This window comes from Oncorhynchus mykiss, chromosome 9 (assembly GCF_057628025.1).
Source record: "Oncorhynchus mykiss isolate SJ-2025 chromosome 9, ASM5762802v1, whole genome shotgun sequence".
NCBI classification, from domain to species: Eukaryota; Metazoa; Chordata; class Actinopteri; order Salmoniformes; family Salmonidae; genus Oncorhynchus; species Oncorhynchus mykiss.
The window spans coordinates 50,559,354-51,136,069 of record NC_143030.1 but is presented as its reverse complement, the minus strand read 5'-3'; the positions used below and the strand labels follow the sequence as shown (position 1 = coordinate 51,136,069).

At 42.5% G+C, this 576,716-nt stretch overlaps 11 protein-coding genes across 37 annotated transcripts; 7 read left to right on the top strand and 4 right to left on the bottom strand.

Moving 5' to 3' along the window:
- Nucleotides 1-10,887: 10,887 nt before the first annotated feature.
- LOC110532217 (tumor necrosis factor receptor superfamily member 25) lies at nt 10,888-28,672 on the bottom strand. 2 transcript variants are annotated; one of them, XM_021615923.3, is made up of 9 exons: nt 28,504-28,672; nt 21,653-21,746; nt 20,597-20,713; nt 20,091-20,205; nt 18,720-18,850; nt 18,044-18,193; nt 17,728-17,753; nt 17,165-17,273; nt 10,888-14,633 (listed from the first exon to the last, which is right to left on the bottom strand). In XM_021615923.3, the coding sequence occupies exons 2-9, from the start codon at nt 21,696-21,698 to the stop codon at nt 14,269-14,271; spliced, it is 1,059 nt and encodes a 352-aa protein (XP_021471598.1). In that variant the 5' UTR covers nt 21,699-21,746; nt 28,504-28,672; the 3' UTR covers nt 10,888-14,268. The 2 variants fall into 2 exon arrangements, with proteins under 2 accessions (XP_021471598.1, XP_021471597.1); XM_021615922.3 differs by lacking the exon at nt 28,504-28,672 and adding an exon at nt 22,392-22,760.
- On the top strand, nt 27,861-41,489 carry LOC110532215 (zinc finger protein 362-like). 14 transcript variants are annotated; one of them, XM_021615918.3, is made up of 9 exons: nt 27,861-28,229; nt 29,746-29,809; nt 30,045-30,297; nt 30,690-30,836; nt 31,066-31,381; nt 31,678-31,902; nt 32,368-32,446; nt 32,780-32,938; nt 33,276-41,489. In XM_021615918.3, the coding sequence occupies exons 2-9, from the start codon at nt 29,747-29,749 to the stop codon at nt 33,390-33,392; spliced, it is 1,359 nt and encodes a 452-aa protein (XP_021471593.2). In that variant the 5' UTR covers nt 27,861-28,229; nt 29,746; the 3' UTR covers nt 33,393-41,489. The 14 variants fall into 14 exon arrangements, with proteins under 14 accessions (XP_021471593.2, XP_021471596.2, XP_021471595.2 ...); XM_021615921.3 differs by having other exon boundaries at nt 27,870-28,229; nt 30,732-30,836; XM_021615920.3 differs by having other exon boundaries at nt 27,870-28,229; nt 30,732-30,836; nt 31,045-31,381.
- Nucleotides 41,490-41,817: 328 nt separating this feature from the next.
- ccdc30 (coiled-coil domain containing 30) lies at nt 41,818-85,817 on the bottom strand. Of its 7 annotated transcripts, none has more exons than XM_090184440.1 (27): nt 84,896-85,801; nt 83,510-83,692; nt 82,887-83,007; nt 82,491-82,681; nt 82,233-82,322; nt 81,449-81,532; nt 80,828-80,981; nt 74,952-75,023; nt 71,828-71,943; nt 71,518-71,609; nt 70,916-71,108; nt 70,629-70,730; nt 70,122-70,247; nt 68,390-68,527; nt 67,805-67,983; nt 66,237-66,492; nt 65,864-65,986; nt 65,352-65,522; nt 59,744-59,953; nt 58,875-59,032; nt 52,369-52,534; nt 51,785-51,906; nt 49,622-49,763; nt 49,188-49,324; nt 45,643-45,766; nt 45,494-45,561; nt 41,818-44,465 (listed from the first exon to the last, which is right to left on the bottom strand). In XM_090184440.1, exons 1-27 carry the CDS (start codon nt 84,914-84,916, stop codon nt 44,267-44,269), a joined length of 3,738 nt encoding a protein of 1,245 aa, XP_090040566.1. In that variant the 5' UTR covers nt 84,917-85,801; the 3' UTR covers nt 41,818-44,266. The 7 variants fall into 7 exon arrangements, with proteins under 7 accessions (XP_090040566.1, XP_090040567.1, XP_090040570.1 ...); XM_090184441.1 differs by having other exon boundaries at nt 71,831-71,943; XM_090184444.1 differs by lacking the exon at nt 81,449-81,532 and having other exon boundaries at nt 84,896-85,817.
- Nucleotides 85,818-86,005: 188 nt separating this feature from the next.
- emp3b (epithelial membrane protein 3 (MAM blood group) b) lies at nt 86,006-90,616 on the top strand. The gene is made up of 6 exons (XM_021615909.3): nt 86,006-86,125; nt 86,539-86,790; nt 88,019-88,109; nt 88,242-88,344; nt 88,440-88,580; nt 89,922-90,616. Exons 3-6 carry the CDS (start codon nt 88,032-88,034, stop codon nt 90,095-90,097), a joined length of 498 nt encoding a protein of 165 aa, XP_021471584.1. The 5' UTR covers nt 86,006-86,125; nt 86,539-86,790; nt 88,019-88,031; the 3' UTR covers nt 90,098-90,616.
- Nucleotides 90,617-93,040: 2,424 nt separating this feature from the next.
- On the top strand, nt 93,041-106,175 carry zmynd12 (zinc finger, MYND-type containing 12). Of its 3 annotated transcripts, none has more exons than XM_021615908.3 (8): nt 93,041-93,379; nt 96,415-96,556; nt 96,980-97,151; nt 97,803-97,972; nt 101,351-101,473; nt 101,639-101,720; nt 103,396-103,541; nt 105,504-106,175. In XM_021615908.3, exons 1-8 carry the CDS (start codon nt 93,228-93,230, stop codon nt 105,630-105,632), a joined length of 1,116 nt encoding a protein of 371 aa, XP_021471583.3. In that variant the 5' UTR covers nt 93,041-93,227; the 3' UTR covers nt 105,633-106,175. The 3 variants fall into 3 exon arrangements, with proteins under 3 accessions (XP_021471583.3, XP_036844040.2, XP_090040564.1); XM_090184438.1 differs by having other exon boundaries at nt 93,149-93,379; nt 96,415-96,579; XM_036988145.2 differs by lacking the exon at nt 101,351-101,473 and having other exon boundaries at nt 93,131-93,379.
- Nucleotides 106,176-106,479: 304 nt separating this feature from the next.
- On the bottom strand, nt 106,480-134,521 carry LOC110532211 (beta-citrylglutamate synthase B). Its single transcript, XM_021615907.3, has 5 exons — nt 133,484-134,521; nt 124,388-124,618; nt 117,927-118,013; nt 113,534-113,737; nt 106,480-110,676 (listed from the first exon to the last, which is right to left on the bottom strand). Exons 1-5 carry the CDS (start codon nt 133,644-133,646, stop codon nt 110,165-110,167), a joined length of 1,197 nt encoding a protein of 398 aa, XP_021471582.2. The 5' UTR covers nt 133,647-134,521; the 3' UTR covers nt 106,480-110,164.
- A 115,134-nt stretch (nt 134,522-249,655) lies between these two features.
- On the top strand, nt 249,656-481,248 carry kazna (kazrin, periplakin interacting protein a). 4 transcript variants are annotated; one of them, XM_036988140.2, is made up of 16 exons: nt 249,669-250,320; nt 369,608-369,715; nt 440,360-440,551; nt 448,591-448,727; nt 448,949-449,119; nt 450,967-451,050; nt 455,003-455,195; nt 460,541-460,677; nt 461,341-461,464; nt 472,486-472,691; nt 473,036-473,154; nt 473,940-474,171; nt 477,650-477,751; nt 478,559-478,725; nt 479,411-479,591; nt 480,303-481,248. In XM_036988140.2, the coding sequence occupies exons 1-16, from the start codon at nt 250,119-250,121 to the stop codon at nt 480,459-480,461; spliced, it is 2,514 nt and encodes an 837-aa protein (XP_036844035.1). In that variant the 5' UTR covers nt 249,669-250,118; the 3' UTR covers nt 480,462-481,248. The 4 variants fall into 4 exon arrangements, with proteins under 4 accessions (XP_036844036.1, XP_036844035.1, XP_036844038.1 ...); XM_036988141.2 differs by lacking the exon at nt 450,967-451,050 and having other exon boundaries at nt 249,656-250,320; XM_036988143.2 differs by lacking the exons at nt 249,669-250,320; nt 369,608-369,715 and adding an exon at nt 408,483-408,723.
- A 10,419-nt stretch (nt 481,249-491,667) lies between these two features.
- tmem51a (transmembrane protein 51a) lies at nt 491,668-506,061 on the top strand. 2 transcript variants are annotated; one of them, XM_021615902.3, is made up of 4 exons: nt 491,668-491,849; nt 493,346-493,978; nt 498,165-498,617; nt 502,770-506,061. In XM_021615902.3, the coding sequence occupies exons 3-4, from the start codon at nt 498,235-498,237 to the stop codon at nt 503,152-503,154; spliced, it is 768 nt and encodes a 255-aa protein (XP_021471577.1). In that variant the 5' UTR covers nt 491,668-491,849; nt 493,346-493,978; nt 498,165-498,234; the 3' UTR covers nt 503,155-506,061. The 2 variants fall into 2 exon arrangements, with proteins under 2 accessions (XP_021471577.1, XP_021471578.1); XM_021615903.3 differs by lacking the exon at nt 493,346-493,978 and having other exon boundaries at nt 491,735-491,849.
- A 16,457-nt stretch (nt 506,062-522,518) lies between these two features.
- ela2l (elastase 2 like) lies at nt 522,519-526,464 on the bottom strand. The gene is made up of 8 exons (XM_021615900.3): nt 526,000-526,464; nt 525,588-525,676; nt 525,147-525,244; nt 524,566-524,685; nt 523,680-523,816; nt 523,316-523,461; nt 522,930-523,082; nt 522,519-522,608 (listed from the first exon to the last, which is right to left on the bottom strand). Exons 1-8 carry the CDS (start codon nt 526,151-526,153, stop codon nt 522,591-522,593), a joined length of 915 nt encoding a protein of 304 aa, XP_021471575.2. The 5' UTR covers nt 526,154-526,464; the 3' UTR covers nt 522,519-522,590.
- A 6,813-nt stretch (nt 526,465-533,277) lies between these two features.
- On the top strand, nt 533,278-537,418 carry ela2 (elastase 2). The gene is made up of 8 exons (XM_036988139.2): nt 533,278-533,676; nt 534,014-534,102; nt 534,753-534,850; nt 535,030-535,155; nt 535,515-535,651; nt 535,986-536,131; nt 536,838-536,990; nt 537,340-537,418. Exons 1-8 carry the CDS (start codon nt 533,640-533,642, stop codon nt 537,355-537,357), a joined length of 804 nt encoding a protein of 267 aa, XP_036844034.2. The 5' UTR covers nt 533,278-533,639; the 3' UTR covers nt 537,358-537,418.
- A 4,578-nt stretch (nt 537,419-541,996) lies between these two features.
- fhad1 (forkhead associated phosphopeptide binding domain 1) lies at nt 541,997-576,323 on the top strand. The gene is made up of 26 exons (XM_090184437.1): nt 541,997-542,099; nt 542,425-542,631; nt 543,867-544,134; nt 544,337-544,434; nt 546,907-547,134; nt 550,111-550,234; nt 550,322-550,452; nt 550,868-550,939; nt 551,050-551,154; nt 551,506-551,595; nt 551,765-551,851; nt 552,172-552,324; nt 552,613-552,796; nt 553,148-553,222; nt 553,718-553,812; nt 554,076-554,141; nt 554,379-554,649; nt 560,049-560,163; nt 561,508-561,614; nt 562,191-562,350; nt 562,704-562,830; nt 569,097-569,192; nt 569,773-569,999; nt 570,522-570,690; nt 573,667-573,747; nt 574,938-576,323. Exons 1-26 carry the CDS (start codon nt 542,004-542,006, stop codon nt 575,109-575,111), a joined length of 3,606 nt encoding a protein of 1,201 aa, XP_090040563.1. The 5' UTR covers nt 541,997-542,003; the 3' UTR covers nt 575,112-576,323.
- Nucleotides 576,324-576,716: the final 393 nt, after the last annotated feature.

Sequence of the window (576,716 nt, the reverse complement as noted above, 5' to 3'; positions counted from 1 at the left end):
TCGCCATATCTATCTATCCATCACCTGCTATTACAAATAAAAACAGGTCAATTTACAAAACAAAGTCATAACATTTTCGAAAATGATTCACAAATGCCCTGGTTTGTTGGGACGTAAGTTCAAATAAAATACACCCGCTCAGAATAACGCCATCTTACTTAATTAAATAATACTATATTAGGTGAACATTTTTCAAAATCTAACAAAATGTTTGTGTTAGTTACTGATTACTTTATTTTTCATGTAACATCAAAAGGATAAAAAATGTATACAATTGTTACGGTGCGTGAATGAGGACCCAAAAGCGAATTAACTTAAACAGAGCTTCTTTAATTACCAAACATAGGTAGGCTCAGACGGACCGGCAGATTCCGACAGGACAAGACAAGGTTACAGCAAACATGACGACAGTCTGGTTCAGGCATGAAACACAACAAACAAGAATCCGACAAGGACAGGAGCAGAAACAGAGAGAGATATAGGGACCTAATCAGAGGGAAAAAGGGAACAGGTGGGAAAAGGGGTGACGAGGTGGTTAGGAGGAGACAAGGCACAGCTGGGGGAAAGAGGGGGAGAAAAGGTAACCTAACAACGACCAGCAGAGGGAGACAGGGTGAAGGGAAAGGACAGAGACAAGACACAACATGACAGTACATGACAGTACCCCCCCACTCACCGAGCGCCTCCTGGCGCACTCGAGGAGGAAACCTGGCGGCAACGGAGGAAATCCTCGATCAGCGCACGGTCCAGCACGTCCCGAGAGGGAACCCAACTCCTCTCCTCAGGACCGTACCCCTCCCAATCTACGAGGTACTGGTGACCACGGTCCCGAGGACGCATGTCCAAAATTCTACGGACCCTGTAGATGGGTGCGCCCTCGACAAGGATGGGGGGGGGGGGGAAGACGAGCGGGGGCGCGAAGGACGGGCTTGATGCAGGAGACATGGAAGACCGGGTGGACGCGACGAAGGTATCGCGGAAGAAGAAGTCGAATTGCGACAGGATTAATGACCCGAGAAATACGGAACGGACCAATGAACCGCGGGGTCAACTTGCGAGAAGCCGTCTTAAGGGGAAGGTTCTGAGTGGAGAGCCAAACTCTCTGACCGCGACAATATCTAGGACTCTTAGTTCTACGCTTATTAGCAGCCCTCACAGTCTGCGTCCTATAACGGCAAAGTGCAGACCTGACCCTCTTCCAGGTGCGCTCGCAACGTTGGACAAAAGCCTGAGCGGAGGGGACGCTGGACTCGGCGAACTGAGATGAGAACAGCGGAGGCTGGTACCCGAGGCTACTCTGAAAAGGAGATAGCCCGGTCGCAGACGAAGGAAGCGAGTTGTGGGCGTACTCTGCCCAGGGGAGCTGTTCTGACCAAGACGCAGGGTTGCGAAAAGAAAGACTGCGTAAGATGCGACCAATAGTCTGATTGGCCCGTTCTGCTTGACCGTTAGACTGGGGGTGAAAGCCGGAAGAGAGACTGACGGAAGCCCCAATCAAACGGCAAAACTCCCTCCAAAATTGAGACGTGAATTGCGGACCTCTGTCCGAAACGACGTCTGACGGAAGGCCATGAATTCTGAAAACATTCTCGATGATGATTTGTGCCGTCTCTTTAGCAGAAGGAAGCTTAGCAAGGGGAATGAAATGAGCCGCCTTAGAGAACCTATCGACAACCGTAAGAATAACAGTCTTCCCCGCTGACGAAGGCAGTCCGGTGACAAAATCTAAGGCGATGTGAGACCACGGTCGAGAGGGAATGGGAAGCGGCCTGAGACGGCCGGCAGGAGGGGAGTTACCGGACTTAGTCTGCGCGCAGACCGAACAAGCAGCCACGAAACGACGCGTGTCATGCTCCCGGGTGGGCCACCAAAAACGCTGGCGAATGGAAGCAAGCGTACCCCGAACGCCAGGGTGGCCGGCTAACTTGGCAGAGTGAGCCCACTGAAGAACGGCCAGACGAGTAGGAACGGGAACGAAAAGAAGGTTCCTAGGACAAGCGCGCGGCGACGGAGTGTGAGTGAGCGCTTGCTTTACCTGCCTCTCAATTCCCCAGACAGTCAACCCGACAACACGCCCCTCAGGGAGAATCCCCTCGGGGTCAGTGGAGGCTACTGAAGAACTGAAGAGACGAGATAAAGCATCAGGCTTGGTGTTCTTAGAGCCCGGACGATAAGAAATCACGAACTCGAAACGAGCGAAAAACAGCGCCCAACGCGCCTGACGCGCATTAAGTCGTTTGGCAGAACGGATGTACTCAAGGTTCCTATGGTCAGTCCAAACGACAAAAGGAACGGTCGCCCCCTCCAACCACTGTCGCCATTCGCCTAGGGCTAACCGGATGGCGAGCAGTTCGCGGTTTCCCACATCATAGTTACGTTCCGACGGCGACAGGCGATGAGAAAAATACGCGCATGGGTGGACCTTGTCGTCAGAGAGGGAGCGCTGAGAAAGAATGGCTCCCACGCCCACCTCTGACGCGTCAACCTCGACAACGAACTGTCTAGAGACGTCAGGTGTAACAAGGATAGGAGCGGATGTAAAACGATTCTTGAGGAGATCAAAAGCTCCCTGGGCGGAAACTGACCACTTAAAGCACGTCTTGACAGAAGTAAGGGCTGTGAGAGGAGCTGCCACCTGACCGAAATTACGGATGAAACGACGATAGAAGTTCGCGAAGCCGAGAAAGCGCTGCAGCTCGACGCGTGACTTAGGGGCGGGCCAATCAATGACAGCTTGGACCTTAGCGGGATCCATCTTAATGCCTTCAGCGGAAATAACAGAACCGAGAAATGTGACGGAGGAGGCATGAAAAGAGCACTTCTCAGCCTTCACAAAAAGACAATTCTCTAAAAGGCGCTGGAGGACACGTCGAACGTGCTGAACATGAATCTGGAGTGACGGTGAAAAAATCAGGATGTCGTCAAGGTAAACGAAAACAAAGATGTTCAGCATGTCTCTCAGGACATCATTGACTAATGCCTGAAAGACAGCTGGAGCGTTAGCGAGGCCGAAAGGAAGAACCCGGTATTCAAAGTGCCCTAACGGAGTGTTAAACGCCGTCTTCCACTCGTCCCCCTCCCTGATGCGCACGAGATGGTAAGCGTTACGAAGGTCCAACTTAGTGAAAAACCTGGCTCCCTGCAGGATCTCGAAGGCTGAAGACATAAGAGGAAGCGGATAACGATTCTTCACTGTTATGTCATTCAGCCCTCGATAATCTATGCAGGGGCGCAGAGACCCGTCCTTCTTCTTGACAAAAAAAACCCCCGCTCCGGCGGGAGAGGAGGAGGGGACTATGGTACCGGCGTCAAGAGCTACAGACAAATAATCTTCGAGAGCCTTACGTTCGGGAGCCGACAGAGAGTATAGTCTACCCCGGGGGGGGGTGGTTCCCGGAAGGAGATCAATACTACAATCATACGACCGGTGTGGAGGAAGAGAGGTGGCCCTGGACCGACTGAACACCGTGCGCAGATCGTGATATTCCTCCGGCACCCCTGTCAAATCACCAGGCTCCTCCTGTGAAGAAGAGACAGAGGAAACAGGAGGGATAGCAGACATTAAACATTTCACATGACAAGAGACGTTCCAGGAGAGGATAGAATTACTAGACCAATTAATGGAAGGATTATGACAAACTAGCCAGGGATGGCCCAAAACAACAGGTGTAAAAGGTGAACGAAAAATTAAAAAAGAAATGGTTTCACTATGATTACCAGAGACAGTGAGGGTTAAAGGTAGCGTCTCACGCTGAATCCTGGGGAGAGGACTACCATCCAGGGCGAACAAGGCCGTGGGCTCCTTTAACTGTCTGAGAGGAATGTCATGTTCCCGAGCCCAGGTCTCGTCCATAAAACAGCCCTCCGCCCCAGAGTCTATTAAGGCACTGCAGGAAGCTGACGAACCGGTCCAGCGTAGATGGACCGACAAGGTAGTGCAGGATCTTGAAGGAGAGACAGGAGTAGTAGCGCTCACCAGTAGCCCTCCGCTTACTGATGAGCTCTGGCCTTTTACTGGACATGAAGTGACAAAATGACCAGCGGAACCGCAATAGAGACAGAGGCGGTTGGTGATTCTCCGTTCCCTCTCCTTAGTCGAGATGCAGATACCTCCCAGCTGCATGGGCTCAGCACCCGAGCCGGCAGAGGAAGATGGTAGTGATGCGGAGAGGGGGGCAACGGAGAACGCGAGCTCCTTTCCACGAGCTCGGTGACGAAGATCAACCCGTCGCTCAATGCGAATAGCGAGTTCAATCAAGGAATCCACGCTGGAAGGAACCTCCCGGGAGAGAATCTCATCCTTTACCTCTGCGCGGAGACCCTCCAGAAAACGAGCGAGCAAAGCCGGCTCGTTCCAGCCACTGGAGGCAGCAAGAGTGCGAAACTCAATAGAGTAGTCTGTTATGGATCGATTACCTTGACATAGGGAAGACAGGGCCCTGGAAGCCTCCTCCCCAAAAACAGATCGATCAAAAACCCGTATCATCTCCTCCTTAAAGTCCTGATACTGGTTAGTACACTCAGCCCTTGCCTCCCAGATTGCCGTGCCCCACTCACGAGCCCGTCCAATAAGGAGAGATATGACGTAGGCGACACGAGCAGTGCTCCTGGAGAAAGTGTAGGGCTGGAGAGAAAACACAATATCACACTGGGTGAGGAACGAGCGGCATTCAGTGGGCTCCCCAGAGTAACACGGCGGGTTATTGATTCTGGGCTCCGGAGATTCGAAAGCCCTGGAAGTGGCCGGTGGATCGAGGCGGAGATGGTGAACCTGTTCTGTGAGGTTGGAGACTTGGGTGGCCAGGGTCTCAACGGCATGTCGAGCAGCAGACAATTCCTGCTCGTGTCTGCCTAGCATCGCTCCCTGGATCCCGACGGCTGAGTGGCGAGGATCCGAAGTCGCTGGGTCCATTCTTGGTCGGATTCTTCTGTTACGGTGCGTGAATGAGGACCCAAAAGCGAATTAACTTAAACAGAGCTTCTTTAATTACCAAACATAGGTAGGCTCAGACGGACCGGCAGATTCCGACAGGACAAGACAAGGTTACAGCAAACATGACGACAGTCTGGTTCAGGCATGAAACACAACAAACAAGAATCCGACAAGGACAGGAGCAGAAACAGAGAGAGATATAGGGACCTAATCAGAGGGAAAAAGGGAACAGGTGGGAAAAGGGGTGACGAGGTGGTTAGGAGGAGACAAGGCACAGCTGGGGGAAAGAGGGGGAGAAAAGGTAACCTAACAACGACCAGCAGAGGGAGACAGGGTGAAGGGAAAGGACAGAGACAAGACACAACATGACAGTACATGACAACAATTCTGCTATCCGCCCAATCCTTGATTTGATGTTTGATTACTAATCAATACTGTCACGCTGTATAATGATAGGAGACAAGCGCAGGAAAACGTAATAGGGAGTTTTATTTTCTCCATCTGTAAGGGATGCGTAACTGGTGGTAGGGAAGTCAAACGCAGGAGAGCAGGACTTGGTAAATAGCCAGAGCAGTTTAATATATAAAACTACCGGCATACAAAACAACAAACACATGGGTACAAAACCCGTAGCGCACCAGTAACACATAGCACATACAAAATAAACAATTCCCGACAAGGACATGGGGGGAAACAGAGGGAAAATATACAACATGTAATTAGGGAATTGAAACCAGGTGTGTGTGAAAACAAGACATAACAAATGGAACATGAAAAATGGATCGGCGATGGCTAGAAGACCGGTGACGTCAACCGCCGAACACCGCCCGAACAAGGAGAGGAACCGACTTCGGAAGAAGTCGTGACACCATCCAAACGAAAGCGCGAGGTGTAATCTTCTAAGTAACAAGTGCACAATAACATGTAGCATGGAAGCCGATACAACAGCACAGGTGCTCACAAGACCAACAGGTATGGTACCAATAACCAACAAGGACAATGGGGAACAGAGGGCACATATATACATATACTAATCAGGGAGAATGGGAACCAGGTGTGCATAATGAGACAAGACAGTCTGGGGTTGGTGGTAATGAATCCAGTTCAGTGACGCCTAGAAGGCCGGTGATGTAGACCTCCGGAACTGGTGAACGGAATGAGCAGCAGTACCGAGGGATCCGTGACAAATACTGTTATACTGTATCATCTGTTAGAAACAACTACTGTACAAAAGCAAGTCCCTGTGATGAACTTTGCATATTCTATTGACATAAATCAGATTTTGAGGTAAGAAAGTAATTATTTTGACCAAACTTGTTTTTGTGATGGCATCAACTGCTTTGCACCAAACTTATATCAGGTTTATAACCAGTCTGTGTAGAGATATTTTATGCAAGTTAGCGAAGGCTAAAGTTTTAACATTTAGCTCAAATGGAAGCTAGCTAATGGCTGCAAGGGTCAGGGTTAGTTGTAACTTCTTGTGAGAAAATATTACAACTAACCCTGAGTAAAACTTAATGTTTTTGGTGAATGTTTTCTATCACTTTCAGCTTGCCTAGATCAGGGAAAAGACAGATAGTAGTAGAGTACGTCTCTACACTGTGAAAAGAGCGTCAAATGATGTAGCAGAGAAGGGGAAGTCAATCAGATCAGTTGCAAAGTTGTATGGCATACAGTTGAAGTCGGAAGTTTACATACACCTTAGCCAAATACATTTAAACTCAGTTTTTCACAATTCCTGACATTTAATCCTTGTAAAAATTCCCTGTTTTAGGTCAGTTAGGATTACCACTTTATTTTAAGAATGTGAAATGTCAGAATAATTGTGAAGATAATTATGTATTTCAGCAATTGCTTCTTTCATCACATTCCCAGTGGGTCAGAAGTTTACATACACTCAATTAGTCATTGGTAGCATTGCCTTTAAATTGTTTAACTTGGGTCAAACGTTTCAGGAAGCCTTCCACAAGCTTCCCACAATAGGTTGGGTGAATTTTGGCCCATTCCTCCTGACAGAGCTGGTGTAACTGAGTCAGGTTTCTAGGCCTCCTTAATAGCACACGCTTTTTCAGTTCTACCCACACATTTTCTATAGGATTGAGGTCAGGGCTTTGTGATGGCCACTCCAATACCTTGACTTTGTTGAACTTAAGCCATTTTGCCACAACGTTGGAAGTATGCTTGGGTCATTCTCCATTTGGAAGACCCATTTGCTACCAAGCTTTAACTTCCTGACTGATGTCTTGAGATGTTGCTTCAATATATTATATATATATTCTCAGTTCACTGGTCACGATGGCAACACCCACCCGTAGCACGCGCTCCAGCAGGTGTATCTCACTGATCATCCCTAAAGCCAACACCTCATTTGACCGCCTTTCCTTCCAGTTTTCTGCCCCTTGTGACTGGAACGATTGCAAAAATCGCTGAAGTTGGAGACTTTTATCTCCCTCACCAACTTCAAACATCTGCTATCTGAGCAGCTAACTGATCGCTGATCGCTGTACATAGTCCATCAGTAAATAGCCCACCCAATTTACCTACCTCATCCCCATACTGTTTATATTTATTTACATTTCTGCTCTTTTGCACACCAGTATCTCTACCTGCACATGACCATCTGATAATTTATCACTCCAGTGTTAATCTGCAAAATTGTAATTATCCGCCTACCTCCTCATGCCTTTTGCACACAATGTATATAGACTCTTTTTTCTTTCTACTGTGTTATTGACTTGTTTATTGTTTATTCCATGTGTAACTCTGTGTTGTTGTCTGTTCACACTGCTATGCTTCATCTTGGCCAGGTCGCAGTTGTAAATGAGAACTTGTTCTTAACTAGCCTACCTGGTTAAATAAAGGTGAAAAAAAAAATATATATCCACATAATTCTCCTGCCTCATGATGCCATCTATTTTGTGAAGTGCACCAGTCCCTCTTGAAGCAAAGCACCCCCACAACATGTGTTCTTCGGCTTGCAAGTCTCCCCCTTTTTCCTCCAAACATAACGATGGTCATGATGGCCAAACAGTTCTATTTTTGTTTCATCAGACCAGAGGACATTTCTCCAAAAAGTACAATCAATACTTTTGTACCTGTTTCCTCCAGCATCTTCACAAGGTCCATTGCTGTTGTTCTGGGATTGATTTGCACTTTTAGCACCAAAATACGTTCATCTCTAGGAGACAGAACGTGTCTCCTTCCTGAGTGGTATGACGGCTGCGTGGTAACATGGTGTTTATACTTGCTTACTATTGTTTGTACAGATGAACGTGGTACCTTCAGGCGTTTGGAAATTGCTCCCAAGGATGAACCAGACTTGTGGAGGTCTCCAATTTTTTTAACAAGGTTTTGGCTGATTTCTTTTAATTTTCCCATGATGTCAACGAAAGAGTCACTGAGTTTGAAGGTAGGCCTTGAAATACTTCCACGGGTACACCTCCAATTGACTCAAATTATGTCAATTAGCCTATCAGAAGCTTTTAAAGCCATGACATAATTTCTTGAAATTTTCCATGCTGTTTAAAGACACAGTCAACTTAGTGTTTGTAAACTTCTGACCCACTGGAATTGTGATACAGTGAGTTATAAGTGAAATAATCTGTCTGTAAACAATTGTTGGAAAAATTACTTTTGTCATGCACAAAGTAGATGTCCAAACCGACTTGCCAAAACTATACTTTGTCAACAAGACATTTGTGGAGTGGTTGAAAAATGAGTTTTAATGACTTCAACCTAAGTGTGTGTAAACTTTCGACTTTAACTGTATGTCATGGGACACTGCACAGATTCTGCAAAGAGAGAAAAGGCTACTGGAGAAGGGGTCTAGAGAGCTTCCTCATGTAGGCTACCGTGGCTACCGTGGTCTTCATGGATGAGCAGGAGTAGAAGTTGTCAGAGTATCTCTTGAGGGCAGCTGATTTATATTATGGATTGTCTCCCCATGAGGTAAGCACATGATAGGAAGGAGTAAGTCATTGCAGAGTTAGCAGTTCATGTTGGTGGCAATTACAGTCAAGGGAGGAAGTACCTATGTCAATTATTAATGTAAAGTATTAATTGGGGTAAGTATTGAACATATTTTATTATATTGTTACAGGTCCAGGAAATTTGGTTCAGACTGGTTCTCGTCTTACATAAAGTGGCACCCTACTCTGAAGCAACTAGTTGGACACAAGTTTCAACAGAACATGTGGAAGAGTTTTTTAGCAAACTAGGAGAGGTGATAAATAACTACTTATTTGATGGCAATGACATATGGAATGTTGATGAGACAGGAATAACCAAAATGCAAACATCTGATAAAGTGGATGCGAAACGTGATACCAAAGGCCAGGTGTTTAGTTTAGCCTAGTTGTTGTTTGGTTGAGAAAGACCATTTAGCGGAGGGTAAAATAATAAACATTTTATTATTTATATTTATTATTATTTCTGCAAAACAAAATGTTGAACATGGCAATGTTGCACTCATGGTCTCAATGAAGGCATTCAATAATTAGTTGCATGTTACAATTCACCCAAAGCACTGTTACAACTAACTCAGACCATGGAGTAAAATTGTAACACTTCACTCCTTGTATTTAAGGCAACACCATGCATTTGCAGTTTGATTTACATATTTCTTATGGAGTCCCATAAGGTGGTGCACAATTGGCCCAGCTTTGCCCGGGGTAGGCCGTCACTTTAAATAAGAATTTGTTCTTAACTGACTTGTCTGGTTAAATAAATACAACATTTAAAAGGAAATTACAGTTTATTGAACAAAATGAAAGGACGCTTCATGGTCCCCTCCTTCCTCATTGGGGAGCAGGAGATGAGATCTTCCTCTGGTGGTGGTGTTAGAGACGAGTCCCTGTTGGCTACAGCACGACTCAGTTAACCATTGAGATTTGGTTGTTGAGTGTCAGTGGTCATAATGTCTATCTAGGCTACATCTATTCTACATCTATCTGTGTATACGTCCCAAATGACACCCTATTCCATTTGTAGTGCACTACTTCTGACATAGGGCTCTGGTCAAAAGTAGCGCACTAGACAGAGAATAGGGTACAATTTGAGATGCATCCATCTCTCTATTTGGCTCTGTATAAAAATGGTACCTGGACTTCTCAGGGGACTCTTCTGGACCACTTCCCTCAGTCTTCTAAATGTATTCAGACATTTTCAGAATGGAGTAGTCTGATTATAAACAAATGTATCTTAGTTCCACAACTGAAATTAAATATTCATGCATTTTCAGGTTATACAGAAATGCACATATGCCTAGCTAACATTATTGCCTAACTTTTCTTTGACGTCCTTGTGGGTGTTCATCTTCAAAGTGCACTGTTAGCAACACTTGAAGAGGGAGCTGCAAATGCAGGCGAAACTGTAGTTTATAAAAAGCCTTTAAAACTCTTGCGGCAACAGGGGCGGTACGTGTGGCAAGCGAAGCGGCAGAGAAAAATTGCCCACACGTGCCCGTCCCTTCCCGAATCTGCCCACGGCGTTACATAGAAACCAATGGAGGCCCCTGCATTTTCTTTGTTGATTATTGATTCCTTTAGGCTCTGTAACTGACTTGGCCTCACGATGTCTGAGCGGGCGTCCTGGCTGAAGTGACAGACCGACTGACTGCCTCTGTGATGAACCACTTACTTAAGAACTCCTGCTATTCATGTTCATTTGACATTATGTGGACCAGATTACGTCATAAGTGTAAAAAACATGCCTGATGCAATGACGCTTGCATGTTGGCACCAAAGGGGACAAAGATGTTCAATTTCTATCCTTGCTAAGGTTTTCTACCCTTTCTGATTCAAAACAAGAGACAATAGGTCTACAAGTCATGACAGAATGCATGACAGTTCTTCTGTGTGATTCAGTTATTCTTCAGCAGTAGTATATATACATCTTTGCAGTTTGGGCAAATACTCCCATCTTGTGGCTACAATGAAACAGCACTGTATGGTCAGTTACATTTGTAATTCAACTTCAGTTTATTAGTGATGCATACAGCAATTAAGCATATAATTATTTTACCTTGAGTACCATAGTGCTGTACATATATTTAAAGCTAGAATCCTTAGTTGCTACATCCATAATGGACTTATAAATTTATGATATATACCCATTGATTCTTGAACAATGTAACTTATGCCTCATGAGTTTAGTTCAACTGGTGTACCCCATCAGAAACGGAAATATAAACTTGTTTTACTCCCATGTTTGTAAACAATGTAAATGTAAACAAACACTATAGCCTCTAAACATGGTTAAAAGTATAATTCTGATATCATTGATGGTCAGTCCTTGCATCCGTAGCCTAGCGGTTAAGAGCGGGATAGTAACCGGAAGGTCGCTGGTTCAAATCCCTGAGCCGGCAAGGTGTAAAAATCTGCCGTTTTGCCCTTGAGCAAGGCAGGTAACTCCCAAAAACAACTGCTCCCGATGACATTGATTAAGGCAGCCCCCACACCGCACTGAAAATTCATTTGCATTCAGTTGTGCAAAGAACTAGGTATCTTTCCCGATGAATCTGAGAGTGGTTATATTTCTCCAGGCCCATCTCTCAGCTTTTTACCAAAACACTTCGTTATTGTTTCAATTAAGGACTCTAGCTTTAATCAAATGTCTGCTGTAATTGAGAATAATACAAATAAAGTAAAATATCATGCCCTACAGGGTTTGGAATTGTTTAAAAAATATTCACTTTTATTACTCTATGTAGCAATATGCAGTACAAACCTTTCTCTGACAATTAACATACTTATCACCAGAAATGGGTAAACACATTTAAAAAAAATACCAGAACATTACTGATAACATATAAATTCTCAAATCAAATATATATACGGTATATAAACAGAAAAGGGATAGTGTGCTTGTCGGCATGCTGCCTTATGTTAGCGGCGTGTTCTCAGTGTTGTTTTATTAAAACGTTTCACCTGCTCCTGCTTCCGACTCACTGCCGCCAAACTTACCCTAGTAAAACTGACTATCCTACCGATCCTCGACTACCGATCCTCGACTTCGGCGATGTCATCTACAAAATTGCTTCCAACACTCTACTCAGCAAACTGGATGCAGTTTATCACAGTGCCATCTGTTTTGTTACTAAAGCACCTTATACCACTACATATTCGTCGCCAGACCCACTGGCTCCAGGTCATCTACAAGTCCATGCTAGGTAAAGCTCCGCCTTATCTCAGTTCACTGGTCACGATGGCAACACCCACCCGTAACATGCGCTCCAGCAGGTGTATCTCACTGATCATCCCTAAAGTCAACACCTCATTTGGCCGTCTTTCGTTCCAGTTCTCTGCTGCCTGTGACTGGAACGAATTGCAAAAATCGCTGAAGTTGGAGACTTTTATCTCCCTCACCAACTTCAAACATCTGCTATCTGAGCAGCTAACCGATCGCTGCAGCTGTACATAGTCTATCGGTAAATAGCCCACCCATTTTTACCTACCTCATCCCCATACTGTTTTTATTTATTTACTTTTCTGCTCTTTTGCACACCAATATCTCTACCTGTACATGACCCTCTAATCATTTATCACCCCAGTGTTAATCTGCAAAATTGTAATTATTCGCCTACCTCCTCATGCCTTTTGCACACAATGTATATAGACTCTCCTTTTTTTCTACTCTGTTATTGACTTGTTAATTGTTTACTCCATGTGTAACTCTGTGTTGTTGTCTGTTCACACTGCTATGCTTTATCTTGGCCAGGTCGCAGTTGTAAATGAGAACTTGTTCTCAACTAGCCTACCTGGTTAAATAAAGGTGAAATAAAAAATAAAAAAATTACAACGATCCTCCTCTGATACAGTCTTCACCAAGGTTACATAATAGCTGACACATTATCACCCCAAACAATCCCATTTCTATAAGATACTAAATTGTTCCACTGCTTGATTCACAGTTTTTGGGGGGATTGCAATGGTCCTCTTGATTGGTCTTGTGATGCTGCTATGATGTCATTATTTGGGGCGGCAGGTAGCCTAGTGGTAAGACCATTGGATTTATAACCGAAAGGTTATCCCCGAGATCTTAAGATCTAATCCCCGAGCTGACAAGGTACAAATCTGTCGTTCTGGCCCTGAACAAGGCAGTTAACCCACTGTTCCTAGGCCGTCATTGAAAATAAGAAATTGTTCTTAACTGACTTAGGCAAATAAATGTGATGTTTAATTCTATGGCTCTGATCCAATGACTGTATATCCATCGAGATTAGTATTCTAATCACTAATTCTGTGTATAGGTCTGACCTATGTGTACTTAGTATTAATTCAATTTATACCATTGTTGAACACTAATTTCTGATTGGCATTCTAGAGCATGCATTATTTCCCTTTATACAACAGGTAGGTCTAATCCTGAATGCTGATTGGTTAAAAGCGCATTCCATCCGGTGTCTATTCCACAAGTTACCACCGGCTAAATCTATGATGTTAAAATGCCTATTTACTCTGTTCCATCTGACTGCGCAATCTACTGTCTCATCAGCCCAGGCAGGGAAGTTAAACTTAAAAAGCATCTAGACATTATCTCAAATTTCTTTTAGACTAACATTTAGTTTTCAACAGAGGAGATTTGTATAAACCTTACTGTCTGTCTCGCCGACATTTGCAACATTGTGTCAATATCTCCAACTGTCCCATAGTAATGAATGTGTAAGGGTCGGGATTCATTTTGTTCAACCTGAGCAAGTCTGCCACAAGTCCGAGACCACTATGATGACACACCAAATGCATTTGATGGATCCTTTTTGTCTTCTTCCAATGCCTTTTAAGGGGAAAGTAATCCAAATGTAACGGAAAGCAATCAGATAACATTACTGAGTTTGGGTAATCTAAAAGTTACGTTAATTATTACAACTTTGGACAGGTAACTAGTAACTGTAACAGATTACATTTAGAAAGTAACCTGCCAAACCCTGCAGGTAACCAGTCTCTGAAGTGGGACTTGAACAGGAAGACTACAGTCCAGGTGGTGACATCATATTTACAGTTCGGTGGGTGAGGGACGCTTCTAGCACCGTGAATAGAGTAGTGGTAGAACTGCCGACTCCTGATGTCACAGGTCCTTGGTGGTGGGGGTTTGATCTATGTCTAATTCGCTCTCTCCATCAGTCTCTCATTCTCATTCGTGAATTACTGTAAATAAAATGTAAAAAGACTCAAATCTATTTCAAAAGAAGAAGAAAAGAACAGCCTTCATGGTCTTATGATGCTGTCATGATGTCATATTCACATCTGGGTATGATCTTATTCTGTGGTGAAGTCATAAGTGATGTCCCAGCAGCCTCCACAATCCTATGTGGTGGTGCTGGGGTGATGTGACACGGGCTAAGTAAGCCTACAGACTCTGTGGTTCTCTGCAGGGATGTCATTGGTTGGGGCTATCAACTGGAGCGCTTGCAGCTGCTCCAGGCTGTCCTGCAGCTGGTGGGCACAGCTGGCCAGGTCCATGTAGAGCAGAGCAGAGTAGACATCCTCCAGGCCTGCAGCCGGGCCCTGGCTCCACAGCCGCAGCATCTGGTACTGCCGTTCCATGGAGCCTAGGCCCGGCTCCAGATCCACACGCTCCAGATGTCGGTCGGGCACAGAGAGCAGGCGCAGGAACTCCTTCCAGCGCCGCAGAGGCACCTCCTTGATGATGGCGTACAACACCTTGGCGGGCCAGCGCTCCTCCTGGGTCTCCTGTCGAGGGACTGATGAAGAGAGGGGAAAGGTGGGGAAGAAAGAAATTCTTGTAGTGTTCAGGTGAGCAAGGTGGTGTGGTGAATATTCAATCAAAACTGGTATCAGCAGGGTATATGAGGAACAGAGAAAAAGGAGAGGGAGGCAATCCGAAAGGTACTGTTATAGGCGAGAGAGATTCTTGAAAAATACAATTCTACACATTTTTACTAATTAATGAAAATTAAATAACTAAAATATAGTCGTTGTATAAGTATTCACCCCCTTAAATATAGGGTCTTCAAAAACGTTTTATTCAATGTCGTCTAAAATGAGAACGGTAACCCCTATCCATGAATACAGCTGGGGATCTTCCAAAACACAACCCAGCCAAGCCGCACTGCTTCTTGACACAATGCACCAACACCAATGTGTTGGAGAAAACACCGTACACCTGGCGACCGTGTCAGTGTGCACTGCGCCCGGCCCGCCACAGGAGTCGCTATTGCGCGATGGGACAAGAACATCCCTTTCAGCCAAACCCTCCCCTAGCCCGGACGACGCTGGGCCAATTGTGCGCCGCCCCATGGGTCTCCCGGTCGTGGCCGGCTGCGACAGAGCCTGGACCGAACCAGGATCTCTAGTGGCACAGCTAGCACTGCGATGCAGTTCCTTAGACCACTGCACCACTTGGGAGGCCCATACCATACAATCTTTGGTGCGATTTAGTACCATATATGAGCATATCGCCATAAAAGGGCAGGTCATATGTCATACCCACGAGCCCATTTCAAGATGGCTGCGACTCAAGAAGCCAAAACTATACAAATCTTGAACAACGTTGATATGTGTTGAAAGAGAAGACTCACAGACGATAGGGATATGTTATTTGTCAGCCTGTGACCTACTATTGTCGCTTCACAGCCCAGAGAGTCGTTTTCACTAAACATCAAACAACTTACAAGGTAAGAAAAAAACAGTTACTTTGTGAGTGCTTAATCTTGTGTGACCTGTGTTCTGACCATTTCCTTATCTCCCAGGTGTTTTCTTTCTAATGATACCAAGTTCACGCATGTCCTTTTGACATAACTGCTTATTAAAATCAGTTACTTTTGGGTATGTCTATTTAGATGGAAAGCTACATTTTTACCATTACATTTAAGAGGCTTTAGGCAAGCCTAAATGAGTTCAGAGGTAACATTAGCCTTCACAAATCACAATACGTTATATGGACTCCGAGGGAAATAATAGGGGTTGAAATGATTGAATGACTACTCTTTCCTCTGTCCCCTATACATACAACATCTGTAAGGTCCCTCAGTCAAGTATTGCATTTCAAGCACAGATTCAGCTACTATTGAGTAGATCGTGGACAAAAAAAATGACACATCCATTTGAATCCCACTTTGTAACATAATAAAATGTGAAGAAATCCAAGGGAGGTGTACACTTTCTATAGGCACTATAAGTATTAGAGAGTGTGGGCGAGATTCCACCAAAACTGGTATCAGATCATTTTTTGGGATGAGAGAAAACACTGTGAGGATGTGTTTTTAGGAGTGATAAATGTTTGTTTTTTCTAACAACATGACCATATCTCTGTCTTGTCTGTGTAAATTATGAGACCTGGTAAGTGTGATGCTAATAGTTTAAATAACAAAATGCTTGCTAGAAATAAAGGTATTTGCACACTATGCAAAATCCCAGTTCAATTCATTTGTTTTTGTGGAGGAAGCCTCAGTCTGGATGGGAATGACACGCAACCTGAGCTACACAAATGCTCCATAACCTTACAACGACACCACAGGGGAATTCTGATGTTGACAACCGTGAGCAATCTTCACGTAAACTAAACGTGGGCATACTGTTTCATCATAAAGAGACGTAAACATGGGGTTTTGACTGAAATATCAACAAGTAAACCTAACATTTGAGGTTAGAACCGGGTGGAAAGACTGGGGACAAACCCTTACTCTCACAGTGCTAAAACTACGCTCACTAATGTCACGCTTATCAGGTGCATATTTTCAGTGGACTGGATGTTGGAATCAGAGTGTAATTTGTAAGATGGATAAGGCAACACGCGCAAATGTTAAAGGTCAAGCATCTGGCTACTTCTTGGTATCTGATTTGCCATTTTCTCTGAAGCTCAGCTTATTTCTGATTCATATCATCAAAGTTTCCCAGTTTCCACCTACACATGCATGCCACCACCACGTGGCTGACCAGAGATAACTTTTACGCTGACACGCTGAGGTGTTAAAGGAAAGGCGGTTGTTTTGATTCTGAGAAACACAACAAACCACAACAGAGATACTGCCCACACCAGGAACAGGAAAGGTAGTAAGGCTGTACACACTACTCAGAAATGTGCTTGGTGGGATGTCAGTCCTATTTTATCTTAAGAGTACAGGGACTTTTGCTTCAGATTTTTGAAACATTAACGTTATTACAATATGTCATATACATTTATTATAAATCCAAGCTCCTGAACACAACCTTAAGTAGTACTACTGTAGCTTGCTAGAGAAGCTGAAAGCAACAAACTACAATAAAGACTTACTTCTGGGCTCTCTGCCTGGCAACAGGGGTGTGACAAGGGTGCGATACTCCGTCTTGGCAGCACTGTGAGAGAATGTCGTCATGGGAATCCCTTGAGTAATATTCAGTGTCTTGGAAGGGACAGGCAGACAGACAAGTCGTTAGCATCTGTCTGGCTAAGCAGTGCAGAAAAGCTTCCATACGCACATACAGTATATGTATGGTAACATATCAAAATAGATACAGGTCATTTTCTAAACTAGATAAGTCCTTACAGCTTTAAAATCACTGACTTTGTAATTAAAGAGGATAAAGACAAATTATTGGAAGAAAAAAAAGACCTATTGATGTAAACATTGTATCCAGAGTAACTTACAGTAGTGAGTCCATCAATTGTTTCTTACTTTTTTTTCCCGTAATGTAGTGCACGTGCTAATAGTGCGCGTAATGCACGTGCTAGTCAGGATTGGTCTACAGATAAATAAAAATGTATTTTTCTCATGTTCTTTATAGCTTCTCACTTGCTTCCTTTCCCACACTATCACTGATCATGATCCAAATGTAACACAAGAAACTGATACTTACCAGTGATGTTGGGCCATTTGGCTGACCTGTTTGAGTTAAAGACAGACTATCAGCGTTTCCTGCACCAACTGTTGCAGTGAATAACTTGTAAAGTGTATTCACATCAGATCTCTTTAAGATTTAATATGAATAATTATTATTACTGCTAATAACAGTTGACCCATATTTTCATGTAAACCAAGTATTACATTCAACACTTCAAAAATAAAATAACTTTCTATTATATATGAATTGCTCTAAGGGGTTCAATCTCAGTAGGCCATTGATAAGCCAGAGCCCACACTGTCAAATGGGTTACTGGATAGTTTATCATTACCGTTGGCTGATGTGTCCCTTGTAGGCAACTGGAGGTCCTTTTCAGGGGTCGCACAACAGCCATGCACCTTAGTCAGGACAAGGAGACCGGCAAATAACAGAATGGTCACCAGGACAACCACAAAGACATACCCGATGGTCAGAAGGGGATCTGTTGAGGATATGAATAAATATGACCATCAGTGGTGTTTTTCATACCACAAAAGCAACTGAACTATGTGACTACATTTAAGGTTCAGAAGAATGAAGGGGAGAGAGCAACACGATTAAACTAGAGCACCATTTTTTGCATGGAGGAGAAATTTAAGTTACTGTAAAAAAAAAAATGTACATCATAGAATTTGTCAGTATGATGCACTAACGCTGTCGATAGATTCATGCTATCAATTTCAGCGGCAATAGTGCCAGATGATTTGGACAGCAACATGAACATGATGATACTCTTACGGAGGTGCAGGGATAATTCAGATGGAACTGTTAGCAGGCATATAGGTATGCAGGACGGCTTGGAACGCTGCTCGTCCAATCAGCATCCATGATTTCAACAAACCATTTTAGAATTGTTAAAACGTAAGGTTGTCTGACCATTAATGACAGGCGCTGTGACAGGACTAAAAAGGCTTCATGAGGTGACTGAAAGAAGGATCTGTGGAAGCCAAGTTATTGGTGGAACTCACAATGGACTGGACCTGTTTGAGTGATGCTGGGGTTGGATGTCAAGGGTGTCAAGGGTGTCAAGGTTGGGAGTCTCTGAGTCGTAGTAATGGTGCAGAAGGAGCGACATTCTGTATATTTGGAACAGTCTTTACTGAAACATGAAGACAGAAAAACTCAAGGTCACTCACATTAAAACCAGAGGGGATTTCACCTTGACATTCAAAAAATTGTTTTATACGATACCAACAACACTCATGTATACATTTCAAGACTGGACAAGGGAAAGTCAGATGGAGCCCATGTTAGAAAACTTTCAACAAAAGGAAGGTTTAGATACAGATGTTTTTTGTATGTTGTGCTTTTGCATTGTACCCAATCCAGCCTAGAAGTTTAAACTCCCTCAATCTTAGTGTCACAACGATTTTTTACTTAAATCAGGGGGATGAAAATAAATATTGTATCTGTGACAAGTGGGCGTGCCTTTAGAACATGGATTACCAGAAACACAAGAGTACCTCAGAAACATAGAAGGGATGTTCAGGAACTTCAGACCGTATAAATCTGATAAAGCACCACTTTGAGAGGAAGTCCTCAACCCACTAACCTCAATGCATGTCATTACAGGATCTGATTAATCTTTCAGCAGCATCCAACAAATAACTGTGCTCCCTTAGTTGACGTCAACAACAGAGCATGTTCATTCTCTAGTACACTGGATTAAAATCCATGGCTGAGTCATTTCAGGGAAATGAAATCTACATCGACAAAAACTGTGGGTTTTGAGAGGTTATACTGAAGATGTTCTCTATATATTGCACTACTTTTGTAATTTATTTTAAATGTAACCTTTATTTAACTAGTCAAGTCAGTTAAGAACAAATTCTTATTTACAATGACGGCCTACCCCAGCCAAACCCGGACGACGCTGGGCCAATTGTGCGCTGCCCTATGGGACTCCCAATCACGGTCGGATGTGATGCAGCCTGGATTCAAACCAGGTACTGCAGTGACGCCTCTTGCACTGAGATGCAGTGTCTTAGACCACTGTGCCACTCGGGAGCCCTTTCGATCAGGGCCCATATCAAAAGTAGTGCACTATATAGGGACCACGATGCAATTTGGGATGCATGAAGGTCTCAATGTGAAACACTGTGGATGTGTCTGAGGTACTTTGGCAAGAATACAAATTTGATTTAAAAAATGTTCTAGGATGTTCCATGGTCATTGCCTCTGTCAAAATGTGATGGGTTTGTGAGACTAAAGACATGTGTGAGCACTACTCCTTGGCACTACAGAATATTGTATTGTCAGAGCTAAACAGAAAGGGTGGTGCGTATGCTCAGCTTACTAAATGTATAAATATTGTAGAAGCTGGAATCTGGTGGTCGTACATTTGACATTTGAAGCAATTCAACCCATTTCTGGATTTCTTTGGGTAGTAACTCTCCATGCAGCCACATTCAGTGTCATTCTTGGGCTCACAACTCTTCACCACCATTTGAGAGGCTAAGACACAAAGACAAAGCAAAGACACTGTCTCAGTCTCACTCCTATCACATAAACACACACACACACACACACACACACACACACACACACACACACACACACACACACACACACACACACACACACACACACACACACACACACACACACACACACACAGTTGATATAAACAGTTCTAGCAGTGTAAAATATTAAAATTGTTCTCTTTGCACACTGCGTGTGTGGTTCTGCTGACAGAATATGCTCAAGTCACACACCATAAATAAGCACACAGATGTTCTTCACACAAACATGAATACGTCTGAAAAATAACTGCAGCACTCAGTGCATTATTAGACTGCAGTCCATACAGTAGATGGTCACGTAAATAGGAGTGAAGAATGCTTACCTCTGTCATCACATGCTTTACAGCGTTTACAAGCTACATCATAATTTTGTATTGCAGCGAATTCTTTGCCCGCAATACATTTTATGCATTTGGAGGTTCCTTTTTCAATGTGAAAGCCTGAAAGACATGTTGAAATAAAGTGCAATGTATATGTATCTTTCGCCAAGTGATGCACAAACATTGTATTATATGCACTGTAATGTGTCTCAATTTAACTACGGTCTTACGTCAAGATTGTGAACAAAGCTGTGACAATACTGTATACACCAGGGGTACTCAAATACTATTGGAGAAGGTTCGGTCACACAAATGTCCTAGGTGGCAAAAGTCCGGATGGATATTGTAATTTATCAGCGGAGTAACAAACTCCCACCTCACAAACCATGCATCCCCAAATTGTTCAAACTGTTTACACCACTCTTGTTGGCGGAGATACAATTTTGCAGTTTTAAAGCAAATTTCTTGCAATTCTACACATTTTGCCATGGGGTGGAGAGAACATTTTGCCATTTTAAAGCTGGAGTTCTTAATGGTGAAACAGCCATGTCTGTTTGCAATACTACAACACCAAAGAAGTTACTGCAAACAACGAACACCTCGGACATCATTGCACGAGCGATAGAAGAGCACAATATGTACTACTTTTTTTTAATCATGCTGCTCCTCAGCTTCTTCACACTACTGCGGATTCCATCTTTTAAGTTTCCGGCAATTCTACACATTTTGCCATGTCTTGTGTGTGTTCATATGATACAAATAGCTCTGTCAGTAAATGACATAACAAGAGGAAAACTGCCCATGCACTACCAAATTTCAAAATTGCACCTACTACTACAACTCTCAATAGCAGAAAGTTGAAAGCCCGACTTAATTTCAAAAATAAATTAAAAAGTTGGGACCCGCGGTCCGTTTTGACACCATTCTGGGTCCGGATCCGAACAGCTGTCAGCCTATTGAGTGTGGCTGGTATACACTATACTGTAGTGTAGTTCGGGACTAACTAGTTCCACTTCTGTTTAAGCTCAGATTCTAATTGTGTTACTCAGTGATGTTTACCTGCTGGACATTCATTGCAGGTACTTTCCGGTTGTTTCTTTAGCATCTCCTCAGTGCAAATCCGCACAGAGTCAAGACAGGCTAGTGTCAACACCTGGCAGACAAAGGAGAGACAGAGGTTTGTCATTAGTGATATACCATTTGTCCTTGAGGAGTGCATAAACTGCTACAGCTTACAACACCAACATACTGATATACTCTTCCAAAATACATTTATGTGTATTTGGAAATTACCTCACTAATGGCCCACAATTAAAGGGGCATTGTGCAGGATTTTAACCTCATATTCATTATCTAAAGCACAATACCAGTGTCTACATATGAGCAAACGATATGTGATAATTAGGAACACTTAATAAGATTTGGCCAGTCAACACATTTAGAAATATTGCCTTCCACTTCACAACCTTGCTAACACCTATGACAACTATTATCACTCAATATTAAATAGTAAACATTTCAAGCATCGTCGTAAATAACCCTAAACCTAATCCATTGACAGTAACATGAAATAATTGTCTGTCATTATATAAATAAACTGCCATGATATCACTTTACATATCCATTATGATGCAGTTACATAAGCATTATGACAGGCCAATAACAAAACAAAAAAATGTATCCAAATTAATGTAAAGCAGAATGTGAATTTCCAATCAAAGTAGAGGAATTTTAATGAACATACAGAAATTAGAATATACAAAAATTAGATTTAGATAATAATTGTGTAAATACTTACCAACACATAGAACCACATTTTGAAAATACTTTAAAATGATAAAGTGTAGACAGTGGTTTGCTTCTCTCATTTGAAATAAATGGATGTACTCAACTCAATCATAAAACAAAACTTAAGATCAATATTAAAAAGACTATAGCCAAAAAAACATAGCGAGTCAATACAAAATGTTTGCAGCATTCTAGCTAGCCATTTGCCAATTTCCTAGTAGAAATTTGAACAAAAAAGCTAAAATGGCTCTTAATACGCTGTGATGAGTTAGAATTAGGTCAAAGGAAGTCTATAGTGTCAGCTCGTTCAAGACTTCAGAGAACTGATAAGGCAACAGGAAACTCAGTCAGATAAAATACTGGTTTCCATTGCTGGTACAACCATACGTAAGCAAGCAGTTCTATTTAAGTCTGTAAAGCTGCAATTTACTGTACATTGCCTTCAAAAAATATTCACACCCCTTGACTTTTTCCACATGTTGTTGTGTTACAAAGTGGGATTCAAATGGATTTTTTGTCAACAACCTACACAAAATACTTTAATGTCAAAGTGGAAGAAAAATTCAAACATTTGTAAAAATAAATATGACAAATAAAACACTCATGTCTTGATAAGATAAGTATTCAACCCCCTGAGTCAATACATGTAAGAATCACCTTTGGCACCGATTACAGCTGTGAGACTTTCTGGGTAAGTCTCTAAGAGCTTTCCACACCTGGACTGTGCAGCATTTTCCCATTTTTCCTTTCAAAATTCTTCAAGCTCTGTCAAATTGGTTGTTGATCATTGCAAGACAACAATTTTCAGGTCTTGACATAGATTTTTCAAGTAGATTTAATTCAAAACTGTAACTCGGCCACGCAGGAACATTCACGGCCTTCTTGATTATCAATTTTCATGCCGTGAAGGAGGTCTTCGTGGGCAATTCTCAGCCTTGTCTCAGGGTAGTAAGCTGGTGGTTTCAAAGATATCCCTCTAGTGGTGTGGGGCTGTGCTTAGGCAAAGTGGGTGGGGTTATATCCTGCCTGGTTGGCCCTGTCCAGGGGTATCTAACGGGGCCACAGTGTCTCCCGACCCCTCCTGTCTCAGCCTCCAGTATTTATGCTGCAATAGTTTATGTGTCGGGGGGCTAGGGTCAGTCTGTTATATCTGGTATAATTCTTCTGTCTTATCCGGTGTCCTATGTGAATTTAAGTATGCTCCCTCTAATTCTCTCTCTCTCCCTCTCCCTAGGGCCATGCCTCAGGACTACCTGGCCTGATGACTCCTTGCTGTCCCCAGTCTACCTGGTCGTGCTGCTGCTCCAGTTTCAACTGTTCTGCCTGTGGCTATGGAACCCTGACCTGGTCACCGGACGTGCTACCTTGTCCCGGAGCTGCCGTTTTCGACTCTCTCTCTACTGCAACTGCTGTCTCAAACTATGAATGCTCGGCTATGAAAAGCCAACTGACATTTACTCTTGAGGTGCTGACCTGTTGCATCCTCTACAACCACTGATTATTATTATTTGACCCTGCTGGTTATCTATGAACGTTTGAACATCTTGGCCATGTACTGTTATAATCTCCACCCGGCACAGCCAGAAGAGGACTGGCCACCCCTCAGAGCCTGGTTGCTCACTAGGTTCCTTCCTAGGTTTCTGCCTTTCTAGGGGAGTTTTTCCTCGACACCGTGCTTCTACATCTGCATTGCTTGCTGTTTGGAGTTTTAGGCTGGGTTTCTGTATAGCACTTTGTGACATTGGCTAATGTAAAAAGGGCTTTATCAATACATTTGATTGATTGATTGATTTGGCCTCGTGTTTTAGGTTATTGTCCTGCTGAAAGGTGAATTGATCTCCCAGTTTCTGGAGGAAAGCAGACTGAACCAGGTTTTCCACTAGGATTTTGCCTGAGTTTAGCTCCATTCCGTTTATTTTTTTAATCTTGAAAAACTCCCCAGTCCTTAACAATTACAAGCATACCCATAACAGGGCTGGCACGAAAAAGAATCCGTTGATCGGGCCTTTGATTTCCATAGGCGGGCACGTTTTTTCAAAGAACTGCAAAGCTGCTGGGTTTTTCACGCTCAACAGTTTCCCGTGTGTGTCAAGAATGGCCCACCATCCAAAGGACATCCAGCCAACTTGACACAACAGTGGGAAGCATTAGAGTCAACATTAGTCAGAATCCCTGTTGAGCATTTTTGATACCTTGTAGAGTCCATGCCCTGGCGAATTGAGGCTGTTCTGAGGGCAAAATGGGAGAGGGGGGTGTAACTCATTATTAGGAAGGTGTTTTGCATATACAGTTGAAGTTGGAAGTTTACATACACCTTAGCCAAATACATTTAAACTCAGTTTTTCACAATTCCTGACATTTAATCTAAGTAAAAATTCCCTGTTTTAGGTCAGTTAGGATCACCACTTTATTTTAAGAATGTGAAATGTCAGAATAATAGTAGAACGAATGCTTTTTTTCAGCTTTTGTTTCCGTCATCACATTCCTAGTGGGTCGAAGTTTACATACACTCAATTAGTATTCGGTAGCATTGCCTTTAATTGCTTAACTTGGGTTAAACATTTCAGGAAGCCTTCCACAAGCTTCCCACAATAAGTTGGTTGAATTTTGGCCCATTCCTCCTGACAGAGCTGGTGTAACTGAGTCAGGTTTGTAGGTCTCCTTGCTCCCAAACGCTTTTTCAGGTCTGCCCACAAATGTTCTATAGGATTGAGGTCAGGGCTTTGTGATGGCCACTCCAATACCTTGACTTTGTTGTCCTTAAGCCACTTTGCCACAATTTTGGAAATATGCTTGGGGTCATTGTCCATTTGGAAGACCCATTTGCTACCAAGCTTTAACTTCCTGACTGATGTCTTGAGATGTTGCTTCAATATATCCACATCCTTTTACTGCCTCATGATGTCATCTATTTTGTGAAGTGCACCAGTCCCTCCTGCAGGAAAGCACCCCCACAACATGATGCTGCCACCCCTGTGCTTCACGGTTGGGATGGTGTTCTTCGGCTTGCAAGAATCCCCCCTTTTCCTCCAAACATAACGATGGTCATTATGGCCAAACAGTTCTATTTTTATTTCCTCAGACCAGAGGACATTTCTCCAAAAAGTACCATTTTTGTCCCCATGTGCAATTGCAAACCGTAGTCTCACTTTTTTATGGCGGTTTTGGAGCAGTGGCTTCTTCCTTGCTGAGCAGCCATTCAGGTTATGTCGATATAGGACTTGTTTTACTGTGGATATACTTTTGTACCGGTTTCCTCCAGCATCTTCACAAGGTCCTTTGCTGTTGTTCTGGGATTGATTTGCACTTTTCGCACTAAAGTACGTTAATCTCTAGGAGACAGAATGTGTCTCCTTCCTGAGCGCTATGACGGTTGCGTGGTCCCATGGTGTTTATACTTGCATACTATTGTTTGTACAGATGAACGTGGTACCTTCAGGCGTTTGGAAATTGCTCCCAAGGATGAAGCATAGTTGTGGAGGTTTACACTTTTTTTCTGAGGTCTTGGCTGATTTCTTTTGATTTTCCCATGATGTCAAGCAAAGAGGCACTGAGTTTGAAGGTGGGCCTTGAAATACATCCACAGGTACACCTCCAATTGACTCAAATGATGTCAATTAGCCTATCTGAAGCACCTAAAGCCATGACATTAGTCTATGTAAACTTCTGACCCACTGGAATTGTGATACAGGAAATTATAAGTGAAATATTCTGTCTGTAAACAATTGTTGGAAAAATGACTAGTGTCATGCACAAAGTAGATGTCCTAACCGACTTGCCAAAACTATAGTTTGTTAAAACAAGTTTTAATGACTCCAACATAAGTGTATGTAAACTTCCGACATCAACTGTACGTAAAAAAATTCTACGTAGAGTGTCCCGCACATGCGCAAGCCCTCTTTGACCATTAGCTGTCGGGAAGAGAGGTCCAGTAAAAGTCAGATCCGCAGCAGCTCTGTAAATTATAAAGTCAATCTCAATGTGACTTGGATTTAAAAAGAATAGCGCAGAGACTGATGCTAAAAAATATGTTTACACCAATCCAATGCTTTTAAACTTTAGTAGTACAAAAATAATCAAGTTGGCTCCTGAGTGGCGCAGCGGTCTAAGGCACTGCATCATTGCATCTCAGTGCTAGAGGCGTCACTACAGACTCTGGTTTGATTCCAGGCTGTATCACAACCGGCCGTGATTGGGAGTTACATAGGGCGGCGCACAATTGGCCCAGCGTTGTCCGGGTTAGGGTTTGGCCGTCATTGTAAATAAGAATTTGTTCTTAACTGACTTGCCTAGTTAAATAAATAGTTAAAAAATTCCCTGTTAGCTTGTGATAGCTAGCGATACACAAGCTAGGCCTATTTGAAACGTTGCCATCTCCTGGATGCATTTACCTGCCAGATTCAGTAGCTTCAAAACCTCCCAAAAGCTTGAAAACCCAATTCAATTTTTGGTTAAAGTTAAAGATGCCACTAGAGATTCTGGGTTCGAGTCCAGGCTCTGTCGCAGCCAGCCCGCGACCGGTAGACACATGGGTCAGCCCACAATTGGCCCAGCGTCATTTGGGTTAGGGGAGGGTTTGGCCGGCAGGGATGTCCTTGTCCCATCGTGCACTAGTGACTCCTGTGGCGGGCCGGGCGCAGTGCACGCTGACACGGTCACCAGGTGTACGGTGTTTGCTCTGACACATTGGTGCGTTTGGCTTCCGGGTTAAGTGGGCATTGTGTCAAGAACCAGTGTGGCTTGGTTGGGTTGTGTTTCGGGGGACGCGCGGCTCTCGACCTTCGCCTCTCCCGAGTCCGTACAGTTGTAGCAGCAATGAGACAAGACTGTAACTACTAATTGGATACCACTAAATTGGGGAGAAAAAGGGGGTAAAAAAAAGGTAAATATGCATTATGCAGAAATCGATCCACCATTTCCTGGTTGCTCAAATTAAAATAGTGCGCCTAACTTCAGTATATGCAACAAAACAAGCATTATACTATGCCATCACACTTCTGACACCAGTGTAGCGAACAGCAACATTGCGGGTCGCCCAAAAAGTTACATATTGCAGCTTAAAGAAAAAATAAACGTAATACATCATTTTTTTTGTTAGTTTGAGTCAAAGATAATAGTTGCAGATTAGTTTTCGTGTTTCAAACCGGTTTGTTAATTATTTTATTTAAATTGACAAAAAAAAAATTCCTGACAAGTTTTTGTTTCAGTATTCATTTACTATAAAAACCTTGGTTAGGAGACATAGGTTCGAGACCGGCAGGGGCAGTTGCCCTGTTACCGTTTGCTATGCCATCCCATCCCACTTCTGACACCGGTGTAGCAAACAGCAACATTGCGGGTCTCCTTGTGTATTGTGGTGAAATACTTGACTAAATCATTATTGTAGTATCCCAGGAATGCTATATCCACTGCCCTTGGACTGTATGCTCTCTAACATTAATTATTAAACAATTCCATAATAAACAAAAGTCACCTCGCTACCATTACTAGTGGAAAAAAATCAAGTGCCAATGTAACAAGTTTTGGGCGTGTGATAAGATCAAGAAGTCATGTATCGAAAAATGCTCTTTTTGAGTAATGTTTGCCATTGACACCTGATGAACATTAGATCAATGCTTTGTGCGTCGTTTCGCATTATAACCAAGTTAAAATAAAAACCACTGCAGTTGGATTCAAATTAGCCTACTTTTAAAAATGTCCAGCCTTCGGACAGCTTGGCAACAGCAGCTACGTACAGCACCCAGAAGCGAACAAAGCGACCCGGAAGCGCTGAACCAATTGGAGGCAGGCAGAAAGAATACCTATCTTTAATAATAAAGCAAGACAAAATCTGCAATCGGGACATCAGGTCTGTGTGCAATTCATGGAATTTGTTTGTAAATGTGCATTTCTGGAAGTTAATAAACCCCAAATGTATGCATTATGCAGATAATATCATTTTATGCCCCTCGATTCGTTAAAAAGTTGGAATGTAAAAAATACCAAAGTGAACGCATTTTGGAAAAGATTGGCATAACGTCTTTTAGAATATATTTCTGTCAGCGTGCGGTTGTAACATTGTGACCTTTACGCATTGATGATATTTTATAAAAGCATTTCAGCGCAAAGCTCGAGCATCTTACCTATTTGCGTGCTATTTGCAGGGCATGGTCTGTTTAGGAAGTGTCCCGTTTTTTAAGAGGTGGGGAGGCCGGGCTATTCAAACCTGCAATTCGTCGTAAACATTGATTCATGTTTTTGACGTAAACACACATTTGTGTTAAGCGGCCTCCTTTTAGGAGAAAATGAGATGCTCCTAATTTTGGGGTCTGCAGAATATGGCGTCCCGCCTTATAAAAATAAGTCAGGCTGCCATTTTTGTTTCTCTTTTGTCTGAAAATGTTTTAATAAATGTGTCTGAGAATGTTTCTGTGTGGCATCGTATCGGATTGTCGCATCGCCAAATGTGACTGAATTTCAGAGCTGTCGAGGGGCACACGTGCTATCAAAAGTCTAGACTACCAAAGGAAACATGAAATGCTGCCTAAATGAATTATAACTGGAAGGGGACGTAACTAATATTTTACAGGAAATATATTTTGTAAAGAATAAAACGTTGACATTGAGCCTATTCTGATTTCCGTAGACCAACAATGTGTGCTAAACTGTCTAGGCATAAAACCTCTGGCATAAACCTTTGGGAATGGGATAAAGAATATTGAAGGTAGGCCTATCGAAAATGACTGACAGGTGTGATCGTATTCAGTGAAAGTTTGGATGTTTGATTGCATTCTTGTAATGTCTTTTGAGGCCTGTGATTGACTGCAGTTTGAGCTGAACATACTAGGTTTTTATACAATAATTATGAACATTTATTATTGTGACTCTGTGAATTGTGCTATTTGTTCTGTTAATTACCCAAATCCGAATGCGACAAAGTTACTCTATTGTATAATACTTCATTATTGGCATATCATATATTTTTTCTAAGTATTCATGTAATATAGTAGAAAGAATATAATAACTTAAGTTATTAGGTAATAAACTCATGATAACAGCCCTATTCACGCAGTCACAATCTAATTTCATAAACCATATGGTACAAAACTGGTCTCTTTGTCTTGAGAGGTAGAGACCTGAGTCTGCCTCCCATTAAGGCTATTGTACTTTCCCCCCACTCTACTACTTCTGCTCTGTGCAAAGGAAAATAGGAGGGATGCTCAAAAACAAAACAGTCACATGAAACATCAGTACACCTGTCCATTTTATTCTTAGTTTCAATCTAATACATTTAATAACCTCCCAATACATGGGATAATGCTTTGTAGATAATGGTATTTGGAAAATGATAAAATACCGCAATAAAACGTGCGTTTCCATCGCAGGATGGCTGAGCCTCGGTTCAACAACCCCTACTTCTGGCCTCCGCCTCCCTCCATGCCTGGCCAGGTAAGGACATCTTAATTTTTTATGTCCTTCCATCTAGGCTGACATGGTTATGCATACTCAGCTCATTATTTTCTCAGTTAAAAGTATTTAAATCTAGGTAAATGCCCATCAGAAGAGGTTAACAACTAAGGTATTAAACAGAAACAAAAGTATGACTATAATGGGATCATCTTTAGCTTGATGGTTGATACAATGGAGCTGTTTTCTGTTGAACATGACCGGTTAACCCTTTCAGCTGGATAACCTGGTGCTCATCAACAAGATCAAGGAGCAGCTGATGGCTGAGAAGATCCGACCCCTGCACCTGCCACCCAACTCAGCCCCCTCCCAGCAAACCCTGCTGGTGGCTTCCTCCCCCTCGGAGGGGGGGCAGCAGCAGCATGGCATGCCCATGCCCAAGCACCAGCAGGGGCAGCACCACCCTCAGGGCTTGGTCCAGCAGCCCGACATCGCCCTGCACGCCCGCCCAGCCTCCAGCTCTGTGCCAGGTAGGTACTGTAACAGTGTTTGCTGTCTGCTCACCACACTGGCGTGCACACTGGAGACACCACCTGGCTCTGGTCATACTTAAAGACCAATATTCTGTTCAATGGTCTCAATCTCAATAGTCTGAAGTGCCTTCCCCTTCGCATCTCCTCTCCGTCATCTGCATTGATTAGGAAAGCACAGATGAAAGTCATATGGTGGATGCCTACCAGTGTAGTTCTTTCATATCGGTGCAGAGGATTGAAAGTAAGTCAAAAATGTAGCGTAAATGCAGCCATAGATTTAGACATTTTTAATCATCCCCGTTGTATTATGGAGCGTTGTAAGATCTCAGGATGGATGTTGAGTATAAATATGTGCTATTTATAAAGTGATTTTCTCATTTGTCCCTCAGTTAGATCAGTTAACTTTATTACCTTCAATGTCGATGATGCAGACGTGAATATGGATGACAAGTCAGCAGTGAAGGCCAAAGGACTGTGGGATGAGTGGCACATGCGACAGATCGTAGAGCAGCCCTCTAGAGTTAACCATCGGTCAGGTAATAACCACACCACCTTTCTCATTGGAAACATACAATCGTCAATGAAAACATTCAAAAGCTGTGTAGTTCATAAGGGTTAGACAAGAGCCAAATGCATTTCAGTGTGCCTCTTAAGTTCTGACACCTTCCCTAATTAGTTTGTGTCAAAGCTCAGTCTCTCAGCAAGCTAAATCGCTAACCTTTTGCATGGCTTATCATTTGTAAGTCTTCATGTGCCCATACACAGGTCTGGCCCGGCCGGACGGCCACAGCACTTCCGAGGCCCTCACGCCCACCACACCCACCTCCAGCAGCCAGAATCGACTGGGAGGGGCCCCATCGGTCAACATCATCTCCGGGCTGGCCAGTGGGCCTGGCATGGAGCAGATGAAGAGCGGGGGCCTGGCCGGACTCCTCGGCCCTCCACCCAAGACACCCCGCGGGAGGAAGAAGATCAAAGCGGAGAGCGGAGGGCCTCTTCTGGTGGTGCCCTACCCCATCATGGCCTCTGGCGCAGACCAGGGCTGCATCACCTTCCCTGCCAAAGAGGGCAAAACATACAGGTATGGGCAATGTTTGTAAAACGGATTCAATTTAGCTTAGTTTCAAGTGTACATAATAATTCTTATTTCTTCAATAAGCACCCATTTCAGTGGTTGTAGACCTAGAGAAATTTTAGTCACATGCACATATCGGTAACGGTGTTATTGGTAACACAGTGTTATACATAAGACATTCATAACACCCTCAAAGATTGGTCATGGCACCTTTTTGAGTGTTGCAGTATCATTCATAACACAACCTTCATCCATGACATATGATATGACCCAGTCCCATTTGTATGTATCCCTCCACTCAGATGCAAAGTGTGTCCGCTTACCTTCTTGTCCAAGTCGGAGATGCAGATCCACTCCAAGTCCCACACGGAGGCCAAACCCCACAAGTGTCCCCACTGCTCCAAGTCCTTTGCCAACGCGTCCTACCTGGCCCAGCACCTCCGCATTCACCTGGGCATCAAGCCTTACCACTGCTCCTACTGCGAGAACTCCTTCCGTCAGCTCTCGCACCTGCAGCAGCACACCAGGTCATTTGAGTTCACCTTCATGGAATAGGAAGGAATAGGAAAAAAAGTAATCCACCAAAATCCACACCATATTAAAATGTGTTTGTGGCTTCACAATGGCAATGACAACATTAATTAAAAACATATTTTAAACAGGAACACTCCATGTATTGCTGGAATGTACAGTAGCCTTGAACTGCATTGTTGGATAAGGGCTTGTAAGTAAGCATTTCATCGTAAGGTTGTACCTGTTGTATTTGGCACATGTGACAAATAACATTTGATTTGCATCAGTGACCCTGACATTGGGCAGCACTGAGAAATGTATGATTATGTATCCATTGTTTTATAACTCTTTATTATTTTTTTTACACCATATTCTTTTACATTGTCATTATATGTCCTGTCATAATTGCTAAATAAAACATAATATTTCAGTCCATTCTCTCTCCAACATGCATCTATTTTCCTCTGCATGTGTCTTAGAATCCACACTGGTGACAGACCCTATAAATGCGCGGCCCCTGGATGTGAAAAGGCCTTTACCCAGCTCTCTAACCTACAGGTCAGTATTACATCACAGCAGGATTACTTACTTATGTTCTACAGTCCATCTCTCAGTGCTGAATGGCCCCGAGTCTATTGATAATATTAAAGGTGCTACATAGTAAAATTCTAATTGAATGGCATACTGCAGAAGTGAAGGTATAAGATTCCATGAGAGAAAAATATGGTCTACTCAACCATACAATAATTACTTTGCTCTGAATGATAGTTATCCTCTAATGAGTGACTGAGTTGTGCTTATCTCTTCTATTTCTCTCTCGCTCTGCCCACCCCCTCCCCTCCTCTCGCTCTCTCTCTGCCCACCCCTCCCCTTCTCTCTCTCTCTATGTAGTCTCACCAGAGGCAGCACAACAAGGACAAGCCGTACAAATGTCCCAACTGCTACCGTGCCTACTCAGATTCAGCATCGTTACAGATCCACCTGTCTACGCACGCCATCAAAAACGCTAAGGCCTACTGCTGCAGTATGTGTGGCCGGGCATACACCTCAGTGAGTATCCTATCCCTCTGTTCAGTATTAGGCGTTAGTAGTAGTGTAAGCAAATCCAATGCATTGCTATAGTCCTGGTCAGTTATAGTGTCTGTAAACATTTGCAGAAGCCGCACATAAAACCACAACATAACTAAGTATGAATTAAGCTCACCACATGAAGAAAGAAAGAGGGGTCAAAGATTGTGATTTACAGAATCAGTTGCTTACTGACTTTTATAAAAACCTGCAGGCGATTACTGAATGTTGGGACCAGGGTTGCCAACCTATTCCTGTGTTTAGGCATTTGTGTGGGGAAACCAACAGATTTTGAGTTGTCCATTTTGTGTCTTTGCAGGAAACCTACCTTATGAAGCACATGTCCAAACATACAGTGGTTGAGCACCTAGTGAGTCACCAGTCCCCCCAGAGGACAGAGTCCCCCAGTATCCCAATACGCATCTCCCTCATCTGAGCTCTCCACCCACACAGCAGTACTGTATGTTGTTGTATTCATTTTCTATGTTAGGCTGTAGTTTAGGGACCCTGCATATAAGGTCATCGACACAAGGCCTACATACAGTGCCTTTGGAAAGTATTCAGACCTCTTGACTTTTTCCACATTTTGTTACGTTACAGCCTTATTCTAAAATTGATTTTTAATAGAAATCCTCAGCAATCTACACACAATACCGCATAATGACAAATTGAATACAGGTTTTTTGAATTTGTAGCAATTAAATAAAAACAGAAATAGTCTATTTACATAAGTATTCAAACCTTTTACTATTTTTATTTATTTTATTTAACCTTTATTTAACCAGGAAGGGCACATTCAGATTAAAATCTCTTTTTCAAGAGCGCCCTGGCCAAGATAGGCAGCACCAAGTCATTACAAAAAAATTACAGACAGACAACATGAAAAACTACAAGTAATCTAGTAAAAACCATTGAATTCACAAGAGTATTAAACAGCAAATTAAAAACATTGACAGGTCAGGGAATCAGCCTCAAAATCCTTCATCAGTGATTTAAAAACACCATTCGGGACAAGTTCTTCCAGTTTAAAAGTATTTTGTAAGGTGTTCCAAGACGATGGCGCAGAGTACATAAAAGCCCTTTTGCCAAATTCAGTTCGGACATTTGGAACAGTGAGCAGGATAAAGTCCAGCGAACGAAGAGAGTACCCACCACATTTCTGAACAATAAAAATGCACAAATAAAAAGGTAGTAAACCCAAAATGGCTTTGTAAATAAAAGTATACCAGTGACTGAGCCTACGAGTGACTAGAGAAGGCCAGCCAACCCTGGTATACAAAGTGCAGAGGTGCGTAAGGGTTTTGCAGTTTAAAATAAATCTCAAAGTGCCATGGTAAAGAGTGTCAATTGATCTCAAACACTGAGCGGAAGCATTCATATATAAAATATCTGTGATAAAATGCTGGGTTCGTTGTCTGATCAGGCGCAAGACACAGGTTTGAGAAAACACAAAAGTATTTACTCAAAATATTAAAAAACGGAATATCTCCAACAAGGGAACATAAAGTCTAGAGAAAACCCTCCAACACACACGGTAACACAAAACAATCACGGACAAAACAGAAAGGTAGACGAGAGGGTAAATAAGGAACATAATAAGGGAGTAGAAATCAGGTGTGCGTAATCAAGACAAAACAAAAGGAAAAAGGAAACATAAATCGGTGATGACTAGAAAGCCGGTGACGTCGACCGCCGAACGAACAAGGAGAGGAGCCGACCTCAGCCGAAGTCGTGACAATATCCCCATAGTCTAGTAAAGGCATAAATGTAGCTGATACTAGCCTCCTTCTGGCTTCAAAAGAAAAACAGGCCTTATTCCTAAAATAAAATCCCAATTTCAGCTTCAATTTTTTTGTAAGTTGTTGAATATATTACTCAAAGTAATTTATGGTAGAATGTCCAGACGGAAGCCACTCCTCAGTAAAAAGCACACGAAGGCCTGCTAGGAGTTTGCCAAAAGGCACCTAAAGATTCTCAGACCATGAGAAACAATATTCTCTGGTCTGATAAAACCAAGATTGGACTTTTGGCCTGAAAGCCAAGCGTCACATCAGGAGGAAACCTGGCACCATCCCTACGGTGAAGCATGGTGGTGGCAGCATCATGCTATGGGGATGTTTTTCAGCGGCAGGGACTGGGAGATTAGTCAGAATCTAGGCAAAGATGAACAGAGCAAAGTATAGAGAAATCCCGGATGAAAACCTGCACCAGAGCGCTCAGGACCTCAGACTTGGGCGAAGGTTCACCTTCCAACAGGAGAATGACCCTAAGCACACAGCCAAGACAACGCAGGACAAGTCTCAATGTCCTTGAGTGGCCCATCCAAAGCCCGGACATCTCTTGACCTGATAATATCTGTGCAGAAACACTCCCCATCCAACCTGACAGAGCTTGAGAGGATCTGTAAAGAAGAATGGGAGAAACTCCTCAAATACAGGTGTGCCAAGCTTGTAGCGTCATACCCAAGAAGACTTGATGCTGTAATCACTGCCATAGGTGCTTCAACAAAGTACTGAGTAAAGGGTCTGAATACTTATGTAAATGTGACCTTTCTGTTTTTTTGCAAAAATGTCTAAAAACCAGTTTTTGCTTTGTCTTTATGGGGTATTGTGTGTAGATTGGTGAGGGTAAAAAACAATTTAATCAATTTTAGAATAAGGCTGTAACGTAACAAAATGTGGAAAAAGTCAAGGGGTCTGAATACTTTCCGAAAACACTGTATGCATTCACATGACACCTGACATTCATTTCCAAACCCCTTGTTCTATTTTGACACAGATTGGGTCGGTTAAATGAAAACAAACACATTCTTTGCAAAAATGTATGTCAATGGAAACAAATGTCGGATAATGTCTCGCGTCGAATAAAACTGAGCACTTACAAAGGCGTTTTGAAAACAGTGATATATAGTACCAGTCAAAAGTTTAGACACACCTACTCAGCATTTTTTTTCTTTATTTTTACTATTTTCTACATTGTAGAATAAATAGTGAAGACATCAAAACTATGAAATAACACATATGGGAACATGTAGTAATGAAAAATGTTTTAAACAAATCAACATATATTTTAGATTCTTCTAAGTAGCCACCCTTTGCCTTGATGACAGCTTTGAACACTCCTGGCACTCTCTCAACCAGCTTCATGAGGAATGCTTTTCCAACAGTCTTGAAAGAGTTCCCACATATGCTGAGCACTTCTTGGCTGATTTTTCTTCACTTTGCGGTCCAACTCATCCCAAACCATCTCAGTTGGGTTGAAGTCAGGTGATTGTGGAGGCCAGGTTATCTGATGCAGCACTCCATCAATCTCCTTCTTGGTCAAATAGCCCTTACACAGCCTGGAGGTGTGTTTTGGGTAATTGTCCTGTTGAAAAAAATATATAAAAAAAATTAGTCCCAGTAAGCACAAACCAGATGGGATGGCGAATCACTGCAGAATGCTGTGGTAGCCATGCTGGTTAAATGTGCCTTGTATTCTAAATAAATCACAGACTGTGTCACCAGCAAAGCACCATCACACCACCTCCTCCATGCTTCATGGTGGGAACCACACGTGCGGAGATCATCCGTTCACCTACTCTGCGTTTCACAAATATATGGCGGTTGAAACCAAAAATCTCAAATTTGGACTCATCAGACCAAAGGACAGATTTCCACCGGTTTAATGTCCATTGCTCATGTTTCTTGGTCCAAGTAAGTCTCTTCTTATTGATGTCCTTTAGTAGTGGTTTCTTTGCAGCAATTCGACCATGAAGGCCCAATTCATGCAGTCGTCTCTGAACAGTTGATGTTGAGATGTGTCTGTTACTTGAACTCTGTGAAGCATTTATTTGGGCTGCAATCTGAGGTGCTGCTACTCTAATGAACGTATCCTCTGCAGCAGAGGTAACTCTAGGTCTTCCTTTCCTGTGGCGGTCCTCATGATAGCCAGTTTCATCATAGCGCTTGATGGCTTTTGCAACTGCACTTCAATACGAAATGTTACGTATTGACTGACCTTCATGTCTTAAGTAATGTCGTTTCTCTTTGCTTATTTGAGCTGTTTTTGCCATAATATGGACTTGGTCTTTTACCAAATAGGGCTATCTCCTATATACCACCCCTACCATGTCACAACACAAGCTCAGCTCATTCGCATTAAGAACTTAAGAATTCCCCAAATGAACTTTTAACAAGACACCCCTGTTAATTGAAATGCATTCCAGGTTAAGCTGGTTGAGAGAATGCCAAGAGTGTGCAAAGCTGTCATTAAGGCAAAGGGTGGCTACTTTGAAGAATCTCAAATATAAAATACAGTGCCTTGCGAAAGTATTCGGCCCCCTTGAACTTTGCGACCTTTTGCCACATTTCAGGCTTCAAACATAAAGATATAAAAGTGTATTATTTTGTGAAGAATCAACAACAAGTGGGACACAATCATGAAGTGGAACGACATTTATTGGATATTTCAAACTTTTTTAACAAATCAAAAACTGAAAAATTATTCAGCCCCTTTACTTTCAGTGCAGCAAACTCTCTCCAGAAGTTCAGTGAGGATCTCTGAATGATCCAATGTTGACCTAAATGACTAATGATGATAAATACAATCCACCTGTGTGTAATCAAGTCTCCGTATAAATGCACCTGCACTGTGATAGTCTCAGAGGTCCGTTAAAAGCGCAGAGAGCATAATGAAGAACAAGGAACACACCAGGCAGGTCCGAGATACTGTTGTGAAGAAGTTTAAAGCCGGATTTGGATACAAAAAGATTTCCCAAGCTTTAAACATCCAAAGGAGCACTGTTCAAGCGATAATATTGAAATGGAAGGAGTATCAGACCACTGCAAATCTACCAAGACCTGGCCGTCCCTCTAAACTTTCAGCTCATACAAGGAGAAGACTGATCAGAGATGCAGCCAAGAGGCCGATGATCACTCTGGATGAACTGCAGAGATCTACAGCTGAGGTGGGAGACTATGTCCATAGGACAAGAATCAGTCGTATATTGCACAAATCTGGCCTTTATGGAAGAGTGGCAAGAAGAAAGCCATTTCTTAAAGATATCCATAAAAAGTGTTGTTTAAAGTTTGCCACAAGCCACCTGGGAGACACACCAAACATGTGGAAGAAGGTGCTCTGGTCAGATGAAACCAAAATTGAACTCTTTGGCAACAATGCAAGACGTTATGTTTGGCGTAAAAGCAACACAGCTCATCACCTTGAACACACCATCCCCACTGTCAAACATGGTGGTGGCAGCATCATGGTTTGGGCCTGCTTTTCTTCAGCAGGGACAGGGAAGATGGTTAAAATTGATGGGAAGATGGATGGAGCCAAATACAGGACCATTCTGGAAGAAAACCTGATGGAGTCTGCAAAAGACCTGAGACTGGGACGGAGATTTGTCTTCCAACAAGACAATGATCCAAAACATAAAGCAAAATCTACAATGGAATGGTTCAAAAATAAACATATCCAGGTGTTAGAATGGCCAAGTCAAAGACCAGACCTGAATCCAATTGAGAATCTGTGGAAAGAACTGAAAACTGCTGTTCACAAATGCTCTCCATCCAACCTCACTGAGCTCGAGCTGTTTTGCAAGGAGGAATGGGAAAAAAATTCAGTCTCTCGATGTGCAAAACTGATAGAGACATACCCCAAGTGACTTACAGCTGTAATCGCAGCAAAAGGTGGCGCTACAAAGTATTAACTTAAGGGGGCTGAATAATTTTGCACGCCCAATTTTTCAGTTTTTGATTTGTTAAAAATGTTTGAAATATCCAATAAATGTCGTTCCACATCATGATTGTGTCCCACTTGTTGTTGATTCTTCACAAAAAAATACAGTTTTATATCTTTATGTTTGAAGCCTGAAATGTGGCAAAAGGTCGCAAAGTTCAAGGGGGCCGAATACTTTTGCAAGGCACTGTATATTTAGATGTATTTTTTGGTTACATGATTCCATGTGTTCATCGTTTTGATGTCTTCACTAGTATTCTACAATGTAGAAAATAGTAAAAATAAAGAAAAACCCTTGAATGAGTAGTTGTGTCCAAACATTTGACTGGTACTGTATATATTCCATTAAATGGATTTCCAAAATGTGCCAGACAATATTTGCCCTTATACGGAAAATAAATAGATTTGAAAAAATCTGGGTGTGTTCTGGTGACATCCAAAGAGCATCTTAAAGGGTCAATATGCAGTTGCTACATACATTCCTGGACGTATAAAGGTATTCTATGTCCCCATTGATTCTTGAAGAATATAACTTATAAATGCTTCATAAGTTTAGGTCAACTTTCATACCGCATCAGAACCCAAAATATAAGCTTGTTTTACACCAATGTTTGTAAACAAGGTAAATGTAAACAAACACTGTATACCCTTAAAACAATGGTTAAAATTATCCTTTTGATATCATGGGTGGTCAGTCGTTGCATCTATAGCCCGGTCTATGAATTTGAGTGGTTACATTTCTCCAGCCCCATCCCTCAACTTTTTACCGAAACAGTGGCGGCGAAAACATTTTGTTATTGTTTCAACTGCGGATTGTCCCTTTAAAGCACTTTCAGGCTTTGTGGTTTTGACTCCAAATGTTTCCATCTTTTCCAATGGAAATGCAAAAGCATTGCTTGAGGCAGCTAAGAGTATTGACTGTGTCTAATCGAAAGTCTGTTTTTTTTTTTTTGTTATATTTTTGTTCAATGCAAGTATACAGGGTCAAACTATAAAAGTGGCATATAAGCAGAAACCAATTGGAACAATGTGGACCATTCGTTTGTCAGGTTGTTTCTCTCAGAGGAATGATGAAACAAACTAAAGTGCACCAAAATGTAAAAACGGAAGGAATGTTTGTTTTGTCCAGATCATTTCAATCATTGTTTATGGTTAATCGAATCAAGATCATATGGGTTATATGACCAGACACTAATTCAATCAACTGAACTGTTCAAATCAACAGAACATTTCACCGGTTATCCTTGCGGCCAGGTAGCACAGATGGTAGCTTTGCACCTATGTGAGCCAAGTCAAGATTCATTAGGAAAGCAAGCTAACATTAGCTAGTGTGCCAGCTTTACGGTATTGCTTGGCACGGCCCTCAATAGGCATACGCAGAGCTATCGCGATGAGTATTACAACTGTCATTTACAGTCATGCCAGCTTTTGTCAAGTAACTTCCAATGGTTCTCCTAATACAAGCACCTGTTAGCTAGGGTGCTAATAACAGAGAGTAATGCTTTTGTCACTATAGTTCTATAATAAGTCACAACAGCTGATGATGGCTCTCATGATTGTGACCGAGTCAGGCAGGCCTTGACAAGGGGGCATCAAGTTAAGTGTTGCCACGTTGGTAACGTTGTTAGGTCTATGTTACTTGAGTAGAACATTTCTACTCCAAATATAGAGAAATATATAGCGAGCATACATTTATTGGAGGTTAAGTATTTTGGTATTTATGTTGACTTCTAGTTTGTTATACTCTCACTTGTGTCACATTAGACTTCAAAATCTTATCAAGTCAACTTAAAGCTATTGCCCATCAATAGAAAGTCAGTCAATAAAACAGTTTAAACATGACAATAGTATTTGAAAGTGGACCAAAAAGTGAAGCAATATTAACCCCTAAGCCCACTACATTCAGGATAGATTAATCTTTTTCAACAGGTTTACATTTAATTACTGTAAAGTATAGTCAGTATGAATTTGTTCAAAGGTGCATACCATATATAACTTCATATGAACTGGCAGTGTTACTGCAAGTGTTTCTTTCATCATGGTATACACAGTATTGTTTGTTGTATTTTTACTGTAATTTTACCATCTGGTTGCTCAGGATGGTACTAGTAGCTTGTATTCTTCCAAGTTGCTTAAGAAAAGGTGCTAAGGCTAGATGTTTATTTGAGATGGAGCTGAGAATATTGTGAAATACATTTATAGTATGTAAAAAAATAAATACAAAAAAAAAACTATAATTCAAGCCACTGGCCTGGAAACAAACATTTATGCCAACAGACCCTGCCTCTTCAATTTTAGTCTCTTCTGAGAAAAATTATAGGGAAATGTACATGTTGCTGTATTGTAATGATCCTCATTCTTGTACCATTTTCATAAACTGTTGTTTTGGGTTAGAGTTTTGTACAGGTATGTTTATGTATGAACTTATTGTAATGATTTTAGTCTATCCGAATATTGATAATTTGTTATTAATATTAATGTTTTCAGTTTACGTATAAGCCTTAACTATTTTATCATTGAACAACCATTTTATTTCCATATTCTGTATTGTGTTCTTCAGTATTCAGTCTAGTAAACATTTTGATTTTTTCCGCATGGAATATCCAAACTGTAATCTGTATATTAATGAACTGTTAACCCATATTCTCTATGAAAAGATATGTGTAGATTTATTACACCTCTTTCTTTGTGATTTCATATAAAGTTTAGACAACTTAATATGCACACAAGACTGAGAAGTAAAACTAATATCAATGTTTTAAAAAAACTTTATCTTTACCTTGTTTAATAAACAGACAGTTAAACAAAAAAATTGTACTGCATAACTTTGATGAATAATTTAAAACTAAACAGTTTGCAGCCACACAGCATGTAAAACATGGGTTGAATATTGTATTCACCATTCAATATCGCAACATTTATCATCAACAACATGACTGTTTGACCTTCTGTTCCAAGATATGACCTGGAGTTTATTCATTAGGAACCAGACAGAAGCAAACAGTCAAAACGGGGAGGGACTAACCTGAACTTGTCCAATAAGAAACTCACATTTTCAGTTGCCCAAATTTTTTGCTTCTGTTTGGCACTAATGAATACACCCCAGGTGCGCTTAAACTAAACAAAGGAATCAAATACACATGGGAAGATTGAATGACCTTTATTTATGAAAATACATGATTATCTTTATAAAAAAAATCACATTTACATTAGTACCTAAAAGTTAATGTTAATTACTCTAATGAATATGACTGTTAATAGCAAGCATTATTTGTACATTGATATTCCCTCTCAGTTTAGCAGCAGGACAGAGCATTACACTTTATCATTACAGGCACCTTGAAGACAAAATGGAGGATTACAAAGCATATCATACCATATTATTTAATGTACATTCCTTGCTGAATCAATCTCTAAAGGCTACAGTGAATGATTGTAAGTTGTCAGTGGCTAAATAAAAAGGTTAAAATTCCATGTTTATAAAACATTGCTAAATTAAATAATCGCTTTGTGGTTAAAACATCTAAGAGTCATACTACACAAACTTACAAATCTACAGTGAAAAAGAAATGCATTACTGTAACAGATGATCAAATGATGTGTATACTGTGAATATGGTATTTTCCAAGACTACCAAGCAGGCCCTAACCTCGACAAGATATTAATGTCACTCCCACAAAAGTTACATAAAAAATAAGCAGCTTTTTTTTCTTTTTAATGATAAAGTAGCTAAAAACCCTGACCTCTAAATGGGCATGCAAGTGGATCCCATTCAAAGCAAAAAAAACTATTGTAAAACTTGCTATCTTTCTTAAAATGTTTAACCTTTATTTAACTAGGCAAGTCAGTTAAGGACAAATTCTTATTTTACAATGATGGCCTAATCAGGACGACGCTGGGCCAATTGAGCGCCGTCTTATGGGACTCCCGATCACGGCCGGTTGTGATACAGCCCGGGATCGAACCAGGGTCTGTAGTGACGCCTCTAGCACTGAGATGCCGCGCCACTCGGGAGAATCTCTTACATAAGAGACAACAAAACTGTATTGTTCGCCATATTAAAACGCATTTTAGTTAAGAACATAATGAACAGAGGTATAGTATAGTCTACACCAGAGAACAGGTTTGTAGTGGTTTGAGTGATAATATTAGGATTGCTAATAATGGCTATTTGAAAGCCAACAATCTGCTTCTTAGCATTAGGCTACACACACATACTGTATCTGCCTCATTACAACACATCCAGTTGTATGTAACATTCTCGCCCTCGTAACACCATTGGTCCACTCGATAGAAAACACGTTCGTAAACTTAACAGATACGCCTTGAACCACGTTAAGACTTAATCTCAGAAAACATCCTAAAACATATTACAATCCCAAAAGGCATGTGTTTTTCATAGAAAATAAAATGCCAACAATGGATTTAAGTTCAATCCTACAGCTACCGTTTCACTGCCACATTCCTCAGAATGTAAACCAACTCGAGCATGTTCTAAAAAAAAAGTGATCATTTCAAACGGCTCTTTCACACCACTGTCATGTAATTGTTACTATGGTACATTGATGTCAGACACGTGCAGTAAGGTCCAAAAGTATTTGGACAGTGACAAATGTTTTGTTGTTTTGCCTCTGTACTCCAGCACTTTGGATTTTAAGGGTATTTTCATCCATATTGGATGAAACGTTTAGAAATGACAGCACTTTTTGTACATAGTCCCATGATTCTAGGGAACCAAAAGTTTTAGAGAAAATGTACTTATGGTATTTATGCCTTTTGGACCTCACTGTATTAGTGTAGAAATTGTGATGCTAGTATCTAGATCAATTTTTAAAAAGTTACCAGTCTTTTCCTTGAATACAAAGACACATATTTGATTCAATGTAAATGTAGTCATACCACCTCCAGACCTTCATAAGGCTCCATGTTCAGTTTGGCCTTATTTTCTGAATATAAAGACCATCGTAGCATTTGGAGGATTTAAAATTAAGTGCATCCACATTTAGTGCATCCAAAAAAGACCATATCTTAGTTCACTAGTTACTTCCACTTCCAATCGAATAGTTGCACTTAAGCTCAAATCACACAAGTCACTGTTCAAAATACTATTTTCAATGTTTGCCATTGACACACTCCCACAGACTTAACCAGCCAAACCCCCAAAAGCTCACTTTTCAAACATCCCACTGTGAACACAAGGGAGATAAGGCAGCAGCTGCAAGCCAAATGAGGGAGTCAGTGGTATAATTCCACAATTCAAACTGTGTTCCACAGGCAAAGCAGAAAAGACCATGAATTGTCGTTATAGTGGAGGCATCGCATTAACAATTCTCACAACTGTCTATTTTGTACACAATGAAATAATTGTCTTGTAAAATCAACACTCAGGTCAACACCTCAAAGGTAAGTAACAGTAGCCTCAGCTTCCAGGCTTCCTTAGAGACTTGGAAGAATGGTAACGCAAAGACTAGAGTAACAGTGACAGACTCTCCTGTGGTCAATGGAGCAGTCATTTTGTATACCAGGGTCCTCACCACCCTTTAACCCCTTCCTCATACCTAGTCACCACCAACCCTAATCACTTTCTGGTCACTGGTCACTCTCCTCTGGGTCTTTGGTGTCTGGGGGAGCTACAGGGGAGGTGAGGTTCAGGTAGCCCAGTTCAAAGGACTGCAACTGGGAATGGGGCGTGGAGGACGACGTCTGGATGCCCTCCACGCGCTCGCCCACCTTCACCCGGCAGATGGCATTGAGGATGCCCAGAGGGTCACATGCACCTGATGTCAGACTGCAGACAGACAGACAGGTGGTTACTGTAAGAACAATGGATGAATGGTGCCAGAAGTTATGAATGACCTTGCTACAAGTGCAGTTAAAATGTTGTTCAAGCCCAGAGCAGTCACAATGTTGAAGAGCAGCTTCAAATAAGAACATACAAGCAAGTCATGTAGTATGCCCTGAGTATATTTATGACCAAAAATATAAAAAACATGGGCCCAACACTTTACACAAGTGTTGGTCCCATGTTTCATGAGCTGAAATAAAAGATCCCAGAAATGTTCCATATGCACAAAAAGCTTATTTCTCTCAAATGTTGTGCGCACATTTGTTTATATCCCTGTTAGTGAGCATTTCTCCTTTGCCAAGATAATCCATCCACCAGACAGGGGTGGCAAATCAAGAAGCAGATTAAAAAGCATGATATTTACACAGGTGCACCTTGTGCTGGGGACAATATTAGGCCACAAAAATGTGCAGTTTTGTCACACAACACAATGCTACAGATGTCTCAAGTTGAGAGAGCGTGCAATTGGCATGTTGACTGCAGGAATGACCACCACAGCTTTTGCCAGATAATTGAATGTTTATTTCTCTACCATCGTTTTAGAGAATTTGGTAGTACGTCCAACCGGCCTCACAACCGCAGACAATGTGCATGGCGTCGTGTGGGGGTGAGTGGTTTCCTGATGTCAACATTGTGAACAGAGTGCTCCATGGTGGAGGTGGGGTTATGGTATGGGCAGGCATAAGCTACGGACAACGAGCACAATTGCATTTTATCGATGGCAATTTTAATGCACAAAAATAACGTGACAAGATACTGTGAGGACCATTTTTTTAAGGTGACCCGCAGATGCATATCTTTATTCCCAGTCATGTGAAATCCATATATTAGGGTCTAATGAATTCATTTCAATTGGCTGACTTCCTCATATGAACTAACTCCGTAAAATGAATGAAATTGTTGCATGTTGCACTTATATTTTTTAACTATAACTATATGCAATATATTGTATGCATCTATGCAATTTGTACCTTAATGTTGACTTATGAAGGATGCTGTCGTTCGCAAGACTTTCAGAAGGAAACATTTTCTTGATATCCTGGGGGGGGGGCAGATGAAAAATTAGTTAGGAAAACATGATGCTCTTTTGTGCCAATGTCAGGGACCATGGGATTGGTACCTCTAGGTTGCAGAGCGATTGTGATTGAACGTTCCTCAGAGCCCGCTCTAGCGTTCCGACTTGATTGGCCAACTTTAAAGTTCTTTCCTGAAGTTGTCTGTTCTCCACCTCCAGAAAGTTGACCCTGAAAGAGAAATTTGGTAAAAGACCAAGTCCATAGCACGGCAAGAACAGCTCAAATAAGCAAAGAGAAATGACAGTCTATCATTCCTTTAAGACATGAAAGTCAGTCAATGCGGAAAATTTCAAGAACTCTGAAAGTTTCTTGAAGTGCAGTCGCAAAAATCATCAAGTGCTATGATGAAACTGGCTCTCATGAGGACCGCCACAGGAAAGGAAGACCCTGAGTTACCTCTGCTGCAGAGGATGAGTTCATTAGAGTTACCAGCCTCAGAAATTGCAGCCCAAATAAATGCTTCAGAGTTCAAGTAACAGATACATCAACATCAACTGTTCAGAGGAGACTGTGTGAAATCAGGCCTTCATGTTTGAATTGCTGCAAAGAAACCACTACTAAAGAACACCAATAAGAAGAGACTATCTTGGGCCAAGAAACACGAGCAATTCACATTTGACCAGTGGAAATCTGTCTTTTGGCCTGATCTCCAAATTTGAGATTTTTGGTTCCAACTGCCGTATCTTTGTGAGATGCAGAGTAGATGAACGGATGATCTCTGCATGTGTAGTTCCCAACGTGAAGCAAGGAAGAGGAGGTGTGATGGTGCTTTGCTGGTGACACATTGATTTATTTAGAATTCAAGGCACACTTAACCAGCATGTCTACCACAGCATTCTGCAGCGATATGCCTTTTTCAACAGGACAATGACCAAAAACACTACTCCAGTCTATGTAAGGGCTATTTGACCAAGAAGGAGAGTGATGGAGTGCTGCATCAGATGACCTGGATTCCACAATCACCTGACCTCAACACAATTGAGATAAGTTGGACAGCAGAGTGAAGGAAAAGCATCCAACAAGTGCTCAGCATATGTGGGAACTCCTTCAAGACTGTTGCAAAAGCATTCCTGGTAAAGCTGGTTGAGAGAATGCCAAGAGTGTGCAACGCTGTCATCAAGGTAGAGGGTGGCTTCTTTGAAGAATCTCAAATATAAAATACATTTTTTATTTGTTTAACTCTTTTTTTGGCTACTACATGATTCCCTGTGTTATTTCATAGTTTGTCTTCACTATTATTCTACAATGTAGAAAATAGTAAAAAGGAAAGAAAAACCCTTAAATGAGTAGGTGTGTCCAAACTTTTGTCTGGCACTGTACCTTAAGGGACAGTTCGGCAAAATTACATACTGTAAAACCTGTATTAATAGCCCAGGAGTTTATTTGCTTAAATCACTGAACACAACTGCCGTTTATTAGAGATAGGCTTCTATTTGAGCCAGTCTTCCATTTCCTTAATGCACACAGCTTTTGCTCATTTGCATAGTTATTTGTTTAATTCCAGCATTCACGTCCAGCATTTCAATACATTTCTTAATTTCCTGCACTAATGTGTTATCATTTACACACTGTAACCACGTTTCCATCCAGAGTTTATGCGAGTCATACTATATTTAAAAACAATCACAAAAGTTGCAGTACAATTTTTTAAATGCTGACAGAACTTGTTTGTTCAACATCTTCATGTCTGTAAAATGAAGTGTGAAAAATGGTGGTGGAAAATATTGAAATAATAATCATATAGAAGTAAGCTTTGAGGCACGCGATGATATGGTGTGTGGTTCTCCCATTACAACTCAGGGAAAACATGCAGTTTATTAGGCTACAGAAGAAATAAGTCATGATGAATTTCACAGGGTGGTGAAAGTGAATGGTGGGTCTTGATGCTCCTTTCCAATAAATATCTAGGGTCTTGTTTTACTGACATGTTCGATGCTTGACTGCCATTTGACCCCCAAAAAATGCTGACCACAACACTTGCGTTGCAAAATAAATGTAGTCATACATGTTATTCAATCATTGCACCCACGTGCGTCAACAAGCGTTGGAGTAGCCAGGCGCTAAAATAGAACTTGGTTCTATTTGTGACGCTTGATGCGCAGCAAGTACCGCCGCTCCCATCTCCTCATTGGTTTTTAGGAGCATATACCCACGTGGATGTTTGAAAGATGAACTGAGGTCCACCTTCCAGTCCAGTTGGTAGTGGTAATGCACCTTAAAAGTTGGTTGCCAACCGTCATATAAAGTCCACAGAAGAAGAAGCCTGAAAGAGGATAGATTTCTAGAAACAAACTTTTACCCTTTTATCTGTGGATTATTTGTTGGAGTAGAGGACCTTGTGCATTTCAGGTAAAATAACAACCCAATGTTTATATCCCAGGACAAATTTGCTAGCAACAGCAAGCTAGCTAGCTAAGATGCCATAAATGTTTAATGCTTTTTGACCTGTCCCCAAATTAATATAGATGGTTCAGAGTTCGTTTTGATATTTCAACCTGCGTGTCCTGATCGCGTCTGCTGTGGGTGGACAAAATCAACATACGCGCGATGGCGGCGCACGAGCGGTCTGGCCAGCATGTTAGGCTATCCATAATAATCTCATCATGTAGACTAGACTACCTGCACAGCGTACCCACACTGTATCTGCGAGCTGTTGGATATAGCACACGTACCAAGACCATAGTAGGCACACTTGCTATTTAACGCAACAGTTGTGACAAAAGCTGTTGAAAATGCGATAAAAAGACATTGAACTTTAGATTTTATTTGGTACATGAAAACATAAGCGAAAAAATACATTTTGTCTGCACTACATCATCACGCAGTGATTATTTATCCACAACCAGTCCGTTTGGTGGAAACACCACTGGTGGAAAAATGCAAATATTTTCTTTATGCATAAAAAAAATATTCACATAAATCTGTCACCAATTTAATGGAAACCTAGTTAATGTCATTTTTCTTTTGTCTTAGTATACCGCCATAAAAATAATAATAATATATTACTTTTCCTTGACAGAATAATTTGACTGCAGTTGTACTTCCACCACTAGAGGGCGATCTGCCAATTACTGACTGTTTTCTTCTAGCCAGTTAGCTTGCAGTTCTCAGCTGTTGGCAGCCAATGGCTAGTTGTTTCTTACTGGCGATAAAAATGGATGATTGACATTCTTTTGAGTCAATACTGAATTATTTAATGGACAAATCAAACCTCAAACAATTCATTAAGATCCTGTGTTTATTTGAAACAGAAATTTATTTGCTGAAATGCCCGGCTTTTCGCGTTTAATTGAAGTTTTACGGTATTTAGATATGTGTTTCCTTACCTTGAAAGCAGTCTATGGAGAAGCAGTGACTGAAATTCACACGTTGGTTTTGTGGAACTTTCCCTAATTTCGCTGAACTATACCCAGGTGACTATGTTACAGCCGGAGTTGCGTGTGGTGAACACATTCACATCAACACTTGACCAAAAGACACACTCCTTAATTTGGCAGCCCCACCTTGCTTTAACTACTTATTACAAAAATAAGGAATGGGGCTGGAGAAATGTAACCACACGCAAATTCATAGATAGAGTACTCAGTACCTGTGCTGAACATTGGAGGCCTTTCTCAGGCCGTTGCTCCCCATCTCCTCTGCCTCGCTCATCCTCCTCAGAAGTTCTCTCTTCTCTACCAGCAATTTTTCATTCTCCTCCATAACTGTCCTGATCCAGTCTTTCTCCTGCATACCATAAGAGAGGAAGAGCGGTAGAGTCCTTCAAGGCTATCATCACTATTATTACTACTACAGCAACTGCTCATGCCACATCTCAATGCCCTCTTAGTCAACAGACACTGTGACACTACAGATGTCACTCTTTTCAAAAAGGGCAGACAAACCCATCAAGGGATGTTGAAAATTAGCATATAGCATCGGATGATTGTTACTTCAATGTGTCAATGTGTTTGTACCTGTCCCTGTTCATGAAATGAACCATGAAACCAATGAAATGACTGACTGATTGACAGACAGACTGACCTTGTGGGAGAGGCTGGAGGCCAGGGCAAGGTCGTTCTCCAGTTTCTGGATGGTGCGGTCTCTCTGGGCCGTGGCCATCAGGAAGATCTGCTTGGCCTTCCTCAGCTTGGTCTTGTGCTGCGACTGTTTCTCATTGTACTTCCTGTAATGTGGAACGGGGAGGTGGGAGAGATGTTGGAGCGTTCATGATGTGTCATTGAGGTGTAGTTTAATATTGGTCTATAGTGTTTATTGTATTCATGGAGGAAGTCATCTTAATGTTTGTGTACAGTAAGTCGCTGGAGAGGTTGGTGGTGTGTGTGAGCAAATGTGCCCTTTTATTTATATATATATATATATAAAGTCTATATATATAGTGCCTTGCGAAAGTATTCGGCCCCCTTGAACTTTGCGACCTTTTGCCACATTTCAGGCTTCAAACATAAAGATATAAAACTGTATTTTTTTGTGAAGAATCAACAACAAGTGGGACACAATCATGAAGTGGAACGACATTTATTGGATATTTCAAACTTTTTTAACAAATCAAAAACTGAAAAATTGGGCGTGCGAAATGATTCAGCCCCTTTACTTTCAGTGCAGCAAACTCTCTCCAGAAGTTCAGTGAGGATCTCTGAATGATCCAATGTTGACCTAAATGACTAATGATGATAAATACAATCCACCTGTGTGTAATCAAGTCTCCGTATAAATGCACCTGCACTGTGATAGTCTCAGAGGTCCGTTAAAAGCGCAGAGAGCATCATGAAGAACAAGTAACACACCAGGCAGGTCCGAGATACTGTTGTGAAGAAGTTTAAAGCCAGATTTGGATACAAAAAGATTTCCCAAGCTTTAAACATCCCAAGGAGCACTGTGCAAGCGATAATATTGAAATGGAAGGAGTATCAGACCACTGCAAATCTACCAAGACCCGGCCGTCCCTCTAAACTTTCAGCTCATACAAGGAGAAGACTGATCAGAGATGCAGCCAAGAGGCCCATGATCACTCTGGATGAACTGCAGAGATCTACAGCTGAGGTGGGAGACTCTGTCCATAGGACAACAATCAGTCGTATATTGCACAAATCTGGCCTTTATGGAAGAGTGGCAAGAAGAAAGCCATTTCTTAAAGATATCCATAAAAAGTGTCGTTTAAAGTTTGCCACAAGCCACCTGGGAGACACACCAAGCATGTGGAAGAAGGTGCTCTGGTCAGATGAAACCAAAATTGAACTCTTTGGCAACAATGCAAAACGTTATGTTTGGCGTAAAAGCAACACAGCTGAACACACCATCCCCACTGTCAAACATGGTGGTGGCAGCATCATGGTTTGGGCCTGCTTTTCTTCAGCAGGGACAGGGAAGATGGATGGAGCCAAATACAGGACCATTCTGGAAGAAAACCTGATGGAGTCTGCAAAAGACCTGAGACTGGGACGGAGATTTGTCTTCCAACAAGACAATGATCCAAAACATAAAGCAAAATCTACAATGGAATGGTTCAAAAATAAACATATCCAGGTGTTAGAATGGCCAAGTCAAAGTCTAGACCTGAATCCAATCGAGAATCTGTGGAAAGAACTGAAAACTGCTGTTCACAAATGCTCTCCATCCAACCTCATTGAGCTCGAGCTGTTTTGCAAGGAGGAATGGGAAAAAATGTCAGTCTCTCGATGTGCAAAACTGATAGAGACATACCCCAAGCGACTTACAGCTGTAATCGCAGCAAAAGGTGGCGCTACAAAGTATTAACTTAAGGGGGCTGAATAATTTTGCACGCCCAATTTTTCCGTTTTTGATTTGTTAAAACAGTTTGAAATATCCAATAAATGTCGTTCCACTTCATGATTGTGTCCCACTTGTTGTTGATTCTTCACAAAAAATACAGTTTTATATCTTTATGTTTGAAGCCTGAAATGTGGCGAAAGGTCGCAAAGTTCAAGGGGGCCGAATACTTTCGCAAGGCACTGTATATATATATATATATATATATATATATATATATATATATATATATATATTCCCTTTTCACACTATTGTGCACAAACTACCCGAACTGTGCTGACTGATATTTCCTTTCCAGCACAGTTCCAGCAACTGTGGTGGGATATGTAGCCAGGCCAGTTTGGTACAGTACTGTGAAAATCCTTTTATAGGCTACTTGATGAACAGGCTTCTGACCTGATGTAAGTGTCCAGCTGTGTGATGACCTGCTGGAGCTCCTCCTGGAGCCGTTCACTCTCCTGCTGACTGGCCACCAACTCCTCTCCCAGCTGAAGACACGACCTCTGGCTCTCTCTCTGCTGCAGACCAGAGCATGCATACGCAAAACACAACGTTCAATCTGTACTCCTTTTACTAGGGTTGACCCCATGGAGTCGAATTGACGAATATCAAATTATACAAATTACCTGATTTGAATAGTCATGAAATGACGTTTTTAACCTGAAGCTCGGCCTTTAAAAATACATACACTACTCAAAACATTAGCTTAAAAGGTGAATGAGGGCAGAGAAAAGTAACAGAACTACGGGATTGGAAACTCGCTTCAGAGGTAGATCCTGTAGGTATACTATTTGAGATAATTTCAAAAACATTAGCTGGTCACCAGTGAGCTTCCATGTTGCCATGGAACAAATAAAAAAGTCCCAAAAGTGCAAACCCCACGCCCCTGGCATTCTTGACAGACTAAAACAAACGCTCCAAGTTTTTGAAAAAATATCAAATAGTATTTGAACCCACGTATGGGCCCAGTATCTACTGACCTCCTCTCTGGCCTTGCCATGCTCGGCTTCCAGGACAGCTAGGCGTGTCTCCAGCTGCTGTGTGAGGTGTCTGAGCTCTGAGTTGTTGCGTCCCAGTGATACCTCCTTCCCCCTCAGAGAACGCACCTGCTGCTGCAGCTCCTCCTCCCTCTGCTCCAACAGCTTCCTGTTTAAGGGGGCAGTGATGTGGGGACATGAGATACAGCCATAGTGAGATCAGGCACTCGGTGTTAGGTGATGGTCCTTTTAAAAGTGGCATCCTTTTTAATATAAATGTGCACTGTTTTTGCACTGAAATTCTCGCACTGGCTCGATACACACACTACAACACTACCCACACACACTACAACAAACATAGACGCACACTACATACAGTGTCTTGCGAAAGTATTCGGCCCCCTTGAACTTTGCGACCTTTTGCCACATTTCAGGCTTCAAACATAAAGATATAAAACTGTATTTTTTTGTGAAGAATCAACAACAAGTGGGACACAATCATGAAGTGGAACAACATTTATTGGATATTTCAAACTTTAACAAATCAAAAACTGAAAAATTGGGCGTGCAAAATTATTCAGCCCCCTTAAGTTAATACTTTGTAGCGCCACCTTTTGCTGCGATTACAGCTGTAAGTCGCTTGGGGTATGTCTCTATCAGTTTTGCACATCGAGAGACTGAATTTTTTTCCCATTCCTCCTTGCAAAACAGCTCGAGCTCAGTGAGGTTGGATGGAGAGCATTTGTGAACAGCAGTTTTCAGTTCTTTCCACAGATTCTCGATTGGATTCAGGTCTGGACTTTGACTTGGCCATTCTAACACCTGGATATGTTTATTTTTGAACCATTCCATTGTAGATTTTGCTTTATGTTTTGGATCATTGTCTTGTTGGAAGACAAATCTCCGTCCCAGTCTCAGGTCTTTTGCAGACTCCATTCTTCCAGAATGGTCCTGTATTTGGCTCCATCCATCTTCCCATCAATTTTAACCATCTTCCCTGTCCCTGCTGAAGAAAAGCAGGCCAAAACCATGATGCTGCCACCACCATGTTTGACAGTGGGGATGGTATGTTCAGGGTGATGAGCTGTGTTGCTTTTACGCCAAACATAACGTTTTGCATTGTTGCCAAAAAGTTCAATTTTGGTTTCATCTGACCAGAGCACCTTCTTCCACATGTTTGGTGTGTCTCCCAGGTGGCTTGTGGCAAACTTTAAACGACACTTTTTATGGATATTTTTAAGAAATGGCTTTCTTCTTGCCACACTTCCATAAAGGCCAAATTTGTGCTATGGTGCTAGTGATCATGGGCCTCTTGGCTGCATCTCTGATCAGTCTTCTCCTTGTATGAGCTGAAAGTTTAGAGGGACGGCCAGGTCTTGGTAGATTTGCAGTGGTCTGATACTCCTTCCATTTCAATATTATCGCTTGCACAGTGCTCCTTGGGATGTTTAAAGCTTGGGAAATATTTTTGTATCCAAATCCGGCTTTAAACTTCTTCACAACAGTATCTCGGACCTGCCTGGTGCGTTCCTTGTTCTTCATGATGCTCTCTGCGCTTTTAACGGACCTCTGAGACTATCACAGTGCAGGTGCATTTATACGGAGACTTGATTACACACAGGTGGATTGTATTTATCATCATTAGTCATTTAGGTCAACATTGGATCATTCAGAGATCCTCACTGAACTTCTGGAGAGAGTTTGCTGCACTGAAAGTAAAGTGGCTGAATAATTTTGCACGCCCAATTTTTCAGTTTTTGATTTGTTAAACAAGTTTGAAATATCCAATAAATGTCGTTCCACTTCATGATTGTGTCCCACTTGTTGTTGATTCTTCACAAAAAAATACAGTTTTATATCTTTATGTTTGAAGCCTGAAATGTGGCAAAAGGTCGCAAAGTTCAAGGGGGGCGAATACTTTCGCAAGGCACTGTACACTCACACAAACATATTGATGCCACTCACTCACACACTCCTCACATATGCTGCGGCTACTGTTTATCATCTATCCTGATTGCCTAGTCACCATTACCCCTACCTACATGTACATATTACCTCAATTACCTCGTACCCCTGCACATTGAGTCGGTACCAGTACTCCTTGTATATAGCCTTGTTAATGATATTTTATTGTGTTACTATTTCCTTGCTAAACTTTTCTTACTTATAACCATTTCACGGTAAAGTCTACACCTGTTGTATTTGGAGCATGTGACGAATAAAATCTGATTGAGCTACGAGTCTCTTTTTTCAATGTGATCCCTGGAGGCCTTTTCTTCTGTCCTACAGCTCACTCAATGATCTTTAAAGGCTGCGGGGGTAAAAGCAATATAGTAGTGAGTGAGAGAGAGAGAAGATCCAAAGTAGTGTATTTTATAAAGTGCCCTGGTGTGCCTCAGCAGACTATTATTCTCTGACTGTAGAGTACCACCGTATGAGTTATAATTCCCATAAAACATAGCAGTCAGTTTTTCCACCATTCATTTTTTCCATAGAGCATTTTAAAAACACTTAAAATAAGAGCTGCTTCTCATCTAGGCTTACCCTGGCGTGATGTTTTGATAGCTGTGTAAAAGCCAATTTATGCTTGATCGGAAAATGTGGTCTAATGCTCCGTATGGACGGTGGTGACGCAATTGGGAGCCTCCGGAGGCACGCAGGGGCCAAATTGAGCTCCGCACCGACTCTCGAATTTTGTAACAATGCGGAGGGCTCCGTATAGCTCTGCATTGACATAATTGGTTGATGGTAGGGGAGGGCGGGAGGTCCTGTATAAACACAAACTCACTTCCTTGACAACAGCAAGAAGTACAGTATGAATGCCCTGATTTCTGCACGGCCAATGCAGACGGACGATTGACCATGCAGCGCCATGTCTTGTCTTGTTGAGAACAAGTTCTCCTTTACAATTGCGACCTGGCCAAGAAAAAGCAAAGCAGTTCGACACATACAACAACAGTTACACATGGAGTAAAACAAACATACAGTCAATAATACAATAGAAAAATAAGTCTATATACAATGTGAGCAAATGAGGTGAGATAAGGGATTCCAAAAAGTTTTGGGACACTGTAAAGTCCATGGATAAGAAGAGCGCCTCCTCCCCGCTGCCCACAGCACTGAGGCTAGGTAACACGGTCACCACCGATAAATCCATGATAATCGAAAATTTCAATAAGCATTTCTCAACGGCTGGTCATGCCTTCCTCCTGGCTACTCCAACAGCTCCGCCTCCCCCGCAGCTACTCGCCCAAGCCTCCCCAGCTTCTCCTTCACCCACATCCAGACAGCTGATGTTCTGAAAGAGCTGCAAAACCTGGACCCGTACAAATCAGCTGGGCTAGACAATCTGGACCCTCTTTCTAAAACTATCCGCCGCCTATTACCAGCCTGTTCAACCTCTCCTTCGTATCGTCCGAGATCCCTAAAGATTGGAAAGTTGCCGCAGTCATCCCCCTCTTCAAAGGGGGTGACACCCTAGACGCAAACTGTTACAGACCTATATCCATCCTGCCCTGCCTATCTAAAGTCTTCGAAAGCCAAAAATCACTTAAGTTGGAGACTTATTTCCCTCACCAACTTTAAACATCAACTATCTGAGCAGCTAACTGATCGCTGCAGCTGTACATAGTTAATCTGTAAATAGCCCACCCAATCTACCTCATCCCCATACTGTTTTTGTTTTATTTACTTTTCTGCTCTTTTGCACACCAGTATCTCTACTTGCACATCATCATCTGCTCATTTATCACTCCAGTGTTAATCTGCTAAATTGTAATTATTCGCTCCTATGGCCTATTTATTACCTACCTCCTCATGCACACACTGTATATAGACTTTCTTTTTTCTACTGTGTCATTGACTTGTTTATTGTTTATCCATGTGTAACTCTGTTGTTGTCTGTGTCACACTGCTTTGCTTTATCTTGGCCAGGTCGCAGTTGCAAATGAGAACTTGTCCTCAACTAGCCTACCTGGTTAAATAAAAGGTGAAAAAAATAGAGGTAAAGGCAAAAAAAAAAAGGCCAATGTGGCGAAGTAAATACAATATAGCAAGTAAAACACTGGAATGGTAGATTTGCAGTGGAAGAATGTGCAAAGTAGAAATATAAATAATGGGGTGCAAAGGAGCTAAATAAATAAATACAGTAGGGGAAGAGGTAGTTGTTTGGGCTAAATTATAGATGGGCTATGTACAGGTGTAGTGATCTGTGAGCAGCTCTGACAGCTGGTGCTTAAAGCTAGTGAGGGAGATAAATGTTTCCAGTTTAAGAGATTTTTGTAGTTTGTTCCAGTCATTGGCAGCAGAGAACTGGAAGGAGAGGCGGCCAAAGGAGGAATTGGTTTTGGGGGTGACCAGAGAGATATACCTGCCGGAGCTCGAGCAGAGGTAAGGGGGGGCCTTTACCTAGCAGGGTCTTGTAGATGACCTGGAGCCAGTGGGTTTGGCGACGAGTATGAAGCGAGAGCCAGCCAACGAGAGCGTACAGGTCGCAGTGGTGGGTAGTATATGGGGCTTTGGTGACAAAACGTATGGCACTGTGATAGACTGCCTCCAATTTATTGAGTAGGGTATTGGAGGCTATTTTGAAAATGACATCGCCAAAGTCGAGGATCGGTAGGATGGTCAGTTTTACGAGGGTATGTTTGACAGCATGAGTGAAGGATGCTTTGTTGCGAAATAGGAAGCCAATTCTAGATTTCATTTTGGATTGGAGATGTTAGATTTGAGTCTGGAAGGAGAGTTTACAGTCTAACCAGACACCTAGGTATTTGTAGTTGTCCACATATTCAAAGTCAGAACCGTCCAGAGTAGTGATGCTGGATGGGCGGGCAGGTGCAGGCAGCGATCGGTTGAAAAGCATGCATTTTGTTTTACTTGTATTTAAGAGCAGTTGGAGGCCACAGAAGGAGAGTTGTATGGCATTGAAGCTCGTCTGGAGGGTTGTTTACACAGTGTCCAAAGAAGGGCCAGAAGTATACAGAATGGTGTCGTCTGTGTAGAGGTGGATCAGAGACTCACCAGCAGCAAGAGCGACATCATTGATGTATACAGAGAATAGAGTCGGCCCAAGAATTGAACCCTGTGGCACCCCCATAGAGACTGCCAGAGGCCCGGACAACAGGCCTTCCGATTTGACACTGAACTCTATCAGAGAAGTAGTTGGTGAACCAAGCAAGGCAATCATTTGAGAAACCAAGGCTATCGAGTCTGCCGATGAGGATGTAGTGATTGACAGAGTCAAAAGCCTTGGCCACATCAATGAATATGGCTGCACAGTATTGTTTCGTATCGATGGCAGTTAAGATATCGTTTAGGACCTTGAGTGTGGCTGAGGTGCACCCATGACCAGCTCTGAAACCAGATTGCACAGCGGAGAAGGTGCGGTGGGATTCGAAATGGTCAGTAATCTGTTTGTTGACTTGGCTTTCGAAGACCTTAGAAAGGCAGGGTAGGATAGATATGGGTCTGTAGCAGTTTGGGTCTAGTGTGTCCCCCCCTTTGAAGAGGGGGATGACCTCAGCTGCTTTCCAATCTTTGGGGATCTCAGACGACACGAAAGAGAGGCTGAACAGGCTAGTAATAGGGGTTGCAACAATGTCGGCAGATAGTTTTAGAAAGAAAGGGTCCAGATTGTCTAGCCCGGCTGATTTGTAGGGGTCCAGATTTTGCAGCTCTTTCAGAACATCAGTTGACTGGATTTGGTAGAAGGAGAAATGGGGAAGGCTTGGGCGAGTTGCTGTGGGGGGTGCAGTGCTGTTGACCGGGGTAGGGGTAGCCAGGTAGAAAGCATGGCCAGCCGTAGAAAAATGCTTATTGAAATTCTCAATTATAGTGGATTTATCGGTGGTGACATAGTTTCCTATCCTCAGTGCAGTGGGCAGCTAGGAGGAGGTGTACTTATTCTCCATGGACTTTACAGTGTCCCAGAACTTTTTTGAGTTTGTGTTGACACAAATTGACAAAACACCTGTTAGCAAAGGTGTCAGCTAGAGATGACATGCAGGAGCCTGCAGGGATTTGTAGTTTTGCATGATGTCTACTTTGATGCTAATTAGCATTTTCAAATCAGAGTAAATAGAGCCAAATATATTTATAAAAGAGTCACCTTGTCCGAGAGAGATTTACATGTTTATCAAAACGTCACACCAGGGTAAGCCTACACAAACACAGCCCTTATTTTAAGTGTTTCTAAGTGTTTTTAAGTGTTTTTCCCCTATGGGGAAAATGTATGGTGTTTGACAGCTAGGTTTTATGGGTATTATGACACCTCCAATGTGTGGCTCTGCACCAACCCTCACTATCACACACACACTACGAGTTGGAAAAGGAACCAGACTAAATTGAATTGAAATGAGTTAACCACTTGGGGGCAAATCCATTGACATCAATTCATGACTAAGTGAAAATTTGACTTACGTGGAAGTTACCAATCGCCCCTTGACCAGTGCGGGTCAACGGGATATTCAGCTATCCAATGCCTCTGCTTTCTTTATACTAGTAATCACCTCTGGATCTGGTCCTCCAGCTGTCTGGCTCGGAGAGAGGAGAGGGTGTCGGACATGTCCCTACTGTCCCTCTCTAGCCGGCTGGTCTCCCCGGCCCGGGCTTCCTCCAGACGAAGCTGGTGGTGGGCACTCTTCAGCTTCTGCTGCAGCTCCAACACCTACAGAACACAGCCAGGTCACAACAAGGGGTTCACTTACATGAAATAATATACATACTTTTGGGAGGGTCCAAAAAGCTTTATAGTTTAAAAAGTATAAATATTGGGTGAAATACCTGATAACTTACACAATAGAGAAAAGTACCTCTTGAAGGTCCTACTGGCAGCCAGTAAAAAGGCTATCACTAAGAAATGGCTACAAAAAAGACCCTCCCACAGTAACACAATGGATAGACATTGTAAAATAAATACACCACATGGAGCGTATGACCTTTGCTTTAAGAACACAAGAAGAGAGGTTAGGAATACTGGGAAAAATGGGTTTCATACTTGAAAAAGGTCTAATTCAAAGATGTAACTAATATGATGAAGGTATGACGTGCACTGTAACTTCCAGGTCTTTTTTTGTTGTTCTTTTATTTTACTTTATTTGTGTTCCTACAATAAAAACAAAGTATAAAAAAAGAACAAAAAAAAAAAGTCTAAATATTACAAAAAAACGTAATGGCAAACTAAGTTGAGCCAAGCTGCATATTATAAAGTTAGATTGGTGTGTCTAGCTTAAACTGTTGAAGAGCAGGATGTGTTGATGTGTTTGCACTGAAAGGACAAATGTTTCTGTAAAATATGATGAATCAAAAACCCTAAATGGCATGTTCCACTATCGCTAAGCAATCATGATGGCTCAGTATTGAGTGAGAACTGAGGAACCTTCTTGTCTGCGGAGATGACGCGGACTCTCTCTGCTTGAAGCTCCTCCTGCAGGCTTGCGTTGGTGTTGCGGCTCTGCCCGCTGCGGGCCAGCTCCAGTTCCAGCTCTCGGAGCCTGTGCTGCAGCCGCTCCATCTCCGCAGCCTGCCCCGAGCCACTCTTCTCTGCCTGGGAAAGCTTTGCCTGGGCCTGCTTTAGCTCCGCACACACCTGGGAAAAGAAGTCCACATTTCGAAACCCCAAAGCACAAAATGACTGTGTACTAAAACTCCAAATGTAAGTGTGGTGAAGATAATTACCTCTCACACACAATGACAATAAGTGGATGAGCAGATGGATCTGGGCATGGGTGGTGATGTAAATGTTTGTGTGCGTCTGTATGTTGTCGTTTGTATGCGTTTGTTTTGTATTGTTAAAAAATATACATTACTGTTCAAAGGTTTGGGGTCACTTGGAAATGTCCTTGTTTTTTAAAGAAAAGCACCTTTTTTATCCACTAAAATAACATCAATTGATCAGAAATACAGTGTAGACATTGTTAATGTTGTAAATGACTATTGTAGCTGGAAACAGCAGATTTTTATGGAATATCTACATAGGTGTACAGAGGCCCATTATCAGCAACCATCACTCAATGGCACATTGTGTTAGCTAATCCAAGTTAATAATTTTAAAAGGCTAATTGATCATTAGAAAACCCTTTTGCAATTATGTTAGCTGTTTTCATCCAAGATCTCAGCGATCACTCCCTCACTGCCTGCATCCGTAATGTGTCAGCAGTCAAACAAACTCCACTCATCACTGTCAAACGCTCCCTGAAACACTTCAGCGAGCAGGCCTTTCTAATCGACCTGGCCCGGGTATCCTGGAAGGATATTGACCTCATCCCGTCAGTAGAGGATGCCTGGTTATTTAAAAAAAAATGCCTTCCTCACCATCTTAAATAATCATTCAAGAAATTTAGAACCAGGAACAGATATAACCCTTGGTTCTCTCCAGACCTGACTGCCCTTAACCAACACAAAAACATCCTATGGCGTTCTGCATTAGCATCGAACAGCCCCCGTGATATGCAACTTTTCAGGGTAGATAGAAACCAATATACACAGGCAGTTAGAAAAGCCAAGGCTAGATTTAAGCAGAAATTTGCTTCCTGCAACACAAACTCAAAAAAGTTCTGGGACACTGTAAAGTCCATGGAGAATTAGTACACCTCCTCCCAGCTGCCCACTGCACTGAGGATAGGAAACTCTGTCACCACCGATAAATCCACTATAATTGAGAATTTCAATAAGCATTTTTCAACGGCTGGCCATGCTTTCTACCTGGCTACCCCAACCCCGGTCAACAGCACTGCACCCCCCACAGCAACTCGCCCAAGCCTTCCCCATTTCTCCTTCTCCCAAATCCAGTCAGCAGATGTTCTGAAAGAGCTGCAAAATCTGGACCCCTACATATCAGCCGGGCTAGACAATCTGGACCCTTTCTTTCTAAAACTATCTGCCGAAATTGTTGCAACCCCTATTACTAGCCTGTTCAGCCTCGCTTTCGTGTCGTTTGAGATTCTGAAAGATTGGAAAGCTGCCGCGGTCATCCCCCTCTTCAAAGGGGGTGACACTCTAGACCCAAACTGCTACAGACCTATATCTATCCTACCCTGTCTTTCTAAGGTCTTTGAAAGCCAAGTTAACAAACAAAGCCACGTTCAAGGTCCTAAACGACATCATAACCGCCATCGATAAGAGACATTACTGTGCAGCCATATTCATCGACCTGGCCAAGGCTTTCAACTCTGTCAATTACCACATCCTCATTGGCAGACTCGACAGCCTTGGTTTCTCAAATGATTGCCTCGCCTGGTTCAACAACTACTTTTCTGTTAGAGGTCAGTGTCAAATCAGAAGACCTGTTGTCTGGGCCTCTGGCAGTCTCTATGGGGGTGCCACAGGGTTCAATTCTTGGGCCGACTCTCTTCTCTGTATACATCAATGATGTCGCTCTTGCTGCTGGTGAGTCTCTGATCCACCTCTACGCAGACAACACCATTCTTTATACTTCTGGCCCTTCTTTGGACACTGTGTAAACAACCCTCCAGACAAGTTTCAATGCCATATAACTCTCCTTCCGTGGCCTCCAACTGCTCTTAAATACAAGTAAAACTAAATGCATGCTTTTCAACCGATCACTGCCTGCACCTGCCCGCCCGTCCAGCATCACTACTCTGGATGGTTCTGACTTAGAATATGTGGACAACTACAAATACCTAGGTGTCTGGTTAGACTGTAAACTCTCCTTCCAGACTCACATCAAACATCTCCAATCCAAAGTTAGATCTAGAATTGGCTTCCTATTTCGCAACGAAGCATCCTTCACTCATGCTGCCAAACATACCCTCGTAAAACTGACCATCCTACCGATCCTCGACTTGGCGATGTCATTTACAAAATAGCCTCCAATACCCTACTCAATAAATTGGATGCAGTCTATTACAGTGCCATCCGTTTTGTCACCAAAGCCCCATATACGACCCACCACTGCGACCTGTACGCTCTCGTTGGCTGGCCCTGGTTTCATACTCGTCGCCAAACCCACTGGCTCCAGGTCATCTACAAGACCCTGCTAGGTACAGTCCCTCCTTATATCAGCTCACTGGTCACCATAGCAGCACCCACCTGTAGCACGCACTCCAGCAGGCATATCTTGCTGGTCACCCCCAAAACCAACTCCTCCTTTAGCCGCCTCTCCTTCCAGTTCTCAACTGCCAATGACTGGAACAAACTACAAAAATCTCTGAAACTGGAAACACTTATCTCCCTCACTAGCTTTAAGCACCAGCTGTCAGAGCAGCTCACAGATTACTGCACATAACCCATCTATAATTTAGTCCAAACAACTACCTCTTCCCCTACTGTATTTATTTATTTAGCTCCTTTGCACCCCATTATTTCTATTTCTACTTTGCACATTCTTCCACTGCAAATCTACCATTCCAGTGTTTCACTTGCTATATTGTATTTACTTCGCACCATGGCCTTTTTTTGCCTTTACCTCTCTTATCTCACCTCATTTGCTCACATTGTATATAGACTTATTTTTCTATTATTGACTCTGTTTGTTTTACTCCATGTGTAACTCTGTTGTTGAATGTGTCGAACTGCTTTGCTTTACCTTGGCTAGGTCACAATTGTAAATGAGAACTTGTTCTCAACTTGCCTACCTGGTTAAATAAAGGTGAAATAAATAAAAAATCTGGAGCATCAGCATTTTGTGGGTTCGATTACAGGCTCAAAATGTTCAGAAACAAAGACCTTTCTTCTGAAATTCATCAGTCTATTCTTGTTTTGCGAAATGAAGGCTATTCCATGTGAGAAATTACCAAGTCACTGAAGATCTCGTACAACGCTGTGTACTACTGCGTTCACAGAACAGCGCAAACTGTCTCTAACCAGAATAGAAAGAGGAGTGGGAGGCCCCAGTGCATAATTGCGCAAAAGGACAAGTACATTAGAGTGTCTAGTTTGAGAAACAGATGCCTCACAAGTCCTCAACTGGCAGCTTCATTAAATGGTACCTGCAAAACACCAGTCTCAACATCAACAGTGAAGAGGCGACTCCGGGATGCTGGCCTTCTAGGTAGAGTTCCTCTGTCCAGTGTCTGTGTTCTTTTGCTCATCTTAATCTTTTATTTTAATTGGCCAGTCTGAGATATGTCTTTTTCTTTGCAACTCTGCCTAGAAGGCCAGCATCCCGGAGTAACCTCTTCACTGTTGACGTTGAGACTGGTGTTTTGCGGGCACTATTTAATGAAGCTGCCAGTTTGATGTTATTTTAAAAATGGACAACAAAAAAAAGTGTTCTTTCAAAAACAAGGGCATTTCTAAGTGACCCCAAAATTGTGAATGGTAGTGTACAATCGTGGCCAAAACTTTTGAGAATAATACAAATGTTAATTTATTAAACTCTATAACTCTAACTTTATTAAATTCATAAAGTCTGCTGCCTCAATTTGTATGATGGCAATTTGCATATACTCCAGAATGTTATGAAGAGTGATCAGATGAATTGCAATTAATTGCAAAGTCCCTCTTTGCCATGCAAATTAACCAAATCGCCCCCCCAAAATTCCACTGCATTTCAGGCCTGCCACAAAAGGACCAGCTGACATCGTGTCAATGATTATCTCGTTAACACAGTGTGTTGACAAGGACAAGGCTGGAGATCACTCTGTCATGCTGTTCGAGTTCGAATAACAGACTGGAAGCTTCAAAAGGAGGGTGGTGCTTGGAATCATTGTTCTTCCTCTGTCAACCATGGTTACCTGCAAGGAAACACGTGCCGTCATCATTGCTTTGCACAAAAAGGGCTTCACAGGCAAGGATATTGCTGCCAGTAAGATTGCATCTAAATCAACCATTTAGAGAACTTCAAGGAGAGTGGTTAAATTGTTGTGAAGAAGGCTTCAGGGCGCCCAAGAAAGTCCAGCAAGCGCCAGGACCGTCTCCTAAAGTTGATTCAGCTGCGGGATTGGGGCACCACCAGTACAGAGCTTGCTCAGGAATGGCAGCAGGCCAAGACTTTTGGAGGATGGCCTGGTGTCATGTAGGGCAGCAAAGAAGCCACTTCTCTCCAGGAAAAACATCAGGGACAGAGTGATAGTCTGCAAAAGGTACAGGGATTGGACTGCTGAGGACTGGGGTAAAGTAATTTTCTCTGATGAATTCCCTTTCCGATTGTTTGGGTCATCCGGAAAAAAGTTTGTCCAGAGAAAACAAGGTGAGCGCTACCATCAGTACTGTGTCATGCCAACAGTAAAGCATCCTGAGAACATTCATGTGTGGTGTTGCTTCTCAGCCAAGGGAGTGGGCTCACTCACAATTTTGCCTAAGAACACAGCCATGAGTAAAGAATGGTATACAACACATCCTCCGAGAGCAACTTCTCCCAACCATCCAGGAACAGTTTGGTGACGAACAATGCCTTTTCCAGCATGATGAGGCACCTTGCCATAAGGCAAAAGTGATAACTAAGTGGCTTGGGGAACAAAACATCGATATTTTGGGTCCATGGCCAGGAAACTCCCCAGACCTTAATCCCATTGAGAATTTGTGGTCAATCCTCAAGAGGCAGGTGGACTAACAGAAACCCACACATTCTGACAAACTCCAAGCATTGATTATGCAAGAATGGGCTACCATCAGTCAGGATGTGGCCCAGAAGTTAATTGACAGCATGCCAGGGCAGATTGCAGAGGTCTTGAAAAAGAACACTGCAAATATTGACGCTTTGCATCATCTTCATGTAATTGTCAATAAAAGCCTTTGAAACTTATGAAATGCTTGTAATTATACTTCAGTATTCCTGACAAAAATATCTAAAGACACTGAAGCAGCAAACTTTGTGGAAATTAATGTGTCATTCTCAAAACAATGTTTGAAAAGGATAACAAGATAATGTCTAGGCTCGATGGTGGTACGATTTAAGGGGCGAATCCTAACTTCCACTTAAGCATTTAAGTCTCAGTCCCATTGACATCAATGCATGACTAAGTGAAACTGTCAGTGAAAGTTAGAATTGGCCGTCAGTGAACATGTGGTAGTGTTAAGTGTACCTTGATCTTCTCCTGGTCCAGGAGGGCGTTGTGTCTCTTGAGGTCCAGGTTCTTCTCTCTCTCATAGCGTAGCTCCCTCTCAGCCGAGGTGAACAGACTCTGGGCTCTCTGGAGGTCCTGCTTCAGCTGCTTGCTCTCCTCAGCTTTCTGCCCCAGCACGGAGTCCTGGGACTGGGGAGGCATTGGGGAAGAGGGATGGTGGGGGAACAGATAAGCCACTGAATTGGAAGGGCTGGTTCACCTCAAAAAGGAGAATATCAGCCAATATTTAAAAAAAATGCTGCGTGAAACACTTTTTCCCTGGCTTTATATTTGTGTTTATATTAGGGACTAGACATTTTGTTTCTTAGACTTTAGTGCATCAGGTGTGACAGTAATTTGATTGAGTAATTTTGGCTTATCGTCCCGGGATAACGTTGAGTAATATTGGCTTATCGTTGTTCAGTGCCTTATGCGTGACAGTATTGATTGAGTTACACTGACAGGCCGTTGAGGGGACATTGGGTACTGACCTTAGTGCGGGCCTGGGCCTCGTTGATCTGGGCCTGCAGGGCCAGCTGGTGCTGATTGGCCAGCTGCCGCTCCTCCTCCAGGGTGGCGTGCAGACGACTCAGCTCACACTTCAGAGACGCCAGCTAGGAGAGGAGTGCAGAGCACACACGCACGCACACACACAGAACACACAGAAAGACAGAGACAGACACAAAATCTTTGTTATGGAAGATACATCAATTATCAGTGATTTTTTTATGTATGTGGCGACACAATTCGATATTCATACATCCTTTGGCTTGTCATAAATCAGACAAGATGTTTTTCTATTTAAGACCCTATGAAAGTAACTATGTTCACCTTATGTTTCTATGTGAATGCTTATCCATGTACCTGGTTGAGGCATTCGTCTTTGGTCCTCTCTGTTAGAAGGAAGCTGTAGTCTGATTCTGGGGTATCCTGTCTGGGCCTGGTGGGTCCTGCGGTCTCCTGTCGGGTCTGGGTGGAGAGTTGGAGTTGTTCCCTGAGCCGGAGTAGCTCGATGCCCAGTCTCTCCTTCTCCCCTTCAGCGGTCAGCTTCTCCCGGACCCGCTCACTCAGCTGGGCCTGGAGGTCTGCGGCCCGCCTTCTCTCCTGCACCATCTCATCCCTGAAATTTGGCATGGACAGGCGGACGTGGGAACTGTTACCGTGGCATCATTGAGTGTGACCTGACTAAGACGCATGACTGTATGGCAACCTAACAGTACACAACCGCAAGGCCATACGGGGGAGTGTGAGGACGACAGATTGGAGGGAACGGTACAAGGAATCATAGGGATAGAGCTGCACTCTGTAGAGGACAATTACACCAACCGGTGCCGCAACAAGGCTCACTGTATAATCACGTGTACCACATAACAAAAGAAAATCACATTTCAAACCTCCAGTCACAAAATGACTATGTAAAGAAAAGGTCAGTCTAAAGTGGTGCTCACCAACCTTTGAGTCAAGATCACTTTCAGTCAAAAAGCAAGCCGAGATCTACCGCTTTTTTAAAACGTGAAAAATGTAAGCCTGTGCAACATTAATAAAACCAGTTCTGTAGGAATAAACTTTGGGCATTAGGTCTAATACATGATCACAGAATATTGGCTGCGTGTCTGGCCTGCTAATATTGTTCTTCTCAGGCCATGTTAGATCTCAAAACGTGAGCTTTGACAACAAAACAGATCAGTTGTATATCTTGTGCACAGCGGAGCATAAATGGAAATAATTGTATTTTTTTTATTGACCAGAGGGATACCGTCCTCCTACTGATGGTGAAACTCGAGTTGCACCGCATTATTTCTGCCGCATGCACAACCGAACGTTGTTTCTATGACCAGAGAAACTCAAATATTCCCTGCTATTAAAATAGACATAACGAGCTGCTAACAATAAAGAAACGCAGGCCTATCGATACACTTGGCTGCTAATTCAGTGCAGCGCGCGAGTCGGGAGAAGCGCGTTTTATGTTTAATAGAAACATTGTTGACAGTGCTGAATAAAAACTTCAACATTAACTCACTCATAAAAACAGCAGCTCTTTGCTGTATTCTTTGACAGCTGCTCTCTGGTAGGCTGGTATCAAACTTTGCTGTGGGGTCGCGGAAGCTGTACTAGTAGGCACGTTGATTTGAGCTATGCGATTGGCCAGGTCAGTAGGCGCACTTGATTAGGCGGAGTTTGCACCTTCAGACAAATGAAATGGTTCAAAATGGGAACACTTTGCCTAACCGGCGCGCCGGGCTTCTGAATCAAGTGCACTTCTGCCAAAAGCGCAAAGTCAAAATAAAAAATATATAAAGGAACGCAATCGTTGGCTTTTCTACAGAAATGTTTGGTGATTAACAAAGAATGCCTAGAAGATCTACCGGTTGGTGACCACTGGTCTAGATAATGACCACACACATAATCTAATCTATTGTCTAGATAATGACCGCAGTGTGCAATGCTCTTCCTCCAAGCAGGAGAGCACCGAAGTGAGTCGCTCCACTTTCGCTCCCAGCTCCTCCACCTGCGTCCTGCTCTCCCTCAGGTCCTCCTGGGTCCGGCTGCTCTCTGTCTGGTGCTCCCGGTCACTCTGGAGTCTGCTCTGAGCTCGCTCCAACTGAGCCACCTGCCGTGAGGACAAAGTGAATGAAAAACACTTTCACTAGACATGTTGTCTATTCAGATCAATAGAAAATTATTTGTTTGGCAGCTTCACTCCTACGCCACAATAGTCTCTTGATCAGTGCAGTCGAATACAATGAAGGATAGATTTGAAATTCATCACAAACCGAACACTATTGCCCAAGTCGCACTATAGGGCCGCCTCAAACCATACTTTGCTGGCCCAAACTGTACTTTTATCTTGGCCTTTTCAGCACGGTTTCAGCATTTAACCAGGTCAGCCCAGTATATCTCAGCTTGGCCCTATAGTGTGAATCAGAGTTTGTGTTTTTGATGAACGTATAACAAAGGTGTACAGATTGTATTCAGTGATGAACGATGGCAGGGGCAATTTGGTGAATTCAACTCACTTTCTCTTCCAAGATTCCCTTTTCCCCTTTAACTTGCGTTAGGCTCTTGATGAGCGTTTTCCCTTGTTGACATTCAGTTTGCAGGCCCTGTATCTCCAATCGCAACTTCCTCAGCTCCCTCCCATCTCTCTGCAGTGTCTTGAGGTGACAGACAATCAGACAATGACAGTATTATCAATAAACAACTGTTGTTGCTAAAGCTATACTACTACAGATAAAACTACAGCTATGAAAGCAAAGGAAAAATATCTTGCTGTTGTGTATTTCCAAATGATTGAGATAGCATGTGGAAAGGTTACAACAGCCTTTAGGTTAAAACCATGCGAGATGTATTCAGGGGACAAAGTAGGCCCCTGATAGATAGCTATCCCAATGGAGAAGGCTGACCAATTCAACCATTGGAGGTAACCAATTATGTGTATAAACCCTGGATGACTGACAGGGAGTGCTGTATTGAACCCACCGCACAGCCATCTTGATTCTCCTCCATTGTAAAAAAGATTTTGGAAGCGATAGAAATGCATTTATGTCTACATACATTTTTGCCAAGTATATTTTACTACAGACACTTTAAAGCATACTTAAATTATATTGTGTGAACTAAACATTAAAAAGAAAATATCTAAACCTTTTCCTTAAAGTATATATTTTTTGGAGTACTAACGTTACTGTCCCCACTACAACAACAAAAATACATGTCATTTTGCCCTTGAAACATTGAATTGAAATACTGTAGAATTCCATTCATTCCTATGGACGATTGCTCCTACTGGGGAGTGCCATAATGGCCGACCAGTGGCTTCAAAGCCTCTCAATGAGCAATGCAGCAGCAATTCTGTCATCCAGGGTTTATATATAGTATGGTCAAATTTCTGCAAAGAAACCACTACTAAAGAACACCAACAAGAAGAGACTTGCTTGGGCCAAGAAACACGAGCAATCGACATGAGACTGGTGGAAATCTGTCCTTCGGTCTGAAGAGTTCAACTTTGAGATTTTTGGTTCCAACCACCGTGTCTTTGTGAAATGCAGAGTAGGTGAAAGGATGATCTCCGCATGTGTGGTTCCAACGTGAAGCATGGAGGAGGAGGTGTGATGGTGTGGGGGTGCTTTGCTGGTGACACTGTTGGTGAATTATTTAGAATTCAAGGCACACTTAACCAGCATGGCTACCACAGCATTCTTCAGCAATACGCTATCCCATCTGGTTTGCACTTAGTGGGACTATCATTTGTTTTTCAACAGGACAATTACCCAAAACACACCTCCAGGCTGTGTAAGGTCTATTTGACCAAGAAGGAGAGTGATGGAGTGCTGCATCAGATGACCTGGCCTCCACAATCAGCCGACCTCAACCCAATTAAGGGATAAGTTGGACCACAGAGTAAAAGCAGCCAACAAGTGCTCAGCATATGTGTGAACTCCTTCAACACTGTTGAAGTTGGATGAGAGAATGCCAAGCGTGTGCAAAGCTGTCACGGTGGCAACTTTGAAGAATCTTAAATATATATATATTTTTTTATTTGTATAATACTTTTTGTTACTTCATGATTCCATATGTGTTATTTCATAGCTTTGATGTCTTCACTATTATTCTACAGTGTAGAAAATAGCAAAAAATAAATAAAGAAAAACCCTTGAATGAGTAGGTGTGTCCAAACTTTTGACGGGTACTGGACATCATTGGACTTCACAAAACCCATTATTCTACCTAGCATGCATTGCAGCGTACCTCTTTGTTATTTTTAAGTGCAGCCTGGGCAGAGCCGAGGTCTACCTCCAGCTGTCTCCTCCAATCCTTCTCTTCGGTCAGACGAGCCTCCAACAGGGCCACCCTCTCCTGGCTGCTGTCCCTTAACTAGATAGGGGAGGCAGAAAAACATATTACAGTTGGTAAAAGTCCTTATTCACTGATGAAAGTTCAGTTATTTTTGATAGTCCTTCCTGTTTTGTGGTTAGGGGCAACTTGTCACTCAAGCACAGCTCCTATTCTCAAAGTTCACAAACCGTTATGATGTACAATAGGTCACTGGCAATCAAATTGCTATAGGCGATTGCCAGTCTGGGTGTCTCTGGGTGCCTGGGAAGAACTTCTTTGGCCTGCTACATTGGTTTTAAATTAGTACCATTCATGGGTGCCTGACACTTTTGAGAAAGTAGTTGGATAAGACAAAACAATGGCACAGGCAAGTTAGTTTAGAGTGGAAATTTACAAGCTAACAGCACAACGTTTTCCTACCTGATGTAGGTACGTCTCGGTCTCTCTGCTGACGACACCTCCATCCTTCAGTACCTGGTCCTGAGCACATATCTTCTTCAGCTCTGCCTCTAGGGTTTTAATCTGTGAGTGGACGTTTAAAAAGGAACACTTTATCATTTATAACCTCATATTCATTATCTCCAGCACCATAACAGTGTCTAAATCTGTGAAGAGATTTTTGTCTATGTTTTGTTGGCAAAAAGTTCTGAGAATTTCTCTCTTGATTATGTCATTTCTATCCCTGCTCGTTCAGCCCCCTCTCCCACCTTGCGGTGCAGTCCCTCGAGTTCACCCTCGTGGCGCTGACACTCTTCCTTGCTGGCGTTCTGGGCCTCTCCCAGTAGCGCCTCCAGCTCTTCGTTCCTCTCCACCAGCTCCTCCTGCTCCCGCTGCTGCCTCTGCATGCGCCGCTGCAGCTCCCGCAGCTGGCAACCCACGTCCTCCACAGCCTCGCGACACCTGCAGGACAGGGTGAGAGAGTCAGGGAGATCGTGTGAGAAAAGTGTGTACGAGAGAGGGAGGGAGAGAAAGAAAGAGAGCGTGAGATATGCAAGGAGGTTAAGGGGAGGGAGAGAGAAAGACGGCACGAGGGAGTCAGATAAATGTGTGAGAGGGAGAGAGAGTGTCAGAAAGAGAGAACAAGAAAGATGTCAGATCATTGATGAACGGCAACTGCTGACGTAAAAGGGCTTCATTAAATACATTTGATTGAACAGCGTGAATGCTACTTCTTATGACTGACATGTGGACATGACTGACATGAGGCGACTCCTGGTCAGCACAACCAGAGAAAGACCTCTGAACAGAATGATTCTACAGATGCAGGATTAACCTAATTATTGCAATGGGGCTGAGGGTGCATCCATACCTTTTATGAATCTGCTCCTGCTCCTCAGGTTTCGATGTGGTCAACAACATCATAGGCAGATCTTTAGGGTGCTCACTGCTATTGCTCTCCCCCTGACAAATACAATCATTGTTGTACACACATCATTCCTTCTGTACAAGAAACACAGCCTCACAAGGCACATAAAAGTACTAACCACATCCCATAGTGATGGGAGTTTGTCAGTCTGTGACATTACCGTTCGAGCTTACAAAGAATCAGCTAGGTAATATGTGGTAACCCATTTTTTTAGGGCCCAAAAAGTAGGCTTATATGTTTAGTCAATGCGCACCACCTGTAAGAGGGTTTTCTTCTCAGAGTCCAGGGAGCGCACTCGCTCTCTCAGAACCCGGATTTCCCCATCCAGTCTTTCATTGTGCTCCTTCGCCCTCTGCAGCTCCAGCGTATCTAAGGAAAACAAAACAAGCATTGTGTAGAGGGGCTTCACATGGACCTCCACAAATAAAGTGCTTCTTAATAAGTGCTATTACAGAGCATTGGGAAAGTTCAGACCCCTTCACTTTTTACTCATTTTGATACGTTCCAGCCTTCAACTACACACATTACCCCAAACTGACAAAGCAAAAACAGGTTTTTAGAAATTTTAGCAAATGTATAATGTATAATGTTGACATAAGTATTCAGACCCTTTACTCAGTACTTTGTTGAAGCACCAGTCTTCTTCGCCCCAGTCGGAGGTCCTGAGCGCTCTGGCACAGGTTTTCATCAAGGATCTCTCTGTACTTTGCTCCGTTCGTCTTTCCCTCGATCCTGCCTAGTCTCCCAGTCCCTGTCGCTGAAAAACATCCCCACAGCATGATGCTGCCACCACCGTGCTTCACCATGGGGATTGTGCCAGGTTTCCTCCAGACATGACGCTTGGCATTCAGGCCAAACAGTTCAATCTTGTTTCACATGGTCTGTGGAGTGCCTTTTGGCAACTCCAAGCGGGCTGTCATGTGCCTTTTACTGAGGAATAGTTTCCTTCTGGCCACTCTACCACAAAGGCCTGATTGGTGGAGTGATACAGAGATGGTTGTCCTTCTGGAAGATTCTCCCATCTCCACAGAGGAACTCTGGAGCTCTGTTAGAGTGCCCATCTGGTTCTTTGTCACCTCCCTTACCAAGGCCCTTCTCCCTCGATTGTTCAGTTTGGCTCTGTGAAGAGTCTTTGGTTCCAAACTTTTTCCATTTAAGAATGATGGAGGCCACTGTGTTTATGGGGACCTTTAATGATGAGGAAATTCTTTGGTACCCTTGTGCCTCGACACAATTTTGTCTCAGAGCTCTACGGACAATTCCTTTGACCTCATTGCTTAGTTTTTGCTCCGACATGTCAACTGTGGGACCTTATATAGACAGGTGTGTGCCATTCCAAATCATGTCCAATCAATTGAATTTACCACAGGTGGACTCCAATCAAGTTATAGAAACATCTCAAAGATGATCAATGGAAACAGGATGAAACCTGAACTCAATTTCGAGTCTCATAGCAAAGGGTCTGAATACTTATATAAATAAGGTATCCGGATTTTATTTTTAATACATTTTGAAAAATTAAAAAAAAACCTGTTTTCGCTTTGTCATTCCACGCTAAAAATAAGCCACACAGCTGATCTCAATTGCAACCTTTACTGGCCACTGATTTACTGCTCCCTAAATCTGTTGGTGTTAACTTGTAGTGCTGATTACTGGCAAAGTCTGAAGACATTTTCACACTGATGGCTATTATCGTCAGTATAAATTAAATCTGCATTTTGAGCAGACCAAGGGTATATGTAACCATTTGACAATCATTCCAAACAACTGAAATAAATGTATTTCCTCGTTTACCACAGCAAATCTACTGTGGCAATTTAAAGTACACATTTTATGAATGGAAAATTTATGTTGGTGTAGCCTACTCTAATACATTTTTGCTTCCATTTATGTAATCCGTGAATTCTATTAAATACCATTTAAAAAATGGTTTGGTCATTCCTTATCAAGATCGGGGGGGGGGGATATCCCTGCACTGTCCATATTTGAAATATGTCAATAAATCAAGCCAATTGTGATTTGTATACAGTCTATCAGCTTTACAGTTTCCAATCGTTATGTCATTGAGGGCTGGATGACATTTTCAGCGGTCTAGTATCAACATGAGAATTTTACCACACAGGTGCATGTAATCTCCCGTTAGTATTGTTTTGAGAAAACCAGCGCTAATACAGTGTTTTGCGCAAAGTTCAGCTTCTTCGTTGCAATCGACCCAAGATGTCTAGGTTCAGAGGTCAAAGGACAAGATTCTTTGGTCTGATGAAACCAAGATTGATCTCCTTGGCCTGAATGCCAAGCGGGGGGTGCTGGCCTTCTAGGCAGAGTTCCTCTGTCCAGTGTCTGTGTTCTTTTGCCCATCTTAAACTTTTCTTTTTATTGGCCAGTCTGAGATATGGCTTTTTCTTTGCAACTCTGCCTAGGAGGCCAGCATGCCGGAGTCGCTTCTTCACTGTTGACCTTGAGACTGGTGTTTGCGGATACTATTTAACAAAGCTGCCAGTTGAGGACTTGTGAGGCGTCTGTTTCTTAAACTAGACACTCTAATGTACTTGTCCTCTTGCCAAGTTGTGCACCGGGGCATCCTATTCTATTCTGGTTAGAGTCAGTTTGCGCTGTTCTGTGAAGGCAGTAGTACACAGCGTTGTACGAGATCTTCAGTTTCTTGGTAATTTCTCACATGGAGTAGCCTTCATTTCTCAAAACAAAAATAGACTGACGAGTTTCAGAAGAAAGGTCTTTGTTTCTGGCCATTTTGAGCCTGTAATCAAACCCACAAATGCTGACGCTCCAGATAATCAACTAGTCTAATGAAGGCAAGTTGTGTTGCTTCTTTAAATCAGGACAAGTTTTCAGCTGTGCTAACAGAATTGCAAAAGGGTTTTCTAATGATCAAAAGACCTTTTAAAATGATAAACTTGGATTAGCTAACAACGTGCCATTGGAACACAGGAGTGATGGTTGCTGATAATGGGCCTCTGTACACCTATGTAGCTATTTCATTAAAAGTCAGCTGTTTCCAGCTACAATAGTCATATTCAACATTAACAATGTATACACTGTATTTCTTATCAATTTGTTGTTATTTTAAAATGGACCAAAAATATGCTTTCTTTCAAAAACAAGGACATTTCTAAGTGACGCCAAATCTTTGAACGGTAGTGTGTGTATATATTATATACACACACAGAACCCCTAGACATAGCAAGAGTTTTCTGTAGACTGGCTAGTTTGTTTCCTAACAGTAGTTTAAGTTAGCCTATCTTACACACTTTGTGTGCATAAGTCACCAACTGGCTCCAGTCAATAACGGAGCTTATTGAGACTCAGCGTTAATATGGATTGTGAAAAAAAAGGTCAAGGCAACACAAGTATCTCACCACATTGCTTCAGCTTGTCCACCTCCTTCCTCAGGCTCTCCACCTCTTGACCAGTTTGCTCAAGCTCAGGTCCTACATTTTTTTTACAAATGACAAATTGTGACACTTCTATTAGGCCAGCATTTCTCTCACTAATGTCACACTGATTAAATTGTTTAAAAATATTGTTTTAAATTCCCAACATTTCTCATGTTATGATGTAAAGGGATGAACTTCCCTCCCCGAACATTAGCAATCCTTTCATGATGATGCAACACTGCGGCATATTCTCCTTTCCCGTTGTGTGAAAATCATAATAAATAAATGTGTTATTATAATATTGTAGGAGTATTTAAAAGTAAGTGTTAAACATGTATTATAAACTGGGTGGTTCGAGCACTGAATTCTGATTGGCTGACAGCCATGGTATATCAGACCGTATACCATAGGTATGACAAAAAGTTTATTTTTACTGCACTAATTAAGTTGGTAACCAGTTTATAATAGCAATAAGGCATCTCGGGGGGGTTGTAGTATATGGCAAATAGACCACAGCTAAGGGCTGTGTCCAGGCACTCCTCGTTACCTTGTGTAAGAACAGCCCTTAGCCGTGGTATATTGGCCATACATCACACCCCCCGGCCTTTCTGCTTAATTATACAGTTTGCTACCTAAATTCCTAGTCTTTCTTATAGCCCTTCTTGATATATACAGTGGGGTCTAGAATGATATTGATAAAGATGAGCAAAAGGCATGTATAAAATACAAAAAGCAACAATTTCAAAGATTTGACTGAGTTACAGTTCATATAAAAAGGAAATCAGTCAACTTAAATAAATTCATTAGACCCTAATCTATGGATTTCACATTACTGGGAATACAGATATGCATCGGTTGGTCACAGATACCTTGAAAAAAGGTAGGTGCGTGGATCAGAAAACCAGTCAGTATCTGGCGTGACCACCACTTGCCTGATGCAGCGCGACATCTCCTTAGCATAGGCTGTTGATTGTGGCAATTGGAATGTTGTCCCACTCCTCTTCAATGGCTGTGGGAAGTTGCTGGATATTGTGGGGAACTGAAACACGCTGTCGTACACATCGATTCAAAGCATCCCAAACCTGCTCAATGGGTGACATGTCCATGGAAGAACTGGGGAATTTTCAAGAATTGTGTGCAGATCCTTGCGACATGGGGCTGTGCATTATCATGGTGAAACACGAGGTAATGGCAGCAGATGATATGGCACAACAATGGGCCTCAGGATCTTGTCACGATATCTCTGTGCATCGATTAAATTAAATTGTGTTCGTTGTCCGTAGCTTATGCCTGCCCATACCATAACCCCACCGCCACCATGGGACACCCTGTTCACAACGTTGACTTCAGCAAACCACTCACCCACACAAAGCCATACACGCCGTCTGCCACCTGCCCGGTACAGTTGAAACCGGGGATTCATCCGTGAAGAGCACATTTCTCCAGCGTGCCAGAGGCCATCGAAGGTGACCATTTGCCCACTGAAATCGGTTACAACGCCGAACTGCAGTCAGATCCCAGTGAGGACGACGAGCATGCAGATGAGCTTCCCTGAGACGGTTTCTGACAGTTGCACAAACCCAGTATCATCAGCTACCGGGTGGCTGGTCTCAGATGATCCCGCAGGTGAAGAAGCCGGACGTGAAGGTCCTGGGCTGGAGTAGTTACACATGGTCTGCAGTTGTGAGGCCAGTTGTACATACTGCCAAATTCACTAACAATGATGTTGGAGGTATGATAGACAAATTAACATTCAATTCTCTGGCAACAGCTCTGTGAACATTCCTGCAGTCAGCATGCCAATTGCACGGTACCCTCAAAACTTGAGCCATCTGTGGCATTGTGTTGTGTGACAAAACCGTAGATTGTAGATTGGCCTGTTACTGTCCCCAGCACAAGGTGCACCTGTGTAATGATCATGATGTTTAATCAGCTTCTTAATATGCCACACCTGTCAGGTGGATGGATTATCTTGGCAAAGGAGATATGCTCACAAAAAGGGGGGTAAACTAATTTGTGCACAAAATGAGAAAAAAAAGCCTTCAGTGCATATGGAACATTTCTGTGATCTTTAATTTCAGCTCATGAAACATGGGACCAACACTTTTTACATGTTGCGTTTATATTTTTGTTCAGTATACATACAAATACTGAGATATATTGTATGCTCCAGAAAATCTAAAAACTATTATTTTATACGAACACAATTGCTCAGAGAAAGCGATCTTAAGTCATTTTTTGTATACATTTTTTTATTAAGATGGGTAAAAATGATTGTATCCCCTGTTTTCAATACTCCAGCACCATCTCCTTTGCGAGGATAACGACACAGAGACTTTTTCTAAAAAATGTTTTAGGAGATTGAAGAATATGTTGCGAGTGAACTTAGACCATTCCTCCGTAAAGAATCTTTCCAGATCCTTGATATCCTTCGTCTACCCTTATGGACTTCCCTCTTCAATTCAAACCACAGGTTTTCAATGGGGTTCAAGTCTCGAGTCTGAGATGGCCATTTCAAAATGTTGATTTTGTGGTCAATTAAGTTATTGTTATTGTCTTGCTGGAAGATCCACTTGCAGCCAAGTTTCAGCCTCCTGACAGAGGCAGCCACGTTTGGTTAAAATGTTAAAGGGGAACTTTACCAGGACAAGTGCCCCAGGAACAGTGGAAGCAAAATAGCCCCATAACATCTGACTGTAAATAAACCCTAGATTACTCATTTGTCCGCCATATTGGTGGTACTCCTCAGAAGGAGCAGTCCTCCATAGCAATGAATGGATTCTACAGTATTTCAATTAAATATTTTAAGGACAAAATGTTATGTACTTAAGAGATTGAATGGGATCTTAAGCACTTACAAATTCATAACATATTGTACGAATTGTAAATAAGGTATCTGTTTTTTTATTGTTTTTTTGTGTGTAGATTAATGAGGAACACATTTAATTTAATCAATTTTAGAATAAGGCTGTATCTTAACAAAATGTTGAAAAAGTCAAGGGGTCTGAATACTTTCCAAACGAACTGTTCATGTAGCTTCCAAACACTTTTTTTTTTACAATGGTGGAGTACAAAATTGGCTGCGCAGTGGCTTAAAAACATCGCCCCGTCAGTCATCTAGGGTATAGATACAGTACCAGTCAAATGTTCGGACACACCTACTCGTTTAAGAGTTTTTCTTTATTTTTAATATTTTCTACATTGTAGAATAATAGTGAAGAAATCAAAACTATGAAATAACACACATGGAATCATGTAGTAAACAAAACAGTGTTACACAAATCAACATATATTTTATATATTTGAGATTCTTCAAAGTAGCCACCCTTTGCCTTGATGACAGCTTTGCACACTCTTGGTATTCTCAACCAGCTTCACCTGGAATGCTTTTCAAACAGTCTTGAAGAAGTACTTGTTGGCTGCTTTTCCTTTACTCTGCGGTCCAACTCATGCCAAACCATCTCAATTGGGTTGAAATCGAGTGATTGCGGAGGCCAGGTCATCTGATGCAGCACTCCATCACTCTCCTTCTTGGTCAAATAGCCCTTACTCAGCCTGGAGGTGTGTTGGGTCATTGTCCTGTTGAAAAACAAATGATAGTCCCACGAAGTGCAAACCAGATGGGATAGCGTATTGCTGAAGAATGCTGTGGTAGCCATGCTGGTTAAGTGTGCCTTGAATTCTAAATAAATCACCAACAGTGTCACCAGCAAAGCACCCCCACACCATCACACCTCCTCCTTCATGCTTCACGTTGGAACCACACATGCGGAGATCATCCATTCTCACAACGACACGGCAGTTGGAACCAAAAATCTCAAATTTGGACTCATCAGACCAAAAGACAGATTTCCACGGGTCTAATTTCCAATGCTCGTGTTTCTTGGCCCAAGCAAGTCTCTTCTTCTTATTGGTGTACTTTAGTAGTGGTTTCTTTGCAGGAAAAGGCCTGATTCACGCAGTCTCCTCTGAACAGTTGGTGTTGAGATGTGTCTGTTACTTGAACTCTGTGAAGCATTTATTTGGGCTGCAATCTGAGGTGCAGTTAACTCTAATGAACTCATCCTCTGCTGCAGAGGTAACTCTGTGTCTTCCTTTCCTGTGGCGGTCCTCATGAGAGCCAGTTTCATCACAGCGCTTGGATGGTTTTTGTGACTTGAATCTCAAATATAAAATATATTTTGATTTATTGAACACTTGTTTTGGTTACTACATGATTCCATATGTGTTATTTCATAGTTTTGAGGTCTTCAATATTATTCTACAATGATTAGGTGTGTCCAAACTTGGCTGGTACTGTACATCATTGACTCCAACACACGCAGGTCTTTTATAATGGCCAGGCATCACCTTCCATTTGAGTAAATAAACACCAGGTGAGCTGTGTCTTATATCCCTTAGACGTGTACATTTTGATAAAACCGTCAATTTATCAGTTGGATGATCACATACATCTACACAAACTAAACATGTTAACAATATTTGTTTTCTCTGAAAATCCCCAGATTAGGAGGCGGGATCATGTCAGCCAAGTATTGTCCAATGAGGTTGCAGAGTGGAACTGCTGGCTGAACTTAGACAAAATCTCTGTAATATCACTTTAATTTAACCTCTCGAGATGAGAAAACATGTTTGTTATGAAGTTGAAGACGTGCTCTTTAAACAATGTTAAAATTAGGTGAAATAATTTTTCTGACAAAAATACACTACCCAAAAGGCACTATTTGTAGAATGGTATTATAAAGAATTACAAGTAATTACAAGTAGGCTATACATGCACACATTTAGCACTGCATCAAGTGTAAGCCTGCCTGTTAAAATCAATATGTGTGCATTTTATAGGCCTCGCCTCCTTTCCGGAATTTCCTGCTGCATTCTCCTGTTTATACTCAGTCATTTGCTGGCTTACCCATCTGTCCACTACAGGGGTTCTGCCTTTTTCAGGTACCACAAATGTGCAGCCAGGGTGGCAACTCAACCACTTTCTCCTACTCTGTACTCTTGCTGCCACCACCACTCACGCCAAACAACTTACACCATCCAACCTTCCAACAATCATCTGATGACAAGAAGCCAAACTTCTGATTTGGGATGTATTGATGTGTTTGACTAATGGTATCTCTTTCAGTTATTGTTGGGCCGTAACACAGATTGATAAGACCAAATGCTAATTTTATTTGTGTGACTGCAGGATTACACCCTGAACTGCCCAGCAAATAGTGTACTAAGAAAGTGTGTCAGGGAATATCAATTAAATTCTCATTTATATTAGTCCTCAGAATTGAGAAGATGTTCATGTTATTGCTTGGTACTACAGGTATCTGCCAAAATTATGGAAACACTTGAGTAAGTGAAGAACACAAAATATATTGAAAGCAGCTGTGGTTCCTGAGTTAATTAAGCAATTAACATCCCATCATGCTTAGGATCATGTATAAAAATGCTGGGCAGGCCATTATTTTGTCTACCATGGCTAGGCCCCCATAGGATGAAAATGCCCCCCTCTCCACAGGACACGAGTGGTCACTGAATGGTTTGATGCCATGGCCATCTCAGTCACCAGATCTCAACCCAATTGAACACTTATGGGAGATTCTGCAGCGGCACCTGAGACAGCATTTTCTACCACCAACAACAAAACACCAAATGATGGAATTTCTCATGGAAGAATGGTGTCACATCCTTCCAACAGAGTTCCAGACACTTGTAGAATCTATGCCAAGGTGCATTGAAGCTGTTCTGGCTCGTGGTGGCCCAACGCCCTATTAAGACACCTTATGTTGGTGTTTTATTTTATATGGGCAGTTACATGTACAATATAATGAGAAAGATAATATTGTATAATTGTTTTCTCATACCACACATGGCTTGGGTCTTCTTGGCAGACTCCAGCTTGTCTGTCAGTCTGCGGATGTCCTCGTGGGCCATGGAGAGCCGTCGAGATGCCTCCTCCAGATCCCTCTCTAGCCGCTGGCGCTCGGAGCGCTCCTGGGATACGTCCTCATTGTGGACCTGAGACAGAGGGAGAGCAAAGACTACGGAGTCAAGGTATCACGTCTGTGTTAGAGCTTTAAACAAATGCATGTGGTAAAAATGATGGATAAAATGTTTAGATATTTGCATCTGAAAGAGTACATAAATGTACTGAAGCTGAAACCCAAATAAAAACCACATATTGACACTTGGTTTCTCTTGGTAATAATTACATTTACAGGGCTTCATATAAAGTGCACAATTTACACCAGACCCATAACTCTCCATGCCCATGCCATTCAAAATGTCTTAAAAGGAAAAGGATTTAAACAGATAGTGAGGCTCCGGGGTTAGCAATGTGAGCAGTTTCGTGGACGCCTTGCCAGTGCGGCTCTGAAATAGGACTTGAAAGGCAAGAACCACAGAAAAGTTGTCCCATGCAGTCTTGCCTCAAGTTATTACAGCATCATGGTTAGTTGGATGTGGCAGATAAGATGGGGACCTACAGGTGCACCATTGTGTGTGCTCTGTGAGGACTTGCGTAGGCCAAACAGCTTCTTCCAAGGCCTCTGAACTGGAGACTGCTGCTCCTTGGGAAGAAAGACCACGGGGCAGAAGGATTGACAAGAGACCCTATGAGGGTATCCCCACTGTCCAGGATTAATGCCAGCTGCGTCAAAGCGTTATCAACTTAAACGCTAAATCAGCATTTCTCAAACTCGGTCCTCAGGACCCCAAGTGGGATTTTTGCCCTAACACTACATGGCTGATTCAAATGACCAAAGATTGATGATTAGTTGATTATTTGAATTGGCTGTGTGGTGTTAGGGCAAAAACCAAAACGTGTACCCCTTGGGGTCCAGAGGACAGAGTTTGGGAAACTTTTTTTTTGGTATTAAATATCAATCTGCAGTTTCAACAATAAAGAAAGTGACACCCAGAAATGTAACCATTTAAACTGACCATCCATGATATCAAAATGATGGTTTTAACCATGTTTTTAGGCTATACAGTGTTTGCATATAATCAAATTGTTTACAAACTAAGGAGTTTGATGGGGTACGACAATTGAACTAAACTCATGAGGCATTTAGAACTTTTATCATTCAATAATCAATGGGTATATATAATGAATTTAAGTCCAAAAATTGATGTAGCAATTGCAGATTGGTCCTTCAAAGTCAGACTTCACCTCCTTATCTCTATTCTTTGACAACCTGAGAGAGATGCTGACTAGTCTATAGCAAGAGGAGGTTTTCCACCCAGATATCTACAGTTATCCCTCTTTACCTGGCTCATGCTTTCTTTGGTACGCTGCATGGTCTCCCTCTGCTGTCTTAACTCTTCCTCCAGAGTGTGGCGAATATGATCCAGCTCGTCCTGTGAAACACAGCAACCCCACACCCCAGGACAGTCACATACATGTAAACCTCCACTCCGTGACTTGGAAATATACTTTATTGACTGTATTCAAAAACAGCTTTCCTTATATCCTTCATTGTGTAACACAACGAGGTAGAAAATAACCAATAAAACATAGTCCGTTACCTGCAGGTGGACCTCCCTGAGGTTGCCTGTGAGGTTCTGCGTGTCCAGCCTCCTCTCTGCAGCCTCCAGTCTCTCCAACAGCGTGGCCCTCTCCACCAGCAGGTAGGCCACCTGCTCACTGGTGCTACTGAGGCCAATTTCACCCAAGTCCTCCTGGGCCAGCATCTCCACCACCTCCTTCCTCTGGGAATCTGTCAGACGGTGGAAAGGTGAGCAATTGGGTCAATGCAGTATCTTGCCCAATCCCAAACGGATATTAATCCCAACCGCCCAGGTATTTGTGGAGATAGAAATAAACAAGATTCTGTGTCTACACTGTTGTTCAGCCAGTTTTGTGTGCTAAGTGACAACAGTGAGTGCCAGTGAAGACATCTTCCATTGGTCTTGCCTAAATACCTTGCTGGAGCCTAATCTGCTGGAGGTCTGCATGGAGCTGCTCGTTGTCCTGCTCATACTCGGCTGTCAGAGACTCACGCTCCTCCAGCAGGCCACGGATGTGCTCCACATAGTTCTCCACCTGAGACAGACCGATAGCCATCCATGAATGACATTGGACCATGGATGAGGCTACCCCCCATTAGGGATGGTATTGAGAACCGGACCAGTACTTTCCTAGTACAAGTATTAAACTGGACAGAGCTGACTGAATCCAATTGGAACTTTTTGTGCCTGTTTTCAGTTCTAAACACTGTTACCATGAGTTAAATGAAAAATAAATGTAGAATGCAATATGTGGACTGAATACAGTAGGTCAAGACTATTCACCAGAGGTTCACCACAAATGTTATATGAATGCCTCATTAACCATTCTTTAGAACTAGGCATCAGATAACAGATCCTAGCATACCATCTGTGGTGACTGGTGTGTTATTATGTGCATTACATCTTAGGCAACTGTTCCAGAAGCAATTGTGTAATTTACTTCAAAACGGTTAGCGGGATAACTGTGGTGGGAATTGCTGATCCCAAGTCAGTTCATAGTAATTAGAGTGTGGTGTCTGCTGAGCTCCGTGCCTCACCTCTTTCATCTCGGTGGCCTGCTGTGTGCGCAGTGTGTGTAGCTCCTGGGTAGCTGTGCGCAGGTCTCCCTCACAATGCAGGAGCTGACGCCACAGGTGCCGCTGACACTCCTCCGCACTTGCCGAGGGAGCCAGGCCGCCCTCCTGCAGACGCAGTGCAATCTGATCCAGCTCCGACGGGACCTGAGCGCCACAACAAAACACAAACAAAATGATACATCATGGTTATTTCCTTTTTATAGGTGATGCCATGTCATACAATTTGGAGTGATTGAATGATTTAATGGCAAAGCAGTCATTTAACTGTAATGTGATCTCCTTTGTGACACATGGGAAGACACGCAAAGAGACCCCTGCCAATGCTAAACACTGCCTAATATAGAATTCTATACTGTAATTTGCAAGCCCCATAACCTGAGATGGCTCATCATTCAACGATGAGACTACAAGGCTAAGACATTGTTCAACATGCTAGTAGGCAGAATTGCTCAACAAACTTCCACAGAGCATCAGGTCTCATCCACCCCCACCTGTTGTTGTGATCTAACAGAAAATATTACTGCCAAGTCAAAATTGTTCTGTTAGGTTTGTTGTGAGTTCACAATGACTAAATTGCAATGGAACTGAACTGTCAATTGAACTGTCAGTTGTACTCATACTTTGCTATCACATAGGGCCCTATCTCTAGAGTACCCAAGAGGGCATACAGCCAGCCCTAGGGTTGAGGTATGGACCTCAGCTGGACAATGTGAACTACAATCCCGACACTCTGTTTTAACATTTAGAAACGCTAATAAAACTTGTTTGCGTTTCGGTTTTGGAAACCTTTGGAACTTAACTTTCATATCACAGAAATTATTTTACAAAAACATACTGTTAGTTTTTTTTATTATAAAATCCCACAGAGGTGTTTTGCATTGCACATTTACCTAAACTAAAAGAACACTTCTTGAGTTAATGGCAACTCGGGAGGGAACAACAACAAAAACGTTGGCTCGTGTAGCTGTTTTACACAAAAAACCTTAGTGGAAATCTGTAAAAACAGCTAAGAGTGAGTATATTTTGTATTTATAAAGTTATTTTTGGATGATAATTAAGTTGTGTTCAATCAAGGTTTGCAAAAGTATATCGCAATGAAGGATTCATGTTTCTAGATAGAGCATTTCACACTTGAATCCCCTCAGCTAATCAAAAGGAATGTGGAATTGGAGTCATGATAAGGGCAAATAGGGCCCTGGGCTAGACTAAGAACTAGCTACTGAAGTTTAGCAACTAAAACATTTGCATTGCATGACATGCAGTTTTAAAATTAACATCTTATCAGGCTGGCTGACTTCATACATATGCCTATCTCGTTTAAATAAGCAAATTCAGGGTTGAGTTTACCTCATCATGATCCATGTCCATACACTAGCTAGATCCAAGGGAGTTGCATCTGCAAGTGATGAACTGTTTCCTTCAGTAAAAAGTTACCAAGTAGCGGGCTACATGGTATACTGTTGAACAGATTGTGGTTTGAAAGGCATGACAAGGATGGTTGCAAGCCAGTGAAATCCATAGACAGCTGTTTAGAACTTCCATCCCAAGTCAATCACCTGAAAAAAGATGACAGGGCAACTATAAACAGAGCAAGGAATGAACGAGTACAGCTAAGCAAGGCTTAGTCGAGACGATTATAGTTAGCTAGCTAACGTTAGCTAGCTAACGTTGGGGAGCTGTTATGATGGTCCAGCAGCAGCTACTACGTTAGTTTCTCTCGAGAAACCCAAGGTGGCATTCTACTGCCGTTATCCCTAGACTCGAGTTAACTAGCTAGCATCTATGAATAGTCTAACGTTACTGACGTTAGCTACTACAGAGAACGAAACTCTGAAGCGTGCACTAATATCTGTCTGACTGATAACATTTCAGGGTGCAATGTCTCACAACAAGTAGGCAGACAACCTTAGTTAACTATCTAGCTATAAAATAGAGGCAGTGCAACGTTAGCCAGCTGGAGTTTAATGAAATTCCTAATCCTGCCCAAAATGTCTGACAACGCCTGAGAGGAAAGACTTGCTAACGTTAGCAATCACAGAGAGTTAGCGCTTGCTAACGTCAGGAAAACGAATGATCGCTGACTGCATGCATGCCAAAAAAAGTTATTAATTAATAGTTGTAGACACAACTGAGCGACTTCAAATCTTGGACGCTTGGCTCGATCAAACGTATTGCACCGCCACGTCCAGCACCAGGCAATACATACCTACCTACCTACCTACCTACCTACCTACCTACCTACCTACCTAGCTAGCTAGCGCCGAAGCTCAGGTGCAGCAGACACTCACTGGTGTATCCAGTAGTCAGCAGGGATGGACAAGTTTGGTCGCTTCTACAAGCACCTAGGCAACGGAATATACCATTCCGGTGATACGGGGGATACATGGGAAAATCTATCTATTGTATGATGGGGAGAAATATGTGGCTTTTATAATTTTATACAAAACAGGAAATGGTAACAATAAAACTATGTACAAAAAAACAACGTTCTATGCATTTAGTGGCTCTGTATCTGTATAAAGCTGAAAACACCAACACGTGGAATAGCAGGGCCAGAATGCACCCACATTTATTTCGGTCAGTACAGTAAATTCCTTTGAAAATGAATGCCTTATAACTGTATTTAGCCTTCTGTATGTCATTTAATTGAATTGCTTTGTGGCGTGATTTGCATTTCTATTTCATTGTTGCCAGTCAACTTTGTAACTCACCACACGCCCATGCAAATTAACATAATGGTTTGTGTACTGTACAGCCGCATTTAGGCCTAGCACACTCCCACTCTAAAATGCATTTTTTACATTTTATTTTTTCTTATATATCTTTCTTTGGGAGTTGAAGATGTGGTGATCATAAGTAGTGCACTATGATCATATAGACAGACACCAGATGTGGTTTTAACTCAAAGTGAAAGGTTTACAGTAGACAACTTTTCATGTGGTTTGCTGTTCTACCGCTCAAGGGTGGGTCTGGTTTGAGTATTTTTTTAGATGGTGATTTTGGACTGAAGGGAGTCAGCAGAGCAAAGGGAGCTCTGTTCAACTAAAAGGAAATGGGCGTTTAGGGTTTCTTTAAAAAAAACTCTTCAGCATTCCTCCTCCTTTCCTCCTCATGGAAACTTTGGAAATGGAGTGATTGAAAAAAATAAAGGGGGAGTGGCAAGAGAGGAAAGGAGAGGACCACCAGAGGGGAAACTTTTACAGAGAGGCTGATTCAGAGGAGCGTGAAATACACAAACTAAGGTGCGTAGAGATTCTTCAATGATAATTCTGAATTTCTGGAGTACATTCACCAGAGAGGTTTGTTATATAAATGTTTTATAGGCCTACTTGTCAGATTCCGATTCAAGAATAACACTTAAATCACCAGACTGAAGTAATCAGAGCATAACGCATGGAATTGAGAAAGCTTGTGACTTTAACCATTTTCTATTAATGTTTGGAATTCCATGCTAATTCTCATTCAACTCAACCATTACGTCACATCTTAGACCTTCATTCAGTTGTCAGATGGAATTTGTTTCATTTAATAGTATAATTTGACAATCACGATATACCCACCCCAAATTGGGCCCCTCCTAAAGATTGAGATCTATACAGACGTGTTCATCCTTCTACCCTTTTTGCTGGGCTAATTCATCATGTCCCCTGTGGTAAAATTATATTTTTATGTTTATGACTAGCATACTACTACAGAACTACTATGTTATGACTATGTTCAATGTTTGTAGTGTTGTTGTAATAATATGAGTATGATTAACCTGGATTTGCTCGTTACAAGTTTAAATGTTATAAAGCTAATGTTAAAACCATTTGTTAGCCCAGTTGAAAACGGTTTTGTCCTCCAAATTATGAAGCACTTATTCCCCTTTTCCATCATAGCAGAAGTTTGAGGTTACTTCAGTAAACAACTTGTCACAATTTGTATTTCAACCAGCCCCGCCCTCTCATTTAAGTACATGTTTATTACAGTGACACAGACCAGTCAAAGAGCAGTTTTAGAAATAGTTAAATAGCTCTCTGTTTTGTGGCCTTATGTAAGAGAGTGTCCTGTATTTTCACAGCTCAGACTTTCTATTTGCGTTTGGGGTGACATTTATTCGAGCTCAGAAGCACACAGTGGTGGAAAAAGTACAAAATTGTTGAGTTGAGTAAAAGCAAAGATACCTTAATAGAAAATGACTCAAGTAAAAGTCATGTGAACCTGATGAAAGACATACATTTGCAAATATTACTTTATATTTAAAAAATGTTTTTAAAGCTTTTTAATTTAACCTTCATTTAACTAGTCAAGTCAGTTAAGAACATATTCTAGACCACATGTTTCTTTTTGCCATAATGAAAATATTGTTTTGGCTGCCCTCAAACCAATAAAAACACCAACCAAGCCAAAACTGAAACAATAAATGTTGCCTATTACGTGTAAACCATCTGTGATTTCAGCCACATTTCAATCTCCATTTTCTGACAGGGACCCTGCTCAGATGGCGTACTTGCTGATGTTTGTGACCCTGCTGCATCTAATCACCTTGGCCATGCTCTTCATTGCCACCATGGAGAAGGTGGGAGCTCTACTTCACCAATATATATTTTCATTATTGTTAGTTAAGATGTAAATGTGTGATAAAAGTAGTTCAGCCTTTCTTAAACAATACAACACATTTACTTACTTACTGCCTCTCTTTCCCTCTTAGTCCTGGTGGGTATGGGATGGGATGGAGAACTCAGATCTCTGGTATAACTGTAGATTTGACAATGACACTGGAACCTGGTTGTGTGCCTCCTCCAAGGAGACTGGTAAGCATATTTTTTACCCCATGAAATCATTGACATCTTCCCTTCCCTGACAGTTTGAGGTGCATATTGATACATCGTTCCTTGTTCTTCCTCAGAGTGGCTCCAATCAGTCCAGGTGTTGATGGTGCTGTCTGTGGTCTTCTCTTCGGTTTCCTTTCTGGTTTTCCTTGGGCAGCTCTTCACAATGTCCAAAGGGGGGCTATTCTACTTCACCGGGTTATGTCAAGTCTTTGCAGGTAATGAAGTGAAAGAATGAACCATCTCTATCTGCCACTAGGACTGTTGTAGTTGATTTGAAAAAGGTAATGTGGTCAGAAAAAGCGCATGGTCCTAACCACCAGTGCTAGATAATGTTTACAAACATTCACACGTGCTGTGAAAGACCAACGAGCTCCCCTTATGGTGAAATACTGCAGTCTCCTTCAAATCCTTTCAGCCTACCTCTGAAAGTTTTTTCAGTGCTGTGTTACGGTTGTTTTAATATAGCAATTCGATGAAAGTCTAGTATAGGTTTATTTCAACACTAGTGTAGAGTGTCAGTTGTTACAGCCCAAGTCAACCGCTTTGCAATAACCAGAAGACGAACCATTAGCTTGTTCATGAGTACATGCCACGTTAGACCTACGACAACATCAATAACAAATGCCTCTTCAGCAAAGCCCTCTTCAGTATGGAATCAATAAAATCATAGGGGTGCTTAACTTCCCCCTTAATTCCTTAATTTCATTCTTACTTTCCTTTATTTTAGACTTTTCTTGACACTATAAAATAAACAGTGAGCCTAAATTGTGCATGGCGTTTCGTTGCCATGCTTGCTGACATCCAGTATATAATTTTAGTGTTGCGATTTAGTGACTTTTTCATCCAAATTATCGTTTTCAGCTGGAAGCAAACTCGTACTGATGATTTATGCAAACTTGGAATAGACGCATGGCCGCGGGAATATGTTTTGGGCTGGGGGTGCTGTAATGTATGTACTTATTTATCAGGGGGTTCTGCATCACCCTCAGCACCCCTACTTCCTGTGGCTATGAATAGGCAAATGTCTTTATGCTGGTTCAGTCACCGATTGACAGCTCATCAGAACATTCCATACTCAGGCTCTGTATACCTGATGGGAGGCACCAATTCAGCACTCTGATTGGTGTGGGCACATACTCACACCTGATGCTCCTTTTCGTTGATTATGGGGAGGTAATGCACACAGAATAATTAACTCCAAAACAGGCAGGGACAACAACATAACACAGTATACAGTAGAGTTATCTTGATGTGACTCATTTAAGAGGGTTACAGGAAAGAATAGAATATATGCTTTATTGTCTAGTGTTCAACGGAAATGTTTAATTTTGCTGTCACAGTACACCCAGTGCTTGACTTGGGCAGGATCTCACTGGAGCTGAGTACTGGCACCTCAACTTTTCTAGTGCTTGAGAATATTAGCTACAAACTGTTGTGGAGCTCCTGCACCTAAATATAAACAGTAACTCCACCCAAAATGAGTAGCGGCACCTATTTCAGTCCAAAGTAAGCAGTGAGTACACCCCTAATTTAGCTCTGGCTTTTGATTCTCTTAGGTCTCACTGCATTTGCGGCTGCTCTCATCTACACGTTGCACAACCAAGAGATCCTCCAGGACTCACGAAAGCTGACCGAGGGACATTTTGGCTACTGTTTTATACTGGCCTGGGTGTGTGTGCCGCTGCTACTCATCAGTGGAGTCATGTACATCCACCTACGTAAGAAAGAGTGACCATGGAAGAGAGGTGAATACTGAGCACAAACAGAAAAGCATAGTTGTTGACATTGAGCTATAATAATATCAGAGGTGATGGAGCTCAATCACATGAGTACAGATCTGGCTCTGTTACTTTGTTGGCATTTAGAAGCAGCTATTTCTGGTCAATCCAAATATTGATTGGATCTTGGATAAAAGCGAATCTGGTGAAGCTTTTAAATATAGCATGTTTAGTAGCCTATAGAGCATCGGTATACAGTGCTACAGGCAATTATATATATTTTTCCTATTTCCAAAATATCTGTGTCTGAAAAAGTCTGAAAGCTCCAAGTCAGTATTTATTGTAAATCTGGGTGACTTAGGAAGCCAATGATGACAACTGCCAAATAAGTGTTGCTGATATATTGCAGAATCAAGCTTGTTTTGATTTGAAATGTATGTATATGAATAGGGAAATATATTTTTGTACTTGCAATATGTAGTCCTATCAGCTAGAGCTGCTCTAACTTTCCTAAATAAAACACATAGAATATGCGTTGAAGTTGTTTCTTATTATATTCTCTTTAATTTATTTGATTGAAATGCTCTTATTTTCAGTTTGCAGGACAAAACACGCCACATACATCTTTTATATTCAATTCAGTAACAGTTACCAGTAGTGATCATATCCTGTTGTTCTTTTCCCCCTGAAATGATCTATCTACACATGAAGATAGCAGCAAGGTCACTATAGGTAAAGTTGTTTTCCTGGGCCTAGAATAACAGATAACACTACACAATTCAACTCAATGGACTAATGTCAGGAAAGGATCAAAGACAGAGTTAAATCATTAGTGTGCATGCAAGTCCACTCTAGATACTTGACATTCAATGTGCCAAAGGGGCATAAGGGATGCAGATTGGATATATAGTTACAATAAAGACTTGATTTGATGTGGTGCCAGACATAGCATACATAAAAGCTAAAGAGGGTGTGTCGGATTTCAAAATGCTTTGGGATAAACGTGAGAATCCTTGGCCGAAGGAGGCTATCGAGGAGAGGGGAAAACTCCTCCGTTTGCTTATTAACGAATTGACACTCCTATTATGGAGGAGAGGAGGACGGAGGAGTCGAGGAGAGGACAGACTTTTTTCCAATAGAGAATCTCTCGGAGAGAGAAAGGAAAAGAGGGGAAAGGGACAGGAGGGAGAAAAGAGAGAGTGCTAATATACACACAGACTGTTCTCTCCGCTACTACAAGGCAAGTGGTACCGATGCACCAAGTCTGGAACCAACAGGACCCTGAACAGCTTCTACCCCACAGCATAAGAATGCTAAATAGTTAACCAAATAGCTACCCGGACTTTCTACATTGACCCGTTTTGCACTAACTTTTCTTCTCTATTTTCTTTCTCTCTGCATTGTTGGGAAGGGCCCGTAAGTAAGCATTTCACTGTTAGTCCACATCTGTTGTTTACGAAGCATGTGACAAATAACATTTCATTTAATTGAATTGAATATGTAATTGGTCCACAGAGTAGATCTTCAATAATGACTCAAATTTCAAACAAAACACTATTGTATTTCTATCACTTGTTTGAACATTTTCTATTGACAACATCTTTGTCTACTGACACCCCTTCAAAGGTCTAAATACAGCTATATACTGATCTTTCAACGCAAGCAATCTGTCATACTTTGAACTGTTCAATGTACAAGCACTAAAACAATACATGGAAAACACTGGTTTCATAGTCTTTGGAACTTGTCTTGGAGTCATTGAAATCTAGGGGTAGACACAACAGCAACAATAACAGCAACAACGACAACAACAACATGTGTCTTTGTTGCTAGGCTATGGCAGCCACCAGCAGTCCACCAGTGTGCTCCATCTGCCTGAAGATGTTCTCAGACCCAGTCACCACCACATGTGGACACAGCCTCCACTTGGCTTGTATCGGTAGATACTGGGGAAGTAGTGACCAGTACCGGTGTCCACTCTGTAATAAGAGATTCTAGAAAAGACATGAGGTTGAGGTTGTTGAGAAATCTAAAGCTAGACATACTGCCCAATGTGAAGTGTTAACCTCGGCCCCAGCCACAGCTAGACATGGAGAAGAAGAGCCTGGCAGTGTTTTCACTGAATGGAATCTCATCACCCTGGTAACCCGTAACCACATATTCACTTGGAGCCTGACAAACCACTGGGGGAGTGGGGAGAAAAGTTGGTATGCACTGTGTGTGGATGATGGAACCATGCATTAGTAAGGAACAAACCAATGAGACATCTCTTTGTAAATGTATTTTTGTTTCAGTTAAGAAAGGGCAGTCAGAAATGCATCAGATGATCCAGGAGATAATGGAGAAGGTTAAAGAGGTCAAATGCTCAGTGGAGCTCAGCAAGATGAGTCAAAATGGTCAAAACCCACAATGACTGCTATGTGTGACTTAGTTGACATGGCACCTACTACCACACTCTGTTCAAAGGCACTTAAATATTTTGTCTTGTCCATTCACCCTCTGAATGGCACACATACACAATCCATGTCTCAATTGTCTCAAGGTTTAAAAATCCTTCATTAACCCGTCTCCTCCCCTTCATCTAAACTGATTGAAGTGGATTTAACAAGTGACATCAATAAGGGATTATAGCATTCACCTGGATTCACCTGGTCAGTCTATGTCATGGAAAGAGCAGGTGTCCTTAATGTTTTGTACACTCAGTGTACAAAAAAGTTCCAGTATAAGAATTAAATACAAATGTTCAGTTTTGTCATAATCATCAGTGTCTTAAATGATACAAAATAAAACCTTATAATCCAAGTATTTTCACGTTCTGAGTGTAAACTTTATTCCACTATCACAAAAATACTTTTGGACAGCTGAAGCAAGCACATTTTTTTTTTTCAGGAAAATGTGTCATAAAATGTATTATTTATCTCTCTGATCAAAAGTTAAATATGTTCATACAGAACAAACGTTTAAATACGCGGATCTGTTTGTATTTGTTGGATGCCTGTGTTTCTGTGCTATTCTCTTTTTTTAAACAAGTAATACCATCAAAGGTCGTCTCCATAGCAACCTGAAGCGTTCAGGAAACAAATTGTAAAACATGTTCTTCTCACCGAACAATAGCAGACAGGGTAAACTTTTATTTCGTTTATCATGAGCTCAACAACGAGGAGTAAATCTCATGTTTCGGTACTGACGTCAGCGATAAATCCACTTGCAAACCCAAGAGGAGCGAAAAAGCTTTGTGAGCTTTGTCAAAACCTTGCGTACCTGCAATGCACCAAATGTCGAGTAACTTTCTACTGGTAAGTTTATGAAGTAACGTTAGTAGTCGACATAGCTAGCTAGCAAAGATAGTACTTAAATGACCATAAATAATTATTGCCATTGTTTAAATATGGCTCCACTTTTTTTGTTGTGTAACTAGTGGACTCCAGTAGTTAGCTACACAACAAGAACAACAACTTGCTAGTAAGTTGCAGTAGTTAAAAGCTTCTGACTTGTAAGTTTTATGAAAAATACATCTGACCAGTTTCAATACTAGGTGGCAGTGTTTAGCTAGCTACAAAAGTATTACTAGATTGTCAGAGAACACTAAAAGCAGACTTGTGTTTGTCTCAGACAAAATGTGGTACTGGAAACAGTTGGAAAGCAAGTTATCTCTTCTGAAGCATATTTTTAAGAGAATAATATCAAGTGAATTATGCCTAAGCCCTATCACGTGGTCTCTGAAAGAGTGCACCCTTATGTAATAGCAAGTCCTACTGAATTTCTAGTTTTATATGCTACATTTAAAAGCACAATCCTTAATTCGTTCTTCATCCAAACAGTAGCCTCCCCACTTGGTTCACACCCCTTGACTTTTTCCCCAAGAAATTGTGTTACAGCCTGAATTTAAAATTAATTAAATTGAGATTTTTTGGGGGGGTCACGTTGTTACACACAATATCCCATAATGTCAAAGTGGTATTATGTCTTCAGTTTTTATTATTATTATTTTTTGTTTTACAAATTAATACAAAATGAAAAGCTGAAATGTCTTGAGGATGAAACCCCTTTGTTATGGCAGGAGTAAAAATGTGCTTAACAAGTCACGTAATAAGTTGCATGGATTCACTCTGTGCAAAAATAGTGTTTAACATAATTTTTGAATGACCTCTAACTCATCTCTGTACCCCACACATACTGTAAGGTCCCTCAGTCGAGCAGTGAATTACAAAGACAGGGAGGTTTTCCAATGCCTCCCAAAGAAGGGCACCTATTGGTAGATAGGTTAAAAAAATAAAATAAAAAAAAACAGACATTGAATATCTCTTTGAGCATGGTGAAGTTATTAATTAGTCTTTGGAAGGTGTATCAATACACCCAGTCATTACAAAGATACAGGCGTTCTTCCTAACTCAGTTGGCAGAGAGGTAGGAAACTGCTCAGGGATTTCACCGTGAGACCAATGGTGAATTTAAAATAGTTACAGAGTTTGTCTGTGATAGGAGAAAACTGAGGATGGATCAACAACCGTGTAGTTACTCCACAACACTAACCTGATTGACAGAGGGAAAATAAGGAAGCTTGTACACAATACAAATATTCCAAAACATGTATCCTGTTTGCAATAAGGCACTAAAGTAAAACTTTAAAAAATGTGGCAAAGAAATTAAGCTTGTCTTGAATACAAAGCTCTATGTTTGGGACAGGTGTGACCTTGGTGTCCTGACTCTCTGTGGTCACTAATGACCCCATGGCATTTATTGTAAGAGTAGTGGTGTTAACCCCAGTGTCTTGGCTAAATTCCCAATCTTGTACTCATACTATCATGGCCACCTAATCATCCCCAGGCTCCAATTGGCTCATTCCTCTCCCCTGTAACTATTCCCCAGGTCGTTGCTGTAAATTAGAATTTGTTCTAAGCAACTTACCTGGTAAAATAAGGGTTAAAAAAATCTAATTAAATCCCCAGTGACCGGGTTAGGTTTTGACTTAAATCTACTTCACAATCTGTGGCAAGACTTGAAAATGGTTATGTAGAAATGATCAAGTATCAATTTGACTGTACAATCCAGGTGTGCAAAGCTCTTAAAAACATACCCAGAAAGACAGCTGTAATTGCTGCCAAATGTTATTCTAACATGTATTGACTCAGGGGTGTGAATACTTATATAAATGCGATATTTAATTTTTAATACATTTCTAAAAACATGTTTTCTCTTTGTCATTATGGGGTATTGTGTGTGCGTGAGACTATTATTTTGTATACATTTTTTTATTCAGGCTGTAACACAACAAAATGTGCAATAAGTCAAGGGGTATGAATACTTTCTGAAAGCACTGTACATAATATGGCCTAGTGCTTGGTGACAGCCTTCCACTAGGCCTAAGCTTTAAGGGATGAGACACTAAATCCATTCCCTCTGAGGGAGCTTAAAAGTGTGTTATATCCCTGGCTCTATTCCCCCTGCTGCATCTCTTCTTTTAAAAATGCATTTCTCTCATCCTGCAAGTATTCTCCAAAACAAGATAAAAACTAGCCTACTTCTGGGGCCAGCTGTCTGCCTACGTCCCAATTTAATACACGTCTCCATGCCAAGGGTCTGCATAAACACTGCCATGCTGCGGAGCAACAGCTACAATCCCAACTAGCCAAACACACCATACATTATGGTCTACAGACTCAGAGTTAGGGACCTTCGATGAATGAGAAAGTACAGGTCTGTGTCCTTAGGATCCCCTTGACTCTTGTGTGAGTGCATAGTAAGTGCATGCACATTTCAGCCCTTGTGAGCCAGCCCATATGCTGTGTTATTGCCATGACGTGACTGAAACACCAGACCAGTAAAAACACATTGGAATGTTCAAGCACCGCAGAAAGAAAACATGAGGAAACTCAGACAGTTCCACGGCATTGGGAAAATAGCAAGATGCATGAAATTATAAACCTGTTATTTAATGGCATACAATTTAGGATACCTTTAGGGGAATTGAAAGATGTTGCACATGGATTCAAATCCTATCTTAGGCCTATGCCTTCTTATTAAACTGTTAGAGAAGGCAATGTGACTTATGCAGGCAGACTGATGTCTCATCTCGTCTAGTGTCGCTTAAAATGTTTCTGTAGACAGATCTACGCATGACATGCCAATGCATACAGGTACAGGTATAATGTCTTCAAAACAAAGTTCCGGAAAACAAGAAATGCCATTTGGTGAAAGTAAGTACTGTGAGAAACCACATTGCTCACATCCAGTCCTGTGTGATTCGCACAGCAGGGTCAGCTAGGACAAAGGGAAGGGAGCCCATTTTGGAGATTGGAATGCAGCCCATGTCTCTTTTTTCTTTTTTTCAGTGACACGGAACACCAGCAGGCTGACTGGGTAGGAATCCATGAGAAGATCTGCCAGCTGCTCATCCCCATCCGCACCGCAATGCCCTTCCACAGCCTGCAGGCGGACAGAGACCACCACCGCACCCAGATACTGCACAGACAAGTGAGGATCAGACACTCACCAAGGTCTCATTCATTAGGGCACACCAAAGTGAAACGTTTTTGTTTTGTTTTTAAGGGAAACAAAAACCATCGATTCTTATGGACAAGTCCAGTTAGGGAGGCTCTTTCAGTCCTTTTCTACTGTTTGTTGTCTAATGAATATGAACCTGAATAGAGATAGCTGAACCCCAAATCGATGTTTTGTCAGACATTTGCATAGCTAAAGAGTAATTTGAGGACAAGAGGATTTCATGCCATCTGTTAATTAAGAGCCTATACAACATTTTAGAAATCTGTAGCCCTCAATCGCAAATTACGTCTGTAGAAATGTCCGATAACTTTGATTTTGTGCGGAAACAACCTACGGAAAAGCATGCCCTACACTGTAACTGTCGTGTCTTTGCCTGGTGTAACCCCTGTTTAGGAGGAGCTGATTGAGATCTCCAGGGCTGTGGCTCAGAAGAAGCTGTTCGAGGGGAAGTATCAGGAGTCACTGCCTGCCGCCCAGCTCTCCCTGCGCTGTGCTATGGATGTCTACGGCCCCAGTGCTGTCCAGCTGGTCCCTGCATACCTCCTGCTGGCGGAGGCAAACGTGGGTGAGTCACAAGATGGAGGAAACTCCCCATGAGCTGGCAGTTTTACCAAAGAACCACAGGAAGGCAGAGACCAAATCGATTCAAATGCAGCTATGCGATACTATTGTATTTACAATATTCATGCAAGGGTAGTAGTGGATACATTAGATTTTAGAGAGAGTCTTCAGTCCATTTTCAGCATTGTGTTGAACTCAAATCATTGCTGATCTGTGTCGAACTCTTTGTGGGAACATTCCATTCCTTGCGGGCCGAATCTTACTTGGGAACCGTGCTATTTCATTTCGCTGCACTCGCAATAACACCCGCAATAATATCTGCTAAACACGCGTATGTGACAATAGAATTTGATTTGATTTTGATTTGAATTCCCTCTCAAATCTCCCATTTCCGCTAAAGTCAGAGATACGTACATGGATCTAAAGCTAGTGTTCAGCGTTCACAGTCAATAGTCCTGCCCTGTAGATTCATGATTTAGATGTTGAGACCCTTACCTCTGATCTGTAGGCCCATAGTTCTGTGCTGTTTAAGTTTAGTTTTGACCTGGATGTGACCCTTGACCCTGCTACTCTGACCTGTAGAGTGACCAATGCCACTGAACTGTAGACTGTTGTTGTGTTGCGAATGACCCATTCCTCTGCTCCCCTCCCCCAGGTCTGGGCAGTCTGTCCCAGGCAGAGGGGTACCTGTCTCAGGCCGAGTGGACGGTGATGAAGACGCCCGAGTGTAGCCAGACCGTCCGCCACCAGCTGCACCGCAACCTGGGTCGCCTCTACACCGCCACGGAAAACCTGGAGGGAGCGCTATTGCACTTTGCCAACGACGTGAGTGTCAAAGCTTATCAGTGGTCAAATCTACCAGTGCTTCAAAACCACAGATTTACTATGGCAGTCAAACTATAGGGGGGCATTTCAATTGTGTAAAGTGGCTTCCTCTCTTTGTTTCTTTGGTGAAAAGATGGGATTTTGTGGGTCTACTTCATATTTACTAATTTCAGGGTTAGAGAGTAACAGATTACATGTAACATATTACAAAAAAAACGAACTGAAATCCGTTACATTACCAGCAAAAATATTGTAATCAGATTATAGATACTTTTTAAAAACCAGATGATTACTTGACACCTTTCTGTTTTATCAATGACACTCAAATCAGCATTGAAAAAAGGCACAAGTTTAAGTTTGTTCCACCTGAGTGAACAAACTTAAACCACAGGTCAGAGACCACTATGATGACACACCAAGTGTGTTTGATGGATTGCGGGAAAAGAGAAGGAATAGACATTTATAGACTACAGTCCAAGTATGACTTCCAATGGTGCAACTGCTGTCTGCATCCAAATATTATTCAGTTTTAAATAAACGTTTGGAGGTAAGGACAACAGCAGTGGTGTAGCCTACGGGCGATACTGATATCAGTTATTATTGATATCTACATCGCGCATTGATGTGAATCACACTGCTGGCAGAACTTAGCGATTTCCGCTAGATGGGCCAGCGGCAAAGCCAAAATTGGCTATGTAAAAATGTATGAAAACCAACATTTGCTTTTTAGTCTTAATTTAAGGTTAGGTTAGGCATTAGGGTTAGCAGTGTGGTTAAGGTTAGGAGTAAGGTTAGGGTTCAGTTTAAAATCAGATTTTCTGACTTTGTGGCTGTGCCAGCTAGTAACCACTGTGCAGAGCTCCCTCCAGAACAAGGTTAATGTCGAAAAACAGAACCTGCACTTTTAAAGATCCAATGCAACTGTTTTTATCTCAATATCAACTACTTCCTGGGTAACAATTAAGTACCTTACTGTAATTGTTATCAGTTAAAATTGTTTAAAAAATATATATATATTTTGCTAGGACGGTCTGGGAGTGGCCTGAGTGGAGACGGGAAAACTGAAAGCTAGCCGTTATTGGCAGTCTTTATTATTGGTCTATTAACTAATTTAGCGCCTGGGGATGTCACCAGTAGCCCTTTTACAGTGCCTTGCGAAAGTATTCGGCCCCCTTGAACTTTGCGACCTTTTGCCACATTTCAGGCTTCAAACATAAAGATATAAAACTGTATTTTTTTGTGAAGAATCAACAGCAAGTGGGACACAATCATGAAGTGGAACGACATTTATTGGATATTTCAAACTTTTTTAACAAATCAAAAACTGAAAAATTGGGCGTGCAAAATTATTCAGCCCCTTTACTTTCAGTGCAGCAAACTCTCTCCAGAAGTTCAGTGAGGATCTCTGAATGATCCAATGTTGACCTAAATGACTAATGATGATAAATACAATCCATCTGTGTGTAATCAAGTCTCCGTATAAATGCACCTGCACTGTGATATTCTCAGAGGTCCGTTAAAAGCGCAGAGAGCATCATGAAGAACAAGGAACACACCAGGCAGGTCCGAGATACTGTTGTGAAGAAGTTTAAAGCCGGATTTGGATACAAAAATATTTCCCAAGCTTTAAACATCCCAAGGAGCACTGTGCAAGCGATAATATTGAAATGGAAGGAGTATCAGACCACTGCAAATCTACCAAGACCTGGCCGTCCCTCTAAACTTTCAGCTCATACAAGGAGAAGACTGATCAGAGATGCAGCCAAGAGGCCCATGATCACTCTGGATGAACTGCAGAGATCTACAGCTGAGGTGGGAGACTCTGTCCATAGGACAACAATCAGTCGTATATTGCACAAATCTGGCCTTTATGGAAGAGTGGCAAGAAGAAAGCCATTTCTTAAAGATATCCATAAAAAGTGTAGTTTAAAGTTTGCCACAAGCCACCTGGGAGACACACCAAACATGTGGAAGAAGGTGCTCTGGTCAGATGAAACCAAAATTGAACTTTTTGGCAACAATGCAAAACGTTATGTTTGGCGTAAAAGCAACACAGCTGAACACACCATCCCCACTGTCAAACATGGTGGTGGCAGCATCATGGTTTGGGCCTGCTTTTCTTCAGCAGGGACAGGGAAGATGGTTAAAATTGATGGGAAGATGGATGGAGCCAAATACAGGACCATTCTGGAAGAAAACCTGATGGAGTCTGCAAAAGACCTGAGACTGGGACGGAGATTTGTCTTCCAACAAGACAATGATCCAAAACATAAATCAAAATCTACAATGGAATGGTTCAAAAATAAACATATCCAGGTGTTAGAATGGCCAAGTCAAAGTCCAGACCTGAATCCAATCGAGAATCTGTGGAAAGAACTGAAAACTGCTGTTCACAAATGCTCTCCATCCAACCTCACTGAGCTCGAGCTGTTTTGCAAGGAGGAATGGGGAAAAAATTCAGTCTCTCGATGTGCAAAACTGATAGAGACATACCCCAAGCGACTTACAGCTGTAATCGCAGCAAAAGGTGGCGCTACAAAGTATTAACTTAAGGGGGCTGAATCATTTTGCACGCCCAATTTTTCAGTTTTTGATTTGTTAAAAAAGTTTGAAATATCCAATAAATGTCGTTCCACTTCATGATTGTGTCCCACTTGTTGTTGATTCTTCACAAAAAAATACAGTTTTATATCTTTATGTTTGAAGCCTGAAATGTGGCAAAAGGTCACAAAGTTCAAGGGGGCCGAATACTTTCGCAAGGCACTGTAAATAGCTTTTACAACAAAAGGGCATTATCATAATTTTCACAATTTCACAGTATTATTTCAAACTCATAGTGTGGAAGTATATATAAAACACAGCAATATCTCGTTTTTGACTGCACTGGACCTTTAAGAGGAAAGTAATCTAAATGTAACTGAAAGTAAACAGATTGAATTACTGAGTTTGTGTAATCCACAAATTATGTTACAGATTACAATTTTGGACAGGAAACTAGTAACTGTAATGGATTACATTTAGAAAGTAACATACCCAACCCTAAAAATCTGAAAACACAATGATCGCAGGGCAGATTATAAGGAGTTTTACAGTATTGTTTTAAACCAATCAGGGCCTGTATTCACAAAGCGTCTCAGAGTAGAAGTGCTGGCTAACCTGATCCTAGATCAGCACTCCTACTCTGAGACGCTTGATACATATGCTCTTTTGCATGTCCAAAATATTTGCTCCGTGTTCACTGAAGGTTGCTATCCCCATGCCAAACATAAGTACCAGTGGAGAATCTCAGGAATTATGAATGCACTTTGACTACCTATTTGAATAGAGGTATAATATACTGCAATATTCCAGATCTGAACCTGTTTCTTTGGTTTTCAGGTGTACTATGCCAGTGAGGAGTATGGCTTGGATAACATTGTCACTTGTGGTGGCTACTTTCTGATGGCCAATGTCTTTATCAAGCAAGAAAAGATGGATATTGCCAGTTCCTTATACACTGAGGTAAAATTTAAATACGTGCCTGACAGTAAAACTGAAGATAAAATACTGTGTTATCATGATTATATTACTGGTCTAGTAGCATTAAAACAGCAAATGCGTCCATGAAAACATAGTGTTTTGGTGTGTTAGTTTGCCTGACTACTTTTTTTGTGTCTGACTTTACAGGTAGCAAGTACATGGCACTCTCACCTCACCAAACTTTTGGAGACGCATACTCCAGGATCCATGACGCTGGAGCACTCTTTTGGTGGGTACAGCTTCATATCAAATAGATACCGAGGACTGCTGAGAAATATGTATACATTCTTTGGTGGTGCGTATATGTGTAGTGCATCTACAACAGGTTTATGTATTGACAAATCATTCAAACCAAGACTAAATTAAAATGGAAACTTGATCAGATAATGGCTCCCGAGTGGCGCAGCGGTGTAAAGCACTGCATCTCAGTGCTAGAGGTGTCACTACAGGCCCTGGTTCGATTCCAGGCTGTATCACAACCGGCCGTGATTGAGAGTCCCATAGGGCGGCGCACAATTGGCCCAGCGTCGTCCGGTTTAGGGTTTGGCTGGGGTAGGCCGTCATTGTAAATAAGCATTTGTTCTTAACTGACTTGCCTAGTTAAATCAAGATAAATAAAAAATAAATGAAGATTATAACGCTGTTGAATTAGCCTCAGCTCCTTTAGTCAAAGTCCATACCCAGAACCATTGTGAACAGATTGATGGTAGATGATAATAAATTGTTGACACACAGAGATAAATTAAATTGGTCTATTTAATTCTGTGGGCTCACTAACAGCCACATGCTGCACCCAATCACACACTTAATAAACAACACCACTGCCAGCTCTAAGTGGCTTGATGACATCAGTATGCATCATCATCTCCACCAGCCCAACAGCATTTGGCTTCATTCGTTGATCACTGAAAATAAGGTCAGTGGTGCTAAATTTAGCATCTTACCCTGACGTGCTATCCTAGTGCTAAACCCCAGCTTTAAATCGACAGTGCTGGGGGCTGACTAAGACCATTCATGACACATCTCTGGCTGTTGCAGCATCCGACACCGCCTCTCTGCTGCTGCCCTGCCCTAGTCACGATGCTAAGCTTGTTAGCGGCAATGCAATTCCCCAGGATTTTCAGGCGAGCCACCACTGCAGAGCATGAGCTTGCTGTTAGCTCAAACCAGTCAGTTTCTGCTGGGATGTGTCTTCATCTCCTCTAATATGTGCATTCTGGCACAGGATGGCTATAATGCGCGCCCCAGGTTGGGTGCTACTGTTGGCTACATCTACTCATTGGTGGTAGATGAAGTAGGTTGACCCTGTCACGGCCACCCCTAACACATAAACAATGTAAAGCGCTTTGTGACCTGGTGACAAACGTTATATAAAACCAATCCATGAACATAAATGTGTGTGTGTGTGTGTGTGTTTGGGTGATTTCTAATGATCCCCATGCACATAAAGCCCCTGCCTAATGGGACAACCACATAGCAGGCTTAACTTGCCCAGCCATAAATTGTCCATCTTTCACTTAAACAATGGGAATGAACCAGGAAGATCCGTTTTAGGCTATGCCTACTGGAATTCCTAGCAGTTTGGTTATTGTCAGTGAAATATAAAGTCCCCCCCACCACCCAAATCTTCCATTTACATACATGATTTGTGTGAGAGTCTATTGGAAATGAATTAGATTCTTCTATAGTCTGGCTAGGCATGACAGATAATGAAAAAGCAGGAAACCTATATTTCAGTTAGTATTCAGTGGTCACAGTCAATAATTCTGCCCTGAAGACTCATGAAGTTGAGACCCTTACCTCTGATCTGTAGGCCCATAGTTCTGTGCGGTTTAGGTTTAGTTTTGACCTGGAAGTGAATTCATTAGCATAAATGTGTGTGTTTTATATTGATCTCCATGCAGATGAAGCTCAGCAGGCGGAAGCGGACCAGATGCTAAGGGCCATGCTGAAGGTTCAGGAGAGTAGCCCCAAGCAGGCTACGGCCCAGAACACCCTAGTGGCCCACTCTCTGGCCATGCTGTGGTTCCTGGGAGGATCCCCAGACAAGGTGAGGTGTTATGATGACCAGTGATCTGGTGGTTACTGGTGACACCCTGACACATTTTCCTCCACCATGTGCTTCCCATGGAGCGCTGTCTAGAGACAGGATTAGTTTCTAATTGGTAAAGCTTTAAAGATTATCACTCTGGGGGGATTTAGTGGGACTCGATGCGACTGGCTTGATACTCTAACTGCCCTCCCCGGGCTTCTGGCCAGGCAACTTCTCTCTGATCTCGCAAGTATGCTAGTGCTTAGTGGGGGATTTTGGGAGTGTTATCCAAGGATGTAGCTAGTATGCATATCTATGAGAAAGGAGAAAGGTCATGCAAATGGAGAGAAGGATTTGCCAGAAATGTAATAGTTGACATTGTGAAGGTCACTCAATCCCACTGACCAACGAATTACCCAAGGAGGGAGTCTCTGAGTTTAATGCATCAGAAAGGGAGTCAGGGGGGATAAGGTATTTATAATTATGGCAGCGTTTCCCAAACTTGGTTCTGGGGACCCCAAGGAGTGCACGTTTTGGTTGATTATTTGAATCTGCTGAGTAGTCCCAGCTGATTCAAATGATCAAAGCTTGGTGATTAGTTTATTATTTGAATCAGCTGAGTAGTGCCAGCTGATTTAAAATGATCAAAGCTTGATGATTAGTTTATTATTTGAATCTGCTGAGTAGTCCCAGCTGATTCAAATTATCAAAGCTTGATGATTAGTTTATTATTTGAATCAGCTGAGTAGTGCCAGCTGATTCAAATGATCAAAGCTTGATGATGAGTTGATTATTTGAATCTGCTGAGTAATGCTAGGGCAAAAACCTAAACGTGCACCACTTGGGGTCCTGAAGAATGAGTTGGGAAAAACACTGAGTTATGGTCTTTAGTTCAATAGGACACCATGTCTTGGCGAGAGTAAATAACACACAAACCCCGAACGTCTCCCACGTCTGCTTCGATCTCTCCAGTCCCTCCCTCGCTGATGTTGCAGGGATCAGGAGCAGCAGCTCTCGTCACATGACAACAAAGATAGTAAGAGGAGTTGGCTAAAGGACATGCAGTAGAGATCTGGAGCAGGCTATGATTGATCGACCTTCAATGGGGGTTGAATGAAGCTCCGCTTGGCTAGCCATTACAGTGCATGTTAATGACAGTTGCTTGTCACCTATACCTCATCTGCACGGATCTGAAAAGGAAAGTGGGAGAAGCCGAAGAGAGGAGACTTGGTTTTAAATGCTCTGTTCTTTCAGATCAGTATGGTTGAAGGAGAAATATGAGGACAGGAAGCCACCATTAGAGAGGACTGAAATTCACCTATAGTCTGACAAGGCATGACAGATAATGAAAAAAGCAGGAAAACCAAGGACACATTTTTCATTCAATACCATATTTCAGTAGTGGTGTATAAACATATCTATTTTCCCCATTGTCCGTAATAACGGGAAAAAGTTAGATTCCCTTTACAGTTGGATGCTTCCAGAATTAGACATGTGTGTAAACTGGATGCATTGGTATGGATGAAGATACTGAATAAGCCTTTTACTGTGGCAGGTTTTATTGAATCTATCCAAAATACTGACTGCACATAATTTCCATTGCTACATTTGTCAATAAACAAAACATTTTTAGATATTGCCTGAATCATTTCAGTTCAATACCTTTCATCGTGGTGCATTAACATCAGAAGATTTGTATTTATTTTGTCTGGTTTGTAAAACGTCCTAGGCAGTGTCTTGGTAGTTCCAAATACTTCATTCCTTCATAGCCGCTGATAGATCAAAGGACTGGATATGTTTTCAACTGTCCTTTCAGATCAGTGAGCATGGTGCTAAGGAAGCTTTTATAGACTGTTGGGGCAAAGCCCAGTTTTACAGTGATACATATTACATACATAAATTAATATACTGTGTATATACACACAACAGGCAGTGTGTGCAATGGCTTTACTGTTTGTGTGTGTGTGTGTGTGTTGTCAGGCACTGGAGTTTGGCAGGAAGGCCCTGCAGTTCAGCCAGCTGGTCCCAGACCATAGCCTAACAGAGCCCATCCAGGGCCTGCTGCAGCTGGTAGCAGAGAGAGGCCCACACCTTACCATCGCAAGCTGACTGCCCGCCTGCCTGACCGCCGGTCTTCTTGACTGCCTGTCCATCCACCAGCCTGCTACCTCCTCAGCACAACACAAAAGAAGCACGCTCTATACATGAAAAAATGGGCCATAGTAGAATCATTACAGAATAAAATATGTTGTGACTTTCCGTGGTGACTTCTGATAGGATGTGACTGAACAGTAAGGATGTGTCATACCGGTGTGTGTGTTTTTGAGTTGAGAATAGAAAAGACCCATGATGCAGACATGTTGGGAGAGGTACATTTCAGATGTGATGTTCAGGCTCATATATGTCCACACTTGAGACATCTTCTATTCCCATTTGTGGGTATTAAGTATGCAATTACACTTGCCATGTAGTTTCTAAATAAATATCAGGTAACTTGCGGTCTGTCAAAATTAGCGTCACCCCGTTTTCATTAATAAGATAATGCTGGCATCTCATTGTACGTGAGTGAAACTTTATTTGAATAGTGACAGAACACGTCTGTTTTGAATAATGACTCATTTTATTTGAATAAAAAAAAGAGGTGTGTCTTTACATAATTTTTGCATGAGTAAATATATCAGCTAGAACCAAATTTAGGATCCATTTTTGCCATGCTGTCAAAATGGTTCACATAATAATGATAAGAGTAATGATTGACCCTATTTCTTCACACAAAATTCTTGCATGATTCGAGCCTGCAGATGCATGGCATTAGCGGTCCAAAACGTCATCATTTATATACGTTTTTAGTATTTCATCATACACAGATGGTTTGAAGGAGACATTTCTTGTGTTATGGAGTATATTGAATTTGTATTTGAACCCACAAAGTTTAATCAAATCATGAAAAAAAAAATGGGCGTAGCAGTTTATTGATCAACTAAATATATCAATCAATATTGTAAACCTTAGAGCAAATTCAGGTTATTTTCTGAAAACAATGGATGGATGAAAGCACCCTAAGGAACTCTTTCAAGTCCTACATATGTACAGGTCATTTCTGACATGTCTTTATTATTATTTATATCAAAACACAAAGAATAAATGTTAAAATCATTTCACTACTAGTATTATTAGTATTGAAATTTTACAACAATGCTTGTTTTTGGCATTCAGATTCATTTCCTATGTGTTGAGAGGCAGAGAAACTCAGAGACACATTGGATTCCTCAATTCCCTTTCAAATATATGAGCCAAATATACATTAGCAGCAATTCAGAAATAAATAGTAACTTTTAAGTTGTGTTGTGTACACAATCACCAATGAGGATAGTCACAAACCCTTCACACAGCAGAGGTCAGTACAGAACAGGCTGGAGTGTTACATCATCAAACCAGCACCAATTTGATAGCTTTAGCCATGTCATAAATAGAACAGCCAGTGTAACCTGTTCTCGTCAATTGGTTCCTTGTCTCCTTCCTATGGTGGGCACTGATCGGAAAAGACCGGATAGATGAAATCAATGACTAGTTGGGGTGCTGCCAGGCCAGTTTGAACCGTGATTTCCTATCAGTGTCCACAAAGGAATTGGGATGATAAGGCATTTTAAGTGTTTTTGGACACATACTGAACCATACTGAGTAAATTAACCTAGATACGCTGTCGGTTATATGAATGTAGTGAGCAGGGATATTATTCCAACAATGCATAAGTTGGAGAAAACGGTCGTCCTTTAATTCTTTCCTATGGCTAGTCTTAAGGTCTAGAGGATGTGTTCGCTTTACATTAATCTAAAAAAGAATGAATGTGGAATGACACAGGCTTCATATAAAACACAATAAACAGAACCTTTAAAAAAAAAGGGACAACAACAATTGTAGACCAGTCACCCAAAAGCTGTGGAAGGAAGCAGGGTGACTTAGACTTATTGATGAACAGACCCCGTGGCCCTATGTCAAGTACAGGGGAATCACAGAGGGATATTTCATAATGCTGGACAAATCACAGTACTGTAAATGGTGTTAAATCCCAGGGGAGCCGCTCAGATACTTTACAGCTTTTTCCCAAAAAGTCACAAATTCTTTGCTGCGTTCACATTTGGCACGCTTGTGATTACTGCCTCAGACCCCTGTTAGATTCCAGACCGTTAGTAAATCGCCCCCAAAAAAATCAAGCTTCACAGCGGCCTCACTTTATTTGAGACAAGATTAGTGCACACAAACCACTTTTTTCCTTAAAAAATACCATAGATTAGCGGAAAAAACACTGAACATCATAAAACAAGCAAGGGGAAAAAAAGTGCACGTTAACCTTCATGGTACACCACATTTTTTAATAGTTTAACATTTATTTTTTTGTTTGTCATCAATACACATTTTAGGCAGATCTGTAGCTAGGATGGATATGTCACATGCCTTAGGAGTGGGGATGAGATCAAGGCTGCTTCCCTGAGTTATGTTTGAGAATCAACTGTTTGACATAGAAGCCTTCTACATATGGGTTATGGACCTCAACAATAATGGCTAGTCACTAAGTGGCACAAAGTAGGGTGGCTTGTGCTTTGGATGATTGCTGCGAATGCTTTTTGGTTGATGGCGGATGCCCCAGAGTTGATACGTAGTGGATAGGTATTTTTTTAAGGCTGAGTGGTAGAAGATTTACCGCAATTAACCAACAGCTCAAGAGAGAAGCTCTAGGCCACAGGTATCCCTGGAGAAGTGTTCCTTTTGAGGAATGAAACGGTAACATTCTATCAAACACACTGTAAAAAAAGATAGTATTGTTTTGCATTTTATTTGTACAACAAGTTTATGAAGTTTAGCTCACTTGAGAAGAATAAACAGTAATTTGTCATCGGCCAAAACATTAGGCTGATTAACCGCATTTAGCCAAATCCACAGAAATGTTAGCACGCATGTTCTTTGTTAAAACTTTATTTTTGACATTGCATGTTCCGTACAAACCAATCTGTTGTACACAATAGCTTACCAAAATGTTTAAGTTTAGAAAGTTTACAGTTATTTCAGCCCCTAGGATTTTCATTTCAGCCCGATACTAGTAAGCATAAACGCTTCTAAAATTATTATTTACAAACAATTTACTTGACTATATTTACATCCTATGGATGGATCAAAGCTTGCAAAGTCAAGGCTCACTTGAAACCACAAGGATGCTGGCAGATATGTATGACTCAAAGTAGTTTATTCTATGGCAGTGAGAAGTTCTGTTTTGAGGTATATTATTCTTGTAGGTGTAGTGACAGCTTCCGCACTGTAACTCACTGTTCCTAGACGGATCCAACTTTCTTCCCGAGAACTATAAAATGAAGAAAAATAAACCGTGTCTTCGTTTGACTATTGTTCCTGTAAAAAGCTTATTTTTTAATTTATTTTTTAAAGCGAATAAAAACAAGCCCCTAAAAACATGACATTGAAAACAGAGTGACTGCAGGCTCGATTTTGGGTCAATTGTGCTTGACCTATGTTTATGTGTTTCTAGATGCATTCTCTTAACAGGAAATAGTGTAGTGTTGTTACTCTACAAGGTGCCCCTAAGCAATGTCCCTATGTCAGTTTTGTTATTCTAATGAGCTTTAAGATGTTCTGATATCTTCAATTAAGAGTTAGGGGAAGGGAAGTCAGACCATAGATCCAGTGTTTAGGAGCTCCTCGTCAGCGTTAGGGGGGGGGGGGGGGGGGTGAAATTCCATTTTGATTCCAGACAATTCATGAATTGAATGCAAATGAAATGTGATGTCGATTTGTATTTTATGATTTTCAATCATCCCATTTCCAGAATTAACTGAGGTAGAAGATGGAATTGGCCCCAATCTGCACTTAATAGTCCCCGTGACAGTGTAACCTGTCTGTCCTCTGCTACATGGAGCTGGTGGGCAGTCTATCTAGTCCTCTGTGTGTACCCCTCTCCCGGTCATGGAGAAAATCCCATGCAAAACAATTCATTTCACCAACAGTAAATCAAGCCTGGCTACGTCCTCAGTGGTTGATCTACAACGACGACCACGCATCAATCTCATTCTCCAACATACAGTTTTGTAGTGTGTGCTCGCTCAATAAGATGGACAGATTTCCGTTGACTATGTGCTGGTGTATGTAACGCTCTTTAGGGTTCTCCCAAAAAAAAACACTCTTGCTCAACTCACCCTCACAAAGCAATTGAAAACAAAAAGATTCCGTAATTCAGCTAACCTTCTGGATCCCACTTCTGCCACCAACTGCAGTTGTAAACTAACTGGGTTGTTTGCAGTGGGGGAGAAGAGGAGAAGAGTCAGGGGAGCAGCCTTAGATCTCTATGTGTTTATGGGGGGAGTTAGTATGAGAAGGCGCGTGCGTCTACATCTGTTCGTCATGTCAGTTTATGTGGTCATAGCATTTTTCATTACATTTTTGTTTGTTCAGCTCATGCTTTTGCATGTAACATCCTGCCTGTGTAACGTGTATTGGAGTTTGTTTTTGTGCTCTGCAACAGGAATGTCCACCGCCAAATGTTCAGGTGTGTGTTTGTAAGTGTGTGTGTCTGTGTGTGTGTGTGTGTCTTTGAGTGTGTGTGAGTGTGCGTGCGTGCCTTGGCTGTGTCCAGCTCACTCAGTCAATAATTTGATCTCGTTGGCAAGGAGGGTGTTGAAGTTGTAGGCCGGGTCGGGGAGGTTGGGTAGCACCGGGCTGGGGCCAGCTTGACGGCTTGGGGGCTGAGGGGTGGTATCGGCCAGCTCGGGGTCGCTCTCGCTAGAAGTAGAGCCCACGCTCATGTTGCACACGGCCTCGGGCAGCACGCTGCTGACTGCCGGGCACACCTCGGGCTCGCTGCTCGTCTCGCTGGCGCTGGACACCACCGAGAGCAGCGACATCTTGCGCGTGAGGCGGCTGGGCAGCAGCGAGAGGGCATGGTCGGCCACGATGCCCGCCACGTCCATGCCACACGCCTGGTCGAAGGCGATGAAGCCCACGTTGGCGTTGGCCTCGCACACCACGAACGAGCCGTCGTTGAGCTGCAGCAGGTCGATGCCGCACACGTCCATGCCCAGGATGTTGGACACCTGCACCGCCAGCTGCTTGCCCTGCTCGCTCAGCGGGCACATCATCCCCACGCCGCCTGCGGGAAAGAAGGGGACAACGGAAAGATAGGGACGTCAGTCACCACACTCACACACACACACACTCGCCAGTCATCACTATCTGTGGACTGTAGATTGTTCACTGTGTGCCATACATGGACATTATTCACATTCTCTGAGGCCTCTATAGCGAGGAATCATAGAAGGACAGAGAAAACAGTGACCAACTCTCAGGACCACTATTTCTTGATGTCTTGTGGAATTATTAGTATTTCTTTTGGCGAAATAGATAGAAATAGGATGGACAAACACATACATCATATACCATATGACCCAGCCAGAGCAACTGAGAATCTATGCTTGCATAAGACAAAACCAAATCTTGTTATAACATCATGTGACACTTGTCATATAACTGTGGAACAATTGATGACCGATGACCCCAAAATGTCACAAGACATGAGTGTGTCGGCTAGTCTAAAACTGCAGATGTTATGACAAGCATAATCATGTCTGTCATCAACCACAAAGTCACGTTCAAGAGAACTAACTACATTGCCCTTCTGTGGTCAAATTCAAGTGCACTGCTCCTCTTACTGTTCCCTATGATATGGTGTGGTTTCCTAACATAGACAAACTATGACTCTGCAAAAATCCATTGGAATCCTCTTGTGAACCACAAAATAAACAAAACTAATGGAAATACAACGTTCAGGGTAAAAAAAAAGAGTTTCTTAGCCAACTAAAGAAATTCTCATTAATTGAAAATAACATAACAAAGCAACATTTGTTTTATGGAACTCCATTAATCGCGGTTATTCAGAGGTAAATTTCTGTGAGAAAGTTTCTAATTTTCTTCTGGGGGGAATGCCGTTAACTGTGATTACCTTTGTGCAAAGGAAGGAAGCGAAATCTCCTCCCTCGCAAACGGAATCTCTTGGCCAAACCCCTCCCGTCGCCCGTGTTTTGTAGACATGCATTCTTACAATACAGACCATTTTGACTTTGTGCCTGTGGAATCTAGCGGAAACCGTTTATCAAACACACATAGGCTTAAAAATCTCTGCACCAGTTTAACTTCATTGGGATAGGGGGCAGCATTTTCTCTTTTGGATGAAAAGCGTGCCCAGAGTAAACGGCCTCCTACTCAGTCCCAGATGCTAATATATGCATATTATATGCGTAGTATTGGATAGAAAACACTCTGAAGTTTCTAAAACTGTTTGAATGATGTCTGTGAGTATAACAGAACTCATATGGCAGGCAAAAACCCGAGAAAAATCAAAACAGGAAGTGGGAAATCTGAGGTTTGTAGTTTTTCAACTCAGCCCCTATTGAAGATACAGTGGGATATGAGTTATTTTGCACTTCCTAAGGTTTCCACTAGATGTCAACCGTCTTTAGACCGTTGTTTGATGCTTCTACTATGAAGGGGGGCTGAATGAGAGGGGAATGAGTCAGAGGTCTGCCAGCAGCCACGAGCTCAGTCACGCGCATTCACATGAGAGGTAGCTCCCGGTCCATTGCTATTCTACAGACAATGGAATTCTCCAGTTGGAACATTATTGAACATTTATGATAAAAACATCCTAAAGATTGATTGTATACATTGTTTGATATGTTTCTACGACGAGTAATATAACTTTGGGGAATTTTCGTCCGACCTTTCCGCTGGAAGTTGCACGCGCGTTTTGATTTGTTTACCAAACGCCCTAACAAAAGGAGGTATATGGACATAAAAGATGAACTTTATCGAACAAATCAAACATTTATTGTGGAACTGGGAGTCCTGGGTGTGCATTCTGATGAAGATCATCAAAGGTAAGTGAATATTTATAATGCTATTTCTGACTAATGTTGACTGTGCAACATGGCAAATATTTATTTTAGCTGGTTTGGGCTCTGAGCTCCGTACTCAAGATTATTGCATGGTATGCTTTTTCCGTAAAGTTTTCTTGAAATCTGACACAGCGGTTGCATTAGGAGAAGTGTATCTATAATTCCATGCATAACACTTGTATTTTCATCAACATTTATAATGAGTATTTCTGTAAATCACTGCATGTTTTGGAACTACTGAACATAACACGCCAATGTAAAATTTGATTTTGGGATATAAATATGCACTTTATCAAACAAAACATACATGTGTTGTGTAACATGAAGTCCTATGAGTGTTTTCTGATGAAGATCATCAAAGGTTAGTGATTCATTTTATCTCTATTTGTGCTTTTTGTGACTCCTCTCTTTGGCTGGAAAAATGGCTGGGTTTTTCTGTGACTTGGTGGTGACCTAACATAATCGTTTGTGGAGCTTTCGCTGTAAAGCATTTTTGAAATCAGACACTGTGGCTGGATTAACAAGAATGTTATCTTTAAAATGGTGCCTAATACTTGTATGTTTGAGAAATTAGATTTATGAGATTTCTGTTGATTTGTATTTGGCGCCCTGCAATTTCATTGGCTGTTGGCGAGGGGTCCCGCCAGCGGAATGAGATGTGGAACCCCGTTCCCAGACAGGTTAAGCACCGTCTTCACCCTATCCTGATTCATCCAAATAATCAACACTCCTGCTCGTAATCACATAATTCTACGTGAGCCTTGACAGATTATTGCCGTTTTATCTGTCCACGAGAATCTGTCCACGAGAGATTAGAACTCCATAAAAAAAAACAGATTTGACTCTGACCTTGGTTTTCTCTAGCAATAACCAGTCTATAGACACTGTGGTGACAGCATCACATAAACAGCATCACATAAACCTAATTTATATTGTCTGTAAAACCCTGATGAAGGCTACATGCTGAAACATGTTGGTTGTAAACAAGAAGCATAAAAAACAAACTTCCATTGTCCAAGAATAATAACCTTCTCTCCTCTGGCCAGCATCACTCACCCAGGGAGCAGTTGCTCTGCATGCGTCCGTCGGTGGAGCAGCGCAGCATGGAGCCAATGACACGGCCGCCCACCAGCACCACCCGGACGTCGCGACCGTGCGACTCTTTCACGTACTCCTGGAAGAGGTAGGGAGCGTCGTGGCGAATCAGGTGGCTCAGGTCAGCCAGGTGGTGCTTGTCCCTGGCCAGGAACACTGCCTTTCCTGTGAGAGAGGGGTGGGGTGTGGGGGGGTTGTTGAGGAGTGTAGGGTAGGGAGAAATGTAGAACTTCTCATTACATCTCAAGAATCTCAAAGATGCTTTAAAAGACAATGATTGAGTTAAACAGAAAGTGAGCAAGGGTTTTCAGTCACAAAAGTCATCATCCATTTATCTGACCATTGCCCTCCTGACCATGTAATACTCTGCAAACAGTGCCTTCAGAAAGTACTCACACCCCTTGACCTTTTCCACATTCTGTTGTGTTACAAAGTGGGATTAAAATGGATTTAAGTCTCTTTTTTTTGTGTCAACGATCTACACAAAATACTCCGTAAAAGAAAAATGTTACCTTTATTTAACTAGGCAAGTCAGTTAAGAACAAATTCTTATTTACAATGACGGGATACCCCGGCCAAACCCTAACCCAGACGATCCTGGGCCAATTGTGCGCCGCCCAATGGGACTCCCAATCACGGCTGGTTATGATACAGCCTGGAATCAAACCAGGGTCTGTAGTGACACCTCTAACACTGAGATGCAGTGCCTTAGACCGCTGCGCCACTCGGGAGCCCTAAATAAAACACTAATATATGTTGATTAGATAAATATTGAAACCCTGAGTCAATACATGTTAGAATCAACTTGGGCAGCGATTACAGTTGTGAGTCTTTCGGGATTGTCCCCTGGATTGCACAACATTTGCCCATTATTCTTTAAAGAATTCTTCAAGCTGTCAAATTGGCTCTTGATCATTGCTAGACAGACATTTTCAGGTCTTGCCATAGATTTTCAAGCAGATTTAAGTCAAAACTGTAATTCGGCAACTCAGGAATATTCACTGTACTCTTAGTAACAACTCCAGCGTAAATTTGGTCTTGTGTTTTAGGTCATTGTCCTGCTGAAAGATGAATTCATTTCCAGTCTGTGTATATATCTGGTGGCGGTCTGTGTATATTTGTAAACAGCTGGTGCACAAAATGTCATATTTTACATTAACTCTGTACCCCTGTATATAGCCTCACTGTTACTTTACAGCTGCTCTTTAATTATTTGCTATTTTTATTTCTTATCTATTCTTTACCTAACATTTATTAATCATAAAACTGCATTGTTGGTTAAGGCCTTTTAAGTAAGCATTTCACTGTAAGGTCTACACCTATTCGTCGCATGTGACAAATACAATTTGATATCCCAGTGTCTGGTAGAAAGCAGACTGAACCAGGTTTTAGCTCCCCAGTCCTTAAGAATTACAAGCATACCCATAACATGATGCAACCACCACTATGCTTGAAAATATGGAGAGTGGTACTCAACAATGTGCTGTTATCGATTCGCTCCAAACATAACACTTCGTATTCAGGACATAATGTTAATTGCTTTGCCACATGTTTTGCTATATTACTTTAGTGCATTGTTATACAGGCTTCCTTCTTTTCACTCTGTCAATTAGGGTAGTATTGTTGAGGAACTACAATGTTGTTGATCCATCCTCAGTTCTCTCCAATCCCAGCCATTAAATGATGTGACTGTTTTAAAGCCACCATTGGCCTCATGGTGAAACCCCCGAACGGTTTCCTTACTCTCCGGGTACTGAGTTAGGAAGGATGTCTTTCTTTGTAGTGACTCTGTGTATTGATACACCATTCAAAGTGTAATTAATAACTTCACCATGCTCAAAGGATATTGAATGTCGGCATAATTGTTTTAAGCAGACATCTACCAATAGGTTCCCTTCTTTGAGAGGCATTGGAAAACATCCCTGGTCTTTGTGATTGAATCGGTGTTTGAAATTCACTGCTCGACTAAGGGACCTTACAGATAATTGTATGTGTGGGGTACAGAGATGAGGTAGTCATTAAAAAATTATGTTAAAGACTATTAAACAACGCATTTTCCCCCTCAGGTGACTGAAAAGATTTTGCATGGGTCCCCAGATCCTCAAAAGGTTCTACAGCTGCACCATCGAGAGCATCCAAACAGGTTGCATCACCGCCTGGTATGACAACTGCTCGGCATCTGACCGTAAGGCGCTACAGAGGGTAGTGCATATGGCCCAGTACATCACTGGGGCCAAGCTTCCTGCCACCCAGGACCTATATACTAGGTGGTGTCAGAGGAAGGCCCAAAACATTGTCAAAGACTCCAGTCACCCAAGTCATAGACTGTTCTCTCTTCTCCTGCACGGCAAGCGGTACCGGAGCGCCAAGTCTAGGACCAAAGGCTCCTTAACAGCTTCTACCCCCTCTATAAGACTGCTAAACAATTAATCAAATGGCCACCCAAACTATTTACATTGTTTTTACACGGCTGCTATTCGCTGTTTATTATCTACATGTAAGCATAGTCACTTTTTACAGATTACCTCGACTAACCTGTACCACCGCACATTGACTCGGTACCGGTACCCCCTGTATATAGCCTCGTTATTGTTATGTAATTTTCTTGTGTTACTTGTAGATTTTATATTTTTAAATGTTTACGTTTATTTAGTCAATCTTTTCTTAACTCTAATTCTTGAACTGCGTTGTTGATTAAGGGCTTGTAAGGGAAAGGGGGATACCTAGTCAGTTGTTCATATTTATTATGTGACTTATTATATGACTTGCACATGCACATTTTTACTCCTGAACTTAATTAGGCGTGCCATAACAAAGGGGCTGAATAGTTATTGACTCGAGACATTTCAGATTTTCATTTTTAATTAATTTGTAAAAATGTAGTGAAAACATAATTCCACTTTGACATTGTGAGGAATTGTGTGTAGGCCAATGACACAAAAGCTCAAATTAATCAAATAAAAAATTCAGGCTGTCACACAACAAAATGTGGAAAAAGTCAAGGGGTGTGAATACTTTCTGAAGACACTGTGCGTACTTTCAGTATTTTTCTGAAGCTGACAGTGATATTGTGAACGCTGACACCTCTCACATGAAAGGCCATGTAACAATTTAAATGTAGTCATCTTTCAAGACACTCGGGACACTGACTGAGAAGCCATGGTGGGGAGAGAGCAGAATGCCTCTCGCACTAGCTAGCAAAAATGCCAGGGCCCATTTTAATTAGTGCAGACTCTGTCCTCGTGCTCAGTGGCATGTCCTCTAACCCCAACACAGGTCAGCGTTGACTGAGGGACCAGGGAGGGAGACCCGTGAGAGGAGCATGCGAGTGTGGTGGGGTGTGTGTAGAGATATTTGAATAGGTTGCGTTGCTTACACCACACAGACAGGACAAAATGGTAGCCATGACACCTCATAGCTGAGATCAAACAACAGGACAAGGCCCCATGGAACAGGAGCAAAACAGCTGTCCAATGAGATAGAGGGGGGTGGCACACTCACTAAAACCCAGTGTCAACCAGCCAACCAGACTACACATTCAACACAGAGGACCACTTAGCTTTACATGTGAGAAAAGAAGGAATGGCTCTTCCCATTGGTATTGCTATTGGCTAGGTATTTGGATCTTAAGTCCTGTTAAATGCTCAAGAAATGGCTCATTGGCTGATCTCCACCAATGGTCCTTTTCCTTAACAATGCCTTATCTTGATAGTCTATGCCCTGTCGCTACCCAAAGTCTATTATCCATACAGACAATGGACGACCAACTAGGAGACCAACTAAAGTGTCAATGACTATGAATAGATAGGTTGATGGGCCGGTAGGCCTCTGTGGAATAGCCCGTGGTCAATCTCTTCCCAAAATGGCAGGGTTCTAAAAAAGGTCTCTGGCAATCCATAAAATAAATAAAGTAATAAAATATAAAAAGAAAGGGACCGTGATTATTAATATGGGTTTAAATAAGCTGTCAAAGATTCATACTTGGTGCTTTCCTCAAACAATTAGCACTCATTTGTCAAATTATATTAGATGGACCAAGGTGCCATTGGCCACAATGCATATTTGACCTTGATTTAACTATGCAAGTCGGTTAAGAACACATTCTTATTTACAATGACGGCCTATCCCGGCCAAACCTAGTCAAATTGTGCGCCGCCCTATGGGACTCCCAATCACAGCTAGATGTGTTAGCCTGGATTTGAACCAGGTAATATAGCGACACCTCTTACACTGAGATGCAGTGCCTTAAATGGTGGAAGAGGAGTAGAGAGAGACGGGTTTGCATAAACCCAGAAGCCTGGGCTGTAAAGAGACAGCAATGAGAGAGGGGAGGGATGGTTGCAGTCAGACTGACCTCTGTGGCCACGAGTGTTCTTCACCACCACGGGGTAGCCCAGCGGTTCCGCCTCGTCGATCATCTTGCGGAAGTTCTCGTGTCCTCCTACGAAACACACAAGACCGACACACATACACGTTACAATTTGTCCAATGATCAAACCCCCTCTATTAACCCTCTGTGTACCTCAGTCATTTGACCGTGCGGAATGGGGTTTGTTGCTATAGGATCCATGTTGTGACTTGTGAAGCAAGAAGTAGAGTAGTTTAGTCTTTATTATCCCAGGGTGGCAATTGATTTTGCAGCATGTAGTAAAAACACATTGAACACATGACAATAATATACACCAAAACAATCAATAGAGCAATATGCACAATTAACAGTATTTCAGACGTATTCGTTTTAAACTTGGGGAGCCTGTATCTGCCCTCTGAGGGAAGAAAGATAAATTAATCAAACAAGGGATGCTGGGAGCCCTTCAGAATGGATTGCGCCTTACGGATGACTCGTGGCTAATAAGAAATGATTGCCATTGGATGAGGATTGCTGTGGGTATGTCATTCTGTATTTATACTTGGCTGTTTTATCGTCTCTGACTTTTCATGTGACTATATCTGATAATACTTCTAATACAATTGACCATTAAGAACACTATTGACATTTAAACGTCATTTGGAGAGAGAGAGCTCTGCTTCAGTTTGCTCTGTCTGGGACTGAACTGTTTGGAATATTGAGCACTGAAATTTGAGCGAGAAGGAAACACAGGATCATTTAGATTTTTTCTGTGCTCTCGGTCTCTGGTCTGGCGTTTTAACAGAGAACCAGATGTGAGCTGCCCTGCACATGCCTTTTTCAAAAAGCACACGTCCACACTGCTGTGAGAATGAGAGAGAGAGACAGAAAAAGAGAGAGAGACACAGAGACAGCAGCACATTCAATTTAAAGCTCAGTTCGACCATGTTACTGGCTGCTGTGGCAGGGTTAGAGCCAGAGGAGGGGAGGGGCAGGAGGGAGGGATCTTTTATTTTCAAAGTCATGAGGGTGGAGGGGCACATTACATAAGCACTCCAGCTTCCCTGCACCGCCTGGTCTGCCTGGCCTCGTTTTTCTGAATGCTATTCGGGAAAGATTATCCCTGCTGCCCTTGCCAAAACACACGGCATTCGATTTTTGCAGTGGCAAAAAATAAATAATCTAAATACACAGTCGCTGTCAGATTTGATCTGGTCTTAAAACAAAACAAAAACACAGCGAGTGTGTGGTTTTGGCTTAGGACGTACAGGCCCTGTTGCCTGCCTGTGTTCTTACACATCCTGCTTTGTCCAACGTAAAGAAGAAAGAAATTCCATGGAAAATGTGACAAATTCCCCAAAATGACACAGATTATTTGTGTCTGAGAAAGGGATGATGATAGAGGAGGGGATTGGATGTGAGATACTCTTTCTGTTTTGAATCTTAAGATTATACTATCGGGTGACTTTTTATGTTAATCCTGGTTGTAGAACCATTTGTCATGACTATGTCTAGACTATGTCTATACTCAGACCAACTCAAGCGCATTTAAAAGCATGCTTGGCGAATCATTCCCTGTGAGGCAGGTAGCCTAGTGGTTAGAGCGTTGGGCCGGTAACCAAAAGGTTGCTGGATCGAATCCCTGAGCTGACAAGGTAAAAATATGTCCTTCTACCCCTGAACAAGGCAGTTAACCCAGTGTTCCCCGGTAGGTCGTCATTGTAAATAAGAAATTGTTTTTAACTGACATGCCTAGTAAAATAAATAACAAATATTTAAGATGGCATATCTCTGATACAAGGATGCACCCAATTCATTATCATTGCCCTCACTTCAAGAACAAAGAGAGCAGCTGTGCTTTGATTTAGTAGTCTTCCGCTTTATGTACAATCTGCGGTAGTGTAAGGACTTTTATTTCGTGATAATGTTGTAGATTTTAAGCAGTATATCCTTAGTTATTAGTCCAATATATATCCATATAAGATCTCAAGTAGTGTGTGTGTGTGTGAGTGTGTGTGTGTGTGTGTGTGTGTGTGTGTGTGTGTGTGTGTGTGTGTGTGTGTGTGTGTGTGTGTGTTTTAACCCTTCACTTGTGGTCAGATGTCTGTGCTATAAAGGGCCACTCCGCTGAGGAATTCATCTGGAAGAGCTCTGCCTATTCTGGGCAGTAAGGTTGCTGAGCAGGACACATTCTCCTGGAGGGGATAAGTTGAGTTGTTGACCAGTTTGAACCATTTATTTTTAAGTACCATGTCAGTCAGCTCTCTGTTAACCTCATGTTAATGCCATATTTGAAGTATGAGTAGTTCTGTACCGACCAATAAGAAGTGCATCATGTGACAGTATATAAGCCATGTAAAGAAAAACTCAAGCTTCCATGGTATTGGTTGAAGCGCAACCCTTCCATCGCGATGAATTAAAGGATTTAACCTGGACAAACTGTCCGAGATTCCTTGAGTCGACTCCTTACAAGCTGTCTTAAGTGTGAGTTTGGAACCACCAAGACTCTTCCTAGAGCTGGCCGCCTGGCCAAACTGAGCAATCGGGGGGGAAGGGCCTTGGTCAGGGAGGTGACCAAGAACCTGATGGTCACTCTGACAGAGCTCCAGAGTTCTACTGTGGAGATGGGAAAACCTTCCAGAAGGACAACCATCTCTGTAGCACTCCACCAATCAGGCATGTATAGTAGAGTGGCCAAACGGGAGCCACTCCTCAGATAAAGGTACAACAGCTGTTTGGAGTTTCCCAAAAGGCACCTAAAGGACTCTACAGACCATAAGCAACAACATTCTCTGGTCTGATGAAACCAAGACTGAACTCTTTGGCCTGAATGCCAAGTGTACCTTCTGGAGGAAACCAGGCACCATCCCTACGGTGCAGCATGGTGGTGGCAGCATCATGCTGTGGGGATGATTTTTAGCAGCAGGGACTAGGAGACTAGTCAGGATCGAGGGATGAAAGATGAATGGAGCAAAGTACAGAGAGATCCTTGATGAAAACCTGCTCCAGAGCACTCAGAACCTCAGACTGGGGTGAAGGTGCATCTTCCAACAGGACAACAACCCTAAGCACACAGCCAAGACAACGCAGGAGTGGCTTCGAGACAAGTCTCAATGTCCTTGAGTGGCCCAGCCAAAGCCCGGACCTGAACCCGATTGAACATCTCTGGATAGACCTGAAAACAGCTGTGCAGCGACACTCCCCATATAACCTGACAGAGCTTGAGTGGATCTGCAGAGAAGAATGGGAGAAACTCCCCAAATACAGGTGTACCAATCTTGTAGTGCCATACCCAAGAAGAGTCGAGGCTATAATCGCTGCCAAAAGGTGCTTCAATAAAGTACTGAGTAAAGGGTCAGAAAACTTATGTAAATGTGACATTTCAGTAAAATAAATTATACATTTCCAAACATTAAGAAAAACTGTTTTTGCTTTGTCATTATGGGGTGTTGTGTGTACAGTCGTGGCCAAAAGTTTTAAGAATGACACAAATATTAATTTCAGAGTCTTTAGATATTTTTGTGAGATGTTATGGAATACTGAAGTATAATTACAAGCATTTAACAAGTGTCAAATAATTGTATTGACAATTACATGAAGTTGATGCAAAGATTCAATATTTGCAGTGTCGACCCTTCTTTTTCAAGACCTCTGCAATCCACCCTGGCATGCTGTCAATTAACTTCTGGGCCACATCCTAACTGATGGCAGCCCATTCTTGCATAATCAATGATTGGAGTTTGTCAGAATTTGTTTTTTTTTGTTTGTCCACCCGCCTCTTGAGGATTGACCACAAGTTCTCAATGGGATAAAGGTCTGGGGAGTTTCCTGGCCATGGACCCAAAATATCAATGTTTTGTTCCCCAAGCCACATAGTTATCACCTTTGCCTTATGGCAAGGTGCTCCATCATGCTGGAAAAGGCATTGTTCGTCACCAAACTGTTCCTGGAAGGTTGGGAGAAGTTGCTCTCGGAGGATGTGTTGGTACCATTCTTTATTCATGGCTGTGTTCTTAGGCAAAATTGTGAGTGAGCCCACTCCCTTGGCTGAGAAGCAACCCCACACATGAATGTTCTCAGGATGCTTTACTGTTGGCATGACACAGTACTGATGGTAGCGCTCACCTTGTCTTCTCCGGACAAGGTTTTTTCCGGATGCCCCAAACAATCGGAAAGGGGATTCAGAGAAAATTACTTTACCCCAGTCTTCAGCAGTCCAATCCCTGTACCTTTTGCAGAATATCAGTCTGTCCCCGATGTTTTTCCTGGAAATGGTTTCTTTGCTGCTCTTCTTGACACCAGGCCATCCTCCAAAAGTCTTTGCCTCACTGTACGTGCAGATGCACTCACACCTGCCTGCTGCCATTCCTGAGCAAGCTTTGTAATGGTGGTGCCTGCGTTCCACCGGTCATCTGAAGTCATTCTAATTCTCCGGTTGGAACGTTATTCAAGATATATGTAAACAACATTCTAAAGATTGATTCAGTACATCGTTTGACATGTTTCTACTGACTGTTACGGAACTTTTGGACATTTCGTCATGTTATAGTGGACGCGCTTTGTAACTTTGGAATTGTTTACCAAACGCGCTAACCAAAGTAGTGAATTGGACATAAATAACGGACATTTTCGAACAAATCAAGCATTTATTGTGGACCTGGGATTCCTAGGACTGCATTCTGATGAAGTTCATCAAAAGGTAAGGAAACATTTATCTTGTATTTTCTGGTTTCTGTTGACTCCAACATGGCGGCTAATTTGGCTACTGTTCTGAGCTCCGTCTCAGAGTATTGCATGGGTTGCTTTTTCCGTAAACATTTTTGGAAATCTGACACAGCGGTTGCATTAAGGAGAGGTATATCTATAATTCCATGTGTATAATTTGTAATATCATCTACATTTATGATGAGTATTTCTGTTGAAACGATGTGGCGATGCAAAATCACTTGATGTTTTTGGAACTAGTGAATCTAATACACAAATGTAAACTCACATTTTATTTAATAAAAATATGAACTTTATCAAACAAAACATGCATGTATTGTGTAACATGAAGTCCTATGAGTGTCATCTGATGAAGATAATTCAAGGTTAGTGATTAATTTTATCTCTATTTCTGCTTTTTGTGAATGCTGTATTTCGCTGGAAAATGGCGGTGCTTATTGTGGTTTGGTGGAGACTTAACATAATCGTTTGTAGTGCTTTTGCTGAAAAGCATATTCGAAATCAAACACTTTGGTGGGATTAACAACATGATGTCAGATGGTCATTTTGTGGCAGGGCTGAAATGCAGTGGAAATGTTTTTTGGGGGATTCAGTTCATTTGCATGGCAAAGAGGGACTTAGCAATTAATTGCAATTTATCTGATCACTCTTCATAACATTCTGGAGTATGTGCAAATTGCCATCATACAAACTGAGGCAGCAGACTTAGTGAAAATTAATATTTGTGTCATTCTCAAAACTTTTGGCCACGACTGTAGATTTTTGAGGGGGAAAAACGATTTAATCCATTGTAGAATAAGACTGTAACCTAACAAAATATGGAAAAAGTAAAGGGGTCTGAATACTTTCCGAATGCACTGTATCTGGTGAGTATGCAGTCCATGGAAAAAGTGGGACATTTTCAGCTTCCAGGAATTATGTACAGATCCTTGCGACATGGGGCAGTGCATTATCATGCTGAAACAAGAGGTGATGGAGGTGGAGGAACGGTACGACAATGGGCCTCTGGATCTCATCACGGTATCTGTGTGCATTCAAATTGCCATTGAGTTCGTTGTGCGTAGCTTATGCCTGCCCATACCATAACACCACCGCCACCATGGGGCACTCTGTTCACAATGTTGACATCAGCAAACCACTCGCCCACACGACACCATACACTTAGTCTGCGGTCTGAGGCCGGTTAAATGTACAGCCAAATTCGCCAAAACGATGTTCAAGACGGCTTATGGTAGAGAAATTAACATTCAATTATCTGGCAACAGCTCTGATGGACATTCCTGCAGCCAGCATGCGAATTGCACACTCCCTCAAAACTTGAGACATCTCTGGCATTGTGTTGTGTGACAAAACTGTACATTTTAGAGTGACCTTTTTTTGTCCAGCGCACATGGTGCGCCTGTGTAACGATCATGCTGTTTAATCAGCTTATTGATATGCCACACCTGTCAGGTGGATGGATTATCTTGGCAAAGGAGAAACATTTTTGAGAAATAAGCTTTTTGTGCTTATGGAACATTTCTGGGATCTCCAATTTCAGCTCTTGAAACATGTGACCAACACTTTACATGTTGCGTTTATATATTTTTGTTCAGTGTAGTTATCCACTTTCAGTTACAGAAATACATTTCAGAAAATCATTATAATCAAGGATGTCATCTACACAACATGAAAAGTCAAGAGATTATGGGTTTTCTAAGCTCAGGAATCAGAAACAATATGGACCAAGCTTTGGAGCTCACCGTAAGAGAAGGTGTCTGGGAGGGGGACCCCGTGGCCGGCCAGCTCCTGGAAGGTCCAGAACTTGTTGACGCAGTTGAGGATAGCCTGGGGCCGGTTGACCAGCCTGCAGCCCATCTTCTCCAGGTGGCGCAGAACCGTGATGTCGCTGTCCGACTGCACCCAGGGGGTGGGCACCCGCACCACCGCCACCTGAGGGTAGGACGTCACCACCTCCTGCTCCACCCGCAGACCTGGGGATGAAAGGAGGGGAGGAGAGAGAAAAGAGAGGCCTCTATCTTAAAATATTCCCAATGTCACGTCACATAGCTTCATATAGACAGCTTTGGCAATTATTGATTGATCACATAGACAGGTTTCGCAATCTTCTACCGATATGGAAATGCAGGCTACACTTTCACTCAAGAACGCCAACATGACATTTTTTCTGAGCAACTCAGGTAGCGACAGTGGCTTGGCTTTGTCTGTCTCACACAACAGAAGCCCAGACAACCTAGGAGTAGCTAGTGCCCATTTGGAACATTCAGGCCACGCCCATACATCTGTTCCCACTGCACCAAAAACGTAGGGCCTAGTCTAGCTGCGATCGGATACTACTGTGTTTGTACGCAGCTCGTCATTATGGAGCTGCTCTGGATGTGCGAGTTCTGAGCTGGCTGTGAGTAGCAGAGGCATGGGTCCAGGTAGGGTACTGTAACCTAGTGGTGTAAGTGCTTCATTTGGACTGGGTCCTGCCTGCCTGCATCGCTCACTCACATCACACCCTGCCCACATCCTCATGCTCCCCCGTGGCACTGCCAACTTCTCTGGCCTCAGGACCAAGATTCGTCGCCCCTGGAGGAGCACCGATCCCCAGCAGTGTACTTAATACAGCTTACAGTTCATTGCATGCTCCCAATATAAGAAGGTATCAGCACAAATAGGGGAGATTTAACCTAAATACACATAAGTGATTTCGACGATCATGCACACAAGATGTAACACCAGCACCTATTCTCTGAATGATCTTGCACCACATGTTTGAGAAGGTATACAAGAGATAGCTATGTATAGCCCATCTAAAGATTGTGTACAAACATATGTGTATTTATATTGACATAGTTTGCGTGTTTGAACGTTTTGTTGTGCATGAGGTTACTCACTGTGCGATTTGAACTGGCAACTAACAGTCCATTTTGGCCTACTACCAGCCATTTTAATTCGGGAAGAAAGAACAATAAGGAGAGGCAGATGGGGTGATGATGGTACGAGAGGTGGAGCGGGGGAAGGAGGGAGGGAGGAGAGAGGCTTGTCACTGACGCAGCACTCTTCAATCCACCGTGACCTGCTTTTCAGCCATCTTAAGATCTCCACTCACCAAAGCGACAGCGTCAACGCTGGATCGACAGAGGTCGCAGTGACTGAGGCACACAAACAAAGGATAGGTGACGGGTTTATCAATTACTGGCTCCTGATGCTAAAAGGAGCTCACAGAAAAAGGGAAGGACATAGGTCATTTTTGGTTCAAACGATGGCCAGAGAAATTAAAAATGGAAAAGGCTGGAGATGTATGCATAAAGAACTGCAGGGGCGGTGGGGAAAAAGTGTGTGGCGGGGGTGACTCTGAGAAGTGGAAAGCGTTTGTTTAGGAATAGCAGTCTGTCAGCCCTCCCCTCACTCTCAGTATTCAAATTGGGGGATGATTCATACACACCCTTTTCTCCCAAATCACACTTTTGATTGTGCAGTCGTTGAGCGAGCCATGCTACAATTAAGTATTAGAGGACACACTGGCCAAGACAATGTCCATATCACTTGTCTCGGTTTCCAAGGGAACTACACAGAGCACATTGAAAACCTCAATGAATCCGTTCATTCATTTGGGGCGAGTGGGTACACCTATAGTACCATGTGAACATTCAGAAAACGTTCATATAACCTTCCTCTTGTCAGAACAACAAATCTTATAAGGAAATCAGTCAATGTAAATGGATTTCTCTAAAACGATGTTGGAGGCAGTTTATGGTAGAGAAATTAACATTAAATTCTCAGGCAACAGCTCTGGTGGACATTCCTGCAGTCAGCATGCCAATTGGATGCTCCCTCAAAACTTGAGACATCTGTGGCATTGTGTTGTGTGACAAAACTGCACATTTTAGTGGCCTTTTATTGTGCCCAGCACAAGGTTCACCAGCTTCTTGATATGCCACACCCGTCAGGTGGATGGATAATCTTGGCAAAGGAGAAATGCTCACCAAAAGGGAGGTAAACAAATGTGTGCACAAAATTTTAGAGAAATAAGCTTTTTGTGCATATGGAAAATGTCTGATATTTTACTTCAGCTCAAGAAACATGGGACCAACACTTTACATGTTGTGTTTATAATTTTGTTCGGTATACATATATATCTCCCCTGCTGTTCCGGAGGACTGAGTGATCTCGCACTCTCTGAAGACGACGTTAGTAGGCCTAAGTCTTTTAAACGGGTTAACACACGCTTGGCCCCCGGCCTTACGGTGTTCTAGGGCGCGTCATCACGAAATGTGCAGACCAGCTGGCAGGCGTATTCACAGGCATTTTCAACCGCTCCTTGTCCATTCTGTAATCCCCACATGTTTCAACCGGACTACCACCGATCCGGTACTCAATAACGGAGGAAAACTGCCACAATGACTACCGCCCCCCTGTAGCGCTCACATCTTTAATGATGAAGTGCTTTTGAAAGGCTGGTCACAGCACACATAAACTCCATCATCCAAGACACCTTGGACCCACTCCAATTTGAAAATTAGTTGTTGTGAGACTGCTTTCTATGGCGGCTCTTTTTCCAATGGTCAACTTAATACACAGATCGGTCTTGGGTACAATATACAACCTACTATCTACTGTACTACCAGGGTGACCCCTCTTACAGGTATGCTTTCACTTTTAAAAATTAGAAGTGTGTGGGCACGGGACGAATACTGTAAATAAAATATTTGAAGAAGAAAAAAATACATACAGTACCAGTCAAAAGTTTGGACACACCTACTTATCTTAAGGTTTTTCTTTATTTTGACAAATGTTCTACATTGTAGACTAATAGTGAAGACACCAAACTATAAAATAACACATATAGAATCATGTAGTGACCAACAAAGTGTTAAACAAATCAAAATATATACACACAAGTAGCCACCCTTTGCCTTGATGACAGTTTTGCACAAGTAACAGGTGTAATGTCTTAAACAGTTAATTTATTGAATTTCTTTCCATCTTAATGCGTTTGAGCCAATCAGTTGTGTTGTGACAAGGTAGGGGTGGTATACAGAAGACAGCCCTATTTGGTAAAATACCAAGTCCATATTAGGGCAAGAACAGCTCAAATAAACAAAGAGAAACAGACAGTCCATCATTACTTTAAAACACGAAGGTCAAAATTTAAAGAACTTTGAAAGTTTCTTCAAGCGCATCCGCTAAAACCATCAAGTGCTGTGATGAAACTAGCTCTCATGGGGACCGACCCAGGAATGGAAGAGCCAGAGTTACCTCTGCTGCAGAGTTACCTCTGCTTACTCTACTTCATTGGAGTAAGTTCACGCCAGCACAGGACGTACTGCCAAATTCTCTAAAACAACGTTGGAGGTGGCTTTTGGTAGAGAAATAAACATTGATCTGGAAACAGCTCTGGTGGACATTCCTGCAGTCAGCACGCCAAATTGTCAACCTCTCCCTGTCTAAGTGTAACACCAACAGGTTTCAAGCAGACCACCATAGTCCCTGTGCCCAAGAACACTAAGGTAACCTGCCTAAATGACTACTGACCCGTAGCACTCTTGGTAGAGAGTAGCCATGAAGTGCTTTGAAAGGCTGGTCATGGCTCACATCAACACCATTATCTCAGAAACCCTAGACCCACTCCAATTTGCATACCGCCCCAACAGATCCAAAAATGATGCAATCTCTATTGCCTGGACAAAAGGAACACCTATGTGAGAATGCTATTCATTGACTACAGCTCAGCATTCAACACCATAGTACTCTCAAAGCTCATCACTAAGCTAAGGACCCTGGGACTAAACACCTCCCTCTGCAACTGGATCCTGGACTTCCTGACGGGCCGCCCCCAGGTGCTAAAGGTAGGTAACAACACATCCGCCACGCTGATCCTCAACACGGGGGCCCCTCAGGTGTGCGTGCTCAGTCCCCTCCTGTACTCCTTATTCACTCATGACTGCTCGGCCAGGCATGACTCCAATGCCATCATTAAGTTTGACGATGACACAACTGTTGTAGGCCTGATCACTGACAAGACAGCCTATAGGGAGGAGGTCAGAGACCTGGCCGTGTGGTGCCAGGACAACGACCTCTCCCTCAACGAGATCAAGACAAAGGAGATGATTATGGACTACAGGAAAAGTAGTCCATAGTAGTAGTAAAAGTAGTCCCCCCCAGGAGACTGAAAAGATTTGGCATGGGTCCTCAAACCCCCCCCTCCTTTACACTGCTGCTACTCTCTGTTATTATCTCCGTTATAGTCACTTTAATTATTCATATTACCTCAACCTTCTCAACTAACCGGTGCCCCCACACATTGACTCTGTACCTGTACCCCCTGTATATAGCCTAGCTATTGTTATTTTACTGCTGCTCTTTAATTATTTGTTACTTTTATTTCTTATCATAACATGTTTTATTATTTAAAAAAATAAAACTGCATTGTTGGTTAGGGCTTGTAAGTAAGCGTTTCACTGTAAAGTCTACACCTGTTGTATTCGGCGCATGTGACAAATACAATTTGATTTTGATTTGAAATGCACACTCCCTCAAAAGTTGATACATCTGTGGCGAGGTGCACCTGTGTAATGATCATGTTGTTTAATCAGCTTCTTGATATGCCACACCTGTCAGGTGGATGGATTACTCTGGCAAAGGAGAAATGCTCACTAACAGGGATGTAAACAAATTTGTGAAGAACATTTGAGAGAAATAACCTTTCTGTGTATTCAACATTTCGGGGATATTTTATTTGAGCTCATGAAACATGGGTCCAACACTTTACATGTTGCCTTTAGTATATACTATTGGCACACTCCACTTACCAAGACCATTGCCAAGTAAAGCAAGCTGTCACCTGTTTTAATAGTAAGCCTTGTGGTGGTACCACCCAGCAGATCTGGAACAGGCTATGACAATCATACCGAACCGCTCCCTTCAGATGACAGACTAGAGGAACTTTCTCAATGTGCCTCTACATCACTTTTTAAAATGTAGAGTCAAACCGCTAGGGGCAAAACGAGCTAGATTTACAACTTAAAGCCCAAAATATATCACTTCTGCAACTAACTGTCAAAATGAAAACCAGAATTGACGCGATTCACTATAACTAAGACGAAAACATCTTTACTGTATATCCCTAAAAAAAAATCCATGATAGTTACTCTTTAATAAGGGCCACAGGCCCAGTGGAAGCTAAATAGCTCCATAACATCAATGATGCACCACAATATTTTACCGTAGGTATGAGGTACTTTTCTGCATATGCTTCAAACCCACCACTGGTGTGCATGGCCAAAGTTCTCTATTTTCATGTCATCTGACCATAGCTCCGCCCGGAGGCATTGGCACTTGGACCGGAACCGGTGCTATAGTCAACATCGTTGATGTTATGGCCTAGTTTGCTTCCACTGGTCCTGGGGCCCTTGTTAAGGTCAGTGGCATCTAAGCCAGGACATTTAGCCAAAAAAACGGTAGCCTCTGCCAGGAGTCTGCCACTTGGCCGCAAGTGTATCTTCCAGCAAGACAATAACCCTAATCACTAATCAAAATCAACAATGAAATGGTTAATTGACCACAAAATCAACATTTTGCTATGGCCTTTTCAGTCTCAAGACATGAACCCCATTGAAAACCTATGAAGAATTGAAGAGGGCAGGTGAAGGATATCAAGGATCTGGAAGGATTCTGTATGGAGGAATGGTCTAAGATCCCTACCAATGTGTTCTCCAATATCATAAAATATTTTTGAAAAAGGCTCAGTGTCATTATGAAAACATGGGGTAATTTTGCCCCCCCCCCCATCTTTGAGATTTTTTTGTATTACTTGTCAAACAAAATATCTTTCTCTGACCAATTCTATTAATACAAAATACAATTTCCCCTTCTTTTTTTAACAAACAACATAGCTCAGTATTTATCAAGGATGCCAGTAATTATAGACCCCACTGTATATACCTAACTGAATCACTCCATTATCCCTGCACATTGTAATAATAGTACTGGCTCTGACCTGTATATAACTTACATTCTTGTGTTTATTTTTTACTTATCTTGTATTTATTTTTTCTTAACTATATTATTACTTTTATTCTGCATTGTTGGAAAGAGCTCGCAAGTAAGCATTTCACTGTACTGATTTACACCTGCTGTATCCTGTGCACATGACAATAAAACTTGAAACCGATGGATCAGCATGGTTCGTCAATGGGGAGTCTTTCCTCAGTGTTCCAGTGCTAAGATTATGATTAAGGAAAGATAGGGAACTGTGCTCTTGGTCTATTACTGATGCGTCTCACATCATATTACTGACGGTGGTGGAAAATCACAATGTGTTCAATTGGCCCTGGCTCAAGAGATCCTGTGTCCTGTTGCCTTCAATAATATTATGGACGTGTTATATTTGTTATCTAGCGGTGAAAAGTGTGTGTGTCGCCTCTACGTGGAAGGCCAAAGAATCCGGTGTCGATTCGTAACCTGTGTAACCTCTTGCACAACTCTATATCACTGAATCATGGGATGTGAGATTCCTTTGGCTGATCACTGGGTTTGGCCTCTTACGTGAAGGTCCATCTTTGGTATTCCAGACAAGCTAGTGAGCACATAGCCTGTTCAGAGGACATGGAGGATCCATTAAACACTTTTACGTGGAACAGGCTATGACAATGGACTTTGCTACTAAACTTATTTACACAATACAGGGCGGATACATACTGAACCATTTCAAGCCTGCTGTCATTTCATACTGTTTATTAGATAGCACTGCAGGTATAGGCCTAATGCATTATGATGTGGTTACAATGCATTGTAAGGCCTGTCATGTCATGAGAATGTATGACTGACTCCCTGTGAGAAAAAAGAAGGCAGGCCACACAAAACACAGCTGTGATCCAGTTATGGATTTGGCCAATAGTCCTACCCTCTCTTCCTCATGGGTGTGTCACAGATTATTCAGCATTGAAGACTAGGCTATCTACCAATTAGGCCATTGTTAAAGTGGGTGTCTGACAGGCTTTGACTTTACCACCATTTTGTAAGGCAAGTCATTTCGTAAGCTACGTTTTTTCCCAACTGCTGTAGAGAAACAGATTCAACATGTAGCCTATGTGAAGGATGAAGAGAATGTACACTGGTTTCTAGATCGTACGTGCTCCATCCCACGTGAGGAAGCGGCTTCTGGATTCGGAAGCCGTTCCCAATCTCACTGCCACATGTCAAAGAGACAGCTCCATCCCCACCTCCTGGTCTGAGTCAGCTTGCCCCCTCCCTTCAGTCAATGCCATCATGTAAGATGTGCTATAAGACAGCCTGCCACCTCATTGAGCTAAATGCGCCCCCCCCTTACCCAAGCTCACGTCTGACCACCAAATTCCACACAACAAGGGTCCTCACGTTCTTCAAATCAAGCAACCAAGGATATTAATATGTGATAAACGTATAGTAGCTATTGTTGGACTTGTCCCACCAGCCATCGGTGCTAAAGTCTGTGTTCTGAAGCCTGTATCTGTTGTCCCTGCATGCAAGTGCCTCGTGAGAATTCCAATATCTCCTATGTATTTGCAATTGTTGTACTCGTGTTGACTCAAGTTTAAAAAAATAGAAGACAGCTAAAAGTGAATCAATATAGCTAGCTAGCTAAACCCACTACACACTTCACTTAGCTAATTACAAGTCAAATCAATGAAAATTGCACGACATCTTCTTCTACTGCTTAACGTTATTAGATACTTCTATTGAATTAATGTTAGCTAGCATAGCTGTGCTGGCCCATGAAGAATACCCCATAACCTACTAACGTTAGCTACTAGCTAGCCACTCTCTTTGTATTACGATGCGGGTGTTGCGCAATAACATCTGCTAAATATGTGTATGTGACCAATAAAATGTGACTTGTTCACAAAAGCTATCCAGCATAACGTTAGCTAGGTAGTTTTATACGTTTCCATAATGTAGACAATATTTTCCACCTACGCATATAATAAAGTAGCTATTCGATTTAGCAAATTTGTTGGCTTGGCATCATGGAGTATCTCTGTCTGACTATTCGAGGGTGTCTGGAAACTGGGTTGGTGATATACCTAAGTCAAATTAGTTTTATATTGGATATTCGGTTTTATTCGGTTCACTCGTCCAATAGCTATTGAATCAAGCATGCCATGAATATGAAAAAGGTCATGGGAGGATGGAGAACCATCAAAAACTTTTATTTTGTATAAAACATGGGTAAGGTTTCAGATGTAAATCTTAATTAAGTAGCTCTTAAACCACAATCCACACATTATTAAACATTGCAATCTTTCAATTGCTCTTAAACTAAGTGTACCATCACTATGACAACCACATATTCTGAATCAGGCTATTCCCCAAAAATAAAATGTGTGGATTGTTCTCCATCCTCCCCAGATACAGAATATATAATTTTCAGTCACAGTATGCTTTGTTTAAGAGCTATTGAAGATTTAAATCTGAAACGTACTTTTTATTATTATTCAAAAAATGTCATATTGTTTTCCATCCTTCCCTGGTTCATAATATACAATTCTAATAGTCATTGCATGCTTGGTTCAATAACTATTGACGAAAGAAAACCACAAATCCAATGTAAACTAATTTTTACCTAGGTTTAGGCGGTCACGTCACAGAGTTAGCTAGCTAGCCAGCAGCTCGCGCTAGCAAGTTGTGTGTGTGTTTCGGTGCGGAACAATACCTGCTACTGCTAGGCTCGCTAGTGGCTATATAATACTACAACTGAAATACACCCCACCATAGACAACAAGAATACACGATTAAACCCAAATTCAAAACAGTTGAAAAATGGCATGACTATTATTACGGTGTGCCACTTCAAATCTAGTGATACTTGCCTAATTGTCCCTCACTGATGGTGAGCACGATTTGGTCCATGAGAAGTGAGCGGAATTCAACATCCTCCTCGGCGCATCGCTGTTTCAGAGCCCGAAGGATCTGGACTTGCGGATACTCCTGGTGGATACGCCGGTCGGTCACAAACCAAACCCGAGAACACATATTTGTATCAAACTGTGTCGTGCCGATTGAAAATAGTACAGAATACACACAGCTGTGGCCGAGAGGGTGGCGGGCGGGCGAACGAGAGCGCGGGATCCTAGTCAGAGATTGACGCGAATAATACAAAGATGCTCATACAATAGAGTGCAGCTACACGAACAAGCAATGTGGCTAAAAAAAAATCTAACACCACGATTACAGCTGTTCTTTTAGTGGTCGATTAATTACTCGATTTCCACTTGCTTCCCTTCATTTGCAGGCCGTTATTCCTGGTCCCTTTCGATCCAAGAACCCGTTGAATCACAATGAGCACCACAGTTTCTTCCCTTCTAAAAACAATACTGGTAGCAGTACTAGCTATGGCTCCTTGCACTTGCAGCCCTTAGGGCAAACAAAGCTTGTGCCGTTTTGCTTCGAATCCACCGCTCATGGAACTCAACAGCTACTACCCAGTGAACACGGCAGCCGCTTGGCTGAATAACACAATTGTGGTAGCTCTATGATTATCGAAGAAACCGATGCAGCTCGTATCCCCACGCTTGTCTGGTCTGATTAATTGGTGGAATGGCCCTGTACCGCTATCCACGAGGATCGGTGCTGAAAAGGTGCACGCTTGTTTTCAGTCCTGCGTTGTCCTTCAAGCACGCGCCTCGTTTACAACTAAATTTTCCTCGTTCCCGGACAATATATGGCCAATGATAATCGAGTTTATGCCATAATATCGACCAATCGCAGTTTATAAACCAACGGTCGCTGAAGTACGTGCTTTCGTTTTAGCTCTATGGGCGGAGTTTGCGTATTTTATACAATTCCATTGGTTCTAAAGTGAAATCCGAAGCACCGGACGAGAACGAGTGCAATCGGTTTTATTGTCCAATCAGGATGCTGACGCTGTGGAGGCTCGCAAGGCATGTGAGCCAATGACAATGCGTGAATTAACACAGGGGTGTAGCTAACGTGGGCGCGCTAATGCTGTGATTTAGTGCGTGTCATACAAGCTACAGCACAGAGGGGGGGACTCAGTATCACGAGTTTGCGCATCACCCGAACCGGTTCAGACCGGGTGCTGGGAGGTTTGGTGAATACTAACGCCTCTGTCTCCATGTTGTGATGCTGAAATGTAAGGAATTATAACATAGCTTCAACAATCGGATGGTCAGACTGGTTTTCTTAGCTAGCTGTAGCCTAATCGAAACGTTGATCGACAGCAAATCTCTGCTGGACAGACTAGCATTTGACCAATTATGCGATACTTTAGTTCTGGTCGACAGTTTATAAACAAAAATAGAAAGAAGCCAGATGTCTCACAGGATGTATACATCTGAAGCATCCGTTTAGAGCTTCCACTCACCACCAAATATGGTGATGAAAGGAAGTCCAGTGGCGGGAAACTAATTTTCTCATCGATTAAACATTCGATCTCAATACAATTTTCGGTTCCAAAAACGATATTCTGTTACGAACAGATTGTACTACGTTTTGTAGACTCGACCATTTGCCAAAGTTTCAAGATATTTCGTTGTTCAGAAGGCTCTCAAGGGCGAATCGAGAGAATCGGTTCCCTAACAAAAATATGCAATTACATGCTAAATTACGCCAATGGGATCTCTCTAGCTCGTGCTTAACTCTGTCCACCTCCTTGCTTGTTCTCCCCACTATGCTTGCTTGCCTTCGTTTGCTCTCATTGGAAGCGACCCTGATTAAGTATATTGGGTTAGTTACAGGTAATCTTTGCTGTAACGGTCCGAAGCCTATTTATCCTCGCAAAAGCAATAGTGTATATGATTTCAAGAAACAAGATCTTGCATAGTTTTGCTGGTAGAGAACGTCACAGTCGTTATTTTGTAGGCTTTTTCTAACCATTTCAACGATACTATTTCTTTGTAGGCTATTGTCGACGCTTAAAAAACAAACATATCTAATATTCTCTGTTATGAGCTTTATTTTACAGAGTACGAATGGTCTATCAATCGACTGGTCGTATAGGTTTGTGTGTGACAGGCTGCTGTGCATCACGGATTCAAAACACATGTGATCATCAAGGGCGAAATTATGCCTTGGCAATGAGCTATTTCCGAGAAAGGGAGGGAGTGGAGAGCTATTGCAGGCCGTGTTAAATGAATTTGGATAGGTATTGTTTTTCAGACAATCGCCTTATTCAGACTTTATAAGGACAACACTATTGATTGTTCACAACCAATATGACACCATTAGCACCTCCGACCCCCCATTTTGAAGTACTTTAGGATGTGTCTAAATGTTACTTTTAGGGCATTTCTGGGTGTCTTAAAATGTGAGATTTGTTTCTTGTAGAATTCTGGAAATGGATGATTAAGTTCTAGACTGGACAGGCACACAAGTGGAACAGCAGAATGAATAGGCCAGTGTAAGAACCAAGCCAGGTCAGTTGTACAAAAACCAATCACAAGACAGACAAGTACATCTTTCTCCCTTTCGTTCAATAGCACTACCCTCCTCCAGCTGAATCACATCCATCATGGACAAAATAGCCTGGCCAGCTTTATCCTTCAATGTGAGCACAGCAAGACACTGCTGAATGGAATGATGATATTTCTTACATTCAAGTTCTGCAAAATAGACTTACAACTGTGAATCACTGCGGTGCCCAGATTAGACTTTTGTTGTAAATGTTGTAAGATACACAAGACACCTTTTAAAAGTGTGTGTGCCCTTTGAAGTGAATTTGATTGTAAGACATGAAATTAAAGGTCATACCCCTTTAATTGTGCTTCATAAAGCCATAAAGCTCATGGCTGCAATCAATGTTAGATGTTACTTTATCCCTAGGGGTACCCTAAAGTACTGCAATGGTTTTATCCTAGACTAGTCAATAAACTGTTTTAGTCAACATGTAGTTTATAATAACCGATTAATAGTTTTAACTCAAACATAAGTCATAACAATTGTGGAATGATCATTTTGGTGCATGTCGAATAGTGAGCTAATATGTCAATGTATAATAACAGCAATAAGTGATTACATTACACCAATAACACACCATTTGAACCAATGAGTTAAAGAGGAAGTGTTAAAGATTTATAAACGACATATGAACTAAATCATTTTTGTTTCTTTTGTGAGAAACCCCAATATTTGTTGTTGTTGTAACAATTCAGTTATATAGATTTCTTTTTTTAAATTTGATTTAGATTTGACTGTTTTTCTTTTGTGATTCATAGAAGACAATCATGGGCGGGTTCCATCAGATGTCATATCTTACTATCTTCATTATTTTGGTGAAATGGGTGATGAACTAATAATGACTAAACACGTCTTGGAAAAGTGTCTGTAACAATGTCTTATACAGAAATATGAATTATTAGTTTAGAGCGCCATCTAGTGACATAATACGGTGTGCTGTACAACAAAGGCAGCCTTGTCTGAATGTTATTCTGTACCCACTAGGGTTGGGGTCAATTTCTAACTGTATTTGAATGACTGTAAACCAGGGGCCCTAAATGTGGCTGTTATGAAACATATTTAAAGACGTTGCGGTTTAAATGAAGGAGGGTTAGGCCTTACACCTGTGCCTGGCAACAAAGTCTACTCAAAATTAAACACTTTTGGCTAAAGACAATCTAGAATCATGGAAAGCTCTGCGTTAAGGTATAATATAGATATGCACATGTTTTTTCCCCAGTCCTCTGCCATTTGTATTTGTTCCCTGTTCAAACAATGCCAAGGTGTGTTTCATTCAAGAAATTCAATTGACTTTCAATGATTTTTCCCTCCCTCCCTTTCTTTATGTTTATTATTTTTTAATTTTTTTTATGTGTATGAGGTTGAGATATGACCTGTGGGCTTATGGTGTATGTCAGTAGGTATATACAGAGAATTTAAAATACCATTATACAGATTCCCAGATCCCAGTCTATACAGTGCCTTGCGAAATTATTCAGCCCCCTTGAACTTTGCGACCTTTTGCCACATTTCAGGCTTCAAACATAAAGATATAAAACTGTATTGTTTTGTGAAGAATCAACAACAAGTGGGACACAATCATGAAGTGGATCAACATTTATTGGATATTTCAAACTTTTTTAACAAATCAAAAACTGAAAAATTGGGCGTGCAAAATTATTCAGCTCCCTTAAGTTAATACTTTGTAGCGCCACCTTTTGCTGCGATTACAGCTGTAAGTCGCTTGGGGTATGTCTCTATCAGTTTTGCACATCGAGAGACTGAAATTTTTTCCCATTCCTCCTTGCAAAACAGCTCGAGCTCAGTGAGGTTGGATGGAGAGCATTTGTGAACAGCAGTTTTCAGTTCTTTCCACAGATTCTCGATTGTATTCAGGTCTGGACTTTGACTTGGCCATTCTAACACCTGGATATGTTTCTTTTTGAACCATTCCATTGTAGATTTTGCTTTATGTTTTTGATCATTGTCTTGTTGGAAGACAAATCTCCGTCCCAGTCTCAGGTCTTTTGCAGACTCCATCAGGTTTTCTTCCAGAATGGTCCTGTATTTGGCTCCATCCATCTTCCCATCAATTTTAACCATCTTCCCTGTCCCTGCTGAAGAAAAGCAGGCCCAAACCATGATGCTGCCACCACCATGTTTGACAGTGGGGATGGTGTGTTCAGGGTGATGAGCTGTGTTGCTTTTACGGCAAACATAATGTTTTGCATTGTTGCCAAAAAGTTCAGTTTTGGTTTCATCTGACCAGAGCACCTTCTTCCACATGTTTGGTGTGTCTCCCAGGTGGCTTGTGGCAAACTTTAAAGAACACTTTTTATGGATCTCTTTAAGAAATGGCTTTCTTCTTGCCACTCTTCCATAAAGGCCAGATTTGTGCAATATACGACTGATTGTTGTCCTATGGACAGAGTCTCCCACCTCAGCTGTAGATCTCTGCATTTCATCCAGGGTGATCATGGGCCTCCTGGCTGCATCTCTGATCAATCTTCTCCTTGTATGAGCTTAAAGTTTAGAGGGACGGCCAGGTCTTGGTAGATTTGCAGTGGTCTGATACTCCTTCCATTTCAAAATTATCGCTTGCACAGTGCTCCTTGGGATGTTTAAAGCTTGGGAAATATTTTTGTATCCAAATCCGGCTTTAAACTTCTTCACAACAGTATCTCGGACCTGCCTGGTGTGTTCCTTGTTCTTCATGATGCTCTCTGCGCTTTTAACGGACCTCTGAGACTATCACAGTGCAGGTGCATTTATACGGAGACTTGATTACACACAGGTGGATTGTATTTATCATCATTAGTCATTTAGGTCAACATTGGATCATTCAGAGATCCTCACTGAACTTCTGGAGAGAGTTTGCTGCACTGAAAGTAAAGGGGCTGAATAATTTTGCACGCCCAATTTTTCAGTTTTTGATTTGTTAAAAAAGTTTGAAATATCCAATACATGTCGTTCCACTTCATGATTGTGTCCCACTTGTTGTTGATTCTTCACAAAAAAATACAGTTTTATATCTTTATGTTTGAAGCCTGAAATGTGGCAAAAGGTCGCAAAGTTCAAGGGGGCCGAATACTTTCGCAAGGCACTGTAGCTTTAAAGAGATGATACATTATATATACTTAAAATCATTCTCAGATGAGAACGGAGCAGAAGACACATTTCTATTGTTCGCTGTAACACATGGAAAACAAAGTTGTATTCTATTCTTGGAGACATGCCCTTTATGTCTTAATCAGACAGCAGTACATGTTTTGTGAACTCCAGCCCGAGAGGCTTGTAGGAAGTCAACACAAAAAGTCAGTGACTGTCAGCTGCTACAGAGTCACACAGTGTTCACAGAATGTCAGCAATGCAATATAACTGAATAATCAGTGTGTCCTTGGCCCTTGTACCTCCAGTCTGGCCTCAATCACTATCAACAGAAATGAGAATAATTCACAACATTCAGTAATCAAATCTACACTCTTAGAACAAAAGGTGCTTCAGTTTGTCCCCATAGGGGAACCCTTTTTGATGCTAGGTAGAACCTTTTGCCGAGGATTCTACCTAGACCTAGAACCCTCTATGAAGGTTTCTTCATAGACCCCTCCATGAAAGGTTCTTCCTAGAACCCTCTATCTTCTGAAGGTTTTTTCTAGGACCCGCTATGAAGGGTGTAAAGCCTTATTTGTACATTTCCCAGTGTGCATTTCGAGTGAATTGTAGAGTTACTGTACCACCCATGACTGTGTTTGTTAGTGACAGAGGCTTGGTTGTTGCATTCAGTGGCTTTCAATCCTGTAGCCTTCATAAAGTGAGTACCTAAGTGAATATGTTATCATTAAATTTGAACTCTTTATAACAATACAGGCTAAGTCACACCTGATGTAGCCTGCATATAGAGTGAGGATATCCAACAATTGGAACTTTTAATCACCTGCCACACACATTCAGAATAACTTTCAAGTTAGGGAAGATTGATAAATGAGACTACCTAAACCAGGGATGGGCAACTTTGATGGGGATGGGAGCCACAAAAAAAATCTAACTCATCATGAGGGGTGCAGTGGCTTGCAGGTCTGTGTAGCCACATCCATACCCACACATGCAGTCAACTGATTTGCGCAATCAATCCGTTTGTGCAGTTAAACTACTTAACTCTATTAAGGAAATGCTTTATACCAGTAGCCAAGGCTGAGCCTAGCCTTTTGCAGGCACAAACCTCCGCTTTGGAGGTTTAAACTCAAACATAAGTCATAACAATTGTGGAATGATCATTTTGGTGCATGTCGAATAGTGAGCTAATATGTCAATGTATAATAACAGCAATAAGGGATTACATTGCACCAATACCACACCATTTGAACCAATGAGTTAAAGAGGAAGTGTTAAAGATTTATAAACGACATATGAACTAAATCATTTTTGTTTCTTTTGTGAGAAACCCCAATATTTGTTGTTGTTGTAACAATTCAGTTATATAGATTTCTTTTTTAAAATTTGATTTAGATTTGACTGTTTTTCTTTTGTGATTCATAGAAGACAATCATGGGCGGGTTCCATCAGATGTCATATCTTACTATCTTCATTATTTTGGTGAAATGGGTGATGAACTAATAATGACTAAACACGTCTTGGAAAAGTGTCTGTAACAATGTCTTATACAGAAATATGAATTATTAGTTTAGAGCGCCATCTAGTGACATAATACGGTGTGCTGTACAACAAAGGCAGCCTTGTCTGAATGTTATTCTGTACCCACTAGGGTTGGGGTCAATTTCTAACTGTATTTGAATGACTGTAAACCAGGGGCCCTAAATGTGGCTGTTATGAAACATATTTAAAGACGTTGCGGTTTAAATGAAGGAGGGTTAGGCCTTACACCTGTGCCTGGCAACAAAGTCTACTCAAAATTAAACACTTTTGGCTAAAGACAATCTAGAATCATGGAAAGCTCTGCGTTAAGGTATAATATAGATAAACACATGTTTTTTCCCTAGTCTTCCGCCATTTGTATTTGTTCCCTGTTCAAACAATGCCAAGGTGTGTTTCATTCAAGAAATTCAATTGACTTTCAATTATTTTTCCCTCCCTCCCTTTCTTTATGTTTATTTAATATGCAGTAAACTGATTTGCGCAATCAATCCATTTGTGCAGTTAAACTACTTAACTCTATTAAGGAAATGCTTTATACCAGTAGCCAAGGCTGAGCCTATTCTTTTGCAGGCAAATCATTTTGATGCCCACAGTGGAAAGAAAAATGTACGTTTTAAAGTCAAAGACATGCTCTGGAAATGTGGCAACTACTAATTATTTTTTAAACCTCCGCTTTGGGCTGGATGTGTCAATGTAAAGTTCAAACATGCATAATCTATTAGCTAAATTGCTGTTTCTCCTCAATTAGCCACGAAATCCCTAGATTGAAAGTGACTGTTTTTCTGGAAGATGTGTTGCTCAATTTTCCCAAAATGTTCTACCATCTGGGCCAGCCCCCTAGCAATTCGAGTTCTAGCCAATGAGCTACAGCCCCCCCCCCCCCCCCCCCCATTGGGGTGACAGCTAGCAAGATGCACACACAGCAGAGCGAGAGAGAGCACAATGACGTGGTGCACATATCTGCACATATGTGACATAGTATGCAATGCTCTACATGCCTGGTCGGTATTCGGCCATGATTACTACACGTTTAGACAGCTGGCTAGACTAATTTACCAATAAAAAATTGTTGACATGGCTAATTGGGCTCCCAGGTGGTGCAGCAGTCTAAGGCAGTGCTAGAGGGATCACTACAGTCCCTGGTTTGATTCCAGGCTGTATCACAACCGGCTGTGATTGGCAGTCCCATAGGGCGGCGCACAATTGGCCAAGCATCGTCTGGTTTGGCCGGGGTAGGTTGTCATTGTAAATAAGAATTTGTTCTTAAGTGACTTGCCTAGTTAAATAAACATTAAATAAACAAATAAAAACATTTTTTTTGGGGGGGGGGGTGACTGTCAGTGACTGAAATTACAAAAGAAAACTGCAGATGCACAACCAATTGTACCTTGTGTATTCTACTATTCTAACTCTCAAAAGTAAATTGAGACTCCGACTGAGTTCACAAACCATCCAAACAGGAACAACCATCTCAGTAACGGGTGCAATAAATCCAACTGCTAACAGAATGGATTAGATTATACTTTTTTTTACAATTCATTTGTGTGTAGCATAAGATCAATCAATCAAATTAAAATCTAATTTTATTTATCACATGCTGCGAATACAGCAGGTGACCTTACCGTGAAATGCTTACTTACAATCCCTTAACCAACAATGCAGTTCAAGAAAGAGTTAACAAAAAATGTACTAAATAAACTAAAGTAAAACTAGTAAAATGTAAATAAAAAGTAACACAATAAAAATAACAAGGCTATATACAGGGGGTACCGGTACTGAGTCAATGTGCGGGAGTACAGGTTAGTTGAGTTATTTTGTACATGTAGGTAGGGGTAAAGTGACTATGCATAGATAATAAACAGCGAGTAGCAGCAGTGTAAAAACAAAGGTCCCAGATCAGTTTTTAAGTAGAGTGTAAAATAAACCCAGTGTTGGTGTCCATAATCAGAGTTGAGTGTGACTGTGTAATTTTTCAATCAATCAATCAATCAATATACATTTGAAGTCGGAAGTTTACATACACCTTTGCCAAATAAATTTAAACTCCGTTTTTTACAATTCCTAAAAATTCCCTGTCTTAGGTCAGTTAGGATCACCACTTTATTTTAAGAATGTGAAATGTCAGAATAATAGTAGAGAGAATTATTTATTTCAGCTTTTATTTCTTTCATCACATTCCCAGTGGGTCAGAAGTTTACATACACTCAATTAGTATTTGGTAGCATTGCCTTTAAATTGTTTAACTTAGGTCAAACGTTTTGGGTAGCCTTCCATAAGCTTTCCACAATAAGTTGGGTGAATTTTGGCCCATTCCTCCTGACAGAGCTAGAGTAACTGAGTCAGGTTTGTAGTCCTCCTTGCTCGCACATGCTTTTTAAGTTCTGCCCACAAATTGTCTATAGGATTGAGGTCAGGGCTTTGTGATGGCCACTCCAATACCTTGACTTTGTTGTTTTTAAGCCATTTTGCCACAACTTTGGAAGTATGCTTGGGTCATTGTCCATTTGGAAGACCAATTTGCGACCAAGCTTTAACTTCCTGACTGATGTCTTGAGATGTTGCTTCAATATATCCACATAATTTTCCTTCCTCACGATGCCATCTATTTTGTGAAGTGCACCAGTCCCTCCTGCAGGAAAGCACCCCCACAACATGATGCTGCGAACCCATGCTTCATGGTTCGGATGGTATTTTTCGACTTGCAAGCCTCCCCCTTTTCCTCCAAACAAACCGATGGTCATTATGGCCACACAGTAATATTTTTGTTTCATCAGACCAGAGCACATTTCTCCAAAAAGCATGATCTTTGTCCCCATGTGCATTCGCAAACCGTAGTCTCACTTTTTTTATGGCTGTTTTGGAGCAGTGGCTTCTTCCTTGCTGAGCGGCTTTTCAGTTTATGTCAATATAGAACTAATTTTACTGTGGGTATAGATACTTTTGTACCTGTTTCCTCCAGCATCTTCACAGCATCTGTTGTTCTGGGATTGATTTGCACTTTTCGCACCAATGTACGTTCATCTCTAGGAGACAGAACGCGTCTCCTTCCTGAGCGGTATGACGGCTGCGTGATCCCATGGTGTTTATACTTGTGTACTATTGTTTGTACAGATGAACGTGGTACCTTCAGGCATTTGGAAATTGCTCCCAAGGATAAATCAGGTTTGTGGAGGAATACCGATTTTTTCTTTAGTGTGTGTAAACTTCTGACACACTGGAATTATGATACAGGGAATTATAAGTGAAATTATCTGTCTGTAAACAATTGTTGGAAACATTACTAATGTCATGCACAAAGTAGATGTCCTAACCGAGTTGCCGACACTATAGTTTGTTAACAAGAAATTTGTGGAGTGGTTGAAAAATGAGTTTTAGTGACCTAAGTGCATGTTAACTTCTGACTTCAACTGTACATGCAAAAACACAGATATTGTAACAATCAATTCTAAAAATCAACCTGCCATAGAGCATGGAATATGAAAATGAGGGGCATGATTTTAAGTATTTTATAAAAATGACACAGTCACACTCAGCTCTGAGTATGAACACCAACACTGGGTTTCACAATGCAGTTAGCAATGCTTCCAAAATAACTGGGGGGAAAAAACAAAGGCATCAAGTCAACCCAACCTAGTTAAGTGGAAATAAGAAAATAATCAGCCCTTGTGTACGTTAGCTGTGGACCCCTCTTCCCTGCATAAGCGTTCGTCTTCACCTTCTGGTAGTTCTCAACATTACATTGGGTTGATGAACTAGGCTTCAATCATACACTGAACAAAAATATAAACGTAACATGCAACAATTTCAAAGATTTTACAAAGTTACAGTTCATATAAGGAAACCATTCAATGGAAATTGTTAAGGCTTTCGTTTGTGTAATTTCCGGACCAAGGCGCAGCGTGGTAGGCGTACATCGTTATTTTTATTGATGACACCAAAAGCAAAATAACAACGACAAAAACGAACACGCATAGTTCTGTAAGGCAAAATAAACTATACAGAAAACAAGATCCCACAAACCCAAAAGGAAAATGACAACCTATATATGATCCCCAATCAGAGACAACGATTGGGAACCATACTGATTGGGAACCATACCATACAAAAACACAAAGAAATAGAAAACATAGATTTTCCCACCCGAGTCACACCCTGACCTAACCTAACATAGAGAATAATAAGGATCTCTAAGGTCAGGGCGTGACAGAAATATATTCATTACGGCCTAATCTATGGATTTCACATGACTGGGAATACAGATATGCATCTGTTGGTCACAGATACCGTAAAAAAGGTAAGGGTGTGATCAGAAAACCAGTCAGTATCTGGTGTGACCATCATTTGCCTCTTGCAGCGCAACAAATCTCCTTCGCATAGAGTTGATCAGGATGTTGATTGTGGCCTGTGGAAGGTTGTCCCACTCCTCTTCAATGGCTGTGTGAAGTTGCTGGATATTGGCAGGAACTAGAACACGCTGTCGTACATGTCGATCCAGAGCATCCCAAACTCTGTCCATTCAAATTGCCATCGAGAACATGCAATTGTGTTCGTTGTCTGTAGCTTATTCCTGCCCATACCATAACCCCACCACCACCATGGGGCAACTATGATCACGCAAAACGTTCGTCCACACGACGCCATACACATGGTCTGCACTTGTGAGACCGGTTGGACGTACTGCAAAATTCTCAAAAACAACATTGGAGGTGGCTTATGGTTGAGAAATTAACATTAAATTCTCTGAAAACAGCTCTGGTGGACATTCCTGCAGTCAGCATGCAAATTGCAGCTCCTTACACATTTGAGACATCACTGGCATTGTTTTGTGTGACAAAACTGCAATGTTTCGAGTGGCCTTGTATTGTCCCTTAACACAAGGTGCACGTGTGTAATGATCATGCTGTTTAATCAGTTTCTTCTTATGCCACAACTGTCAGATGGATGGATTATCTTGGCAAAGGAGAAATGCTCAATTACAGAGATGTAAACTAATTTATGCACAGAATTTGAGCTAAATAAGCTTCTTTTTTTTCAGCTCATGAAACATGTTGTGTTGATATTTTTGTTCAGTATACCTGCCACAGTGGCTGGTGGACCAAAACATTTGTTTCAGCCTGTCACGTTCTGACCATAGTTTTGTTATTTTATTTTTTGTTTTAGTATGATCAGGGCGTGAGTTGGGGTGGGCAGTCTATGTTTGTTTTTCTATGTTGGTTTTTGTGTTCGGCCTTGTATGGTTCTCAATCAGAGGCAGGTGTCGTTAGTTGTCTCTGATTGAGAATCATACTTAGGTAGCCTGGGTTTCACTTTTGGTTGGTGGGTGTTTGTTTCCGTGTGAGTGTTTGGGCCACACGGTACGGTTTCGTTTTTCGGGTTGTTCACATTGTTTATTGTTTTGTATTTCAGTGTTCAGTTTGTTTCAATTAAATATCATCATGAGCACTTACCGCGCTTTGGTCCTCCTCTCTATCTCCAGACGACATCCGACATCCGTTACAAAGGCCCTGTCCAATGCAGTAGGTGGTGGTGTCTGCACTTTTTCCAGTTACTTTTCTCAGCCCTATCTTCCCTCAATCTATGTTCCCTCAACCCTATATTCCCTCAATACACGCTGAACCCATTTCAATCTAATTTGGCACAAAGGCTTATTATAAAGCATTATTTCAGCGTCTTCCTAAATATGTTCATTCACTATGGCCTTGACCTTTTGTATATTACAGCAGCCCGAAATGCATTTTCTTTTATAATGATTGGTTAAAATATGTAACATTAGACTATATGGCCTCAGACCCACTGAAATATTGAATCATTATTGAATAGTGAATAACCGGAAACACATTTCTCAGTTGAATTGTTATTTATCTCAGAATTTACAGAAGTGTATGTTCTAATTCAATCTAAGGCAATAACAAACATATTGTTAAATTAATATAGTACAAAATTATTGTTTGTACACCTATTTCTATTGAGAGGTGGCTACCCTGAACCCTGACTCCTAAACTTCATGTTTGAAAATAAAGTAATTCATGATAAAAAAAAAAAGTTTTAGGCCTCCTGGGTGGCGCAGTGGTCTAAGGAGTGCCACCAGAGACTCTGGGTTCGAGCCCAGGCTCTGTCGAAGCAGGCCGCAACCGGGAGGTCCATGGGGCAATGCACAATTAGCCTAGCGTCGTCCGGGTTATGGAGGGTTTGGCCGGTAGGGATATCCTTGTCTCATTGCGCGCTAGCGACTCCTGTGACGGGCCGGGCGCAGTGCGCGCTGACCAGGTCGCTAGGTGCACAGTGTTTCCTCTGACACATTGGTGCGACTGGCTTCCGGGTTGGATGCGCACTGTGTTAAGAAGCAGTGCGGCTTGGTTGGGTTGTGTTTCGGAGGACGCATGGCTCTCGGCCTTCGTCTCTCCCGAGCCCGTACGGGTGTTGTAGCGATGAGACAAGATAGTAACTACTAACAATCGGATACTACAAAATTGGGGAGAACAATGTTTTAACATCTTGCTCATCTTACCAAAACACACACACAGAAGACTGTAGAAGACTGTGCCTTAATATTACTGGCCGCAATTTAAATGGTGAAAAAAAAGTGTGGGGAGGCAAAGACATATAAACTTAATCAATATCTTTGTCAGATAACACTACAAAAATAAGAATTGATGCCATTGCTAGCAATCAAGAAAAAACTCTGACTACTCACAAACTCCCCAGCTTTTGCTCTCCAAATGGATGTTAGCTGTGAGGGCCGAGATGCCCATGTGTTGCACCAATGTGTCAGACTTTTGTTCGCTATACATGTCGGGGGATGCTATTTACAAGGACTTATTGTTCTGTCTCACGATTCCCGAGGATGAAACTGCATATGATTCCTGAACATCCCGTTCAGTGTGCTGCGTGGCTATATTGACGAAAAACATATTCCATGGAATCTAATGGCTGTTACACAGATGGGGCTCCATCTATGGCGGGACGGCGGGCAGGCCTCCTCCCCACTACGTAGTTATGAATATGTCTTCCTCCCTCTGCCACATGGACACATTGTATGATACACGGAGAGCAACTGGTGGCAGAACAGCTGAGCACAGAACTTGGAAATATAGGCCTACTGCAGAAGGCAAACTACCTGTTTGCAAAACTGTGTGCAGATATGGGATCTGAGCATGATCATTTGCTAGAGTGTTTCAAAGATTTTTAGAATTGAGCGAGGAACCGTTGTCATTAGCAACGGATGTAATAAAAAACACTGACTTTGTTGACTTTCTGTGTGATGAAAATAAAATGTCTCCTGCCTATGTAACAGACCTTCAGAAGGTATTCACAACCGTATGCTTATTCATCATTTTGTTGTTTTACAAAATTGTCTTCAAAATCTATGGCAAGACTTAAATGGCTGTCTAGCAATGATCAACAACCAATTTGACAGAGTTTAAAGAATTCAAAAAATTATAACGGGATAATATTGTACAATCCAGATGTGCAAAGCTATTTAAGACTTTGTGCAAAGCCCAGAAAGACTCAGATGTAGTCGCTGCCAAAGGTGATTCTACCATTGTTTGACTCAGGATATAATCAAGATATTATACTGTTTTATTTTCCATACATAATTTAAATGTTTGAATTTTTCTTCCACATTGACATTACAAAATATTTTGAGTAGATCGTTGACATAAAATTACAATTGAATTCATTATATTCACATTTGGTAAACAACAACATTTGGAAAATGTCAAGGTGTATGAATACTTTCTGAAGGCTCTGTAAATATAGGTATTTCTAAAATGTAAATTGTTTTCTCATATATATTTGCGCCAACTACTTGTAGCTAATGTTGAGTGCCTCTAAATGTTGAGAGAGAATGAAAGAGAGATATTGGCTATGTGGATTGAGACAGGAGTAGCCTGTGTATAGGATGCCGGTCAGTATTTCTGCTCAGCTCAGCTCGAGAGACTGTCAGAAGAAGAGATACATAACAGCAGCAGCATAAACATTAGAGCTGATCACACACACTCATATTCTCTCTCCTCATACCTGTTCTCTGAGTTTCTCTCAGCAGAGACCATAGAGAGGAGTGTTTGTCTGCTGACTGCAGCAGGGTTCTCTAGTCTCTCTCTTCATGCCTTCTTAGCTGTGCACTCACTCTGAAGCAGCAGCTCATAGAGGTACAAAACGAGGAAGGAGTACAGGACGGCAGAGATCTCAGACCAGATGAAGAAAAGCGGTACTTCACACAGCAGCAGGTGCACAGCGAAACAGCACTGATTTCAGACCAGTCCGAAGCAGCTGTTTAACCAGACGGGAGCCAGTGTCTCTCAGACCCCAGTGTGAAAGCAGTGAAGGAAAGGAGTTCTGTCGTGACCCACTTTCAACCTGCATCTCAGGCTCACCTACGGCACACCCTCCCTGGGAACAGCGGGAGGACGATCCCCCTGAAGACCTGAGCCATGGAGGACATACTCACCCTCAGCAGCACCACGTTCACCCAGGTGTTTGGTCGCCAGGGGCAACTTATGCAAGCCAGTGAGTATCAAACTCCACATGAAAACATGAAAGTCGTACTCTGATTCTTTATTGCGGTGTGATTTATTTCATTGTTACATTACATCAACGTTTCGGTTGTGATGCCTTCATCAACCCCCCCCCCCCCCCCCCCACACACACACACACACACATTCTCTCAGCTTTACTCAGGTCAGGGTTTTTTTCGCTCACATTTTTTGTCTAGTTTGAAGGTATTAAAAATGACTTATAGAAGTGTTTCTTGATGGGAGTTGATTGGATTATCTGTAATGACAAGCAATGTAGACTATAGTTATTTTTGTATAAATTAGGTTTAATGCATAATTTACTGGTCTGCATAGCATGGAATAGCTGTTGAGAAATCGTTGGCGATGCTAATGAGTCTGAGCTGTTTTTTTTGTTAGGAGTTTTTGTATATTGTTGTTGTGAGTTTATGGCCAGAGGCAACTCTGAAGCTTTATTTAGGGAAGTGGATGCAGATACATATGGGATTTGATGCTGGAATGTGCTGTGGAATTATCTTATCCATTCAAAAACACCTCAGGTCATTTGAAATTACAAAGCAGTATCTATGTTTACACTAAAATATATAAATGTGGCAATTTTCAAAACTGTTATGCTATCATTCACAACAATGTGCTGTAAACCCGGCAAATTGTCTGGGTTTTGTTTCATCATTTTAATGGGTGTCGTTTTTAAGGACACCAAAATGTGACAAGATACCGAAAGTAATCAGACACCGGAACAGTGTTAATTAATTAACCTTAGAGAAAATTAAAAGCCTGAGGCAAAGTTATACAAATTAGTCAGTGAAACAGATTTCAGATTGTGTTCTATACATTGTGCCCCTTTGAATCAGTCTCCATGATTTTTTATTCACATAGAGAAAAACCTGTCCTCTCAAAACGGGATTTTTTTTCCTCAAAATGGATGTCATGTACAATGCCTTCAGAAAGTATTCACACCCCTTTACTTTTCCCACATTTTAGTGTGTTACAGCCTGAATTTAAAATCGATTCAATTGAGATTTTGTGTCACTGGCTTACACACAATACCCCATAATGTCAAAGTGGAATTATGTTTTTAGAAATGTTTCCAAATTAATAAAAAATGAAAAGCTGAAATGTCTTGAGTCAATAAGTATTCTAACCCTTTGTTTTGGCAAGACTAAATAAGTTCAGGAGTAAAAATGTGCTTAACAATTTGCATAATAAGCAGCATGGACTCCTTCCACATTCAATAATAGTGGTTAATATGATTTTTTAATGATTGCCCCATCTCCTTACTCCACACATACAATTATCTGTATGGTCCCTCAATCGAGTAGTGAATTTCAAGCACAGATTCAACCACAAAGACCAGGGAGGTTTTTCATTGCCTCGCAAATAAGATTGGTAAATGTGTAAAAAAAAAGAAAAAAGTGATTAATTAGTCTTTGGATGGTGTATCAATACATCCAGTCATTACAAAGATACAAAGGTCCTTCCTAACTGAGTTGCCAGAGAAGATGGAAACTGCTCAGGGATTCACCATGAGGCCATTAAAGATGTTAAAATATTTACAGAGTTGAATGGGTGTGATATGAGAACTGAGGATGGATCAACATAATTGTATTGTAGTTACTTCACAATACTAACCTAGAAGGAAGCCTGTAGAGTATACAATTATTCAAAAACATGCATTCTGTTTGCAACAAGGCACTTAAGAAATACTGGAAAAATTTTTGTAAAGAAATTAAGTTGTTGTCCTCAATACAAAGAGTTATGTTAGGGGCAAATCCAATACAACACATCACTGAGTACCACTCTTCATATTTTCAAGCATGGTGGTGGCTGCATCAAGTTATGGGTATGCTTGTCATCGGCAAGGACTATAGAGTTTTTTTAGGATTAAAAGAAATGGAGTACAGCGATAAGCACTGGCAAAATCCCAAAGGAAAACCTGGTTCAGTCTGCTTTCCAACAGACACTGGGAGACCAATTCACATTTCAGCAGGACCTAAAACACACAGCCAAATCTATACTGGAGTTGCTTACCAAGACAACATTGAATGTTCCTGTAACGACTTCTGCTGAAGTCGATGCCTCTGCTTGTTCGGGCGGTGCTCGGCGGTCGACGTCACCGGTCTTCTAGCCATCATTGATCCATTTTTCATTTTCCATTGGTTTTGTCTTGTCTTCCTACACACCTGCTTCCAATCCCATTCATTACCTGTTGTGTATTTAACCCTCTGTTTCGGCTCATGTCCTTGTCAGGGATTGTTTGTTGTTCATTTATCGTGTTTGTATTGGTGCGCGACGGGTCCTCGTACCCACTTTGTTTTGATTATTGTCATGGTTTTGGAGCTATGTTTTTAAGTTATTAAACTACTCCATTTAACCAAGTTCGATTCTCCTGCGCCTGACTTCCCTGCCACCTATACATACGTTTATGACAGTTCTTGTGTGGCCTAGTTACAGTTGTGACTTAAATTGGCTTGAAAATCTATGGCAAGACTTGAAAATGGCTGTCTAGCAATGATCAACAATGAACTTGAAGAATTCTTTAAATAATTATGTGCAAACCTTATACAATCCAGGTGTGCAAAGCTCTTAGAGACTTACCCAGAAAGATTCACAGCTGTAATCGTTCCCAAATGTGATTCTAACATGTATTGACTCAGGGGTTTGAATATTTACATGAATGAGATATTTCTGTATTAAAAAATATTTATTTCAATTTTCACCTAAAATGACATACCAAAATCTAACTGCCTGTAGCTCAGGACCTGATGCAAGCATATGCATATTCTTGATACCATTTGAAAGGAAACCCCTTTTGAAGTTTGTGGAAATGTGAACGTAATGTAGAATACAATGGAGAATATATCATGAAGAATATAACACATTAGATCTGATAAAATATCTTTTTTTTTCTTCTTTTTTTCATAATCTTTTTACTGCAAGAGAAATGTCACAATGTAATATTGCAGGTTAGGTGCAATTTAGATTTTGGCCACTTGATGGGAGCAGTGTATGTTCAAAGTTTTAGACTGATCCAATGAACCATTGCATTTATGTTGAATGGGTAAGTCTGTCCACAGAACTTTGTCATACAGTGTCACAAACCCTCTAACCTGCCTGTGACTATGGTGGCATGTGAGTTTTCACAGGTACATTTTTTATTCTGATGTTTTCTTGTCCTCAAGACATCCTCTTTTGTCTTATTTTATTTGTTCTTAGTTATTTGCATATAGTGTCGTCACGCATTGTCTCTAGACCCATATTACCGGCTCAACGTTTTCTTCCTTCTATTGCACATTGGTGCTGCAGCTGGATGCATATCCATTGGCGGGCCACTTGGCAATCAGCTATTAGAGACAACAGTGAGGGCTGTTGCCTTCAAGTAGGCTTTGGTTTTGCTAAGGTTCCAAAGGTTTCATATTCAAATCCAGCAATAAAAACGTATTTTTGTTCTAAGCCTATCCCAAACCTTAACCCTTACCTTAACTACTCAGAGTTAATGCATAACCTTAAGAATAAGAAGTTAAGAAATAATAAGAAACTTAACCTTGAACGATACAGAGAAGTAACCAACCACTTTGAAATTTGATGTTTGGAACAATTTTGAAATTTGACGTTTGAGAAAATGGATGAACGTCTAATTCTGACGTGAAACTGTGAGAGCTTGAGAGTAAAACTACTCTTGGGCCGTTAACACCGTTAATACCTTGTTCAGTGACGTTACCTCATTACTTAGCTAGCTAACAAACATTTGGGGGCAAAGAAAGAACGGAGAAGGGATTGCTTCTTCAGGAGATCAATGATCACAACAATGAATGAATGACAGATTCGCATTTTATCACTCAGAACTTCGCTGACATTCTTAAAGAGACAGTATACCATTTTCTTTTTAACGCTTCTCCATAGGAAACAGTGCTTTTTACATCATGTAGAAACCTAATATTCCACAAATTACTTTTTTATTTCAATGACAGGTGTTTGTATAAAATGTTTAGCTTTTATAATAAACAAATGCATTTACAGTGTTCATTTCCAATGCCTCTCTCCCATCACTCAGTGGGCGTTGCTAACACATGCCAGATCTTACAACGCCTGAATAAGTATTTTACCTATGAGCTAACCACATCATGTTATAACAATCTGGTGCCAGACGACACAGTCAATGACCTATCACCGTACCATTGGTTGATGCATGCAACGTCTGAGCAGGGGAACGCGGCCAGTGTTTGGTGCAGTAAGCCTGACTGTCTGTCTGTGTTAGGCTGCATTTACACAGGCAGCCTAATTCTGATATTTTTTTCCCACTAATTGGTCTTTTAAACAATTACATTAGATCTTTTCACATCAGATCTTTTCGGGAACTGATCTGATTCGTCAAAAGACCAATTAGTGAATAAAAAGATCAGAATTGGGCTGCCTGTGTAAAAGCAGCCAAAGTGAGTGTGACATCATTCTCTACGTAGTTTCCCATTACTGTGATTGAGTGAGTCTCAGTGACTGCGTTTACACAAATGTTGGCAAAAAAGCTGATCTGATTGGTCAGAACACCAATTTGTGGAAAAATATCAGAATTGGGCTGCCTTTGTAAACACAGCATCTCTGCTCTATCCGTGTTCTTTGAAGACTTTGCTACACGTCTGTGTCGGAGCTTAGAGAGAGAGAGAGAGAGAAAGAGAGACTGGGATAAAGGCAAACTCTTTTAATAAGAGATTATTTTTTCTATTTTTAGCATCCCCCTCACATGCGTCGACACAAGTCGCCTGGTGGAATAATCCACAGTAGCGCTGCCTCGTAATGTCTGAACAGTAATTCACGTTTTCATCTTTAGCTATCACCCAACTTCATCAGAAGTTCCTGTGCACCAGGTCTGCTGCTGCTACAGCAGAAAGGAGAAAGTGTATAATGTAGGTGTTACGCACAATGACTTGAACATTAACGCTGAAAGTGACACAGGGAAGATAATATAATCTCTGGCCCCCTTCCGTGCTATAGAAGAGATTCGGAACGTTACAGCTGCCTCACTGCCCTAAACAAGTTCCTGATTTTTTTTGTTGTTGCAAAGACAGGAATGTCTCCTTTTGTGACAATTTTGACTTGCTGCGAGAGCAACCAACACTCTGTACCGGTACCCCCTATAAATAGCCTCGTAATTGTTATTTTACTGCTGCTATTGAATTATTTGTTACTTTTATTTTCTATTTTTTACTTAACACTTTTTTATCTTAAAATGTTCTTAAAGCTTTGTTGGTTAAGGGCTTGTAAGTAAGCATTTCACTGTAAGGTCTAAATCTGTTGTATTCGGTGCATGTGAAAAATAACATTTGATTTGATTTAGATTTGATTTGATTTGTTTCGATTTGATTATCTCCAACATTGCGAACTGTCAACAGAGAGACTGATGGTCTGGGTTTGGTAGCGCTCCAATCCTCCCTGTCATAATAAGCAACAGAGAAATAGAAATGCAGTTAATGTAAGTAACCTCATCTATGTTCCTTTAACTGTTAGCTCCGAGGGTATTGTCAGCAATAATCATGTGCCTGGAGAATTGAATTCCACTGTTTGCACTGAAACTGTCTGTCTAAGAAAGAAGCCTACTGTAGGCAGCCCACTCAGTACCATTGGCTCAAATATAAATGTCACTGACATTTACAAATGTCACTACCTTGCATCAGCCTCGCAGAATAGTATCTAAAACAAACAAGCAACCCAGAAAATAACAATAAATAGCCCATATTAAAATATGTAGCCTGAGAAACAAGGTCCATGACATTGACAACCTACTAACATCAGATGGGCATCTCTGTAACACACTTAGATAATTTATTTGATTATGCACTAGTAGCTATACATGGTTATAGAATATACAGGAAAGATAGAAATGCAAATATATGAGGTGTTGCTATGCATGTCTTATTCCTGTTAGGCTGAGAAAGGATCTCATGTCAAATGGCTACAGGTTCATCTGCCTCACCTAAAGCTTCTTCTCATAGGACATTGATACAGACTACTGTGTGCTAAAAGTCTGTATTTGGACAATGTGTGAAATGCTCGATAATGTATGTGATATCAACAGAGCTATATTTTCTGGGTGACCTAAATATTGACCGGTTGTCATCAAACTATGTACTCAAAAAGAAGCTTCAATCTGTAACCAATGCCTGAAATCTGGTTCAGGTTATCAGTTAATTTATCAGGGTATTAACTAACAGAACAGGAACTAAATCATCCACGTGTATTAAAATGAAATCAAATTTTATTGGTCACATACACATGATTAGCAGATGTTATTGCGAGTGTAGTGAAATGCTTATGCTTCTAGATCCGACAGAGCAGCAGTATCTAACAGGCAATATCTAACAATTCCACAACATAACCTAATATCTAACAAATTCCACAACAAAACCTAATACACACAATCTAGTAAAGGAATGGGATAAGAAAATATAAGTATAAAATATATGGATGAGCAGTGAGAGAGCAGCTAAGATGCAATAGATACTAAATAATAGATATTGAAGGATACAGTATGCAGTATGTACATATGAGATGAGTAACGTGAGATATGGTAACATTATGAAAGTGGTATTATTAAAGTGAGTAGTGTTCCATTTATTAAAGCGGCCAATAATATAAATTCTGTAGGTAGGCAGCCTCCTCTCTGTGCTACTGGTTTGCTGTTTAACAATCTGATGACCTAGAGATAGAAGCTGTTGTTCAATCTCTCTGTCCCAGCTTTGATGCATCTGTACTGACCTCACCTTCTGGATGGAAGCGGGGTGAACAGGTTGTGGCTCGGGTGGTTATTGTCCTTGATGATCTTTTTGCCTTCCTGTTACATCGGGTGTTGTAAGTGTCCTGGAGGGCAGTAGTTTGCCCCTGGTGCTGCGTTGTGCGACCACACCACCCTCTGGAGAGCCCTGCGGTTGTAGGGGCGGTGCAGTTGCCATACCAGGCGGTGATACAGCCCAACAGGAGGCTCTCAATTGTGTACCTGTAAAAGTTAGTGAGGGTTTTCGGTAAAGTAAAGTAAAGAGAATTCAGCCTCCTTCACCACACTATCTGTGTGCGTAGACCATTTCAGTTTGTTGGTGATATGTACACAGAGGAACTTAACTTTCCACCTTCTCCACCGCTGTCCTGTCAATGTTGATAGGGGGGGGTGCTCCCTCTGCTCAAATCAATCAATCAAATTTATTTTATATAGCCCTTCGTACATCAGCTGATATCTCAAAGTGCTGTACAGAAACCCAGCCTAAAACCCCAAACAGCAAGCAATGCAGGTGAAGAAGCACGGTGGCTAGGAAAAACTCCCTAGAAAGGCCAAAACCTAGGAAGAAACCTAGAGAGGAACCAGGCTATGTGGGGTGGCCAGTCCTCTTCTGGCTGTGCCGGGTGGAGATTATAACAAAACATGGTCAAGATGTGTTTCCTGAAGTCCACGATCATCTCTTTTGTTTTGCTGACATTGAGTGAGAGGTTATTTCCCTGACACCACACTCCCAGGGCCCTCAACCCCCTCCCTGTAGGCCCTCTCATTGCTGTTGATAATCAAGCCCAGCACTGTAGTGTCGTCTGCAAACTTGATGATTGAGTTGGAGGGGTGCATGGCCACGCAGTCATGGGTGAACAGGAAGTATAGGAGAGGGCTGAGAACGCACCCTTGTGGGGCCCCAGTGTTGACGATCAGCGGAGTGGAGATGTTGTTTCCTACCTTCACCACCTGGGGGCGGAGCGTCAGGAAGTCCAGGACCCAGTTGTACAGGGCGGGGTCGAAACCCAGGGTCTCAAGCTTAATAATGAGTTTGGAGGGTAGTATGGTGTTGAATGCTGAGCTGTAGTCAATGAACAGCATTCTTACATAGGTATTCCTCTTGTCCAGATGGGATAGGGCAGTGCACAGTGTGATGGTGGCTGCATCATCTGTGAACCTATTGGGAAGGTAAGCAAATTGGAGTGGGTCTAGGGTAACAGGTAGGGTGGAAGTGATATGATCATTCACTAGTCCCTCAAAACACTTCATGATGACAGAAGTGAGTGCAACGGGACAATGGTCAGTTAGTTCAGTTATCTTAGCTTTTTTGGGAACAGGAACAAGGCTTGCCATCTTGAAGCATGTGGGGACAGCAGACTGGGATAGGGATTGATTGAATATGTCTGTAAACACACCAGCCAGCAGGTCTGCGCATGCTCTGAGGACACGGCTAGGGATCCCGTCTGGGCCGGCAGCCTTGCGAGTTAACATGTTTAAATGTTTTACTCACGTCGGCCATGTTGAAGGAGAACCCACAGTCTTTGGTAACGGGCTGTATCGGTGGTACTGTATTGTCCTCAAAGAGCACAAATAAGTTGTTTTAATTTGTCTGGGAGCAAGACGTCGATGTCCGTGACGGGGCTGGTTTTCTTTTTGTAATCCGTGATTGTCTGTAGACCCTGCCACATACGTCTTGTGTTTGTGCCGTTGAATTGCGACTCCATTTTGTCTCTATACTGATGCTTTGCTTGTTTGATTGCCTTACGGAGGGAATAACTATACTGTTTGTATTCGGTCATGTTTCCAGTCGACTTGCCATGATTAAATGCGGTGGTATGTGCTTTCAGTTTTGATCGAATGCTGCCATCAATCCACTGTTTCTGGTTAGGGAAGGTTTTAATAGTCACAGTGGGTACAACATCTCCTATACACTTCCTTATATACAGTGCCTTGCGAAAGTATTCGGCCCCCTTGAACTTTGCGACCTTTTGCCACATTTCAGGCTTCAAACATAAAGATATAAAACTGTATTTTTTTGTGAAGAATCAACAACAAGTGGGACACAATCATGAAGTGGAACGACATTTATTGGATATTTCAAACTTTTTTAACAAATCAAAAACTGAAAAATTGGGCGTGCAAAATTATTCAGCCCCCTTAAGTTAATACTTTGTAGCGCCACCTTTTGCTGCGATTACAGCTGTAAGTCGCTTGGGGTATGTCTCTATCAGTTTTGCACATCGAGAGACTGACATTTTTTTCCCATTCCTCCTTGCAAGACAGCTCAAGCTCAGTGAGGTTGGATGGAGAGCATTTGTGAACAGCAGTTTTCAGTTCTTTCCACAGATTCTCGATTGGATTCAGGTCTGGACTTTGACTTGGCCATTCTAACACCTGGATATGTTTATTTTTGAACCATTCCATTGTAGATTTTGCTTTATGTTTTGGATCATTGTCTTGTTGGAAGACAAATCTCCGTCCCAGTCTCAGGTCTTTTGCAGACTCCATCAGGTTTTCTTCCAGAATGGTCCTGAATTTGGCTCCATCCATCTTCCCATCAATTTTAACCATCTTCCCTGTCCCTGCTGAAGAAAAGCAGGCCCAAACCATGATGCTGCCACCCCCATGTTTGACAGTGGGGATGGTGTGTTCAGCTGTGTTGCTTTTACGCCAAACATAACGTTTTGCATTGTTGCCAAAAAGTTCAATTTTGGTTTCATCTGACCAGAGCACCTTCTTCCACATGTTTGGTGTGTCTCCCAGGTGGCTTGTGGCAAACTTTAAAGAACACTTTTTATGGTTATCTTTAAGAAATGGCTTTCTTCTTGCCACTCTTCCATAAAGGCCAGAGTTGTGCAATATACGACTGATTGTTGTCCTATGGACAGAGTCTCCCACCTCAGCTGTAGATCTCTGCAGTTCATCCAGCGATCATGGGCCTCTTGGCTGCATCTCTGATCAGTCTTCTCCTTGTATGAGCTGAAAGTTTAGAGGGACGGCCAAGTCTTGGTAGATTTGCAGTGGTCTGATACTCCTTCCATTTCAATATTATCGCTTGCACAGTGCTCCTTGGGATGTTTAAAGCTTGGGAAATCTTTTTGTATCCGAATCCGGCTTTAAACTTCTTCACAACAGTATCTCGGACCTGCCTGGTGTGTTCCTTGTTCTTCATGATGCTCTCTGCACTTTTAACGGACCTTTGAGACTATCACAGTGCAGGTGCATTTATACGGAGACTTGATTACACACAGGTGGATTGTATTTATCATCATTAGTCATTTAGGTCAACATTGGATCATTCAGAGATCCTCACTGAACTTCTGGAGAGAGTTTGCTGCACTGAAAGTAAAGGGGCTGAATAATTTTGCACGCCCAATTTTTCAGTTTTTGATTTGTTAAAAAAGTTTGAAATATCCAATAAATGTCGTTCCACTTCATGATTGTGTCCCACTTGTTGTTGATTCTTCACAAAAAAATACAGTTTTATATCTTTATGTTTGAAGCCTGAAATGTGGCAAAAGGTCGCAAAGTTCAAGGGGGCCGAATACTTTCGCAAGGCACTGTACTCGCTCACCGAGGCAGCGTATATGCTGAGGCTTGTTACGCTGAGGCTTATTGTCTGAGGCTACCCGAAACATATCCCAGTGCACGTGATCGTGTCAGCAGGCCCACCTGCTTTTGTGCGGGCTTGTTTTCTGTTCGTCTAGGTTGGTTGCGTGTTGTGTTCCCTGTCTGTTTGTGCTAAGTTTTGGGTTGGCCACTTTTGTCTTCGCCTATTGTTTTTGGCGTTAATTGTGGATACCGCAATGAAGTTCAGTTTCCCCCATTTCCCCTATTTTCCTCTGCTCTCTGCGCTTGACTCTGCACCCACCACTCCTGGCTGTGTGACATAGAAAGGCCAAAACCTAGGAAGAAACCTAGAGAGGAACCAGGCTATGAGGGGTGGCCAGTCCTCTTCTGGCTGTGCTGGATTATAACAGAACATGGCCAAATGTTCATAAATGACCAGCATGGTCAAATAATAATAATCACAGTAGTTGTCGAGGGTACAACAGGTCAGCACCTCAGGAGTAAATCATTGAGAATATCTGTACCGCTCCTGCTGTCTCTAGAGAGTTGAAAACAGCAGGTCTGGGACAGGTGGCACGTCTGGTGAACAGGTCAGGGTTCCATAGCCGCAGGCAGAACAGTTGAAACTGGAGCAGCATAACGGCCAGGTGGACTGGGGACAGCAAGGAGTCATCATGCCAGGTAGTCCTGAGGCATGGTCCTAGGACCCAGGTCCTCCGAGAGAGCGAGAAAGAAAGAGAGAAAGAGAGAATTAAGACCGGATAAGACAGGAGAAATACTCAAGATATAACAGACTGACCCTAGCCCCCGACACAAACTACTGCAGCACAAATACTGGAGGCTGAGACAGGAGGGGTCAGGAGACACTGTGGCCCCATCCAATGAGACCCCCGGACAGGGCCAAAAGATATAACCCCACCCACTTTGCCAAAGCACAGCCCCCACACCACTCATCACCTGTTATTACCTCAGCCTATATTTGGCAGTTCCCCAGCTATGTTCCCCGCTTCTACATTGATTGTTCTTTGTTTATGTTACCTGTTTGCTGACGCTGTTCTTGTCTCGTTCCATGTCCATTATTTATTAAATGTTTTACTCCCCGTACCTGCTTCGCCTCTCCAGTGTCATTCCATGTGACAGATCGAAGCAATCTTGAAGTGTGAAATCAGATTGGTCAGACCATCGTTGGATAGACCTAAGCACAGGTGCTTCCTGTTTTACTTTCTGCCTATAGGAGGGGAGCAACAAGATTAAGTCATGGTCAGATTTGCCAAAGGGAGGGTGGGGGGCCTTGTATGCATCGTGGAAGTTAGAATAGCAGTGGTCGAGTGTGTTACTCGCTCGTGTACTGCAATCCATATGCTGATAGATTTTAGGTAACCTTGTTCTCATATTAGCTTTGTTAAAATCTCCAGCTACAATAAATGCAGCCTCCGGAAATATGATTTCCAGTTTACATATAGTCCAGTGAAGTTCCTTGATGGCCGTCTTGGTATCCGCTTGCGGGGGATATACACGGCCGTGACGATAACCGAGGAGAGTTCCCTTGGGAGATAATATGGTTGGTATTTGATTGTGAGGAATTCTAGGTCAGGTGAACAAAATGACTTGAGTTCTATGTTACAATTATACCATGAGTCGTTAATCATGAAACATACACCCCCTCCCCTTCTTCTTACCAGAGAGATGTTTGTTTCTGTCGGCACGATGCACTGAAAATCCTGTTGGCTGTATGGACTCCGACAGCATGTCCCCAGCTAGCCATGTCTCCGTGAAACAGAGTATGTTACAATCCCGGATATCTCTTTGGAAAGCAACTCTTGGCCTGATTTCGTTGACTTTGTTAACTAGGGATTGGACATTAGCGAGTAATATACTCGGAAGCGGTGGGTGGTGTGCGCGCATATGAAGCCTCACTAAAAGACCCTCCGGCAACTTCTCTGACGGCGTTGTTTTGGGTCGGCCTCTGGAATCAGTTTAAATGCCCTGGGAGGTGCAGACAAAGGATGTGCTTTGGGAAAGTCGTATTCCTGGTCGTAGCACTGGTTGTGCTGGTAAGTTGACGTCTCTCTGATATCCAATAGTTCTTCCCGGCTGTATGTAATAACACTGAAGGTTTTCTGGGCTAACAATGTAAGAAATAATACATTAAAAAAAACTAAATACTGCACAGTTTCCTAAGGACTTGAAGCGAGGCTGAAATCTCTATCGGTGCCATTTTGCAACTAGTATGTTCCTTGATGGCCATCTTTACGAATGTGGCAGAAATCTGCTCTAAAGCAGTTTCCACACCCATTGGATGTATTGATCCTAATATGGTAGCCATATCTAGTTCCAAAGACTGGACCTAAAATTGTGTATTAACTATCATACAAGAGGTTTAACTATGATTCCTATGTCAAAGATGTGAAAAATATTTGGTGGTCTGATGTGTGTAATGAGGAACAACAAAGGCCACACTTGGCACACAGTTCAGACACTCATCAGTACCACACAAGAAATGCAGCCAGAGGTCTTTTCACAGTTTCCAGGTCCAGATCAGAGGCTGAGAAACACACAGTATTAAATAGAGCCATGACTGCATGGAACTCTCTGCCACCCAAGGGTAACTCAAGCTAGCAACAAAACCAGATTCAAAAACCAGATAAAAGAACACATTACGGCACGACGGGGACTGTGAATAGACACTGACATTTGAATGTATTTTGTATTATATTTTGCATTGTATTATGTATTTTATGTATTTTGTTTGTGTTTTTGTTTCTTGTTTGGACCCCCGGAAGAGTAGCCGATGCTTCGGCAGCAGTTACTTGGGAATCCTAATTAAATGCTTATTTTTTTACATTCACAATGTATTGCCAGGTGTTCTCCCTGGTATATCAGATTCATTATGCTATATGGGCTCTCTCTTTCTCTGTTCTTTGTTCTCTTGCGAGTATATTACCTTTTGCTGTGTCCTTATAATTTCAAGTCCCTAGATCATACAATACCTGGCAGGGAAATACGACATCTTTCTCAAGCTATGAAAAAGCTATCAAACTCCTTTTTTTTTTTACAGAAAATGATGACGTCTGTTCGGCCTCCCTCTTTCTCCATCTTTTAGGTAAAATCTAGAGCACAGCTTGATTTTAATCCTCCCACCCACCCATTACACCCATCGCCTGTAAGTCAATATTACATTGAATAATTTCCCCCTGAAAATTATTAACAAAACTACAATTTCACGTCAAGATCAAACCATATTATCAATTTGCAGTGAATCTGCGTTATTATTGTCAGCTTTGAAGGTCTTGTTAAGGTCCAAACTTTAGTTCCATCTACTGATACAAAAGTAAGGTGTAACGGCTTTCTTCTATCTCCTCCTCGGATGAGGAGGTGTAGCAAGGATCGGACCAAAATGCAGCGTGTAGATTGCGATCCATGTTTATTCAACAATGATAAACCATGAACTGTACGAAAACAATAAACGTAATGTGAAAACCGAAACAGCCTAAACTGGTGCAAACTAACACAAGACAGTTACAAGGACACTAAGGACAATCACCCACAAAACACTCAAAGAATATGGCTGCCTAAATATGGTTCCCAATCAGAGACAACGATAAACACCTGCCTCTGATTGAGAACCACTTCAGACAGCCATAGACTTAACTAGAACACCCCACTAAGCTACAATCCCAATACCAACACACCACATACAAAAACCCATGCCACACCCTGGCCTGACCAAATAAATGAAGATAAACACAAAATACTTTGACCAGGGCGTGACATAAGGCTCAATTCCCCTCCCCCTTAGCCCCTCCCCTCCATTTTGTGCAATCCTGTCTGAAGTGTCTGAAGTGGGAGTGATGTCTCGATTCAACTTTAAACTAGGTATAGTGCATTTTCAGCCCTCTAGTTGGACCTCCAAATGAAGCAAATCGAGTTGCAGACTTCCTAGCGAGTTGTAATCAAACTACCCATGAAGCTCTGCGACCCAGGCTGGAAAGTTTCTGCAGGAAAGATGGCTGCCAAAAATAATAGGATGGAACCAAATGTAAGTAATTAGAACTTCCTATCAAATCATGCAAACATTTTACAGTTAAGAGGAATATGTTAGTTAATGTAGAGGAACACGATTATGCATATTCATGCATGGGGGCTTGCAAGCCGAAGAACACAATCCCAACCGTGAAGCACAGGGGTGGCAGCATCATGTGGTGGTGGTGCTTTGCTGCAGGAGGGACTGGTGCATTTCACAAAATAGATGGCATGAGTCAAGAAAATTATGTGGATGTATTGAAGCAACATCTCAAGACATCAGTCAGGAAGTTAAAACTTGGTCGCAAATGGGTCTTCCAAATGGACAATGACCCCTAGCATACTTCCAAAGTTGTGGCAAAATGGCTTAAGGACAACGAAGTCAAGATTTTGGAGTGGTCATCACAAAGCCCTGACCTCAATCTTATAGAACATTTGAGGTCAGAACTGAAAAAGCATGTGCGAGCAAGAAGGCCTACAAACCTGGCTCAGTTACACCAGCTCTGTCAGGAGAAATGGGCCAAAATTCACCCAACTTATTGTGGAAGGCTACCCGAAACGTTTGACCCAAGTTAAACAATTTAAAGGCAATGCTACCAAATACTAATTATGTGTATGTAAACTTCTGACCCACTGGAATGTGATGAAAGAAATAAAAGCTTAAATAAATCATTCTCTCTACTATTATTCTGACATTTCACATTTTTTAAATAAAGTGGTGATCCTAACTGACCTAAGACAGGGAATTTTTTAGTTATTTGGATAAGGTGTATGCAAACTTCCAAAAAAAGACAAGGTTAGCCTATGGATGTGTAGCTACAGTGCATTCAGAAAGTATTCAGACCCCTTCACTTTTTAAAAACATTTTCGAGTCACAGCCTTATTCTAAAATGGATTAAAATATATTTTCCCCTCAGAAATCTACAAACAATAACCCATCATGACAAAGCAAAAACAGGTTTTTAGACATTTTTCCAAATGTATTGAACATTAAAAACATATTTTTTTATTAAGTATTCAGACCCTTTGCTATGAGACTCGAAATTGAGGTCAGGTGCATCCTGTTTCCATTGATACTCCTTGAAATGTTTCTACAACTTGATTGGAGTCCACCTGTGGTAAATTTATTGGACATGATTTGAAAAGGCACACACCTGTCTGTATAAGGTCCCACATTTGACAGTGCATGTTTGAGCAAAAACCAAGTCGTTAAGGTGGAAGGAATTGTCCATAGAGCTCCGAGACAGGATTGTGTTGAGGCACAGATCTGTGGAAGGGTAACAAAACATTTCTGCAGCATTGAAGCTCCCCAAGAACATAGTGGCTTCCATCATTCTTAAATGGAAGAAGTTTGGAACCACCAAGACTCTTCCTAGAGCTGGCCACCCTGTCAAACTGAGCAATCATGGGAGAAGGGTCAGGAAGGTGAACAAGAACCAGATGGTCACTCTGAGAGAGCTCCAGAGTTCCTCTGTGGAGATGGGAGAAATTTCCAGAAGGACAATCATCTCTGCAGCGCTTCACCAATCAGGCCTTTATGGTAGAGTGGCCAGACGGAAGCCACTCCACAGTAAAATACACATGACAGCCTGTTTGGAGTTTGCCAAAAGGCATCTAAAGGACTCTTAGACCATGTGAAACAAGATTCTCTGGTCTGATGAAATCAAGATTGAACTTTGGCCTGAATGGCAAGCTTCACGTCTGGAGGAAACCAGGCACCATCCCTACGGTGAAGCATGGTGGTGGCATCGCAGGAGTGGTTTCGGGACAAGTCTCTGAGTGGCCCAGCCATAAGCCGGACTTAAAACTGATCGAACATCAGAGGAGAGAATAGATGTGCAGCGATGCTCCCCATTCAACCTGACAGAGCTTGAGAGGCTCTACAGGTGTGCCAAGCTTGTAGTGTCATACCCAAGAAGACTCCAGGCTGCCAAATGTGCTTCAACAAAGTACTGAGTAAACGGTCTGAATGTAATATTTCAATTTTTATTTTTACACATTTTTGCTTTGTCATTATGGGGTATTGTGTGTAGATTGATGAGGATTTTTTTTAAATCAATTTTTTAACAAAGCTGTAATGTAACAAAATCACCCCCACACCATACCACCTCCTCCTCCATGCCTTATGGTGGGAAATACACATAGATCATCCATTTACCCATACCGCGTCTCACAAAGATACCAAAAATCTCAAATTTGGACTCCAGACCAAAGGACACATTTGCACCGGTCTAATGCCCATTGCTCGTGTTTCTTGGCCCAAGCAAGTCTCTTCTTCTTATTGGTGTCCTTTAGTAGAGGTTTCTTTGCAGCAATTCAACCATGAAGACCTGATTCACACCGTCTCCTCTGAACAGTTGATGTTGAGATGTCTGTTACTTGAACTCCGTGAAGGGTCTTCCATTCCTGTTGCGGTCCTCATGAGAGCCAGTTTCATCATAACACTTGATGGTTTTTGCAACTGCACTTGAAGAAACTTTCAAAGTTCTTGAAATTTTCCGGATTGTTTGACCTTCAGGTCTTAAAGTAATGATGGACTGTAATTTCTCTTTGCTTATTTGAACTGTTCCCACTGAGGCCAAACTCTAATACAAACACCAATACCAGATGAGCTGATTCCCTCTCTTATCACCCAGACAGAAGGGTCATTGTGAATACAGTTTTCAGTGTTCTCTCTTTCCAAAGGGATTTTCGAGGGATATAGATACAGGTCATCATTAACAATGGAGATAGAACTATAGTAGACAAACATATGCTTATTGTGATCAGCGAGTTGATTGCACAGGTTGAGTGAGGATATCCTTGATCAGACTTTGGATAAGCAAGGAGAGCTGCAGAGTTTCATGCTGTAGAGGTTAATGCTAATAAGAATCAGAATTATAGCCAACTTGATGGATGCATTCTAGAACCCGTCTGTTTTTACCCGCTTTAATTACAAATCAAGCCGCATGAACCTAACTTTTACATTGAGAGCTGCAGCATTTACTTATAAACGTGATCATCATCTTTATGCTGTAGTTCACAATGCTTCATAGGAAACCTTTTTTTTTTTTTTATGAGAAACCGACTTAGTCTTCTGATGGATCTTGTCCTCCTTAATCGCGGTTGTAGCGATTGTCTTCCAGTGTGTGATCTCTCCAGTGAATGACGTTCTTTCTCTTCGCTGGGCTGCTGTTGTTTTTCATGTCTATATTTGGCCCGGGTGTTGGCTGTTTGTTGTCATCTGTGGAGGAAGGTGGAAGAAGCCCTGAGAGCATGTGATTGCAGGGCTCACTCTGTCAGTGTCAATCCCAGGCCTAATCCTCCACTTCCCTGCCTCTAAATCCTCCCCTCAGGCATCCAAACTCTCCCATCTAGACAAATCATCATCACGTATGCTTTTCTCCACGAGGAAGCAGATAGATTATATGCAATAAAATGTAGGCTCTGTTCCCTAACACAGATAGTGGATTAGAATAACCAGTATGGGTAGAGGGACAGCAAATGTCACAGTATGACACAGAGGACAATGAAGTTAGGGGTTTTTGCACAACTGAGGTTAAGTCTGGAAATGCATGGGTAGGAGTGGCAATGACACCATGTATACTATAAAGAATGGATTCTTATCAACTGTCTTGAAATTGTGTCTCAAACATATATGAACAGAATAATATTTTCTCTTCCATGCCGAAACGTGAGGTTATCATCCTAATTGGTCGGCTAGTTGGGTTGCCACAGGGCGTTATCTCTCACGCTGGGAGAGGTGATGGCACTGCTGAGCGCCTGCTTCAGCAAGGGCACACAGATTCAGATGTAGGAGGTGCATGGACTGTGTTTCCCATTCAGAGAGCTGAAAACTGTTTTTTTTTTATGTAGAAAGGACAAAAACAGTATTTTAGCATATCAGATATCTACTGCTGTTATTGACCAGGGGCAATGTTGCAATGGACTCAGGCAAGTCACAATAGCGCTCCATCGGATTTAGTATACACTGTAGCAACATTGGTCTCTCAGGGAGATGGGAAATCATCAGAAGACATGACAGTCTTCTGATGAAATGGTACATTTTATTTCCTCTTAACACCCAACCCTGACAAAGCAGGCTCATTATGCATTCGCCCCTTTAAGCATTCCCTCTTGTTTTTGTTTTGATGGTATGCAGCAGCGTCTGGCGCCTGAGGCTGCATCATTGTGAATGACAGGGAGAGGAAATGGTCCTGTCAAGCGCGATTCATGTCCTCTCCCACTCACCGGGGTGATAATCAGACTTCACAATTCTAGACTGAGAGGCTGGGGGTGCTGAGTTACTGCTGTGTCGGCACACATTATGGATGGCCATGTTTCCGATTCAACCCTGGCCACCAACTAATCTCCTGAATGCCATATTTTCTATTAGGGTTCAGATGTGAAGAGACGGTATGTGGAGTGTGTAACAGACCTGGGTGCAAATATTAGTTTCTTTGTTACTTTAGCTGGCCTTGATTGAACTTGTCTAGTGTAACAAAACCAGTCAAATATTCAGTAAAAATGTATATCACTGTTAGCCCGTTTGCTACAGCAGGAAAATAATCCTGCAGTAACAGGAAATGTGAATTGTTACGTGGATTATAATTAATGTAATTTCTTGTAAGGGTTGATACCTTTTTCGTTAGGGCGAATCTAGTCTGAAGTTTCAGAGTAGAAATGACAAACTTTAAAAGCTTATTAAAAACTCAAGTACACCACAAGTTTGCACTTCTTGCTTTGCAGGAACATTCTCGGGAACAAACGAGTGATCCAATTTAGATCATACATCTGTATTATGTTCTTGGTATTTGGGAATCTTTAGGGCAGTAGGAGATTTACTCTTCAATCAACAGATAAAGTGTAAGTGCATTTTCACACCAAACAGGATGATTTGAGAGATGTTTTACATTTGTCACACTTGAGCCTCTTGTCTCAGAGGTGGTTCTAACATGTTAATAACAATAATAATAATAAAACAACATGGTCATTTACCAGACACTTTTATACAAAGTAATCCAAAGTGAGTATTTAAAATTCATAGTGAAACATTATCTGTGGTGTACATGTACTATATTTTGGATTTGACTAGGCAAGACAGTTAAGAATAAATTCTTATTTACAATGATGGCCTACCCCGGCCAAACCCTAACCTGGACAATGCTGGGCCAATTGTGCACTGCCCTATGGGACTCCCAATCACGGCTGGTTGTGATACAGCCTGGAATTAAACCAGGGTCTGTAGTGAAGCCTCTAGCACTGAGATGCAGTGCCTTAGACCGCTGCGCCACTGTGGCCCATGTGGGAATCAAACCTCACGTTCAACCCCGACTATCCAGCATTCAAAGAATGTGTCAAATGTCCAAGATGGAAAAAGATCTTGCAATCTTATCTGCAGATTGGCAGAGAGATGTGTCTTTAGAATCTTGCCTGTCTGGGCTTTTCTTTGCATTGGCACAGATCAAATCACGCCGGAACCGAAGCACCAGAATACAAAGTAAACAACAGGAAGCGCGGGAATTCACAATTCATCCAGTTACTGTCCTGAGTGTCCTCTATCCTCAACACTGCATTTTTTTTATTGTGGTTTGACTGTGCAGAGCCACATTTTGTTTTCACTTGATGGAAAAACAATCTCGATAACACCTAACTTCAAGACCCATTTTTGAGCTCAGCACACAAACACCATCTTTCCAAAACAGGTCAACAGGTTGCACCTCTTCAAACACCATCTCCATTCCATTATTCTTTAAGAATTGCTGCACAGAGGACATGGACCAAGGTGGCAGTATTTTGCACTGCAGCAGTTCAGAAGGATATGAATGAAGTGCGAAAAGAGAGAATTTACAACTTGTACACTTCAGCAGAAACAGAGAGCTGCTTGACGGGATGCTTTTTCAGGCGAAGAGGTTGTGAGATGGATACGGGAAGCTGTTCAATTTCTCTGCTGCCTTGCTATTCAGAGATGCTGTTCCTCAACCTTACACAAAATGTGTGCACACAAACTGACATCCATGCGCACACCTACTCTCTCTTTCGCTCCCTCTCTCTCCCTCATTCACACACACACACACACACACACACACACACACACACACACACACACACACACACACACACAACCTCTTTCTTGTCCACACACACGCACAGCACACAGACAGTGAGAGGCATGAATCATATGTGAGACCTACCCTTGGGGTTGTCTGAAGTCTACAGAGCAGCAGGAGAGGAGCAGAACTCTCAGCCCTGCGAAGCTCATCAGTAGTGGGGTGTGTGTAAAATCACAGGGGAAGCCAAGCCAGGAAAATAAAGGCATATTACAACCTATATAATTGCATTGTTTGCTCTATAACCTGTTAGTTCATATGCTTGCCACCGTGATATAGAGGCCTAAAGGCCGAGACAATAAGAAGACACAATGGTAGAAAACATTTTGTGTTTCATCACAAAACCGGACAGCAACATCTGTCCAGTGAAGTCCACAAAACATATTGCATGTAACAAACAGTTACATGACCTACAACATAGTCAAGCAAGTTCATGTTTCCAACATTTTCTGACTACTAAACAACTATTGATTTAGAACTACAGAGAGTTAACTCAAGTTGGAAAGAAAACAGGTGTTGCCTTCACTATTCCGGCACCATTTCAACATCATCTAATCACCTTTGCGTAGTCTAATACAGTGACAACTAAAATATACCAAAAACTATTTAGTCCAATCAACGTAAGCTAAGTATGATGTGGCTGTCCATGGTACTGATTTCTCAACCGCACTAATCATCTATGTTACTGCTGTAATTGGAAGACTGGCAAAATGAGAGACATGTAGTGGGGGCTGGGAGTTTGAAAGACTGTCATGTACTCTGCGTGAGATTGTGTTAATGGTTTTGGTGTGCTGTGCTATATGCTTGACAATTTGTGTTGGTGGAAAGTAATGTGCTGTGTGCACAAATGTGTGTTTTCATGGTGTGTGCGTGTGCACACTTGCCTGTATCAGGCCTTGGATCCTATGATGCCGATCATTCCACCTAACTATTTGCTCTTACACTAGTCATCCTTGACTACTGCCCTGGGGACCATACCACCACGGTTGGCATGAACCTTCAAACAACAATCCAACCAATTAACCAACAAATACACCCAACCACAGCATGGTTATTCTCTGATATGCACATGGATTTCTCTAATACAGTTAGTCAAGGTGTTGAAGACTATGATGTGATACAAAATGCTACAGGCAGATAACGATAACACTGGGTGGGAGCCCATTTGGTGTTAACATGCCGGGCAAGTGTCACATTTCCATCTGGAAAGATTCAAACCTCGGCACAAGGTTAGAGATTGTCATGCTCTTCCTTATCAAATTATGCCATGATGCCTACAGTGGTTTCGCCTCATTGATTTGATTGATTTCTTGGCACTTATGATGTAATTCAGATAAATCAGCCTGGTCTCAGACTAGACTTTAACAGAGTAAATGTAAATCTGGGACACTGAAGTTAGTATGATATGGATGGTCATGGTGGATAGGCACATGTATAATGCGAACGTTACACATGTATAACAACTTTAGCATTTTAGCTAATAGGCAACTTTTCAACTACTTACTACTTTTATTCTACTTTGCAACTACTTAGCATGTTAGCTAACCCTTCACATAACCTTAACCTCTTTAGCCAACCCTAACCTTAACCCTTTAACCTAATTCCTAAACTTAACCTTAACAATAACCCCTAACCCCTAGCCTAGCTAACATTAGCCACCTAGCTAGAATTTGTAACATATTATAGGTTTATCAAATTCTTAACATATTGTATGCTTTGCAAATTCGTAACATATAATGCAAATTGTAATTTGTAACATATCTTACGAAATGGCTAATGGGCATTCACAAATGAATACATACCATATGAAATGTAACATACTGTATCATACTATATAGAATGTCTCAGATTAACATACAGAATAATATAAAATGCTCTGAGAACAGGTTGGATAAATGGTTATGTTCTAAACATTAGGCTCCCGAGTGGCGCAGTGGTGTAAGGCACTGCATCTCAGTGCAAGAAGCATCAATCACTACAGTCCCTGGTTCAAATCCAGGCTGTATCACATCTGGCCATGATTGGGAGCCCCATAGGGTGGCGCACAATTGGACCAGCTTCGTTTGGTTGGGGTAGGCCGTCATTGTCAATAAGAATTTGTTCTTAACTGACTTGCCCAGTTAAATAAAACAGGACTCACTCAAGATGGGATGTCAACACAGTCACAACCTTTCTGTATGCCGTCATTTAGTCAGAGATATTCTGTCCTGTACTCCTATCCACAACTTGCAATTACAACACTACAGTAGGCCTTACAATGTGGCTGATATGGTGGCCAAATTATGTTCTTCAACCTTTTTGTCAGAAGAGGGCAGTGTTGTATGGTAAATACATTTCTCACAACATTGGCTGTTGCTACCCTTGGCATTATTTGCATGATAACCTTTATGTATAGCTGATACACTGCATGCTGCATTCTGCAATTGACATCATTGTAGTATTGTTTTACATTATTAAAATAACATTTGAAGAGGAAATATATAGGCCCTTGAAATACAAAATGTTGTGCGTTTGGAGGTCAGCTGCTGGTTGTGCAACGCTTTGTGTGACTGAATAGGCTAATCCTTGAATGGCAATCTTTGCCACACCAAATTGCTAATTAAGTTTGTGGCAGATGCAGAGGTGCCTGTTGTTCCGCTTTTCCCTGTCTGCCAGGTCATGTGTCGTTTTTCCTGGGTTCTCCTGAGGCCTTTCCTCACTGCTTGCTGCCAGCTGAGGCTGTCATCTGCTGTTTGCTCTCAGTTCCCTGGGCTGATGTCGCAAGCCTTCAAGTCCTGTTTGCAGGCATCTTTGAAGCGCAGTACTGGGCGTCCAGTGGGTCTTGTGCCTGTTGCTCACCGTATAAGATGTCTCCGTGTAACACACATGTCCAACACATCTAATGTGCCATTGGCTAATAAGAGTGTACATGCTTGGGATGTTGGCTGTTGAGGACTGTGGTGTTGGGAATGTGTTCTTGTCATCTGATTCCGAGGATGCGTCTGAGGCAGGGAAGATGCAATGTGTTTAATCAATGTTCCTGACTGGTGCATGTTGTTCATGCCTTGCTGCTGTGGATGAATATATATATATAGTATTCAAATGTGAACAGAAGATGAAACTCTGCTCTTTCTTGTTCACTTCTCTCTCTTCTCCATTTCTCTCCATCATATCCACAAGAATAAAAATAATAATCTCCATTTGAACATTGAAGTTCTATTATGTCACCATGTAGAGTAAAATATTTGCCTCAGTAGTGTTACAGCAGGGCTCCAGACTAACATTTTCTCTGGTGGCACAGCATTCTGCAGCGATACGCCATGCCATCTGTTTTGCGCTTAGTGGGACTATCATTTGTTTTTTAACAGGACAATGACCCAACACACCTACAGGCTGTGTAAGGGCTACTATTTGACCAAGAAGGAGAGTGATGGAGTGCTGCATCAGATGACCTGGCCTCCACAATCATCCAACCTCAACCCAATTGAGATGGTTTGGGATGAGTTGGACCGAGTGAAGGAAAAGCAGCCAACAAGTGTTCAGCATATGTGGGAACTCCTTCAAGACTGTTGGAAAAGCATTCCAGGTAAAGCTAGTTGAGAGAATGCCAGGCGTGTTCAAAGTTGTCATCAAGGCAATAGGTGGCTACTTTGAAGAATATAAAATATGTTTTTTATTTGTTTAACACTATTGGTTACTACATGATTCCATATGTGTTATTTTATATTTTTGATGTCTATTATTCTACAATGTAGAAAAACCCTTGAATGAGTAGGTGTGTCCAAACTTTTGACTGGTACTGTATATAAAGTCAATTGGGTTTATTCGTTAATTCAAGTTATTCAAGTACCAGTGGCAGTTTTAGCTTGTTCCCTGCTCATATTTTCATTATATGCCAATTTATTATTGTTATGTCTATTGACAAAGAAAAACTTACACCCTAACACACATGTCAAGTGATACCATGTTTAGTGACCTGTAAAACAGGTTTTTATTAACTCCATTGTGCTAAAAGTAATTGTATTGTAAGGATACTTTGAAGACCAATTTATTGAGGCCAGTACCTGCTAGTGAGATGGGGAAATTGACCTCAGTTATTTGTGACACAATGGGAGTTCCTGATACATACAATTCTGAACGTGAATTATTGACGTGAAGTATTGACAGTTGATATAGTATGGGTTATTATTGTTTTGTGTATTGACAAATAAAAACGTCCATTCTGACCCACAAGTATAATGTGATACCTTGTTAATAATTTGTAATAGATTTTAATGCTCATGGTGTCACACCCTGATCTGTTTCACCTGTCCTTGTGATTGTCTCCACCCACCTCCAGGCGTCACCAATCTTTCCCATTATCCCCTGTGTATTTATACCTGTGTTCTCTGTTTGTCTGTTGCCAGTTTATCTTGTTTGTCAAGTCAACAAGCATTTTTGTATCATCTCCTGCTTTGACCCTTGCCTGTCCTGACCCTGAGCCCGCCCGCCTGACCACTCTGCCACGCCGTCCTGTACCTTTGCCCCGTCTCTGGATTCCCGACCCCTGTCTGACCTGAGCCTGCCTGCCGTCCTGTACCTTTGCCCATGTTGCTGCAATAACATTTTTTAATTCGACACGGTCTGCATCGGGGTCTTACCTTATCCTGATACATGGCTACTATCGACAGTGGAGGTGGGGTTACAAATACACAATAGACCAGACTACATGCAACCAAATAGGCCTACCGCAGGAGGTTCCTGAGGCCATGTATTTCACGCAAGACTATAGAGTTGTTAAAAAGCATGCAATGTTTCTTGCAGCTAGGGACCGAACAGCCAGGAACCAAAAAAAAGAAGAGAAAAAAACACTGAAAACTCAGACACAGCTGTTCTTTCTGTATTCCCATGGACTGGATCTGGTGCCATGCCAAAATACAGAGGCGCTTTTGAGAACTATGAACGTACAGAGGTATGTAGTCTAATTAGCAGTTTGAGTGCATCTTATTGTGTTGTAACCATTGCACCATATCATGTAGACATAGGCTAGGCACTCTACCAGTTAGCATACAGTATGTGTCCTGTCTTTATGACAAGGGGGTTGAGGAGATAGCCAGTAATTGTGTCACCTAACATTGTAAGAAACAGTAATTGTATCATACGCTGCAGAATAGACAGAATAAAAATGAATGGTGGTGTTTGCATTTTAATTACTTAGGATCCTGTCTACTCGCTTCAAAAAAAATTATATCATGGATGGTCAGTCCTTGCATCCATAGGTCTGTCTATGCATTTGAGAGTGGTTACATTTCTCCTGGACAATTCCTCAACTTTTTACCAAAACAGAGGTGTGGTCACAGATGCTATTTTAATGGCAGGGAGAAGGAGCTGGCGCAAAAGATGAAAGACAGGTTGAATAGTTAGTTCTGAAAAGTGGAAACACGAAGAGATGGCAGCAAGAGCAAGCTGGTGTCCAGTACGTGGCTGCAAGAAATCTAGGGGAGAAGGCACAAAATGTCACTGTTTTCCATTGAAAGATACAGACAGATGCAAAAGATGGCTAGTAGCGATAAAAAAAACTGTAAATATGATTTAAACATTCCTAAAGCCAATCTTGCAAATCTATGTTCGTGCAGTAGCCTAAGCACTTCATCGACGATGACTACGAAAGAGATATACAATCGGAAATTATGGTGAAAAAACTCAGACAAAACCGATAGCACTGTTGATAAAATTAGCTAATTTGGCCGTATGCTTTCAATAAAACAAAGAATTTGTCCAAATTTCTCAATCGCTCTTTGACTGTCAATGGAGCAGCACTATCTATTCACAAAGAAAGGTCACAAGTCACGTGACCCATTTTTGCCGCTTTCCAGTTCTAGACTGCACGGAGAGAGAAGAGGAAAAAGCAAATTCCACTTAACTAGTTTCAATGTGTGGAATCACTTGGGATACACCAGTCTCAACGTCAACAGTGAACATGCGACTCCGGGATGCTGGCCTTCTAGGCAGAGTTGCAAAGAAAATGCCATATCTCAGACTGGCCAATAAAAACAAAAGATTAAGATGGGCTAAAGAACACAGACACTGGACAGAGGAACTCAGCCTAGAAGGCCAGCATCTCGGAGTCGCCTCTTCACTGTTAACGTTGAGACTTGTGTTTTGCAGGTACTATTTAATGAAGCTACCAGTTGAGGACTTGTGAGGTGTCTGTTTCTCAAACTAGACACTCTAATGTACTTGTCCTCTTGTTCAGTTGTGCACCGGGGTCTCCCACCCCTCTTTCTATTCTGGTTAGAGCCAGTTTGCACTGTTCTGTGAAGGGAGTAGTACACAGCGTTCTACGAGAACTTCAGTTTCTTGGCAATTTCTCACATGGAATAGCCTTCATTTCTGATAACATGGATAGACTGACGAGTTTCAGAAGAAAGGTCTTTGTTTCTGGCCATTTTGAGCCTGTAATCGAACCCACAATGCTGATGCTCCAGATACTCAACTAATTTAAAGAAGGACAGTTTTATTGCTTCTTTAACCAGAACAACAGTTTTCAGCTGTGCTAACATAATTGCAAAAGCGGTTTCTAATTAGCTAACACAACGTGCCATTGGAACACAGGAGTGATGGTTGCTGATAATGGGCCTTTGTACGCCTATGTAGATATTCCATAAAAAATCTGCCATTTCCAGCTACAATAGTCATTTACAACATCAACAATGTCTAAAACAAGGACATTTCTAAGTGACCCCAAACTTTTGAACGGTAGTGTAGGTTTAATCCTAGAGACATTAAAAGTGGGATATATATGGAGGGTATGGGGCAACATAAGATGAACAACAGAGGTGCTAATGATCTTGGAGATGGGGAAAGGACCGATAAAACTGGGGGAAAGTGTGCAGGACCACCCGGAGGGGCAGATCTCAAGTGGAGAGCCATACCCTCTGCTCGAGACAATACCGGGGAGCCGGGGCCCGGTGGCGGTCCGCTTGTCACCTATACCTGGAGGTAGTCTTGAGAAATGCCATCCAGGTACGGCGACAGCGGCTGACAAACATGTGGGCCAAGGGTATGCCGACCTCTTACTCAGGGAAGAGCGTGGGCGAGAGCCCAGTGGCAGAGCAGAGGAGGGTGTTGCAGGCGTATTCAACCCACATGAATTGCTGGCTCCAGGTGGTGGGGTTGCGGAGACAAGGCAGTGAAGAGTTGTCTCCAGGTCTTGATTGGCTTGCTTCAACTGGCCGTTGGACTGAGGGTGGAACCCCGAGGACAGGCTTGCCATGGACCCAATGAGGGTGCAGAATGCCTTCCAGAACTGGGACGAGAACTGAGGAATGCAATCGGAGACCATGTCCAAAGGAAGTCCATGGATCCGGAAGACGTTCTGCACCATGGGCTGGGCCATCTCCTTGTCTGAGGGTACCTTGGGAAGTGGAATGAAATGGGCGGCTTTGGAAAACCTATTCACCACCGTAAGGATAGTGGTGTTGCCACCTGATGGAGGGAGACCAGTAATGAAGTCCAGGGATATATGGGACCAGGGGCGATGAGGAACAGGGAGTGGTTGAAGGAGGCCAGCCAGAGCTTGCCGGGGAGTGTTATTCTGAGGACACACAGTGCAGGTGACAATGAACACGGAGACGTCAGGGACCCTGGTGGGTCATCAAAAACATTGTTGTACAAAGGCCAGAGTCCGACGGGAGCCAGGATGGCAGGCAAGTCTGGAGGAATGAGCCCATTCCAGGATCGGGGAATGGGCAGAGTCTAGGACAAACAACCGGTTAGCCCCGGGGCTATAGAGGCGTGAGAGCGCATCAGGCTTCACATTCTTGGACCCCGGGCAGTAGGAGATGGTAAAGCTGAATTGAGTGAATAGCAGGGCCTATAGAGCTTGCCTAGAGTTGAGGCACATGGCAGTGCGGGGATATTCCAGGTTCTTGTGATCAGTCCACACTATGAATGGATGTTCCGCCCACTCTAACCAGTGACTCCATTCCTCCAATGCTATCTTCACTGTGAGTAGTTCTCGATTTCCCATGTCATAATTCCTCTGTGGTGTTAAGACGATGGGAAAGGAAAGCGCAGGGATGCAGCTTTTGGTCCTAGGCAAAATGCTGGGACGGGACAGACTACACTCTGATGTTCGAGGCGTCGACTTCCACCACAGACTGATGGGACAGATCCGAATGGATTAAGATGGGAGCCATAGTGAACCGATACTTAAGGTACGAGAATGCCCGGTCAGGCAGCTGGAGACCATGTGAACGGGACCTTGGGAGAGGTGAGTGCTGAAAGGTTGGAAGCCAGGATGCTGTAACCCCGGATGAAACAGAGGTAGAAATTAGCAAACCCCAGGAAGCGTTGCAGCTGTACTCTGGATGTGGGTTGAGGCCAATCCACCACCTCTCTCACCTTGCCAGGATCATCTGCATATTTCCTGCAGCGAGGATGTATCCTAGGAAGGAGATGGTGGAACAATGAAATTTGCATTAATCAACTTTAACAAAAAGCTGGTTCTCCAGGAGACTCATGATAAGACCCAGATGCAGACAGTTCGAATCTCAGATGTTTCTTACAGAACAGGGGGCGGGCAAACAGCAAGTCAAGGGCAGACAGAGATCAGTAATCCAAGGCAGCGTAAATCAGGGACAGAATGGCAGGCAGGCCCAGGGTCAGGGCAGGCAGAATGGTAAAAACTGGGAGGACTCCAAAACAGAAACTGGAAAAGGGTCAAACACGCTGGTAAGACTTGACAAGACAAACTGGCAACAGAACAACAGAAAATGCAGGTATAAGTGCACAGGGGATAATGGGGGGGAAATGGGAGACACCTGTTGGGGGGTGGAAACAAGCACAAGACAAGTGAAACGGACCAGGTTGTGACAGAACTAATATCGTCGGCTGATTTTTTTTTTTTTAGACTAATTCACTACCTGAGTAAGAGGAACCGCAAAACACAGTAGCTAGATTGCTAACTCTAAACATAATAGGCCCAGCCACTTCTGGTGGCCATGTATTAATCTAACAGTATGTACAATGTCCTATAAAGGATTTGCAGGTGTTGCCTAGGCTACTAACCAATGAGGTCTGCACTCGCTATACCGATGAACATTTTGCTCACACTGTATCACAAAGCCAGATCAAATATTTTGGTTGTAAAACAGTTGCTGTAGAGCTCAATATTAAGAAATAACAATTATACCTAAATTAGGCTTAGAATCTCCTCAAAAGTGACAACAGTAGTTGCTTCCAAAGCTGTGTTTTTGTTTTTGTTTTGTTGTTGTTGAAATGTTACAGCCTACAATCAGATTTTTTTTGTTGTTATCCTGGAGTGCAGGGAGAGAGGGAGTGAGTGGCTAGCTCATCACAGTAGCAGGTCCCAGCAAAACAGGCATAGGGGCAGGCCTGATACTTTTATTACAGGAATCATGAGGATAGTGCACATTACTGTTTGACCAAATCATGGCTTTAGTAGCATGAAGAAAATAGGATGTTGGGAGTGAGGCAGCATGTAGAATGTGCAGCTCGCACTGATGCAACTATTTACACATTTTACTCGCACAGCCAAGTCAAAGGGTCTCAAAATGTGAGTAAATGGTCGCAGTCTGGAGCCCTGTTACACCAATGATAGGTGCTTCATGCCATCTGGCTATTAGGCCCATTCTGTAAATACTTCTGTCTGTGCTGTCAGCATGGTATGGTATCACAGAAGTATACTGTACAAAGGAGATGTGCTTCACTAAATCTGGTTAGACACCAATGTTGGTCAGTGCATCCCTCGTTTCCTTCCAAACTCCTGACCTATCTTTTCTCCATTTCCTGAACTGGCTGTCCTCATGGCTTCCTGTCTTGGTAAAATGTGACAGGAAGTCCAGTCAAGTGGTCATTGGCTGAATGCCAAACCAGTCCCTTTCCTTCGTCCCTCAAATTGCGTGTTCATGCGCGCCTCCGCCATATGCACAAGTGCATGTTTCAAAGCTGAGGATATGAAAATGATTGAGGGTGTAGGTGCCAATTAGACCCTCCGACCACCACTTTGGCCCAGCCAGGCTTAGGTTGCAGGCTTCAGAGTGAAGTGGTATCCCAACACAACACTGCAACATATTTGGAATTGGCTCATTTGGTTAAAATAATTATGCAGAGGCGTGCCACGTGCATTTGTTTGTGTCTGATTTTGGGACTCATGTAACAAATGATATCTACCCTATTAAATGTCCAGTTATTATTAAAGGTCACATCTTGTAAAACAACAGTGGGGATTTGTTAATAAAACACATTCAAGTCATGAGTGTGTCCTGAAGTTGATGGGTTTAGTCACTGCTCTGGAAGTTATGCAAGTGTGACAAGGACCTCTGAGTGAGTTGATAAGGACAAAGGGGCTGGTTCACGATTGGGACCAAATCCTTTTCAAGGCCTTGCATCCTCCTATATGGTCTGAGGTTGAAACCAGTTCATGAGTGTGGTAATGGACTGGGATGACACTGGCCTGATACTCAAAATGCAGTCAAATGTGTCAAGTGTAAATTGGTGCTTTATCTATTCTGCAAGTGTCCTCGCCCTTTTCTAAAACTGGATTAAGAGATTTATAAGGCTTGGAGAGTGCAATGGTTTTCCAATCCAAAGATGGATTTTCAAATTCTAGTTAGATAGATGGATACTTTTCAATGGAAATGTATAGTTTTTATCATTTTGGCTGTCATTATGCCGGGAGCAGCACAGTATCAGCCGCTGAGCAGCGGCCATCTACTTCCATCATCATATAAATAAACTGAAATGTAATAATCCTTCAAAAAGCTCAAACATTCATGTCTAACAAAACACCTGTCAAAACACAGACTTAAACAAGCCCTTTGGTAGTGTTTGGACTTCCTGTCCAAATCTTTGAAGCATGATTCCTTTTTTTATTTAAATAGAAAATTAAATATTTGCAATGACAGATGCACTGTCTCTTCAATCTACATGGACCTGGTGACAGTACAGCATCATGAACTAATCAAATACAAACACCTACCCTACACTCTTATTTAGTGCCATTAGAATAGGTGTTAATTATGCAGTTATTTGCTTCACAGAAAATGAGGGCGCTTTCTAAGTGATCAGGTGTTGCCACAGAGATGTTCTAACGGTTTCATGATAGTCTTGAACAACTTCATATTCTGGTCACCTCTACTCCAACAATGCTAATATGGAAGGACTTGGCATGCTAACATGATTTGGTCCTGTCTGCCATTACTATTCTCTGCCTTCTTCATCTCTTCAACATTGGTCCTTCTCTATGTTTTTCTTGGCCGGCCCTGATAATAACACTTCAACAATTACCATTTGGGTCATGCAAAATCAATCATTTGTCTTCATCATTGTTAATTGACTTAATTGTATGAGAAATGAAACAGAAATTATTTAGGCGATCTCGTAACAAAAAACCCTATGATGCATTCCCATTTATTGAAATCAGCCTATTTTTGTAAATCACTGTGGTGTTGAATATCCTGACAGACTGCAGATATTTCATTTGTTTGTGTTTCCTGCTCGTCGACTATACAGACATTCACACCAAATGAGCTCAATTTGCCAGATGTCTGTTGTGCCTAATTTTCATATTGTGGTTAATGGTGCATTCACTGAACCAGATGACAGATTTTCAACGGAATGGCCTGAGGAGAAAGGAACGACTACCAACAGAACAGGGCTGTGGCAGGTAACCTAGTGAGGCAAGCCAGGAACTTGAAGTTCAAATCTAAGGTCAGATGAGCAAATGTGGTGGGGAGTAAGCCGGCCATCGGAGAGTTGCTAGTATCCTAGTTAGAGGCCATATCATACCAGTGTGCCCTTGAGAACGGTACTTAATCAACAAAATGATCAAGGGTTTCTGTCTCTGGGGGTAGGGATGAAAGCAAAAAGATACATGCAAATATTTGTATTTATCATTGACGTTCTACCTTGCTCATATTCCCCAGGAACGGAGATAGGTCAACTATTCGCTATGGCTACTGAACTGAATGGGCTGATGCCATGTCAATTGGCAACCTGTCCCAAAAGCTCGCGAAAAGTAGGCCTTGAATGCATCTCAAGCCTTTAACACCTTTCTTTGTTTTCATCCTCAGGTTTGCTGTTAAAGTCATGACATTTTTCACATGCACAGTTCCGATTCAACCTGAGAAAGTCATTGGTATTCTCAAATGGTGTGTGGAAATGTGGCACTGGTGTTTCTTTGAAGTGTTATCAATGGCAGCTGCTGGTGGAGTTGGAATAGAATCATTATGCTAATTTGGTCCTGTCCCTATCTAGGGGAAATGGAAGAAAGTATTACTGTGGATGGAATAATGATTTTTTTTGCTGTGAGAATAAACACTATTTGTGTAATAATTAAACAATGTATACTGTCGAAAATATGATCATAATAAACAACTGCATACTAAATGTTTAAGCATCCCCCCGTGCAGAAAACTTTTCACCTTGAGGCTCTTTTTACATTGAGACACTTTCCGTATTGAGAGCATCTACTAGCCCTATATACCATCTCTCCCATTAGAGTCCGTGCATATATTTTCTCAGCCATTTTTCATGTGTGTTGCTTCCTATACTCTCAGAAAAAATTTTGCTTTCTAACATTGGAAGCTAAAAGGGTTCTTCGTCTGTCCCAATGGGAGAACCCTTTGAATAATTATTTTTGGTTCTAGGAAGAACCCATTTGGTTCCAGGTAGAACCCTTTAGGGTTCCATTTAGGACCCTTTCCACAGATGGTTCTACGTGGAACCAAAAAGGGTTATATATGGGGAACAAAAAAAGGTTCTCCTATGAGGACAGCCGAAAAACCCTTGATGGAACCCTTTTTTCTAGAGTGTATTTCCCCTGATAATTTTGCTCTGAGCAGAACAGATAAAGGGCTGATGCTGTGCTACTTCCTCCATTTTTTTACTAATTCGTCATCTCTTCTCCATAGGCCCTGTGAGAACAAGCAAGGCAGTGCAAGATTTGCTTACGAGAGAAAAAAATAGAAAAAGGGAAGGAAAAAGTCAAAGAAAAATATTGCATTCCATTAGCTTCTCACTTTAATAATACCTCACAGACCACTGCTGTAACAAGTAATTTACTCTCTTCCTCCATACCTCTCTCTCTCTCTACCTTGCTCTTGTTCACTCTGCTCAGTGGTTTTGCGGCTGTCTCACAGGGTTGTGATGTGCATCCGTTTTGGAATACACATTTAGGCTACCCCATCATCATTCTCCCTGGGAACTATCATTTCAAGCTTGGAGTCCCAATACATTTGACCTACACCAACCATACATTTTCAGGGACTTGCATGAAATGCATCCCCCCCCCCCCCCCCCTCCCTGACCATATAGAAAGTATAAGAGTAGAAAAAGTGGGCAAATTTGGTTCTATCTTTAAGGTCCTGTGCTATTCTCTGGGTTAGCAGGTTCAATGATTGCCCAGTGGAGGGCACTCAAGCAGTGAGGAAAGCTCACTGTACACAACCTGAGTTTGAGCCATTTAGAGCTATAGTGTCTACAACCTCTCATCCTTACCGTTTCAGCAGGAACCGATTTAGATATAGCCTGGTCCCAGATCTAGGCTATTGGTGCTGTCTTGCAAACTTCTATCATCATTGCCATACAAACAACCATAAGTGTTGGCTATACAGCACAAAACAGATCTGGAACCAGGCTAATATAGATCCAGACAGCTACTGTACTACTCACCTTCAAAGACCCCATGGTCATGCCTGTAAAATTCTTTCGCCTTCAGTTGTCTCAGTTGTCTGTCAAGATGATTTCTCCAGCCCCCTCACTTCTTATCGGTGGTGCCTCTGGTGCAGACTTGTCAAATTTCCAGACTGCCTGTTTGCTTGAAAATGTCAGGCGCTGTGAAATAATCCTGATTACGTAACACATTAATCTATGCTCCTGTTATGCGTGGGCTCGATGTGCAAGAGGCTTTCAATTTGCATCCTGAAAAAATGCCCTCTCCGGATTTTCAGCCACACAGTCACCCTGGTTTTCACAGACTTAGCAGTTTATGTTTGTAAAACTGATGGTCACAGAGACATGGTGCATGTGTCTCAAGGAAGTCACATCAGTACTGACTATGTCACATCATCAGGTCACGTCAAGTGATCTCGGTGACAGCCCTATGATCACTGCTCAACTATGAATTATGAGAGTCCATGACTCGTTATTGAAAATAAAGAGCTGGTCCTATTGACATATAGGTAACTGTCAATCTAAAGGAAACACTTGAGTTAAAGAAGGATACTGCGTATATTGAAAGCAGACGCTTCCACACAGGTGCGGTTCCTGACTTGATTAAGCAATTAACATCTCATGATTAGGGCCATGTATAAAAATGCCCAGGTGCCCATTATTTTGGCTACCATGGCTAGAAAAAGAGGTGTCTCAAACTAGCATAGGGCTTTATAGGGTGTGTGCCTGTATGTGTGTGTGTCTCAGTCACCAGATTTCAACCCAATTGAACACTTATGGGAGATTCTGGAGCGGCACCTGAGATAGCATTTTCTACCACCATCAACAAAGCACCAAACAATGGAATTTCTCGTGGAAGAATGGTGTCGCGTCCCTCTATGCCAAGGTGCATTGAAGCTGTTCTGCCGGCTTGTGGAGACACCCTATTAAGACACTTCATGTTGGTGCTCCCTTTATTTTGGCAGTTACCTGTCTGTTGACCTACCCAGCAGAATAAAGTTCCAACAAATAAAAAGATAATGAAAGTTGTGCGTGTCAGCCTGTGTAGCAGCTTAAATGCGAAGGCACAAGAACAAGCAAATAGCTGTTATCAAAGAATTCCACCATGTGGGCGGCCTCCGGAAAAGTTGTGGCGACCTTTCGCAGACTAAGGAAGGATTAATGGTAAATGGAAGTGGGCTGAGGAAGCCCTGTTGTTGAGCGGACACACACACGCTCTCCCCCCCCCCCCCCCCCCCACACACACACACTCTCATAGAAACTACACAAACACTTGGTTACTCAGACTCCAGTCTTTCTGACTGCTGATGTAAAATATTATCCAGAGGAAAGCTAAGGGAGAGTCTGCCAGGGTCCCACAGAGCAAGGGCAGGGAAACAAAAACAGGATGGGTCTCAGACGGACACACAGAACATTCTGGGCCAGAAATGGAGAAGTCGTTGAGAGTGACAATTTGGAAATGGTGTTCTTTCACTGTGTTGTACATTAACAGAGAGTCCACCTCCCTCAACCCTGAACGAGGAAGAACAATATTTGGGCAATCTCTAGGGGTGTAGTTATGTAACTGGGGTTTCATTTACAAACACTTTGAATCATCTGACCATCAGTGTTTTAGATCAGAATTTATGTTACAATAATGTTACTTGTTTTTTTCCGTTGTGCGTACATAATAAATAGCAGGTGCAAAATACTGGCCAGTTTAATCACAGTGAAAAGGATATTTACACAGATCTACAAAAAATATTTACAAAATAGACAGATTCTCAAATACGAAGCCTCAATCAGGTCTACCCTGCCAAACCAATGGACTCTCGGTGCGGCAGGTAGCCAAGTGGTTAGAGCGTTGGACTAGTAACTGAAATGGTTGCAAGATCAAATCCCTGAGCTGACAAGGTAAAAATCTGTCGTTCTGCCCCTGAACAAGGCATTTAACCCATTGTTCCTAGGCCGTCATTGAAAATAAGAATTTGTTCTTAACTGACTTGCCTAGTTAAATAAAGGTCAAACAAAATACATTTGGGGTACAGTCTGGTGACAGTCTCCCCACCGCTCACCTAACTGAGCTCGAACATAACTGAAGCACACCTGAAAAACAGGTACCTTTATATGAATTGCTCCTCCCTATGGAGCACGGATAAGTTTAACCAAAAACTGGAATCAACACAATGACAGGCATTTTCATTATACCCAAAATGTGCATATCCCTTCTAATATACTGTATATTGTGAACATATGATTATGACACATGGTGAATTATCCTCATGTTGGCCGGTGGCTGTGTTTAGTTTCCTTCAATAACTTTGACTTAAGTCAAATCATTTTGGGCTGCAATCAATACATATTATTTTCATAGACAAAATTCCTCTTTGTCTGTCGACTAATATGCACGCAATGCCTCTCTCACGTAGGCTAGACCTACTCTCCAAGAAACAACCCCCTGTTGGATGTTTAGAATAGAATACATTTTTCCTCCAAGTTCCTGAAAAAGCTGGGAGTAAACTTATTACATCATTTGGATGTGTAACATAACAAGCTTTGCTGCTTCATTGCCACTCCACAGACAGAAAACATGATGCTTAGTCATAGCAATAAATGGATTCCCAGCAGCTATGTACTATGTATGCCTACAACATGCTAACAGTTCATCCAGTTTTTGATCAAGTCAGACTGTTTATGACAAGGTTTGTGTGTGTCCTCCTGCAGCGATGCAATCTCTGAACATTCTGAATGACCAGATTGCCCTTTTCATGGTGAACGGGCCCAAGGCGATGGCGGAGGAGGACTGTGCCTTTCTGCCCAGCGAGATGGAGACCCTGAAAACATCCATGGCCCTGATGAGACGACTGATCATGGATTCCCAGGTAAAATAGGAACTCATGTACACACACACACACACACATGTGTTGTTTTTCTATCTTCGTGGGGACCTACAATTGATTTCAATTCAAAATCCTATTTTCCCTAACCCTAAACCTAACTTTTACCTGTAACCCTAACCCAAACCCCTAACCCTACACCTAACTCCTAACCCTAACCCCTAACCCTTACCCTTATCCTAATTCAAAACCTAGGCTCACCTTCAAATATTGGCTGTAGTCCATCAGAAAGTAGGCCTAGGCTACATTATAGCATAGCCTAATGCTAAAATGATATTGCTTATCAAATTAATTGACAAGGACATTTTGAAGGGGGAGAGAGAGACAGCTATTGTATTAGGCTACTAGAAACGTTGGTTATGTAATTATTATCCCAGCATGTGCCTTATTCCAGAGGAAGATTTGCACGGGATTCATTTTCCAAAACTGCCTCCTGTAATTATGTATATATTTTAAAAAATTATTCAATTGAGTCTATGACGGAATGCTGGTGGTTTTATTCCAAGACGTGAAGGTATTTCAACATCATGTCTAGACAATAAAAGACTACAATGATCACTTGTGCTTGGCTGACAAATGTACTGTATAGTGGTCCCAATAGGTCTAATATTTATATTGAGGGAATGATCATAATCATTATTTTAGCGATCCATGTTAGATGTCCTTCCTAATGAAAAGGTCCCCCATCCTGCTGATGTGAGCTGCTGCACACTTGCACTTTATATGGATTTAAGGATGACAAAATTACCTTGCCATTTCCAGAAATGAGCTCAGTGGGGAATGGGGATTCACTGCTTTGCGATCTGATGTGTTGCCTACATCCATGGTTTCATTAAATAGGCCTAGGCACTACACTTTTTAATAGCACATTTAATTAAACTGACGCCTTTGGCGATGTTCAACTTCAATTGATTGGCACAAAACGTTGCTTAAATTCACTGTGGTAGGATAGGCCTAATATATAGGCTAGCACATGAATGGTAGATTAATATCCCAGCCTATGAATTTACTTCAAATTTACACATCTTTGTCTTCGCTGTTCCATTCTTTCGTTAGAATGGAACATCTCCGCTGCATCTCTCTCTTCCATCCTCTCTTCCATCCACAAAGTCGGAAGCAAAAAATCGTCTAGAATGTCATTGTAACCTGTAGCATCAAGATTTCCCGTCACTGAAACTAAGGAGCCTAGCACATGAAAAACATCTGCCAGACCCAGATTTGTCCGTTTGACTGCCAGATGACTGCCACCACTCCAATGAACGCGTTTCCACTGCACCAGAGTCCAATGGAGGTGAGCTTTGCACCACTTCAGACGACGCTTGGCATTGCGTATGGTGATCTTAGGCTTGTGTGCGGCTGCTCGGCCAAGGAAACCCATTTCATGAAGCTCCCGATAAACAGTTATTGTGCTGACGTTGCTTCCAGAGGCAGTTTGGAACTCTGTAGTGAGTGTTGGAACCGAGGACAGGTGCTTTTTACGTGCTACGCATTTCAGCACTCGGCGGTCCCGTTCTGTGAGCTTGTGTGGCCCACCACTTCGCCTCTGAGAAGTTGTTGCTCCTAGATGTTTCCACTTCACAATAACAGCCCTTACAGTTGACCGGGGCAGCTCTATAAGGGTTAGAAATTTGACAAATTGACTTGGTGGAATCCATAACACAAAACCACTGATGTCTCAAGAATTGATGGAGCGTGTAATTGTCATGCCGATTGCAGGAATGTCCACCAGAGCTGTTGCCAGAGAATGAAATGTTAATTTCTCTACCATAAGCCACCACACAAAATTGTTTTAGAGAGTTTGGCAGTACGTCCAACCAGCCTCACAATCGCAGAGTGTATGGTGTTGTGTGGGCGAGTGGCTTTCTGATGTTAACGTTATGAACACAGTGCCCCATGGTGGCGGTGGGGTTATGGTATGGACAGGCATAAGTTACGGATACCGAACATAGTTGCATTTTATCGATGTCAATTTGAATGCACAGAGATACCGTGACGAGATACTGAGGCCCATTGTCGTGCCATTCATTCGCCTCCATCACCCCATGTTTCAAGATGAAAATGCTCGGCCCCATGTCGCAAGGATCTGTACACAATTCCTGAAAGCAAAAAATGTCACAGTTCCTTCCTGGCCTACATATTCACCAGACATGCTTGGTGGTGGTGGTCACATCAGATTCTGACAGTTTTTTCTGATCAATACCCCTACCTTTTTTTTTTAAAGGTGTTTGTGACCAACAGATGCATATCTGTATTCTCAGTCATGTGACAGCCATAGATTAGGGCTTAATGATTTCATTTCAGTAGACTGATTTCCTTATATGATCTGTAACTCAGTGAAATCGTACAAATTGTTGCGTTCATATTTTTGTTCCAACTTGTTCCAAGTACCTTGCTCTTGCTTGCTGGATATAAAATAGGCTACAGCATTCACAATGAACTGGCGGAGAAGTTTGAATGGCGAGAGTTTCTCTGGTGTGATGTTATCACATTGGCTGGTGTTAAAAATGCAATAAATGTGAGTCCTCTGTTCTCCCTGTGCCCAATGTCTATGTTTACAATTAAATGTATTATGTCAGAATGCCCAATGTTATGTTTCTAATCAAATTCATGAATTAAGTTAGAACGTTATCCTATCAGTTTAATTTGCATAAACATTGTGATACGATGAAAGCTGTGAGGGTCATCGAATCAGGATCAAATCCTCTGATCTCCTTGAGCTCATTAATGATAGAATGTTCATAATTATAGATTGCTGAAAGGACAGTCTCTTTGGCAATGATGAGGAGTGGCAAGGAGAGGAAAGGTAGCTAAAGTTTGTGTCCAGTGGGTAGAGACTTTAGGGTTCACCATAGATTCACTAAGATTTAGGAGGAATTCAGACACACTCCTTCTTTGTAAACAAACAACCTGCCTTGTCATCTTTTTGCAGGGTTAGGGTTAGTGACATATGCACCCTCATACTTCAAGAGGGCCTTAACATTTACACGTTTACCAACAAAACCTCTTAACGGAAATCAAAGCAATCACTGTTTTCAATCACGTTTCGTCCTGCACCTGTGCAAATTGTTAAGAGAACATAGATTGCCGTTGCAGAGTGGCCTTAATATGCACTTCAGGGGAATTGTAAATATTGATGGGATGGTAAACTGTACAGGCGCGAGGACAAGGTTACATTTCATCCATCAGTGTGTCGTCAATGTGTATTGGCCGTCATCATAGCTCACAGCTCGCGAGGCTAAGATGGATCTCTCTTGTTATTTACAAGATCATTTGGGGGTTCAAAGGTCATTATAAGACTGGTTGGCTCGAAGCATTAACACATATGCTAATTACTTTCTCTCTCCTCCCTGGTCTTCTCTGACAACGTGAATCATTATTATCAGAGATTGGCTGAGGTGTCATGGCCAAGTGATTTTGCAGGGCATCAATCACTCCAGGGAAGGAAGGGAGAAATATGACTGTGAGAGTATTTGGGGGCCGGCAATAGAAGTTTGTCGATTGCCGGCACGGCGGCTTTGTTAAATTCTAATGAATTTGCCCAAACACATTTACCCCGCCTTAACGGGCGTGTCAGATAAAGACGATGGAGACATGAGAGGAGAGCGCCGTTATCGCCCCTCTCCTGTCCTGCACACACTCTCACTCTCTCTCTCTCTCTCTCTCTCATTCATGCACATCATTTTCTGTGACCTTGAGGACACTGTCATTCAGATGAGAGGAGGATTAGATAAAAGAGGGGTGAGGAAGAGGAGGCGTAGGAGGAGGAGATCTTACTGATGAGTGACTGGTGAGATGAGAAGGAGGAGGAGCAAATTACAGACAGGGGTGAGATGAGGAGATGGAGGAACAGGAGGAGGAGGTTGAGATGAAAAACAGGGGTTAGATGAGCTGAAGTGAAGCGGCGATGTCAGGGGGCTGATGGAGCTAAATGTGCAGTTGAACTCTCACCATTAATGAAACCGTCTCTACCTGCGAGAGTGATTTGACGAAGACTGAGGGATAGGTGGAGTGACTGATATTATCAGCATTTCACCATGCTATATAGGGGTAATGTCGTAGGTAACTACGTGTGTGTACTGTATGTGTGGTTCTGGATAACCCAGTTTAGGTCTGTATACAAGCTGTTTTAGTTGTTGTTTGCCATTGAGAACCTTAGTTGATAGTATGAGCTCCTGCATAGCATAGCATTGCAGCATATAGCAGACCACACTGTGCCATAGTGTACCACACCACACTTGCCCCAGCCCATGATTCTCTTTCCTTCTTCTCCTCACCCCCCTGGGAGTATGAGCATGTCAAGACAAGCCAACCCCAACGGTATGAAAGCATGCTGTTTGCAATAGATCACCAAAACTCTAAGTGAGAGCATCTGCTTTCACCTCTTCCTTGCTCCCCCATCTCTCTCTCTCTTCTTCCGTCTCTTCCTTTCTCTCTCTCTCTCTCTCTTTCTCTCTCTGAGGCTAAAAAGCGCATTTAATGTTCAAAGCCAGGAGAAAATCCACTTACACGCCAGCGGAGACGTGGGGTGACTATTGAGTGGCTGCTGGCTGATGCTGGAAGCTCTTTCTCTCTATCTCTGTCCGTTTCTCTCATCTGTCTCGCACGACTGAGACAGGTGGTCATTTCTCTCCCAGGGACTCCACCCTGGCTCTGGCTTCTTTCATTCCGTGTCAGACATGAGGGCCCTTCACTTCCTCTTTTTTCTCCTTCTTTTCATCCCACCGTCTCCTGGTATTTGGTCATGGCTGAGGTTCAACTGAATCGGTCAGGGATTGCTTTTACAACTAAACTTCTACCGTGATTTTTGTGTGGATACAATTCCATAAATGTTTAAAATTACCTGCCCAGGAGCAGATGGAATTACGCCTTTGGCAAAATACTTACAGAAATGTTACAGAAATGTTGAGTAATGTGCATTATCCCTGTAAAACTAAGTAGTTGCTGTACTGTTGATACTGTAGCTAGAGTAGTGTTTGGTTTCAATACAGTAGATGCCTCGGTATATAGTGGGTATCATCAGTATTCACCCCCCTTGAATTTTTTCACATTTTGTTTCATGACAAAGTGGGATTTCAATGAATTTAATTGTGAATTATTTGTCATTGATCTACACAAAATACTTCATAATTGTCACGCCCTGACCTTAGAGAGCCTGTTTATTTCTCTATTTGGTTAGTTCAGGGTGTGATTTAGGTGGGCATTCTAGTTTTCTATTTCTTTGTTGGCCGGGTATGGTTCCCAATCAGAGGCAGCTGTCTATCGTTGTCTCTGATTGGGAATCATACTTAGGCAGCCTGTGTCCCACCTGAGTTTGTGGAATCTTTTTTTTTTTTTTGCACAGTTACTAGGTAGCCTGCAGAATGTTACATTCATGTATTCGTTTGTTGTTTTGTTGGTGTTCATCTAAAAATAAAGAAATATGTACACTTTCCACACTACGCTTTGGTCTCATTCCGACGACGGACGTTACAATAATGTCAAAGTGAAAAGAAAATTCTACAAATGTTAACATATTAATAAAAATGAAATAGCTGAAATGTACTGTAGTTGTTGCAAAAGTATTGACCAATTTTGGTTAGACAAGCCTACATTAGTTCAGGTGTAAAATGTGGCTTAACAAATCACATAATAATTCACTTGGACTCACTCTGTGTGAAACGAGGGGTGACATGATTTTTGACTACCCCTTCCTCTGTTCCCCATACATACAACATCTGTAAGGTCCCTCAGTCAAGTATTGTATTTCAAGCACAGATTCAACTACAAAGACCGGAGAGCTTTTGAAAGCCTCAAAGAAGTTCAGTGATTGGTAGATGGGTAACAATAGCAAATCAGACATTGATCATCTCTTCAAGCGAGGTCAAGTTAATAATTAATCTGTGGCTGATGTATTAAACCACCCAGACACAACAAAGATACAGTTATCCTTCTGAACTGAGCTGCAGGACGGGAATTACATTTCTCAGGGATGTTACCATGAAGCCATTGGTGATTTTAAAACAGCTACAGAGTCCAATGGCTGTGAAGGGAGAAAACTGAGGATGGATCAACAACATTGTAGTTACTCCAAAAGAATGATCTAAATAATGAACTTTTTGGCCTAAATGCAAAGCCTTATGTTTGGGTAAAATCCAACACAACACATCATTGTTTAACTGCCTCCTTGTTTTCAAGCATGGTGGTGGCTGCATCATGGTATGGGCATTCTTGACATTGGCAAAGACTGGGGAGTTTTTCCGGAAAAAAATAAATAAATGGGATGCAGCTAAGCACAGGCAAAATCCTAGGGGGAAACCTGCTTCAGTCTGCTTTACACCAGACACTGTGAGAGGAATTCACCTTTAAGCAGGACAATAACCTCCAACACAAGGCCAAATCTACACTGGAGTTACTTACCAAGAAGACAATGAATGTTCCTCAGTGGCCAAGTGACAGTTTTGACATAAATCTGCTTGAAAATCTATGGCAAGCCTTGTTGAAAAATGCTGTGTGCCTTAATCACCAAACCATTGACAGAGATTGAAGAATTTTGCAAAGAATAATGGGCAAATATTGCACAATCCAGGTGTTCAAGCGCTTAGATACTTACCCAAGAAGACTCACAGCTGTAATCGCTGCCAAAGGTGTTTCTAACATGTATTGACTCAGGGGTTGAATACTTATCCAATCAAGCCATTTTATTTCTCATTAATAATAACATGTATCGCTTTTTTTCTTCCTCTTCGAAATTACAGATGATTTTGTGTAGATCAATGACAAAATGGTAATGCAACAAAATGTTTTTCAAAAATCCAAGGGGAGTGAATACTTATGATACCCACTGTGGGTATCATTTGCCGGTATCATTAAGTATTATTACCTTCATCTAGATACTGCACGTCCATTCAGCTTATAATAAACAATTTCATTTCACTTTGATACTTCTAATGTATCTTAATTCACTAGTATGTAGTCGTATCATTTGGTTTTGTATACCGTTCTTCTGTTCTTGCTAACATACCTGCACCAACTTGTAATGGCACTAGCATGCAAAAACATCACATCTGTGACTAGAGTCAAGCCTGAGGACTCACACTAAATGATTTGGCTGCTCGGTCGTTCGCTACATACGTAAGTCTGAGACTGCCATCATAGAAACGTTTGTGTTGACGAGGGGCACGAAAGGCATTGTACAAAACAAAGTCATCAGCGATTGGATCGTCTCTAACCAATCAAAGTATCAAAGCCAATGACGAATTTTCAAACCGCCACTTTACCCACGTGTGTTCCGGCTTTTGCCCAGCCCATCAGTCAGACGGCCCTGAATATGTTCGCATTCGGTGAAGGGTCAGGGAGGTGCTCAGATCCAGACTCACTGCGGAGAAGAAACTAACGTCCGTGGGCGTGGCTTAACGTTTGGCCGGAGCAAGAAATCTGGGTAGTCAGGCAAACTAGAGCCTGCTTCCCCCTGAACTGATCCTGTTCTTCCAAAGGTCCATCTGGCGAGCATCCCCCCGTCAAGCTGGAAAGACATGGGATGTTGAGTCTTCGCCACCTCCCCTACGTCCCTTACCCTATTCCTTTTCCATGACTGACTGTGACTGCATTGGCTGAGCTGTCACTCAGCGAGAGGGGGAACGACAGGGGAGGTGGGGAGAGATGGAGAGAGGGAGGGACGGGGAAGGGGGATAGGTGGGAGAGAGGAGAGGGGGAGAGCAGGAGTGAGGGTGACTTTGATACTCACAGCAGAGAGACACTGATGAAGGAGACTGTCCATCGCTCTGACCTCCACTCTGCTTTAATCATCAGAGCAACATTAGACACACCACCACAGAGGACTAGGCACACACACACACACAGAGACTGTCCTTGCGGTTATAGAGTATCCTGAGATATGGCATCACAGTCTTGCTTGGCAATTTATCAATCCCACTGAAATCTCAAATTGCCCGCCTGATGGTCATGGCAGTTTGAAAGTCATGGCAGTTTCTATCAGTGTGAGGCAGCATCCCTCGCTGCAGAGCCCTCCAATGTACTTCACTCTGAGTATCAACTCCTCCCCTCAGGCAGACTCTACATGGCCCCTCCTCCCCTCAGGCAGACACTATAGGGTCCCTCCTCCCCTCAGACAGACGTTGTAGGGTCCCTCCTCCCCTCAGACAGATGCTATAGGGTCCCTCCTCCCCTCAGACAGACCCTGTAGGGTCCCTCCTCCCCTCAGGCAGACACTATAGGGTCCCTCCTCCCCTCAGGCAGACACTATAGGGTCCCTCCTCCCCTCAGACAGATGCTGTAGAGTCCCTCCTCCCCACAGGCAGATGCTATAGGGTCTCTACGTATAAGCTGAACAGGTATAAGCACTCCTTCATTCCCATGTCCATCAAATACCTAAACTGCTGTCAGTAAAGCAGAGCTGTGTTAGTACGCCACTGACAGAATTAGGGAATATGCTAAGTATTATATACAGTGGGGAGAACAAGTATTTGATACACTGCCGATTTTGCAGGTTTTCCTACTTACAAAGCATGTAGAGGTCTGTAATTTTTATCATAGGTACACTTCAACTGTGAGAGACGGAATCTAAAACAAAAATCCAGAAAATCACATTGTATTTTTAAGTAGTTAATTTGCATTTTATTGCATGACATAAGTAATTGATCATCTACCAACCAGTAAGAATTCCGGCTCTCACAGACCTGTTAGTTTTTCTTTAAGAAGCCCTCCTGTTCTCCACTCATTACCTGTATTAACTGCACCTGTTTGAACTCGTTACCTGTATAAAAGACACCTGTCCACACACAATCAAACAGACTCCAACTCTCCACAATGGCCAAGATCAGACAGCTGTGTAAGGACATCAGGGATAAAATTGTAGACCTGCACAAGGCTGGGGTGGGCTACAGGACAATAGGCAAGCAGCTTGGTGAGAAGGCAACAATTGTTGCCGCAATTATTAGAAAATGGAAGAAGTTCAAGATGACGGTCAATCACCCTCGGTCTGGGGCTCCATGCAAGATCTCACCTCGTGGGGCATCAATGATCATGAGGAAGGTGAGGGATCAGCCCAGAACTACACGGCAGGACCTGGTCAATGACCTGAAGAGAGCTGTGACCACAGTCTCAAAGAAAACCATTTGTAACACACTACGCCGTCATGGATTAAAATCCTCAAGCCAGCGCATGTCCAGGCCCGTCTGAAGTTTGCCAATGACCATCTGGATGATCCAGAAGAGGAATGGGAGAAGGTCATGTGGTCTGATGAGACAAAAATAGAGCTTTTTGGTCTAAACTCCACTCGCCGTGTTTGGAGGAAGAAGAAGGATGAGTACAATCCCAAGAACACCATCCCAACCGTGAAGCATGAAGGTGGAAACATCATTCTTTGGGGATGCTTTTCTGCATAGGGGACAGGATGACTGCACCGTATTGAGGGGAGGATGGATGGGGCCATGTGTCGCGAGATCTTGGCCAACAACCTCCTTCCCTCAGTAAGAGCATTGAAGATGGGTCGTGGCTGGGTCTTCCAGCATGACAACGACCCGAAACACACAGCCAGGGCAACTAAGGAGTGGCTCCGTAAGAAGCATCTCAAGGTCCTGGAGTGGCCTAGCCAGTCTCCAGACCTGAACCCAATAGAAAATCTTTGGAGGGAGCTGAAAGTCCGTATTGCCCAGCGACAGCCCCGAAACCTGAAGGATCTGGAGAAGGTCTGTATGGAGGAGTGGGCCAAAATCCCTGCTGCAGTGTGTGCAAACCTGGTCAAGAACTACAGGAAACGTATGATCTCTGTAATTGCAAACAAAGGTTTCTGTACCAAATATTAAGTTCTGCTTTTCTGATGTATCAAATACTTATGTCATGCAAGAAAGTGCAAATGAATTACTTAAAAATCATACAATGTGATTTTCTAGATTTTTGTTTTAGATTCCGTCTCTCACAGGTGAAGTGTACCTATGATAAAAAATGACAGACCTCTACATGCTTTGTAAGTAGGAAAACCTGCAAAATCGGCAGTGTATCAAATACTTGTTCTCCCCACTGTATGTAGCTATAGGGCTGTAGCAGTCATTCAATTTTGTCAGACGGTTATTGTCATGCAAAGACTGCTGGTCTCACGGTAATTGACCGTAAATGAACAGAAACACGTTTTGCATCTCCAGATCTCCATGCATACAAGCCGCTGATGGGACATCTACATTTAAAAAAGTAGATTAAAGAAATGTAAGATATATCATCACAATACATTCTTATTTCTTTTAGGCAGGTCTAAAGAAATGATGATATAAAGAACATATATTTCAGAAGAAGAGAATATGAGTTGGCCTATGTTATCTGGCAATGCTACTTGCCATAGGCTGTTGCCTTCATTTAGAAGACAAGATATTCTCATAAGTCCTGTGCCAATATTTTATATTATATGATTTTGGAGTCAAAAGGATATTTTTTCCATTCCAGATGGAGTGTGCATATGAAGTGGCTATGTTGAGCGTAAAAGTGATCATTTGAAACTGGTCCTGTATGCTAGATTTAGAGTTATTTGGCAACTTTAGTTGTGAATGACACAAACCTCAGAATGTCTTAGAAATCAAAACATATATGGGCTGCATGTTGCGACTACACTCTTAGAAAGAAAAAGGTGCTATCTAGAGCCAAAAAGGGTTCTTCAGCTGTCCCCATAGGAGAACCCTTTGAAGAAACGTGTTAGGCTGTGAGACAACATCCACAACAACCATGTTTTCCACTCAGTTTCAACCTGTTGTTGAACTTATTTCTTCAAATGTATCAATCACAGTGAGGTGAGTTTTAAAAGCACACACTGTTTTGATGATAACTGTTTGCATTGATGTCAGAGTAGTTAGAGGGTAATGTTTTGAGGACTTACTCCTGAAAAATGACCTGCAAATGTCCATCCTGAGTACTCCAATGAATATTTAATCGCAATAGATAGACCAACTCCCCCATATATATTAGGTCGTTTGGAGCCATGCCCAGGGTCACAGAGCCAGCGAGGCCTGTCCAGGTCCCCTGAGGACTGAGGGAGGGCTGGTGTGGTGGCGGGGTGCCCCAGGGTGTCCTTGGATCAATCTGTCTCCCTTTCTCTCTCCTCAGCTGGCCCTCCTGAGGTCTCTTGTCACCCATGCATAATACATCAACCTGGTCCCATCTGCCCCTGCTGCCACCCCTCCCCCTATGGCCTATCAAAGCCCATCTCAAATCTGGCACAGTACTAATAGGGGTTGAATGGGGAAAAATTTGCCAGTTTGGCGCCGAGAAGAGAGTTGTGTTAATTTTTTCAGGGAATTGGATGTTGGCTGGGTCAGGCTCTCTAGACCAAATATTTTGGAATGTTTCCAAAATGTATAAGTTGGTTTACCTTGAGTTATTGGTTTTGGAGTATAGTTTTCTGTTTGAAAACGCTTGCTCCTGTTAGGTGATGGTGAACGTGATTATGCCGGTGTCTGAGGATGTCCTAAAATGTTCACTGTACATGCGTCTCTGTCAGCTGCTGGGCTCATACATAACATGAACAAAAGTATGTGGACACCTGCTCGCCGAACATCTCATTCCAAAATCATGGGCATTAATATGGAATTGGTCCCCCTTTGCTGGTATAACAGCTCTTCTGGGAAGGCTTTCCACTAGATATTGGAACATTTCTGCAGGGACTTCCATTCAGTCACAAGAGCATTAGTGAGTTTGGGCACTGATGTTAGGCGATTAGGCCTGGCTCGCAGTCAGCATTTCAATTTATCCCAAAGGTGTTTGATGGGGTTGAGGTCAGGGCTCTGTGCAGGCCAGTCAAGTTATTCCACACTAATCTCGACAAACTATTTCTGTATGGACCTCGCTTTGTGCACATGGGCATTGTCAAGCTGAAACAAGAAAGGGCCTTCTCCAAACTGTTGCTACAAAGTTGGAAGCACAGAATCGTTTTCAATGTCATTTTATGCTGTAGTGTTACGATTTCCCTTCACTGGAACTAAGGGCCCATGAAAAACAGCCCCAGACCATTATTCCTCCTACAGCAAACCTTACAGTTGGCACTTGCATTCGGAAAGGTAGCGTTCTCCTGGTATCCACCATACACAGATTCGTCTGTCGGACTGCCAGATGGTGAAGCGTGATTCATCAATCCAGAGAACGCGTTTCCACTGCTCCAGAGTCCAATGGCGGCGCGCTTTACACCACTCCAGCCGACGCTTGGCATTGCGCACAGTTATCTTAGGCTGCTCGGCCATGGAAACCCATTTAATTTAGCTCCTGATTAACATTTATTGTGCTGATGTTGCTTTCAGAGGCAGTTTGGAATTCGGTTGTGAGTGTTGCAACTGAGGACAGACAATTTTTTTTTTACACGTTATGCACTTCAGTACTCGGCCCGTTCTTTGAGCTTGTGTGGCCTTTCACTTCCAGCCTGAGCTGTTGTTGCTCCTAGATGTTTCCACTTTACAATAGCAGCACTTACAGTTGACCGGGGCAGCTATAGAAGGGCAGAAATTTGATGCGGACTTGTTGGAAAGGTGGCATCCTACAACGGTGTCACTTTGAAAGTCATTGAGCTCTTCAGTAAGGCCGTTCTTCTGCCAGAGTTTGTCTATTGAGATTGCACGGTTGTGTGCTCGATTTTATACACCTGTCAGCAACAAGTGTGGCCGAAAGAGCCAAATACACTCAGGGGTGAAGGGGTGTCCACATACTTTTGTATGTATTGTGTATGTAATCATCTCATCTCCTTGACTCCTTCAGCACATAAACTTAAACATAAACATAAAATAAACATCCTCTCACTGTCAACTGTGTTAATTTTCAGCAAACTTAACATATGTAAATATTTGTATGAACATAACAAGATTCAACAACTGAGACATAAACTGAACAAGTTCCACAGACATGTGACTAACATAAATGGAATAATGTGTCCCTGAACAAAGGGGGCAGGTCAAAAGTAACAGTCAGTATCTGGTGTGGCCACCAGCTGCATTAAGTAATGCATGGACTGTACCAGATTTGCCAGTTCTTACTGTGAGATGTTACCCCCACTCTTCCACCAAGGCACCTGCAAGTTCCCGGACATTTCTGGGGGGAATGGACCTAGCCCTCACCCTCAGGTCCAACAGGTCCCAGACGTGATCAATGGGATTGAGATCCGGGCTCTTCGCTGGCCATGGCAGAACACTGACATTCCTGTCTTGCAGGATATCACGCACAGAATGAGCAGTGTGGCTGGTGGCATTGTCATGCTGGAGGGTCATGTCAGGACGATCCTGCAGGAAGGGTACCACATGAGGGAGGAGGATGTCTTCCCTGTAACTCACAGCGTTGAGATTGTCTGCAATGACAAGCTGTGTCCGATGATGCTGTGACACACCACCCCAGACCATGACGGACCCTCCACCTCCAAAGCGTTCCCGCTACAGAGTACAGGCCTCGGTGTAACGCTAATTTCCCTCGACAATAAACGCGAATCCGACCATCACCCCTGGTGAGACAAAACTGTGACTCGTCAGTGAAGAGCACTTTTTGCCAGTTCTATCTAGTCCAGCGACAGTGGGTTTGTGCCCATAGGCGACATTGTTGCCGGTGATGTCTGGTGAGGACCTGCCTTACAACAGGCCTACAAGCCCTCAGTCCAGCCTCTCTCAGCCTATTGCGGACAATCTGAGCACTGATGGAGGGATTGTGCGTTCCTGGTGTAACTCTGGCAGTTGTTGTTGCCATCCTGTACCTGTCCCGCAGGTCAGATTTTCGGATGTACCGATCCTGTGCAGGTGTTGTTACACGTGGTCTGCCACTACTGTGAGGACGATCAGCTGTCTGTCCTGTCTCCCTGTAGCGCTGTCTTAGGAATCTCACAGTACGGACATTGCAATTTATTGCCCTGGCCACATCTGCAGTCCTCATGCCTCCTTGCAGCATGCCTAAGGCACGTTCACACAGATGAGCAGGGACCCTGGGCATCTTTCTTTTGGTGTTTTTCAGAGTCAGTAGAAAGGCCTCTTCAGTGTCCTAAGTTTTCATAACTGTGACCTTAATTGCCTACCATCTGTAAAATGTTAGTGTCTTAACAACCGTTCCACAGGTGCATGTTCATTAATCGTTTATGGTTCATTGAACAAGCATGGGAAACAGTGTTTAAACCCTTTACAATTATTTGTATTCACGAATGATCTTTGAAGGACCGAGTCCTGAAAAAGGGCCCTTTCTTTTTTTGCCGAGTTTATGATAGAGAGCTTCTCTCAAAATCTACTTCTGTATATCAAGTGTCTATCTCATTGTAGATTTAGCTCCCAGTAAGCACATCCATGAGTCCCTTAACTTTTAGTACTAAGGTCATACCTTGTCTTTAGTTATTCAGCTGAGAACACTAGTCAATAATAAATTGCCCCCCCAGGAGAGCCTATACATTGAGTGTATAGTATTCCTACTCTTTTTTTGCAGTTTCCATAAATGTTTTCGGTCACACAGAAATTGAATTGTCCCCTGAAATACTGTACATCATATTATTTCTGGGAGCTGTCGGACTTGTCTGTTGGGAAGATTGAAGATGGCGGCGTATCTTGTAAGGAATACATTGAAAAAAATCTTCATTAATTGGATACGGTGGGGCTGGATCCTGCCTGCTGAGAAAAGAGCAGCTTTTGGAAAATCTCAGCTCCCCTGCCACGACCAATTGAGACACAATAATGTTATGGAAATGGTTGTGTTCTGGTGGGAAATTGACTGTTCACATACTGTCATGTTCTATTCCACTTTAGAGACGCACGCAAAATAAAAATATATGGATGGGTATTATATTTCCAGAGTTGCTAGATTGTGAAAAGAATAATAATCTACGTCATTATGTAAGCCTACTGCTAATTTTAGTATAGAGATTTAATTTAAAAAACTAAAGGTCTGATTAAATCCTCATCACATTGTAAATATGTAAAAGGATAAGAGTTTAGCATCCATTTTTGCTTATTTTCATTGGTTTATTGATCTAACTCAAGCCACTACTCTTTTCTAACATTTATAAAATACTATCTTTTCCTATGATCTGCATCACAGATCCAAATGAGTGCATGATCCCCAAACAATCTCCCCATGTTTCCTCTGTTGTCTCTCTGCTGCAGCATTGATTGACCCATTTGTCTTTAGCACACTGATTAATCAACAGGGGGGGATTAGTCCTACTGTAGCCATCTGTTTTATGACATGCATGAATTATGTTTTTCAATGCCTTGAATGGAGCCAATGGAGTAGTTTTTTTGTGTGGTCATAGTCTTGTGCATTATGTGTGGATACATACAGTATGTATCCATAGGAGCAGTGCGGGGGCAATGTGTGTGTGCGTGTGATTGGGCATGTGTGCGTGCCTGCGTCCGTGTGTATGTTTGTGTGCGTGTGTGCAAGTCCATGTGTGTGTGTATAAGAGGCTAATGTGCGGCTCATCAACACCAGTAAAGATCTCTGGCCGCGCTGGATCAATAAGCACTCCCAGCCTGTACAGGGGAAATACAGGGGACCTAGAACAGCCGAACACTCCCCCTATCCAAAGGGCCATCGCCACGAGGAATAACTGACAACTCATCTCCAACTAGCTCTTTGCTAGGAAAACTGAAAATGATTGGGCTATTGATTGGAAAGGGTGCGGGGGCGGGGGGCAGGTAGATGGGGGAGAGGTGTGGGGGAAAGTGATTGTGCAACCCTTGCACATCCACTCCCATTCCCCCACCCCTTTTTGACGCAGGCTGCAGCTGGCTGTGAGATGTGGATCCAGCCAACGTGGCCTCAACACTAGCGTTTAATAGTGTCATCATGGATCCACAGTGGGAGAGCGATAGTGCCTAAGTGACCCTGTGACCACTAGCGCCCACACTGATCCCAGAGAGGCGGTGGCGGAGGAGTAATAACTGAACACCCTCGTCTGATCCCCTTTCTGTTCCCCCAGGGGGCGGCCAAGATAAATGTGTGCCCTTCAAGGTGAAACACTGGACTGAGGTCAATTTCCAGCGATCACAGGAGTAAAGCCATTTAACCAGGGGATTCTAGATCAGTAGGTTTCTCCGACCTGAAAACAGGTCTGGTCCCCTTAGGAGCATTTGGTTTGATTAGGTTTGATATCTGAATCAGTCCTGTTTGATTTGGCTGTGAGTTGTTAGTTAAGCTGTTTTAGATGAAAAGGGATTATAATGAATAAGCTAATTACCAGATTCTGTTCATCCATTGGGGAAATCGGATATATGGTTTGTTAATGACCTTCTATGCAGGCTAAATATCTGTGAAGCCACAAACCCACACAACAACTATGCCAATGAAAAGCCTTTCAGAATGTCCTTGACTGCAGTAAAATGTTTAAGGACTGTACATTGCAGTACAGTATCTGTGATTCACCTGTGCTAGTTGATAAAAAAAGGTATCATGCAGTATTGCACACATACTGTGTACACACACACACACACACACACACACACACACACACACACACACACACACACACACACACACACACACACACACACACACACACACACACACACACACACACAGGGTGAGGGTTGTAAGACCCCTAATGACGATCAGTATGGAACACTCCAGATAGAATAGGCTGACCTTACTGAGGGCATTGGAGATAAGCGTTGCTAGGCAACCATCCTTTGACAGGCCCGTCACACACACCAAAGGTTTGTGTGTGTGATGGAATCAGTGTTTTTCAGTTTACCTGGATTGTGTGGTCTTCCATTGGTTAAATAAGAGGAATTGTGACGCAACGGCTGCATTTACACAGGTAGCCCAATTCTGACCGTTTGCCACTAATTGGTCTTTTGACCAATCAGATCAGATCTTTTGCCAATAATTGGACAAAAGATCAGATTTGGGCTGCCTGTGTAAACGCTGCCTCTTTGAGTGAAATCTTCCCACAGCTCCCAACAAACAGAGTTGTAGACATAGAGTACTGTAAAGCACTTTTCTCAGCAAATACAGTACAATTGCAGTTGATTCTATGCTGTCCTATTAGAGATAAGTTAGTGTCCATTCTGTAGTCGCAACATCCCCTCATCCCTTATGTTGATTTTGTCAAAACACACTTCACTATCTCTATCCTTGGATCTGCCTCAAACAGTAAGAAATAACATTATCTGCAGTTACATTATACATTTGCTCCAAACTACTGTGTGTAGTCAATGGAGGAGGTTCTGAAATGTTTCCTCAACTCTTAAGGTTCCTTGGAGAACTCTTGCCCGATAAACATTTGAGCTAATGTCGCGCTCATGTGCTAGTCGGAACTAGTAAACTGACATTTCAGATTTTCCTACTATCCGAGTTCTGTTTTTACATCCACAGTGATTGATGAATTAATCTTATGCTACTAAAAATATTATTGGAATATTTACATATAATAAAAAAAGCATTTTGAATGCAGGTTGTAATGGTGAGCCTATGGAATACTAAATACTGGGGATATCCAACAAATTCCAAATGTCCACTCTGGCTGGATTCCAATAGGAAATATACATCACTTTGCAAACCAGCATAATGTGAGTTGCAGGCCTGATGTCACCTGTAAACTACGAATTTCAGGCCACTGTACATGTATTGTATTGTCTTCAATCATTGACAGCCACAGGACTGAAAATGAATGCAACAGTCATCTCTCTGTCACTAGTAAACACAGTCATGGGTTGTACTGGTGACTCAAAAATTCACTCGAAAGGCACCCTGGGAAATATGCAAATACTGCTTAAAACCCTACAGCAGGGCTATTCATTTCAGGTCCTGGAGGACCGAATCAGTTCTGGTTTAGGATTTTTGAATAGCTCTTCAAAGAACCATCCCATGTACGTTTCTTTTAGAGACCCTAAAATGGTACCCCCATGACATCGCTCTCAAGAACCCTATTTGGTTCCAATTTGCACCTTTATTTTTAAGAGTGTACCAATCCCAGTTCATAGGCCCTCATGCTAGTTCACCTGTATTCTTGGTCTTGATCACAGTCCAATCAATGCTTGGTCACAGTCCAATCAATGTTTGGGATCAGAGGCAATGCTCTGTTCTCCTGGAGACAGTCACAGCAGCTAAGTGATCTCCTGATGCAGGAAGGGATAGTGTGTGGCAGGGTTGGGATCAATTCCAATTTAATTTGAAATTCCAATTCAGTAAATTAAACTAGGCAAGTCAGTTAAGAACAAATTCTTATTTACAATGACGGCCTAGGAACAATGGGTTAACTGCCTTGTTCAGGGGCAGAACGACAGGTTTTTACCTTGTCAGCTTGGGGATTCAATTTAGTGGTTTAGTGGTTACTGGCCCAACACTCTAACCACTAGGCTACCAGCCGCCCCGCTCTTGAATTCAATCATGAATTGGAAAATGCACATTGAATTCAATTCAAATTTCAACAATCTCTAAATTATGGAATTGGACTTTGTTGACTGTTTGAATTGAATTGCGAGTGTAAATGTACATGTATTTGGAATTTAATTGGAATTCAATATTTCAATATTCAATATTTCTCAATTAATTAAATTAACTAACTTAGTAAAAAGCCTGAAAGCCTGAGGGAATTTAATTCGAATTGGAATTTGGGGAATTTGTTGGGGATAATATTAAATTGGGAATTTCATTCTTGGAATTTACCTAACATTGGAATTGAGAATAATTTAATAATCTCTGAATTGAAAGACCGACCTGGAATTTGTATTGAATTCATTGGAATTTACAGGGAGAGGGAATTGAACCCCAACCCTGGTGTGTAGCCGCTGATGTAGGCATTCACAACATTGCCTGATCACACATCAGTTCGATTAAATGGCTTCATAATCTCACAGGCTTATCTATTGATAAGGTCCAAGGGAAAAACATCAGTCGAAGGGGACGTACACCTTGGGGCGTTGTGTGTGTGTGTGTGGTGTGTGTGTGTGAGTACGTGTGTGTGTGTGTGTGTGTGTTACTATGGAAACAGAGCATCAGAAGACGGTCCAGATAGCACTGTACATATGTACACACAGCATGGTGATAGCCGCAGGACTCCTACTTACTCTACTCTACTCCTACATCATCTACATTTCTGTTTCCTTTCTCTCTCCTCTTGGTTTGGCTTTGATTTCTCCCCATATTACCTGGCTGAGCCAGTTCTCTCTTCAGATCAAAGATTCTGCTCTCAATTTTGGGGCAGGTGTCATAGATGTCTGTGACTCCTACTCAGATGTATGCTTTGCCAGTTTGACGTCAACATTGTTTACTGGAGGTGAATCCTGTGGCCCTAAGCTGTGGCTCTGTGAAGAGAATAAACACACTGGTACACATTTCACCTTTATTTAACCAGGTAAGCTAGTTGAGAACAAGTTCTCATTTGCAACTGCGACCTGGCCAAGATAAAGCATAGCAGTTCGACACATACAACAACACAGAGTTACACATGGAATGAACAAAACATACAGTAGGAAAAAAGAAAACAAAGTCTATATACAGTGAGTGCAACTAAGGTCAAATAAGGGAGTTAAGGCAATAAATAGGCCATGGTGGTGAAGTAATTACAATATGGCAATTAAACACTGGAATGGTAGATGTGCAAAAGATGGATGTGCAAGTAGAGATACTGTGGTGCAAAAGGAGCAAAATAAATAAATACAGTATGGGAATGAGGTAGATAGATGGGCTGTATACAGATGGGCTATAAACAGGTGCAGTGATCTGTGAGCTGCTCTGACAGCTGGTTCTTAAAGCTAGTGAGGGAGATGGGATTCTCCAGCTTCAGTGATTTTTGCAGTTTGTTCCAGTCAGTGGCAGCAGAGAACTAGAAGGAAAGGCGACCAAAGGAGGAATTGGCTTTGGGGGTGGCCAGTGAGATGTAGCACACGCTCCAGCAGGTATCAGTGGGTGCTGCTATGGTGACCAGTGAGCTGAGATAGGGCGGGACTTTACCTAGCAGAGACTTGAAGATAACCTGTAGCTAGTGGGTTTGGCGATGAGTATGAAGCGAGGGCCAGCCAACGAGAGCGTACAGGTCGCAGTGGTGGGTGGTATATGGGGCTTTGGTGACAAAACGGATGGCACTGTGATAGACTACATCCAGTTTGCTGAGTAGAGTGTTGGAGGCTATTTTATAGATGACCTCGCCGAAGTCAAGGATCGGTAGGATGGTCAGTTTTACGAGGGTATGTTTGGCAGCATGAGTGAAGGAAGCTTTGTTGCGAAATAGGAAGCCGATTCTAGATTTAATTTTTGATTGGAGATGCTTAATGTGAGTCTGGAAGGAGAGTTTACAGACTAGCCAGACACCTAGGTTTTGTAGTTATCGGGCAATGATCGGTTGAATACCATGCATTTAGTTTTATTTGCGTTTAAGAGCAGTTGGAGGCCACGGAAGGAGAGTTGTATGGCATTGAAGCTCGTCTGGAGGTTAGTTAACACAGTGTACAAAGAAGGGCCAGAAGTATACAGAATGGTGTCGTCTGCGTAGAGGTGGATTAGAGAATCACCAGCAGCAAGAGCGACATCATTGATGTATACAGAGAAGAGAGTCAGCCCGAGAATTGAACCCTGTGGCACCCACATAGAGACTGCCAGAGGTCCGGACAACAGGCCCTCCGATTTGACACACTGAGCTCTATCAGAGAAGTAGTTGGTGAACCAGGCGAGGCAATCATTTGAGAAACCAAGGCTGTTGAGTCTGCCATTAAGAATTTGGTGATTGACAGAGTCGAAAGCCTTGGCCAGGTCGATGAATACAGCTGCACAGTAATGTCTCTTATCGATGGCGGTTATGATATCGTTAAGGACCTTGAGCGTGGCTGAGGTGCACCCATGACCAGCTCGGGAACCAGATTGCATATCGGAGAAGGTACGATGTGATTCAAAATGGTCAGTAATCTGTTTGTTAACTTGGCTTTCGAAGACCTTAGAGATGCAGGGTAGGATAGATATAGGTCTGTAGCAGTTTTGGTCTAGAGTGTCTCCCCCTTTGAAAAGGGGGATGACCGCGGCAGCTTTCCAATCTTTGGGAATCTCAGACGATACAAAAGAGAGGTTGAACAGGCTAGTAATAGGGGTTGCAACAATTTCGGCAGATAATTTAAGAAAGAGAGGGTCCAGATTTTCTAGCCCGGATGATTTGTAGGGGTCCAGATTTTGCAGCTCTTTCAGAACATCAGCTATCTGGATATGGGTGAAGGAGAAATAGTGGGGGCTTGGGCAGGTTGCTGTGGAGGGTGCCGGGCAGTTGTGGAAAGGGTTCTACATGGAACCCCAAAGCGTTCTACCTGGAACCAAAAAGGGTTCTTCAAAGAGTTCTTCTATGTGAGCAGCCGAAGAACCCTTTTAGGTTCTAGATAGCACGTAATACAGTTGCCAGTTGGAGGCAAGACATTTTTTCACTGTCAAACCAGCAGCATGCCTGTTCCCTGTCTGTAACGGCCCTCGTCGGTGGAATAAGGTGAGGACCAAGGTGCAGTGTGGTAAGTGTTCATGATTTTTAATATAATCAAAACTGAACACTAAACAAAATAACAACTAGGAAGAACGAACAAACGAAACAGTCCTGTCTAGTGATGAACCACAAAACAGAAAATAAACACCCACAAAACACAGGTGTAAAAAGGCTATCTAAGTATGATTCTCAATCAGAGACAACTAACGACACCTCCCTCTGATTGAGAACCATACCAAGCCAAACTCAAAAACCAACATAGAAAAACAAACATAGACTGCCCACCCCAACTCACGCCCTGACCATACTAAAACAAAGACAAAACAAAAGAACTAAGGTCAGAACGTGACACTGTCACTACCTATTTGATATATATTCATTGCTTTTCATAATTTTAGATACATTGGATGACATGTTAATTTGAAAAATGGTTTGTGGAAAATTACGTGTAATTATGTGGATAGGAGTGAGGTATAGCACAGCAAATATACTGTGTGTTCCAATTGTCGCAATTATCTCTTATTCATGCCAAAGTGTGCACTTTCCTTCACTGACTTAAAAGAAAAGGACTGGTATAAAAAAATATATGGTGGAAACTCCCACTAGCCCATGCTTCCACCAATCCAATTATTTTAGATCTTTGGGATGTAGAAAGGACTTCATAAGAAATAAAACATTACTGGGATGGAACCATGGGTCCTGTACGAATACGGAATACCTGCATCCTCCCTTACTTATTTCATTGAGATTATCACAGATCTGTAAGAGATTAGATAATTGAAAACAAGGCTACCAGCCTATTATTTTCACCAATTCAACCCATCTATGATAACTTCATGGAGGTAAGCCTAGGAAGGATGCATTTCTTCAGGGTTCTGCTGTCTCCCTCTCTGCCCCCTCGCTGTGTTCCCTAAGTGTCTGCACTGTGGGCGTCACACCACCACAGGTGGTCAAGACAAGTCCTCTTCCTCCAGGGGAGTGTGTGAACCACCGTGAGTTTTGGCAGTTGCAGATTCTGGCTGGAGGAGGAAAGTTATATGATTTGGAATTTCCATGTTTTGTTATTTCCGCCTTCTGAACTCATCACTTGGTTTTCAGTTTCATTAATGGTGCAGAGGCAAAATGACTTTTCCCACTTATCTGATGTTCTAGAAGAGACTAACCAATTTCAAAAAAATATACAATAGACCCTGTTTAGCCGGCAGCTGCTCATTTCATAGGCAGCTTGCTTCACGGCGGGGGGATAATAATGTAGGGGATTGCTTCAGACTTTCTGTTCATCAAATGTTGATACAATTTTAATTTGACTGTGTTTGTAACTGGGCGATTGAACGAGGTGAGGGCACTTGCTCTCGACACGTGCCATCTCTGTCAACAGAGCAAGATGGTATGGCGGGAAACTGCAAATAACCCGACCCCTCTTATAATCCATTCTTTGACTGGCTGCAGGGCTTCTCTCCTGAATGAGGTTAAAAATAATCAATGGGACCGACGAGAAGTTAACAGTCCTTTAATTACTAAGCCTGGGCATTTTAATGAAAAAATTATAATTAGACCTTGAATTATCTTAAGAATCATTAGCATTTCAGCTGAATGAGAATCGAGGCCACTTCTTGATTTGAAGAGTTGTCAGGGGTTTATCCATCCTCTGCCATTGTGAAGAGGCGAATTGGGTACTGTAAAAGGCCTGAGATAAGAGAATCAACATCTAGTAGTTGTTGGCTTTAGTTGTTAGATTATTATGCATTATATTACTTTTAATTATCCCATGTATAGTGGGTTAAATATTTTCGAGTTTTTTGCATTCTTAACACGGAACAATAAAAGTATAATAATAATGTTCTCTGAGCCACATTTGATGTTCTTAAGCCAGATATTTCCATATTAGTGTTCACTATAAATAAAAATGGTCTATTTGAAGGATCAGTACAGTACATATTCATGGAATGTGTTCCTTTTATTTCCAGGCTTCAAAAGCATTCTCTAAATCCATTCACAACTGCCTTTATTGTGGTATAATCCAACATGGGGAACTGTGTGCTTTCAAACCCCTATGTTAGCACCATTTCTGCACACTCTGAGCATTTTGAGTTGACTAAATCTTGGGGAATATACTCAATTACTTTTTCATTCCTCTCAAAGCCCTGAATGCACACTTGACACACACAAAGTATTTCTACTACAGATGATTGATGAAGTTAATTGAATCTGTGTGGCTCTTTTCCTTGATTCATCGAATCATCAACGAGAAAAGCTACCACTTCACACTGAGGTCCATTCCTCTTAGGGAACCCTCCCCTGTTTTGCTGCCAAATCTGTTGTGTCATAAGCAAGTTTATATCTTTGCACGCACACACACACACACACACACACACTAGGGCACATACACACAAACACACACGTATGGTTGGTTGTAAGACACTTTAATGCTATGGTGTTTTTATGAAGGTTTTATGTCAGGGGGTTACAGCCAGTACAGACAGTTATCACTAGAAATCTGCTAGATCCTAAAGATTGTTCTTGTGTTTCTCAAAATGCATATTACTTTGTTCCGAGCAAATTGGAGGGTCGGAGTATGATTCCAAATCAAATGCGCAACGGAGCACGGAGGACATTTCTTGAATGCGTACTCCGTTTGTACTTATGTTGAAGCGTGCATCGATGCAGGCTTCAACGGAAAGTATGCACAGAAATATGACGCAACCACGTGAAAAACGATGCACAAATTCTTGAAAACAATGGCGGACATTATCTGAGCTGAAGCGAATGTTGCCTATTCACATTTCATATGTTGCCTGACTACAGTATTTTATCTTGATACGTAATAAATATGTGCTGTGTTAATTTGGGCATGTTTACCTACCTACAATACCCACTGTAGTGTGTGTAGATCACAAGCCCATAGTAAGTCAATTGGGCTACCTGGCTAGCTACTATTGTTAGAGAATTGTTAGCTAGCTGGCTACCCATGAAGAATTGACATCACCTTGCATAACATTAGTTTGAAGTCATTTTTGCCTGTTTAACTATCTGGTTAGCTACATTATTACGATTTACATATAGCTATCTGATTGCTATGAAGTAAAACGTTTGCATTGTGTATATCTTGTTTCTTCTCTATTGTTGCCATTGTCTTGGCTGGAAGAAGGTTCAGTGAATGGGGAGATGCAGCGTGAGGTAACACAGTAGAGGGAGTGCTTCTCAAATGTAATGTTTTATGCGTTCTCCACACTCTCGTCCTCACAAGAAAGCACTCAAGAGAACATCCAGAATGCACTCGGAGCATGAGAGTGTGGAGCATGGTAGTATACATATGAGAAACACCTGTTAAATGCTAATACTTGATTTACCTGATTTAAGCACTTCGCTCCTATAAGGATAATATGTCATTGATGATGTGGTCCATCTCACTCGATTTGGGGCAAGTTTTTTCAGGTCGCACCAGGTCATACCAGGTTGACTGGTGAGGCAGACAGCTAATTCTACTGTGTTGCTTAGCCTCAAATGCACAATGACATTCACAGCTACAAGGCTACATAGGCAGTCAAGCCCATTTCTTAATATCAAAATAGATAAGTAAACACCCTCACAAACACCTTATCCTGTCTTTTTTGAACAAGATCTTATACTTGTTCACTTTTAGCTCTTCTTTTCTCTCTCCCTGTTTTTTGTGGGGAGACATTATGCCAATGTCATGCCTAACGTAGAGTGACATTAGACTCATCTTTGATCTCCATCATTGATTACTGATGGTTGGACGAGACGAGGGTTAGATATCCTTCTGGTTAAATATCCAAGTAAATGGGATTAGGGTGCCGGTCGTACGCGAGGCCTACGTAGCCCCCGCTGTGAGAAAATGCACACAGGGGAGGAAGCAGCTGAAACGCTAAAAGATAACATTGCTTTGGCTCCCTTCACAACCCTCATCAACCAAGAGCAGATCAGATTTTATTCCATTCCATACACCCACTAATTCTTTTTGAAATGGCTTATAAATGGCTTATACCTGGGCGGAGGAGCTGATTGACTTAGAGGCGTTCTGTCAAGAGTTCAAATTGATTTCCGAGACCCCGGGTTAAACAATTAGTGCATGGACTATCTTTAGACTTAGGCTGGAAGCATTACACCAGAAAAAGATATTACCGAAATCTAGATCAAGAGATGCTGAGCAAAATGTGTTGGCAAGAATGAGTATTGGCTCGAATAGTTAAATTGGATGAGCAGTGTCATTATGGCATCATTTTGTTGTAACTGGTTCTGCCTTATTCCTCCTTTTTCATCCTCCCTGTTCTTTGAAACATTTGACTCTGTACATGACCATGTTTGGACAGTCATATGTCCATTGAAGGTGTGTCAAAGTTACTTGGAGTTGGTGTCGGAGTCACTTGGAATTGGTGTCAGACACTATACTATACTTGTCACATCCTGACCTCAGTTCCTTTTTTTATGTCTCTGTTTTAGTTTGGTCAGGGCGTGAGTTGGGGTGGGCATTCTATGTTTTGTTCTGTATGTTTATATTTCTATGTGTTGGGCCTGGTATGGTTCCCAATCAGAGGCAGCTGTCAATCGTTGTCTCTGATTGAGAACCATACTTAGGCAGCCTGTTTTCCCACTATGATTTGTGGGTAGTTATTTTCTGTTTAGTGTTTTTGTTTTTGTTGCACCTTTACAGAACTGTTTCATTTTTGTCGTGTTTTCTCCTTTGTTATTTTTGTGTTCGGTTTAATAAATATAACATGAACACTTACCATGCTGCGCATTGGTCCGATCCATCCTATTCCTCATCAGAAGAGAAAGACAATCGTTACAATACTGGTGAATAGTGCCAGAAGTAAAAAACTAAACATCATAGGATTTAGACTCTTAAGACTACAGTGTCCAATTTCTGGCACTAGATTTACTGGTAATTACTGATCATATGTTTACATTATTTAATTTATTCATTTCCCACCATTTTTAAGTCCGAACACAAAAAACTAGACAGTGGTCGGATGCGTCATTACAATCCATTTCGTCAGCTCTTTGCCACGTCAAAGGGGCGGTCCTTAGAAAAGCAGCTCTTTAAGTTGACTCGCTTACAATACAGACATGCCACATACATCACTGGGTTCCTACCGAACGAACAGGCAGTTCTAAATATCTAACTTTCATATCTGTACGATAAAGATTGCAAATTACACACTACCTTAAACCTAAAAGAAGTAAAGAAGTAATTTTGTGTGAAAAGTCCCAACATTTTTTTTTTACATCTGAGACAAAAAAAACGCCCTTTTAAAAAGTGCACATCCCCTTGTCGATAGGGTGGAGATACACTGTTTAAATGACCAAAATGTTGATTAAGACATTCACAAATGTCACAAATTTTGACCATCACTAACATGATATGTTGGGTAAAGTAATAAAGAAGATGACATATTTGGGGTATACCTAAAACGGATTATAAAGTATGAAAATGGTTGTTGATGTCATGATTTCACTAAGATATCATATTTCTATATGTTTTATTACACTTTTATTGTGAACTAGATCATAATGGGTTGAAAAGTTTTTTTTCTCTCAGACATAGGCCATAGCTTTCATAGCTTTCTGGGCCCATAGCAGGTCATATCTTTCTGGGCCATAGCTTTCATAGCTTTCTGGGCCCATAGCAGGTCATATCTTTCTGGGCCATAGCTTTCATAGCTTTCTGGGCCATAGCAGGTCATATCTTTCTGGGCCATAGCTTTCATAGCTTTCTGGGCCATAGCAGGTCATATCTTTCTGGGCCCATAGCCTTCTTGCTAGATTGATGAATACAGCCAAAGCAAAGCTGTCAAGCGCACACTTATTAGGTGTAGCAGACACTTATGAGGGGAAGCCATCAGTCTGATTAGGGCACTCAGGATTTTAGCGTAGCGGCGGCTACAAAGAGGATGGCCTACTCATGTGTATGGTCCTCGATAGCAGTGCCACTACTGTGGAGAAGTGTAATGTTATTGAAGAGGACTGCTTTAAAATCTTGATAGGGTTCAAGTCATTTTGATTTGTTCTGCCATAACTATCTGTTGAATAAAAAGCAATCATATATTTGAGCCTTTTCAGAATGATAAACAAAATTAGGAAGTTCTGACACACTATGAAAGCAAGATCTGAAGTTGCAATATTTCCAGGTGATTGTGTAATAAATGTACACAAATGTTGTCATTTTATATTGCTTGTCCCTTGTGTTGTTGTGCTGTATGTAAGTTGCTAGCCAATGACCCGGGCTTTTTTCTTTGTCACACGTGTATGAATATTCATTATCGTTATCATCATTATCATTGTCATTATCATATACACTTCCGGCACCACCATTTGACATTAAACCAGAGCCATATATAATCTCTATCCATGGCTCTGCGTTATACAGTATAATACATGTACAGCTGTGAATCATGCTTTACTAGGAGGTTTGGTGGAGAGGAGGAATGTGCTAAGGGGTTATTCACCCTCTTTTCCTAGCCGGGTCCAGCTGTGAGCCTTCTCTCTGATGGCAGCTCAGCTTAATGATGGCCATTTCCTTGCCTCCTGTGCATAATTATCCAGCACCATCATGTCCAGACCTAACCCTGCTTCTTGTCCCTGGTTTCTGGAATACCAGCATTATTACCCCAGTCTGTCTTGGTTAACCTCTCACACTCAATTTAAGGAATCTTACTTTACCAACCACTCTCAAAAATGATAAATTATGAAGTTTATGTGTGCCTTTCACCTTTAATTTGAAACACATTAACGTATCCCTATTTCCTTCATAAGTTGCATGAAAGGATACTTTGGGATTTTGGCAGTGAGGCTCTTTGTTTACTTCCCCAGTGTCAGATGAACTCGTTGATACCATTTTTCTGACTTTGTCCATGCTAGCATATACCCATAGATTTTCAGTCATTGCTCTAACACTAGCTAGCAGTGGCTCGCGAAACTACCTCTAACTTCCTTCATACTGGACACAGAGACATACAAATGGTATCCACAAGTTCATCATTCTGGCCTCATTGTCAAAATGTTGAATTATCCCTTCAACAGTAAAAGCCCCCTGCCTGTTTGGTTGCAGTGGCCATTAGGACCGAATCAGAGTGTAGAATGACCATGCCCTCCCCTGAAGTCACCAATGCATTCGCCCACACATCTTTCAAGGCACCGTAGTTGTAATTTGGGATGTTAAAATATTTGGTTACCCTGCTGAAGAACATCAGTTGCTATAATCATTAAACGCATTTAAAGAAAAAGCCCTTTAACTCAAACGCTACCATGCATATCGAAGCCATTTTTGCCCATCAGCATTTTAGTCTTAATGGGTCTTGGCTTTTTCAATAATGGCATAAGCATTATCTTCTCTGACTCAGTAAATTCAGACTGTCCTTACATACATTTTTACAAAATGCAAAATGTGTTCAATCTCTCCGTCATTCTTTTTCACTTTCTCTTCGAGGGTCATCAGAGCTTGTTTTTTTCTGCTGACTCGCTTGGCTGTCTTTCAATTTAGCGTCTTCTGATAACTCAGCCTCCTCCAATAGATAAATATTAAATTATAATAAATTACTCTCACTTTCTCGGCAGGCAATTGTATCCTCTCCCCCAGAGGCATTTAGTGTCAGCTAAACAAGGACTGCCACTATCTGTAATGAGGACTGGAAAAAGCCACCCGCTTCCTGTGAACTCTTTAAATGAATGTCCTTCGCATTATCAATATTAACCAACCAGCTGTCTCTTTAGGATAACTGGCCATTATTCAGATTTGTTCCTCATTCCGCAAGTGGCCTCACAGCTAACGGCACCACATTTTTCCTATCTGCGTTAATCAATATTATCCACCAATAACCTGCAGAATGGAATACGAGCTTGACATTTTTTCAATGCAGAGTGACTCATAAGATGTTTGACTCTGACTTTTTTTTGAAAAGGACAAAAAGTCCTTTTCATGTTTGTTTTTAGCACGGAGACAGATCCAAGGTTCCGGGGAAGGTTGTAATCTCATAAGCCTGTTTCACTTTGAAACGTTATTAGCGTAACATGATTTGGATGGCATAGCTAGTGGGTGGGTTTGATTGCTGTTTTAAGCTCTCCCTGTAACAGTGTGTATTCAGGTAATGGACTCAGGGGTAGGCTAATATCTGTGATAGCTAGCTAGTTTGTTAGCTAGTTAGCTTATATCTAGCTCCACATCGATAGCTCTTGGCTTGGTGTACACAACAGTGGGAGAAAGTCAATTTCTATCAATCTACTTCATTGCCATGTATGGATTTAGTCGTTTTCCCTATAATTTCCCCACATATTCCATCACCATTTTGAAATTAACTGTTGACCATCATATCATAGCGACCTTAGTTTAACACCTACCGACCCAGAGGTTTGGTGTAACAGACAGTTACAGGGACCCAGGTTTGTGTCCTGGTCTGGTTACCCCAATGACTGTATATGAATGGCAAAGCCATCGATCATGTGACACCATTCATTCCTATGTGAAGACTCAATAGCGCATTTGAAGCCAAGGAAATCGGTTAAGATGGCATCTCATGGAGACATAACATGTGCAGTTTGAGCTTCTCCAGGAAGTGACATTGCAGGCTAGCTCAGTGCTGCGCACTCTCATTGAGTATCTCAAGTTGAAGGCCGACCAGGGTACAGCAGGCTGCCATTAGCAACTGAATTATCCTCATACAGTGAGCTCTAAAAGTATTGGGACAGTGCATTTTGTTGTTGTTGATTTGGCTCTGGACTCCAGCACTTTGGATTTGAAATGATACAAAGACTATGATATTACAGTGAGACTGTCAGCTTTAATTTGAGGGTATTTTCATCGGGTGAACCATTTAGAAATTGCAGCATTTTTTTGTACAAAGTCCCTGCATTTTAGGGGACCAAAAGTATTGGGAAAAAGTATTAAAATATTAAAATATTAACTATTAAAATAGTCAAAAGTTTTGTATTTGATCCCATATTCTTAGCACGCAATGATTACATCAAGCTTGCTGTATGCATTTGCTGTTTGTTTTGGTTGTGATAAAGCATTGATTGGCAGCTTACTCAGTGTAATTGTTTAAATAATTTTCCTTTTAAGATCTTGAATATACAGTACATGCAGTGTCAGTATATCATGTCATTCTACATGACATTATCATCCATTGACCAACAACAATGGCATTTCCACAAGTTGCTCAAGCAATAATGTCAGTGCTCTTAACTTGCTCTGTCAAACCTCTGAGCTCATAAAATGTCAGTGACCGCACCGCTGCTCCAGTCTGTGTGGAAACTGCAGGCTTAGATTGGAAGAGGCGGGTTGTTGTGAGGGTGTGTTGATTTTCCCCCAGGGGTCTCTTTATTTGTCCTGCTGCTGAATGTAAGACTGTCTACTTGGTAAGCATGACAGGTTCACACTAAGAACGAGGTTTCCAAAGGACACCGTGTGCGACAATCTATCTAGTCCTCTTGGCACGAGCTGGAAGCAGCCAGCCCTCACCTAGCGAGGACAGACTGATTTAGCCGAGGGCAATGATTCTGTCCTCGACTGTTAAGCTGCAATGTGACTGGTTAGACAACACCAGTTGTTATTGAATAATAGGTTAATTCCTGTAATTCAGGAAACCATGAATATACTGTACATTCAAATTAAGGGTTTGTGAAGAGACCTTAGTTGGTACGTTTTCCATCAAATAAATTAAGATAAATATATGAGCGTGAATATACAACAGTGTCATCAGCAGAAGTTGACGTTTTTTACAACTTTGCCTAAATATATTGTAAATGGTGAACAAAACAGGTTCTAAAATGGAGACTTGTGGAACTTATTTTGTGATGTCCAGGAAACTAGAATTTTGTCTCTCCACATTGATACACTAAGTTCTGTCTGGTAGACAGTTGATAAACCAATCACAGGCTTCCTTTCCAACTATTTATTTTGGTTGGTTAAAATTTAGCATTGATTTTGATGAACGGGATTTCAGAATTTCATAATTGAAGTCTGGAAGACAGGCTTCTGCCAAGTTATAATACGATTGAACAGTTTTAAATGAAATTTCCTCTCTCTGGATGGCATGCTGTGGAGCCGTTTTGCAGAAGGTCAGGCTATCTGGCACACCAACCAACAACTCCCTAATGGAAGAATCAATCTTTCTGTGACAAATATTATTTTATCTCTCACAGTGGCGTTTTATGTGGTTGTTAACTATCCTCATTGCTGTTAGACTGGCGAAGATGAGACATTAGGTGAAAATATAGACTTTTCTAGTCATTTCTCTGTGCATTTTATGGCCCTTTTTTTCCGGATGAATAACTACAAATGGAGAAAATACAAAAAATCCATAAGGCTTACTGCCAGAAGTAGGTTAACTTTATGCCTACTGTAACATGCCTATTTGCCCAACATCAGTGCCCAACCTCACTAATGCTCTTGTGGCTGAATGGAAGCAAGTCCCCACAGCAATGTGACAACATCTAGTGGAAAGTCTTCCCAGAAAAGTGGAGACTGTTATAGCAGCAAAGGGGGACCAACTACATATAATTTCCCATGATTTTGGAATGAGATGATCGACAAGCAGGTGCCCACAGGTTATGTAGTGTATCTCAGTGGTATTTAATGGATATTGATGTTCTCACTTTATCAAGTGCACTACTTAACTAGGTCATTTTACATTAAGTCAATTGTGGGAGCTCTTTAAAAGTATTTTTGTGGTTGTGGAAGAAGTGTTCTGATTTGAGATTTGAAAAACAGAGAATTAGACTAAGATTTCTTACACTATGACGAAATTGTTGGGAAAGTGTGAAATCTAGTTGATGTGGTTACTAAAACAGCTGTAACGTTTGATTGGTAGAAGATAATTATGTTCTGATTACAGATTTGAATAGCAGAGAAGTAGACGATGTCATACGCTCTACATTTTCATCTAAAGTGCTTGGAAAGTGGTTCAAATGTGTTATATGTGACTCATTATCAGTCGCATTAACCCCAACATACATTTTTAGCTCTATACATTTCTGGAAAGAGGAGGCTATAAGCTACAAAACAATGTATAACTTGTTTATCAGCTCTCCAAATTGAGCTTATTAGAGCTAGTTATAACGGAGGTATCCCTGATCAGCTGTTCAGAGAAAATCACCCCCCAAAGTTTGCCAGTTTTCAGCACGGCGCTATTTCCATTCTGCACAGCACAACTTAAGTGCTACTGTAGACTTGTAGTTTGCTTGCTATCAATGTAACAGTTTAACACGATACTGTGCTACCAAGCTGGTTAATATGTCTAAAAACAAGTTTGTGGGTGTCCTAGCAAGCTAAACAGCTAGCTAGATCCCTTTAAGTCGATCACTCGGTATAACATACTATGGTGAGTCAACGACTAATCATATTCACCCAAAGAAAACGCAAATCACGTCCAGTGGGCCAATAGTTGCCGAGCCTGCCCTCGGAAGCCCCACCTTCCTGGCTATAATACCAGGGCTCACATTCATTCCCTCAATTCTTCACTCTTCAGCTCGCCTGAAGGAAAAACATATCATGCAATTTACTAACTTTTCAAGCACATGAAGACTACGAGATTCGGCTCCAACTTAAGTGTCTGTTAATGGGAAGGAGGGAGAGCTCGATTTGTTGTTTTGGAAAGTTTTGAAAGTCTCTGAAAAAGTATTCTATTGAAAAAGTTTGGTTACTAGCTAGCTACCTTTTGAGTTGGATCCCGTGACGCGCTTGGCATCAGTTGCTGGAACCGCTGCTATCTGTCCAGGGATCCTGCCGACCAAGGGTCTAATGAGCTGCTTGGCATAGCAGCTAGCCTAGCTGCCTATCAAGCTAGCTGGGTTTCCTTGAGGTCTTGAACGCAGCCTGCATTCAAGCCGTAAAGGTTAGCCCTTGTTTGCTGGGACCATGGATTGTCCCGGGCTAGCTAGATAAGTTTAAACAGGAGAACGGCAAGACGACAGTAATCTGTAAGTCATTGAGAGAGGACATCAGTTTTGTATGTGAATCCATGATAACAATGATCGCGAAATCTGATTATGTTGAAGGATAATCAAGGCGGAACAACATTGTTGTGGATGTAATTGCAGAATTTCCACATGAGACCTGGATGGAGTCTGAGGACAAAGTGAGGGAAATGATCTCGGAGAAACTGAAGATGGACCACAGGAATATTGAGGTGGAGCCGCACCCACAGGACTGGAAAACCCACCACCGGCCTAGGAAATGCCAACAACGAACAGTGAGACAATGTATTAATGCATAAAAAATAAATAATGGAGGAAAAGCAAGTTTGAATTTTGGAAAGTTGATGGGAGAGAGATGCAAAAAAAAAAATGTAAATCAATAATGACAAACCTCCTGGCATTGACAACTTAGATGGAAAGCTACTGAGGATAGTAGCTAACTCTACAGGCACTCCTATCTGTCATATATTTTATCTGAGCCTAGAGGAAAGTGTTTGTCCTCAGGCCTGGAGGGAAGCCAAAGTCATTCCTCTGTCCAAGAATGGTAAAGGCCTAGTAGGCCTAATGGACACATGCTCAAACTTGCACACTTTTGATAGGCTTCAAGAGGCAATCTGTAGTTTCTACATACATTTTTGGACTTATAAATGACAAACACTGTACCAGTCAAAAGTTTTGACACCTACTCATTCCAGGGTTTTTCTTTATTTGTATTATTTTCTACATTGTTGAATAATAGTGAAGACATCAAAACTATGAAAGAACACATACAGTATGGAATCATCTAGTAAACTTTTTTTTTAAACAAATCAAAATTGATTTTATATTTTATATTCTTCAAAGTAGCCACCCTTTGCTTTGATGACAGCTTTGCACACTCTTGGCATTCTCTCAACCAGCTTCATGAGGTAGTCACCTGGAATGCATTTCAATTAACATGTGTGCCTTGTTAAAAGTTCATTTGTGGAATTTCTTTCATTCTTAATACATTTGAGCCAATCAATTGTGTTGTGACAAGGTTGGGGTGGTATACAGCAGATTTGGTAAAAGACCAAGTCCATTTTATGGCAATAACAGCTCAAATAAACAAAAGAGAAACGACAGTCCATCATTAATTTAAGACATGAAGGTCAGTCAATGCAGAGAATTTCAAGAAGTTTCTTCAAGTGCAGTTGCATAAACCATTAAGCTCTTTAATGAAACTGACTCTCATGAGGACCGCTACAGGAAAGGAAGACCCAGAGTTACCTCTGCTACAGAGGATAAGTTCATTAAAGTTACCAGCCTCAGAAATTGGCAATTAACTGCACCTCAGATTGGATCCCAGATAAATGCTTCACAGAGTTCAAGTAACAGACACATCTGAAAGTCAACTGTTCAGAGAAGACTGCGTAAATCAGGCCTTCATGGTCAAATTGCTGCAAAGAAACCACTACAGAAAGTCACCAAGAAGAAGAAGAGACTTGCTTGGGCCAAGAAAAATTAGCAATGGACATTATACAGGTAGAAATCTGTCCTTCGGTCTGATGAGTCAAAATTTGCGATTTTTGGTTCCAACCGCCGTGTCTTCGTGAGACGCAGAGTAGGTGAATGGATGATCAACGCATGTGTGTTTCCCACTGTGAAGCATAGAGGAGGAGGTGTGATGGTGTGTGGGTGCTTTGCTGATGACACTGTCAGTGATTTATTTAGAATAAATACTTAACCAGCATGGCTACCACAGCATTCTGCAGCGATCCGCCATCCCATCTGGTTTGCACTTAGTGGGTCTATCATTTGTTTTTCAACAGGACAATGACCCAACACCCCTCTAGGCTGTGTAAGGGCTATTTGGCCAAGAAGGAGAGTGATGGAGTGCTGCATCAGATGACCTGGCCTCAACAATCATCCAACCTCAACCCAATTGAAATGGTTTGGGATGAATTGGACCGCAGAGGGAAGGAAAAGCAGCCAACAAGTGCTCAGCATATGTGGGAACTCCTTCAAGACTGTTGGAAAAGCATTCCAGGTGAAGCTGGTTGAGAGAATGCTATGAGTGTGAAAAGCTCTCACCAAGGCAAAGGGTGGCTACTTTGAAGAATCTAAAATCTATTTTTGGTTACTACATGATTCCCTATGTGTTAGTTGTGATGTCTTCACTATTATTCACAATGTAGAACATAATACAAATTAAGAAAAACCCTTGAGTAGGTGTGTCCAAACTTTTGACTGGTACAACAACGTTTTTTCTTTATTTTTACTATTTTCCACATTGTAGAATAATAGTGAAGACAAAACTATGAAATAAGACATATGGAATCATGTAGTAACCAAAACAGTTGCCAAGAAGATCATTAAGGACCTTAGCCACGTGAGCCACAGACATTTCACTTGGCTATACAGACATTGAACCACTGGTCTCTTCCCGTTTCACACTGTGTATTTAGTAGTATTTACTAGTGTTTACAAGGATCCCCAATTAGCTGCTGCCGAGGCTGTAGACTGCATTCTTCTCTACAGATACTCTCAAGCTCTGTCAGGTTGTATGGGGAGAGTCGCAGCACAGCTATTTTCAGGTCTCTCCAGAGATGTTTGATCGCGTTCAAGTCCGGGCTCTGGCTGGTCCCACTCAAGGACATTCAGAGACTTGTCCCAAAGCCACTCCTGTGTTGTCTTGGTGGTGTGCTTAGGGTCGTTGTCCTGTTGGAAGGTCAGTCTGAGGTCCTGAGCACTCTGGAACAGTTTTTCATCAAGGATCTCCATTCATCTTTCCCTCGATCCCGACTAGTCTCCCAGTCCCTGCCGCTGAAAAACATCCGTACAGCATGATGCTGCCACCACCATGCCTCACCTTAGGGATGAGTATTGGCCAGGTGATGAGCGGTGCCTGGTTTCCTCCAGAAGTGCCGCTTGGCATTCAGGCCAAAGAGTTCAATATGGGTTTCATCAGACCAGAGAATCTTGCTTCTCATGGTCTGAGAGTCCTTTAGGTGCCTTTTGGCAAACTCCAAGCGGGCTGTCCCGTGTTCCTCGATGTGCCTTTTACTGAGGAGTGGCTTCCGTTTGGCCACTCTAACATAAAGGCCTGATTGGTGGAGTCTGCAGAGATGGTTGTCCTTCTGGAAGGTTTTCCCATCTCCACAGAGGAACTCTGGAGCTCTGTCAGAGTGATCATCTGGTTCTTGGTCACCTTCCTGACCAAGGCCTTTCTCCCCCGATTGCTCAGTTTGGCCGGGCGGCCAGGTCTACGAAGAGTCTGGGTGGTTCCAAACCTCTTCCATTTAAGAATGATGGAGGACCTTCAAGAATACAGTGTGTTTCGACCCAATCCTGTCTCGAAGCTCTACGTACAGTTCCTTCTATCTCATAGCTTTGTTTTTGCTTTGACATGCATTGTAAATTGTGGGATATTTTATAGACAGGTGTGTGCCTTTTCAAATCATGTTCAATCAATTGAATTTACCACAGGGGGACTCCAATCAAGTTGTAGAAACATCTCAAAGATGATCAATGGAAACAGGATGCACCTGAGCTCAATTCTGAGTCTCATAGCAAAGGGTCTGAATACTTTATTAAACCTGTTTTTACTTTGTCACTATGGGGTATTGTGTGTAGATTGATGAGGAAAAAAATGTATTTAATACATTTTAGAACAAGGCTGTACAAAATGTAGAAAAAGTGAAGGGGTCTGAATACTTTCCGAATCCACTGTATTTCCCTGAAAAGCATTGTAAAATCCTAACACTCTAAGATCAGTTTTTATAACTCATGTTGGCAATTGAACAGGCTTTCAAATGATGTGCACCTGACCCAGATTGTGATTTGTAATGGACCGTTTTTGGATTGTTTAAACAACAACAGTAATTGTGTGATGGTGGGGATGCAGGGTTGTGCTCTAGTTCGTCAATGGCACAGCTACGAGAGCTAAAAAAAAACAAACACCTTATATTAAAAAAATACTTTACCCTCATTTTACCAGGTAAGTTAACTGAGAACACATTTTCATTTACAGCAACGGCCTGGGGAATAGTTACAGGGGAGAGGAGCTGAAGACTCTTCTTTAAATCATAGAAATGAATTGAAATGACTTCGGAACTGTGCACACTTTGGAAAGGTGTCTGTTCATTTGGAGATACCAATTATCCCTCTCACTCAAAGCCTTGTAATTTGTTTTTCTTATCTTGCACCTACCCCACATTTTCCAGGAATATTTGTATTGTGTTACTGAATGTATCCAGATTATTTTCAGATTTTGTTATCAACAAATGTGGCAGAAAGTACAGTGAATGTAAAATGTACATAACATCAATGGTGCAATATTTGGATTCAGTCATGTGTCAGCTGAATTGTTGTGTCCTCACTTTTGGTGTAATAATTTCCCCATAATCTCCAAACGGTTCCCTTTCCATTGTTACCATGGTTATGCATTTTCACATATCTTCTGCAAGAAAACATTTCAATTTATCCTTATCTGTTTAGAACAATTCCCACGGGTATATAGGATTAACCCCTGTGTATGTCTTTCCTTACCATGTGTAAGACTCAATTATTTCTGTTATATGTTTTGGTGCAGATAAAGTATGTGTTTAATTTACTATGCGGATAAGAAAGTGACTGATCACCGAAATGTTCATACAATTTTTGAAAACTACCATCAGTCACTAAAACAGCTAAAACTTGTTCACAGTCTACATGTATTTTTATTCTGATCCTTACAAAATAAAGAACTCAATATGCTCTATGTTGTTCTCGATCTTCTTTAGAAAGTTGTGTAAATGACAGATATTTTGTAAAAAAAAAAAAAACTGACGTTCATATAAGATACACATTTCTCAGGTATTTTTAATGAAACGATTTTGATTGATGCAATGATATTGTATATCATATCATTTCAAAGGGTGTTTCGGCTTTCAAAATGTGCATCATGCTTTCATCAAGGTTTGACACCAGCAAATGAAGCTCATTATTGCACACAGAAGTCACCATCCAGTAAAAAAATAACATTCTGCTCAAGCGGGTAAGGGTTCGAACTGATACGATTGGTATAAGGGGGGTATGCTCTAGAGTAGACAATCCTATCCGCCAATCAAGGCTCTGTATGTAAATTTATTTGTATTTGTATCGGTACACCCAGAAGATCGAACTGAGCATTCCAATAGCAAAAGGAGGCACAAGGGAAAAAAAAATACAAATAAAATAAAAATAAAAAATATATATGGAGTTATTTTCATGAAATAAACACACACAGTGATTTATTAGACATACAGTGACATACATTTTTTTATAATTAATAACACTGCATGGAGGCTTTAAGACTGGTGGGGCATAGCTGACCTCCTAGTGTTTCCACCTCCTATTGTGTAATCTATTAAACCTTCATGTTTCTCAACACACAACACATATTTATTGACTCAAAGACAGACTATCATTATTGACTCTCTCATTACTACATCTCAGTCACCATATTTAATCTTCTCCTCTCCTGGCAACCACGACTCACGTATTACTATTTTACTATCATTAACTGTGAGCAGGATCACAGAAAATACACTATACATAAAAAAAAGCATGTGGACAACCCTTCAAATGAGAGGATTCGGCTCTTTCAGCCACACCCGTTGCTGACGGGTGTATAAAATCGAGCACACCGCCATGCAATCTCCATAGACAAAAATTAGCAGTAGAATGGCCTTACTGAAAAGCTCAATGACTTTCAATGTGGCACCATTACAGGATGCCACCTTTTCAACAGGTCAATTTCTCAAAATTGACCGGGGCAGCTCTAGCCCCGCCACCCCTCCCCCCCCACACACAGACATTGTGCATGTTGGATAACTGTGACAAGCTGTTACTTACCTTTCTCTCCGTGCTGATGCCCATTACATTTTTTCATCCCTCCACTTTTCCCATTACAATCGACTTCGGGGGCGAAGTGTACTCACTGAGTCAGAAAATCACATTTGAATACACAACCAGCAAACTAATTTAGCCCAGTAACTGTAGCCTATGTTGATAACAGCTGCAAGTGTCCTAAACACTGGTGCCTCACTCTGCCTGCATCCTCACATCCATCTCTGCCAGCCTTGTTTTTTTTTAAATAGCTCTTCCACTTTTTTTGTACCACCACTCCATCAATGCAGCCCTTTCTTCACTATCGCTCACCCATCTGAAAGGCCTTGGAAGACAGCACACCTCCCTGACAGCTCCCCCTCAACTAGAGCTGACCTTTTTCTGGGTTAAGCAAAGAGCACATCGTAATGAAATACACTTATTGCTCATAGATAAACAATTGCTTTTTGTATTTAACATGAATCTCGGATCTCAGAAAAGCTAGATAGCTACATTAACAGCCTGTTAAGTACAAGTTGACATTGACTTGTCAAATGTAATGTTTATAATAATTCTCTGAAGAGTTGACTATTTGATTTCCATAAACCGTTTTCGCTAAATCTGTAATACATTTTTAAAAATCCTTTCCATACCTCTTAATTATGCTTTACAATGATACATGACACTTATCCACATGGGGCAAGTGTTGTTTATGGCATGTTACTAAATATTTGGGTATTGTATCCTTATGTTCCACATCCAATTGTTATCAATGATCAGCTTTCACGCTGACTGCATGCACTTTGTGCTAACGTTTTTTTAATTTAATTTTATTTCACCTTTATTTAACCAGGTAGGCTAGTTGAGAACAAGTTCTCATTTACAACTGCGACCTGGCCAAAATAAAGCATAGCAGTGTGAACAGACAACAACACAGAGTTACACATGGAGTAAACAATAAACAAGTCATTAACACAGTAGAAAAAAAGAAAGAGTGTATATACATTGTGTGCAAAAGGCATGAGGAGGTAGGCAAATAATTACAATTTAGCAGATTAACACTGGAGTGATAAATGATCAGATGGTCATGTGCAGGTGTTGGTGTGCAAAAGAGCAGAAAAGTAAATAAATAAAAACAGTATGGGGATGAGGTAGGTAAATTGGGTGGGCTATTTACCGATGGACTATGTACAGCTGCAGCGATCAGTTAGCTGCTCAGATAGCAGATGTTTAAAGTTGGTGAGGGAGATAAAAGTCTCCAACTTCAACGATTTTTGCAATTCGTTCCAGTCACAGGCAGCAGAGAACTGGAAGGAAAGGCGGCCAAATGAGGTGTTGGCTTTAGGGATGATCAGTGAGATACACCTGCTGGAGCGCGTGCTATGGGTGGGTGTTGCCATCGTGACCAGTGAACTGAGATAAGGAGGAGCTTTACCTAGCATGGATTTGTAGATGACCTGGAGCCAGTGGGTCTGGCGCCAAATATGTAGCGAGGGCCAGCCGACTAGAGCATACAGGTCGCAGTGGTGGGTGATATAAGGTGCTTTAGTAACAAAACGGATGGCACTGTGATAAACTGCATCCAGTTTGCTGAGTAGAGTATTGGAAGCTATTTTGCAGATCACATCACCGAAGTCGAGGATCGGTAGGATAGTCAGTTTTACTAGGGTAAGTTTGATGGTGTGAGTGAAGGAGGCTTTGTTGCGAAATAGAAAGCCGACTCTAGATTTGATTTTAGATTGGAGATGTTTGATATGAGTTTACAGTCTAGCCAGACACTTAGGTACTTATAGATTTTCACGTATTCTAGGTCGGAACCATCCAGGGTGGTGATGCTAGTCGGGCGTGTGGGTGCAGGCAGCGAACGGTTGAAAAGCATGCATTTGGTTTTACTAGCGTTTAAGAGCAGTTGGAGGCCACCGAAGGAGTGTTGTATGGCATTGAAGCTCGTTTGGAGGTTAGATAGCACAGTGTCCAAGGAAGGGCCAGAAGTATACAGAATGGTGTTGTCTGCGTAGAGGTGGATCAGGGAATCGCCCGCAGCAAGAGCAACATCATTGATATATACAGAGAAAAGAGTCAGCCCGACAATTGAACCCTGTGGCACCCCCATAGAGACTGCCAGAAGACCGGACAACATGTCCTCCGATTTGACACACTGAACTCAGTCTGCAAAGTAGTTGGTGAACCAGGCAAGGCAGTCATTAGAAAAACCGAGGCTACTGAGTCTGCCGATAAGAATGTGATGATTGACAGAGTCAAAAGCTTTGGCCAGGTCGATGAAGACGGCTGCACAGTACTGTCTTTTATCAATGGCGGTTATGATATCGTTTAGTACCTTGAGCGTGGCTGAGGTGCACCCGTGACCGGCTCGGAAACCAGATTGCACAGCGGAGAAGGTACGGTGGGATGCGAGATGGTCAGTGATCTGTTTGTTGACTTGGCTTTCGTAGACCTTAGATAGGCAGGGCAGAATGGATATAGGTCTGTAACAGTTTGGGTCCAGGGTGTCTCCCCCTTTGAAGAGGGGGATGACCGTGGCAGCTTTCCAATCCTTGGGGATCTCAGACGATACGAAATAGAGGTTGAACAGGCTGGTAATAGGGGTTGCGACAACGGTGGCAGATAGTTTCAGAAATAGAGGGTCCAGATTCTCAAGCCCAGCTGATTTGTATGGGTCCAGGTTTTGCAGCTCTTTCAGAACATCTGCTATCTAGATTTGGGTAAAGGAGAAGCTGGGGAGGCTTGGGCGAGTAGCTGCAGGGGGGGGGGGGGGGGGGGGGGCTGTTGGCCGAGGTTGGAGTAGCCAGGAGAGGAAGGCATGGCCAGCCGTTGAGAAATGCTTGTTGAAGTTTTCGATTATCATGGATTTATCAGTGGTGACCGTGTTACTTAGCCTCAGTGCAGTGGGCAGCTGGGCGGAGGTGCTCTTGTTCTCCATGGACTTTACAGTGTCACAGAACTTTTTGGAGTTAGAGCTACAGGATGCACATTTCTGCTTGAAAAAGCTGGCCTTTGCTTTCCTGACTGACTGAGTGTATTGGTTCCTGACTTCCCTGAACAGTTTCATATCGTGGGGACTATTCGATGCTATTGCAGTCCGCCACAGAATGTTTTTGTGCTGGTCGAGGGCAGTCAGGTCTGGAGTGAACCAAGGGCTATATCTGTTCTTAGTTCTGCATGTTTTGAACAGAGCATGCTTATCTAAGATGGTGAGGAAGTTACTTTTAAAGAATGACCAGGCATCCTCAACTGACGGGATGAGGTAAATATCCTTCCAGGATACCCTGGCCTGGTCGATTAGAAAGGCCTGCTTGCAGAAATGTTTTAGGGAGCGTTTGACAGTGATGAGGGGTGGTCGTTTGACCACGGACCCATAGCGGATACAGGCAATGAGGCAGTGATCGCCGAGATCCTGATTGAAGTCAGCGGAGGTGTATTTGGAGGGCCAGTTGGTCAGGATAATGTCTATGAGGGTGCCCATGTTTACAGATTTAGGGTTGTACCTGGTAGGTTCCTTGATGATTTATGTGAGATTGAGGGCATCTAGCTTAGATTAAGCATATCCCAGTTTAGGTCACCTAACAGAACAAACTCTGAAGCTAGATGGGGGGCGATCAATTCACAAATGGTGTCCAGGGCACAGCTGGGAGCTGAGGGGGGTCGGTAGCAGGCGGCAACAGTGAGAGACTTACTTCTGGAGAGATTATTATTTTAAATTCGAAGTTCGAACTGTTTGGGTATGGACCTGGAAAGTATGATATTACTTTGCAGGCTATCTCTGCAGTAGACTGCAACTCCTCCCCCTTTGGCAATTCTATCTTGACGGAAAATGTTATAGTTGGGTATGGAAATCTCAGAATTTTTGGTGGCCTTCCTAAGCCAGAATTCAGACACGGCATGGACATCAGGGTTGGCAGAGTGTGCTAAAGCAGTGAGTAAAACAAAACTTAGGGAGGAGGCTTCTGATGTTGACATGCATGAAACCAAGGCTTTTTCGATCACAGAAGTCAACAAATAAGGGTGCCTGGGGACATGCAGGGTTTACCTCCACATCACCCGCGGAACAGAGGAGGAGTAGGATGAGGGTGCGGCTAAAGGCTATCAAAACTGGTCGCCTAGAGCGTTGGGGACAAAGAATAAAAGCAGCAGATTTCTGGGTGTGGTAGAATATATTCAGGGCATAATGCGCAGACAGGGGTATGGTGGGGTGCGGGTACAGCGGAGGTAAGCCCAGGCACTGGGTGATGATAAGAGAGGTTGTATCTCTGGACATCCTGGTTGTAATGGGTGAGGTCACCGCATGTGTGGGAGGTGGGACAAAGGAGGTATCAGAGGTATGAAGAGTGGAACTAGGGGCTCTATTGTAAACTAAAACAATGATAACTAACCTGAACAACAGTATACAAGGCATATTGACATTTGAGAGAAACATACAGCGAGGCATAAAGTAATCGCAGGTGTTGATTGGGAGAGCTAGCTAAAACAACAGGTGAGACAACAACAGCTAATCAGCTAACACAACAACAGCAGGTAAAATGGCGATGACTAGGCAGAGAGGGTCGGATTAATTACACACAGAGCCTGAGTTCCCGGCTGGGGCCGACAGATAAAAAAATAAAAATAAACAGAATGGAGTACTGTGATTAATGGACAGTCCAGCAGGCATCAGCTATGTAGCCAAGTGATCATAGTGTCCAGGGGCAGCAGTAGATGGAACAGGGAAGCAGCCACTACGCTAGCATGCGGGCGACACAGCGTTTAAAGTTAGTAGCCCGGGGCTAGTAGGAGCGTCTGCTCCGATGGAGGCCGGTTGAAGTATTTGTCGGTTGAAGTATTTGCCGGTTGAAGTATTTGTCGGCAGGCCAGTCGTGGTGGTGCGGTGGGGCGCCGTGTCGACAGAGAATCCATGCCAGATGGCGAAAGAGGTATTGTAGAATTTAGTTTGCTAGCCGGGAGATGCGCCTGGCTCACGGCTAACTGGTGCCAGCTGCAGTGGCAGTGGCGTTAGCCACTATAGCCAATCGGTAGCAGCGGTGATCCGGTGCCAAGGTCCAGAGTTTACAGCAAGGATCCGGTGGAGTATTGGGCTCTAGCCGTGTATGAGTGGGGTTCGGGTGAACAGCTGAGTAGGCCGGGAGGTGGGCCTCAGGGATAGTTTTGGTACTGGGTGCCACGGTGAGTGCAAGCTGCAAGCTGTGAGCTAGCAGCAAGATAGCTGTGAAGATCAGAAGTAGTGGTCCTTGGATTACGGCAGGAATCCGGCGTTGTTGTAGAGAGACAGTCCGATACTGGTAGACTGGCGAGTATTATCCAGACTAAAAACAGGGCTGGTATCTGTGCAGAAGGTAAAAGCTGCTAGCAATGGCTAACAATGCTGGTTAGCTTCTGGAGGTTCTTGAATGTGTTCTAAAATTTAAAATAATAGCGATTCCGTATCACATTGGGTGAGGCAGGTTACCGGAAGGTATAATCGAATTAAAAATTGAAAAGAGATTGAAAATCAAATTTAAATATATATATACAAAAAATATGAAAAATACAAAAGTACACGTGAGGACGAACAAGACACGTCTTCACTGCTACGCCATCTTGGATATGTGATAGTCGAGGTAATGAAATAAGGCTTAATTTGCAGCCATCTGCATATTTTTGAGACAAAGCAATGGAATACAGTCAAGAGTGATATGATAGCTGATACCCAGTATTTAGGGGGCTTCTTTTCCTCAACTCCTTCCCTATCTCTGGTCATAGGAAGCCAGTTAGGACTATTGGGACTGGGACACCAGTAACGATTGATTATGATTGGACTCTTCTAGCTGTTACAATGCCATTCTCTGACATGCGCTGATGAAGGATATCTGGGCTTGATTTATGAGTTAGCCACAATATAATATACAGTATAGCTTTCCAGTCCTATTGCAAAATCTAATTAGCCTTTTACTACAGTGGGCTAAATCAGGGTCACACAGAGTGTTTCTTGGTAGTCTTAAACAAATCTACTTTGAAACAAAAGTATACGCCCCACACATGGTAATGGGCTTAAAAAAAGAAGACACCTGTACCATGTCAGATACAGAGTTGTAATGTATTAAATGTTGAGTTTGCATCCCAATATCGCACTTTATATACATCACAGAAGACTGAAATATAACAAAACTGTTTGGATTTTCAGCTGCTTTTCTCCACCCATGAGGCCACTAGGTCATTTGACTGCAGGAAAGGATTTTAAGGACCTGGGCTCTTATTTAGAAAGCATCTCATAGTAAGAGTGCTGGTCTAGGATCAGTTTAGCCTTTTAAATCATTATGAATAGAGGGGGGGGGGGGGACCTTATCGTACCCTGAGATGCTTTATGAATACAAGCCCTGGATATTAGAGAAGCAGCCAGCTGCAGATTATACTCGCTGATGCCTCCTGGTCTGTGAAACGCAAAGCGCAAAGCGCATGCGCTTGAGTCTCAAATTGTATTTTTGCACTTCAGTTGGTATGTACATGTGCAACTTGAACTCTTGATGTGTTCCAGGGCGTCAGTGTGCTATGCACATACCAGTCGGTGTAATAACTCTGGTCCAGGGCGTTATGTTAGTGTGGATATTTGGTATTGGTATTTTATTGGTATTTTATAAGGATCCCCATTAGCTGTTGCAAAAGCCGCAGCTACTCTTCCTGGGGTCCACACAAACCATGAAACATGACATAATACAGAACATTAATAGACAAGAACAGCTCAGCTTTTGGAGTGTGGTGTCAAAAAATCTGAGCATCCCTTTATTATGGACAGACCTCTCCCCATCATTACAACCACTGAATCTATATGTTTTAACCACGGCAGTTTACAATCTAAGGTAACAGCAAGTAATTCTCCTCAACTTGTTCAACAGCCACACCATTCATTACCAAATTCAGCTGAGGTCTAGAAAGGGAATGATTTGTACCAAATACAATGCTCTTAGTTTTAGAGATGTTCAGGACCAGTTTATTACTGGCCACCCATTCCAAAACTTTGTTAGTGTTTCAGTGACGCCCTTAGCTGTGGTTGCTGATGCGTATATGGTTGAATCATCAGCATAAACGGACACACATGCTTTGTTTAATGCCAGTGGCAGGTCATTGGTAATAATAGAAACAAGTAAGGCCTAGAGAGCTGCCCTGCAGTACACCACATTTGACATGTTTGACATTAGAGAAACCTCCATAAAAGGAAATCCCTTGAGTTCTATTAGATAGATAGCTCTGAATCCATTGGCAGAAGTTGAAAAGCCAAAACACATACATTTTTTCAACAACAGGTTATAGTCAATAATATCAAATGCTGCACTGAAATCTAACAGTACAGCTCCCATAATCTTCTTATTTTCACTTTCTTTTAAACAATCATTATTAATTTGTGTCAATGCTGTTGAGTGCCCTTCTCTATAAGCATGCCGGAAGTCTGTTTGCTTACAGAGAAATAGCAATGTATTTGGTCACACACAATTTTGTCCAACAGTTTGCTAAGAGCTGGCAGCAAGCTTAAAGGTCTGCTGTTAGAACCATTGAAGGCTGCTTTACCACTCTTGGTTAGCGGAATTACTTTGGCTTCTCTCCAGGCCTGAGGACAAAGACTTTCTTCTAGGCTCAGATGAAAGATATGACAGATATGAGTGGCTATAGAGTCAGCTACCATCCTTAGTAGCTTTCCATCTAAGTTGTCAATGCCAGGAGGTTTGTCATTATTGATTGATAACAATCATTTTCCCACCTCTCCCACATTAACTTTACAAAATTCAAACTTGCAGTGCTTTTCTTTAATCATTCGTTGTTTTATGCATGAATACAATGGCTCAAAGTTCGTTGTTGGCATTTCCTGCCTAAGTTTGCCCACTTTGCCAATTAAGTAATCATTAAAATAATTGGCAACATCAAGTGGTTTTGTGTTGAAAAAGCAATCTGATTCGATGAAAGATGGAGTTGAATTAGTCTTTCTGCCCATAATTTAATTTAATGCACTCCAAAGTTTTTTACCATCATTCTTTACATCATTGATCTTGGCTTCAAAATACAGTTTCTTCTTCTTTTTGTTGAGTTTAGTCACACAATTTCTCAATTTGTAGAAAGACAACCAGTCAGATCTGCTGCCAGACTTATTAGCCACTCCATTTGCCCCATCTCTTTAAACCATAAAGTGTTTCAATTCCTCATCAATCAATGGAGCCAGTTCTAACAGTTCTAAGAGTCCGTTTCTTAACAAGTGCATGTTAATCAATAATTGGAAGAAGCAATTTCATAAATGCATCAAGTGCAGTGTCTGGATACTCCTCTTTAATCACATCCGACCAACAAATATTTTTAACATCATCCACATGAGAGTCACACTAAAATCTTTTGTATGATCTCTAATACACTATTTTAGGCCCAGCTGTTGGTATATAGCCACTACATTGTGATCACTGCATCCAATGGGTACTGACCAGCTTTAGAACAAAGTTCTACAGTATTAGTAAATTATGATTGATACATGTGGATGATCTTGTTCATGTAGTGTTTGAAAAGACCCTGGTAGGTTGATTAATAACCTGAACCAGATTACAGGCACTCGTTAAAGAAGAAGCTTCCTCTTGAGTCGACAGCTTGATGAAAACCAGTCAATATTTAGGTCCCCAAGAAAGTAGACCTGCTGTATCATCAAATGAATTATCTAAGTGAGTCTCAGAAATGGCTAATATATGAATGTTATCTGATGTTAGCAAGTTATTGATTTCATGAACCTTATTTCTAAGGCTACATATATAGCTATCTTATCAGAGATAGACATAATACAGAAAAGAGCAAACAAAGCAAGATTTTTTTTAAATACATAGAGCAGTTCATTAATCAATTGGTGTATGTGCATGCTGCAGGGTTGAAGCTACGCCCCCATAGGCTTGGCTCTCTCATCCCCTCCAGGCTTCTGGGAGGGAGGGTGGACAATGAGCCTGTCGTATCGGATGTCAGCAATGTCCCTACGCACTCAGGCAACTTTCACGGCTGGGATCAGTTCTTTCCTCTTCTGGCTCACAGCTTCAGGATAGTCCTTATTGATGAAGATATACGTTCCTCTCAAGTTCTTGGCTCTTTACAGAACAGCTACCTTGTCCTTGAACCTCAGGAACTTGACCACTATTGGCCTTGGCCTGTCACCTGGACCAGTGATGGGTTTTCCAGTCCAGTGGGTGCGCTTCACCTCAATCTTCCTGTGTTCCATTTTCAATTTCTCAGAGATCATTCCCCTCACTTAGTCCACAGACTCCGTCCAGGTCTCGTGGAGAATCTGCAATTCCGTCCACAACCATATTACCTTGATTGTCCCTGAAGATTTATCCGTCATTGTTGTCATGGATTCACACACAGAACTGATGTCCTCTCTCATTGACTTACAGATTGCTGTCATCTTGCTCTTCTCCTGTTTTAACTCATCGAGCTGACCCTGGGAGAACTGCAAACTGTTCTTCAGGTCCTGGACCTCTCTGGTCAGGTCGTCCATGAGTTTATTAGTTGAATTCACCAGTATTTAGAAAAAACACTTGAAGTTATTTCCTTGTTTGTTGTAACAACTACTTTGTCTCTTTTTGTTAGTTTAAAAGATCCTTCACTTGTGATAGGGACGGTACTCCCGCCGGCTTTGGTCTTTGTCAAGTTAGCTAGCAACGTAGGTTAGTTACTCTCTTACTCCTCGTAGTTCCAGACAGAGATTGAAGATTGAAAACAACAAACAGCAGGTATCTAGACAGCCACAAACCTGAGACAATCTGCAGTCCCAGCCACAATGGCTAACCTCATAGCGGGCTGCGTTCAAGCCCTCAAGTTAACCCTGCTAGCTTGACATGCAGCTAGCTAGCAGCTAGGCTAGCTGCAAGCCCAAATAGCTCCTCAGACCCGTCCTTGGTTGGCAGTATAACTGGACAGAGGCTAGCAGTCCCGGCAACTGATGCCAACTGCATCGCGGGATCCAAACTAAAAAGTTAGCTAGCTACTAAGAACTTTCCGATACACTTTCAAAACAGCAAACAACAAACTTGTTCAAAACAACAAAACCAAGTTCATCCTCGTTCCGCGTTTAACCAACGTTACAATGTTAATAATGTCAAAAATCATTACAACCACTGTTGCTTGTCCTTTAGCTGTCACTAGCTAGTAGCCTAGTGGCAAAATAGCGTCTACCTAGTAGCGCTAACTAGGTAGCGGTTAGCTAGAGGCTAGCTAGTAAGTAGTGTCTATTTATTCTATATGCAATTTCACCAACATTGCTGTTGGTGACGGTAACGCTCCATCCTCTCTGGTACCATTCCACATCCTGTCTCAACTCGTATGACTCACAGAGTCTGTGGAGTGAGAAGGTACTGTATCTGCTGGAGGCAGGCCCTATTGGGATATTACACGTAACTAGTAGCTACTGTATGTCACATGTCATTATCACCTCTACTGTACATCATCATAATAACAGTGGTATGGTGCTTCAACTGAATGTGAAGAAATGTATGATTGTATGATTCAATTGTATGAATTGTATTGATTCTCCAATACAACATGGCAATATAATTTGAAATGCACCACAAACTGTCGAAACCTTGCAAGATCTAATTTAACAGATATAACTCTTGTGACTCTATTGAAAACCTCATTAGTTGCCTGAGCAAATTGGCATGTAATGGTGTATATAGAATATTCTATCCCTATGACACTGTTGGTCTTGTTAGTATTATCGGAAGCATAAAACTTGCCAACCAGGCAGTGTCAGCCCAAGCACAAACTGAGGGCCTTTCAATCGTTACGTGCTACGGCCTCTGAATACAGAGCAGAGAAAACAGCCTCTCGGGCCAGAGAAGACACAAACACACACACACACAAACACACACACACACACACACACACACACACACACACACACACACACACACACACACACAGTGAGGGAAAAAAGTATTTGATCCCCTGCTGATTTTGTACGTTTGCCCACTGACAAAGAAATTATCTGTCTATAATTTTAATGGTAGGTTTATTTGAACAGTGAGAGACAGAATAACAACAAAAGAATCCAGAAAAACACATGTCAAAAATTTTATAAATTGATTTGCATTTTAATGAGGGAAATAAGTATTTGACCCCTCTGCAAAACATGACTTAGTACTTGGTGGCAAAAAGGTCAGACGTTTCTTGTAGTTGGCCACCAGGTTTGCACACATCTCAGGAGGGATCTCGAGGCTGATGTTTGGCAACTCGAACCTTCAGCTCCCTTCACAGATGTTCTATGGGATTAAGGTCTGGAGACTGGCTAGGCCACTCCAGGACCTTAATGTGCCTCTTCTTGAGCCACTCCTTTGTTGCCTTGGCTGTGTGTTTTGGGTCATTGTCATGCTGGAATACCCATACATGACCCATTTTCAATGCCCTGGCTGAGGGAAGGAGGTTCTCACCCAAGATTTGATGGTACATGGCCCCGTCCATCGTCCCTTTGATGTGGTGAAGTTGTCCTGTCCCCTTAGCAGAAAAACATTCCCAAAGCATAATGTTTCCACCTCCATGTTTGACGGTGGGGATGATGTTCTTGGGGTCATAGGCAGCATTTCTCCTCCTCCAAACACGGCGAGTCGATTTGATGCCAAAGAGCTCCATTTTGATCTCGTCTGACCAGAATACTTTAACCCAGTTGTCGTCTGAATCATTCAGATTTTCATGTTTTTTGCATGTATACAGTGCCTTGCGAAAGTATTCGGCCCCCTTGAACTTTGCGACCTTTTGCCAACATTTCAGGCTTCAAACATAAAGATATAAAACTGTATTTTTTTGTGAAGAATCAACAACAAGTGGGACACAATCATGAAGTGGAACGACATTTATTGGATATTTCAAACTTTTTTAACAAATCAAAAACTGAAAAATTGGGCGTGCAAAATTATTCAGCCCCTTTACTTTCAGTGCAGTTTCATACGGAGATTTGATTACACACAGGTGGATTGTATTTATCATCATTAGTCATTTAGGTCAACATTGGATCATTCAGAGATCCTCACTGAACTTCTGGAGAGAGTTTGCTGCACTGAAAGTAAAGGGGCTGAATAATTTTGCACGCCCAATTTTTCAGTTTTTGATTTGTTAAAAAAGTTTGAAATATCCAATAAATGTTGTTCCACTTCATGATTGTGTCCCACTTGTTGTTGATTCTTCACAAAAAAATACAGTTTTATATCTTTATGTTTGAAGCCTGAAATGTGGCAAAAGGTCGCAAAGTTCAAGGGGGCCGAATACTTTCGCAAGGCACTGTATGTGCTTTCTTGAGCAGGGGGACCTTGCGGGCGTTGCAGGATTTCAGTCCTTCATGGCATAGTGTGTTACCAATTGTTTTCTTGGTGACTATGGTCCCAGCTGCCTTGAGATCATTGACAAGATCCTCCCGTGTAGTTTTGGGCTGATTCCTCACCGTTCTCATGATCATTGGAACTCCAAGAGGTGAGATCTTGCATGGAGCCCCAGGCCGAGGGAGATTGACAGTTCTTTTGTGTTTCTTCCATTTGCAAATAATCGCACCAATTTGTCACCTTCTCACCAAGCTGCTTGGTGATGGTCTTGTAGCCCATTCCAGCCTTGTGTAGGTCTGCAATCTTGTCCCTGACATCCTTGGGGAGCTCTTTGGTCTTGGCCATGGTGGAGAGTTTGGAATCTGATTGATTGATTGCTTCTGTGGACAGGTATCTTTTATACAGGTAACAAACTGAGATTAGGAGCACTCCCTTTAAGAGTGTGCTCCTAATCTCAGCTCGTTACTTGTATAAAGACACCTGGGAGCCAGGAATCTTTCTGATTGAGAGGGGGTCAAATACTTATTTCCCTCATTAAAATGCAAATAAATTTCTAACATTTTTGACATGCGTTTTTCTGGATTTTGTTGTTGTTATTCTGTCTCTCACTGTTCAAATAAACCTACCATTAAAATTATAGACGGATCATTTCTTTGTCAGTGGGCAAACGTACAAAATCAGCAGGGGATCAAATACTTTTTTCCCTCACTGTAAATATAACCGGCAACCAGGAAATCCAGTCTGAAGGCGTCATTTGGGTTTAATAGTCTCAGGCAAGGCTACCTCATTAATTGCGTGATTGCCAATAACCACACACACATACATCACACACAAATGTACAGTGCATTCAGAAAGTATTCAGACCCCTTGACTTTTTCCACATTTTGTTACATTACAACCTTAATTCTAAAATGGATTAAGTAACACTCTACACATACAATAACCCATAATGACAAAGTGAAGACTGGTTTTTAGAAATGTTAGCAAATTTATAAAAATGTAAAACTGATATACCGTATTTATATAAGTATTCAAACCCTTTGCTATGAGACTCGAAATCGAGCTCAGGTGCATCCTGTTTCCATTGATCATCCTTGAGATGTTTCTACAACTTGATTGGAATCCTCCTGTAGTAAATTCAATTGATTGGACATGAATTGGAAAGGCACACACCTATCTATTATAAGGTCCCACTGCTGACAGTGCATGCCAGAGCAACAAAAACAAAAAAAGCCATGAGGTCAAAGGAATTGTCCGTAGAGCTCCGAGACAGGATTGTGTCAAGATACAGATCTGGGAAAGGGTACCAAGAATGTCTGAAGCATTGAAAGTCCTCAAGAAGACAGTGGCCTCCAGCATTCTTAAATGGAAGAAGTTTGGAACCACCAAGACTCTTCCTAGAGCTGGCTGTCCGAAGTAGTAGGCTAGTAGGCTTTCAATTATTATTCTTTTTTGTTTTTACCCCCTTTTCTCCCCATTTTCGTGGTATTCAATTGTTAGTAATTACTATCTTGTCTCATCGCTACAACTCCCGTACGGGCTCGGGAGAGACGAAGGTCGAAAGCCTCCGAAACACAACCCAACCAAGCCGCACTGCTTCTTAACACAGCGCGCCTCCAACCCGGAAGCCAGCCACACCAATGTGTCGGAGGAAACACCGTGCACCTGGTGACCTTGGTTAGCGTGCACTGCGCCCGGCCCGCATGCACGATGAGACAAGGATATCCCTACCGGCCAAACCCTCCCTAACCCGGACGACGCTAGGCCAATTGTGCGTCGCCCCGCGAACCTCCCGGTCACGTCAGAGCCAGGGCGCGAACCCAGAGTCTCTGGTGGCACAGCTAGCACTGCGATGCAGTGCCCTAGACCACTGCACCACCCGGGAGGCCCCAGGCTAGTTTCAATTTGACTGATTAGCCACATACCATGGTCTCTCTCTCTTTTTTTTTCTCAGAGGTCATGTACTATAATGTTGCCCCAGTGAGGAGAGCAACCGGTGTTAACAACAAACAAGTCCCACCGAGTGGGTATTGATGTCTCTGCTGTCCTTGCTTGCTCTCAGCCATTGTACCTTGAGCTCTGCAATAAATACAAATACTGGGCCGAACAAATAAGCGTGTGTTGACACACAGACAATCTTCCCATTCTAAGGAATAAGATGTCTCCCTAGCCTAGTGCAACATGGACACCTTACTCCACTTGGATAAACCTTCCCCCCGATCCCTTCCTCAAAGCTCTAATGTCCCCACATGTCAGGTATGTCGTCATTAGTCCCAAACGTTCCCATAAGTCACATTCGCAAGACGGCCAACGGGGAGACATCATCTTTAGTACAGCTGTAATGTCCACCAGCCTGTGTGGTATCATATACACTCTAGGCTGCACTAAGAGGGGTTCCAAAGAAGCATTGATGGGAATTAAGATACAATGATGCTAACTCTGTTGGGTTGACTGGGTAAATAAATTAAATAAATAAATAAATTAAATTAAAACTGTGAGTCTTTCTGGGTAAGTCTCTAAGAGCTTTGCATGCCTGGATTGTACAACATTTGCTTTTAAAAATTATTCAAGCTCTGTGAAGTTGGTTGTTAATCATTGCTATTCAGTCATTTTCAAGTCTTGCCATAGATTTTCGATCCGATTTAAGTCAAAACTGTAACTCTGCCACTCAGGAACATACAATGTCATCTTGGTATGCAACTCCCCTGTATATTTGGCATTGTGTTTTAGGTTATTGTCCTGCTGAAAGGTGAATTTGTCTCCCAGTGTCTGTTGGAAAGCAGACCGAACCAGGGATTCCTCTAGTATTTCTCATGTGCTTAGCGCCATTCCGTTTTATCCCCCAAAAACTCCCTAGTTCTTGTCGATGACAAGCATACCCATAACATGATGCAGCCACCACCATGCTTGAAAATATGAAGAGTGGTACTCAATGATGTGTTGTGTTGGATTTGCCCCAAACATTACGCTTTGTATTTATGACTTCAAGTTCATTTCTTTCATTTCGCCATATTTTTTGCAGTTATACTTTACTTTATTGCAAACAGGATGCATGTTTTGGAATATTTTTTATTCTGTACAGGTTTCCATATTTTCACTCTGTCATTTAGGTTACTATTGTGGAGTAACTACAATGACATTGATCCATCCGCAGTTTTCTCCTATCACAGCCATTAAACTCTGCAATTGATTAAAAGTCACCATTGGCCTCAATGGACTTTGACAATATGGGGTATTGTGTGTAGATGAGTGACACAAAATCTCAATGTAATACATTCAGGATGTAACACAACAAAATGTGGAAAAAGTCAAGAGGTGTGAATACCTTCTGGCACTGTACTATGTACTTTTAATGTAGCCTAATCTCAACTGCAATCAAGGTGATTTGGTTGTGCTATTAGCACAGTGATAACATACTCAAGTGTTGTATAAATACAAAATGTCTCTACGTATTCCCATTTGAACTTTGTTGTGCTTTTAAGTGCAGTGATAACACATTCGTATTTCAACAAACTTCTGGCTGTGTTTTTGAGTGAGTGAATATAGGTTGAAACCTCATTGATTAATGTCTCAACCAAATATTACCCAGATTTCCACATTGAAAATCAGTGGGATCTCACATTTTGCCACACACATTAAGAAAAAGTACGTGATCAAACAAAGCTTCAGATGTCATTGATCAGGTGGTAATTGGAATTTTGATACAAGCATTTGTACTTTTGTATCTGATCAGACTGCTTTGAAATTTTTAGGCAAGCCTCGAAGCATCGGTGCTGTGAGTCCCATCACTACTAACCAGTTTTGGGAAGTTACTCTGAAAATATAGTTTACCATGCTACCAATTACTTCACACTGGAAGAAGAAGCTACACTAAAGCTACGCTTAAGAAAAATATAGTTTACTTAAGTAAAGTTACTTGAAAAAAGCGGTTCACTACATCGAAACTACTTTGTGATAAAGTATCATACCTAAATCTGAAATGTCATAGACTACAAGTTGCAAGACAGAACACTTTGGAGTCAGATGTTAACAGAATGTGTTATTTAGCTTGTTATTCATAATAACTATGTTTCAAGTGAGAATTAGGCAGGTCCTATGCTGAAAAATAAAGGAAATTACTGCCTACTTCACCCATATTTAATTTAATTTTAGCCCAAAAATAGTCGTTTGTAGTTCCAGCTACACCGCTACATGGCAAAAAAATGTAATTAACTACTGAAAACACGACCAAGATTTAAATGTAGTTCAACCACCACCAAACTACTACAATATGTAGTTAAATTACTAATTGAACTACATGTAGTACACTACTCCCCAACACTGCTACTAACAGCCAATTGAAATGACCAAAATTGACTGAAATTAGCTGCATTTAGGCCCCACATTTAACGGTGCAAACCAGTGAATGTGAAAGTTGTTCATTTCAATTGACAGATTTGAGAGAATTAGCCCCTGCTTATTATAACTTTGAAGATTAGATCATTTCTTTTTATCATCTGTTTCATTCTTTATTCCAAAACAATTAACATTTTCCATTTCAATAAGACTTATGAGGGATTTACTAATACTGCCTATTTATCTATGGCCCTCAGTGCTACCTATTTATTTCAACAGTATTGAAACATAATTGCTTACTCACACCAAGTTAAGCTCGTTAGGCTGCATTTTGTAAATTTTTCATATTCGTAAATATAGAGCCATGAACAACTGAGCATGTTGTTGTTGATTTTTCTATATCATTAGTAATTAAATGCAGAATATGTAGATTAAATGCCAGGAAGCAAAACCAGCGGAACGTTAAATAATAATGAAATGAAAATAACACACCATTTTCATGGTAATTCTGTATTTAAGTCAATTTTATTTTATATAATCAACATGGCAGAGGACGAGCATGATGAATACATTCAGTGCATTCGGAAAGCACTCAGACCCCTTGACTTTTTCCACATTTTGTTACGTTACAGCCTTATTCTAAAACCTATTAAATGTTTTTTTTCCCGAATCAAATTACTATGAACCGTAAGCTTGCAAGTTCAAACCCCCGAGCTGTCGTTCTGCCCCTGAACAGGCAGTTAACCCACTGTTCCTAGGCCGTCATTGAAAATAAGAATTTGTTCTTAACTGACTTGCCTAGTTAAATAAAGGTAAAATAAATAAATAAATAAATATTTGATACATTTTTGCAAAAATAAATAAAATAAAAACAGAAATATCACATTTACATAAGTATTCAGACCCTCTGCTCAATACTTTGTTGAAGCACCTTTGGCAGAGATTACAGACTCAAGTCTTCTTGGGTTTGACGCTACAAGCTTGGCACACCAGTATTTGGGGAGTTTCTCCCATTCTTCTCTGCATATCTTCTCAAGCTCTGTCAGGTTAAAATGGGGAGCGTCGCTGCACATCTATTTTCAGACCTCTTTCAGTTCTCTCAGAGATGTTCGATCGGGTTCAAGTCTGGGCCCTGGCTGGGCCACTCAAGGACATTCAGAGACTTGTCCCGAAGCCACTCCTGCATTGTTTTTGCTGTGTGCTAAGGATTGCTGTCCTATTGGAAGGTGAACCTTCGCTCTAGTCTGAGGTCCTGAGCGCTCTGAAGCAGGTTTTCATCAAGGATCTCTCTGTACTTTGCTCCGTTCATCTTTCCCTTAATCCTGACAAGTCTCCCAGTCTCTGCCACTGAAAAACATCCCTACAGCATGATGCTGCCACCACCATGCTTCATCGTGGGGATGGTGCCAGGTTTCCTCCAGATGTGATGCTTGGCATTCAGGCCAAAGAGTTCAATCTTGGTTTCATCAGACCAGAGAATCTTGTTTCTCATGGTCTGAGAGTCCTTTAGGTGCCTTTTGACAAACTCCAAGCGGGCAGTCATGTGTCTTTTACTGAGGAGTGGCTTCCGTCGGTTGTCCTTCTGTGGAGATGGAAGGTTCTCCCATCTCCACAGAGGAACTCTGGAGCTCTGTCAGAGTGACCATCGGGTTCTTGGTCACCTCAGTGACCAAGGCCCTTCTCCCCCGATTGTTCAGTTTGGCCAGACGGCCAGCTCTAGGAAGAGTCTTAGTGGTTCCAAACTTCTTCCATTCAAGAACTATGGAGGCCACTGTGTTTTGGGGGACCTTCAATGCTGCAGGAACCCTTTTGGTACCCTTCCCCAGATCTGTGCCTCGACACAATACTGTCTCGGAGCTCTACGAACAATTCCTTCGACCTCGTGGCTTGGTTTTTGCACTGACATGCAGTGTCAACTGTGGGACCTTATATAGACAGGCGTGTGCCTTTCTAAATCGTGTTCAATCAATTGAATTTACCACAGGTGGACTCCAATCAAGTTGTAGAAACATCTCAAGGATGTTCAATCGAAACAGGATGCGCCTGAGCTCAATTTCGATGTCTCATAGCAAAGGGTCTGAATAAGTGAAAATAACCTGTTTTCACATTGTCATTATGGGGTTTTATGTGTTGATTGATCGGGATTGTTTTTTATATAATCCATTTTAGGATAAGGCTGTAACGTAACAAAATGTGGAAAAAGTCAAGGGGTCTGAATACTTTCTGAATGCACTGTACATTAAAAAAGACGGTAGAAAACCTCTTTCTTGTTCTTAAGGTGTTTCTCCCTCTCTCCTGCTCTCTCTCGCATTCTCTTTTTTTTGTGTGTCGCTATTTTTGCTAAGATAAGATGACAGCAGAGAAGGCAACATCCAGCGACCCCAAAAAATGTAAATAGACTCCTCTGGAGTCCGATGGCAATTGCTCAGCTTTGAATATAGATATATTTCCTGTCACAAGCAATGGCTGTGTGGTATTTTTTTTTCAAAAGCAGTAAGTTGAATTTTCAGATAAGATTAAAGTGCAGGTGATTTTTTTGCAGTTCAGGAAGAGGCTGCATTGCAGAGGTGTTGAACATCCCTGAACTGTACGTGTGAGAAATCAGTGGCCTGTGCATATCTTTACATTCAGGTTCAATTCCCTCCTCAGCCTCGACCTTGACTGTAATGCCCAGACTACCCAGTCTTGAGTAGAAACACAATTTCACCATTACAGCTTGCGGGACGGCTTAGTTTTCTTCCTTCTAAAGGTAGACTCTAAATGAGGGATTGCCGCAGTCCACTCACTGTATGTGCTTGGAAGCATGTCCACTGCGAAACAAGCATTGCCGAGGCTTGTCCTAAAAGTAAACATGGCAAGTATTTGTTTTTTAATCAAAACCACATTTCCACATGTGAATGCCCAACCGCAACTCAGGATAGCTTTGCCACTGTAAGTTGGGCTATCTGATGTTGGACCAGGCTGGACCTTGGCTCTCCATGCTTCATTTTAAACCCCATAACAGTTTTGCAGGACACAGAAACATCTGTACATGTCTTCCATATAATAATAATTAAATGGAGCCAGTGTCTCAGCTATAAGGTTATAGGTGTCCTCTGAACAATGTGCATGTTTGGTGAGTCAGAGCTGTGGTCCACTGCCCACATTGAGCCCCTGTCTGTAAGGCTGACAAGACTAGTAGGGCAGGACAGAGGCAGCCTTCGTTCCAACCTCCACTCCACTGCACTGCACTTATACCTCCTTAGCTCTATTCATGTGCTAATGACAACCCCCGCACGCCGCCCAGTTACTGATCCTATTCAGCCGCTGTGTCCAGCTCTGCTCCAGTGTCCCCAATCAGACCACTTCGGATCCCCCCAGGGGGATGTCTGTTCTGCATTGGGTTCAGGGGTCGAGTGCATTTCCCCACTTTCTACCCCCTCTCTCACGTTGATTACCCAGAAGGGTCCAAGGCTCCATGACACCAACCGGACGTGAGATGAATTTCAGCCTAATTAATGAGGACGGACTCATCTGGGTCGGGTTATTGTTTATAAACCTCTCAGTATATCCCTCTCCCTCCCCCCTCTCTTTCTCTATCAAATGTTTTCTCTCTCTCTCTACTCCCTCTCCCTCCCCTCATTCTTTCTCTCTCAAATGTTCCCTCTCTCCACTCCCTCTCCCTCCCTTCATTCTTTCTCTCTCAAATGTTCCCTCTCTCTACTCTCTCTCCCTCTCCGCTATCTCTTTCTCTCTCAAATGTTCTCTCTCTCTCCCTCTCTAATCTCTCTCCCTCCCCCTTTCTCAAATGTTTTTTCTCTCTCTACTCTCTCTCTCTCCCCCGTCTCTCTTTCTTTCTCGGTCTCTCTCAATAATGAGTAATGTGTCATACGTGGCTGAGGGGGTCATCTATAAATAACACCCGGCGGTATGTTAATTTACAGAGCAAGGAGGGTGTCTGGTGTGTCTTGCTGGACAGATGGATGAGCAGTCTGACTGTGACTGTAACTGTCCGTGTCTGTTGTTGTAGTTTATATGGGGTCGGTCTGTGGGGTGTAATGTTGTCACTCAAGTTTTGTGAATACACACACACATTCTATAATAACATACTGTTACACACATGCCGTGAGGCAGATGTTCACAGGGCATACAGTTGAAGTTGGAAGTTCACATACACCTTAGCCAAATATATTTAAACTCAGTTTTTCACAATTCCTGACATTTAATCCTCGTAAAAAAATCCCTGTTTTAGGTCAGTTAGGATGACCACTTTATTTTAAGAATGTGAAACATCAGAATAAAGGTAGAGATAATTATTTATTTCAGCTTTTATTTATTTAATCACATTCCCAGTGGGTCAGAAGTTTACATACACTCAATTAGTATTTGGTAGCATTGCCTTTAAATTGTTTAACTTGGGTCAAATGTTTCAGGTAGCCTTCCACAAGCTTCCCACAATAAGTCTCTGGCCCATTCCTCCTGACAGAGCTGGTATAACTGAATCAGGTTTGTAGGCCTCCTTGCTTTAACTTCCTGACTGATGTCTTGAGATGTTGCTTCCATATATCCACATAACTTTCCCTCATCATGATGCTATCTATTTTGTGAAGTGCACCAGTCCCTCCTACAGCAAAGCACCCCCACAACATGATGCTGCCACCCCCGTGCTTCACGGTTGGAATGGTGTTCTTCGGCTTGCAAGCCTCCCCCTTTTCCCCCAAACATAACGATGGTCATTATGGCCAAACAGTTCTATTATTGTTTCATCCGACCAGAGATAATTTCTACAAAAAGTACGATCTTTGTCCCTATGTGCAGTTGGAAACAGTTGTCTGGCTTTTTCATGGCAGTTTTGGAGCAGTGGCTTCTTCTTTGCTGAGTGGCCTTTCAGATTATGTCGATTTAGAACTAATTTTACTGTGGATATAGATACTTTTGTACCTGTTTCCTCCAGCATCTTCACAAGGTCCTTTGCTGTTGTTCTGGGATTGATTTGCACTTTTCGCACCAAAGTACGTTCATCTCTAGGAGGCAGAACGCATCTCCTTCCTGAGCAGTATGACGGCTGTGTTGTCCCATGGTGTTTATACTTGCGTGCTATTGTTTGTACAGACGAACGTGGTACCTTCAGGCCTTTTGGAAATTGCTCCCAAGGATGAACCAGACTTGTGGAGGTCTACCATTTTTTTCTGAGGTCTTGGCTGATTTCTTTTGATTTTCCCATGATGTCAAGCAAAGATGCACTGAGTTTGAAGGTAGACCTTGAAATACATCCACAGGTACACCTCCAATTGACTCAAATTATGTAAATTAGCAAATGATGTCAATCAGAAGCTTCTAAAGCCATTACATAATTTTCTGGAATTTTCCAAGCTGTTTAAAAGCACAGTCAACTTAGTGTATGTAAACTTCTGACCCACTGGAATTGTGATACATTGAATTATAAGTGAAATAATCTGTCTGTAAACAATTGTTGGAAAAATGACTAGGGTCTAGGACTAACCCTAACCCTAATGACTTGTCCTAACCGACTTGCCAAAACTATAGTCTGTTAACAAGAAATTTGTGGAGTGGTTGAAAAACGAGGTTTAATGACACCAACCAAAGTGTATGTCAATTTCCGACTTCAACTGTATGATATTGATACCACAGCTGTTGTACGTCTACACATTGGATGAGTTCCACTTATGACACAGGGTCAGAGTTGACATTATGAACCCCAGTAGACAGTAACCAATGGACGTTATTGCGGTGCCACTGTGTTTTATTTGACTACTGTATGAATACTGTAGCTTGTTGTGAGAAATTGGCTACTATGACAGCCCATTCAAGCAATTACTACTTATGTGTGGATTGGAAGCAGATAATTTCTTATTTGTCAAATGCCATATAATTCCCCACTCAACATTCCGGAACATCCAGGGAACCAGATATGATAGCTGGGATGCCTTTATATCCATGACGTGGAGTGGGCAATTGCAAACTTGGGGAAAATGTGACAAATGTTGTGTTGTTGGTAATGAGGTGGCCTGCTGTGGTAACGCTCTGCAGTGGACACACACACACACACACACACACACACACACACACACACACACACACACACACACACACACACACACACACACACAGTGTGTAGTGTGTTCAGGTGGCACTGGTACTACTCAAACAGAGAGGAAATGGAGCGTTGATGAAAAAAGAAGGAAACCATTTAAATTGACCATGACCTTGGATGTGTGTGTGTGTTCAATGTGTTTGTAAGAATGTGTGTTTATGTAAGTGTGTGTGTGTGTGTGTGTGTGTGTGTGTGTGTGTGCGCGTGCGCGTGCGTGTGTGTGTGTGCGTGTGTGTGTGTGTGCGTGTGTGTGTGTGCCTGACATGTTTGTACCGTATAAAGGAAACCACTTTGCCACTGTATGTGCTGGGGATTTTTATTACACAGCCAGTCTGACAGTTTTAACCTGCCAGTCAAGCTTGGTGATTTAACATCTTCCAAAATACAGTGAAAGTAAACATGTAACCATTTTTACATTTTTTTTCCGGTTTGAGTTGATCTCTACTGTTTACTGTCCCTTCACTCTTTTTAATCCTCAATTTCATTTCAAAACCATTGAGAATGAGTTTTCTCAACAACAAGTCTGTTAAAAACTTGAAATTGAACTACTTTATTCCCTCCCCTGCTTGTCTCTCAAAATGCTTTAGATGTATGCGAAACATTAAGCATTTAAAAGCAAATCAATCAAAATATCTTAAGTTACAGTTGTGACTGAAATGGAACGTTTGAAGCTGCAATCTGCAAAACACAACTTCTTTTGACACATTTGCTGCAGATATGTTGATCAAATGTGTGATGCACTGTACTGTATGTACGAACTCTGTTGCATTGGAAGGGAAAAAATGCTGATGTTTGTTCTTTTCAACATGATCAATTACCCTCAGACCTCAGAAGCAGGTGTTTAGTCATTGCAGCTGTTTCCTGTATTTGTAGTATTTTATTCCTCGCTTAAATGAACGGAAGAAATTAGGGGTAGAATGTGGCGAGGCGAAGAGAAGGATATAAGGAAGTGGGGGAAAGCGAGAGAGCAGAGGCTTCTCCAGGAAAACATTCCTATGGATCTTTCTTATAGAAATGTATCGTAACATACAGTACATGTTTCTCTGTCCTTTAGAGATCAATATTTCATGTACATTTTTTTTTTAAAGTTATTATTTATTAGAAAATAATCATGTCAGATTTACACAGTACATTTCTATCGAACACATTCTATATTTTGCCCCAATTAATACGCTTCTAGTCATGCTCACTCAGCCACTAACACATGAGATCCAGAGGACTGTGACACTGACACATTAACACTGCAGGACAAAAGCCAGCTGCAAGCTACACCAGACAAAGCCTCAGCCTGAGTAAGGAGAATTCGTTTGGGAAGTGGTGACTATGCAATGCTCTTTGTTGTCCACCCTATATTTATTTTTCCTTCTTCAAGAAATTATTCTCTCACCAGATTCACTCACAAGGATTTAGGCCGTAGCAGATGTGAATTCTGCTTTTCTATACTGTCAGAGACAACGAGCTAAAACCTCGTAAGGGAAAAGTCCATGCGGCTGACACCAAAAGTCCATGCAGCAGCACTACCCCCCCCCCCCCCCCCCCCCATGGTTTCCCTGGACTTGGTACAGTCCATTTAAAAAGGTACTTGTCATCTCCCAGTGCTCTGTGTCCTTTCAGCAGTCAGCTGCAGGGAGCACATTTCACAGAGGGAGTGCCTGCTCTCTCTCTCTCACAGACACACTCTTTCTCTTCCTCTCTCTGTTCCTCTCTCTCTCTCACACACACACTCTCTATCTCATTCTGTTAAAGAACTCTCTCTCTCTCTCTCTCACACACACACACACACACACACACAGTCACACTCGCACATGCACCACAGAGGATAACAGTTACACAGAACATTTCCCCTTAGCTAATTTGAGGAAAAGGACACACTGCTTCTGAAGGATTTTACTCGCAGTTTTTTCTTAAGAAAATAGTCTAGTAAAGCAGTGCGGAGGAATACAACCGAAAACACGATACAGTTTCATTTTGTTCCTGGACATGGTCAACTTGACAACAGCATGACACCCTCCTGTTTGGATTCCCTCCTCAGGCCAAAATCCTGAAAATGATGGATGACGACAAGCAGCTGGCCCAGAGGATCGAAGGAGCAGTCCAGTCGGCCAGCCAGGAGGTGACCAACCTGCGCTCTGAGCTGACGGCCACCAGCCGCAGGCTGGCCGAGCTGGGGGCCGCAGACCGGGAGCGTGACCCCCCAATAGAGAACCACCAACAACAACACATCCGCCACCACCACCACCACCACCATGGTAACAGAGACGGACCGAGAGAGAGTGTGTGAGAGAAGGAAGAGAATGAGTGTGTGTGTAATTGTCTCATCTGTATGCTGCTTCACGTGTGTGTGTTTGTGTGTGTGTGTGTGCTTATATGGGTGAAAAAGCCTTGACTCGCAGTTTAAGAGAGAGTGTCTGTGCCTTTGAGGATTTATAGTATGTGTGTGTAATGTTGGTGTTTGAGGGGGAGAAGGAAGGAGTGACAGTTGGCTACAAATGGGATGGACCAGAGAGAGGAGTGGGGGTCCTTCCACTGTTTGATGTCCACTCACATCTCCCCCTGTGCTTCAGTAGGTCCCCTCAGTGTTAAATAATTAACCCCTCCATTTGAACCCTGGAGAGCAGGAGTGGTGCACTTTGGAGGGGTAGTGGTGGCACTCTAGCTGGTTCAATACATTCCCCAAGCTTGGCAATGGATCTCTCACTCTGGTGCAAGGGGGGGGGGGGGGTTGTGAGGGTTGCTGAGGGTTATTGTTTCCAAGTACTGTTTGAATGGCTGCCCATGCTGCAGAATGTGTGTGTGTTTGCCCTATCTTGGCTTTGTTTACGGTGTGGCTGTGTTGAGAGCATGTGGGTGCGTTGCTATGTCCCATCCACCCCTCGAACACACACGCTCCTGCTGTTTCCTTGCCTGGAAGCTACAGTAGCAATGAACTCTCCCTGAAGGAATATGTTCCATCATGCTTTTGGCAGTGTTCTGTAGGTCAGACTTTCCACTCGCAGTCACAGCCAGTTCCCAAAATCTTAGTGAACTGAAAGACAAAGTCTGTTACATGGTGAAAAATGTGTCTTCATTGTCCTGCATTAATATTTTGGCTATTCAATGGAACAAGTCTTTATTTTTCATTGCCTGAAGTTTTGATCAAAGTTTACTCACCGTGTGTGGGTGGTGTGTGTGTGTGTGTGTGTGTGTGTGTGTGTGTGTGTGTGTGTGTGTGTGTGTGTGTGTGTGTGTGTGTGTGTGTGTGTCTGTGTCTGTGTCTGTGTGTGTGTGTGTGTGTGTGTGTGTGTGTGTGTGTGTGTGTGTGTGTGTGTGTGTGCGTGTGCGTGTGCGTGTGTGTACACTCTGGCAGTGGCGAGGCACACACCCGTTGACACAGACTCCTCTGCGCCAGCCTGGAATGCTTTGGTCGTGTGTCAGCATTGTTTTGAATGGACTCTGCTGTCACTTTGTTATTCAGTTATTTCTGCCAGCTCGTGTGTGTGTGTGTGTGAGGTGGATCTGTGTGTGTGGGAGGGAGAGGAATACATGCGTGTGTGTGTGTGTGTGTGTGTGTGTGTGTGTGTGTGTGTGAGTGGGAGAAAGGTGCCTCTGAAAGTGACAACAAGCATTCCGCCGGGCGAGTTTAAATGGTGATGTCACCCTCCCTCATAGAGGCCTCACCATAGAAATGGACTCCAATTGACTTGAATGGGAATGTCTCTTCACTGCTCAGCTGAGAGACCACAAGCATGCTCATTTATTAAACAGAAATATGATTACTGGGGATTTTACTCACAATTAAACAATACCTTTCGGAATTCCTGTTAAAATCTTGTATAGCAGTTAAAAACGTCTCCATGTGCGGGACAATTAAATGGTTTTAGTTAATTTGATTGAGTATTACTGTTGAAGGGGGCGATAATATTGTGTACATGGACTGGTGTCTCTGTGTCTTAACTCTTCCCTTGCCCTCTCTTGTTCTCCTCCAATCTTCCTATAATCCTCTCTTCCCAGCCTGAGTTATGAACATTGGTTGGTGAGTTGTGTAAAAAGAACAATGCCAGGGGGTTTAATTCATCACTAGTTATCGCAGTGGGGAAGGAAGTGTGTCGGGGAGACTGTTTGTTCACTGTGACAACCCTGCTAGCCAGCTAGCGCCTGGGGATTCACTACTGCACACTGCCACCTTTGCATGGGTCCTCCAATTCCATACACATACAGTATCATACAAATGTGGATATTCTATGCCGAACAACGGTGAGTGTAGTGATACATATAATGAACCTGGAATCATAAGGACTTAATCAAATCAAATGTATTTATATAGCCCTTCTTACATCAGCTGATATATCAAAGTGCTGTACAGAAACCCAGCCTAAAACCCCAAACAGCAAGCAATGCAGGTGTAGAAGCATGGTTGCTCTGAAAAACTCCCTAGAAAGGCCAAAACCAGGCTATGAGGGGTGACCAGTCCTCTTCTGGCTGTGCCGGGTGGGGATTATTACAGAACATGGCCAAGATGTTCAAATGTTCATAAATGACCAGCATGGTCAAATAATAATAATCACAGTAGTTGTCGAGGGTGCAACAAGTCAGCACCTCAGGAGTAAATGTCAGTTGACTTTTCATAGCCGATCATTGAGAGAATCTCTACCGCTCCTGCTGTCTCTAGAGTGTTGAAAACAGCAGGTCTGGGACAGGTAGCACGTCCGGTGAACAGGTCAGGGTTCCATAGCCGCAGGCAGAACAGTTGAAACTGGAGCAGCAGCACGGCCAGGTGGACCGGGGACAGCAAGGAGTCATCATGCCAGGTAGTCCTGAGGCATGGTCCTAGGGCTCAGGTCCACTGAGAGAGAGAATGAAAGAAAGAGAGAAAGAGAGAATTAGAGAGAGCATACTTAATTTCACACAGGACACCGGATAAGACAGGAGAAATACTCCAGATATAAAAGACTGACCCTAGCCCCCCGACACATAAACTGCTGCAGCATAAATACTGGAGGCTGAGACAGGAGGGGTCAGGAGACATTGTGGCCTCATCCGATGATAGCCCCGGACAGGGCCAAACGGGCAGGATATAACCCCACCCACTTTGCCAGAGCACAGCCCCCACACCACTAGAGGGATAACTTCAACCACCAACTTACCATCCTGAGACAAGGCCGAGTATAGCCCACAAAGTTCTCCGCCACGGCACAACCCAAGGGGGAGCGCCAACCCAACCTAATATGTGTTAAGATCTGTATGTATATATGCACAAACATGTGCACGGACGCAGACACATGCACATGCACGCACACACACACACACACACACACACACACTCACTCACTCACTCACTCACTCACTCACTCACTCACTCACTCACTCACTCACTCACTCACTCACTCACTCACTCACTCACTCACTCACTCACTCACTCACTCACTCACTCACTCACTCACACACCTGGGGGGGGGGGGTTGCCTCCCTCAAGACGTCATTGGACTAATTTGGGTCGGCTGCCTGGCTGCTTAGTAGCTGGAAGAGCATTCACGGGCACCTTGCCCTGGTTCACTATACTCTGCCTCGCCTGCTCTCTGAATAACCTGCTGGAGGTTCTCTGGGGTACAATAAAACAAAAATATATAGAACTCCCGCACACATGATTGTACCTAAACTTCTTGTCAAAGTTTCTTTCAGAAACGTTTCTCAGAACTTCGGTGTATGTCTGCCTTGATTGTAGCTTTTCAAGCGTTTTCAAGCATGGCATTTTTGACTAAACCCCCCCGAATAAATGCGGACTGAATAAATATTCACTCGACCGTATGACACCATCTCAGTGTTGTTCAAGCCTTTGCTCTGATAGGCTGTGACGATGGACTTCCTTGTGATTCATAGCCAGCCTGCTTTGAAAAAATATCTTGCCAACTATTTCTTAATGTGAATCGGAAACTCATTAAATACTTGTACATGTTGCCACGGCAATTAGTCATCTTGAGGAACGGAGTAGAGCATATCTTGAAGATAAATAAAGAAACAGTGCAAAGACATTTTCATCTTCCTAGAAGGTGATCAAAGCAGAATAAGGCGTATTAAATCATTTAGTGTAGAGGAGTGGGTGTCTCTGTAGAGGATCAATGGTAGATGCTAATGCTAATACTATAGAGCTGCTATTCTGCTCACGAAAAGGCTTTCTTTTCATTGTTCATTGGTTATTTAACATGATTCTAATGATAGCTGGCCCCGCTGTGCTTAGTGAAACATGAAGCGTAGGCAGCAACAGGCTATAGGAAATTTAGTGAAAAAAGTTATTGTAATTGCTAACGGTGTTAGCATTAGCTGCTATACTGTAATTAACCTGACAGATACATCAGAGAGAGAAGGGTGATTGGTTGAAAGAGGTTTTAATTGGTTGTTGCTTGACTGACTGTGCAGCGTGTTTGACGTCTTCTTACCTTTCATACTCTAAAGCACACATACGCATGCACACACGCACACATACGCATTTACACACACACGCACACATGTACACACACGCACACACCAATATTGGTGTCCAGTAGCGTTGGCTAGCATGCTGTTTCACTGAGATTGTGTTGCTCTCTGAGTAAGTGTGATTTCTATGCGAGTACAGAGCACCGCTATTCACAGCAGGGCTTCATTCTGTGAAAAGCAACACATCCTGGAGAGAGTCCACAGCATAAACATTGAGGAGAAGAGTGGAGATGTCTATTTTGTTCTTTTGTGCACCTGTGTACACATTTATAAGTAATAGCATCTGCCATCCCTCTATAGGTGTATAATTAAGCAAGACACGAGGGGGTGTGGTATATGGCCAATATACTACGGCTAAGAGCTGTTTATAGGACGATGCAACGTTAGCTGGCCATATACCACAAACCCCAGAGGAGCCTTTATTGCTATTATAAACTGGTTATAATTAAAACAGTAAAAATACATTTACTCATGGTACAGTATACGGTCTGATATACCATGGCTTTCAGCCAATCAGTATTCAGGGCTTGAACTACCCGGTTTATAATAAACTGTATATACTCAATGGAATACATAGTAAGTACATATACGCTGGCGCTCGTTATCTTGAAATATATTTTAACACATTCCAGACAAGGATGCATCCCCATCGAAAAAGTCATTTGAAATGAGGCTTTTAAATCCTGCCTCTTTCAAAACGTCAGATAGTTTTTCTCCACCGCTCTGGAATCCTCTTCAATTGCAAATGCAATTTTTGAAATGTCTTTTGTCACGGCTGTTTTAAATGTCAGCAGTATTTCCTATTGAGGGGACTGTGTTTGCATCAAATGAGTAAGAGACACACATTAACTGGCAACAGTGATGTCTGGAAAGTATTTTTAAAACATTATTACAACCGTAAACTCAGATTCTCTAATGTACTTTAAATGGTGTTTAATGATTTTACTCGTTCAGTACTTAATACAGTTACATAATATGCTACGGTTTTGTAACTGTGAAGTTCAAATCCGTATCCATGTCTTTTACACTGGTAAATTATAGACATGTATTTAAAATCAGGAAACATGTAATTTTTACACATTTTTAGGACCTCATCATTAGTTGACCTTTAATGTTCAACTGGCGCTGTGAAAACAGGTGCTCGTCAGTTCAGCACTGTAGTACGCACAGCATTTTCCAAATAGGTATTGACTGTAGCAGAGAGAATGAGCACGGGATGAACTGGGACCAGGAATCGGCCAATGCATTTCGAACACACTGGCCCATTCCTTCCCTTGAGACCCCAACACTGGCCCGTTCCTTCCGTTTTGAGACCCCAACACTGGCCCGTTCCTTCCCTTGAGAACCCAACACTGGCCCGTTCCTTCCCTTGAGGCCCCAACACTGGCCCATTCCTTCCCTTGAGGCCCCAAGACTGGCCCATTCCTTCCCTTGAGAACCAAACAATGGCCCATTCCTTCCCTTGAGGCCCCAAGACTGGCCCATTCCTTCCCTTGAGACCCCAACACTGGCCCATTCCTTCCCTTGAGGCCCCAACACTGGCCCAGTCCTTCCCTTGAGACCCCAACACTGGCCCATTCCTTCCCTTGAGGCCCCAACACTGGCCCATTCCTTCCCTTGAGGCCCCAACACTGGCCCATTCCTTCCCTTGAGACCTGAACACTGGCCCATTCCTTCCCTTGAGGCCCCAACACTGGCCCATTTCTTCTCTTGAGGCCCCAACACTGGCCCATTTCTTCCCTTGAGACCCCAACACTGGCCCATTCCTTCCCTTGAGGCCCCAACACTGGCCCATTCCTTCCCTTGAGACCCCAACACTGGCCCATTCCTTCCCTTGAGGCCCCAACACTGGCCCATTTCTTCCCTTGAGACCCCAACACTGGCCCAATCCTTCCCTTGAGGCCCCAACACTGGCCCAGTCCTTCCCTTGAGACCCCAACACTGGCCCATTCCTTCCCTAGAGGCCCCAAGACTGGCCCATTCCTTCCCTTGAGGCCCCAACACTGGCCCATTCCATCCCTTGAGACCCCAACACTGGCCCATTCCTTCCCTTGAGACCCCAACACAGGCCCATTCCTTCCCTTGAGGCCCGAACACTGGCCCATTCCTTCCCTTGAGGCCCCAACACTGGCCCGTTCCTTCCCTTGAGCCCCAACACTGGCCCATTCCTTCCCTTGAGGCCCCAACACTGGCCCATTTTTTTTCTAGAGGCCCCAACACTGGCCCATTCCTTCCCTTGAGACCCCAACACAGGCCCATTCCTTCCCTTGAGGCCCCAACACTGGCCCATTCCTTCCCTTGAGGCCCCAACACTGGCCCATTCCTTCCCTTGAGACCTGAACACTGGCCCATTTCTTCCCTTGAGACCCCAACACTGGCCCATTCCTTCCCTTGAGTCTCCAACACTGGCCCATTCCTTCCCTTGAGACCCCAACACTGGCCCATTCCTTCCCTTGAGGCCCCAACACTGGCCCATTTCTTCCCTTCAGACCCCAATACTGGCCCATTTTTTTTCTAGAGGCCCCAACACTGGCCCATTCCTTCCCTTGAGGCCCCAACACTGGCCCAGTCCTTCCCTTGAGAACCCAACAATGGCCCATTCCTTCCCTTGAGGCCCCAACACTGGCCCATTCCTTCCCTTGAGGCCCCAACACTGGCCCATTCCTTCCCTTGAGACCTGAACACTGGCCCATTTCTTCCCTTGAGACCCCAACACTGGCCCATTCCTTCCCTTGAGGCCCCAACACTGGCCCATTCCTTCCCTTGAGACCCCAAAACTGGCCCATTCCTTCCCTTGAGGCCCCAACACTGGCCCATTTCTTCCCTTGAGACCCCAATACTGGCCCATTTTTTTTCTAGAGGCCCCAACACTGGCCCATTCCTTCCCTTGAGACCCCAACACTGGCCCATTCCTTCCCTTGAGGCCACAACACTGGCCCATTCCTTCCCTTGAGACCCCAACACTGGCCAATTCCTTCCCTTGAGGCCAAAACACTGGCCCATTTTTTTCTAGAGGCCCCAACACTGGCCCATTCCTTCCCTTGAGGCCCCAACACTGGCCCATTTCTTCCCTTGAGACCCCAACACATGCCCATTCCTTCCCTTGAGGCCCCAACACTGGCCCAGTCCTTCCCTTGAGACCCCAACACTGGCCCATTCCTTCTCTTGAGGCCCCAAGACTGGCCCATTCCTTCCCTTGAGGCCCCAACACTGGCCCATTCCATCCCTTGAGACCCCAACACTGGCCCATTCCTTCCCTTGAGGCCCCCACACTGGCCCGTTCCTTCCCTTGAGCCCCAACACTGGCCCGTTCCTTCCCTTGAGGCCCCAACACTGGCTCATTTTTTTTCTAGAGGCCCCAACACTGGCCCATTCCTTCCCTTGAGGCCCCAACACTGGCCCATTCCTTTCCTTGAGGCCCCAATACTGGCCCATTTTTTTTTCTAGAGGCCCCAACACTGGCCCATTCCTTCCCTTGAGACCCCAACACTGGCCCATTCCTTCCCTTGAGGCCACAACACTGGCCCATTCCTTCCCTTGAGACCCCAACACTGGCCCATTCCTTCCCTTGAGGCCCCAACACTGGCCCATTTTTTTCTAGAGGCCCCAACACTGGCCCATTCCTTCCCTTGAGACCCCAACACAGGCCCATTCCTTCCCTTGAGGCCCCAACACTGGCCCATACCTTCCCTTGAGGCCCCAAGACTGGCCCATTCCTTCCCTTGAAACCCCATCACTGGCCCATTCCTTCCCTTGAGGCCCCAACACTGGCCCATTCTTTCCCTTGAGGCCCCAAAACTGGCCCATTCCTTCCCTTGAGACCCCAACACTGGCACATTCCTTCCCTTGAGGCCCCAAGACTGGCCCATTCCTTCCCTTGAGGCCCCAACACTGGCCCGTTCCTTCCCTTGAGTCCCCAACACTGGCCCATTCCTTCCCTTGAGGCCCCAACACTGGCCCAGTCCTTCCCTTGAGACCCCAACACTGGCCCATTCCTTCCCTTGAGGCCCCAACACTGGCCCATTCCTTCCCTTGAGGCCCCAACACTGGCCCATTTTTTTAGAGGCCCCAACACTGGCCCATTCCTTCCCTTGAGACCCCAACACTGGCCCATTCCTTCCCTTGAGACCCCAACACTGGCCCATTCCTTCCCTTGAGGCCACAACACTGGCCCATTCCTTCCCTTGAGACCCCAACACAGGCCCATTCCTTCCCTTGAGGCCCCAACACTGGCACATACCTTCCCTTGAGGCCCCAAGACTGGCCCATTCCTTCCCTTGAAACCCCATCACTGGCCCATTCCTTCCCTTGAGGCCCCAACACTGGCCCATTCTTTCCCTTGAGGCCCCAAAACTGGCCCATTCCTTCCCTTGAGACCCCAACACTGGCACATTCCTTCCCTTGAGGCCCCAAGACTGGCCCATTCCTTCCCTTGAGGCCCCAACACTGGCCCGTTCCTTCCCTTGAGTCCCCAACACTGGCCCATTCCTTCCCTTGAGGCCCCAACACTGGCCCAGTCCTTCCCTTGAGACCCCAACACTGGCCCATTCCTTCCCTTGAGGCCCCACGACTGGCCCATTCCTTCCCTTGAGACCCCAACACTGGCCCATTCCTTCCCTTGAAACCCGAACCCTGGCAAATTCCTTCCCTTGAGGCCAAAACACTGGCCCATTCCTTCCCTTGAGACCCCAACACTGGCCCATTCCTTCCCTTGAGGCCCCAACACTGGCCCATTCCTTTCCTTGAGGCCCCAACACTGGCCCATTTTTTTAGAGGCCCCAACACTGGCCCATTCCTTCCCTTGAGACCCCAACACTGGCCCATTCCTTCCCTTGAGACCCCAACACTGGCCCATTCCTTCCCTTGAGGCCCCAACACTGGCCCATTCCTTCCCTTGAGACCCCAACACTGGCCCATTCCTTCCCTTGAGACCCCAACACTGGCCCGTTCCTTCCCTTGAGACCCCAACACTGGCACGTTCCTTCCCTTGAGGCCCCAACACTGGCCCAGTCCTTCACTTGAGACCCCAACACTGGCCCATTCCTTCCCTTGAGGCCCCAAGACTGGCCCATTCCTTCCCTTGAATCCCCAACCCTGGCCCATTCCTTCCCTTGAGATCCCAACACTGGCCCATTCCTTCCCTTGAGGCCCCAACACTGGCCCATTTTTTTTTCTAGAGGCCCCAACACTGGCCCATTCCTTCCCTTGAGACCCCAACACTGGCCCATTCCTTCCCTTGAGACCCCAACACTGGCCCATTCCTTCCCTTGAGGCCCCAACACTGGCCCATTCCTTCCCTTGAGACCCCAACACAGGCCCATTCCTTCCCTTGAGACCCCAACACTGGCCCATTCCTTCCCTTGAGGCCCCAAGACTGGCCCATTCCTTCCCTTGAGGCCCCAACATTGGCCCATTCCTTCCCTTGAGACCCCATCACTGGCCCATTCCTTCCCTTGAGGCCCCAACACTGGCCGATTCCTTCCCTTGAGGCCCCAAGACTGGCCCATTCCTTCCCTTGAGGCCCCAACACTGGCCCATTCCTTCCCTTGAGACCCCAACACTGGCCCATTCCTTCCCTTGAGGCCCCAACACTGGCCCATTCCTTCTCTTGAGGCCCCAACACTGGCCCATTCCTTCCCTTGAGGCCCCAACACTGGCCCATTCCTTCCCTTGAGCCCCAACACTGGCCCATTCCTTCCCTTGAGGCCCCAACACTGGCCCATTTTTTTTCTAGAGGCCCCAACACTGGCCCATTCCTTCCCTTGAGACCCCAACACTGGCCCATTCCTTCCCTTGAGGCCCCAACACTGGCCCATTTCTTTTTCTAGAGGCCCCAACACTGGCCCATTTTTTTTCTAGAGGCCACCATTATTAGCCAAATAATAATACTTTCTTGAAAAAAAAACAATTTAGACCGGCCCACTGGACTAAAATTTGGTCCGCCTATCTGGCGTTTAACTCAACTTCCCTATGGCCTTTGGAACGAGCATGGCTTTATCACAGTCTTATCAGAGTTAGGTGCAGAATGCGACAGAGTTAGGTGCAGAATGTGGGCCCAACACTGGCCCATTCCTTCCCTTGAGACCCCAACACTGGCCCATTCCTTCCCTTGAGACCCCAACACTGGCCCATTCCTTCCCTTGAGGCCCCAACACTGGCCCATTCCTTCCCTTGAGACCCCAACACTGGCCCATTCCTTCCCTTGAGACCCCAACACTGGCCCGTTCCTTCCTTTGAGACCCCAACACTGGCACATTCCTTCCCTTGAGGCCCCAACACTGGCCCAGTCCTTCCCTTGAGACCCCAACACTGGCCCATTCCTTCCCTTGAGGCCCCAAGACTGGCCCATTCCTTCCCTTGAGGTCCCAACCCTGGCCCATTCCTTCCCTTGAGATCCCAACACTGGCCCATTCCTTCCCTTGAGGCCCCAACACTGGCCCATTCCTTCCCTTGAGACCCCAACACTGGCCCATTCCTTCCTTTGAGGCCCCAACACTGGCCCATTCCTTCCCTTGAGGCCCCAACACTGGCCCATTTTTTTTTCTAGAGGCCCCAACACTGGCCCATTCCTTCCCTTGAGACCCCAACACTGGCCCATTCCTTCCCTTGAGACCCCAACACTGGCCCATTCCTTCCCTTGAGGCCCCAACACTGGCCCATTCCTTCCCTTGAGACCCCAACACAGGCCCATTCCTTTCCTTAAGGCCCCAACACTGGCCCATTCCTTCCCTTGAGGCCCCAAGACTGGCCCATTCCTTCCCTTGAGGCCTCAACACTGGCCCATTCCTTCCCTTGAGACCCCATCACTGGCCCATTTCTTCCCTTGAGGCCCCAACACTGGCCCATTCCTTCCCTTGAGGCCCCAAGACTGGCCCATTCCTTCCCTTGAGGCCCCAACACTGGCCCATTCCTTCCCTTGAGGCCCCAACCCTGGCCCATTCCTTCCCTTGAGATCCCAACACTTGCCCATTCCTTCCCTTGAGGCCCCAACACTGGCCCATTCCTTCCCTTGAGACCCCAACACTGGCCCATTCCTTCCCTTGAGCCCCAACACTGGCCCATTCCTTCCCTTGAGGCCCCAACACTGGCCCATTTCTTTTTCTAGAGGCCCCAACACTGGCCCATTTTTTTTTCTAGAGGCCACCATTATTAGCCAAATAATAATACTTTCTTGAAAAAAACCCAAGTTAGACCGGCCCACTGGACTAAAATTTGGCCCGCCTATCTGGCGTTTAACTCAACTTCCCTATGGCCTTTGGAACGAGCATGGCTTTATCACAGTCTTATCAGAGTTAGGTGCAGAATGCGACAGTTGATTCCAGGCACAGGTTTGGCCATGAAGCCCATCTAAACTTTGAGAGTATGATAAAGCACTATATATATTTGATTATGTATTGTTAATAGTCCAGCACTGTCAATATGTAAGAGGATGTTCAATTCCACTACTCTATGGGAGCTTTTGTCTGCTGGCAATCTTTGTGCTTGATTGGCTCCAACGTTTCCGGCGCTGCATGAAAGCAATGATGTAGCTGGCATTTGTATATTTTATTGTACTACCTACTGTATATTGAAGAAGCTCCTTCTGTTCAAAAAGCACAGACTCAAATTAGTTCCGGTATTGATGAAGTTTGGATGTTTTTGGCTAAATAGTTGCTGATGAATTTAATGACTGTGACTTGTGACTTGCACAGGACATTTATATTGTCCTCTTTAGGTTTCAACATTTTATGGTGCGTTTTATAGCCATTTACTTTAAACTGTTATAAACCAGATGGAGGCTCACAAAAAATAGCCCTCAACAGCTCTATTGAAAATGCAAGAACTGTAAATGTCTGATAGCTACTGCGTTATAACTCTCCTGATGTTGACTGAATTATAACTCTCCTGATGTTGACTGCATTATATCTCTCCTGATGCTGACTGCATTATAACTCTCCTGATGCTGACTGAATTATAACTCTCCTGATGTTGACTGCATTATAACTCTCCTGATGCTGACTGCATTATAACTCTCCTGATGCTGACTGCATTATAACTCTCCTGATGTTGACTGCGTTATAACTCTCCTGATGTTGACTGCATTATAACTCTCCTGATGCTGACTGCGTTATAACTCTCCTGATGCTGACTGTGTTATAACTCTGCTGATGCTGACTGAATTATAACTCTCCTGATGCTGACTGCATTATATCTCTCCTGATGTTGACTGCATTATAACTCTCCTGATGTTGACTGAATTATAACTCTCCTGATGCTGACTGAATTATAACTCTCCTGATGCTGACTGCATTATAACTCTCCTGATGCTGACTGAATTATAACTCTCCTGATGTTGACTGAATTATAACTCTCCTGATGTTGACTGCATTATAACTCTCCTGATGCTGACTGCGTTATAACTCTCCTGATGCTGATTGCATTATAACTCTCCTGATACTGACTGAATTATAACTCTCCTGATGCTGACTGCGTTATAACTCTCCTGATGCTGACTGAATTATAACTCTCCTGATGTTGACTGAATTATAACTCTCCTGATGTTGACTGAATTATAACTCTCCTGATGCTGACTGCATTATAACTCTCCTGATGCTGACTGAATTATAACTCTCCTGATGTTGACTGCGTTATAACTCTCCTGATGTTGACTGAATTATAACTCTCCTGATGTTGACTGAATTATAACTCTCCTGATGTTGACTGCGTTATAACTCTCCTGATGCTGACCGCATTAACATACATTACATAATGAACCTAAAGAGGAAATGATTACCTATCGGAAATTGTGTTTCAATGGAACAGTCCAAAATGGTAGGATTAAAAGCATTAGAAAATATATGTTGATTATGTTTTTCTTATTACTTGCATGAGAATCTTCATTTACATTTTAAGGTAAGCTTGTGTATGTGTGTATGTGAAGCATATGCTTGGTTATTGAGTGTGTACATTTCTCTGAGTGACACATCCAGTAATTCTCCGCATCCCCAATCCATGGATTATTGAGTAGGACTGGAGAAAGTGCCCAATCACCAGAAGGCCATGGCACACCTGCAGTGGGTTCATTAGACAACTAATCACAGCGGGGCGATCACACACACACGCATGTGGGCAACACACACATACACACACACACACACACACACACACACACACACACACACACACACACACACACACACATCTGCCCACCCTTCTCTGACATGTGTTGTGGGTTTGTTACAGTGTATTCAGAAACGGTATTTGAGGGGCTTCAGTGAGTAAAGGTCCTCCAGGTCTCAGATGTTTTGAGTTGGTTATATTAACATATTATTTACGTTAATGAGGCCCAGAGGTCTCCAGTGTGTCGATTGGCCCTCTGTCCTTCAGCTGTCGGATGTAACAGCTGATCACTGATGGCTTTCTCCTAGTCCGGGACAGATGGCCTTTGCGCAGTCCGCCTGTGCTTGGTAATCAGTGATGTTGTTGCACATATTCCGCTGCCATTAACTGCAACTGCCTAGCGGGGGGGGGGGGGAGGGGTGCAAATTCCCTCACTAAGTGAAAAGTCCCTTTATTTCCTGGAGAAAGTAGCTTGAAGGAGGATGGCACTGTTAGGCTATGCTATCACTCAACGGACCATGTTTTTCCCAACTGTATCATCGGCTAAACGACTGGCAACAAATCATTAAAACCCTCATTCATTTGATGAAAGGATTAATTCATTGTGAAGAATTGCTCTGATTAAAACAATAAGCTTCTACATTAATTCTTAGATAGCCTCCATTTAAAGATGTTTGCTAATGGCCTAGCCAAAAATCTTCAATTACCCTCCTAGTCTTTACTAACTTCATGATCACCAATCTAAAAGGGCTTGAAACAGCTTTAAGAGACAAGGAAAGGGGACAAGGAAAGAGGACAGGATGTTATTTAGGGCTATATCAGGACAGCACCAATTGAATGCTATTGCTTCTGCACCATAAGACTCTCCTAAAGAAGCCACTCATAGCCAAGAGAATGGGTATTACTGAAATAATGGGCTGAGATGGGAGATATAGAGAAGCATGTGGCAGCCAACCCCCCAGTGTTTTGGGAATGATGTGAGCTGATGGTGTGTGTGTCTGCTGCAGGGCTGGGGATATTGTCACCACAGCAATTATTCAAGATGAGGTGCAGGGAGAAGATCTCCTGTGGCAGCGGGCCGATGATGAAATGGCATTTTCCTCTGTTCCATTCTCATTTCTGGGGCAGTTGCTTAACGGATGTGATTTCTGTCTATGTCCTTCTGCTCACTGAGGTCTCTGGGTGGAACAGGACATTTGCTAGTCTGAGCTGTACAGTCTAGAGGGCATCAGTGTGTGTGTGTGTGTGTGTGTGTGTGTGTGTGTGTGTGTGTGTGTGTGTGTGTGTGTGTGTGTGTTTAGTGAGCAATTTTGATGACTTTAATGTCACTGTATGCATGTATGGGATTTCCTATGGGATTTGTAAAAAATGTATTGTCCTTGCACAATAAGTAAACCTTGTCTGAGCTATAATGGCCCATGGGGCAGGAGCATATCTTCTGTTTCTGTTGCGTGAGGCAGCTTGATGTACACACCCTGGACAGGTCACTAGTCCTGCACTGTCATTGGTTAGAATTACATGAGAAGCAATGCAATGTTGTGCGGTAAGAGTCAGCAGTGCCCCTGCTTTTTTCCACTATAGTCACATTGCAACATTTCCTGGGTAATGTTCATTAGGGGCACACAACAGAAAGTGTTTGCAACAGAAAACTAACATTTGCATATTTTATTAGACAATTACAGGTAGTCTCCAAGTTTTTTAGTTTTTTTATCAGTTTGGTGCCAAATGAACATGAGCTAAGAATGAAGCCAGTGTGTTTTTCCCACATTCGTCCAGTTTATTATGAAGTATACTGGGGTTGTAATTATTCACACCGTTGATAAAGATGATTAATAATGACTATATAAAATAAAATATTGATCTACAGTTGAAGTCGGAGGTTTACATACACTTAGGTTGGAGTCATTAAAACTTGTTTTTCAACCAATCCACAAATTTCTTGTTAACAAACAATAGTTTTGGCAAGTCGGTTAGGACATCTACTTTGTGCATGACACAAGTAATTTTTCCAACAATTGTTTACAGACAGATTATTTCACTTATAATTTACTGTATCACAATTCCAGTGGGTCAGAAGTTCACATACACTAAGTTGACTGTGCCTTTAAACAGCTTGGAAAATTCCAGAAAATTATGTCATGGCTTCTGATAGGCTAATTGACATAATTTGAGTCAATTGGAGGTGTACCTGCGGATGTATTTCAAGGCCTACCTTCAAACTCAGTGCCTCTTTGCTTGACATCATGGGAAAATAAGAGAAATCAGCCAAGGCTTCAGAAAAAAAATTGTTGACCTCCACAAGTCTGGTTCATCCTTGGGAGCAATTTCCAAATGCCTGAAGGTACCACATTCATCTGTACAAACAATAATACGCAAGTATAAACACCAATGAACCATGCAGCAGTCATACCGCTCAGGAAGGAGACACATTCTGAGATGAACATACTTTGGTGCGAAAAATACAAATCAACCTCAGAACAACAGCAAAGTACCTTGTGAAGATGCTGGAGGAAATAGGTACAAAAGTATCTATATCCACAGTAAAAAGAGTCCTATATCGACATAACCTGAAAGACTGCTCAGCAAGGAAGAAGATGTTTGGCCATAATGACCATCGTTGTGTTTGGAGGAAAAGGGGGGGGCTTGCAAGCCGAAGAACACCATCCCAACCATGAAGCACGGGGGTGGCAGCATCATGTTGTGCTGGTGCTTTGCTGCAGGAGGGACTGGTGCACTTCCCAAAATAGATGGCATCATGAGGGAGGAAAACTATGTGGATATATTGAAGCAACATTTCAGACATCAGTCCGGAAGTTAAAGCTTGGTCGCAAACGGGTCTTCCAAATGGACAATGATCCCAAGCATACTTCCAAAGTTGTGGCAAAATGGCTTAAGGACAACAATGTCAAGGTATTGGAGTGGCCATCACAAAGCCCTGACCTCAACCCTTATTCTTAAAATAAAGTGGTGATCCTAACTGACCTAAGACAGGGAATTTTTACTAGGGTTAAATGGCAGGAATTGTGAAAAACTGAGTTTAAATGTATTTGGCTAAGGTGTATGTAAACTTCCGACTTCAACTGTATATTGTATTCTTCAAAAATGTGGTTATATTATTTTATACTAATACAATTGTTCAGAGAAAGAGATTTTGTTTGAGATTTTTGTTTAGTAATATTTCTCTCTCAAAAAGGTAAGGGTCAAAATGATTGACACCCCTGGAGATTCTTATAAATAAAGTACTCATAAAGTTTAGCATTAGCACTTTTATTATATATACAGTGCCTTGCGAAAGTATCACGCAACCAACCTAGACGAACAGAAAACAAGCCCGCACAAAAGCAGGTGGGCCTGCTGACACGATCACGTGCACTGGGATATGTTTCGGGTAGCCTCAGACAATAAGCCTCAGCGTAACAAGCCACAGCATATACGCTGCCTCGGTGAGCGAGTACAGTGCCTTGCGAAAGTATTCGGCCCCCTTGAACTTTGCGACCTTTTGCCACATTTCAGGCTTCAAACATAAAGATATAAAACTGTATTTTTTTGTGAAGAATCAACAACAAGTGGGACACAATCATGAAGTGGAACAACATTTATTGGATATTTCAAACTTTTTTAACAAATCAAAAACTGAAAAATTGGGCGTGCAAAATTATTCAGCCCCCTTAAGTTAATACTTTGTAGCGCCACCTTTTGCTGCGATTACAGCTGTAAGTTGCTTGGGGTATGTCTCTATCAGTTTTGCACATCGAGAGACTGACATTTTTTCCCATTCCTCCTTGCAAAACAGCTCGAGCTCAGTGAGGTTGGATGGAGAGCATTTGTGAACAGCAGTTTTCAGTTCTTTCCACAGATTCTCGATTGGATTCAGGTCTGGACTTTGACTTGGCCATTCTAACACCTGGATATGTTTATTTTTGAACCATTCCATTGTAGATTTTGCTTTATGTTTTGGATCATTGTCTTGTTGGAAGACAAATCTCCGTCCCAGTCTCAGGTCTTTTGCAAACTCCATCAGGTTTTCTTCCAGAATGGTACTGTATTTGGCTCCATCCATCTTCCCATCAATTTTAACCATCTTTCCTGTCCCTGCTGAAGAAAAGCAGGCCCAAACCATGATGCTGCCACCACCATGTTTGACAGTGGGGATGGTGTGTTCAGCTGTGTTGCTTTTACGCCAAACATAACGTTTTGCATTGTTGCCAAAAAGTTCAATTTTGGTTTCATCTGACCAGAGCACCTTCTTCCACATGTTTGGTGTGTCTCCCAGGTGGCTTGTGGCAAACTTTAAACGACACTTTTTATGGATATCTTTAAGAAATGGCTTTCTTCTTGCCACTCTTCCATAAAGGCCAGATTTGTGCAATATACGACTGATTGTTGTCCTATGGACAGAGTCTCCCACCTCAGCTGTAGATCTCTGCAGTTCATCCAGAGTGATCATGGGCCTCTTGGCTGCATCTCTGATCAGTCTTCTCCTTGTATGAGCTGAAAGTTTAGAGGGACGGCCAGGTCTTGGTAGATTTGCAGTGGTCTGATACTCCTTCCATTTCAATATTATTGCGTGCACAGTGCTCCTTGGGATGTTTAAAGCTTGGGAAATATTTTTGTATCCAAATCCGGCTTTAAACTTCTTCACAACCTGCCTGGTGTGTTCCTTGTTCTTCATGATGCTCTCTGCGCTTTTAACGGACCTCTGAGACTATCACAGTGCAGGTGCATTTATACGGAGACTTGATTACACACAGGTGGATTGTATTTATCATCATTAGTCATTTAGGTCAACATTGGATCATTCAGAGATCCTCACTGAACTTCTGGAGAGAGTTTGCTGCACTGAAAGTAAAGGTGCTGAATAATTTTGCACGCCCAATTTTTCAGTTTTTGATCTGTTAAAAAAGTTTGAAATATCCAATAAATGTCATTCCACTTCATGATTGTGTCCCACTTGTTGTTGATTCTTCACAAAAAAATACAGTTTTATATCTTTATGTTTGAAGCCTGAAATGTGGCAAAAGGTCGCAAAGTTCAAGGGGGCCGAATAGTTTCGCAAGGCACTGTAAGACATAAATGTGGCTGTTACTATGATTACGGATAATCATGAGAAAGTTAGAGGGTCAAATATCATCCCCCAAAGACATGCTAACCTCTCACCATTACCAATAACAGGGGAAGTTGGAAGGTCCACAAACATAAGCAGAAATCACACACACACACACACACACACACACGCTAGACATACGTCACCATCGGAACGGTGACGTAAGTGCAACATTCCAGACAAGGCATTAGGCACAGAGAGAGGAGAGGTGGAGATTTGGAGTGAAAAAAAAGTGTGGGAGATGGTTTTATGAACAAGATTCACTGTCATACATATTCAAATTTAAACCGTATCGCTGTATTTTACAAATGTTTGAATTGGCTGGATAGAAAAAGAAAAATATAAAAAATTGTCCAACTGAAACAGTAAGCTGAACTATAACTGGAGAAATTTCATGTGGCGATTGTATGGTCTTGATTGCGGTGCAGTAATTCCATTCGCCTTCCTCGGCCCAAAATACCCCAACCTCTTGGGTTACACATGTACCCCCTGACTAGGATCCTAAATTAAACTCTGTCTAAGGAGCACGGCTCATGAACAAGACAGGGGTCAAGCCAAAAATCCCATTAGGGACCAGTACGTGAAATGAGTGACACCATTGATAAAGATGAGCAATTATGAACGTATAAAATAAATCATTCAAATTCTGAGCTACATTGTATGCTCACATTTTGGGAATTGCATTATTTATACCAATACAATTTCTCAGAGAAAGAGAATTTGTTTAACATGTAATATATTTGATTATTGTCAAAATTATTGACACCCCTAAATATTCTTATAAATAAAATAGTCAAGTATTTGGTAATATTTGGTCCCATATTCCTAGCACACAATGACTACGTCAAGCTTGTGACAAACTTGTTGGATTCTTTTCCAGTTGGTTTTGATTGTGTTTCAGATATATTTTTTGCCCAATAGAAATGAATAGTAAATCATGTATTGTGTTTCTTTGATTGTAAATAAGAATAGAATATATTAATGTGGATGCTACCATGATTACAGATAATCCTGAATGAATCGTGAATAATGGTAAGTGAGAAGGTTACAGAGGGTCCAAGATCATACCACAAAGAAATTCTAAACTCTCACCTTTACCAATAACAAGGGAGGACAGCATGTCTTTCTGTTTTTGTTTGTGGAGCTTCTACATTCTAATTCTGTTCCTCTGTAGATACTGTAGGCTTCAGCAGTGAGATAATGGATGTGCAGACAATAGAAAAGCGAGATTTTGAGGGTGTTTGTCTGATCAGGTAAGAAGACTGTCGGAGTGGTGTTCTGTTATACCAATGTGGATGGGTCTATGTCAGTTACCATCTGCCGCTTGGTCGGACCTGACGCTTTGGTTGTCTTCCAAGACATACACACACATACATAGATATCCTATTGCTCTTTCTGCTGTACCAAATATGCACACTTCCTCCATGTGTTACGTTTAAACCGTCCGCTCCGGCTGTGAATGTGTGTGTGGATCACGGTTGCCTATCCATCAGTGACATGAGCAGGCTGGTGGGCCAGCTGGCGGCGGGTGGCACAGAGATGCAGATTGGGCAGGGCTGGGTGGCAGCAGGGCACTGCAATCAGGTGCCATGGCAGCCCGCTGGCACAGACTGGCCCTGCTCAGAGCCATGTGACAGGGTAAGACGGGTTGGATGGGCACGGGACATCACAAGAGGAGGAGAGGGAGGCCTCAAAGCGGTGGGCATGAGCCCGACCCTCTGAAGCAGGAGACAAATTGGATAACGCCTCCAGCAGCTTGGATGGGCGTGTGGGATGACATATTGTATGAAGAGGATGGGTTGAGAAGAGGGAGGGCGGGAGAGGGAAGAGGGGGTGGCGAGGGGGGACATGGGGGGGAAAGGGCGAGGTTAGAGAGATGATGTGTGTGTGTGTGTGTGTGTGTGTTATCAAAGCTCCGGTGTCACACTGACAGAGACGGGAGTCATACACACACGGATGCAGATACACACATCCAAATATATTACATACAGTACACCCACATGCACACATTGATACACACACAAACATGACTGCTCTCATCTCAGCCAACGTAGAGCTGTGCTACCATCTGTGGGGTGGTATGCCCTGTATTAAGAAGTGTCTATCTCCAACCAGACATGACAGACAGAATCTAGAACACAGGAAATTATGTAAAAACAATCAACAACAAAAGGTCTAGTTCTTCTTTGACAATTTAATGATATACCTCATCCACACTGAACCAAAATATAAACACAACATGCAGTGTTGGTCCCATGTTTCATGAGCTGAAATAAAAGATCCCAGAAATGTTCCAGAAAAAAAAGCTCAAAACTTTTGTGCACAAATTTGTTTACATCTCTGTTAGTGAGCATTTTGTGCTAGGGTGCAGTTTTTTTACACAACGCCACAGATGTCTCAAGTTTTGAGGGAGCCCGCGATACCATAAGAAGAGAATTTGGCAATTCGTCCAACTGGCCTCACAACCGCAGACCACGTGTATGGCGTTGTGTGAGTGAGCAGTTTGCTGATGTAAACGTTGTGAAGAGAGTGCAGCATTGTGGCGGTGGGGTTATGGTATGGGTAGGCATAAGCTACATACAATTAACACTATTGCATTTTATCTGTGGTAATTTGAATGCACAGAGAAACCGTGACGAGATCCTGAGGCCCTATGTCGTGCCATTCATCCACCGCCACCAAGCCATCATTTCAGCATGATAATGCATGGCCCAATGTCGTAAGGATCTGTATACATTTCCTGGAAGCTGAAAATGTCTCAACATGTTTGGGATGCTCTGGATTGACAGCAATATCCAGCAACTTCGCACAGTCATTGAAAAGGAGTGGGACAACATTCAACACGCAACACTCAACAGCCCGATGAACTCTATGCAAAGGAGATGTGTCACGTTGCATTAAGGCAAATGGTGGTCACACCAGATACTGGCTGGTTTTCTGATCCACATCCCTACCTTTTTTAAAGGTATCTGTGACCAACAGATGCATATCTGTGTTCCCAGTCAAGTGAAATCCATAGATTATGGCTTAATGAATTAATTTCAATTGACTGATTGACTTATATGAACTGTAACTTAGTAAAAGCTTAGAAATTGTTGCATGTTGCACTTATATTTTTGTTCAGTATATCTCTCAGGTGAAATATTTTGAATTGCATGTTGTTTAAAAGCTTCAGTGTGGTTTAGAAAGTTGTAAAGAGGACTTGTCTCTGCTTTAAAATGCATGTTAGAGACTGCTGTTAAGAGAGGCTGTACTCAACCCTCATTTTATTCTATGTATCCTAGGAAGTATTTAATTGGAGAATTGCCATTTGGGGCCATTTACCAGATGCTTTTATCCATGCATACATGTATGCACACATTTTTACGTACATGTATAGGTTGCCTTGGGAGTCGAACCCACAGTCCTGATGTTCATTTCTTTTTGAGATCTGGGATAAACTGTTTTACCAATGGTGACAATATCAATTAGTATTAACTTAGTAGCACAAAGTAACAGAGAAACACTTCCCCTCAAAATTAAATCAAACCAAAATAGCTGTGCCGAACATGATGCCGTCAAAGAGCTGAAGTTCAATATTTACAGGAGGTGACTAATCTTTTCATCTCGTCTTTCCACTTTGTTTTCTCTCCGTGAATGTCTTCGCTGGAGATTGGCTGTTGCTCGGACAAAGCTGACGCAAGTCAAAATATGGGAGCACACGTGCCAACCTAAGGTGTCAACTGTCTCGTATAACTAATAGAAGCTTGTTCTTGGCTTCAGAACGTGTCTTCTCATCGTCTTTCATATTATTGATTGGGAGATAAACAACGCTGCACAGACAAGGCCCCATGTAGGAACAAGCCTAGACTTCCACTTCCACAGCCATACCATTCTACTTTAGCCTTTGTATTAGATTCATTCGTAGTATTTTTTGTTAAGACGTATGGTATTTTGATTCTGATATGCAGTATGATCTTTGTGTGTATGCATCTTTAATTGGATTGATTATTTGACAGCATTTAACCATTTAAAGTGTGGTTATACACGTTTTGTCAAGGTTTAGCTGACAGAGAAGTACGTTACTCTGGGGTCGATGCATCTGTGGGGAAACCAACAGACGTCTGTTGAGCCCACTTGACCCCAAGCCACGTGACCTTTCTCCCCTGGGGTCAGTTCCTGGACCTTGCCATGGGAAACTGCTGAATTTGTCACCGCCATGCTTGTTTAAATACCCTTAGACTATGATAGCTTAGAACAAATTACACATCAATATGGAGTCATTAATACAGAGGCTCCCAAAATCTGTTTTCGATGACCCACATTAAGATTTGGGATTCCCTGTGAAGACCATAAACATTGTTGGTTCTTAGAAACAACTCAAACAAACTAAGCAGATTAACTCTCAAATGATCCCTCAACTGAACAGTAAGAGATGCAACCTGTGTTTCCCACTCTATAAGCCAGAATAACGTGATTTGCAAGCCTGATGTGGAGAGAGTAGAGAGTTATCATAGAGAGTTCTAGAAATAACCTTTAGTTTACAAAAGGGATCTTGGTAGAACCTTTGTAGAGGGTTATAGGAAGAACCCTTGATAGAGGGTTCTAACTATAACTATTTACAGGGGGGTTCTATGAAGAACTGCAAAGGGTTCTAACAAGCACCAAAAAGGTTTCCCTATGGGGACAAACCGAAGAACCCTATATGGTTCTACTTAGAACCCAAATGTACTTGTTGTATATCTGCTGCATGAAATACTAGATCAGCTGTCAGTCGGGAGGAGATAACTACAGTTCTTATGAGTGGAAAGGCTCCGACTTCTCCAAAACAAGAAAAGTTCAGTCAGAGTTTAAAGGGAGACGGGCCAGTGTCAGTCACTCTCAATCACTCTGCCTTTTTTCTCCTAGATAAGATAAGAGAGGTTTTGACAGCCTGCTGTTATTAGATATGTCGAGTTATGAATCCAAACAAGACCTGGGTGTGGAAGTTGGAACAAGTGTGCTTTGAAGGCTAGAATATGCACAGCAGTTTGGTACATCACCTAAGTGTTCTGCTGAGGTGAGGAGGGAAATATATAGTAGAACAAGTAGAATATAAGAATAGAAGTGCACATAATGGGGAGACATCAATTCAGCTCTTGCTATGTATAGAACTATACCATAATATTACAAGGTCATAGAGGACCTGGAGGCTTGAGGAGTCAGATGCGCGTGCACACACACGGTTCTTCTATCCATGTGGGAACCTAAAATGTATTTCCATTCAAAATCCTAAGCCTTACCATAACCCTAACCTTAACCCTGGCCCTAACCTTAACCTGTAACCCAAACCCTAAACCTAAAACAAACTCCTAAAATAGCTTTTGTCCCCACGAGGGAGAATTTTCCTTGTTTTACTATCCTTGTAGGGACTTGAGGTCCCCACAAGGGTAGAAGAACCAACCCTCCCCCCCCCCCCCCCCCCCCCCACACACACACACACACACACACACACACACACACGTAATTTACTGGGCTTGGTGGTGCACTGCAACACCCATTAGTAAACAGCTGGGAGAAGGAATCATCCTCCCCTGTTAATTGATGTTGCTGGCTGTGGTTGAAATTGATTCCTGGTGCAACTCCATAAAGGACAAAGCCATGTTTTCCACTTACCAAATCCACAGAGTTATTCTGGGAAGTACTATAGGCTGATTAAATGGATTATTAAACCTTCATGTATGCATGCATGTTTGTATTAGTGTCCACATCAAATCCAATTGTATTGGTCACATACACGTGTTAAGCATGTGTTTGTATTTGTGCGTGCACAAATGCACTTGCTTAGGCTATGTTGATCTCTAAAGCAATAGACTCCTCTTATAACGAGATTCAAATCCTCAAGATCGGCCAACACAATCTCTGGCTTTAGCTTCACGATCCATAATCATCCCTCTCATACAACTCTTACACTGATGCCAGTGCAGCATTCAATGACAGACAGACCCCTCTTCTTTCAACCCCGTATTACTACATAATTCCTCAGCTTGTAATTCAATCAATTTCTCTTTGCAAATGGGGTCTGGATAGACAGCCTCAGTGCTCCTCAGAGAGACAGGCAAGCAAGCTGAAGATGAACAAAGTCTCTCTCTTCACAGACAATCCATCTCTGTCATGAGTAATAGGAAAACCAAAGCAGTGGCTGTCTCCACCATGTTGGTTTATATTTAAGCAACAAGGCCAGAGGCGTGGTAAATTGGCCAATATACCACGCTTAAAGTGGAACTGACAGCATTTGAATTACTTTGCAGTTTATTCTACAAAACCTACTTTATAAAGAGGCTTTTAAAATAGATTATTTTTGACTCAAAATTCCATGGCGTAGAGTAAGGCATTGTTGGTATAATAGATGGATGCATTTCAATGCATGATTAATATAATTTGCCAATACATTTCTTGGTAGTCAAATAAAATAAAATAACATGTATTTATAAATCCCTTTTTACATCAGCAGATGTCACAAAGTGCTACACAGAAACCCAGCCTAAATTCCCAAACAGCAAGCAATGCAGATATATATATAAGCACAGAAGTCCAACAAATATAAGCACAGTAGTCCAACAAATATTGCTACCAGGTTGTAAATCACAGCTGGCCTGGTACATTGTTTTCTTCCTTCAGCCATTCGGGATGTATTGTTTCAGTTTCAATGACTCAATATTTTGGACAAAAACTGACAAATGTAGCCAAGGCTGGGAATGTCAATACAATCAAACTAGCAAGGACAATGATCACAAGTCAGTCATAACGTGGCTAGCTAGCTGCTTGGAAGATGTTGTCATTGGACTAGTGGGTGAGTGGCCGACTTTATCCCCCCAATATCATTTTTCTGTGGCTACAGCTAGAGATGCAGGAAATGTGACTCATTTGGCTAGCTAGCTATGCTGAACTTGAACGACTGTTACAGTTAGCATATCTCTTAGTTGTCAATCAAATGTATTTGACGTCAATCAAATGGGCGGGCAGGCAGGCAAATTCCCATTCAGTTGTCAAAACGTGGGTTGGGACAAGCATGCATTGGCAGGCAAGCTGCAGAAGGGCGAGCAGGCTACTATTCCCCATCGTTTATCAGTGCAATTTTGACGGCCAACTAACTTACAAGCTGAAAAAGTTTGAGAGGGTTTATCTATTGTTCCCTCGTTAGATTTTAGGGTATCTTGCTCTGGCTAACATTAGTTGTTGATCTTGTTGTTGTTGATGTGCATAGGCAACTGAGGGGGAGAGAGCCTACATTTTCATGGTTGTTTGATCAATAGGACTGTAAAGTTACCAAATGTAAGAGGACTCCCGTGGTATTTACATATTTGCAGAAATCCATTCAGGTGTACTTTGTGGCTTTTGGTGAATACTTTTTGGTGATCTAGAGTCACACTGTTGCTACTGCCTGTAAACACACAGTGCAGTACAAAGTGAATGATGGCAGGCCCGTGTAAATAGCTGAATTTGTCGCTAGAATCTTTTACCAATAAAAGTCACTGGAGGGGTCTGAAAACTCACAAAATATTGTTGGCAACACTGCCCATGTGGCAAATTGCTTTTTGTATATAGGCCTACATATAGGCACCGGTCTGTGTAGACTCCGGTCCTGGACAAGGCATATGTATTTATTAGGTTTATTTACTGCAGTGTAAATTAATTGTTCAAATGCATGGTCGCTTTCTATAAAATGTTCACAAATGCCTTACTCTACAGTACGTCATTCACAAACATTCAATGAATGTATGCAACTGTGAAAATAACCATATCTAAGTTTTCACTTGTCAGAAAATGTAATGTAGTCTTCCTGGGCGTGTATATGAATAAGATTTCATGTTGCTAAAACGCTGCAAGTTCCACTTTAAAGGCTATTCTTAGGCACAACGCAAATAGGAGTGCCTGGATACAGCCCTTAGTAGTGTTGCTGTATTGGCCATACACCACAAACCCAACGAGGTGCCTTATTGCTATTATAAACCGGTTACCAACATACACAGTCCCATCAGAAAGTATTCATTCATACCCCTTGACTTTTTCCAATTGTTTCTGTTTTATAGTCTGAATCTAAAATGGATTCAATTGAGAATGTGCGAAACAAGTTACATACTAAGTTGCATGAACTCACTCTGTGTGCAATAATAGTGTTTAACATCCTTTTTGAATGACTACCAAATCTCTTTTCCCCACACATACAGATAATTAATTGTAAGGTCCCTCAGTCGAGCAATGGATTTCAAACACAGATTAAACCATGATAGACCAGTAAGGCTTTCCAATGCCTATCAAAGAAGGGCACCTATTGGTACATAGGTATAAAAAAAACAGACATTGAATATCCCCTTTGAGCATGGTGAAGTTATTAATTACACTTTGGATGGTGTATCAATACATCCAGTCACCACAAAGATACAGGCGTCCTTCCTAACTCAGTTGCCGGAGAGGAAGGGCAATGGTGACTTTCAAGCAGTTACAGGGTTTAATGACTGTGATAAGAGAAGACTGAGGATGGTTCAACAACACTGTAGTTACTCCACAATACTAACCTAATTGACAGAGTGAAAAGAAGGAAGACTGTACAGATTAAAAATATTTAAAAACATGCATCCTCTTTGCAACAAGGTACTAAAGTAAAACTGCAAACAATGTGGCAAAGCAATTCACTTTTTGTCCTGAATACAAAGTGTTATGTTTGGGGCAAATCGAATACAACAGATTACTGTTTTCAAGCATAGTGGTGGCTTGTAATCGTTAAGAACTGGGGAATTGATTAGGATAAAAAAAATAAACGGAATGGAACAGGCGAAATCCTAGAGGTTAACCTGGTTCAGGTTGTTTTCCACCAGACACTGGGATATTAATTCACCTTTCAGCAGGACAATAACCAAAAACAAAAGCCCAAATCTAGACTGGAGTTGCTTACCAAGAAGAAAGTGAATGTTTTTAAGTGGCCGTTACAGTTCTGACTTACATCTGCTTGAAAACCAATATATATACCCATGGTATATACCCATATATATACCCATTGTATATGGTACATTGTCTGATATAAACACACCTGGAATTCTGTTTCTGCCAATAAACATCCAGGACCCAAACTTCCCGTTTATAATAGACTCTAGCCCTGATATTGCTATTGGATTAGTGAGCTCGAGAGCTAGGGACAATAAGGTTCTATCTGCATTTTTGTCACAATTGAGTTATTGACATAGCCTTTTTCTGTTCAATGTTCTCTACCTATATAGTATTCTAAATAGCCCAATTCATATTGGTAAGTTCAAAAGAATACAAGATCAAAATTACTGACACCATTCAAACCAATGAGGGTTCGGGAACTTTAAAGACAATTATCTCAGAATCATCTTTTTGCAGATAAAACAACTCTCGAGCTGTTACACTAGGGTGGGTCACAGTGAACTGTCAATATGTTTCCTGTATATATGTTATTTGACATGTGCCTTTGTAAGTTTAGCATTTTCATAGGTTGTGCCTGAATTTTTTCATTGGCCTTTCTTTACATTAAGGGCATTTTTTGTTGTGTGCAAAGTTTGAGGAGACCAATTGTCAAGGACAGTTGTGGAAAAGGAAGTGAATGTAGTCTTCTTACTTAGCAGATGCTATTTAACAAAGTGACTTATACAGGACTCAAACCCACAACTCTGGTGTTGGAAGCCCGGTGCTCCAGCCAACTATCGGAGCCATTGGAACAAATGTGTCTTGAAGAACACCCACATGCTGCAAACCACATCAGAAACAACACACTTTTCTTGAATTCGCCAATAAAAAAATAAATGATTTCCCCCATCGGTGAAATGATATTCTAGAAATAGAATAAATGTTATGACTTCATGGTCTACTAAAGTATAAATAGTGGTGGAAACCAGACCTGGGTTCAAATACTATTTGAATAATTTAATATACTTAATGTGATGCTAAAATTGTTTTGTATAATTTCAGGCAGTAGTTTTGAAAGTAGTGCTCAGATGCCAAAATTGGTCCCTGAAAACTGTGCACAATCGTGTAAATCGTCATCCATTTCGTATATGTTACTTCTTGCTAAAAAATATATATATAAATACAATTCCTGCTATTTGTGTGACATGTTAAGAATTCTAATTCATACAATAAATTCCGAATTTGTAAGTGCTTAAGATCCTGTTCGATCTCTTTAAGCTGTGCTTGATTAGGCTTGCAGTTGCAATGGAACCAATAGAAAAGTGCAAACCCTGCCCACCTGGCACTCCAGGCAGGCTAAAACAAATGCTCCAAGCAAGTTTTCAAATACTATTTGAACCCAGGTCTGGTGGAGAAGGGGTCTGCTTGTATTTGTACCATAGTCACTGTCATTGTTCCTACAGGTCGCCGTGGTCTACAGTTTCCCTTGGAGACTCCCGTTTTTAGACTGGGCCATAGCTGACCTGCCCACAGAGCAATGTTCCCCTCACACAATAGAGGAACCGCAGGAGCTGCCGGAAAGCTAGCTAGCCAAAGTCTCTGAGTAAATTCCCAGAGGGAAATGTTTTTTTTCTTCTTTTTCTCAGAGGTTGACATGGTCAAATGGGCAGCTGTGTGAGGTCATCATTGTGCTGCCAGCTTTGTGAAAAGTCAAAGGTGCACATTGGTACTACTTATTACCATGGTGCTGCTTTGAAGGGGCTAGCCTTGGCTTTAGCTCAACAAGTTAATACTGCCCTGTTAAGAGTGTGGTCTGGGCGGCACAGCACAGTTACAGACCAATTACAGACCTAAGAACCCAGTTACAGACCTAAGAACCCATGTCTCTGCCCCTCTCCAATGCCTCGGAGACCTAGGACACACACTCTGTGAGTGTATGTCAAGACCTTCCTCATAAGTGAAACACCAAAACAGGAAAGCTGGGATTCCTCTATTTAAGCTGCTTCACTGCATAGCACCAACGTTTTACTGTAGTTTTACTGTATTTTCACCACAAGTTTATTCAGCATCACAGCTTAATGGTCCCCCAACGGATATACAACTGAAAATGTATGACTGAATGTATTCCATACCATCTCTGCCATGGGTACAGTTTTAATCATAGCCCTAGAGCTTACTTACCCATACGATACAGGGAAGCGTATAATGTTTCAGAAACAGGGACATCAATAGCCCATCGTTTTCTGCTTTGAAAGACTATAATCATATTACAGTGATTTCAATGAGGGTTTAAAAGACCTTAATCTAGATTTGAACTGAATTGCAATTTTAGGGATATTAAGCAAACAGGATATCTTATCAACCAAGCAAAAACCTTACTGTAAAGCCAGTGAACACACATTTTAGGGCTCTGACTTGCAGCACCAGATCAGAACAATCTTTTGTAGATTAATGACAGATTTCCACGCTTTAGCTTCCAAACCAGGCGATGCAATTATCACAGCCGCACGATAAAGGCATCAAAGCCTCCTACCCCCGCTTCAGGACTTTACCGCACGAGAGCTTAAAATATGTTAACAGTACAACAAGACGTGAGCGGCTGCCGTTGGAGAGCACTCCTTCACGGTGACACATCTTTTCTTCCATAACCGCTAACGCTAATGCTATGCTAATGCTACACTAACCTCTCAGAGAGCAAGAGAGAGAAAGAGAGAGATTTTTTTCTAATTAAGATTCTGTGGAAGTCACCGAGTCGGGAGGAGATGAGAAGAGCTGATGAGAGGAGAGGCAGCAGAGGAACAGAAATAGACCCGAGCGGAGCGTGGAGTCCAAAGTACCGCTGGGCAGGCGGGAAGGAATGTAGGCCTCATGAGGATGGATATGCTAAATGGCGCTGCCTCAGCTCCAGATAGAGTAGTAGGAAGATGATACTAGCTAGCTTTAATAGCTTGATGACAAGGTTTCAAATAGTTAAACGTTTTATTAGGTGCTTAACAATGCTAATAAAGGCAGAAAGGATTAACATGGTGGGGGTACGGGTAGGTTTGGTAGGGTAATGGGGTGGTAGGAGGGTGAGGTTTATTTATCCAGGGGAACCAGGGTCTCTTTTCCAATGGTGCCCTGAGAACAGCAATTCAAGCATGATCATTCCAATAAAAATAATACAAAATTACAATTACAACATTACAAATAAATGACATTACATTCAAAAAGGGAGCAGTAGATACAAATGATACTGTAATGAAAACAAGTGCAGTTCTCATTGATCACATTCCTCATTAGAGTCTTAAACTGACCTTTTCAGACCAGAGAATCAAGTTTTAAAGTGACTTGAAGGTCATTCCAGGAGTGAGGGGCACAGTAACTAAATGCAGTCTTCCTCAACTCAGAGGAGACCCGTGGAACCTCTAGAACCAGACAATTAAGAAGTGAGGTGAGGTAGTATGGGAGTTTCTGGAGAATGTTGGGCCCTTCTGGTAGTCAGAGACTCCCAGCCAACAGAATTAGTCAGGTCCAAAATTATTAGCTTGATAAAGATGAGCAAAACAGACCGTATAAAATAAATTATCCTAATTCTGAGCTGTATTGTATGCTCAAATAAATTGGGAAATTATATTATTTTATACTAATACAATTGCTAAGAGAAAGAGATTTTGTTTAACAAGACAAAAAAATCTACACAAGATAGGGGTCAACATTTTTGGCACTACTGTTTTCATTACTCTAGAACCCTCCCCTTGCGAGGATAATGACACTGAGCCAGATCCTTGATATCCTTCGGCTGCTCTTATAGTCTGCTCTTTTCAATTCAAACCACAGGTTTGCAATGAGGTTCAAGTCCGGGGACTGAGTTGGCCATTGCAAAATGTTGATTTTGTGGTAAATTACCAATTTATTTGTAGATTTTGATTAAGGCTTCGGTTTATTGTCTTGCTGGAAGATCCACTTGTGGCCGGCCAAGTGTCAACCTCCTGGCAGAGGCAATCCGGTTTTTGCTAAAATGTCCTGGTACTTAGTAGAGTGCATGATGCCGTTGACCTTAACAAGGGCCCAAGGACAAGTGGAAGCAAAATAGTCCCATAACGTCAAAGATCAACCACCAAATTCTACTCTAGTATGAGGTACATATGCTTCTGTTTTTCAATTTCAACCTTACCACTGCTGTGCATTGCCAAAGAGACCCATTTTTTTCATGTCATCTGACCATAGCGCCGCCTGGATTTTGATAAACTGCATTGCCACTTGGATTGGAACCGGTGCTGTGGTCTGTACTGAGGTGACACAAAAAAAATAGATGTATTGTCACATACACTGGATAGGTGCAGTGAAATGTGTTGTTTTGCAGAGGCAGCCATAGTAGTACAGTCATATGATGCCTCTGGAGCAAATTAGAGTTAAGTGCCTTGCTCATGGGCAAATGGAGAGATTTCTTACCTTGTCGGCTTAAGTTTTCAAACCAGCAACTTTTCGGTTACTGGCCAAAAGCTCTAAACGCTAGGCTGCCTACTGCCCTAAATAACTCTATCATCCGCAAAGAGATGCAACCCACAATTATTATTATTCAGGGACAAAGCAACAATATGAATGTGAATATTGAACAGTAAGTGGCCTAGGTGTCAGTCATTTGGTGATGTTAAAGGTCCAGTAAAGGAATTTTTTATTTTTTTTTACTGTGTTTTATACATATTTCCACACTATGTTGGCATTATACTGTGACATTGTGAAGATGATAATGCCCTTTTAGTGTAAAAGCTGTTTGAAAAGACTGCCAGAAATGTCAGCCTGTTTTGGTGGGATGGAGTTCTGGCTTGCCTGGTGACATCACTAGGCAGTAAATTAGTCAATAGACCAATAAGAAAGATAGTTCCAAACCTCTCTGCCAATAACAGCTAGTTTTCAGTTTCCCCCTCCCCAATCAGACCACTCCCAGACAGTCCTAGCAAAATTCTTGCTTGAGAAATTGCTATTTGCTAAGAAGCTATTTCTTAAAAAAAAAAAAAAAAGTTTAATAGAAAACAATCACGGAAAGTTACTTAATTGTTACTCAGAAGTGATTTGATTTGGAGAACAAATGGCTGCATTGGACCTTTAAGAACATTTGAGGAGTTGTTTCTTTTTGACCATTTTAACTGAAAACAATCGAGTAAAGGCATTAATTGTTAAACAGGAGTGATTTGATATAGAGAAAAAACGGCTGCATTGGACCATTGACTGAACTCCATCAACAGATGTGCATTGAGTTATATCATGCAGGTAGTTCTAGAACCAACTGCAGGATACTTGGTCTAAACCAATGTCGGATAACCTCTGTAGCAGAAGTGCATGATCGACAGTATCAAATGCTTTAGATCAATATAGAGGGCAGCACAATGCTGCTTCCTAACCAGTGAGTTCTCTATATCATTTATAACCAGGGAAGCAGCTGAGACGGTGCTGTGTCCTGGCATAAAGCCTGGACTGGTGAGCATTCAGTTGAGCATTGGAGGTCTTGGAGGCAGGCCATCCCAGGAGAAAGAGCAGAGATGTACCATCTAGACTGAGATTAGGGGAGATAGAAAGGCTCTTTCATGTGACTCCTCTATTTTCTGCTCCATTACCCACACTGAATGCCACTGGCTGCTTTGCATCACATCAGTAGCATAAAGCTAGCTATCGGTCCTCTTACCTTTCTACTCTCCATTCTACCTCAGCTCTCTTTACCCCATCCTCTTACTTATCATACTCTTCTTCTTACCACACTCCTTTATCCACTTGGGATCTCAAATGTCTAAATTATCTTCTTTGTCTCAATACTGTAAATTAGCTTCCTCTTCTTGTCATGTTTCTCTTTAAAATGGTGTTTTATTTAACAATTATTTGTATTTGTATTTATTATGGATCCCCGTTGCAGCAGCTACTCTTCCTGGGGTCCAGCAAAATTAAGGCAGTTTATACCATTTTAAAACATTACAATACATTCAGATTTCACAACTCCAGCATATAGGGAGAAGGGCTGCAAAAGGCATGGATTTTATACCAGGTACATTATACCCCCACAAAGGGAATGCAGCCGGGAATTTTGAGGCATTATGAAGCGCTTGTCAAATTGTGAATGAGAGACTGATGACGTGTGTACAGCCTGCACAAAAAACAACAAAGCAGAGGTCATGCCTTTCATGCAACTTTTTTCAAATCATCATTAGAATCGCATCATACAGCCTTAGATGGTATTACAAATCAAATCATATAGTGCAACATTTGTATTACAACTAAAGTTACATAAATAACTCTAAATTAAACATATACTATATGAGCACCTGCTTCTTTGTTAACCGCTCAACACAGAATAGCCGTACTCCCTCAAATTGTTTAGAGAAAATATCCTTTTGATTTTATTCAGCTATGTTCAACTGTATCCTTCATTCTATAAAATAATATCAAATAATGGTAATGTAGATGCTAGGGCCTTCGGGGATTACTCGGAGGTGAAGTGATATCCGTGGACGGTACGTGTAGCTGCCCATCGATCCATATGGTCAAGGCAATGAGAGAGTCGAGATCCATGCGCAGTTCCCGGGCCGCAAGCTCATCTTTAACCTCCTCCGATGATCCATAAAGGAATGTGTCTAACAGTAATTTTGGGTTCCAGGCACTCTGCGGCCAACTTGCGGAAATCAACCGCATAGTCTGCCACACTACGGAAGTCTTGATGTAGTAGGAGTAGCTTCCGAGTAGTCTCTCTCCCAGACAACGGAGAAACAAACACCTTTTTTAACTCCTCCAGACTGAAGTGGATTGTTGCTCCCACACGGCCATGGCCCAGGCAAGAGTGCTCCCGGACATCAGTGTTATAAGGTACTCTACCTTCAAGCGGTCTGAGGGAAAAGAGCTGTAGCTCAAAGATGAAAGGAGCACATGGAGAGAAACGCCCGACAGGTTCCTGAATCTCCAGCGTAGCACTCCGGAGGAGGTAAGCTGGGTTCTCGGGGAGCCGGGGTGGGCTGGGGAGAAGCGCTGCTGACAGCGGGGTTACTGATAGGCTGGGAGGTTACTGTTGTGGCTGGCTTCCTAATAGATAATCTGCAGAATTGCTCCAGTAATGTATTGAAATGTTCCGCCAAGATTTTGAAGTAACTCCTTGTGTCTTTCAATTGATGCTCCTTGGGAGGAGACAGAGTTGCACAGATGGAGACAAGCACAAGACAGGTGAAACAGATCAGGGTGTGACACTTTCCTATCTTTTGTAGAAGACATGGACTCAGCTAATTTCACAACTCCATAAACCAACCCAAATTTGAATTTGTATCACAATTTTTTACTCTTTAATTTATTTCTCAACTTCTATATCGTGTCTGGTTCTGGGGTGGGGCTTTGTTAGAAATCAAAATCAAATAAAATCAAATTTGATTGGTCACATACAGATGGTAAGCAGATGTTAATGCAAGTGTAGTGAAATTATTGTGCTTCTAGTTCTGACAGTGCGGTAATATCTAATAAGTAATCTAACAATTCCCCAACAACTACCTAATAAACACAAATCTAAAGGGGTGAATGAGAATATGTACATATAAGTATATGGATGAACAATGGCCGAGCGGCATAGGCAAGGTGCAGTAGATGGTATAAAATACAGTATATATATATGTGATATGAGTAATGTAAGGTATTTAAACATTATTAAAGTGGTATTATTTAAAGTGCCACTGTTTAAATTGACTAGTGATCCATTTATTAAAGTGTCCAGTGATTGGGTCTCAGTGTAGGCAGCAGCCTCTCTAAGTTAGTGACTGCTGTTTAGCAGTCTGATGACCTTGAGATTGAAGCTGTTTTTTAATCTCTCGGTCCCAGCTTTGATGCACCTATACTGACCTCACCTTCTGGATGATAGTGGTGTGAACAGGCAGTGGCTTCTGGTGGTTGTTGTCCTTGATATTTTTGTTGGCCTTCCTGTGACCTTGGGTGCTGTAGGTGTCCTGGAGGGCAGGTCGTTTGCCCCCGGTGATGCGTTGTGCAGACCACACCACCCTCTGGAGAGCCTTGCGGTTGAGGGCGGTGCAGTTGCCGTACCAGGCTTTGATACAGCCCAACAGGATGCTCTCGATTGTGCATTTGTAAAAGCTTGTCAGGGTTTTGGGTGACAAGCCAAATTTCTTCAGCCTCCTGAGGTTGAAGAGGCGCTGTTGCACCTTCTTCACCACACTGTCTGTGTGGGTGGAACACTTCAGTTTGTCTGTGATGTGTACATCTAGGAACTTAAAACTTTCCACCTTCTCCAGAGCATGGGGGGTTGGGATGGGTTTGATCTGGTAGGGGATCCGTGTGTGTTTTTCCTTCTTTGTGTTCTGTCTATATGATTTGTATAGTCATAAAAAATACCAAATAAAAAAAAACGTTGAGAAAAAAAAGATAGCTGGTCAGTTGATTATTAACAAGTTTTTCCAAAGCTTTTGTCACACCCTGATCTGTAACCCATACAAATGCATTGAATAACAGATTCACTACATGGAACAACAGATCGTCCCCCCCAAAAACATCAAAAGGAAGTTTTTTTCTGAAGTGTCATATCTGAGAGATATAAGATCAGGAACATTTTATTACATTTTTTGCACTAAACAGTCTCCACATATACTTCCATTCATTTTCTTAACTGTTACCGGGGAACAGTCTGGACATCCTAGAGAAAAACAATCTGCAGGTGTTTGTTAGAGTCTCATCTTTCTATAGAGGGGTCATAATAGTTTGTAGGCCGAACCGTTTGGACGCTACAGTCAATTTTGTGAGAAGACAGATTTTCAGGATGTCTCATGGTCTGGAAAACACTGCTCTAGTTCTGTCACCTTTCACCGTTGATGTGGAAGTGCGACATCAGTGAATATTGTGGATTGTGACACATTCAATGCAAAAAAAAACAGATACTGTATCTCTAGCTTAAATTTACAGATTTTTCTGGGATATTTTTTATTATGCTGATTATATTTCCGCAGGGGCGTGGACTTTGACTCTAGGGGGTTAACTTACAGAAAACCAAGGCTTTTACGAGAGTAGAAATCAGGGAAGCAGAAATCATCAGAGCACAAGTCAGAATTGGGGTTAGCAACAGCAGACAGGCCAGAATGTACATGCACATTTCCAGATATCATCAGCAGTAATACAATCAGGGCACATCAGAGGACAATGAAAGCTTGCAGTGTTGATTTTTGATGACATTTGAATGTGCATCAGCTGGCAATAAGATCATTTTCTACAGCAATTTCATCAGGTAACATGAAGCCAACAAGAGGGGGTTAGAATAGGATGGGAGGCCAAGAGTCCGTGTAACTGATAGAGAGTCAGAGTCACGAGTGGGGAAACAAACATTGTCTGTCCTATGGTCGGGTAAACAAGCAAGTTATTAGTCAACAAAGCATGGAACAAATAGCAAAGCACATTAAAAAAGTAAAACGGCTTGGAGCTAGCCATTGCAAGTTCAAAGAGTCTCTCGTCCCAGCAAAATAACGTGAGTCCAGTAGGGTATAAAAGTCTGAGATAAAATGAATAAATTGTAGGCTGAGTAAAGCTCACATAATAATAATCCTTACATTCAATTCTTAAAATATTTAGTGCACGTATCCATGCGTGTTCATTCATTTAGAGGCGCGTGCTATACATGGAAACAGCAACAATAGACACAAGCGGACACAAGCCTATGCAACAACCAGCTAATGGACAGCAAGAAGAAATCTAATACAAACTATAAAGCGGTAGCAGTTGCGTCACAAATCACCTAGCAACCACACCAGTCGCCAAATTGTAAGATCAGAGTCAGTCTGCTGAAAGGTTGTTGCACTGTTACCTCCAATCGGCCATATGGCTGGCTGTGTTTTGCTACCACTGAAAAAAATTGAGAAGATTGACCATTAATTCATTTTTCTAAAGACCCAGAAAACGGAGGCAGTAGGAGAACCTATTCAATTAACTTTTAGAACAATTGAGAAAAACTCATTTATTATTACCTAGCTACCTAGCTACTGTGCAAGCTAACATGACCTCAACTGAGCTTCTAATGTAATTCTAGCAAGCTAAGTGAATTATATATCACCATCTAGCTAACTTAATTTTAGCTAGCTAGCTATCTTGATGTATGTATCATTCTAAATAAAAAAAAACAAATAGGTATGTACTCACACATTATATAAACTCTTTATAGTGTTTTATTTACAGTTTAAAGGCAACAAGGTTGGACAGATCGAGTGAAAAAAAAGCCATTTTCCCACACAACATCTCTCCTTCTCACTATCACGCATTAGTTTCGCTTCCCCACCCGCCATTTTTAAAAAGACCTAACATGGCTCATTGCCGTCTTGAATCATGCAGAAACTGGCAGCGTTTAGGTCATGTCATTTATTTTGTTGGCAAGGGGAGAAAGTGTGCTTTACAATGGTATTGACATTACAGTTGATCTGGAAGTATTACGTTTTTGGGGCACTAAAATACGGTCAATTGTACGGACCAAGTCGATGTACAAAAGTGAGTGAGTTTAGTTAGATACTGTAGCTACCAGCCATAGAAGACGGTGAAAGGATTAGCAGCTCCAGCTTTCAGAGAAGGGAGAGAGTAGGCTACTCTGGAAAGGGCAAGTACATTTTGTGGGAGGACATTATTGAAACAGTCTCCAGTTCTACTCCCTAGCGAGGAAAACTATGAGGACAGAGAGATGTAGCAACATAATATTCAGTGCTGTATAATTTGAGTATGATGAAGCCGGTGTCCTTGTGATATTGTATGTCCTCAGATGCAGAGAGAAGTCCCAAGAGAATAAGGGTACATCATTGTATACTATGAGTTGTATATGTACTTAAGTTAGCATATGTTGAAAAAGAAATACAGTTTAAGTCACACACATTGTATAAACCTATCACGACTGGAACAGTCCAACCCTGCTGGGTGTGCAGGTTTCTGTTCCAGCCCAGCACTAACACCTGATTCAACTTATAAAATTGAATTAGTTATTAATCAAGTGTGTTATTGCTGGGCTGGAATAGAAGTCTGCTCACCAAGTAGATCAGGGATCAGTGAAGCGAGGTTGCTCACCTGAAATTAAAATGTATAACCTTTACATATGAGTACAATTTGAAATGATATGAAATAAAGCGTTGATTCTTTGAAGGGAAGTGTTTAAACTTTATTGTTAACTTAAAATTATTATTCAAGATAAACTAGTGTCAATGTTGATTAATCACAGATCAATAATTTCTACAATAAAGAGGAGAACGGAATCTGTCTCACAATGTTGTATTCTCAAATATAATATTTTTAATATTTTTGTTCAGTTGTAAGCTCTCCAATTAGTTTTATTTCTCTCTCTCTCTCTCTCTAACACATTTTTCAGCTGATGATAATGGCATGCAAAGGAACAATACAGCCATAGGCATACAGTATGGTGGCATTAGCCTTATGGGCATCTTCAAGGCACCCCTTGGCATTGTGCATCTGAAGCCGAGAATAGCTTAATTAACTCACACATTGTTTACATATTGTTCAGCTATATGTTCTCAATCCATTTTTGAATGACTACCTCATCTCTGTACCCCACACATTATCTGTAAGGTCCCTCAGTCAAGCAGTGAATTTCAAACAGAGATTCATCCACAAAGAGTAGGGAGGTTTTCCAATGCCTTGCAAAGAAGGCCAGATGGGTAAAAAAAAAAGCAGACATTGAATATCCCCTTTGAGCAGGTGAAGTTATTAATTACACTTTGGATGGTGCATGAATGCACCCAGTCACTACAAAGATACAGGCGTCTTTTCTAACTCAATTGCCGGAGAGAAAGGAAACTGTTCAGGCATTTCCCCATGTGGCCAATGGTGACATTAAAACCACATAGTTAGTCCACTATACTAATCTAAATGAAACAATGAAAAGACACTGAGAAACCAATTCACTATTTAGCAGGACAATAACCTAAATACACACTGGAGTTGCTTACCAAGATGACATTGAATGTTCCTGAGTGGCATAATTGCAGCGATACGTCATCCCATCTGGTTTGTGCTTAGTTGGACCATAATCAACAGGACAATGACCCAACACAGCCTGGAGGTATTTTTTTACCAAGAAGGAGAGTGCTGGAGTGCTGCATCAGATGACCTGGTCTCCACAATCACCCAACCTCAACCCAATTGAGATGGTTTGGGGTGAGTTGGACCGCAGAGTGAAGGAAAAGCAGCCAACAAGTGCTCAGTATATGTGGGAACTCCTTCAAGACTGTTGGAAAAGTATTCCAGGTGAAGCTGGTTGAGAGAATGCAAAGAGTGTGCAAAGCTGTCAAGGCAAAGGTTGGCTACTTTGAAGAATCTAAAATCTATTTGGAGTTGTTTACATTTTTTTGTGTAATGGATGTCGTCGTCTGATGAGGAGGAATCGGACCAAAGCGCAGCGTGTGTAAGTGTTCATGACTTGGCTGTGTGCTTAGGGTCATTGTCCTGTTGGAAGGTGAACCTTCGCCCGAGTCTGAGGTCCTGAGTGCTCTGGAGCAGGTTTTCATCAAGGATCTCTCTTTACTTTGCTCCGTTCATCTTTGCCTCGATATTGACTAGTCTCCCAGTCCCTGCTTCTGAAAAACATCCCCACAGCATGATGCAGCCACCACCATGCTTCACCGTAAGGATGGTGCCAGGTTTCCTCCCGATGTGACGCTTGGCATTCAGGCCAAAGAGTTCAATCTTGGTTTCGCCACACCAGAGAATCTCGTTTCTCATGATCTGAGAGTCTTTAGGTGCCTTTTGGCAAACTCCAAGTGGGCTGTCATGTGCCTTTAACTGAGGAGTGGCTTCCTTCTGGCCACTCTACCATAAAGGTCTGATTGTAGTTGTGCTGCAGAGATGGTTTTCCTTCTGGAAGGATCTCAGTTTGGCCAGGCGGCCAGCTCTAGGAAGAGTCTTGGTGGTTCCAAACTTCTTTCATGGCCACTGTGTTCTTGGGGACAATCAATGCTGCAGAAATGTTTTGTTACCCTTGTCCATATCTATGCCGAGACACAATCTTGTCTCAGAGCTCTATGGACAATTCTTTCGACCTCATTGCGTGGTTTTTGCTCTGACATGCACTGTCAACTGTGGGACCTTATATAGACAGGTGTGTGCCTTTTCAAATCATGTCCAATCAATTGAATGTACCACAGGTGGACTCCAATGAAGTTATAGGAACATCTCAAGGATGATCAATGGAAACAGGATACACCTGAGCTCAATTTTGAGTCTCATAGCAAAGGGTCTGAATGCTTTTGTAAATAAGGTATTTCTGTTTTTAAATTTTAGACATTTCCAAACGTTTGTAAAAAACTGCTTTTGCTTCGTCATTATGGGTTTTGTGTTTAGATTGCTGAAGATTTTATTTATCTTTTCATCCATTTTAGAATAAGGCTGTATGTGGAAAAAGGTCAAGGGGTTCTGAATACTTTCCGAAGGCACTGTATAAAAACACATTTCTCAGCACTTGGTCAGTGCAACTGGAAAGCTTTTTTGGGACAATAATGTCCTCCTCCAGGCTAGATAGATGTCATATTGAACAATGTGTATCTCACCTTTTCGTAGGCCTAGATTAGATGGTTGCATTCAAGACAAGGTCGTTTTTAATAATCTGTTTGTCAGCATCAGCAGAGAAAGGCTACCCCGTGACTTGTATTATTAAAAAAGATTCTCCTAATGTCTCCAGTCATATAAAGTGTAGTAGAATTGCAGGAAATGTGTTTATCAAAGGTCACATTTTTCCCGTGCAAAGAAAAGAGTAGAAACACTGTCTAATCTACTCATCACATTAGTAATAGGAGGCTTACGTTAGTCTGCAAATGCGATGATAGATGCATGCAATGCTTTATGATAAAGATGCATTTTTATAGTGAAAGAAATTGCTTCCCCAAAACATGAAACTCATGCGGCGCTAATGTTGGCTACTTATTATAGTTGTTAACTCTTGGCTAGCTAACAGCTAAACTAAACTCGAAACCACTTACCAGTAATGAAATGATCGGAGCAAACCCTGTACTGACAGTTGTCTGGGTTCAGGTCTTGACGGGCAAAAAAGGTTTCTTCACTTTTCTGACAGTTCTTGAGTCTTGTCTCTTTGGTGTTTGATGATTGTCAGTAATCAGAAAAAATATGTTGTCTTTCCTGGCTTGTTAGAGTAGACAAATACGGCACGGAAATTGACCACGGTGATGAATCAGGTAGTTTTAGGCACTGTTATCACGCAGTTTGGGGTAACCACTCAGCTGTTGTTGCGGCTCAGTTTGTAGAGCATGGCCAGGGTTGTGGGTTCGATTTCCACAGGGGACCAGTACAACAAAGTATGCACTCACTACTACTAAGTCGCTCTGGATAAGAGCGTCTACTAAATTACGTAAATGTAAATCATTCGGTGGTCTTCCAACATGGCCGCCATGAGACATTGTATGTCATCTGGCAACACTCTAATATATGAATGCATCAGAAGTTAGAAGCATCACAATATAAAAATAAAACAACTTTTTTATTTCAATGCATTTCCTCGGAAACAAGTAATATAGTACTTCTGCTGCTAGCTGGACCAGAACTAAACAAATCTAACTGAAAAACATGGCCTACAGATGACATTTCAGCTGAAAATAAATGACTAGATAGTGTTCAACCTGATCAGAACTATCTTGGTCACAATCTTAGTTCCTAAATGATGTCACAATTGAGCTATCTCGTTGAATTTGAGGACGATATGTCACGATAAGGATTCCAGCATACCTCCATAGATCCCATTCCTGTATGCACAACTTTATATTTTCTCAATATATGTATTCTACAGCAGCAAACTGTTTTCACCCACGTATAGATCAGAACTGTGCGGACTAAATGAATGTATTGTCAACCATCCAACTGAACAATTAAATCAAATCAAATTTTATTTGTCACATACACATGGTTAGCAGATGTTAATGCGAGTGTAGCGAAATGCTTGTGCTTCTAGTTCCGACAATGCAGTAATAACAAGTAATCTAACTAACAATTCCAAAACTACTGTCTTGTACACAGTGTAAGGGGATAAAGAATATGTACATAAGGATATATGAATGAGTGATGGTACAGAGCAGCATAGGCAAGATACAGTAGATGGTATCGAGTACAGTATATACATATGAGATGAGTATGTAAACAAAGTGGCATAGTTAAAGTGGCTAGTGATACATGTATTACATAAGAAGACAGTCGATGATATAGAGTACAGTATATAGGTATGCATATGAGATGAATAATGTAGGGTAAGTAACATTATATAAGGTAGCATTGTTTGAAGTGGCTAGTGATATATTTACATAATTTCCCATCAATTCCCATTATTAAAGTGGCTGGAGTTGAGTCAGTGTCAGTGTGTTGGCAGCAGCCACTCAATGTTAGTGGTGGCTGTTTAACAGTCTGATGGCCTTGAGATAGAAGCTGTTTTTCAGTCTCTCGGTCCCAGCTTTGATGCACCTGTACTGACCTCGCCTTCTGGATGATAGCAGGGTGAACAGGCAGTGGCTCGGGTGGTTGATGTCCTTGATGATCTTTATGGCCTTCCTGTGACATCGGGTGGTGTAGGTGTCCTGGAGGGCAGGTAGTTTGCCCCTGGTGATGCGTTGTGCAGACCTCACTACCCTCTGGAGAGCCTTACGGTTGAGGGCGGAGCAGTTGCCGTACCAGGCGGTGATACAGCCCGACAGGATGCTCTCGATTGTGCATCTGTAGAAGTTTGTGAGTGCTTTTGGTGACAAGCCGCATTTCTTCAGCCTCCTGAGGTTGAAGAGGCGCTGCTGCGCCTTCTTCACAATGCTGTCTGTGTGAGTGGACCAATTCAATTTGTCTGTGATGTGTATGCCGAGGAACTTAAAACTTGCTACCCTCTCCACTACTGTTCCATCGATGTGGATAGGGGGGTGTTCCCTCTGCTGTTTCCTGAAGTCCACAATCATCTCCTTAGTTTTGTTGACGTTGAGTGTGAGGTTATTTTCCTGACACCACACTCCGAGGGCCCTCACCTCCTCCCTGTAGGCCGTCTCGTCGTTGTTGGTAATCAAGCCTACCACTGTTGTGTCGTCCGCAAACTTGATGATTGAGTTGGAGGCGTGCGTGGCCACGCAGTCGTGGGTGAACAGGGAGTACAGGAGAGGGCTCAGAACGCACCCTTGTGGGGCCCCAGTGTTGAGGATCAGCGGGGAGGAGATGTTGTTGCCTACCCTCACCACCTGGGGGCGGCCCGTCAGGCAGTCCAGTACCCAGTTGCACAGGGCGGGGTCGAGACCCAGGGTTTCGAGCTTGATGACGAGCTTGGAGGGTACTATGGTGTTGAATGCCGAGCTGTAGTCGATGAACAGCATTCTCACATAGGTATTCCTCTTGTCCAGATGGGTTAGGGCAGTGTGCAGTGTGGTTGAGATTGCATCGTCTGTGGACCTATTTGGGCGGTAAGCAAATTGGAGTGGGTCTAGGGTGTCAGGTAGGGTGGAGGTGATATGGTCCTTGAGTAGTCTCTCAAAGCACTTCATGATGACGGAAGTGAGTGCTACGGGGCGGTAGTCGTTTAGCTCAGTTACCTTAGCTTTCTTGGGAACAGGAACAATGGTGGCCCTCTTGAAGCATGTGGGAACAGCAGACTGGTATAGGGATTGATTGAATATGTCCGTAAACACACCGGCCAGCTGGTCTGTGCATGCTCTGAGGGCGCGGCAGGGGATGCCGTCTGGGCCTGCAGCCTTGCGAGGGTTAACACGTTTAAATGTCTTACTCACCTCGGCTGCAGTTAAGGAGAGACCGCATGTTTTCGTTGCAGGCCGTGTCAGTGGCACTGTATTGTCCTCAAAGCGGGAAAAAAAGTTATTAAGTCTGCCTGGGAGCAGGACATCCTGGTCCGTGACTGGGCTGGATTTCTTCCTGTAGTCCGTGATTGACTGTAGACCCTGCCACATGCCTCTTGTGTCTGAGCCGTTGAATTGAGATTCTACTTTGTCTCTGTACTGACGCTTAGCTTGTTTGATAGCCTTGCGGAGGGAATAGCTGCACTGTTTGTATTCGGTCATGTTACCAGACACCTTGCCCTGATTAAAAGCAGTGGTTTGCGCTTTCAGTTTCACGCGAATGCTGCCATCAATCCACGGTTTCTGGTTAGGGAATGTTTTAATTGTTGCTATGGGAACGACATATTCAACGCACGTTCTAATGAACTCGCACACTGAATCAGCGTATTCGTCAATGTTGTTGTCTGACGCAATACGAAACATGTCCCAGTCCACGTGATGGAAGCAGTCTTGGAGTGTGGAGTCAGCTTGGTCAGACCAGCGTTGGACAGACCTCAGCGTGGGAGCCTCTTGTTTTAGTTTCTGTCTGTAGGCAGGGATCAACAAAATGGAGTCGTGGTCAGCTTTTCCGAAAGGGGGGCGGGGCAGGGCCTTATATGCGTCGCGGAAGTTAGAGTAACAATGATCCAAGGTCTTTCCACCCCTGGTTGCGCAATCGATATGCTGATAAAATTTAGGGAATCTTGTTTTCAGATTAGCTTTGTTAAAATCCCCAGCTACAATGAATGCAGCCTCCGGATAAATGGTTTCCAGTTTGCAAAGAGTCAAATAAAGTTCATTAATAGCTATCGATGTGTCTGCTTGGGGGGGATATATACGGCTGTGATTATAATCGAAGAGAATTCTCTTGGTAGATAATGCGGTCTACATTTGATTGTGAGGAATTCTAAATCAGGTGAACAGAAGGATTTGAGTTCCTGTATGTTTCTTTCATCACACCATGTCACGTTAGCCATAAGGCATACGCCCCCGCCCCTCTTCTTACCAGAAAGATGTTTGTTTCTGTCTGCGCGATGCGTGGAGAAACCCGTTGGCTGCACCGCCTCGGATAGCGTCTCTCCAGTGAGCCACGTTTCCGTGAAGCAAAGAACGTTACAGTCTCTGATAGCCATAGCCGAGAATTACATAGTGTCTTTTGCCCTTTTTAAATTGATAAACTCACAACAGATATTCCTATGCTGAAATAATTTTGAGGAGGATTTTTCTTGTTTGTGGTCAGAAATGATTTGACGGTTGTGACACCTAGCCTAATAAATGTGAGAGTTGCCCTAAAACATTCTTTGAATGAATAAGAAACCCCCCTCCTGCCAAAAAGGACCATCAGAACACCCCACCCCATGCCCCACCTCATGTCCAGTACATCAGTTACGTCATCGGGCGAAAGTGGGGAGAGAGGAGCACCCTTCTCAAATGGAAGAGTAATTTGTGTCGCTTGGTCATCTGGTCAACAAGGCAGCATGGTGCATCATCAAGAAACATAAATGAGTTTTCCTTCAAATCAATGTTCGAATTTTCAAACTCATTTGCATTGGGAAGGCAAATAAAGCTCAAAAGCAATCACTTTTTGCATATGAAACTCAGATTCCAAAATAAATGCAATTAACTTTCACCGATGCAAAACATGCCTACATGTTCAAGATTAATCAAACACCCTCAATGTTTATTGGCAGGTAGAATCATGTTCAATGAGGTTGCATGGTTAAAGTGTTGGGCGCAATCAGGTCGGCACATTATTGTCCAATCAGGTTTGCGGGGTGGTCCAAGGACATACACGCGCCATGCACAGCACAGTATCTTTACTCTCTTTTTGAACACCCTGCAGGGCTCGAGAACAACGACGTAATACACATATGTGCACAATTTTTAGGGACCCTTATTGGCTCTAGAGCGCGACTTTGAAAACGACTGGCTTAAAAGTATACAAAACCTCTGTCGTATCACTTTAACTCTCTTACCTTAGTTGTCAATCTGATAGCCATAGCCGAGAGTCAACATGTCAGTGTGGCGACCTACTACAAACTTTGGATCTGATACTTCAGCAAGGAATACACAAGTCCACTTTCCCTCCCTACTCTCCCTTCTATCTTCTCCTTTAAAAATGAGCCATTAGTATGGTGGTTGGCTGACTGCCCTTGTGAAACACTCTCGGTGGGTGACATTAAGAAACATAGCCTCCAGTTATTCTCTCTCTCCCTATCTCTCCCCTTCCTCCCTCTGTCTGCCTCCTCTCTCTATGGCATTTTGTCCTGTGTGCTGTATGGATGGGGGGAGCAAACGGAGAGCGAGGCAGTGAGGTAGAACCTTTTACTCATCCGGTAATGAGCATAGAAAGTTTCTTGCCAAAAGTGCCCTGTCGCTATGGCGACGGAGTAAATCTGTTGGCTCTCCCCCTTCCTAGTCTTCTTTGAAGGCCGTATCCAGAGTAAACACAGTCAAGGTTAACATGTCTGTCATCTGACTTTATACCCATTTCAGACAGAAGATGTGGAATGTTACCTGTAAAAAATATAAGGCAATGTTTATATGACCACCTTTCAAACAGCCCATTATCTAGCAGTTATTTGCAGGTATAATCCTTTTATATACTGAACAAAAATATAAATGCAACATGTAAGGTTTTGATCCCATGTTTCATGAACTGAAATAAAAGATCCCAGAAATGATCCATACCCACAAAAATCTTATTTCTCTCAAATATTGTGTACAAATGTGTTTACATCCGTGTCAGTGAGCATTTATCCTTTGCCAATATAATACATTTACCTGAAAGGTGTGGCATATCAAGAATCTGATTAAACAGCATGATCATTACACAGGTGCATCTTGTGCTGGGGAAAATAGAAGGCCACTTACATGTGCAGTTTTGTCACACAACACAATGCTACAGATATCTCAATTTAGAGGGAGCGTGCAATTGGCATGCTCACTGCAGGAATGTCCACCAAAGGTGTTGCGAGATAATTTAATGTTAATTTCTCTACCATAAGCCGCCTCCAACGTTGTTTAAAGGTTTTTTTCTTAGGGATATCAAATCAAATCAAAGTTTATTTTTCACGTGCGCCGAATACGACAGACCTTACAGTGAAATGCTTACTTACAGGCTCTAACCAATAGTGCAGGTATTCAGTGAACAATAGGTAGGCAAATAAATAAAACAACAGTAAAAAGACAGGCTATATACAGTAGCGGGGCTATAAAAGTAGCGAGGCTACATACAGACACCGGTTAGTCAGGCTGATTGAGGTAGTACGTACATGTAGATATGGTTAAAGTGACTATGCACATATGATGAACAGAGAGTAGAAGCGTAAAAGAGGGGTTGGCAGGTGGTGGGTGGGACACAATGCAGATAGCCCGGTTAGTCAATGTGAGGGAGCACTGGTTGGTCGACCCAAATGAGGTAGTATGTACATGAATGTATAGTTAAAGTGACTATGCATATATGATAAACAGAGAGTAGCAGCAGCGTAAAAAAAGGGGTTGGGGGGGTTGGGGGGCCACACAATACAAATATTCCGGGTAGCCATTTGATTACCTGTTCAGGAGTCTTATGGCTTGGGGGTAGAAGCTGTTGAGAAGCCTTTTTGTCCTAGACTTGGCACTCCGGTACCACTTGCCATGCGGTAGCAGAGAGAACAGTCTATGACTGGGGTGGCTGGGGTCTTTGACAATGTTTAGGGCCTTCCTCTGACACCGCCTGGTGTAGAGGTCCTGGATGGCAGGCAGCTTAGCCCCAGTGATGTACTGGGCCGTACGCACTACCCTCCGTAGTACCTTGCGGTCAGAGGCCGAGTAATTGCCGTATCAGGCAGTGATGCAACCAGTCAGGATGCTCTTGATGTTGCAGCTGTACAACCTTTTGAGGATCTCAGGACCCATGCCAAATCTTTTTAGTTTCCTGAGGGGAATAGGCTTTGTCGTGCCCTCTTCGCGACTGTCTTGGTGTGTTTGGACCATTCTAGTTTGTTGGTGATGTGGACACCAAGGAACTTGAAGCTCTCAATCTGCTCCACTACAGCCCCGTTGATGAGAATGGGGGCGTGCTCGGTCCTCCTTTTCCTGTAGTCCACAATCATCTCCTTAGTCTTGGTTACGTTGGGGGATATGTTGTTATTCTGGCACCACCCGGCCAGGTCTCTGACCTCCTCCCTATAAGCTGTCTCGTCATTGTCGGTGATCAGGCCTACCACTGTTATGTCGTCTGCAAACTTAATGATGGTGTTGGAGTCGTGCCTGACCATGCAGTCGTGGGTGAACAGGGAGTACAGGAGGAGACTGAGCATGCACCCAGTGTTGAGGATCAGCGTGGCAGATGTGTTGCTATCTACCCTCACCACCTGGGGGCAGCCCGTCAGGAAGTCCAGGATCCAGTTGCAGAGGGAGGTGTTTAGTCCCAGGATCCTTAGCTTAGTGATGAGCTTTGAGGGTACTATGGTGTTGAACGCAGAGCTGTAGTCAATGAATAGCATTCTCACGTAAGTGTTACTTTTGTCCAGGTGGGAAAGGGCAATGTGGAGTGCAATTGAGATTGCATCATCTGTGGATCTGTTTGGGCGGTATGCAAATTCGATTGGGTTTACTAAGGTTTCTGGGATAATGGTGTTGATGTGAACCATTACCAGCCTTTCAAAGCACTTCATGGCTACGGACGTGAGTGCTACGGGTCTGTAGTCATTTAGGCAGGTTGCCTTTGTGTTCTTGGGCACAGGGACTATGGTGGTCTGCTTGAAACATAGGATATACTACACCCCTAATGAAATAGTGAAGTATTTTTACCCTCTAGGATCTCTGAGGAATAGAGGGGAACGTGATTTGACTCATTCAAACAACATTTAGGGTGAGATTTTCACAGATTGCTTTGTTTGCAAATTGAACGAGTGGAAATACAAAATAGATCAGGCGTGCTATATGGACCTTTTTAGGATATGAAAAAGGATTTTATCTAACAAAACGACACATGTTATCTCTGGGACCCTTTGGATGATAAATCAGAGCAAACAATAGCATTGAATTTTTCCGCAATAATAGCTACTGTAAATTGGACAGTGCAGTTATATTAACAAGAATTGAAGCCTTCAGCCGATATAAGACACTTCTATGTACTGACATTTGTTGTTACTCTAAAATCTGCGATCTTGACGGGACGCCGATTCTTAATTAAAGAATTTGTCAGTATGTCCAACCGGCCTCACAACCACAGACCATGTGTAACCATGCCAGCCCAGGACCTCCACATCCAGCTTCTTCACCTGTGGGATCATCTGAGACCAGTCACCTGGACAGCTGATGAAACGGAGGAGTATTTCTGTATGTAATAAAGCCCTTTAGTGGGGAAAAACTCATTCTGATTAGCTGGGCCTGGCTCACAAGTGGGTGGGCCTATGCACTCCCAGGCCCACCCATGGCTGTGCCCCTGCCCAGTCATGAAATCCATAGATTAGGGCCTAATGAATGTATTTCAATTGACAAATTTCCTTATATGAACTGTAACCCAGTAAAATCGTTGAAATTGTTGCATGTTGCGTTTATATTTTTGATCAGTATACATATCAGTGGGTAACTGGCAAATGGGGAGGGGTGAGGAGTGGGGTGATGTTATTAAACCATGGGGGCTGTTTGTAGTTGAAATTAGAGAGGTGTTAGACAATGGAAGTATTAATGAATTTACCTGAAGAAAAGAAGATAACCATTCATTTGGTTACAGGGTCTGTGAAAATGCAGGAATCATGACTAGGTCTTCAGGTGGCTTTTATTTTTCCATGTTTTTTACCACCTACTCCAATATACGAAAAAGTTGGTATAAAAATGCAGGCATTGTAAATTAGGGGGGTTTTGGTCAGTGTATGAAAAGCGCACTAAATGCTGAGAATGTCTCGGAATGCCTTATGTTGTTCTCTGTTCTTGCCCTTTATTTTAGCAAAGTTTGACATACCTCCTCCCTTTTTCAACTCTCTTTACCTTTCTTTCTCTTCCTCTCACCCTTTACCCCCATACATTAACTTTTTTTCCTCATCTTGAAATGAACTCCAGTAACAACACTAGCTCTTCTGTTGCCAAAGCAAGCCTTTAGACGGCCACCATTTTTGGTGCTCTAACTTTTTGTGTACATGTTCACTTAACTTCACTAAAGAGGTTTTTCTATGTCTGCTGTGGAATTAAATGCCCTCTTTGTCCTCCTGCAGCTGCTTGTTCTTTGTGTGTGCGCTTCTCAAACTGCTCCCCAGTTTCTTCCCAAGGCTGCTTCCCTTTATTGTTCACTTTAATTATTAATAATTTAATGCTAGACAGGGGGAACAAAGCTGCTATGTCCACTAATTTTCTGCCTTTGGGCTCGATGTCGGACAGATAAAAAATTCACAGAATCCTTTCTCCTAATGGTACTACAGTAGTGTTTATGGTCCTACTCAAATTATGTTATCACTGTGCTAACAAACTGTAGCTACTGGTTTCCAAAATTACTTTTCGATGTATGTAATAACTTTGTGGTCATCAGAGGCCATCTTTGTATGTCATTCGCCTTTTAATTTTTTTATTTTTAATTTAACCTTTATTTAACTAGGCAAGTCAGTTAAGAACAAATTATTATTTACAATGACGGCTTACCAAAAGGCAAAAGGCCTCCTATGAGGATGGGGATAAATAAAAATAAATAAAAACATAAAATATAAATATAGGACAAAACACACATTACGACAAGAGAGACAACACAACATAAAGAGAGACCCAAGACAAGAACATAGCAAGGCAGCAACACATGACAACACAGCATGTTAGCAACACGACATGACAACATGGTAGCAGCACAAAACATGGTACAAACATTATTGGGCAACAGCACAAAGGGCACGAAGGTAGAGACAACACCACGCAAAGCAGCCACAACCATTAACCCTACATGAACCCATTTGATTTCAATGACAACACAGCACAGTGGTCCAGCAACATCCCACAGAACTAAATTGTATGTTGTATTTTCCCTCCATGAGAGTGTCTTAGGCTGTCCTAGATAACAACATACAGTATTGTAACTGTTGATGGAGGTTTTGGGGGGGATTGAGGTCTATCCCGCCACAGATGGTATTTGCTCTGGGTGATGAGGAGGATTTCCAGGGTTTACTGACATCTGCACTGCAGCAAGGGCAGAGAAGGAGAGGAAGGGGGAGCCGGAAACAGATACAGAGAAAAGAGAGAGAGAGAAAGAGGGAGAGGGAGCAGAGAGAGAGGGAGGAGATGGCGCCAAGAGAGACGGAGACATACAGTGCCTTCAGAAAGTATTCACACTCCTTGACATTTAGTTGTGTTACAGTCTGAATTTAAAATTGATTCAACTGAGATTTTGTGTCAATGACCTAAGCACAATACCCCATGTCAGAGTGTAATTATGTTTTTGACATTTTTTATTAAATGATGTAAAAAATGTAAAGCTGAAATGTCTTGACTTGAGTCAATAATTATTCAACCCCTTTATTATGACAAGCCTAAATAAGTTTAGGAGTAAAAATATGCTTACCAAGTCACATATTATGTTGCATGACCTCACTACAGAGAGGCAGGTAGCCGAGTGGTTAGAGTATTGGACTCGTAACTGGAAGGTTGCAAGATTGAATCACCGAGCTGACAAGGTAAAAATCTGTCGTTCTGCCCTTGAACAAGGCAGTTAACCCACTGTTTCTAGGCCATCATTGAAAATAAGAATTTGTTCTTAACTGACTTGCCTGGTAAAATAAAAAAAACTCTGTGTGCAATAATATTGTTAAACATGATTTTTGAATTATTCCCTCATCTCTGTACCCCACACATACAATTATCTGCAAGGTCCCTCAGTCGAGCAGTGAATTTCAAACACAGATTCAACCACAAAGACCAGGGAGGTTTTCCAATGCATTACAAAGAAGGGCATCTATTGTTAGATGGGTAAAAAAAAGTGACATTGAATATCCCTTAGAGCATGGTGAAGTTATTAATTACACTTTGGATGATGTTTCACTACACCCAGTCACTACAACCATACAGACGTCCATTCTTACTCGGGTGCCGGAGAGGAAGGAAACCGCTCAGGGATTTTGCCATAAGGCCAATTGTGACTTTAAAACAGTTAGAGTTTAATGGCTGTAACAGGAGAAAACTGAGGAAGGATCAACAACATTGTATCAACAACACTCCCCAATACTAAACTAATTGACAGGGTGAAAAGAAGGAAACCTTTACGTAATAAAAATATTCCATTATTTGCAAAAAGGCACTAAAGTAATATTGCAAACAATGTGGCAAAGCAATTCACTTGTTGTCCAGAATACAAAGTGTTATGTTTGGGGCAAATCCAATACAACACATTACTGAGTACATCTCTCCATATTTTCAAGCGTAGTGGTGGCTGCATCATGTTATGGGTACGCTTGTAATCATTAAGGACTGGGGAGTTTTTCATTATAAAAAATGAAAAGGAGCTAAACATAGGCAAAGTCATAGAGGAAAAAATGGTTCAGTCTGCTTTCCACCAGACACTGGGAGGTTAATTCACCTTTCAGCAGGACAATAACCTAAACACAAGGCCAAATCTACACTGGAGTTTCTTACCAAGAAGACAGTGAATGTTTGTGAATGTTCCTGAGTGGGCGAGTTACATTCTTGACTTAAATTTACTTGAAAATCTATGGCAAGAACCAAATAGGGTTGTCTAGCAATGATCAACAACCAATTTGACAGAGCTTGAAGAATTTAGAAAAAAATTGGCAAATGTTGCACAATCCAAGCTCTTAGAGACTTACCCAGAAGGACTCACAGTTGTAATAAAGGTATGTAATAACTGCCACAGGTGCTTCTACAAAGTATTGACTCAAGGGTGTGAATACCTGTGCAAATTAGATATTTCTGTATTTCATATTCAATACATTTTCAAAAAATTCCTAAAACAAATTTTATCTTTGTCATTATGGAGTATTGTAGATGGGGGGGGTGACAAAAACATCAACAGTTGAAGTCGGAAGTTTACATACACCTTAGCCAAATACATTTAAACTCAGTTTTTCACAATTCCTGTCCCTGTCTTAGGTCAGTTAGGATCATCACTTTATAGTACTAGTAATAGAGACAATAGTAGAGATAATTATTTATTTCAGCTTGTATTTCTTTCATCACATTCCCAGTGGGTCAGAAGTTTACATACACGCAATTAGTATTTGGCAGCATTGCCTTTAAATTGTTTAACTTGGGTCAAACGTTTCGGGTAGCCTTCCACAAGCTTTCCACAATAACTTGGGTGAATTTTCACCCATTCCTCCTGACAGAGCTGGTGTAACTGAGTGAGCTTTGTAGGCCTCCTTGATTGCACACGCTTTTTCAGTTCTGCCCAAACATTTTCTATAGGATGGAGGTCAGGGCTTTGTGATGGCCACTCCAATACCTTGACTTTGTTGTCCATAAGCCATTTTGCCACAATTTTGGAAGTATGCTTGGGTTCATTTTCCGTTTGGAAGACTCATTTGCGACCACGCTTTAACTTCCTGACTGATGTCTTGAGATGTTGCTTCAATATATTCACATACTTGTCCTGTGTCATGATGCCATCTATTTTATGAAGTTCCCCAGTCCCTCCTGCAGCAAAGCACCCCCACAACATGATGCTGCCACCCACATGCTTCACAGTTGGGATGGTGTTCTTCGGCTTGCAAGCCTCCAAACATAATGATGGTCATTATGGCCAAACAGTTCTATTTTTGTTTCATCAGACCAGAGGACATTTCTCCAAATACGATCTTTGTCCCCATGTGCAGTTATAAACCATAGTCTGGCTTTTTTTATGGTGGTTTTGGAGCAGTGGCTTCTTCCTTGCTGAGCGGCCTTTCGGGTTATGTCGATATGGGACTCGTTTTACTGTGGATATAGATAATTTTGTATCTGTTTCCTCCAGCATCATCACAAGGTCCTTTGCTGTTGTTCTGGGATTGATTTGCACTTTTCGCACCAAAGTAAGTTCATCTCTAGGAGACAGAACGCGTCTCCTTCCTGAGCGGTATGACGGCTGCGTGGTCCCATGGTGTTAATACTTGCGTACTATTGTTTGTACAGATGAACGTGGTACCTTCAGGCGTTTGGAAATTGCTCCCAAAGATGAACCAGACTTGCGGAGGCCTCCAATTTGTTTTCTGAGGTCTTGGCTGATTTATTTTGATTTTCCCATGATGTCAAGCAAAGAGGCACTGAGTTCGAAGGTAGGCCTTGAAATACATCCACAGGTACACCTCCAATTGACTGAAATGATGTCAATTAGCCTATCAGAAGCTTCTAAAGCCATGACATTTTTCTGGAATTTTCCAAGCGGTTTAATGACACAGTCAACTTAGTGTATGTAAACTTCTGACCCACTGGAGTTGTGATACAGTGAATTATAAGTGGAATAATCTGTCAGTAAACAATTACTTGTGTCATACACAAAGTATACTGTATGTCCTAACCGACTTGCCAAAACTATAGTTTGTTAACAAGAAATTTGTGGAGTGGTTGAAAAACTAGTTTTAATGACTCCAACCTAAGTGTATGTAAACTTCCGACTTCAACTGTATGTAATCAATTTTGAATTCAGACTGTAACACAACAAAATGGGGAATAAGTCAAGAGTTTGATTTGTCAATATTTTCTCACAATGCTTGACATGACTCTGAAAATGTGTATGTGTTTGTTCATGTATTCATGCAGGAGTGTATTTTTTCAGTGGACATTTAGATTGGTAACATGCGCAAAACATCAAAAACACGCTTGATTGACTGACATTTCCCTTCTTTCTACGGCTTCCGAGAGTGTTACTCTTTTGAAAGCATTTTCTTTAATCCTAATTGCCACGCTGATAGAATCTCCCGGAAACTCCTTCAACTCCTAATGCGGAAAGTTAACTTGGTGAACAGAGGGTAATACTATTCCCTCTATCAGTCTCAATTAAAAGTGGGGAGAGACCAGTGCATCGTAATACGTCATCATTTAAGGCAGTGGTGGTCTTCCAGAAAAGGTTGAGTGTTAAATTCTTGTCACACCACTAACCTGGCTGACTCGCTGAACTTTTTAATTATCAGGTTAAAACCTGTTCTGATTGGCCAAGTGGTTGGGATGTACATTTCAAGGAGTTGTACACCAAACAAAAATACAAATGCACACAGTTCTCCAGTTACCTAGACTCTTCTCACAGGTCATGAAGTACACAGTTTGGCTTATTTAGTTAGTTTCAGCAGTCTTTGGCTAGCTTGAGCTTCTGATCTTCTGAATTTTTATCCTTGGAGCAAATCGATCCAACGTTCAAGTGAGCCTGTAAGGCTGTTTCCTAGTAATACAGAATTTTGCTCTACACTACCTTGTGGGCCAGAGACACACACACACACACACACCACCCTCCACCGCCTCCCAAGCAAGGAATCGGCAGGAGAGCCTGTCCTATCATACCTCTCATTGGCAGCCATGATGGATAACTCTAAAACATTCACCGCCAAGAAAAACAAACCTAACACTTAGGCTCAAAGATACCTGCCGTCCATTTTCTTCCCTCCGTGGTATAAATGTTAGTACTGCCTTCAAAGTGTTTTCTTTAAAGGGGGTGAGGTGAGTCATTTGTTTCACTTTGTTGGGTGTCTAGGGGATGGTAGTGCTGGACCTGGAGCTCATTGACCCTGCCTTGGGGATTGGCTCCGGGGCTGGTAGTTGGTGGGAGTGCTCCGGTGGGATAATTTGATTTGGACTTTCGCTGTTTGCCTGTGCTTCATTTGCTCTGTTCTCATATCGATAGGTAGATAAATTGTCTGTGGATGTCCATGTGATACCCGGCAGGTCACAAATCCATTTTGTAGCTAGGCCTAGTGAGTTATCTGCATTAGAGACCTTGGCCCTGAGTGACCCCTGTTTGACCTGATGGATGGGACTAGAGGGAGGTTTCCTCCCCACTCCCTCACTCCCCTGGGACTACCACCACAATAAACCAGCTGCCAGCCCAATGGAAAATGGAGGTGAGGGTCCCTCCTCCACCTCCTGGTGCTTCCCTAACTTCCCCCATCCCCAAATGACCCCCCACCTTCAGTTACTGCTTTATTATTGGAGCCCTGCTGGTTGCTCTCTGGTGAGGTTATGCAGTATGTCTACTCACAGTTTTACATTGTTCCTATGAGTGTTCATTTGACTGTAATGACACCTACATAAGAGTTATATGAACCTTCAATCAGGGTTACTGACACTCACTGTGTCTTCGACATGCCTGACTCTAACCTCATAGTGTTTGTGTGTGTGTGTGTGTGTGTGTGTGTGTGTTTGTGTGTGTGTGCGTGCGTGCGTGAGCTGCACCGATCAGAGTGTTTCTGGTAAAGGAACAGAAGCATAGTGGGGGGCCATTCAGAGTAGAGGATGCTGAGGATGCACACACACAGACACACACACACAGATTAACAGTGTTAAGCTGCACAACTCGCCCGGGATAAATGCGGTCAGAGAGGGGAACAGCTGAGCAAACAACATCCGCAGGAGGGAGAGAGTAGAGGAGAGAGGGACAGAGAGAGGAAGAAAAAAAGAAGGATGGAGATCTCGTCCCGGCACAGTGCCGGTGATCGGTTGCCACTTTGGATATGTATCACACCAGAGCTCGGAGCAGCAGGGACACATGGAGGTAACGGTTAACAAACTATAATGTAGCCAATAGCCAACAGTTTCCCATTCATGTTCTGGGAGAGTGGTTTGGATTACCTACTGTTAATTTTATCTCAGACATCAAGTGTGGTTAATCGCTAATTATACACTGGGTGGTGCGAGCCCTGAATGCTGTCTGATTGGCTGACGGCCTTGGTATTTCCGAGCATATACCACACGGGTATGACAAAACATTTATTTTTACTGCTCAATTACTTTGGTAACCAGTTTATAATAGCAATAAGGCACCTCGGGGTTTGTGGTATAAGACCAATATACCACGGCTAAGGGCTGTGTCCAGGCACTCCGCGATGCGTCGTGCATAGGAACAGCCCTTAGCCGTGGTATATTGGCCATATACCACACCCCCCCGTGCCTTATTGCTTAATTGTCTTGTGTCGTCCTGTATGTAGGAATAGTGTTCTATTAAAGTTTCTTTAATAGAACAACAATCTTGTGCAGTCACTATTTCTTGTTGAAATAGTGTTCCAAAAACATTTTTAGAGCATTTGTATGCTGTCATGAAAGTGTACAGTACAGTACAGTAGATAGGAACAGATGTGTAGATCCTGAAGCAAATCAGAGCGCGTCACATGTTGTAATGCTGTCCAGAGGTATTACGATATGATACATTTGAGGACAGAAAGTCTAATCTTGATATAGTCAGTTATGAACAGACAGAAGAGGTCATTATTGTTGGGAATGTGTTATCTGAATGGTTGTTGTGGCAGTGCTTGCTTGAAGCCACATTTTTTATGATTTATTTATATTTTGTACTTTTTTTCTCTCTCTCTGAAAAAAAAGTTGATGTCGAATTTAGCAGCGATGCTTGTAACAGTTTAGGTTTGTGCTGTTTGTTGAATTCTAGAATTTTAAATCCACTTTAGTTTTATTGTCTGTGGGATTTTGGCTTAAGGCTCTGTTTTGAACACTCAGTATGCTAATTTGCTGTTTCATTTAAATCTTTTGAGTGTTGTGCAAGATTCTTGAACGATCAACCGTAAACATTTTCACAAGCCTCCTGTCTCATTTTGTCAGGTTGACATTTCTGGGCTAGAAATGTTGTTGTGGAACACGGCTCTGTTAAAAGTTGGCCAGAGGAATATCAACAAGCACTTCGAAGAGCCGTCATGTTTACAGCGGTAGTTTTTACTTCAAATATACACCTAAAAGCTTTCCCCTATCTACCGCCTTCCAGTCAGTGAGTATCTGGACTTTGTTGACATCAAAAACAGTCCTTGTAGTTGGAATGATACTTTTTGCCTAATGTGTATGTTTTCTGCTGCTAAAGACAGGCTTTTAGTGGACAACATTAAGGTACTGGACTGTGACTGGGCGGGTAGAACAGTATATACTGTTTTCTGCTCTGAAGGTAGTGGAAACATGTTCGGGTCTCATCGGTGTCACTTCATGTCACTCTCCTAGTCCAAGTCTGTAATCCCAACCTGTTTCAAAATGACCACCAAATTGTCCCTGTTCCCAAGAACTCCAAGGTAACCTGCCAAAATTATTATCGTCCCATAGCACTCACATCTGTAATCATGAACTGCTTTGAAAGGCTGGTCATATCACATATCAACACCATCATCCCAGACACCCTGGACCCACTCCAATTCGCAGATCCACCGATAACGCAATCTTAATTGCACTTCCCACTGCTCTCCACCACCTGGTCAAGAAAAATACCTATGAGAGAATGCTGTTGATTGACTACAGCTCAGCATTCAACACCATAGTACCCTCCAAACTCAACACCAAGCTCAGGATCCTGGGACTGAACACCTTCCTCTGCAACTGGATCCTGAACTTCCTGACAAGCCGTCCCCAGTTGCTGAGGGTAGGCAACAACACTGCCACGCTGACCCTCAACACGGGGTTCAAATGAAATCGCAAATCCAAGAACATTGAGAAATGATGACACTCCAAAAAGACGTCACCTCTTTTCCCCTTTTTATTTGTGGCCGGAACTTGCTAGCACGTTTCAGCAGTTATGTCTTCATCAGAGCATCCTCAACCCAGGGGCCCCTGATCACCGACCATGATGAGACAGTCTACAGGGAGGAGGTCAGAGACCTGGCAGTGTGGTGCCAGGACAACAGCTTCTCTCTCAATGTCATTAAGACCAAGGAGCTGATTGTGGACTACAAGAAACAGGCAGGCGAGAATGCCCCATCTACATCAACGGGGCTGTGGTGGAGTGGGTCGAGAGCTTCAAGTTCCTTGGTGTCCACATCCCTAAGGACATGGTCCACACATACACACAGAGTCATGAAAATGGCATGACAGCGCCTCTTTCCCCCTCAAGAGGCTGAACAGATTTGGCATTGCCCTCAGATTTTAAAAAGGTTCTACAGCTGCACCAATGAGAGCATCTTGACTGGCTGCATTACTGCTTGGTATGGCAACTGTAACGTGCGCTGGGAGTCGGGAAGCAAGTTCAGGGAGTGAATAATTTAATAAATAAAAGAAATTGAACAAAACAAGAAACACGAACAACTCACAGACAGTAAAAAGGAAACAGAAATACTGACGACCGGCAAATGAACCAAATGGAGTGGCATATATAGGGCAGGTAATCAAGGAGGTGATGGATGACAGAGGAGCGTCATTATGCGTAACGATGGTGACAGATCTGCGCCATAACGAGCAGCCTGGTGATCTAGAGGCCGGAGAGGGAGCACACGTGACAGTACCCCCTCCCGGACGCGCGGCTCCAGCTGCAGGACGCAGACCAAGATGACGATCCCGGAGATCAGGAGTAGACCGGTCACCTAAGGTGCGGGAACCTGTGGATCTGTCTGAGGTGTGGGAGCATGGCGACCTGGAGCGCCGGAGAGAGCATACGTGACAGCAACTGCACCGCCCTCGACCTCAAAACGCTACAGAGGGTGGTGCGGATGGTCCAACACATTCCTGGTGGTGTCAGAGGAAGGGCTTAAAAATTGCCAAAGACATCACCCACCCTAGCCATAGGCTGTTCTCCCTGCTACCGTTCGGCAATCGGTACCGGAGCCTCCGCCGTAAAGAAGGCCCGCCTGGACCCTTCCCTTTAGAGTCAGGTTTTGCGGCCTGAGTCCGCGCCTTTGGGGGGGAGGGGGGGGGGGGGGGGGGGTACTGTCACGCCCTTGCCAAAGAGGCTTTTATTCTCTATTTTGGTTGGGCCAGGGTGTGACTAGGGTGGGCATTCTATGTTCCTTTTTCTATGTTTTTGTATTTCTTTGTTTTTGGCCGGATATTGTTCTCAATCAGTGACAGCTGTCTATCGTTGTCTCTGATTGAGAACCATACTTAGGTAGCTCTTGCCCACATGGGTTTTGTGGATAGTTGCTTTCTGTTTTTGTGTCGGCACCAGACAGAACTGTTTCGGTTGTTCTCTTTGTTTTGTTAATCAGTGTTCAGTTCCATTAATAAAAGTATGAACACGTACCACGCTGCACCTTGGACCTCACCTTCTTCCACATCAAATAGATGCTCTGAAGTTAGTTTTCAAGTTTATGCTGTATAATCAGATGCTCTTAGACTCTTGGGTCAGACAAAATATGTCTACTGATTGCCTGTGTAAATATGGGGGTAGAGTTTTTTTTTTACATCCATAGAGACCCCTTCCAGTTTAGCTGGGAATTTTCATTGCCAAACAATGGTTTGTTTGTCATTAAAAAGTTATGTTGTTATTGCATTGGATCACAATCTTTTCACTCAGGCATTCTTGGATATATGTATGAATAGCATCCGGTATCTTTCCTGATACAATACCTGTTCATTAAAGAGTGACAGAGCTCAATCAAAACACACTATGATGAAAGATCCTGTAAGCACACAGGCATGTGTGTGAGTGTATTAAATGAATTACTAACTTAAGTCTTAACTAATTACTAAACTGAATTCATAATTGTCTGTACCAGATCTATACCAGTTCCTTACACATCACTCCCTATTGCCACTGTTGAGGGGGCACACTGACCGGACCAGGCAAAGAGTCCTCATATTTTCTCTAGTAAGTGGTTCCTACATGGAGCAAAGATATGCTAGGCAAGATGCTAGACATTGAGTAGAGGGCGTGTTGAGTGACACACACAGCGTTTCATTTCATTTTAACTGCTGGGAATGGGCAGGACACACAGGAGGGATTTTTGTAAATTAATTTGATCAAGCTATGTAGTCTTTTGATTCCTTCTTGATGAATTAAACAAACATGTTTTGTTGTTTCTCTGTAATACTACACACATCAATCAAGTTAGAGTAGCTCGTCTTAGTCGGCACGCCTGCTGGCAAGGTTGCTCGACTTTAGAAAAGCAAGCAATTACTAAATGTACTGAATAAGACTTACATTCCTTTCAATCGTTTACCCAGATTTTAGCAGAGATGCAGAGAAGCATATTTAGAACCACCATTCAAGAGGATACAGACAGCTCAAGAGGTATGCTTAGATATCAGTGGAGGCTGGTGGGAGGAGCTATAGGACAGGCTCATTGTAATGGCTGGAATGGAAGAGATGGTTGGGATGAATGCAGAAGACACATTTCGGTTGAATGCATTCTGTTGTGCAACTGACTAGGTTTTCCTTTCCCAGCTCAGTGCCAAAACATGGTTATTTACCAATATAACTTAAGCACACCCGGTGTAACTGCCACCGTTAATGCAGGAAATGTCCGATGATGTTTTGGACACTTTCGGTACAGATGTGGCTTGTCGCAAAGCTAAAATCGGCATTCAAACAAGCCCTATTCACTGGCAAAGTCTACCAGCAGCAATGGAATATTCATGACCCGTCCCCACTTCACCTGGCGGGTGGAGATAGCAGGCCAGATTTCTCAGAGTATGAATATCAGCTGTCGCAACATGAATGGAGACAATTCCAGACTCAAGAAAGAGCCTTCAGAAAAAGCCTGAACACTAAACTGCTCCAGGAGAAAACAAACATTATCTTCTCTGGGGATCCAGGGAAATTGAATAGATTGGCGGTTATTCTGAATGGAGCTTTCTACAAGAACGGCATCTTTTATGCAAAAATCGGGACGGGAGACCCTTCGGTGCTCCCCTCCTGAAATATTAAGGAGGAAGAAGGCCACTGAGGACAACTTCCTGGGCTTCCGGAGGAGGGCCAATGGAAAACAGGACACTCGTGCTGTGGGCTTTGGAGTCTGGTCAGACTGGCCGGATCTCAAGAACCTGTGCAAGTAGACTGGAATGCAGCTCAGATTAACACAAACCGAGCCAGTGACTGCCTCTGATGCAATTGTGGCAGACCCCTGTGTTGTTGTGGAGGCTTCTGTCACCCATGATGGAACATCTCATCCTACATCCAGGACAACACTCCTCGGTATCAGACAGATGCAGCTACTGCAGCACTGGACTGGCCTGAGGCTTCAGGGGAAATTCGCTGCTCTGGACTGTGATGACCACTCTCCCATTCCATGTTCCAGAATGCTGCCATTGGCAAGGACATACTCACCTTTACTGTTTAAGGCGAGGCTGAAAGTTCTAGAAGCGAAAAGAAACTCACACCTATTTAGGCGAGGTGCTGGCTAGCGGAGTAGAACACTTAAAAGATAAAGGAGAGCCGCACACTCTAGGAGCTCAGATGCAAAATTATTTATTTATTCAACAGACAATCTGTCTTCATCAGGATATAATGACAAACACTGCGAGATGACTCATTTATATAGTGTCAAAAGACACACACAGGTGTCTGTAATCATGGCCAGGTGTGGCCTGATATCACTGGTTAATTCTCATATTAAAATAGCATACAAAAAACATAAATGGATAGCGTACGATCATAGATACATTTTGGATACATAGGCCTACAAACATTTACAATATCAAAAATCACAAGAATCACAAGAATGGCTTCAGATCAAAGTCTACGTTGAGACCGAAGGGAGCAAGGGTCTTTAAATTAAAGATCCAGGCAGCCTCTCGTTTTAACAATAAATAGTCAAAGTCACCCCCTCTCCTAGGGAGGGTGACATGTTCGATGTCAATATAACATAGAAACGAAATCGAATGGTTTTCTTCCAAAAAGTGGGCCGCAACTGGGTAAGTCGAGTTTTTGCACCTAATGGTGCTCCGAGATACGTACTATTAATTCGTGCTTTGTTTTACCCACATCATTTTTACCACAAGGACAAGTTATAAGATAAATAACTGCCTTAGTGGAACACGTAATAACACCTTTGATTTGGATCTGTTTCCCTGTTTGTGGGTGTTTGAATGATCTACATATATAAGTGCCATTGCATTGAGCACAGCCGTTACACTTGTAGTTTCCATCCAGTAGGGGCGCGAATAGAAGTTGTGCAGGGATATCTTGGGTGGTAAATCCGAGTTTACCAATTGATCTCTGAGGTTTCTGCCCCGCGAGAATACGGCCAAGGGAAGGTCCGAAAACACATTACCGATACTATCATCGGATCTTAGAATGTGCCAATGTTTGTGAACGATTTCCTTAATTTGTTCAGAGCACTTTGAATAGCGGGTAGTTAGAACGCAAGAGTGCTTATTTTTGTGAGAGTGACCTCGAAAAAGGTCATGTCTTGTTTTGTTTTGAATTTTCTCAATGGCAGTATTAATCTGACTATTTTTGTACCCCCTCTCCTTGAATTTTCTTTGCGTCTTAGCCATATTTCTGTCGAAATCTGATTGTTTTTTACAAATGATTTTGATTAGTCAGAATTGGCTGTAGGGCAAACAGTTTTTCAAGGGAAGTGGTTGACAACTATCAGCCCCTCAACAAACTGTTACGATCAGTCGGTTTCCTGTAAAGATCAGTGTATAGAACATTATCTTCACACAAGATCAGAAGATCAAGAAAACTGATTTGACGTGTATCAGATTGCATAGTAAATCTCAGATGCTCAGAACAGGAGTTAAGAAAAGCATGGAATGCCTGGAGCTGTTTTGCATCACCCCTGCATAGAACAAACATATCATCAATATACCGTTTCCAAATAATGATCTTAGGCAAGAAAACATTTGAGAGGCTGAAAGTTCTACCAACAACATGATACCTTGCACTCTGGTACCCTGCAAACCATGATCCATTTTGTTTTCTACATGAGTCAAATGTAATGGAGTCTGTTGCCGATGTTGTGAATGGTTGCTGTTCATACAATGATTTGTTAATTGCTTGACATGACTGCCTTAATGACCTGATAGTCAGTAAGGTGAGACAGGCAGTCTCACCAACAGCACACATCCATAAACATTCTTGTGTAAGATGAAGCTGGTTTGATGTTGATTATGTGTTTTCCTGTGTGCCAAACGTTGTGGGGGGAGGCCAGTGGTAGGTGCTCATTGTGGAAGTGGGCTGCTCATTTGACGGCTACGTGGAGCAGGCCTTTGCAGACAAGTTTTTTCAAATACAAGCCCCTTGTGGCACGCTTGGACAGCCTCGCGTGTAGGTGCAAGCTGATGGCGCTGATATTTGGCAGTCTCGGCCACGTACGCAGGCTTGCAGTGTGTGGCCTCTCCAGATTGCGGGCCTGAGAAAGACTAGGGCAAAGCAGTTGGCTAGGTACTGCTCTGTTTCAGCTGTCGTTGGCAGCCTAGCTGTTTGGAGAAGGATACGTTTTCTGTATCCTTGAGTGTCCATGCATACAGGGACCTTTGAAATGTTTGGATCCTTTTTTAATGTTATTTTTATTGGTGGATTTAAGTATTTAAAATGTGTGTGTTTTGTGTGTGTACATTCACACAGTGAATATTTGTATATAGATAGTCAGTGCCAGTGTCTGTGTGTGAAAGTGCCCCTATGCCAACTATAATTTGGTCCACTGATTTCTTCCTCCTAAAGATGTCATGCCAATCTGATGTTGGCCCTGAACCAATCATCAACAGACTACATGTCCAGAGCCCTATACTACGAATCAGGTTTGAGGAGTTACCAAGGTAACTTTGGTCAACTCTGAGTTCAACTCGGGATAACCGGTACCCAGTGCTTAATTTGTAAATTGGGAGGTGTCGGAACAAACAGTGAGCATGAGAGGGGGTGACCTGGGGAGTTCTGAGTTACTGGAATGAGTAAAGATTTTAAAAACTCCTTTATAATAAACCATTGCATTCATATAATCACATTTCCATAGTGGCATAGAGCAGTAGAGTAGAGGCACAAACCGAAGTTGCACACATGGGCTCATTTTCTGTGAAGAACATGTAAAATAACACATTTTCATTGATTGCACACTGTGCACCCTCCTACACATTTATATTACATGCAGTTTGTGGTGTCTGGGTCCACTGGACCCAAGGGTAATAAAAGTGTGTGTGTAGGTGAAAAAATGTAACAAAAATGTTTGCTGTGTGCCTTCACTCTGTCATCCTCCTCCCTGGGCCTGCTGTTTCAACATAGCACCAACATCTGTCTCCCTGCCTGTCTGCCTGTCTCCTGCTTTTATCGCACTCTTTACCCTTTGTAGTGTGTGAAACTACACCATGTCTTGCGCCAACCTGCACAATGGTACATTACATTATTTCGATACATTATTTTTTTTTTTATCAGTATTTTCCCACACCCAGCCAGGTGCAAATTGGGGGAGGGACACAACAAATAAATAGCTTTGCATGTGTGGCTCCTTACTACAATCAATCAGTATGGCAAAAATAATCTCTGCACAGTGGGCCTTAGAAATACTTTTTGCAGAGAGAGAAGCTAATTTTCAGAATATGAGGATCATGTCTCTGTCAACTCGGAGTCTGACAGTGAGTTGGAAGAAGAGGATGAGATTGACCCTCAGCCAGCCCCAGGACCAGCCCGTCAGCAGCCAGCCTCCATGTTCCTCGCCAAACTCTTGAAAAACTCACTCTGATTAAGGACTGTCACTGGGTCTTCCACCATTCAGACTCCTTGCAAAGAGTTCTCCTGAACCCCTCTCTGGCTGAGTTACTGCTCTGCAATTGGGGCGGCAGGGTAGCCTAGTGGTTGGGGCGGCAGGGTAGCCTAGTGGTTAGAGCATTGGATTAGTAACTGAAAGGTTGCAAGTTCAAATCCCCAAGCTGACAAAGAACAACATCTGTCACACAGAAGGCCTAGATTGTTAACCATCCTCATACGAGGATATGCACATGGCAAGGGATACACCGTCGTGGGAGGCTTCCTCAGCTGCTGTGATGAAATGCTTGTGAAGAGCCGGGTAATTTTTCCCCCCCAACTCTACAGTTCTAAAACTGGATGCCACCCATCTAGTGTCCAACATCCTGCCGATTTTGCACAGCTGATTGTCTAAACTTTCTCAGCTTAATTTTTGTTGGATACTCTATAAAGCGCATATAGCTTGTCCATAATTATTTTAAAATGATTAATAGCTCCCATCTTTTTTACCACATCTCCTACTGTGAGCTCAAGCCTGTGTGCCGAGCAGTGCCAAACAGTTATATTAAGGAAGAGGGCCTGGAGCCTTATTGCTACTCCGCTCTTGCGTCCCAGCATGACAGACACACGATCACACGTGATTCCAATTAGGGTTTTAGAGAGAAAGTCCTGTGAACTTTACACCATCTAATGCAGATAACAGATTATGGACAATTCCCCCAACAGATAAATCCTCCAGTTCCACAAGATCAACAGAAATGTTTTCTGGTACGTCCATATATGGCTGTTCAAGTCTGATGTATACAATCAAAGCACTCTTTTTATTCAAACTAGTGGCCTCATCGAGCATTAGGCTGATTTTGGGAGAGCACTGTACTATTCTTTCAAATAGTTACATTTTTGCTGTACGTTGGAGCAGGCAACATTGGAATGGAGAATTCTCCCCATCAAGTCCATTTAACTCCTGACAGTCATGTTCTTGCTCAAAAACGTGAGTGGGCGTGTGACGTTGAGCCTCCTTGTAAGTTGTTCTGAAGACTCTGGCTGTAGTGTCTGTGCTTTTATTTTGAGCTTTAACTACAACCTGTGTTAAGGTGTCCTCTTTAGCCTTGTCTACAATGCTTGCTGCCACTAAATGGGCCTTGGTTTGGGCATGTTTTCTGAGGGTTCTTTGTTGCTTTTTTACGTTGGAGGCAGAGGATGTTACTGTACATTCCACCTACTATTTTGCTAGTTTCCTCCCTCCAGTCTTTGAATTTTGCTTGACAAGCCAGGGGTTATAAGTTTGCTTGGTCTCCAGCCTCCATCCAAACTGCAAGTCCCGCCTCTCCCTTCTCCTCATTGGTTTGTAAGAGCATATACCCATGCGTGTGTTGGAAAGCTGAACTACACTCCAGTCCAGTTGTTGGTAGTAATGCACCTTAAAGTTGGTTGCCAACCACCACATAAAGCCCACAGAAGAAGACTGAAGGAGTAGAGATTACTCGAAACTAACTAGGTTTCCCCGTTTATCTGTGGATTCATTGTCAGAGAAGATATAATACCCTGTTAAAACACGTATTTGGAACTATGGTTAAATAATAATAATAATATGTGGATGTATACTTTGTATACATTTAATCAGATTTGTTTTTCTGCACTGTTACTTTAAATGTCGGGACAGTTTTCGGATGCATACAGGGCACTTTCTGCTAATTGGATTCCAAATAGGCAACGGCCTTGGAACTGTTGGTTTCAAGGGGTTTCTAAGAAACCGTGTGTTAGCCTAATGTTTTTTTGGCGCTCCAACAGCGCCAACAAACATTTGTAGTTTAGCACCCGGGTTTAGGTTCAGGTTTAGGCTGTCTTAAAATTGTATTGTGCCATGTGTATTGCAGATTGTATGCAAGTGTATCATTCATCATTCATTATTAATTATTTTCTATATAAACATTCTGTAGGTAAGAACTCTGGGTTCTCTGGTTTTTCCAAAGCAAGTTAAGTCACACCAGGTTTAACATATACTGAGAGTGTCCTTTTCACCATACTTAGTGTATTGATTTATCTGAGCCTGTGGTGAGAGGGTTACATAGAGTAACACAAGATTTTGTGTGACTCAAAATTGGTCCAAATTCTACAAAGATCCTTGAAAGGACAAGGATATTTTGCATTTCAGGTAAAATAACAACCTAATATGTATATCCTAGGACAAATTAACTAGCAACAGCAAACTAGCTATCAACATTTCCATGAATGTCCCCAAGTTCAGAGTTCGTTTTGATATTTCAACCTGCGTGTCCTGATCGCATCTTGTGTGGATGGAAAAAATCAACAGTGTAGTCAGCATGTTATTTGCCAGTAATGACTGCAGGGCCTGAGTGACAGACAGTCCACGCAAACTCCATGCATTATTGAGATAATGGGAGGGCGTCAGCCGGTAAAATGCTGGTAAAGATTGTTCATCGACTCGTCCCAACTCCCCCTGGTCAGTTCTGGGGTAGTGAACAGAGATTGGGCATGGTGTAAACCACCTGGGGGCTAGCTAGGTCTTTCACAGCCAGATTCAAAGAAATCATTGCTAATGCTCCAGCTGAGCCTCGACTTTGTGTCTAACCGCCATCGTTGGCCTTGTTTAAGTTCAGATGAACCAGCTTGCAAGTGTTGTTTGCAAAGGCTCTCTTATGTTCTACAGAGTGGTATTATCCAAGGCATAGCACAGTGCTAGGCTAGCTCCCTAGTCTACTCTGGATGTGTTAAGTAGCCAATTGAACAGAGCTTGTGATTTGCCAGGGGCTCCTCTGTGTGCTCCCCTTTTTCTGTGTACAAAGCCTGTGTGTGTGTGTGTGTGTGTGTGTGTGTGTGTGTGTGTGTGCGCGCGCGCGCGTGTGTCCCACTCTGGGGGCCTCACTAATGAGCCGGTCATTTGTTAGCCCTTTTGTTTGTGTAGCGCTCGCTTCCTCTGGCACAGGTTCAAGCTCCCCCTCCTATCAAATCCAATGTTGGGATCCCATTAGCCTGGCACCCCCTCACCACACCAGTGTACATTAGAGGGACATCAATACCCAGCTTCCAACCATGCTAGCCAGCCAGGCATTAATTAAATAATTAGCGATGGACATCAGGGCTAATCTTTCTCTGACTGCTGTACCGGTACCACCAAGCATGGGTACAGAAGCAAATTGAAGTTGCACTTTCAAACACTTCCATAAGCATGGTTGCAGATGTAATGCAGACATTATCATAAGCTGTTGTAAAGCATAAACCCAAGGTGGCCCTGTGTGGCTCCATTGGGAATAGCATGGTGCTAACAACGGCAGGGTCGTAGGTTTCGATACCAGCTTGGACCACTAATGTGAACATTTCGACTTTGGATAAAAAAGCGTCTTCGGTCTGGCATGTGCAATGAGAGTGCAAAACATGAGGAGCACCTTCCTAATATTGAGTTGCACCCCCTTTTGACCTCAGGACAGCCTCAGTTTGTCGGGACATGGACTCTGCAAGGTGTCGAAAACGTTACACAGGAATGCTGGCCCATGTTGACTTCAATGCTTCCCACAGTTGTGTCAAGTTGGCTGGATGTCCTTTAGGGTTGTGGACCATTCTTGATACACACTGGAAACTGTTGAACGTGAAAAACACACCATCGCTGAAGTTCTTGACACTCAAACCGGTGGGCCTGGCACCTACAGTACTACCATACTCTGTTCAAAGTCTTGCCCATTCACCCTCTGAATGGCACACATACACAATCCATGTCTCAATTGTCTCAATGCTTAAAAATCCTTCTTTAACCTGTCTCCTCCCCTTCATCTACACTGATTGAAGAGGATTTAACAAGTGACATGAATAAGGGATCATATATTTGACCTGGATTCACCTGGTTACACTGGTACACTAATATTTTGTACACTCAGTGTATATATGCAAGGAAATTGTTTTCCTAAAAGTCATTGTCTCCAGGTGTATGAGATAGTGAGACAATTGCAAACCTGGATTAAAGCAAAGCCTATTTATCCAGTGTGATCTTGTTTTGTCTGTTGTTACTGCCTTCCAATTACCTTTGTTACAAAATGGCTATGTGGGTATACACAACCAGTTTTTATGTTTTTGTTGCTTCTGAGAAGTTGACAAAGAGTGGTTTATTGTACCTTGTCATATATATCAACCTCAGTTTTAGCTTCCAGTGTTAAACATGACACATTATGTGATTTGGTCAAAAATAAGACCTCTGTATTTTCAACGAGAAACATTACACAGCTACAGACAGTCAACTCTATTTTTCTTTCAGATCAGGTGACCGTGTGGCTGCTGTGATCAGCATACTGATTTGGCTTCAGATATTTTTGTCTTCCAGCGAGAGCACTCTCTGTTACTCTGGCAACAGCCCACTATTTCTGTTTGTCTTTACCCTATCTAACCCACAGCAATAGAAAAATAATGAAAAATGTTACCTCATTGTCAATCATATTTATTATTTAACCTTCATTTAAATAGGTAGATCGCTTGAGTTGAAACCTCTTTTGTGATGGAGACCTGGTAAGGAGTCAGCAAGAATAATGCACACAAAAGTGGTGAAACACAATTTCAAATGCCCTGACAATAACATAACAAAATGTATCACCAGCAGTATTAGCTGTACACGCAAAATCTCCTGATAACACATTCAGTGTTGTTGATTGGCTATCAGTCAAAAAGTCTGATAACTAGTCAGGAAACAGATTGTCTGATAATCAGTTTGAAAACAGACAGGTCTATCAGATCCTCTTACCCCCACTGCCTGTCCAATACAAGATAACAGAGATTGACTGATAAAGCACTGAGAACAAACTGCATTATAAGCACGCTCATCCTCAGTCCTCCCTGTATGTGACAACCCTGCCTGTCTGTCTGTCTGTCTGTCTCTCTCGCTTTCTCTGTCTGTGATTAACATCATCACTGATGACGCAAAGATGTCAACAGCACTGATACGCTCCCATAGAACATCTTTTGAAATGCCAGACAGATCTGCTTGGCGAACGTCAAGCAGATGCTAGCACATTTTTGATCTCCTCCCACACAGAATCATCCAACGTTTCAGTTGGAAAATGGTTTTTGACTTCAATTCGAGTGTCTTCTTGGGTGCAAATATTATGTATTCAATGTAAAATGGTAACTTGTTGTCAAAAATCCCAATTTAATCAATATTAGATTTTAAATTAGGACCCCTTTAGGTATCAAAATGATTTAATAAAATATTTTATTTGGCCTTTACTACTATATATTACAGAAACGCATTGAATAACACGTTCATAAATGGCAAAAAAGACAGTAAAATGTTTAATCTAAGATAATTATATTTAATAAATCAATTGTTTAAAGATGGTCATACCATGCATACCATGGACTTTGGATTTTAAGGCCCCTTTAGGTATCACAGTTATAGCCCATTCATAAATGTAAAAAAATAATCATAAGGAATATGTTTTTGAACCGTCTGTCCTATATCTAGGAGATGTAAGAAACTTCAGGAAATAATAATGTATTTGACACTTATTTTTGTTGGCACAAAACTACCTCCATGCTTCCATTAATTTGTATGGATTACCTTCAGACAAGTCCCATGTGGGGGTCGTAGAGCAAAATGGATAATCGTGTTCGTCAGAGTCTCCCCTTTCCACAGTGGGGTCATATTAGTGTGTAGCCCAAACGGTTCGGACACGTTACCGACGTCAGACGAGCCCTGTGGGGCTTGTGGGGGTCGTAGAGCAAAACAGAGAACACCATCGTGTTCGTGAGAGTCTCCTCTTTCCAGAGAGGGGTCATGTTATGGTTTGCTAAACAGTACAGACGCTTTCATTTTTCGGGTTGTCTCATGGTCTGACAAACGGCGCTGTAGCTCGGCCACCTTCCACCGCAGATGCGAAAAGGCAGACATAGGCAGATGCAATGGATTGAGATGCAGCTCATGCAAAAAAAGGATATCTCTAGTTTAAACTGACAGATTAATATAGTGATTTTTTTATTATGTTACTTAGATTGACGCACGGTCAGTAGACTCTGTTATTAAATATAATTATCTTAGATCCTGCTCTCATCTGACTGTGCTTTTTCGAAAGATAGACCATGTTTCTTCCTGGTCGCAGACAAGATAAGTGATTTTCCTTCTGGGAACTAATTACTATTGGACTTGTATTGGACTTGAAATGTGGTTAATATTAGGCTAGTTATCTTGTTAGTTAGCCAGCAGGTTGGATTCATTAGGATATGCAATGAATAAAACATTTTGCAGCATGATTTGCAAAAGGCAACGAAAATAACCGTTCGAAAGCACAACTTCACAAGTCACTACCTGTTTTGTTTGGTGCCAAATGAACACGAACCAGGAGTTTTATCAGTGAGGTCAGAGGTCACAAATAATCAGGAGGGTACCCTAATGACCAAAGGAGCCTGGACATTTTTGGATCTCATTTGAATGATTATTAATGTTCTGGTTATTGAGGCCAGCTTAGTCCTGGGCTGCCTTTACGCTGTCCCCTCTGGGGTCTAGTTAAATATCAAGGATTCTTATTTAGACTGCAGATGTGCCTTGCCTGTCCACATTATCTCTCTCCCCACAGGAGATCACACTCGCTTTATTAAAATAAATGACTGTTCATACGAACAGCTGGAAGGAGCACAGGGGGAAAGTTGTGCATCTCAATAGGAAATATTCTCTTGGATACTCACAATGTGTTGTATGTGATATACAGTGGAGGCTGCAGAGGGAGGGCGTCTCATAATAATTGCTGGAACGGAGCAAATGGAATGGCATCAAACACATGGAAACCATCTATTTGATACCATTCTACTAATTCCAGCCATTACCACAAGCCCTTCCTCCCCAATTAAAGTACCACCAACCTCCTGGGGTGATAAAGCCTAATTTACCTACCTCTCTCCCTCACACACATTTACTCCCTCTCTCTCTCTCTCTCTCTCTTCCTCACTTTTATCTGCCCTCTTACTCATGTCGACAAAAAAATTGAAAGTCTGTGTCATGTATTGTGGTATTTACCAAATGTTAGAGCAAGAAGAATCCCAGCTAGCATATTTGGTTCCTTTGAAGTTGTGGGAACGTAAATTCTTGGTTTCTCATTGGTTCTGGGAATGAAGCCATGAGTTTCCTGACCGGTAATTTCTTAGGCATTAATCATGCAAACCTTGTTCTCTATCCATGAAATTAGTCCACTGTGTACAAGGATAGAGCTAGCATGCCATATTTTTTTAAATTATATTAATAAATCCTCTGAAGGATCCGCCCCTTTTTTTAAAAGTTTCGCCAAAAATGACCCACCCAAATCTAACTGCCTGTAGCTCAGGCCCTGAAGCAAGGATATGCATATTCTTGGTCCATTTGAAAGGAAACACTTTGCAGTTTGTGGAAATGTGAGAGGGGTGTGGGAGAATATAACACAATAGATCTGGTTAAAGATAATACAAAGACAAAACCAACCGTTCTTTCGTATTTTTTTTTTGTACCATCATCTTTGAAATGCAATAGAAAGACCATAATGTATTATTCCAGCCCAGGTGCAATTTAGATTTTGTTCACTAGATGGCAGCAGTACATGCGCAACGTTTTAGACTGATCCAAGGAACAATTGCATTTCTGTTCAAAATGTTGTATCAAGACTGCACAAATGTGCCTAATTTGTTTATTAATTACTTTTAATGTTAAAAATTGTGCACTCTCCTCAAACAATAGTATGGTATTCTGTCACTGTAATAGCTACTGTAAATTGGACAGTGCAGTTAGATTAACAAGAATCTAAGCTTTCTGCCAATATCAGATATGTCTATGTCCTGGGAAATGTTCTTGTTACTTGCAAATCTTATTAGCCAACATTAGCTCAACCGTCCCGTGGAAGGGACACCGATCCTGTTCTCTATTCAAACAGACCTCATTTCAAATGAAACAAGCACACATTAAGATCAGGTGTGGCCAATTAGTGGGTGTGGCCAGCACACCTGAACACACTCAAAAAGCTAGTGGGTAGAGAGAGTTTTGTTGACGCTGACAATTTATGCTTGACTTATTCAACATTTTGATGCTTGACTTATTCAACATTTTGTTGTGTTACAGACTGAATTCCAAATGGATTAAGTGGATGTTTTTTTCTCTCACACATCTACACACAATACCCCATATTGACAAGGTGAAAATATGTTTTTAGAAATTTTAGGTATTAACACCCCTGAGCCAATACAGGTTAGAATAATCTTTGGCAGCGATTACAGCTGTGAGTCTTTCTGGGTAAGTATCTGAGAGCTTTCCACACCTGGATTGTACAATATTTGCACATTATTAGTAAAAAAATGTAAGCTCTGTCAAGTTGGTTGTTGATCATTGCTGGACAGACATTTTCAAGTCTTGCCATAGATTTTCAATCCAATTTAAATCCAAACTGTAACTAGGCCACTAAGGAACATTCAATGTCTTCATTGTAAACAACTCCAGTGTATATTTAGCCTTGTGTTTTGGGTTATTGTCCTCCTGAAAGGTCAATTTGTCTGCCAGTTGTCATGACGTGGCCCTCTTTGGGTATAGCGAGTGCCTTCCCCCTCTCTCCCTCTTACACCCAGGTTCTGTTATCTCAGGTCGTAAATTCCTGCAGGAGACTCTCTCCCTTATGCAGTATAGAGAGAGAACTATAAACCCCACCTGGAGAAGCCCACTTGAGACCATGCGTACCTCAATTACCGAGATGGCTAAGGTTTGAGTAGAGACCATGCAGTCCTCGGTCATCTAAGGGAGCTAAGGTTGTAACGATTGTTCATTTCCTAACCAAACCACGTGAAGCATTGGCTACACTGGTGGAAATGGTTAAACTCTGAGACTATCGATACTGACAGAATAAGAACAAATCTTCTATGCGAAGACCGACAACCGCCGAAACATCTATTCTATAAGAACATTTCTGAATGGGACTCTGAAGTATCCATTCCAACCACGAAAGACTCCAGGGGCGCAAAGAGAAGTTAAGATAAACTTTCCAACAGAAAGACGTGTGATTCCAATAGAGATCATGACGACACACTGAGTGTGAATATATATATTGATTGCAATTATTCCCGAATGAGTGAGCGTTCATGTGCAAAGAATTAGCATTTCAATGTAGTGTCTCTTCTCTTTCCCGGCCTTCTCAGTCCACACCCACATCCCCTATCATTTCCTTGTAACCATATATATTGTTGTTTGTTTATGCATTTCTGTGATTATTTAGTTAGTTAATAAATAAATGATTAAAAGACCATTGATGTATGGATGATTCATAGCAAAGACTGGGTTCGTGCAGATAACCAACAACTTTCGATGTTTGGAATGAGATTAACGTGAGGTAAAGAATGATTCATTAATTAGAAGACTAATTGGTCAGATATTAAAATATCTGAAAAGTTATATTAGGAAAATTATAACTTTGTAATCTGAAGATTTTCCTTGGTGCCCTTGACTTCCTAGTTAATTACATTTACATGATTAGAGAATTGATTTGATAAAATAACAATCTTCAATTTAATGATGCCAAAGACACAACACAGTGTCTGGGATTTTGCCTGCGCTAAAGCTCTATTCCGCTTATTTTTATCCTAAAAAAATCCCTAGTCCTTGTCAATGATAAGCATACCCATAACATGATGCAGCCACCACCATGCTTGAAAATATGACCGCAGACCACATGTAACCACGCCAGCCTAGGACCTCCACATCGGCTTCTTCACTTTTAGGATTGTCTGAGACCAGCCAGCTGGAAAGCTGATGAAACTGTGAGTTTGAACAACTGAAGAATTTCTACACAAACTGTCAGAAACTCCTCTCAGGGAAGCTCATCTGCTTGATCAACGTCCTCACCAGGGTCTTGACCTGACTGCAGTTTGGCGTAGTAAACGACTTCAGTCGGCAAACGCTCACCTTTGATGGCCACTGGCACACTGGACAAGTGTGGTTTTCACGGATGAATCCCAGTTTCAACTGTACCGGGCAGATGGCAGACGGTTTGCGGTTTGCTGATGTCAACATTGGGAACAGAGTGTTCCATGGTGGTGATGGGGTTATGGTATGGGCAGGCATAAACTACTGACAACGAACACAATTGCATTTTATCGATGGCAATTTGAATGCAAAGAGATACCATGACAAGATCCTGAGGCCCATTGTCGTGCCATTCATCCTCCGCCTTCACATGTTTTTAGCATGACAATGCAATGGCCCCATGTCGCAAGGATCTGTACACAATTCCTGGAAGCTGAAAAATGTCCCAGTTCTTCCATGTCCTTCATACTCACCAGACATGTCACCCATTGAGCATGTTTTGGATGCTCTGGATTGAAGTGTACGGCAGCGTCTTCCAGTTCCCGCCAATATCCAGCAACTTCGCACAGCCATTGAAGAGGAGTGGGACAACATTCCAAAGGTCATATTCAACAGCCTTATCAAATCTATGCGAAAGAGATGTGTTGTGCTGCATGAGAACAAATAGTGGTCACACCAGATACTGACTGGTTTTCTAGTTTTCTGATCCACGCCCCTAACTTCTTTTTAAAGGTATCTGTGACCAACAGATGCATATCTGTATTCCTAGTCTGGGGAAATCCATAGATTAGGACCTAATTCATTTATTTAAATTGACTGATTTCCATACACATGAACTTTAACTCAGTAAAATCTTTGACATTTTTGCCTGTTGTGTTTATATTTTTGTTCAGTGTATTTGAGAACATTCCCAATGTCAAACCAGTCCTAGAACATTTCCAAAATTAAATGTAACCATGCTTGAACCTTTAGGAGACGTTCTGTTAAAAGTAATGAAAATATATCTTTTTTTTTGTTCCTTAAATGTGCTGAGAATGTTCCAAAGCCAAGCATCTGTTCTTCACCATTCCCAGAAAGTTGGGGGAAGGTTGTATGCAAAATAACCATAGGACAACCTCGCTCTCACCAAGTTCAAAGAAACATGGTTCTCAGAATGTTGTGCGCTCGATGGTTTCAAAAGAGAGTGAGGGAGTTGACATGTACATTTCTATATGTTTGCCATGTGGATGATGCCCGCATGAATACTGGAAATAGAGGTGAGGCCTCTTAAATACAAGCCTAAATGAGATGGGTGACTTTTTCTGTTCCAAGGGCATTCATCTTCTGTGACATTTTTTGTTTTGTTTAAGGCTTGGCTAAGGCTGATAATGGCCTATTGAATTTGTTTTTGTTTCGACTGACTACGCCACATTCAGACCTATGGCCTTCTCTCTGCCTGTCCCATCACTCTAATAGCACTCCTCAAACAATCAATGCAGTATCTAATAGTTGGCTCTGATGGAGAGATTGCCACATTTTTCACAGGCACTGAATAGTGAGCCAAAGCCCACCATCACACTCCATCAGGCATTATAGCGGCGGCCATATTATCATCGATCATCTCCTGCGATATATCACCCCCTCCATATAACGTTAGCCCTCTCTGTCCGGAGTAATGGCTGCCACTAGGATATACTCAGTAAATAGAGTTGATATATTTTTTTTGCGCTTGGCCAACCCCAAGGTATCGATCCTTGTAATGTGGTACATTGCTTAACCTCAGTGGCAGTGCTGGAAAAAAATGCATCGACCTCTCCGAGCACTCAATTAAAGGGAATGGTATTGCCAGGTAGCTCCCGTACCCTCTGCTAGACGGACTGACCGCATCGTCACACATCCATTGACGAGAGGACAACAGTCATCCAAAGCCATTCTGGTCACTCCTGATCTGGCTGAGTTGTAGTTCTCTTGCACAAGAGTTTGAAGTTCTTGTAAATTTAAGGGTCCTGATAGAAGGTAAATAGCTTTTTGTTGATAATGAAGATACTTTTTAGAATCTCAGCCTTTGTCGATGGCGCCAAAAGCAATTTGTTAAACATATTTGCCACCTAATAAATTGGAAACACTAGTACAAACAGTTGGAACAAATTTGGAAATATTATGCAGAACATTTTCAAATTGCAGGAAACATCGTCTCAAGCAAAAGCGCCCGCTTACTGAAAGAAACTATCAAACATACTTGCAGAAAGCAATGTGATGATATTGACTCTGGGTCGGTATCAATCAAAAATGGTTACCTAGGTTATTGGGGTGAGTAAAAGCAACATTTGCCTTGTGATGCAAAAGTACAAGTTAGGATCCATATACTGTAATCAATAGCACTTTATTTACAATTTGAATCAGAAAGAAACTAGCAGCATATTAATTCAGCTCTCTGATGCCCATGGAATAAAGTTGTTTTGCCTCCACTCTTAGAACTCTCAGACCCTGGCTGTCTGTACTAGCTTGGATATGTTCCTCTCATATTGTCCTTTCCAGCACTGTTCAAGGAACTATGGTGGATCCGTAGACAGACCAACACAGTTCAGCTAGACTCGGCTCAGTAATGTGAAAAGGGTACGTGTAAAGGAGTTAAGAAAGTACTGTAAGCTCACTCCACAGCTATCTTTAAATGGCGCCGATGGTATTATCCAATTGGATCTTTTTGTATAGCTCAATCGGTTGGTACGTTGTCAAGGAGGGCGGTCACATGTGTTTGTGAGCAGAGGATCACTAGATTGAGCTCGGTATGGGACAGGGACAGTGGAGGAAGCTACACACTGACATTAGTTTCATATGCAGGGGTTTGTTAACTAGGGACCTCACAAGTCTGTCACTCACAAGGTTTACTCACTATCTTTTCCATCCACACCAGCAATCTGTTGTATCTGTGGTATTCAAAAGTTGTTCAAAGTTCAAAGTTGATGAGTAACACTCTCTTTCGGAGATTCTCTCAGGATCAGAGAAGGATCAGAGAAGTATGTTTAATTGTTGATAGTGTTGTGTTTGAACTCTTCCTTTCTTCTTGTTGCCTGTAGAGTTTTCTCCGCTTTCTGTGAATTCCCCTTTTACCAGCGTGGCGCTCTGTCGGCTCCCATTAAAAGAGCTGTGAAAGCAAAAGGGAAAAGAGGTTTGGAGCATTCTCCCTCTCCCCTGAGACCCCCTGGAGTCTGATAGGCTTGGCAGTTGATTCTCAAACACTCATGTCTTCCCTTCAAAACTTCATTACACCTTTTTCTTCTTCTAACCCCTCTATAATTTGATCTGTTTGTTGGACTGTTCTCTCAGTCAATCTCTCTTTTCAGTTTATTCCTTATCTGCCTTTGTCTCACCTCTCTCTCTCTCTCTCTCTCTCTCTCTCTCTCTCTCTCTCTCTCTCTCTCTCTCTCTCTCTCTCTCTCTCTCTCCCCCCCCTCATTATTTTCTCTCTGAGTTGATAACTGGATTGATCTGATCTAGTGTGTGTGTGTGTGTGACTGCGGGTGTGAGCATTTGTGTGTGTGTGTGTGTGTGACTGCGAGTGTGTGAGTGCGTGCGCCTTTGTGCTTGTGAGTGTGTGTGTCTCTGTTGGCACGTGTGTTAGTGTGTCTGTGCATGTTCTATACTCCAAAGTGTGTGTGTACTCAACTCCTTGTCTTGTCTCGTGTTGCATCAACATCATTTGACCTCCACTCACAGCTTCCTCCACTCATGTCAACCCACTATCACAGTTAGACACAAATTACTTATGCAAAATTCGTTACAGACACATTGTTGCCAATAGTGTTGCTATATTTAACTTTTATTGGTAAAGAGGCTAGCGACAAATTCAGCTACTTTTCATGCTGCCTTTGGGGAGTTTTGACACCAAGGATTTCTAAGGTTTTGATAGCATTTAGCGACTTTTCCCATTCAATAATGTTGCAAACGAGAGTGGGAGAAGCTGTGTGTGCAGCAGATGTAACAGCAACGCAGCATATATAGGCAGAGAAGGACAAGGGGGCAAAAACGGGCCGCAGTTGTGCGAAGTAAGGCAAATTGGTGCTGTGACCTCGTTGCGGGCAAAACGTAATCTAGCGACTTCTAGCGACATATTAAGGAGCCGATATTGATTCTGACTGAAACAGAAACGATAGATGGGAGGTTGGTCAGGGGGGTATAACGCAGGTCTAGCAAACAAAACATTGCATTTTCAAATTATGATGGACAACTTTAGCATTTTAGATAATTAGCAACTTAGCAAATGCTTACTACTTTTAAAATACTTAGCTAGCATGTTAGCTAACCCTAACCATTTAACTACTTAGCTATCATGTTACCTAACATTAACCCCTACCAATTACCCTAAACTTAACCCTAACCTTAACCCCGAACCTTAACCCCTAGCTTAGCTAACATTAGCTATCTAGCTAAAGTTAGTACTGACAAATTGCAATTCTTTATGAAGGATGTAGGCCTACTGGACACGTATGCGTTATGAAGAAAATGTGTGTCTATTTCACGATAATCTGTAATAGGGTGTCACGCTCTGTAATAGGGTGTCACGCTATGCTCTCTCTCTTGCCCTAGCCTCACCCACACGTACCGTGCCACTCTGGGGTCAGGCAGGTGACGAGCAGAAAGTCTAACCCAGGTCATGCGTGGAGGTTTGTCCTCAGCCTGAAAACGAGACACAATCACAGCGCGCGCGCACACACACACACACACACACACACACACACACACACACACACACACACACACACACACACACACACACACACACACACACACACACACACACACACACACACCACCCCACCCCACCCCACCCCTGGAGTGAACCAGCCAGGATGTGTTGGACTGAGAGAGAGAATAAGAGAAACAAGACACAATCACAGAAACAAGACACCATCACAGCGCGCATGCACGTGTGTGTGTGTGTGTGAGAGAGGGCGAGAGAGGAATTGTGTGTGTGTGTGCTTGCATGCACGTGTTTGTGTGTTGCAGTATGGTCGAGAGAGAGGATTGTGGCTGTCTTCCCAACAGTCTTTCACATTAAGTATCAGCTCCACTGTTAGCTTGTCCTTAGTCTGTGATATTGAGCCAGTTGAGCCGCAGGCTCTGACATACACCTGTCTGTCAGCAGCAAACTAATACCAGACAGTGACTTTACAGCTCATTTAAAGCTAATTTAAATTGCTTTCAAAATCTTGTGGCAATATAGGGACCCACTGCCACTGCATCAGTTCATCCTATCCCACCTGAGGCTGCTGTTAGTTAGCTAAGATATATATTATCTAGTGTGTGTGTGTGTGTGCATATGTGTGTTTATATGTGTGTGCTAATTATGATTAGTAGAGATGAAACTCCAACATGTCTTGTCAAGGTGCGTTCTGTTCTTTGCTATGTAACCTACTAGCCTGGTGAGTTAGAAACTGAGATACAGTATCCAGGCCTGATTATGTCTGTCTTTGCTTGTGGGGAAGAGGAGGAACACTATACAGTGGGGCAAAAAAGTATTTAGTCAAGCCACCAATTGTGCAAGTTCTCCCACTTAAAAAGATGAGAGAGGCCTCATCATAGGTACACTTCAACTATGACAGACAAAATGAGGGAAAGAAATCCAGAAAATCACATTGTAGCATTTTATATGAATTTATTTGCAAATTATGGTGGAAAATAAGTATTTGGTCACCTACAAACAAGCAAGATTTCTGGCTCTCACAGATCTGTAACTTCTTATTTAAGAGGCTCCTCTGTCCTCCACTCATTACCTGTATTAATGGCACTTGTTTGAACTTGTTATCAGTACAAAAGACACCTGTCCACAACCTCAAACAGTCACACTACAAACTCCACTATGGCCAAGACCAAAGAGCTGTCAAAGGACACCAAAAACAAAATTGTAGACCTGCACCAGGCTGGGAAGACTGAATCTGCAATAGGTAAGCAGCTTGGTTTGAAGAAATCAACTGTGGGAGCAATTATTAGAAAATGGAAGACATACAAGACCACTGATAATCTCCCTCGGTCTGTGGCTCCACGCAAGATCTCACCCCATGGGGTCAAAATGATCACGAACAGTGAGCAAAAATCCTAGAACCACACGGGGGGACCTAGTGAATGACCTGCAGAGAGCTGGGACCAAAGTAACAAAGCCTACCATCAGTAACACACTACGCCGCCAGGGACTCAAATCCTGCAGTGCCAGACGTGTCCCCCTGCTTAAGCCAGTACATGTCCAGGTCCGTCTGAAGTTTGCTAGAGAGCATTTGGATGATCCAGAAGAAGATTGGGAGAATGTCATATAGTCAGATGAAACCAAAATATAACTTTTTGGTAAAAACTCAACTCGTCGTGTTTGGAGGACAAAGAATGCTGAGTTGCATCCAAAGAATATACATACCTACTGTGAAGCATGGGGGTGAAAACATCATGCTTTGGGGCTGTTTTTCTGCAAAGGGACCAGGACGACTGATCCGTGTAAAGGAAAGAATGAATGGGGCCATGTATGGTGAGATTTTGAGTGAAAACCTCCTTCCATCAGCAAGGGCATTGAAGATGAAACATGGCTGGGTCTTTCAGCATTACAATGATCCCAAACACACCGCCCGGGAAACGAAGGAGTGGCTTCGTAAGAAGCATTTCAAGGTCCTGGAGTGGCCTAGCCAGTCTCCAGATCTCAACCCCATAGAAAATCTTTGGAGGGAGTTGAAAGTCCGTGGAGGAATAGGCCAAAATGGGCCAAAATACCAGCAACAGTGTGTTAAAACCTTGTGAAGACTTACAGAAAACGTTTGACCTCTGTCATTGCCAACAAAGGGTATATAACAAAGTATTGAGATAAACTTTTGTTATTGACCAAATACTTATTTTCCACCATAATTTGCAAATCAATTCATTAAAAATCCTACAATGGGATTTTTTTTTCTCATTTTGTCTGTCATAGTTGAAGTGTACCTATGATGAAAATTACAGGCCTCTCTCATCTTTTTAAGTAGGAGAACTTGCACAATTGGTGGCTGACTAAATACTTTTTTGCCCCACTGTATATGCAAACGTATGTAGACACCTCTTCAAATGAATGGATATGGCTATTTCAGCCACATCCATTGCCGACAGGTGTATACAATCGAGCACACAGCCATGTAATCTCCATAGACAAACATTGGCAGTAGAATGGCCTTACTGAAGCACTCAGTGACTTTCAACATGGCACCGTCATAGGATTCCACCTTTCCAACAAGTTGTTTCATCACATTTCTGCCCCTGCTAGAGCTGAGGTGGAAACATCTAGGAACAACAACGGCTCAGCCGCGAAGTGGTAGGCCACACAGGCTAACAAAATGGGACAGCCTATTGCTGAAGTAGCTCGTAAAAATCGTCTGTCCTTTGTTGCAACACTCCCTACCGAGTTCCAAACTGGCACTGGAAGCAACATCAGCTCAAGAACTGTTTGTCGGAAGCTTCATGAAATGGGTTTCCCTGGCCAAGCAGCCGCACACAAGCCTAAGATGACCATGTGCAATTCCAAGCATCGGCTGGCATGGTGTAAAGCTCACCGCCATTGGACTCTGGGGCAGTGGAAACGCGTTCTCTGGAGTGATGAATCACGCTTCACCATCTGGCAGTCTGACAGACAAATCTGGGTTAGGCGGATGCCAGGAGAACGCTACCTGTCCGAATGCATAGTGCCAACTGTAAAGTTTGGTGGATGAGGAAAAATAGTCTGGGGCTGTTTTTCATGGTTCGGGCTAGGCCCCTTAGATCCAGTGAAGGGAAATCTTAACGCTACAGCAAACAATGACATTCTAGACGATTCTATGTTTACAACTTTGTAGCAACAGTTTGGGGAAGGCCCTTTCCTATTTCAGCATGACAAAACCCCTGTGCACAAAGCGAGGTCCATACCAAAATTGTTTGTTTAGATTGGTGTGGAAGAACTTGACTGGCCTGTATAGTGGCTTCAACCCTATCGAACACCTTTGGGATGAATTGGAACGCAGACTATGAGCCAGGCCTAATTGCCCAACTTCAGTGCCCGACCTCACTAATGCTCTTGTGGCTGAATGGAACTCCCCGCAGCAATGTTCCAACATAATTTTTTTTTAAATTTAACCTTTATTTAACTAGGCAAATCAGTTAAGAACAAATTCTTATTTACAATGACAGCCTACATTGGCCAAACCTGGGCGTGTGCCGCCCTATGGGACTCCCAATCATGGCCGGTTGTGATACAGCCTGGATTCGAATCAGGGTGTCTGTAGTGATGCCTCTAGCACTGAGATGCAGTGCCTTCGACCACTGCGCCACTCGGGAAAATGAAAAGCCTTCTCAGAAGAGTAGAGGCTGTATAGCAGCAAAGGGGGGACCAACTCCATATTAATGCCCATCAAATCAAATCAAATTTAAATTCTGGCTATGCCAGGTGGAGATTATAACAGAACATGGCCAAGATGTTCAAATGTTCATAAATGACCAGCATGGTCCAATAATAATAAGGCAGAACAGTTGAAACTGGAGCAGCAGCACGGCCAGGTGGACTGTGGACAGCAAGGAGTCATCATGTCAGCTAGTCCTGAGGCATGGTCCTAGGGCTCAGGTCGTCTGAGAGAGAGAGAGAAAGAGAGAATTAGAGAGAGCACGCTTAAATTCACACAGGACACCGAATAGGACAGGAGAAGTACTCCAGATATAACAAACTGACCCTAGCCCCCCGACACATAAACTACTGCAGCATAAATACTGGAGGCTGATTTTGGAATGAGATGTTCGACGAGCATTTTCATAATGCATAATGTGCCAATAAAGCACCTCAAAGTTTAATTGACAGAGAGAGCGAGGGAGAGAGAGAGAAAGACACAAAGAGACAGAGAGACAGGTAAGAAAGAGAGAGATACAGCGAGAGAGTTGAGAAAGCTACCGAGCAATAGAAAGAGAGAAAGACAGGGCGGCATGGAGGCATGGGGCGATACTGCGAAGGGATTAATGATGTGAGGTCAGATCCCGGGCTTGTTTACACAGCACACACAGCTGGTTCCAGAGCAGTAATGAAGCCGGCCGGCTTGCCTGCTAGACAGAGAGGTAGCCAGGGCCCCCGACCAGTACCCACCCCTATAGGCTGGGAGGGGGAGGAGGGGAGAGGGAGCCAGGGTCCCACCAACTGCACTCACCACACATTGCATTGAGAGAGGGAGTGGAGATGAAGAGGAAGGAGGGGGGGAGACAGAGAGGAGAGGAAGGGAGAGAGTGATTAAAAAGAGTAAATAGGGGGAGGGAGAGCAAAGGGGGTGATATAGCGCGATGGCCCAGGCCACAGACACACTGACTGCCCCCTCACTGGGCAGGGTCAAAACCGCTAGTTCGTAGGATAGGATGGAGGAGCTTCTGTATATTCATGTTTCTGGCTAAGCCGGCTGTGTGTCTGTTATCAATGGCACAAATTGTTACACTATGATGATGTACAGTGTACACCAGGGGTAGGCAACAAGATTCAGCCGAGGAACAATTTTGGTCGGAGCGGATAATCGGGGGTCTGGAACATAACTTTAATAATGTGTACACGTCAAATTGAAAATAACTATATTTCAAAATAACACTCATATCTTGATTCCATTGACACGATTATGTGTCTTTTTTTTATTTGTGGGAATACTTGGTGAACGGATTTTGTAAATGAAACAAATTTTTAACTGAATTCCTGTTTTTTACCAAAAAAATAACCCCCACCCCACATACACTTCGGTTAGCAAAAAAAACACTTGCGAACCGGTTTTGGCTCGCGGGCCACCTGTTGCCCACCCCTGCTGTACAATGATGTGTACTCATTTTTTAAATGCATGGTCTGAAACTGCAATCATGGACAGCTCCTCTGTTACAGTATCTGTTTCAGGAAGCTTTTTTTAGCATCCCCGCTAGGTGACCTGTGACTGCTCATTGGCTGCTCTACAGTACTATTTAAAATATTGGCCAGTATGAAATCTGAGGGGGGGAGCAGTCTGACAGGGTCAAAGTTCAAAGAGCGCAGAGCATCACCTGTCTGTCTGTCTGTCTGTCTGTCTGTCTGTCTGTCTGTCTGTCTGTCCCATGTTTACCCAACAGGGCAGGAACATTGTCCCACAGAGGCGGCCAGATAGACATGTCAGCCCCCGGCAACAGTAACCCGTAGAAACTCCCTCGTCCCCTTCCCTTGGCGACACATTGAACTGACAGCTTACATCACAAGCCCAATTACAGACAGCAACACTGTCTCCTCAGCAACAAGCTGTCTGTGGCTATCTGACAGAAATGGAAGGAAAATAAAAGCCTGGGAAATACAAAGAAGTGACAAGCTATCTAAAACAGCCTCCTGCGGCCAACAATTAGGCCCATTTAGTGAATTGTATTGCCAGTGGGACTCCAAATGTTACATCTCTACTGATCATTTGTCTGAATTCATGCCGCACAACATCCATTCTGCTGTTGTCTACCATTTGTTGATATTTTGTGTCTGGGTGTGTGTGTGTTATGGATATAATCAAATTACTTTAATCCACAAGGGTATAGTTTATTTCAGGAGTCATCGGAAATGACATCTTCTGTTATTTCCTACATCAGTAACTCAACATCTCTGAGACATTTATTAGATAAAAACCTAGGGAACACAGGGAACACATCTTTCATTAGCTCTAATTGAACCACGTCTTGCTGTGGACCTCCATTGCATCTACTTCACTCCTCAACAGGTAAACCATTTAATTTGCCAACATACTTTCTCATCCCCTCATTATGCTGTTATATGAGTATTAGAAGGTCAATGTGCAGTGGAACATTCATCCAGTCATGGCTATACTTGATGCTTATGCAATGTGAGGCTCATGTAATATGAAGCTCATCGTGTATGAGGCCCATGCTATATAAAAATCTCAGTGAGACATATCTGCTATGCAAGTGTGACTGTAACCCTAATTGAAAGGACAGGACAGTAAATGTCACCACTGTCTGATATGGTATGGGGTGCTGTGGTTTAACCTATTCATAATGCAACCTAATGTCAGCATTTCCTGATGGTTTGTACATAGAAATAGAATCTCTAGATTGGGATTTCTCATTCAAGTGCCATAATGGATGGACTGGCTATGCCCGTTCTAGTCATTATATTTCTCTGGGCCTGTATGTCCTCATACGAAAGTGTAGATAAAGCTGAGTATGACAGGGGTGACTTTTAGCCTTTTCAAAACGCATTCATTTTGTGGATTCTTGACTAGAGACATTGTCTTATGTAGCAATTTTATCTGGTAATAATGTAAGTTGTCACTCTTTTAATCAGCAATCCAAGAGTGTTTTCATCCACTTTATAACACACTATGTGTCTTAGTCATCATCTTGTTGTCAGTACTGAGATCAGGGGTTAATGAGAAAAATATCCCTCCGAGAACTCCCCACTGTAAAAATTCATGGGAATTCAGCTCAAAAACATACATTTCAAAATAAGGTGTGGAAATTGGTCCCGGCATGTTGCCGCTCAATGTTACCCCTGGCTGAGATAGGAGTGTTGTGATCACTGTGATGCCTGGGATGTGGTGCATCATGCTGTGGGGCCATTTCAACATTTGGGTTCAAGTCTCTACACATTAGTCTTTGTGGAAAGCGAGAGCTGGGTTTTTTGAACCACAGCAATTTTCCACATTAGTCCTTTCTCTGTTATACCATCGACTGACACGTTTGGCCATTCTCCATCCACTCTCCACCAATGTGTCCCACACGAGCTTGCATCCCTGAATCGACCCAATAGATCTTTAATTTTCCCTGGGTGCTCAAACCCGATTGGGACCTTTTTAGCAGCTCTTTTTAATGCCTTGTAGGATCAGCTTGAAGCTATGAGCAAAGCTTTTACAGACACTCTGACCTCTTCTTGTTGTGCATTGTTTTTCTGTTTCTGAAATAGGCTTTACAGTGTAGGGTTAATGAGGGTTAAAGTTGAGCTTTGTTACGTTTGAGTGCGCCAGTCTTCAATCATAACTCTTTATGCATCTTTCAACATGGGTCATATTTTCCTGGTCTGATATGTTTTTGTGAGTCCATTGTCCTTATTTTAATGTACATTGGAAATAAACAGTGTACAAGTTGTTAGTTAGATAAGTAACTGTTAGCTTACTGCGGTGCTTTAATCCGCTGATATGGATTGATCCATAATGGCTGAGAGCTCGGCTGAAGCTCTGATGCTGATTGGTGTTGACCGCTATCTGTACCGCCTCAGTACCCCCCTGCTGATCTCTCTACAGGCCCCAGACCATAGAAGCCCCTACCCACCCCTCCACAGTAGCCAATCGATAGACATCCATGGCACACATGAGTGGTTGTGTCCCGGGCTGCTTTGGCAGGTGATGGAGAGGCTCTGTCAAGCTTTATGGAACAATAACGGCCATCTTACAAGCACCTGGAGATTGCCTCTGCTCTTAAACGATCACTGCAGAGCACGCCAATGCTCTTCTTCGGTGTACCTTATTTGGTATGTGTGAGAGAATTTAAAACATCCTTTATTGGCACAATTCTACGTATTTACCTAGTGAATCCAAGGCCAATTTAAAACATGAGTGAGAGAGAGAAGGGGGAGAAGGAAAACTCAGATAGAGGCTTGTAGAGTTGGAGAATTTAACATTTTGAAATAGCTTTTTCCTACAATCTAGAGCCATAATTCTATGTCTTATTCAGTACATTTAGTAAAGTCTAGCAACCTTGACAGCTAAGATAGCTAGACAAGCTTCTATAACTTTATTGATAGCCTGAAATGGCTATTACAGAGAAACAACAAAAACATTTGTTTTATTTATTCATCAAGAAGGAATCAATAGGCGACATAACTTGATCAAATTCATCACTGGCAGCTAAAGTCAAATTAACCACTCTGTGTGTCACTACACTCTCTCTCCTCCTACACTCTCTCTCCTCCGCAATAATTTGTTCAAGTTATGTAGCCTATTGATTCCTTCTTGATGAATAAATAAAACAAATATGTTTTTGTTGTTTCTCTGTAATACTAGCCACCTAGCAATTGTATTAAGTTAGCTTTAGCTAGCCAGCTAGATAGGTTCCCAGTCTCCCCAAACTCATAACTAGCTACTAAGCCATTTCAGGCTATCAGTCAAGTTATAGAAGCTTGTCTAGAATATCTAGCATCCTGCCTAGGCATTTATTTTCTCCGTGCACCTTGGAAGGAACCACTTACTAGGGAGAATAGAGGGGACACTCTTTGCCTGGTCCAGTCAGTTTGCCCCCTCTGCAAAATTCCACTGACAGATCTTATAAATAATTAGGATAAAACGTAGGCTTAAAAATTAAGTTTTGTAATTAATTCAACATCATATATTTTTTTTTACTGTACAAATCTGAGAGGGCACATCCCTTTGTGCCCCCTATGGGCATGATGCCACTGCCTGTATTTCATCCAAACCAACCCCAGTTCAACTTTATGGAAGAGAAAATACAAATTTGGCAATTTTGATTGTGTTACATGAGCTGGTGCCAACCCTGACTCATTGCCTTGTAAAGTAGACTTACAGTAAATGTAGCCTTGTCTGAACGCGTGAGGCTGTCATCACATGGATACTGTTACAGATAACATTTTGGTCAGTGAGAGAAAATGTCCTTTTTCTAATCATCATTCCAAGCTAGTCATCACATAGCAACCCAAGAATGGCAAAACCCCTCTTTTCCTCTACTAAGATATTTTTCATTTCGTATGCATGACGCTGAATATTCTTGGTAGAAGGAAAAATGCTGAGTTTATGAAAACACGCTTTGGATGTTTCATGCCTTAAGCTGGCATCGTTTTAAACCCACACAGCTGGTTGGCCTTGAAGGAGGGTGCGTAAGCGATGCTTAACTGCCAAATTGGTTTTCAGGCTAAAATATTGTAGAAGTACTCGTGCGTAAGACATCTTCCTGCTCTCTCAGCTTATGAGGCTAGACCTTGGTGAATTCAGAGCGCTGTTGTACTGTCTGGACTTCTCTAGAGTACACTATACTCAGCCCCAAACTACACTAACACAATACGGTCTGACTATCATTCTATAAACCACACAACACTGTATTATGATAACAACACAACATCCCTCTGTTCTGGTACACTATAGTCACAATTACTGATCAAATTACTCTACGTCTTATTACATAGTTGCACATATGCTTGAATGTCACTCGGTTTAAAGTGGTCCTTTTAAGCTGCAGCTGCTAGACACTGCGTTTTCATCACGCAGCGCATACACACACACACACACACACGCACACACACACACACACACAGACACCTTCCATTCTCTGCCTCTCTCTTTTGCGTCTCTCCCTAGTCAGTTTTCTCATGTTGTGCTATTTAAATGGTAACATTTGCAACTGCTTCTAGGTGCTGTTGTCACAGTTCTCATACACCACACGCGCAGTCAGGCATAATCATTACAGCATGGCCAGACTCCCCTAGCTGCCTTAAACAGCCTATAATTGAGGAGAAAAAAATCCAATATATTAAAGCAGACAGAAAATTACTATCACTAACAGCTAAGATGAAAATTCCCTTCTGCTATTTGTCTTCATGTTCTGATGTACATATGCTTCTGAGCTCTTTCCCTATAACGTATTACTAGACAGTTGGAGCTCTAATCAATCCTAACCGGTGATAAGTAGAATTTTCGTCTTACAACAGAAAAGTAAGTACCATACTTTTTTCTAAGTACCATACATACAGTACAAACCTCAGATCTGAGCAGGATAGTGCCTGGTCTGGTCTGGTCAATCTGCTGCAGAGGCTGTAACTATAGTGAGCTCTTTAACCTCCTCTCAGTCCTGTTGGGTTCAGACATTCTGCTTTAGATCAAACTGACCCAGACATAGACACAGAAGGCAACTTGCCGCAGCCGAGTAAAGCTGCATTGTTCTCAGTTGCCCTCTCCAGGTGGATTTAAAGAGCCGTGTGGCCAGGGCACTCTGCTGAAAAGGCAAAGGTTAAGTTTTCGGTGACCAGCACCGCAGTGCAGTGGACCAGGTTCTGAGCCTCTGATGTCAGAGAGGGTGACTGATGGACTTCCTACAGGGAGACTGTTGGAAGCTTTCTTCACATGTCTTAGCCTGGTCACAGATCTTTTAAATAGGATAATTTACAGTAAACAGACAAACACAGAGCAATGGCCAAATGACAAGACATGCCTGTGAGCCCCCCCCCCCCCCCCCCCCCACACACACACACACACATTATGCTAATGTTAAACTGTAGAGGTAGAGGGAGAGGGGCAGGGAGAGGGAGAGGAAGAGAAGAAAGTTGTACAGCACATATAATTGACAAGCTTGGGAGAAGAGGGACTTTTTTTAATGAAAAATAATTATGGTGCTCTTGCGTTTGTGTCTGAATGCATTGGTGACAGAAAGGTGATGCTGCATCAGCTGTATAATTGCAGGCATAAATCATTGCCGTACCATACCATGCACATCATCTTTTGAGGTTAGTATGCTTCAGGCATCCCGCTGGTCACAGACGTCAGTTCAACGTGAAACCAACAAAACATTTCAACATGTCATTGGATTAAGGTTAAAACGTAGATGATAAAAAGACAGATCCAGAGTCAAATCCAATCAGTTTTCCATGTTGATTCAATGTCATCACGGAATTATTTTTGTTGAAATGACGTGGAAAAAAACATTGGTTCAACCAGTTTTTGCACAGTGGGATTAGTCTGTTTCTTCACTTCAGCAAAAGAGTATGAGCAAAAAAATATATATATGTGCTGTTCACCAGACAAGGTGGCTTCATAAATGCTACATTACACACTATGTGACTTAATGTGTGCCCTTCAACAGACTCACTGTATGTGATCCCTGAAGCAGTCCAAGATCTTACAGTAATAGCATGCCCAATCTCACCCAAGGTCAGTGCTTATAATGTTACACATAGGATTAGCGTAGGCCTGAACAGAATGTTTAGAGCCCTAATAAACTGCTCTTTGGACCTGCCGCAGTAGGAGTATGTAGGGATGTCAGTGGTTGGTGCAATGTAGGACTGGAAGTGGAGTCACTCATGCTTGCTTGCTTACACACACACACACACACACACACACACACACACACACACACACAGAGAGAGATATTAGAAGTGGTGAAATTCTCACTCCTGTCTTTATCATTCCTCTATTTCTCTCTCCATTTCTTTCTCCCCCATTTTCTCTCCATCTCTCTCTCTCTCTCTCCCTCTCTCTCTATCCATCCACTTCCCATTTGCCAGCATTCCCAAAAGCCCTGGAGCAGTGCTCCTTTCTTCCCCCTTGCTCTTCATCATTCCGAGAAGTGAGAGACGGGAGATGGGAAGATCATGTTATCGAGCAGAGAGTATTAATGATGACGAGGGCTGTTTCTGAGATGTACTACTCTGGGTGATGAAGGTCTGGCCGGGAGGCATTTCACATTAACCTTCTGTCTCAGACAGGCTGGGGAATTAAGACATGATGTTATTAAAGCCAGAACCAATCAAACCTGACAACATTAAAGTGTGGGGCGCCGGAGCACTGGCCCTTAGCCAATCATGTGTTGAATGAAGAGTGTTGCCTCATATCTATAAGGTTTCCAATATTTTTTTACATATAGCCTACCGTTCTCCTATGTTATAAAGGTAATTTGTATATTATAGTGGACACATTAAACTACTTTGATTTATAGCCTTATCTCTTGCAATAGTTTATTGCACAACAGCATTGAATCTTTTTCTATGACAAATAGTTATGACTAGGGTTGCACATTTTGGGGAGTATTCAGAGGTGGAAACTTTCCGTGGGAATTAACGGGAATATATGGGAATTAATGGGAATATACGGGAATTAACGGAAATATATGCAAATGATTATTAACACCATTTAAATGTGGATGTTTTTTGCATTGGACATATTTACCATATCATATGGAACAAACATAAACCTTTTACCTTATCATAAGTAGACATAATTGCAAATTATTAAATCCTTCCAATAGAAATAAAAAAAACAATTTAGTTACAAATTGAACTTTAATTAAATGAGTTGACTCTTCACATGGGATGATTTCACTGAACAACAAAAGGAAGGGAATATTGAATGATCCCCAATGATCCATCGCATCTCCCAAAAACGTTTTTGACATACATCTGTAAAATTATAATCTAGAAACTAAAGCTTTGGTTGTCTTCCTCTCAGGCTTCCATGTCTTCTCCCTGGACCTCCTCAATGTCCACCTCTTGAACATCAGACTCAGAAGCCTCATCTTCACTGTCACTTTCCAACCTTGTTGAGGATGGCTCATTGTCAGGCTTAAAAAGCCTCAAATTTTGCCCGGATGGCCACCAACTGTTCAACCCTTGTATTAGTCAGTCTGTTGCGTGCTTTGGTGTGTTTGTTCCCAAACAAGGACCAGTTGCGTTCTGGGGTGGCTGATGTTGGTGGGATTTGGAGGATGATGGAGGAAACAGGGGAAAGAGCTTCAGATCCACAAAGTCCCTTCCACCAGGTGGCTGATGAGATATGTTGGCACGACTGCCATATTGCATCTCCATCCCAAAGCTCTTGCTTGGAAGTGTACTTCGCGAGACTGCCAAGAACCTTTCCCTCATCCAGGCCAAGGTGGCGAGACACGTTAGTGATGACACCATAGGCTTTGTTGATCTCTGCACCAGACAGGATGCTCTTGCCAGCTTACTTGGGGTCCAACATATATGCTGTATGGGCTTCAGGCAGAAGTCTTCACGGCTTTTTGATGTATTTCAGAACTGCAGTTTCCTCTGCTTGGAGGAACAGTGAAGTGGTCAGGGCAGTATGGATTTCTCCTCTTACATATGCAAGCAGAGTCTGAACATCAGACAGGATGGCATTGTCTCCCTCAATCCGTGCAATGGCTACTGCTTTAGGTTTCAGGAGATTCAAGCTGCTTACCACTCTCTCCCAAAATACATCATCCAGGAGGATAATCTTGATGGGGCTGTCCATATCAGCAGACTGTGATATGGCCATTTCTTGGAGAGACTCCTTCCCCTCCAGGAGACTGTCAAACATCATGACAACAACCACCCCAACGGGTGTTGCTGTGCAGCTACAATGTGGTGCTCTTATTCTTCTCACTTTGCTTGGTGAGGTAGATGCTGCTACAACTTGATGACCCTTCACATACCTAACCCTTTCCTTGGCTCTCTTGTAGAGTGTATCCATTGTTTTAGTGCCATGATGTCCTTGAGGAGCAGATTCAATGCATGAGCAGCACAGCCAATGGGTGTGATGTGAGGGTAGGACTCCTCCACTTTATGTTCACAGCATTGTCTGCCACCCGTGCAAATACCTTCTGTGGTCCAAGGTTATTGATGACTGCCTTCAGTTCATCTGCAATGTAGAGACCGATGTGTCTGTTGACCCTGGTGTCTGTGCTCTTGTAGAATACTGGCTGATAGGTGGAGGTGATATAGTTAATTATTCCTTGCCCACGAACATTCAACCACCCATCAGATATGATTGCAATACAGTCTGCTTTCTTTATGATTTGCTTGACCTTCACATGAACTCTGTTGAACTCTGCATCCAGAAAATGAGTAGATAAAGCATGTCTGGTTGGAGGGGTGTATGCTGGGTGAAGAACATTCAGAAATCTCTTCCAATACACATTGCCTGTGAGCATCAGTGGTGAACCAGTTGCATTCACAACTCGAGCAAGACATTCATCAGGATTCCTCTGACTACGTCCATTGAGTCAAAAAACCTTCTGATTCTAGGAGGACCATGAGCTGTTGCTATCGATAAGGTGTCTGACTCATCACTTTCAGAAGTAGAGGGACTTTTGTCAGAGGTTGCTTGTTGTGAGCGCTGAGGGGAAAAAACGAGTAAAAAAAACAAAATACAATTCCATTTACAGATAAATAGCTAATCAGTTAGATTAAACAACTCCTTTGTAAGATAAATGTTTTAAAATTAAACATGTATGGAAACTGGTGAATTAACACTCCTCAGTTAGCAGACATAAGCAAGCTAAACCCCACATGGTAGCAAAACTAACTAGCAGAAGTTGCTAACAAGTTAGAAATGATTTGAACACACTTTGCTGTAGGCTACTATTTACTAGTTAACAAAAAATCATGTCATATAAAATATATTCACCCCACCCAGTATTGTAATCAAAATGTGCGATAACATTACGCAGGCTTCATGACTTATGGTTCTAAGTGAAGTGTGAGTGTCATCAACCTGCACCCAGTACATAACTGAGCTGTCTCTGTACCAGCCACCAAGAGGCATGTGGTAAGATTCAAAGCCAAACCCTCTCACAGAGCCCCTCTACATCCCAAATCACTAAATCAAATGCCTGATTTAGAGAGAGCCAACGCTTAATTTTCACAGAGGCAATTTCATATAAATAAATATGACCTCTGCACACTCTGTCATGTGTATGCATCAGATGTGAATTTGAGCACATACAGTCCCCTGGAAATTAGCTCACCAAAAGCTTAGCTCACCAAAGGATAGTAGCGAACCACAGACTTGTCTTGAGCATTACAATCTCATACAATAACACTGCTGGGGAGCTTGATGAGGAAGCAGGGAAGTGAATCAGGCAACCAGGGAAGCGGATTCAATTGCATAGCATTATTCTGGCTAGGTGGTGTTTGTTCCTGCCATGTTTCGCCAGTCTAGTGATAGCTTTGTCCTCCACAGACTGTCGGACACTGAAGCTAATCACTAACGCTAACCCCTCTAAAATTACAGTACATGAATGATACCTGCTTCAGTCAGGCCTCATGTGGCCTGGCTATGAGTCTCCCAGGCCAATGAGATTAGGAGTGAGATGAGATTACACAGCGAAATCAATAGTGTACATTTAACTCTGAAAGTGTCAAATGTATACTACTGTCAATGAATTTATGAGTCCCACTGAACTTGTGTTAAAATTACACTTTTTAAAGTGTAAAATATTTCACTCTGTTGCAGTGTTCCCCAGTCAAGTCTTAAAGTGTTCAAATGAACTTGATTGTGGTGTTTGCACAGATCTACTGTAGAGTAATTCGTAACATCTACAGTACAGTGTAAAGCATAACACTTGATTTAAAGTAAACTGGACTCTCTTTGCTAAGTGCTGACGCTATTACACTTTCTCAGTTCAATACATTAACACCTGTAGTGTTACAGTAAAAAAAAAAAGGTGTTTTAACACAGTATGGTGTAAAGCCTAATTAGCATACTCCCCAGGGTGCATTTTCTTTTCGAGTGAGGAGTTACCACCCCATGACTATTTGTTAGTGACAGAGACATGGTTATTGAATTATTTCATTTTAAAGGCCAGTGGCTTTCATCAAGTAAGTACCTAGGTGAATGCTATCATTAAAATGAAGCTCTATGACAATGCATACATCCTAAGGCCTTAGTTTTATGGCCTAGGTTTTCCCTAACACAGTAGTGCTAGGAAACTCCTGGTTTACATGCCTGCAAATCATGTTATGCTGGCTTGCAAAGTGATGTGTAATTCCTGTTGGAATCCAGCTAGAGTTAGGATATCCAACAGTTGGAATTTTTATTCACCTGCAACCTGCATTCAGAGTGACTGTCAGGATGAGGAAAGTTGATAAGATTAACTAAACCATTTAAACTGGAACAACCATTTCAGTGACGAGTGCAATAAATCTAACTGATTGGATTTGTTTTGAAAAAGGTATGTTATTTATTTTTGTGTAGCATAAGATTAATCAATCAATCAATCAATGTACATGCAAAAACACAGATATTAAAAACAATCCTAAAAAATCTACTTGCCGTAGAGCATGCTGGGAAATATGTTAATGATGGGTATGGTTTTGATAGGACGGTTTTACTCTCCAAAGTGTAAAACAGTAACTATAGTTATTTACACCACTGAGTATTAATTTCACTTTTACAGAGTTCATTTAACTCCTGAATCAACAATAGAAAAATCAACACTGGCCAATTTGTCTGTGTGGATACATGATGAGATGCTGATACATAGAGGCTGATCTGTCTGTCTCTTACCATGGTCAGTGATATCACTGCCTATATAAAACATATATTTAGTATATTCAGTGTGGAAATAAAACCCACAACCATGGTGTTGTCAATACCATGCCCAATTCCAGAGATTTCGCTTAACAATACTCAACATATATCATTTATTTACTAGCTGTACATGCACATTATTCACAGACTAATATACTCTTACGTTTATAAAGGTAAATACACATTATTGTTGCCTTTTGTTGGTTATTTCCCTCAAAAGCTTTGAGGACAGGAATTCTCAGGGACATTTTCGCTTTGAGTCCAGAGTTGTTAAAAGCCTCATATGAAATACAATGGGGGATGATTAATAAGTAGGTTAATAGTAATCATTTGTTTCAACAAAGCTCAAAAGAAGTTATTATCCATTTTGTTTTCCTCCCAGGATTATTCACATTTCCACGTAATTATTTATTCTCAAGGCAAATGTAGAATGTCTTAATTTAGCATTGGTGTATTCCCGGCTGTTCAGGCTTCGTTAGGAGGTTAATTGAATGAAAGCAACTCTAATTCACTGTCAACTAATTAATTAATTGATTAAAGAAACACAGGACCAAGACAGTGTTCAGTCGGAGCCAGAAGCAGTCTGTTATTTTGACAGTTTGAGCAAACTATTGCTGCAGTAACCTATGAAAAAACACTGGTTGTTGTGACACGTTTATTTTTTGCCCATCAAAATCGGTTGTCATTTTCTCTCAATATTAATATTTGATGTAGATTTGATGTGTATATTTTTTTATGTAGATAACCATCATATATAGTAGTATCTCTTACTGTTTTACTTGATCAACAGAACCGATACTGTTTTCTCTTGATTTGACCCTTTATGAATAACACAACACTTGTGAATATGGTGGCTCTCGTGTCTGGTGGTTGTGGTGTGTTTATTAGGCAGATTATCATCCTCCAAATGTATTTAATCTCTTAATAGTATAATCAGAACATCACATTAATCATGCCTTAATGATAGCCATCATGTCAACAACAGTGAGAGATATCTGAGCTATAGACTGTATAGACTATAGACTGAAGTGATTACGCTCCATGTCATCACAGTATTCCTTTCTTAATCTGCTACCATAATCTCTGCTGTCAACATAAACACTCAACAGTCAACAGCTATACAGTGCTGCAGTGTCGAGATAAGACTTGTAGCTACAGTACTTTGAAATACTCCTCAGTACGGTACTGTTTGTTGTAGTCTACCTGGAGTGCCAGGTGGGCGGGGTTTGCACTTTTTAGACTATTCTATTTGTTCCATTGCATCAGGCAAACTCAGTCAAGCACAGGTACAGTATATATACATAAATAAATAAAAATAGTATTTTGAACCCACGTACTAATCCAAGGCTTTGGAGATTGAATTAAGTGCAGCCTAAACAAAAACACAATATTTCCCAGATAGTAACAATAAGATGGCTCAAATTATGAAATAACTCGCCCCTATTGTTACAGATCCCCCCCCCCCCCCTCATTATGTTCACCAGTTCCGGAGGTCGAAGTCACAATCCTTTTAGGCTGCACTGAACTGTGTCGTTAAGCGCATCTGGTTCCAATTCCTCACTGATTGTGTTTGTATAAATGTGCCCTTTGTGTCCCCATTGGGCTGTCGATTATTGTTCCCATGTCTGTTGGTTGTGTGAGTACCTATGCGTTGTCGCAGCTTGTGCTGCACGGGTCTCATCCCGTATCGTGCTACGAGGTTTACCCTCGCTCTTTTGTTTGGGTACATTCCAGTGTTTTGTATACGTGTTTGTTTTGAGTGTATTAAAAACCCAAATGTATTCCTGCGCCTGTCTCCAAATCCTTTACACCAGTGTGACAACTATATTTTCCACAGTGCCTTGGTTTTAAGTGCTACCCCTTACTTGGCAAACAGCTCAATATTGGCGGTGTGTTTATTAATGGGTCACTGCACAAATCAATTTTCCAAGAATTCATTCAAGGTTACATTACTCACTGGCAGCTCAGTTCTTTGTCAATGTATAAGGTTTTTAAAAAGCTAGTAATACTTAACATACAGGGTTGACCATGTGCTCATCCCTCGCCAGGCAACTGTGAAATTACATTTGTGTGTCAACAAAAGAGTGTCTTAGATTGACTCATTCAGACTCACAGGCCTATTTTCCAATGATTCCTTCTCACAGAATGGTTGCTTATACAATATTATCTCTACCTATGTACACCATCCCTTTAAATACCTTCTCTAATACTACTCTCTGATGTGCTGTTGACAACATTTTATTAGTATTTGAATTGACAACCAGTTGTAAGGCTGGACGGACATGGTTAGCGTGGGTGGCTAGCTGTAGCTGTTCACAAGCGGGTCCATTAGCCTATTTACGCTCAGGATATTTATAGGGCACCTTGAATGTGGTCATGCGGCAGGTGATTCTCGTTGCTGTCCCGCTAGCAGTGATTAATACCCTTAATCCAGTGGGGTTTATCAGGAGTCCGGCAGCTTCGGGACCAGTGTCAATGCAATTAAAGCCATGGCAGAGGGAAGAAAAAGAGGCATTGACTATCTGCAGATTACAGACAGGGTTGGGAATGTGTCTTGGAGAAGACTCCGCTCAATTCAATTAGTTAATCACCTCCACTTCTCATTAGAAGCTGCTTTTGTTCCACTTCTCATGTCTTCATGTTTTTTTTGCCTGTGCGGGCGGATAAAATATGGCAGCTCGAAAAAGCAGAAGACAGAAGCCGAGCTGCTTGGGCTTTGGTGGTTGGCGGTTTTGAGAAACCTCATTAAATTGTGGGAGAGGAACGACAAGAGGAGGAGATGGGAGGAGGGGGCATGGGAAAGTCAGTCAGCTGAGGAAGATGCAATGTCTCGTGGGAGAAGAGGGGAGAGAGGTGACGGGCACGGAGGAGAGCGAGAAGAAAGGAATTATTATTAGGGGGCTTTATAGAAGTGGTTTAATGGTTCTACTGTCCGTGGGCCTTGATACTTATAACAGGACCCATCGGCCATCACAACCTCTTAACTCCAACCCAACTTACTACAACTCTCTGACTAACTGTTTTAGTGGGTCTATCTGACTCCAGTCTTACTGCCTGACTTACCAGTCTGGAGTGAGTTTTGTTAAAGTTTTGTAGCTAGCGTCATGGCACTTCTGTTCATAGGCATCATACCCATAAGGGGCACACGGGCGCGTGCCCCCTCAGATTTATCTTGTTAAAAAAGAAAACAACAAATTCTAGCCCCCCTCTGGCCATCCTCAGACTTTGTGTCCCCTCAGATTTTGGGGGTGCATGATGCCCCTGCTTCTGTTTGTTCATACACAGAAAAACATCAAACACTGACACGTGTCATTTTGTATTTCGCTTCGACAACTCAGACCCACACCACTCGTAGAACATAACAACCATTGATTTTACAACTGTCACTCTCTCGCAACTATTTGGCTGGGATGTTGAGAGAAATTAAGTGACAAGTTTGTTAGGGATATTTTCTGGAAACACCCCTGACTAGTCTACAAGTCACACAACTTTACTCCTTTGTCCAAGGGTGTTCCTTTTAGACGTTAGCAGTCAGACGCTAGCTCTACTACCTCTACTAGTCTACAGCTTTAGAATGGGACTACTGGTGTGGCTCTGTGTTGACTGTCTAACTCAGGTCTCTTCACTGTGTGCTATTTGGCTCCTGTAGAGGGGACACAGAGATGACAGGGGCTTGAAGTATATATATGTGGTAACAGTCGGGCCCCGCTGGCAGCTGGTAACAAAGATGGAAAGAGATAGAGAGTGGGACACAGAGCGTGAGAGGCAGGTAGGTAGGGAGTGAGAGAGGTAGGGAGAGAGAGAGGAGGAGATATAGAGAAATGTTGGGGTGTAATCAGAAAGAGAAAGAGAGTGAAAGGACAGAGAGACAGCACGAGAGGGGGACATTGAAGTCAGGGCACCTACAAGGAAGTTTATCCGTCCGTTTGCCAATGGTCAGTGTGCATCATTGTCATGTCTTCAGGAGGGTTAGACAGAAGCCTATTTTGACACAGCCACATGTACCATGTTGCCTGGTTCTGTGTGCATACTCAAACAGAACCATATGCTTCTATGTAAATGGGATACATAAGAAGATAGCCCTCCAATCATTGAATACCATTTAGAGCAGTGGTCACCAACCTATTTTTGAGTCGAGATCACTTTCCGAGTCAAAATGCAAGCCGAGATCTACCCCCCAATTTTTGGGGGACATGACGTAAATCTAGGCAACATTAACATATTAAAAACAGTACTGTAGTAATGAGGTTTGTGCAGTAGGCTATGTATATCAGTTCATATTTGTAAAATTATAGTTAAACATTTGAGGTAGACTATATGATCACACAGCTGGGTGAGCATACATTTAAATAATTACCTTTTTTGGGGGGGCTGATGGAGCCTGCTGGTCAGTGTGCTGATGGAGCCTGATGGTCAGTCTCAGTGGAGGGAGAGAGCAGCGGACTGAGGGTCCGCCTCTCAAAGTCCCTCTCCTCTCCCTTTCTTCCACTGACTCTGACCAAAAAGGGAAACCGTCTTCCAGATGATGGTGAAATTCGAGTCGCACCGCATTACCTCTGCCCCATGCACAAATTCGTATTGAAATATTCCTTGATTTTAAACACAAACCTATCGATACACTTTCCTACTCATTCATTGCAGCTGCAGTGCTGGTTGTAGCGTGAGCGTAGGGAGAACCTGCATTTTATGGTTTATAAAAGTGTTCAATAGAAAGTGTTGACAGTGCTGGGTAAACACTTAAACATGAACTCACTCATAAAAACAGCAGCTCTTTGCTGTATTCGTGGAGACTCTCTCTAGTCGTGGTTTAAAAATCTCACAGTATCAACCTTTCTGTAGATTTGTTTTACGCCTGCTACGATACTGAAGACTGGTAATGCAGCCACGGTAATCAGACGCCTCATTTACACCGACAGCATCATTGCTTTTTAGTACACCAGAAATACATTCGTTTCCAATAGAACACTGCATTTGCCTTGCAGCATTGCGTTGCAGAGGCAGTTGCAGTGCGTTCTGTGTGGTGCATAACGTTTGATTTATCGACCATATGCATCACATTGTATGCGTAGAAGGCTTGACAGAAATGGTAGCAGAAGGTGAATATTGAACTTTTGTTGCACACAAATCCAGATGATGCTGCGTGCCATTTTGCGCAATGACGTTGTAGGTGTGATCGAGGCATGAGCCATCTAATTGGCCAGTGGTAGGCCAATAGTGCACATATGACATGGTTCAAAATGTATATGTTGGATTCACGTCTCCATCTCGACCAAACATTTCAAGAATAGGACTAAATCGAATCAAAAATGTAAATACACTTTAATCTTAGTCCTAATCTTAGTTTTGAATTTTGGTTGAGATGGATACGTGATTCCAAAATGTAAATTATTAACTTGTAGACCAACTGGAATTAAAGCCAGACTAAGTATGGAACTATCCAAGCAGAAGATACAGCTCCTTCAAATGTTGATATGTGGTTACCTTGACAACCGAACACAATTCAAGATGACTAAATATCATTACATTTGAAATTAACCAGAGGTTGAAACCCTAGGTCTATTGTATTGTCTGTTTTAGTTGAATTCTGGGCTGAATTGAAACAATAGCTGTTGATTACTTTGCAAATGCCATGTAGGCCTAAATAGCATCATTGATGATATGAGTGATAAAGCATGGTCCCATTTCATTGTCTCTGTTAACCTACCCTTTGGAATGACTTTGATAGCAACAGTGAATCTATTTAGTTTTTAAGTGGCGATCGCTCAACAATCATTCTCATGATAGCACTTTGGTAATAGTCAGGGACAAATATCATAGCAGGGCTTGGTTAAAACCCTGAATGCAAGACCAAAGGGTAGCTGCAGATAGATCAATACTCCAGTAGGAGGTGCTGAGCAGCCTATACCTTTTTTCTGATAGTGAATATAACGTTGAAAATCTGATGCTGTTTTAAAGTTTATAAATTCAACATATTTTGAAACAAGTTTTGTCTATATTGAAATTTGGTTACCACGATGACATAATCCTGTGACCCTCAAAACAACAGTTTATGTTGATTACTTTTTTCGAATCGAATGTATTTTCCACTAAGATTCCACGTCACAATACGTTGACAAATTGCCTTGAAACATCATTGATTCAACCAAACACAATTCAATATTAATTCAATAACAGTGAATAGCCTAAAGTTCTTACAAACTAATGTAACATTCAACTTTAGGAATGAGTAACACATCCATAGCCACATTTTGAGGTTACTGTAACTACAGTATACATTTCCTCTTATGTAGGTCTAATCATGTAAAGCGGGCATGTTCAAGATAGCATGCATAGGTCGTTGCAGGTCTTTGGAGATTGTCACAATTGCTGAAACAATCTTTAATGGCGTTGATCACTTACACAATGTAATGTAATCTCAACTGCAATCCAGGTCATTTGGTTCACTCAGACGAGAGTGCTCTGAAATTGGAGTGGATAGCCAGACAGAATTTACTAACGCACATTAAATGGTCATTTGATTATTGGAGTCTTTTGGAGTCTTTTGTTAAGACATGTAGCTAGCTAGGTACCTACTGTAGCTAAACAATGAACCATAATCCCAATTCATGGCGTTACTACCCTGCATGAATCTGCAGGTAGCTAACCAATCAGGTTCAATGTTATTTAGCTAACATTAGGCTATAACTAGCCAAGCAAATGGCTCTGCGATACGAATAATAAGATCATACACGTAATGTTAGCTAGCGAACCAGCCAGCTAATTTTAGCTAGATAGCGAACAGTACACTAACTTGAAATGAAAAATCTTTGTCAAAATTAGAAAAGTGTAATATCTGATAGTCTAGCTAGCTACATTATCTTACACATGATCTGAAATCGGAGTAGATAGCTAGAGCGAATTTACCATCTACGTCTATCAACAGTGGTTGCAGTGACATTCTATTGAAATGGATACTTGCATAGTGGAGTCTATTGTTAAGACATGTAGCTAGCTATCTAGCTAGACAACAAACCATAATCCCAACTAATGATGTTGCTACCCTGCATGAATCTGCAGGTAGCTAACCATCAGGTTCAATGTTAGCTATCTAGCCAGCCAGCTAACATTAGCTAGCTAACAGTACACTTTAACTTGAAATGAAACCACTTTCTGTCAAAATAAGAAATGTGGAATATCTGAAAATGTAGCTAGCTAGCCTATCTTACCCATATACATCATGGCTGGATGTGTCTCCTGTCACGGATGCCATGGTTGCCCTTAGTTTGAAGATGTAATCCGGAGACAGGTGTTTTCTCCATCTCCTTAGCTATCTTACTCAAATTCCACTGATTTCAAAACTTGGTCCTCCAGAAAGTGGAGACCAACCCGTACGCAGTTTTACTATGTGATACAATTTTTTTAACCTTTCTGATCTCCCCATCCCGGATCCGGGATCGTGAATACAGACTCAAGCTCATTACCATAACGCAACGTTAACTATTCATGAAAATCGCAAATGAAATGAAATAAATATGCTAGCTCTCAAGCTTAGCCTTTTGTTAACAACACTGTCATCTCAGATTTTCAAAATATGCTTCTCAACCATTGCAAAACAAGCATTTGTGTAACAGTATTGATGGCTAACGTAGCATTTAGCATTAGCATTCAGCTGGCAACATTTACACAAAAAAACAGAAAAGCATTCAAAAAAATCATTTACCTTTGAAGAACTTCAGATGTTTTCAATGAGGAGACTCTCAGATAGCAAATGTTCAGTTTTTCCTGAAAGATTATTTGTTTAGGACAAATCGCTCCGTTTTCTGCGTCACGTTTAGCTATGAAAAAACCCCTGTATCCAGGATTGTGTAAATCTATCAGCAAGCTCATTAGCATAACACAACGTTAACTATTTATGAAAATCGCAAATGAAATGAAATAAATATGCCATCTCTCAAGCTTAGCCTTTTGTAAACAACACTGTCATCTCAGATTTTCAAAATATGCTTCTCAACCATAGGAAAACAATCATTTGTGTAAAAGTAGCTAGCTAGAGTTAGCATTTCGCGTTAGCATTTTGCGTTAGCATTAGCGTTAGCATCCAGCACGCAACATTAACAAAAACATAAAAGCCTTCAAATAAAATCATTTACCTTTGAAGAACTTCTGATGTTTTCAATGAGGATACTCTCAGTTAGATAGCAGATGCTCAGTTTTTCCAAAAAGATTCCTTGTGTATTAGAAATAGCTCCGTTTTATACATCACATTTGGCTACCAAAAAAAATCCATAAATTCAGTCCTCAAAACGCAAACTTTTTTCCAAATTAACTCCATAATATCGACTGAAAACATGGCAAACGTTGTTTAGAATCAATCATCAAGATGTTTTTCACATATCTCTTCATTGATACATCGTTCTTGGACACATGCTTTCTCCCCTGAATCAAATGGTAAAGTAGAAGCAGCTGGCAATTGCGCACCGAATTTGACGCAGGACACCAGGCGGACACTTGGAAAATGTAGTCTCTTATGGTCAATCTTCCAATGATATGCCTACAAATACGTCACAATGCTGCTAAGACCTTGGGCGAACGACAGAAAGTGTAGGCTCATTCGTTGCGCAATCACAGCCATATAAGGAGAGAATGGAAAACAGAGCTTCAGAAATTCTGCTAATTCCTGGGTGATGCATCATCTTGGTTTCGCCTGTAGAATGAGTTCTGGGGCACTTACAGACAAAATCTTTGCAGATTCTGAAACTTCAGAGTGTTTTCTTTCCAAAACTGTCAAGAATATGCATAGTCGAGCATCTTTTCGTGACAAAATATCGCGCTTAAAACGGGAACGTTTTTTATCCAAAAATGAAATAGCGCCCCTAGAGCTCTAACAGGTTAAAGCCGCGTTAGACAGGATTACCCACACACACCGACCAGCTCCTATATACAGAAGTGTGCTATATGGCAGACCAATCCAAACTCATCTCTCGGCATGTCCAGACCACTCATTATCTTAGCCTATCATGGCTAGCGGGAATGTTGCTTCCTTTTTCAGTGGCTAAACCAACTAGGCTTGTAATTTAACAATTCTATTCATATTTACAGGTGGCATGCACGTTTATTATTAAGGCACATGTTCTCACATGTTCGAGAAGGCATTTCTGCCAAAAAACGCATTTAGATTTTTTTTTTACGTTTACGTTCAAACGGCTCTCCTGCGAAGTAGTGGCCCGCGACATATGCCTAGTTTCCTGAAGCGGGTCACATTTGAGTGACAACCAAACCATAAACAGGCATTGTTTTCCCATTGGAATTTGCTTTTAGATGGTTGAAAGCATATAACACATTATAATTACACTAACTTTTGTCTGGTGTTTTGAGTGGGTGAATATACTGTAAATTATAATCTCATTTATCAACGTCTCAACCAAATATTACCTAATTATCCACGTTGAAATGACGTGGTGTGCCCAGTGGGTCATTTGGCCTGCGTAAACTGCATTAAAGCGAGATCTTGGTACAGTGCCTTGCGAAAGTATTCGGCCCCCTTGAACTTTGCGACCTTTTGCCACATTTCAGGCTTCAAACATAAAGATATAAAACTGTATTTTTTTGTGAAGAATCAACAACAAGTGGGACACAATCATGAAGTGGAACGACATTTATTGGATATTTCAAACTTTTTTAACAAATCAAAAACTGAAAAATTGGGTGTGCAAAATTATTCAGCCCCCTTAAGTTAATACTTTGTAGCGCCACCTTTTGCTGCGATTACAGCTGTAAGTCGCTTGGGGTATGTCTCTATCAGTTTTGCACATCGAGAGACTGACATTTTTTCCCATTCCTCCTTGCAAAACAGCTCGAGCTCAGTGAGGTTGGATGGAGAGCATTTGTGAACAGCAGTTTTCAGTTCTTTCCACAGATTCTCGATTGGATTCAGGTCTGGACTTTGACTTGGCCATTCTAACACCTGGATATGTTTATTTTTGAACCATTCCATTGTAGATTTTGCTTTATGTTTTGGATCATTGTCTTGTTGGAAGACAAATCTCCGTCCCAGTCTCAGGTCTTTTGCAGACTCCATCAGGTTTTCTTCCAGAATGGTCTGCTGAAGAAAAGCATGCCCAAACCATGATGCTGCCACCACCATGTTTGACAGTGGGCATGGTGTGTTCAGGGTGATGAGCTGTGTTGCTTTTACGCCAAACATAACGTTTTGCATTGTTGCCAAAAAGTTCAATTTTGGTTTCATCTGACCAGAGCACCTTCTTCCACATGTTTGGTGTGTCTCCCAGGTGGCTTGTGGCAAACTTTAAACGACACTTTTTATGGATATCTTTAAGAAATGGCTTTCTTCTTGCCACTCTTCCATAAATGCCAGATTTGTGCAATATACGACTGATTGTTGTCCTATGGACAGAGTCTCCCACCTCAGCTGTAGATCTCTGCAGTTCATCCAGAGTGATCATGGGCCTCTTGGCTGCATCTCTGATCAGTCTTCTCCTTGTATGAGCTGAAAGTTTAGAGGGACGGCCAGTTCTTGGTAGATTTGCAGTGGTCTGATACTCCTTCCATTTCAATATTATCGCTTGCACAGTGCTCCTTGGGATGTTTAAAGCTTGGGAAATCTTTTTGTATCCAAATCCGGCTTTAAAAACTTCTTCACAACAGTATCTCGGACCTGCCTGGTGTGTTCCTTGTTCTTCATGATGCTCTCTGCGCTTTTGACGGACCTCTGAGACTATCACAGTGCAGGTGCATTTATACGGAGACTTGATTACACACAGGTGGATTGTATGTAACATCATTAGTCATTTAGGTCAACATTGGATCATTCAGAGATCCTCACTGAACTTCTGGAGAGAGTTTGCTGCACTGAAAGTAAAGGGGCTGAATAATTTTGCACGCCCAATTTTTCAGTTTTTGATCTGTTAAAAAAGTTTGAAATATCCAATAAATGTCGTTCCACTTCATGATTGTGTCCCACTTGTTGTTGATTCTTCACAAAAAAATACAGTTTTATATCTTTATGTTTGAAGCCTGAAATGTGGCAAAAGGTCGCAAAGTTCAAGGGGGCCGAATACTTTTGCAAGGCACTGTATCTGTGACAGTGATCTGTTGGTGTCCAAGCCCCAACAACGGCAAATCCAAACCTGGAAGCCTGTAGTAAATGCAACTGACGGAACTGGTCTCTCTCTCTTTCTCTAACCCTACCATATAGTTTATTGTGAGAGGAAAAGGAGGCACAGATCGCCTGTTTCTGGAAAATTGTTGAATTCTTTCTCTGTGACTGTTTGTCGCTTTTTAATCTTCCTCCGGCCGTGACGTGGCTCAGTGAAACTGAGGCAGCAAGGGTCCTTGTGGCTAAGAGCTGAAACTTTATCCGCAGGATTATTTTCCTGCTGTAGCAAACTGGCTGCTGTAGCAAATTAAGATCCTACATCTGTACTTTCTACCTTTGCAACATGATGTGAAAATGGATATGTCATGTCATTTCAAATGTTTGTTTCTGTAGCTAGCATAGTCTCGACAGAAAAGGGAGAATAGGAATATTCTCTAATACACTGTTCGGCAATGATCCAGCAATTTACATAATTGCATTACGAAGTTTATCTCACTGTAAGGACATCATTATCTATTTCATTAGAGAGAAATTACCTTTTTCTCTCAGTCGTGTGCTTGACTTGTTAAATAGCCCATTATTAATAAAGAAATATATGGGTTGCCGTTGAAGTGATGCAGCCTGTTTTGTAAAGCACAGATAATTCTCTCTTGTTTAAATCAGTATCACACAATCACAGTTAGCTACAATTATTTTATGTCTCTGCAGACACATATTTGTATCTAGAATATATAGTCTGCTGGCCTGGAAGAAAATCTTCATTTCGTCACCATGTTGCAGGAGAACTAAGTTTTAGACTTGTCGTGTCTTTGAGGTGTAAAAAGGCTTCCAAAGATTATAATTTCCACTTTGAAATCAGACTTGATTTTCCCTTACAAAAAATGTATCAACCCCTACAAAAATGGTAATTAATTTTGTGTTGCTGCAGGATTATTTTCCTGCAGTAGCAATCTGGCTCAAATTAAGATCCTACATCTGTATGGCGTTTTCCAAGCATACATTTCTAGCTTCTGGTGAAATGACATTATCATAAAAATATGTTGAGGACAAAAATGGGTAGTGAAATGTTGAAAAAGATTTGAAATAATGTTGTTCTATGCATTTGAAGATACATTATCCCTTTATCAGCTTTTCTTTGTGACATAACAGCCTTTGAAGTCAGAACCATTTAGATGTGACTGTTTGAAGTCAGTTGATTGAATTTCTGGGAAACCAATATTATTTTTGATTTGGAAGCCTTTCAATCAGTTGAATAAAAGCGAAGAGACAGATGAGCTGTTTTCATTTGCTTTGCACCTTCCACACAAAAAACAGACAAACAAGAAAACTAAAAGAGTGCAGATTTCTCTCTTTTGTCTTGAATTACCATATGTGTAATGTATGCATTGTTAGTGATCTGAAAGCACGCAGATACGGGTGTGTTTGTCGTTTGCTGCCAAAAATGACTTATCTGCTTTAACTCCCTGTGGCAGATATCCACACTCGACGGAGATAGTAGGCGAGCAGCGTCTTTGCAGGTTAATATTGCAGCGGCAGCTGAGAGAGAGAGAGAGAGAGAGAGAGAGAGAGAGAGAGATAACTTTTTGTCTTTCTTTACTTAAACAATCTCACTTCATTTAAAAAAAATATATTTTTAAGGCGGGGGGCCTTAAAAATAAAAAAAACTAAAATATATCCTATACTGCATACATTTACCATACTCACCTTTCTATCTACCACATGATACAAACCAACATCACAATACTCCTACAACCGTATATCCTAAACATCTTCCCCAGCTATAGAGACAGCCCCCCCAACACACCATATCTCCTCAAACGTCTCTACACATTTTATAATTTTATAGAACTCAAGCTCAACCCTAAGGCGCACAGAGACCATCCGATTAAATAATAGTTAAGAGTCTGTTATCCCCCCACCTTTGACCCTGGTCCTTCTTATTAGCCAAATAATGCCTGAGCAAACAGAAAATTCAACAAAATATATTTGGCTTTCTCTTTATTGGAATACCTGTATCCCATTATAAACATCCCAACAGTAAAAACCAACCCCAACCTCTCACACAGACATTCCAACAGAGACATTAAAGGCATTAACCTGGTGCACACAAAAAACACATGAATCTCCCGGGTGGCGCAGTGGTTAAGGGCGGTGTACTGCAGCGCCAGCTGTGCCACCAGAGACCCTGGGTGCCCAAGATCTGTCGTAACCGGCCGCGACCGGGAGGTCCATGGGGCGACGCATAATTGGCCTAGCGTCGTCCGGGTTAGGGAGGGCTTGGCCGGTAGGGCTATCCTTGTCTCATCATGCACCAGCGACTCCTGTGGTGGGCCGGGCGCAGTGCACGCTAACCAGGGTTGCCAGGTGCACAGTGTTTCCTTCTACACATTGGTGCGGCTGGCTTCCGGGTTGGATGCGCGCTGTGTTAAGAAGCAGTGCGGCTTGGTTGGGTTGTGTATTGGAGGACGCATGACTTTCAACCTTCGTCTCTCCCGAGCCCGTACGGGAGTTGTAGCAATGAGACAAGATAGTAGCTACTAAAAACAATTGGATATCACGAAATTGGGGAGAAAAAGGGGTAAAATTCACAAAAAAAACAAAAAACACATGAATCAGTTTCTTTCATTTTACAGAAAAGACACCCCTGCCCGATTCCCAGTTCAACCCGTGCCAACCAACTGTTAGTGGCCAGGGCTCCATGAAGAACCCTTCACTGGAGGTCCCCTGACCTCTTTGGTACTGGGGTTTGTAGAGCCCCCTCCACCTAAAACCCACCATACTCTCCGCACCACACACAAATGTATTTATATAGCCCTTCGTACATCAGCAGATATCTCAAAGTGCTGTACAGAAACCCAGCCTAAAACCCCAAACAGCAAGCAATGCAGGTGTAGAAGCACGGTGACTTGGAAAAACTCCCTAGAAAGGCCAAAACCTAGGAAGAAACCTAGAGAGGAAGCAGGCTATGTGGGGTGGCCAGTCCTCTTCTGGCTGTGCCGGGTAGAGATTATAACAGAACATGGCCAAGATGTTCAAATGTTCATAAATGACCAGCATGGTCGAATAATAATAAGGCAGAACAGTTGAAACTGGAGCAGCAGCACGGTCAGGTGGACTGGGGACAGCAAGGAGTCATCATGTCAGGTAGTCCTGGGGCACGGTCCTAGGGCTCAGGTCCTCCGAGAGAGAGAAAGAAAGATAGAATTAGAGAGAGCATATGTGGGGTGGTCAGTCCTCTTCTGGCTGTGCCGGGTGGAGATTATAACAGAACATGGCCAAGATGTTCAAATGTTCATAAATGACCAGCATGGTCGAATAATAATAAGGCAGAACTGTTGAAACTGGAGCAGCAGCACGGCCAGGTGGACTGGGGACAGCAAGGAGTCATCATATCAGGTAGTCCTGGGGCATGGTCCTAGGGCTCAGGTCCTCAGAGAGAGAGAAAGAAAGAGAGAAGGAGAGAATTAGAGAACGCACACTTAGATTCACACAGGACACCGAATAGGATAGGAGAAGTACTCCAGATATAACAAACTGACCCTAGCCCCCTGACACATAAACTACTGCAGCATAAATACTGGAGGCTGAGACAGGAGGGGTCAGGAGACACTGTGGCCCCATCCGAGGACACCCCCGGACAGGGCCAAACAGGAAGGATATAACCCCACCCACTTTGCCAAAGCACAGCCCCCACACCACTAGAGGGTTATCTTCAACCACCAACTAACCATCCTGAGACAAGGCTGAGTATAGCCCACAAAGACCTCCGCCACGGCACAACCCAAGGGGGGGGGGGGGGGGGGGGGCGCCAACCCAGACAGGATGACCACATCAGTGAATCAACCCACTCAGGTGACGCACCCCTTCCAGGGACGGCATGAGAGAGCCCCAGTAAGCCAGTGACTCAGCCCCTGTAATAGCTCATACCCCCTGCCACTGATGTGCCTTCACTCCTGTTAGGCTTCTAATGTTCCTAATCTTAACACAGAGGTTGTATAGAGCTTTACCTCCCACATCCTCAAACTCCCCCATGCTCGGAGTGTTAAAATCTAACAAGTCCTCCAGACCCCCTTGCCAGTCTCAAGTCTCTGCCGTCACCTGCAGTGGTGGAAACATTGGTGGCCCCTCTCCCTTTGACCGCTCAAACATCCCACTTACCGGCTCAGACAGTGCCACCTGGACCTCCTCCAGGAATCTCTCCAGCAGCCTAAGAGACGTTATTCCTGTTTGTTGTGCCAAGACTTCCGGGGTTTTCCACCCCTCCTCTCCCAGCAGTCTCAGGTCATCCAGCCTTTGTAAACCCCCTGCCATCAGTTGCCTCTGCAGGGTGGCCGACTGAACCGATCTCAAAGGAATGGCTGGGTTGTGGAAGATAGGCTCCTCCCACACCCATAGCCCAGGCTCCACACCCCCTTCTCGTATGGGCCTTTGCAGCTGCCAGGCCCTCAGCATTGCAGAGTGAAAATCTGAGAGACCTGCTGTACTCAGCCTCTCCAGCTTCATGAGGAACAGCTGCCGGTCCAACCCTAATCCGCCAGCTCTCCTCAGCAGCACGCATGCTGGCTCCCTCCAGCCAACATCAGCATGGTACTTCAGTCTCTGCACCTCCGCCTTTAGCCTGAAAGCAGCCATCCTGCTCTCCATTTCCGCCAGGCCCTGTCCTCCTTCGTGAAAGGTCATGTACAACACTGCTGCCTTCAGCCAGTGATGGTCCGACCAGAAGAAGTCCACCAGCTTGCGTTGCAGGACTGCGAGCAGACCGGCGGAGGGATTGAGGACAGTCAGTTTATGCCACAGGGAAGATGCCACCAGGTTGTTAATTATCAGCACCCTCCCTCTATATGACACTTGGGACAGGAGCCACGTCCACCTGGCCAGTCTTGACACCACTGCCTGTGACAGCCCTTCCCAGTTCTTCCTTACCCACTTCTCTGAGCTCAGGTACACCCCAACACTTTAAGCCCTTCACAACCCCACTGCAAACCCCCTGGAAGCGGAGGAGGAGCCCTATCCCCCCATGCCCCACATAATAGAGCTTTCCTCTTGCCCCAGTTTACCTTAGCTGATGAAGCTCCCTCATACACCTTCAGACTGGTCTCTAGTTCCTGCATATCCTGATAATCCCTGTCCATCACAGAAACATCATTTGCATATGCTGACACTGCTATGCCTGTCACCACATCCATTCCTGTCCAGCACACTCCCTGCAATCTCCTGCGTAGCAGTCCTAAAAAAGGCTCAATGGCTAGTGTGTATAACTGCCCAGATAGAGGGCATCCTTGTCTAATGCCCCGTCTCACCCAGACTGGCCTACTGAGCCCCCCTCCCACCTTGACCATACATGACGCCCCAGCATACAACAGCTTCACACAGGTCAAAAACCTTTCCCCAAACATCACATTAAACAGATACTCATGGTCCACTCTATCAAAAGCCTTCTCTTGATCTAAAGAGACCAGTCCAAAGTTCACATTAGAACCTCTCGACAAGTCCAACATGTCTCTAATTAAGAACAAGTTGTCCATGATTGAGCGTCCCGGTACACAATATGTTTGGTCCTTATGTACTATCGAGTCCAAATGGGACTTCAGTCTGTTAGAGAGGACTTTGGCAAATATCTTGTAGTCCGCACAGAGTAATGCCACAGGCCTCCAGTTTTTAAGTTCACACAAGTCCCCTTTTTTGGGCAGGAGAGTCAGAGCCGCCCGATGGCAGCTCATCGGCAACTCTCCTACCCCGACGCATTCACGCAACACGCAAAATAAGTCTTCTCCAATTATTCCCCAGAATTCTTTATAAAACTCCACTGGGAGTCCATCGATCCCTGGTGCACGACCGGGGGACATCTGGGTTACGGCCTCTGCCAGTTCACGGGACAACAGAGGAATGTCCATTTCATCCCTCTGTGCCAGAGAGAGCTTAGGGAGTCCTGCGAACAAGACTTGAGCACACATAGGATCACACACTTCTGCCCTATACAATTCAGTATAAAACTCCATAGTCCGCTCCCGCATCTCACCCACCACAGAGGTCACCCGCCCATCTGACAGCCGTAGACAATGCATACCCTTGGCTTCACCGCTCTGTCTTTCCAAACCAAAGAAGAAGGAGCTGGGTGCATCCATCTCCTTGAGCATGGAGAACCTAGCTCTTACAAGTGCTCCCTTTGCTTTAACCTGGAAAAAACTGCCCAGGTCCCTACGCAATTCGGCTAAATTAGCCTGGAGGCCTACATTGCCTTGCCCCACCATCTCTACCTCTATCTCACTAATACAACGCTCTAGTTCCCCCAATACTCTCCTACCCTCTGAGGATGAGAGAGCTGTGTACTGTTGACAGAAAAGCCGAATTTGGAATTTCCCCACATCCCACCATTGACTCAGAGACTCATACTCCTCTCTTCACTGCCCCCACCTTTCCAAAAGGTCTGGAAACCTGAGCAAAAAGTGGCATCTTGTAAGAGCTTTACATTGAACTTTCAATAAGATGCCTGCCAGGGCCCTGGTGAAATAGACAGCCGAGCTATGGTTATGTGATGATCCGAAAACCCCACCGGGAGAATGGTAGCGCCCAGCAGCCTATTGCTCCGATTCCTAGACATGTAAAACCTATCAAGTTGGGCTGCACTCACCCTATCCCCAAAAACCTTCACCCATGTATACTGTCTTGTGTTTGGATGTTTAGTTCTCCAAACATCCACTAGGTCGAACTGATTAATGATGTCCCTTAACACTCCCACTGACACTGAGTGAGGCTCTTCCCCATTTCTGTATTTGGTAAAATCCATTGTACAGTTCCAGTCCCCTCCGACCACCAGCGTCTCCTCAGGCGCTACCTGTGAGAGTTCCTGTCTAAGGCTCCAAAATAGAACCCCTCTTTCTCTCCCTGTGTTAGGCGCATACACATTTATAAAGACAAAACCCATGTTGTTAATTTCTGCTTTAACAACAAGCAGCCTACCTTTACACACCTCCTTTGAGGAGCAAAGTTTTACAGACAGCCCCGGTGCAAAAAGGACTGCCACCCATGCACTAAGATCTGTCCCATGGCTCAACACACAGACAGCCCCGGTGCAAAAAGGACTGCCACCCCTGCACTAAGATTTGTCCAATGGCTCAACACACTTGCCCCTTACCACCAGAGCCCCCAATCGACTTCATTCAACACATCACTATGTGTCTCCTGCAGAAACAACACCTGTACTTTTTTTTGTTTTACATATTCACCCAACACACTCCTCTTTCCCGCATCTCTGGCGCCATTTATATTGAGTGAGCCTACCCAAAGAGTCTCCATAAGAAGTGGGAGAAAAGCCAGCAGAGAAAGTGACCAATAGCAAAGCTCAAAAAGCCCCAGTGACAGAAAGAAAATATACATCTAAACAGTGTCTGAAGGTAAACCTTTACGCACTGTTGTGACCCACTTCCTCAACCTTTCCTGGGTGAGAGGACACCATGCCCCTCATTTTTCATAGCATGTTGTACTGATCTTACAAACTTTCTAGGATCAGAAAAAAATGCCTCAAGATTAACTTTTTTCCCCTTAGTCTCATTCAGGAACCTTGTCAATTCTCTCAACGTGTACTTAGACCCCTCTGCTTGACTGGCTGTCAGCTCCGGGCCCATTGAAGAGGAGTCCTCATCCTCTTCCTCAGACTCACTTTCCTCCTCATCTCTATCTCCCACCCTGACCACCTGCCCTTTCTCTCTGGTCAGAGCATCACCCACAGCAACAGGCAAAATTTCCATGGTGCCTTTGTCCACACCCTTTTTCCTTTTCAGCTTGACACCCTCATCCTCCCCCCTAATCTCTTACACTTCCCCACTATACTCTCCTCATCCACTAGAATAACCTGACTAGACCCAGCGTCATCTACACCACCCTCCATAGCATGACTAGGCCCAGCCTCAGCTACCCCACCATCTCTAGCCTGACTAGACCCAGCCTCCGCTTCCCCACCATCTCTAGCCTGACTAGACCCAGCCCCCGCTACACCACCATACATAGCCTGACTAGACCCAGCCTCAGCTACCCCACCAACTCTAGCCTGACTAGACCCAGCCTCCGCTACAACACCATTCATAGCCTGACTATACCCAGCCTCCGCTACACCACTATTCATAGCCTGACTAGACCCAGCCTCAGCTACTCCACCATCTCTAGCCTGACTAGGCCCAGCCCCATCTACACCACCATCTCTAGCCTGTCTAGGCCCAGCCTCATCTACACCACCTTCCCTGACATGACTAGGCCCAGCTTCTGCTGTCTGCATCTCCTTACGTTGACCTCGATTTCCCCCACTGACGCTTGTACCCTCACCTTGTCTACGGGCTTTATGTGGGCACGCAAAGCTCTTATGCCCCAAATCCCTACACTCAAAACACTGTAGACTATCTGTGCTGGCAAACCCTGCATAGAGCCCCTCCATTTGCCTCACTTTACAATGCACATTTAGTTGTTGCTCATTGTTGTTCAGAAACATAAACACTTGTCTCGGGAACGAAAAAACGTGCTTAACGGCATCTGCCTGAAAGCCTGCTGACAGTACACGAAAACCTCTAGCAAACTTACCAAAACGACTCAGCTCTTTCCTGATTTGGTCATCCGTAATAAACGGAGGCAAATTTGCAACTACCACTCTTGTCGAAGGGGTAGAGAGAGAGGTGAAATTGACACCAAAACATCCCTTACAAATATTCCGCTAGCAATGAGCCTACCAACCAAATTAGCCCTTTTCATGAACACAACCACAGCTTTGTTCATTCTAGAAGCAGAATGTATAAATTCAGCTCCTACCTGTTCACCGACCGCGAGCAGAACCATCGCGCACACCACACCTTCCAAACCCCAGGAAAGTTACTCTGTCCTCTTCCACCCTAACTTTGAAAAAACTGTTGATACCGCTAAAACAAATATTGCATTAACCTTCCACCATAGAATATTTTTCTAAATTGAAAGAAAATACCAAGAAAAGAATCAAGAAAGTTAGTTTAGGACAGAGCCCTCCACACTAAACACTCAAACTCAAAAAACTCCCAGCATGCACTGCAAGAGAGAGAGAGACAGAGAGATAAGCAAGCAAGCTGTCAGTTCAATGGGTTACTGTTGCCGGGGGCTGACATGTCTATCTGGCCGCCGCTGTCGGACAAGACGGGCCTGCCCTGTTGGGTAAACATGGGACAGATAGAGAGATCATCCATAACAACATGATTTATGCAAAATAGGCTGCAGCTCGGGTTTAAATAAAATGAAATACTTCTTCGCAGCCTTGTGTAGGCGCTCTGAGAAGACAAGGCAACAGGGAGAGACTAACTATCTAATCATCTTCCATATGTTCTCCCACTTTTACGCAGTTAACCTCCCCCCACTCATTCTGAGTTTCTATTCAATAGTTTGATGTACAGCCTACATTATTTTTGCTGTAAATAAAAGGTCTAGTGTTTTGGTTGGGATTTTGACTTGTCAGAGTAGACACATTTTTGCACACACCGAGCACATTATTCCATCTTGTTTGCACATTTACATGCATACACACATCCACAGACAGAAACAGTCCTATATATGCATGCCAGGAGATGCTAAATGTGTTTTTGTTAATTAATGGTCAATGAACATGAGACCGACAGTTATTTGCTTGACAATCACCGGCTGGCTACCTGCCCTTACTGTTTCTCTCTCTCACACGCGCACACACACACACACACACACACACACACACACACACACGGACACACACACACACGGACACACACACAATTCTGCTCACATAATGGCCAATCCTTGACACAAGTGTGCTCAGCTACGTGGCTTCAGATCAATATGAAGCTGCGAGACCTTAAGAGATTTACACTCACAAAAAAAGCAATTTGCTGGAAAAACATTGATCCAGGAGACATATCCAGGTGACCTGGAAAACAATACAAGAGGGTACACAATGACTCCATCTGCCACAAAATGGGATTCTTTCATAGACCCAGAAGGTCTGTGGATATATTGGACAATAATTGTAAAAAAAACACGTTGCTAAGCTAGCTCTACTTACATAGGCTAGTGCCCCTAGGCTTCTTGAACCCCACACCTTTTTATTTGTATTTCTATTTACATCTGTGACTAGGGTGACTAGGGTCTGCTTTCCATGACGGACTCTTTTGGCAACTTCAAAGGTAAAAAAAAATATAAACAAGGTAACAAAATGTGTTCAGAGGTGGGTTCTCTTCAGACAAATCACGAGGCAGACATGCCAGAATTTCATGATTCGAAACCAAAGTTTGCTGGCATTAGTGAAGGTAGTTGATGCAAACTAGCCACTTGCGAAAGGCACCGAATAACCTCTGTGCTCTCCATCTTGCTAGCTACTATTTTGTATTTTATTCAAGTGGATAAGGTACTGACATAGGCAGTGACATAGTTTCTCTATGCCAAACTGACATTAAATTGGGGAAAGACATTGTTAAAACCATAGCATTTAAAAATGGTGGGAGGTAACCCAGATGTCTAGAGAGACTACGATCTCAAATAGGGCACCCTCTAGAACACTTTCTAGCCTCATCTAGGGCACTATCCAGTGCATGTTCACATAGGGTCTGCATCTCCAGCCAGGTGGTGCTGTTTTCCTTAGACCACTCACTTCAATACGGCCATACTTAATTCACTTTCACCTCATCCACCTCATGCTCCCTTATGAAGAGCAGTCGCCAAGGGCAAAAACAGGCTGATAGCTCTTTAATATCCACATAGAACGGCAAGACGAGTGATCTCTCCATAGTGACAACATGATGTAGCCTCCAGACCTATCTGTTCATCTCACACATCTGTGTTCAATTATTGCAATTCATTTCAGCCAGATAACGAGGCCTTAATAGGCAGTGGTGGGTAGATAATGAAGGGATGGGGATAGAGGAAGATGAGGAGAAGGGCAGAAAGAGGACACAGATGTTACTGTGGCTATAACTATCATCCTGGGTGATGTAAAATCACAGCAATGGTGTGTGTGTCTGTGTGTGTCTGTGTTTGTGTATGCGTGCATGTGAGCGCGAACATTAATATGTTTGTGTGTTCATGTTACATACTTTACATACATATTATACTGTATGTATGACTAACAAGTCAAATGTGCTATTCTGGTCATGAAATGCTAATGTTGCTTATGTCTCACCAGTGGATATAAGTCTTTAGGAGCACTCTGGCAGTAATCCTGATTTATATTGGTGCAGCATTGTGGCTAACACTACTTAGTAGCCTATGAGTATAAATACTGTACATGCATGTTGATTTGAGAGGAGGGAGAGTTATTGGTCATTACATTTGCCTTGAGAGGAATCGTTCATGATGACGAGTGTTTAGTGTGGCTGCATTCATTACTTCCTTCCTATAACACAGGTCCTCCCTCACACTTTATGTACCCATCTACACGCAAACTCTCTTCATCCATCCTTTTTGAAAATCCTTATCTGTTGAAGTCATTTAAAGCAAACCAACACATAACTCTTGTGGATACAATTGTTAATGCTTGTTAATGCCATTGATCTATCTACCGCTACGGTTATCAAATCAAATCAAATGTCATTTGTCACGTTTCATGAACAACAGGAGTGGACTAACAGTGGTGTGCTTACGAGCCTTTTCCAACAAGGCAGAGAGAAAAAAGTATAAATAATTGAAAAAGTATAATACGAAGAATAGTCCCCCTGTCGCACGCACTCACACACGCACTCAAACACACATATATACACACACAGTCACCACTCCTATCAGAACCCAAATGTGTTCAAACCAATTGTCCTCTCCTCTCCTACAGATCCCTCTGTACACCAGAGGCAGAAGCAGCCAGCGACCGATCTCTGCTACAAGAGTGACATCAAGAGCCTAATGGACTTCAGCACCCCAGACTCCTCTCTGGACAAAGGTAAGCCACTAGCCACCCTCCGCTTACACATGGTATTGCATTATAAACTGACAACTCTGGCATAGATACTGACTGCCAAAGCATTGGTTCATTCTATCAAGTAATATATGGGAATATGATAGTGTGCAACTCATCATATTTCCACATCCCCCCACATGATTTTAGACATGTTTACAAATTAATAAAAAAATGTAAAAATGAAATGTCTTGAGTCAATAAGTACTCAACCCCTTTGTTAAGACAAGCCTAAATAAGTTCAACTATAAACATTTTCTTAACAAGTCACATAATAAGTTGCATGGACTCAGTCTGTGTGAAATAATAGTGTTCAACATGATTTCTGAATTAGTACCTCATCTCTGTACCTGACACATACAATTAATTATATGTAAGGTCCTTCAGTCGAGCAGGGAATTTCAAACACAGAGGCTTTCCAATACCTTGCAAAGAAGGGCACCTATTGCTAGTTGGGTAATAAAAAAAAAAAGCAGAAATTGACATGCCGATAGGGGTGCCGCAGGTAGTGGCAGCTGGGTGGCGGTGTGGGCTAATCATTTTTAATATTGTAAAAAAAAATGTATGCATTGTAATAGCCTATGAGACTTGTTATACATCTAAGATGGCGTAGCAGTGAAGACGTGTTTGTTATTGTCCTCTCGTGTACTTTTGTATTTTTCGTATATATATATTTCAATTTATTTTCAATCTCTTTTCGATTTTTAATTCGATTATACCTTCCGGTAACCTGCCTCACCCAATGTGATATGGAATCACTATTATTTTCAATTTTAGAACACTCAAGAACCTCTAGAAGCTAACCAGCTAATTAGCTACATGCTATTTAGTCATGGTTAGCCACTGCTTTTACCGGCTTTTACCTTCTGCACAGATACCAGCCCTGTGTTTAGCCTGGATAATACTCGCTAGTCTACCAGTATCGGACTGTCTCTCCACAACAATGCCGGATTCCTGCCGTAATCCCTGGACCACTACTTCTGATCTTCACAGCTAGCTTGCAGCTAGCTAGCTAGCTCACAGCTTGCAGCTAGCTAGCTCACAGCTTGCAGCTAGCTAGCTCACAGCTTGCAGCTAGCTAGCTCACAGCTAGCTCACAGCTAACTTGCACTCACCGTGGCACCCAGTACCGAAGCTATCCCTGAGGCCCACCTCCCGGCCTACTCGGCTGTTCACCCGAACCACACTCATTTGTGAATTGATCACCCACCATCTAGCCTCAGAGTTTGTTCTGTTAGGTGACCTAAACTGGGATATGCTTAACACCCCGGCAGTCCTACAATCTAAGATAGATGCCCTCAATCTCACACAAATCATCAAGGAACACACCAGGTACAACCCTAAATCTGTAAACAAGGGCACCCTCATAGACGTTATCCTGACAAACTGGCCCTCCAAACACCCCCCCGCTGTCTTCAATCAGTATCTCAGCGATCACTGCCTCATTGCCTGTATCCACTACGGGTCCGCAGTCAAACGAGTGATTACTACGGGTAATCACTGTCAAACACTCCCTAAATCACTTCTGCGAGCAGGCCTTTCTAATCGACCTGCCCCGGGTATCCTGGAAGGATATTGACCTCATCCCGTCAGTTGAGGATGCCTGGTCATTCTTTAAAAGTAACTTCCTCACCATCTTAGATAAGCATGCTCCTTTCAAAAAATGCAGAACTAAGAACAGATATAGCCTCTGGTTCACTCCAGACCTGACTGCCCTCGACCAGCACAAAAACATTCTGTGGCGGACTGCAATAGCATTGAATAGTCCCTGCGATATGCAACTGTTGAGGGAAGTCAGGAACCGATGCACGCAGTCAGTCAGGAAAGCAAAGGCCAGCTTTTTCAAGCAGAAATTTGCATCCTGTAGCTCTAACTCCAAAAAGTTCTGGGACACTGTAAAGTCCATGGAGAACAAGAGCACCTCCTCCCAGCTGCCCACTGCACTGGCTCCAGGTCATCTTCAAATCCATGCTAGGTAAAGCTCCTCCTTATCTCAGTTCACTGGTCACGATGGCAACACCCACCCGTAGCACGCGCTCCAGCAGGTGTATCTCACTGATCATCCCTAAAGCCAACACCTCATTTGGCCGCCTTTCCTTCCAGTTCTCTGCTGCCTGTGACTGGAACGAATTGCAAAAATCGTTGAAGTTGGGGACTTTTATCTCCCTCACCAACTTTAAACATCTGCTATCTGAGCAGCTAACTCCAGTGTTAATCTGCTAAATTGTAATTATTCGCCTATCTCCTCATGCCTTTTGCACACAATGTATATAGACTCTTTTTTTTATTTTTTCTACTGTGTTATTGACTTGTTTATTGTTTACTCCATGTGTAACTCTGTGTTGTCTGTTCACACTGCTATGCTTTATCTTGGCCAGGTCGCAGTTGTAAATGAGAACTTGTTCTCAACTAGCCTGCCTGGTTAAATAAAGGTGAAAAAAAGAAGAAAAAATCCCCTTCAAGCATGGTAAAGATATTAAATAGACTGAATGGTGTATCAATAGACCTAGTCACTACAAAGGCACATGCGTCCTTCCTAACTAGAGGAAGGAAACCGCCCAGAGATTTCACCATGAGGCCAATGGTGACTTTAAAACAGTTCCACAAGTGGTAGGAAAAAAACAGAAGATGGAGAAATAACATTGAACCACAATACTAACCTAATTGACAGATTGAAAAGAAGTAAGCTTGTACAGAATAGTGTCGTGGAAATTTCCTCTATTTACCAAATCATGAGAGCAAACCACACACAAGTCAGAGTTAGTTATCACAAAGTCCATCTTTAATTATATGAGCTCTATCACAACCCTGTGACTCTCAGATCAATTCAGTGTCTATCAATGAATTCTCTGAGAGTCCCTTCCACATTTCAGAGATCCTTTATAGCAAAGACACACACAGCATAAGACAGCATCGGCATAATTCATCGTTCAGCTTTGTCTCCTAAACTATGTTATTTTCTCAAACTCAGAACCATAAACCAATCCTCCATATCAACAGGCATATATCAAATCCATCCTATCTTGACAAGATCACAGAGACACACTGACTGGCACACAGACATTGTGGAGCCAAGAGATACACGCTTGACCTCTCCCCGGCCCAAGCAACTTAGTCTTGACATAGAACAGATACTGCAACCCCGCCACAGTATTATACAAAAATAACATTCTGATGAGAAGTAACTTACGTATGATGAATATAAAACATCTTACCTATGTTACCAATCCATTCGGATTATTCCCCAACATTAGGCACTAAAGTAATACTGCAAAGAATGTGGCAAAGCAATTAACCTTTCGTCATAAATACAAAGTGTTATGTTTGGGACAAATCCAATTGTAACGGTTTTCTTCTATCTCCTCCTCTGATGAAGAGGTAGAACAAGGATCGGACCAAAATGCAGCGTGTAGATTGCGATCCATGTTTTAATGAACAAACGTAAAACACGAATCAATGCAAACACTACAAAATAAAGAACGTGATGAACGTAACGAAAACCTAAAACAGCCTATCTGGTGAAAAACACATAGACAGGAACAATCACCCACAAACACACAGTGAAACCCAGGCTACCTAAATATGGTTCCCAATCAGAGACAATGACGAACACCTGCCTCTGATTGAGAACCATATCAGGCCGAACATAGAACTAGACAAACTAGACATGTAACATAGAATGCCCACTCAGATCACACCCTGACCAACCACAACATAGAACTATACAAAGTAAACTATGGTCAGGGTGTGACAGTACCCCCCCCCCCAAGGTGCGGACTCCGGCCGCAAAACCTGAACCTATAGGGGAGGGTCTGGGTGGGCATCTGTCCGCGGTGGCGGCTCTGGCGCTGGACGTGGACCCCACTCCATAATCGTTTTAGTCCACCTCCTTTGCGTCCCTAAATAGGTTACCCTCCTTAATGACCGCTCGGGACAGAGGGACAGCTCGGGACAGAGGTAGCTCGGGACTGATGGGTAGCTCAGCACTGAGAGGAAGCTCAGCACTGAGAGGAAGCTCAGCACTGAGAGGAAGCCCAGGCAGGTAGTAGAAACTACCAGAACCTGGCTGGCTGGCGGTTTCAGCAGATCCTGGTCGACTGGCGGATCTGGGAGAATCTGGTCGACTGGCGGATCTGGGAGAATCTGGTCGACTGGCGGATCTGGGAGAATCTGGTCGACTGGCGGATCTGGGAGAATCTGGTCGACTGGCAGATCTGGGAGAATCTGGTCGACTGGCAGATCTGGGAGAGTCTGGACGACTGGCAGATCTGGAAGAGTCTGGACGACTGGCAGATCTGGAAGAGTCTGGTCGACTGGCAGATCTGGAAGAGTCTGGTCGACTGGCAGATCTGGAAGAGTCTGGACGACTGGCAGATCTGGAAGAGTCTGGACGACTGGCAGATCTGGAAGAGTCTGGACGACTGGCAGATCTGGAAGAGTCTGGACGACGGGCAGATCTGGACGAGTATGGACGACGGGCAGATCTGGACGAGTCTGGACGACGGGCAGATCTGGAAGAGTCTGGACGACTGGCAGATCTGGAAGAGACTGGTCGACACAGACTGGCTGCTCTGGCTGCTCCATGCTGACTGGCAGCTCTGGCTGCTCCATGCTGGCAGACTGCTCTGGCTGCTCCATGCTGACTGGCTGCTCTGGCTGCTCCATGCTGACTGGCTGCTCCATGCTGACTGGCTGCTCCATGCTGACTGGCGGCCCTGGCTGCTCCATGCTGACTGGCGGCCCTGGCTGCTCCATGCTGACTGGCGGCCCTGGCTGCTCCATGCTGACTGGCAGCTCTGGCTGCTCCATGCTGACTGGCTGTTTCATGCTGACTGGCAGCTCCATGCTGACTGGCTGCTCTGGCTGCTCCATGCTGACTGGCTGCTCCATGCTGACTGGCTGCTCCATGCTGACTGGCTGCTCCATGCTGACTGGCGGCCCTGGCTGCTCCATGCTGACTGGCGGCCCTGGCTGCTCCATGCTGACTGGCGGCCCTGGCTGCTCCATACTGACTGGCAGCTCTGGCGGCTCCTTGCAGACTGGCAGCTCTGGCGGCTCCTTGCAGACTGGCAGCTCTGGCGGCTCCTTGCAGACTGGCAGCTCTGGCGGCTCCTTGCAGACTGGCAGCTTTGGCGGCATCCTGCAGACAGGCAGCTCTGGCGGCTCCTTGCAGACTGGCAGCTCCTTGCAGACTGGCAGCTCTATGCTAACTGGCAGCTCTATGCTAACTGGCAGCTCTATGCTAACTGGCAGCTCTATGCTAACTGGCAGCTCTATGCTAACTGGCAGCTCTATGCTAACTGGCAGCTCTATGCTAACTGGCAGTTCTGAACAGGCAGGAGACTCCGGCAGCGCTGTAGAGAAGGAAGGCTCTAACAGCGCTAAACAGGCGGGAGACTCCGACAGCGCTGGAGAGGAGGAGGGCTCCGACAGCGCTGGACAGGCGAGGCGCACTGTAGGCCTGATGCGTGGTGCTGGCACTGGTGGTACTGGGCCGAGGACACGCACAGGAAGCCTGGTGCGGGGAGCTGCTACCGGAGGGCTGGGGTGTGGAGGTGGTACTGGAAAAACCGGACCGTGCAGGCGCACTGGAGCTCTTGAGCACCGAGCCTGCCCAACCTTACCTGGTTGAATGCTCACGGTCGCCCTGCCAGTGCGGCGAGGTGGAATAGCCCGCACTGGACTATGCAGGCGAACCGGAGACACCGAGCGCAAGGCTGGTGCCATGTAAACCGGCCCAAGGAGACGCACTGGGGACCAGCTGCGTAGAGCCGGCTTCATGGCATTAGGCTCGACGCTCAATCTAGCCCGGCAGACACGCGGACCGGGCTATGCACCCGCACTGGAGACACCGTGCGCACCACTGCATAACACGGTGCCTGTCCGGTCTCTCCAGCCCCCCGGTAAGCACAGGGAGTCTGCCCAGGTCTCCTACCTGGCATAGCCATACTCCCTGTTAGCCCCCCCCCAAGAAATTTTTGGGGCTGCCTCTCAGGCTTCCATCCGCGTCGCCGTGCTGCCTTCTCATACCAGCGCCTCTCTGCTTTCACCGCCTCCATTCTACGGTAACCTTCCTCGCACTGCTCCAGCGAATCCCAGGCAGGCTCCGGCACTCTCCCTGGGTCGGCCGCCCACCTGTCGATCTCCTCCCAAGTAGTATACTCCATACTGTACTCCTCCTTGGGCTGTTCCTGTTGTTTCTTCTCCCGCTGCACCTTAGTGCGGCTACACTCCCCTGGTTTAGCCCAGGGTCCTCTCCCGTCGAGGATTTCCTCCCATGTCCAGAAATCCTTATTGCGCTTCTCCTCGCGCTGCTCCTGCCTGTTGACACGCTGCTTGGTCCTTTTGTGGTGGGTGATTCTGTAACGGTTTTCTTCTATCTCCTCCTCTGATGAAGAGGTAGAACAAGGATCGGACCAAAATGCAGCGTGTAGATTGCGATCCATGTTTTAATGAACAAACGTAAAACACGAATCAATGCAAACACTACAAAATAAAGAACGTGATGAACGTAACGAAAACCTAAAACAGCCTATCTGGTGAAAAACACATAGACAGGAACAATCACCCACAAACACACAGTGAAACCCAGGCTACCTAAATATGGTTCCCAATCAGAGACAATGACGAACACCTGCCTCTGATTGAGAACCATATCAGGCCGAACATAGAACTAGACAAACTAGACATGTAACATAGAATGCCCACTCAGATCACACCCTGACCAACCTGTTATGGTGAGTGAATGAGGACCCAAAAGCGAACTAACTTAAACAGAGCTTCTTTAATAACCAAACTTAGGTAGGCTCAGATAGACCGGCAGATTCCGACAGGACAGGACAAGGTTACAGCAAACATGACGATAGTCTGGCTCAGGCATGAAACACAAACAAACAAGAATCCGACAAGGACAGGAGCAGAAACAGAGAGAGATATAGGGACCTAATCAGAGGGAAACAGGGAACAGGTGGGGAACGGGTAGTTAGAGGAGACAAGGGACAGCTGGGGGAAAGCGGGGGAGAAAAGGTAACATAACAACGACCAGCAGAGGGAGACAGGGTGAAGGGAAAGGACAGAGACAAGACACAACATGACAGTACCCCCCCACTCACCGAGCGCCTCCTGGCGCACTCGAGGAGGAAACCTGGCGGCAACGGAGGAAATCCTCGATCAGCGCACGGTCCAGCACGTCCCGAGAGGGAACCCAACTCCTCTCCTCAGGACCGTACCCCTCCCAATCGACAAGGTACTGGTGACCACGGCCCCGTGGACGCATGTCCAAAATCCTGCGGACCCTGTAGATGGGTGCGCCCTCGACAAGGATGGGGGGGGGGGGGGGAAGACGAGCGGGGGCGCGAAGAACGGGCTTAATACAGGAGACATGGAAGACCGGGTGGACGCGACGAAGGTATCGCGGAAGAAGAAGTCGAACTGCGACAGGATTAATGACCCGAGAAATACGGAACGGACCAATGAACCGCGGGGTCAACTTGCGAGAAGCCGTCTTAAGGGGAAGGTTCTGAGTGGAGAGCCAAACTCTCTGACCGCGACAATATCTAGGACTCTTAGTTCTACGCTTATTAGCAGCCCTCACAGTCTGCGTCCTATAACGGCAAAGTGCAGACCTGACCCTCTTCCAGGTGCGCTCGCAACGTTGGACAAAAGCCTGAGCGGAGGGGACGCTGGACTCGGCGAACTGAGATGAGAACAGCGGAGGCTGGTACCCGAGGCTACTCTGAAAAGGAGATAGCCCGGTCGCAGACGAAGGAAGCGAGTTGTGGGCGTATTCTGCCCAGGGGAGCTGTTCTGACCAAGACGCAGGGTTGCGAAAAGAAAGACTGCGTAAGATGCGACCAATAGTCTGATTGGCCCGTTCTGCTTGACCGTTAGACTGGGGGTGAAAGCCGGAAGAGAGACTGACGGAAGCCCCAATCAAACGGCAAAACTCCCTCCAAAATTGAGACGTGAATTGCGGACCTCTGTCCGAAACGACGTCTGACGGAAGGCCATGAATTCTGAAAACATTCTCGATGATGATTTGTGCCGTCTCTTTAGCAGAAGGAAGCTTAGCAAGGGGAATGAAATGGGCCGCCTTAGAGAACCTATCGACAACCGTAAGAATAACAGTCTTCCCCGCTGACGAAGGCAGTCCGGTGACAAAATCTAAGGCGATGTGAGACCACGGTCGAGAGGGAATAGGAAGCGGCCTGAGACGGCCGGCAGGAGGAGAGTTACCGGACTTAGTCTGCGCGCAGACCGAACAAGCAGCCACGAAACGACGCGTGTCATGCTCCCGGGTGGGCCACCAAAAACGCTGGCGAATGGAAGCAAGCGTACCCCGAACGCCAGGGTGGCCGGCTAACTTGGCAGAGTGAGCCCACTGAAGAACGGCCAGACGAGTAGGAACGGGAACGAAAAGAAGGTTCCTAGGACAAGCGCGCGGCGACGGAGTGTGAGTGAGCGCTTGTTTTACCTGCCTCTCAATTCCCCAGACAGTCAACCCGACAACACGCCCCTCAGGGAGAATCCCCTCGGGGTCAGTGGAGGCTACTGAAGAACTGAAGAGACGAGACAAAGCATCAGGCTTGGTGTTCTTAGAGCCCGGACGATAAGAAATCACGAACTCGAAACGAGCGAAAAACAGCGCCCAACGCGCCTGACGCGCATTAAGTCGTTTGGCAGAACGGATGTACTCAAGGTTCCTATGGTCAGTCCAAACGACAAAAGGAACGGTCGCCCCCTCCAACCACTGTCGCCATTCGCCTAGGGCTAACCGGATGGCGAGCAGTTCGCGGTTACCCACATCATAGTTACGTTCCGACGGCGACAGGCGATGAGAAAAATACGCGCATGGGTGGACCTTGTCGTCAGAGAGGGAGCGCTGAGAAAGAATGGCTCCCACGCCCACCTCTGACGCGTCAACCTCGACAACGAACTGTCTAGAGACGTCAGGTGTAACAAGGATAGGAGCGGATGTAAAACGATTCTTGAGGAGATCAAAAGCTCCCTGGGCGGAAACGGACCACTTAAAGCACGTCTTGACAGAAGTAAGGGCTGTGAGAGGAGCGGCCACCTGACCGAAATTACGGATGAAACGACGATAGAAGTTCGCGAAGCCGAGAAAGCGCTGCAGCTCGACGCGTGACTTAGGGACGGGCCAATCAATGACAGCTTGGACTTTAGCGGGATCCATCTTAATGCCTTCAGCGGAAATAACAGAACCGAGAAATGTGACGGAGGAGGCATGAAAAGTGCACTTCTCAGCCTTCACAAAAAGACAATTCTCTAAAAGGCGCTGGAGGACACGTCGAACGTGCTGAACATGAATCTGGAGTGACGGTGAAAAAATCAGGATATCGTCAAGGTAAACGAAAACAAAGATGTTCAGCATGTCTCTCAGGACATCATTGACTAATGCCTGAAAGACAGCTGGAGCGTTAGCGAGGCCGAAAGGAAGAACCCGGTATTCAAAGTGCCCTAACGGAGTGTTAAACGCCGTCTTCCACTCGTCCCCCTCCCTGATGCGCACGAGATGGTAAGCGTTACGAAGGTCCAACTTAGTGAAAAACCTGGCTCCCTGCAGGATCTCGAAGGCTGAAGACATAAGAGGAAGCGGATAACGATTCTTAACTGTTATGTCATTCAGCCCTCGATAATCTATGCAGGGGCGCAGAGACCCGTCCTTCTTCTTGACAAAAAAAAACCCCGCTCCGGCGGGAGAGGAGGAGGGGACTATGGTACCGGCGTCAAGAGCTACAGACAAATAATCCTCGAGAGCCTTACGTTCGGGAGCCGACAGAGAGTATAGTCTACCCCGGGGGGGAGTGGTTCCCGGAAGGAGATCAATACTACAATCATACGACCGGTGTGGAGGAAGAGAGGTGGCCCTGGACCGACTGAACACCGTGCGCAGATCGTGATATTCCTCCGGCACCCCTGTCAAATCACCAGGCTCCTCCTGTGAAGAAGAGACAGAGGAAACAGGAGGGATAGCAGACATTAAACATTTCACATGACAAGAGACGTTCCAGGAGAGGATAGAATTACTAGACCAATTAATGGAAGGATTATGACAAACTAGCCAGGGATGGCCCAAAACAACAGGTGTAAAAGGTGAACGAAAAATCAAAAAAGAAATGGTTTCGCTATGATTACCAGACACAGTGAGGGTTAAAGGTAGCGTCTCACGCTGAATCCTGGGGAGAGGACTACCATCCAGGGCGAACAAGGCCGTGGACTCCCTTAACTGTCTGAGAGGAATGTCATGTTCCCGAGCCCAGGTCTCGTCCATAAAACAGCCCTCCGCCCCAGAGTCTATTAAGGCACTGCAGGAAGCTGACGAACCGGTCCAGCGTAGATGGACCGACAAGGTAGTGCAGGATCTTGAAGGAGAGACAGGAGTAGTAGCGCTCACCAGTAGCCCTCCGCTTACTGATGAGCTCTGGCTTTTACTGGACATGAAGTGACAAAATGACCAGCAGAACCGCAATAGAGACAGAGGCGGTTGGTGATTCTCCGTTCCCTCTCCTTAGTCGAGATGCGGATACCTCCCAGCTGCATAGGCTCAGCTCCCGAGCCGGCAGAGGAAGATGGTAGTGATGCGGAGAGGGGAGCAACGGAGAACGCGAGCTCCTTTCCACGAGCTCGGTGACGCAGATCAACCCGTCGCTCAATGCGAATAGCGAGTTCAATCAGGGAATCCACGCTGGAAGGGACCTCCCGGGAGAGAATCTCATCCTTTACCTCTGCGCGGAGACCCTCCAGAAAACGAGCGAGCAAAGCCGGCTCGTTCCAGCCACTGGAGGCAGCAAGAGTGCGAAACTCAATAGAGTAGTCTGTTATGGATCGATTACCTTGACATAGGGAAGACAGGGCCCTGGAAGCCTCCTCCCCAAAAACAGATCGATCAAAAACCCGTATCATCTCCTCCTTAAAGTCCTGATACTGGTTAGTACACTCAGCCCTTGCCTCCCAGATTGCCGTGCCCCACTCACGAGCCCGTCCAATAAGGAGAGATATGACGTAGGCGACACGAGCAGTGCTCCTGGAGTAAGTGTTGGGCTGGAGAGAAAACACAATATCACACTGGGTGAGGAACGAGCGGCATTCAGTGGGCTCCCCAGAGTAACACGGCGGGTTATTGATTCTGGGCTCCGGAGATTCGAAAGCCCTGGAAGTGGCCGGTGGATCGAGGCGGAGATGGTGAACCTGTTCTGTGAGGTTGGAGACTTGGGTGGCCAGGGTCTCAACGGCATGTCGAGCAGCAGACACTTCCTGCTCGTGTCTGCCTAGCATCGCTCCCTGGATTCCGACGGCTGAGTGGAGAGGATCCGAAGTCGCTGGGTCCATTCTTGGTCGGATTCTTCTGTTATGGTGAGTGAATGAGGACCCAAAAGCGAACTAACTTAAACAGAGCTTCTTTAATAACCAAACTTAGGTAGGCTCAGATAGACCGGCAGATTCCGACAGGACAGGACAAGGTTACAGCAAACATGACGATAGTCTGGCTCAGGCATGAAACACAAACAAACAAGAATCCGACAAGGACAGGAGCAGAAACAGAGAGAGATATAGGGACCTAATCAGAGGGAAACAGGGAACAGGTGGGGAACGGGTAGTTAGAGGAGACAAGGGACAGCTGGGGGAAAGCGGGGGAGAAAAGGTAACATAACAACGACCAGCAGAGGGAGACAGGGTGAAGGGAAAGGACAGAGACAAGACACAACATGACACAACCACAACATAGAACTATACAAAGTAAACTATGGTCAGGGTGTGACACCAATACAACACATTACACACAGTACCACTTTCCATATTTTCAAGCTTAGTGGTGGCTGCATCATGTTATGGGTATACTTGTAATCGTTATGTTAAATTTAAATAACATGAATTACAATATGAATAAAATAGATGTCCTTCCAAAAAAAGGATAATTAAGGATGTTAAAAAGCAGCTTTTCTCTGTGCCCCTGCTTGGACTGTTAGGAAACAACAGAGTGGTTTGGGTGTGTACTGAAAAAAATAATTTGACAGCTCAGCCAATGTGACACGCATACACTTGGATATTCAAATTACCACCCTGGTGGGGGCACTGGGGCAAGACTGCCCGAGCCCAGCTTCACCAAGCCAAATAGTATGGATGGATTTAGAAACTCACGATGGAACTACTTTGGAACTTTACTATAACAGCAATAACTGCAGACTGATTATTTCACAAGTGTGAGTCATTTCTGTCCTTTGCTTTGTAACTATATTCCTAATATTTTTATTGTTATCTACCTAACTAGTCGTGAAGCTAGCTAGCCAGCTAGCTAGCTACTGCTGCTACCTATGTCAGTCAACAACAGCTTACTAGATCTCCTCTTGACATAACTATTAGCTACAAACCACAGGATTTAAAATAGAAGGGAATGGCAAGATTGTTGTTGTGTGGAGGATCGGCTTTGACTTGAGTCATTGTCAGCTAGCCAGCTAGCTAAGTTAACCGCTATAGCTAACGTTAATTGCTTCTTAACAGCCAGCATGCCAACTCTTACAAACCACATAATTTGAAATGGAAGTGACTGGCAAGTAGTGGCTGTAGGTGCCGTTTAAGATGAGGGAGGATGATTCTTTTTTTTTTCGAGCATGGCCTTATTTCTATTGCAGCACACTGGATGACTGGCATTCATATTCCATTCACCCAGCTTAATGTAACATTTATAGGTTTGGGCTAGTACATGATACTTCAATTTTACCTATACCTATCATGAGGTTGCTACAACCTAGCCTATGAATGAAAGTTTACAACGTAGGTGCACAGGTCAAGAGAAATGGGAGTAATCAAGGTGACAGACATTGACACATTCAATACCGCCTTTATCCCCGTTTCGTTCGGTTTTCTTCTGCTTAAGAAAGATTTTAACAGAATTGACGGAATGAATACACCCCTGATCACACGCAAACACAGTTCACTTTCATAGCAGCCACATACAAACAGCATGATCACTTTGATTGTTGTATACTTCCTTCCCGCATCTACGCACTCTCCTCCTCTCACCTTTTCCCTTTGCTTGTGGACTTCAGTGCACAACGCATTAGCTGTCTGTGACCAGGAAAAAAAAACTTTCCAAGCCAAAACCTTCATATTATAACCGCTACACACAGCCTACATCACTGTCACCATATTAACATCATATTCAACATAGCTATTAGAACTAACGTTAGTAAACCCACTACAATTATGCAGTAAAGTGTACAGTAAGCAACAAGCTGTTTAGCAGTTACAACGTCTAACATAGCATCCCTCTCTGTTTGAGCCGGGTGTTTGAGTAGGCTTAACTAAAGCTAGCAATCGCTAGCAATCTCTAGCTAAGTAGGTGAATGTGAAAGAAAATACAACAAAGTATCTCTCTCTCTCTCTGCTTTTCCTTCATTTTTGAAGTAATTAACATGTTCAAAACTGTTCAAATATTATCTTTCTCTCTCTTTGAGTCAACTACTCACCACATGTTATGCACTGCAATGCTAGCTAGCTGTGTTTTATGCTTTCAGTACTAGATGCATTCTCTGATACTTTGGGTGGACAACATGTCAGTTCATGCTGCAAGAGCTGTGATAGGTTGGCTGTGATAGGAGGGCTTCAAAATGACTAGCTGAAACTAGCTGTCCTCCGGCTACACCATGGTGTTACCCTACAGAGTGCTGTTGAGGCTATTGTAGGCCTTCATTGCAAAACTGTGTATTTTAAACCATTATTTGGTGACTTGTGAATATATTTAATGTAAATTCAGCAAAAATAAGTAACGTCCACTCACTGTCAACTGTGTTTATTTTCAACAAACTTAACATGTGTAAATATTTGTATGCTCACTGCTAGTTTGTTTGTTTTATTTATTTATAGGGGACAATGCCCATTAATCAACATCAATATTACAATAATGCAACACCCATGTAAATGTGCCGGGGTTAGCCAAAAGATAATTTGCACCCGTAGCCCCAGGGCAGCTAAGGACAATTACACAGTCACAATACACATACACACTAAAACAATACAAAATCCAAATACATTACATCTGTGACGAACCTCGTCCTCCTCTTCTGCGGAGGAGAAGCGAGAAGGATCGGAGGACCAATTTTCAGTGTGGTAAGTGGCCATAATGTTTATTTTAATACATAAACTGAACACTACGAAATTCAAAACAATAAACGTGAAATGAACGAAACAGTCCCGTGTGGTACGAACACTAACACGGAAGACAAACACCCACAACCCAAAACTGAAACCCAGGCTACATAAGTATGATTCTCAATCAGAGACAACAATTGACAGCTGCCTCTGATTGAGAACCATACTAGGCCGAACTCAAAAACCAACATAGAAAAACAAACAGACTGCCCACCCAACTCACACCCTGACCATACTAAAACAAAGATAAAATAACAGAACTAAGGTCAGAACGTAACAACATTCAATAATATATAATGTATAGTTCTAACAACAACAACACTATCATCAACTGTCGTCTTACATATGAGGAACCACAGATAACTCATGTGTACAGATTTGGATAGAGTTTAGCCATGTTTTCAAATTTAAAAGTACAATACTCAGTGCAGCTTCTCAAGTCCATGGGCATTGCATTCCAGTGTATTGTAGCTCTAACAGAGAAGGCCGATTGGCTGATTTTTACTGTGTCGAAAAGGGACAACACAATCCCCTCTAGTTACTGCCCTTGTTATCCTGGAGGGGCTTTCCTTGAGAATGATATGCCGGCATAGGAGTGGAAGGGCAAGACCATGCAGGATCTTAAAGATAAGACTGGCGTCTACATACTGCTTAAAGCTATCCAGACTAAATAAATTATGTTTGTAAATGATGTGACAATGGTGTTAACTGTTTGGTTTGTTATCAAACATCTTAAGTGTTTGTTTGTAGAGGGATTCAATTGGTTTCAGAATAGTAGCTCCTGCTTGTGACCAGCATGTGAGGCAATATCTCTATTGTGAGAAGATAATAGCATGCATATATAGTTTGGTAGCCTCCAGAGGAAGGAGAGGTCTTGTAAACCTGTATTATTGTCAGTGCAATGTTGCATCTACTGTACCGTGAGGGGATCTAGAATGAGTGTACCATACCAAATTGCATGTTTTATGAGGTAATGAGTAAAACTGACTTTGGGTCAATGCTTTGGGGCACCTATATACTGTACTGCAAAACTAGTGTGGTGTACAGGCCTACGTCCTTGTAGAGCATAGGCCATATCAAGCTGGCTACTAGTGCACACACTCATAAGAATGTAAACATAAAAACATATGAAAGAACACACGCAGGAACACACATCCCTCTGCAGGGGCAGCAGCAGCTTTACCCAGCTGCTGTATTCTATTATATATGTATTCTATGCTGTATTCTATTCTATTATTTTGGGTCCGGGGTGCTGTAAATGTGCAAGCTCAGGGAAACACACATACAAACACACACACACACAGCGGCAAAGGCATCGTATATCACTGTGAGTTTCCTCGGAATGGGAACAGGGTCCCGTGGTATCAGGAAATCCATCATGGACACGCACTGACACTCCTCTCTCTCTCTCTCTCTCTCTCTCTCTCTCTCTCACACTCTCTCTCCTTCACTCTCTCCTCTTCCTCTCTCTCCTTCTCTTCCTATCTCTCCCCCTCCACTGTCTCTTGCTCCTTCTTTCTCTCTCCCCGTCTCACCTTTGCTTTCTCCTTAGAGAGAGGAGGAGGGCCTTAAACTGGCAGTGTTGTAGCACTAGGAGACAGGTGCTGCATCTGCACATTAAAGTGTGTGAGTTCTATGGAAGGCCACTGACCCTTGTATGCTATCTGCATGCTGTAATGGTAAGGTAGAAAGTAAGAAGTAGTGGAGGAACTCTGAGCAAAAGAAAGGGGAGAGGTAGAGAGAAAGTGGGGAAAGAGAAAGAGGGGAGGGGAAGGATAGCTCAGAATATGGTACCTGCCAAAGTACCATACATATACTGTACATACAGAGAGAGAGCGAGAGAGAGAGACGTTGCTGAGTACTAGCATTTTTGACATGGTGACATGTGCCACATAGTCTACCCCTCCCCAGTCCTCTCATATAGCCAGTCAGTGGGGGAATGGCATTTTAATTGCCTTGCGGCAGTAATATCTACCTCCAGTGTGATTTAAACTCATCATTAATATCTACTGAAAAGTGTCCAGTCACAATGCATCGGCCTGTGTGTCCTCAGCCGATCGTAAATAGACACCAGGCGTTACATGGCACTAGATGGTATTAGAACCCAATGAGACTTTGACTATAGTCAAAGGTTAAAGGTGAACCCTGGTGTAAGAGGTCGTCCTCCCTGTCTGGTCAAGACCAGGTTGAGGTATTACTCTCCATTGGAGGCCGTGAACTCTGACCTTGAGCACTATGTGGTGTGTGTTTGTGTGTGTGCCTGCATCCCAGCATCTGTCCATTTGTCTGTCCGCCCATTCGCCTGTCCATCCATCCGTTTGTCAGTTCTAAGTTCTCTGTCAGTTTGTCTGTGTGCAACATGGCCATCCGGTCCAGTCAGTGGCTCTGACCTTACTTTACCTTTCCCTCTCTTCCTCCCTCTTTTGTGCAACGCTTTGCCCCCACACGCTACAGACAGACAGGCCAATTCTACTCTTAATACCGCTCTTCTTTCTTTCTTCCCTGCACTTCAAGTGGCTGTTAAAATGGCCCTTGGCAGCTAATCTTGGGTGACGTGTGGTGACGGCAGTGGGGATGGCAGGGGTGGCAGGGGCTGGATTTGCGGCTGGCAGACTGGCAGCTTGGCTGAGTGGCAGCTGCGATGAGGCGCACGGCTGGATTAGGGCTCCCCTGTGCTGATTACAGAGCAAGAGAAAGAAAGAGATGGAGAGCGAGCTGGATATAGATTGAATGGGAGACAGAAAGAAGGATATATAGAGTGAGGGAGTGAGAGAGAAAGAGAAGAATAGAGCATATGAGAGAGAGAAAAGGATGGAGAGCGTGAGGGAGGGAGAGAGAGAACGGCATGGACTAAGGAGGAGATGAGAAGGAGGAAGGAGAGGGAGGGCGAAGTACAGGAATATAGGAGATGATACGGAGACAGAGAGAAGAAGAGAGTGTGCGAGAGACCAGAGAGAAAGAAAGCCAGGGATAACTGATATGGCTCAACAATTATATTTTCGTTTTACTCGCATCTGCTCACAAGACACAGACACAAAGATATTATTTTTCACCTTCAGATGTAAACCCTACCCCACCTTCACCAGTTATTTGTCTGGAAATCACCAACTGTGAGGTTACAACAGGTCTGGGACCTGTGCAGTCCTCTTCACCCCATGCAGTTAGCCCTGGCTGACCCTAATAGTAATGAAGTATCCTTTGACGTGTTTGTTATAGATGGGTTAGGTGGCAACGCCACGAAAACGATGCATGCGCTTCAATGAGGTCTGTTGTGATTCTGAACGGCAAGATGGCTAGCAACAATGACAAGAAGCTGCCATGTGGGGAATCGTAGGTGGCTCAGTACAGCTAGTTTTATGTTGTCCTTGATACCATGTCTTGTTTTGAGGTGTTTATGCTAATATGTCATCCATTTGCTAGCTAGCTAACCAACAACTGTAACAATTTATTTGAGAAACAAGTGCTCATTGTGTAAATGTATTTATGTTTTCAGTAAATATTGGATACGATATATAGTTTACATGTTGTCAACAATCTAAGCTAACCCATCTGCACATTTCGGTTTTATTGCTAAACAACCGACCAGTCTATTGCCTGTCCATTTAAAATGACACAGGTCAGCAGGCAATGGACCCAAATGCATGCCCCTTTCTTATGAGGGAGTGATAATTAACATAGAGATGGAGTGTGTAGAACTGACACATGCTAGGAAAAAAATGCCATCTTGGAGGGCTGTTTTGGCATGCTCGGTAGATTGTTGCTAACCTGGAACATGATTCAATGGTGCTTCCACATTAGAAGATGCAAATTTCAGGCGGAATCAAGATCAGTGTTTTTTTTCTATTTCTATTTGTAACTTTTGCGTTCAGTAGAATCGTTTTCACATGGACATACTGCCTGATGGACTTTGGACTATAATTCCACTGTGTAGGGTTGCCAGTTTTGCAAGAGACACCTACTTTGCACGAGGATGGAATTACCCCCAGAGCAAATAACCAAGGAAAACAGGCCTGTGTTTATCTGAAAGAAGTTTGTTGGCCAGGTTGGAGAAACAGTATAGTGGGTAAAGAGGGATTTGATGTATGTTTGCCACTGACAGGTGCATTGTACGTGTTGACAAGCCCTTCCTCGGGGACGGTAGTGTCATTTAGCCGGTGCAGGTTTAAAGAGAGGCCACCGTGTTGTTTTCAGGCCACAGGTTTGAGAGCTGCCGTGATCAACACACACACAGCAGAGCACATTCAAATCAAATCGTATTGATCACATACACATATTTGGCAGATGTTATTGTGGGTGAAGCGAAATGCTTATGTTCCTGGCACCAATGGTGCAGTAATACCTACAAATACCTAAAAATACACACAAATCCCCAAAATAAAAATAAATAATTTTGAAATATTGAAATATTAGAACGAGCAATGTCAGAGTCCGGAACATATACAGTACCAGACAAATGTTTGGACACACCTAATCATTCCAGGGTTTTTCTTTATTTTTTACTATTTTCTACATTGTGTAATAATAGTGAAGACATCAAAACTATGAAAAAACACAAATGGAATCATGTAGTAACCAAAAAAGTGTTAATCAAATCAAAATATATTTTATATTTGAGATTCTTCAAAGTAGTCTCCCATTGCCTTGATGAAATCTTTGCAGACTCTTGGCATTCTCTCAATCAGCTTCTTAAGTTAGTCACCTGGAATGCATTTCAATTAACAGGTGTGCCTTGCTAAAAGTTTATTTGTGGAATTTCTTTCCCTGTTTATGCATTTGAGCCAATCAGTTGTGTTGTGACAAGGTAGGGGTAGTATACAGAAGAAACCTCATCCATATTATGTCAAGAACAGCTCAAATAAGCAAAGTGAAATGACAGTCCATCATTACTTTATGGCAGGAAGGTCAGTCAATACGGAACATTTCAAGAACTTTTAAAGTTTCTTTGAGAACAGTTGCAAAAACCATCAAGCTCTATGATGAACATAATCTTTGCCTTGATCCTGTCTAGTCTCCCTGCAGCTGAAAAACACCCCCACGGCGTGATGCTGCCACCACCATGCTTCACCGTAGCGATTGTGGTAGGTTTCCTCCAGATGTGAAACTTGGCTTTGAGGCCAAATGGTTCAATCTTGGTTTCATCAGACCAGAGAATCTTGTTTCTCATGGTCGGAGAGTCTTTAGGTGTCTTTTGGCAAACTCCAAGTGGGCTGTCATGTGCCTTTTACTGAGTGGCTTCCGTCTGGCCACTCTACCATAAAGGCCTGATTGGTGGAGCGCTGCAGAGATGGTTGTCCTTCTGGAAGGATCTCCCATCTCCACAGAGGAGCTCTGTCAGTGACCACCGGGTTCTTGGTCACCAACCTGACAAAGGCCCTTCTCCCTTGATTTCTCAGTTTGTCCGGGCGGCCAGCTCAAGGCAGTCTTCGTGGTTCTAAACTTCTTCCATTGAATAATGATAGTGGCCACTGTGTGTTTGGGGACCTTCAACGCTGCAGAAATGTATTGGTATCCTTCCCCAGATCTGTGCCTCGACACAATCCTGTCTCGGAGGTTCACGGACAATTCCTTTGACCTCGTAGCTTGGTTTTTGCTCTGACATGCAGTGTCAACTGTATGTGGGACCTTATACAGACAGGTGTGCCTTTCCAAATCATGTCCAATAAATTTAACTTACCTCAGATGGACTCCAATCAAGTTGTAGAAACATCTCAAGGATGATCAATGGAAACAGGATGCACCTGAGATCAATTTTGAGTCTCGTAGCAAAGGGTCTGAATACTAATGTGAATAAGGTATTTATTTTATTTTTTGGGTGCGGGAAAAATTAAAAACCTGTTTTTGCTTTTTTGTTATGGTGTATTGTGTGTAGATTGCTAAGGATTTTTATTTATTTAATCCATTTTAGAATAAGGCTGTAACGTAATAAAATGTTGAAAAAGTCGAGGGGTCTGAATACTTTCCGAAGACACTGTATATACACTACATGACCAAAAGTAAATGGACACCTGCTCATCGAACATCTTATTCCAAAATCATAGGCGTTAATATGAAGTTGTTCCCCCCTTTGCTGCTATAATAGCCTCCACTCTTCTGTGAAGGCTTTCCAATAGATGTTGGAACATTGCTGTGGGAACTTGTTTCCATTCAGCCACAAAAGCATTAGTGATATCGGGCACTGATGTTGAGCGATGAGGCCTGGCTCGCAGTCGGCTTCCCAGTTCATTTCAAATGTGTTCGATTGGGTTGAGGTCATGGCTCTGTGCAGGCCAGTCAAGTTCTTCCACCATGATCTTGACAAACCATTTCTGTATGGACCTTGCTTTGTGCACGGGGGCATTGTCATGCTGAAACAGGAAAGGGCCTTCCCCAACTGTTCCAACAAAATTGGAGACGCAGAATTGTCTAGAATGTCATTGTATGCTTTAGCATTAAGATTTCCCTTCGCTGGATCTAAGGGGCCTAGCCCAAACCATGGAAAACAGCCCCAGACCATTATTCCTCCTCCATCAAACTTTACAGTTGGCACTATGCATTCGGGCAGGTAGCGTTCTCCTGGCATCCGTCAAACACAGATTCGTCCATCGGACTGCCAGATGGTGAAGTGTGATACAGTATATACAGTGGAAGTCGGAAGTTTACATACACTTAGGTTGGAGTCATTAAAACTCGTTTTTCAACCACTCCACAAATGTCTTGTTAACAAACTAAAGGCCGCTCAGCAAGGAAGAAGCCACTGCTCAAAAAACGCCATAAAAAAGCCAGACTGCACAGGTTTGCAACTGCACATGGGGACAAAGATCGTACTTTTTGGAGAAATGTTCTCTGGTCTGATGAAACAAAAATAGAACTGTTTGGCCATAATGACCATCGTTATGTTTGGAGGAAAAAGGGGGAGGCTTGCAAGCCAAAGAGCACCATCCCGTCCGTGAAGCACGGGGGTGGCAGCATCATGTTGTGGGGGTGCTTTGCTCAGGAAGGACTGGTGCACTTCATGAAATAGATGGCTTCATGAGGGAGGAAAATTACGTGGATAAATTGAAGCAACATCTCAAGACATCAGTCAGGAAGTTAAAGCTTGGTCGCAATTGGGTCTTTCATATGAACAATGACCCCAAGCATACTTCCAAAGTTGGCTTAAGGACAACAAAATCAAGGTATTGGAGTGGACATCACAAAGCCCTGACCTCAATCCTATAGAAAATGTGTGGGTAGAACAGAAAAAGTGTGTGCGAGCAAGGAGGCCTACAAACCTGACTCAGTTACCTGACCTAAATTCACCCAAATTATTGTGGGAAGCTTGTGGAAGGCTACCTGAAACATTTGACCCAAGTAAAGCAATTTAAATACAGTGCTACCAAATACTAATTGAGTGTATATAAACTTCTGACCCACTGGGAATGTGATGAAAGGAATAAAAGCTGAAATAAATAATTTTCTCTACTATTATTCTGACATTTCACATTCTTAAAATAAAGTGGTGATCCTAACTGGCCTAAGACAGCAAATATTTACTAGGATAAATTTTCAGCAATTGTGAAAAACTGAGTTTAAATGTATTTGGCTGTGTATGTAAACTTCCGACTTCAACTGTACATTGGAAGTAGGTATAACAGTATGTAAACATAATTAAAGTGACTAATGTTCAATGACTATGTACATAGGGCATTTACATACACACACAAATGCTTAGAGTCACACACACACACACACAATGAGATTCAGTTGACATCTTCTTGGCAGGGCTTGGCAGTGCTACTGTCCTGTAAAATCATTGTGTAAACAGACTTTGCAGTAAAAAAGATTGTCTGCTTGCATTGATTTTCATTTAAGGGATTGTGCTCTCAGCTCATCACCTCTAGGTCTACAAAAGATTGTGTGTGTGCGTGTATGTGTGTGCCCGCTTGCAAGTTTGTGTGTGTGTGTGTGTGTGTGTGTGTAATTGTTACGTAGCCTGACCTTACAGATGGGCAAGGACAGAGAAATGCTGTATCATTCTTCTCTCCATCCCAGCCACTGCACCCAAGTGTGCCTCAACAGCACTCAACAGTGTGAGAGCACCCGTTAGTATAGAAACCACGCCACAGTTTTCAAATTAATGTAGACATTTACATATATTTACATACTGAGGGGAGAGAGGCTCATTTCATATCTGACCTCTGTAGTCTAGATGTGCTCATTGAGACCAAAATTGTATCTGACATAATTGGAGACACTTCAAAGTGAATACAGAGTGCATAGACTACAGTGAAGACACCGCCTGCACACACATTTGCACACAAGTAAGCAGTGAAATGTATTTTGTTGGCCTACTACTGTATGACAATATGTCTATTTTATGTCTTGAGCCACCACATCCCATTGTGATTGTACATGTTAGCAGTAGCTAGCATAACCCCACAAGGTTGTGTATGGAAATGTTATCAGTAGCTAGCATAACCCCACAAGGTTGTGTATGGAAATGTTATCCGTAGCTAGCATAACCCCACAAGGTTGTGTATGGAAATGTTATCAGTAGCTAGCATAACCCCACATTTGTTGTGTATGGAAATGATAGGAGTGGCTAGCCTAATCCCACAAATGTGTTTACAGTATGAAAACACATTTTGTTAGCAGTAGCTAGTATAAACCCACAATGTTGTGTAGGAAAATGCATGTTGTTAGCAGTAGCTAGCATAGTCCCACATGGTCTATGTATCCAGCCACACTCCAGACACAGGCCTTGGGCATTGTTCACTGGTGCTGAGCCCAGTGCTTCCTGAAGAGAATGCTCACTGTTCTCCCATTGTCGCCGATGCACATTCTGATGCCCTTTTAATGCAGTGTAAATTGCAGGTGCATGCCAACTGAATGCCTTTTAATTAGTATGCCCAGCAGACTTGATTAGCAATCCATCTTCATGAGTGTCCGGGCCTGATATGAAGCTGAAAGTGTTCCTACTGACGTCACATGCTAAGATGACCTCAATACCCTCAATGTAGGATATGCTACATACTACCTGTTATGTAGCTCTTATAGCTAGCATCTAGGCTACCACAGCCTGTACTCTGTCTATGGTGGTGGAATTAGCCATTTTAGTGCAACATGCTAAAATAAACCTCAATATTCAGAGAAACCTCAATACTCTTATAGGCATGTTATGTAGCTCTTGTAGATAACATTTAGGCTACCACAGTCTGTTCTCTGTCTATGGTGGTGCAACTAGCAATAATAGTGCACAATGCTCTTAATGGTTTTAGCAGATTAAAAAATATATTTAAAAAATGGAGCTGGCGCACACCTAGAATATTAGTTTGTATAGAGGTGCTGACTAACGGCAAATAAACTATCAAAATAAAGAATGTTGCACACTCCGTGTATAATCTCCCAGCAATTGAATGTGTATTTACCAACATTTCGGCATCACTGTGTCTTCCTCAGGGTAATGTCATGAATACTTGAACTAGGTTATGTAGGCACACAGTGCAATTAGTGTAATCAATGACAGTAGTGAGTGGTGTGCCATAATGATTAAGTTAATTAAAATTAATTAGTGAAACCATTAAAAAATAGTACATGGCATATTAAATATATTATGCTATTGTTATCATATAGAAACATAATGGATTATTGTACGTCATATTAGCATCAACATACATTATTGTTTCATTCAATTTCACATGATAATTTCGTATTTCATTTTTGTTACATGTAATCTTTTGGTTTAACCTTAATATATAATGAACATCATCAACAGGGGGGACATATATGGTGTACGGTAATACACCATATATTCATAAGACTTGTTCAGGAAAATGTAGACACTAGAAGACACTAGTCACGTGCTCTCATTGATAGATGGCTTAGGAAGGATGCCAGAGGGCACCCTGCTGGCCACTTTTGATGTGGAGAGCATTACACTAACATCCCACACACTGGAGGCTTGCAGGCGTTGCAACACTTCCTTCAGCAGAAGCTCCATCCAATGATTGCATCTTACAACTTACTGAACTGGTATTATCCCATAACTACTTTGTCTTTGAGTCAGACTTTTTCCTTCAAATTCGGGGTGTAGCTGTGGCTCCCCTTCTTCCCCCAACTATGCAAACCTGTATGTGGACAATTTGAAGAAGCACGTACAATATTCCATTATGTTTCTATATGATAACAATAGCATAATATATTTAATATATGCCATATACTATTTTTTAACAGTTTCACTAATTAATTTTAATTAACTTAATCATTATGACACACCCCTCACTACTGTCATTGGTTACACTAATTGCACTGTGTGCCTACATAACCTAGTTCAAGTATTCATGACATTACCCTGAGGAAGACACAGGTGTGCCGAAACGTTGGTAAATACACATTAAATTGCTGGGAGATTATAAATGGAGTGTGCGACTTTCTTTATCTTAATAGTTTTAGCAACGTAACATGATGAATAGGTACGGGAGAGTGGGGTAAGTTGAGCCAAAGGGGTAAGTTGAGCCACTGTTGTTTTTTTAGGAAACCATACACAAAATGTATCATTTGACCAAATATTTAGGAAAAGCTCATGATTTCATAGAGTTTGTGAAGGAATAAACCACAAGGAAAAAGTGGTAAGCAAGTTGTGTCCAAAGTGTTTTCTTGAGGTAACAACAGGGTCTGGCCAATGTTAAAACTGTAAACAAAGTATAAAGTGTTTGTTAGCTGTTAGGCCCATGTTAAAATATGCTTAAAATGATTAAAAGTAGTGGTTGGAACCGGTTCAGGGAACAGAACCGAAAATCTGATATTTTTCGAGAAACTGAATCAGACCTGGGAACGAAAGTGATATATACTGTGCCGGAACAGAGCCATTATTTTAAAAGCATGGGAACTGGTTAATAGCATTGTTTTAGTCCCACAGAAAACGATACAAAGTGCCTATGCAAAGCCTTCACTCTATCACTAAGAAACAGATTCCAATGTCTGCCTTCCAGCTGAAAATCTTTGCCAGTGTGTGTTCGCCTGTAAGGCTGCACGCCCTTCCCCCTCCGGCTACTGTAGCCTACTGACTTTACAAGCGGGATTCAGAAATTAGGGAAAGATTTTTTATTAGAGAAGAATGGATTAACCTCTTCAATGTTAGTTAAAGATACAATAGTTATTATGTTTTATAATGGATTTATTACCTACAAAAAGGAAAGACATGTTTTCATTTTAATTCTGCTGTCGCCCTGCACACACAAGCTTGTTAGCTAGTTAGCTTTGATCCAACGTTAAGCCAACTCTCAGAAGTTCAAATACTTTTCAAAGTTCCGTCATAGAAGCAGCTCCTTTGTAGGTATAATTCTGTGGGCCTAATTCAGATAATGCATGTCATAACAAGATGCCCAGCAGTTCAAGCCAAGCTCCATCTTCCACCCTCTCACGCACTTTCCCCACCCGCAAAATTTCAGTCGCATCTCATGCCAACAATGTCTATTCAATACATGTAAACAACTATAGCTTACTCGCTCCATAGCAAGCTGCTCTATCTGCACTGGTTGGTGAAGTAATTTAATGTCAAGCAAGGTGTATATACCCTGTATACAAAAAAAATATTTCTGAGGTTTAAAAAGGAACAGAAATGAACTATAGAAACCATTTTTTTCGTTCGAAACCAGTTAAGAACTTTTTTTTTTTTGCTGGTCAGAACAGTGGAACGGGATGAAAAAAACAATGGTCATATCAGAATGAAACGATTGGAAAGTAATTTTTGATCCAACCGCTGATTAAAATCTCAAATTATTGTGTTGAATTATGTTTGGGAAATAAAGATAGATATGGTTTTAAAAAAAGTTGTGGTAATATTTAATTCAGTACAGAAATTTCTATTTGGCTGTCCCGCAGCTCATCTTACTCTATACCCGGGATAAGTTGTGCCAAGAGACCACTTTTTGGGACAAGCTATGTTTTCAAAACTGTAATGTACATGATTACTTATTTCCTGGGATATGCAAGATCCTGAAATATATGTAGATATCTCTGTTAGAACCACCAGTACTATATTTCCCTTGACGGAGTTATGCTGAATGAACCAAATAGCCCAACTTACCCCACTCTCGTCCTCTGTGTTTTGGGTAGTTATTTTATCTCTCCTCAACAGGTTTCTCAAGCTTTGAAAGTGGCTAACTTGACACAGTTTGCAGTGACTGTAGTCATATATAGTTCATATAAATCACAAAACCTAAAGCTATATCTTCATGTTGATACAGTGCATTCGGAAAGTATTCCCTTTTTCTACATTTGTAACAACATAGCCTTATTGTAAAATGTATTAAATATTTTTTTCCCTCATCAATCTACACACAATAGCAAATTTATGACAAAGCGAAAAAAAAAAAGAAAAAAAATTGTAATAGATATACCTTATTTACATAAATATTGAGACCCTTTGCTATGGGACTCAAAATTAAGCTCACGTGCATCCTGTTTCCATTGATCATCCTTGAGATGTTTCTACAACTTGATTGGAGTCCACCTGTGGTAAACAAGATTCTCTGGTCTAATGAATCCAAGATTGAACTCCTTGGCTTGAATGCCAAGCATCGCATCTGGAGGAAAGCAGACATGGCTGGCAGCATCGTGCTGTGGGGATGTTTTTCAGCGGCAGGGACTGGGAGACTAGTCAGGATTGAGGGAAAGATGAACGGAGCAAAGTACAGAGAGGTCCTTGATGAAAACCTCCTCCAAAGCGCTCAGGACCTCAGACTGGGGCAAAGGTTCACCTTCCAACAGGACAACAACCCCAAGCACAGAGCCAAGACAATGCAAGTAGTGGCTTCGGGACAAGTCTCTGAATGTCCTTGAGTGGTCCAGCCAGAGCCTGAACATGAACTCGATCGAACATCTCTGGAGCTCCCCATCCAACCTGACACAGCTTGAGAAGATCTGCAGAGAAGAATGGGAGAAACTCCCCAAATACAGGTGTGCCAAGCTTGTAGAGTCATGTCCAAGAAGACTTGAGGCTGTAATCACTGCCAAAGTTGCTTCCACAAAGTACTGAGTGAATGGTCTGAATACTAATGTAAATGTAATATTTCAGTAAAAAAAAAATGTTTTGCAAAATATTCAAAACATGTTTTTGCTTTGTCATTATGGGGTATTATGTGTAGATTGATGAGGAAAAATAACAATTTAATACATTTTAGAATAAGGCTGTAACGTAACAAAATGTGGAAAAAGTGAAGGTGTCTGAATACTTTCCGAATGCACTGTATGTCCTGTCCACTTTCCAGGATGACCTACTTAGAAATACATTCTCAGTGTTGAGGCCCAGACCCCGTAGCCATAATACAACCGGTTTGTGTTCAGGGCACGCAACTTAAAACGCTTTGCAATGGACAACTGAAATGTGTGTTTCTTATCCAGGTAGTCTCTGCTGGTCTGACATCCTGGGCTTTAGCATTCCTCCTCCATATCTCCTCAGCCCCCTAGGGCATTATCACAGAGTAAAATCAGCACAGAGCATCCCCTCCCAACTCCCCCAGTCCCCCAGAAAGCAGGTATTTGTTCCAATGAATTCCACTTTAATCAGTAGCATATCAGTTGTGCTTGGCAGGGCGAGGTGTGGGGGATAGCAAGGCTGAACAAACCCCCCCCCCCCCCCCCCACCCCCCCTTCAGCCGGCAGTATTCAATTTCCTCACTTTGTTTATTATGCACAGACAACAACACACTACAACAGTTTATTTGGTTTGGGCCTCCTTTATAGCGGTGCTGAGATGCCTGCATCGAAAGGGTCTCAAATGGCCCACGTTCTGTGGAGGCTGGATGCAGTGTTGCTGACACACATTTTGGCGGTATGAAAAAAAAACAATGGATGTCAATTGGTGGGACTGTACAGTGTGTGAATGGGGGACTACACATGTTCAGCTAGTCTGTATAGTATTTCATTACTGTTTGAATAAACTATCCTGTGTAAATCCTCTAGTGATGTCCTATAATTTCTGTTGTTGAACCACTAATCTATTGTAGGTTTGTGAGTGTACATCTCTTAAGGCTCACTGCTTCATATTGATCCAAAGTCGCCTAGCTGAGCACACTTGCGTCCAATATTGGCCATTGTGTGTGTGTGTGTGTGTGTGTGTGTGTGTGTGTGTATATATATTAGAGCTGTATTATTTGTTTATTTAACCTTTTATTTAACCAGGAAAAGCCCATTGAAACCCAGAGTCTCTTTTTCAAGGGAGATCTGGCCAAGAAGGCAGCAACAATCAATACATTACATAATTAAAACATACAACAATACAATACAATATGTTCCAGCCTAAAAAAGCATTTACACTCCTCTGTAACAGAGTCTCCCATCGATATTTTTAATTAATTCAGTGGCACTAGCAGTAGCAGCTGGCACACTGGCATCTGGTAGACTTCCTAGACTTTAACTACCTTTAGCATCTATACATTAAGGTATCGACGCTCGCTCTGAACATTAACATGCGTACTTTCGGTACGTTTTTGGAAACATAAGGAACGCATGTGTATAGAAAGCTTGAGCACTCACCCACATCAACACCATTGTCCCAGAAACCCTAGACCTACTCCAATTTGCATACCGCCCCAACAGATCCACAGATGATGCAATCTTTATTGCACTCCACACTGCCCTTTCACATCTGGACAAAAGGAACACCTATGTGAGAATGTATTCATTGACTACAGCTCAGCGTTCAACACCATAGTGCCCTCATAGCTCATCACTAAGCCAAGAATCCTGGGACTAAACACCTCCCTCTGCAACTGGATCCTGGACTTCCTGACGTGCCTCCCCCAGGTGGTAAGGGTATGTAACAACACATACCCCACTCTGATCCTCAACACGGGGGCCCCTCGGGTACGTGCACAGTCCCCTCCTGTACTCCCTGTTCACTCATGACTGCATGGCCAGGCACGACTCCAACACCATCATTAATTTTGCTGATGACACAACAGTGCCTGATCACAGACAACAATGGACAGCCTATAGGGAAAGGTCAGAGACATGGCCTTGTGGTGCAAGGGCAACAACCTCTCCCTCAATGCGATCAAGACTAAGGAGATGATTGTGGACTACAGGAAAAGGAGGACCGAGCACGCCCCCATTGTCATCGACGGGTCTGTAGTGGAGCAGGTTGAGAGCTTCAAGTTCCTTGGCGTCCACATCACCAACAAACTAACAGGGTCCAAGCACACCAAGACAGTCGTGAAGAGGGCACGACAAAGCCTACTCCCCCTCAGGAGCCTGAAAAGATTTGGCATGGATCCACAGATCCTTAAACGATTCTACAGCTGCACCATCGAGAACATCCTGATGGGTTGCATCACTGCCTGGTATGGCAACTGCTCAATCTCTGACCGCAAGGCACTACAGAGGGTAGTGCATACGGCCCAGTACATCACTGGAGCCAAGCTTCCTGCTTCCAGAACCTCTATACCAGGCGGTGTCAGAGGAAGGCCATAAAAATTGTCAAAGACTCCAGCCACCCTAGTTGTTGACTGTTCTCTCTGCTACCACATGGCAAGCGGTACCGGAGCGCCAGGTCTAGGTCCAAGAGGCTTCTAAACAGTTTCTATCCACAAGCCATAAGACTCCTGAACATCTAATTAAATGTCTACCAAGACTATTTGCATTGCCCCCCCTTTTAAGCTGCTGCTACTCTCTGTTATTATCTATGCATAGTCACTTTAATAACTCTACCTACATGTACATGTTACCTCAATTACCTCGACTAACCGGTGCCCCCGCACATTGACTCTGTACCGGTACTCCCTTTACAGTGCCTTGCAAAAGTATTCATCCCCCTTGGTGTTTTTCCTATTTTGTTGCATTACAACCTATTTCATTTAAATAGATTTTTTATTTGGATTTCGTGTTATGGACATACACAAAATAGTCCAAATTGGTGAAGTGAAATGAACAAAAATTACTTGTTTCAGAATATATATTAAAAACATTTTTTGAAAGTTATGCGTGCATATGTATTCACCCCCTTTGCTGTGAAGCCCCTAAATAAGATATGGTGCAACCAATTACCTTCAGAAGTCACATAATTAGTTAAAGTCCACCTGTGTGTAATCTAAGTGTCACATGACCTGTCACATGATCTCAGTATATATACACCTGTTCTGAAAGGCCCCAGAGTCTGCAACACCGCAAACAAGGGGCACCACCAAGCAAGCGGCACCATTGAAGACCAAGGGTCTCTCCAAACAGGTCAGGGACAAAGTTGTGGACAAGTACAGATAAGGGTTGGATTATAAAAAAAATATCCAAAACTTTGAACATCCCACGGAGCACCATTCAATCCATTTTTAAAAATGGAAAGAAAATGGCACCTGGCAACAAACCTGCCAAGAGAGGGCCGCCCAGCAAAACTCACAGACCAGGCAAGGAGGGCATTAATAAGAGAGGCAACAAAGAGACCAAAGATAACCCTGAAGGAGCTGCAAAGCTCCACAGCGGAGATTGGAGTATCTGTCCATAAGACCACTTTAAGCTGTACACTTCACAGAGCTGGGCTTTACGGAAGAGTGGCCAGAAGAAAAAACATTGCTTAAAGAAATAAATAAGCAAACACGTTTGGTGTTCGCCACCAGGCATGTGGGAGACACCCCAAACATATGGACGTCGGGACTCTGGTCAAATAAGACCAAAATTTAGCTTTTTGGCCATCAAGGAAAATGCTGTTTCTGGCTCAAATCCAACACGTCTCAAACACCCCGAGAACACCATCCCCACAGTGAAATACAGGGAAAATCTTGAGGGAAACCTGTTTCAGTCTTCCAGAGATGTGAGACTGGGACGGAGGTTCACCTTCCAGCAGGACAATGACCCTAAGCATACTGCTAAACCAACACTCTAGTGGTTTAAGGGGAATCCGATTTGGGTAGGTTTTAATAGTTACTGTGGGAACAACATCCGCTATACACTTGATTAACTCAGTCATCGTGTCAGTGTATACGTCAATGTTATTCTCAGAGGCTATCTGGAACATATCCCAGTCCGCGTGATCAAAACAATCTTGAAGCATGGATCCCGATTGGTCAGACCAGCGTTGAATAGACCTTAGCAAAACCCCAAACAGCAAGCAATGCAGGTGTAGAGGCACGGTGGCTTGGAAAAACTCCCTAGAAAGGCCAAAACCTAGGAAGAAACCTAGAGAGGAACCAGGCTATGTGGGGTGGCCAGTCCTCTTATTATAACAGAACATGGCCAAGATGTTCAAATGTTCATAAATGACCAGCATGGTCGAATAATGATAAGGCAGAACAGTTGGTACTGGAGCAGCAGCACGGCCAGGTGGACTGGGGACAGCAAGGAGTCATCGTGTCAGGTAGTCCTGGGGCATGGTCCTAGGGCTCAGGTCCTCTGAGAGAGAGAAAGAAAGAGAGAAAGAGAGAATTAGAGAGAGCACACTTAAATTCACACAGGACACCGAATAGGACAGGAGAAGTACTCCAGATATAACAAACTGACCCTAGCCCCCCGACAGGAGGGGTCAGGAGACACTGTGGCCCCATCCGAGGACACCCCCAGACAGGGCCAAACAGGAAGGATATAACCCCACCCACTTTGCCAAAGCACAGCCCCCACACCACTATTTACAATACCTTTCAAAAGTTTGGGGTCACTTAGAAGGCCAGCGTCCCAGAGTCACCTCTTCACTGTTGACATTGAGACTGGCGTTTTGCGTGCACTATTTAATGAAGCTGCCAGTTGAGGTATCTGTTTCTCAAACTAGACACTCTAATCAAATCAAAGTTTATTTGTCACGTGCGCCGAATACAACAGGTGGAGGGAGACCTTACAGTGAAATGCTTACTTACAGGCTCTAACCAATAGTGCAAAAAGGTATGAGGTGAACAATAGGTAAGTAAATAAATTAAAACAACAGTAAAAATACAGCGAAAAACAGTAGTGAGGCTATAAACGTAGCAAGGCTACATACAGGCACCAGTTAGTCAGGCTGATTGAGGTAGTACTGCATGTACATGTAGATATGGTTAAAGTGACTATGCATATATGATGAAAAGAGAGTAGCAGCAGCGTAAAAGAGGGGTGGGGGGAAGCACACAGTGCAAATAGTCCGGGTAGCCATTTGATTACCTGTTCAGGAGTTTTATGGCTTGGGGGTAAAAACTTGAGAAGCCTTTTTGTCCTAGACTTGGCACACTGGTACTGTTTGCCATGCGGGAGTCTATGAATGGGGTGGCTGGGGTCTTTGACAATTTGTATGGCCTTCCTCTGACACCGCCTGTAGAGGTCCTGGACGGCAGGCAGCTTAGCCCCCGTGAGGTACTGAGCTGTACACTCTGTAGTGCCTTGCGGTAGAAGGCCGAGCAATTGCCGTACCAGGAAGTGATGCAACCCGTCAGGATGCACTCGATGTTGCAGCTGTAGATCCTTTTGAGGATAGCAGGACCCATGCCAAATCTTTCCTGAGGGTGAATAGGCTTTGTCGTGCCCTCTTCACGACTGTCTTGGTGTTTTTGGACCATTCTAGTTTGTTGGTGATGTGGGCACCAAGGAACTTGAAGCTCTCAATCTGCTCCACTACAGCCCCGTCGATGAGAATGGGGGCGTACTCGGTCCTCCTTTTCCTGTAGTCCACAATAATCTCCTTAGTCTTGGTTACGTTGAGGGATAGGTTGTTATTCTGGCACCACCCGGCCAGGTCTCTGACCTCCTCCCTATAGACCACATATGTCAGAGTCAAGGCCCGCGGGCCACATCCGGCCCGCAAGAAGGTTTTTTACGGCCCCTGGGATGATCTTGATTTATTATTAGAACCGGCCCGCAGCAAGCCGGCAGCCCGCAGATCTTTTACACGCACCAATACTACATTTCCCACAATGCAAAGGTGACGCACCGAGCAGTAGGCTGCTTCATTTCAATATTTATTGGCACAGCAGTCGTCAGCATCACAGTAAAATTAACTTTCAGATACCCATCAAAAATGGCAAAACGGAAGGTGGATACTGAGAACCGGGGGTTTCAAACAAGGTGGGAGTCGGAGTATATGTTCACGAAGGTAGCTGGAAAACCTGTGTGTCTTCTGTGTGGAGAAAGTGTGGCGGTACTGAAAGAGTATAATCTGAGACGACATTATGAAACGAAACACGCGGACAAAAACAAGAATATGGACATGGAACAAAGGCTACAAAAGGCAGAGGAATTAAAACGAGGCCTCAAATCTCGACAGGCTCTGTTCAAAAAAGCCAAATCACAAGGCCAGGCTGCTGTCAAGGCCAGTTTTATTTTGGCAGAAGAGATCGCTAAATCAGCCCGGCCATTTACGGAGGGGGATTTCATCAAAAACTGCATGATTAAAGTTTGTGACGAAGTTTGCCCAGAAAAAAGGCAACTCTTTTTAAATGTGAGTCTGAGCAGAAACACCATTGCCGAGAGAGTAGACCAGTTGTCCATCAATCTAAAAGAGCAGCTTGTGAAAAAGGGAAAAGATTTTATTGCATATTCCTTGGCTGTGGATGAGAGCACCGACATTTCTGACATTGCCCAGTTGTCAATTTTCATCCGCGGAGTGGACTCCAACCTAAGCGTGACAGAGGAGTTTTTGGCTTTACGTCCTATGCATGGCACAACTACGGGGCATGATTTGTATGAAGAGGTGTCAAGATGTGTAAATGAGATGGAGCTGCCTTGGGAAAAACTCGTGGGTTTGACAACCGACGGAGCACCTGCGATGTGTGGACACAGGAGCGGACTGGTGGCGAAGATACGGGAAAAGATGCAAGAGGAAAACGCGACAGGTGAGCTGACAGCTTATCATTGTATCATACACCAGGAAGCGTTGTGCGGTAAAGCCTTGAAAATGGAGCATGTAATGAGCATCATCACGCGCACAGTTAACTTTATCAGAGCCAAAGGTTTGAATCACCGCCAGTTCAAGGCATTTCTGACGGAGTTAGAAACGGAGCATGGTGATTTGCCTTATCACACAGAGGTGCGATGGCTAAGCCAGGGAAAGGTGCTTCAAAGATGTTTCGAGCTTCGTGAGGAGATTTGTCTGTTCTTGGACAGCAAAGGGAAAGACACAACACAACTCCGAGACGAAATGTTTCTGTGTGAAATGGCTTTTCTGTGTGACATTACGAGTCATCTGAATGCAATAAACTTGCAGCTGCAGGGTCGGGATCGTGTCATCTCTGATATGTACAGTACAGTGAAGGCATTTAAAACCAAACTGACTCTGTGGGAGACGCAGATGCGGAAAGAAAATTTGAGCCACTTTCCCAGCTGCCAGACCATGAAAGAGAAGCTCTCTACCAGTGCGTTCCCGAGCACACAGTTGGCTGATAAAATAGGTATGCTTGCCGCTGACTTTCGACGCCGATTTGCTGACTTTGAAGCACAAAAAAGCAGGTTGGAACTGCTCGGTAACCCATTTGCTGTTGACGTGGAAAGCTCACCACCAAACCTCCAAATGGAGTTGATTGACCTCCAATGCAATGATGAACTGAGGGCAAAATATGCGGCAGTGGGTGCTGCGGAGTTCGCCCGTTTCCTCCCCGGCACAATGCCCCAGCTGCGCATCCAGGCTGCTCAAACGTTGTCTATGTTTGGCAGCACATACCTGTGTGAACAACTGTTTTCTTTGATGAACCTGAACAAAACATCACACAGAAGTCGACTTACTGCTGAACACCTCCACTCAATTCTGAGGATTTCTTCAGCTCAGAGCCTTACCCCGAACATTGATGAACTTGTGGAAAAGATGGGACACCACCAAGTATCACCCTCAACCTCAAACAAGTGAACATTACTGTGCAATCACATATTTAGAGTTTTTACTCAGTTCAAGTTTAAAAGTTAAAATTTAATATTTGTTTTCACTGCATGTTACTTCTCCTTAAACAAAGTGTTGTTTTTGATTAATAGATTTTTGCACTTTATTTTTTTGTATTTCAATCCAATTATATTTTAAAAATATTTCAGTTGAGTGGATGATAGAAAATTGCTATTATTGTTTTTTCTTTGAAGTAAATTTAGCCCACTTTTGCTAAAATAGAAAATATAGTCTACTGATGGTGCCTTGAATACCGGTTTCTTTCATTTAATGTTCATGTTATGGGGATATTTATATAAAGGAAATTTGTCTTTTGTGTCTGTTGAAAATTAAAGATTACTGACAGAGCCATAAGAAAATATTGCTTTATTTATCTGATCATATTGTAATATATTTGTTAGGTTTTCAGTAGGTTCAATTAGGTTCACTAGACTATATGCGTCATTTAAAAATTTTTCAATGAACATTCGAACAGTCCGGCCCTCGTCTTGTAGCTGATTTTTTTATTTGGCCCTCCGTCCATTTGACTTTGACACCCCTGCTATAGACTGTCTCTTCATTGTCGGTGACAAAGTACCTCTAATGTACTTGTCCTCTTGCTCAGTTGTGCACCGGGGCCTCCATTCCTCTTTTTATTCTGGTTAGAGACAGTTTGCGCTGTTCTGTGAAGGGAGTAGTACATGGCGTTGTACGAGATCTTCAGTTTCTTGGCAATTTCTCGCATGGAATAGCCTTCATTTCTCAGAACAAGAATAGACTGACGAGTTTCGGAAGAAAGTGCTTTGTTTCTGGCCATTTTGAGCCTGTAATCGAACCCACAAATGCCGATGCTCCAGATTCTCAGCTAGTCTAAAGAAGGCCAGTTTTATTGCTTCTTTAATCAGAACAACAGTTTTCAGCTGTGTGAACACAATTGCAAAAGGGTCCTCTAATGATCAATTAGCCTTTTTAAAATTATAAACTTGGATTAGCTACCACAATGTGCCATTAGAACACAGGAGTGACGGTTGCTGGTAATGGGTCTCTGTACACCTATGTAGAAATTCCATTATAAAATCTGCAGTTTCCAGCTACAATATGATGTTGTGAATGACTTACAACATCATATGTTATTTTAAATGGACAAAAAATGTGCTTGTCTTTCAAAAACAAAAAAAATTCTAAGTGACTCCAAACTTTTGAAACGGTAGTGTACGTGGCAGGGCTCAATCAAGCTAGTCGTCTTGATTACTTTCCTATCTCATTCTCTCTGGCACCAAAAGTTTAAAAAGTGTTGAGAGGGGACAGAATGCGGTCTGACCATCACATAATTGACATATGTATTATTCTTACAGATTTTCCACGTGGGCGAGGATATTGTAAATGTATTCAAAGCCTGTTGGATGATAAATTGTTTTTAACTAATACAGAAAAATTTACAACTGACTTTTTCTGACATAACATAGTTACGGGACACTTTTAAATGTGCCTTTAGAGTCCATGCAACTCATCTCTAAAACAAAAGCAATTTAGGTCAAAAGAGTACATATTAACAAAGGAAATGGAAGGACTAACAGTACAGATCGATAGCAATAAAACTGTACCATAGAGGCTCAGAATAAGTTAGAGGAAAAACAAAAATAAATGGAGGAAATTATTCAAGAAAGATCGAATGTGATATATTATACAAATTAAGCGAACTGGATGGAAAATGGAGAAAAATGCACCAAATTATTTTTCAATCTTCAACATAGAAATGCTACAAAAAATAATTTACTGAAACTTGTCAGCCATGATACACCAAACGATATTTTGAAAGAGGATGTAGAGTACTGTAAGCATATGTTTTCATTTCAGTCTCCTCCATCTCCAGTAACCGAAGTTAATCGCATGGATTTCTTTTTCTATTAAAAATGTAACATTAACAGCTTTATAGAAAGATTCATGTGAAGGCCAAATTACAGAGGAGGAACTTCTTGATGCAATTAAAGGCGTTAAGTCCGGGAAAACTCCAGGGCTGGATGGCATAACAGTGGAGGTATACCAAACCTTTTTTTATATACTCAGAGGACCGTTATTAGCATGTTTTAACCACTCTTATATACATGGTAGATTGTCAGACACTCAACAAGAAGGCCTGATTTCATTATTACTGAAAAAGGATCACAGTGGTAAACATAAATATCCAGTCCATTTAATAAATTAGAGGCCTCTTACACTTCAATGCTGTGATGCAAAAAGTCTGGCAAAATGCTTAACGCATAGAATTCAAAAGATATTGTCGGATGTTATTCAACCTAATTAGACAGGTTTTTGACATGGACGATACATTGGAGATAATATAAGACTACGTATAAGTACTGGTAGAACACTATGAAAAATCTGGGAAACCAGACTTGGCATTCATAGCTGACTTTGAAAAGGCCTTTGATAAAGTATGACTGGAGTTTATACATATATATATGAAACTTGTTAAAAAATGACGGAGTCAGCCATGATTCACCAAACTATATTTTGAAAGAGGACTATGTCATGAAATGGGTTAAAGTCATGTATAGTAACCCTAGGTCTAAAATAGTAAATAATTGCTACTTCTCAGAAAGTTTAAAACTGTCTAGAGGAGTGAAACAAGGTTGTCCACTATCGGCATATCTATTTATTATTGCCATCGAAATGTTAACTGTTAAAATCAGATCCAACAATAATATCAAGGGGTTAGAAATCCAGGGCTAAAAAACAAAGGTGCCATTGTACGCTGATCCACAATTTGGATCCCTCCACAGCCGCATAGAGGATCTAGATACTTCTTCTAACCTCTCTGGATTAAAACCAAATTATGATAAGTGTATAAGTGTAAGTGTATTACGTGTTGGATCACAAAAAATATATAACTTTTACATTACTGTGTAGTTTACCAATAAAATGTTCTGATAGGGATGTGGGCATACTCGGTATACATATCCCAAAAGAAAGAAATTACCTAACTCCAATACATTTTAATAGAAAGTTATCAAAAATAGATAAGATCTTGATTTGTGTAACACTTTTTTTGGTTACTTCACGATTCCATATATGTTATTTCATAATTTTGATGTTGTCACTATTATTCTACAAATAGTAAAAAATAAAGAAAAACCCTGGAATGAGTAGGTGTGTCCAAACTTTTGACTGGTACTATATGTTAGTATATATATAAATTGTGTGTGTGCATGTGCGTGTGCGTGTGTGTGCGTGCGTGCGTGTGTGTGTGTATACAAAAAAATATATTGGGGATTGGAAATTATGCCCTTACACTGATGGAAGCTACAATCTACCTGCAATATTAAAGCTGATCTACCCCTATTTTTATTTATTTAAAATAAACAAAGAAATAAGATAAGTTCCATATGATTCAAAAACCACATAGTTTCTAAATGTAAAACAGAGCATTGGGATTGTAGTTCACATGGTCCCACCGGTAAGCAGTGCTTATAGATGAGAACCCTTGGGATAAGGCAGAATGCCTTATTAATGCCTTGGGTTCTTGAGAGCAACTTCTAGACCCGCTCTGTTTTAATTGAGCTACATTGCCTGGCCAACCTGCGTGAGAGGACACACACATTGACGCTCTCACCTGCCTACTACAAGACCGCACCTTGCCATAACTCCTCCCCTAACCTGTGTGTGTGTGTGTGTGTGTGTGTGTGTGTGTGTGTGTGTGTGTGTGTGTTGGAGTAGTGTGGGAAAATAGTGACAGCTCTAGTTAGCGCCACCCCCCAGTGAAGCATTGGAACAGAGGGGGAGGGGAGGAATGGAATATGTAATTCTAAACCTGTGGGAGTCTCTTAGAACAGGTACAGAAAGAGAGAGAGCAAGAGAAAGAGAGAGGGAGGGACAATCTCTGGAAGTATTTCCTGATTTCCTGGACACAGTGCAGTGGAAGAAGAGTGGTTTGTGCCTGAGGAGTGTTGTTCAGATTCCCCTGTTGTCTATTGTGAGATTCCCAGCCCAGACCTGACAGTGGAATCCTTGGGAAAAGTCTTCTGTGAGGAGAGGATGAAGTCGGACAGGGAGGAGGGGAAACCTGGTGAGTGGAGAAGGAGTGGAGTAGTGGAAGAGCGTGGCTGCTTGTCATCGCTCTCCCTGACTAGTAGCCTTTAGCAGTTGTGTGCTGACCAAAAGCTTCAAGTGACACTGACACTGGAAGGGAGCTTGTGACTGAAGCTTTTGGTGAGGCCTGGTATTTTGAATATTTTGAATGGGGGGCTGCAGCGGAGACCTATGGGACTGTTTTTTTAAGCACTGTTTGTGCTTTTGTGTTCGTGTATTATTACAACTCAGAAAACAGCGAGTTCACATGTGGGTAAAAGTGTCATGTGGGATGTTCAGTCACCTGCCGGCTGCCACTCATTGTCGAACCGCTCAGTTACTTTACCCAACTATGACCTCACGGCTTGTTGTTGTTTGAACATGGGAGTGAACTATGCCACCCTAGAGCCAAAGTCATACACTAAAACAAACTGTAGTTGTCAGGCTGACTGACAACAAGGTGTACCTATACCAACTCGATAGAATATCTTCACATTTTACATTATTTATTTATTTATTTATTTCACCTTTATTTAACCAGGTAGGCAAGTTGAGAACAAGTTCTCATTTACAATTGCGACCTGGCCAAGATAAAGCAAAGCAGTTCGACACATACAACGACACAGAGTTACACATGGAGTAAAACAAACATACAGTAAATAATACAGTAGAAACAAGTCTATATACAGTACGATGTGAGCAAATGAGGTGAGATAAGGGAGGTAAAGGCAAAAAAAGGCCATGGTGGCAAAGTAAATACAATATAGCAAGTAAAACACTGGAATGGTAGATTTGCAGTGGAAGAATGTGCAAAGTAGAAATAAAAATAATGGGGTGCAAAGGAGCAAAAAAAAAAAAAAAAACGTAGTTTGGAAATGATTGAATGAATGAGTTTTGTCTAATTGCAATTCACCAGCAGAATTCATTGTGGGTTGTTTAGTGAAGGCATTTCTTTCAGGCAGTGTTGTTTTTTTGTTTTCTAAAGACCTTTTGTCATGGGTTAGTGAATAGGTGACTCAGTGTTGTCCTTGGTTATTTGTACAGCAATATGTCTGAATTTCTCAGAACAACGGTACATTTGTGTTTGTGCCTGAATCATGAAGGCAGCATTGTTTAAAAAATATATTTTTAACAGTGCTGCATCTAGGGTTATTGAGCTCACATTTCTCTGAGAGTGAATGCGTATTTTACTCTCTGTGTATTTCAGTGTGTGACAGCATTGTCTATAGGTCATGTACATTTTAAACGTTGATGGTTCATGGGTACTGTAGTCCTCAGTGGATGAGCGCCTCTGTTTCAAGACTGACCTAGTCAGATCTGCTTAAAATCCTCTGATCAATTCCAAACCATGCGGGCCAAAATCAGCTCAGTACCATCCACATAGACCCTATCTGCTAACCATCAGAGCATAGTATTCATTAGCTACTGTACTTGAATCCTCACTGCTTCCACCTGAGGCTGATACTGTTTAGGGGGGCAGTTATAATGGTTATTGGAGTGTCCCAATAGCGTTGCTAGTAGTTTGAGTGACATACTCAGCTGTGCAGTGACAACACATCTGGTAATTCCTGCTGGCTTAGCCACAGGGTGTGGTCACTGACACCATTCTTGCCACCTAAGCAAAACAAACAAACAGTTTCAACGGTATTCATTGCTTCCGAGAGCCTAACTTCTATCCAAGGTGTGGCTACATATTAGCAGTTGTGTTTAATTATGAGGCATTCATGCGAACATTGCCCCAATAGCATCTCACATATTTTTGTGTTCAAACCAGAACAGGAATACTCATCACAAATGTCTCAGATAGGCAATGTAGATCGGTTTTCCCTTTTAAACTCCTCTATCTCAAATCTAGTCCAATCTACTCTAGCTTAGTCAAGTCTAGTTTTAGTACAGTATATGTGAAGGTTGAAAGTCCAGACTAGTTGTGACCAGTGTTGCGCTCAATTCCATTTAAATTTAGGAAGTAAACTGAAATTCCAGTTTAATTCCTGAATTGAAATGAAATTTTATTTTGGCTGAAACTGTTTTGAACTATGAGTTGACAGCATCTGTGTGAAGAGCTTACAGGCATTATGGGGAAATGACAGGTCAAAGTGTCAGGCTCAAGGGCAGGTCACCTCTTCTATGTGTCGTTATTAAAATACCCTCTTTGTGAAAGACAACTCACTGATTAGCTATTCTGTGTCTAGCTTTAGTGGTGGTGTCACTTTCAAGAGTAGACCTAGAAGCAACCTTTTCTAGGGCTAAGGCCAGATATTATGGATCTGATTGCCTGGGGATATGAGTTCCTATATGGCTAGGTGGTAACTATAAATATAGTTGTACACTACAAAAGTATCATATCGAATGGACTCCTTTTTAACCGAAAATAATAATAATAATAATAATAATAATAATTGGGTGGGTACTTATATTTGTCCTACTGTAAAACTTCAATTAATAGCCCAGGTGTGTATTTGCTTAAATCACTGGAGATAACAGGCACTTAGAGACAGGCTTCTATTTGAGCCAGGCATCTATCTCCTTAATGCACACAGCTTTTGCTCATTTGCATAGTTAATAGTTTAATTCCAGCATTCACTTCCAGCGTTTTTATCAATTTCTTCATTTCCTGCAATGTGTTATCATTTACATACTATGTCACGTTTCTTTTCTCTTAGTATGCCTCTATTTCGAGATAACTTCCTTGACAGGATAATTATTCATCTCTTTGACTGTGCATTTTCGCCAGAAATCTACTGATTTCTTGGGGTCTGTACTCCCAAAGTTGTTGACTGTTTTTATGCTTTCCAGCTAGCTAGAAGTATTCCGCTGTTTGCAGACAAAGGTTAGCAGTTTCTTACTGGCGATTAAAAACAGATTGCCATCATTTTTTCAGAGTCATTATTGAATTATGTTACAAAACAAACATTAAACCTTACAAACAATTCATGGTAATTCATGGTAACCTTGTAAACCATTCATTTAGACCTGGGGTTATTTGAAACAAGCGTTTATTTGCTGAAATGTGTGGGGTGGCCGGCTATTAAAAGAGACAGGCGGCACATCAAACAGATTTTTGTCCTTCTTGGCTCAGGTATTAAAACCAGTGACCTTAAAGGTCATTTAAAAAAAAAGTTTAATAAAAATAAAATAAATAAAAGTAAGCTTGAGCACCTTTCTGAGCACATCAACAATGGGCAAATATGGCAGGTTTCGTTCAAATGAAAAAGGGTGCTGTAATTTAAATGCAGTTACTCAAAGATATCATCCCCTACTATGTAAACCATGTCATAGTTGTCAATCACTCAATCTGAAAAGGTGTGGTGGAGAGGGGGATTTGCTCTATGGTGCCTGTATCATTATCTCTACCCCCCGTCCTGAACTTTTACCCCTTCCATGAGTCGGGACCTGGGTGGGGGACCCTGGTGTCTGTTTTCACTGCCCACCCACCCACCCTCCCTCCCTCCCTCTCCTGGCTGCACCCACTGGCCTGTCCATCACACAGAATTAAGTGACAGGGCGTGTGTGTGTAGGAGTGTGTGTGCATATGCATGCGTTTGTGCGTTTCACAGCTGGCTGGCCGTGTCCAGTGTGACTGTGTAATTATGAGTGGCCTGATCTTGCCTCTGTAATTACATGACTGTCAGCGGAGTGGGTAGATGCAGCAGACCCTCTGTGTGATACTGTGAGGGGCTAAGAGAATGGCCTGCCTTTCATGTGTTTTAGTAGTTCACATGTGTTTTTATGTCAAGTTCAGGCAACTGGGCAACAGGTTCTCAATACAAAACCAGTGCTTAGGGATAAAGGGACAGAAACCTGATTTTTGTGGTAAATGTTTCACTTGAAAATATACGCTGAGTATACAAACAATCAGAACACCTACTCTTTCTATTACATAGACTGACCAGGTGAATCCAGGTGAAAGTTACAGTGTGATCCCTTATTGATGTAACTTCTTAAATCTGTGTAGGTGAAGGGGAGGGGACATGTTAAAAATGCATTTTAAACCTTCAGACAATTGAGACATGGATTGTGTATTTGTCCCATTCAGAGGGTGAATGGGCAAGACAAAAAATGTAAGTGCCTTTGAATGGGGAATTGTAGTAGGTGCCAGGAACTGCAACGCTGCACTCAACAGTTTCCCATGTGTATCAAAAATGGTCCACCACCCAAAAGACATCCAGCTAACTTGACACTGGAGTCAACATGGGCCATTATCCCTGTGGAACGCTTTTGGCACCTTGTAGAGTCCATCGCCCGATGAATTGAGGCTGTTCTGAGGGCAAAGGGGGGGGTGGGGGTGTTCCTAATATTTGGTATACTCAGTGTATATGTCACCCTCGCTATCCTCAAACTCCCTGTCATAAATCGACCAAGGCGCAGCGTGCATGTAGTTCCACATCTTTTAATGAAAGTGAAACAACCAAAAAACAAACAGGTAAACAGCAAAGACCGTGACCCAACCGAGGTGCACACAAACACACACGGAAAAATAATTACCCACAAAACACAGGTGGGAAAAGGCTACCTAAGAATGGTTCCCAATCAGAGATAACAATAGACAGCTGTCCCTGATTGAGAACCATACCCGGCCAAAAACAAAGAAATACAAAAACATAGAAAAAATAACATAGAATTCCCACCCTAGTCACACCCTGGCCTAACCAAAATAGAGAATTGAAAGCCTCTCTATGGCCAGGGCGTGACAGTATAATCTACAGCCATTGTATTATTATTATTAGATAGTTGGACATGTTTTGGTGAAGCAGTGATGGGCAAAATCTAGTCAAAGTATTTTTCATTAGAATGTGTTTATCTGTTTCACATGGCATTCTAGGTTGAACCTTTTCTTCTATTCTTGACTGTAAGACAAAGGATAATATTTTAGTGGATAGTCCAGTATCCAACCACCCTACAATTATTCAATGCCCATGGATGTAGTTTTAAAGCAAAAGTCTTTGCTAAACATTGGTTTAGCACATTTCTATTACACCAACGAGAAGTATTTGGCCATTGTGGCTTTTAACATTCATCCCACTGACTTTCGGTATGCCTCCTGCTATTTTCCATTAACTCTACCTCAGTTGACGAAACACAGAGACATAGGGTTTCCCTCCCACAATACACCTCTCTGAAAAGGTGACAAAAAACTGAGCAGTGACAGACTTCCTTACTGTGCGGCTTATGCACTAAATGCATTCGCAGGTGTGCTGTGCGTCTGAACTACCAATGTTTTCATCTTCACTGGAAACAGAAATGGCACTATTCTCGTTAAAATAAGAGTTTTCCAGGGATTTCAAGATGCTACTGAGATTATTTTGCCAAGGCTTGGAAAAAATGTAGTTGATAGTATATATTTTTTTCAAGGCTGGACTTTTGAAAGGCCTGTGAGTGTGAGCAACTAATCACACGTTTTTCTGCCAAGAAAGGCTGCTTTATCATTCATGTTTGACGGAAGGTCGACTTGTTGGCACAATTTCCTTTGTTTGTGTATGTGTGCAGACTTAAACAGAGCTCTTTGATTAAATATCAAAGGGGACAGAGTTTGCTGCCCTCGTGTTTGGCCCAACCTACAAATACACAACTAGCTCTATTAGCCTTTGGCACCAGGAAAAAGGTTGTGTTTGAACAACCCAAAAACATACGCACGCACGCATGCACGCTCGCACACACACATTTACGTTTTATACAGTGAGAGATAATTTGTGTGACCGAGCAAATGCTATGCCAAATAGCATGAAGGAAACAGTCTTCGGTCATTCATGAGAAGATGCTGTGCTCTGACTCTTCTGTTTCCTCCTAGTGTTGGCAAATATTGTTTGCTGGTAGTTGTCTGGTAATGGCTGTTACTTCAAGTCCTACAGCTTAGTGAATAGTTTGTGGGAATTGATTGTATTGAAAGGCGAGCTACAGTCTATGAACAGGATGCGTGAGTAGGTGTTAGGTTTCTCTAGGGATTGCAGTGTGCAGTGGAGTGCTGTGTTGACAGCATCTTCAACAGACCTATTAGCTCTGTAGGCAAATGAGTGGATCCATCAATGGGGATGTGCATGGTTTTAAGTAGGCCAGGACTAGGCTTTCAAATGCTTTCATGGCCACAGATGTCAGGGCGACTGTTCTGAAGTCGTTGAGTTAGGTTGTTTTGGGTGATTTGGGGACATAAAGAAGGAAGGATACTTTAAAACACTGTGGTACTGCACATTGGCATAAGGAAGTGTTAAAAATGTCGGTGAACACTGGAGACAGTTGTTCTGCACAGTGGTGGAACACGGCTGGGCAAATTAATCCGGCCCTTCTGCTTTCCTTATGTTTTGCTTTTTGAAAACAGTTCTGACCTCATCCTCCTTTATGGTGAATGCTGGTGGGAGGGGAGATACCTGAAGTGGGGGGTTGAGTGTCTGTGCGCTCGTTTCCTCAAACCGCACATACAACACATTGAGTTTTTCTGGGAGGGGTGCTCATTTGAAGGAGGAGGGTTTTTTGCAATTTGTCATCTCCTGTAAGCTTTTCCAGACATATCTGGAGTCATTGGCAGTGAATTGTGCTTCTAGTTTTTATGTGGTTTGTTTTGGCCTTCCTAATTGCAGAGCACGGTTCATATTTGTCTGATTTGAAGTTCATATTTTATGGAGTTACTTTCCTCATGTAGTAAAGATAGTTATTTTGAGAACCAGGGCTTGTTGTTGTCGTATGACGTTGCAGTTTTTTGTGGGATTACACGTCTCTATACGGAACCGGATATATGACATCAGTGTCTATGTACTCATCGAGTGTGGTACATGACGAGCTGAAGGTATCCCTGTGGATGTACTGTGGAGTTGGTACACCAGCGCTGATTAATCATGAAGCAAATACCACCGTCTATTCATTTTAGAGAGAATTTGATTGACCTGCTGGCTCGGTAGATGGTCAAAACCGGGGGGGATGTGGCAGAGTCCTGGGTGATCGGACGTTTGACAATAGCAAGGCAGGCAGAGGGGGCCGGTAGAGTATTCCGGCTCGCTTCCATGTCCGGGTGTATTCCCAGCTGTAGGCAGTGACTGCCCAGGTATGTTGTTAGTCAGTAATTCCACAGGTAACGAAATGTGTTGTGGATGTTGTTGACTCCAAACTCAGCAAAAAAAGAAACGTCCCTTTTTCAGGACTCTGTCTTTCAAAGATAATTCTTAAAAATCCAAATAACTTCACAGATCTTCATTGTAAAGGGTTTAAACACGGTTTCCCATGCATGTTCAATGAACCATAAACAATTCATGAACATGCACCTGTGGAACGGTCGTTAAGACACTAACAGCTTAAGACACTAACAGTAGGCAATTAAGGTCACAGTTATGAAAACTTAGGACACTGAAGAGGCCTTTCTACTGACTCACCAAAAGAAAGATGCCCAGGGTCCCTGCTCATCTGTGTGAACGTGCCTTAGGCATGCTGCAAGGAGGCATGAGGACTGCAGATGTGGCCAGGGCAATAAATTGCAATGTCCGTACTGTGAGATTCCTAAGACAGTGCTACAGGACGGACAGCTGATCCTCCTCGCAGTGGCAGACCACGTGTACCGATTATGTACAGGCGTTGTTACATCTGAACATCACACCTGCGGGACAGGTACAGGATGGCAACAACAACTGCCCGAGTTACACCAGGAACGAAAAATTCCTCCATCAGTGCTCAGACTGTCCGCAATCGGCTGAGAGAGGCTGGACTGAGGGTTTGAAGGCCTGTCGTAAGGCAGGTCCTCACCAGACATCACCGGCAACAACGTCGCCTATTGGCACAAACCCACTGTCGCTGGACCAGACAGGACTGGCAAAAAGTGCTCTTCAGTGACGAGTCAAAGTTTGTCTCACCAGGGGTGATGGTCGGATTCGCATTTATCGTTGAAAGAATGAGCGTTACACCGAGGCCTGTACTCTGCGGCGGGATCGATTTGGAGGTGGAGGGTCCGTCATGGTCTGGGGCGGTGTGTCACAGCATCATCGGACTGAGCTTGGTCTGTGCATTACAGGGAAGACATCCTCCTCCCTCATGTGGTACCCTTCCTGCAGGCTCATCCTGACATGACCCTCCAGCATGACAATGCCACCAGCCACACTGCTCATTCTGTGCTTGATTTCCTGCAAGACAGGAATGTCAGTGTTCTGCCATGGCCAGCGAAGAGATGGATCTCAAACCCATTGAGCACATCTGGGACCTGTTGGATTGGAGGGTGAGAGCTAGGGCCATTCCCCCCCAGAAATGTCCGGGAACTTGCAGGTGCCTTGGTGGAAGAGTGGGGTAACATCTCACAGCAAGAACTGGCAAATCTGGTGCAGTCCATGAGAAGGAGATGGACTGCAGTACTTAATGCAGCTGGTGGCCACACCAGATACTGACTGTTACTTTTGATTTTGACCCCCCCTTTGTTCTTGGACACATTATTCAATTTCTGTTAGTCACATGTCTGTGGAACTTGTTCAGTTTGTCTTATGTTCATACAAATATTTACACATGTTAAGATTGCTGAAAATAAACGCAGTTGACAGTGAGATGATGTTTATTTTTTTGCTGATTTTAGTTACAAATGACTATATTTGTGTAAACATGTAGACCTCCATACGAAAAAACTTCAACAAAAGTGAGAGACACAGAATCAGAGCTTGTAGAGTGGCAAGACTCAGTACCACCATCTTAGATCAGTTTTTCGCTTTCATAGCATATAGAAAATGATCAAGCAGAGCATCAATTTCCTCTTCAAATGACTATTCTACTGCAGCACATTGCCCACTGAAGTAATTATTCCCTGACCCAATACAACCCATTCTCATTCTAGACACTCTGCCTGGAATAATAATATGTCAAGAAGAGGAATGAAAAATAAAACAGTAATGTCTATCTCCTCTCTCACCGTAGCTGTAAAGCAATAACTCATTAGTGCATCCATTTGCCTTCATTGTAAACACAACAGAATAAGTTTGGAGTAATTATTTTCTGAAATTGTATTTTTTTGTCTCTGTAATTTGACTAGAGCGTTTTCTGGCATTGGTGGTATTTTTGGGAGTATCTATACCTGACTAACTGCTAGTTCACTGTAGCATCAATGCAGTGCATTCGGAAAGTATTCAGACCCCTTTACTTTTTTTTTTTCAAATTCAATTGATTGGACATTATTTGGAAAGGCACACACCTGTCTACATAAGGTCCCACAGTTGACAGTGCCTGTAAGAGCAAAAAACAAACCTTGAGGTCAAAGGAATTGTCAGTAGAGCTCCGAGACAGGATTGTGTTGAGGCACAGATCTGGGGAAGGGTTCCAAAAAATGTCTACAGCATTGAAGGTCCCCAAGAACACAGTGGCCTCCATCATTCTTAAATGGAAGAAGTTTGGAACAACCAAGACTCTTCCTAGACCTGGCCACCCAGCCAAAATGAGCAATCGAGAGAAGGGCCTTGGTCAGGGATGTGACCAAGAACCCGATGGTCACTCTGACAGGGTTCATCTCTGTGGATATGGGAGAACCTTCCAGAAGGCCAACCATCTCTGCAGTACTCCAGCAATCAGGACTTTATGGTAGAGTGGCCAGACGGTAGCCACTCCTCAGTAAAAGGCACATGACAGCCCGCTTGGAGTTTGCCAAAAGGCACCTGAAGGACTCTCAGATCACGAGAAACTAGGTTCTCTGGTCTGATGAAACCAAGATAGAACTCTTTGGCCTGAATGCCAAGCGTCACGTCTGGAGGAAACCAGGCACCGCTCATCACCTGGCCAATACCATCCCTAAAGTGCAGCCCGGTGGTGGCAGCATCATTATTTGGGGATGTTTTTCAGGGACTGGGAGACTAGTCAGCCTCGAAGGAAACATCAATGGTGCAAAGTACAGAAAAATCCTTGATGAAAACCTCAGACAGGGACAACGGCCCTAAGCACACAACCAAGACAAAGCATGTCTCTGAATGTCCTTGAGTGGCCCAGCCAGAGCCCGGACTTGAACCCAATATACAATTTCTGGAGAGACCTGAAATAGCTGTGCAGCGACACTCCCCATCCGCCCTGACAGAGCTTGAGAGGATCTGCAGAGAAGAATGGGAAAATCTCCCCAAATACAGGTGTGCCAAGCTTGTAGCGTCATACCCAGAAGACTCAAGACTGTAATCTCTGCCAAAGGTGCTTCAACAAACTAATGAGTAAAGGTTTGGATTTCTTTGCTTTGTCGTTATGGGGTATTGTGTGTAGATAGATGAGGGGGGAAAAAACAATTATATATTTTAGAATAAGGCTGTAGCGTAAAAAATTTGGAAAAAGTCAAGAGGTCTGACTGTTCTTCCAAATCCTCTGTACATTCTTCACATTCATTGTTTTACACAATTTCTTATCACAGCACTGGCAAACCATGGTTGACCAACATGGCTGACTTTTGGCCCATCATAAGAAGGTTCATGTCCATTGTAGTATTCTAATTATTAATTATATGATAGGAGCACAGTCATATTATGGAATCCTCTTTCCCTAATCCCCATGACAACAACATCACTGTGGTTAAAAAGTAGTTCCAACGTATCAGTCCATCTGTAGGCTCAGAATGATTTTAATCCGAGTGTTTGTGTTGTCACGCTTTACACAAATGGGAGCTAACTGTGAACAGTGTGGAGGGATTACAGTCGGGAGTGAGGGAGTGAGGGTCGAGACTAGAGAGAATAGGTGCCGGTTGCGCTATAGACCAGGGGTAAATTTGTTAAACATTGCAGATAGAAATGTAATGAATAGTGCTGACATGATTCCCTATTGTACCTGAAAGACAATCATATCTGTTCTACACAATACATTTCTATATAAAAATTCTGTAATGCTACACTTGCACCCCTCTTAATAGTTCACAACGCAGTCAGCCATGCTCAGTTTATCACAAATAAACCTTCACTATTTGGGAGTATAAATGACTCAGCTTTAACTAGTCCCTGAGAGAGAAAAAAATGAACGTGCGTACACCGCTGAGATGTGTACTGGCCATGGCCAGTCTGGCTGATAGAATCGACAGACAAGATTTGGCCTCTAGGGTGATGCGAGTAGATTTGGTAGGTATGCGATTGGGGAAAATAGCTAATCTTTCCTACTGGACTGTTTTTCAGTCACTGTCTGTCACGCTCTTCTCCAAACACACTCCCAAAAGTGCAACCCTCATTGCTCTGGGGACCTGGAGCATGAAATACTTTTGCCAGTGTGGGGCATGTCACATTCCTTTATGTTAGACTGCAGATTTCTCGGGCTAGATGTAGTATTTGCTAGATGGGGCATTGGCCACTAGTCTGTCCTGCTGTGTGTCTGAACTGTGTGTAGTTGCCTACTGTGAGTGTATTGCAGTTCTAACCCTGACATACATGATCATCATGCCTGCTAAATTTCAGAGGCATTTCTCACCATGAATTGGCTTTACAGGTTTAACTCTATACTCAGGTTGTGAATGTTATTAGCATCTTCATCATCTCTATGTTTTGACTGTCATCATATAGTTAAGGTTGTATGTAGTGGTGTAGCCTCTGCAGAAAGCACACTCGAGCTCATCAATGAGTGTTAATGTGAGCAACCCTATCTCTCTTATAAATGAGTCCCGACTCCCCCCTCATCACTGTCTCCATCAATAAGGAATGTTTGCTGGATTTCTGTAATGGAGTGCCCCCGGAGCTGCGTCCCCTGCACTTTTCATTTTCGTCACGCTGCCCGATCCTGTAATGTCCTCAGGCGTCTCCAGCTGATTGTTCTGCTTATGTGAATTGACTAGCTAATCCGCAGAGAGGACTCTCCAGACGCAGCAACACTGCCTTCATCAGTAGTCAGAGCTCAGCCAGTGAGCGCTATGATCCACAGCCACTGATGGATTCACTATCAATGGCCCGTAATGATATGGTTGTGTGTGTGTGTGTGTGTGTGTGTGTGTGTGTGTGTGTGTGTGTGTGTGGTCAGTAAGGTCATGATTACTGTGTTATTTATATTATACAGACTGCTGTCTATATCAACCCATACAGCATGATGTTATGTTGTCATTCAGGTAACCCCTTGTAAAGCAGCATAAAGCAAATATCAAATACGGTGTATGTGCGGCAGTATGTGACTCTTCCATAAACCTAAACTGAAGTAGACAGACTAGCCTCGTGTATCCCTCCTAGACTGAAAGGGCAACCTTGGGCTAATGCTTACAGCTGACCTACAAAGGGCAACATTGATCAATACCCTATCCAACGTGTGTGTGTGTCTTTGTGTGCAAGTCACGTGGGGACATGGTCAAGCAATACCTCCCACCACCACACACCTCTCAATAACTTTCCCACCCCAGTTGGTTAAATATGGCATTCACAACAATTCCACTTTAAATAGGTCAGTTTACTTTTTTATTATAGAGATGACCATAGTTATATGGCTTTATGAGCAATGTGGGGCAGGGCTTTTACTTACAGTTCAAAATGCTAGTGACACATCCATTTGTTTCACATCTTAACCTCTAAGATGAACCTCTTCTGAGAGTCACATCGAGAATCACATTCACTGGAGCAAGGGCGTGCTTAACGTTCCCACAACTGCCAGAGCTAACCAGGCTTTGGTGTGTGTTATCCCTATGCAGTCCCACCTTGGAAATTGCAGACACTTCGGTTTTGGTTTATTACCAAGGCAGGTAGAATGTATCACCTTGAAAAGGAGCCATTGCCTTCTGCATATGTAAAAACCACCACGCTTGAACAAGGACTTTGTTTCAATCTCTCTCTCACTGACCGTGGGTTTGAAGACTGACTTTTTAATGTTCTGTGGAATCAATGATAAAATCCATGAAGTATAACTCATTCTCAGACAGCATATGGGATGGGAGAAATGTGACTGTGTTGTGAGTGTGCAGTATTCTGGTGTGTTCGCTACACAATGGCACAACCATGGAGACAGACAGAGGCTCAATTCCAAATCAATCTCTTGGCCCTATCTCTAAACCCTTCACTTCTCCTCATATATCTCTTGGATAGGTATCAACAATTCTGGTATTAGTCCTTGCCAGGCATTTCAGATCTACTTGAGTCAATAGGGGCCTAGGGATAGGGAGCGAGGGATTGGTTTGGAATTAGGTCGGAGACAGAGCCTGTCATGGCCATCTAAGTTTAATTGACATACCCACAGCACAGTGCAACTGTCTCTTCAAGTCTTCAGGCATCATCAGTGATGAGACAGAGATGAAGTTCACGAGGGAGGCCATGGCTCAGTCTATTGTTGTCTGAGAGCCCTAGGGGGTAAAATATTTGCTAATACTTCACTTGAAGTGTCGTAAAGGTTTCCTAGAAACAAAAATGCTTTATTCATCTTTTGAAATAACTTTTTCTTCTTGTATAATATGGTCATGAATAAGTAAATGATTTAATGTTATAACTCATAAGACTATATTTGGAATATGACATCTTCTTAATTAAAGTGGTGGTTGAGACAAGTTAAGCTTTACTCGGCAAGATTATCTCTTAATGATTTTACCGAGCCCATCTGTTTGAATTTGATATTCAAGCACTGCATTGCCATAGCTCGACTGCTGCCAAGTCCAAAACAAACAGGAGGAAGTAGGCTGTTACCTCCTGTCAAGAATGTACTTGCCGCTCGCCGCATTCCTGACCCGGACTATTCTTTCATTCCCCTTTTGATTCAATACTTTCCTCTTATGGGTAGTTCTATTGTCCTTCCTGGCTCTCATACAATGGTTCTTGTATTGAGCGCCTTGGATAAGGCTTTGATAGCCTTCTCAATCTCAGAGGAGGAATGTTTAGGAGTCCTGTTAGCGAAACCTTCCATAAACACGGCATCTTTTCCTGTTATTCACTGTCACATTCTTTAGAAGACTCATTTGTTTTGAAGGAATGATCTCTTGGCACTGTAGCTGTCATGGTGGCTTTGTCATGCTGGTATAAAGGATTCAGGAGACAGGCACAGGAATGCGTAATAGGGTTTTTATTTCTCCCAAATGATGACGTGCCGGGGAAAGGCACGGGGACGAAGACCAAACAAACACGTACACAGCACACAGGGTTGAAACACAAAACAAAAGAGTGAGGAGTGCCTTGAATAAATAACTCACACACAATTATTAACGCACGCGATGAGACCTGTAATCATCTGCGCAATCCACAAGGGAACGAAACCCCAAACACACAGCACAGTTACTCACACACACCAACACACATAGTAACAATAATCGACAAGACCATGGAAACCAAAGGGCACATAGATACAAATACTAATCGGTGGGAATAGGGGACGTGTGCGTGATGAAAGTTCCGGAGGGATCCGTGACAGGCTTGTCTGTTTATGGTCGTATTGCTGCAAAGAAACTACTAAAGGACACCAATAAGAAGACGAGACTTGCTCGGGCCAAGAAACACGAGCAATGGACATTAGACCGGTGGAAATCTGTCCATTGCTCTGATGAGTCCAAATTTTAGATTTTTGGTTGGAACCAAAAACCACTGTGTCTTTGTGAGACGCAGAGTAGGTGAATGGATGACCTCCGCATGTGTGGTTCCCATCGTGAAGCATGGAGAAGGAGGTGTGATGGTGCAGGGGTGCTTTGCTGGTGATACTGTCTGTGATTTATTTAGAATTCAAGACACACTTAACCAGCATGACTACCACAGCATTCTGCAGCGATACGCTATCCCATCTGGTTTGGGCTTAGTGGAACTATCATTTGTTTTTCAACAGGACAATGACCCAACACACTTCCAAGCTGTGTAAGGGCAATTTGAGCAAGGAGGAGAGTGATGGAGTGCTGCATCATATGAATTGGCCTCTACAATCACCTGACCTCAACCCAATTGAGATGAGTTGGGTTGGACCGGCATGCGAAGAAAAAGCATCCATCTGGTGCTCAGAATGTGGGCTCTCCAAGACTGTTGGAAAAGCATTTTAGGTGAAGCTGGTCAAGAAGGTCAAGAGTGTGCAAAGCTGTCATCAAGGCTTTGAAGAATATAAAATATATTTATTATTTAACACTTTTTTTTTAAACACATGATTCCATATGTGTTATTTCATAGTTTTGATGTCTTCACTGTTATTCTACAATGTGAAAATATAGAAAAACACCCTTGAGTGAGTAGGTGTTTCCAAACTTTTGACTGGTACTGTATACAGAGCATTCGGAAAGTATTCAGACCCTTTGACTTTTTCCACATTTTGTTGGAGACTTATCCGAAGCCACACTTGCATTGTCTTGGCTGTGAGCTTAGGGTCATTGACCTGTTGGAAGGTGAACCATTGCCCAGTCTGCTTTCTGAGCGCTCTGGAGCAGGTTTTTATCAAAGATCTCTCTGTTCTTTTCTCCGTTCATCTTTCCTCCGATTCTGACTAGTTTCCCAGTCCCTGCTGCTGAAAAACCTCCCCACAACATGATGCTGCCACAACCATACTTATTGGCCAGGTGATGAGTGGTGCCTGGTTTCCTTCAGACGTGAAGCTTGGCATGCAGGCTGAGAGTTCAATCTTGGATTCATCAGACCAGAGAAAATAGTTTCTCATGGTCTGAGAGTCCTTTAGGTTGATTGATTGATCGAATTTATGAGACATTTTTTTGAAATACATAAGGGCGCTCGAGCCGGTGACACCGCCACATACAATTAAGAAAATCATCAATGATAACACATTAAAGCTGAAAAGCTTATTTCCACTTTGGTCCTTTTGGCAAATTCCAAGCGGGCTGTCATGTGCCTTTTACTATGGAGTGGCTTCTGTCTGGCCACTCTACCATAAAGGCTTGATTTGTAGAGTGCTGCAGAGATGGTTGTCCTTCTGGAATGTTCTCCCATCCCCACAGAGGAACTCTGGAGCTCTGTCAATGTGACCATCGGGTTCTTGGTCACCTCCCTGACCAAGGCTCTTTTCTCTCGATTTCTCAGTTTGGCTGGGCGACCAGCTCTAGGAATAGTCTTGGTGGTTCCAATCTTCTTCCATTTAAGAATGATTGAGGCCCCTGTGTTCTTGGGGACCTTCGATGCTGCAGAAATATTTTGGTACCCTTCCCCAGATCTGTGACTCAACACAATCCTGTCTCGGAGCTTTACTGAAAATTCCTTCAACCTCATGGCTTGGTTTTTACTCTTGACATGCAATGTCATCTGTGGGACCTTATGTAGACAGGTGTGTGCCTTTCCAAATCATGTCTAATCAATTGAATTTACCACAGGTGGACTCCAATCAACTTGTAGAAACATCTCAAGGATGATCAATGGAAACAGAATGTTTGCACCTGAGCTCAATTTCGAGTCTCATAGCAAAGGGTCTGAAAACCTATGTGTTATTTATGTTTTTATTTCTAAAAACCTGTTTTCACTTTGTCGTTATGGGTTATAGTGTGTAGATTTATGTTTTATTTAATCAATTTTAGAATAAGATTGTAACGTAACAATGTGGTAAAGTGAATGGGTCTGAATACTTTCTGAATGCACTGTATATCCTGTATATACATTGCCTACTAATATTGTACAATCTGTGGGTAGCTTCATTGGCCTGGGCTAATTCAAGAAGAGATTCATCTCAGTTTGTCAGTGTTAAAGTTGCCACTCATTTCGGTCATTTGTGTAGTATTAAAACAACACAGCCCCGGGGCCTATTATTTCTTAATCCGGGCCTGTCAATATATATAGACTTGCTTTGGTCAAAGGGGACACCATGATAAGAGAAGGGAAGTATTTGTGACCAGACTGAACTACTGGTTGTTAGAACCATATGCATCAGTACTAACTGTGCTGATTTATTGGCCTTCTAAGCTCTACTCTGACCTTCTTTCTAAACTATCTGAGCTACTAATACACCTGAGCCCCTTGTGCTCTGCTATGCTAGTGCTTGGTGATTTCAACATACATGTCGACTCTCCTGACTGCACTCTCTACTCTCCTGGCTGATGTCCTGGACTCCAACTTTGGACTCCAACAGCATATGGACTTTTCCTCCCACAACAAAGACCATACTCTGGACCTGATCTGTACTACAGGGGTGGATCTGGCCAAACTGGATGGAAATGAGTCAGGGCTGTCCAACCACAAATTTATCACCTTCATTCTAGTTATTCCTGTACCCACTCAGCCCTAGAAACACCCCATTAATTTAGGTGTCTCAAAACTATAAACACAACCAAGCTTACTGAATCCATCTCCAACCTGCCTGTTACTGACTCTGTGGCTCAATACAACACTGCCTTGGCCTCCACACTGGTTGCTCCTTTAAAAACCTGCCTGGTGTTTTTCTCCAATCTTCTCGCTGAGCTACTCTCTCGCAAATCAACTGGCCGTTGTCTAGAACGACACTATAAAAAGACTGAGCTAACACTACATGTGCAGATGTATGACAAACGTAAGAAAAAACACAAAGAGCCCTTAAATGCAGCTCGGACATCTTATTACTCCTAACTCATCAGCAATGGCAGTGGTAACTACCGGGTGCTGTTCTCTACTGTGAGCAAGCTCCCTCAACTCATGAACAATTCTGCAACTGGGGGTCCCTCAGCTGTATGTCTCCACAAACACTGACACTGCCAATGCACTCCTGGTCAGTTGCCTGCAGGACTTAAAAGTGTGGATGAAGCTGAGTTTCCTGCAGATAAACTACAAAAAGACAGTGGTCTTCCTGATAGGCAATCACTCCATCATTAACCTCTACAGGATCGGTCCCCCTAACGCGGGACGGTTGAGCTAACGTAGGCTAATGTGATTAGCATAAGGTTGTAAGTAACAAGAACATTTCCCAGAACATAGACATTTCTGATATGGGCAGAAAGCTTACATTCTTGTTAATCCAATTGTTGTCCAATTTAGTGTAGCTATTACAGTGAAATAATATCATGCTATTGTTTGAAGATCGTGCACAGTTATGAACTTGAAAATGTATTAATAAACCAATTAGACACATTTGGGCAATCTTGATACAACATTTAACAGAAATGCAATGGTTCATTGAATCATGCTAAGCCTTTGCTTATACACTGATGCCATCTAGTGGCCAAAATCTAAATTGTGCCTAACCTGGAATAGTACATTATGGCCTTTCTCTTACATTTCAAAGATAATGAGAGAAAAAGTTTTTCTTTGTATTATCTTTTACCAGATCTAATATTCTCTAACATTAATTTCACATTTCCACAAACTTCAAAGTGTTTCCTTTCAAATGGTATCAAGAATATGCATATCCAACTACTGCCCCGTAGCACTCACTTCCGTCATCATGAAGTGCTTTGAGAGACTAGTCAAGGACCATATCACCTCCACCCTACCTGACACCCTAGACCCACTCCAATTTGCTTACCGCCCAAATAGGTCCACAGACAATGCAATCTCAACAACACACTGCACACTGCCCTAACCCATCTGAACAAAAGGAATACCTATGTGAGAATGCTGTTCATCGACTACAGCTCAGCATTTAACACCATAGTACCCTCCAAACTCGTCATCAAGCTCGAGACCCTGGGTCTCGACCCCGCCCTGTGCAACTGGGTACTGGACTTCCTGACGGGCCGCCCCCAGGTGGTGAGGGTAGGTAACAACATCTCCACCCCGCTGATCCTCAACACTGGGGCCCTACAAGGGTGCGTTCTGAGCCCTCTCCTGATCTCCCTGTTCACCCACGACTGCGTGGCCACGCACGCCTCCAACTCAATCATCAAGTTTGCGGACGACACAACAGTGGTAGGCTTGATTACCAACAACGACGAGACGGCCTACAGGGAGGAGGTGAGGGCCCTCGGAGTGTGGTGTCAGGAAAATAACCTCACACTCAACATCAACAAAACTAAGGAGATGATTGTGGACTTCAGGAAACAGCAGAGGGAACACCCCCCTATCCACATCGATGGAACAGTAGTGGAGAGGGTAGTAAGTTTTAAGTTTCTCGGCATACACATCACAGACAAACTGAATTGGTCCACCCACACAGACAGCATCGTGAAGAAAGCGCAGCAACGTCTCTTCAACCTCAGGAGGCTGAAGAAATTCGGCTTGTCACCAAAAGCACTCTCAAACTTCTACAGATGCACAATCGAGAGCATCCTGTCGGGCTGTATCACCGCCTGGTACGGCAACTGCTCTGCCCACAACCATAAGGCTCTCCAGAGGGTAGTGAGGTCTGCACAACGCATCACCAGGGGCAAACTACCTGCCCTCCAGGACACCTACACCACCCGATGTCACAGGAAGGCCATAAAGATCATCAAGGACAACAACCACCCGATCCACTGCCTGTTCACCCCGCTATCATCCAGAAGGCGAGGTCAGTACAGGTGCATCAAAGCTGGGACCGAGAGACTGAAAAATAGCTTCTATCTCAAGGCCATCAGACTGTTAAACAGCCACCACTAACATTGAGTGGCTGCTGCCAACACACTGACTCAACTCCAGCCACTTTAATAATGGGAATTGATGTAAAATATATCACTAGCCACTTTAAACAATGCTACTTAATATAATGTTTACATACCCTACATTATTTATCTCATATGTATACTGTACTCTATATCATCTACTGCATCTTTATGTAATACATGTATCACTAGCCACTTTAAACTATGCCACTTTGTTTACATACTCATCTCATATGTATATACTGTACTCGATACCATCTACTGCATCTTGCCTATGCCGCTCTGTACCATCACTTATTCATATATCTTTATGTACATATTCTTTATCCCTTTACACTTGTGTGTATAAGGTATTAGTTTTGGAATTGTTAGCTAGATTACTCGTTGGTTATTACTGCATTGTCGGAACTTGAAGCGCAAGCATTTCGCTACACTCGCATTAACATCTGCTAAACCATGTGTATGTGACAAATAACATTTGATTTGATTTGATCCTTGCTTCAGGTCCTGAGCTACAGGCAGTTAGATTTTGTTATGTCATTTTAGGGGAAAATGTAATAAAAGGGTCCAATCCTTATTAACAACATCAGCTGCGACAGCCTCAATATTGAGTGTGTCAAGGTCCTCCCCTCCAGTGGGGTTCGCAACCCGACGCAAAGCTTTTCTCGGTAACGGGCCCAAATCCCGTCATTTGTGTGAAGAAAATACAGCGGGAAAAAAGGGAGCAGATCAGGCTCCCATCTGAGAATTTGTTGGCAAGTGAGTAAACCTCCAATGCCATCTGTTCTAATGGCCAACGTTAAATCATTGGAATTCGAAATGGCCAACGGGACATTAAAAACTGTAATGTCTTATGTTTCACCGAGTCGTCGATAATATAAAGCTGGCGGGATGTTCCATGAATCAACAGGACAGAGAAGCTACATCTGGTAACACGAGGGGCGGGGGCGTGTGTCTATTTGTCAATAACAGCTGCTGCGGGATGTCTAATATTAAAGAAGCCTCGAGGTATTGCTCATCTGAGCTGGAGTATCTTATGATAAGCTGTAGACCACACTATCTACCAAGAGAGTTGTCATCTATGTTATTAGTAGCCAACTATTTACCACCACAAACCGATGGTGGCACTAAGACCTCACTCAAAGAGCTGTATAAGACCATAAGCAAACAAGAAAATGCTCATCCAGAAGAGGCGCTCTTAGCGGCCGGGGACTTTAATGCAGGTAAACTTAAATCCATTTGACCTCATTTCTACCAACATGTCACATCTGCAACCAGAGGAAAAGTATTACAAACTTCAAAGGGAAATCCAACCGCAAGCTGCCCAGTGTAGCGAGTCTACCAGACGAGCTAAATGCCTTTATGCTCACTTCGAGGCAAGCAAAACTGAAGCATGCATGAGAGAACCAGCTGTCCCATACAACTGTGTGACAACGCTTTCAGTAGCCAATGTGAGAAAGACCTTCAAACAGGTTAACATTCACAAAGCCGCGGGCCAGACGGATTACCACTCCCTAACCGAGTCTGTAATACCTACATGTTTCAAGCAGACCGCCATAGTCCCTGTGCCCAAGGAAGCTAAGGTAACCTGCCTAAATGATTAGCACTCCGTAGCACTCACGTTGCTAGCCATGAATTGCATTGAAAGGCTGGTCATGGTTCACATCAACAGCATCATCCCGCGTAGTGCAGACCCATTCCAATTCATATTCCGCCCCAACAGATCAACAGATGATGCAATCTCAATCGCACTCCACACTGCCCTTTCCCACCTGGACAAAAGGAGCACCTATGTGAGAATGCTGTTCATTGACTACAGCTCAGTGTTCAACACCATGGTACCCACAAAGCTCATCACTAAACTAAGGACCCTGGGACTAAACACATCCCTCTGCAACTGGATCCTGGACTTCCTGACGGGTCACCCCCAGGTGGTAAGGATAGGCAACAACAAGTCTGCCACACAAGCCCCTCACATCAAAACGTATTCCCCCTCAGGAGACTGAAAAGGTTTGGCATGGGTCCACAGATCCTCAAAAAGTCCTACAGCTGCACCACCTTGAGCATACTGACCGGTTGCATCACCTCCTGGTATGGCAACTGCTGGCAGTAAGGCGCAACAGAGTACATCACTGGGGTCAAGCTTCCTGCCATCCAGGACTACTATAATAGCCGGTGTCAGAGGAGTCATAGACTGTTCTCTCTGCTAGCGCATGGTAAGCGGTACCGGAGTGCCAAGTCTAGGACCAAAAGGCTCCTTAACAGCTTCTACCCCCAAGTCATAAGACTATTGAAAAATGTATCAAATGGCCACCCGGACTAATTACATTTGTTTTTACTCTGCTGCTACTCGCTGTTTATTTTATTTTATTTTACCTTTATTTAACTAGGCAAGTCAGGAACAAATTCTTATTTTCAATGACGGCGTAGGAACAGTGGGTTAACTGCCTTGTTCATTATCTATGCATAGTTACTTTACCCGTACCTACATGTACAAATTACCTCGATTAACCTGTACCCCCACACATTGACTCGGTAGACCCTGTATATAGCCTCATTAATTTATTTTGTTAGTTTTTATTATTTTTTCTTTAGTTTATTTGGTAAATATATTATATATATATATATATATAACTCTTATTGAACTGCATTGCTGTTTAAGGGCTTGTAAATAAGCATTTCACTGTTGTGTTTGGCACGTGACAAATAAAGTTTGATTTGATATTTGACAGTCACTCTCATTTGAAGCCCGCTTCAAAGTGTGACCAAAGTAAAAAATCAATAACCTGGCAATGTTCCATTGATTTTTATGACAGATGTTGCCACAGCCTGCAACTAAGGGACTCATCCACTCCTTTATCTCATCCCTTCTGGACTATTGTGATGCCCTGTTTGTTGGTGCATCTGCCAAGTACCTAAGAAGGCTACAATATCCCCAGAACTGTGCTGCACGTGTCCTCACTCACACCTCACACCCCGAGCACATCACTCCAGTGCTGTTCAACTTTCACTGGCTCACCATATTCTCATGCATTGACTTTAAAATCCTGGTTCCCACCTACCAAGCTATCCAGAACTCAGAACACACGTATCTGTCTGACCTCATTCTACCCTGCTGCCCCACACGCAACCTTCGCTCCTCCAAGTCCATCTCCTTTCAGCAGCCCTGGGTGACAGGGCTTTCAGTTGTGCGGCTCCTCGGCTGGGGAACACACTTCCAATCGCTGTCAGGGCTGCAAATCAAATCAAATGTATTTATAAAGCCCTTTTTACATCAGCAGATGTCACAAAGTGCTTATACAGAAAACCAGCCTAAAACCCCAAACATCAAACAAGGCTGGCTAGCAACGGTGGCTAGGAAAAACTCCCTACGAAGGCAGGAACCTAGGAAGAAACCTAGAGGAACCAGGCTTTGAGGGGTGGCCAGTCCTCTTCTAGCTGTGCCAGGTTGAGATTATCAGAGTACATGGTCATTAAGCCCAGATCGTTCTTCATGATGTTCAAACATTCATAGGTGACCAGCGGGGGTCAAATAATAATCACAGTGGTTGTAGAGCAGGGATGGGCAATTCCAGTCCTCGAGGGCCTGATTGGTGTCACAGTTTTGCACCAGCCCCAGCTAACACACCTGACTCCAATAATCACTTAATCATGATCTTCAGCTTAGAATGCAATTTGATTAATCAGCTGTGTGTGTTAGAAATGGGGCAAAAAGTGTGACACCAATCAGGCCCTCGAGGACTGGAGTTGCCCACCCATGTTATAGAGGGTGCAGCGGGTCAGCACCTCAGGAGTAAATGTCAGTTGGCTTTTCATAGCTGAGCATTCAGAGGGAGGGAGGGAAACAGTAGGTCCGGTGAACAGGTTCCATAGCACCAGGCAGAACAGTTGAAACGGGGGGGAGAGAGAGATGGGAGAATAAGCGGAAGCATACTTAAGTTCACACAGGACACCAGTTAAGACAGGTGAATTTCACCAGGTAGGACAGACTGGCCCTAGCCCACATAGACTATTGCAGCATAGATGCTGCCGGGGGTCGGGGGACACTGTGGCCACACAGGACACCAGTTGTCCGACGATACCCCCGGACAAGGCCAACCAGGCAGGATATAATCTCACCCACTTTGCCAAAGCACAACCCCCACACCACTAGAGGGATATCAACAGACCACCAACTTACTACCCTGAGACAAGGCTGAGTATAGCCCACGAAGATCTCCTCCACCGTACTAGCCCAAGAGAGATGACAGGAATATCACATCAGTGACTCAACCCACTCAAGTTGAGTACAGAGGCTGGCCTCATTTAAGGCACAGCTAAAGACTGAGCTATTCTGAAAAGCTTTCAAGGACCTACACTGCGTGTACCAAACATTAAGAACACCTTCCTAATATTGAGTTACACTCCCAAACACACAGGAAGCTGTTGCAGTTCCTGGCAACGACTACCATACCCCATTCAAAGTTAACTAGGTGTCTGATAGCTATTGTGCAGTGACGTTGAGACCTATAAGTACCATTGCGCCAGAGCCACAAAAGGCTTTTCTGGTCTCAGAGGTATTGACGATGCTTCTTGAGTGGCGTTGTGTTGGTGTGCAAAGGGGTTGTAAGGTTGCACCCAGATTGGGATGGAATTTCCACTCTGCTACACCTTAGCATCCCGTTCCCCACTCAATGAGTCAGCAGAACGAGAACTCTACAGGGACATGTCTCCCCAATTGAACCCCCCTCCCCATCTCCCTCTTTCACTCAGTCTGAAGAGGGAAAAACAATCAAAAAATGCACCCCCCTCTAGACAGTTGCTGTCATTCCCTATCAATTTAGACCTTAGTTTCCATTCCAGCCAAGTCCAATTTCAGCAGCCTCGTGGCCGCCAGACATTGACAAATAAAATCAAGTAAGATGTTATTTGTCACATGCTTCGTAAACAACAGGTGTAGACTAACAGTGAAATGCTTACTTACAGGCCCTTCCCAACAATGCAGAGAGAAAAAATCAAAAAATTATACAAAACAACTATAACACGAGGAATAAATGCACAATGAGTAACAATAACTTGGCTATTTACACAGGGTACCGGTACCATGTTGATGAGCAGTTTTATGAGGTCATTTAGGTAGATACAGTGCCTTGAGAAAGTATTCACACCCTTTTTTCCACATTTTGTTGTGTTAAAGCCTGACCTTTTTGGGACTGACTTACAAACAATACCCAATAATATAAAAGTCCAATTATGTTTTTCAATTTTTTGACAAATTAATTAAAAGGCAAAAACCTATAATGTCTTGAGTAACTATGTACGCAACCCATTTATTACAGCAAGCCTAAATAAGTCCAGGAGTACAAATTTGCATAAGTCATATAATAAGTTGCATGGACTCTGTGTGAAATAATAGTGTTTAACACAAATTTGTATGACTACAGTCCCTCATCTCTGTGCCCCACACATGCATTTATCTCTAAGGTTCCTCAGTCAAGCAGTGAATTTCAAACACAGATTCAACCACAAAGACTAGGGAGGTTTTCCATTGCCTCACAAAAAAGGGCACCTATTGGTAGATGGGTAAAAAAATAAATACAAAAAACGGACATTGAATATCCCTTTGAGCATGGTGAAGTTATTAATTACACTTTGGATACATTCAAATACATTCATTCAAATACAGTCACTGCAAAGGTACAGGCATCCTTCCTAAATCAGTTTCCAGAGAGGAAGGAAAACCGCTCAGGGATTTCATCATAAAGTGACTATTTTAAACAGTTACTGAGTTGAATGGCTGTGATAGAAGAAAACGGAGGATGGATCAACATCATTGTAGTTACTCCACAATACTAACCTAAACAGAGTGAAATGAAGGAAGCTTGTACAAAAAGATATCCACCAAAACATTTAATAAGGCGCTAAAGTAAAACTGCAAAAAATGGCAAATCCAACACATCTTTCAAGCATGGTGTTAGCTGCATCATGTTATGGGTATGCTTGCCATCGGCAAGGGAGTTTTATGATAAAAAGAAACAGAATAGAGCTACGCACAGGCAAAATCCTAGAGGAAAACCTGGTTGTCTGCTTTACAATAGTCATTGGGAGACCAATTTACCTTTCAGCAGAACAACAACCTAAACACAAGGCCAAATATACACTGGAATTGCTTACCAAGACAACATTGAATGTTCCTGAGTGGCCTAGTTACAATTTTGACTTAAATCAGCTTGAATGACTGTCTAGCAATGATCAACAACCAACTTGGCAGAGCTTGAATAATTAAAAATAAATAATAATGTGCACATATTGTACAATCCAAGTGTGCAAAGTTCTTAGACTTACCCAGAAAGACACAGGTGTAATCACTGCCAAAAGTGATTCTAACATGTATTGACGCACAGGGTTGAATACTTGTCTAATCAATATATATTAGTGTTTTCTTTTTCATATAATATTTTTTTTACAAATGTGAGATTTTTATTCCACTTTGACATTACAGAGTATTTTGTGTAGATCGTTGACTAAAAGTTAAAATTGAATCTATTTAAATCGCATTTTGTAACACAACAATATGTGGAAAAACTAAAGGGTGTGGAGTTACTGTAGGGGTAAAGTAACTAGGCAACAGGATAGGGGGTCCATGCCAAATCTTTTCAGCCTTCTGACAGATTGCCAGACCGTTCAGACACACGGGTAAGGTTCGAGAATCTCCACTGTTTCTATTGGAAGAGAGAGGAAGAGGAGAGAGAGGTAAAGGGAGAGAAAGCTAATCACAGAAAACCCAGAGAAAGGAGTGCACAACAGTCTGAGGTGCAGCGGAATGAGATACTCATTGCAATGATTTAAGGTTATTTTAAGGCAGTATAAAGGCAAACTGTTCACTCTCTCTCCCAATTGTTTGCTGTTAACCAATGATGGAGACTTAAAGGTGTGCAGGAAGATTTGAAGAGTGATGCTTACATTTTCATAGAATTAATGTTTGTTTAGCCACACAATGATCTAGAGCCTTGATAGAGACAATGTGGCATTGACGTAAGCTTACTGGTATGTGAAGATGTGTAGTTGTGTAGAAGTGTAGTGAACAGTGTTTTCCTGACGACTCAAACTGAATTCTTCCGCTGCTTTATGTTCGCTACATACTTCAGTCTGAGACTGCCATTGTTGAAGTTGTTTGTGGTGATGTCAAAATGAGGGGGTTGTACAAAACAAATTAGTCAGTGATTGGATCATCTCTAACCAATCAGAGTAGCAGTACGTTTTTAAACGCTGCTTTACCTGCTTTAGCCAATAATGAAAGTGGGACAGCATGGTCCAGTGGTCCAGTGGCATGTTCTGGCTCTGGCCCAACCCATCTGTTTCTGGGACTAATCAGAACGGTTCGAATGTGTTTACGTTCTGGAAAACGTTGGGTAGGTACTCAGATCTTCTGCGGAGAATAAACTAGCGTCCGCAGTCGTGGCGTAGCATTTTGTTAGCCAGAGCAAGGAGTTTGGATAGGCAGGCAAGGGAAGTGTAGTTGTGTAGAAGTGATATTTGCATTATCTTCTTATATCACTATATCCATGTTTTTCCATACCAGGAAAGGGCTAGCTGATTCAGAATTCCCACAGAGGTGCTGATGTTTTGGTTTTATAGCTGGTGTCTTGTCAGCTCTGACTATCCTCCATCTTATAACTGACACGTACTTGTTACTACTGTCTGATATAGTGCGAGAGTCATGTTTATCTCTCCATCAGTGCATCAGAGACACTGGGGATAGCAACACCAGTCCCATAATGTACTGATCCCATTGCATAGCAACTGAAGGATGGCTGCCATTATGCAAATATACTCGTTTAAACAGTCATTTACATGGACATATCTTATTTACTGTTTCTATGAATCATGATAAGTAGAAGCAGATTTGCTTGGTGAATTGGAGAGGAGTGGCTGGAGGGATGGAGGGGTGTTAATGCATGCACATATTTCACAGTTTCAAGCAAGCAGACAAATTTCATTGGTCATTAGCCTCAATTGTGTCCCTTTGAAACCTCAGAATGATATAAGATGTTGGTCAAAGAAAAACATTTACACCCAAATGATTTGAATTTGTATAATGCACTTTAAACTTACCGTGAATGTGCTGTGGGCATTGAATGACACAAAATATCATATAGCACTGTTTTGGTTGTAGACCTAGTAGCTTATATGCTGACTGTATAAGAGCACGTTTAAATCAATCTTGGAGTCATGGTTGGGTGCTGGCCACAAGTTGATGAATGTGCTAGCTCAAGTATGATATGCCAACTGATCATTTTGAAAGCGCAAATGTGTAGTTAAGTCATGGTTTGACCGTCAGGTGTACTAGTCGAAGTGAGGCAGTTGAGTTCGTTCCATTTGGCAAGTGTACTAGGTCCACTTCAGCAGTTCATTTCAAACTGTCTGGAGTCAGGTGCTACCTCAAGGTTTGTGACTATGCTAAGCAAGCCCCTGTTTGGCATGTGAGATAGCTGCTAGCTGCCACTTGGCAGGTGTGCTAGCTAGCACAAATTAGTTGGATGTATTAGCCAGTGGGGAACAGGTGGCGGTGAAGGCTCGGCTAGTGGAAGATTCATTACTCCTCAAAACCCTGAGGAGAGAATGTACAGCCCTGACGGATACCTCTCATTCGTTTACATGTAGCCCACCGTCGCTAACAGTGCTGCTCCACAGCAAACGAACACTGCTACTGCTTTATCTTCAGTATCGTACCAACTTCATCCACCGTTTATCACACACCTCTCACATTCTGTGCTCACAGGTCTGACAGTCAAAAACCTTGCATTGTTGTACATTATTGACGTCCATGTGAAGAATTGACACTAAAGGGGCTAAGCTAGCTAGGCTACTATTCGTCCTGTGAATTTGAAAGAGTTTTTGATGATGCTAATAGTGGTCTCGATCAGTGAGAAAGCCTGTTCGAAGGGATTGTGTGGATGATTTGCTTTTCAATGTTGAGTGGGGAGAACACGTCTCTTCACTCGAGGCATCAAAAGCGAGTCAGTGACACAATGGCACCCCTGTTCTTTTGTGCCACAACCGTGTGTGGCTGCCAGAGTGATTGAATACTAATTAGCTGTGCAAACTGAATGACTGCATGGGTTATTATAGATCACATTGTTTATTATGCAGGTTTTTATTTTGCTCACAAGGCCATTTCTGTCTTAGTGATTCAACTGCACTGCACTAGGAGTTGTTTATTGAGCTCACAGGTGTGACTCTGTATTTGTCTCATAAGCTCACATCCATTCTCATATCCATCCACAATATAGAGTATGCGTTCATATTTTACTATCATCTCAGTGAAGGCCATAGCCATGAGGGTGCCACTATGCTTCAATCAAAAGAGCAGTAGCTACACAGCGCACGCCCAGCCCCTTAGTACACACTACACAGGCAGCCTCAATGATAGTGAATAACCAGATAGTCCTGAGGAGGAAAGGAAGGAGAGCAGGAGAGATTGCACTTATCGGGAGACTCACTCTGGGTGTCATTTGTCATGCAGAGCTGTGGTGCTTGTTCGCCTCATCCCTAGCTCAAAGGAAGCATAAACGCTGACAAATAGGCTGCCATCTTCCTCCCCTGCCACCACCACCTCTCATTCTGGAATGTTTCAGTGCTTCGCTCGCCTGCAGAGAGGCTGCGACTCTCGCTAACTACAATGTAACGCATTCACAGACAGACACATCAGAAATGGCTTGGGTACTTGCCGGAGGTCTCTTTCAATGGGGTGTGTGAACTTAGTTCTCTCATCCCCTCTGACGAAGTTAACATACAACTTTGATGCAATAGTATGTTTTCATAAGGCTAAAGATGCTATTCAATCAACCTGATACCCAGAGTTTTGCGGTGTGAGACGTAACATCTAATCAAAGTGTATCTATCTGGTTCACCAGGTTATTACAGATACAGTAGTATACCTTTATGTTCATTTCTCTGTGAAATAATAAACTTCAAACCCACTACTCTTACAGTGAACGGTTCAGGAACACTTCTTTGCCTTCCACTGGGAACGTGCGCTTATCAGTTTCGATTGGATACGACCCAAGTGAGCGTTGCCTCAGTCAGCCCTGTAATTGTTTTGTATGATTTGTGCGGTGTGTTGACGAGATAAAACCCAATATTATGTGCTCAGCAACGTCCTTATGACTCCTTAATGTGCTGCCCAAGCATGGATCAATAGAAGCTAACTTAATAAGTAATTCAATTCTCAAACATTACTAAATGTTGTGTGAATTTGTGTTTCCAAAATGGCCTGTGGTCTCACTCTCCCAATGAGGTATTACTGCTTGGGATGCTTCGCAAAATGTACGTCTATTATCGGCTCCATTAACTACACCTCAGCATAATGACACGCACTGCTACGCCGGTGGTTTTATTCAACCACTCCCCTAATAACCCTTTCACATTACATTTTAGTTATTTAGCAGGCACCCTTATCTGGAGCCTCTTACAGGTTCATTTCAGTCGGTGAACACAAATAGAAAGTACAGAAAGTTCTGAATAACAGCATGATGCAGGTATCACAAAAGCATTGACATTCTCTGAAAGCTTTGTTGTAGATTCTGAGAAGACACTCTTCCAAAGTGATGAGTAGCAAGCTGCATTCTGTGAGAGGTGGTAAAGCCAATGCTATGGTATATTTGCAAATGCAGGGTCATGTTCATTAGGGAACGCAACAGAAACATTTTGCAACTGAAAATTAAAAAGGAGCGTTTCTTATTAGACAAATACAGGTAGTCCCACTGTGTTTGTCGGTTTTCCTCTGTTTGGTGCTTAATGAACATGACCCAGTTGAAACAGGAAACATACTAGAGCGGTCTCCAGTCAGCCCAGTTAGCTGAGGAGCAAGTTGCTGAGAGGGGATTGCTGGGAGAGCTGCGGGCGACGTGCCCACTGGGCACTAATGAGCAGGGTTGAGATGGACGCTCCAGGGAAAGGTCGCCACCCACCACGGGAAAGAGATCACATGACCGTAGTGCCATTTGAATGATGGGGGGTGGGAACAATCAAGCCAACAAACACAACCAAAGTGTCTTGATTTGATTGGCCACTGTGGAAGTTAATAAGGACATTAGTTATGGACATCATCCCCGTGTGAATTCTGAGCGTATTATGTTGAATTTTTGTGGAACTCATAGAGCAACCCTTTGTAAACTGTAGATGGAATGGATTTTCTAAAGGGAATAATGCCAAATGATTATTACAGAGGATGTGCATCCAGACATTTGTGTTTCTTCATCAAGTAAGGCATAAGGTTATGTTCTTGGAGATTGCCCAACATCTGAATATTATTATCCTATTGTAAGCTCTCTGCAATGAGCCACACAATCATTTTTAGTCGAGCCACACAATCATTTTTAGTCGAGCCACATCTTAACCTTGGCACTCCACTGAAAATGGCGTATGTAACTGGACCTATGTTTCTCTGCTCAATTTCCCCATTCATTATTGTGTCGTTTCTGTGTCCTACTGGGATATTGGCGCTGGGACATGAGAATAGTCTGATTTTGATATTTGGCAGTTGAGATGGGGATGAGCTGTTTTCTCCAGCTTCTCCTGAGCCGGATGACTCAACTCATTCCTTTTATAAATTAGTCTCAGTTAATCCAAGTAGGACTTTTTTCTTTGTATGAAAATCATTCAATGTTTTAGCTGCAGAGTTTAATCTTAGCACACCTTCTGAAGAACTGTCTTGTTCTCAGTTTGTTTGAATGTAGAAGCATCTATCTAAATACTGTACATAATGACAGTTGAACCTTTGTTCTTCTGTATGCTTTTTTTTCACATTACCATCTTTGTCCTGTTGATTTCTGTGATGATTTCAGTGGAGGCCTTTCTTGCTATGCCCTTCATTGGCATGATTTGAATTTCTCTGTGTTGTTCAACAGCTAAAAGGGCAGCAGTTTGCAGTAATATTTACAACAAACATAAACTCTCTCTCATTCCGTCCCCCTTTCTACCTCCATCTCTCCGTCCTACCATGTGTTGCTATACAAGAGCAGGGAACTGTGATATTAAACTCCCAGTCTCTCTTTCCCTCCCTCCCTTCTGTGTTACAGTACAGTTTAGAGTACCATCAAGAGACCTAACCTCTCTATCTTTTTCGCTAGCTCCTTTCCCTGCTCTCTCCTTCCTTCCTATCTGTTTTACAGTACCGTTTAGAGTGGGCCTACCATAATTTCCATAACCAATGCAGGACTAACTATATCTGTACCTCCCTCCCTACTTAACAGTACAGTTTAGAGTATCGCCCTTTCATAACAAATAGAGCCCTAACCTCTCTCTTTCTCCTTGTCTCCTTCCATAGTTTTGTTGCGGGAGGAGGTGGCCCAGCTCCAGGAGGAGGTGCACCTGCTGAGGCAGATGAAGGACATGTTGAGTAAGGACCTGGAGGAGGGCCACGGCGGCTGCTCCGCCGACGTGCTCTCAGCCACCGAGCTCCGCGTGCAGCTGGCCCAGAAGGAGCAGGAGCTAGACCGCGCCAAGGAGGCACTGCAGGGTGAGTAAGCGGGCTGACGGGGGGCTAAACAGTGAAAAGTGTGTAAGCAAACGCACCGAGAGATCCAGAACCAAGGTTGCCTAGCCCTGTGGTAGACAACAGGGCAACGGCCCAAACACACATCCCAATATAGAGTGAAGACAGTAACACATCTATTGATCATTTTATTAGGGAAATATTGCTATCTTATATTATATTCAAAGAAAAATAAGGATCTCATTCGATATCAAAATAAGCACTTCACGGGTTGTCATGGGATTTTGTGTCTACACCTGTTTGTTGGCAGAGGCCAACGCTCGTACACAGAAAGTAATACAATATAGCATAGAATATAATGGTATAAATTACATTAACACAATATTACAGTTGTGGCCTCTATGTTTAGCTCTGAATAGCTACACACTGGGCACAGAGGTCAATTCAACATCTATTCCACGTTGGTTCACTGTAATTTTGTTGAAATGACGTGGAAACAACGTTGATTGAACTAGTCTGTGCCCAGTGGGTAGCCTCTGAACTTAAATATTTTATGAGTGGTCTGCAATGAAAGCCAAAGCAAACAGACTCCTGCAGACACTAAGAGCAATCGCAAGTAATGAAAGCTGAATTAAGAGTGGCTTCTGTTATCTTACAGGGTCTAGAGAAGTTAAGCAGGACGGCTTTGCTCTGTGATCAAGCTCTCCTGCGTGGGAGAACAAAGGAAATTGCTTGTTGTCATCTCTTAATTAATAGAAGTTTGTTTTCATTGCTCGGGAATAGCTTTCAGCACTGATCGTCAAAGAACTAATGTGAAGTGACATGCGAGTACTTTGTCATCTACTGTACTATAGGCTGGTGCAGGTACTAGGGTAATCAATTCTGAGGCCAGAGTCTGATATGTCCTCCCTATCTTTTTTGGTTGATATCAAAGGGTAAAAGAGAAGCTAGCTAGCACTTTAGTTGCCATGACACCCATAGTTGAGCTTGTACATTTTCCCCCCCGCTACTATGACACTCTGTGAGGCCCCACTGTGACTCGCTAATGTCAAAAACATTACTCAGTGGGGCAGATGTCACTGCATCACAGTGCTAGATGCGTCACTACAGACCCGGGTTCAATCCCAGGCTGTATCACAACTGGCCGTGAACGGGAGTCCCGTAGGACAGCGCACAATTGGCCCAGCGGCATCCGGGTTAGGGGAGGGTTTGGCCGGGGGGGGCTTTACTTAGCTCATCGCGCTCTAGTGACTCCTTGTGGCGAGCCAGGCTTCTGCAGGCTGACCCCGGTTGCCAGTTGAATGGTGTTTTATCTGAATCATCATCATTGGTGCGGCTAGTATTAAGAAGTGCGGTTTGGCGTGTCATCTTTCGGAGGACACATGACTCGACCTTTGCCTCCCGAGCCTGTTGGGGAGTTGCAATGATGAGACAATATGGAAATTGGGGAGGGGAAAAAAGGGGAAAATACAATAAAATATGACTCAGAGACTGATATATCATTACCCCTGATTGCCCCTGGTGATCTTAAGTATGACAAAGTAAACCACATTGAGTGAGGTGGTGTTATGATCGAGCTAAAGGTGGGGGTCCATTACTATAACAACTCGTGGCACCCTTGTTACCATCAAAGGATGGACGTCATCTGTAGCTAGCACAAACTGACCACACTGTGTCAAGGTCCTACCACTGGAACTGCGATCTTAGCGTGAGCGTCAATAGCGCTCACAGCCTGGTCCCAGATGCAGGAAATGGCATGTTATGTTGAAGATGTCCCTAGTGGTGCCACTTTCAGCCATGGCCAAGCAGAACTTGGAAACATCTGTTCTCCCCATTTTGGCTCATTTAAATGTTTGTGTTGTTGTGCTGTTTGTTTTCCATAAATGCGGGAATGCTTTCTCTCTCTGGTTCGGCATACTTACGAGCAGTAGCAGGAATAATTATAGTGTGTGGGTTTGTTTTGATAGATGGGAGCTAAACCCAGGAGAGCGGACCTATGTGGCCAAAGTAGCGCTGTCGTCATGTGTACTTAAACCATGGCAACCGTAGAACACTGGGCCCCATTAAAGGAACAGTAACCTTTTCACACAAGTCATTAGCAGTGTCATGACGCTAGCCCTTTCAATGACTTGGATAGCAGAGATATGAACAACACCCTCCCCATTTCCTGTTAGGAGGGGAGGGGGAGCAGTTTTATGACTTTACAACCACGTCGTAAATTCCTCGTCTCCCTGACCATGCAGTATGGGAGAGAGAGTGTCACAGTAGAACAACGGAACTCTCCCACCAAATTCTACTACATCCCAGAATTTGAGAATTTAACAATATTCCTATTTTGTGTAAACGGTTGGTGGAGAAGCCAGCTACGACCCGGTCCATTTTGTTTCATTTTTGTGACCTCATGAAAGACACTACAGCCACATTACTCTAACTCTGTGAATCCTAGATTACAGCCTAACAGACTGCAGCTGTAAATCTAGTACGAGAACACTGACCGATGCGGAAGCATCTCCAGAGTGAGATGAACCTCTTAGACCAAGTGAACCTCTCACACGACGACCCGGAAGATGCCACAAAGGACGATGGCGACATTGACTGGGCAAACAAGAGCCTCACATCACCAGCTCAACTATTGAAGCCAGATTCCTGTAAATATAATGCATTGCTTTTCCAAATGAGCAATCGTTAGTGGCATATGTACTTATGTGAGAATAGTTTCCCAGGTCCAATAGATACCCCTGTTCCTTAGTCTCTCTTCCATAACCCCCTTCTCTTCTCTCTGAATCTATCGTGTTATAAACAAACAGTTTTTGTTCAGTCCACTAGGGACGGTATTTACTGTATAATGTTATTATGTATTGTATATTCTGTAATTGTTTAATTAGTTCGTAAATAAATAATTGAGCCAATTTGTGTATGGATGATTCATAAGTAAAGGCTGGGTTTGTGCAGATAACCAAGCATTTTACGACGTTCAGATAAGACTGATATTAGGTAAAGAATAATTAATGACTGACTGCTATTGATATAAAAGATCTTTAAGAGTGGATTCGGGAGATAGCCGCTCTATATAAAGGAATACTTCCGTGGTTCCCCAGGTTATTAATGAGTTAATTGTTGCATGATTTAATTAAATCATGTAATCAATTAAACGTTAGGTAATCAATTTGATAAAATAGCATGTCATATGAAAGAAGTCAGAGACACAAAAGCAGTTAGCTAGCACTTCTGTTTTCCTGACTGTTACCTGAGTTAGCGAAGTAGTGTAGGCCCACTAGAGGACTCATGAGTTCTTCAAGCTGGGGGACCATTTGGTTTGAAGTACCTTCTGGTGGGAAACAGAAGTGTTCTGGAGAGTATCTTGTCAAATAGAATGATGCTCGACTGCTGCAAATTAAACTGAGGCAGATTGTTGTTTCTGTTTGATTTAACCCAAACTAAATCCTCGCCTGGGGAAAAGAGCCCAAAGTTTCAAGAGCATAAGCTCTTACAGGGACTTTGATTACCTCTCCTAAAGATTGATGTGATACAGGACAACTCTGTGGTTTTGTGTTTATCTGTCGGGATGGAAAAGAAGGCTGGAGGGGTGCAGATGAGTGACAGAGACGTGGATGGCACCTTGTTTCTTCTGCTGTTGCATACCAGCAGAGAATTGCAGTATATTGTTCCATTGGGTTTTATACAGGGTGTTGTTCCTACCTTAGCTCTGAGTGAGTTAGTTCCCTACGTTTGGAGAGTTTTGTATCTGAGTAAATTAATTCAAAAGTGGAACAAGGGCACCTTCAATCCACCCACCCTCCTTTTCTCAATCCCAGATACAATAAGCACTTATCAGCTATCTCCCTCCCTCCTTCCCTCTCTCTCTTTCCCTCTCATTGTGTATCCCTCTAACACAGCCCCATCTCTGTGTGAAGCCCTCTGCTCAGCCCACTCCATGCCGGTCATTGGGCTTTGAACACTGTAATTGTTTTGGTGGGTAATTGCCACCCGCTCATAATTGTAGGTTTGTTGTGATGCCCGTGAATGCTCAAGCTAGCAGGAGTGGGCAGGAGAAGGACAGGGTAAGAAACATACCCAAGTTAGTTAGGTGCAAGGCATAGAGTGGATAGGGCTATATATAGACAATTGCAGCAGAAGGAAACAAGTAAAGGAGGCAGCTTAGACATAGCCTAACCTACCTTGGCAAAAAATAAGGGCCATTTATTGAACTGAAATGTCCAGTCCAGCTACTGCAGCTGAACTGTTATCATTTCAATGTGTTTAGCAGTTTATCTGAGCCCCTTTTGAGTTGGACAATTCCTCTGCAAACAAGTTGGATGTTTAATTAGCATCAATTATTCAAAGCGTACTTTGTCCATGCTGCCAGTTTTCAATTAGCTATTTCCACAATGGCCAATGACTATCTCTCTGGGATTCCCAGTCAATGCAGTCAGAAATGAAAGCCTCAGACGCCAATGTATCATCAAAGCACAATCTGCCGAGTGCATTTAGTGCTATTTCACACTACGACATGTTTTGAAAGCTGCACAGCCCCACACCACAGAGCAGCCCACAAGAGTCGTCACGCTCTCATTGGACCACTTCACCCGATCACGTTCAATTAATTACAGTTTTAGAGGCCTTAACAAATGAAGGCTTCTTTCAAAACGACTCCAATTGAATTTGAAAAGTGGAAAACATAAATGCAGTCAGGCTAATGTGCTCCAAACTTCCAAGGTTCTTTATGTAATTATTTTTGCTGGCAGCTGTTTCGTCTAAGAGATATTCGAACTGCTTCGTAGTTCAATCTTCAGTCAATTTGTCTCCAGGGAGTTGTAATTTAGGTTCACAGTGCCACCTAGTGGTTGCCTATGGCACCTTTGTCCACCTATCCCCAATCAAGAGAACAACCAATCACCCGGTCAAAATTCATTGAAAAACTCTACAGCGATGGTCCTCTTTAAGGAACTCTTAAAGGTTTCATTAATTGCACCTCAGTATAATGAATTGTGATTGGTGGCTCGCCTCAACAATCAGCTTGGCCCCTCTCCTCATTACCTCCTCATATACGCTGCATGGAAAGACAGACCTTACACTAGAGTAATGAGACAGACATAGAGAGGTCTGAAAAGCTAGAATCTGTGAATGGTGGTGTCCATACAGTAGCTGCTGCTAATTGTCTTATTTCAGTGAAAAACCACCAGTGCCACATTTGGTCTTAGCTGCTGAATAGATACAGATACAGCAAAGTAACTATGTGTCAGAAGTGAATGAAATTAAATGAAAATCTCCTCTACGGTCGATAAATGGTGGGTGCGTTCAAATGAAAAGTAACACTGCAGTGCCAGGTTGTATGTGGCAGATTCACACAGTAACGACTGAATCGAATAATCAAGTTGGTTGGGTTTTGCAAATTCTGCCCAAGCTCAATTTCATTTGAATTATTTTCATCTTTTATCTTTTTATCAAAGTCTCTGCTGCTTTTCTGCCCAGATTCCCCCACTGAAATGTCTTTGCTACTGGTCTTCACAGTCCCCGGACTGGCAGTTAATGAGGAATGGTTGATCAATTTTTAATGGTAGCTCCCCTGGCTCGCTCGTAAACTACAGGATCTCTGCAGCAGTGAGGGTCAAAGGTCAGCCAGGGGAATTATATTTTTTTGTAGTACAGTGTAGGGTAATATTTTACAATATGAACATATGATTTTATGTACAGGTAACTTCCAAAATAAAGGAAACACCAACATAAAGGGTCCACGTCGCATATAGTGTGCATCATTTTCATGCTCATTAAACCATTCAGAGACCACTCGTGTGCAGTGAATGGGGCCATTGTCATCCTGGAAGAGACCATTCCCATCAGGATAGAAATTATTCTCCATAGGTTGAAGGTGATCACTCAGAATGGCTGCATTTATTGGTGTTTACATTGGCCTGTAAGGGGACCTAAACCATGTCAGGAAAATGCACGCCACACCATAACAGAGCCTACAGAACCCTTCTACGTGGGAAACAAGCACTCGGGCCTGTAGGTTTCTTTTGGCAACTGTGCCTGCCCAGCATTTTTATACATGACCCTAAGCATGATGGGACTCACTGTGGTTCAGTCACACAGGACGCAGGAGCCTCTCGAGTAACCAAAAGTTCCCACAGGAACATAATGTTCCAATCCACACACACTAATGAATGAAGCCACTATATAGTGAACTGCTTTTGTCCAGGGCCAATCGGGCTCAATGGTGCACTACGTAGGGAATAGGGTGCCACATTATGAAAGAAAGACAGCTGTAATGAAAAATGAGTGTGCAATGTGTGGTCACAAACCACATATGCCTTTGTCTCATAGACAATGTTGAGATAGGGTAGAGCGAATGGGGTAGGGTTATGGTCTGTGAAGTGTTTTGCAGGAACCGTGGGTAGATGGGCAAGATTGGTCCGTGTCCCGCTGCTAGTAATGCATTTGTGTTTTTCCAGTGTGTTTTGTTCTCCTCTCACTCCCGCTGTTACCTGGAATGCCCTTGAGCTGATGCACGCACACGTATGTTCACAGACACACACACACACACACACACACACAGACACAGACACACACACGCGTTCATCCATAAACACACTCACACCCACATACGGACATTCACACATACACACACATCAAGGGGAGAGCAGGTGCTGGTTTTATCATAGAGACAGTGTATGAAAAGACATCCGTTCAGTTCGTTTTTTTTTGTCCTCAAACTCTACACACAACATTAGCTCCAGGTCTGTTTGCCCGGTTCCCTGGTGGTTTGCCCTGTCTCATCTGATAATGACTTTTGGAGTGGCTGGAGTCTTGGAGAAGCCATCCGTGTCTCTGAGAATGGAAGTCATTAATATGGTTGTCAGTGAAGGTGGCACTCTTGCGGTTTCCTGTCTCACCTGTCCGGCTTAAAGCAGAACCTCTGGGTCTCTGAAGGAACTGAGACAACGCCACATCCCTCCTAATTCTGTCTATTTATGAACGCACCACACATGAACTGTGACAATGAACAAGGCTCTGCCTCTATGGGTTGTAGAGGGAGTTTTTGTTGCCAAATACTTGCCAATACGAGATTATTATTTATTTTTTTGCTCTGACACTTTTTCTCTCAGCTCAAAGGGAGCTTTGATATAATTTCCTGTAGCAGGTGCAGAAAGGAGCGGAGCTTCCTGTCGGCCTGACCAATGAGGGGGATCTCTTTGTTTTTGTGGTCCGGCCAGGTGGCTCAGTCATACATTACATTGGCATGGGGATTGGTCTCCCGGAAACTGCGGGTGAGCAGAGGGATTAAAAAGAGGGTGAATCTGTCCTTGTGAAAAGTTGGCGCGTCCGTCCGAGTGTGTGAGCGACCCCCAGATGCAGTCTGTGAACTTCGCTCAATTGCAGTGTATGCAATGGAACTTCATTAACGAGACCCAGCTGGAGGCTTGGCTATGTGAGAGATGGGGGAGAGAGAGAGATTTTGCCATCTCCCAGCTTAAACCAAAGTCATGAGGTAAATGTGGTTAGATTAAATCGATATAACTTAAGGGAGAATCAAAGAGAAAAGAGCAGGGAAACAGAGAGGGTGTTTATCTACGTTGATCCCCACTCTGCAGTACGGCTGGGTTAAGTGACAGAGTGGAAGTCCACCTGTCTGCATCCCTCTCAGGCTCTGTAAGATTTAAATGGCAGTTGAGATGAAGAGATTGACATAAAGGCCCATCTCTGATTCACTTTTCCATCAATAAGCTCCCACTCAGCATTAGACATGCAAGAGCAGGCTTATCGAAGGATCTCTATACACTGCTCATTTGTCCCCAACTGAATTTAAAAAGAAGTGCATTGTGCTTTTGTGTACTTTGCCTTTTCTCACAGTTCAACGAATGTGGTACTGTAGTTAGTGTTCACACTGTGTATTACTAGTAGTATTAGTAGATATTCAACTCTGCTTTGGAATGGAATAGTCCTTCTGAGACGATCCTAATATGGACACCGTACACTTGTGACAATAATGTTAACAACATAGAACTGAACATATATCCTCTGTATAGAGACAATGCTAACTGACTCTCTTATTGTCTTCATAGCGATGAAGGCGGACCGGAAGCGTTTGAAGGCGGAGAAAGCAGATCTGGTCAACCAGATGCAGCAGCTCTACGCCACACTGGAGAGCCGAGAGGAGCAGCTCCGTGACTTCATCCGCAACTACGAACAGCACAGAAAAGTATGACACGTCTCACACACACACACACACACACAAGGCTTTATTAGCTTTTATTAAGATACAAAGTGCACAAATCATAGAAGTAGTATAATTATTGTCATTAACTTGTTATGTCATTGTAAGTAATTGAAAAGATGAATGAATGTGTGCCCCTCTCCTCTTACTCTCCCCTCTCTCTCCCCCGTATCGCCCACTATCCCCCCCCTCTCTCTGCCTGCCAGGAGAGTGAGGATGCGGTGAAAGTGCTGGCTAAGGAGAAGGACCTGTTGGAGAGGGAGAAGTGGGACCTACGGCGGCAGACTAAGGAATCTACAGAGCACTCCGGCGCCCTACGCTCCCAACTGGACCTGAAGGAGAACAGGATCAAGGAGCTGGAGGCCGAGCTGGCCATGGTGAGACACACACACTCATACAAGTTGAAGTCGGAAGTTTACATAAACTCAGTTTTTCACAATTCCTGACATTTAATCCTAGTGAAAAACCTGTCTTAGGTCAGTTAGGATCACCACTTTATTTTAAGAATGTGAAATGTCAGAATAATAGTAGAGAGAGTGATTTATTTCAGCTTTTATTTCTTTCATCACATTCCCAGTGGGTCAGAGGTTTACATACACACAATTACTATTTGGTAGCATTGTCTTTAAATTGTTTAACTTGGGTCAAATGTTTCAGGTAGCCTTCCACAAGCTAACTCACAATAAGTTGGGTGAATTTTGGTCAGGTTTGGTCAGGTAACTGAGTCAGGTTTGTAGGCCTCCTTGCTCGCACACACTTTTTATGTTCTACCCACACATTTTATATAGGATTGATGTCAGGGCTTTGTGATGTCCACTCGAATACCTTGACTTTGTTGTCCTTAAGCCATTCTGCCACAACTTTGGAAGTATGCCTGGGGTCATTCTTCATTTGGAAGACCCATTTGCGACCAAGCTTTAACTTCCTGACTGATGTCTTGAGATGTTGCTTCAATATATCCACGTCATTTTCCTCCCTCATGAAGCCATCTATTTTGTGAAGTGCACCAGTCCCTCCTGCAGCAAAACAACCCCACAACATGATGCTGCCACCCTGTGCTTCACGGATGGGATGGTGTTCTTTGGCTTGCAAGCCTCCCTCTTTTTCCTCCAAACATAACGATGGTCATTATGGCCAAACAGTTCTATTTTTGTTTCATCAGACCACAGGACATTTCTCCAAAAAGTACAATCTTTGTCCCAATGTGCAGTTGCAAAACTTTTTATGGCGGTTTTGGAGCAGTGGCTTCTTCCTTGCTGAGCAGCCTTTGTCCCCATGTGCAGTTGCAAACCTTTTATATGGTGGTTTTGGAGCAGTGGCTTCTTCCTTGCTGAGCAGCCTTTCAGGTTATGTTGATATAGGACTTGTTTTACTGTGGATATAGATACTTTTGTACCTGTTTCCTCCAGCATCTTCACAAGGTCCTTTGCTATTGTTCTGGGATTGATTTGCACTTTTCACACCAAAGTACGTTCATCTCTAGGAGACAGAGCGCGTCTCCTTCCTGAGCGGTATGACGGCTGCGTGGTCCCATGGTGTTAATACTTGCGTACTATTGTTTGTACAGATGAATGTGGTACCTTCAGGCATTTGGAAATTGCTCACAAGGATGAACCAGACTTGTAGAGGTCCACAAATTTTTTTCTGAGGTCTTGGCTGATTTCTTTTGATTTTCCCATGATGTCAAGCAAAGAGGCATTGCGTTTGAAGGTAGGCCTTGAAATACATCCACAGGTACACCTCCAATTGACTCAAATTATGTCAATTAGCCAATCAGAAGCTTCTAAAGCCATGACATCCTCTTCTGGAAAGCTGTTTAAATGCACGGTCAACTTAGTGTATGTAAACTTCTGACCCACTGGAATTGTGATACAGTGAATTATAAGTGAAATAATCTGTATTTTAACAATTGTTGGAAAAATTACTTGTCATGCACAAAGTAGATGTCCTAACCAACTTGCCAAAACTATAGTTTGTTAAAGACTCCAACCTAAGTGTATGTAAACGTCCGACTTCAACTGTACATACAGCCTGAAACACACAGAAGAATACACACCTGCAAATACACACACGCTCGAGCCCGTTCAACAAGTCAGGGTAAGAAACCCAGAGTTTTGCTACATCTGTTGCTGGACCATTACACTCCTTCTACACACACACAGAAGAGCAGCCCCTCTCAACGTGTGTATGTGTGTGTGTGTGCCCTTCCTGTCTCCTCCCTCAGATAAGTAACAGTGTGACACAGAAAATGGAATACTGGGTGTTTGATCGCCCCGTCGACAGGGAGCCTTCCCCTAGGGTCATGTCGGTAAGAACGGACCCCCTGCTCGCCTCTCTTTGTGACACCCCCCCCCCCCCCCACCCACCCCCGCCACGTCGTTCTATTTCAAAGCGTGCCGCCATTCCCCTGATCTTCTCCCCAGTGTGAAATTCATTTAGGGAGTCCTGGGTTCGAATAGTATTTGAAATCCACCAAATTCTTTAGTTGTGCTTGATGGAGCTTGCCTGGCGCAACAGAAACCATTCGAATAGTCCAGAAAAGAGCCAATCCCGTCCTTCTGGCACTCCACACAGGCTTGTGCAATCAAATACTATTTGAACCCAGCTCTGGTATGCACGTGCATCACTAACCCCCTGGTTGATGCCAATGGTCCGATAACCTCTTGATGGAATGATCCCTATTTGAGTCGATTTGTGAATGATTTGAATGTTCTCAATCTGATTGACCCCTTTTCTTGGTTTCATCTAACTCGGAAGGATCATCTGGTGTAGTTGTTAGGGAAGTGCATTGATTAATTAATAAACTAACATCTGAGTTCCACACATGGGCTCATGGTTTGACCAGGGAAATGCTTAGCACTCTGTCCTAAGGATTGTGAACGGGTCATTTAAGAGGTTGGTGACGTTTTTGGTGGTGGTGATGATGATGATGATGATGGGTTGATGATTATGATAATTCGAATGAGGGTACTACTGTTGCAAAGGAAGGGTATATTACTGGAAACTTTCGAAGCTTACCAGTAAAGTACCAACCTTTTGGTAACTTTCAAGGATTTTATGTAATTTATCACAAGTTATCTAGTGGCTGTTTTGGATCATTTAGATTACCACAGGTGTCTACTTATCTCTGGCTGCTGTGTGGCCTTATCACATGTAAAGTACACTGAGCAAAAATATCAACAGAACATGTAAGGTGTTGGTCACATGTTTCATGAGCTGAAATAAAAGTTAGCAGACATTTTTCATATGCACAAAAAAGCTTTTTTCTCTTCAATTTTGTGCACACATTTGTTTACATCCCTGTTGGTGAGCATTTCCCCTTTGCCTAGATAATCCATCCACCTGACAGGTGTGACATATCAAGAAGCTGATTAAACGGCATGATCATTACACAAGTGCAACTTGTGCTGGGGACAATAAATGGCCACTCTAAAATGTGCAGTTTTGTCACATGACGCAATGCCACAGATGTCTCAAGTTTTGAGGGAGCGTACAATTGGCGTGCTGACTGCAGGAATGTCCACCAGAGCGTTTGCCAGATAATTCAGTGTTAATTTCTCTACCATAAACCACCTCCTTTGTTGTTTTAGAGAATGTGGTAGTATGTCCAACCAGCCTCACAACTGCAAACTACGTGTAACCACACCAGCCCAGGACCTCCACATCTGACTTCCTCTTGCATTGGGATCGTCTGCGACCAGCCACCCAGACAGCTGATGAAACTGTGAGTTCGCACAACCTAAGCATTTCTGCACAAACTGTCAGAAACCATCTCAGGGAAGCACATCTGCGTACTCGTCGTCCTCACTAGAGTCTTGACCTGACTGCAGTTCGGCGTTGTAACCGAATTCAGTGGGCAAGTGCTCGCCTTCAATGGCCACTGGCACACTGGAGAAGTGTTATTTTCATGGATACATCCCGGGTTTCATCTATGCCGGGCAGATGGCGAGGAGTTTGCTGATGTCAACGTTATGGACAGAGTGCTCCATGGTGGCGTTGGGGTTATGGTATGGGCAGGCATAAACTATGGACAACAAACACAATTGCATTTTATCAATGGCAATTTCAATTCACCAAGATACCGTGACGGGATCCTGAGGCCCATTGTCGTGCCATTCATCCACCGCCATCACCTCATGTTTCAGCATGATAATACACAGCCCCATGTCGCAAGGATCTGTAGACAGTTCTTGGAAGCTGAAAATGTCCAGTTCTTCCATGGCCTGCATACTCACCAGACATGTTTGGGATGCTCCCGCCAAAATCCATTAACTTTGAACAGGTATTGAAGAGGAGTGGGAAAATATTCCACAGGCCACAATCAACAGCCTGATCAACTCTATGCGAAGGAGATGTGTCATGCTGCATTAAGGCAAATGGTGGTCACACCAGATACTGACTGGTTTTCTGATCCACTCCCCAATCTTTTTTTGAAGGTATCTGTGACCAATAGATGCATATCTGTATTCCCACTCATGTGAAATCCATAGATTAGGCCCTAATTGACTGATTTCCTTATATAAACTGTAACTCAGTAAAATCTTTGAAATTGTTGCATGCTGCACTTGTATTTTTGTTTAGTGTATATAAAATAATCAAATAAGATTTCAAAATAAATTATTATAAAACATCAACTTAGCAAATGCCCTTGGTGTTTCATATTTATTTTACTATGTCAATATGTTTTGGCACCAAACTGGTGGCAGTTGTGAAAAAAGTCAATAGTTGGAGGAGTTGCAGAGTTAATTGAAAATAATGCCATTGTTGATTAGATGCTTCTTTCAGTAATTAGGCTATTTCCTCTTGAACCATATGGTCTATCCACCAGGAACTCATAGACAATATAGACACAGATATAAAAAATGAATAGTAAATATGAATGACGTTATAAAAGTATAAATTACTTAAGTTACCATAGATTACCATAAATAACCTGTTAATTACCAAAATTACAGAAGATTCCAGTAACTTTGGAAAATTACCATTAGCTTTGCAACCCTAAGGGTGACGATGATGATGATCTATTTCGCTCTCATGCTCTCTTTCTATTTTTCCCCCCACATCCCCTGTCTTTCGCTATCTACCCCCCTCCCCCCCTCTTACTCCCTCTCTCTAGCAATTCAATTTCAATTTAAGGGGCTTCATTGGCATGGGAAGCATATGTTTACATTGCCAAAGCAGGTGAAATAGATCATAAACAAAAGTGAAATAAACAATAAAAAATGAACAGTAAACATTACACTTACATAAGTTCCAAAATAATAAAGACATTGCAAATGTCATATTATGTCTATATACAGTGTTGTAATGTTGTACAAATAGTTAAAGTAGAAAAGTGAGAATAAATCAACATAAATGTAGGTTTTATTTACAATTGTGTTTGTTCTTCACTGCTTGCCCTTTTCTTGTGGCAACAAGTCACAAATGTTGCTGCTGTGATTGCACACTGTTGTATTTCACCCTTTTTTTCTCATGATTTGATTGGGTCTAATTGTGTTACTGTCCTGGGGCTCTGTGGGGTCTGTTTGTGTTTGTGAACAGAGCCCCAGAACCAGCTTGCTTAGGGGACTCTTCTCATTGTTAATTTCTCTGTCGGTGATGGCTTTGTTATGGAAAGATTTGGAGTCACTTCCTTTTAGGTGGTTGTAGAATTGAATGGCTCTTTTCTGGATTTTGATAATTAGTGGGTATCGGCCTAATTCTGCTCTGCATGCATTATTTGGTGTTTTACGTTGTACACAGAGTATATTTTTGCAGAATTCTGCATGCAGTCTCTCAATTTGGTGTTTGTCCCATGTCTTTGTCACTCTCTCACATCCTCTCTCTCTCTCCCCCCACTTCTCCCCCACCTCTCTCTACCCCACTCCCTCTCTCTCTTTTTCTCTGTCTGTGTGTTGGCTGTAAACACTTCCCCTAGCTATTCTGTCCATCTCTCAGCATCAGTGAGCGATTTCACACATCAAAGGGGAACACGCGTACGGCTGAATTTTTCATGAAACACAGACAGACGAGAAAGCCCAACAGAGACCAAAACCCACACAGCGGTGTCACTATTGTAGTTGGCTGTTTTATATACATGTGCACACTTGATCGCACCCAAACACACACATACATTATGAACGTTCACACTCACTTGCGAAGAGTCGTGAATAGCCATCTTGCTGTAGGAATAGATTGTATAATTGGCAATGGTAATGCCGCATGGGGCTGATGTGTGTGTGTGTGCCCGTGTGTGTGTGTGTGTTTGTGTTCCCTCCTAGGCGAAACAGTCCTTAGCGACCCTAACTAAGGATGTGCCCAAGCGCCAGTCTCTAGCCATGCCCACAGAGGCGGTTGTCAACGGCAACAACCAAGAGTGGGTGATGCACGCGGACCTGCCCCTCACCGCAGCCATCCGGCAGAGTCAACAGACCCTCTACCACGTCCACACAGGCCACCCCACAGACAGACAAGGTGAGGCACACGCACGCACACACACACACGCATGCACACACACACACAAAGGATGACACTGGTGGGACTGTTAGCCATGTTTAACTGAGTTAAGGACGTTAAGAACGTACCATAAGCTCACTCCATGTCGAACATTAAATGTTGGTACCTTTTGGGTGGCTCAAACTGTTGGAGCGTTCTCAAGGAGTGTGTTAGCAATGCAGAGGTCCCGAGTTTGAGCCAGGTATGAGCCTAATCAGGGGAAGTGGTACTCGTTAAACAAGCAACGTGATGACTGATTTCCTCCTGATGTCACGATGCATGGTAACTTTTGAACAACCAAATATGTATATGCGTCTTACTATACTATAACCTTTGCCTGATCAAGGATGGTTAAAATCAGATGATGCACACCCGTCACTGACTTTATCAATAAATGCATCGAGGACGTCGTCCCCACAGTGACTGTATGTACATACCCCAACCAGAAGCCATGGATTACAGGCAACATTCGCACTGAGCTAAAGGGTAGAGCTGCCGCTTTCAAGGTGCGGGGCTCTAACCCGGAAGCTTGTAAGAAATCCGACTATGCCCTGCGGCGAACCATCAAACAGGCAAAGCGTCAATACACGGCTAAGATTGAATCATACTACACCGGCTCCGACACTCATCTTATGTGGCAGGACGTGCAAACTATTACAGACTACAAAGACAAGCACAGCCTCGAGCTGCCTAGTGACACGAGCCTACCAGATGAGCTAAATCACTTCTATGCTTGCTTCGAGGCTGCAACGGCTGTCCTCTTCGTCTGAGGAGTAGGAAGGATCGGACCAATATGCAGTGTGGTAAGTGTCCATGTTCATATTTACAGTGCCTTGCGAAAGTATTCGGCCCCCTTGAACTTTGCGACCTTTTGCCACATTTCAGGCTTCAAACATAAAGATATAAAACTGTATTTTTTTTGTGAAGAATCAACAACAAGTGGGACACAATCAGGAAGTGGAACGACATTTATTGGATATTTAAAACTTTTTTAACAAATCAAAAACTGAAAAATTGGGCGCGCAAAATTATTCAGCCCATTTACTTTCAGTGCAGCAAACTCTCTCCAGAAGTTCAGTGAGGATCTCTGAATGATCCAATGTTGACCTAAATGACTAATGATGATAAATACAATCCACCTGTGTGTAATCAAGTCTTCGTATAAATGCACCTGCACTGTGAAAGTCTCAGAGTTCCGTTAAAAGCGCAGAGAGCATCATGAAGAACAAGGAACACAACCGGGCAGGTCCGAGATACTGTTGTGAAGAAGTTTAAAGCCGGATTTGGATACAAAAATATTTCCCAAGCTTTAAACATCACAAGAAGCACTGTGCAAGCGATAATATTGAAATGGAAGGAGTATCAGACCACTGCAAATCTACCAAGACCTGGCCGTCCCTCTAAACTTTCAGCTTATACAAGGAGAAGACTGATGAGAGATGCAGCCAAGAGGCCCATGATCACTCTGGATTAACTGCAGAGATCTACAGCTGAGGTGGGAGACTCTGTCCATAGGACAACAATCAGTCGTATATTGCACAAATCTGGCCTTTATGGAAGAGTGGCAAGAAGAAAGCCATTTCTTAAAGATATCCATAAAAAGTGTTGTTTAAAGTTTGCCACAAGCCACCTGGGAGACACAACAAACATGTGGAAGAAGGTGCTCTGGTCAGATGAAACCAAAATTGAACTTTTTGGCAACAATGCAAGACGTTATGTTTGGCGTAAAAGCAACACAGCTCATCACCCTGAACACACCATCCCCACTGTCAAACATGGTGGTGGCAGCATCATGGTTTGGGCCTGCTTTTCTTCAGCAGGGACAGGGAAGATGGTTAAAATTGATGGGAAGATGGATGGAGCCAAATACAGTACCATTCTGGAAGAAAACCTGATGGAGTCTGCAAAAGACCTGAGACTGGGACGGAGATTTGTCTTCCAACAAGACAATGATCCAAAACATAAAGCAAAATCTACAATGGAATGGTTCAAAAATAAACATATCCAGGTGTTAGAATGGCCAAGTCAAAGTCCAGACCTGAATCCAATCGAGAATCTGTGGAAAGAACTGAAAACTGCTGTTCACAAATGCTCTCCATCCAACCTCACTGAGCTCGAGCTGTTTTGCAAGGAGGAATGGGAAAAAATGTCAGTCTCTCAATGTGCAAAACTGATAGAGACATACCCTAGGCGACTTACAGCTGTAATCGCAGCAAAAGGTGGCGCTACAAAGTATTAACTTAAGGGGGCTGAATAATTTTGCACGCCCAATTTTTCAGTTTTTGATTTGTTAAAAAAGTTTGAAATATCCAATAAATGTCGTTCCACTTCATGATTGTGTACCACTTGTTGTTGATTCTTCACAAAAAAATACAGTTTTATATCTTTATGTTTGAAGCCTGAAATGTGGCAAAAGGTCGCAAAGTTCAAGGGGGCCGAATACTTTCGCAAGGCACTGTATTAAACTCAGAACACTAAGACCAAAATAACAAAAATAGACCAACACAAAACAGTTCTTTCTGGTGCAGACACAGAGACAGAAAACAACTACTCACACCCATAGTGGGAAAACAGGCTGCCTAAGTATGGTTCTCAATCAGAGACAACGATTTCCAGCTGCCTCTGATTGGGAACCATACCAGGCCAAACACATCGACATACAAAACCTAGACTACAAAACATAGAATGCCCACCCCAACTCACGCCCTGACCAAACTAAAACAGAGACATAAAAAAGGAACTAAGGTCAGGACGTGACAGAGGCAAGCAACACTGAGGCATGCATGAGAGCATCAGCTGTTCCGGACGACTGTGTGATCACACTCACGTCAGCTACGGAGAGCAAGATCTTTAAACAGGTCAACATTCACAAGGCTGCGGGGCCAGGTGGATTACCAGGATGTGTGCTCCGGGCATGTGCTGACCAACTGGCAGGTGTCTTCACTGACATTTTCAACATGTCCCCGATTGAGTCTGTAATACCAACATGTTTCAAGCAGACCACCATAGTCCCTGTGCCCAAGAACACGAAAGCAACCTGCCTAAATGACCACTAAAGGCTGGTAATGGTTCACATCAACACCATTATCCCAGAAACCTTAGACCCACTCCAATTTGCATACCGCCAAAACAGATCCACAGGTGATGTAATCTCTATTGCACTCCACACTGCCCTTTCCCATAGGAACACCTATGTGAGAATGCTATTCATTGACTACAGCTCAGTGTTCAACACCATAGTGCCCTCAAAGCTCAACACTAAGCTAAGGATCCTGGGACTAAACACCTCCCTCTGCAACTGGATACTGGACTTCCTGATGGGCCGCCCCCAGGTGGTGAGGGTAAGTAGAAACACATCTGCCACGCTGATCCTCAACACTGGAGCCCCCCAGGGGTGCGTGCTCAGTCCCCTCCTGTAATCACTGTTCACCCACGACTGCATGGCCAGGCACGACTCCAACACCATCATTAAGTTTGCAGGCGACACAACAGTGGTAGGCCTGATCACTCATAATGACGAGACAGCCTATAGGGAGGTGGTCAAAGACCTGGCCGGGTGGTGCCAGAATAACAACCTATCCCTCAACGTAACCAAGACGAAGGAGATGATTGTGGACTACAGGACAAGGTGGACCGAGCACACCCCCATTCTCATCGACGGGGCTGTAGTGGAGCAGGTTGATAGCTTCAAGTTCCTTGGTGTCCACATCACCATCAAGCTAGAATGAGGCCTCCCGGGTGGCTAGCTGTGCCATCAGAGACTCTGGGTTCGCAACCAGGAGGTCCGTGGGGCGACGCACAATTGGCCTAGCGTCGTCTGGGTTAGGGAGGGCTTGGCCGGTAGGGATGTCCTTGTCTCATCGCGCACCAGCGACTCCTGTGGCGGGCCGGGCGCAGTGCGCGCTAACCAAGGTTGCCAGGTGCACAGTGTTTCCTCCGACACATTGGTGCGGCTGGCTTCCGGGTTGAGTTGTGTATTGGCGGACGCATGACTTTCAACCTTCGTCTCTCCCGAGCCCGTACGGCAGTTGTAGCGATGAGACGAGATAGTAGCTACTAAAACAATTGGATACCACGAAATTGGGGAGAAAAAGGGGTAAAATTCACACACAAAATCCACAAAAAAACACAAAAAACAAGCTAGAATGGTCCAAACACACCAAGACAGTCGTGAAGAGGGCACGACAAAGCTTATTCCCTCTCAGGAAACTAAAAAGATTACAGCTGCAACATCGAGAACACTGGTTGCATCACTGCCTGGTACGTCAATTGCTCGGCCTCCGACCACTAGGCACTACAGAGGGTAGTGCGTACTGCCCGGTACATCACTGGGGCTAAGCTGTCTGCCATCCAAGACCTCTACACCAGGCGGTGTCAGAGGAAGGCCCTAAAAATGTACCCCAGCCACCCCAGTCATAGACTGTTCTCTCTACTACTGCATGGCAAGCAGTACTGGAGTGCTAAGTCTAGGACAAAAAGGCTTCTCAACAGTTTTTACCCCCAAGCCACAAGACTTCTGAACAGGTAATCAAATGGCTACCCGGACTATTTGCATTGTGTGCCCCCTCCCCCAACCCCTCTTTTACGCTGCTGCTACTCTCTGTTTATCATATATGCATAGTCACTTTAACTATACACTCATGTACATACTACCTCAATTGGGCCGACCAACCAGTGCACCCGCACATTGGCTAACCGGGCCATCTGCATTGTGTCCCGCCACCCGCCAACCCCTTTTTTACACTACTGCTACTCTCTGTTCGTCATATATGCATAGTCACTTTAACCATGTCTACATGTACAGTGGGCAGAACAAGTACTTGATACACTGCCGATTTTGCAGGTTTTCCTACTTACAATGCATGTAGAGGTCTGTAATTTGTATCATAGGTACACTTCACCTGTGAGAGACGGAATCTAAAAATCCAGAAAATCACATTGTATGATTTTTAAGTAATAAATTAGCATTTTATTTTTTACTGTTGTTTTTATTCTTTACTTACCTATTGTTCACCTAATACCTTTTTTCAATATTGGTTAGAGCCTGTAAGTAAGCATTTCCCTGTAATACCTGTTGTATTCGGCGCACGTGACAAATACACTTTGATTTGATGATGTCAAAGTGTTTACTTGTGATGTCATCAGAAATACTTATCTGCTATCTTTGTGACCACAAAACATAGAAATCCATGATGTTCCCATGTGGATATTGGGGTGGTACTGAAGATTAATATGGGGTTGACATTATTTTTTTTACATTTACCTTTGTCAACCCATTTACTTGTTTCAAACCTGTTTTTAACATTTCTTCCTTTGCCCCACAGTGGCTGCAGTCAGGGTGAGCCCGTGTCACTCCCGCCAGCCCTCCATAATCTCAGATGCCTCGGCCTTGGAGGGCGACCGCTCATCCACCCCCAGTGATATCAACTCCCCCCGCCACCGGACACACTCCCTCTGTAATGTAAGAGCTGCCCACCCCTTCAAGTAATCAACTCCTTCACAACTCTACTCTAATCCTTATCTCTCCCAATATCTCCAGTGGCTGGCGCTAAATTTGGTTCTGGGTTACGAGATTACTCTACTCCTAGCCTGGTCCCAGATTTGTTTGTGCTGGTTTGCCAACTCCCAAGTCTGCACAAACAGATCTTGGACCAGGCTACTCTACTCCCCATCTCTGAAAGCATGCCCCTTGTGCTGTAGTTGAGGGAGTTTCACCAGAACAGGCCGTCTTTAAAAAAGTAGGTTTTATTTGGGATAGCTGCCTAATATATGTCTACATAGAGTTGCGTTACGAATGGGAGAAATTACATTTTGACAGATTATGTGTTGGTTTCTGGCTAGCTTAAGATCAGCTCCTGTGAAACGTATGTTGATGTTATTCCAGCCACTTCAACTGTGGTTTTGCCACTCTCACTTCATGTATTCATTTCTTTGAATGTGCTCCCTATCAGATAACAGACACATGCCTGACTAGTTCACTCAGTATCACTTCACCTCTTTCTGTCTCTCTCTCTTTCTCTCAATCACTTTCCTTCACTCGCTATGTGTTGTATATTTCTGTTCTTCTCATCTCTTTATCTCTGCATCTCATTCTCTCTGATCTCTCATCTGTCTCTCCCTGCAGTCACTAGAGGATCTGGAGGACCAGAAGCGTAAGAAGAAGAAAGAGAAGATGGGCCTGGGCTCTCTGTCACGTGTCTTCGCCCGGGGAAAGCAGCGCAAGTCAATGGACCCGGGTCTGTTTGACGGTACTTCAACTCCTGATTATTACATAGAGGAAGATGCAGACTGGTGAAAAGGTGGCAGAGAGTCCCACCTGTGTCCCTGAGTGGTGATGCATAAGAGGGTTTTCTGTCAGTGTGTGCGCGTGTGTTTGGCCGTACGTGTGGGTGTGTGTGTTTAGCCGTGTGTGTGTGTGTGCCTGTCCATGGTTGGAGACCATGTGAGAAGCCTGAGGCGCATCTTGCGTCGCTGAAGTTTAAAATATTACAAGCAAATTGCATCTGTATGTACAGTACTGTAAATAGAGTGAACAGTGTAACCACAGCCGGGATCCTTACTACGTGTGGATGTTTACTGTATCTGCAGAGCAAAAAGTGGTTGTATTTGATTATTTTAATTGTCTTTATATTTTTAACTTTTGTTTTCGATAACTGGAAACTTGAAGGACTGCTGTATGTGTAAATAACAATCATTGTGCACTTTGTGCTTGTAAATGTATTTTTTGCCCTGAATGCCTTTTTTTTTGTCATAATTTTTGACCTCCTCCCTGCTTTTTGTTTAACTTCTACTCCCTATTCATTGTCCTGCTTGGTCCATTCCCTCCACACGGCCATTTTGAGGAAAGTTTATTCTAACGTTAAGACTCCTCAACTAACCTCTAGTCATCCTGTGATCTGATGTCTAAAACTCCCTAAATACCCACATCTTCATTATCCTCCCGATCACCAAGAAAGTTCAAAGACATTTCTTGACTGTTGTTCAAATCAAAATTTTAAACGGGCAATCTGCGATTGCTACATAAATATTTAGACTTTTAAATTAATTATATATATCCCAAAATATATGTTTTTTTCTGTAAAGAATGTAACTTTAAGTTGACTGTATAGCCTCTAAACAAGGTTAAAACTAAAATGTTGATATTATGAATGGTCAGTCCCTGTATTCATTGCTCTGTCCATGATTTTGAGAGAGGTTACATTTATCCAGCCCCATCCCTCAGCTTTTTACCAAAACAGCAGTGGGGTGATTGCTTTGTTATTGTTTAAACTGCAGATTGCTCCTTTAAGATGTCAGAATACAAATCGACTCCAACCTGTAGTCCAAAACATTTGGATTTCTAATATGAGCTCAGGCCCAAAAAAATTCACAAGGCCATCCCCCACATGAAACAAAAGCTGAAAACGGAGGAAATCGACTAACAATTCTATCGTCCCCGATCCAAGCATGTCAAATGTGCATGTGTAGAGCTACCTGTTTCCTAAATGCATGGCAACTGTGGCGAAGGTGCATAAATATGGAGGAATTCAGATATGATGTCATTGTTTTAGCACTACCCACAGAGTTCTTGTGGAGCGCGACATGGTTCTTTATGCCAGTAAATCAGCACAATCTAAGCTCATTTTTCAGTTTAAAAAAACAAACATTTCTGCAGTCTACTGTTCTAATACCATAACAACAAACAGTAACGGAGAGCAATGTACTGTAGGGCAAACTTAGCAAACAAGGAATTTGTTGTAAGTACATGGGAGCCGTCATCTTTGCACCTTCGCCATTGATAATGAATAAGGCAGACATTTTAGTAGCCTCGCCAATACCTGCTGCTAACATGCGTCCTTTGTCCTGATCTTGTCTCGATCTTGTCCTGATCTTGCACGTTTACACTTATAAGATTAGGTCAAAATCCATTCACAATGCGTCTTTTAATTGTCTACACCTGTCTAAAAATGTGGGCACAATGAGAATGAGGACAAGATCAGGACAAATGACGCATATTACAACCAAGTATAAACGTGGCTAGAGAGTCAAAACGAGTTATGGGAGTCAGCAAGTTCTAAAATATTAGTTTTTACAACTTTACATACATCGCTTAAATAGGCATTGATGGCTCATCCCCCCTGTAATGTATTTGTCAAACAAGTTTAAAAAAATACATTTTTAAAAGTATTGGAAATGTGACATCCTCGAATTCATATTCTGGGGGATTCCTAAAAGTTTAACATTTCGACAGCTTCCAGAGAGCAGGTCGTGTCGCACTGCTTTGCTTTATCCTGGCCAGGTCGCAGTTGTAAATGAGAACTTGTTCTCAACTAGCTTACCTGGTTAAATAAAGGTGAAATAAATCAAATCAAAATTTGGCTCTAGAGTTTTAATCCTATTTTCATTACGAGGATTATCACAGTGTTAAGAGGGAAATCAGACATAATTCAGTCTGCTTTTTCTCTAAATGACCATTGTCTTCCAAACTTTCTGCAGAATAAATTAATGCCATTCTCAAATATATCGTATATAATTGTAGCTCTAAAATACAATATAACTTACAAGCTTGTCATGGTTTCACTGTAACAAGTGGCTCTAATTTGAAATTGATTGAAAAATCATGTTTGAAATTGTATACAGTAGATAACGCTGATTCATCCTGAAAAGTGCACTACCTTGCAACCTATTTGGGAATGAGGGTCAGTCTGACAGACATTATAGATTCAGGTTTGATTGACAGGTGTGGGGGGTGTGTGGATGGCACAAGAGGTTGGAAGGGTTGAGAGAGGGAAGTATTTCTGATGAGAGGTTGCCCTGCGTGTTAATACCAAATTGAGCCAGGCTAATCAAACTGAAACAAATGCACACCTTAGACACCCCCCCCCCCCCCCCCCCCCTCCCTAGTAACCCCTGTGCTGGACTAAAAAACAGCAGTCAGATTTGGAGGTTCAAGCCATTGCTGAAAAGGCAATTAAATAGGTGCCCAAGGTTAATAGTGTTTTACCCCGGGGAACAAAACACATTAGATTAAATGAGTATCTTTTCCCTTTTTCCCTGAGCAGAAGCTTTATTGGAAACCCCATGTAAGACTGCTGGCTAACGGGTCATCCTACCTGCTAGAAAATGGAAACACTCATTAAAATGAAAGGGCAGCTTTAGCAATTGGAGGTCCCTCAATAAGCATTTATAGGATTATTATATATGGGACATAATACAAATTGTATCTCATTCATAGGCATCACACTCATAGATGCTTATGTCAACAACCACAGGTTGCATACCATGTGCCATGTGGATGGTAGCTGACATAAGCAGTTATAACTGTTTTGCTGGAGACTGTATTGACTCACCCTTGATGGTGTAATTAAGGGTCCGTTTATTGAAGTTATTATTCAGGGTCCTTAGATCAAAAGGAGTATCTGGAAAACCGGAATAATATTAGGGAAAAAAGGAATAGCTCTACGGAATTTCTATCGGAATATTAAAGTATCCTTTCCTGCTGGGACGCCACATCAGATGACCATTATATCATTTTATGTTGCAACAAAATTCCCTCTCATTTCACGGTCGAATATTTTCATTTTTTTGTAAATTATGAAACACTATTGAAATTACTATTAAAGAGTTTTATTTAAAGTCAAATAATTGGTCTCAACTGAGGCTCAAGCCATGAGGACTAGAAGATGTTTAGCACTGGAGGGCAAAGTGAAGAACCTTTTAATGGCATGGCAACAAAATATGCGAAAGATCTAAATGAGAAGAATTATTTTAAAATAAAATAAATAACACTGAATTTCCACGTGGCCTTCCTCTCTTCCCTGTGTTTGTTTGTTTGTTTGTATGTATGTTTGTGGTATGGCTTTAATCCTAATTCCTCTTGTCGTGCTGGGGGCTGACATCTTCTGTCACATGAGTGGCAGAGTCCATCTTTGACCGGGCCCTGTCCCAACTCTCCCAAATGGCTGCTTGTCCTTCTTGACTCCTTCACTTCATGGCCAATTAGACGAGACCTGATTTCAACCTGATCTCATATTTTTTTTTGTTCAAGCAGTTTGAGTGCTTTTCATAAAGGAGATGAGGGAGGGGTGCCATTTGAGATTGTTGGAAAGCAGCCCTTACTATATGTGAGCACACAGTGTCAGTAACCTTCTCCCATGACCTCTAACCTCTCTAATACTACTACCACCCTGCTTGACCTCTGACCTCCCCTGGACTTGCAACACAGTCTCGTAACCCAGGAAGCCGCCATGTGTACACTTCACACCCAATACTACAGTACTCTCCATTGGTTCTCGACAGCACATTTAGCCTCCTAAAACTAGGGCTGTGTTCATTGGGCACCAAATGGAAGAAAATGGACTGAAACAGGGAGAGATGCAATTATTTTTTTCCTCACAAAAACGCATTCTGTTGTGTGCCCTAATGAACATGATCCAGTGCTGTCAAGCTGGGTTGCAGACTGTGCGGGTGTGCGGACTCCGGATGTTAGGAACATGCTCGTTTTAAATCCAGTGCTGCTTCAAGTTGACCAGTTTTTGGAATAGAATATAATAATTTAATTTTTCCATTATTAAGGAACTTTTTTTCTTCAAGTGGTTCAGTAAGCTACACACACAGTAGACCTACTAGGACTACCTCTGGACAAGGTTACACAAAAAACAAACAGACAGGAGACAGGATGACAACATTGTAGCCATGAGCGATAGCGGAGCAGACAAATTTCATGATAAGGGTAGTTCATCAAGAAATGACATTGACCAGCAGCAACATTAAGGAGCTTGAGCTTGCTATGACCCACATGGTAGCACTTTACTTGACACCCACTGTCATAACACGTTATGACACGGTCATGACACGTTATGACACGGTCATAACCATGACATAATATGTCAACAGCTGACATAACTCAACCTGTCCTAATGACCTGTCCTAATGTGGTCCTAACACTGTCATGACACACATATTTAGTATAACTGTTGTGACATATATTGCATTATTTTATGGCTGGTTATGACACCTACATAAGAGTGTCAAACCTCACAAAACCTACCACAGTAGTAATTTTATTATGACTGGTTATGACATCTACATAAGAGTGTCAAACCCCACAAAACCTGCCATGGTAGTTATTTTATTATGGCTGGTTATGACATCTACATAAGAGTGTCAAACTCACAAAACCTACCACACAATGTAAAACATTCCATTATACCATAGCCATAGTCAACCGTATGTTTATGTTATATAACATTTTCTGAAATTGACCATATTAAATTATCATTGTAATTGCGTACAAATTGATGTCAGACATGCACCTACCCCAATACTCTGATGCTGATGACTGGGATGAATGCAGGAGCAGATTTCACCCTCTTTTTGACTGACGACTGAAATAAGGGCATGTACAGTGGGGCAAAAAAGTATTTAGTCAGCCACCAAAAGTTCTCCCACTTAAAAAGATGAGAGAGGCCTGTAATTTTCATCATAGGTACACTTCAACTATGACAGACAAAATGATGAAAAAAAATCCAGAAAATCACATTGTAGGATTTTTAATGAATTTATTTGCAAATTATGGTGGAAAATAAGTATTTGGTCAATAACAAAAGTTTATCTCAATACTTTGTTAAATACCCTTTGTTGGCAATGACAGAGGTCAAACGTTTTCTGTAAGTCTTCACAAGGTTTTCACACACTGTTGCTGGTATTTTGGCCCATTCCTCCATGCAGATCTCCTCTAGAGCAGTGATGTTTTGCAGACTGTGCCGCCTGTCTGTCCGCGTTGGCGGCTCTAGCACGGGACGTTGACCCCACTCCACCATAGTCTTTGCCCGCTTTTTTGTCCGCTTCAGTGGCCCCTTTAGACCGGCGATCCTTGCATCCGACCTCGGACTGGAGACCCTTGCAGCGGGTCCCAAATAGATGGGAGGCTCTGGCAGCTCCGGAGTGAAGGGCGGCTCTGGCAGCTCAGGACAGACGGGCGGCTCTGGCAGCTCAGGACAGACGGGCGGCTCTGGCAGCTCAGGACAGACGGGCGGCTCTGGCAGCTCCTGATTGACGGGCGGCTCTGGCAGCGCTGGACAGGAGGGAGCACCTGGAGGGAGGAGACGGAGAGACAGCCTGGTGCGTGGGGCTGCCACCGGAGGCCTGGTGCGTGGAGGAGGCACCGGATGGACCGGACCGTGGAGGTGCAGTGGAGGACTCGAGCACAGAGCCTGCACAACCTGTCCTGGCTGGATACTCCCCGTAGCCCGGCCAGTGCGGCGGGGTGGAACAGACCGCACTGGGCTGTGCTGGCTTACCGGGGACACCGTGCGTAGGGCTGGTGCCATATACCCCGGGCCGAGGAGACGCACTGGAGACCAGATGCGCTGAGCCGGCTTCATAGCACCTGGCTCGATGCCCACTCTAGCCCGGCCGATACGAAGCGCTGCGATGTAGCGCACCGGGCTATGCCTGCGCACTGGGGACACCGTGTGCCTCACGGCATAACACGGTGCCTGCCCGGTCCACCTCTCTCCACGGTAAGCACGGGGTGTTGGCTCAGGTCTCCTACCTGACTTAGCCACACTCCCCGTGTGCCCCCCCCCCCAAGACATTTTTGGGGCTGCCTCTCGTCCCTGTTGCACTGCCGTGCTAGCTCCTCATGATGCCGCCTCTCGGCTTTGGCTGCCTCCAGCTCTTCCCGGGGGCGGCGATATTCCCCAGCCTGTGCCCAAGGTCCCTTTCCGTCCAAAATCTCCTCCCATGTCAAGGAGTCCAGAACCCTCTGCTCCTGGTTACCACGCTGCTTGGTCCGGTTGTGGTGGGTGATTCTGTAATGAAATTCGTCTTCCTCTGACGAGGAGTATGACAGATCGGACCAATGTGCAGCGTGGTAAGTGTTAATCATTTTTAATGAAAAGACACTGAACACGAAAATACAAAATAACAAAGTGAAAGACAGAAACGAAAACGAAACAGTTCTGTATGGTGCAGATACACAACAGAAAATAATCACCCACAACTAAAATGGGGAAAACAGGCTACCTAAGTATGATTCTCAATCAGAGACAACGAACGACACCGGCCTCTGATTAAGAACCATACCAGGCCAAACACATAAATACTACATAGAAAAAAGAACATAGACTACCCACACCCACAGCATGCTGAAGCAAGTTGATGTTTCCGCCATTTTCAGACTGCTTAACAACTATTGATCCAGCACCCTTTCAACGTCAACATTTCACACAAATCAGAACCACAGCCTCATCATATTTAGCTGACGTTGATTGGACTAAATTGTTTTTGTTATCGGTTAGTTGTCGCTGTATTAGATGAAGCATAGGTGATTTGATGATGTTGAAGTTGAAATTGTGCTGGAATAGTGAAGGCAGCTCCTGTTTAACACTTTGCGACTTGCAGTAACTCTCTGGGGTTCTAAATCAATAGTTGTTTAGTGGTCCGAAAATGTCGGAAACATCAGGTTTCTTGACCTTGCTGTAGGTCATGTAACTGTTTGTTACATGCAATATGCTTAGTGGACTTCACAGGACAGATGTTGCTCTCCGGTTTTGTGATGAAACACGGGTGTGGTTGAATTTATTCTGCCACTCTGTCTTCTTATTGCCTCGGCCTTAGGCCTATATATGTATATCACGGTGGCAAGGCATATGAACTAACAGGTTATAGAGCAAACAACGCAATTATCACAACACAATATGGCTTTTTTTCTGTCTTGGCTTCCTTCCCCAGTGATTTTTACCCACGCACCGCTATTGATGCAGACATATATTTATTATGATGTAGAAGAACAACTTACATGCAGTTGATTGTCAGCAGCAGCAAGAGAGATCTTCTGCCTTTTGATCGTTCTGGGTTACTGCCAGACTAAGCAAAACATAGAGAGTGTGTTAAAAGACGTGATGATTAACTAGGCTATTGAATCACCAAGACGTGTTACGCACATTCAAAACAATAAAAAAAAGCTTGATTGGATTCACTACCATTCTTTAACTTTCATTTAGTTGGAGATGTGAAACCAACATAGTATTTGTACATCAAACCTGTCGGCAAGTTAATAGGCTATTTATTGTACTTCAAAAGTGATATTGAATTGTGTTTGTTGTTTAAACGCAACCAAATATCAACATTTGAAGGAAATGTGTCTTCTGCTTGGATAGATCCCTCTGTGCCACTGACTTAGTCTGGTTATTATTCCAGGACTAAATACATTTAAATCCAATCAAATCGAACTTTATATGAACTTTTAAGAAAGTTTGATTTGACTTAGTCCTATTCATTAACTTAGTTTTTTGGTTGAGAGGGATACGCGAATCCAACATATCGATTATAGATGTGTGTACAAACTGGAATTAAAGCCAGACTAAGTCCGGTGGCACGTATGGAACTATCCAAGCAGAAGATACAGCTCCTTCAAATGTTGATATGTGGTTACCTTGACAACCGAACACAATTCAACACGACTAAATAGCATTACATTTTAAATTAACCAGAGGTTGAAACCCTAGGTCTATTGTATTGTCTGTTTTAGTTTGAATTCTGGGTTGAATTGAAACAATAGCTGTTGATTACTTTGCAAATGCCATTTAGGTCTAAATAGCATCATTGATGATATGAGTGATAAAGTATGGTCCCATTTCATTGTCTCAGTTAAACCTACCCTTTGGAATGACTTCGATAGCAACAGTGAATCTATTTTGTTTTCAAGTGGAGATCTCTCAATAATCCTTCTTTTAATTGCACATTGGTCACAGTCAGTGACAAATATAATAGCTAAGCATGACTTGGATGGGGGACCCTTTGGTCCCCCATTGAAGATAGATCAATTCTCCAACAGGAGGTGCTGCCCAGCCTATTTTTCTTTTTCTCATAGTGGTCATAATGTTGACGTTCTGACGTTGTTTCAAAGGTACAAATTCAAATTCATTTTATACAAAATTTGTCCATGATGAAATGTGATTACCATGATGACATAATCCTGTTATTGAATTTTTACCCTCAAAACAACCGTGTATGTCGATGACTTTTTCCCACATAGCTTCCACATCACAATACGAGGACAAATTATTTTGAAACAACGCTGACTCAACCAGTTTGTGCCCAGTGGGATTGCCTCCAACGTCTCCGTTAATTTGATAAGCTTTATCACAAAAGTCAGAGGGAACGCATATCTCCATGGAGGGTCAACATGGGGTAATATAATCTGTTTAGAAGTAGCCCTTAGCCCTCATATTTATTAATAGGGGTTGTAGACACTTTCACAAGTGAGAGTCTAGTTTTATTTTTTGGAGGACAATGGCTGTTATTCATCTGTTTTATAGTACAGCATATCAAATCAATGTAGAAATCCAGGTGCATCGCCTTTGGTATTATTGTTTCAAAACACAGAGTGAGTGTTGAGCAGGGTGTAATGAAACCTTCTCACACTGTCACGCACAAACTGCTCCCAACGCAGACAGACTGGCCCGTCTCCATGGCAACTGGTTGCTCTTCAAACGTCTGTTGGACAGTGGAGGCTGGTGGTTTTGAATTTGTGGTGCCCGTCTTGGCTCCTTCCCATGCTGGTTAAACTGAAGCAGCCATCTGGACTGGGTGGGAGGGTCCCAGAGATAACCTCACTCAACTGCTCTATTTAAATACTCTTTTCACGCTATCGTGCCGACCCGAACCGTACAGTGCTGGCTCAGCTTGGTTTGGCTCAGTAGTGTGAAAAGGTTAGATATATATATATATATATTATAAGCGTGCACCTAAACAGACAGTCTGCTCAAATTTGTGCGTTACTCTAGCTCGTAGCCAATTATTAGGTTGTTTGAGAAACAGTACATGCTATCGTGGCGGGGATACCGAAAGTGTCTACTAGCAATGTCAAACTTGAACTTTTACTGACCAATTAGCAGGCTGTTTGTTTGCATGAACCAAACACGATAATGAATGTACCATCTCTGATGGTTTTGTTTTTTGTTTTTTTCTTTGCTACACTTCCTGCCGTGAATCAAGAAAGACTGACGGAATGGTGAAGGAAATCATTGGGGAGGAAACTGTGCAGAATGAATACCTGTTGTTCTGTTTTGCCAGACACCCACTGAGACTGAAACACCTGTTCTGTGCTGATAGTATAGGGTATGGGGTTGTGCTGCAATGTTTTCACATCTTTATTATGCAACCAAGTGTGAACACAAAGCAGCCATAGAGAGTGGAGGCCCTTTCAAGAAGCTAGCAGGACAATTCCTCCATTCTTCTGTGTCCTTACCTTGGGATATGACTAGGCTCTTAGCCATAATGTAATTATAAGTCATTCTTCATTTGGTGCCCCCCCCCCCCCCCCGCCCCCACCCACCCGCCCAAAAAATGGCAGCAATTTTCCAGAAGGACTGAAGACAGCTTACAACATTGTCGTTGAGTGGGTAATTTAAAAAAGCAATGTGAATCTGCTACAGTATAAGCCTGATGACAAAAACCTTGAAACGATCATCTCATTATTCTTGTGTCATTCTTATTTCAATGATAAGGACTACATAACCCTGGTATTTCTGATGAGTTGTGTGATTATTGCTACAGGAAAAATTACCTTTATGTTGTACATATTTTAATGATAATACTTTTTTTTCACTGAGGGACGATACCATTCGTTTATACAGTAGAAGTTCATGCCAAAGAAGCCTTAGACCGCCACCTGCTGGCGTATTCACTAACAAGGCAAAGGGGATATCGCTTTTGAAGGAGACTGCACTCCTCCTACACGTTGATCAGATAGTTAATAAACTCTCCCTATTCAACTAATGACCCTAGCTATGATCTATAGGGACCTCACTTGCTTACACAATTGCGTTCATAACAAAGTACAATACTATATCATTATTACGGTGCGGGTTTGCTCCTCTCTGTTGTCAAGGAGCTGGTCTTGCAGGCTAATATTGACAGATAAGGCATAATGGCTAAGCGGTGTTTAACAGCTACTCTTTGCATGGACTTCATAAATACTTCATAAGTTTGTTTGAAACTTCGAATAGTTTCTTTACAAACTGTTTTGAGCCCTGGCAAACTATTGGATTGGGCTATGCGCTAGAGCTGTCAAGTAGTCAAACTGTGTTATATCATTCCAAAGTTCTGTCCCATAAACAGAAGCCAAACAGCAGAGCAAGGGCTCTCTGTCTCCTTTTGGTTACTATGATCCTTGTCTGTTCTTATAGAAGAGCCACTGCCCCCTTACGACCACTCTCTCACCTTCCAAAATCATCCTGCTCATATCTCTCCTCCCACTCCCCCTCGCCCACCTATCCAGACTCAGACAGTCTCTCAAGCCCCACCCGCCTCAGTCTCAGCCTATCGGACGGGGAGGATCAGCTGGACCGCCTCCAGCAGGTGGAGCTTGCCCGCGGCATGCCCATGTCGCTGTGGAGGGCGGGCACCGTGCAGGCCTGGCTGGAGGTCGTCATGGCGATGCCCATGTACATTCGCGCCTGCTCAGAGAATGTGAAGAGTGGCAAGGTATGATCCGAGATGACGTCAAACTGTAGGAAGACTTAGGCCAGTATTCAATCAAAACAATGTGGCTTTCTGGATATCTCTTTCAGAGGTTGATTCATTTGATTTTCACATCAGCATGTCCTGACGGTGGAGAGAGTTGACATTTGATACAGAAATGGACAGATTGGTTGTGTGTGCTGGAGCCTGGAGACTTTCCGTCAAGAGATTGTCCGTTTCTAAATCAATTGTCAACTCCACCCATCCAGTACATGCTGCTGCGTAAATCAAAGGTATTTGTGAAATCACAATCTGGAAATCCACTACAGCTACAATAGAGTGTGGTTTGACCTTTGACCCCTTTGCAGGTGCTGCTGGGCCTGTCAGATGAGGACCTGGAGCTGGGGTTAGGGGTCACCAGCTCTATGCACCGCAGGAAGCTCCGGCTGGCCATCGAGGACTACAGGGAAGCCGAGAGCGGCAGGGGGTGAGATGCTCAGCTCCTCATACTCCCTCTCTCACAAAAAACAGCTCTAGCATCAGATTACCCAACCCCAAATCTTAACCTTAAACATTGGGAGGGTATTTGGGAGGCTGTTTGCTACATCAAGTGTGAGATGGTAAAACATGAATAACACTTTTTTATCAAACTGCATAACACCATATGTGACAGGCACACTAATGTAAGCAAGGTTAAACGTTCATCAGAGCTAGAGATATACAGGGTTTGGCAAACACAGATTTGGAATTCGAGCTGTTGCCACCAAGCGTTCCAAAGCAGTTAACACCAGAATGTAAGTTGTAATGTTATTGCTTTCAAGAAGAGTTTGTGTCAATTCCAGGCTAGCTCCTGTATGTTGAATTGGACATGGATTCAATTCAACCTCTGGAGTGGCTGGAATTGGAATGAACTACCCCAACACCACTGTCTGGGAATATAAGTCCAATATGGAGGATATACTCTTTACACCGCAGAGAGCAAAAATGATTGCAATCACGTTAGGCTGACGTTTGCACAAAAAGCCCTGTTTCGCAAAAATGTTGTGCACAAATTGTTTACATCCCTGTTAGTGAGCATTTCTTATTTGCCAAGATAATCCATCCACCTGACAGGTGTGGCATATCAAGCAGTTGATTAAACAGCATGATCATTACACAGGTGCACCTTGTGCTGTGGACAATTAAAGGCCACTCAAAAATGTGCAGTTTGTCACGTAACACTATGCCCCAGATATCTCAAGTAAACTCTTTTCTTCTCTCTTTTTGCTCCAGGCTGTCCAAGGCTGCAGACATGGACCACCACTGGGTGGCCAAGGCCTGGCTGAGCGACGTAGGGCTGCCACAGTACTCTCAGGCCTTCCACACACACCTGGTGGATGGGCGCATGCTCAACTCCCTGACGCGCCGGGACCTTGAGAGGTCCCTCAATGTCACCAAGAAGGCCCACCAGGTCAGCCTGGTGCTGGGCATCGAGCTGCTGCACACGCTCCACTTCGATAAGGAGGTAGGTGTCATGCAAACAGCAAACTGTATATGCTATACATAAACATTACCAATACATGACATGTTCAAAAGTGCACTGAGCTTACATACTGGACATACAGATATACAGTGCATTCGGGAAGTATTCAGATCCCTTCCCTTTTTCCACATTTTGTTACTTTACTGCCTTATTTTAAAATGGATCAAATAAATACAAATCCTCATCAATCTACACACAATACCCCATAGTTACAAAGCGAAAACAGGTTTTTAGAAATATTTGGAAATATATAAAAACCAGAAGTACCGTATTTACATAAGTACTCAGACCCTTTGCTATGAGATTCGAAATTGATCTCAGATGCATCCTGTTTCCCAATGATCATCCTTGAGCTGTTTCTACAACTTGATTGGAGTCCGCCTGTGGTAAATTCAATTGATTAGACTTGATTTGGAAAGGCACACACCAATCTACAGTATACCAGTCAAAATTTTGGACACACCTTCTCATCCAAGGGTTGTCTTTATTTTTTTTACTATTTTCTACATTGTATAATAATAGTTGAGACTTCAAAACTATGAAATAACACATATGGAATAATTTAGTAACCAAAAAAGTGTTAAACAAATCAAAATATATTTTATATTTGAGATTCTTCAAAATAGCCACCCTTTGCCTTGATGACAGCTTTGCACACTCTTGGCATTCTCTCAACCAGCTTCATGAGGAAAGCTTTTCCAACAGTCTTGAAGGAGTTCCCACATATAGTGAACACTTGTTGGCTGCTTTTCCTTCACTCTGCAGTCCAACTCATCTCAAACCATCTCAAAGGCCAGGTCATCTGATTCAGCACCATCACTCTCCTTCTTGGTCAAATAGCCCTTACACAGCCTGGAGGTGTGTTTTGGGTCTATGTCCCATTGAAAAACAAATGGTAGTCCAACTAAGCGCAAACCAGATGGGATAGCGGATCGCTGCAGAATGCTGTGGTAGCCATGCTGATTAAGTGTACCTTGAATTGGAAATAAATCACGACAGTGTCATCAGCAAAGACCCCCTCACACCATCACACCTCCTTTGTGTTTCACGAACCACACATGCAGAGATCATCCTTTCACCTACTCTGAGTCTCACAAAGACACAGCGGTTGGAACCAAAAATCTCCCATTTGGACTCCAGACCAAAGGACAGATTTCCACATGTCTATTGCTCGTGTTTCTTGGCCCAAGCAAGTATCTTATTTTATTGGTGTCCTTTAGATGTGATTTCTTTGCAGCAATTCTACCATGAAGGCTTGATTCACGCAGTCTAATCTGAACAGTTGATGTTGAAATGTGTCTGTTATTTGAACTCTGTGAAGCATTTATTTGGGCTGCAATTTGAGGTGCAGTTAACTCTAATGAACTTATCCTCTGCAGCAAAGTTAACTCTAGGTCCTCCTAACTGTGGCGGTCCTCATGAGAGCCAGTTTCATCATAGCACTTGATGGTTTTTGGTACTGCACTTGGAGAAACTTTAAAAGTTCTTGAAATGTTCTGGATTGACTGATCTTCATGTCTGAAAGTAATGATGGACTATCGTTTCTCTTTGCTTACTTGAGCTGTTCTTGCCAAAATATGAACTTGGTCTTTTACCAAATAGGGCTATCTTCTGTATACCACCCCTACCTTGTCACAACACAACTGATTGGCTCAAATGCATTAAGAAAGAAAGAAATTCCACAAATTAACTTTTAACAAGGCACACATGTTAATTGAAATGCATTCGAGGTGACTACCTCATGAAGCTGGTTGAGAGAATGCCAAGACTGTGAAAAGCTGTCATCAAGGCAAAGGATGGCTACTTTAAAGAATCTCAAGTATAAAATATATTTTTATAAAATATAAAATATATTTTTTACACTTTTTTGGTTACTGCATGATTCCATATGTGTAATTTCATAGTTTTGATGTCGTCACTATTATTCTACAATGTAGAAAATAGTAAAAATACATTTTAAAAAACCTGGAATGAGTAGGTGTGTCCAAACTTTTGACTGGTATAGTATTTAAAGGGCTCCCGAGTGGCGCAGTGTTCTAAGACACTGCATCTCAATACAAGAGGTGTCACTGCAGTACCTGGCTCAAATCCATGTTGCATCACATCTGGCTGTGATTGGGAGTCCCATAGGGAGGCGCACAATTGGCCCAGCGTCGTCCAGGTTTGGCCGGGGTAGGCCTTCATTGTAAATTAGAATTTGTTCTTAACTGACTTGCCTAGTTAAATAAATGTTAAATAAAAGTCCCACAGTTGACACTGCATATCAGAGAAAAACCCAAGCCATGAGGTCTAAGGAATTTGAGACAGGATTGTGTTGAGGCACAGATCTGGGGAAGGGTACCAAAACATTTCTGCAGCATTGAAGGGCCCCAAGAACACAGTGGCCTCGATCATTCATTAAATGGAAGAAGTTTGGAACCAACAAGACTCTTCCTAGAGCTGGCTGCCTGGCCAAAGGGCACCTAAAAGACTCTCAGACCATGAGAAACAAGATTTTCTGGTCTGATGATACCAAGATTGAACTCTTTGGCCTGAATACCAAGTGTCACGTCTGGAGGAAACCTGGCACCATCCTTATGGTGAAGCATGGTGTTGACATCCTCATGCTGTGAGGGTGTTTTTCAGCAGCAGCGACTGGGAGACTGGGAGTTGGGATCGAGGGAAAGATGAACTGAGTATAGAGAGATCCTTGATGAAAACCTGCTCTAGAGCACTCAGGACCTCAGACTGAGGTGAAAGTTCACCTGCCAACAGAACAACGACACTAAGCACACAGCCAAGACAACGCAGAAGTGGCTTTGGGACAAGTCTTTGAAAGTCCTTGAGTGGCCCAGCCAGAGCCTGGACTTGAACCCGATCTAACATTTCTGAAGAGACCTGAAAATAGCTGTTCACCAATGCTCCCCATCCAACCTGACATAGCTTGAGAGGATCTGCAGAGAAGAATGGAAGAAAATCCCCCAAAACAGGTGTGCCAAGCTTGTAGCGTCATACCCAAGAATACTCGAGGCTGTTATCGCTGCCAAAGGTGCTTCAACAAAGTACCAAGTAAAGGGTCTAAATACTTACGGTATGTAAATGTGATCTTTAAGTTTTTTTTGTTTTCTTTACATTTGCAAAAATTTCTGCAAACCAGTTATTGCTTTGTCGTTATGGGGTATTGTGTGCAGATTGATGAAGGGAAAAAACAAACAATTGAATCTATTTTAGAATAAGGCTGGAATGTATCAACATTTGAAAAAAGTCAAGGGTTCTGAATACTTTCCGAATGCACTGTAGACGTTACAGATATGTATGTGTGTATACATGTTGGCTACAATACATGTCATTTCATTCACTCGGACACACATCTGTGATCTATGGGTGGAAGAAAAGTTTATTTGAATGTCAAATTAAATGTGGTGTGTGTGTGTGTGTGTGTGTGTGTGTGTGTGCGTGCGTGCGTCTCAACTCTCTCCAGGCCCTCCAGGCCAGACGGGCTCAGTGTGAGCATCAGAACCTGGATCCCGTGGTATGGACGTGTCATCGGGTCGTTAAGTGGGTCCGAGACATTGACCTTAAGGTGGGGTCTAGGGTTCATTATCATCCCAACAACACTGGCACAATCAAGTACTGTGAGAACATGGTATCTGACGTTTACACTCAGTCCTCATTGATACATCTTTGACACTTAGGATAAGATCTGACCGGTGTCAGTATCTAACCTGAAAAAGCTTACAAATGGTTACATTTGCTTACAAATAGTTACCAATCATTCTATACACAAAGTATGCATTAAAACAGAATTGTGCATACTGCAAACCAATTCAAATCATGCTAAGAGATCATTGTGTGTTTATTGACAATAGACAGAGAGCTTTTATGTGTTGTTATAATGCATGGGGGAGTGTAGGAAATTGCGTCAGGTTTATTGACACTCCCTGTCTGTGCAGAAAGATAAAGGAAAGGGCCTTTGTGATCAATTCTGAACCGCTCGTCATCTCTGTGGTTACTGCACAGTGAGTCACGGCTTCAATAAATGGATAGTAGACAGGAGTTTTATTGATATGGACTACATTTAGTTCAGAACAACTATGAAAATCAAAGGTGTTTTCATCTGAAGAGCCCAACTCAATATTGTCAGTCAAACCCTTTTCAATCAAATGTTGAGGGTTACTGTGGGCAGATAGAACAACACTGCATGCGTGCACATTGAAAATGTTGGGTTAGTATGCTTTTTTAAATCTCCATTACATTTTTATTCAACCTTATTTAACCAGGCAAGTCAATTAAGAACCCGTTCCTATTTATAATGACGGCCCTGTTATTTTACATTTTTAGGAACCCTTAAAAAAATGTTTTTGTCCCTCTCCCTCCTCATCCTGTGTAGGAGTTTGCTGACAGTCTCCAGAACAGTGGAGTTCACGGGGCTGTAATGGTGCTAGACCCCTCCTTCAACACCGACTCCATGGCAACGGCATTGGGTATACCCGGCAACAAGCACATGATTCGCCGCCACCTCACCGAGGAGATGAAGGTCCTCATCAGTTCAGCCAGGTGAGGCAATGGAGAGCGAGAGAGAGATGACAAATAAGTGGGGGAGGGAGGGAGGGAGGGAGGGAGGGAGGGAGGGAGGGAGGGAGGGAGGGAGGGAGGGAGGGAGGGAGGGAGGGAGGGAGGGAGGGAGGGACAGACAGATACAGCTAAGACCAAAGTCATGAGGGAAATGTGGTTAGATTAAATTAATGTAGTTTAAGGGAGAATCAAAGAGAAAAGATCAGAGAAACAGAGAGGGAGAGAGTAAGGGTGAAGATGTATGGTTTATCTACGTTGATCCCCACTCTGCAGTACGGCTGGGTTAAGTGACAGAGTGGAAGTCCACCTGTCTGCATCCTTCTCAGGCGCTGTAAGATTTAAACGGCAGTTGATTAAATGGCAGCCTTATTGTCAGGGAAAGGGATGAAAAATAGGGATGAATAGACAACATCTCTTGCTTAACCTAATTAAAGAGGGGACTTGTGGGATCACGTGTGCAGGACACCGATCTATTTCAGTCAGGACAGATTCAAGTCAGGACAGATTCAGAGTGGAAAATGGAGAGGTTCATCACATGCAAATCACTCTGGCTAAGAACGGCTGCTTAAATAACTACATAATCAGTAAGGAATCTGCTCATCAATAATCTGTACCTAGTCAATCAATAATGTACCCATTCCCCTCCCTCCTGACCCTGACACCCCAGGTCAGGAGGTCTACAGCAAAACCATGATAGGCTGGGGACAATGAGCACCCCGCCAACGCCTCTACGCCACGCCTCCCCACCCACACCCTTACGGCACGCCTCCCTGGGCCGGCCCACCAGCACTACCAACCGCCACACACACCCGGACGACGAAGGCTCCCTCAGGAGACGGGCCGTCAAGGTGGGCACTCCCCTAGACTACGGATGAAAATTTGCTCTTTTGTTAACTCGAATGTTAACTTGAATGTAAACAATAAAATGTTGATTAAAGGCATAGTTCAGTTAAATTCAATGCTAATAATTAGCATTTGCTGGCCGTGGCTAGTTTAACAAACCCAAAGTGTGGATTGCAGTCGCTCCTTGTCCATAGACAGCATTGATGGCAAGGGAACAAATATCTGTATATGTCATTTCTCTGAACTATCCCTTCAAAGTGCACTGACCCTGTCAAATAAATTCCTGTAACGATGTTTTAGCTTCAAGTCTTTATTGTGTTTAAAAAGGCCTTGAAGCCAGAATGTCCCTCTTCGTTCCTCTTGTATTTGCTTTCATATAGTGTAAACCTATAGCCCAAGGGAAATACGTCATTAATGTGTATCCGATATTCTCAGTTTGAAGCCTTGAGGAAGCGACGATGTCGGTTACACAGTAAAGGACTATCTCCCTTGGGCTATAGGCCTACTCTATAGAAAAGCTAAATGAAGCATTGTTTGTTTCTTTCCCCTTGGAGTAACCACTGATCTAACATTACTGGATAGGTGAAAGCAGGTTCCACTATTTAGTTTTCACCAATCCAAACAGGTCAGATCAATGATGACTTCAAGAAAGGGAGGAAGTAAGGATACATTTTCAAAGTATTTGAACAGGGCCTGACTTCCTTCTCCTCCCCCAGCCTCCTTTAGGGTTCAGCGCCAAAGCCCACAGTGGGCGGGACTTGAGTTGTCATAGCAGCTACGGCTCGCTGCCGAGAGAGGCTTGTGACGAAGCTCCGCCCAGGACAGAGGGGAGTCCAATCCACAAACACTCGGGCATCGAGGTCACCAATGTGTGAGGTCATCGACGTGTGAGGTCATCGACATGTGACATCTGTGCCTACAGTACGGCACAAGACAACAATGCTTTGTGGGATGCCAGACAAGTGATATTTACTGTACTTTTTGAATGATGGAGCCTTTGTTGGTCAGAATACACTATTTTCGAGAGAGAAGGAATCTTTTTTCCATTTATAGTCTAAGAACAACTCTTTACATCTCTCACTGGTATTTGTCGAATAATCTGACCTTTGTGAGGACACACGTCTATCCCATGGAAACAAACTTAAACTGAATAGGCTTTTATTTTTGTATTTGCATTATGTGCAAAGGTTTTTTAAACAGGAAATGGCTCAGCGATTAGTTGGTGTTTAGTAGTTCTTATTGAGGACGGGCCTGTTTCTCAAAAAGAAGAGCTGATGAGGAAATATGGTCATGTGTTTGTGTACAGGGTACTTTCCTGATTCATTGCAAATTAACAAAAGAAAACTATTCAAGTGAGATTTATAGCAAATGTCTTTTTGATGTTTAATTCAAACATGGTGTTACAGAAACTGTCTCAGATGCCTTGCGAACTGGGACTATGGACATTGTCTCAGATGCCTTGCGAACTGGGACTATGGACATTGTCTCAGATGCCTTGCGAACTGGGACTACTGGGTCTAAGATGAAAACTTAAACTTGAAGTTGTATTAACTGTATGTTTGATAGTTTTTTTTTCAGTTTGTTAATATACACTGTTGTGTCTAAACTAAAATGAACACTCCCTCGTGACATTTGATACATTCAATAAAACCATTAACATGGCACGTGGGTTATTAAAATTACTTATTTTCAATGACAGACATGAGTAATTGGTCTTCCAGTAGAAGCACAACAGGTAGAAAGGATGGGCTGGATGAGAAAGAAATCAAAGAATGAATGAATGCAATAAAGATATCTATTCTGAAGAGGAAGTGTGTGTGTGTGTGTGTGTGTGTGTGTGTGTGTGTGTGTGTGTGTGTGTGTGTGTGTGTGTGTGTGTGTGTGTGTGTGTGTGTGTGTGTGTGTGTGTGTGTGTGTGTGTGTGTGTGTGTGTGTGTGTGTGTGTGTGTGTATTCTGGGAGTGACAGTTGAAGAACAGGCCACAGAGTGCACCAATGAGTAATCTCTCTCATACCCTCCCTCATAGTAGTAATCTGTGGGGAAAATGTGGCTCTTGTCCATGTTTGATGATGCCACTTCCTCCTCTAATTCAGGATAACTGCATCGCCATGGTTACACTGGAATGACGCAGCCCAAACAGAGGCATTAAATCAACCTCTGCCTGGCTGCATGCTGTGAATGTGTCTGAATGACTGACTGCAGTAGGGGACAAAGCCCTCATTGGCACCACCCACCCTCTTCCGATAAAAAAGTTCATTATTATGGGATGTCCAGGGACCTGTTCAGGAGGGTGCAATGCTACAGAACGTTCAGAACTTAATGCATTGTGTAGAACAAACCCATTCCTCTGCCATGTAAACTAGGTCATATCCTTCCTTTTGCCTCTGACTAGAATATCGGCCATCATTTTCTGTTCATTTCCCGACAATTCTACATGTTGAAAAAGCACAAACAGCCACTGTTTGTCGACACCCGGCAGGTGATCGCTAACACACCGCGGCCACCCACTGCTCTTGGCTTTTTGTTGTTGCAGTGTGTCGGATATAAGTATGAGAGGATGTTAACAGTACAAAACATTGGTTATGTTCCAGGTCGTCATATCAGGGGAGTTCCTGAGATGTTACACAGCATTATTAGATCTGATAATCTGTACGCTGTGACTGCAATAAAGGCCATATGAAAGGTGCCCAATGTTTTTGGGGAATACACTGGACATATTAAAAGCAATTTTGAGGCTGAGTATATTTCTCTGATAGACATTGCCAGCTCCAAGAAGTGAGCAATATCAGCCCTCCTCTGCAGTGGCCTTCCACCTCCCTCTGTCTGAGTGGCGCCCCCAGAACAGGAAGGATAGCAACAGGAAACAGAACAGGTATCATATGAAGGGGAAGAAAATCCTTGAGACCCGTATGCTAACTTACTTCCCCAATACTTCAAAGTCACCATGATGAACGGAGCAGCTTCTGTTTTTGTTATTATGGTGTATGGCATTCATAGTGAAGTGTTGACGTGATGTTTATCTTATGGCAGCTCAAACGATTCATGACATCCTTTCCCAGCATGGGTGTCTGTCTTGTTTGGTCTATTCACTCTCCCTACTCAACCTCAATTAAGTGATAATGCCCTTGAAGCCGGTGTTTGGAGGATATATTGGCACGGGTGTTGTTGGCCAAACCGTGCCAATATATCCTCAAAACACCGGCTTTGAGGGCATTATCACTTTTATACAACGGGTTACCAACATCTTGGTAACAAACTCACATTAAGCATCTCCAATCCAAAGTTAAATCTAGAATTGGCTTCCTATTTCGCAACAAAGCCTCCTTCACTCATGCCAACAAACATACCCTCGTAAAACTGACTCCTACCGATCCTTGACTTTGGTGATGTAATTTACAAAATAGCCCCCGACACTGGATGTAGTCTATCACAGTGCCATTCATTTTATCACCAAAGCTCCATATACTACTCACCATTTTGAACTGTATGCTCTCGTTGGCTGGCCTTCACTACATATCCGTTGCCAAACCCACTAGCTCCAGGTCATCTATAAGTCTTTGCTAGGTAAAGTCCCACATTATCTCAGCTCACTGGTCACCATAGCAACACCCACCCGTAGCACACGCTCCAGCAGGTATATTGCACTGGTTATCCCCAAAGCCAACACTTCCTTTGGCCGCCTTTCCTTCCAGTTCTCTGCTGCCAATGACTGAAAAATCTCTGAAGCTGGAGTCTTATATCTCCCTCTCTAGCTTTAAGCATCAGTTGTCAGATGCACACCCGACTACCTCATCCCCATATTATTACTTACCCTCTTGCTCTTTTGCACCCCAGTATCTCTACTTGCACATCATCTGCACATTGATCACTCCAGTATTAATGCTAAATTGTAATTTTTTTCACATATAGGGCCTATTTATTGCCTACCCCCCTACTCTTCTACATTTCTACACACACACTTTTTCTATATTTATTTTATTTTGTGTTAATGACTGTACGTTTGTTTATGTGTAACTCTGTGCTGTTGTTTTTGTTGCACAGCTTTGCTTTATCTTGGCCAGGTCGCAGTTGTAAATTAGAACTTGTTCTCAACTGGCGTACCTGGTTAAATAAAGGTGAAATAAAATAAATACAAATATTCAAATAATGATTGACAGATTTTCATTAAAAAAGTTATATTGATGAATTTATTCATACTATTTCATCCTTCCACAAGATATAGTCTCGAAAAACAAATCTAACGCTGCTACCCAAGCCGGCTGGTCGTTCGTTCTATTGGTTCGGTTGCCAGCGAAGCAACCCAGTTGTTCAGTATCTATAGACGCGACCCAGTCGTTCATTCTAAATGTTCCATTGCCATACTGGCTGCAAAGTTCTTATCGCTTGCTTGCCAGCTAGGCAACTATGGATAATTGCCTAGCTGTCACGTCAAACAGTGCAGACAGAATAACAAGAGTAGCTGCATTTGTTTAAGCTGTTTTCTAGTGACATTTATTTGGATGCATCCATAACAATGAGCTAATGAGGCACGATATAGCCTGGCATAGAACATGTGCTCTCTCATTAGGACACTATTGTTCAGAGGAGCTAGTCACCAACACAGCTAACACAATCACTTCAAACTGAAGCTGGAAAGATTTCAGACTAGCTGCACTTCATTTCATTTTACCTTTTTTCAATTGACATTTCTTTGTATATATCAATAAAAATGATGCCAGCTGATTCATTATTTCGACTGGATGAGAAACGCTGCCTGCCTCTCTCTCTCTCGTCCCGACTCCCGATCCCTACATGTTCATTGCTATGGGACAGTTGGAGATCGAATTTGAATATTGAAACAATGTTTCAAATGTCGGAGAGACAGACAGCAAGGTTTGTACAAATCTCCACTGTTGAAAAATAAATGTTGGTCTAAAAGAAATGGGAGATAATGTCTAGATGCTTTCTAGAGTGGAGATAACTTCACTGCCTGGGCTGATGAGACAGTGGATTGCGCAGTGAGATAGAACAGAGTAAATAGGCATTTCAAAGTCATAGATTTAACCGGTGGTAACTTGTGGAATATCAATCAAATGTATTTATAAAGCCCTCCTTACATCAGCTAATGTCACAAAGTGCTATACAGAAACTCAGCCTAAAACCCCAAACAGCAAGCAATGCAAGTGTAGAAGCACGGTGGCTAGGAAAAACTCCCTAGAAAGGCCAGAACCTAGGAAGAAACCTAGAGAGGAACCAGGCTATGAGGGGTGGCCAGTCCTCTTCTGGCTGTGCCAGATGGAGATTATAACAGAACAGGGCCAAGATGTTAAAATGTTCATAGATGACCAGCAGGGTCAAATAATAATAATCACAGTGGTTGTAGAGGGTGCAACAGGTCAGCACCACAGGAGTAAATGTCAGTTGGCTTTTCATAGCCGATCATTCAGAGTATCTCTACCGCTCCTGCTGTCTCTAGAGAGTTGAAAACAGCAGGTCTGGGACAGGTAGAGCGTCCGATGAACAGGTCAGGGTTCCTTTGCCGCAAGCAGAACAGTTGAAACTGGAGCGGCAGCATGACCAGGTGGACTGGGAACAGCAAGTAGTCGTCCGGCATGGTCCCTAGCCCCCCGACACATAAACTATTGCAACATAAATACTGGAGGCTGAGACAGGAGGGGTCGGGAGACACCGGCTGAATGCGCTTTTAACCAATCAGCATTCAGGATTAGACAAACCGGTTGTATAATGTTTGGTATAGATTATGTTAATTATACATTACTTCTTTTGAAAAAAAGACATAAGGAAGTATGTAATAAGTGCATTGTTATTGGGTTCCCGCTATTATGGCCAAGCTGTACAGTCACTTGGCTAAGTGAAAATGAGTGTTGGAAGCAGGGTGTTTGTGTTTGTCTGGCCAGGGTTGCTTGGATCTTAGCCAGACTCTGTGTTCCCATGAGAAAATGTATGTTGATTGGTAAAGTCAAAGTCTACAGTTTACCCAGCTAGCATATAACGTTCTGAGAACCATATGTTTATTAGAGGTTGGTGAGAGTATGGTTGTCTTATTGTTATTTTGCATACAACCTTCCCACAGCTTTCTGGGAAGAGTGCAGGATAGTTGCTTGGCTTTGGAACATTATCTGCACATTTAAGGTACTTGACAACAACAAAAAAACACGATTTTCTTGGTATTTCATTACTTTGGCCTCTCTGGGATAGGGGGGACGCTTGCGTCCCACTTGGCCAATAGCCAGGGAAAATGTAGAGCGCCAAATTCAAATAAAATACTATAAAAATCAAACTATCATTAAATCACACATGTAAGATACCAAATTAAAGCTACACTCGTTGTGAATCCAGCCAACATGTCAGATTTTGAAAAGGCTTTTCGGCGAACGCATAAGATGCTATTATCTGATGATAGCACAACAGTAAACAAAGAGAGAAGCATATTTCAACCCTGCAGGCTCTACACAAAACGCAGAAATAAAATATAAATCATGCCTTACCTTTGACGAGCTTCTTTTGTTGGCACTCCAATATGTCCCATAAACATCACAAATGGTCCTTTTGTTCGATTAATTCCGTTGATAGATATCCCAAAATGTCCATTTATTTGGCGCGTTTGATCCAGAAAAACGCAGCTTCCAACTTGCGCAACGTCGCTACAAAATATCTCAAAAGTTACCTGTAAACTTTGCCAAAACATTTCAAACTCGTTTTGTAATACAACTTTAGGGTATTTTTAAACGATCAAATCGATCAAATTGAATACGGGACAATCTCTGTTCAATACAGGAAGACAACAAACTCACGCTACTTTTCATGCTCCTCTCTCAAAAAGTAGACTTCAAATGACACTCATTCAAGATGGCCGTACTTCATCATTACACAAAGGAATAACCTCAACCAATTTCTAAAGACCGGTGATATCCGGTGGAAGCGGTAGGAACTGCAAACAAGTCCCTTAGAAATCTAGTTTCCCAACGAAATCTCATTGAATAGACAGTGACCTAAAAATAAAAATCTGAATGATTTGTCCTCTGGGTTTTGCCTGCTACATAATTTCCATGTAGAGAGAACAGAAGATTATAGGTTTGAATCTGACTGATGCTGTGTCACAATAAAAATAAATGTGTTTGCATGCTTAATGCCTGAAGAAATGAATGTCCATGTGTCCTATCTGTACTTCGAGTTTAAAAAAAGGTTAACCCAAAATAAGATAGCAGTGTTATAAAAGTCTTACTGAAACATTCAGTGTAGATTTTAAGGAAGTTATTCAAAAACCTCCAAAGAACTTGTCATTTCCATTCTTATGGCGTAAATAAAACCTCACAGGAAACTCAATCAGTTTTACCGGTCAGAAAACACATGGCTTCGTTCCCACAACCAATTTGAAACTAAAAACATTTGTCGCCAGAACTTACAAGGAACCAAACGGGCTAGCTGGGGAAATACTGACCTATTTAGAAAGAGGAACTGCACTTCTGTGCTGTTTGTATTGATATAAACTCTGTAAGCAAACAAGGACATTAACCTACATTCCGTTGCCTCAAATGCATCATAAATTAATATAAACTATCTGAACTCAGTTCTTTTGGGTAGTTATGGACTGAAAAGCACAAAAATATGAGCGCTGTCAACATTTGAGCTTTAAAGGCAATTTCACAAAAAAAAAGTTCACAAAAATCGCATTCACCTGTAAACGTCACAGATACATTTAAATGTCAAGCGTGCTACACCACCTGATCAGATTAGGTTTGAAGAGTGGGATAGGACAACCATACAGTACCAAGACCTATATGTAGTCTAATTTTGTTGCCATTTTGTACATCTTTAGCAAATTCACTTCACTATATAGTAAGTTATTCTTACTCCTAAAAAATACAATTTAGTGATATGGTAGAGGTTATGTTTCCAATTGTGGAATTTTGATGGTTAAAAAACTCCAATAAATGAGAGGTAGCAAATGCATTGTTTGGCAATCCTTGTTTGATAGTGAAAGTTACATTTTTGTTTGACTGAACTTGGCTTAATGTTGCCTACAGCAGCCTAACTATCAAAATGATGATGCATTATGTTGGCTACATGATGAAGTAATTTTCAATAATGTTCTTGAAGTTTGTAACATCTCAAAGGGATTTTCTTTCTTTTTGTGTCCCTTTGATATTTTAAGTTGAAATTGTCCACAAATATTGAATTGAAAAAATCAGTATTTTGACATGTCCCTCTGTCACCCAACTCTGTCAACCCTGTGTCGCTCGTTTTAAGGTCAACACTTTTAAGTGAACTGAACTCTGTTTAGTGAACTGAACGGTTTAATGTGGTGAAACTACCCCTCCCCCCCCAAAAATGAAACTTGAACATCGAATAGTCAAATCATAGATAAAAGCAGGTGACCTGGTTCTACTCTTTTTGGCCATTTTTTTTGTATTTTGTGATGGAAAAGACCACAAAACGGGGTGGCGTGTAGCCTGGTTAAGGGCATTAGGCCAGTGACCAAAAGGTTGCTATTTCCAATCCCTGGGCTGACTAGGTGAAAAATATGTTGATGTGCCCTTGAGCAATGCATTTAACCCTAATTGTTACTGTAAATTGCTCTGGATTAGAGTGTCTTTAAAATAAAAACTGAGTGGGTGGGGAAAAACTCTACACATAGACAGGCTAGAAATATTTCATCAATTATTTATTTTCTCTTGTGACTTTCGCATTTAGTTGGCACTCCCTGTTGCCCACAGCAAGCTTCCATTCGTCCTGTCACAAAGGGGATTGATGGCTGATTTAAGAAGAAATTGTCAACCCTGTTACGGTCAACCCTGTTAAGGTCAACCCTGTTACGGTCAACCCTGCTACTTTATTTCAGAGGGGGGTGGGGGGGTGTGGGGGGGGGGGGGGGTGGGGGGGGGGTGGGGGGGGGGGGGGGGCAGTGCCCCTGTGACAACAATTTTGGACCCCCTTGTGGCCCCCCTAAATGTGGAGTATGAAATAATTTTTACATAACTCATTTTTGCTATAGTTCTTTTTATGCATCCGTTATTAGACAGTGGCCACGATGATGATTATGAACATGGTATTTTGCCTGCTAATGCCTGCAATGCAGTGAAGAAAACGATGACAACAATAACGTCTAATGTAACTGGCCTCTCTAACAGTACAACTGGCCCCAGGACTTTGAAATACGTATTTTCCAGATGATAAAATCAGGTTCATTTTCGGTTCTGAATGAAAGTTTAAAATATGTCATTTATAGATGTTGAAAATTTTTTTGGTCATGTATTCTATGGCCACATGTCAATCGCCCATACATTCTCAAGGAAGTAAACATTATACTGTATCTAGTGATGGGCAGTTCGAGAACGATTAATTATTTTTTAACAACTCTATTTACTGAGATCCATGATTTTTTTTTTCTGGATGCAATGAGTCCTACAGCAGGATTGATACAAGCTCATCTGGCTGAGCGGCTCCAAAGACATATGCTCTAACCACTAGGCTACCTGTCAACCCAAATAACAACTGCTATCTGCTCAACAAATTTGAACTCGAGAACAAATCGTTTTGGGGGCTGCAGTTTGCAACGATGTGCGTCACCTTCAAGGCAGTTAAGCGAGCAAAATTCTTTCACAATCTCGTCCGGTTGCGGCCACAACTAGAACTTGTTTCAAATGAATAAAAAAAGTTCTTAGTTGTATACCTAGCAATCAACAAATGTACATTGTTCAAAGCACACGTTTACAAGTCTCAATCACAAATGACAGATCCAATAAGCCCCCTATGGTGAACAAAATATCAACAAGAGGCTTGCAAGAAAGGCATTTCACTGTACTTGTGCACATGATGTTAAAACTTGAAACTTTAAAGAGAATCATGACTCTTTCGAGTTTTCAATTGATCATTCACTGGTAAGGGGTCCTGCATGATCTTGGCATTACTGACTCGTTCTTCTTACTGAACTTGTCAAAAAGATCTGAGTCAGTAAAAAGAGCCTTCCTAACTTCCAATCACTAATTCTATGACAATAGTATTTTTCTACCCATTTAATATTGGAAAGAAGAGCCAACTGAAGACTGCAACATAAAATATACACAGTGTTATTGCTCCCAACTGTCACATGCTCCTATGCGATGATGTTTAAAGTAGTTCAACCTACACAATAAACCTACAGACCATTTCAACTACAATAACATTCTCAGCAACGGTTACAGAAATATGTTTTATTTGTACGACTGTGATATGCTGTTGTTTATCTACCTTAGTTGAATGCCCTGACTCAATGTCGCTCTGGTTAAGAGCATCTGCCGAGTGAGCAAAATACAAATACAAATTTGGTTGGTCTGGACCATACCAAATCTGAACTAATCGTAGACATCTAGGCTACATATTTATATGTATATATTCTTATTCCAGCCCTTTACTTAGATGTGTGTGTATTTGGTAGTTGTTGTGGAATTGTTAGATACAGTATTACTGCACTGTCGGAACTAGAAGCACAAGCATTTCACTACACTCACAATAACGTTTTTTATTTATTTTACCTTTATTTAACTAGGCAACTCAGTTAAGAACAAATTCTTATTTACAATGATAGCCTACAAGGGAACAGTGGGTTAACTGACTTGTTCAGAATGACAGTTTTTGACCTTGTCAGTTTGGGGATTCTATCCAACAACCTTTCGGTTATTGCTCCAACGCTCTAACCACTAGGCTACCTGTCAACCCAAATAACAACTGCTAACCATGTGTATGTGACTAACACAATTTGATTTGATTTATGTTTCACAAGTTTGAACAACACAGTACGGCACAGTTCAGTACAGTTGAGCACAGTACATTAGAGTTTTATTTAGTACAGTACAGTAGAATAGAGTACAGTAGAGTTTAATTCAGTAGAGTAGGCTAGGCTGTGTAGTCTAGGCTATGTTTCACAAGTTTGAACAGCACAGCACAGTAGGGCAAAGTTCAGTACAGTAGAACACAGTAGAGACAGTATGCTACAGTACAGTAGAGTTTAATTCAGTAGAGTACAGTGCAGTTTAGTTCAGGATCAATACAATATATTATACTGTACTATACTCTACTGTGCTGTACTGTACTTTACTGAACTATACTTACTTGTATTTTCTTTACTGTACTCTATGTGTACTCTGCTATGCTCTACATTACTGTGCTGTCCAAACTTGTGAAACATAGATGTCTATGATTGGGCCAAATCAAGTCTGGACCAGGCCACACCAATCCTAGATGTCTATATTTGGGCCAAATCAAGGTCGGTCCAGACTGGACCAAATCTGAACCAAATATAGACGTCTATGTTTGGGCCAAATCAAGGAAGGTCCAGACTGGACCACATGAGAACCAATTTTAGAAGTCTTTGTTTGGGCCAAATATAGGTCGGTCCGGACGTCTGTGGACATTGAAATCAAGGCCGGTCAGGACCAGACCAAATCAGAATTAAACAAAGTCATCCATGATTGGTCCGGTCCGGACCAGAAAATCATACATTTTTAGATTCTTGAAGAATATAACTTAAAAATGGCTCATGAGCTAGTTCAAATGTCGTATGCCCATAGGGCATGTTGTTGTTTCTCTGTAATACTACTAGCCACCTAACAATTTTATAAGGTTGGCTACCAAGAAGCCCTTTCAATCAAGTTAGAGATCGCATTGATTTGTTCTTATAATCAAATAGAATAATTTAAAAAGAAAATGTATTGTTCCTCTATTTTATCGGAGCCCATGTATCTACAAACGTATGGAATCGTCTTGAAAAGAGACAGAGGCACATCCCTATCATGCAGTCTGGGTTACCCCAGTGGAAGGAGTTTGCTCCAGGTGAAAAGTGATGGCATTTCTTTTGGAACTGGGCTGTCTCCTGGGCATGAACCAGGTGCCTTGTTCAAAGCCAAAACAAAAGTGATGTTACCTAGGATAGATTTGAAGCATGTGGAGTAATGAGTAAGTTTCTGTGTTTTCACATGCAAAGATAATGCTTTTCATAAAAACGCTTTATTTGCCTTCTCAATGAAAACTAGTTCGAAAAGTACAACATATTTTATGGAAATGAGATGTATGTTTCTGGACGATGCACCATGCTGCCTTCTTGACAACATGACAGAGAGTTGCTGATTACTGTTCAATTTGAGAAGTGCACCTCTCCCTCACCGCTTTTGCCCGTTCACGTCACCGTCCATAGACGGATGCACCCCAAATTGCGGAAGTTCAGCGTTACAGCGTGATTAAAATGTAACGGCAATGTTCCTTCATTAGCGGAGACTACATTCACGGTAAAAACTGCATTTGTTAACTCAACCGTAAATTACGTTTATAATTGTATTTCACAATCTATAACACTTCAGCGATACCTGAATAGATTCCTATATGTTACACATTTGCAAAACGTATTATATGTTACGAATTCTGTCTAGGTGGCTAGGCAGCTAATGTTAGCTGGGCTAATAGTTAGGGTTAAGTTTAGAAGTTACGTTAAAGGGTTCCGGTTAGGTGAAGGGTTAGCTAAATGGTTTAAGGTTGGGGGAAGGGTTAGCTAACATGCTAAGTAGTTGAAATGTAGCTAAAAAGTAGTAAGTAGTTGAAAAGTTGCTAAAGTTGTCCATGATGAGTTTCGAACTCGCAACCTTTGGGTTGCTAGATGTTCATGTTATACGCCCACCCTACTTTCGTTTCTGCCTTAAGTAACCATCTGTCTTATCTAACCACATTAAACGTAACATATACTAATTTGAGTGTCCCCGATTTAAATTTGCCATGTGTCATCTTGTCTGAAACCAGGCTGGCAAAAATATGGGGCAATACAGAGGAGTTGGCTTAGATCGGCGGTATTCAAAGTCGGGGCCGCGAAACCTAGCGTGGTTGCAGGAAGCTGGAGTCGGGTCTCTAAAGCATTAAGAGTGCAGATTATTGCATGAGCCAATACACACGTTTTCCAGAAAGATTATTTGAAAAATACGACTTTTATTTTGCTAAGAGATGAAAATGTTATGAATTGAAGGTTATTTGTTAATGTATACCACCCTGCATACCACTGCTGACTTGCTTCTGAAGCTAAGCAGGGTTGGTCCTGGTCAGTTCCTGGATGGGAGACCAGATGCTTCTGGAAGTGGTGTTGGATGGCCAGTAGGAGGCACTCTTTCCTCTGGTCTGAAACATTTTCCCAATGCCCCAGTGCAGTGATTGGGGACACTGCCCTCTGTAGGGTGCCATCTTTTGGATGGGATGTTAAACGGGTGTTCTGACTCTCTGAGGTCATTAAAGATCACATGGCACTTATCGTAAGAGTAGGGGTGTTAACCCCGGTGTCCTGGCTAAATTCCCAATCTGGCCCTCAAACCATCACGGTCACCTAATAATCCCCAGTATACAATTGGCTCATTCATCCCCCTCCTCTCCCCTGTAACTATTCCACAGGTTGTTGCTGCAAATGAGAACGTGTTCTCAGTCAATTTACCTGGTAAAATAATGGATTAAAAAAAATCGAAATGTAAGGATTTTAGGTTGTGTCATGAAATGTTTTCTTTTTTTTGTCCTAGCTGAAAAAGTTTGAATTCCACAGGCTTAGATTGTTGACAACAAATTAACTATTAACTGTATAAAACCTAAATACATTTGCACAATGAGCACTTTTCTCTCAAATACATTGTTACCTTTGTTGGTTAGCTAGCTAGAGATTTTTTGGCCATATTAGCATGGACAAAACACCTCAAAAGAAGACATGGTATCAAGAACAAGATTTATGTGTATTATTATTTTTGTTAATATACAGAACAAGATGAAACAAGCTGAATCGCGCTGCCTCCCAGGCGTGAACCAGGTGCCCAACTCTGTCTGACTGCGAAGTTGGCTCAAAATTAAGGAGACTTAATTAAGCACGTGTAGTTATGAGTAAGATTCTGTGTTTTCCCATGCAAAAGTGATTGCTTTTGATATACATGCTTTATCTGCCTTGCCAATAAAACCTTGTTTGAAAATTCAAACATAGTCTATATTTTAACGTAAAGAGAGGTTGTAGCTTTTATTTTTTGGGGACGCTGCACCATGTTGCCTTGTTGACAACATGACTGAGTGACGCAGATTTCTGTTTATTGAGAAAAGCGCTCTTCCCTTGTTCACATCACGGGCCATAGACCAGTGTCCCGCAGTTCAGCATAATCGAATCCGCCCAATGTTGCTCTCAATCGGCTCACGGCCTTTTGCCCCATTGAACCGCGCGCATGTTTTTTGTGACGTGATCACATGAATCGTCTATAGGTCCATCGAATAAAGTTTCTGGTTAGAAATGTGGCTTGATTAGTATATTTCCAAGATATAGCTAGGCTACGTACAGTAATTCCCTTGATCGCGGGTGATCAACTTCGAAGAAAGAAAACACTTTGGAATGTATCGTCAGCATGCAAAGGTAAGGGCGTCTTTTCCACCCATTGCATCATATTGTCTTCATTTTTACAAACCATTGTTTTTATCAGTTCAGTACCTTTGATTCATACTTAGTAGTAGTAGTAGTAGTAGTAGGCTATAGTCTTCATACTAGAGCGGGGAACGTTATGGGTTAATATATTTGTTTGCAGAACACGCCCGTTTAGCCAGCGTGATAGCTGGGCTAAGTATCTAATTTAGGAGAATGTGGCGTCTATACACATTGCTACCCTGGAGTATACATTACCTCTCTCATCAACATATGTATTTTGTGGGCTATCAATGCACTGGAATGTGACTGTGTGCTGAAATACTTCATAATGTCATCACACTTTCGTTCGTCTACTTCGCAACTTCAACAGGGCACTGCATGCATTGTGTCGGCTACTTCGGTTCTAACTTCAACACATCTTTAAAAAATGCATACAAGTTGTAATGGATACAGAACTAAAGAAGTTGACAAATCAATGTAACCTCAAATGTCTGCCAAAATGTAATTCTGTAAAAAAAACAGAACAAATCGAATACAGTTGCAAAGGAGATTTAACTCTTTCGTTGCTTAGGTCGACTTGGCACTCACACTTAAAAATATATATATTTCTACAAACGTGGGCACTGTTATTTAACATTTCCCAACGGGCTGTCAATACAGTTCTGAACATTTAAACTGTTGGGAGTAGGCACCTGGAATGGTATTCTGAAATTGCTACAAGGCTTTTAACGTTATTCCAACTATTTTCCTTATGTCATTGTGGCACAGTTTTGTGCACGTTTGGGTTACACACAACTCTGTACAACCAGCCAGATGTAGGAGGCTAGGTTACAGATTGACTGTTCAAGAAAATGTGCCCCTAAAAAAATAACAGCTGTGATTTTGAAATTACTTTTAGGCCTAGTTGTACAGGGTGGGGTGGGGTTTTGGTCATACCACACATTCTTCAGTGTAATTTTATATCAGTTGTTCCTTGATCTCTTTCTCTCTCTCTCTCTCTCTTAGCAAGTCCAGACATGCACACAAAAGTATTATTTTGCTGGCCCTAGCAATTTGTAATCTGTCAGATTGAGGATATCAAGGCATGCATAGGGTAATGTGGGGTAACTAGCCCCCCCACCCCCCCATAAGAACAATGTCCAATTGCTGACACAACAAAGCAAAGTTTGGTAATGTGGATGATTAATTAACTCTTAAAAGCTCAAGTCTGGGTAACTTATTTTAATCAAAGAAATAAAATATTTGACAAAATGGCTTTGGACATCTCACTATTAATGTCCTCACTATGATGAGGTTTTGATGTAAGGTCCCTCTTTTCATGTTCCCGCAAATCATGTCTAAATTTGTTCTAAAAGTACAATACCAGTCAAAAGGTTGGACACACCTACTCATTCAAGGGTTTTTCTTTATTTGCACTATTTTCTACATTGTAGAATAATGGTGACAATATCAAAATGATGAAAAAGCACATATGGAATCATGTGTTAAACAAAAAAGTGTAAAACAAATCAAATTATATTTTATATTTGAGATTCTTCAAATAGCCACCCTTTAACTTAATGACAGCTTTGCACACTCTAGGCATTCTCTCAACCAGGTTCTCTCAACTAGGTAGTCACCTGGAATGCATTTCAATGAACAGGTGTACCTTAAGTTAATTTGTGGAATTTCTTTCCTTAATGCCTTTGAGCCAATCAGTTGTGTTGTGACAAGGTAGGGGTGGTTTACAGATGATGACCCTATTTGATAAAAGATCTAGTCCATATAATGGCAAGAACAGCTAAAATCAGCAAAGAGAAACAACAGTCCATCATTACTTTAAGACATGAATGTCAGTCATTACGGAAAATGTCAACTTTGAACGTTTCTTGAAGTGCAGTCGCAAAAACCATCAAGCACTATGATGAAACTGGTTCTCATGAGGACCGCCACAGGAAAGGAAGACCCAGAGTTAACTCTGCAGAGGATAAGTTAATTAGATTTACCAGCCTCAGAAATTGCAGCCCAAATAAATTCTTCAGAGTTCAAGTAACAGACACATCTCAACATCAACTGTTCAGAGGAGACTGCGTGAATCAGGGCTTCATGGTCGAATTGCTGCAAAAAAACACTACTTAAGGACACCAATAAGATGAAGAGACTTGCTTGGGCCAAGAAACACGTGCAATGGGCATTTAGAGCAGTGGAAATGTGTCCTTTGGTCTGGAGTCCAAATTTGAGATTTTTGTTTCCAACCGCCGTGTCTTTGTGAGATGCGGTGTGGGTGAACGGATGATCTCCGCATGTGTATTTCCCACCGTAAAGCATGAAGGAGGCGGTATTATGGTGTGGGGGTGCTTTACTGGTGACACTCTGACTTATTTAGAATTCAAGGCACACTTAACCGGCATGGCTACCACAGCATTCTGCAGCGATCCACCATCCCATCTGGCTTGCGCTTAGTCCCACTATCATTTGTTTTTCGACAGGACAATGACCCACCACAGCCTGGAGGTATTTTTACCAAGAAGGAGAGTGCTGGAGTGCTGCATCAGATGACCTGGCCTCCACAATCCACCGACCTTAACCAAATTGAGATGGTTTGGGATGAGTCAAACCGCAGTGATGGAAAAGCAGCTAACAAGCGCTCAGCATATGTGGGAACTCCTTCAAGACTGTTGGAAAAGCATTCCAGGTGAAGCTGGTTGAGAGAATGCCAAGAGTGTGCAAAGCTGTCATCAAGGCAAAGGGTGGCTATTTGAATTGCCACCCTTCTTATAACAACAAAAACAGCTTGCTGTGGTTACCTGAAAGGTGGCAGGCCACATTTGTGATTTAGAAAAATGCCTTTTCTATTGTCTTTCAAATGAACTCATGGCTAGATGGCTTGCCGAGGGCTTATAGCAGTCCTCTGAATGGGGGCTACCCGGAAGACATGCAAATCACGTCTTAAATTGCAAAACGCCGCTCGCCCACTGGCAGTTAGGCCTGTAAAATGAATAACTTCTGATTTATTACTGTTAAAGGACTTAGCAGTTAGTTAACCATACTGTAACTGAGACAGGTAATTGTCATGAGGGTAAATGTATTTTCTAATCTGGTGACTCGGGTTGCAAAATGCATGTCTGGTTTTATTATGAGTAACCGTTCTTGCTCTTGTAAAGATAGACACACAGGAGCACCCATATTCGGGCAATACCGTGGGAAGGTCAAATATGGGGGGGGTTACATGGTCTAGTATTGGTTTCCCTCTTCATTGTCAGTATCCCTTTTCAGCGTTATGACATCCATAACAGTGATGGATAATAATGTGTCATATCTTTTCTGATTGTGATTTCACTACATTTTGTGTGCTTGTTCTGGGATGTTCTTCAGACATTTACAGAAACATTTTATATCTTAGAATACTTCATTTATCTAAGATTCTCTTATATTCTATAAATATATTCTGAAAGGCATTTGTCGTACATGGTACTACTGTTTTTGATAGAAAGATGAGAAGTGTTTATCAACATTCTGAATAGTCCTGGAGTGTTTTTAATTTTTTTTTTTTATGAAAGCCACTCTAAATATACTGACCCGTTTCCAGAAAAGTGACATTCCAAATCAAATTCCTGTAAAACGGCTTTGAATAGCATTTCTTACCTTAATTCCACTGAACAACTTGACATTGTGCAAGATGTTCCTGTACCTGGGAGACTAGGCTGTTAAATCTTGCCATAAAAACACACCTTATTAATATAAAGTCTGCATGAGGGAGTTTTCCAACTCCGTGTAAGTGTTGGCTCTCTGGCAGGTAGGTGCTAATGGTCACAGGAGACAGAAGCTGCTGGAAGTCGCTTCATCTTAAACAAAGGAAAGGCTTATTGCCCACCCAGCATTTTGAACTCTAGCTGTAGGATCTATTGATAGAGAAGCCTATTCAAAAGCAAGGGAATGAATTAAGTGTGTAATTGTGTAGTGTAGGGCAAGTGTGTGCTTTTTTTTTTCACAGATTATTTTTCATGTTTTAAATTGGACTATATTGAAGTTATTTGAACAATGATTCTCTATCCAAATTCCATCACAGTTTGAGTGCCATAATTTCCCCCATTTACTCTTATATTTGTATTGAAATAATATTGTTAACCCCACATATTAACCTCTTTACTGTATCAGTGTTCTTATTTCTGCCCTAATGAACTGTTTCTCTCCTCAGTCTTTGACCCCAGGTGTGAAGCAGCTAGCTGACCTAGCTGAACACTAGGTGGGCCTACGTTTTGGGGAAAATGCTCTCCAGCGTTGAGGTGCCCCCAAACCGCCCTGTTGCCAGCAACCACCAAAACAGTCCCGGAAACTCAGGTTCCCAGTATGCCTTGTGTGCCCTGGGGGTGGGACTGGTAGCCCTGGGCATTGTCATGATCGTATGGAGTGTGGTGCCCTCCGACATGGCCGGGAACAACAGCAGTGGCACCGGAGGAGGGAACCCGAAACCGGACACTAGGGGGAGGACTTCATCGGTGGCCTTTGTACTGGTCGGGGCTGGAGTGGCCATGCTCCTGCTGTCCCTGTGCCTGGGGATGAGGAACAAGCAGCGGGAGCAGCAGGTGCTCCTAGAGGCCCAGACTCTGGGGGCAGGCAACGTAGCTACCAGTGAGGACGACGGAGAGACGTGAGTACTGTAGCTAATTAATGACCTCAGCAGGTTTGTTTGCTCAGGGTTCAGTACAGGGGTGGGCAATCCCTTTATTACTTTACTAACCGTTTGACTGCTCCTAGATGTGTAACATTGCATGATGCACACCAGATGACGCCATCAGTGTTTCCGGATGATGTCATCAGAAACACGTATTTCTATATTTTTGACTACAAAACATAGAAACTTGCCATTCTGACATGTATTGATGTTTGTGGTGGTGCTGGAGGTGAATATTGCCCTTTAACCTATGAGGGCTGACACATGTTCAGCTGATTCAACTACACTGAACAAAAATATAAAGTGTTCTAAAGTGTTCGTACAATGTTTCATGAGCTGAAATAAAAGATCCCAGAAATGTTCCATACACATAAGCTTATCTACAGTGCGTTCGGAAAATATTCAGACCCCTTCACTTTTTCTTACGTTACAGCCTTACTAAAATGTATTAAATTGTTTTTTCCTCATCAATCTACATGCAACTCCATAATGACAAAGCAAAAACAGGTTTAAATGTTTTTTGCAAATATCAAAAACAAGTCACATTTACATAAGTATTCAGACCCTTCACCCAGTACTTTGTTGAAGCACCTTTCGCAGCGATTACAGCCTCGAGTCTTCTTGAGTATGACGCTGCAAGCTTGGCACACCGGTCTTTGGGGAGTTTCTCCCATTCTCTGCAGATTGTCTTAGCTCTGGCAGGTTGGATGGGTAGCTTCGCTGCACAGCTATTTTTAGGTCTCTCCCAGAGAAGTTCGATCGGGTTCAAGTCCGGGCTCTGGCTGGGCCACTCAAGGACATTCAGAGACTTGTCCTGAAGCCACTCCTGCGTTGTCTTGGCTGTGTGCTTAGGGTCGTTGTCCTGTATAAGGTGAACCTTTGTCCCAGTCTGAGGTCCTGAGAGCTCTGAAGCAGGTTTTCATCAAGGATCTCTCTGTACTTCATCTTTCCCTCGATCCCACTGAAAAACATCCCCACAGCATGATGCTGCCACCACATTGCGTCACCGTAGGGATGGTTCCAGGTTTCTTCCAGACAAGACGCTTGGTATTTAGGCCAAAGTGTTCAATCTTGGTTTCATCAGACCATAGTCTTGTTTCTCATGGTCTGAGAGTCTATAGGTGAGTAGTCTATAGGTGAGTCTACTTTTACTTGGTAGTGGCTTCTGTCTGGCCACTCTACCATAAAGGCCTGATTGGTAGGGTGCTGCAGAGATGGTTGTCCTTCTCAAAGGTTCTGCCATCTCCACAGAGGACCTCAGGAGCTCTGTCAGAGTGACCATCAGGTTCTTGGTCACCTCTCTGACCTTCTCCCCGATTGCTCATTTTGGCCAGGCGGCCAGCTCTAGGAGGAGTTTTGGTGGTTCCAAACGTCTTCCATTTAAGCTAGATGGAGGACACTGTGTTCTTGGGGACCTTAATAAATGCTGCAGCCATTTTTTGGTACCCTTCCCCAGATCTGTGCCTCGACACAATCCTGTCTCGGAGCTCTACGGACAATTCCTTCTACCTCATGGCTTGGTTTTTGCCAAGATATGCAGTGTCAACTGTGAAACCTTATAGGTGTGTGCCTTTCCAAATCCTGTCCAATCAATTGAATTTACCACAGGTGGAGTCCAATCAAGTTGTAGAAACATCTCAAGGATGATCAATGGAAACGGGATGCACCTGAGCTCAATTTCGAGTCTCATAGCGAATGGTCTGAATACTTACAGTACTAGTCAAAAGTTTGGACACATGCTCATTCAAGGGTTTTTCTTATTTATTTATTTTTTTAGCTTGGATGTCTTCACTATTACTCTACAATGTAGAAAGTAGTAAAAAAATAAAGAAATCATTGAATGAGTAGGTGTGTCAACTTTGGACTGGTGTTGTATGTCAGTGTTTTTATTTAAAAAAGTATTGTCAACTCGCTTTCTCATTATGGGGTATTGTGTGTAGATTGAGGATTATTATTTGTTGTTATTTAATACATTTTAGAATAAGGCTGTAACTGGGGCCTCCCGAGTGGCGCAGCGATCTAAGTCACTGCAGTGCTAGTTGTGTTACTACAGATCCGGTTTCGAATACTGGGATGTGCCGCAGCCGGCTGCGACCTGGATACCCATGAGGCGACGCACAATTGGCCCAGAGTCGTCCGGGTTTGGCCGGCCGGGATTTCCTTGTCCCATTGCGCTCTAGCGACTCTAATGGCGGGCCGGGTGCAGGCACGCTGACATGGTTGCCAGGTGTACAGTGTTTCCTCCAACACATTGGTGTGGCTTTGTTTCCGGGGACGCACGGCTCTCGACCTTCGCCTCTCCCGAGTCCTTATGGGAGTTGCAGCGATAGGACAAGACTGTAACTATCAATCGTGGAGGGAAAAGTGGGTAAAATAATAAGGCTGTAACAAAATGTGGAAAAGCAGAAGGGGTCTGAATACTTTCCGAATGCACTGTCTCAAATTGTGTGCACAAATTTGTTTACATCCCTGTAAGTGAGCATTTCTCATTTGCCAAGATAATCCATCCACCTAACAGGTGTGGCATTTCAAGAAGCTGATTTAAACAGCATTAACATTATACAGGTGCACCTTGTGCTGGGGACAATAAAAGGCCACTCTAAATGTGCAGTTGTATCACACAATGCCACAGATGTCTCAAGTTTTGAGGGAGTGTACAATTGGCATGCTGACTGCAGGAATGTCCACCAGAGCTGTTACCAGATAATTTAATGTTAATTTCTCTACCAACATCGTTTTAAATAATTTGACAGTACGTCTAACCGGCTTTACAACAACAGACCACGTCTATCCACGCCAGCCTAGGACCTCCACATCCGGCTTCTTCACCTGCTGGATCGTCTGAGACCAGCCACCCTGACGGCTGATGAAACTGTGGGTTTGCATAACCTAAGAATTTCTGCACAAACTGTCAGAAACCGTCTCAGGGAAGCTCATCTGCATGCTCATCGTCCTCACCAGGGTCTTGACCTGACTGCAGTTCGGCATCAGTGGGCAAATGCTCACCTTTTGATGGCCACTGGCATACTGGAGAAGTGTGCTGTTCACGGATGAATCCCAGTTTCAACTGTACCGGGTAGATGTACAGAGTGCCCCCATTTTTATCTCCGTGCAATTTGAGATCTCGTGACGAGGCCCATTGTCGTGCCATTCATCCACCTCCATCACCAGTGCACTACCCCCATGTCGCAAGGAATCTGGACACAATTCCTGGAAGCTGAAAATGTCCCAGTTTTTCCATGGCCTGCTCACTCACCAGACGTCACCCATTGAGCATGTTTTGGACGCTCTGGATCGCCGTGTACGATAGCGTGTTCCAGTTCCCGCCAACATCCAGAAACTTCCCACAGCCATTGAAGAGAAGTGGGACAATACGCCACAATTAACAGCCTGATCAACTCGATGTGAAGGAGATGTCGCACTGCATGAGGCAAGTGGTGGCCACAGCAGATACTGACTGATTTTCTGATCCGTGCCTCTACCTTTTTTTAAAGGTATCTGTGACCAACAGATGCATATCTGTATTCCCAGTTATGTGAAATCCATAGATTAGGGCCTGATGAGTTTATTTAAATTGATTAATATCCTTATGAATTGTAATTCAGTAAATTCTTTGAAATTGTTGCATGTTTTGTTTGTTCACTGTGGTTAGTTGTTTAGTTTGATCATGTGAAAGGCTTTGCTTTGGCTGGAGCAAAATCCTGCACCCACGCTGGTCCTTTGCTATTAACATTGGTTAGCCATGTTTTTGTGCTTCTTTAAATCTCTGCAGTGCTTTAAGTAACTTTTCAGTTCAAGCCCCGTTACCTAAACAGGGCACCTGTTGCAATAAAGCCATGTAAAACCATCAGGACTGTATTTATCAGTACACACGGCATAGCCTAGAGTACACACGGCATAGCCTAGAGTACACACGGCATAGCCTAGAGTACACACGGCATAGCCTAGCGTACACACGGCATAGCCTAGCGTACACACGGCATAGCCTAGCGTACACACGGCATAGCCTAGCGTACACACGGCATAGCCTAGAGTACACACGGAATCAACAATATAGAAGACACAGTCCATTCTGTAAGCGCATAGTTACTGATGTCTGTCTGTGTGTTTCTGTATGAATGTCCACAGGGCAGAGGAGCGAGCCCAGAGGTACACTGTGCCCAGCTACGAGGAGGTGGTAGGCAGCGGCGAGTACCCCATACGCCAGAGCAACTTGCGCCACAGCTCCTCCCAGCTGCCCTCCTACGACGACCTGGTGGACGGTGTGCAGATGGAGCAGGAAGGGTCAGATGCCACCCAGACGTCACCCGCTTCCACTAACCCTGCCTCCTCTGCTGTGCCTAACCGCCGCACTGGGCGAACGGGCCTCAAGCTCCTTCCCCTTAAGATCCGGAGGATTAAATCGGAGAAGCTCTTTATGAATAACACGGATAACTCTCAGCCACCGGGAGGGATCACTATTGAGCCGCTCACTCCGCCACCAATGTATGAGGACAAAGCACCCCAGCTCTGAGACTTGGTACCTTCTAGGTTTCAAAGCAGGTTACTGAAGCCGCTGTGTCCCACTAGGCGTGAATTGGTTGTGCAGTGCTACTATAGATGTGATCAGATGGCCCTTGTCATGCATCTGTGGTTAAATCATCTCGATGGCACTTGTCATGCCTACCTGGCTGAGGACTTTTCTTTAGACCTGCAACTCAAGCGCAGTGAGTACTGTTCCATACGTGGGGCACTGGCATTTGAGTAGATCTTTGGGGCAACTCTAATGTTGCTGGACAGAGGGAACACCTGGACAGAGAGTACACATCCAATTTCCGACTATGATTACAAGGACATTGAAGCTTGGTTTAAAGGATCAATATTATTGGGGGAAATTCTCGGCATGTCTTGGATGCCTTTTATTCCTTTCCAACGAGTACTGACACTGGTCCAAATCTTCTTTGTATGCAGATGACCATATTTTATTTTCCTCTGTCTGCTATATTATTTCAAGTTCCGTCTTCATCCTCAGTCTAGTCGTGTTATAGATGTATTATTTATGTCTGAGTTTTGTATTCTGTACAGCTACTTAGACAGCAGCTCCTCACATTTTGAGAGAAGTGCTATTTGGCGACTGACTCAATGGCCACCTTACTCAGACAGTGTTTGTGTGTTACTGCCTGTGTTGCTCGTCAATAGAGGACAATTGAGAGAGACCGAGGCTCATGGGTAGTTAGAAGCCTTTGCCCTGTAGCCATGGTGAAATGGGGTTGGGCTCTGAAGGCAGTAGTGTAGTCCAGCTCTTTTCCTTTTTTTTTTTTTTCTCAATAGAGGAGAACACAAGGGGGACTTTCTCTGAGCAGCTGGGAGCTGGGATAATGGCAGCCATTGCTCACTCACTCATCACTCTTGAACTATTCTTCACTAGCTCCTTGACTGGCAGCACTTTCATTAGGAGTATTCAGAGAATGAACTTCTGGTGTCCATGGTTTGACCCCATTTTTGTTTAGTGGAGCGAAAATACATCAGTACCTTTATCTCTCTAGCCTGTTTGTTTTATGCTTATGAGAGTATGGAAATTAGCGAGTCCATGAAGTGTTTTGAAGTTAAGAATGTTATTTTCTTATCATGCGGATACTATTTTCTGATGTCATGTTGATGAACCTGTTCAACAACTATTCACTACTTTTTAGATGGGAACACAAACTGTACACAACAGTAGCCTTTTTTGTGTAACTGAACACTTAATAAACTAGCAAATGCATACCTATGCACACAGAACAAGAATAGGCTTTTTTAATTAGAATTGAATTGCTGAATTACTATGCTAAACAAAAATATAAATGCAAAATGTAAAGTGTTGGTGCCATGTTTCATGACCTGAAACAAAACATCCCAGAAATGTTTCATATGCACAAAAAGCATACTTCTCTCATTTTCTTAACAAATTTGTTTACATCCCTGTTAGTGTTTCTCCTTTGCCAAGATAATCCATCCACCTGACAGGTGTGGCATATCAAGAAGATGATTAAACAGCATAGTTATTACACAGGTGCACCTTGTGCTGGGGGCGAAATAAAAGGCCACTCTAAAATGTGCCATTTTGTCACACAACACAATGCCTTAGATGTTACATTTTGAGGGAGTGTACAATTGTCATGCTGCCTGCAGGAATGTCCTTTAGAACTGTTGCCAGAATTTAAATGTTAATTTCTCTACCATAAGCTGCCTCCAATGTCGTTTTAGATAACTGGCCTCAACCACAGACTACATGTAATCACGCCAGCCCAGGACCTCCACATCTTTTCTGAAGAGTATTTCTTTCTTTAATAAATCCCTTTTTGTGGGGAAAAACTCATTATGATTGGCTGGGCCTGGCTCCCAAGTGGGTGCCTATGCCTTCCCAGGCTCACCCATGGCTGCTCCCCTGCCCAGTTGTGAAATCTGTAGATTAGGGCCTAATGAATTTATTTCAATTAACTGATTTCCTTATATAAACTGTAACTCAGTAAAATCTCTGAAATTGTTGCGTTTTTATATTTTTGTTCAGTACAGTTTATACATGTAAAATAGCATGCACATCATGTAGATTTTAGTTTTATACATTGATTTTGTACAATATTGTTGACGGTGTTTGTAGTTGTCATGCCTAGGCAGTGCTGTGGGGGTGACCAGTTTCGGCTGTGAGGAATCTGTGTCTTCATACCATGTTCTGTACTTATGGGGACACTACACTCTAAAATGAAAGTTTGTCAGATGTTTTCAAACCTCAAAAGAAGCATTATGTTAAGCAACGTACACATCCCAATCCATTGGTTTTGTAGATCCAACGATAATGTCACAACCCCAAATGAATGATAAAAATGAGCACCAGATATGCTTATCTGTTTATGAATGAAAAATTGTGCCCATTGTGCTCATCTTTTCCATTCATAAACCGATCAGCATCAAGATAAGCACCATGGTGTCCATCTTTTCCATTCATATACAGATAATGTGCTCATCTTTTCCATTCATTTGGGATTGAGGAATACAGCTGTATCTATACAATCAGTGTTGTTGGACATGGATCCACCTTCACATTCAACTTCTTTTGAGGTATTAAAAACATCTAACAAACTTAGATTTTGGAGTGTATTGCCCATTTAAGAATATTCTTATGTGGGACAATCATTGTTCATGAGTTCAATGGACTTTTCTCTCAACCAGCTGTATGTATAACAACATTTATTCACATTTCAAATACTTAGCATTATTTGTAAACTACATGATTGGCTTGTATGACTAAATTTCCTTTTGTATATGTATTGTGAAAGTATGTTTTTGTATGAGGAGTTCTGTCTGTTTATGTTGACTTCGAGGAGTTCAGAATAATACATTACTGTGTACAGTAAAGGAGTTGAGTATGAATAATGTAAAAAATAAATTCTAACTATTCCGACCACACAGTTTTATTGCAGATGGGTCCTGTGACGACTTACTGGTTTTCAGCAACCACACTAATGTGTTTCTGGGAAATCATTAACCGTGGCAGTACCTTACTTCCTGTAGTATACAGTGCCTTCGGAAAATATTCAGACCCCTTCACTTTTTTTTGACATTTTGTTACGTTACAGCCCTTACTCGAAAATTGATTAAATAAGTATTCAGACCTTTTGCTATGATCCTCAATTGAGCTCAGGTGCATCCTGTTTCCATTGATCATCATTGAGATGTTTCTTCAACTTGATTGGAGTCCACCTGTGGAAAATACGATTGATTGGACATGATTTGGAAAGGCACACACCTGTCTATATAAGGTCCCACAGTTGACACTGCATGTCAGAGAAAAAACCAAGCCATGAGGTCGAAGGAATTGCCCATAGAGCTCCGAGACAGGATTGTGTCGATGTACAGATCTGGCGACGGGTACCAACACATTTCTGCAGCATTGAAGATTCCTTAAGAACACAGTCACCTCCATCATTCTTAAATGGAAGAAGTTTGGAACCACCAAGACTCTTCCTAGAGCTGGCCACCTGGCCAATACTGAGCAATCAGGGGAGAAGTGCCTTGGTCAGGGAGGTGACCAAGAACCCGATGGTCACTCTTATAGAGCTCCAGAGTTCCTCTGTGGAGATGGGAGAACATTCCAGAAGGACAACCACCGCTGCAGCACTCCACCAATCAGGCCTTTATGGTAGACTGGCTAGACAGAAACCACTCCTCAGTAAAAGGCACATGACGGCCAGCTTGGAGTTTGCCAAAAGGCACCTAAAGACTCTCGGACCATGATGAAACATGCGTCACGTCTGGAGGAAAACTGGCACCATCCCTATGGTGAAGCATGATGGTGGCAGCATCATGCTGTGGGGATGTTTTTCAGCAGCAGGGACAGGGAGACCAGTCAGGCTCGAGGGAAAGATGAACGGAGCAAAGTACAGAGAGATCCTTGATGAAAACCTGGTACAGGTTGGGGCGACGGTTAACCTTCCAACGGGACAATGACCATAAGCACACAGCCTAGACATCGCAGGAGTGACTTTGGGACTCAATTTCCTTGAGTGGCCCGGACTTGAACCCGATCGACATCTCTGGAGAGACCTGAAAACAGCTGTGCATCAATGCTCCCCAACCAACCTGACAGCTTGAGAGGATCTGCAGAGAAGAATGTGAGAAACTCCCCAAATACAGGTGTGCCAAGCTTGTAGCATCATACCAAAGAAGACTCGAGGCTGCCAAAGGTGCATCAACAAAGTACTGAGTAAAGGGTCTGAATACTTATGTAAATATCATATTTCAGTTTGACATTTTTTATAAATTTGCAAAAATGTTTAAAAACCTGGTTTTCCTCTCTCGTTATGGGGTATTGTGTGTAGATTGATGAAGAGGGAACACAATTGTATCATTCTTAGTACAAGGCTGTAACGTAACAAGATGTGTAAAAAGTCAAAGGGTCTGAATACTTTCCGAATGCACTGTATACAGTATGGTTGAGCTATTGTAGGTGATATAGTGCCTTCAGAAAGTATTCACTCCCCTTGACTCTTTTCACATTTTGTTTGTTACAGCCTGAATTTGAAATGGGTGTAATAAGAAAGTGTCACTGGCCTACACACGCAATATCCCATAATGTCAAAAAGGAATCATGTTTTTAGACATTTTTACAAATTAATTAAAAATGAAAAGCTGAAATGTCTGGGGTCAAGTATTCAACTCTTTTTGTTATGGCAAGCCTAAATTTAATTTCAGGAGTAAAAATGTGCTTAACAAGTCGCATAATAACTTGCGTGGACTCACTCTGAGTGCAATAATAGTGTATAGCATGATTGTTTTAATGACTACCACATCTGTGTACCCCACACATACAATTATCTGTTAGGTCCCTCTGTCGAGCAGTGAATTTCAAACACCGATTCAACCACAAAGACCAGGGATTATTTCCAATGTCTCGCAAAGAAGGGCACCTATTGGTAGATGGCTACAAATATAAAAGCGGACATTGTATATCCCTTTGAGCATGGTAAAGTTATTAATTACACGTTGGATGGTGTATCAATACACCCAGTAACTACAAAGATACAGGAGTCTTTCCTAACTCCGTTGCCAAAGAGGAATTTCTGGAATTTCACCATGAGGCCAATGATGACTTTAAAACAGTTTGAGTTTAATGACTGAGATGGGAGAACTGAGGATGGATCCAACAACATTGTAGTTACTCCACAATACTAACCTAATTGACAGTGAAAATAAGGACGCCTGTATAGAATAAAAATATTAAATAAAATGCATCCTGTTTGCAACAAGGAACTAAAATAATACTGCAGCAAATGTGGCAAGCAACTTTTTGTCCTGAATACTGTGTTACGTTTGGGCAAATCATACAACACATTACTGAGTACTGCTCGCCTTATTTTCAACTATAGTGATGGCTGCATCATGTTATGGGTATGCTTGTAATCATTAAGGACTGGGGAGTATTTAAGAATAAAAAAGAAACGGAATGGAGCTAAGCACAGGCAAAATCCTAGAGGAAAACCTGGTTCAGTCTGCTTTCCACCAGACACAGGGAGATTAATTCACCTTTCAGCAGTACAATACCATGAAACACAAGGCCAAATCTACACTGGAGTTGCTTACCTAGAAGACAGTGAATGTTCCCGAGTGGCAGAGTTACAGTTTTGGCATAAATCTACACGCAAATCTATGGCAAGATGTGAAAATGGTTTTCTAGCAATGATCAACAACCAATTTGACAGAACATGATGAATTCTGAAAAGAATAATAGGCAAATTTGGCACAATCCAGGTGTGCAAAGCTCTTAGAGACGTACCCAGAAAATCTCACAGCTGTAATCGCTGCCAAATGTGCTTACAATACAAGGTATTGACTCGGGGATGTGATTACTTATGTAAATGAGATATATATGTACAGTGCCTTGCGAAAGTATTCGGCCCCCTTGAACTTTGCGACCTTTTGCCACATTTCAGGCTTCAAACATAAAGATATAAAACTATTTTTTTGTGAAGAATCAACAACATCAATTATGAAGTGGAACGACATTTATTGGATATTTCAAACTTTTTTAACAAATCAAAAACTGAAAAATTGGGCGTGCAAAATTATTCAGCCCCCTTAAGTTAATACTTTGTAGCGCCACCTTTTGCTGCGATTACAGCTGTAAGTCGCTTGGGGTATGTCTCTATCAGTTTTGCACATCGAGAGACTGAATTTTTTTCCCATTCCTCCTTGCAAAACAGCTCGAGCTCAGTGAGGTTGGATGGAGAGCATTTGTGAACAGCAGTTTTCAGTTCTTTCCACAGATTCTCGATTGGATTCAGGTCTGGACTTTGACTTGGCCATTCTAACACCTGGATATGTTTATTTTTGAACCATTCCATTGTAGATTTTGCTTTATGTTTTGGATCATTGTCTTGTTGGAAGACAAATCTCCGTCCCAGTCTCAGGTCTTTTGCAGACTCCATCAGGTTTTCTTCCAGAATGGTCCTGTATTTGGCTCCATCCATCTTCCCATCAATTTTAATCATCTTCCCTGTCCCTGCTGAAGAAAAGCAGGCCCAAACCATGATGCTGCCACCACCATGTTTGACAGTGGGGATGGTGTGTTCAGCTGTGTTGCTTTTACGCCAAACATAACGTTTTGCATTGTTGCCAAAAAGTTCAATTTTGGTTTCATCTGACCAGAGCACCTTCTTCCACATGTTTGGTGTGTCTCCCAGGTGGCTTGTGGCAAACTTTAAACAACACTTTTTATGGATATCTTTAAGAAATGGCTTTCTTCTTGCCACTCTTCCATAAAGGCCAGATTTGTGCAATATACGACTGATTGTTGTCCTATGGACAGAGTCTCCCACCTCAGCTGCGGATCTCTGCAGTTCATCCAGAGTGATCATGGGCCTCTTGGCTGCATCTCTGATCAGTCTTCTCCTTGTATGAGCTGAAAGTTTAGAGGGACGGCCAGGTCTTGGTAGATTTTCAGTGGTCTGATACTCCTTCCATTTCAATATTATCGCTTGCACAGTGCTCCTTGGGATGTTTAAAGCTTGGGAAATATTTTTGAATCCAAATCCGGCTTTAAACTTCTTCACAACAGTATCTCGGACCTGCCTGGTGTGTTCCTTGTTCTTCATGATGCTCTCTGCGCTTTTAATGGACCTCTGAGACTATCACAGTGCAGGTGCATTTATACGGAGACTTGATTACACACAGGTGGATTGTATTTATCATCATTAGTCATTTAGGTCAACATTGGATCATTCAGAGATCCTCACTGAACTTCTGGAGAGAGTTTGCTGCACTGAAAGTAAAGGGGCTGAATAATTTTGCACGCCCAATTTTTCAGTTTTTGATTTGTTAAAAAAGTTTGAAATATCCAATAAATGTCGTTCCACTTCATGATTGTGTCCCACTTGTTGTTGATTTTTCACAAAAAAATACAGTTTTATATCTTTATGTTTGAAGCCTGAAATGTGGCAAAAGGTCGCAAAGTTCAAGGGGGCCGAATACTTTCGCAAGGCACTGTATTTAATTTTCAGTACATTTGCAAACATTTCAAAAAAATGTCACTTTGTTATTATGGGGTATTGTGACAGAAACATTTTTATTTCAAACATTTTTAATTCCGTCTGTAACGCAACAAAATGCAGAATAAGTCAAGGGGTTTGAATACTTTCTGAAGGCACTGTATTTAGCCTGGTCACAGATATTTTTGTGCTGTCTTGCCAACTCCTATATGAATTGACAATGAGGCACAAACAGATCGTGGACCAGGCTTGGTGATATTTGTACTTTTCCACTATGTTATTCACCTTATCTTGGTTACTGTAAAGCTGGATGAAGAGGAAACAACGCCTGAGAATGTTGGCTTCGTCTCTTGTCAGTGTTGAATCATTGTTGTGTTCTCAAGGTCATTCTCTGTGAGAAAGACACTCATTTTCAAAGCGCTGGCTTTTAAAAAGTTCCATAAAACTCTGTTAGTCATTACTGTACTTAAATGCTGTTAACATAATTACTTTTGTGTTTGGGAGCCTTTTAACTCAATATAAAGATTTCTGTTTGGCTTTTACATTTAAAGAGTTGACCTTGCTTCCCTCTAGTGGTAGAGTGCTGTTACCTTTTCAATACACTTGATAATTATGGAACATAGTATTTCTTGATCAGGCAGTGGACTCCTGGTGCTATTGGCATCCCTTTAATATTTCGTCACATTCATTGAGAAAATGTCAAACAAAAGACTGTAAGTGACACAGTACTTCCCTATAGCTTTTGAATAACATTGTAAATGATTACTACTGTGTACATTCGAAATGTGGTATCAATATAGTAAAATGCCTTGCGAGCTGACACGACCGACACTGAGTATCTGCAGTTACAATAGATTAGAGTTTTGTTCAGAATTCTTGTGCAATGATAATGAATCTGCTTGTGTTGTGAATTTGTTAGTTGTTAGTTTTGTTGATTGTTAAATGTGTTTATACAGTGGCAAGAAAAAGTATGTGAACCCTTTGGAAATACCTGGATTTCTGCATAAATTGTTCATAACATTTGATCTGATCTTCATCTAGGTCACAACAATAGACAAACACACAGTCTGCTTAAACTAATAACACACAGACAATTCTAAGTTTTCATGTCTTTATTGAACACACCGTGTAAACATTCACAGTGCAGGGTGGGAAAAGTATGTGAACCATTAGATTTAATAACTGGTTGACCCTCCTTTGGCAGCAATAACCTCAACCAAACGTTTTCTGTAGTTGCGGATCAGACCTGCACAGCGGTCAGGAGGAATTTTGGAACATTCCTATTTGACAAAACTGTTTCAGTTCAGCAGTATTCTTGGGATGTCTGGTGTGCACTTCTCTCTTGAGGTCATGCCACAGCATCTCAATCTGGTTGAGGTCAGGACTCTGACTGGGCCACTCCAGAAGGCGTATTTTCTACTGTTGAAGCCATTCTGTTGTTGATTTACTTCTGTGTTTTGGGTCGTTGTCCTGTTGCATCACCCAACTTCTGTTGAGCTTCAATTGGCGAACAGATAGCCTTACATTTTACTGCAAAATGTTTTGATAAACTTGGGAATTCATTTTTCCGTCGATGATAGCAAGCTGTCCAGGCCCTGAGGCAGCAAAGCAGCCCCAAACCATGGTGCTCCCTCCACCATACTTTTTTGCCTTTTTATCTCCACACATAGTGTTGTGTGTTCCTTCCAAACATCTCAACTGTAGTTTCATCTGTCCACAGAATATTTTGCCAGTAGCGCTGTGGAACATCCATGTGCACATTTGCAAACTTCAGATGTGCAGCAATGTTTTTTCCGTGGTATCCTCTCATGAACACCATTCTTGTTTAGTGTTTTACGTGTCATAGACTCATCAACAGAGATGTAAGCATGTTCCAGAGATTTCTTTAAGTCTTTCGCTGACACTCAAGGATTCTTCTTAACCTCATTGAGCATTCTGCACTGTGCTCTTGCAGTCATCTTTACAGGACAGCCACTCCTAGGGAGAATAGCAACAGTGCTGAACTTTCTCCATTTGTAGACAATTTGTCTTTCTGTGGACTGATGAACGTCAAGGTTTTTAGAGATACTTTTATAACCCTTTCCAGCTTTATGCAAGTCACAATTCTTAATCTTAGGTCTTCTGAGATCTCTTTTCTTCGGGCATGGTTCACATCAGGCAATGCCTCTTGTGAATAGCAAACTTTGATTTTGTGAGTGTTTTTTATAGGGCAAGGCAGCTCTAACCAACATCTCCAATCTCGTCTCATTGATTGAATTCCAGGTTAGCTGACTCCTGACTCCAATTAGCTTTTGGCGAAGCCATTAGCCTTGGGGTTCACATACTTTTTCCAACCTATACTGTGAATGTTTAAATGATGTATTCAATATAGACAAGAAAAATACAATAATTTGTGTGTCATTAGTTTAAGCACGCTATGTTTGTCTATTGTTGTGACTTAGATGAAGATCAGATCAAATTTGATGACCAATTTATGCATAAATCTAGGTAATTCCAAAGGGTTCACATACATTTTCTTGCCACTGTATACAGTGGGGCAAAAAAAGTATTTAGTCAGCCACCAATTGTGCAAGTTCTCCCACTTAAAAAGATGAGAGAGGCCTGTAATTTTCATCATAGGTACACTTCAACTATGACAGACAAAATGAGAAATGAGAAGAAAAAAAATCCAGAAAATCACATTGTAGGATTTTTTATGAATTAATTTGCAAATTATGGTGGAAAATAAGTATTTGGTCAATAACAAAAGTTTATCTCAATACTTTGTTATATACCCTTTGTTGGCAATGACAGAGGTCAAACGTTTTCTGTCAGTCTTCACAAGGTTTTCACACACTGTTGCTGGTATTTTGGCCCATTCCTCCATGCAGAGCTCCTCTAGAGCAGTGATGTTTTGGGGCTGTTGCTGGGCAACACAGACTTTCAACTCCCTCCAAAGATTTTCTATGGGGTTGAGATCTGGAGACTGGCTAGGCCACTCCAGGGCCTTGAAATGCTTCTTACGAAGCCACTCCTTCGTTGCCCGGGCGGTGTGTTTGGGATCATTGTCATGCTGAAAGACCCAGCCACGTTTCTTTTTCAATGCCCTCAAAATCTCACGATACATGGCCCCATTCATTCTTTCCTTTACACGGATCAGTCATCCTGGTCCCTTTGCAGAAGAACAGCCCCAAAGCATGATGTTTCCACCCCCATGCTTCACAGTAGGTATGGTGTTCTTTAGATGCAACTCAGCATTCTTTGTCCTCCAAACATGACAAGTTGAGTTTTTACCAAAAAGTTATATTTTGATTTCATCTGACCATATGACATTCTCCCAATCTTCTTCTGGACCATCCAAATGCTATCTAGCAAACTTCAGACGGGCCTGGACATGTACTGGCTTAAGCAGGGGGACACGTCTGGCACTGCAGGATTTGAGTCCCTGGCGGCGTAGTGTGTTACTGATGGTAGGCTTTGTTACTTTGATCCCAGTTCTCTGCAGGTCATTCACTAGGTCCCCCCGTGTGGTTCTGGGATTTTTGCTCACTGTTCTTGTGATCATTTTGACCCCACGGGGTGAGATCTTGCGTGGAGCCCCAGATCAAAGGAGATTATCAGTGGTCTTGTATGTCTTCCATTTCCTAATAATTGCTCCCACAGTTGATTTCTTCAAAACAATCTGCTTACCTATTGCAGATTCAGTCTTCCCAGCCTGGTGCAGGTCTACAATTTTGTTTCTGGTGTCCTTTGACAGCTCTTTGGTCTTGGCCATAGTGGAGTTTGGAGTGTGACTGTTTGAAGTTGTGGACAGGTGTCTTTTATACTGATAAGTTCAAACAGGTGCCATTAATACAGGTCGTGGAGGACAGAGGAGCCTCTTAAAGAAGAAGTTACAGTTCTGTGAGAGCCAGAAATCTTGCTTGTTTGTAGGTGACCAAATACTTATTTTCCACCATAATTTGCAAATAAATTCATTAAAAATTCTACAATGTGATTTTCTGGATTTATTTTTCTCATTTTGTCTGTCATAGTTGAAGTGTACCTATGATGAAAATTACAGGCCTCTCATCTTTTTAAGTGGGAGAACTTGCACAATTGGTGGCTGACTAAATACTTTTTTGCCCCAATGTAATTATTCTCAAATGTTTTTGACATAAAAAATGTTCAAGGTGAACACGGGTTTGTTATGACTCCTGTTGCACCGGGCCACGATGCCATCTCCTCCAGTGCAGACCATCATGTCAGTGGTCAGGACGCTGCACCATTTAGGCTGTGTACAGCTTGCATGGTCAACGACAGGCACGAGGGCCTGCTGCAGCATGTCGGTGAAGGGGCCTCCAGCTGAGGATTACAACAGAATCACAATAGCTCAGGTAAGAGCCAGGACTCGGGTCGGTTCCATTTCAATTCAGGAAGTAAACTGAAATGCACATTTTCTTCAATGCGTTTCAATGAGGAAAATGTGGAATTGAAATGTCTTTATTGACTGAATTGAAATGGAATTGACCCTTACCCTGGTAAGAGTTTTTGGACCATAGTACCCACAGGGTTGGACCGGGAAACATATAACTAGGTTTCCACACAGACAAAATGCGGAAGAGGTGCAGACACTGTAGAGATGTCCCCAGCCGTTGACGTAGCAGGGCTCGTTGTGGGGCAGGATAAAGCCAGCCTCAGGAAGACAGGCAGGCATGATGGAGTCAGTGACGGCCACATGGTCTCCAACTTGATCAGGGCGATGTCATTACTGCAGAAGACACACGGTTATAACCCCCAATGAGCTCCCAATACACACATAAAGACGTATAGTTTGACAGCGATCTTCCAAAATTAACGGTAGGTTTAGTAAGTCTGGTAATTTAGTGTGCTAGCTGTGATTGTATTGTTACGGTCGGTGTTTACTGGTGCAGTGAGCTAACTACTGCTGCTGGTATTTGGTTGGAATTACTGTTGTTGCTTCATAGTGAAATAGTCATATGGTCATAGATGGACCTGATGTGTACTGTAGCTTGATGGTTGTGTGTATTGAGTCACACACCCAATTCCCAAGGGGAAGCAGTTACTTTACAGGCTGAGGCCTCCTCAGTCTCTTTCAGGTTGTGCTTGCCCAACTCTACTCTGTAGGTCCTGCTACTGCTGCATGTGTAACCAACCACAGCTAAGCTACTGAATAGTCAAACATCTACTGGCACCAAATGTTATTGAGGGCTATTACACGTGCAAACGATATTGTGTTTATGTAAGGTAAGGCCACCAAAGTGTTGTATGGCTTGTGTTGATGTGTTCAGTACATAATGCAGAGGGCAGCCGTGACAACCCAATCAGTGTTGATCAGAGTGCCACTAAACACCTGTTTCCACGCACCAATATCATTATACTGGAGAGAGATCTGGAATCCAGAGGACAGGACGGATAGTTAGCATCTCTGCTGTCAGGTTGAAGTTAATCTCTTGTGACAGTTAGTTCAGGGTACCAAGTTGAAGTGTAAAGTGCAGGGGCTTGATCCCATTTAGAAGGGAAAAAAACACTACAGGAATAGAGATTAAACACCTACCAAGCAAGAGTTTTTTTCCCCCAAGGGTGTTAATACATATGCAGCAGAGTTGAAGAAACTGTATGAGCATTGCCAGTTTGGAGACATTAAGGGATAGATTTGTTTGTGGACTGAAACATGAACACATTCAGAAACGTTTGCTCACAGAGACAGATCTCACTGTAGCTTTGGAAATCCTGACCAAAGATGCAATTGAGAGACAAAATAAACACTGACCTCCTTTCAAAACGTTCCTGCACAAATTTTCTTGCAGCCGACAGCGTCCCCTGTGGCTGAAAAATGCAACAGGGGTGCCAGAGATGGCCACAAGGCAGAGGACTTCTGTTTCAGAAACGAAATCTGTACAAAATGCAATAGAAGAGGCACATTAAAAGAGCATGTTGAGCAAAATATAGTCGCAACAGGGAAACTGAGAACATGAAATGGTCTGTGCACTAGCAGAGCAGAGTGGCAGTGATTCAGATGAACAATTAATGGTACAATGGACTTAACACAGTGACTTCTCCCAGCAGTAGCATAATATGGGTGACACCAGAAATTGAAGGCATACCATTCAAAATGCAGTGTTTGTAATTTCCATGACTGTCTACAATGAGCACATCAAGGCCATCAAGCTGAAGAAAACAAATGTGTTGCTGAAGACATACTCAGGAGAGAGATTGAGATGAATGGGGGCGTTGCAGGTCAGAGTGCGTTATGGGGAGCGAACATAGCAGTTGCAGCTGTATGTGGTGCCAGGAACTGGTCCCCCATTATTTGGCAGTGAATGGCTGCTTCAGACATCCCAGCTTGAAGAGAAAGGCACAGACCAAACACTGGAACATTTGCTGAAGAATTACAGCACCGTTTTCAGTGATCAGATGGGAACATTAAAAGGCTTAACAGCCAAACTCGTACTGAGAGATGATACAACCCCAAAATTCTTCAAAGCCACATCCGTTCCATAGTCCTTGAGACCAAAGGTGGAAGCGGAAATCTATTGCTTGCAGGATACCGGGATCCTGACGAAAGTGGGCAGAAGTGAATGTGCCACACCCATTGCTCCCATTGTAAAGAAAGACGGTCTGTTTGAAAGTGTGGGGACTTCAAGGTCCCTGTGAATTCAATGTTGGATGTGGACCAATACCCCCTGCCCCGTCCACACAGGGCTGGACATCGTGAAGCCAAACCGGTGCAATGAAGTGCTGAACAAAGATGCTCTGCGGCGGCTGTGAGCCCAATCTCCAAACAGGATAGGGAGTGATGGTGCGAGACTACAGAATAATTTTGGGGGTGCTTATATTTGTCCTTTTACACACAAGTGTGTAATGGAAATGTGTTTATTGCATATCCCAACTCCCCCTGAGACACCCGCAGAGAGTGGGGTCATAGCCAGGGTCACCATTGTACAGCAACCCTGGAGTAATTCAAGGGCACAGCAACAGATTTTTTACCTTGCAGGCTCCGGTATTCAAACCAGCGACCTTTTGGTTACTGGACCAACGCTCTAACCTCGAGGCTATCTGCCGCTCCTGAAGAGGAGGGAAATGAACAAGCGGGACCGTACACACACATGGAACAAAGAACTTACCAGGTTCAAGTGAGCCACAACATTATGTGGCGGCGTCGCATTAACCAACTGCATTCCAAAGGAAACAGGACAACATCTGAGAGAGAACAGGCACAGAGAACTCCTGGAAGTGGCACAGCTGGAGAGGTCAATGGGGTGGTACAGGGACCCCAGTGATGTACTGGGCCGTTTGCACTACCATCTCTAGTGCCTTCTCTAGTACCTTGATGCAACCAGTTAGGATGCTCTTGATGGTGCAGCTGTAGAACCTTTTGAGGATCTGAGGACCAATGCCAAATATTTTCAGTCTCCTGAGGGGGAATAGGTTTTGTCGTGCCCTCTTCACGGCTGTCTTGGTGTGCTTGGACCATGTTAGTTTGTTGGTGATGTGGACACCAAGGAACTTGAAAATCTCAACCAGCTCCACTGCAGCCCCGTCGATGAGAATGGGGGTGTGCTCGGTCCTCCTTTTCCTGTAGTCCACAATCATCTCCTTGTCTTGATCACGTTGAGGGAGAGGTTATTGACCTGGCACCACACAGCCAGGTCTCTGACCTCCTCCCTATAGGCTGTCTCATCATTGTCGGTGATCAGGCGTACCACTGTTGTGTCAACGGTAAACTTAATGATGGTGTTGGAGTCGTCCCTGGCCGTGCAATCATGAGTGAACAGGGAGTACAGGAGGGGACTGAGCACGCACCCCTGTGTTGAGGATCAGCATGGCGGATGTGTTGTTACCTACCCTTAACACCTGGGGGGCAGCTCGTCAGGAAGTCCAGGATCCAGTTGCAGATGGAGGTGCTTAGTCCCAGGGTCCATAGCTTATCGATGAGCTTTGAGGGCACTATGGTGTTGAACGCTGAGTTGTAGTCAATGAATAGCATTCTCACGTAGGTGTTCCTTTTGTCCAGGTGGGAAAGGGCAGTGTGGAGTGCAATAGAGATTGCATCATCTGTGGATCTGTTGGGACAGTATGCAAATTGGAGTGGGTCTAGGGCTTCTGGGATAATGGTGTTGATGTGAGCCATGACCAGCCTTTCGAAGCACTTCATGGCTACACATGTGAGTGCTACAGGCCGGTGGTCATTTAGGCAGGTTACCTTAGTGTTCTTGAGCACAGGCACTATGATGGTCTGCTTGAAATATGTTAGTATTACAGACTCGGAGAGGTTGAAAATGCCAGTGAAGACACTTGCCAGTTGGTCAGCGCATGCTCACAGTACACGTCCTGGTAATCCGTCTGACCCTGTGGCCTTGTGAATGTTGACCTGTTTAAAGGTCTACCTGTCTTAAAGGACTGCGGAGATCGTGATCAAACAGTCTTCCAGAACAGCTGGTTTTCTCATGCATGTTTCAGTGTTATATGCCTCGAAGTGAGCATAGAAGGAGTTTAGCTCGTCTGGTAGGCTTATGTCACTGGGCAGCTCTCGGCTGTGCTTCCCTTTGTAGTCTATAATGGTTTGCAAGCCCTTGCACGTCCGTTCAAGTTCAAATCAAAGAAGAATACAAGTTTTGTGAAATGTGTTGGGTTATGGTTTGGTAAAAGTGAACTCTGATTTTACAAGGGAGAAAATGTTTTGTTAATTACTGATGTCCCCTTTAAGTAGCGAGCGCCCTTGGTCATGCGTAGTGTTGCACCACGTTATTCTTGTATTGCTAACTAGCTACTTCAGTAAATGTATAACTCAAGTTCACATCCTTCTATTTGGAGTCTTCCTTATTATATCCATAAAGTAATAAGAAATTAAACACTACAGGATTGGAGATTAAACACCTACCAAGCAAGGGGAAGTGTTTTTTGTTTTTAATTCCTCAATTGGATGAGGAAAGGATGTCAGCTTTCTGAATTAAATCTGGCCTTGGTTTCACCTGCTAGCGCCAGCTGTTGTGTCTGGTGTCCTTTCCCGCCACAACTCGTGTCACCACCAGAGGAAAGGTGACAGAGGAAAGGTGGCAAGGCCTTACCCGTAGGCTGTGGAACAGTAAATACAAAGAGAGTGGAGGTAATGTTCTTATAAACAGAAGGTACAGGTATTTTGAATTGCATGGGTTGGTCTGATAAGGCAGCCAAATAAAAAAATCACCCAATTACAAGATACAGGTACTTTCACATTGTAAGAAAGTAAAGCCTATCATTAATGGCTATAATACAGCAGTGCAGTCACTGGCGTTTCAGTCCACCTCAAGGACAGGGTTTAGCATAACCAGTTTGTCTAAAGTTCGAGAATTACAACTACTATTGTGGATTTAAGTATACATGATATATTATCCAGTAAAATGTATTTGCTAAATGCCACACATGAAATTGGGAATTGGTCTCACTATTACTTCTGACATATTCTGACATTTGAGTTCACTTTAAGGCATGCATCTGTATTGGGTAGGATTTGTTCAAAACTACTGTAACATTTGGTAAATTTGTCAGAAGTTTACATACACTTAGGTTGGAGTCATTAAAACTCGTTTTTCAACCACTCCACACATTTCTTGTTAACAAACAATAGTTTTGGCAAGTCGGTTAGGACATCTACTTTGTGCATGACACAAGTAATTTTTCCAACAATTGTTTACAGACAGATTGTTTCACTTATAATTCACTGTATCACAATTCCAGTGGGTCAGAAGTTTACATACACTAAGTTGACTGTGCATTTAAACATCTTGGAAAATTCCAGAAATTCTGTTATGGCTTTAGAAGCTTCTGATAGGCTAATTGACATAATTTGAGTCAATTGGGGGTGTACCTATGGATGTATTTCAAGGCCTACCTTCAAACTCAGTGCCTCTTTGCTTGACATCATGGGAAAATCAAAAGAAATCAGCCAAGACCTCAGAAAATAAATTGTAGACCTCCACAAGTCTGGTTCATCCTTGGGAGCAATTTCCAAACACCTGAAGGTACCACGTTCATCTGTACAAATAATAGTATGGAAGTATAAACACCATGGGACCATGTAGTCGTCATACCGCTCAGGAAGGAGACGCGTTCTGTCTCCTAGAGATGAGCCTACTTTGGTGCAAAAAGTGCATATCAATCGCAGAACAACAGCAAATAACCTTGTGAAGATGCTGGAGGAAACAGGTACAAATCTATCTATATCCACAGTAAAACAAGTCCTATATCGACATAACTTGAAAGGCCACTCAGTAAGGAATACTGAATGCTCCAAAACCGCCATAAAAAAGCCAGACTACGGTTTGCAACTGCATATGGGGACAAAGATTGTACTTTTTGGAGAAATGTCCTCTGGTCTGATGAAACAATATAGAACTGTTTGGCCATAATGACAATCGTGAAGCACGGGGGTGGCAGCATCATGTTGTGGGGGTGCTTTGCTGCAGGAGGGACAGGTGCACTTCACAAAATAGATGGCATCATGAGGGAGGAAATTTATGAGGATATATTGAAGCAACATCTGATGAACAATGACCCCAAGCATACTTCCAAAGTTGTGGCAAAATGGCTTAAGGACAACAAAGTCAAGGTATTGGGAGTGGCCATCACAAAGCCCTGACCTCAATCCCATAGAAAATCTGTAGGCAGAACTGAAAAAGCATGTGTGTGCAAGGAGGCCTACAAACCTGACTTAGTTACACCAGCTCTGTCAGGAGGAATGGGCCAAAATTCACCTAACTTATTGTGGGAGGCTTGTGGAAGGCTACCCGAAATGTTTGACCGAAGTTAAACAATTTAAAGGCAGTGCTACCAAATAGTAATTGAGTGTATGTAAACTTCTGACCCACTGGGAAGGTGATGGAAAATAAAAAGCTGAAATAAATCATTCTCTCACTATTATTCTGACATTTCACATCCTTAAAATAAAGTGGTGATCCAGCTGACCTAAAACAGGGAATTTTTACCTAGATTAAATGTCAGGAATTGTGAAAAACGGAGGTAAAATGTATTTGGCTAATGTGTCTGTAAACTTCTGACTTCAACTGTAGTATTGTTTCAGTTGAATGTAGTTGATCCATATTCCAATTGTTTTGTATTGCATGTAAAACACAAATGTAAAACAATCGTTAGCACTAGCAACTAGGTCTGCAAGAATGACAAACTTCATCATGCCTGTGTCTTCCCCACTTATATTCACAACAAGGCTGTATTTATACTGTACTGTATGTTCGGTGCATCACCCAGGGTTAACAAGTTGGAAAACTCAACCAGACAATTTTGGAAACCACATTCATCCTTAATTTAACTAGGCTAGTCAGTTAAGAACTAATTCTTATTTACAATGACGGCCTACCGGGGAATAGTCTACGGGTATGGCCTTGCCACCTTTCCTATGGTGGTGACACGAGTTGTGGTGGGAAAGGACACCAGGCACAACAGCTGGCCACATATGTAAGGGGCAAGGGACACAACATATTTTCAGTGACACAACTTTCCTATTGCTACTCAAAGCAGAATCTTTCACAATTTGATAAATTTTCTTCTTGAATACACAGTCTTATACTAACTTGTTGCTCAGTTATTCATGTAGGCAGATATGGCTCCTCCCCCTGTTATGGTCTCTTATTATAGGCTACAGGGCGATAACAGTCATTCCTTTCAAAGAAAATAGTTTAGCTTCTATTGTATCAAGATGTTTCTTAGCCATTATTGCTCATTGGTAAAAATCTGCATCAGCTGATCAAAAATGTGTTTTTGTTTGAGTGTGTGATTCAGGTTACTTCTTTAAAAGTTGTGGCTCGGTATCAAGTGTGGTAGTACTTATTATTTTGTAACTTCCCAATGTATGACATTTGAGCATTGTTCACTAAATGAAGCAACAGCACAGTTCTTATTTTCAATGTTTTATTTAGGAGCAGGCCTTCCACATGGTGACAGTGGATTCCCAAAAAGTAGCTCTGTTGCCTTAGTTGTTCATCATGGCCTGTGGAAAATATGAGAATGAAAAACGTTAGATGTGCCCTCATCATGATTCGTGTGTACTGTACAACATCTGTAGTTATACTGTCGATACTGTAAAACAAAGATTAAAAGTCTCTTAATTGTTATATCATGCAGCTTGACTTGAAATATCCACAAAATTGTCAAACTCTCTTTCTCTCTCCAAACTTTTTACAGCAACATTTTTACCATGGCACCTTTTACATCTAAATCATTGTGGACAAAAATGTGGTTGTCGACTAAAAGTTTGGTTATGTAATAACAGTTCTAGTCAGTGTCCCAATGTGTATCTGAATGCACTTACAGTGTTGATCCAGTCCATGTAGGAGCTGACTTGGGTGAAGACAGTGGGCTTCTTGCGGAAGTTGCAGCTCAGCCCAGAGCCAAAGCTCACAATACCGTGGACCTCCCAGGCGCCATCAGCATTTTGGCAGTTCAAGGGGCCACCGGAGTCACCCTGTGTCAAAGGACAAAACCAGAAATTTAAAAAGTTCAGTACAGCTCCATCTTCCACTATAGTAGGAGTCTGAAAAATGTGGCACTAGGGCCATTTGTGGCCCTCTCTTCATGTTGGATGGCCCAGTGTCACTTTTAAACACTCATTATTGTGATCTCTGCAATTATGTGCTAGTGCCTTGCATAGTCACATAGTTATGGGGCACTGTTGCAAAGGTCCGCTATGGAACTTACGTTGCATCCGGACACAATGCCATCTCCTCCAGCACACACCATGGTGTCCTTCACCTGGAAGCCCCACCAGTCTTTCTGGGAGCAGGTGGCGTGGTCAACGACAGGCAAGAGGGCCTGCTGCAGAATGTCAGGGAGGGCACCTCCGGCTGTTAAGGAGAGGGAAACACGACACAACATATTACCTCGGGTAAAGATATTCTCTTTAAAGTCTGACTCTTTAAGTAGAGAGAATTAGAGCACTCGTCACCCAGATTTAGGAAATTATGTTTTGCAACCCAAAGTCTGTCCTCATCAAACACTTCAATTGAAGTTTGCATTTTAATTAGCATGATGAGAGGATAGTGCAAGAGGTGCAGTCACTCACTGACGGTGCGTCCCCAGCCGGTGACATAGCAGGACTCGTTGTGGGGCAGGATGAAGCCAGCCTCGGGAAGACAGGCCGCCATAATGGAGTCAGTGAAGGTGACGGGAGTCTCCAGTTTGATAAGGGCAATGTCATTACTGCAGAAGACACACAGACACCAGTCAACATGACGTACAGTGCATTCGGAAAGTATTCAGACCCCTTGACTTTTTACACATTTTGTTACGTTACATCCTTATTCTAATATTTTTGTAATAATTTTTCTTTATTAATCTACTCACAATACCCTATAATGACAAAGCGAAAACAGGTTTTTAGAAATTTGGGCAATACTTATTTATATATGTATTCAGACCCTTTGCTATGAGACTTGAAATTGAGCCGTACCCAAGAAGACTCAAGGCTGTAATCGCTGCCAAAGGTGCTTCAACAAAGTACGGAGTAAAGGGTCTGAAAACATACTGTATGTAAATGTGATATTTCAGTTTTGCTTTGTCATTATGGGGTTTTGTGTGTCTATTGATGAGGGACATTTTTAAAAAAAATCAATTTTAGAATAAGGATGTAATGTAACAAAATCTGGAGCCAGTCAAGGGGTCTGAATACTTTCCGAATGCACTGTATGCAGACTTCTAATTATCAGTTAGCATTAGTATGCTTACTGAAAAGTTCAATCAGTTATTAAGGTAGTAGTGTACATTTTTGCACTGTATTACAAATCAAAATTGTGAAATGTAATCCCGACCGTCCTACATAAGATAGTTCAAACTTTTGGAATGCTGTCTATTCAGTCACAAACTACCATTTTTGCTGTGTTACTCTTGTTCACCATCCTTGTGTCTAATTAGGCTGTACCACTGTAAAAAGAAGTTAGCATTGGTTCTACCGGATGAAGAGGGGGTTCCATTTCTCGTGGACGACGATCTTGGCAACACCAACAGCCAGAGAACCCTCCTCAGTCTCAGCCAGGTTGTGCTTTCCCAGGTTCACTCTGTAGGTCCTGCTACTGCTCAAGAATAACAGAGGAGAACAGATACAGAACACAGTATGAGGGAGTGACACTGAATATTCAATTCACAAAATTCAAATAATCTGTCAAGCTTTGATTCTCTAGCATGCTCTTGTTATCTGTTGAAAAGACTAAATATATATATATATATATTCAATTGAAGCGCTACTGCCCCTGAGCAAGGCAGTTAACCCACTGTTCCCCGGGCACCGATGACGTGGATGTCGATTAATGCAGCCCCCCGCACCTTACTGAATCAGAGGGGTTGTGTTCAATGCGGAAGACACATTTCAGTTGATTGCATGCAGTTGTACAACTGACTAGGTATCTCCCTTTCCCTTGTTCTTCCTTTTACATTATTATTGTAGGTTGAATTTCAGAACTGTGGCCCATTTGATGTTTCCTGCTCATCATGAGTGCCCCCTCTCTTAAACATGATTATTCTACTGTCCTCTCACCTGATGCAGTGAGCAGCGGTGAGGACCCACTCGCTTGAAATCAGAGTTCCACCACAGGTGTGTCTCCACTCACCATCTCTGTCATACTGGAGAGAGATCTGAAAGACACAAGAAAGTAGAGAATAATGAGTATTTCTCAATTTTGAAGCCCCCTACACTTGAAGGTTTAACTGTGGTAAAATCTCAATCTCACTGATATAAGAACAATAATTCAGAATAAATGATTGCAGAAGATATAACATGGTTGTGATGCATGTTTGATAACAACTGTTGATGACTGACAAGCAATGATTAGTATAGATGCATTGCATTGTTTAAATCTACCCAATTCCAAATCAACGCCTAGCCTCTTCCCCCTATGTACTTTATGCAGATCTGCGAAGACCGGATAGCTTTGGCACAGTCATTATGTATCTTCTGCATTGACTTAACGTAAAGTACCTGCCAGGGCCAGCTGTTGGGCCTGACGTCCTCCCCTCCCACCACTCGTGTCACCACAGGAGGGAAGGTGGGCATGCCACACCCGTAGACTGTTGGACACAAACACACTCAAAACTCTCATATACAACCTCAGTCTACTGGTGTTAGCTAGCATACATTACTATAGTATCAATACACTGTTGAGTCACATTTTGAGCTTAAATCATTTTGATTATGTTAGAAATGAATCATTTTTTAAATGAAAACACTATCCACATGTATGTATTTCATTTGCAATGCCACTTTATAAAAATCTTTCAATAGGTTTAGCAATGTAGCATTCTGTCAATATTCTAACTGAAGGTGGGAAGAGAAATAGGCTACTGTATAGTGTTCTGTTCTTATTAGTAAAACAAATAAGTAGAATCCTTACCAGCAGCAACCAGACAAGCAAGGACTACAAACTTCATCATGTTTGTATCTTCAAAATGTGTCTTCACACCAGGGATGCCTTTATACTGTAGGCTACTGTATATGACGTTTGACAGGTAAGACAAGAATTCAACAGATTCTGGGAAATGTTTCATCGGTCAGCCCACTCTGAAAACCAAGCTGGGGGTGAAGCTAAGGACAGCTAGCCCAGCCACACTGATAAAAAAAATTCCACTCCCCTTGAAGTATAATATTAACACAAAAATATTTGGATTTGAACATATGTGTAGTGGCAAGCTATTCTCACAGCTTCTCGAAGCAGCATGTTTCATGCATTGTAGATTACCAATGCATGATTACCTAGATCAAATAAAGTAAGTACGGTACCGCACAATTGAAAAAAAATATATGGACTTTAGTGTGATGGTAATACAGTGGGGCAAAAAAATATTTAGTCAGCCACCAATTGTGCATGTTCTCCCACTTAAAAAGATGAGAGAGGCCTGTAATTTTCATCATAGGTACACTTCAACTATGACAGATGAAATGAAGAAAAGAAATCCAGAAAATCACATTGTAGGATTTTTAATACATTTATTTGCAAATTATGGTGGAAAATAAGTATTTGGTCACCTACAAACAAGCAAGATTTCTGGCTCTCACAGACCTGTAACTTCTTCTTTAAGAGGCTCCTCTGTCCTCCACTCGTTACCTGTATTAATGGCACCTGTTTGAACTTGTTAGACACCTGTCCACAACCTCAAACAGTCACACTCCAAACTCCACTATGGCCAAGACCAAAGAGCTGTCAAAGGACACCAGAAACAAAATTGTAGACCTGCACCAGGCTGGGAAGACTGAATCTGCAATAGGTAAGCAGCTTGGTTTGAAGAAATCAACTTTGGGAGCAATTATTAGGAAATGGAAGACATACAAGACCACTGATAATCTCCCTCGATCTGGGACTCCACGCAAGATCTCACCCCGTGGGGTCAAAATGATCACATGAACAGTGAGCAAAAATCCCAGAACCACACGGGGGGACCTAGTGAATGACCTGCAGAGAGCTGGGATCAAAGTAACAACCCTACCATCAGTAACACACTACGCCGCCAGGGACTCAAATCCTGCAGTGCCAGACGTGTCCCCCTGCTTAAGCCAGTACATGTCCAGGCCCGTCTGAAGTTTGCTAGAGAGCATTTGGATGATCCAGAAGAAGATTGGGAGAATGTCATATGGTCAGATGAAACCAAAATATACTTTTTTGGTAAAAACACATACCTCGTCGTGTTTGGAGAGTTGCATCCAAAGAACACCATACCTACTGTGAAGCATGGGGGTGGAAACATCATGCTTTGGGGCTGCAAAGGGACCAGGACGACTGATCCGTGTAAAGGAAAGAATGAATGGGGCCATGTATCGTGAGATTTTGAGTGAAAACCTCCTTCCATCAGCAAGGGCATTGAAGATGAAACATGGCTGGGTCTTTCAGCATTACAATGATCCCAAACACACCGCCCGGGCAACGAAGGAGTGGCTTCGTAAGAAGCATTTCAAGGTCCTGGAGTGGCCAAGCCAGTCTCCAGATCTAAACCCCATAGAACATCTTTGGAGGGAGTTGAAAGTCAGTGTTGCCCAGCAACAGCCCCAAAACATCACTGCTCTAGAGGAGATCTGCATGGAGGAATGGGCCAAAATACCAGCAACAGTGTGTTAAAACCTTGTGAAGACTGACAGAAAACGTCATTGCCAACAAAGGCTATATAACAAAGTATTGAGATCAACTTTTTTTATTGACCAAATACTTATTTTCAACCATAATTTGCAAATAAATTCATTAAAAATCCTACAATGTGATTTTCTGGATTTATTTTTCTCATTTTGTCTGTCATCGTTGAAGTGTACCTATGATGAAAATGACAGGCCTCTCATCTTTTTAAGTGGGAGAACTTGCACAATTGGTGGCTGACTAAATACTAGTTTTGGCCCAATGTAATTATTCTCAAATGTTTTTGACATAAAAAATGTTCAAGGTGAACACGGGTTTGTTATGACTCCTGTTGCACCGGGCCACGATGCCATCTCCTCCAGTGCAGACCATCATGTCAATGGTCAGGACGCTGCACCATTTAGGCTGTGTATAGCTTGCATGGTCAACGACAGGCACGAGGGCCTGCTGCAGCATGTCGGTGAAGGGGCCTCCAGCTGAGGATTACAACAGAATCACAATAGCTCAGGTAAGAGCCAGGACTCGGGTCGGTTCCATTTCAATTCAGGAAGTAAACTGAAATGCACATTTTCTTCAATGTGTTTCAATGAGGAAAATGTGGAATTGAAATGTCTTTACTGACTGAATTGACTGAATTGAAATGGAATTGACCCTTACCCTGGTAAGAGTTTTTGGACCATAGTACCCACAGGGTTGGACCGGGAAACATATAACTAGGTTTCCACACAGACAAAATGCGGAAGAGGTGCAGACACTGTAGAGATGTCCCCAGCCGTTGACGTAGCAGGGCTCGTTGTGGGGCAGGATAAAGCCAGCCTCAGGAAGACAGGCAGGCATGATGGAGTCAGTGACGGCCACATGGTCTCCAACTTGATCAAGGCAATGTCATTACTGCAGAAGACACACGGTTATAACCCCCAATGAGCTCCCAATACACACATAAAGACGTATAGTTTGACAGCGATCTTCCAAAATTAACGGTAGGTTTAGTAAGTCTGGTAATTTAGTGTGCTAGCTGTGATTGTATTGTTACTGTCGGTGTTTACTGGTGCAGTGAGCTAACTACTGCTGCTGGTATTTGGTTGGAATTACTGTTGTTGCTTCATAGTGAAATAGTCATGTGGTCATAGATGGACCTGATGTGTACTGTAGCTTGATGGTTGTGTGTATTGAGTCACACACCCAATTCCCAAGGGGAAGCAGTTACTTTACAGGCTGAGGCCTCCTCAGTCTCTTTCAGGTTGTGCTTGCCCAACTCTACTCTGTAGGTCCTGCTACTGCTGCATGTGTAACCAACCACAGCTAAGCTACTGAATAGTCAAACATCTACTGGCACCAAATGTTATTGAGGGCTATTACACGTGCAAACGATATTGTGTTTATGTAAGGTAAGGCCACCAAAGTGTTGTATGGCTTGTGTTGATGTGTTCAGTACATAATGCAGAGTGCAGCCGTGACAACCCAATCAGTGTTGATCAGAGTGCCACTAAACACCTGTTTCCACGCACCAATATCATTATACTGGAGAGAGATCTGGAATCCAGAGGACAGGACGGATAGGTAGCATCTCTGCTGTCAGGTTGAAGTTAGTCTCTTGTGACAGTTAGTTCAGGGTACCAAGTTGAAGTGTAAAGTGCAGGGGCTTGATTCCATTTAGAACGGAAAAAAACACTACAGGAATAGAGATTAAACACCTACCAAGCAAGAGTTTTTTTCCCCCAAGGGTGTTAATACATATGCAGCAGAGTTGAAGAAACTGTATGAGCATTGCCAGTTTGGAGACATTAAGGGATAGATTTGTTTGTGGACTGAAACATGAACACATTCAGAAACGTTTGCTCACAGAGACAGATCTGGATGGATTTCTTTTCTTCATTTTGTCTGTCATAGTTGAAGTGTACCTATGATGAAAATTGCAGGCCTCTCTCATCTTTTTAAGTGGGAGAACTTGCACAATTGGTGGCTGACTAAATACTTTTTTGCCCCACTGTATGTCATCGAATCGTACTGTATGCTAATGTGAGGATGTTGTTTACTTTATTCCCGGACTACACCTTTAAAGAGTTGATACTTGATTGAAAAGCTACGTTACGGTCCAAAACTGCTGAAAGTCGTTTCCAATGACCAATAGCCTTTCACTTGACATTTTAGTTTCAGATGCAGATTCAGAGGTACTGCTTCTGACTTAGTTCATATGTTTTATCTCTCTTTGTCCACACTTTTAATGGTCAAGACACAAATATATAGTTCATGATAGTAATTAATAATGTTGGTTAATATTGGTTTCAACAAATCTTTTTCCGTAGACAACTGTTCCTTAGGAGTCAACTTAGGCAACCGGAGTTATTCCATGACACCTGTGGATTTCACACAACCTGGGTAACACAGTTGACAAGAAGGTTATCTGCAAGGTTGATTTAAAAAAAAAAGTTTTCCTAACTGCTTCCAGGCAGGTTGTTATGCAACATGTCCAAAGGGTTTTTACTTTAAAACTACATTCATGGGCATGGAAGAATTGGAAGGTTGTTGGATACTTGACTAAAACAGTGTCCTTTGTCTTACAGGAAAGAATAGTAGAAAAGGTTCAAACAAGAATGCCATGTGAAATGGTTAAACACATTCTAATGAAAAATATTTGAAGACTAGATTTTGCCCATCACTACTTAATTCACCAAAACATGTTCACATACCGTATCTAATAATAATAAAATGGCTGTACATTATATGTGAAATATTAGGAACACCTGCTCTTTCCATGACATAGACTGACCAGGGGAATCCAGGTGAAAGCTATGATCCCTTATTGATGTCACTTGTTAAATCCATTTCAATCTGTCTCCATGAAGGGAAGGAGACAGGTTAAAGAAGGATTTTTACGCCTTGAGACAATTGAGACATGGGTTGTGCGTGTATGCCATTCAGAGGGTGAATGGGCGAGACAAAAGATTTAAGTGCCTTTGATCAGGGTATGGCACAGTAGTATATTTTCCACACTCAACAGTTTCCTGTGTGTATCAAGAGCAGTCCATCACCCAAAGGAAATCCAGACAACTTAACTGTGGAAAGGTTCTTCTCATTAATCAGAGAGATGCTTATGGTATGAGTGTAGGCCTATGCTATGGGTATGCTGGTTCATTTAAAAATGCTTCAAGGCATAAAGGAAAGAGCGGCGGCATTCTTATCTTAGAATTGTATTTATGAGCAAACGTCCATATAGAAACATTGGTCTCCCAATAGGTAGCTGTGTTGCATTAGTTGTTCGCCAAGATCTGTGGGAAGTGAATGACTCTTCAACGTGATAGATGTGATTTTCATCTCTAAATCATGGTGAACTTAAGGTAGCGTTCGGCCATAGTTCTCGTAACAGACGCCATCACCTCCCTGATTACCTTCCCTATCTATGTCACTCCCTTTGGTTCCTTCCCCAGGCGTTATCATTTCTGTTCCAGTGTTCTGTGCGTTTGTGGTTTGTTGCGTTTATTTATTAAATCACTCCCTGAACTTGCTTCCCGACTCTCAGTACATCGTTACAGAAAAACGCCTCACCTAAGGGAAACATCAGGTAGTGTTTTTTTTGTGTCAGGTAGAATGACTTCGGGTCCTGGAGCCGCTACAGGCTTTCATGACTCAGCCAGATCGCCAGGCTTCCCTTTCTCCACCGGCTCATTGGGCTTTCATGCCTTCGCTGGATCGGCAGGCTCCCCTGCTTCCACCGGCTCGCCAGGCTCCCCTGCCTCAGCCGGTCTGTCAGGTTCCCGGGTCTCAGCCAACGACATGTTCCCGCGCATCAGCAGGGGTGACCGGTCTGCTCCTGATCCCCGGGATCATCCCTTGGGTTGGCGTCCTGCAGCTGGAGCCGAATTCTATGTCGCCATGCTCCTGCGTCTCAGCCGGATTGACAGGTTTCCCGCGCCTCAGCAGTGGTGACCGGTCCGCTCCTGATCCCCGGGGTCGTCTTTTTAGTCGGCATCCTGCAGCTGGAGCCGCACGTCAGGGAGGAGGTACTGTCACGTCCTCCCTCTCCGGCCTCTAGGTCATCAGGCTGCTTGTTATGACGCACACCTGTCACCATCATTACGCACACCTGCGCGTCATCAGACTCACCTGGACTCCATCACCTCCCTGATTACCTTCCCTATATATGTCACTCCCTTTGGTTCCTTCCCCAAGCGTTATCATTTTTGTTCCAGTGTTCTGTGTGTTCGTGTTTTGTTTTATGTTGCGCTTATTTATTAAAACACTCACTCCCTGAACTTGCTTCCCGACTCTCAGCGCACATCGTTACACACTGACAGTGTTGATCCAGTCAATGTAGGCACTGACTTGGGTTAAGACCTTCGGGCCTTTTGCGGTTGTAGGTGCAGTGACCACCTAAATCGGAAAAAGCTCAGCACAGTGTGGATCTCCCATTTCCATCAGCAGTCTGATGGTTCAGGGGGGCACCATGGTCACCCTAGGTCAGAACAAAACCAGATCAACAAACAAGTTCAACACCACTTTATCACATGGTTCTAGCAAAGCCAAGCTCATGGGTTTGATTCCTGCTGGGGCCACCAATACGGACCGATATGTATGCACTCACTGTTGCTTTGGATAAAAGCGTCTGCTAAATGGCATATTATTACATTAAATCTCTAGACCAGTATCACTTTTTTTGGCGTTGCCTTAGTTTTTTCAGAACAAAGGCATATGATAATGAGTTTATAATGCTAGACACTCTGATAAATAGTTGAATTGGGCCCACCGTAATGAAATGTACATGTTATTAATAATTAAAACAATGTTGTTTAATAGCCAATATACCCTGATGAAGACAGCTTGGCTGTCGAAACGTTGGTAATAAAATTTTTGCATCTGAGTTCCTAGAGTGTGCGGCTCTCTGTTATTTTCAAGTTTTCTACTCTGCTAGCCAGCACCTCGCCAAAATAGGTGTGCGTTTCTTTTTCTTCTAGTTAATAGCCAATGCAATTTGTGCCATTTTCCATGATCATATACAGTAAGAGGACCTACTTACTAACATGTCAGTAATGGAGGTCGTTTGAAATACTGAAATGCCCGTAACTTTGAAATTCATTGGAAAATCGCAAACCATTATAGAAAATATTGATTGCATATGTGCATGTGTTTTCTAATAAACTTTTTTACAAGTATGTTTCATACATTTTAGTATGCCATTGCATAGTGACCTGACTAAATGAATAAGGTCTATAGTCTATATTAGTTCGTTTTTTTGCATTGTTCATTATTATAGGGTTATATTAGTACTATGTTTTATTTCATGGTCGATGACTCAACTACACACTACTTTCTTTTGCCTAAAGAAAATAGAATATGGGTGAAGTACGCAAGAATTTCCTTTCTTTTTCATCAGACCTGCCTAAATCTCACTTCAAACACTTTTTGTCTGCGTAATTCTCACTTTTTGTGTTTAATAGGCTAAATCACAATTTCTGTTAACGTCTGACTCCAGAGTGATCTGTTCTTGCTGTTAACGTCTGACCCCAGAGTGATCTGTTCTTGCTGTTAACGTCTGACCCCAGAGTGATCTGTTCTTGCTGTTAACGTCTGACCCCAGAGTGATCTGTAGTCTATGACATTTCAGATTTAGATATATGTTTTCATTAAGTAGTGAACTTTTTTTCCTCTAAGTAGCTTTATTTTTCTTAAGGGTAGATTTAGTGTATAGCTTAACTTCTTCCAGTATGAAGTAATTGGTAGCTTGGTAAACTATATTTCAGAGTAGCTTTTCCAACACTGTGAATTTCACAGAACCTGGGTAGCACAGTTTTTTCCAGGTTTTACTGTCTGGTTTTAGACACCTTGTTGTGCAACATGTCCCTGGCAGTTTTTTTCTACTACTCTCCAGCTATATAAGGGAGCAGGTTCAGCTGACATTCACTTAAACTGTCATCATGAAGTTTGTGATCTTGGCTTTGTTTGTTGCTGGTGGTAAGCTATCCTGACCAGATTTGAGATTTTTCTGCACATTTGACAATATGTTGGTCTGCCTTATCTTACTTTCAGGGAACACGTAATTCCACTTCGTATGCCATCTTAAATTACCACCTATTTGTTTTCATTTAGAAATTATCTCAGATTTAAGTTGAAATATATTAGGTATATCAGGTATCATGTACATGAAATGCAGAAGTTACGAGTTCACATTTTGGTAGAAATGTGCAATTTCAAAATTAACCTTAGACATACAATATGATGTTCTGGGAAGAGTAAGTCAGTGATGCAAAAGTGTAATTGTATAGTGTGTGTGTTTCTCGTTTTTTCCCAGCCTACGGATGTGGGCTGCCCACCTTCCCCCCTATCATCACCAGGGTGGTCGGAGGAGAGGATGTCCGTGAGAACAGCTGGCCCTGGCAGGTAGGTTCCACTTTACATGTTTACATGTATTATCACCCCTTCTCTATTCACAAGCCCTTCTCTATTAACAAGCCCTTCTCTATTATCACCCCTTCTCTATTCACAAGCCCTTCTCTATTAACAAGCCCTTCTCTATTAACAAGCCCTTCTCTATTCACAAGCCCTTCTCTATTATCACCCCTTCTCTATTCACAAGCCCTTCTCTATTAACAAGCCCTTCTCTATTATCACCCCTTCTCTATTCACAAGCCCTTCTCTATTAACAAGCCCTTCTCTATTAACAAGCCCTTCTCTATTCACAAGCTCTTCTCTATTAACAAGCCCTTCTCTATTCACAAGCCCTTCTCTATTCACAAGCCCTTCTCTATTAACAAGCCCTTCTCTATTCACAAGCCCTTCTCTAATAACAAGCCCTCTATTCACAAGCCCTTCTCTAATAACAAGCCCTCTATTAACAAGCCCTTCTCTATTAATTAACAAGCCCTTCTCTATTCACAAGCCCTTCTCTATTAACAAGCCCTCTATTAACAAGCCCTGGGTGTCCTAAAGTTGTAGTAAAGTAGTATTTTTCTTCAAATTGACTTTACCAAATCTTATTTGAATTGTGTTGAATTTAAATACATTGATGTTTGTTTCTTTGTTCTCTCCAGGTGTCTCTTCAGTACCAATCTGGTAGCAGCTTCCACCACACCTGTGGCGCCACTCTGATCTCCAGCCAATGGGTCATGACCGCTGCTCACTGCATCAAGTATAACAAATGGGTCCAACATTGTCATCCCATGAACTTTTTATTTTATTACATTTCCTCCATGATCTAAAAGGCACCAGCCGCCACTGCTTCACTTACTGTATTATCTATGGACTTTTAACATTTTGTTAGTGTTATGACCTGACCCTTTGTGTGTGGGTTCTCTTGTGGCCTTACAGCAGCCGCAACACCTACAGGGTATACCTGGGCAAGCACAACCTGAAGAACAACAACGAGGAGGGTTCCATGGCTCTTACTCCCGCCAAGATCATTGTCCATGAGAACTGGGATTCCTACAGAATCCGGTGGGGTTTTCACTTTTTTCAACCCCAAATGATATCTATCCTTGTGGGCCCCATGTCTGTTTACATTCAAATACTTATATGTTTGAACTATTTTCCGTTAGATCATTTATGGATGAATAATCAATTCTCATAGCTATGCGTTGGGCAAAGTTTTTTGTACAGACGGGATGCATGATGTGATCTAACTGGAAATTGGAGATAGTGAAGTAGTGCTGCCTTTTCATCAGTGAATGAGATTAGTAATATTTCCTAAACTGTGTGACATCTGCTGATGTAAAAAAAGGGCTTTTTTAATGCATTTGATTGATTCATGACTGTGTACTAATCTGTAATACTGTCGCTCATCATGTCTTCTGCAGTAACGACATTGCCCTGATCAAGCTTCAGAGCCCTGTCACCTTCTCTGACTCTGTCATGGCGGCCTGTCTGCCCGACTCCGGCATCGTCCTGCCCCACAATGCTCCCTGCTACGTCACTGGCTGGGGACGCCTCTGGAGTAGGTCATGTTGACCATGAATCAGTTTCCCTGGCACTTTTCTCTCATATCAATGTGGATTATTTCATCTTTTCATCCTCATTTGCTGGTGATATGAATGTCCACAAACTCAGACGTTCTACGAATAACTTTATATAAACAAATGTAATGATGACAAACCAATTGCTAATTATTATGGTAGTTATTGTGAGTATAGTTAAAATATAGTTATTTTGAATATATAGTGTTTGTTAATGAGCGTTGAGCATTCAACATATCCTTCAAGATACTATTGACATTTCATGAGAATCAATAGATGCACTAATTGGACTGTTGAATTTGTTAATCTCTTCAGCTGGAGGCCCCATCGCTGACGTACTGCAGCAGGCCCTCCTGCCCGTGGTCAGCCATGCCAACTGCACCAAGCCCGACTGGTGGGGCAGCCTTGTTACCAGCAGCATGGTCTGTGCTGGTGGTGATGGAGACCTTGCTAGCTGCAACGTGAGTCATGCTACTACAGCTTGTTGATGTTTTGTCATTTCACTATCATGGAGTGATGAACAGACCTAGATCTAAGAAATGACACTTGAGGAAAAAGAATGATACTTTATTTTGTGAAAGGAATTGTTTCGGAATATCTGATGTACAGTACCAGTCAAAAGTTTGGACACACCTACTCATTCAAGGGTTTTTCTTTATTTTTACTGTTTTCATCATTGTAGAATAACAGCGAAGACATCAAAACTATGAAATAACAAATATGGAATCATGTAGTAACTAAAATAAGTGTTCAACAAATTCAAAGCAGCCACCCTTTGCCTTGATTACAGCTTTGTGCACTCTTGGCATTCTTTAAACCAGCTTCATGATGTAGTCACCTTGAATTCATTTCAATTAACAGGTGTACCTTCTTAAAAGTTAATTTGTGGAATTTCTTTCGTTCTTAATGCGTTTGAACCAATCAGTTGTGTTGTGACAAGGTAGGGGTGGTATACAGAAGATAGCCCTATTTGGTAAAAGACCAAGTCCATATTAATGCAAGAACAGCTCAAATAAGCAAAGAGAAATGACAGTCTATCATTACTAAGAAATTAAGAAATTCCACAAATTAAAGTTTAACAAGATTATTGTCAACTTTATATTTGACACAGTCATACACGGTGGTCCTGAGCTTACCACTGCTATGTGTTCCTCTCTTTCCCTGCAGGGAGACTCCGGTGGCCCCCTGAACTGCCAGAACTCTGATGGCTCCTGGGATGTTCACGGTGTGGTGAGCTTTGGCTCCAGCATGGGCTGCAACTACCCCAAGAAGCCCTCCGTCTTCACCCGCGTCAGTGCCTACATTTCCTGGATCAACAACGTGAGTGCACCCCCAACACTTCAACACGTTATCCCTTCCCACCATACTTCCACACGTATTCCCTTCCCACCACACAAGGGCTAAAATATCAATACTACATACTGCTTAGATTGAAGCAATGTATTGTGCGTTTTAAGTGGTATCCAAACCAAGCTAGATATACATTTATAATGAAGTAATGTATTGGGTATGCATTTTAAGTGGTATGCTGGTGTGAATATTGGAACAGCCTATCCATGGAAAAAAAAGATTTGTAATGTTTAATGATCACCTTGGAGTATCTGCAAGAGTACTCCCTATTGGCATATGAAGTCATTTTTTGTCTCTTTTTTATTTTTCTATTTTTCAGGTGATGACCAGCAACTAAATGATGGATCTGGTTGTATCGTGGTGGGCAGCTGTCATTAAATAAATACATGTATTGCAAATATATCTTATTCTTTGGTTTCCTTTTTTCAAAACCCAATGGTTTTCCAAATGAATCTAAGTTTATGTGAAACGTTAGTAGAATCGTTTCGGGTACCATAAAGAGATGTCCATACATGTATGGACTTTCAGATTTTATAAACACAAATATTTTCAAAAACATTGAAAAGTCTGCATAATGTTTTCCATCCAATTGTATCCATTGTCATCAAAATGATGATCAGTTGGAAAAAAAACTTTAGCATCTGTATCCGGGTAAATTACTGTATTACTTGCAGGGAATTTACTCACTTGCATTAATGGCTCCATATACAGTGCCTTCAGAAAATATTCATATACCTTGACGTATTACACATTTTGTTGTTTCAGCCTGAATTCAAAATTGATGCAATTAAAATGTTTGCTCACCCATCTACACACAATATCCCATGATGACAAAGTGAAACATGTTTTCAGAGATTTTTTTTTCAGAGAAGTTTATTGAAAATGAAATACAGAAATATCTCATTTAAATAAGTATTCACATCCCTGAGTCAATACTTTGTAGAAGCACATTTGGCAGCGATTACAGCTGTGAGTCTTTCTGGGTAAGCCTCAAAGAGCTTTTCACACCTGGATTGTGCAACATTGACACATTATTCGTTTCAATATTCTTCAAGCTCTGTCACATTGGTTGTTGATCATTGCTAGACATTTTCAGGTCTTGCCATAGATTTGCAAGTAGTATTGAGTCAAAACTGTAACTCGGCCAGTCAGGAGCATTCACCGTCTTCTTGGTACGCAACTCCAGTGTAGATTTGGCCTTGTGTTTTAGGTTATTGTCCTGCTGAAGTGTGAATTAATATCCCAGTGTCTGGTGGAAAGCAGACTGAACCAGGTTTTCCTCCAGGATTGTGCCTGTGCTTAGCTCCATTCCGTAAATGTTTTATCCTAAAAAACTCTCCAGTCCTTAACAATTACAAGCATAACATGATGCAGCCACCACACTCAGCGGTGTGAAAAGTAACCAATTGTCATACTTGAGTACAAGTAAAAATAAGATAATAGAAAATAACTAAAGTAAAAGTGAAAAGTCACCCAGTAAAATACTACTTGAGTAAAAGTCAAAAATTATTTGGTTTTAAACATACTTAAGTATCAAAAGTAAATGTCATTGCTCAAATATACTTAAGTATTAAAAGTAAAAGTATAAATCATTTAACATTCCTTTTATTCAAGTATTTTTACACCACACTGCTTGAAAATAATGGAGAGTGGTATCCAGTAATGTATTGTAATGGATTTGCCTCAAACGTAACACTTTGTATTCAAGACAAAAAGTTAATTGCTTTGCCACATTGTTTGCAGTATTACTTTAGTGCCTTGTTGCAAACAGGATGCTTGCTTTGGAATATTTGTATTTTGTACAGGCTTCCTTCTTTTCACTCTGTCAATTAGGTTAGTATTGTGGAGTAACTACAATGTTGTTAATCCATCCTCAGTGTTCTCCTATCACATCTATTAAACCCACCATTGGCCTCATAGTGAAATCCCGGGAACTGAGTCTACGAAGGAAGCCTGCAACTTTGTAGTGACTGGGTGTATTGATACACCATCCAAAGTGTAATTAACAACTTCTACAGGCTCAAAGGGACATTCATTTTTACCCATCTACCAATTGGTGCCCTTCTTTGTGAGACATTGGAAAACCACCCTTGTCTTTGTGGTTGAATCTGTGTTTGAAATTCGCTGCTCGAGTGAAGGATCTTACTTATCTGTACGTATGAGGTAGTCATTCAAAATCATGTTAAACACTATTATTGCACACAGAGTGAGTCCATGTATCTTATTATGTGACTTGTTAAGCACATTGCTACTCCTGAACATATTTAGGCTTGCCATAACAAAGGGTTTGAATACCTATTGACTCAAGACATTTCAGATTTTAATTGTTTATTCATTTGTATACATTTTGAAAAACATAATTCCACTTTGACATTATAGGGTATTGTGTGTAGGCCAGTGACCAAACAATCTAAATTCAACCCATTTTAAATTCAGGTTATAAAACAACAAAATGTGGAAAAGTCAAGAGGTGGGAATACTTTTTGAAGGCACTGTACATGACTGCAATTTTTCTTTGCTATATATTTTGCCCAGCTCTTTTTGAATTTATTTGAATGTACCAAATAATTTCACATTTTTGTTGTTGTTGCTTCTGAGAGATTTTGGATTACCTAGGCAGTCATGAGATAAGTGCTTATGCACAGACAGGTGATGATAAAATAACACAACAGTGTAACTCTATAACATATTATTTGAAGAAAACAATTGGGCAATTATGTATACTTTTGTTACACTATTACAGGGATCATCAATTAAATTCAGCCGCGGGCAGATTTTTTTATTGGGCGGATGGTAAGTGGACCAGAACATAATTACAAATCATTTGTAGACAGCAAATTCATCACAATAAGCCACAAACAGATATAATATTTAACTTTAACATAATCATTTCAAATCTGGCAATATATTTTTAGAAGATCACATATATCTCTCTATTTCGCGTGGGATTACTTTGGAACAGATTTCAAAATCAAAATCACTTGGAGCTGATTTGCTGGTGTTCTTACAGTCTTTTTTTTCTCAAATTAAATAAAATAAAATAAAATAATATTAGTCACATGCCCGAATAGAACAGGTGTAGTAGACCTTACAGTGAAATGCTTACTTACGAGCCCCTAACCAGCAATGCAGTTAAAAAATATACGGATAAGAAAAATAAATAAAAGTAACAAGTAATTAAAGAGCAGCAGTAAAATAACAATAGCGAGACTATATACTTGATTCCAACCTCTCTTTTAAAAAGCATGTGAAAAAGGTCATTCAGAAAACCAAGTTCAACCTAGCTAATTTACGATTTATACAAAATTGTTTGACTACAGAGGTAGCAAAACTGTACTTCAAATCTATGATACTCCCCCACTTAACATACTGCTTGACTAGTTGGGCCCAAGCTTGCTGTACAACATTAAAACCTATTCAGTCTGTCTACAAACAGGCTCTCAAAGTGGAAGCCCAATAGCCATCATCACTGTTACATCCTCAGAAAGCATGAGCTCCTGAGTTGGGAAAATCTTGTGCAATACACCGACGCATGTCTTGTATTCAAGATCCTAAATGGCCTGGCTCCCCCTCCACTCAGTACTTTTGTTAAACAGAAAACCCAAACATATGGCAGCAGATCCACAAGGTCTGCCATGAGAGGTGACTGTACAGTTCCCTTAAGGAAAAGCACCTTTAGTAAATCCGCTTTCTCTGTGAGAGCTTCCCATGTCTGGAATACACTGCCATCAGACACACATACCTGCATCACATATCACACTTTCACAAAATGTATGAATATATGGCTAAAGGTCAATCAGATTTGTGATCATAATCCCTAGCTGTGTGTTGCCGCTTTCCATGTTGTCTGTTGTCTGTAGCTTGTGAGGTGTAGAAACACTTTGTTGCTTTTATGAATTTTGTCTTGCTGCTTTTTGTTCTATGTTGCTCTGTCTGTATGCTATGTCTTAATTGTCCTATGTTGCTCTGCGTGTGCTCACTGCTCAATAATTGTCTATATTGTAATTGTTTTTAATAACCTGCCCAGGGACTGCGGTTGAAAATTAGCCCGACTGGCTAAAACCGGCACTTTTACCGAAACGTTGATAAACGTGCACTGTCCCTGTAAAAATAAAATAAACTCAAAGTCAAATATATACAGGGGGGTACAGGTACGGAGTCAATGTGCGGGGGCACCGTTTAGTTGCAGCGTTATTAAAGTGACTATGCATAGATGATAACAACAGAGAGTATGCACTTTTATATATGTATTATAAATCATACTGAGCAAATATTTATATTTTTGATTCATGTTACAGTATTTGTATAAAATATGTATTACTTTATTTATCAAATATTGATTTTGTAAACCATTTTACTATACATTTCTCCAGAAATGTTCGACGTACCACATGATTTCCAGCAAATCATTTTTTTTCCATGGACTAAAGATTCCCGGAAGTCACCCGTCAGATGCAACAAATGGTTAAATACACCAAGGGCGGAATACACCAAGGGCGGAGTCTAGTATAGTTTCCATGGCGCTGATATACAATCCGAAATCAAGCTGATTTCCATATACAAACCTGTAGGCTACAATGTTTTTTTCTCTCTGCTGTTGAATGAATTGGATACATTTCGGATTGTCTGCCTCGTTTTAAGGAAAGTAAAAATGTTGTCCCAAAAATCATATATTTTCTGAAGTTGGATAGAACTGTTTTGGGTGGACTCCATTTAAACCTTTACACTTTATTGTAAAAACGCCTCAAAAACGTGTTTGTCTCTTTAATGTATGAGAGAATAATGTATATTGTAACATGTTAATGTACCATTCATTCAAATGATATCTTAAAACGAACTCAACTTAAGCAGTCGTAGTACTTATCAAGCATAATGTGCCATTGGCAAGTTGAAGTTGCTGACACGTCTCATGTCAATTTTTTAGGGAGCAATTACGTGCATATATGATAAGATTATTTATTTGGTAATGCTTTACAGGTGGATATGAAGGGTTACCTGAAAACAACGGGGTGGGTATTTAAACTCCAGGCCGAAACCACTACAGTAGGAACACATAGAGATTGCGATTTATGTTTACAGGTAAGATCATGATGCTGCATCCTCAAACTGCAAATTTATGTCTGTACAAAAATATAAAATGGTAACAATGCTATTATTTTCTTTAATATAACGATAATATAATTTAATATAACGATAGGCTACCGGTACACACACCAAAACTAGATAGATGATGGTAATAATAATAATAATAGTAATCTGTATTGAAGAATATAGAACTGAGCAATACAGTAAAGATGTCCTTATCTTGGTATTGGAATACCTGTGCTGGCTTTATCAATATTTAAATGTGATCTTCTGTACCGAGTTACTATTATATTGACTGCTTTATGCTCATTATTGACAGAATGGAGGAGTTGAGGAGCATCACGCCCTGATCGAATGGAGCAAATCAGAGCCATGCTTTGTGCTGAGTGACCTGAACTCTGCCCATGGTACATATGTCAACGACTGTCGTATCCACAATGCAGCCGTGCGTCTAACCCCAGGCGATGAACTGCACTTTGGCTATGGAGGCTCCACCTACCAGCTAGCTGTGGAAAGCCCATCTATGGTATGATTTATGTAGTCTGTGGTGCATATTTTTATTTTTACATTATTTTTTCACCTTTATTTAACCAAGTAGGCCAGTTGAGAACAAGTTCACATTTACAACTGCGACCTGGCATGTAGGCCATACTGTCTAATCTACTAGATATCTCCCAATGCAGCAGTAAGAAGTTATCCACTCTTTGCTTGCTTTAACCCTCCTGCTGTGTTCCGGTCGAATTGGACCAATTTACACGTTTTCTCTCTGAAAAAATGTAGTTAATTTAATCTGATTGTCATAAGGTTCCATGACTTTGTCCACACAGGGCATCTGAACACACAAAATACATTTGGATGGTTTTCATTCAATTCTGCGTGTTTTATTTAACTTTGGTACACCTGTGGTGTTCCCGGTCAAAAATGACCGGTCATTAGAAATAAATGGGTGAGACTACAATTAGCGTATACAATTGAGTTCAGGCACATGCCCTCTCATCAGATGGACACACTTCCTCTCCCAGACCCCCACATGCATGTGTGTTTGAGCGCACACACACACACACACACACACACACACACACCTCACTCCCCCTGTTGGCTTCCATCGCAACCCCCACGGGAACCGCACCTGTTGGCATTCTCACAAACAATCGCAACATTGTTTCAATAATATATAGAACTTTTCTCGCAGCTCTGGTATATAAAGCTTTTTTGGGGCCTCGTTCACAATTCATTCTGTGGCAGCACAATGACCAGACGATATACTCTATGTGAGGCTCTTGGTCATATCTTTGATCGTGACACTGGTGAGAAGGAGAGAGTCCTTATTAAACTTTGACACAAATTAGTCTGTGATAAATAGCACAATATGTTTCATCTGAGTATTTGTTATAGTCAAAATAATCCATACATTATGCTTTCTTTTACTCAAAAACGAGTTGTATGAGCTCAGGTCAATGAAGCCTACAGGCCATGAATAGCAAATAGTAATGTTCACAAGAACTTAAGTTGATAAAAATATCTAACACAACATTAGGTGATAATATATGCATTAATATTGATTTATAATCAGCAATAATGGGGCGGTCATTTTGGACCGGGAACACAGAATTTATTAACATGAAACGAACACAACAGGAGGGAACCTATCACTATTCGCTATATATTTGGTCAGTGGTGTTAATCTGTTGTTAAGCTGCATGGCCTCATAGGTGTTGAGGTGTTGTATGTGCCTCTATGTATCTCTCTATCTCTCTCCAGCTCCCCTGCCCTCCCAAGAGCATCTGGACAGCCAATCAGAACTCCCTGCAGCTGATAGAAGAGCCCCCCCTTGCCCAGTCTCCCTCCTCCCCCACCTCCCAGCTCCCTCTCCTACCTGGCAATACTTCTGCCCCTGTTGCGTGGGTATGGGGACAATCATCTGTCACCCCTCATCCCCCTAGCCGGGCTCGACCAGCCAGTGCTGGGACCAAACGGACTGGGCAGAGCATCCCCTCCGAACAACAAGGGACAACCTCACGCAGACCAGGTGGCTGAATTATACTGTGTCTCACTGTGTACACAACGTACATGGTCTAATCATTTGATGCCATGTTAGCTACTGTATACTAGCTAATGTTTGCGAACAGTATGCCTTATTGAACAAACCTCTGTTTACATTTGAATTGGTTTCAATAGGTGAAGGTGTGTGTAAATGCATCACTTGTACATGAGACTCTTGGTTTTTGCAGGAAGTTGGACTGGACACACAGGAAGCGGGGCCCCTCAGAGAACTGGAGCAATAGCATCTGAAAGTTTTCAGACCATGCAGCACCTCTTACAGGAGAAGGTGGGCATCTGTCTTGTTAGTGGTCTTATTGGTAGTCTTGTGATTGTGATTGTGTAACCGCTATATAAAATACCAATCTGGAAGTGCACCCAAGCCTTTGTTCCCCCAGTGAAAATAGAAATGTGTCTCTGCTTTACATTTATCCAGTCCCTTCCCTGTTTGCCTTGTACTACCAAAATTGTTGAATAACTCTCCCAACAGAAGACTAACAAAATCAAATCAAATGTTATTTGTCACATGCTTTGTAAACAGCAGGTGTAGACTATCAGTAAAATACAGAGAGGAAAATGGAAAAATGATACCAGGGAATAAATGCACAATGAGTAACGACAACTTGGCTATATACACAGGTCGCTGTGCTGGGGTCGAGTCGATGTGTTGGGGTACGAGGTAATTGAAGTAGATATGTACATATAGATAGGGGTAAAGTGACTAGGCAACAGGATAGATAATAAGCAGTTGCAACAGCATATGTGATGAGTAAAAATAGTTAGTGGGGGGGGGGGGGGGGGGGGGTCAATGCAGATAATCCAGGTAGCGATTTGGTTAACTATTTAGCAGATTTATGACTTGGGGGTAGACGCTGTTCAGGGTCCTGTTGGTTCCAGACTTGGTGCATCTTTATCACTTGCTGTGCTGTAGCAGAGTTAAACAGTCTATGACTTTGCTGTTGGCTTGAGTGATTGGAGATGGAAGGGAGTTCCATAAGACTATGGCTCTGTATAAAACTGTGTTGCCGTGAATTCATTTTGGACTTGGGGACTGTGAAGAGACCCCTGATGGCATTTCTTGTGGGGTGTCTGAGCTAAATGTTATTTGATTGATGAGAGAGATCGAATGAGAATGGCAAGAATCGTGCAACAAGCAGGCCACAAACAGACAAATAACGGCACAGTACAGCAGTGGTGTGCCGAACGGCCTCTCGGAACGCACAACTCATCAATTCTTGTCACGGATGGGCTATTGCAGCAGACGACCACATTGGGTTCCACTCATATCAGCTAAAAGCAAATGGCTCCAGTGGGCATGCAATCACAAACACTGGACAATTGAGGAATGGAAAAGCATTGCCTGGTTTGAAGAATCCCAGTCGCTGTTGCAACATGCTGATGGCAGAGTCAGAATTTGGCATAAGCAGCATGAGTCCATGGACCCATCCTGCCTGGTTGCGGTCAGTGGTGGAAAAAGTAACCAATTGTCATACTTGAGTAAAAGAAAATGACTCAAGTAAAAGTGAAAGTCCTCCAGCAAAATACTACATGAGTAAAAGTCTAAAAGTATTTTGTTTTAAATATACTTAAGTATCAAAAGTAAATGTAATCACTAAAATATACTTAAGTATCAAAAGTAAATGTAATCACTAAAATATACTTAAGTATCAAAAGTAAATGTAATCACTAAAATATACTTAAGTATCAAAAGGAAATGTAATCACTAAAATATACTTAAGTATCAAAAGTAAATGTAATCACTAAAATATACTTAAGTATCAAAAGTAAAAGTAAAATATTTCAAATTCCTTATATTAAGCAACCCAGACTGCATGATTTTCTTGTTTTTGTTTTATTTATGGAAAGCCAGGGGCACAGTTCAACAGTCAGACATAATTTACAAACTAAGCATTTGTGTTTAGTGAGTCTGCCAGATCAGAGGCAGTAGGGATGACCAGAGATGTTCTCTTGATAAGTGTGTGAATTAGACAATTTTCCTGTCCTGCTAAGCATTCAAAATGTAACTTTTGGGTGTCAGGAGTAAAAAGTACATTATTTTATTTTGGAATGTAGTGGAGTAAAAGTAAAAGTTGTCAAAAATATAAATAGTAAAGTAAAGTACAGATACTTAAGTAGTACTTCAAAGTATTTTTACTTAAGTACATTACACCACTGGTGGCAGTGGTGTACCATTGTCCAATCTGCAGCAACTGCATGAGGCCATTGCATTTGCATAGACCAAAATCCCTGTGGAACGTTTCCGACGTCCACACCCCAAATAATTCAAGCTGTTCTGGAGGCAAAGGGGGGTCCAACCCAGTACTTGATGGGTGTACCTAATAAACTGGCTGGTGAGTGTATATTATCAATGTCATTGTTCAGCCAAGACTCAGAGAAACATAGCATATTACAGTTCTTCAGGTCCCGTTAATAGGATAGTCTCGAATGGAGTTCATCCAGTTGGTTCTCGCCAAAAGAACAGGGTAAATTGTGGTATATTTGTTGGTCGACGTAATCACGTTAGGAGGCTACCATACCTGTCTCTTTTTCGCGGCTGCTTCCTCTTTCGAGTCCCGGGGATTAGGACCTGATCTGGAGTAAGCAGAATGTCCAGAGCTGCTGACTTGTTAAAGTAGAAGTCTTCATCCAAATCGGTCATAGGAAATTATGGTGGAGACATTATGTAAAATAAAACGTTTAGAACATACACCCAGAGCAGGTTACCCACTAGCAAATATTTTTTTCCCTGTGCTCTGGCTAGGAGGAGAGGCTGCTGCGGATAGGAGACGAGATCAGCAGGCTGGCTGTGTTTGAGAGTGAGTCCCAGAGGAAGGACAGGGTGATTGCAGGGCTGAGGGATGAGGTGTCAGCTCTGAGACACCAGCTGACCCAGAGCCAGCAGACCGACCAGGAGATCAAACACAGGCTGCTCAGTCTGGAGAGGGACATCAATGACAAGAGGGAGCAGATCCAAAGGATGAAGGAGCAGGTACAGTGCCTTCAGAAAGCATTCAGACCCCTTGGCTTATTCCACATTTAGCTGTGTTACAGCCTGAATTCAAAATGGATCACATTTTTTTTCTCTCCCATCTACACACAATACCCCACAATGAAAATGTGAAAGCATGTTTTTAGACATATTTGCAAATGTATTAAAAATGAAATACAGAAATATCTTATTTACATAAGTTTTCACACCCCTGAGTCAATGCTTTGTAGAAGCACCGATTGCAGCAATTACAGCTTTCTGGCTAAGTCTCGAAGAGCATTCCACACCTGGATTGTGCAATGTTTTCTCATTATTCTTTTCAATATTCTTCAAGCTCTGTGAAATTGGTTGTTGATTATTGCAAGACAGCAATTTTCAGGTCTTGACATATTTCCAACTAGATTTAAGTAAAAACTGTAACTCGGCCAGTCGGGAACGTTCACTGTCTTCTTGGTAAGCAACTCCAACGTAGATTTGACCTTGTGATTTAGGTTATTGTCCTGCTGAAGTGTGAATTAATCTCCCAGTGTCTGGTGGAAAGCAGACTGAACCAGGTTTTCCTTTAGGATTTTGCCTGTGTCTTGCTCCATTCCGTTTCTTTTTTATCCTGAAAAAATCCCCAGTCCTTAACCCATAACATGATGCAGCCACCACTATGCTTGAAAATTAGTAATATGGTGAATTGTATTTGCCCCAAACATAACACTTTGTATTCAGGACAAAAGTGAATTGCTTTGCCAAATATTTTGCAGTATTACTTTAGTGCCTTGTTGCAAACAGGATGCATATTTTTAGAATATTTGTATTGTGAACAGGCTTCCTTCTTTTCACTTTGTCAATTAGGTTAGTATTGTGGAGAAACTACAATGTTGTGGATCCATCCTCAGTTTTCTCCTATTACATACATTAAACTCTTTCTTTCCTCTCTGGCAACTGAGTTAGGAAGGACACCTGTATCTTTGTATTTTCAACCAAACAATTCAATGTAATGATGTTGAATCAATGTGGAAAACTGGCTGGATTTGAAAGAAGCAATCAACGTAAAATAGTTTCATATTTTTTTACCCAACTTTTAACATAAATCCAATGACATGGTGAAATGTTTTGTTTATTTGACTTTGAATTCACAACTCAACCAAATGTAAATCAAAACTAGACTAAAAATAAATGTTGTCTGTGCCCAGTGGGTCAAAGGAATGAGACTTTCACATTTCATGTCTCAGTTGAATTTCTTTGAATTGGGATGTCTTTGAGTTGGGATTAATTTAATTAAATTAGGAAATTCCTAACTGACCCCAACCCTGCTGTTTACCTGCATTCCCTCTCTTCAGCTCTTCCACTCCCCTCTCACTGGCACTCAGTCTGGCCTCCAAGGCTAAAACAGAATGAAAAGACACACTGATACAGTTTTAAGTTTTACCATTTAAAACAAGCAAACTATTCTATGCCCAAAACAGTTGAGTTATGCCAGATCAACTTCCCACTCTCACTGGCTGCCACTTTAGACTTGAAAGTTGAAAATGTAAATACACAAAGAAAATAAACAATGTAGACAACAAGCTTCCATTCCCCCTGTCACAAGGGGATTCATGGCTGATTTAAGATGAATACCTCAGCCCTGTTACTGTCAACCCTGCTACTTTAATGGCATTACTATAGCTATTTTTTTACACCTTGAGATGGGAGAACATGTTCTTTATGAGGTTGAACATGTGCTCTTTGTGATGGAATGTTAAAAGGAGGTGAAATGAATAGTTTATTTTTGACCAAGTTACACTACTCAAAATGTACTCTGTTCGTGGAACGATCCACTAACAGCAAGGAAAATGCGGTGGAAAGCTATCTCATTTTAACGGGAGCACCACCCAACAGTATATTCACGTCTGGATATTGGATCAGCATCACTCATTCATCAAGTGGCTAATACTGAATATCAACCTATTGAGTCGGCCTAAACTTACATTGTGCTTTTGGCTGCTGCGTGTCATTTTTTTCGTCACCTACATTCTCTCTCTTCAGTTCATCCACCTCCTTCTCGCTGACACTCAGTCTGGCCTCCAAAGCTGTGGTAACAGACACTTTAATTGAGTTTAACCGCTCAAAAAAAAAAAAAATGTTGTGATGACTTTGACTGGGACCTGAAGGCTTGTTTCAGTTCAAAAATAATATAGTATTATTGTATCAATGTCCTCTTTTTATTGCCTGTGTGCCCACTCTCACTGGCTGTCACTCTGGCCTGAAATAACATGAAAGGACAGGAATATCAGTTCATTCAACAGTCTAAACTATCAATATACATATTACTATTGGTATCTCTTAACAAACTTGGAAGTGCAATTTCAATTATCAATTATTTCTTTCACATTGATCATTGTGGGGTATTTTCTGACATTACCTGCATTTTCTCTCTCTAGGTTGTCTACTTTGTGTTTTTTGGCATTGCAATTCAGTTTTCTGTTCCCCCAAGAAGGCTCCCATGTTGTGCACAATGTCTCTCAGATCCTTCAGCTCAGTCTAGATGTCAGGGGTGGTGGTGGTCTGGCCGCTCGTCTGTTTGTAGGTGGTATCCGTAGCTTCAGTCTTTCGGGCTTGCAATCTCGATCTCAATGGCCCTGCTCTCGCGCCCATCGCTGTGACCATGTTGAGTGATGTCCTTCTCTCTGACCCTTCCACTCTCTCCCTGAGCCCATGTCCCAGACAGACGGACGGTATCCTGGTATCTGAATTAGAGAGATTTGTGGCATTTTCTGTCGAATTCTCACTTTAAAAATCTCTCTCTGTCTCGAGGAAATAATGCAATTTATTTTCAAACTCTGTACCCGCCCCAAACATCAGACAATGTCCATTATTTTTGCTTTGTTTCTGGGAGTCTCTTAAAGTGCCATTCTAAAATAGTTTCCCCTCAATGTTATCATTGAGGTATAGAGAGTTTGTAATAGTGACTGTCTGTTTGATTATAACCTATACTTTGTTAAGATGGTAGAGCTGCAGAGGGGCTCCAGTGAGGTGTTTAGGCATTCTGTCACCGAGCGAGACCTAAAGATTTCCAACCTAAGAGGTCAGATGGAGAGACTGAAGAGGGAAAGCAGCACTGCCTCAGGTTTGTGTGTGTGTGTGCGCTTGTGGCATTACATGCCTGTGTGCCCATGGATTTCAGTGTCATTCTGACTACGTGGTATCCATTTAGGTCTGGTAAGAAGCTTACAGAGAGACCTGAGTTTGAGGGAGAAGCAGGCTCTGAAACTGGCGTCTGAGGTGGACAGACTCCGGCAGGACATCCGACACAAGGACATCCAACTGGGGGCTACTGCCACCAAGGTCTCCATTGTTTTTGAGTATATTTCTCAGAATCTAGTCATATAATAAGTTCTTTCTGTCCAGATTCTTAATTTTCCTTTGACTTTAATAAAGTAATTAAATGTAATAACTTTTATAGACTAACATTATTTTATTTGAAGACTTTACTACGGCTGAATGATATCCATGTCCTTTGAGAATGATTGCAGAGATGATTTAGTGTCGAAACCAGAATCTTTTGTGAGGCCCAACTACTTGAACTGAGAAATACTGTGCTGTAGCTATGCAGGTGTTGCTGTTCTATCTGCCTATATTTAAGCCACAGACATTCATCTGCCTCAAGGTTTCCTGTTGACCACTTTTCCTATCAACCACTTGCCCTTTGTAGCTCATTTCAGTGTTTCTCTCTCCTCTCTCTTGTCTTTCTGTCCACCAGTTCTCCAAAATGAGCAAGAAGCACCAGGAGGAGTTACTCAACCATGAAAATGAGGTGATGACACTGAAGAAGGTAGATATCCATTTCTCTGACCATGTTTGACTCTTCAACGTAAAGAGATAAAGAACGCATCCCTGTTTAACTCCATACCTCCCTGTTTCATTCTCTCATGTTATCTGCAGAGCATTGAGAGGCTGGAGGTTGCTTTGAGGGATAAGCAGAGGCTCCTGGAGCACCAAACAACAGAGAGGGACTTGCTAAAAAACAGACTGGAGAAGAAGATTGGGGTTAGAACTTCATGTCATGGTTATATGTTTAGGAAAATTACGGCATCGTGGGTGGAATAGGATTTTGAGGGTTCTATCTTCGAGAAGAAGCCTCTATTCTATTTAGAAGTCTGTTTTATTATAGTGTATAGAAATGTGATGCTTTTACAGAGGCAAATCCTAACGTGAGATTAGAGTTTCAGAGTTTCACATTCAGTATATCATGGTGAATGCGTCAGTGTGATATTTGAGTTATATGATGTATGATATGGAGGATATGATGTAGTTAGACCTAGTGGGATAGTTTTTGTGAAATTTGAATACAGTGTAGTTCCAAAGCTCTAGGTTGACTCCTATGATGGTGTGCTCCAGGAGCAAGCTTCTATGTTCGCGGAGTCTGAGGCAGAGAGGCACACACAACAAAAGAAGAGCAAAGCTGAGCTGGATCTGGTGCAAGAACAGGTAAGTTCAAAGAATTCTAGTGCCTCTCTAACTATAGTTCCAGATAATTACGCGAATCAATTGAAATATCCTTCCTCATAGAAATTAAAGTGTGACATCATGAGTATGATTGACTTAAACTGAAATGGCGCAAAGTCAGGGAGTCAAATACTGTTTTTTTTTGTCTCAGATTGAGCACCTTCGTGACCAGCTGCTGATGATGTTACCCACTGAACCCTCTGACTCCACTTTCCATGATACCTTGTCAGACCAGCAGGTTACTGGGACCTCTTCATTGACCGTATAGAAAAGAGACTGATTAATAACATAAAAGTATATCAAATGTCCCAGAGAGCTACGTATTGTGAAGGTTTGCAGGGTTAGAGTACATTTCAATTCAGTCAAGGAAGTAAACTGGAATTCCAATTCCATTTTTTTCTCATTGAAAAGCATTGGGTTGGGCCATGATGGTTTGTGATGACCAAAAACGTGGGGAAACAGATCCGCAATTTACTTCGGGTGTTAAACGGCTATGCTAGCCAAAGGAATGTGGTCATCCATAATTTAACCACTGCCTGTGACCTTTGCTCCTTGTAGGTATTAGAGCAGGTGGCAGAGCTGCTAGGAGAGAGAGAGAGCCTGATGAGTAAATTAGAGGAGCTGGAAGGACAACTGAAGGAGCTCATGACTGAACAGGAGGGGGCAGCAGAGGACACAGAGAGACTGAAGAGTAGGCTGGAGACCTGTCAGGTATTCACTCCCTCACATTTGAATAGTCCTACACTTGGATATACTGTCATACAGTGTGTATCTGTCAATTATAATATGCTCAAATCCAAAGTGGCTTACAAATGAGGGTACATGCAACACATAGCCTACAATGTGACACAAATCAACTCTCAACCAGACAGTCAAGAAACTTGTCCGTCTCAAGTGTTCCCCTAGCAAATTGAAATGCTGCACACACAAACACACACACTTGACCAAACAAGATACAGCTGGTATGTCTATTGTCCACTCACTCAGAGTCAATTACAGGAGGCATGCTTGGCAAATGCACTGGAAAAGGCCATGACCTCACTACAGGAGGAGAGTGTGTCACCAGCTCTGGCCTGGGTCAAGGCTTCAGTCCTCTCCATAATGGCTACCCAGCTCCCACTGCTTCAGAGTGCCACCCAGGCACTACTGGAAGCTGGGATAGATGCTTCACATCTCACTGAAGGTGATTTAAATCTAGCTATTTACATTTTGTTTGGCTGTTGTATTTGTACTTCTTTACGTAGTCAATTATGTATTTATGTGGTAAAGCAGTGTTCCAGTGTTCCCGGAAAGTCACAGGACAAGGCATGAAAAACACTGTAGTAATGGAATAATGCAAAGTCGTTTCCCTATCTTAAATTAAGAGATATTTATTAAAGGGTGCACTAACTAACACACACACACACACACACACACACACACACACACACACACACACATGGGTACTAGGGGACTGGAGTAATACTATGGTCCATATATGGGTTAAAATCACAAAGGGGTCCATATGATCTAATATCCTTTTGTTTCCCCACAGGAGTCCTGAGTGGCATCAGAACCCTGGTCAATGAGCATCAGGGTTACACAGTGGAGCTTCAGCGTTTGAAGGTAGGTAGAATTGGTGCGCTGTCACTTTGCTCTGCACTGACTCAGAAATGTTGGTGAATGTTCTGCTCTGTAAGCCACATACACAGAACTGGAGTAGATAATCAAATAAGAATATTCAGTAAGAATAGACATCAGGCCCTGTATACACAAAGCATCTCAGAGCTCTGGGATCAGGATATCCCTGTATGTATAATCTTACATGTCTTCTGAAAAGGCACAACTGATCTTATATCAGCACTCCTACTCTGAGACTGTTTGAAAATAGGCCCAAAACCCGTATACAAATGGGATAATCATTGATGTATTTGTAACCCAATGGAAGATCACTCTCATTATGAATAAGTTTCCAGTGAGTTTGAGTGGTAGATTTTCCTATCTAAGGCCTCATTTTCTCATCAGTGGTTTTAATGTGATGTATAGAGAGATTGCACATATGATGTGGCTGATAGGATTGTTTAGTTGTCATAGGGTCACTGTGTCTTTTCTGGGGTGCAGATAGACCTGGAGGAGCTCCAGGAGAGAGAAGCAAAGTCCAGAGAGCTGCAGGAGCTTCTGAGCATTACCAGAGAGGAGCTGGTGCAGCAGAGACAGCAGGTTGGCTCCCACACACACATGAATGCTTGTGGGCACTCACGCACACTTATACACACACACACACACACACACACACACACACACACACACACACACACACACACACACACACACACTCAAAAACACACACACACACACTCCATATCTATTAACAACTGACATAAAAATGCATGTACATGACTGGGAAAGTGGATTCAATAGCAATGCTTTGTTGACATCCACGAAAAGACGCACATATTTATGTCCCCTTACTTCAATTGTAGATGACTGTGGCACAGCATGAAGAAGAGGCCAGGAAGAAGGAGTTGGAGGCACTCAGACAAGCCCAGGTGAGGGGGCTAGGTGCTGAGATGGTTTTGACCAATTTCCCCTAGTCCAGGTCCTTCGAGAACACTGTGGATGCTGGTTCCATCAGTCTGTTTGTTTTGTAAATAGCCGGTGATAAAGCTACATAAAGATGCATCTACAAGGAGAACACCTGAAACTGATAACTAGCATGCACAGTGTCCACCAGGAAACAGACGTTACAATCCACCGACTCTCTACGTGTTTCTCTCGCTTCCAAGACTAAACTGAAGCAGGAGGCACAGACCCAGGAGGCCGAGTGGTGCACCAGGCTGGAGGAGGCAGGCAGGAGGGAGGAGGAGTGGCAGGATAAGGTGAAGGAGGTCTTGGAGGAGGAGAAGGAGCGCTACAGGGTCTGGGAGGCCGAGTACAGGGAGCAGGTGCGGCAGCACGCACACACCATCGTGGCCCTGGAGCAGCGCTGTGTCCAGAGCAGACAGAGAGCCCAGGAGCTGGAGGAGGAGAGGGAAGCGCTGATTGGACAGCTGAGAGGTGAGGGGGGGGGGGGGGGGGGGCGTCAAAGGAGTGGACTGTCTGGCCGTCTGGTTGGTCTTGTTCTTCTAGGAGAACCCTAGAAGCCTGGGGGGGAAAATTGGCGTCTGGATACAGGGCATCTTTAACAACAAATAATTGGGCAACTTTTGCACCAAAAAATGTTTGAGTGAGGGAAATGCTGTAAATTAAGAGGACTCTATTTTAAAAGATGAGACGTTGAGGATTATAATAAATACCAAATAATTGGGCAACTTTTGCACAAAGAATGTCTGATTGAGGGAAATGCTGTAAATTAAGAGGACTCTATTTTGAAAGATGAGACGTTGAGGATTATAATAAATACATTTTTATGTCCTTACAAGCAAACCAAACACCTGTGAGTCCAAATGTGCACTTCACATTTCCATATCATAAAACTCATGTCAGATACAGTGTCAACGTTTATGATCACTATGTTTTGATGTACAGTTACAAGATGACATGGCCTCATACCCTGGGTTGTTCTGAACAGATTGAGCCTATTTTTGTGTATTGTAAAGAAAATGTACCACTGAACACGAACAAATGCACGCAGGAATCCTTTCTATGCGCACCAAAATGAAGATCTGTTTCTCTGAATTGCCCTGTGAAAGTCTAGCACTGTAAGATCGTATTTTATAACTTAGCTAGGGATGTTGACAACAGAATAAGCTTGATGCCCACCTGATGCAGACTGAGATTTATAATGGTCTGTTTTAGGATTGTGTAAACAACAACAGTAATTGTGTGATGGCAAGGTTGTGTTCCAAATGAAACAACTACCAGTGTACTGATATTTCAGACTCTTCTATGAGTCATAAAAGTGCATTGAAATTGCTTAGGAACTGTGCACACTTTGGAGAGGTGTGTGGGCACTTGGAGACGCCAGTTAGCCCTCTCACTCAAACCCATAGTAGTTTTTTTGTCTTACGTTGCACCTACCCCACATTTTCCAGAAATACTCGTATCATGTTACTGAATGTATCCAGAGTATTTTCAGATTTCGTTATCTACAAATGCGGCGTAAAGTGTAGTAAGTGTAAAAATGCACATAAAATCACCAGTGTAATGTTTGGATTCAGTCATGTGTCAGGTGAATTGTTGTGTCCTCACCTTTTCGTCTAATAATTTTCCCATAATCTCCAAACGGTTCCCTTTCAATTGCTACCATGGTTATGCATTTGCTTTTCATATTTCTTCTGAAACATTTCAATTTAGCCCTATCCATTTATAGTGCCTTCAGAAAGTATTCACACCCCTTAACATTTCCACATTGTGTTGTGTTACAGCTGAGATTTTGTGTCACTGACCTACACTATACCCCATCATTTCAAAGTGGAATTATGTTTTTAGAAATGTTTACAAATGAATAAAAATATAAAGCTAATAAGTATTCAAACACTTTATTTTGGCAAGCCTAAATAAGTTCAGGAGTAAAAGCGTGCTTAACAAGTTATAATTTACATGGACTCACTCTGTGTGCAATAATAGTGTTAAATAAGATTTTTTTTTATTATTATACAAAACTTATGCAGATAGTGAATGTTCCTTTGAGCATGGTGAAGTTATTAATTACACTTTGGATGGTGTATCAATACACCCAGTCACTACAAAGATGCAGGCGTCCTTCCTAACTAAGTTGCCATAGAGGAAGGAAACTGCTCAGGGATTTCACCATGAGGCCAATGGTGACTTTAAAACAGTTACAGAGTTTAATGGCTGTGATAGGAGAAAACTGTTACTCCACAATTCTTAGATAAATCACAGAGTGAAAAGAAGGAAGCCTGTACAGAATTTTAAAAAAATCCAAAACATGCATCCTGTTTGCACGAAAGCACTAAAGTAAAACTGCAAAAAATGTGGCAAAGAAATTAACTTCATGTCCTGAATACAAAGTGTTATGTTTGAGGCAAATCCAATACAACACATCACTGAGTACCACTCTTCATATTTTCAAGCATGGTGGTGGCTGCATCATGTTATGGTTATGCTTGTCATCGGCAAGGACTAGGGAGTTTCGGGGGATAAAAGGAAACAGAGGAATAGAGCTAAACAACAGGCAAAATCCTATAGGAAACCTGGTTCAGTCTGCTTTCCCTCAGACACTGGGATACAAATTAATTTTTCAGTAGGACAATAACCTTAAACACAAGACCAAATATACACTGAATATACAAAGAATAAGGTGCAAATATTTTACAATCCAGGTGTGCAAAGCTCTTAGAGGCTTACCCAGAAAGACTCACAGCTGTAATCACTACCAAACATGCTTCTACAAAGCATTGCAGGGAGATGAATACTTATGTACATTTCTGTATTTCATTTTCAATCAATTTGCTACAATTTCTAAAAACATTTGTTCACTCTGTCATCATGGTTTATTGTGTGTAGATGGGTGAGAAAATAATACATGCAATACAATTTGAATTCAGGCTGTAACATGACAAAATGTGGAATAAGTCAAGTGGTATGAATACTTTCTGAAGGCACTTTTGGTCAGTTCCCACAAGTCTAAATTAAACAGCACTGGACACAGTAGTGTGCTTAATGCAAGGTAGTGCCATTTCATGTCACTAGATGACAGTCACGTGTAATGTAACACTAAAGGGCAATATTAGAAGCACATATTTTCCTCAATTAATGCATAGTTACACTTGGTGTTACTGGGTGCGAAATAAACTCAGTAACACTTTACCTATTCAAAATTCAATGCAAATAACTTTTATTTCCTGGGAGGGAGCTTCATGTGTGGTGACGAATTGGTACATACAAGACACACACAGTGGTGTGTATTCATGGATGCCAAGGGAAGCCAGGCTTCCCCAAATATTTGACGAGGATTTTTTTTTAAATAATAATTTCTCTTTTGTCTCTGTGTTTAATAATTTCCCTTCAATTAATGTATCTCACCGGAAAGCATCCAAGCGAGCGAAACAGTGCCCCTCTGTCTCTGTATGTGTAGACCATCTATCTGATTCTGTCTGGTCCAAAAGATCATTCCATTGTTGCTGCCCGTAGCATTGAATGCAGGGAAAGCCAATGAGCATTTGGCCAATCAGCTTTGAGCTAAACTGAGTGAGCTCAAGTGTAAAGGGTCCTGGCACACCAAAAAAAGTGTCAATGGAAGCCAGTTTGGTTTGGCTTCACTCCTATCAAATCACATTGAGAGCATGTGTCACTGACAGGAACAACTTGAATTGTTGCATCTCGTTGTGTTATTGTCCTCCATTGGCTAGCTAGCTAGCAAAAAAATAGCCCTTTCCTAAATTAAATGGATGGAGATAGAGATAGGGGTACTGGCCAATGATTATAACAGTGATTCTGATCCAGCCATTAATTCATACATTGTGCCCCTGGCCTGAGAGGATGGACGTTCAATATGTAGCTAGATGTACAGTAGAAGGCTAATGTTGCCCATGAAAGGAAGGATCGGATCCTTTTTTTCAATTTTCGCCTAAAATGACATACCCAAATCTAACTGCCTGTAGCTCAGGACCGGAAGCAAGGATATGCATATTCTTGATACCATTTGAAAGGAAACACTTTGAAGTTTGTGAAAATGTGAAATTAATGTAGGAGAATATAACACATTAGATCTGGTAAAAGATATTACAAAGAAAAAACATGAGTTTTTTCCCCATTTTTTTTTATCTTTGAAATGCAAGACAAAGGCCAACATGTTATATTCCAGGTTAGGCACAATTTAGATTTTGGTCACTAGATGGCAGCAGTGTATGTGCACAGTTTTAGACTGATTCAATGAACCACTGCATTTCTGTTCAAAATGTTGTATCAAGACTGCCCAAATGTGCTGAATTGGTTTATTAATACATTTTCACTCTCCTCAGACAATAGCATGGTATTATTTCACTGTAATAGCTACTGTAAATTGGACAGTGCAGTTAGATTGACAAGAATTTAAGCTTTCTGCCCATATCAGATATGTCTATGTCCTGGGAAATGTTCTTGTTACCTACAACCTCATGCTAATCACATTAGCCAACATTAGCTCAACCGTCCCGCGGGGGGGAACCGATCCCGTAGAGGTTTAAGCTATTTTTAGCCAGGTAGCCTAGGACAACAAATAAGAGAAATAGACCGTTTCGTCAACATGAAAGAGAGGAGGAAGACATTGGTGAGTCAACATGTTTTTTCTACTTGCACGCACACAGACACACAGAAATCAGAACCATCGACAGCCACATCCTATTTAGTTTAAGTTGATTGGACTAAATTGTTTTGGTATCGTTCAGTTGCCACTGTACTAGAATAAGCATAGGTGATTTGATGACGTTGAAATATTGAAATTGAAATGGTGCTAGAATAGTGAATGCAGCTCCTGTTTTCTTTGCTACTCTCGGTAACACTCCGTGGTTCTAAATCAATAGTTGATTAGTGGTCCGAAAATGTCGTAAACATGAACTTGCTTGACTATGTTGTAGGTCATGTAACTGTTTGTTACATGCAATATGCTTAGTGGACTCCACCAGACAGAGGTTGCTCCCCGGTTTTTGGCGCAAAACTAGAAGTTGATCTCTTCAGTTTGTATGGGAGATCTCTACACCTGTGTGTGTCAGGTCAAAAGCTATTGGTTCCCCCTTCTTCCTCCCTCTTTTTTTGTAAATGTCACTGAGGGGTCCTGGCTTGCTCCAATGACCTTCCCACTGATTCGTATTATCCTGTTCAGTGGGTTCAGGCTTGTGTTCCCTAGAGCACCAAACCACCCTACAACATTAAAAGCTATGATGGATTCTATAAAGAAGTTATAAAATGCTTGGAGGATTGATTGGTGTACATTAAACTTCCTCAATTTCTGTAGAAAGAACAGGCGTTGTTGAAATTTTGAGTGAATTTGTTCAGTGCTTCTTTTGGAGAAGAGCTTGTTGTTGATGATGATTCCTAGGTGTTTGTAGTCTTCCCCTTGTTTAATGATGCGTCCGTTAACCTCCAGCGCTGGGATGGTAGGTTGGTCTCTTCTAAAGTCAATGACCAGGTCTTTGGTTTTGGTTGCATTGAGGTCCATGTAGTTCTGGTTACACTACAGTGAAAACCTGTCGATTTCAGCCTGGAGGCGCCCCTCTGGATTGCCTGTCTATTATTACTGTGTCATCGAAGTGCTTAATGAACGTAATCTCTGGGTCCGAGCTCCTACAGTCGTCTGTGTACAGGGTGAATAGCACCGGCAAGATGACAGAGCCTTGTGGGGATCCTGTACATGTGGTTCTGGAAGGGCTGAAGTGAACATTGAATCTGACCAGCTGGTGTCTATTTTTCAGGAAGGATCCAGAGAATCTGATATTTACAGGGTGCAGATATAATGCTTTATAACTTGTTTTAACCATGTATGAGCCTTTATAATGCCTTCTAACTCTCCACAGCGTTGGAGGGGAATCTGGAGAGTAGTAGGCCTGTGATGAGTACCAGTCCCCTGGAGACACAGACTAAGCAGGCCTCAGAGGTAGCAGCCCTGGAGGGTAATATCACTTCACTCAGGTAAAGAGGGTTTTTTGGATTTTCTTTCAACTTATTAGATGGCCTCATTATTGATGAGACTAAATAGTGGAAACATTTCCCAATAGGCACAGACTATTACTGACATTTAACTAGAGGGACCTTACCACATTTTATAGTAAATTTGATGCAATACGTCAACAGTTTTGATTGTAAATCTTAATGTATGCAACCTCCAAATATTTTAATGTAAGGCTATTCACCTTAGATGCCGTCTCTGTGTATTCACACCATGGTATTTCTTGCCATCTTGCACAAAGGAGTGACGTCATCACTCAGCAAACATCCCCATGCTCACGCTGTGCTTTCCTCATGAATAATTCATGAGGCCAGAAATATATGCGTGAGTCATGACTCATGCTTTTCTTATATAATGACTCTGATATATATGATCCTTATAGGGATCAGTCTGTGAAACTACCCTCTTGTCTCAAACCACTTCTGAAGGCCCAGGCACTGATTCTTAAATGTAATCTGAGGTCTTCTTATCCCATCCCATGTGTGCCACTGCATTCCAGTTAAAGGAAAGCTTATGAGAGTCCCTGGTGTCCATTTCTGAACACACAGTATAGTACAGCTACAGTGCAGAATGTGTCTTTTAAATCTTAGATTAATGATCATGCAGACTTATTTTTTACAGCTAATTTAGGTTGTCATATTACCACAGTTATCTCTTTCAAATATGGTGATAGTATGCCTTGTTTCAGTCTGTGTGTGTCTGTGTGTGTCTGTGTGTGTCTGTGTGTGTGCGTGTGTGTGTGTGTGTGTGTGTGTGTGTGTGTGTGTGTGTGTGTGTGTGTGTGTGTGTGTGTGTGTGTGTGTGTGTGTGTGTGTGTGTGGATGTGTTTAACTATACTTGTGGGGACCAGAAGTCCCCACAAGAATAGTAAACTAACAACATTTTGACCAACTGGGGACTTTTTATTAGTCCCCACAAGGTCAAATGCTATTTCTAGGGGTTTAGGGTTAAGGTTAGAATTAGTGTTAGGTTAAGGGTTAGGAACTAGGGTTAGTTTTATGGTTAGGGTTAGGAGCTAGGGTTAGGTTTTCAGGTTAGGGTTAGGCTACGGGTTAGGGTACGGGTTAGGTTTAGGGTTAGGGGTTAGGGACTGCGTGTGTGTGCGTGCGGGTGCATGTGTCTGTGGAGAAGCTGTGGAATTATGAGTAAGTGGATTAATCAGGCTAAACATGGTCGAACATTCTACTGAGGAACCCCCAGTTTGGGGTGGAAACGTGTGCAGATTTACTTTTTGTTCAACCATTCCATATTTCTAGTTTGTTAACTAAAATACCCTCCTCTTGTTTTCCTTGTTCTCATCTCTCCAGGGCAGACTTGGCTCAGTCTCAGCTGGAAACATGTAGCCAGGGTGACCTCATCGTGGCTTTGAGTCGTGACCTGGCTGCAGCCAATGCCAGGATAACAGACATGACAGGTGCAATCTCACATGTTGATCCATCCCTTCAGTATATTATGGTAGTATGTAAATGATACAATGATACAATGATACAAAGAATAGTGAAAGCAAGTGCTTCCACACAGGTGTGGTTCCTTAGTTAATTAAGCAATGAAGAGCCCATCATGCTTAGAGTCATGTATAAAAATGCTGGGCCGGCCATTATATTGGCTACCGTGGCTATGCCCCCATAGAATGACAATGCTCCCATCCACTGGGCACAAGTGTTCACAGAATGATTTGATGAGCATAAAAACAATGTAAACCAAATGCCATGGCTGCCTCAGTCACCAGATCTCAACCCAATTGAACACTTATGGGAGATTCTGGAGCGGAGACATTATTTTTCACCGTCAACAAAAGACCAAATTATGTTCTGTCTCGTGGTGGTCCAACGCTCTATTAAGACACTTTATGTTGGTGTTTCCTTTATTTTGGCAGTTACCTGGGCATGTCAGATCACATTCAGATCACATTAACATAGCAGTCTCGCATTTTCTGTGCTTGTGTGTGTGTGTGTATGTGTGTGAATGCTTAACTGTGTATATTCTGCAGGGGAGCTCAGTGAGCAGCAGAAACTACAGTTGGAGCAGCTTAAGGCTCTGGTCGTCGATCAGAGGGTCCAACTGAGCACTCTCACTCAGAAGCTAATGCTGATGTCACAACTCGTGGAGCAGAAAGGGGAGGAGCTTGAGAAAGTGAGGGATGAATTGAGGTAGGTCTGAGGTAGGTGCGGGGGGGAGACATTTAAAGCTGAGGAGTGAGGTTACCAACCCCAATCGGTTACATTGGATATGTAATGTGGAATCCTCAAATGTAATATCATATGTGTACAAATGTGAAGAACCAATACATTTAAACTCTCATGGTTTCTCTCCACGATATAATTACATTTTAGCAAAAAATATATATTTACCTTGAAATGGCATAAGTACAAAGTAATGTAATAGCTATATTAGGGTCTTTAAGATAGCAAGCAGCCAGCCAGCATGTAGTGAAGGGTTGATGCGTTGTGTCCTATCGTATATTTTATTATTTGATTTGATCTAATGTGTTGTGTCCTACCAGGCTTTGTCAGGTGGACCTGGAGAAGAGTCTCAGGGCAGAGAGAGAGATGAAGGAACAGAGGACAAACCCAGAGCAGACCCAGCCTGTCCACTACTCTGTTGTCTCCTGCATACCACCACACACAAAGGCGAGTGGAATAACATAAAGGCCCATATTCACAAAGAGTCTCAGAGTAGGAGTGCTGATTTAGGATCAGCTTTGACTTTTAGATTATAATGAGTAAACCCAAGGGTGAACCTGATCCTTGTACTCCCTACTCTGAGACACTTTAGGAATACAGGGCCAGTGGTGTACACCTCTGGTCCTCGAGGGCCGCTGTGTCTCTTGGCTTTTGGTGAACTGGTTGATTTAGATTTAGACCAGGGACACCAGGTTTTTGTAGCCTGGTCCCAGATGTGTATGTGCTGTCTCATCGACTCATACGGTGGTTATCATGCCAGACAACAACCATAGGAGTTGACTATGCTATAAAGGACAAGCATATCTGGGACCAGGCTAAGAGGATTGCACTCTTCAGCCGCATTGATCAACTGAAGGTAAGAGAGGAATCAAATGAAGCACGAGGCACACAACAATATGGAAAAAATCTGCAGCATCATAGGTTCACCACACATACACATGAATACGTTACTGAAAAAAAGAGGTCTGATATTTAGCTGTCTGGTTCAGTAAACGCTGGAGGGTGCCTCTGTTTCCTCAGAGAAAAGCCAGTTTGAACAGGTTCTGCTGATAATGATCTTGTGCTGTGGTGCCACGCCTCTAACTCAGTCTAATCAACACTCAGAGGAAGAGACCATCTCCTATTCCCCTTCTTATCAGAACACTGGAGAAGCAGGAGATACGTTATATGACATTGTGCATCACTATGTTTAATGGCATGTGCCTCCTCCGGAGCATCCTGACAACACACTCGCATGTAAAGTAGCACCTTGTCGTAAACCATAACAACAGTACAGTACAACATGACACGACTCCTCTGCGTTCCCCAGGGCACTCATTTATCTCCTGTTTGTCTCTCTAAATGGAAAATAGAGGGCCTCAACAGCTTCGTACTGCCCAGTCAGGATTTAGGCTTGTGTTTGTTACACAAACTGTATTTGTGTGTGTGTGTGTGTGTGTGTGTGTGTGTGTGTGTGTGTGTGTGTGTGTGTGTGTGTGTGTGTGTGTGTGTGTGTGTGTGTGTGTGTGTGTGTGTGTGTGTGTGTGTGTGTGTGTGTGTGCGGTGCGTGCGTGCGTGCGTGCGTGCGTGCGTGCGTGCGTGCGTGCGTGCGTGTCACTCAATCACTCACTCACTTCTACAAAATAGCCATTCAGACTCTTGTTTTAGTACCCGTGTTATAGTCAATAGGCCCACTACAGTGTAGTGAGGATCGGGAACATTGCATTGTGTCAGTAGGTGATGCATTCGAACTTGCTGACTCACACAACAGACCACAATGACAGGCGTTGTATCCCTGAGTGTGTTTCATACGATCAGCCACAGATCTGCAGTCAAGGACACTTGGCTGGAAAGGAGCTCAAGTCAACATCTACCGAGTCATTGAACTCAATGAAGGTGCATTTCTATGTATTTTTGACAAGTTAATATAATTTCCTTCGATTTCACTCATAGCAACACAAAGAAATCACACATCATAGTCTAGTAACAGCTTGGATCTTTTCATAAAGCACAGCCAAAAATAATCTCAACCTGCAAGATGCCAGCAGTCAAATGATTTGCGCATTAACAGAAGCGCCATTGTTTGATATGAGTCAAAAACACAAATCTGAAACCTTAATTGTATAAAGGAATATTAGTGGATGTATAGCCATGATACCAGAGAATGGAGAAGGAAATATAATAGATTCAAATATACATTTACATTTTTCTAAATGAATCCTTTGTGAGATGTGTTCGCGACCCGTGTATGAATCGCTTTATCTAAAAGCTAGTGATCAATTGTAACAGGGTGTAGATGTGTGTCATATCTTTGGGGTTATAGAAGGACACCTCCCTGACTACTGTCGTAGTCAATTCAAATCAAATTTTATTGGTCACATACACATGGTTAGCAGATGTTATTGCGCGTGTAGCGAAATGCTTGTGCTCCTACAATGGCAAGAAAAAGTATGTGAACCCTTTGGCATTTCCTGGACTTCTGCATGAATTGGTCATAAAATTTGATCGGATCATCTAATTCACAACAATAGACAAACAGTCTGCTTAAACTAATAACACACAAACAATTATACGTTTTCCTGTCTTTATTGAACACACCGTTTAGACATTCACAGTGCAGGGTGGAAAAAGTATGTGAACCCTTGGATTTAATAACTGGTTGACCTTTCTTTGGCAGCAGTAACCTCATCCAAACGTTTTCTGTAGTTGCGGATCAGACCTGCACGACGGTCAGGAGGAATTTTGGACCATTCCTCTTTACAAAACTGTTTCAGTTCAGCAATATTCTTGGGGTGTCTGGTGTGAACTGCTCTCTTGAGGTCATACCACAGCATCTCAATCAGGTTGAGGTCAGGTCTCTGACTGGGCCACTCCAGAAGGCGTATTTTCTTCTGTTGAATCCATTCTGTATGTTTTTTGGGTCATTGTCCTGTTGCATCACCCAACTTCTGTTGAGCTTCAAATGGCGGACAGATAGCCTTACATTCTCCTGCAAAATGTCTTGATAAACTTGGGAATTCATTTTTCTGTCGATGATAGCAAGCTGTTCAGGCCCTGAGGCAGCAAAGCAGCTCCAAACCATGATGCTCTCTTCACCATACTTTACAGTTGGATGAGGTTTTGGTGTGCTGTGCTGTGCCTTTTTTTCTACACACATAGTTTTGTGTGTTCCTTCCAAACTACTCATCTTTAGTTTCATCTGTCCACAGAATATTTGCCAGTAGCGCTGTCGAACATCCAGATGCTCTTTTGCGAATTTCAGACATGCGGCAATGTTTTTTTTGGACAGCAGTGGCTTCTTCCATGTTGTCCTCCCATGAACACCATTCTTGTTTAGTGTTTTACGTATCATAGACTCTTCAACAGAGATTTTAGAATGTTCCAGAGATTTCTAAAAGTCTTTAGCTGATACTCTAGGATTCTTCTTAACCTCATTGAGCATTATGCGCTGTGCTCTTGCAGTCATCTTTACAGGCACTCCTAGGGAGAGTAGCAACAGTGCTAAACTTTCTCCATTTATAGACATAGACATATTTGTCTTACCGTGGACTGGTGAGCAGCAAGGCTTTTAGAGATAATTTTGTAACCCTTTCCAGCTTTACGCATGTCAACAATTCTTAATCTTGGGTCTTATGGGATCTCTTTTGTTCGAGGTATGGTTCACATCAGGCAATGGTTCTTGTGAATAGCAAACTCAAATTTTGTGAGTGGTTTTTATAGGGCAGGGCAGCTCTAACCAACTTCTCCAATCTCATCTCAATGATTGTACTCCAGGTTAGCTGACTCCTGACTCCAATTAGCTTTTGGAGAAGTCATTAGCCTAGGGGTTCACATACTTTCTCCAACCTACACTGTGAATGTTTAAATTATATATTCAATATAGACAATCATTTGTGTTATTAGTTTGTTTGTTGTTGTGACGTAGATGAAGATCAGATCTAATTTTATGACCAATTTATGCAGAAATACAGATATTTCCTTAGGGTTCACATACTTTTTCTTGACACTTTTGTTCCGACAGTGCAGCAATATCTAACAAGTAATATCTAGCAATTCCACAACAGATACCAAATACGCACAAATCTAAGTATAGGAATGGAATAAGAATATATAAATATAATATATGGATGAGTAATGACAGAGCGGCATCGGTTAAGATGCAATATATAGTATAGAATACAGTATATACATGAGTAATGCAAGATATGCAAACATTATTAAAGTGGCATTATTAAAGTGACTAGTGTTCCATTTATAAAAATAGCCAGTGATTTCAAGTCTGTATGTGGACAGCAGCCCCTCTGTGCTAGTGATGGCTGTTGAACAGTCTGATGGCCTTGAGATATAAGTTGTTTGTTTGTCTCTCTGTACCAGCTTTGATGCACCTGTACTGACCTCGCCTTCTGGATGGTAGCAGGGTGAACAGGCTGTAGCTTGGGTGGTTGTTGTCCTTGATGATCTTTTTGGTCTTCCTGTGACATCTGGTGCTGTAGGTATCCTGGAGGGCAGGTAGTTTGCCCCCGGTGATGCGTTGTGCAGACCGCACTGTCCTTTGGAGAGCCCTGCGGTTGTGGGTGGTGCAGTTGCCGTACCAGGCGGTGATACAGCCCGACAGGATGCTCTCAATTGTGCATCTGTAAAAGTTTGTGAGGGTTTTAGGTGGAAAGGCAAATGTCTTCAGCCTCCTGAGGTTGAAGAGGCGCTGTTGCCTTCTTCACCACATGGTCTGTGTGGGTGGACCATTTCAGTTTGTCTGTGATGTGTATGCCAAGGAGCTTAAAACTTTCCACCTTCTCCACGCTGTCCCATTGATGTGGATAGGGGGATGCTCCCTCTGTTGTTTCCTGAAGTCCACGATCATCTCCTTTGTTTTGTTGAGTGAGAGGTTATTTTCCTGACACCACACTCGAGGACCCCTCACCTCCTCCCTGGAGGCTGTCTCGTCATTGTTGGTAATCAAGCCTACTACTGTTGTGTTGTCTGCAAACTTGATGATGATTGAGTTGGAGGTGTGCATGGCCACACAGTCATGGGTGAACAGGGAGTACAGGAGGGGGCTGAGCACACACCCTTGTGGGGCCCCAGTGTTGAGGATCAGCGAAGTAGAGATGTTGTTTCCTACCTTCACCACCTGGGGTAGACCATCAGGAAGTCCAGGACGCAATTGCACAGTGTGGGGTTGAGACCCAGGGCCTCAAGCTTAATGATGAGCTTGAAGGGAACTATGGTGTTGAATGCTGAGCTGTAGTCAATGAACAGCATTCTTACATAGGTATTCCTCTTGTCCAGATGAGCTAGGGCAGTGTAGTGTGATGGCGATTGCATCATCTGTGGACCTATTGGGGCGGTAAGCAAATTGAAATGGGTCTAGGGTGACAGGTAAGCTGGAGGTGATATGATCCTTGACTAGTCTCTCAAAGCACTTCATGATGACAGTAGTGAGTGCTACGGGGAGATGGTCATTTAGTTCAGTTACCTTTGCATTCTTGGGTACAGGAACAATGGTGGCCACCTTGAAGCATGTGGGGATAACAGACTGGGATAGGTAGAGATTGAATATGTGTCCAGCTGCATTCTAAACCTTTGGGGTCTTCTTTTAAGTGTGAGAGGCTCAACTCGTCCTCCTACTTTGTACTTACCACTCTTCAGCATTATACACATACTCAATCATTTGGTGATGCATCCAGCTCTTCCTTCATGTCAATTGACTTTTTGGCTACAACCATAGTCCACTTAGTGTTGTCCCCCACCTGTACTTCTGAGGTGTGAAATCCTGAGCTGTACCTCTCAGAGGAAAAACTCTAGACCCTATCATGAGTTAAGAATATGATTCAAATGTCATTTTTTTCTCCCTTTGTGTCCAGGAAATGGCCACTGTCACTGCTCCTGGGGAGTATGCCAAGCAGGGGTCAAAGTCCAGAGGTTATCGACACAAGGAGGTGATTCAGCATCAGAGGGAGGCTCTGTCAGAGATGAGGGCCAGGATCAGAGCCTTGGAGCAAACATGGCCCCTGAGTAAGCAAAGTCAAAACTCTATGAATATAGAAAGAAAGCCTGCACACAGCATGTTTTGCTCCCATGTGATATAATTGAGCACGGCAAAGGCTATTGCAGGATTAATTAGGGAAGGGACCAGGGGCCCTAAGACCCCATATCAGATTATCTCAGATAAATAAATAAACATTTAAGTAGGGAAAATACTTTTAAATGTTTTCTTAAATATGCTGCTTTTGTGCTGTTCCCTATCTCTATGCCTTGGTCAATGTCATTGTACATTGTCTATATATTTTATTTAAATAACTTAGGAGACTATAAAACTTTGTGTCCTCCAAAGTGTTCCTCTTCTTTGATATTTGGGTAACTGTTTGTTCCCTCAGAGCGCTTCACCCAGCAGGGGGCACCTAAGAAACAAGCAGGGAGTGAGACGAGCAAACTCAGCACACCGAGGTCTGCAGTGGTAAGCACCTGACCCAGCCTGGTCTCATAGACTAACCGTAACATAGTAAACATAAATCCTGGAACTCAAATTAGTATGATATGTTACGTTTGGTATGGTTACATAAGACAGATGGTTACTTTTTTTTCCATTGCAAAATGTATTAAAAGTTCTTAATTAAATGCACCCGATGAACACGTCCCAATACTCTGCTGAGAAATTCATCTTAAAGCCTATGACTATGATTATCAACTTAGTATTGTGTAATGTCATATGTTACATGATCATTTCAATCTAGAGTGCCTGGCCACTCCATGGAGCATTGGGGGAGGAGACCCTGGAGCGCACAGCCAGACTGGACCTATCAGACGCCCTGGACCTCAGCGAGAGGACAGTGAGTGGAAGGATGCTCTCAGGGGTAGAGTGTGGGTGGCTATGACAGTGTTCTTCAATTCTAACCCAAGAGAGCTACAGGGTGTGCAGATATTTGTCCTAGCCCAGCACCTACTTGATTCAACTAATCATTAATTACTCCTCTCATTCTGTCTTTGTCTCTCTCTCTATTTGTCTCTCTCTCTCTATTTCTCTATTTGTATCTCTGTCTCTCTCTATTTGTCTCTCTCTCTCTCTCTATTTCTCTATTTCTCTCTATTTCTCTCTCTCTCTCTCTCTCTCTCTCTCTCTCTCTCTCTCTCTCTCATTTGTCTCTCTCTATTTGTCTATCTCTCTATTTGTCTCTCTCTCTCTCTCTATTTGTCTCTCTCTCTCTCTATTTGTGTGTCTCTCTCTCTCTATTTGTGTCTCTCTCTATTTGTCTCTCTCTCTATTTCTCTCTCTCTCTCTCTCTATTTGTCTCTCTATTTGTCTCTCTCTCTCTCCCTCTCTCTCTCTCCCTCTCTCTCTCTCTCTCTCTCTCTCTCTCTCTCTCTCTCTCTCTCTCTCTCTCTCTCTCTCTCTCTCTCTCTCTCTCTCAGTACCTGGATCTGGCACGGGCACTGTGCGAGGCTCTGGAGTTGAGCGAGGGCCAGCTGCAGGGGTGTGTGTCCCTGCAGCACCTGCCCCAGGAGGAGAGGGCCAGTCTGGCTTCCTTGCGTCACGCAGACCTGGAGCTGCTCCGGAGCTGCATGGCCCTACAGCACAGCCAGGCCCAGCGGCGTGAAACCCTACTGCAGCAGCAGCATAGAGAAATGACTACTCTCAGGTAGGGAAGTAAAAGAAGGGAATACAGGGCCATGAACTAGATCCCTTACCTCAATAGTGAATTTTCATGAAATTACTATAAATATGCCTGTCACGCCCTGACCATAGAGAGCCTTTTATTATCTTTGTTGGTTAGGTCAGGGTGTGACTAGGGTGGGTTATCTAGGTTATTGTATGTCTATGTTGGCCTGGTATGGTTCCCAATCAGAGGCAGCTGTTTATCATTGTCTCTGATTGGGGATCATATTTTACCAAATATAACTTGGAATTGCTAGCACCACACTCTTACCAACCAATCACCCGCTAGCTGCCTACCGTAGGAGCAACACAAGAGTCAACTATTTATTTGACCTACTTTTATTGGTTGGTGTTTACGTAATGTGTCAACACATTTGATTGATGAGTAGAAAACCCACCTGCCTCAAGTGACTTGAAACAGGATTGTAGTTAGGTTGATTTGATCATTGATACGTGTCTATTACATCTGTCCTCCCCCTCTGCTTCCCTCCCCTCCCCCGCCCAGGGAGAGCCAGGCGGCGGGCCAGCAACTCCAGTCCAGGCTGGATATGCTGAGGACCGAGCTGGAGACGGAGAGCCAAGAGAGCTGCCTGCTCCGCGAGGCCTTGCGCCACACCCAGAGTCGTCTGGAACATGAGATAGACCTAAACACCAGGGCCGTAAAGAGCCGTAAGGTATAGAAAGTCGTAGAGCGGAGTGAAACACTCAACAAACCCAGAGGCCTATTTGTTTTGTAACACATATTCACCTTGATGTACAATAGGCTGGACCAGGAGATCGGCCTTAACACCAGGGCCGTAAAGAGCCGTAAGGTATAGAAAGGAGCCTGGTAGAACGGAGTTCAACAGTCCAACCCATGGGGTGATTTGCTTTGTAACACCTAAATGTATCTAGTCCAGCTAGTTAAACTTTGCTGGGTACCTGACTGTTTCTGCTTCATCAATGTTACTACTTCCAGGTATGCATGGGTAGGTAGTATTTGGAAAACAACAGCTGTGGTAAAATTCTTACAGACGGTGCCATTGAATCCCAGTCATGGTATGGTAGGAATTGTGTAATTTACCTGGGGCCATTATTAACAGAACAGACACAAGAACCTCATACTTTTGTTCCAGGTCATTTGCCCACCCTCAGACAAGCTATGCTGAGTCCATCGAAAATGGACATGACTAGTCGATTGTCCACTAAGCAAGTCCACACACACGACACACACGACTCACACGACACAGACAGACAGACAGACAGACAGACAGACAGACAGACAGACAGACAGACAGACAGACAGACAGACAGACAGACAGACAGACAGACAGACCCTTCCTCGGGCTTTGTTGTGCTGTTCAAGCATGTATGGATTGATCAAAAATCAAGTAAGTGCTTAAGTAAGGTAAATTTCCTCCATCTACGGTAATATCAAGTAGATAGATAACTAACTTGGAACAATCTTAGGAAATGCTGATGGTGTCTCATTGGGATGCAGAATGGCAATTGACCATAGGGCTGAACCTATAACCTAAGGCTCATTATTACATACAGTATGAGTCAATAGCATCTACAGTACCAGTGTTCATACAAGTATATACAGTGCATTCGGAAAATATTCAGACCCCTTGACTTTTTCCACATTTTCTTACATTACAGTCTTATTCTAAAATGTATTAAATCATTTTTTTCCCATTATCAATCTAGACACAATACCCCATAATGACTTGGTGGTTCCAAACTTCTTCCATGTAAGAATGATGGAGGCCACTGTGTTCTTGGGGACCTTCAATGCTGCATAAAAATTGTGCCTCGACACAATCCTGTCTCTGAGCTCTACGGACAATTCATTCGACCTCATTGCTTGGTGTTTACTCTGACATGCACTGTCAGCTGTGGGACCTTATATAGACAGGTGTGTGCCTTTCCAAATCATGTCCAATCAATTGAATTTACCACAGGTGGACTCTAGTCAAGTCGTTGAAACATCTCAAGTATGATCAATGGAAATATGATCCATCTGAGCTCATTTTTGAGTCTCATAGCAAAGGAATAAATTCTAAAAACCTGTTTTTGCTTTGTTCATTATGGGGTATTGTGTGTAGATTGCTGAGAAATCCATTTTGGAATAAGGCTGTAACGTAACAAAATGTGGGAAAAGTCCAGGCATCTAAATGCTTTCCGAAGGCGCTTATAGAATATGTAACACAGCCATCCTCTTAAGGATTTGACCCTTTTTTCCCCATTTTCGCCTAAAATTACATTCCCAAAGCTAACTGCCTGTAGCTCAGGACCTGAAGCAAGGATATGCATATTCGTGATACCATTTGAAAGGAAACACTTTGATGTTTGTGGAAATGTGAATTAATGTTGGAGAATATAACACATATCTGGTAAAAGAAAATACAAATAAGAAACATGTGTTTTTTACATCTTTGAAATGGAAGAGGGAGGCAAAATGTAATATTCCAGATTTGGCGCAATTTCGATTTTGGCCACTAGCAGTGTATGTGCAAAGTGTTAGACTGATTAAATGAACCATTGCATTTCTGTTCAAAATGTTGTATCAAGACTGCCCAAATGTGCCTAGTTAGTTTATTAATACATTTTCAAGTTCATAACTGTGCACTCTCCTCAAACAATAGCATGGTATTTTTTCACTGTAATAGCTACTGTAAATTGGTCAGGTGCAGTTAGATTAACAAGAATTTAAGCTTTCTGCCCATATCAGATATGTCTATGTCCTGGGAAATGTTGTTATTACTTACAACCTCGTGCTAATCACATTAACCTATGTTAGCTCAACCATCCCGCGTGGGGGGGCATCGATCCTGTAGGGGATATATGGTAGTCCAAAATGGTATTCTATGCAACAGCAATTATGTGTCAAATGACAGTTTGGGCCATGTCTTAGGGTAGGGTAGGGTGTCATAACTTGACACTTGAAAAAGGCTTTATACCCTGTGTATGAGTAGTATGGGACATGGCCTAATCCAGTGTGATTGTGAACTGACGTTTAAAACAGCCATTTTATTCAACAGCAGATACTGTGTGTGCCAAAAGGCAATATGCTTTTACAGTGAATTTTAGAGTGACCAAACTTTTATTTTCCACAGTCATGTTAACAAAACTACCTTGATTCCAGTCATCATAGTGGCCATTCTCTGGTTGTTTGTAGCATAGTGCCATTCATGTAAATTGACTGTAAGTTAACAGATCAGTAATTGAAAGGTATACTGTGGCCCCCGTGCCCCTCTGTCTCACTATGTGTTTAAGCTTAATATCTCATATCCATGATTAAGATGGACTCAGCTTAATGTGTCATTATGAATCAGGGTGAGGATTGGTATCAGCAGCATGTTTTCAGCATAATATTGCAAGTATTCAGCATAACCTTAATTAAGCGTAAAACGCTTCATATTAATAGCACTATTTTTATGGCAAGATCTGATGTGAAAAGATCTGATCTGGTTGATCAAAAGACCAATTAGTGGAAAAAAGATCAGAGTTGGGCTGCCTGTCTAAACGCAGCCTCTTCTCCTCTATTCCCTCATTCCTTCTTAACCTCCCTCCTTCCTTTCTCCCTCTCAAACCCCTCTCTTCCCTCCCTCTCATCTCTCCTCCCCTCCGTCTCATACCTCCCTTTCTTCTCTCTCTTCCCTCCACAGGCAGTGAGTGTGGAGAAAGTCCAGAGGAGGAGTGGGAAGACAGCCTCTCACAGCTGTGTCCGTACTGAGGCCGGCGACAAGGTGAGCCAGAGCCACAGCTGGATAGACAAACAGACACCCGATTCCTCTGCTGCTCGTATCAACTGGTTTCTTTTTATTCCATTTTTTAATTTGACAGTATGAACACAATACAGAAAGACACGTTTGCATTGTGGAACTTTGTGAAAACCCATTAGATGAAACCCAATGGTGTTATAAAACAGCTGTATCCTGGGCTCCTATCCTTCTCCTGGCAGATACTGTTCCACCCAGCATACTTTCCCTCACTCTACACGCAGTGATGTCACTGTTTTAGTCCACAAACCATTAACATCCTAGATTTACAATTTACTAGTGTAAGTTGCTTGTCTGCTTGGTTCTGTTCCAAGGAAGTGGCTTCCAGATGAACTTTGTGATATTTAATGAATGATTATTTAACATAGTATAGTCCTCCTATATTGTCTCTCCTCTCCAGTCCTACCAACAACAACAAAAAATTGGTGGTTCTGACTTGCCGCTACTCCACACAAAAATCACAGTTTGTTGTTTGAAGTAAACATACCCATCTAACTGTACCTCCAATAGGCTATCTCTTTTCATGATCCTCATTACCTCAACCACTGGCTGCGTGAGTCTGTCTACCACACTAGCATAATCTAAAGATCAATAGAAATGTCACTGTCACCTATTAATAATTCACATGCACACAGAGGTGTAACACACACCCCCGCAGCCCCCGTTATCAGCTTTAAAACTGCAACATTTTCTCTCAGCCTGAGGGCAAAATGTATAGAATATCAATAAATTATCTTTAAAACTGCTACATTTTCTCTCAGCCTCATGGCAAAATGTATAGAATAGCAGGAGATTAGCTACAAAACTGCACATTTTTCTCTCTGCTTGCGTGTTACTGCACGCCCGCACACACATAACACACACACACACACAAACACACACTACCATTGCAGCCCCCAGAAGTGTTAATTATAGCGGCTAATGCTAATAAGGAGGGAGGCTAGTTCAGAGTATCTGATATGGTTGGATTGGAGAAATCAGTAGGGTGGAAACCATACCTTCACTTATCCAATCAGATGAATGGTTACCTCAAGGAAGAGGGGAACGGAGGCTACATTTTGAAGATATTCCAACAGGGCCACTGTCTTCCTCTGCCAAAAACACATTTCCATGGACTGTATAGAAAATGTATAATTAAGTACTCTTCTTCTGAACAGGCGACAGCGAAGACATCCAGCCTGCTGGAGAGACTGAAGAAGAGGGAGTACGAGGTGGAGACCCTGAAGAGGCAGCTGGGGAAGAAGGAGTTTGGCAAGATGGCCTCCAAGCTGGAGCTGGCCATTGTACAGCAGCAGCCTCAACAGGCCCCACCACTGACAGAGCCCTCCTAATGTACTGTAATCCTGCCCTACACTGGAGTGACTGGACACCAGGGGCAAGGAGACCGGCTCAAGGGTCCTTTTGACTTGAACAGCGGAGGACACTCATTACTACGAGACTAGTGAACACTGCTAGTGTGCGTCACACCAAAGAATTAGAAATATAGCACAGCAGGTCTACTAGAACTCACCTTCCCATTCAAGTCAGTGTCAGTCTATTTCATTGCTTCATGCGTACTATACCGCTGCTTCTGGCCATGAGGAAGTTTCTGCTGGTGGCTGTATACTACCACACATCAGAGCCATTTGTTCTATATACTGTATAGCTCTGCACCGCATCGTAATGAGTGAATGCCCCTATAGAGATGATGGAATAGTCAATGCATGAGCATGTGGGTGCTAATGATGTGTGTTTCAAAGGCAGCTTTTCTCAGCTTCCCTCTGAGCTTTGAATGTAAAAAGTCTGTCGGGCTATATCTGCCACAGCTATATTATTTTAGCCGGAACACTTCACCGCTCTTGTTCATCCATTCACCACGGAAAATGAGGCCGTCTTTATGCACAACAATACAAATGCGTTCCTCTGCAGACATTTCTGCCGATACAGTATAATATTTTGGTTGACACGTCATTGCAATATCTCAGCAATAAAAAAAAATGGCCAAGGCGTCCATTTGAGCGGCTATTTCGGGAGTGTGAGTGCTACACTAATGACTGGAATATGCCCCTGAACCGCAGATACAAAGAAAAAAGGAGTCTGTTATTCCTCTTATCTGCAGTAGACCTCCTCCCCCACTCCCGCCCTCCTCGCTATGCCTCGAGGTTGTTGTGGTCCGTTATCGCAGTGGGCAGAGAGAAAAGCTGATTCATTTATTCATCATCAGAGCCTTTTATTGCTCACAGCAGCACACACCGTCACAGTCACGTGATCATAGGATGAGAGAGAGTGGTTTGTGTGTATAGCACCTATATTGTTGTATTGTTGTACGTGTATGTGGGAAGGTGTGAAAGGGTCAAGCGTCAGCGAGCATGCGCATCAGTGTGTTGTTTTGAGTGCGTGTTTGTGACGTGTGGCAGTGTTCATGACGTGTGTGAGTGTGTAGGCCTATGTGTGAGTCTGTCTCGGTTTGTGCATGTGATTGTGTGCATGTGCAAAATCTATTATTCAGGATATTAATCCTCCATTGTTCTACATAAAGCAGATGCCACAGATAATAGAGCCAGTACATGGTTTGGTTTCTCTTTCTATTTGTTTGACTCAATTCCCATAAGGCAAGGTTCCCAAACTGGCAGCCTACCAAGTGATTTTATTTGGCCCCCCAAGTTTTCTCAGCAATAAAAAAAAAGGTTTATAATTATAATTTTTTTTAAATGTAATTGTTAGACATTTAAGACTGTAAAAACACCAGCAAATCAGCTCAAAGTCATTTTAATTTTGGAAATCTGTTCCAAAGTAATCTCACGCATAATGGAGAAATATATGTGATCGTATACAAATATAGGTTTGAAATGATTATGCTTTTGTGAAATATGATATCTGTTTGGGTTTTTTTGCGATCAATTTGCAGTCTACAAATAATTTCTATTATTATTTCAAATTATTATGTTCTGGGCCCC

Coding starts and splice junctions, on each gene's coding strand:
- zmynd12 (XM_021615908.3), top strand. CDS start 93,228: ATGAGCTCAACAACGAGGAGTAAATCTCATGTTTCGGTACTGACGTCA. Junction 101,474..101,638: donor CCAGTTCCTTATACACTGAG/GTAAAATTTAAA, acceptor CTGACTTTACAG/GTAGCAAGTACATGGCACTC. Junction 101,721..103,395: donor GACGCTGGAGCACTCTTTTG/GTGGGTACAGCT, acceptor ATCTCCATGCAG/ATGAAGCTCAGCAGGCGGAA.
- emp3b (XM_021615909.3), top strand. CDS start 88,032: ATGGCGTACTTGCTGATGTTTGTGACCCTGCTGCATCTAATCACCTTG. Junction 88,110..88,241: donor TCATTGCCACCATGGAGAAG/GTGGGAGCTCTA, acceptor TTTCCCTCTTAG/TCCTGGTGGGTATGGGATGG. Junction 88,345..88,439: donor TGCCTCCTCCAAGGAGACTG/GTAAGCATATTT, acceptor GTTCTTCCTCAG/AGTGGCTCCAATCAGTCCAG.
- LOC110532211 (XM_021615907.3), bottom strand. CDS start 133,646: ATGTGTTCTCGGGTTTGGTTTGTGACCGACCGGCGTATCCACCAGGAG. Junction 118,014..124,387: donor CCCAGACACCTTCTCTTACG/GTGAGCTCCAAA, acceptor TGTGTTTCGTAG/GAGGACACGAGAACTTCCGC. Junction 110,677..113,533: donor GCAGAGCAACTGCTCCCTGG/GTGAGTGATGCT, acceptor TCTTTCCCGCAG/GCGGCGTGGGGATGATGTGC.
- LOC110532215 (XM_021615916.3), top strand. CDS start 29,747: ATGGCTGAGCCTCGGTTCAACAACCCCTACTTCTGGCCTCCGCCTCCC. Junction 30,837..31,044: donor TAGAGTTAACCATCGGTCAG/GTAATAACCACA, acceptor ATCATTTGTAAG/TCTTCATGTGCCCATACACA. Junction 32,447..32,779: donor CCCAGCTCTCTAACCTACAG/GTCAGTATTACA, acceptor CTCTCTATGTAG/TCTCACCAGAGGCAGCACAA.
- ela2 (XM_036988139.2), top strand. CDS start 533,640: ATGAAGTTTGTGATCTTGGCTTTGTTTGTTGCTGGTG. Junction 534,851..535,029: donor ACCGCTGCTCACTGCATCAA/GTATAACAAATG, acceptor GTGGCCTTACAG/CAGCCGCAACACCTACAGGG. Junction 535,156..535,514: donor TGGGATTCCTACAGAATCCG/GTGGGGTTTTCA, acceptor TGTCTTCTGCAG/TAACGACATTGCCCTGATCA.
- ela2l (XM_021615900.3), bottom strand. CDS start 526,153: ATGAAACATTTCCCAGAATCTGTTGAATTCTTGTCTTACCTGTCAAAC. Junction 525,677..525,999: donor TGCTTGTCTGGTTGCTGCTG/GTAAGGATTCTA, acceptor TGTGTCCAACAG/TCTACGGGTGTGGCATGCCC. Junction 525,245..525,587: donor CCAACAGCTGGCCCTGGCAG/GTACTTTACGTT, acceptor TGTGTCTTTCAG/ATCTCTCTCCAGTATGACAG.
- fhad1 (XM_090184437.1), top strand. CDS start 542,004: ATGAAGGGTTACCTGAAAACAACGGGGTGGGTATTTAAACTCCAGGCC. Junction 542,100..542,424: donor ATTGCGATTTATGTTTACAG/GTAAGATCATGA, acceptor CATTATTGACAG/AATGGAGGAGTTGAGGAGCA. Junction 554,142..554,378: donor AGGCACTCAGACAAGCCCAG/GTGAGGGGGCTA, acceptor CTCGCTTCCAAG/ACTAAACTGAAGCAGGAGGC.
- tmem51a (XM_021615902.3), top strand. CDS start 498,235: ATGCTCTCCAGCGTTGAGGTGCCCCCAAACCGCCCTGTTGCCAGCAAC. Junction 498,618..502,769: donor AGTGAGGACGACGGAGAGAC/GTGAGTACTGTA, acceptor GAATGTCCACAG/GGCAGAGGAGCGAGCCCAGA.
- kazna (XM_036988140.2), top strand. CDS start 250,119: ATGATGGATGACGACAAGCAGCTGGCCCAGAGGATCGAAGGAGCAGTC. Junction 369,716..440,359: donor AGACTCCTCTCTGGACAAAG/GTAAGCCACTAG, acceptor CTCCTTCCATAG/TTTTGTTGCGGGAGGAGGTG. Junction 473,155..473,939: donor GAAGCCGAGAGCGGCAGGGG/GTGAGATGCTCA, acceptor TTTTTGCTCCAG/GCTGTCCAAGGCTGCAGACA.
- ccdc30 (XM_090184440.1), bottom strand. CDS start 84,916: ATGGACATGGATCATGATGAG. Junction 82,323..82,490: donor TCAGGGAGGTCCACCTGCAG/GTAACGGACTAT, acceptor TGTGTTTCACAG/GACGAGCTGGATCATATTCG. Junction 71,610..71,827: donor AGAAAACCCTCTTACAGGTG/GTGCGCATTGAC, acceptor TGTATTTGTCAG/GGGGAGAGCAATAGCAGTGA.
- LOC110532217 (XM_021615922.3), bottom strand. Junction 18,851..20,090: donor AATTGCTTCAAATGTCAAAT/GTACGACCACCA, acceptor TTCATGTTTCAG/TAAAGACTGTTCCAAATATA. Junction 17,274..17,727: donor CAAATGGCCCAACATCACTG/GTAAGTATCAGT, acceptor GTCCCTTCCAAG/ACACTGAATATTACTCAAGG.